We start from the raw sequence: 576716 nt of genomic DNA on the forward strand, positions 1-576716 counted from the left end.
AAGTCCCTTTCATTTTTACTTCAGCTTTGAGAGAACTTCGTTTGTTGTTGTTTAATCACTAAGTTGTATCTGACTCTTTTGTGACCCTCATAGGCTGTACCCTACCAGGCTCCTCTGTCCATGGAATTTTCCAGGCAAGAATACTGGAGTGGGTTGTCATTTCCTTCTCCAGGGCATCTTCCCAACCCAGGGATCAAACCCGCATCTCCTGCATTGCAGGCAGATTCTTTTCCCTGAGCCACCAGGGAAGCCCCTTGGAAAACCTTATGGATGTTAAAATGCACCAGATCAAATTCTCATTTTCAATAAATCTGCTTTGTTGTTTGATCAGCCACTGCCGCTGACTGACAAGGCTTATGAATGACCATTCTCAATGCCCATATAGCCACTACTTAACCACTTAACCTACGGTCATGAATAGTTATATGTTCATATATCTGATTGGTTCCTTTTTCTCACTGTGTTACATTCAGTGACTCAGTCATTCTTCTAGGTCCATAAATATGAAATTGCATGTTAACACGATGATACCCTGACTGAAACGTTAAAAGTGCTTATAAGTAAATCTAAAGAATTTATCCACTTTATTTTCAACTCTTGCTATCTTCTTAAGGCTTATTTTGATATTTATAATAGTTTAACTATATCATAGTTATGCTTGTATTATTTTTGAGCCATATATATGTAGGCATTTACAATCAGGGCAGTATATTTGGCATTTTGCAACAGTTCATTTCCCTAATAACAAAGGTTTAATGAAGTTTGTGGTCCTTCAGCTGTAGATATAATGCACTCTAGATACAAGATTTAACCTGTCTTCTTCACAAAGTTCCCCAATACTCTTTTTTTTAATGTAATATCCATTCTACTTTGTTCTAACTATGAAAGTATTGAATCTGTTCAAAGAGATGGGAAATCTTGCTGCTGAGTAGAAGTGTATTTGAAAGTGAAATGTAATATATTTATCGTATCACACTCGGGGTTTTCTTTGGTTGTTTTAATGTTAGGCTTTTCCATATCAAATGCCTTTCCTGGGCATTTCCAGCCTATGAAACAAGGTATAATTGGCACAGCCTGTCTAACTGATGCTATTGTTGGACCTTGCAATTGCCTTTCTCCACTGTATCCCAAGGTTTATTTATGAAGCTGCATTAACTGAACATCTCAAAGTCCCATGGCAGACACTGAAGCTTGTTTCTAACTTCCTGCACATTATGCTATAGTATTCACAGGTAGTTTACTTTCAAACATAGCTCAGATGTGCATTTCTTTAAAAATTTAGTTATGCATAATGTTTAAAGTAAATATCCACAGACTTTAGGATAAGGATTTACTATTTAATAGGTGGCCTGTTTGTCAGTGCTTTTAACATAGAGTACTACTACTTAAAGCAGGAATAACAAAAGTGACTGCTATTTTATATGATGCTACTTAACACTCTAATAAATGACTGGTCTACTAAAGTGAACCCATACCTGAATTTTCTTTTCAAGGAGAATGAAAGGATCGTTTTAATACTATTTTGACATTTTTTCCCAACTGGTGTGTCTCAAAGTAGGTTTATATGTTTTTATTAAATACTGTTTTATGATAGTAAGCCCTGAATTTATAACTTTATTTTGTAATCAATCAATATAAGACTAAAAATAAGTAGCATACTAGAAAAAAGCAGAGACAAAGACACCAAAGCATGCTCTTGGAAAATCACACCTGAAATTCTAAATCAGATACTTAAAAAAAAAAGTATTTAGCATTATTTGAACAAGAAAGTAAAAGCACAAGTGAAATGGAGCTTAACCTGATCAGTCACTAGTCATGGGAACTAGGGATAGATGTTTGCCCCACAAGGGTCCTTCTGAGCTATTCTATTTATTATTTAACTCTTTGGGTATTTAACATTTAAAACTCTATAAAGCCTGTTTTATCAAAAGCAATTGCAAGAACTAGATAATTAGTGAGAAAGGCAATTGAATGGTAAAGAGCATGATTTATGGTATATTTGGAATAAATTCAGGGTTCCCCCCAGCTATATTATGGTATCAAAAAGCTTGGGTAATGTGTAGTGCTGCTAAAAAGCAGCTCTGCCTGAATGGCTTTATCTAACCCCAAAGAATTAATACATAACTTAGTAGATTCTACATATGTGATATGTTTTTAAAATATTTATCAATAATTCTGAGTAAGCTCTTCATTTCTCTTACTTAGTAAATCTAACCCCTGCCCCTTGCCTACCGTTGGCAGTATAAAGGTAAGCCTATCCAGTTTGTGTCTAACATAACACAAATTATTAGGTAACAAGGTCTACATTAATGAAGTTGTATTACACTGCGGAATTATAGGAATGGTATATTGTCTGAAAGGTCAACCATCATTTCTAGTAGGTGGGCACAGAGTAGGAGATGTTAGGCTTCCTGATGACGATGTCTCATCTAGTAAATACCCTGTGCAGGAGTCACACTGACTTGTGAGATATTCCAAAACCATCTCCCTCCACTATTATCCGTATCTTTGTCATTGCACTTCTCTAGTCACAGTACCCATCCTGGGGGGTAAAATGGAAACCCCAAAAGCCCAAGAATAGTAAGTATCCTTAGCAGCAAAGCATCTGCCTATTCATACAGACTAAAAATTTTTCACAGAGATATTAGGATATTTATCCCAGTTCTGGATTTCACATTAGCTTTTCAGGCTGTCCTGCTTATATTTAAGTTGAATAATATTAAGAAAAATGAACTTCAAATAAAACAAACAGTGACTTGACCACCCCATTGAAAACATGGTCAAACTCAAACCATGACTTAGTAACTAAAGTTCAAAATGTCAGTTGTATAATGTGCAGGATCAAATATTACAAGAAAAACAACATTTTTACTCAATTGCATTGACTAAAGAAAACTTTTCATTATTAAATGTGTATGAATTGATAATTACTACAAACAAAACAATATCATACTCTACATCTAGACTGGACAGAAATAAAGCACTGGACAGAAAAGAGTTTCAGCTGCCTCCCTTAGAGAGCTGGGCTTGGGTGGATACATTTTATACATTTTTGTATTATTTTAGAATAAGGATTTTTATGTAAACAAGCAAAGGGAAGGTTAAAACGTTTAAAATTTTAGGAAATCATAACATCCTTTTGTCACTACTATCCCATGTCACTTATAAAATATGCCAGTACTTAGCTTTCTTCATCATGCTTAAATATGCAAAGGTTCATTTATTAATATTTGATAGACAATTAAGTATTTTTTGGTCTTTACTTCTCTGTCTCTCCCTTAGATAATTCTAATCCCCCCTCCCCATAATAAGAAAATAAAAACATTTTGGTGAATAGTACATCTGGACAAAAAATACAACTTGTATTTTACTTCTGGTACTTTAAAATACTATATTTAGTTGTTGCTTTTGTTAGTTTCAGAAACCTAAAAGAAAATCTTTCATTTCCTAAAAGATAAAATTTGATCTAGCCTCTTTAGTAGACTCTATCATAGTTCTATTGTTTGCTGTGTTTATTTGCTTAATGAATTGCGTGAGAACAGTCACTGTAATGAAGTGTGTGTGTTGGGGGTGGGGGGAAGGGCATGGGAAATGTTTTATGGAAAAAGAAGTTATAAGCCTAATACTATGAAGTAACATCTAATGAAGTTCTTTTTAAGTGCAATATATTTATTTCTGCTAGAAATGTATTATCAACATTATGTAATATTTGAAGCATTACATGCTATTTGTAAACAGCTTAAAATTATATATTACTCAAAATTGTACAGAAGTACAAATGTGTGAATATTAATTTCTTTCATTAAATATGGTGTGTTTTTGATATATATGCACACACTTACACCTTTCATTATCTCACACATTTTGCTTTGTGACTTTTGGTACCCTTTCCTCACCTGGAATAAAAAGAGGAAGATTAGGTAAGATTAGGGGTCCCCACTAGTCACTCCCAGAACAGACACAACCCACAGGAGTACTACACAGGGTTTTTTTGGTTTTGTCTTTTTGTACTTGAAAGTCTTTAGAGAAGACACTGCTCTCAAGTTGCTACCAGTTCCCATTTTTCTACACCCAGTTCTTTTCATTTATTCATTCATTCACTCTACCTGATGAGCCAGTCTTTGCACTTCTCTGTACTGAATGATACTGAAGACTCCACAAAGTTTAAAGAACTCCTACCTCTCATTCCAGTCATGAGCTCTTGGATGTGCTATAATGATATTACACAAAGCATACTGACACAAAATAAGATTAGCCAAATTCAAAGTCTTAATACTTCTTCCATGTAACAGTCCCTCAAAATGCTTGACGTTATCAAACCTTGTGCTTTCAGAAGTCTGTTCTATTAACCTTAATATTCTGTGCCTGCAAAGCACCAGCCTTTAAAAACAAAATCTTCTATTTGGAATAATTCCAAACTTGCATAAAAGTTACATACAAAAGAAACTGTGTACTCTCTACCCAGATTCACCAATTGTTAAGGTTTTGCTCCATTTATCATTTGCATTCATACGAAGTAGTCAGTGCATATACACATACATACAAGTTGGTTTTCTGAACATCTGACAGTAAGCTTCATGTATCATGCCCCATTATCCCTACAGTAAGCTCGTATATCATGCCGCATTATCTCCTAAGTAACTCAAAGTATACTTCCTAAAACGGAGATGATTCCATTAAATATCAATAGCAGAATTAGCAATTTCAGGAATTTTGACCATGGTATGATATTGTGATCTACCATATTACTCTCGTTTTGTCAAATGACACCAGTGATGTCCTCTGTAGCATATTTTTTCCTTCAGTGAGGATAAGATCTGGTTCAGAATCACATATTGCATTTAGCTATTATCTTTCTTTAGTTTCCTTTAATCTGGTACCTATAGATTCTCAGTCTTTCTTTGTCTTTAACAGCAAAATAATTCCTATTTTTCAATGGCTTATAGTTTATTACAACCCTTAGTTATTTTGATGCTCAAAACATCCCAGATTTGGCCATTGGGAGCCCCTTAAGTTGGCTCCTGTGTCCCCTTGACATGTCCTAATTTGCTTTTTTAAAGTACTTCTTCAGTTTCTGGCATTACACATTGTTCCAGGTTCATCCTGTACCTTTCCTGCCTTAGCCTTGGAATTAACAATTCCTACCGGAGCCTAGATTCCTTTGTTAGTTTGGGAAACTGTATTAGGAACCAGTTATCTGGGTGCCAGATGTACTTACTCTGGTATGTTTCTGGGCCTTTTCAGCTGACAGAATTAGGAATACATAAGTGTATGTAAGCATACACATTCAAATATATATATGTGTTTGTGTGTATTAGAAATGTATTAGAAGTCATGAGTTTATGCTGCTATATTCAACTCCAATGTACTGCCATAGGGTATTTTTTTCCAGGCTTTGCCCCATTTCATATCTGTATCTGCCTTCTTCCACAGTGAGAATCCTGGCTCTCAACAACATCAACATATTTATTCACTCAATTCTACTATACATTCCAAATAATTTCATATTACTTATTTCTTACAACTACAGTAAATCTTCTAAAAAGTTTAGGATTTGTTTGTAGACATTCTCTCCTCACTCAACTAAGGGTATTCAGTCAAATGACATATTTAGTAGTTAATTAGATTAGTTTTTCTTCCTATATGGTTATGCTGTTCATTTGCAATACAACTGGGTTCATTTTTTTCAGTTTGCTTACAGTTTTAAGGATTTTTTCCCTCTCATTCTTACTCAATATATATATAATATATATATAATAAATATATATAATATTAACACGCTACCAACAAAAAACTTAACAAAGAACAATAAGCAATTATAACAAGGTCACAGGATGCAAGGTCAATAAAAATAATCAAATACTTTCTAATCTACCAGCAATGAACAATTGTAATTTGAAATTAAAAATATAACACTATTTATATCAGCAACAAAATGTAAGAGAAGAAATACTTAGGTATAAATATAATAAAATATGTACAAGATCCATATGAAGAAAATGATGAAACTCTGATGAAAGAAATCAAAGAAGATCTAAATAAATGGAGATATATTCTATGTGTGCATACAGATACTCAAGAGTGAAAACCAATTGAATTTATAGACTCAACACAATTCCAGTCAAAATTCCAGCGAGTTTTGTGCCCATCAACAGACTGGTTCTAAAATTTATATTCAAAAGACCCAGAACAGCCAACCAAAATATTGAAAAAGAACAAAGCTGGAGGACTGACAGTACTCAACTTCAAAATTTACTATAAAGCTACATTAATAAAGACAGTATGGTACTGGTGAAAGAAGGGACAAGTAGATCCACAAAACACAATGGAGAGCCCGGAAAATAAAACCATATGAATACAGTCAACTGATCCCTGACAATGAAGCAAAGGCAATTCAGTGGAGAAACTATAACTTTTTTTAAATATAAATTTATTTATTTTAATTGGAGGCTAATTACTTTATTGTATTGGTTTTGCCATACATTGACATGAATCCACCACAGGTGTACATGTGTTCTCCATCCTGAATCCCCCTCCCACCTCCCTCCCCATCCCATCCCTCTGGGTCATCCCAGTGCACTATCCCCGAGCAGCCTGTATCATGCATCGAACCTGGACTGGCGATTCGTTTCACATATGGCAATATACATGTTTCAGTGCCATTCTCCCAAACCAGAAACTATAACTTAAAAAAAAAATTATGCCAGAACAACTGAATATCCACATGTAAAATAATGGATCTAGACAAAGACTTTTCACCCTTTACAAAAATTAACCCCAGATGGATCACAGATCTCAATGTAAAATGCAAAACTATAAAACTCCTAGAACATAACAAGAGAGAATCTAGGTGATTTTGGATTTTTAGATACAACATCAAAAGCATGCTCCATTGAAGAAAAAGTTAATATGATGGACTATATTACAATTAAAAAAAATTGTTCTATGAAAGACATTACTAGGAGAATGAAAAGATTGGCCACAACTGGGAGAATATGTTTGCAAAACACATATCTGATAATGGGCTTGTATTAATATACAAAGACCTATTCAAACTCATCAATCAGAAAACAATCCATATTTTTAACAGGCAAAAGATCTATCTGAATAGAAAACATACCAAGAAAATATATAAAGGTGGCAAATAAATATTAAAATATGCTCAACATCACATGTCATTTGGGAAATGCAAATTCAAACAACAACGAGATGCCATTACACACCTGTTAGAATGGCTAAAATCCAAAACACCAACAATGCCAAATGCTGACAAGGACAAAGAATAACAGTTATTCCTGGTGAGAATGCAAAATGGTACAGCCACCGTGTATGACATTTTGGAAAAGGCAAAACTATGGAGATAGTGGACTTCCCTAGTGGCTCAGATGGTAAAGAAACCGCCTGCAATGTGGGAGACCTGGGTTCGGTCCCTGGGTTGGGAAGATCCCCTGGAGAAGGGCATGGCAACCCACTCCAGTATTCCTGCCTGGAGAATTCCCCACGGACAAAGGAGCCTGGCGGACTACAGTCCATGGGGTCTCAAAGAGCCGGACATGACTGAGTGACTAAGCACATGGAGATAATAAAAAGATTAGTGGTTTGCAGAGGTTTGGGAAGAGAGAGGGATGAAAAGGTGAAACATATAGACTTGTTAGGGTGATGAAACTATTCTGATGATATTATAATGAAGGATACATGACATGATGCAATTGTCGAAGCCCAAAGAACCATACAGCTCAAAGAGTGAGCCATAATGCAAACTATAATTACATAAGTTAATAAAAATGTATCATTATTAATTTATCAACTGTAACAAATGTACCAAACTAGTGCAAAATGTTAATACAGGATGTGCAACAGTAGAGGGGAAGGGTATATGGGGACATATAGGAATTCTGTACTTTCTGCTCAGTTTTTATGAAATTCTAAAACTATTTTAAGAAATAAAGTCTATTAATTAAAAAAAATAGCCCTTTACCACTGAGCTGCTCAGTGGTAAGTAACCCAACTGCCAATGCAAGAGATGCAGGTTCAATCCCTGGGTCAGAAAGATCGCCTGGAGAAGGAAATGGCAACCCACTCCAGTATTCTTGCTTGGGAAATCCCATGGACAGTAGGAGCCTGGTAGGCTACAGTTCATAGGGTTGCAAAAGAGCAGAAGAGGACTTAATGACTAAACAACAATTTAAAAAAGCCAATGAGCTACCACTTCACACCCACTATGATGGCTATAATCAAAAGATTGAGAGTAACAAGTGTTGGCAAGGATGTAAAGAAATTGGACCCCTTGTACATTGGTGGTGAGAATATAAAATGATATGGCCACTTTGGAAAACAGTCTGGTTGGTTCATTAAAATGTTAAAGGTAGAGTTACCACATGACCTAGGAGTTCTATGCCCGGTATATATCTAGGAGAAATGAAAACGTATGTTCACATAAAATCTTGTATATGTATATTCCTATTATTCATAATATCCATAAAAGTAGAAACAACCCAAATGTCCATCAACTGGTAAACAGATAAATGAAATTTGTTATATTTATGTAACTAAATATTATTTAGCTATAAGAAGAAATGAAGTACTGATATGTGCTTCAACATGGATGAACCTTGAAAACATTACACTAGGTGAATGAAGCCAAACACAAAAGACACGTTGTGTGACTCCATTTATATGAAACACCCAGTAGAAAGATACTCAGAGAGACAGAAAGCAGACTGCTAGGGGATAGAAGAAAGGAGAAATGGGAATGACAGCTAGCTAGTATGATGTATTTTGGGGGTGGGGAGTAGTAAAAATGTGGAATTAGATAGCAGTGATTGTTCCACAACACTGTGAATATACTAAAGTCACAGAATCCTACACTTTAAAAGAATATATTTCATGCTATGTGAATTATATATCACTAAAGCTGTTACTTTAAAACATAAAAAAAGCTATCCAGAAAATATTTCATTTCCATTTTTTAGGGCCCAACTTGTCAACTTTGAGGACTTCCAGGGAGTAAATCATGTGTACTTGTGAGTTAAGAGTGAGCAGTCTAAAATCTTCTCCCTGCCTCAAAATTCCTTTTTATCTGTAAAAAGAAGATAATTCTGCCTATTAGATAGCATTGTATGGTTTTAGGCTCTCAATTTAAATTGGGTTATTTTTATCTCCTCTTTTTTTTTTCCCTAGGAAGAACTGTAGCTGTTTCTCTGGACTCCCTGGAAAAGAAAAAGATGATATAAATACTTCCATTTCCATCTTGAGCCTTGATATGGTAATAATTATTTACTTTTATAAAACATTTACTATATCTATATACTTTATATACATTATCTTACTTAACCTTTGCAACAACTCTTTGAGGCATGTGCTATTATTATTCCCATTTGAGGTATGAGAAAATTGAGGCATAGAGAAATTAAATGCTCATAGGCCTACAAAGTAAGTGAGATAGCCAGGTTTCAAACCCTGTCTGTATTCATAACTAAGACTCTATGCTAAACCCTATGACAAATATTTCTAGATTTTAGAGAGAAAAATTAAGGCCTACATTGCCTTTACTTTCTGTTTCTCTGAATATCCTTCTGCTGGGCATTTCATATACGTGGATTTATACAATACATTGTCTTCTGTGTCTCCAGGTACATAATCTTAATTAAGAAACATAAACAAATAACTCAACAATTTTTCTCCTACTGAATTTTACATTGTCACTGATGAGTCTCAAGAGTTTCAGATTGTAGCAATGACAAGAAGGAAATTCTAAACTTCCACATTTACCTTTGAAGAACAAGTCAATATTTATGTGAAAGCAGGACTCTGATGTCCAAAGCAAGACCTTGGTGGTCTTCATAAAAACACTTATTATTTAGGGACGTTTCCTCTTCCCTTTATACACTAGTTGCCACTTAGGCTTCTAAAGGATGGACATAATTAAGAGAATAGGAACAATGAAGTCAACTGTATCTAAGAGACTGGACATCATATAGAATCAGGAAAGAACCAGAACAGAGTTTAGGGATGCAGTAGAGGCCAGGTTGGGGCTGGGCTGAATAGGTCGAGTGAGATAGGCTTAGTTCATCTGAGTTGGCAGTGAGAGGTGTAGCAACCGAAGGACAGGATAGGGAACAAATTGAGGGGTAGATTGCAGAGAGTAAGACCATCAAGGTGGAATCTGAACACATAGCTAGAGACAGGTAAGGAGAGAAGAGAAGCATGGTTAACAAGGGAGTTTGGTACAGGGCACTATATAACTCAACATGTATATTTTTCCAGCTACCTAAACGTATGTTCAAATACTAACTGGAATCAAGTTTAAAAGTTTAAATAAGGCTATGCGTGCATGCTAAGTGGCTTCAGTTATGTCTGACTCTTTGCAACCCCATGAACTGTAGCCTGCCAGGCTCCTTTGTCCATGGGATTCTCCAGGCAAGAATACTGGAGTGGGTTGCCATGCCCTCCTCCAGGGGATCTTCCCAACCCAGGGACTGAACCTGTGTCTCTTAATGTCTCCTGCACTGGCAGGTGGGTTCCTTACCACTAGGGCCACTTTACCAATTCGGAAGCCCTGTAATAAGGCTATGCAGTCCACAGTCTTTATTTCATGGTTGAAGAAATCAGAGCTGGTGAAGTAAATTGCCAAGACATACTGGCTAATGTCCTACTGTGATATTTCTTTACCACTGTGTTATAATCCAAGTTAAATTTTAAGTCAATCTAAAGTGAGATATAAAACATAGCACACACGTGTCTTATGTTTCACTTCTTTTTTTGCTATATTTTGCATCTAAGCTGCTCATACATAAACAACAGTCCATTCTTTAATATGGTCTAAGACTTTTGCTTATTTGTAGTAGTTCTTGTATTAGTTACTTTGGTTGTAAATTTTTTAAAATCCATATGTTGGAAATTATTCAAGGAACTATCATCATTGGGTTCATGGAAAAATGGACTTTGGGGGTATGACATAAATACATGCCCGTGGTTGTGTATGTATTGGTTATGTCATTTTAAAATGATTACCAAGTACCCTTCTGCTCACATCAGTGTGCACATATTATACAATCAGGTGGTCTCTCTGTGGGGGAGGTGAAGGAATTCTCCCAATTAATTACTGGATTATCTTCCTTCCTCTGAATGAAATATTTCTATATAAAGGCTGTTTAAGGTCAAGCAGATCTCATTTCATCTGATATAGGCCTGGGGAACTAACCAGTATGGGTGGTTGAGAGAGACAGTTTTAAAAGGAGAATAGGACCCTCACAGACACAGAAGGACTAGAACTTCCAGAAATTTCAACTTATTACAAGATATCTTTTCTCCTGTGGATGAAAAGGCAGTGTTTACACAAAGTATCACATACAGATGTATTTACATTCAAGCTGTATGCTTCACTGCAATTTGATGACTTTCCATTTTCTTCTATGAACAAGCACCTGCATAAAACTAGAATTGAAACAGGCTCTATAAAGTAATTCATAGCAGCAAATGCACTATATAAAAATGAATCAATGCAAGATATGTAATGCTTTAGACTGAAGTTGTTTCATAAAACATACATGTGCAAAGACATTTCTTTTAGTGGAAGTAACTTGCTGCAGATGAATTTGAAAGGACCTTTTAACATATATGAAACAGACCAATCAGAAAATAAACAGCCACCAAGAAAACTGAGTCTATGGTTATTCTATTTTTGAAGCAAATACAGAGATACATGAATAAACAGAATTTTTTTCATCTTTGTGAATTTATAGGAAGTCTTGCAAAAGTATAGAAAATGAATCTCATTCAGTCCATCTTTTAAAAACTTAATTGAAATGAATAAAATAACTAAATCTAAATGCTCTGAAAAAATCTTGGATATGTGGCTCAGTAATAGTTAATATAATCATGAGATCCTAAGAATTTTGCTCTCATCTTTAGGACTAGTTAATGATGACAGACTAGAGGTAAACACTTTGATGCCAATTCCAACTCTTTAAAGAGGGGGAAAAAAGTAATGTATACGAAACTGTGAAATAGCACAAATAAAACCCCATTTTGTATGCATATTATTAAAGTGAAATTAGTATTCTAAATTATCAACTTGTATAATATTTTCAAAGCAATATTCACTTTATTATCTCAATCTTTCCAGATCCATATAACTAAGCTAGATATAGATGTAACTCAACTATCCACTTAAATTTATATCTATATATTTGTGCAAAGTTAAAACACTTAAACTTGATTAAAAATATCTGACTCAATGAAAGCAAAATCATTATTATTTGTGAAAACCAAACACTGGCCATGATGAATATCTTAATTATTTTGATATATGAAATACACAATGTAATATCTTTATGATGGATTAATTTGGAATTTCCCTACATTTCCTATTTAGTTAACTGATGTACAATAACAGTGATTTTTTCATATTTAAAAAAATGAACTAAAAAACTTCTGTTAATTGTTAAAATCCTGATTTACAAGTCATTACTGCCATCTTCAGGTTTTACAGTTTCACTGCATTTTGGCATAAAGAAGCAACTGCTTTACTAAAAGAAAACTTGAGACACGTTTTAGACATAGATGCCTGGAAAATCTCTATGTGAGGGAAACAATTTGCTAAATCACGTATTATCTTCATTTCAAAGAGAAAAAAATAATTTGAGAATATACTGCATTATATAAAATTATAATGCACTGTCAGTTCAGCAGAAAATAAGTATCAGGAATACTGATTTAAGTCATTGCTATTAACAAGCATATAGCTAAATATGACTGCAACAACTGTGTCCAAAATAGCTAGCTCAAAATAAATGAACACTGTTAGGGACGTTATACAAGATGAAAACATGCCATGATTCTGTTCAACAGAATAAAACTGAGTGTCATGTTTCCCCTCACATACACAATCTATCCCTCCCCTTACTGAGAGAACGCAAAATCATTTAGGCAACTCTCAGTTTTCTCAGTTAACTAGTGAGCACAGAATTCTTATTACTGTTTAACAATAGAACTAACATAAAACTAATGACAAAAATATAGGTGAGCAAAACATTAATTGGAAGTAATACTTATCAGCATACTCTAAATATGGTCACTCCAGAGCACTTTATCTTATTTTTTGGTCATAATGTACGACATGTATGATCTTAGTTCCCTGACCAAGAATCAAAGCCCTGCCCCTTGCAGTGGGAGCTTGGAGTCTTAACCACCGGACCACCAGGTAAGTCCCCAAGATATAGTAACAATTTTAAAAGTAAGCATGTACTCTTTTAGATGCTTTACTATGCTTTAAGTGCTTCAGCATTTTTCAGATCAGGATATAAATATTAGAGTGACTAAGTTACTAAACTAAAGGTCACACACTGGTAATTTTCCATATATGAGTCTTCTATGTAAAAGATTTAGAGGGGAGTATGTGAAGTCACTCAATTTGTGTCTGACTCTTTGCAACCCCATGGACTGTAGCCTATGGGGTTACTCCTATGTATGGGGTTACTTCTATGTTAAACCTATGTAGGTTCCTCCATCCATGGGATTTTCCAGGCAAGAGCACTGGAGTGGGTTGCCATTTCCTTCTCCAGGGGATCTTCCCGACCCAGGGATCAAAGCCAGGTCTCCTGCATTGCAGGCAGATGCCTTACCAACTGAGCCACCAGGGAAGTCCATGGAACACAGTTAATTCTATGTGTTTACTATACACTGAATCATATATACACTGCTTATTTTACCTTTAACACTATATGCATGCTAAATTACCCAATCATGTCCAGCTTTTTGTGACTTTATGGACTGTAGTCTGCCAGGCTTCTCTGTCCATGGGATTTTCTAGGTAAGAATACTGGAGTAGTAGCCATGCCTTCCTCCAGGGGATCTTTCTGACTCAGGGATAGACCCACATCTCCGGCATCTCCTGCACTGGCAGGCAGGTTCTTTACCATTAGCTCCACCCAGTAAGCCCATCTTTAACACTATAAGTATTTTCCTATACTGTTAAGTATTCATTTAAAATTGCTTTATTCAATTTAGCAATGCTTCACCATCATCGGTGTTCTGTAATTCACTGTTTGACATGGGAGTTCTAATTTTCACTTATGTAAATAATAGTACAATGAACATCATAAAAATTATTTTTTAAATGGAGAACATGACCAGATTTGAACCTTTGAGGGCTAGACCAAGGATAAGCATATGCTTTATTCTGTTTGCACATGGAGTGATCCAAAAGACAACAGGAAACTCGAAGAAACAAATTCGCAAAGAGAGAAACGTAAGAAACAGACAAAACAGACTGAAGAAAAGACCAAAATCAGAAATTTCAGTTCAGAGTTATACAAGAAAATGTCCCTGAAAATGACATTTGGCCAACATCCCTGTAGCAGCCACTCTTTGCTCCCAGAAAACTACCCACTCCTCACAAAAAACAAAGATGTAAAACATAAAATCACTTAAGTAGATAATCTATCAACAGGGACCCTCAAATTACCTTTGAAAATATTCAACAAGATACAACTTAAACACATCTAGGAAAAATCACAGCGTTGAAGAATAAACAGATTATTTGGGAAAACACTGATTTTTAGAAAAGGCACAGGTGACCATATCGATTTCAGGTAAAAGAGTGTATAATTCAGTTGACTTGAAATGTCTGTTGGAAAATATAAATTCCCCAAACTGATACCAGAAGTAGTAACCTGTAAATATACCAATAATGATAGATTGCTGCTGCTGCTAAGTCGCTTCAGTCGTGTCCGACTCTGTGCGACCCCATAGATGGCAGCCCACCAGGCTCCCCCGTCCCTGGGATTCTCCAGGCAAGAACACTGGAGTGGTTTGCCATTTCCTTCTCCAATGCATGGAAGTGAAAAGTGAAAGTGAAGTCGCTCAGTCTTGTCGGACTCTTAGAGACCCCATGGACTGCAGCCTACCAGGCTCCTCTGTCCACGGGATTCTCCAGGCAAGATTACTGCCATTGCCTTCTCCGAATGATAGATTAAAGAGAAATAAAAAAGCTCCAGAACCAGATGCTCTATTTAATACATACATAAAGGTGCAAATGCACCCAATTCATGTCTTACATAATTCTATAATTTCCTTTTCATTAAATCATAGCACTCCAAAAACAATATTAGAATATTCATATGAAAAAATAAGGCATTTTTTGAATTTGCGTATTTTTTAAATAATATATTTTTATCAACCACCCATAAGTGCCTTGTATTTTAAACTCAGAGTTGGACAATTTTTCAGTTGTTAAAACTTGGGTAAATCACTACATCCTTAGTCCACGGTTTCCTAATTCATACAGTTACTGTGTGAATTAAATACAATTAAATACGAAAACATTTTAATTTTTTTAGCCTCGAGGGGGTGGGGGTGGAGATGGGGGTGAGGATTGAATCTGGGCCCTCGGCAATTAAAGAGCGGGGTCCTAACCGCTAGACTGTTAGGTAATTCCCTAAATGCCTGACCATTTAAAGCAGCAAACAGTGCCAGGAACATAGAAAGGCTCCTTGGGGGGGTGGGGAGATCTTACAAACCAGCAAATTAATAATAACACTTACTTAATTTAAGTGACAAGATGAATAATGCTGTCAGTAACTGGTTTGCTGCTGCTGCTAAGTCGCTTCAGTCGTGTGCGACCCCATAGACGGCAGCCCACCAGGCTCCCCTGTCCCTGGGATTCTCCAGGCAAGAACACTGGAGTGGGTTGCCATTTCCTTCTCCAATGCATGAAAGTGAAAAGTGAAAGTGAAGTCGCTCAGTCGTGTCCGACTCTTAGCGACCCCATGGACTGCAGCCTACCAGGATCCTCGGTCCATGGGATTTTCCAGGCAAGAGTACTGGAGCGGGGTGCCATTGCCGGTTTAGACCTGCAGAATAGGGAAATTAACCTGGGCTGGAGAAACCGGGTGGGGCTTGGAAAGAAACAAAACTGAAAGAGGTAGGCAAAAACGGATGAGAACTCAAGAGGGCTTTAGGGTATGAGTAAAGGGATAGTTAACTAACAGAGTCACATTGAAGACCTCACTTGGAATGACTGGAGAGGAAGATCTATGTCCGGGGACGTGGGAAATTGAAGTTGAATAGGTAGATGGGGCAGGCTACTAAAGGTATCAATAAACAAGCCAAGGAGTTTAACTTTTATTTATGGGCTAATGGGAGTCCTAAGCATTTCTGAGCGGTGTGGCATCTGGGAAATTAACCTAGCCGCAGGGCGTCTAGACCAGATGGGGGAAAGGGGTTTTAGGGAGTTGGATCCGTCGGGAAACAGATGGGACGTGAGGCGGTGTGGGCTCTGGCCGCAGGGCCGGGAGCAGAGGACATGACAAGCGCCACGGTCCCTGTGCATCTTTGCCAGTCGCTGTGGCATCGCGTATGGCTCTGCAGTGACTGTGGGTTTCTCCTTTTATGTGGTCCCCGGTGGTTTCTGGTTCAGAAAGGGGAAAGTGCTGAGCACTGCTCCGCGCTCAACTGCCGAGGAATTCTGAGCAACCTGGTTTGGGACACAATTTCACTTCAGAATAGATGGATAAACTCTGTCCTCAAAGGGGACAACTCTGAATTCGCATTCAACCTGAGGCTGTGCGGTTAGACTCACCGGGTTCATGCCAGCTCTGCCACCTGCTGCCTGCAGCGTCGGGCCACTGCCTCGGTGTAGGAGATGAACTCTAGGTGTCCCATACCAGCCAAGTGTTCCAAAGGGGCGAGGAGAGACGCTCCTAATAAGTGCCAGGCGCGTCACAGGCTCTCGCTTCCTTTCCTCGCTTTTTTTCCCCCCTACTGTTACTTTTTAAAATTGAGGTCTCCTTTTTTGTTAATAACCTTGAAACAGACAACCTTTTGGCAAAAACAAAGCTAAGGCTAAACCCGAAGAAAGGAATTAAAACGAAGAAAGTTCTTCAGTCTTGTTCGCTAGCAAGGTATGACAGCTGAGCCGCGCAGGTGAGAAGATGCGCTGGGAAACGCGCGTGGAGACGTGCTTGGAGCGCCGAGCAGTCAGCTCACTACAGAATGGACACGTGGGGGCGCACGTGGGAGGGTCTGCGAGGGGCGGTGCTAAGGACCTGCGCACGTGGGGCTGCAGGCGTGGTAGCGCACGTGGGAGGTTGCGCGTGGTGCTTTGGATAAGCGCACCTGGGGCTGAACGCGTGGGAGGTGCACGTGGCAGGGTGCGCAGGATAAGCGCACGTGGGGCTGCGCGCGTGAGCGGCGCACGAGCGGCGCCAGGCAGCCTGGGTTTTGTTTCGCGGTCGCCTTGACGACCGGGCAGCCTGCAACGGCGCTGCGGCGAGTCGTTGAGAATGTGAGCCGAGCCAGGCATCTTGCGGACCTCGCCTGACTAGGCCGGGCCGGCGCCGGAGAGAGTACCAGCCCCATCCGAACGGGGACTATGAGAAAATGGTCGGGCAAACGAGGAGTAAGCTCAGAGGTGCGGCTTCAGAGCCATCGCACTTTCTCCGCTCCACTCAGTCTAGGCGGCGGCGCCGGGCCACAGGATCTGGGGAGCGGGAGTTGGAGAAGGAGCCGAAGGAGGAGGTGAAAAGGCCGGAGCTGCCTTTGCGCACACGCAGGGGGAACCTGACAAGGGGCGCCCGGAAGTATTCGCCGCAGAGGATCCGAAACTTGAAAACGCAGAATTGCGTGCCAGTGGAGATGGTTAGAAGGACCGATCTTCTGAACGACCGCTTTCCGTTTCTCAGCTCTTTGCTGGAGCAGCTCTCGGACAAAGCGCAACTATTGCAAAGACGTCAGGTCTCGGGCAAGGGGGCCTTCGGCATAGGTGAGCGGAACCGACCGAGGAAAGCCCCTTGCAGGAGCCCCGACAGCTCCGGCACCAGCACTCCCGGGCGACTAGGCTCACAATGGAGAGACCCGTGTACCCTCTTGATCCTAGGGTTGGACGTGGTTTCCATGAATCTTGAATATCAGTTTAACAAGCAAGTCTGGCAGCAATAATGGCGAGTTCCAGTATCTAGAAAATTGCTGACAAAAATTCCGAGCCCTCTTAGTTCTTATTTTAAAACATTTTCAAAGGTTTGCAGGCACAGTGATAACTTTATGTGTCACCAACAAAATGTCATCTTAAGGCAGCCATTTATCCCTAGTGAAAATGATAGGGTAGCTTTGGGGGAGGGGGAGGTCAGACTTTATATTTTTCTGCACCTTGAATGAAGCAAAATAATATGTTGGTTTTAATGAGTTGAGAATCTTTCACAGGGGAAATAGGATCAAATTAGGCAATATATTTCCCCATGTTGGTATCTATTTACTTTCATCTTGCTGAGGAGCTTGATGCCTAAATTGCCTTCTTATTTAAGCCCTTGAAAGATTTTTCTTTATTTGCATTCCTAATTTTTGAAGATGTAAATTTTGCTTTTTCATTAAGAGCAATTTTGAGCCTAGTCCTTGCTCAGACTGGCTGCTGTTATATATTGAAACACAGATAGATATCTCCTAATGTAAGTTGTGGTTTCTTTTCCATCGTAAGTTGATTGCTGATGTTAAAGTAGAATGGATCTCCACATTTGGAGCATGTAGACAATACTTGAGAAATAATGGGGGTTCATATTTAGATTTTGTCAGATGTCTAGTTACGGGAAATGTGGGATTTTAATTGGGACCAAAAAAGGGTAATATTTGGATGTGTGGAACAAACAACAAGTATTAGAAGCCTATAGAACAGCATAATCAGAGCCATGGAAGTAAGAAAATATGAAATAAAAGTAAGGGTCCAAAAGAGAACGTAGAGTGTTCAAAAAATTGGTTGGGACCAGCCGTGGGGAGTCTAATTCAAGTCTACATTTAAGGCATTTGAACTTCATTCAGTAGGATGGCACTGATGGGTTCTTTTCTTTAGGAAAATAATTTTTTTTTGAATGAGGTGAAATGCACATAACATAAAATTAACCATTTTTAAAGTGAACAATTTTGTGACATTTAGTATGTTCTTGATACTGACATTGAATGACTTAAATAGAGTGATAGGATCAGAAGTGTGCTTCAGAGAGATTGATTTGACAGCAGTGTGTAAAATGGACTGGATACGGACTGAGGTAGAAAAAAACAGTTGAATGCTAAAATCCAGACAATAATGGTCTTTTTAATGTTATTATTATTATTTTTTGGCGTTAATGTCTTTGTTGCTGCATGTGGACTTTTTCTAGTTGGGGTACACTGGCTTCTCTTGTTGGGGAGCACAGGCTTTAGGCACCAAGGCTTCGGTAGTTGCTACATGTGGGCTCAGTAGCTGCAGCTTCCGGGCTCTAGAGCACAGGCTCATAGTTACGGTGCTCAGGCTTAGTTGCTCTGCGGTGGCATGTGGGATCCTCTGGGACCAGGGATCAAACCGGTATCCCTGCATTGCAGAGTGGACTCTTAACCACTGGACCAGGGAAGCCCCAGGCAGCAGTGGTCTTAATGAGGGTAGCGACAGTAGGAATGGAGAAGAGAAGTCAGAGGTGAAAGTTGATGGAAACATGTTGAGAGGACCTGGGTAGGTGATAAGGTAGTAGAGGAAAGGAATGTGATGAGGTAGAAGAGGAAAGGAATGTGATGAGAGGAAGAGAGAACATTTGGTCAGGCATGAGGATTGTAGATTTGGGAATTATTCATGTAGAAGTGAGTTGAAACATTGACATTGAGTGAGATTTCCAAGATAGAAAAGAGAGCAAAGTAAAGATACTTGGGAAAACCCCTACATACTTAGTTTTAAGAGAGAAGAGAAAAATAAAAAACAGAGAAGCATATAAAAACAAAATGGTCAGAAAATGGATGAATTGGTAGGTTGGTATGATGGGTCTTGATAGAGAAAGAAATCTAAGAATCTGGTGAAATTCTACAGAGAGGTTGAAAAGCAGGAGAATTGAAAGAGACTGTTGATGTTGATAACTGAAGGGTCATTGGTCATTTAAGAGTTATAGGAACTTTAAAGAAGTTGGCTGATTATCTTGTCAGACATGGCAGGGGATGGAGAAGAGAATATTTTGTAGTTGGAAGGTCTACTATATCAAGAGAAGTATTTTAAGGCCTGGGAATATGAAAGGCTGAAGGAGAACGATCGAGGAGAGAGGGTGAGATTGAGGTTCGAAGAGAGTGAATACTTGATGGTGCAGTCTTGGAATAATTGGGAAGGATGGAGATAAAGGCATGAATTTGAGAAGCTATCAGTAGAAAAGAGAAGAGATACTTCCTGTTGTGAGATGGTAGAGAACAGAGAAGCAAAGCTCACTATATAGAGAAATGTTGAAATGGATATAAGATGTTGAGAGTGCTTGCATCAAATGGTCTTTGTGTCAGTAAGGTACAAGGTTGGGTCACTTTCAGAGGTGAAGTTGACAGAGGCAGGATACAGGAGATAGGCTTTTAATCACAACTTTAGAAGGAGCTGTGATAAGCCCTTCTTTGCATTTACAGTATTGACATCATTACACCTTACAATTTTGTTGGGTAGGGAATGTGGGTTAAGGGGAGTGGGTGAGAGACACTAATATTTTGAAGATTTTGGAAAGCTAGATGGACTTAGTAGGATATTTTATTTTTTCTTAAGTATTATTTTTAAGAGTAATTGCCTTGAGAATAAGAAAGAGGATACAAATATAGTTGAGTAGGACATTGTCCATCTTAGAGTTAATGAAACCTTATCAGAGTTGAGAGGGAAGGTATAGGTTTAATGTTTAAGTGGTTCATAGTATTACCATGTATTAGATGGAAAGTTAACATATGTAGTGAGTATATACTTTTTCTATAAAGACCCAAGTAGTAAAAATTTTAAACTTCAGGCCACATACAGTCTTTGTTATTTATTCTTCTTTCCTATTTTTTACAACCCTTAAAAAAATTAACAACCATTTTAGCTTGCAGACAAAATAGACCAGACAGATCATAGACCATAGTTTGCTGATTGTGACATAAAACTAGACATCTGAGAAATGTTGAGGAGTGGTAGGACTGAGCTCAGGATGGTGAGAATATGAAAAAGAGCTGGAGAAGCATGATTGGAAGATTCCAACATTACAGTGTTTGTTTTAAAAGTTATTAAGTAGTCATTTTAAAGGCAACTGTTAATGACTTTTTCCTTTTTTTTTTCTTTTTCCAGCTGCCTTTGTGGCAATTTTGCACTGGTAAGATTAGTTTCATTTTGATATAAATAAAAACATTTGGATTATAAAAATTACCATCACTGTTTGTATATATAAAAAATTAACTGCTTGCTATGTATATAGAATATCTATATGTGTACCAGTTAACATATGTATATGTGTGTGTGTATAAAACTTTTAAAAACCTCATGTGTGAAACATTTATAAATGAATGCATTATGGGAATAGTAATTTATGAATTAAAATATTTTTGCTTTACCAAAAGGTTCACCACTGTATTTCCTAAATATCTAGCTTTTGTAGTGTGGTTTTCATGTTTATTTCATGTAAAAAACTTCCTCATTTTCTAGCAATTGAGAGTTGTTAGTGACATAAGGGAGAAGGAAATGGGAACCCACTCCAGTATTCTTACCTAGAGAATCCCGTGGACAGAGGAGCTTGGTGGGCTGGTGTCCATGGGGTCGAACAGAGTTGGGCATGATTGAAGCAACTTAGCATGTATGCATGCATTGGAGAAGGAAATGGCAACCCACTCCAGTGTACTTGCCTGGAGAATCCCAGGGACAGAGGAGTCTGGTGGGCTGCCATCTATGGGGTCGCACAGAGTTGGACATGACTGAAGCGACTTAGCAGCAGCAGCAGCAGCAGCGGTGGTGGCAGTGACATAAACTTAGGGTTTGTGTAAAGTTTTAGTAGCACCTGTCAATTGGAAATCAGGTAGAAATGAAGATAAACACCCTGTAATGGTAATACAGAATTAAATGAGCCTTTCAGTGTGCATACACATACACATTATTTTACATAAATGATATATTTGTAAAAAGTATATGTAAAATAATTTTCCTCTGACATATCTTCATTTCTACCTGAGCTCAAGGATTTCTGCTCTTGGGAAGAATGGGATCTACCCCACGTCCTGTTGGGACAGTGCTTTTCTGACCATTATTCTGCAGGGAGATCTCGATGTTGTTAATAGAACTAAGACTGTAATGTTAAGAAACATTTCCTACAGCTTGTGATACCCTGGTATATGTCCTAAGTATAAATGAAGGTGAGTGGAAGACACGGTTGCCATATGGAATTTTGTTTTATTTTCTACTTCATTGGAAAGCATCTCCTGTATAATTAAGGACAGTATAATTGCTCACTACAATTTTACTTGTCACTTATGCTCCTGTTTCAGTACCTACAGCTGGGTTTATTTATTTATTTATTTTAGTTGTACTGATGAAATATCTTGAAGTACAGTCCTGTTTTCTTTGGCACTTTATGTAGTGTTCTACTTACTAAAAAATTTATTTAACCTAAAATAATTTTATTTAAAATTATATTCTAAATCTTTTCAACAGTTAAGAGATATTTCCCAAACCTGGTACATTAGAAACACTTGTAAAACATAACAGATAAACAAAAGCATGCCTCAGTTCTGATTTAGATGCCTGGAATGGGAAGAATGATGGAGAAATCTACAAGAGTTTTAGATCAACAATTGTTGTTGTTCAGTCTCCCAGTCATGCCCGACTCTTTGCGACCCCATGGACTGCAACTTGCCAGGCCTCCCTGCTCCAGTGGATCATGTTTTGTTAGAACTCTCCACTATGATCCATCCATCTTGGGTGACCCTACACGGCATGGCTTATACCTTCATTGAGTTACGCCAGCCCCTTCACCATGACAAGGCAGTGATCCAGGAAGGGGAAATACACAATTATCTGTGTTATAGTGCTGGATTATAAATCCCTAAAAATTTACAAATTGACAAACTATAAAGTTATCTCAATATTTATTGTAAAAATTTATTCTTTGTTCTTCTTATGGTTTTTATACTTTGTTTATAATAGTTTAGCCCTGTTTTTGAAACATGTTATTTTTCTTCTAGGGTACATTTGATAACACTTTTTGAAAATGATCGTCATTTTTCTCACCTCTCAGCCTTAGAACGGGAGATGACTTTTCGCACTGAAATGGTTAGGTTCTTTCTTCTAATGAATTCATTTGTAATTTAAGAATAGTAAGGTGCAAATATATTAGGATCTGAAATGAATTTTGGTGAATTGTACTGTTTCTCACACTATTTTAGGTTTATTTTATTTTTGCTGTTTTTAAAAAGAATTTTATTAGGACATAGTTGACTTACAATGTTGTGTTTCAGATGTATAGCAAACTGATTCAGTTATAAATATACATATATTCATTCTTTTTCGGATTCTTTACTTCTGTAGATTATTACAGAATATTGAATAGAGTTCTCTGTACTATATAATAAGTCCTTGTTGGTTATCTATTTTATATATAGTAATGTGTGTATGTTAATCCCAAGCTCCTAATTTATCTCTCCCTGTCCTTCACCCACATTTCCCCTTTGGTAACCATAGGTTTGTTTTTGAAATCTGGCCTATAGGTTTATTATTTAAATAAAAAGTGTTTTAGTCCTCACTTTGTAAGCAAGAGTACAGTCAAAATGGATTAAAGACCTAAATGTAAGACCTGAAACCATAAATCTCCCAGAAGAGAACATAGGCAGAACACGGTTTGACATAAATTGCAGCAGTATTTATTTTTGGATCTGTCTCCTAAGGCAAAATAAATAAAAGCAGAAATAAATAAATAGAGCCTAGTAAAACCTAAAAGCTTTGGGGGAGCTGAAGAAACCATTCTCAAAACTAAAAGACAATCTACTGGATGGGAGAAAATACTTGTAAATGCTGTGACTGATAACTGGTTAATATCCAAAATACATAAACAGTTCATACAACTCAATATAAAAAATTTTTGAAAAATTGACAGAAGACGTGAGTAAACTTTTTCTGAAGAAAACATACAGGTGGCTAACAGGCACATGAAAAGATGCTCAACATCACAAATTGTTAGGGAAGTGCAAGTCAAAACCACAATGAGATACCACCTCACCACAGTCAGAATGGCTACCATTGCAATGTCTACAAATGACAAATGTCGATGAAATTTGGAAGAAAGGACACTCTCCTACCCTGTTGATGGGAATGTAAATTGGTGCAGCCACTGTGGAAAACAGTGTACAAGCTTCTGAAAAAACTAAAAATATGATCCAGCTATTCCTTTCTAATTTTACCACTTATTTTGATATATGGAATCTAAAAAATAAAATATATACCACAGAAAAGTGTTTCAGGATTCTTTTGTCACATTCTCTTCCTTTCCTACAGGCAGACTTCTTTATAAGATAGTAAAGATCAATTGCTAGAATATCAAAGCAAAATGATAGGACTCTGAAAGAGGAACTCCCCAGGTCGGTAGGTGCCCAATATGCTACTGGAGATCAGTGGAGAAATAACTCCAGAAAGAATGAAGGGATGGAGCCAAACCAAAAACAATACTCAGTTGTGGATGTGACTGGTGATAGAAGCAAGGTCCGAACTGTAAAGAGCAATATTGCATAGGAACCTGAAATGTTAGGTCCATGAATCAAGGCAAATTGGTAGTGGTCAAACAGGAGATGGCAAGAGTGAACATCGACATTGTAGGAATCAGCGGACTAAAATGGACTGGATGGGTGAATTTAACTCAGATGACCATTATATCTACGACTGTGGGCGGGAATCCCTTAGAAGAAATGGAGTAGCCATCATGGTCAACAGAATAGTCTGAAATGCAGCACTTGGATGCAATCTTAAAAACGACAGAATTATCTCTGTTCGTTTCCAAGGCAAACCACTCAATATCACAGTAATCCAAGCCTGTGCCCCAACCAGTAACACTGAAGAAACTGAAGTTGAATGGCTCTATGCAGACCTACAAGACATTTTAGAACTAACACCCAAAAAAGATGTCCTTTTCATTATAGGGGACTGGAATGCAAAAGTAGGAAGTCAAGAAACACCTGGGGTAACAGGCAAATTTGGCCTTGGAATACAGAATAAAGCAGGGCAAAGGCTAATAGAGTTTTGCCAAGAGAACGCACTGGTCATAGCAAACACCCTCTTCCAACAACACAAGAGAAGACTCTACACATGGACATCACCAGATGGTCAACACAAATCAGATTGATTATATTCTTTGCAGCCAAAGATGGATAAGCTCTATACAGTCAGCAAAAACAAGACCAGGAGCTGACTGTGGCTCAGATCATGAACTCCTTATTGCCAATTTCAGACTGAAATTGAAGACAGTCAGGAAAACCACTAGACCATTCAAGTATGACCTAAATCAAATCCCTTATGATTATACAGTGGAAGTGAGAAATAGATTTAAGGGCCTAGATCTGATAGATAAGAGTGCCTGATAAACTATGGATGAAGGTTTGTGACATTGTACAGGAGACAGGGATTAAGACCATCCCCATGGAAAAGAAATGTAAAAAAGCAAATGGCTGTCTGAGGAGGTCTTACAAATAGCTGTGGAAAGAGAAGCGAAAAGCAAAGGAGAAAAGGAAAGATAAAGCATCTGAATGCAGAGTTCCAAAGAATAGCAAGGAGAGATAAGAAAGCCTTCCTCAGCGATCAATGCATAGAAATAGAGGAAAACAACAGAATGGGAAAGACTAGAGATCTCTTCAAGAAAATCAGAGATACCAAGGGAACATTTCATGCAAAGATGGGCTCAATAAAGGCCAGAAATGGTATGGACCTAACAGAAGCAGAAGATATTAAGAAGAGGTGGCAAGAATACACAGAAGAACTGTACAAAAAAGATCTTCATGACCCAGATAATCACGATGGTGTGATACTCACCTAGAGCCAGACATCCTGGACTTTGAAGTCAAGTGGGCCTTAGAAAGCATCACTACGAACAAAGCTAGTGGAGATGATGGAATTCCAGTTGAGCTATTTCAAATCCTGAAAGATGATGCTGTGAAAGTGCTGGCACTCAATATGCCAGCAAATTTGGAAAACTCAGCAGTGGCCACAGGACTGGAAAAGGTCAGTTTTCATTCCAGTCCCTAAGAAAGGCAATGGCCAAAGAATGCTCAAACTACTGCACAATTGCACTCATCTCACATGCTAGTAAAGTAATGCTCAAAATTCTCCAAGCCAGGCTTCAACAATACGTGAACTGTGAACTTCCAGATGTTCAAGCTGGTTTTAGAAAATGCAGAGGAACCAGAGATCAAATTGCCAACATCTGCTGGATCATCGAAAAAGCAAGAGAGTTCCAGGAAAAGATCTATTTCTCCTTTATTGACTATGCCAAAACCTTTGACTGTGTGGATCACAATAAACTGTGGAAAATTCTGAAAGAGATGGGAATACCAGATCACCTGACCTGCCTCTTGAGAAACCTATATGCAGGTCAGGAAGCAACACTTAGAACTGGACATGGAACAACAAACTGGTTCCAAATAGGAAAAGGAGTATGTCAAGGCTGTATATTGTCACCCTGCTTATTTAACTTCTATGCAGAGTACATCATGAGAAACGCTGGGCTGGAAGAAGCACAAGCTGGAATCAAGATTTCTGGGAGAAATATCAATAACCTCAGATATGCAGATGACACCACCCTTATGGCAGAAAGTGAAGAGGAACTGAAAAGCCTCTTGATGAAAGTGAAAGAGGAGAGTGAAAAAGTTGGCTTTAAAGCTCAACATTCAGAAAACTAACATCATGGCATCTGGTCCCATCAGTTCATGGGAAATAGATGGGGAAACAATGGAAACAGTGTGAGACTTTTTTTTTTAGTTTTTTTTTTTTAATATATAAATTTTGGGGGGCTCCAAAATCACTGCAGATAGTGACTGCAGCCATGAAATAAAAAGATGCTTACTCCTTGGAAGAAAAGTTATGACCAACCTAGACAGCATATTAAAAAGCAGAGACTTTGCAATGCCAACAAAGGTCCGTCTAGTCCAGGCTATCGTTTTTCCAGTGGTCATGTATGGATGTGAGAGTTGGACTGTGAAGAAAGCTGAGTGCCGGAGAATTGATGCTTTTGAACTGTGGTGTTGGAGAAGACTCTTGAGAGTCCCTTGGACTGCAAGGAAATCCAACCAGTCCATTCTAAAGGAAATCAGTCCTGGGTGTTCATTGGAAGCACTGATGCTGAAGCTGAAACTCCAGTACTTTGGCCACCTCATGTGAAGAGTTGACTCATTGGAAAAGACTCTGATGCTGGGAGGGATTGGGGCCGGGAGGAGAAGGGGATGACAGAGGATGAGATGGTTGGATGGCATCAACCGACTCGACGGACATGAGTTTGGGTGAACTCCAGGAGTTGGTGATGGATAGGGAGGCCTGCCGTGCTGTGATTCATGGGGTCGCAAAGAGTCAGACACGACTGAATGAACTGAACTTAACTGAAAGATCAATTTTAATAGCTGAGGAAAGGAAAACAAAGTTTAAGAAGTGATACTGACCTATCAGAATTCTTGGAAATTGCTTTCTCTTGGGGTAGAGTTGGTCAGTTTTAGCTGGCACTTTAAATTTATTTTTTAAGCTCTCTTTATTTCCAAATAATCTCTTTTAGAGATAATCTCTTTTAAAGAACTTTTGATATCATTTCTTTAATACTTTTTTTGTTCTTTTGACACCAAATCCGTAAAATGGATAATGTAATCTACTGTATCTTACATAATTGTTGTTGGGGTTAAATGGGATAAAGAAAGCCCAAGTTGCAGAAATTTACAATTAAGAGAAGCCAGGTGTCCAGATGTGCTAATCAGGGGCCAAGAGAAGAGCTGAAATTGGCTCTTTTGTTTGCCTTTGCTGCTGCTGCTGCTGCTAAGTCGCTTCAGTCATGTCCAACTCTGTGCGACCCCAGAGACGGCAGCCCACCAAGCTCCCCCATCCCTGGGATTCTCCAGGCAAGAACACTGGAGTGGGTTGCCATTTCCTTCTCCAATGCATGAAAGTGAAAAGTCAAAATGAAGTCGCTCAGTCGTGTCTGACTCTTCGTGACCCCATGGACTGCAGCCTCCAAGGCTCCTCCATCCGTGGGATTTTCCAGGCAAGAGTACTGGAGTGGGTTGCCATTGCTTTCTCCTTTGTTTGCCTTTAATTGTGACTTAATTAAAGTTTTTAATTAAAGAATTAAAATTAGCAAAACTTACCATTTCAATTATTTCTAAGTATATATTTCTATGGCATTAAACACACTTACATTGTGCAACCATTAACCCTCATCCATCTCCAGAACTTTATTATCCCAAATAGACTGTACCTGTTAAGCACATAACTCCCCACTCCCACTGTTTTCTCACCTAGCTCCTTAGTGACTTCTATACATGTGCCTCGTCTAGGTATCTCAGGCATTGCTTTTTAAATCTCTCTCCGTATAGCCACTTAAAAGCTTCGAAGAGTTGGACATGTTAGCATTTGTATGGCATTTGAATTTTTAATATCTTATAGGTGTTATTTCCAAAGAGAGGATATAAAATATTATTTAATAAAGAGTTGGTGATGGACAGGGAGGCCTGGCGTGCTGCAGTTCATGGTGTCGCAAAGAGTCAGACACAACTGAGCGACTGAACTGAAAACTGTAGCTGTGTCGGCGTCTGGGCTTCAATGACAGATCACTAGATTCAGATATCAGTTCTATGCTTTGTTGTATAATGATGAGTAAGTTGTCTGATTATCAGTCTCATCTGTTAATTAGAAATAATGCCAGCCTTACAGGATTTTATTGAAAATGAAGAAAGAGAAAATGAATGAAGCAAGTAGCACAGTACCAGACACAAAAATAATAACTTATTAATAAAAATGTGTATGTTTCCTCTTTCTGTTAGTACAGACATGCATATTAGATATCTTTTCGTTGTATTGCCTTGTTTCTCTCATAAGCAAAAAGGAAAGATCCTTATATGAACTTGCTCTATTGATACTAATTAAAATTATGAAGAAGTGCCCTTTCAGATATTAGTTAAAACAAATCTTTAATTTTATTAGTCACTACTGTTGCTTAATCTGTAAAAAATAAAGTACCTTATAGTTGTATGAAGCCAGAATGAGTGTAGAGTTGAAGGTTCCTTTTAATGATTTTTGAGAGGAACATATATTACAAACTATGTTGCCCTTTAGTTTTTAGGAAAGAAAGCAGGAAATTGATGAGCAAGTAATATGAAGCAGCATACTTTTGTTAGTCTTTGAATTTTAAATAGCAATTTTACTAGCCTAATAAAAAAATCATTTCACATGCTGTAGTCATGCACTAGAATAGCCCCTCTTTCAGGACAACATTTCGGTCATGAACAGGAGCTCACAGTTAGCTTTCACTTTGTGCAGAGCCAGTCAATGGAACTGGAAGGCAAAGGAAAGCATGAAGTACCATCTGATGCCCTTGTGACCATCATTTATTATTTCTAAAGGGTTGGAGAAATATAAGTAGTTATGCAAAGTTGTACACATACAATGACACAAAGTCATACCTATGCCAGAATTATCAGATCTCAGCCTCTAGGTGTCTCACAATACGGGGGTAAAGTCAGGCTTGGTAGAATTAAAATGTATTGCTTACTTATTATAAGGTACGGTTAGAAAAATTCTTAAAACGTTGAATACATCCCTTTAACTCTTTCGAACCTATGGAAAATATGAAAGAATAGTATAGTGATGACCTGAAAAGGTATGCTTTTGTTTGCATTGAAGAATGCAGTAGTAAGTAGAAATTAGGGAGTCTTATTATCAGTCTTTTTTTCCTTTTCAGAGTAAATTGTCTAAAAAGAGTTAGAAAAGTAAGTATTTTAAAATTTTACTTATGTTAACAATTTATACTTTTTAAAAGGGACTTTATTATTCCTACTTCAAGACCATTGTTGAAGCACCTTCATTTTTGCAAGGACTATGGATGATTATGAATGACAGGCTCACTGAATATCCTCTTGTAATTAATACAGTGAAACGCTTCCATCTTTATCCAGAGGTAAGCAATGTTCTGGGACAAATGTTTGTAGAGGGGTTTCTTTTTTTATCAGATAGAAGTTATAACCACATGATGATGTTATAGGAAGGAAGGGATCTATAAAGTTTATTGATTGCTGTATGTGTCCTTATAGTTGAGCACCACATCAAAAGTTCCTTTCCTAAATAAAAAAAATCCCAGAAATTATTCTCACATGAACTTAAAGAATAGAACCTTAGTATAGCAGTAATAGCCAGTGTAATAGACAAGCCAGATGGGAAGGAGCCACGGATTCACAGATGGAGATGGTTCATAGGTTATCACATTTGTGGGCATAGGATTGTTCATTATTCCTTTTGTTGTGGTGATTTAGTTGCTCAGTCAGGTCCAACTCTTTTGAAACCCCATGGACTATAGCCTGCCAGGCTCCTCTGTCCATGAGATTTTCCAGGCCAGAATACCTAAATGGATTGGCATTTCTTTCTCCAGGGGATCTCCCTGATGCAGGGATCAAACCCATGTCTCCTGCATTGGCAGATGGATTCTTTACCACTGAGCCACCAGGGAAGCCCCATTATTCCTTTCAGAGATCAGATCAGATCAGTCGTTCAGTCATGTCCAACTCTTTGTGACCCCATGAATTGCAGCATGCCAGGCCTCCCTGTCCATCACCAACTCCCGAGGTTCACTGAGACTCATGTCCATCGAGTCAGTGATGCCTTCCAGCCGTCTCATCCTCTGTCGTCCCCTTCTCCTCCTGCCCCCAATCCCTCCCAGCATTAGGGTCTTTTCCAATGAATCAACTCTTTGCATGAGGTGGCCAAAGTACTGGAGTTTCAGCTTTAGCATCATTCCTTCCAAAGAAATCCCAGGGCTGATCTCCTTCAGAATGGACTGGTTGGATCTCCTTGCAGTCCAAGGGACTCTCAAGAGTCTTCTCCAACACCACAGTTCAAAAGCATCAATTCTTCAGCACTCAGCCTTCTTCACAGTCCAACTCTCACATCCATACATGACCACAAGAAAAACCATAGCCTTGACTAGACGAACCTTTGTTGGCAAAGTAATGTCTCTGCTTTTGAATATGCTATCTAGGTTGGTCATAACTTTCCTTCCAAGGAGTAAGTGTCTTTTAATTTCATGGCTGCAGTCACCATCTGTGATTATACAGTGGAAGTGAGAAATAGATTTAAGGGCCTAGATCTGATAGATAGAGTGCCTGATGAACTATGGAATGAGGTTCATTATTCCTTTACTATCCTTTTAATGTCTATGAAATCTATGAGGATGACCTCTCTTCCATTTCTGATATTAGTAATTTGTGTTCTTCCTCTTTTTTTCTTAGCCTGGCTGGAGGCTTATTGATTTTATTTATGCCCCGTTGTTACTTGCAGGCACATTGAGGATTGCCATGTCTCCTTTTAGAACTGACACCTTTATCATTAGGACTTCCCTGGTGGCTCAGACGGTAAAGCGTCTGTCTACGATGCGGGAGACCCAGGTTTGATCCCTGGGTTGGGAAGATCCCTTGGAGAAGGAAATGGCAATCCACTCCAGTACCATTGCCCGAAAATCCCATGGACAGAGGAGCCTGGTAGGCTGCAGTCAATGGGGTCGCAAAGAGTCGGACACGACTGAGTGACTTCACGTTCACGTTCACATTCACGTTCTTTATCATTATCTAATACCACTTTTTATCCCTGATAACTTTTCATGAAGTTTTGCTCTGTCTGAAATTAGTACAGCTACTCTGATTTTTCTTTTAATTAGTTTTTACATAGTATATCTTACTTTATTAATTTGCTCTTTTTAAAACATATTTATTTTATTTTTGGCTGCACTGGATCTTTGTTGCTGTACAAGTGCTTTCTCCAGTTGGGGCAGGTGGGGCTACTCTGGTTTGTGGTACATAGGCTTCTCATTGCGGCGGCTTCTCTTGTTGCAGAGGATGGGCTCTAGGGTACATGGGCTTTCGTAGTTGTGGCTCACAGGCCTAGTTGCTCTGTGGCACATGGAATCTTCCCCAACCAGGGATCAAACCTATGCTCCCTGCATTGGCAGGCGGATTCTTAACTACTGGACCACCAGGGAAGTCCTCTTCATTTACTCTTAATCTATATGTGTCTTTATATTTAAAGTTAGTTTAGACAAAGTATGTTTGAGTCTTGATTTTCTGATTTACTCTGATAATCTCTGTCTCTTGATTGGTGCATTTAGACCATTGATGTTCTAAGTAATTATTGACATAGATTGATAGCAACTATATTTGTTGCTACAATATTTTATATTTGTTGCCCTTGTGTTTTGTTCCTATTTTGAGTCCACTCTTCTCATGCCTTTTGTGGTTCTGAGCATTTTATATTATTTCATTTTCTCTTTCTTACTGTATTAGTTATAATAATTTTTTTTAACTTTTTTTGGTGGTTGACCTAGAGATTGCAGTATACATTTAAAATGAATCCAAGATCACTTTTAGATAACACTAAACCACTTTCAGGGCAGTGTGTGTGTGTGTGAGGACCTTCTAATCACAAAGTAATTCTAATTCCTCCTTCCAACCCTGAATCATTGCTGTCATTTATGTTTATTATACATAAGTACATGCATAACAATGCATAAAGAATACACTGCTGCTATTATAATTTTGAACAAAGCTATTATACTTTAGATCAATTAAGAGTAAAAAGAAAAGTTTCTTTTTTAATTTTTATTTTTTTAAATTTTATTATAATTAACTTTATTGTATTGATTTTGCCATTTATCAAAATGAATCTGCCACAGGTATACATGTGTTCCCCATCCTGAACCCTCCTCCCTCCTCCCTCCCCATACCATCCCTCTGGGTCGTCCCAATGCACCAGCCCCAAGCATCCAGTATTGTGCATCGAACCTGGACTGGCAACTCGTTTCATATATGATATTATACATATTTCAATGCCATTCTCCCAAATCATCCCACCCTCTTCCTCTCCCACAGAGTCCAAAAGACTGTTCTATACATCTGTGTCTCTTTTGCTGTCTTGTATACAGGGTTATTGTTACCATCTTTCTAAATTCCATATATATATGCGTTAGTATACTGTATTGGTGTTTTTCTTTCTGGCTTACTTCGCTCTGTATATAGGCTCCAGTTTCATCCACCTCATTAGAACTGATTCAAATGTATTCTTTTTAATGGCTGAGTAATACTCCATTGTGTATATGTACCACAGCTTTCTTATCCATTCATCTACTGATGGACATATAGGTTGCTTCCATGTCCTGGCTATTATAAACAGTGCTGCGATGAACATTGGGGTACACGTGTCTCTTTCCCTTCTGGTTTCCTCAGTGTGTATGCCCAGCAGTGGGCTTGCTGGGTCATAAGGCAGTTCTATTTCCAGTTTTTAAAGGAATCTCCACACTGTTCTCCATAGTGGCTGTACTAGTTTGCATTCCCACCAACAGTGTAAGAGGGTTTCCTTTTCTCCACACCCTTGTAGACTTTTGGATCGCAGCCATTCTGGCTGGCGTGAAATGGTACCTCATAGTGGTTTTGATTTGCATTTCGCTGATAATGAGTGATGTTGAGCTTCTTTTCATGTGTTTGTTAGCCATCTGTATGTCTTCTTTGGAGAAATGTGTATTTAGTTCTTTGGCCCATTTTTTGATTGGGTCATTTATTTTTCTGGAATTGAGCCATAGGAGTTGCTTGTATATTTTTGAGATTAGTTGTTTGTCAGTTGCTTCATTTGCTATTATTTTCTCCCATTCTGAAGGCTGTCTTTTCACCTTGCTTATAGTTTCCTTTGTTGTGCAGAAGCTTTTAATTTTAATTAGGTCCCATTTGTTTATTTTTGGTTTTATTTCCAATATTCTGGGAGGTGGGTCATAGAGGATCCTGCTGTGGTGTATGTCAGAGAGTGTTTTGCCTATGTTCTCCTCTAGGAGTTTTATAGTTTCTGGTCTTACATTTAGATCTTTAATCCATTTTGAGTTTATTTTTGTGTATGGTGTTAGAAAGTGTTCTAGTTTCATTCTTTTACAAGTGGTTGTCCAGTTTTCCCAGCACCACTTGTTAAAGAGATTGTCTTTAATCCATTGTATATTCTTGCCTCCTTTGTCAAAGATAAGGTGTCCATATGTGTGTGGATTTATCTCTGGGCTTTCTGTTTTGTTCCATTCATCTATATTTCTGTCTTTGTGCCAGTACCATACTGTCTTGATGACTGTGGCTTTGTAGTAGAGCCTGAAGTCAGGCAGGTTGATTCCTCCAGTTCCATTCTTCTTTCTCAAGAGAGCTTTGGCTATTCGAGGTTTTTTGTATTTCCATACAAATTGTGAAATTATTTGTTCTAGCTCTGTGAAGAAAACCGTTGGTAGCTTGATAGGGATTGCATTGAATCTATAAATTGCTTTGGGTAGTATTCTCATTTTCACTATATTGATTCTTCCAATCCATGAACATGGTATATTTCTCCATCTATTAGTGTCCTCTTTGATTTCTTTCACCAGTGTTTTATAGTTTTCTATATATAGGTCTTTAGTTTCTTTAGGTAGATATATTCCTAAGTATTTTATTCTTTTCGTTGCAATGGTGAATGGAATTGTTTCCTTAATTTCTCTTTCTATTTTCTCATTATTAGTGTATAGGAATGCAAGGGATTTCTGTGTGTTGATTTCATATCCTGCAACTTTACTATAATCATTGATTAGTTCTAGTAATTTTCTGGTGGAGTCTTTAGGGTTTTCTATGTAGAGGATCATGTCATCTGCAAATAGTGAGAGTTTTACTTCTTCTTTTCCAATTTGGATTCCTTTTATTTCTTTTTCTGCTCTGATTGCTGTGGCCAAAACTTCCAAAACTATGTTGAATAGTAATGGTGAAAGCGGGCACCCTTGTCTTGTTCCTGACTTTAGAGGAAATGCTTTCAATTTTTTTTTCAATGTTTGCTGTGGGTTTGTCATATATAGCTTTTATTATGTTGAGGTATGTTCCTTCTATTCCTGCTTTCTGGAGAGTTTTTATCATAAATGGATGTTGAATTTTGTCAAAGGCTTTCTCTGCATCTATTGAGATAATCATATGGTTTTTATTTTTCAATTTGTTAATGTGGTGTATTACATTGATTGATTTGCGGATATTGAAGAATCCTTGCATCCCTGGGATAAAGCCCACTTGGTCATGGTGTATGATCTTTTTAATGTGTTGTTGGATTCTGATTGCTAGAATTTTGTTAAGGATTTTTGCATCTATGTTCATCAGTGATATTGGCCTGTAGTTTTCTTTTTTTGTGGGATCTTTGTCAGGTTTTGGTATTAGGGTGATGGTGGCCTCATAGAAAGGTTTTTTTTATCTTCACTTATTCTTTCTTTGATGCTCTTTCTGTGGGTCCAAGTTTTCTAATCCATATCTTTCTTATCTCTCAATGGCAACCCACTCCAGTGCTCTTGCCTGGAGAATCCCATGGACGGAGGAGCCTGGTGGGCTGCAGTTCATGGGGTCGCGAAGAGTCGGACATGACTGAGCGACTTCACTTTCACTTTTCACTTTCGTGCATTGGAGAAGGAAATGGCAACCCACTCCAGTGTTCTTGCCTGGAGAATCCCAGGGACAGTGGAGCCTGGTGGGCTGCCATCTATGGGGTCGCACAGAGTTGGACACGACTGAAGCGACTTAGTAGTAGTAGTAGTAAAAAACATACAAAGTCTTTCAATTTTTGTTTGTTTGAGAAAGTATTTCTCCTTCACTTTTAAAGGATAATTTCACGTGAGGTTAAGTTGGTTTTTACCCTCTCAACTCTTTAAATATTTCATTTTCTTCTTAAAATGAATAGTTTCTGAGAAGTCAGAGGTACTTCTTAACCTTTATTCCTTCTTAAGTAAGGCATGTTTTTCTTCTGACTTCTGTAAGGATTTTTCTTTATCTTTAATTTTTTATAATTTGAATGTTATATGCATATTCAATATGTATGATTTATGAATAGGTATAGTTTTTTGGCATTTATCATGGTTGGTGTTCTCTAAGCTTTCTGTACCTGTAGTTTGATGTGAGGAAATTCCCAGTCATTGTTTCTATTCATAGTATTTCTTCTGTTTCTTTATCTTTTCTCCTATGGCATTCCCATTACATGCATGGTGTACCTTCTGTGGTTGCCCCACAGTTCTTGGATATTCTGTTCTCTTATTTTTGTCTTTTATATTTTTGATTTTCAGTTTTGGAGGTTTCTTATTGAAATATACTGAAGCTCAGAGATTCTTTCCTCAAGCCAAGTCCAGCCTACCAATAAGCACATCAAAGGCATTCTTGATTTCCATTGTAGTGTATTCTGTTATAGTGTATAGAGAACTTCTCTGCTAATATTGCCAATCGGTTCTTGCATGCTCCTTTCTTTATCTGTTAGAGCCTTTAGCACATTAATTATTGTTGTTCTGAATTACCAGTCTTACAATTTCAACATGCCTGCCATATCTAAGTCTAGTTCTGATGCTTGCTCTGTTTCTTCAAACTGTGTTTTGGCTTTTAGTATGCCTTATGATGTAATAGCTAGCTTGAGGTACTGGGTACAGAGCTGCCATAAATAGGCCTTTAATAGTGTAAGGGAAGCATTCTGTAATTAGGTCTCAATCTTTTGTGAACCTGTACCTCTAGACTGTGAACTTTGCAGTCTTCTTTCTTGGTTTTTCTTTCCCATTTAGGTACAGCAGGATGACTAGAGTGGGCTGGAATTGGTATTTCCCTTCTCTCACATAGAAGGGTGGAGTTGGGTATTACTCTGCCACCCTGTAGTTTAGGCTCTGATAACACCCTAGCTGGTTAGGCCTACTGGTGGAATAGTCTCTTTCAAGGGCAGGCCTTGTTAAGAACAGAGTGCTCTGGTGTATTTCAAAATACACTCCTCTTTCCACTTCCCCCTCAGAAACAGATTTTTTTCTGATATCACTGTAAGAAACTAGTGATCTCCTAGAGATAAAATTCATAAATATGTGGGCATTATCCCTATTACTGGGTCTCCCTGGAGTTTTTGATTCTCAGAATTGTCTACACTGTGCCTCTAGCAATTCATCAATTATAATTTAGGTTTTCCGTCTCTCCATCTGGTTCCCATGGAGGTTTCTACCCCTGGGTTTTTGCTCCAGTAAGTTGTGATTCTCTGTATTTGCCTGTCAACCTTTACAGTCTGGGAGCAGCAGTTTGCCTAGTGACTTCATTTCTCTTTTGGATCTAAAAAGAGTTGACTTTTCAGCTTGTTTAATTTTTTTCTTATTAGAATGGAGTGGCAAATTAAAAGCTTCTTACATGCTGGACTTGGGAAACCTTATACTTTTTTAAAAATTAGATTCAATATATTTTATTTCCCTTGAGGTTGCTTACTTGGTCTATGGACTTTTTTTTAGTGGGTTTAGTGGGTTTCTTCGGAGAAGGCAATGGCACCCCACTCCAGTACTCTTGCCTGGAAAATCCCATGGACGGAGGAGCCTGGTAGTCTGCAGTCCATGGGGTCTCTAAGAGTTGGACAGGACTGAGCGACTTCACTTTCACTTTTCACTTTCATGCATTGGAGAAGGAAATGGCAGCCCACTCCAGTGTTCTTGCCTGGAGAATCCCAGGGACGGGGAAGCCTGGTGGGCTGCCATCTATGGGGTCGCACAGAGTTGGACACGACTGAAGCGACTTAGCAGTGGCTTTCTTTTAGTTTTCAAGTGTTTGAAGATTTATCTTTGTTATTAATTTATAGCTTAAATTCATTGTGTTTAGAGAATTTAAAAACCTAGATTAAGTTTTTATTTACATACTCCATTTGACCTCTATTGAAGAGAATGGTACTATATATATGTGTATGTGTACATATGTATATATGTATTGTTTTTTGAGTGTTTGGTGGTTTTTATTGTCTAAAAGTTATCTATTTCTAGGCTGCCGTTTTCCTAGTCCTTTGGCTAGAAAGAGTAGGCCTTTTCTGAATGCTGTGTAAGCCCCCAGTGGTGTTTCTGGTTGCCAGACTCTGGCTCCAAATCTGAGAAAATAAGGCAAAAGGAAAGTCCAGGGAACTTACCACCATGTCATTCCCTGGGTCCTGAGATTCCTAGCTAGTGTGCCTTCTTTTTTCTACCTTTCTTCTAATGTTTGATTTATATGATTCACAGAAGTTATAGTTGTACTTGTAGGAATAGAGAAAAGTACATCTACTCCATTTCCCAAAGTGGACATTTACATTATTTAAGTATTGCCTTTTTTTTCTCATCTTCATTTAGTTTAAGTGATTTTCTAATTTTCCATGTGTTTTCTTCTTTGATCCACTGGATATTTAAATATTGTGTTATTGAATTTCAAAGAACTTAGGGGTTTCTCAGATTTATTTATTTCCTTGATTTCTATAAGTGCTTTTCAATGTAATTTGTGGTAGTAACAATTGTATAGACCTACATAAGATTTAAGATGAAAGAAGTGGTTTTCTGCAGCAGCTTTCTCCATATCCCATCTTACTTTTCAGAGGCACTTTGACCTTATTTCTTCTAATGATTATCTGGATAATTCTAGTTAAAATAGAAAAATCAAAGAGAAAAAAAAACTATCTGTTGAATCTTCAACTTTAGTTAATGTTGACTTACTCTGTGTAAATAAGATAAGGATTTAGCTTATCAGACTAGGCCAAGTTCTTCCAGTGTTTGATAATTATTATTTTTAGTTTTGAGTTATTTTTAGAGTTTTATATCATTAAATCTGTTTTTTGTTCCACTAATTTCCATCAGTATGGTCTCTAAAACATTAGCTAGTTTTTTCATTTTGCTTATCAAAAAATTTATTGAATAATTTGTACAATTTTCAGTTTCTTTGATGTTATGAAAAAACAATCATGATAATGTTGTTCATTCATTTTTAAAACTTGAAAGCATGTAAGTGACAGCCAACAAGGACTCGTCCAGTCTTATTTTCATATCGCATAGATACAATATAGAGAACACTTAAATTTGCTTGCAGCCTTATGTGGTACTTCAGTGTTGAAGTAAATGTCCATACTTTGTGTTCACAGGGAGATTAATTTTTCATCTTAAGACATGAGTGTGAAAATGTGTTTTAAAAGGGAAAAGGCATTTAATGCTTACTCTATGCCAGCACTTATATATGTAAGCTCTAATCTCCCATCACTCTTGTAAGATGGTCATAAATGTCATTTTAGAGATGAGGTGGCTGAGGTTCAGAGGCTGAAGGATTATTTCACACCATAGAAACTGTAACTTTCAGAATCAGAATTTTTTGTTTATTTTGACTTCAAAGTCATGCTTTCTTCCTATATTGAATGACATCTCATAAAGGAGTATAATTCTAGATTTTTCACAAACATTTAATGTGGCAAATTTTTGTACATTTGTGAAAAATACACAAGAAGTTATAAATTTTAGCAGAATGTCAGTTTTACAAAATTAAGTGATATAGTAAATCTATATTATACGTGAAAAGTTGTTTATGATATTTACTGATGTGTATTACATTAACTACTTGTATAATATTTATTGTACAGTGAATAACTCTGCATGTGTGCGTGCTAAGTCGCTTCAGTCATGTCCGACCCTGTGTGACACTATGGACTGCAGCCTGTCAGGCTTCTCTGTCCATGGGATTCTCTCGGCAAGAATATTGGAGCGGGTTGCTGTGCCCTCTTCCAGGGGATCTTCCCAACCCAGGGATCGAACCTACATCTCTTACGTCTAACCTTCATGGGCAGGCAGGTTCTTTGTCACTAGTGCCACAAGGAAGCCCCAGTGACACTAGCTAATTGTCTTGTGCCTAGGGAGAAACTGGAAGGATGGTCACCAAAATAGTAAAAGTAGTTAGTTCTAGGTTATTTTTACTTTCCCTTTGAAGTCTTTATTTTTTAACTCGCCCCCACCCCCCCACACAGTGATCTGCATTATTTTTCTCAAATCTATAAAATTATTTTTTTTAAAACAATCTCCCAGGAATCAGCACTTTTTTGTAATTTTTTGTTGCTAATTTCCTTTGTCTTTAAAAATTTTAAGGCAGATTTCGGATTGGGAAGGATTGGTTAATTAAATCTGCTTAATCAAATGTTAATGCTTAATGGGCATAGGAGCTATTAGTCCACGTGCAGTTGTTTTATAGACTATGAGTTGGTTTTTAGACTATGAAGAGAATAAATTCAAGGGCCTAAGAGAAATGTTATAAAATACTCCTGTAAAGCTTTGTATGTTTGCTATTAATTATCTTCATATTTTAATTATATACTTAATGCTTGATTTTACAGCTACTATTCTGTTTCACTTGTTTAAAGGACTATATTACAGAGATGTCAGTCACAACATAAATTGTGTAGCTGTGCATTACTCAGTAATACACAACTTTATAGTGTGTGTGTATATATAAAGTTTTTTAAATGACTGTTTCCTACATGAAATGATTTAAATAAATTCATCAAAGTTTATAATGTTAAAGGCAGCCATCATAAAATGATATTTTGGAATAATTATAAAGATAATGTATATCTACTATCTTTTTTATTTTATCTTTTTTAGGTGATTTTAGCCTTCTGCTATCGCACATTTGTGGGAATAATGAATTTATTTGGGGTTAGAAACTAAGACCTGCTGGAACGTGACCAGAATAGAACCTCTAAATGAAGTTCAAAGCTGTGAAGGCATGTTTCTTCCTAAAATGCTGCTGTATATTGTCATTAGTGTTTACGTAAACATTTTATAATATTATGACTCTCTAAGAATTATTATAAAGTACTATGATTGATTTTTTTCTTTAAAAAATTATAGAACTGATTCATCTAAATATTTACCTTTACCCTTTAAAATAATTTTTTGAGAAGGCAGTGTACTTACTAACATGAGTATTAATTTGGAATTTAATTTGAATATTAATATATATCTGTGTAAGGTCATACTGATTATAAGACATTCCTTCATTTCAGAAGGTACAGAAGAGGTTCTGAGGTGGCTTGAATATGTAAATTTGGGGGATGTAGATCAAATAGTCACAGTTCTATCTGTAATAGTTAATAAAGTTAATGTAAAAATTTAGTCATGCATAAATATTTAAAAATAAGACATATATAATAATAGATTACTTTAGAAGTTCTACTTTTTTGTGCTTTCACAGTCCACGAATAGTTCTTCATATACATCTTCTACATTAGTATTTCTGTCAGAGAACCACTTTTAGAATCATTTAACAGTTTTACAGAATCTGTAATTGTCATTGCTATTTAAGATATTTGTGATTTAGCACTATTACTATCTATATGTATAATGTTGTATGAAGTATGATGCTGTACCTTGAAACTTTTATTTGCAATCACATGTATCTACTTGCATAACACTTACATAGTTGTTTTTTTCTTTTTCATATTCCCTACAACATTGTTTTATATATATATTTTTTTCTATTAACTTGTGTGCAATCACATTCTGTTCTCAGAATATATCCTAAATCTGTATTTTCATGTTTCCCTTACATTTTTACTGATTCCCTCAGATGGTCTTTGTAATATCTAAAACAGTGGTGGTAGAGGATATTTGAGGACATTTAAACTTTTTTGTTCAAGGGAATTGAGAGAATGTCTCATAAAATGAGAGATTCGGCCAGCATGGAAGGTAGAACCTTTTCGAGGGATGGGAAAAAATCACCTTATATATGTATATATGGTATTTATTAAGTTGCCACCTAGTGATAGGTTAGTATTGGCACTTGGGACCCTAAGATAAACCTGGTAAACATGGGGCCTTACCAGCATAGATTTTACAGCTTAAGAGGGATGTTAGCAGGTACAACTGTGGTGGATATTACAAACAAGGAAATAAAATTGCTGAGGATAAGAGAAGTGTTTGGAGAATAGGGACCAGCATATTCCGAAGTTCTGAAGCAAGAGAGAATTGAAAGAAAGCTAGACTTTCTTGAGCAGTTAGAGAAGAAAACATGGTGTGAAATGATGTTTGGAATGTAAACAAGAGTCAGATAACGAAGAACCATTTGCTGGCTAAGGATATTATAAGAATTTTGACAGATTTTTATTTTTAAAACATGATTTTGGCAATTACATGGAAAAGGTAATTAGTAAAGGACAAAAGTGAATTCAGTGAGTCCAGGTAGGAAACTATTTTGCTCTCAGCAAGTGATTGCAGGAAAGATAACTGGAAAATGAATGGATTTTAGAGAGAGGAGAAAGCAGAAATGAAAGGATTTGATGATTGATGGGAAAGAGGCTGGATTTATGTAATATTGTTGGATTTCTGGCTTAAGTAATTGAATCCTTCCATTCAAAATAGTAAGAAACATTATAAAAATAGCAGGTTTGAATTAATTCATTAATTTGAAGTATCTGAGAGATTCCAAAGTAGAGATGTCAAGTGGCTACCTATGTACATACATACAGGAATAAGACAGTTCTCATTTGAATGTAGACTTGGCATCATCTGTATGTAGATGGTAATTGGAACCACAGAAGTGAAAGAATTTCCTTAAGGAGAACATGCAGACTTAGAAAAGAAGAGGGCATATGACAGATCCTAAAGTAGTCCAACGTTGAAGGAGAGTGTGTATAGGAAGAGGAATTATTAGGACAGACTAAAAAGGAATGATCAGAGAAGTAGAAGAAATCAGAAAGGCTAGCTCTCAAATCCTGGCTCCACCAGTTACCTAAATAACTTTTGGCAGGTTAAGTTTTCTGTGTTGTTTTCTCAACCACTGAAAAACATTATTTTCACACCAGGTGATTTCAAAGATTTTTTCTGAGTATTATGTGAGATGATAGTGGAAAAGCACCTAGTGGATTATGTCTATGTCAATATATCCCATATGTACATGGTGTTTATACATGGAATGTACTAAGTATTATGGTCCTGGCTATACATAGTAATGGATCAGTTTATCTCCTATAGACTAAAGCTGTGCCTTAAGGTCAGGGGCCGTATCTTAGTCATCCAGGATAAAATTAATGTAGTGGATTTTCTCTTGTGCTTTATCAAGTAACTCTACAGACAGTTCTAGACACTGAACAATAGGAGCATCACCTAAATAAAATGAAGCACCAACTAATCATTACAGTATGATAATACTTCGGTGGAGAAAAATACAAATGTAACCAATAATACCTCATGTATGGGGAAAGTACTAATGTAACTATTAAGTAGAGCAGCAGTCTGAGCCACAGAGCTTTCAGCTAATTCATGAGCTCTTGATTACAAAGCACTGAGATAATTATGCTCAATTGCTATATAGTCATTTACTCATTAAATACTTAATAATCTGTGTCTTTTCAAAGGATTGGGAGACCCTGCTTGCTTTTATGTTGGTGTGATTTTTATTTTAAATGGAATAATGATGGGATTGTTCTTCATGTATGGTGCTTACCTGAGGTAAGATTACTGTATTAAAAGACATTTCAGTGGACTTTCTGACATTTGTTGATTAAATTAAAAGGATAATTAACAAGATTAATTGACTAACAGATGGAAACTTTTAGATTTTATTTTTTTCAAAAGTTTAGCCAAATATGCAGCCTCAAACTAGAGCTAGTCACTAAAATAAAGTCTTTAAGATATTAAAAGTTGTCCTTTTTATCCTTGTAGGGTAATCCAGACTTATGGATGTGGTATCCAAACTTACACTCATTAATTTGACAATTATTATTAGATGCCTGCTGTGACTGAGAGCACTATTCTATAGGAGCTAGGAATACAAAAACAAATAATCCCTGTCCTTATGGAATTTATAGTCTAGGAGGTAGACAAAATAAGACCACCCAATTGAAAACTGGAAAAAATATGGAAAGACATCTTCCAGAAGAGTTCCAGATTGCCAACAAACGTATATAAAGTTGATCACCATATTAATTATCAGGAAAATACTCATTTTAACCACAGTGAGATACTATCTCACATCTACTAGATTGACAAAGGGCTTCTCTGCTGGCTCAGATGGTAAAGAATCTGCCTGCAAAGGAGGAGACCTGGGTTCAATCCCTGGGTTGGGAAAATTGACAACAGGAACTTTTATCCCCGGTTGGTGGACATATCAATTAGTACAACTATTTTGGAAAAACATAGTGCATTATCTAATCATTTGAAGATGTATATACCTTATAATTCAGCAATTCCAGTTTGAAGTAAATATGCCTAAGAAACTCTTCTACATGTACACCAGAAAGTATGTACAATAACATAACATCATTGTAGTAACTCCAAACTAAAAACAACTTAAACATCCCTCCACAGAGAAATGTACACATTGTAAGTTTATTAGTATAGGGAAATATTATACAACAGTGAGAATGAATGAGCTATAGGTACAAACATCAACGTGGAAAAAAATCTTACAAATATAATGTTGAATGAATCAAAGCAGGTACAAGATTTGAAAATACTGCAAAATTATATTTGTATAAAGTTTGAATACAGCTAAAAGTAAATGATAGTATGATGCATATAGAAGCAGTTATGTTGATAATTACAAAACTCAGGATAGTGCCTGTCTCAAGGGATGGCATGTGAGGTGTCAGGATGTGATCTGTTTTCTATTTCAGCGACATATGGTGGTTAAAAGAATATTCACTTTATAAGTGTTCTGTAAACTATCTGAAAACCTTAATGCACTTTTCCATATGTATGCTATATAGAAAAATATATAAACTCATCAGTATTTTGAGGGAAAAGAATTGCTTTTAGATTATGCTCACAGGCTTTAAGATGTTCTATTTTAAACAATAGTTTGTATTTATTATACTTTTTTCAAATTTGGAAAATTTTACACTAGACCAAGACATTTTAAAACTTAGTATTTTTCATTAGGAAAGCTACCCATGAGGTGACAGTCTTCTGTAAATTAGTTACACAGTTCCAGGATATCAATACTTTATTAAGCTCCAGTCTTTAAGAAGGATGTATAGATATAACATATGCTGACTATAAAAGTGTCACCAAAATTGTGAGGAGACTAGAAACTATGGCATATGAGGGACAAAAGAAATAGGGGTTTGGGGAGAAATTTTCTGTTTCTTAACCATGGCTACTCTCCCCCTGTGGGCACTAACTTGGGACACAGGTATTCTGTTTCTATTCTTTTGGTGGTTAAAGATAAAACTTAAACATGCATATTTAACTTGACCAAGTCTAAAATTGATTGATATCTTTCCTCTTCTTTTTGATCAATACAAGAAATTTAGAACGTTGTACTTGAAAACAGTTCCTAGCATCTTATAATTATTCTAACTATAATAATTAGAAGTTTAGTACTTATAGTACCCCTCCACAGTAGTCACCACTGTTTCTTTTATGTTGTCGAGTCTTCTTTAGATTTATCTACATGTTCCTAGTTTCTATATGCAGCATTTATTCTTGCTTCTCATACCTTCTTCCTCTCAATTCCTTCTCCAAAGTGTGCCCTTTGAATTTCCCTTAGTGAAAATATCTTCAAGGTAAATTACTTCCAACTGGCTTTCCTCTGCTTGTTTTGTTGAACTCATTCTTCTCCTTTTTTCAGTCATTAAACCAGTATTTGTCTTGAGAGTGTGAAGTTGTGTGTATAATGATGAACAACACTTTAAAGAAAGGCAACCTTAAGAAATGGTTCTTCATCTTTGATAATTATCAGGCATCCTTGATCTGAGTTTTATATTCTACAATGTTGTTCGTTGGGACTCAGCAAAGAATATTTGCAGTAGTTTAGATGGTTCGGTTCGGAGAAGGCAATGGCACCCCACTCCAATACTCCTGCCTGGAAAATCCCATGGACGGAGGAGCCTGCTAGGCTGCAGTCCATGCGGTCGCTGAGGGTTGGACACGACTGAGCGACTTTACTTTCACTTTTCACTTTCATGCATTGGAGAAGGAAATGGCAACCCACTCCAGTGTTCTTGCCTGGAGAATCCCAGGGACGGGGGAGCCTGGTGGGCTGCCGTCTATGGGGTCGCAGAGAGGCGGACACGGCTGAAGTGACTTAGAAGATGGTTCAGTTACTGCTAAATGAAACTGTTAGACTCTTCATCTTCAAGTCACTGATATCCAATTTGATGACAAAAATTTTCCTCCACTCAGAATATTCAAAGAATGGAGTATATACACTTTAAAATGCTGTCCTGTGTTAAAAAATATTTTATGTTCACATCTAAGATTATACTTAGAAAATATTTTAAATACAATAAATTGTAAGATTCAGACTACTTTATATCTATACTTTGGATCCTTATACATTCAAGAGTAAAATATCAACTACATGAGTACTTTTGCAATTTTTATTGTTATTTTATATGGTTTAGTATTGTGCCATTTTAAAATCTAAAATAATTTTGTGAAAAAGTCACTATATTTTACATGAATTTTGATTGTATATATTTTTTTTTTACAGTGGGACTCAACTTGGAGGTATAATTACAGTTTTATGCTACTTTTTCAACCATGGAGAGGTTTGTTTTCTAGAAAATAATTTTTAGAAACAGAAGGGGCAGTATATTAAAGTAGTATTTAATTGTATCTTACTTAGGACTTTGCAATATTTTAAAGAACGTTGTGTTGTAAGTTGTTATTTTAATCATGTTGATCCACATTTTTACATAGTAATTAGAATTTATGATGTAAAATATCTTGCCTGGTTTTTAGCATGTATATGTGTTACATATATTTTGTAGAAAAAGGAAATATTATACTTGTTGAGTTCAGGCACCTTATATACATTATCTCATATACTTCCATCAGACTTTTTAGAGAGGTGGTTGATATCTTCATAGTAGAAGATATGAAATTGAAATTTGGAGTGGTTAAATTACAAAGTCAAGATTCCACATTGACTCCATGATGAAGCTGGGTTTCCTCTTATCCTTCTCTCTGGCTCTAAAACCTCACTTCTATTATTTCATGATCCTTTTAATAACACAAGATGAATTCAAAACAGAAATTAACTTAGTAACTCAGTCCACCAAAACAGGATTCACCTAAAAAGAACTCATGAAAACTTATTTAGAATATGATAGATTTATTCAACAAAACAAGTATAAAATGTGTGCCAGGTTCTGTGTTAGATGCTGAGGTTTTGGCAGTGAAAAGTGGAAGAATCTTGACTGCTAGTTTTTGGAATCAAAATATGTAATATCTTATGGCAGAGATTGTATAGGATAGAAGTCTGTATCCATTACGTTGGGAAAAGTAGATACGCAGTTATTTTTAAAAAATCAGTTAGACCAATGTGTGCTAAGTCGCTTCAGTCATGTCCGACTGTGTGTGACCCTGTGGACTGTAGTCTGCCAGGCTCCTCTGTCCATGGGATTCTCCAGGCAAGAATACTAGAGTAGGTTGCCGTGCCTTCCTCCAGGGGATCTTTCCAACTCAAGGATCGAGCCTGTATCTCACATCTCCTGCATTGACAGGCAGGTTGTTTCCCACTAGCACCACCTGGGAAGGGAATCATAAAATTATACATAAATATCTTAAATGTATTAACTTAAATATATTGTCAGTCAACAATGTGTTATACAAAAAAAATGTGTCTTGTCTTTATGCAAAGACAAGGCTTTTCTTTTGAGTATGCATTATGTTTTAATCTTCTTATACATATTGTGTGTAATTCATCTTCCAAGGCTTACAATTTGGTTTCCTGTAGGAAGAGCAATGAATTTTAAGACTCTTGCAAGGTTATAAGAGTTTAGATTCTTTTCTAGAATTTCAGAATTCTTTATATAAAATTTTGTACTATTCCCATCCATTTATCTGGGTTTACCTGGTGGCTCAGATGGTAATGAATCTGCCTGCTGCGCTGGAGACCCCAGTTCAACCCCTGGGTTGGGAAGATTTTCTGGAGAAGAGAATGGCTACCCACTCCAGTATTCTTGCCTGCAGAGTTCCATGGACAGAGGAGCCTGACTGGCTACAGTCCATGAGATCACAGTCCCATTTGTCTTGAAAATAGTTTTAAAGACTGTATGAAATTTATTGATAATTAACACTTACGTTATAAACATCATATCAGTGATTCCCAAATACTCCTTGTTGTTTTTAGAAGTTTGCAGTTAACTCTTCCAAAGGTATATTTCACAAATTCAAAGACAATCTTAATTATTTATAGAATATGTCTGTACTCATTATACTTGTCATGTACAAACTCTTGGTGTTTGTGAATGCCCTAGGTGACATTTGTTTATTTTTTTCTGAGCACGCATAAATCCCAAAGCCCTGGGGTGCCACAGTTATCACTGCAGAGCTGGAATGTGGATCTGGCTTGTTGTTCGCAGAATCCTCACTGCTCCTAACCCTATCATCTTCTTTGTCCTTTGAGTGTCCTTACATTTGACCTGATCTATCTTTCACTTGTTTCTGGACTTGGTAGTTAATGGCTCTCTACTTAGTGACTATGTCCTATAAGAGTACTTCAAAAACTGAGAAGCTATACAGGTATTCAGAAATAAATAAGTCTAATACGAAAATTACTAAGACCAGCCAAGGCCAACCTACCCATGATTATTAATTAATGATGTTTATTGCAATGGAACATAGAGTAAAGTAAGCATTTTATTGATTTCAGGCCACTCGGGTGATGTGGACACCACCTCTCCGGGAAAGTTTTTCATATCCGTTTCTTGTACTTCAGATGTACATCTTAACTGTGATTCTCAGGTAATTTTAATTTGTAAAACAAATCTAGACACATTATGAGTTTCTCAAAATTACTTCAACCTATTGTTATAGTTACTAAATTTAGGTTCAGTTTTTAAATATTATTCAAAATTGTGTCCAGTTTAAAAAAAATCTAAAATCACTATGTAAAAAAAATTGCTTTCCACTTAAAATAGTTTAGGCTACAGATTTTAGATAATTACATTATGTTTTAATAAACCAATATGTATGTGATCATATATATTTGGTAAAGTTTCAAGTATCACAGTAATCCATTCAGCATCACAGTAATCCAAGTCCATGTCACAACCACTGATGCTGAAGAAGCTGAAGTTGACCAGTTCTGTGAAGACCTACAAGGCCTTCTGGAACTAACAACATAAAAGATGTCCTTTTCATCATAGGGGATTGGGATGCAAAAGTAAGAAGTCAAGAGATACCTAGGATAACAGGCAAGTTTGGCCTTGCAGCACAAAATGAAGAAGTGGGGCAAAGCCTAACTGAATTCTGCCAAGAGAATGTACTGGTGATAGCAAACACCCTTTCCCAACAACACAAGAGATGACTCTATACATGGACATCACTAAATGGTCAATACCAAAATCAGATTGATTGTATTCTTTGCAGCTGAAGATCGAGAAGTTCTATACAGTCAGCAAAAACAAGACCTGGAGCTGACTGTGGCTGAGATCATCAGCTGTTTATAGGAAAATTCAGGCTTTAGCTAAAGAAAGGTGGCAAAACTACTAGGCTATTCAGGTATGACCTAAATCCAATCCCTTATGATTATACAGTGGAGATGACAACAGATTCAAGGGATTAGATCTACTGAACAGAGTGCCTGAAGGACTATGGACGGAGGTTCATACAGGAGACAGTGACCAAAACCATCCCAAAGAAAAAGAAATGCAAGAAGGCAAAGTGGCAGTCTGAGGAGGCTTTACAAATAGCTGAAGGAAGAAGAGAAGCAGAAAGCAAGGGAGATAGGGAAAGATATACCCAACTGAATGCAGAGTTCCAGAGACTAGCAGGGAGAGACAAGAAGGCTTCTTCATTGAACAATGCAAAGAAATAGAAGAAAACAATAGAATGGGCAAGACTGGAGATCTCGTCAAAACAATTGAAGATATCAAAGGAACATTTCATCCAAGGATGGGCATGATAAAGGACAGAAATGGTAAAGACCTAACAGTCAGAAGAGATTAAAAAGAGGTGGTGGCAAGAATACACAACAGAACTGTACAAAAAAGGTCTTAATGACCCAGATGACCATGATGATGTGATCATTCACCTAGAGCCAGACATCCTGGAGTGTGAAGTCAAGTGGGCTTGAGGAAGCATTGCTACCAATAAGGGGCTTCCCTGATAGCTCAGTTGGTAAAGAATCCACCTGTAATACAGGAGACCCCAGTTCTATTCCTGGGTCAGGAAGATCCCCTGGAGAAGGGAAAGGCTACCCACTCTAGAATTCTGGCCTAGAGAATTCCATGGGGTCGCAAAGAGTTGGACATGACTGAGTAGTTGGACACTACCAATAAAGCAGTGGAGGTGATGGAATTCCTGAACTATTTCAAATCCTAAAAGATAAGGCTGTTGAACTACTGCACTCAATATGTCAGCAAATTTGGAAAACCCAGTAGTGGCCACCAGACTGGAAAAGGTAAGTCTTCATCCCAATTCCAAAGAAGGTCTGTGTTGAAAAATGTTTGAACTACCGGACAACTGTGCTCACTTTCCATGCTAGTAAGCTTATGCTCAAAATCCTTTAAGGTAGGCTTCAGCAGTACATGAATTGAGAACTTCCAGATGTACAAGCTAGGTTTAGAAAAGGCAAAGGAACCAGAGATCAAATTGCCAACATTCATTGGATCATGGAGAAAGCAAGGGAATTCCAGAAAAACATGTATTTCTGTTTCACTGACTACACTAAAACTTTTTATTATGTGGGTCTAAACAAACTGTGGAAAATTCTTAAACATATGGGAATACCAGACCATCTTACTTGTCTCTTGAGAAACCTACAACAGTTAGAACCTTACATGGAAAAACTGACTGGTTCAAAATTAGTAAAGGAGTATGACAAGCCTGCATATTGTTACCCTGCTTATTTAACTTATGTGCAGAGTACATAATGCAAAATGCTGGGCTGGATGAGTTACAAGCTGGAATCAAGATTGCCAGGAGAAATACTCACAGCCTCATATAAGCTGTGATACCACTCCAATGGCAGAAAGTGAAGAGGAACTAAAGAGCCTCTTGATGAGGGTGAAAGGAGAGTGAAAAAACTGGCTTAACACTTAGCATTTAAAAAAAAAAAAACCCAAGGTCATGGCATCTGGTCCCATCACTTTATGACAAACAGAAGGGGGAAAAGTGGAAGCAGTGGCAAATTTTCCTCTTCTTGGGCTCTAAAAATCACTGCAGATGATGACTGCAGCCTTGAAATTAGAAGAAGCTTGCTTCTTGGAAGGAAAGTTATGACAAATCTAGGCAGTGTATTAAAAAGCAAAGACATCACTTTGCTGACAAAGGTCCATATAGTCAAAGCCATGTTCTTTCCAATAGTCATGTACAGATATGAGAGGTGGACCATAAGGAAGGCAGAGCACCAAAGATATGATGCTTTTGAACTGTGGTATTGGAGAAGACTCCCAAGAGTCCCTTGGATAGTAAGGAGATCAAACCAGTCAGTCCTAAAGGAAATCAATCCTGAATACTCATTGGAGGGACTGATGCTGAAGTTGAAGCTCCAGTACTTTGGCCACCTGGTGAAAAGAGCAGACTCATTGGAAAAGACCCTGATGCTGGGAAAGATTGAAGGCAAAAGGAGAAGAGGGCGACAGAGGATGAAATGGGTGCCAGCACCAATTCATTCAGTGGACGTGAACTTGGGCAAACTCCAGGAGATAGTGAGGGTCAGGGAGGCCTGGAGTGCTGCAATCCATGGGGTCAGAGTCGAACATGACATAGCCACTGAACAACAAGAAAGATTCAAAGGGTTTTGAGAAGCTAATACTTTTTCCCCTCAATCCTCTTGTACTCTGACTCATTGTTTTCAATCTGTGGTTTTGATGAAGCATGAAATAAGTGTTTGATGCACAAATGAATTTGAGAAATGTTGAGTTAGATAAGGAGTATCCATGTTCATATGTTTATTAATGTTTCTGAACTACAGATATTTCTATAGGTTTAACCAAGGTTTCATCTCATCTTATTTTCCTGGACATATATTTTGGTTGGGATTAACGTTATAAGCATGTCAGAAAATTTGAAAGTCTGAGCAACAACATCAGAAGCATAAATAGTAGAATGCTATAAATAACTTTATCACATAGATAGGTTTCATAGAATGTTATTGAGATCTATCACTGAATGAAATAGTGATCACTATCCCCTCCAAACTCCCAGAGAAATGGGATAGTGATCATTATTAATGATCACTTATTAGTACCCTTCAGATTTTGCCCATATTAAGATCATGTGTGTGCATCTTCTTTATTTCTGGAAACCATAAATTTGTTAATGCAGCACACATACACAAATGTCTGAATATACACTTAATATAGTAAAATGCCACTGAAAAACAGAGACCATGCTACATTTATCTCTTTAACCATGGAGCACTTAGCACACTGTCTTGTAGCCATTTAAAGCCCTTTATATGTTCACTTAAAGAAGATATATAAAGGGAAACTGGGGTAGTAACAACCTCTAAAAAGGTGCAGACTACCTTACGTACATGGAAGGTTTTTTTTGGATTGAATTTGGATTTGGGAATCTAATTTTTATCCATTTATTTTCCATTTATTTAAATTTTTTAAAGTGGTATTAGTCTGGCCAGGCAGATATTTCATGGAAGGAAATACGTGAATTAGAACACTTAGAATTGTATGCTGGAATGCACGTGTTATACTCCATACTTTCAGTTCAGTTCAGTTTAGTCACTGAGTTGTGTCCGACTCTTTGTGACCCCATGGACTACAGCTCGCCAAGCCTCCCTGTCCATCACCAGCTCCCAGAGCTTACTCAAATTCATGTCCATTGAGTCGGTGATGCCATCCAACCATCTCATCCTCTGTCGTCCCCTACTCCTCCTGCCCTCAATCTTTCCCAGCATCAGGGTCTTTTCAAATGAGTGAGCTCTTTGCATCAGGTGGTCAAAGTATTGGAGTTTCAGCTTCAGCATCACTTTCCAATGAATATTCAGGACTGATTTCCTTTAGGATGGACTTTAGCCAAAAGTAATTTTTATTTTATAACCATAACTGAGTACTTAATGTATTTTGTGCTATATTACTAAAGTGTGATCATTAAAATTTTTACTTTTGAAAATTTATGTACCATATTATAACAGTGTATCACCTTTAGAAAAATAACAGAGTTTTATAATTTACACAAAATGTTTGCATTTCTTTTTTTCATATTCTAAAAGATATTAAAGTCTTATATGGCAAAAGGTATTGGTTACTGATACATCGCATAATTGAAAAATGTACAACTTAAATTTCAATATGCATTAGTTTAACTGTATTCCAGAATCATTCCTTTGAAGTCATTGTTGAAAATGACCTTTAAATTTCTCTCTTAGTCATTAGCTTATAATTTCACCAGCACTTAACATTTTTCAAAACTTAAAAGTGGTGGTATATGAAAGCTACTGCTGCTCATATAATATAAATATCTCGAGGTATGCAAAGTCAGTTCACATTCTATTTTCTGACCTTCTTGATGGAGTAGTAAATGTCTAATGTCATGCATCATTACAGGAAAATAAATTTTAGTTGAATATAGTTGTTTTACATTATTGTATTAGTTTTAGGTATACAGAAGTGTGATTCATTATTTTTATGGATTATACTCCATTAAAAGTTAACTACAAAATAATGACTGTAATTATTGTGCTATATGTTTAAAATACTTACTGATAAACTAGATACAATATCTTATTTAAAGCTCTAATTTTGATTGTTTTATTATAAGCATTTTTATAATTCACATATTTTGTTCTTTTTAATGTGTTTTTAAAAGTTAACTGTATTTTGTTATCTTACATCAAAGGTAAGGGGATCATTAGATTTTAACATTTTGCAACCAGTCTTTCGGCTCAATGATAGGCTACTTTTATATATAGTAAAACTTATTGGTGTCAATTCTCTTCATTAAGGACCACGAACAATAGCAGAAGGCACTTTATTGCACTCTGCCTTTCCAATGTTGCTTTTATGCTTCCCTGGCAATTTGCTCAGTTTATACTTTTTACACAGGTAAGATGATTTTAAACTTATTTAAGTTGAATGCAAGATGTACTTGGTTGTTTCCATCGAAAAAATTTTTTTGTTGACGTATAGTTGATTTACAATGCTGTGCTAATTTCTGCTATACAGCAGAGTGACTCAGTTATACACATATATGCATTCTTTTATAAATGTTCTTTTTTATTTTGGAGAAATTTTAAATATGATTATATTTGTGTCCTAATAGATTTTCAAAATATTGAATGATTATAAAGTTGACATACATGTTTGATTTTTTAAAAATTACGTAATCCTACCTTCTGTTAATATGTTGGTTAGGCCGATATTAAAGGTCAACCTGTAAAATGGGATTTTTGCTCTTATTTTAATTCATAATTTTTCCTATTGGTATTCGAAGTGATCTCTGTAATTCTACCTGTAGATTCTCCTTTTGCCTGAGTAATCATTTTAGGTGCCAAGCTGCGTAACGTGATAAGGGCCACTTAAACTATTCATGCTAGGGGATTTCTGCTTCTAATCCAGCTAAATGTTGGCTCTTTTGTCTGAAGAGCAGAATCTTACTGGACACCATTTCTCAGAGCTTTAATCTTGATATTATGGAGTAAACTGAGACCATATCCTGTTACCCCAAACAACTAAGTAATTAATGTCAAGAAACTGAGCTGGGGAAGCAGAAAGTGAAAGTGTTCATCACTCAGTTCAGTTCAGTCTCTCAGTCATGTCCAACTCTTAGGGACCCCATGGACCGCAGCACACCAGACCTCTCTGTCCATCACCAACTCCCGAAGTTCACCCAAACTCATGTCCATTGAGTCGGTGATGCCATCCAAACATCTTGTCCTCTGTGGTCCCCTTCTCCTCCTGCCCTCAATCTCGTGCGTCAGGGTCTTTTCAAATGAGTCAGCTCTTCGCATCAGGTGGTCTCTTGCCAGCTATTTCTGGCCTCATGGACTATAGCCCACCAGGGTCCTCTGTCTATGGAATTCTCCAGCCAAGCATACTGGAGTGGGTTGCTATTTCCTACTCTGGGGTATCTTCGTGACCCAGGGATCAAACCTGGTTCTTCCACACTGCGGTCAGATTCTTTACCATCTGAGCCACCAGGGATGCAGAGTAAAAGATCAATTTTGATGAAATTTCCTACTATGAATTTTTGTTAGAACTCCTTTCCCCTTAGCTAACAAACACTGATAATGTGTAAAGACATTCTTTATTGGCAGTGAGAAGTTCTGCCAAGAATCTTTTGTATGTGGAATTGTCTATAAAAAATGAAGTTATAATCTCAATTTAGTTTATGCCACATGTCTAAAGCATATTTAGAATCTTCACTCTGTCTTACTTCCTTATATTTGATCTATAACTATTAATAACACGGAATTTCTATGGTTTTCATTATTTGCATATGCCAGCATAGTAGAATAGATTTCCAATGTCCATCATTTTGCAAGCAAGTGTATTAATTTAGTGGTGCTGATGAAACTGTTTAGTTCTTTGGGTAATTTTGATATTGCCTTAATGGTTTTTTATCCATTCAAAAGATATACTAGACTTTTATTTTTTAAATTTTTTATTGAGCTATTATTAACATTTTGTAAAGTTAAAGTGTACAGTGTATTGATTTGATACATTATTATATTACAATATGATTATCACCTGATTAGTATCATAGTGTTAGTTAACACCTCTATCAAGTCACAAAATTATTATTTCATTTTTGTGGTGAGAGCATTTAAGATCTAGTCTCTTAGCAACTGTGACTTATCTAATATAGTATTGACTATAATAACTCTGCAGTACATTAGATCTCCAGGACTTATCTTCTCAGTTCAGTCTCGCTCAGTTGTGTCCGACTCTGCGAATCATCTTCTAGTTGCAAATTTATGCGCTTTGTCCAACATCTCTCTCATTCCCCTACCCCCAAGCCCCCAATCAACATTCTACTCTCTGTTTTGACAAGTTTGGCTTTTTTAGATTCCACATAAGGTGATATGAAGTGTTGAGTTGGCCAGAAAGTTCGTTTGGTTTTTTTCCTGTGAGAAGTTACCAGAAACCAAACAAACTTTTTGGCCAACCTAGTCTTTATCTGAATTCTCTCACTTAGTATAATGCCCTCAAGGTCCATCTGTGTTGTCACAAATGGCAGGATTTCCTTCTTTCTCATGGTTGAGTATTATTCCATAGTGTGTGTGTGTATACACTTCTTCTGTATCCATTCATCTATTGATGGACACTTAGTTTGTTTTCATACCTTGGCTATTGTGAATATAGATGTGCAGGGATCTCTTCAATACTCTGTTTTCATTTCCTCTGGAATATGTACCCAGAAGTGGGATTGCTGGATCATATGGTAGTTGTATTTTAAATTTTTTGAGGAAACTCCATACTGTTTTCCATAGTGGCTCCACCAGTTTACATTTCTACTAACAGCGCTTGCAATACAACCAGTTAATCCTAAAGGAAATCAGTCCTGAATATTCAGTGGAAGGACTGATTCTGAAGCTGAAACTCCGATAGTTTGGCCACGTGATGTGAAGAACCGACTCATTGGAAAAGACCTTGATCCTGGGAAAGATTGAAGGCAGGAGGAGAAGGGGACAACAGAGGATGGGATGGTTGGATGGCATCACTTACGTGATGGACATGAGTTTGAGTAGGCTCTGGGACTTAGTAATGGACAGGGAATCCTGGCTTGCTGCAGTCCATGGGGTCACAAAGAGTCAGACACGACTGAGTGAGTGAACTGAACTCAACAGTGCATGCACAAGTGTTCCCTTTCCTCCACATCCTCACCAACATTTGTTTTCTTTTGTCTTCTTGATTATAGCCATTCTAATACATGTGAGCGGATATCTCATGGTGGATTTGATTTCATTTCCTGATAGTTAGTGATGTTGAGAGGAGAAGGCAATGGCACCCCACTCCAATACTCTTGCCTGGAAAATCCCATGGGTGGAGGAGCTTGGTAGGCTGCAGTCCATGGGGTCGCTAAGAGTTGGAAAAAACTGAGCAACTTCACTTTCACTTTTCTCTTTCATGCATTGGAGAAGGAAATGGCGACCCACTCCAGTGTTCTTGCCTGGAGAATCCCAGGGACTGCGGAGCCTGGTGGGCTGCCGTCTATGGGGTCGCACAGAGTCGGACACGACTGAAGTGACTTAGCAGCAGCAGCAGCAGTGATGTTGAGTGTCTTTTCATGTATCTGTTGGCCAATTGGATGTCTTCTTTCAAAAAATATTCATTTTTCTTCTACCAATTTTTAACCATTTTTTGTTATTGAGTTGTGGAGTTCTTTATGCATTTGGGATATTAATCTTTCACCTAATATGTGCTCTGCAGATATTTTCTCCCATTGCATAGGTTGTCTTTTCTTTTTTTTTTTTGGTGTGCATGAGGTTTTTTAGTTTGATATAGTTTCACTTGTTGATTTTTGCTTTTGTTGCTTGTGTTTTTGGTGTTACCATCCAAAAGATCATTGAAAAGACCGAGGTCAGGGAGCTTATTCCCCAGGTTTTCTTCTAAAAGTTTTGTGGCATCTGGTTTTATATTTAAGTCTTTAAAATTCATTTTAATTATTTTTTGTGAATGATGTGGATAGAAGTCCAATTTTATGAGAATATCCAGTTTTCTTGCCACCATTTATTTAAGACATTATCTTTCCCCCTAAGTATTCTTGGTTTCTGTGTCAAATATTAGTTGACTGTATATACATGGGTTTATTTCTGGCCACTCAGTCTGTTCCACTGGTATGTATATTATTTATTCCTGAACTGTACTGTTTTGATTTCTATAGTTGATAGTGTAATGGCAACTTCTTTTTTTCTCTTTCTGCTTTTGGGGTTCTCTCTGTCTCTGATTTTTGACAGTTTCATCATGGTGTGCTTTAGGGAAGGTCTTTTTGAGTCATAGTGATCGGGTGATTTATTAGCTTTGTGAACTTGAATGTCCAGATTTCTTTGTAGGTTTGGAAGTTCTCAACTGTTATTTCTTTAAATAAACTTTCTACCTCTTCTCCTTCTCTTCTCATAAAACTCCAGTGATTCTGATGTTTGATCATTTGATGTTTTCATATAGATCACATAGGCTTTCTTCACTGTTTTTTCATTGTTTTTTTCTTTGTTCTCCTCTGATAGAGTATTTCAAGAGTTCCTATCTAACTCACTGTTTTGTCTGCTCTTTGGTCTCTTCTGATGTTGATACTCTGTTGCATTTTTCATTTCATTGATTGAATTCTTCAGTTCCAGAATTTGTTTGGTTCTTTTAAAAATAATTTTTATCTCTTTGTTAATCTTCTCATGTTGTTCATATACTGTTTTCCTAATTTCATTGAATTGTGTTTCTGTGTTTTCTTGTAGCTCATTGAGTTTCCACAAAAATAATTTTGAATTCTTTATCAGGTAAATCATAGAGTTCTGGGTAGTTGATCAATAGAATAAACCTGTAACAATTTATGCATTCTGTGACTCTGAGGTTCTGTGGCCTTGCTTGAGCTTGCTCCATGAGGCACTTGATAATGTGTTGAAAAGAGGTTTGCTGAGACATTTGTATCCTTGCCTTCTTCCCACACCACCAGCGAGTAAGTTTCTTTAGGGTGAAGATAGCATTGGTCCTCTGGTATCCGTTGAATAGATTTGAATTTATAGCCTCGTTTCCAGAAAACTGTACTTTAAGCTCCAAGCAATTAAGTTGTAAGCAAAATTCACGGAAACTATATTCAGGTAAATTGGTTGTTACTTGGAAGTTATCAACCATCTCCAACTGGTACTTCTTGAAATAAAAATTTCTTTGGAATTCTTTTTTTTTTTTTAAACTTTACAATATTGTATTGGTTTTGCCAAATATCGAAATGAATCCGCCACAGGTATACATGTGTTCCCCATCCTGAACCCTCCTCTCTCCTCCCTCCTCATACCATCCCTCTGGGTCGTCCCAGTGCACCAGCCCCGAGCATCCAGTATCGTGCATCGAACCTGGACTGGCAACTCGTTTCATATATGATATTATACATATTTCAATGCCATTCTCCCAAATCTTCCCACCCTCTCCCTCTCCCACAGAGTCCATAAGACTGTTCCATACATCAGTGTCTCTTTTGCTGTCTCGTACACCAGGTTATTGTTACCATCTTTCTAAATTCCATATATATGCGTTAGTATACTGTATTGGTGTTTTTCCTTCTGGCTTACTTCACTTTGTATAATAGGCTCCAGTTTTATCCACCTCTTTAGAACTGATTCAAATGTATTCTTTTTAATGGCTGAGTAATACTCCATTGTGTATACGTACCATAGCTTTCTTATCCATTCATCTGCTGATGGACATCTAGGTTGCTTCCATGTCCTGGCTATTATAAACAGTGCTGCGATGAACATTGGGGGTACACGTGTCTCTTTCCCTTCTGGTTTCCTCAGTGTGTATGCCCAGAAGTGGGATTGCTGGATCATAAGGCAGTTCTATTTCCAGTTTTTTAAGGAATCTCCACACTGTTCTCCATAGTGGCTGTACTAGTTTGCATTCCCACCAACAGTGTAAGAGGGTTCCCTTTTCTCCACATCCTCTCCAGCATTTATTGCTTGTAGACTTTTGGATCGCAGCCATTCTGGCTGGCGTGAAATGGTACCTCATAGTGGTTTTGATTTGCATTTCTCTGATAATGAGTGATGTTGAGCATCTTTTCATGTGTTTGTTAGCCATCTGTATGTCTTCTTTGGAGAAATGTCTATTTAGTTCTTTGGCCCATTTTTTGATTGGGTCATTTATTTTTCTGGAATTGAGCCATAGGAGTTGCTTGTATATTTTTGAGATTAGTTGTTTGTCAGTTGCTTCATTTGCTATTATTTTCTCCCATTCTGAATTCTTAAATTAATTATCCATCATTGTTTTACTTCTACAACAAATCCGTAATCTGGTCACTGCTGAATGTTAAGTTGCATGGGACTTTTCAAAGGCCCAAACAAAAGAATTCCTGGGTCCAGTCATAATTGTGATTGTGAATGCAGTCATCTAAAATACAAGAAATGTTAATATTGTAATTCACAGGTGAGCTCTGCAATTTTTAATGAAATAAAATACAGCCAGAATAAAATGTCATATAGTTAGAATCATAGATCATGTCACTTTTTTAGACTGTCTTCTTTCACTTAGGCATATGTATTTTAGGTTCCTCCATGTCTTTTCATGAAATGATAGCTTGTTTCTTTTCACTGATGAATAGTATTCCATTGTCTGAATGTACCACAGTTTGTTTATCCATTCACCTCTTGAAACGATCGTGACTAGTCACCAAATAACATGATTTGGGATTCTATAAAAATTCATGTGAAGGTTTTGAGTGGGCAAAAGATTTCAGCTCAGTTGGGTAAGTGCCCAGGATTGTGATTGATGGGCTGTATGGTAAGACTGATTTTGTAAGAAATTGCCAGTTGTGTCAAGGTTTTGAATTTTGGCCACTCTAATAGGTGTGTAGAAGTATCTTGTTTTTCTGATTTACAGTTCCCTAATGTAGTATTGTCTTTTGCATCCTTATATATGCTTAGTTGCTCTCTGCGTATCTTCTTTGATTAGGTATTTGTTCTGATATTTTGCCCATTTTTAAATTGGGTTATTTGTTTTCTTATTTCTGAGTTTTGAGAGTTCTTAGTATTTACATGCTAGACCTTTATTAGATATGAGTTATGTAATGATTTTCTCACAATACCTGGCTTGTCTTTTAGTTTTTTTAATAGTGTCTTTTGTGGAGCTGGAATTTTTAATTTTAAGGAAGCTCAGTTTTATCAGTTTTTTTCCATGAATCATGCGTATGCTTGTCTATCTAAAAACTCATCCTTAAACAAGATCACCTTGATTTTCTCCTATATTATCTTTTAGAAGTTTTTTAGTCTGTGTTCTACATTTAAATCTAAGATAAATTTGAGTCAGTGTTTTGAAAGACGTAATGTATAGATCTAGATTTTTTTTTTAATACATGCATGTCCAAGTCTTCCAGCACATTTTACTGAAAAGACTGTCATTTCTCCACTGAATTACCTTTGCTCTGTTGTCAAAGCTCAGTTGCCTCTGATTGTGTGGATCTGTTTTGAGACCTTCTATTTTATTCCTTTGGCCAGTTTGTTTATTTTTTCTCCAGTACCATGATGTCTTGATTACAGAAACTTTATAGTAAGTCTTAAAGTCAGTCAGTTTCATACTCTATTTGAGTGTTTACTCTTTGCCTTTGGTTATAAGCAGTTTTTACTACGACATGTCTAAGTGTGGTTAGGTTTTATTTGTTATAATTTAGCCTTTGCTGGAGGTTAGTAATACTTAATGAATCAGTGCTTGATTTTTTTTTTTCTGTAGATTTTGGGAACTTCTCAGGTATAATGTCTTTTAAGTATAAATCCCTCAACCCTTTCTGAGATATAAAGTATGATCTTTACACTGTATGTTTTACATGTCTTGTGTAAAGACATCCTTTTGCCACTTTATACTTTCTTCTGATCCTTCTTCCAATTTATAACTTGTTTGTTTGCTTGTGTTTCACCTGCTTTTAAACCTATCTTTGACTTCTTACTATGGATTATTGTAATACTAGTTGTACATTTTTATTTTATTTTTTATGGCTTTCAGTACCCTCCTGGAATTTTCAATCTTCTGTATTATTTCTGTGCATATGTGAAACATAAGTCTATGTGTGATGATACCACACATGTTTTTGAGTGATTTGTGAGCTAAGATATAGTTTTTACATTTTTATAATGTTGTTTAAAAAACATAGAAGAATATACAATTGAGTCTGTATGTGGCCTATAAATCATAATACATTTACTATCTGACTTTTTCCATAAAAAGTTTGCTGACCCCTGAACTAGATTTAGATTCTTCTTAGATCTGTTTCTGTTGTCTTAGTGATAATGTCATATCTCCTCCTATATCTGATTAGTTTTGATATGGCATTGGACATTGTACATGAACAATTTGAGTTCAATAGAGTTAATTTGAGACTATGATGATATTCACTTCTTTCAGAGAAAATTAAATTTTCTTCCAGCAGGCAAATACAGGGACTAACAATCTTTAATCATACTCCTGCAATCAGAGAATGAGATAATTCAAAGATGGGATTCAGTATTTTGGAGGGATGCTTTGATTTCTGGTTGCTTCTCATCTAGGGGCTACCCAGGTAGCTTAGCGGTAAGGAATCCACCTGCCAATGCAGAGACACAGGAGACATGGGTTCAATCCCTGTGTTGGGAAGATTCCCTGGAGGAGGAAATGGCAACCCACTCCAGTATCCTTGCCTGGAGAATATCTGGACAGAGGAACACTGGGGGCTGCAGGCCATGGGGTTGCAAAGAGTGAGACATGACTGAGCGACTGAGCACTCATGCTTACAGTATAACTCTTCAAAGTCCCAACCAAATCTTGAGGACTTAGCAGGGATCTCACTCTTGGCATTACCTGACTGCTGAGTATGTAGAAACCTCTCAACTGCCTCTCAGCTGGCAGGCATCTGCTGCTGATGGAATTGGCAGATGCCTCTGGAATAAACGTGATCCAAAATGTCATGCTCATCTGTATAGATTTCTATCTTTTCTTTGCCCTTAGCTTCCTAATTCTTTTATGCCTTATAGGTTGTTGTTGTTTAGTTGCTACATCGTGTCTGACTCTTTTGCAACCCAGTGGGCTGTAGCCTGCCAGGCTCCTCTGTCCATGTGATTTCCCAGGCAAGAATACTGGAGTGGGTTGCCATTTTCTTCTCCAGGGTATCTTCCCAAGCCAGGAATTGAACCCATGTCTCCTGCTTGGCAAGTGGATTCTTTATCACTGAGTCACTGGGAAGCCTTTCATACAGGTAGTTTTAGTATTTTTTTGAGCTGTTCTAGTCATTAGTGAGGAGGCTGGTTCACATTATTCTGACTTTATTTATTAGAAATATGACTGTCCTCTTACAATTACTTTGCTAATGAATAGGGAAATGCTTTTCTACATTTTTTTCACTTCTGCTTTTTTATGTTTTTATTTCAGATAGCCTCATTATTTCCTATGTATGTTGTGGGGTACATTGAGCCAAACAAGTTTCAAAAGATAATTCATGCAAACATGGTAATGTTTTAAATACTTATAAGTCATATATTAAAATAAGATTTCAGAGTTTATAAAATAGAACTGACTGTGTTATATATCTCCTCTCAGGTAGTGTTTAATACATATGATGTTGATAATATTAGAAGGATAACTGAATAACATATTAGAACAACTATACTTTCAACTAGACTGCAGATGTTTTGTACTCAATGAAACTTTAAAATTTTTTGTTTTATTATTATTGTTGCTACTTTTGAAACTGCCTTTTCTCTCTGAGGCCAGAGATTTTTTAATACTTTGCAGGAGTGTAATTTTTTTCCATTATTGTTTTTATATTAGTTTCCAAACACATCTCCTTTAAGAAAATAAAAAATGAAAATCTTTAATAAGAATGTAAAATAAAACTTCCTTATTGAGAGAAGTCCTCAAGTAGTTTAACAAAACTCAGATTAGAAAACTAATACTTATAACTAAGTCTTTCTTTTTATATCACTCCATTATTAAATCAGTAGAAATAATAGTTTTTTCTTTGAACTACTACTACTACTAAGTCGCTTCAGTCGTGTCCAACTCTGTGCGACCCCATGGACTGCAGCCTACCAGGCTTCTCCGTCCACGGGATTCTCCAGGCAAGAACACTGGAGTGGGTTGCCATTTCCTTCTCCAATGCATGAAAGTGGAAAGTGAAAGTGAAGTCGCTCAGTCGTGTTGGACTCTTAGCGACCCCATGCACTGTAGCCTACCAGGCTCCTCCATCCATGGGAGTTTCCAGGCAAAAGTACTGGAGTGGAGTGCCATTGCTTTTTCTTTGTGCCAGGTTGCAAATGAGAAAAAAATTAAGTTCTGTTATATAGTATTTATGGTGTTGAAGATACTTACAGCCTGTCAGTGTGTTGAAATTCTGTTATCACTTGGTCAAGATCTATTTATTAATATTCTATGCAAATAAAGTTTATATTAGAAATGACTGTATCCTTGTAGACAAAGTATGAATTATGATATTTATTTAATAACTATAAAATGTATTTTTTTTCAATTTTCAGATTTCAGTTTTGCTTTGTTTTGTATTCATGTTTGGAAATCCAATGTATTTATCTTCTTACTATTCTTCATCTCTGATAATAACGTTGGTGAGTGTTTGTTAAGCTCATAAAGATTTTTTTTTTTACCTTCAAATAGCAATTTTAACCATTTAATGTAGGTGAGAAAGAATAAATGGGTTTCCCAAGTGGCACTAGTGTTGAAGAATCTGCCTGCCGATGCAGGAGATGCAAAAGATGTGGGGTCAATCCCTGGGTCAGGAAGATCCCCTGGAGTAGGAAATGGCAACCTGTTCCAGTATTCTTGCCTGAAAAATTCCATGGACAGAGGAGCCTAATGGGTTATAGTCCATGAAGTCACCAAGAGTCGGACAAGACTGAGCACAACAACAGTTAACAAGAACAAATAGGGCCCTTTCTGGATTATTACTCACATGAGAAGTTTTTCCAAGATAGTGCTTTTCTCTATCTCATCCTTTAAAAATAATATAAGGAAGGTTTACCTTTTTAAGCTGATAACCCAGTAACTATTTTTTAAATAATAAAGTAATGACTTACTTTTTAAAATATGCCATATTTTATGATAAAAATTATTTATTTCCTTCTAAGTCACTTCAGTAGGCTAAATACTTATTGCAGTGACACTGCCATTGCCCAAAGCATTTTTGGAATTCCTCTGAATTGCCTTCACAGACTGTGGCACATTCTTTTGAATATCTTCAATGGTGGCAAATCTGCGTCTTTCAAGGGTGGATTTGATTTTTGGAAACGACCAAAGTCTTGTGACTAAGGTGGGTGACTGGACTGGGTAATACAGATCTTGATCAAAATATGGTGTGACAATAAAGTAATAAGACCGATTTTCTTGCACCCACAAGGAAATAAACTCTGAATTATAAAGTTTATAAAGAGGAGTTCCAAACTGTTTTGAGCAATGGCAACCTAATTAGAATAAGTGTATAGTCTCCTCATGTAACTTACTTTCATGGAATAACTCTCATTTGAAGTTGTATTTGGAATGGTGGTTCAGTAAATCAGTTTTATTACCTTATAGTCACACTTTTGATGTTCATATGCCAGTACCTGGAATGTTCTCCTTCACTGGAATGTTCCTGGGATATTCTCTTTCCACAATGATTAGAAAATGATAACTTAATACAGAAATACAAAAATACAGCACTTTTCCACATATGGTGCATTGATTGAATCTTTCGAGATTTAAGGTTTTTTCCCCCACTTTTCAAAGTAGAAGTATAGTTGTTTTACAATGTTGTGCCAGTTTCTGCTGTAGAGCAAAGTGACTCAGTTATACACACACACACACACACACACACACACATATATATATATATGTTCTTTTTTTTTTTTTTTAAACTTTACAATATTGTATTGGTTCTGCCATATTGTATTCTTCAAATTTAGGTTTTTAACATTTTTATCTCCCCATACTTTTTTTTTTTTTGCCTCACAGTGAGTAAGCTCTCCTTTTTCTATCTCCAAAAAACACAGGCTCTTTTCAGCATTTTGTCAAACTTTTTCAGCATTACAGAGTAGAGAACTTGTTATATTCTGCTCATCCACCTCTTTTTATGAAAACCTTTTTTATTTTAAAATATAGCAGATATAGAAAGCTTTATAAAACCAATATGTCATATACTGACTAATACTGATAAGTATTAATAATACTGTTATTAAGGACTGTTATACATCCTTAAAATACCATCACCTCAAAGCCAGAACTTTTTTAACCATTCGAGAAGCCCTCCACGTGACGTAGAGGGGCTCTAAAACAGTAGCATCTATCTTGGCTATGGTCAAGATCACTTGATCACTCCAAGCTTTTCCTTATAATTTTATCAAGTTTCTGTTTTTAATCTACAGGCTTCTAATATGTCTCCATGTTTTCTTCCTGGAATATTTATTTGTTGAAAAACCTGGGTCATTGAACATGTGAAGGGTTCTGTGATCTAGATTTAACTCTCTGAGTCCTTATGAGGCAGCTTTACATCTTCTTTTGTCTTCTGTATTAATACTTGAATCTAAAGCTTAGACATGTTCAAGTTTAATACCTTTGGTAAGTCGATAGTATTGTTCTTTAAGCAGAAAGCACTTCTATCTGGTACCTCTCTTTTTATGATCACAGCCTCCAGTGCTTAGTACCAGATTCATTAATTCAATAAGGATTGCAAAATGCTGATCTTCTAATCCCCCAGTTACAGTTTATATATGAAAAGTACATGTCTAAATCAGTGGAGTTGGGAGGAGCTAGAAAAATATTTGAAGAAATCATGACCAAAAATTTTCCAAATTTGATGAAAATTATGATCTTCTGGATGATTCAATGAATCTCAAGTACAAGAAACGTAAAGCTATATAGTAAGGCATATTATCAGTTTGTTCAAAGTCAATGATAAAATCTTAAGAGCAGCAAGAGAAGTAAGACATATTAAATATAGAAGAACAAAGAGTAAGGATGTCAGAGTTTTCATAAGAAAAAAATACAAGCAATAAAACAGTCAAGCAACATCTTTAAAATACTTAAAAATGGTATCTACAATTCTATATTCAGCAAACATGTCTTTCAAAAATGAAGGCAAAATAGAGTTTATGACCAGCAGTTTTAAAAGAAATATTAAAGAAGGTCCTTCATATGAAAGGAATATATTATAATATTAGATATCAGTCTGGCTCTATGAAAGGCACTGGAAATGGTAGCTAAAGATTTTCTACCGTTTGTGACAACATGGGTAGACCTGGACATAATACTATGTGAAATAAGTCAGACACAGAAAGACAGCTACTGTCTTTGCATTTCTTTAATTTCTTTCAACAGTGTTTTCAGTGTATAAACCTTTCACCTCTTTGGTTATGTTTATCCTTACTATTTTATAATTTTTAGGCTATTGTGAATAGCATTATTTTCTTAATTTCCTTTTTAGATAGCTCATTGTTAATGTATAGAAGTACAACATAGTTTCTTTATTGAGTTTGTTCCCTGCTACTTTGCAGAACTTATTAGTTCTAACACTGTGTGTGTGTATAGAATCTTTAGTGTCTTCCACATTTAAGATGATGCCATCTGTGAACAGAGAGAATTTTACATTTTCCTTGTTCCTGATCTTAAAGGAAAGCTTTTAGTTTTTCACTATTGAGTATGATGTTAGCAATGGGATTTTAAAATAAGATCTTAATTATGTTGAGATAATTTCCATTTAGTTTGTTGAGAGTTTTTATCATGAAAGGGTGTCAGATTTTATCAAATGTTTTTCTGCATTGATTCAAATGATTATGTGATTTTTATCCCTTGTTATGTTGAACCATCCTAGCATTGCAAAGATAATTATCACTTGACAATTGTGTGTGATCCTTTAATGTGATGTTAAATTTGGTTTGATAGTATTTTGATAAGAACTTTTGCATCTGTGTTCATCTGGGATATTGGTCTATAGTTTCGTTTTATTGTAGTGTCCTTGTCTCACTTTGGTATCAGAAACACGCTGACCTTATGCAATATGTTTGGAATTATTCCTTTCTCTTCAGTTTTTTGGAAGGATTTGAGAAGGACTGACATTAGTTCTTGAAATATTTGGTAGAATTCACCAGTAAAGCCAACTGGTCCCGCTTTTCTTTTTTGAGAGATTTTTGAATGTGATTCAATATCCTTACTAGTTATAGGTGTGATCAGTTTTTGTTCCTTCATGATTCTGTCTTGGTAGATTATATGCTTCTAGGAATAGATCCATTTTTTAATGATATAATACATTGACATTTAATTGTTCATAGTAGTCTCTTACCTATTTTGCTTGTTTTTAGTTGTTAAAGATGGGAAAGTAAATTTCTTTCCTGTTGTACCAACTTTGACCACAAGCAAAAGTTCCCTCTTGATTGTTTTTAATTATTTTTGTGGTGAAAAGTACCATGTTTCTAGGAATAAGAAATATACATCTTATACTCAGAAAATACCACTCTCTCTCCTCCTTTCCACCTCATTCTCTCTACTTTTCTTTTTACCTTGGTCCTGCCTGTTTCTTTTAAAAAAAGTATTTATTTATTTGGCTGTGTTGGGTCCTAGGATCTTCATTGCATCATGTGGGATCTTTCATGGTGGCACACGGACTCTCCGTTTGTGGCGAGGGGGCCCAGCTGATTTGAGGCACATGTGATCTTAGTTCCCCAACCAGGAATTGAACCTGCGTCCCATGCATTGCAGTATGGATTCTTAACCACAGGGACTTCACCAGGGAAGTCCCCTCCCTGTATCTTATAAGTGAGATAGCTCATTGGTTTTCTAGTTTACCCATTTACTTTTTTCTTTTTTGCACTAATAAATATTACATATATATTTTATCATAACCCCTCTTAATTACATGAAAGGTAGCATACTATAGTCTTTTGCATTTTTGATTTATCAGCCTATACTGGGTATCACTTATTAACCTTTCCTGGATAGAGATCTTCAACCTTCCTTATAATTTCATAGTTAGTATTCCCTTCTGCATATTCTATAGATAATTTAACCACTGTCCTATGTCTGGGCACTTGGTTTATTTCTTGTATTTTGCATTTACAAGCAATTTTGCATGGTATAATATGGTAAATTTATATTTTTCTGTTGTTGGAAGTTCAGGAAATCTGGTTCATCTTGGGCCAAATAGATGATACAAAATTCTCCTCCAGATCTAAATAATACACAGGCCTAAGATTTGTTTCTCATTGGAGCCTTTATTTTTCAATACTAACTTGAGAATAAACAAATACCTCCCTGTACATCTTTGTCAATTTAGACTGCTATAATAAAAATACCAGACTGGGTAGCTTTTGTAGAAATCTATTTCTTACAATTCTAAATGCTGGAATGTGCAAGATCAAGATGTCACCTGATTTAGTTCTTGGTAAGAGCTTTCTTTTTGATGTATAGACGGATATCTGCTTTGTCCTCCCATGATGGAGAAAGGGATTTACTTTGTTATGTCTCTTCTTATAAAGACATTAAGCCCATTTATGAAGTTCCCACTTTCATAATGTTATATAATTACCTCACAAAGTTTCCACATCTAAATATGTTGCATTTGAGATTATCATTTCAACATACGGATTTGTACAGGGATATAAATATTTAGTTGATAGCACCAAGGATCCCAGGGATTTTGAGGATCCCTGGGATCTCAAAATGTCTGCACGAGTCTTAATTAGCCTTACATAGCTTCAAGTCAATTCTGCTGCCCTCCCTTTTAATATAAGCTCACATTTGTAACACTGTAACTCTGGCCTACAGACCTCCTTAAAAACTGTCATAGGTTCTCTCCTAATTAATGGTTTAGTTTTTAAAAATCACCTCCTTTCTTTGGCACCTGATAAGTACCTTTTCTTTCTTATAAATTCAGTTAGACATATTTTTTAACATTTTAAAATATGTGGGAGTTTGGAGAGGAAGAATTCTCCTTTTGCTGGGTAACTTATGTGTACACTTGCATGGAATGTACCTTTCCCACACTATCTGCCTCCTCAGAGGAGTTTTCGTACATAAAACATCCCAAGTAACTCAGTGAGGAATTAACTTGATCCTAGAGTCAACTTTTTGGCACAGAAAGCATTTGGCTCTTACACCCCCCAAAATTTTCCATGTTCAAATTCAGAAAAATCAACAATGAAGGAAAATGTCTGGTGATAACCAAGGTAGAAGGGGTTGGCTGCATGATTTTTGAAATGTATCATTCATATAAAATATAAATGTTAATTTTATTTAATTATTTTATTTTATATCATATGCATTTTAGGTGATAATTCTAAAGAGAAATAAAATTCAAAGATTTGGAGTATCTGAACTCCACTTTTGGGTAAGGTTCAACATTTTTACCACAATTTCTTCAAATCCTTCTTTATTTCTATAAACTGAATACAAATAATGGACTTTAAGAATTGAATGATTTATAGTTAATAAATATTAAGCTACTTTCACAAGGTGGGAAATAGTCCTTAGCAACATCTGCAAGTCCTTTTCAAGAAGTTAGTTCATTTATTTCAGCACTACTCTCAGGCCTTTCTTCTTTACTTTTCATTCTGCTATACCCCTACTACCTTGCTTTCAATTTTTTTTTTCTATTTGCTTTGAGTTTTTTTTTTCTTTAGATTTAGTAACCTTCTCTTCAACATAACTCAATCTGTAGTTCTGTCCCTGCTGTCCATGTTTGTTTTTTCTGCATTTATTCATCATCAATCTTTCCTTCATCTTCCATCTTTAGATTCTTATTATCTTTGTCTTTTTAATATTTTCCTTACAATCTCACAGTTCCTTTGTAATTTCAACTCAGCCATTACCTGATCTTTGTTTCACTTGTTCCCAAATGTACACATGAGTGGCCCAGGTCACCTTTATACTTGTGTGTTATGTTACAAAGTAAAGTAAGTATTTTATTAGGTAGGTGTTGCAATGACTTAATTCTTATAATATCAGGCAGATAACATTCTTTTACTCTGGGTCTTTAATGTACTCTTTCTAAAAAATAAAATCTGCCATATAGAAGAACTGTGTGATTACATATTATATATTGTTACGGTAAAACTGGAAAATATAAGGTAAATATCTACTCAGAATACAAATGAACAAAATGGGATGAGTTTTGCCAGTTTTTCATTACTGGAAGCATTCTCCCACAACCATGATGAAAATGCACTTAAGTTATTGAATCACATTACTTTTCTAATGTGTGATATATGAGTTTATTTTATTTTAGAAAAATTGGCAATGCCTGTTTTTTAAGAGATTAAACCAAGAAATCAAAAGAAAATTTAAAGATTTTTATTTAATAATTGAACTCAAAAGAAAAGCAAAGTTTTAATTACAAATTATTGTAAAATGACAGCAAGTCAGCAGTGCCTGTGGATATTTAGGGAATTCTGCCAACATTGTGCTCAGAGGAAAGTTTATTATCTTGTATATTTCCAATTTTAGATCAGAAAGAATAAAAAGCTTTCAATTCAAGAATTTCAAAGAAACAAAAATCTGAATGAGGGAAAAGTTAAGATATTATGAATATTCAGCTTCAGTTCAGTTCAGTTCAGCCACTCAGTCATGTCCGACTCTTTGCGACCCCATGAATCGCAGCATGCCAGGCCTCCCTGTCTATCACCAACTCCCGGAGTTCACTCAGTCTCACATCCATCTAGTCAATGATGCCATCCAGCCATCTCATCCTCTGTCGTCCCCTTCTCCTCCTGCCCCCAATCCCTCCCAGCATCAGAGTCTTTTCCAATGAGTCAACACTTCGCATGAGGTGGCCAAAGTACTGGAGTTTTAGCTTTAACATCATTCCTTCCAAAGAACACCCAGGGCAGATCTCCTTCAGAGTGGACTGGTTGGATCTCCTTGCAGTCCAAGGGACTCTCAAGAGTCTTCTCCAACACCACAGTTCAAAAGCATCAATTCTTCGGCTCTCAGCCTTCTTCACAGTCCAACTCTCACATCCGTACATGACCACAGGAAAAACCATAGCCTTGACTAGATGAACCTTTGTTGGCAAAGTAATGTCTCTGCTTTTGAATATGCTATCTAGTTTGGTCATAACTTTCCTTCCAAGGAGTAAGCGTCTTTTAATTTCATGGTTGCAGTCACCATCTGCAGTGATTTTGGAAAACATACAGCTTATATGTATGTTTTTAAACTGATATAATTAATACCACCAGTCTCTTGCAAAAGGGAGAAATAAACCACCGTAGTCATCTAAAGAGCTATATGGCTAATTTTTTTTGAAAAGAGTAAAAGAAAAGGCAAAACTGTTTTGAACTGACACTTTTTTTTTTTTACGAAAACATCTATTTTATTACTCGAAGTAATTCTTACATGCCTGTGGAATAAAGATTATGTTGCATATCTTATTCTGTCATAATTGGGAAATTTGAAATCAAGGAAATCCTTATGTTTTTGAATTGAATGATAGTAAAACAATGTATAGGAAAATTGTCACTTATGAGTGATCAAACCCTAATTTTAATATTCTTTACCATCATACGGTAAGTTGGAAGAAAGACTCTTTTTCCCCTTGCTAGGTACTAGGTATTCTCTATTTTTCGCTTCTGTGTATCTTTAGCAAAGATAAGTATTTATGACATAAAGCCTAAACAAGTACTTTTAGGCCTAAGTGATTCACTTACAGTTTTCCTCAATAGGAACAAACTCAGTGCTTAATGGGAGACCTCAGTTTTTAGTTGCAAGGTAAATATTGAATTGAGCTTATGCTGAAATTTACTCAAAACCCAAGGGGAACTCTGTGTGTATCATAAGGAATGTAAATCCTTACAAAAAGGAAAACAAAATTTTATTGGTAATCTAAAGCTCAACATTCAGGAAACTAAGATCATGGCATCTTGTCCCATCACTTCATGGGAAATAGATGGGGAAACAGTGAAAACAGTGTCAGATTTTATTTTTTGGGTTCCAAAATCACTGCAGATGGTGATTACAGCCATGAAATTAAAAGACGCTTACTCCTTGGAAGGAAAGTTGTGACCAACATAGATAGCATATTGAAAAGTAGAGGTATTACTTTGCCAACAAAGGTCCGTCTAGTCAAGGCTGTGGTTTTTCCAGTGGTCATGTATGGATGTGAGAGTTGGACTGTGAAGAAAGCTGAGCACTGAAGAATTGATGCTTTTGAACTGTGGTGTTGGAGAAGACTCTTGAGAGTCCCTTGGACTGCAAGGAGATCCAACCAGTCCATTCTGAAGGAGATCAGTCCTGGGTGTTCATTGGAAGGACTGATGCTAAAGCTGAAACGCCAATACTTTGGCCACCTCATGCGAAGAATTGACTCATTGGAAAAGACTCTGATGCTGGGAGGCATTGGGGGCAGGAGGAGAAGGGGACGACAGAGGATGAGATGGCTGGATGGCATCACCGACTCGAAGGACATGAGTTTGAGTGAACTCTGGGAGTTGGTGATGTACAGGGAGGCCTGGTGTGCTGCGATTCATGGGATCACAAAGAGTCGGACACGACTGAGCTACTGAACTGAACTGAAGGTCAGGCATGAACGGTATGGTTAAGCCTAGGTTTACTCATGAACACTCAGGGAGACCTGGGTTCAGTGCCTGGGTTGGGAAGATCTCCTGGAGAAGGAAATGGCAACCCACTCCAGTGTTCTTGCCTGAAAATCCCATGGACAGAGGAACCTGGTAGGCTATAGTCTATGGGGTCGCAAAGAATTAGACACGACTGAGCAACTTCACTTTCAAGTTCGCTTTACTCATGAACATAGATTTTTAAATTCCATATATAGTAAAAATGACTCCATGGATCTAAAATACAAAAGAAAAGATTAGCAACCCAAAAGTAGCCATATGCATGTGTATGTGTATGTATATATGTCATGAAACTGAGTGAATCCAAAGTAGGATAAAGCTAACAAAATCCATGTTAAGGCACAATCATAAACTGCTGCAAACTAAAGGCAAAGAAAAAGTTTTGAAAACAGGGAGAAATGGGATATTACCTTTAGGCCCAAACAGATTTCAATCACACCAGACTTCTTTTCTATAACTATGGGAGCCAGAAGGATGTGGCACAGCATTTGAAAAATGCTGGAAAGAATTGTGAATGATAATTTACATATACAGTGAAAGTGTCTTTTTGAAATGAAGAGGAAGTAAAACGTATTCTCAGATGAAGGAAAACTAAGAATTTGTTTTTAGCAGAGCAACCCTTAAATGGAAGTCCTTGAAGCAGGAAGTAAATGATGAGAGAAAGAATCTTAGAACATTCAGAAGAAATAAAGGACAACAAAATGGATACACATAGGTGTAAATATAATTGACTATTTTTCTTTTGAGTATTGCCTTTCACGTGTTTCCTTTTAATTTTGTTTTTTTTTTTTATCTAGATGTTTGAGTCAGGCTTTTCATTTATTTTTACTCTAATTTTTACAAACTTTTTATTTTGCATTGGGATATAGCTGATTAAGAGTGTTGTGATAGTTTCAGTGGAACAGCAAAGGGACTCTGCCATACATATACATGTATCCATTCTCCCCCATTATTTTATTGATAAAAGTTTTTGAGGACATGCATTTTCTTCTGATCACTGTGTTACATACATTACTTAGTTTCTAGTATGTAGTTTTCATTACCTTATTTAAAAAAATTTTTTTTATTTTTTTTATTTAAAAATTCTTCAAGTTTGTGTTTCCCTTTCACTTAGGACTTGTTATTAGAATGTTTGTTATTAATAATTTCCAAGAGAAAGAGCTTTTTAGTCTTCTGACTTCATCTATTTTGTTTATTTTCTAGGTAATTCAAGGTAGTGCTTGGTTTTTTGGAACAATCATTTTAAAATTTCTGACATCTAAAATTTTAGGTGTTTCAGACCATGTAAGTACTTTCTAGTCAGAACATTAAGAGTTCTGTAAATGCATAGTTGGAGAAGACTTTGAAACCATCTATTTTAAAATGAAACCTCTATATTTTATGGAGGCTGAGTACCTTCTTCAAAGTCCCAAGCTGGTTATTGGCAGAGTCAGTACTAAAATCCTGTAGATTTTTTTCAGCCCACTAAGAAAAAAGTACATTAATGAATGGTGACTAAACCTTCTTGGAAAAATTATGTTAAATAGTTGGTTATATTTTGGTTAAAATACAAATAATTTGTTTAGCAAGTTACTGATTCATTATAAATGTAAATATGAACAGTCTGTCCTCAACTTTGAAGTATAGAACTCAAAGTTTTATTTATAATTAGACACTAAAGGTGTGATTTGATATCTTTAAAATTTTTCTTATATAAAGAATATGATAAAAATTCTGTATCTTTTCATCTTCTAGAACATATATGGACCACATCCCTAATGTACAGTGTTTCTGTCTGTTTAAGGCTCATGCCTCAAATGATGGCTGTTTTCAAAGATAAATTCCTATCAGCTAATTTGTTTAGGGAATAGAAAGCAGTGCATGAATTTAACTTTTGATTTTTAGCACTTTCTGTTTGGATAGAAGATAGATGAGTGTATCATGCAATAATCTACCCTGAAATTTACCATATCAGGTACTCTCCAGTTAGAACCCTGTCTGCTGATGAAATTGCTTCAAACTTAACAAGGGATTATCATAGTTAACTCTCTTAAAATGACAAGTGCTATCATTATCCAGTACAATTGGCCCTATTAATGGTAAATGAAATTTCAAAATATAAGGATTTGTCATTTACTATTAGCTTTGCATTATGGTTTATTAGGTTTATTTGTCATTCTTAAATTTTTATTCTTTAGGGGATGTATATTTTATGGTAAACTTTATTTAGGCATCTCAAGTTACTATTAAGTTGATCTGTGATTTTCTTTCTTGACTTGCCCTACATTGTCACTCAACTCTTTACAAATCCTAAAACATACACACACACATACACCCTTGGTATTCTTAAGTGACTTCTATGTGACAACTGTGAGAAAGACTTGAAACTAAAGTGGCTTGGTTAAATTATCATTAGTCACCAGCCCTACTCTAAATTGGAAAAATAAAGTTTAACTGTGAAGTATGTTTGGTACTGGTAGATAATGCAATAATGAGTAATTGAAAACCATAATCATCGAAGTTGATATAAATAATTTATGTTCTTGTAAAGTAATTTGAATTACTGCTTTGCATACCAGATATTTTTCTTACCTTCTAAGGATGCAGCGTAAAAATAATTGTCTCACCAAAGTAAATAATAAATGATCAGTAGAAAATAGTTCTACATTGGATTTAGTTGATGGTATTTATTTTAAAGGCCTTCCAGACCAAGTAACTAAATCAGAGTGGTATGTATAGTTGTTGTAATTCTCTTGAAGAATAGCTTCGTTGTTAATGGCTTCAATGTATGTCTGAAAAATTCAAGAAGCACCAAAAAATTGTCCTTAATGTATGAGGCTTTGTGAAAATGACAACACACAGAAAATTTGTTAATGATTTACAGTATGTGGTAAAAGGGGTTAACATGAAATGTTTTGTTCTTGATAAATGATCTGATCATAAAATTTCATGGTCAACTGCATGGTGGTTTGTGCCCAGCAAATGTTGATTTTAGCTCATTCTTTATATTATCATCTTATTTACTTATTTTTCCTGACTTCTTTTTCCTTTTCATTTCTCTTGATATTTCTATTTTTTTTCAATTTTTTTCATAACTCAGCACATAATGGGGTTCACTGTATTTTTTGTTTTCTTGAAGGGACATCCATGTACCATGGATATATCTTCTCTGTAGACATTATTACTGCTGCAGCAAATCAATTATTATTAACTATAATTATTTTTATAATTTTAATTTTTCTTCCAGATTCGCCTGAGTGACCTTATTGCCGCCAGAATCTTAAGATATACAGATTTTGATACCTTAATTTACACCTGTGCTCCTGAATTTGACTTCATGGAAACAGCGGTATGAATGATTCTTTTATTTTTTTCCTCTACAGGTATGATGAGTTCTTGCTCTTAAGTTTCTCTTTAATCTGAAACTCAAAAATTTTATTTAGAAACACCCAGTTTACTTATTCTTATCATTTTTTATGATAACTTTTGCTAGTAATATGGCCATTCTCATCTAGTTTCGTACATGTAAAATCAGTAAACAGTGGCCCCTACCAGGGCAAGTGCACAGGATGTGACCTATGGTCAATTACTATTATTGTAGTTCAGTTACTTTTCATAATCTAGGTCAGTTGGAGGTATGAGAGCCTTCAGGAAAAATAAACCCAAATTACTGTTTTATTTTTTTAAAATTCAATTTTCTTTCACTTAATATCTCAAATATTACAAAATTTTATAATAAAATGTTGCCAAGTAAATATGCTAGTAATCATATATTATTCTCTTATCTGTCAAATCAGTCATACATTCATTCAAAAACAATTATTGACCATTAATTATCTATGAGGCAGTTTGTAATAGGACTACAAAGAGTTAAATAACTTGGTTCCTGCCTTTAAGAAATATATCATGTAGTTAAGTGGTAAATCACTCCCTATCACAACTCATGAGAATTATTTAGCTGCTGCTTTTGTTTCAGTATTTATTTATACTTACAGTAATTACTTTGGAGAAGGCAATGGCACCTCACTCCAGTACTCTTGCCTGGAAAATCCCATGGACGGAGGAGCCTGGTGGGCTGCTGTCTATGGGGTCGCACAGAGTCGGACACGACTGAAGTGACTTAGCAAGCACAGTAATTACTTAGTCTTTCTCCCTTGTTAGTCCTATAGTTTCACAAATGAAAATAATAGAAACTTAAAGCCCAGGAGATGATAATCTAGGGCCCAGGGATCAATAAACACACATTTTAAAACTTACTATTATATAAATAAAGGAAATAAAACTCAAGAAAGGAAAAAATAATATCCATAGCTAATTTTGCTTTAATAGTTTTTATCATTATAATTTTTGATATATTTGTGCAACTCATTATAATTTTGATTCTTATGTTAGAATATGAAACTTGATAATATATATTCTGTTAATGACAAAGATATCTTTTACCTTTAAGAAATCTCATTGTGACAATTTGACATAGACTTTTATAGTAGTATAAACTTTAATAAAAAATGTTTGGAATAATTTGCTATATTTCAGACGCCAGTGCGATATTCAAAGACATTACTGCTTCCAATTGTTGTGGTGATTACTTATGTTATCTTTAAAAAGGTATTTAAAATTTTTTTTTACTTGCTTTTGGGTTTAAGACAAGGACTTAGGTTAGTGCTAATAGCTCAGAATTCTGTCTTACTTTTAGGATGACTCTTCCCCTCCCTGAAACCTTTTTTTATTCAGATTTTTCTTTATCTCACTTTATATGGAGTTTTTAATTTTATTTATTCTTTCAAAAGAAGCGTGTCAGTTACCCACTGTCTGGTAAGAACTATGTTAACACTGTAGGTACGCTGGGGTGAATAAGACGAGTCCACCCTCTCTGGAAACTCACAGTCTGATCCAGTGGGAACAATAAACAAAGAATTTCCCAAATGATTAGATAATTGCAATTGTTATTAGTACTAAAAAAGAAAAGTAGAATACATTTTCAGTATCTTTCAAAATAAGACACATTCGAAGAAGTCTTCATCCATTTTGAAACATGAATAGAAATTTGTATAGCCATTAAAATATCATTCTCTACTGTTCACTGTTTTCACACACAAAAAAGATAGTATTATCACCATAGAAAAGCTAGTGTTTAAAATACTACTGGAAGATTTTCTTGGTCTGGGAGTAGTTTATCTGAAAGCCTGGTTAAAGACAGTGGGTCCTCAGTTTTTTAGCAATTTTGAACCGTCTTTATTTATATCATTGAAAAATTGCCCTGCCTTTAGTCAGTAGGTGTTTTATGCTTTTAAGCAGATAGCAGTAACATTATTTCTCTACTGTCACAGCAAGTTGTCTCTACTTCAGCTGGTTCTGTTGAAGTCAGTATTCTATATTTAAAGTCAAATTGCCTATCTTTCTATGTAGTTTCAGTTCCCGCATTTCTTATTATTTTGTTTTCACATCGAAGATGACTAATTTATGAGTGAAAAAGACATTCCCTCTACATCTGTGCTGCTTCACCCCTGGTCTAGTTCCCTAGGCACCACTTGGAAAGTGTCAGGAATAGACAGAGGTGATGAGAGGGAGTGAGTAAACCGCACACAAGTTTGCTGCTCTCCCTTGCTTTGACCCTGCTTAGCTCGAGTCGAGATTAGCCAATTTCTCTATTCCATCATGTCAGCTTCTGTTACTCTTATGAGGTCCCACTTGGAAGTACTAATGCAAGAATTAACTATTCAGTGGGGGAAATATCCAGCACAGGAGAAAATGACAGCTAGATCTACTATTAACTATTTTAAAAATAAAGATATAAAGTCTCATAAATGTAATACTAGCCCCCAAACATACCACAGCTCAAACCATGTTTGTGCAGTAGCTGGCATGCAGACACACGTATCCCCAGACATATACACAGACATAACCATCTCCACACATATACACATATATACACATACACAGACATAACATACAGTATACACAGACATAACATCCCCACACGTATACACAGACATAACCATCCCTGCAGCCATTAAAGCTTAACTCCACTTTTGCATCCACATAAATGCCTCAGTCTTTATTTGTCCTGTTATGGCTTATTTTCCACATCAGGGATACTTCTGATGTTCATTTAACTTTTCACTTGTGTGAAATCTCTTCTGGGAAGGAAAGGAGCAAGACATGTGTAGTATGATTCTACCATGACACTAGTGAATCTTAGACTCCTATAAATGTGTGTGTTCTGTTGTCTGTACCTTTGAATAGGCTTTTGCTTGTCACAAGGAGTGTAATCTCATTTTTGTTATTTGAAACATTCTTCCTTGCAGGATGCTCTTGGATCAATGAGAGAAGTTAAAAATTCTAAACTTAGATTTAACATTTGAGTCCAAATTTTATTATGTATTTTTTCAATGGTTATCTGTGAGTTATAAGCCACATATCATGCAGAGTACAAAATTTTAAGTTCTTGTAAATTTCTTGTCTATAAATGCTGCTGAAACCTCTTTGGCCAACGTTAGCTTCATACTCATCTTTACTCCTCCCTCTCTCATCATTAGCTGATACATCTTGATAAGTGCTCTTAAGCCTTCTGTAGCAGTCACTTCAGGCTGAGGTAGACCAGGGAAGCAGGTATGCCACAGCTAATTTTATAATAATCAAGAGTTTGAGGTAGGAATATAGTCTTTGTAGACAGAGATAGAGAGAGAGTCCTAATTTCTTAGAAGTTTGACATAAAATAGCCTCTGAAATACCTGGAGAAACCTGCCTCCTTTGTGGAAACAGTCCCCCAACTACAGCTCACTTGCATCTAGTAAAATATAAATTTAAACTCCAGTCAGAAGTTACCCATATATAAACCTTAGAATTTTAGACCTGAAAGATTTACTCTAGTACCTTTTATTTTCATAGAAAAGGAGGTTACAACTTCAAGATACTGCTTTCCTAAGGCAGAGCTGGAACTACATTGTTCCCAAGGACTTGTTTTAACAACAAAAATACTTCTTTCTAGTAGGGATGTCTTTGTTAATGAATCAGGGCATTTTAAATACCACTTAATTCCTTAGACATTTCATCAATTTGATTCTGTTCACAGGCTTTTCGTGATATTCTGTGTGTCTTGTGTGCAAACACTTATCTAAGGTAATTATATCATAGTTGTTTTTAATATTCAGTTATTAAATAACTTACTATAATATCAGTTTTCCAAATGAATGTACATTAAACTTCACCATTACGATTACGAAAGGAAACATGAACCAAACTTAGATTTCTTCTTCTTGGGAAGAAAAAAAAAAAGACTGTATGATGGCTGTGTCTCTTTTATGTATTTGGACTTGTTTTGAAGGATTTATATTTGTGAATTAACTCAAAGTTTAAATTGGTTTAATTTCATATACCACTACAATTTAAAGTCAGTAAACAGAAGTAAGCTGAAGTTATTTTTGGTGATTTTTTTTAACTTTCAGAGAAAGCAACTTGCTTTTCTGAGTATTCATGGAATAGTTTTTCCTACATTTATGGTTAAAACTGTTTTATTACATTTATTTGTGGTTTTAGTAGTCACTAGAATTATGGTATAAACAAATACAAGCAAAATATAACTAAAGCACACACTGTTATAGGACATGAGAAGTAAATTGTGAGGAAAACTTCATCTGAGAAAAAATTTTAACTCAGATTGCATTATATTTGTACATATAGCCATTAGATTTATTGTTTTTAAATAAAGTTTATTTTTTAGGCCAATTTATATTTACAGAAAAATTGTAAAATTAGTGCACAGGGCTTCCATGAACCCTATGCCCTCTGCTTATATTTTCAGTAAACAACTTTGTATGGTAGCCAGAAGAGCTAATTAGAATCTTATACTTGAAATGGTAAAATCTTATTTGTTGAAATTGTTTCCAAATCAAGAGAATTAATAGATCCACTCTACCTTGTTCTGGTCAGATGGAGCCCAGAGGATGTGTCTTGACATTCTAAAAACAATGTTTTTAGAGCTCTGAAAACTATTCATATAAGGAGTGCATTAAGAGACTTGAGATATTTAATTGAATAATAGATGATGAAGGGGTGCATGGCAAGTGTGCTAAGCTACTTCAGTCTTGAATGACTCTTTGCAACCCTGTGGACTATAGCCCTCCAGGCTCTTCTGTCCATGGGATTCTCCAGACAAGAATATTGGAGTGGGTTTCCACACCCTCCTCCAGGGTATCTTCCTCACTCTGGGATCAGAACCATGTCTCTTATGTCTCCTGCGTTGGCCAGTGAGTTCTTTACCACCAGTGCCACCTGGGAAGCCCATGATACATGGCTGCTGTCTCAAAAAAACTGAGCGGGTATGGTGGCTCAGTCAGTGGTAAAGAATCCACCTGTCGGTCACGAAGAACCCCTGGAGAAGGAAATGTCTCACTCTGATATTCTTGCCTGGAAATCCCATGAACAGAGAAAGAGGAGCCTGGCGGACTACAGTCTTTGGGGTTACGAAAGAGTTGGACATGATTTAGTGACTGAAACAACAACAACCATGTAGAGGACAGACTTGAGGGGCACGTGGGTGGAAATGAGGTCTTTCTTGGTGATTACATTCCTGAAAGTTCTGGCTCTCTATGGGTATCTGGGCAGAAGGGTCCTTTAAACCACAAAAATAATACAGTTGACTGTTGAACAACATGGATTTGAACTGCGTGGTTCCACTTATTCGCAAACTTTTTACAGTAATAAACACTATACTATTACTAGATCTGTGGTTGATTGAATTTCAGGATACAGAGGGACCAAGTATATGGAAAGCCGACTGTAATTTATACTCAGACTTTCAACCGCACCCCTCACTGTTGTGTCGTTCAAGGGCCAACTGTATGCTTATGGTGATACAATCAGAAAAAACAGTATATCAAGAAAAGAAGAAATATTCCCGTCTCTTAGATGTATTCCTCAATTAGTGCTGTTTATAAATGGCTTAGTTTGTATCATTGCAGTAAATACTTCTGAAAGCACAGTGTATTTTTTTTTTACTGGTATTACTCTGTAACTTTCCCTTTATTTAGCAGTTTCTCTTGGGCATCTTGCTCATACTTCATAGTAGTCCCCATGTTTTATTTATTCATTATCATGAGTGACTATCGTGTACTTAGCCATTCTCACATTAGTGGAGTTTAGATTATACTTCTCTTTTTGTCATAACAACCAATGCTATGAGTAATTACCGACTTTATACACATTCATTTGGACACTTATTTCAGTATTTAGAATAGTTAACATATTTGAAATGGGACTGCTGGGTCATAAGCTATGAATATTTTACAGTTTGATGGATACTGAGAGAATAATGGTGAGAGTGTCCATGTCTCTGCATGTCTGTGAACACCAATGTTATTAAGTTTTCTTAATCACATTTTCTTATTGGTAGTTTTTTAAGAAGTAACTCATTTTACAAAGTGAAGTGAAGTTTTACATTTTTACCAGTGAAGTACATCTTTCCATATGTCTGTTGGCTATTTGTATTTCTATTTTGTCCATTTGAAAATTTATTTATGGTGTCTTTTTATAGTATAGACAGTAATCTTTTGTCTGTTGTGTGTATAACAGGCTTTACTCTAGAATGTCAGTTTGTAACTTATTAATGGTCATTGCTCTATAGAAGATTAAAATTTCTATACAATCACAACTGTACACTCTCTGTTTTCTGTTCATTTCTGCGCTTAGAGACACTTCCCCACATCAGTATCATAAAAATAGTTCCCCATATTCTCTTTCATAGTTTTTTGCAAAATAAATATGTGTAAAGTAGATAATACAATGATTTGATATTCATAAATTTTGTGAAGTGATCACCACAACAAAGTTAATTAACACATTCAACACGTCTATCAACTCACAGAGTTACTGTGAGTGTTTGTATGTGTGTAGATACTTAAGGCCTACTGTCTTAGCAAATGCCAAGTATACCGTGCAGTATTATTAAGTATAGTCACTGTGCTGTACATTGCTTCCTCAGAATTTCTTCATCTTATAACTAAATGCTTGTACCCTTTAAGGAACATTGCATCATTATGCCCAGTCCCCAGACCCTGGCAACTACCATTCTGCTCTTTCTTTTACGTTTTTGGGGTCACTTTTAGATTCCACATACAAGTGATACCATAAAATATTTGTCTTTCCCTGTCTGCCCTATTTCACATACCATAATGCCTTCCAGGTTTATCCATGTAGTGGCAAATGCCAGGATTTCCTTGTTTTTCTTTCTTTTTTTTTTTTATGGTGGAATAATACTCTGTTGTATTAGAGTATACACACATGCCACATTTCCTTTTTTCATTGTTGACCTAACAAAATAATTGGACTGCCAGATAATTTCTTCAGCAAAATTAGGTTTACTGGGGATCAGCAGAGGATTGCACTTTGAAGTTTACCACCATGGTGAGCCACATGCAAGTCCCTGTACAGCAAGGAGAAGAGAACACTTTTATGGAAGGGAAAACAAAGTTGTGAGAGCTATAGTAAACAAAAAAGTTCATGGCTTTTCATTGGCTGACTACTTGCCAGGAAAGAAGAGGAATCCTTATTCTTCTTGTTGGACTCTTCTATTGTTTCAGGGCATGAAAGTGCCCCCCTTTTGTCTCCCAACTCCTATTTAATTGAGATTTCCATTTTTTTTTTTTTCTTTCTCCCTTTTGATCAAGACCTTTCTCTGAAAGCAGCATTGATCGAGAGTCAGGTTTTCCAGTTTCAGTAGCTTTCTGTCCCTTAATGCCAGGAAGGACTTTTTCTGTGTGTAGTGTCTGCAGAGGAAAAGTATACTGATTAGAAACCTATTGAGGACACATGCAAGTAACAAAGAGAGATGGGAAGGAGACCTCTCAGGGACTTTTTATCTAAAGTTTATACATTATCAAGATCTTAGATCTTTGTGATCATCTAAAGTGCCATGTCATCCTCAAAGGTTTGATGATAAATTTCCAACAGGCCTGATGTGGATATCCTGGGAAATCCTGTACCTCTTGTTACATTTTTCAACTTAGGCTGATTCTCCTGATTACACACACACACACACACACACACACACACACACACACACACACCCGTGCTCACCCGTGCTTTCTTTTCACTTCCATTTTAGTGGGATATTTTTTGTCATCCATTCACTTAAAAGTGTGTATCCTTCATGCATATCCTTAAAACTAAAATGCGACTCTCATAGGCAGCATGATTGGGTCTTGTTTTTTATCCATTTAGCCACTCTTTGTCTTTAGAGAATTTAATCAATTTATACTTAGTTATTAATAGATAGGGATGGCTTATTTTTGCCATCTTGTTTTCTTTCTGTTTTGTAGTGTCTGTCTTCCTTTCATACTATCTTTCTTCATCATGTGATGATTTTCATAGTGGTATACTTTTATTCCTTTATCTTTTGCATATCTGTTGCATGTTTTTGCTGTGTGGTTATCAATACATCTTATAGTTATGAGTCTATTTTAAGCTGATAACAGCTCAACTTCATTTATATATAAAAATTCTGCTGTTTTACTTCCCTCGTCCCCATTTTATGCTTTTGATGTCACAATCTATATCTCCTTATATTGTGTATGAGTTAGCAAATTATTGTAGCTATATTTATTTTTTAATGCTTCAGTCTTTTTATACTAGAGTTAAGTGATTTACACACCACTATTACAGTATTACAGTATTCTGAGATTGACTATATAGTTACTTTTACTAGCTAATTTTGTGCTTTCGTGTATGTTTATGTTACTAATGAGCATTCTTTCATTTCAGCTTGAAGGGCTCTCTTTAGCATTTCTTATAAGGCAGGTCTAGTGATGATGACTCCCTCAACTTTGTTTTTCTGGGAAAGTCTTTCTCACCTTCATCTGAAAGACAGCTTTGCTAGGTAAAGTATTCTTAGATGGCAGATTTTTTTTATTTGAGCACTTTTAAGAATCCCAGTCTCTCCTGGCTTGCAAGGTTTCTGTTGAGAAATCTGCTGATAGCCTTACAGGGGTTCCCTTATATGAGATGATTTTTTTTGTTTTCGAAGTTCATTTTTTGCTTTTGACAGTTTTATTATATCTAGTGAATTTGCAGTGTGTGTGGGGAGTTACCTATGAGCTTCATGTACTTGAATGTCCATATGTCTCTCCAGAGTTGCAGGTTTTCAGCTGTTATTCTTTAAATAAAGTTTCTGCTCTATTTATATAATTATTCATGGAAATTTTAATCTGAACACTCAAATTTTTCTTTAGCTCAAAGGATATTCTCTTTCCCTCTCTCTTTTGCTTTAGCCTCTCTTTTTTGAACATCTATTATTATATTTATCATATTTTTTATTTCTTTTTTCTCCTCATAATTTCATGAATGCATCTTCAACACAACTTTCAGTTGTGTACACTGCTATTTGACCTTTTTCTAAGGTTTTAAATTTGGCAAATTAGTTTTTTTAATTATCTCTGAAAGCTCTTTTTTATTACAGCTTGTTTTATTTGTATGGATACAGTGTTCTCTTAAGCATCTGTGAAGATAATAATTGGAACTTTCATTTAATACTCTTATTACTTATATTAACACTTTGTTGAGAGTTCATTTGCTCATTTATCTTGGTGTTTTTCTTCCATCCTATTTGTTTCTCATGATTTGATTGTATACTGATATTCTAAATTAGTTACTAGATTTATTTGTATCCATAGTTATTGTTGGGGTCTTTGGTGATTATAATACTTACCTACCAGGCCTCTTCCTTACATGCAATCACTCACTACAGGATTCTGTTGTGACTGACAGGTTTCTGGATGTGTGGGAACCCATCCATCCACACCCACTTCCACCCTTGACTGCAGAAGTCAGGAAGGAGCTGCAGTGGTGGCAAAATAATTGAGTGATTTCAGTACTCTTCTCAGTGGCCTTCCCCTCACTACTCTTTTTTTTTTTTTTTTTAATCTCTGGATCTGTGTGTGCCCCTGAACTTCCTTATACTTCATACTTTCATATTTATACTGTCTTACTTCTCTTGCCAAACCCAAAATCCATATGAGAAGGCCTTTTATACTACAAAGCTTTGTTATAAAAGTGAAATATTGTCTTTACAATGGGAAGCAAAATAAGCAGTCTTGTACCTCTTCCCAATCTAACACAAACTGTGGAGAATAAGAACAGGATCTGTTCTGTTCACACTGTGTTCACTGCACAGTGTCTGGAATACGGTAGGTATGCCATAAATTTTTAGTAAATTTTTAGACGTAAATATTTAGAAAATTTCTAAAACAACTTTTGTGGAACTAAAAATATTTATATGCTTTACCCAAAAAATTTATTCTAGAAATTTATCCTAAGGAAATACTCAGAGATGCTTACAGAGTTTTAAGTGCAAGGATGTTCATATTTATAATTGTGAAAAATAAAAATAACTCAAAAGTCACAGCAGTGCTTATCTAAAGGATAATATATGTATGTGATTGAATATTTAATAAATATTCTTTTTATTATTTATTTCTCCAAAGGGAGTATTTAGCAATCAGTAAAACCCATTTTGTCTTAACCAAAGAAGAGCATTTTGATATACTTTAAATAGAATGACTATAAATCATGCCTTTTAAATTTCCATTGTTTTTAGTAATTTTTATCTAATTTAGTAATTTTTTGGTAGAACTTAGTAATTTTTATCTAACAGCTTTATTTATATATTAATTTATTTAAAATATAAGAACAAATAAGTGGAGGTTCATTCTGATATAATCATAGTATAATGAACAGTCAGTTAATAGAGAATATTTTTGTTTTATTCCAGAAAACAGCTCCTTGAACATGGTGAGGTAAAGCTTTCATTTTAATCTCTGCTAGATTTGTGTATTATATTTAAGTTCAAGGATATTCACAAAGGTATAACCTTGCTGCAGGTGTACCATCAGCAGTGCTAAAGTGGTTCAATACTGATAGTAAATTTCTGCTGATCTTCCCACTTTTTAAGCTGCTCTCAATTTTGAAGAGTGGTAAGGACTTGACAACCAGAAAGCTGATTTATGACCACTGAGTATAATTAAATTAAATTACCTTCATTCATTCATTCATTCAACAATAATAAACATTAATTTCTAGCCTGCTGAGCCAATCAGCTATGGGCCATCAGGGTAGGTACCGTGACTGGTGACTTTGCCACACACAGACTTGATGTTCAATCAGTTATAATCTTAGCAGTGTTATAGGATAAACCAGATAGTATAGCAGTGTTCCTGCTCTCAGATACATCTAATTTTTCAATGGAGAACAAAACAGGATAGTCTTTTTTTTATGGTGCTAAATTGTTCTGCGGTAAGAGAAAAAATAGCATGGGCTAGAAATATGATTTCCTAAGTAATAGAACTTTGAGTCTTAAGGGACAGGTCAAATTTACATGAAAGGACCACTGATTGTGAACTTAATAGGAATAGCTTATGATGATAAACAATATGTTTTGAATAGTTACTATGTGCCATGTACTGTGCTGTTTGAGTCTCATAATATTATTCCCACTTTGCAAATAAGAAAATCATGTTAATTAAATGATATTAGCTGTTAAAGATAAATGATAACATCAAAATGACTTAACTCAGTGGAAGTTTAATTCTTTGCTCACATAAAGTTAAAGCCAGAGTTTCAGATTAGCAGGTAGTTCTCCAACAAGCAGTGTTTCAGGGACCCAGATTCCTTCCACCTATGGTTCTGCCATCTTTAACATGTGGTTTTCAGGCTTGATTTGTACAAGCCAACAAAGAAAAAAGAACACTGCATAGTGGAGGCTTTGTAAGAGCTACCCCTGGAAAAGAGACAAATATCGCTTCCTGCTCACAGCCAGAACTCAGACATATGGCCACACCTGACTGCCAGGGAAGTTGGGAAGTAGAATCTTGCTGTGTTTCTAGGAATAAAAGCAAAGAGTCTCTGCCAAGAACTGGAGACCTGGAGAAATGAAACAGTTCACCTAAGGTCTCACAGCAAATTTGCAGTAAATCTTCCATTTATCCACTGCCAATCCGTTTCCAGCGCTCCTAGAGGGGTGGTCAGCACTTTCTGCTTCCTATGTGCCAGGTATTTTGGTTGGGGAGGGTAGTTATTTACTTACTTTTATACTTTCATTCTCACAACAACTCACTGATGTAAATACTATTAGTTTTTATTTCACAGATTAAAAAAAAAAATGTTGAAAAGAGATGGTCAGTAACTTGCCTAAAGTCAGAAAGCTAGAGTGAGCTGAGCTTTGTAGAGCCAAGTACTATGAATCCAGGCAGTGTAGCAACAAAATCTATGCTGTTTGTCATTCACTCTGCAACCACCTAATTCCATAAGTATTCCTTAAGTTTCTGCCTCCCTTTTTCACATTAGTTTGCTACCTTCTCATTGTCATTCATTTCTCCATTTATTCTTATTTTGCCCACTTTTCTCTTTTGTGTTAATTCTGTATATTTATCCATTCAATCTTTATTATGTGCCTACTATACACCAAGTTTCTACTTCTATGGAAATGAAGGTATATAGTAGAAGGAAAAAACGAGAACATATAAGTATATGTGAAATGACAAAGGGAGATATAAAAGTAGTACAGAAGAAGTGATTAAATCTGTGTGGAGGGGATGTGGTAGTTGGAGAAAGGTTTTTAAAATATATATAGAGGAATAGCTAGCTGAAGACAAAGGATGCACATGTGCAAGGAAGACAGAAGGTAATGAATTTATCTGGTTTAGCTCAGTTCAGTGACTCAGTTGTGTCCAACTCTTTGTGACTCCATGGACTGCAGCAGGCCAGCCTTCCCTGTCCATCACCAACTCCCAGAGCTTGCTCAAACTCATGTCCATTGAGTCAGTGATGTCATGCAACCATCCCATCCTCTGTTGTTCCCTTCTCCTCCTGCCGTCAATCTTTCCCAGGGCCTTTTCCAATGAGTTGGTTCTTCACATCAGGTGGCAAAAGTATTGAAGCTTCAGCTTCAGCATCAGTCCTTCCAGTGAATATTCAGGACTTATTTCCTTTAGGATTGACTGGTTTGATCTCCTGGACGACTCTTAAGAGTCTTCTTCAACATCACAGTTCAAAAATATCAGTTCTTTGGCACTCAGCTTTCTTTATGGTCCAGCTCTCACATCCATACGTGACTACTAGAAAAACCATAGCTTTGACTAGACAGACCTTTGTTGGCAAAGTAACGTCTCTGTTTTTTAATATGCTGTCTATGTTTGTCATAGCTTTTCTTCCGAGGACCAAATGTCCTTTAATTTTATGGCTGCAGTCACCATCTGCAGTGATTTTAGAGCCCAAGAAAATAAAGTCTCTCATTGTTTTCATTTTTTCCCCATCTAGTTGCCATGAAGTGATGGGAATGGATGCCATGAGCTTAGTTTTCTGAATGATGAGTTTTAAACCAACTTTTTCACTTTCCTCTTTCACTTTCATCAAGAGGCTCTTTAGTTCTCTTTGCTTTCTGCCATAAGGGTGATGTCATCTTCATATCTGAGGTTATTGATATTTCTCCCTGCAGTCTTGATTCCAGCTTGTGCTTCATCCAGGGTGGCATTTTGCATGATGTACTCTGCATATAAGTTAAATAAGTAGGGTGACAATATACAACTCGATGTACTCCTTTCCAAGTTTGGAACCAGTCTGTTGTTCATGTCCTGTTCTAACTGTTGCTTCTTTACTTGCATGCAGGTTTCTCAGGAGGCAGGTTAGGTGGTCTGGTATTGCCATCTCTTTCAGAATTTTCCACAGTTTATTGTGATCCACACAGTCAAAGGCTTTGGCATAGTCGATAAAGCAGAAATAGATGTTTTTCTCGACTTAGGCTTTTTCAGTGATCCGACAGATATTGGCAATTTGATCTCTTGTTCCTCTGCCTTTTGTAAATCCAGCTTGAATATCTGGAAGTTCTCATTCACATACTGTTAAGGTCTACCTTGGAAAATTTTGAGTATTACTTTGGTAGTATGTGAGATGAATGCAATTGTGCGGTAGTTTGAACATTTGTTGGCATTGCCTTTCTGTGGCTACGGCTGAGTTTTCCAAATTTATCCATAGATATAAGGCAAATCAGTGTTGCTGATGGATAAAAATGACAAGGTGGGAAAAGTAAGCAGCATTAGACTGTGGGAGCTTTGTATGCAAAGAAGCTGGACGTTATCAGGACCTTGTTGTGAAGTTGGAGATGGTGTGGTCAGATCTGAGTTTTAAATACTTTAGTCTGTTGGCAGTAAAGAAGATTATATATTTTTTTTTTTTTGAAAGGCAGTTATAAGTCAAGCTGACCAAAAAGAGGACAGTGATAGAAAATCTCTAATTTTTTTTAAACTAAAGTGGGTATGTTAAACTCCTAATACATAAACAGATTTAAATTTCTAAAAATAGTAGATCTTATAGAAGGAGATGATAGCTTTCTGGGCAGTACCAATGTGAAGTCTTGTGTCTTCCTGGCACCTAATCCTACTCCCACTTGTGACTCACACTTGATAAATCTCTTTGGTTTGGGATGGAACTGTTTTCACCTTGACTTCCCTGGTGGCTCAGATGGTAAAGTGTCTGCCTACAATGCGGGAGACCCGGGTTCGATTCCTGGGTCGGGAATATCCCCTGGAGAAGGAAATGGCAACCCACTCCAGTATTCTTACCTGGAAATCCCACGGATGGAGGAGCCTGGTTGGCTACTGTCCATGGGGTCACAAAGAGTCGGACATGACTGAGCGACTTCCCTTCACCTTAAGGGATGACAGGGTGTGAGAGGCAGAAATGTTGACAAACTCTGAATGTGATATGATAATGAAAGGTTGTACATTCCAGCTTGTTTCAAAATTAGGTGAGGATTTTGAATAAATCCTTAGGATACTTTTTTCACCAGGGAGTAAGTTCTAAGTTCCTTGCTTTGTGCCAACCCTCTGAATCAGGGACAGTCTGCAAATCTCAACTCACTAAATGAACCCCTGGGTCACCTCCCTACTGTCATGATATTATTAAAGTTTGTTAGATTAGTGGAGTCTATTGTGATTTTTTACTCATAATTTAATGTATTTGTGTTTTATTTGTTCCATCATATTAGTTAGTTTTAGCCAGCTGTTCTATGTTACGAGCTTAGAAATTAATGAAGGAATACATAGTAATTCACAGGAAAGAAAAAGAAAGAGATTTAGAAACAATATTTAGTTCCAGAATATCATAATACTGTGAAGAACTTGTGAAAAGATGGGCTAGGGAGAGATAACATTTAGAATAATTAACTCCTGAATATTCTTTTGACCTACTCATACCTCATTTTGAGCATGACAGTCAGTATTGCATCAGCCTTCACTTTTGTCTAGTCCCTAATTTATTATATTTTGTGATTACTTTATATTAGATCCTTTATATTTAAGTCCATTTTATTTTGTGTTTTATATTATAAACAAAGTTTTTCTGTTATAGCCAGAGGGCTTTATATGACATACAGCTGAAGGCATATGTCATAACATACAACTTATTTGGAGCTATTCAGTTGAAAAACTGAAGTGATCCAGAATTTGGGGGAGAAATTACTTCTTTTGAGAAACTGGTATTGAGTAATATATTTTGGGAATCCGTACACTTCTGTATTCACAGATTAATAGAACTATATTGTTGAATAGTTTGTTGTTTGGAGAGAAAGCATAAGTTAATAGTGCAAAATCATAATTACAGTTTTTAGATAATTGAGAACTGAGATGCACCAATAGGTGTGGAAGTTACAGGAAAACACTAGTTCAGTTTTAGAAAAGATTTTCTCACATATATACAGCATCTGTCTTTGTAATAGGTACTCCTATGGCATATTCCTATCCTGGGAATGGTGAATATTCTGTTCATAGATTTATAGAAGTGATCCCTGTTTTGGGTAGTTGATTAAAGTAGATGGCTCACATAATCTACCAATCTGTGATTTAGTGGCCCTCCAAAAAAGGAGCTATTTGGGTGTGAAATGTGTAGGTTTTCTTTCTCCAAAGCATGATTCAGATTTTGTTCAAGGGTGAGTCGACTAAGGAAAATGAAGGGTTGATTTTGAAATAAATTTTCCACATTCCAAACTTGGGTTCAAGAATTATTTTAAAAAATTAAAAATTTCAGTTTTTAAACATCATTTTAAAATGAAAAAAATAGCTTTAGGTACACTTTTTGTCATTCTGTTTTATTTTTATTTTAATTGGAGGCTAATTACAATATTGTGGTGGTTTTTGCCATACATTCACATGAATCAGCCATGGGTGTACATGTGTTCCCTATCCTGACCCTACCTCCCACCTCCCTCCCCATCCCATCCTTCAGGGACATCCCAGTGTACCAGCCCTGAGCACCCTGCCTCATGCATCAAACCTGGACTGGCAACCTATTTCACATATGACATGTTTCAATGCTATTCTCTCAAATCATCCCACTCTCGCCTTCTCCCACAGAGTCCAACAATCTGTTCTTTACACCTGTGTCTCTTTTGCTGTCTCATATATAGTATCATAGTTACCATCTTTCTAAATTCCATATATATGTGTTAGTATACTGTATTGGTGTTTTTCTTTCTGCCTTACTTCGCTCTGTATATAGGCTCCAGTTTCATCCACCTCATTAGAACTGATTCAAATGTATTCTTTTTAATGGCTGAGTAATACTGCATTGTGTATATGTGCCACAGCTTTCTTATCCATTCATCTGCTGATGGACATCTAGGTTGCTTCCATGTCCTGGCTATTATAAACAGTGCTTCGATGAACATTGGGGTACACGTGTCTCTTTCCCTTCTGGTTTCCTCAGTGTGTATGCCCAGCAGTGGGATTGCTGGGTCATAAGGCAGTTCTATTTCCAGTTTTTTAAGGAATATCCACACTGTTCTCCATAGTGGCTGTACTAGTTTGCATTCCCACCAACAGTGTAAGAGGGTTCCCTTTTCTCCACACCCTCGCCAGCATTTATTGCTTGTAGACTTTTGGATCGCAGCCATTCTGGCTGGCGTGAAATGGTACCTCATAGTGGTTTTGATTTGCATTTCTCTGATAATGAGTGATGTTGAGCGTCTTTTCATGTGTTTGTTAGCCATCTGTATGTCTTCTTTGGAGAAATGTCTATTTAGTTCTTTGGCCCATTTTTTGATTGGGTCATTTATTTTTCTGGAGTTGAGCTGTAGGAGTTGCTTGTATATTTTTGAGATTAGTTGTTTGTCAGTTGCTTCATTTGCTATTATTTTCTCCCATTCTGAAGGCTGTCTTTTCACCTTGCTAATAGTTTCCTTTGTTGTGCAGAAGCTTTTAAGTTTAATTAGATCCCATTTGTTTATTTTTGCTTTTATTTCCAATATTCTGGGAGGTGGGTCTTAGAGGATCCTACTCTGGTGTATGTCGGAGAGTAATTTTGCCTATGTTCTCCTCTAGGAGTTTTATAGTTTCTGGTCTTACGTTTAGATCTTTAATCCATTTTGAGTTTATTTTTGTGTATGGTGTTAGAAAGTGTTCTAGTTTCATTCTTTTACAAGTGGTTGACCAGTTTTCCCAGCACCACTTGTTAAAGAGATTGTCTTTAATCCATTGTATGTTCTTGCCTCCTTTTTCAAAGATAAGGTGTCCATATGTGCTTGGATTTATCTCTGGGCTTTCTATTTTGTTCCATTCATCTATATTTCTGTCTTTGTGCCAGTACCGTACTGTCTTGATGACTGTGGCTTTGTAGTAGAGCCTGAAGTCAGGCAGGTTGATTCCTCCAGTTCCATTCTTCTTTCTCAAGATAGCTTTGGCTATTCGAGGTTTTTTGTATTTCCATACAAATTGTGAAATTATTTTTTCTAGCTCTGTGAAGAAAACCGTTGGTAGCTTGATAGGGATTGCATTGAATCTATAAATTGCTTTGGGTAGTATTCTCATTTTCACTATATTGATTCTTCCAATCCATGAACATGGTATATTTCTCCATCTATTAGTGTCCTCTTTGATTTCTTTCACCATACCACAGCTTTCTTATCCATTTGTCTGCCGATGGACATCTCAGTTCAGTTCAGTCGCTCAGTCGTGTCCAACTCTTTGTGACCCCATGAACCGCAGCACGCCAGGCCTCCCTGTACATCACCAACTGCCGGAGTTCACCCAAACCCATGTCCGTTGAGTTGGTAATGCCATCCAACCATCTCATCCTTTGACATCCCCTTCTCCTCCTGCCCTCAATCTTTCCCAGCATCAGGGTCTTTTCAGATGAGTCAGCTCTTCTGTATCAGGTGGCCAAAGTATTGGAGTTTCAGCTTCAACATCAGTCCTTCCAATGAACACCCAGGACTGATCTCCTTTAGGATGGACTGGTTGGATCTCCTTGCAGTCCAAGGGACTCTCAAGAGTCTTCTCCAACACCACAGTTCAAAAGCATCAATTCTTTAGCGCTCAGCTTTCTTTATAGTCCAACTCTCACATCCAAACATGACCACTGGAAAAACCACAGCCTTGACTAGACAGAGTGTCAGACTCTGCAACCCCATGGACTGCAGTACGCCAGACTTCCCTATCCTTTACCATCTCCCAAAGCTTGCTCAAACTCATATCCATCGAGTTGGTGATGCCATCCAACCATCTCATACTCTGTCATCCTCTTGTCCTCCTGCCTTCAATCTTTCCTAGTATCAGGGTCTTTTCCAGTGAGTCGGTTCTTTGCGTCAGGTGGCCAAAGTATTGAAGCTTCAGTATCAGTCCTTTCAAAGAATATTCAGGATTGATTTCCTTTAGGATGGACTGGTTTGATTGCCTTCCTGTCCAAGGGACTCTCAAGCATCTTTTTCAGCACCACAGTTGAAAAGCATCAATTCTTCAGCATTCGGCCTTCTTTTTGGTCCACCTGTCACATCTGTACATGATTACTGGAAAAACCATAGCTTTGACTATATGGACCTTTGTTGGCAAAGTGATGGCTATGCTTTTTAATATGCTGTCTAGGTTTGCCATGGCTTTTTTTGCAAGGAGCAAGCGCCTTTTAATTTCATGGCTGTAGTCACCATCTGCAGTGATTTTTGAGCCCCCCCAAAAATAAAGTCTGTCACTGTTTCCATTTTCTCCCCCATATACTTGCTATGAAGTGATGAGACCAGATGCCATGATCTTTGTTTTTGAAAACTGTTCCACACCATTAGTCTTCCAATATATTAATGTCTATATAACATGTGATAGTGGAGCTTCTCTGGTAGCTCAGATGGTAAAGAATCTGCCTACAATGCAGGAAATGCAGGAAACCTGGGTTTGATTACTGCATTGGGAAGATCCCCTGGAGAAGGGAATGGAAACCCACTCCAGTATTCTTGCCTGGAGAATCTCATGGACAGAGGAGCCTGGGGGGCTACAGTACATGGGGTTGCAAAGAGTCAGACACAGCTGAGGAACTAACACTTTACTTTTCACATGTGAAAATGCAATAATTTACTTAGTCTTCTATATTGTTCATTTAGTTTGTTTCTATTTCTGGTGTGAAAAACTCACTTAAGTTACCATCTTTATAGAAGTATTTTTATGTTTTGATTATTCCCTTTAATGCCTAGAACCAAAATTTAGGTTGGTTTGGTTCTAGGGTCTTGGCTAGACCCTAGCCAAGGTTGGCTCTTTTCTAGGATCTTGATAAATATTACTAAATTACAAACATATACCAGTTATTACAGTGTGTGGTTTCATGGCATCCTCTCTAATACTCAATATTCATTTAATATTTGTCAATTTTATAGATGAAAATATTATTTTTACTATTTACCTTGTTTTAATATTAGTGGTTTAGAACATGAATAGTTAGTTAATTTTACTTGTATTAATTCTTTGTCCATTTATGTACTGAGGAGTTTGTTGATATTTTATGAATATGTCTATTAGAAAAGTTTTGTTTGAAAACTTAGCTCAGTGAAACTCCATCTTAGTCAAAATGGGGTGTCCTACTGATTAGTGCAAATATTTATACAATTCCACTACTTCTAAAATAACCTAGATTGTGTTACAATTTTTGTTGCTGACTACATATCACAAATTTTTGAAGCACCCCATTTTTTTAAGTCTCTGTGATTCCCTTTCTCACCTGGTATAGGGCCTTGCTCAAATACCACCTTTAAGGAGTTCCACTCTGATGATCCTAAGTACACTTGCAACTTCTGCCTGTGACCTCACACCACACCCTGCACTTCAGTCTCCTTTTCAGCTCTACTTCCTTTTCCATTATGCTTACCACTTTATGAAAGACTGTTTAATAGGTTTTGTTATTTGATATGTCTGTTTATTTTCTGTCTCTCCTTACTAAATGTACTAAAATGTGAGTCTCCTGAGGACAGGAATTGCTCAGTGGTGTTTTAGCACCCTACTGTATCCAGCACTCACAACAGTACCTGGCATATAGCAGGCATTTGATAAATCTTTGTTGAATGAATGAACGAATATTAATAGATGTATTACTGAGTTAAAAGATCCTTGTCCTAGTGAATACCAATAGTTTTAATATACTTTATTGTACATATACTAATTTTAAAATATGAAGTGAAAATTAATTTTTGTTTTTGTTTTTATAGATAATTTTTCACACATTGCAGTTGTTTGCATTTACTCCCCTTGCCATTTTAATTATGAGACTGAAGCTCTTTTTGACACCTCATATGTGTGTTATGGCTTCCCTGATATGTTCTCGGCGGGTAAGGTATTCATTCTTTTATAACTACTCTATAACACTATAGCAACTACAATGTAGTTAATCATGGTTTTGGTCACTAATCTAAAACATAAAAGCACTTGGTGTTTTTTTGTCTTAAGTGATTTAAAGTACTAGTTTGTGATTCATTATAGCATAAGAAAAGCAAATTCAAGTAGCTTTGAAATTTATTCCTAGACTTTAGCTGATAATTCTGTGACTTTCCCCTCTATCAGTATTCTCACTAATATAGTTTTTGAAATTCAGGTAAGTGTAACAGTTTCATGGCCCATCAAAACTATCCTCAAGTGCTCTTGTAATACTAGAGAAGATGCAGTGCAATTGTTCTAGTATTGTCCTGTTGGGCTTGGATAATCTGTGGAAAAATTGTCAGTTTCTAAGGTTCTGTTACTGTAGCTCATATGCAAGACAGCTAGATAAAGTAGCTAGAATTTTGGGACCAAGTTACTTCTAGAGACCCCTTACTTGGTCTTGATTATAAATGTTTTGCCTTAGAATATCATAATACTTAAATTCCTGAGAGGATAAAAATTGTCAGTACTAATGGTGTTTCCCTAGATATTCAAGATGTCCATAAAAGACATCCAGATATTATAGGATTTAGTTCGAGGATATGTCAGAATTATGATTTGTTAACCTTAACTCCTGGTTGTACATCTGTCCTGGAAGGATCAGGTATTTCTTCTTTAATTCTTTCAAGAGGAAAGTAAGCTCCATTTTTAACTGGATCATATAATTCTAAAATATTTGCAGGTTTTAAACAATAGATAATTATTATATTCTGTATATTATTAGTATCAAATGGTAATCCATCTTGATTTAGGTAGAAAGGTGAGAATATATTACTGACCCAATAGCACTGTTCATATAAGAATGATAAATAAATGGTTTCTTTCATTTCAGCTCTTTGGCTGGATTTTTTGCAGAGTTCGTTTTATGCCTGTTATCCTCAGTCTTGTAACAGTAATGTCAATACAAGGTTATGCAAACCTCCATAATCAATGGAGCATAATAGGAGAATTTAATAATTTGCCCCAGGAAGAACTGATACAGTGGATCAAATACAATACCAGGCCAGGTATGTAGCTGTTTTGATTATATGTCTAGCTAGCACACACACATACACTTATACACATTATATGTTGTTATACATTTGTGTATATTGTATAGTTGTCATTTCATATATGTATGTGTGTATATATGCAATTTAAAAAAACACATGCATTTATACCTTCACACATTTTTAGTGTGTTAATTGCAGCATTCATCAAATCAAATTTCCAAAAGGAAACTTTGTGTCCTCTTTAAACCCCTCCTGGATACCTGTCAAAAAGAATTTTAATTGATATCTAGAGTTAATAATTGTTCACAAGTTATATGCTATAACTCTGAGATTATTACTGTATCATAACAGTGACACTTCAAAGTAAAAAGCCTTTAATAAATGACAAACTTTTGCACTGTGTGACAGGCGACTGGAGAAACCAGTTTTGACTGTGGGGAGGTTAACAATACCCTTCCCATTACTTCCGCCAGTGCATACCCTCTGCTTCATGTCTATAAAATCAATCACATACAGAAGGGTTAAAATCTTGGACATTTGGGTTTTTTCACTAACTCATCTCGAAAAGATGATTATACATGCTACTTTTAAATAGTTTAAAATATTTTTTTAGTTTTTCTTTTCTTACAGTCTTTATCTAAGACCACCTCAAGCAGATTGATATTTACTTCATTTTTAAATACCTTTCCAGAGAATGAATATATTCTATGCTATTTTCTGCAACTATTCTATAGTCCTGTCCGAGACAGTTTTTTCTGGCTTAATTTCTTCACTGTGATTTATTTAAATTTATTCTGTGACTCTTTGAGCCACTTTCCTCTTATCTCCTATTTGATAGTCATCATTCTACTATTTAGCTATCATTAAGGTAAACTCTTATAAACTTCAACTCAAATATTTGGTCTGTGTCTTTCAAAGGATGACAGTGACAATGCCTCATCACTTAGACTCTGAGTCTTAGAGCTTCCAGGCTAGTTTAATCAGAATTTTTGAACTAATCCTTTATTTTTTCCCTATAAAGTACAAGGTAGTTACTGCTTTTAATCTCTCTCACCCCTCACCACTTACAGCTGTTTTTCCAAAGCTTTAAAAGGTATCTGTTCTTTTCATGTTTGCTTGCATCTTTGTTCCAGTGTTTGTCTTGGGTTCTTGGCAAAGAAAGCCTATGTTTAGCAAACTTACCCTTCTGAGAGATTTCCCACAAACTCTTACATCATTTTTGCCTCTTCTTTGATCCTACCAATTTTTCTCATCTCTGTATTATGAGTTCTCTCATGGTTACCACAGGTTTTATTAAACGAAGCTTGAGATTCTATAATTAGGGTGAGACTAGAGCTTACATTCAGGTCTACCATGTAGCTTTGCATAGTTTGTACACAGCACAAAGGTGCTCAGTTGAGAGGACAAGAGGGAACTGTAATCCAGCCTGTGGTCCACTCACAAGTCATGTATTAGTGAGGTTCTGTCAGATCAGAAGGGATACTTTTTTCTAATACATGCAGTAGGCTAATTGGAGATTTAAATATATTATAGAAAAGATCCTGTGGTTTCCCTGTCATGCTCATATTTGATGCCTTACTCCCAAGAGGAAAGAAGCAGCTAAGGAGTATTTCTCCCTTTCCCTCTGTTTCATAGACGGTTTCTTCTCCGTGGTTCCAGTTCTTGCTGGACAGGCTTCCCTAGTTTGTTCTGGATGACCCTAGTTCTGAGCTTGGGTCCCTCTAGCCCAGAGTTTCTCAACTTTGAAATTTGGGGCTACCCTTTACACTGGCAGAATAATATTTAGCAGCATTAGCAGCATTCCTTTCTTCTACCAATCAGATGTCAGTAGCACCTCTCCCGTAACAGTGTGGTAACCAAAAATGTCTCCAGAAGTTGCCAGGAACAAAATTACTCCTGACTAAGAGCTTTTCATCATTAATTATTGAATCTTACAGTAATAAAGATATGTTTACTTCAGTTTATTTATATGTTTTTTAATTTAAGGCATATGCTGCTGCTGCTAAGTCACTTCAGTCGTGTCCAACTCTGCGCGACCCCATAGACGGTAGCCTACCAGGCTCCTCCGTCCATGGGATTCTCCAGGCAAGAATACAGGAGTGGGGTGCCATCTCCTTCTCCAATGCATGAAAGTGAAAAGTGAAAGCGAAGTTGCTCAGTCGTGCCTGATTCCCAGCGACCCCATGGACTGCAGGCATATGAAGAGATATAAATCCCTTAGAAGAAATGTAATTGCCCTCATTGTCAACAAAAGAGTCCAAAATGCAGTACTTGGGTGTAATCTCAAAAGCAACAGAATGATCTCTGTTTGTTTCCAAAGCAAACCATTCAATATCACAGTAATCTAAGTCTATGCAGCAACCACTAATGCCAGGGAAGCTGAAGTTGAATGATCTGTGAAGACCTACAAGACCTTCTAGAACTAACACCAAAAAAGATATCCTTTTCATCACAGGAGACTGGAATGCAAAAGTAGGAAATCAAGGGATACCTGGAATAACAGGCAAATTTGGCCTTGGAGTACAAAATAAAGCAGGGCAAAGGCTAATAGACTTTTGCCAAGAGAATGCATATACAGTCTTCCAACACAGAAGAGACAGCTCTACACATAGACACCACCAGATGGCCAGTACTGAAATCAGATTGATTATAGTCTTTGCAGCCAAAGATGGAGAAGCTCTATACAGTCAGAAAAACAAGACCAGGAGCTGATTGTGGCTCAGATCATGAACTCCCTATTGCCAAATTCAGACTTAAATTGAAGAAAGTAGGGAAAACCACTAGGCCATTCAGATATGACCTAAATCAAATCCCTACAATTATACAGTGGATGTGACAAATGGATTCAAGAGATTAGTTCTGATAGAGTGCCTGAAGCACTATGGACAGAGTTTCATAACATTGTACAGGAGGTGGTGATGGAAACCATGTCCAAAAAAAAGAAATGCAAAAAGACAAAATGGTTGTCTGAGGAGGCCTTACAAATAACTGAGAAAAAAAGAGAAGTGAAAGGCAAAGGAAAAAAGGAAAGATACACTCATCTGAATGCAGAGTTCCAAAGAGTAGCAGGGAGAGATAAGAAAGCCTTCCTAAGTGAACAATGCAAAGAAACAAAGGAAAACAATAGAATGGGAAAGACTAGAGATCTCTTCAAGAAAATTAGAGATACCAAGGGAACATTTCATGCAAAGATGGGCTCGATAAAGGACAGAAATGGTATGTACCTAACAGAAGCAGAAGATATTGAGAGGAGGTGGCAAGAATACACATAACTGTACAAAAAAGATCTTATTGACCCAGATAATCAGGATGGTGTGATCACTTGCCTAGAGCCAGACATCCTGGAATGCAAAGTCAAGTAGGTCTTAGGAAGCATGACAATAAACAAAGCTAGTGGAGGTGATGGAATTCCAGTTGAGCTATTTCAAATCCTAAAAGATGATGCTGTGAAAGTGCTGCACTCAATATGCCAGTAAATTTGGAAAACTCAGCAGTGGCCAAAGCACTGGAAAAGGTCAGTTTTCATTCCAGTCCCAAAGAAAGGCAATGCCAAAGAATGCTCAAAGTACCGCACAATTGCACTCATCTCACCTGCTAGCAAAGTAATGCTCAAAATTCTCCAGACTAGGCTTCATTAACTGAGAACTTCCAGATGTTCAAGCTGGATTTCGAAAAGACAGAGGAACCAGAGATCAAATTGCCAACATCCATTGGATCATAGAAAAAGCAGAAGAAGTCCAGAAAGGCATCTTCTGCTTCATTGACCACACTAAATAAAGCCTTTGACTGTGTGGACCACAACAAAATATGGAAAATTCTTCAAGAGATAAGAATACTAAACCACCTAACCTGCCTCCTGAGAAACCTGTATGCAGGTCAAGAAGTAGCAGTGAGAATTGGACATGGAGCAATGGACTGGTTCTAAATTGGGAAAGGAGTACGTGAAAGCTGTATATTTTCACCTTGCTTATTTAACTTATATGTAGAGCACATCATCAAAGAAGGCAATGGCAACCCACTCCAGTACTCTTGCCTGGAAAATCCCATGGACGGGGGAGCCTGCTAGGCTGCAGTCCATGGGGTCGCTAAGAGTCGGACATGACTGAGTGACTTCACTTTCACTTTGCACTTTCATGCATTGGAGGAGAAAATGGCAACCCACTCCAGTGTTCTTGCCTGGAGAATCCCAGGGATGGTGGGGCCTGATGGGCTGCCGTCTATGGGGTCGCACAGAGTCGGACACGACTGAAGTGACTTTGCAGCAGAGCACATCATGCAAAATGCTGGGCCAGATGAAGTGCAAGATGGAATCAAGATTGCTGGAAGAAATATCAATAACCTCAGATATGCAGATAACACCACCCTTGTGACAGAAAGCAAAAAGGAACTAACAAGCCTTTTGATGAAGGTGATAGAGAAGAGTGAAAAAGTTGGCTTAAAACTCAGAGTAGAAAAAATGAAAATCGTGGTATCCAAGCATGGCAAATAGATGGGAAACAATGGAAACAGTGACAGACTTTTATTTTCTTGGGTTCCAAAATCACTGCAGATGGTGACTGCAGCCATGAAATTAAAAGACGCTTTCTCCTTGGAAGAAAAGCTACAACAGACCTAGACAACGTATTAAAAAGCAGAGACATTACTTTGCGGACAAAGGTCTATCTAGTCAAAGCTATGGTTTTTCCAGTAGTCATATATGGATGTGAGAGCTGGACCATAAAGAAAGCTGAGTGCCGAAGAACTGATACTTTTGAACTGTGATGTTGGAGAAGACTCTTGAGAGTTGGCCAGGAGATCAAACCAGTCAATTCTAAAGGAAATCAATCCTGAATATTCATTGGAAGGACTGATGCTGAAGCTGAAGTTTCAGTACTTTGGCCACCTTATGCAAAGAACTAACTCATTGGAAAAGACCCTGGTGCTGGGAAAGATTGAAGGCAAGAGGAGAAGGGGATGACAGAGGATGAGATGGTTAGATGGCATCACCGACTCAATGGACATGAGTTTGAGCAAGCTCTGGGAGATGGTGAAGGACAGGGAAGCTGGTGTGCTGCAGGCTGTGGGGTTGCAAAGAGTTGGACATGACTGAGCGACTGAAGAGCAACAACAAATTCATTCAAAGTTACATTTAGAATGGTTAATAATATTTGAAAATAAATATTCAATTATTTCCAGTAGATCTGAGTAATATGCCTAGTTCTTATTGGTGGTTTTACTTTGCTGATTAAAAGTGATAATGATCTTCATAGTTATATAATCATTTATTATATGATTCTAATAAATCATATTTATTTCTTTCATTTGGTCTTTTTGTCTCTCAAGAAATACAACTAAAACTGAAGCCACACAGTAGATTTTGGTGTATCACTAGTTACAACCACAAAGCAATGGATTTATACATGGTATTATTCCAGAAAGTACTACTAACATGTAATGAAATGGTTTGATGAAATGTATTTATAAAGTCAAGGCTTAGTTATGAATATTTAAAAGTGATCTGAGGGAAGAAAACAATGCCTTCATCTGTCAAGTTCTCAGGACTACAGTTCATAACCCATGAAACTCACTTTAAAACATGTACCATGAGACTTGCCCTTTATAAGTCTTCTAGTTCCTAGAACTTCAGACTGTTGGAACAAGATATGAAATTTTACAATTCTTTCCAGTCCCGTCTTTGTAGTGCTGTCTGTTAGTATAGCACTTGAACAGGGCAGTGTGCTCTAGTGAAGTGGCTGAGAGGATGGGCCCTGAGAGTTCCTAGCTGTGCTGTCTAGGGCTAATTGCTTTGCTGTCTCTTGGCTTCCTAATCTACAAAACAGGAATAACATAGAACCCACCCCCAAAGCTGTGCAAGTTAAATTGTATAATCACCAAGTGTATGGCACCAAGATAACATTTAACAAAGTTGGCTATTATTATGTAGACCATCAGTAAATATTAAGTGAAAAAAAAAGAATGCTATCAATGATTATTATTTTAACTGTACTTCATCTTTCTTGGGCTTCCCTGGTAGCTCTTCTGGTAAAGAATCCGCCTGCAATGCAGGAGAGCCTGGTTTGATTCCTGGGTTGGGAAGATCCTCTGGAGAAGGGATAGGCTACCCACACCAGTATTCCCAGGCTCCCCTGGTGGCTCAGATGGTGAAGAATCTGCCTGCGATGTAGGAGACCTAAGTTCGATTCCTGGGTTGGGAAGATCCCCTGGAGGAGGAAATGACGAGCTACTCTGGTATTCTTGCCAGAAAAATCCCATGGACCTCTGTCCACTGGTAGGCTACAGTCCATGGGGTCGGAAAGAGTTGGACATGACTGAGCAACTAAGCACAGCACATCTTTCTTAACTGGGTTCAAATATTACAGATGAGTAACTTTTGGTTTTCTTTAAAACATGTTGTTAAGAAATATAATCTTGTTTTCCAGATGCTGTTTTTGCTGGTGCCATGCCTACAATGGCAAGTGTCAAGCTTTCCACTCTTCACCCCATTGTGAATCACCCACATTATGAGGATGCAGACTTGAGGTGGGCAACTGACAGAGTACTACAGCCAGACACACCAGGGACTTCTGCTGACTCGTAGGAATGGGGAAAATGTTTATCTACACACACACATTCTTTCATCCTCATGTTCATTCTAGAAGTTAAAAAGTAGTAACAATTCAGAAATTACAACATGTACCTGTTAAAGCAACCTTAATAAATGGCTGAAAACTGAAAAAAGCAAAACTGAATTTTGCTCAAAGTAAAAACTAGATCAAGAAACCACTCTTGATCTTACTGGTAGCCAATGATTAGCCTTTTTTTCACGGATAAAAAGAGTTTATGAAGTCCCCTATGTTAAATGCTTTAATGCTCTTTTATTAGTTGATTATGGGAACCCTATTTTCCACTGAAATCTGAAAGTTTTGTTTTCCTTAAGTGACTTTTAAAAATTATTTTAATCATCCTAGTAATTGGATAATCTTTTCCTTGTAATGTGACCTTGGTTTATTGTTAAAGGTAATATTTTAAATTAAAGTTTTATGTTTGGCTTTGAAGATTGGGCATTCTGTATGTTTGAACTCTTAAGAAAAGTCTAATGTATAATTGATCATTTACTTAGGATTTTATAAAAACTCCCATTTAGAACTAAATCATCTGTCTACCATATTTTGGTCAACATTCCTGTTTCTCAAGCTTCTGTTAGGGTACTTTCTCTACCTGACTACTACTGTAGATGCTCATTGTCTAATTATTCTATTTACTACATTAGCTTCAACTCATATGTCTTTCAGACCTTCTCTAAATGAAATTATCTACTGAAATCTGTATTTTCACTATATTTAGCCTCTATCTGAGTTTCTTCCAGATTAGTTATTTTATTAATTATGCAAAGCTAATTTTATATTCTGAACTATTATACTGCTACCTATCTCTAGACTCTAAACTGGCTTATACACTGATAATCAGTACCTGAAAAATTCAAATTTCTGTAAGTTTTAGAACATTTAAAATGTAAGTAAAATGTGGAAATTTCTATCCCCAAATAATTCATGCTGTTTGGGATCATGTATAATCAGTGCTCCATCCAGTAAGCATTGGGGTTTTAATTTGGTAACAAAATTTCTTTAGTCAACTCTGTTATCACTTATTTAGACACATTTTTTACTTGTTTGAATTTAAAGAGCTCGGACAAAAATAGTTTACTCCGCATATAGTCGAAAATCTGCAAAAGAAGTGAGAGATAAGTTGGTGGAGTTACATGTAAATTACTACATTTTAGAAGAGGCATGGTGTGTTGTGAGAACTAAGTGAGTATGAGCCCTATGCTCTATGATATATGGTATATTTTAAAGCAATGAATGTTTTACTTCATTACAGCAGTCATGATTCTTTAAAATTTCTTATTTTAAATTAATTCCATTAAAATTGTTATCTTGGCGTTTTATTTAAAATTCTTGCATGGAATTATATACTATTTAAGCATAATGTGATTTCAGAAATGATAGTGTATTTTGCTATCCTAATTCTTTCAATTTTAACATCTGAATGTTGCTTTTTTCCATAATTTTCAAGTTTTTAAAACTTTTATTAGATATCTAAAATACAGATTTGAATTTATAGCAAAGTGAGATACTAGCATTCTGCTACTACAGCTGATTTACATTGGCTTTATAAGACATATAAGAAAAGTTTCACATAACTCAGAAGGACATAATAAAATGTTTCTAATTAACAGTTTTAAATTTCTAAATTTTGAATACCTAAAAAATACATCAAATTCTGAGATGTGTAATGAATATCATCAGGCCTTTGTTTAGTCTCCTTGATTTAAAAAATCCTTAGTTGTATTAATCTTAACATTAAGAATTTTCATTTCTCCTATGAATAATTAGGAATTGGCTATATTAGACTTTTGAAGAGCTAATTTTTGAGATTTTCGTAGCCAATTTTTGTATCTAATTTTAAAATCTAATAAATAATGTATAGGAAGAAGTATATCAGTACTTGCAAATGTGAGTGGGGACTAAACACTCCAATCAAATGTCAGAGATTGAGACTGAATATAAAAGCAAAACCCATCTATGTCCTTCCTTACAGGAAGATGCATTTTAAGTACAAATACATGAAAGAAAGGTTGAAGTAGAAAGGATAAAAATTTACCACTTGAGTAGCCATGTGTGTAGCATATGCTAAATATGTATTTTCTAGCATATTCTATAAAGGCAACACTATAGTGTGGAAGGAAGATCAGTACTTACCTAGGCTGATGTTTCAGGGAGGGGATTGACTATAAAAGAGTACAAGGGAACTCGTTGAGATGATGGAAATTTTCTGTCTTATGATTATGATGGTGTTCACACACATACACGTTTACCCATGCTTATGAAAATTTACACATAAACTGGGTGAATTTTATTGTATGTAAATTATACCTCAATATAGACTGATTTTGTCTGACTTCTTCCCTGTAATGATTCCCATGCAGGGTTATTCTCTAGTGAGAAATATCTCATTCAGTCCACTCAGAAAGGGAAGAGTTGAGGGGAGTAACAGTGGCAGAAGAGCTTCTCTTTCCTGCTTTGGACTTTATATGTTATCATGCTAATTTAACTCAAAATTTAAGTTCAAGAATATGAAGTAGGTAATTCATCAGGAATTAGATTAACTATTAACTTTGCTTTAATTTGTCTCATTTTACAGTAAACGGGTATTATATTTGGATGGCAGTACCGCTTAGAACATATACTCATTTATATTTCACTTTGAAGGTGGATTTTTAAATATATGTTTCTGAATTACATTGAGCTCTTATTATTTGATTCAATCATATATTGGTTATTTGGTTAACTGGAATATAAGAATATAGCATAATTTCATTTTATTATTAATATCTCTAAATTTTAAACATGTTTTTTGAAATGTACTAAGATCTTTAATTTATTAAATGTTAGTCTCTAAAAATCTGAGATATTTTATAATTATAGTTCTTCTAGATATGAATGCATTTTTAATATATATATTTGCTTATTTTTTCAGGCCTGGTTGCAGTATGCTTGAAATTTGGGATGTGGAAGACCCTTCTAACTCAGCTAACCCTCCCTTATGTAGCGTCTTGCTCAAGGATGCAAGGCCATACTTCACCACAGTGTTTCAGAATAGTATGTACAGAGTGTTAAAAGTTAATTGAGAAAAGACTGCCCGTTACACTGTGGTGCAAAGAGGTGCACAAAAACAATCACTTTAGTTTATTTACATTAATAAAAATCACAAGCTTTAATAAGGGACCCTTAAAAACAAGATAGGAAAAATGATTTAAAGTTTTTCTAATTTCTAAAAGGTAAATTATTTCATTGTTTTCCATTGAATGTCAGCCTTATTAAACTTGTCATATAAATGAGTAAATCATTTCATATTCCATAAATAAATGTTCATCTTAAAGTTTTAAAGAAGAAAAATATATGTAAGAGAACAATGAAATTGAATAAATCAAGAATATATAAGTCCTTTTGTATCCAACGAGGCGAATTGCTTCTAATTTTCTCTAGTTCTAGGATGTACCAACTCAAACTCTTTAAAACACTTAGAAGAGACTAATGCAGTTTCTGAAATGACACTTCCCTAAGATCCTGCTACTGATCACAACCTCTGTCTTTGTGAGGAAATTTGTTTGTAACCATGTGTCTATTAAGGTTGTTTTTGCCTTTAGTAGCCCTCAGGAAAGATCTTTAATAGCTTTTAACAACTTTTTTTTTAATCATTTCAAGTTTTTTTCAAAACAGCTTATTTTGCAATGTTTTCAGTCTTTTTAAATTTATTTATCCAGCCAGATATTTTCCACTGATCAGTTCTCAATTTAAGTTCAGCAGATTATTAATCTGTCTTTTAGAATACAGTGGGTTTTTTTTTTTTCTTTTACTATCCAAGTAAAATTGTTATAGTACACAGTCAAATTTAGGGCTTAAGCATTATCAGAAAAGAAAATCCAGTTAACTTTATCAAATAAAATTTGAAGAAGCAAAGGCATTTTCATCTTGAAGTCCTGTAGCTCATTGGTCATAGTCATTTTTACCCCAGTCACCATCTTTTTTAATAATATGTTTTAAGTCCTTATTTAGTTTTGGTTTTGGATGAGGACAGTAATGTTTTATAGATCCTCTCTTCCAGTATAAAACCTATCCAACAGTAATGCTTTGAAAAGTGGTAGTTCTCTAGAAAATATGGTTGCCAAGTGGAAAGTTAAACACTGTCTCTGATTGATAGATGTTGAATATGCCATATCTGTAGTATTTTAATGTGCATCTACTTTAATAATCTTGGAATGTTTGTAATTCCCTTGTTTTTGGCCCTCTCTGTGTTTGAGATAGCAAAATGACTTAATCCCATAGATTAGTTCATTTATTGTAGGTAGAAAAGTACATATACCGGAAAACCAATAAATTATTTTTCAACTTTTATTATAATTGTAAAATATTTTAATACAAGATACAGAACAGCTAGGAATATAAAATTGTATTTATATTCACATTTCAGATACTTTGTTTTGATCTAAGTATGGGGCAAAGAAGTAAAGGAGATAGAACACCTAACACAAAAATTGAAATATATTTTGGATGATGCTTTCATAGGAACTATTCTAAAGAAGTTGGTAGAATTTTTAAAGAACTTTATCAATTAATAAAATATGCAGTACAAGTATATTTACATGGATTTATATATAGGGAATCAATAAAATTATTTTCAACTTTTATAGTTGTAAAATATTTTAATACAGGATGCAAAGCCACTAAGAAAGCATTATTTTAGCATTTTCAAATATTTCATTTGGTATAAATGTGAGATAAAAGAGCTACAACACCTAAAATTAATGAAATTAAAGTAGCACATTTTGGATAGTATTTTCATAAGCAACATTTAAAAGAAATTGCTAGAATGTAGCAACAAAAATGGATGAGTTGGATTAACTAAAACATATTTCATATAAATATAATGTATTAATGTGAATTTATGTTATTTTCACGTGCTATATGTGTTTTAAATTAAAAAAGCCCTTGAAGATCCTGGCATGTGTTTTCTGTCTTTCTTCATTCTTTACTAAAACCCATTTGGAAATTGAAATCACTCTGATATAAAAGTAGAAATCATGGTTTCCTGACCATGTTTACATTGATAGTGTTTTTTTAACCATTTTAAATCAATTCTGTGTAGTCTCACACGAAAGGCAATGTACTATGGAGGAAATAGTGTGGCTTTGTAACCAGGTGGATCTCAGTATGAATCCTGATAACTTTCATTTACTAGGTATATTACCTACCATCCATCGAAAAGATATTTCTTGAACACTGATTGTATGTCAGGCACTATTCGTGGCTATGTGGCTCTACTCTGAAAACTTAACAAAACTTAACAAAAAAGGAGACTCACACTACCTACTTGGCAGAGTCATTTTGAGGATTGGTGAGATGATGTGTTAGAGCACATTCAGGCCCTCGACAATTGACAATTGTTAGCCCATTTACTCTTTCTCCCTTACCCACCAACCGGTTCTGTAATACCGTGTTACCTGGTGTGTTGTCTCAGAATTCCAAATAGTCCTACTTTAAAAAAAAAAATGTTATTCTTTAGTTGGAGGGAAATTGCTTTACAGTATTATGATAGTTTCTGCCATACAACAATGCAAATCAGCCATAATTATACATATATCACCTCCCTCTTGAGCCTCCTTCCTGAGCCTCCCTCCCATTCCCAACTCCCACCCCTCTAGGTCGTTACAGAGTGCCTGGCTGGGCTTCCTGTATTATACAGGAACTTAGCACCAGCCATCTGTGTTCCACATGCCAGTGTATATGTGTCGATGCTACTTTCTCCACTCACCCCACTCTCTCCTCCCCGCACTGTGGCCACAAGTCTGTTCTTTACATCTGTGTCTCCATTCCTTCCCAGTAAATAGGTTCATATACTAATGCAAATAGTCCTACTTTTCTTTAGTGTCTGTAAGTAAGAATACTCGACTACTGCTTACTTTTTTAATATAAATTAGGTCATTACATTCTTGTCTGTGTACATTTTATTATCTGTTCTTTGGAAATCTAAAAAAAATATGCATGAATGCTGTTCGTTGAGTAATGGGTAGATTTTTCCTCAGTGCAAGGAAGCATTTTCCTTAGTTTCCTATGGTCATAGTTTTGCACACTTACTTGAAACCATGATAAAAGTGAGTTGTGCACAAGTTCAGCAATTCCCTCCACCATCAAGTTGTCAGAAGCTGATATACAGCTTCAGTGAATAATATGTGTGTTATATGCTAGTCTTTTGCTGCTAAGAACACTACATCAAAAATCATTGAATACTTTTCATGGGGGATTCCCTGGTAGCTCAGCTGGTAAAGAATCCACCTGCAATGCAGGAGACCTGGGTTCAACCCCTGGGTTGGGAAGATCTCCTGGAGAAGGAAATGTGTACCCACTCCAGTATTCTGGCCTGGGAAATTCCATGGACTATATATCAAAAAGAGTTGGACATGACTGAGTGACTTTCACTTCACTTTTCATGTTAATTTTAATAATAAAACTATGCTTATATTTTATATGTTTGTATTATACAAGCCATACAAACTCATTATGGAAAATTAGTTTTGAAAAAAACAAAATTTAAAAGGGGAAAATGTTCACCAAGACATTATTAATATCTCATTGTTTTCTTCCAGCCTTTAGGCATAAGTTTTTGTTGTTTTAATGTAAACAGTTTTATCTTTTGTTCTTCATGTAATAAATATGGAAGTGTTACATACAAACTGTTTTTAATGGCTCCATAATGCCCTATTTTGTATATAAATATATGCACAGATATTTGTATCTTAACCATTATTTAGCTGTTTCCACTTTTGCGACTACGTGGATATCATAGTACAATATATAAGATATGTATAGAACACTGCCATGAATTCTTTTTTTAATTTTCAAATTATTTCTTTAGGGTACATTCCCATAAATTTCTTTCAATAAAACACTATGGATACTGTCAATGCAGTTTGCCTCAAATTACCTCTGCAAAAGTATTGTATGCATCACCAAAAATCAGTGTGTGATAATGCTCATCTCACAACACTCGTTAGCACTGGGTTTTTTATTAGTACTTTTTTGCTAATTTGTGACACCCAAAATGGTATTAATTATCATTTTAATTTGCATTTATCCCATGGTTGGTGTGATTGGGCCACCTATTGATGTTTGTAAATGGTTCCATTTCCTCTTGTACATTGTCTGTTTCCATTTGTCTGCATATATTTTATGAAAGCCCAGCCTGGCCCTGAGACCAGCCGTGTTACAGATCCTCACTGTTGGGGATTCTGTCTTGTCATTAACTATTCCGTGAAGTCGATAAAAATGCCGTATTAGTTTACCTACTCCTCAATAAGCTGGGCGTGATGCTTCAGCCTGTCTAAAATAGTTTATAATTTATACTATATACTTTATACTATATATATACTTTATAGTATACCCAGGATGTCATATTTAATATTAAATGCCACGTTTAAAAATCTCAGTGCTTCCACTGCTTTTAAATAAGGATTCAATGATCATAATTTCATGCTTGGACACCATTGACTTTGTAAATTGTGTTTTATGTATGAAATTTCTTAAACCATTATTATTGATCTCATCTGAGCTGCTTTTTATAGGTTATAGAAGGCAGAATTATTAAATTTTCAAACCCAAGAATGTTCATGGAAGCCTTATTTGTACCTGGTGGAGGGAGCTGGAAGCAACCTAAAGGCACCAATAGAGTGAGTGAGTAAAACAAAACAGTTCCATATAATGGAATATTATACAGGGGTAAATCATCTATTCACATGTCAATAGGAATGAATCTCAAATATAAGGTTAAGAATAAAAAGCTTGGAATTTTCCTGGTGGCCCAGTCATTAAGAATCTGCCTGCCAGTGCAGGGAACGTGGGTTCAATCTGGAAAGATTCCACATGCCACAACTACTGAAACCTGCCTAGAACCTGTGCTCTGCAGCTGGAGAAGCCACCACGGTAAGAAGCCCGCTCACCACACAGAGCAGCCCCTGCTCACAGCAAACTAGAGAAAGCCCATGCTGCAATGAAGACCCACGGCATCCAAAAACAGATACATAAATTTTTGAAAAAAGAATAAAAAAGTTAGCAATGGTTGTATGTGTATGCATGTGTAAGTATATGTGGTATTTGTATATAGCCTAAAAGCAAAACAAGAATATTAGGAGATACATGTGTAGCAAAACAATAAAAGCATAGGCAGAATTCACACAAGAGTTAGGCCAGCAATCACTTCTAAGAGAGAGTGCAATCCAGAGGAACCTTGGGTGCTTAAATGTCCCTGTTCTAACTGGGTGTTAAGTATGTAAGTTTTCATTTTGTAATTAAGATGTGTGTATACTTGATAATGTTTGATATATTTTACACCCTTCAAAGTAAGGCATTGATACCACATCAGTGGTTCTTAAGCCTCAGATTTTCTTTTAGTGGTTCTAGGGTGCTTAACGGAGAAGGCAGTGGCACCCCACTCCAGTACTCTTGCCTGGAAAATCCCATGGACGGAGGAGCCTGGTGGGCTGCAGTCCATGGGGTCGCTGAGGGTCGGACACGACTGAGCGACTTCATTTTCACTTTTCACTTTCATGCATTGGAGAAGGAAATGGCAACCCACTCCAGTGTTCTTGCCTGGAGAATCCCAGGGGCGGGGGAGCCTGGTGGGCTGCTGTCTATGGGGTCTCACGGAGTCGGACATGACTGAAGTGACTTAGCAGCAGCAGGGTGCTTAAACAAGCATCATCAGACTGGAGTACAACTTGTCTAATTCTCAAATTGTAGATGAGCGTACATTTGTGTAATGTATTACTTAGTTTCTTTAAATGGCAGATGATATGACAGTGCCTGTATTGAACAACCAAACTGGATAGAAAGTGATTATTTAAAATTTTTTTTCTATAGAAGTAATTCATGTTCATAAAGGGAAAGTTGGAAAATCCATAATAGTAGTAAAGTGCATGATCTTTCAGGAGTGGTAATAACTTTTTAAAAATTACATTATAGACTGAAGAAAGACATTCATAGAAATTTTGTTACAATTCAGAATATATATATATATATTTTTTGGAAGAAACCAAAATATTTTATTATAAGGTAGTCACACCTTATAACAACAATAACACCAATAACAAAGAGCAGTTGCCCTAGAGTTTTCAATATACATTTACAACTGATCTACATCCACTTTCTTTTTTTTTAATTTAATTTTATTTTTAAACTTTACAATATTGTATTTGTTTTGCCAAATATCGAAATGAATCCGCCACAGGTATACCTGCGTTCCCCATCCTGAACCCTCCTCCCTCCTCCCTCCCCATACCCTCCCTCTGGGTCGTCCCAGTGCACCAGCCCCAAGCATCCAGTATCGTGCATCCAACCTGGACTGGTGACTCGTTTCATACATGATATTGTACATGTTTCACTGCTATTCTCCCAAATCTCCCCACCCTCTCCCTCTCCCACAGAGTCCATAAGACTGATCTATACATCAGTGTCTCTTTTGCTGTCTCGTACACAGGGTTATTGTTACCATCTTTCTAAATTCCATATATATGCGTTAGTATACTATATTGGTGTTTTTCTTTCTGGCTTACTTCACTCTGTATAATAGGTTCCAGTTTCATCCATCTCATTAGAACTGATTCAAATGTATTATTTTTAATGGCTGCGTAAAACTATAAGCAAGGTGAAAAGACAGCCTTCAGAATGGGAGAAAATAATAGCAAATGAAGCAACTGACAAACAGCTAATCTCAAAAATACACAAGCAACTCCTACAGCTCAACTCCAGAAAAATAAATGACCCAATCAAAAAATGGGCCAAAGAACTAAATAGACATTTCTCCAAAGAAGACATACAGATGGCTAACAAACACATGAAAAGATGCTCAACATCACTCATTATCAGAGAAATGAAAATCAAAACCACTATGAGGTACCATTTCACGCCAGTCAGAATGGCTGCGATCCATAAGTCTATAAGCAATAAATGCTGGAGAGGGTGTGGAGAAAAGGGAACTCTCTTACACTGTTGGTGGGAATGCAAACTAGTACAGCCACTATGGAGAACAGTGTGGAGATTCCTTAAAAAACTGGAAATAGAACTGCCTTATGATCAAGCAATCCCACTGCTGGGCATACACACCGAGGAAACCAGAAGGGAAAGAGACCCGTGTACCCCAATGTTCATCGCAGCACTGTTTATAATAGCCAGGACATGGAAGCAACCTAGATGCCCATCAGCAGATGAATGGATAAGAAAGCTGTGGTACATATACACAATGGAGTATTACTCAGCCATTAAAAAGAATATATTTTAAAAATGTGCAATATAAAGTGGCTTCTTCATGTCCTTAAGATAGCCTCCATGTGATGAGAATTCTGTTTTTGCAGCCCATCAGAGTATTTGACAGCCTCTGCATATCAAATATTCATGTTGTTTAATAGGATGAATGCAAATTTGTTTTTGTTTTTTCAAAGGTCAAGATTTTTATTACTCAGCAGTACCTTGTTTAGAACTTAAAATTGGCCTCCCTGTTTCTCTTGTATCGTGCTAAATTACCTCGTTTTCTCCTCCTGTTGTTAACTACAAAGATTAGAAAAAATACAAAATGTACACAGTTAATAGAATACTGTATATATCCATTAGATATTTTTTCAAAAGCAAAATTTCTAGCATGTTTCACTAATATTAATAGGGTACACTGCTTTTCTTTGAAATAAGATCTAATCAAGTATTAATATTTGCTATCTAATACTCTTGGTATGCTCTGTAGCTCTTAGAGTCCTGTCTTTGATCTTTTCAAAGTACATTGTCTGCCAACTGTACAGATACAATATACAAGAGTCTGTTCAGATAGCAGGTGATAATCATCGCACTGTGATCAGTGCTGGAGCGCAATGGAAGGAAAGACGACTGGGTCCTTTCATAAAAGATATCCTAGCAGACGTGCTGCTTGATTTGATCTTAAAGGGAAAACAGGAAGTAACCATGGGGGACTGCAGTGGTGGTGGGGGTCTTTCCAGGTAAAGGAGGCAGCATGGCATCATTAGAGGACATGACTCAATCCGGGCACTGCACTTTAGTTCAGTGAGAGCACCCGGGCGTTGAGATATTTACCATAAGTTGGAGAGATGGGGAGATCCTGAAAGCAGCAGGGTCTAAAGGAAAGTTAGGCCTCTGGAGTGGTAAGAATATGCATGCCTTACTTTCCAGTCTGTTACCTCTCAGGCTCTGTTTCTTTATCTGTAAATTGGTTATAACACCTTCCTCACCTTGAATACTTTGAATTGTGTGCATAAATAAGATATTCCATGTGGAAGTGTGTTAGAAAGCACCACCCATGAGATTCAGACACTGAGTCAACACTCACCTAGATGTTAATAAGAAAGATCTAAGAATTATTAATCCAAAAGAGCAAATATGTAACAAAATCACTTATATTGACTTTGTCTTATGTTAGAGGAGCAGATGGTGATTGCAGCCATGAAATTAAAAGATGCTTACTCCTTGGAAGGAAAGTTATGACCAACCTAGATAGAATATTCAAAAGCAGAGACTTTACTTTGCCAACAAAGGTCCGTCTAGTCAAGGCTATGGTTTTTCCTGTGGTCATGTATGGATGTGAGAGTTGGACTGTGAAGAAGGCTGAGCGCCGAAGAATTGATGCTTTTGAACTGTGGTGTTGGAGAAGACTCTTGAGAGTCCCTTGGACTGCAAGGAGATCCAACCAGTTCATTCTAAAGATCAATCCTGGGTGTTCTTTTGAAGGACTGATGCTAAAGCTGGAACTCCAATACTTTGGCCACCTCATGACTCATTGGAAAAGACTGTGATGCTGGGAGGGATTGGGGGCAGGAGGAGAAGGGGACGACAGAGGATGAGATGGCTGGATGGCATCACCGACTCAATGGACATGAGTTTGAGTGAACTCCGGGAGTTGGTGATGCCCAGTATGCTGCAATTCATGGGGTCGCAAAGAGTCGGACACGACTGAGTGACTGAACTGAACTGAGAGGAGCCTTTGCAGATACTGACTTCCTTATTATGCTTGCCTGATACTAAAATTCATCTGTAACTTTTAAACACAGACAGTCTATTTTTTTTTTAAATTCCATAAAAGAGGTACGTATGATTCACGTATAGACATTGAGATTTTTCAAATGAAGCTGAAGGGGCCTTCATGGAATATTCTGGATTGAATCATAACCCAAGAATGTAGGAGTTAACATCGTACAGAAATAGCACCTCAACTACTGGAAAAGAAACAGCCTGTTCACATGCCTTCATCTGCGAGAGACCTAAAGAATACAAAGGGAATCTTCACATGAATGGAGTTTGTTTTAACTAGGTTAGTGTGGCAGCCACAAAGGTACACCAGCCCTCAGACCTTCTTCTGGGAAAAAACTAACTGTCCACCAACAGTTTACTGACGGCCTCCTCCTGCAGCCCCTTCTGCATCTGCCACTACTGTTCAAGGAAGGGTCACACTCTCCCGGGAAGTCCTCAGCCAGTGACAAGGCATAGCAGGGTACCAGGGCCTGGCCGTCTCTGCCCAGTGCTGGACTTTGGAACTCCCTGCTGAGTAAGCCAAGACCTGGTTGGATCCCCCTGGCTCTCCTTTCTTGCTCCTTTTGTTGTAGGTATCAGATCCACCTCATTCCTAAAATCTTCCCTAACCAATCCAGCTCCCTCCTGTAACAGCTGATCCCCCCTTCCAATAAGCCTCTTGTCCTCTCTCAGCATCTGTTTCCTGGAGAATCTGAACTAACCTAGGTGGATGCCAGCCCGAATCCCAAGCAGAGCAAGTTCAGGGTTATTGTCTCAGTCTGCCGGGGATTCTGGAGAGTTGTGCTGTTGTGTGTGTGTGCAGGGCTTATAAATACAAAACAAAACAACTCTGTAGGTAAGTCAAGTTTTCCATGGATTTTCCTGACCACTCAGAGATGGTGCCTCCAATGAAACTTCTTTTTAGAAGTTCACTGAGGCCCTGAAGGTAATCCCTTTTCGGGCTATATCGTGGTAGCTGTTGTCAGGAGAGGGGGACTGCATGACTGTGAGATGCCCATGCTTCTCACACCCAGGACCTTAGTCAAACCTCAGAGTTTCCAGAATGAAGTGCTATGTGAACCATAGAAGCCAGGCATTCAAACCATCAAAGCTTAGTAAATACACATGCACGCTTCTTTGAGGATTTAGACACTGAAATTTGATCACAAATTACTCTAGCCAAGTCCAGTTATCTTAAATGTAACAGCTGGGCTTTATTAGACACTCTCTGCTGCTGCTGCTGCTAAGTCATGTCAGTCGTATCCAACTCTGTGCGACCCCATAGACGGCAGCCCAACCAACAGGCCTCTGTCCCTGGGATTCTCCAGGCAAGAACACTGGAGTGGGTTGCCATTTCCTTCTCCAATCATGAAAGTGAAAAATGAAAGTGAAGTCGCTCAGTCGTGTCCTACTCTTGGCAACCCCATGGACTGCAGCCTACCAGGCTCCTCCATCCGTGGGATTTTCTAGGCAAGAGTACTGCAGTGGGTTGCTATTGCCTTCTCTCTAGTATACTGAAAAGCAAAGCTACCATAATCTGAAACATAGTTCATGTTTATTCCACATACATACAAAGATAATTTGCTGTATTATAAAAACAATTTCTTTTTGTAATAACTAGGAGGGAATGTCCACTAAAGTTATAGTGCACAAAATGTTTATTTTATATATGCCTAGTGCCATCTGCTGGCTATGACATATTATAACATTTGTCATGAAATTGTGTCCTACTCTTGGTGACTCCAAGGGCTGTATTCCCCAGGCTTCTCTGTCCATGGAATTCTCCAGTCAAGAATACTGGAGTGGGTTGCCATGCAAACTGGTTCCTTGGCACTTTTATAGGTATGTTATTTCAGCAAACTGATTCCTTAACACTTTTTGTAGGTCATGTTATTTTGTGAATGAAATGTGTTTCATGTTTGCATGTGTTTTAATAGAAAATAGAGGGCGTCCCTGGTAAAGAGTAAGAGTCTGTCTGCAATGCAGGAGACCTGGGTTTGATCCCTGGGTTGCGAAGATTCCCTGGAGAAAAGAATGGCAACCTACTCCAGTATTCTTGCCTGGAAAATTCCATGGAGGAGCCTGGCAGGCTACAGTCCATGGGGTCTCAAAGAGTCCAACATGATTGAGTGACTAACACTTTCACTTTCACTTTAATAGAAAATAGGAAAAATCCAAAGGAGAAATGAAGAGAACTCAAGGACATGAACTGCACTCTTTTTTTTTTTTTACATTGTGATTTACTCACAGTGATAGAAGCATAATTACTGCTTCTCTCCCTTGCCCCCACACCTCTGCTATTTCATTCATCCAACTCCCACCTCCCATACCTTAGAAGGTTCTGTTTGATTTCGTCCCTCCCTCCCTGTCCAGGACCACGGATACACTGATACTCCCAACACAGCACTTTCACTACAGCAGCAATGAACTGCTTGAAATGGCCATGTCCCTTTCTCTTGCCTGTGCTCACACTCCCCCAAGTCTGTCAAGGCCTTAACTGTTGTTCTCCTCTTGCTCGTCTTTCACGTCTCTGCTCAGAAGCCCCCTCCTCCTGGAAGCTGGGGTCCTGCCAGCTCCTCCGTAGTCCACTAATGTCACTTCCCTTTGCCATGTTGTTTGACCATTTAAGTTGTCTGACTATCCTTGGGAGTCTTTAATTGAGCTGTGAGCTACTAAAATACAAGATTCATATTTATTTCTGTTTTCCACCCAACTCAGTACCTGGCACTGTACTAGATACACTAGGCAATCCCTAGTAAAATTTCAGTAAATACTGCGTTAAGGAATAATGTGGAAAATAACTAGAAAAATTGAGTGGTGAGTGATCCCTTTAGGTCTCTTTTCCTGTTTGCTGCTGTTGCTGCTGCTGCTAAGTTGCTTCAGCTGTGTCCGACTCTGTGCGACGCCATAGACGGCAGCCCACCAGGCTCCCCCGTCCCTGGGATTCTCCAGGCAAGAACACGAGTGGGTTGCCATTTCCTTCTCCAGTGCATGAAAGTGACAAGGGAAAGTGAAGTCGCTCAGTCGTGTCCAGACTCTTAGTGACCCCATGGACTGTAGCCTACCAGGCTCCTCATTGCCTTCTCCACCTTTCCTGTTTACTGTCCCTCTTATACAGTTATTACTAGTTTGCTTGTGTGCCGTCATTTTCAACTCTTTGCAACCCCATGGACTGTAGCCCACTAGACTCCTCTGTCCATGGGATTCTCCAGGCAAGAATATTGGGGTGGGTTGCCATTTCCTTCTCCAGGGGATCTTCCCAATCTGGGGATCAAACCTGAGTCTCCTGCATTGCAGGCAGATTCTTCACCTGCTGAGTCAATTATCCCACAGATGGATCAACAAAGTCTTAATTATTTTCAAGTATCCAACACTGTATTAGGTGCTCTGAGGATCAAGTTCAAAATATCAGTATCTAAATTAAGACTGAGTTTGGATCCCTGCTCTGTCACTCACTAGCTGGGCACTTCATTTAACATTTTAAAATTTTACCATCTTCAAAATGGAGGTAATAAAGGTATATCCCTCAAAATGGCCTTTTGAAGAAAAAGAAGTAACACATGTAAAGAGTATGAAACAGACTTAAGAGTCCAGTTAAGCTGCTTGTTGTTGTTCTTTTGAAAGTCCAGGAACCGACTGAAGATCAGCACAGAGAACTGTTGCCTAGGTGGGGGTTCTTTATTCCTTAGGGACTCTCTGCCCCCTCTAGAGTCTATTGTCAGCATTTTGCTATGTCAGTTTGCAGAAGCTTTGCTACTGTGTTGTTTCTCTGATCAGGGCTAGCTAATTTCATATCTTTAATTTTAAAAAGCCATTCTGCTAAAAACAGAAATGTGCACAGCCTAAATATGTGACTGTATTTGGCTTCCCTTGTGGCTCAGCTGGTAAAGAATCTGCCTGCAAGGCAGGAGACCTGGGTTCAATCCCTGGGTTGGGAAGATCCCCTGGAGAAGGGAAAGGCTACCCACTCCACTATTCTGGCCTGGAGAATTCCATGGACTGTATAGTCCATGGGGTCGCAAAAAGTCATACACGACTGAGCAACTCTCACTTAAGGCTTATTCTACAAAAGCTGGTAACTATAGTGTGGCCAGATCACGTTGCCTTTAAAATAACTTAGAATTTACTCAGTTGGCTTTCCCTTTAGGTATAAAATAAGAAACCCAACCATCTCAGGTCTCCAAAGTGTAGCTTCTGATTAACTTCTCACCAGTAAAGGCAAGGCAAATTAAAACAGAAAAATAACTGCTTTTAAAAAGGACATGAATACCATCAAGGGAGTTGATTTCCTGTGTACAAATTTTACCTAATGTCACAGGCTCATTGGGTAGAGGTTGGTGAAAGTGGCTGTCTCAGTTTACTTCTAGATGGAGTTTGCAAATATTTTTCTAAATTTCGGTTCTTATAGATGACTTAACCTTAAGAGAGTCAAATAGGAGAAAGGGTAAACAGAGGCAAGGGTTTGTGGCTTGGTTCTTTAACAAGTCATTCTCTCTCTTTTCTCTACCTCTCACTCCTGCTACTGGAAACAAGGTTCAGAGAAAGAAAGAGATGGTAGAAGAGGGGAAGATGTGGAGGGAAAGGAAGGAGGTGGCTGGTGGTTGAGGTAGATGATAGTAGCTATCTGGTTTGCCTGGAGCAGCTTCCCAGAAGCTCTTTTCCACATAATTGGATAAAGCCATGATGGTGGACAGCCATAGTATAAAACTTGTCTTGTAAGACCAGTCTCTCAGATTATCTACTTAGGCTGGGGACTCAATCTCAACCCAACCGACTTTTCCACACTCTGCTCCCCTCAACAGGTGATTTATTTTTTTTCCCTAGGCACTATTTTCCTACTATTACTAGGACCCAAGAGAAAATAAACATTGATTTTACAACGTTTTAGCTAATGCCACTTTCTCAGCTTAGGTGGTTTTTAATTATGGATTCATACACACTTGTATGAAATTACTTTCATACTTAGAAATCTTCTGACATACACACAAAACCATCCTCATATTGGGTGTATCCACAGCCCTCCTGAGTCAGAAGCAAGGTCATAGAAAGTAGGAAGAGATCCTCGCTGAAGAAACATTGCTTTCTCTAGAACTACCCCCTCCTGTAGGAAAATTAATGTAGTTATTATTAAGGCAAGAAATTTTGGGCATAACAGTTTTCTTAACTGAGTCTATTTCAGAAGATAAATATGAGAGTTCGGTAAAAGTATACAAAGACTTTTCACAAGGTCACCTATTCTGTTCTCCAAAACAGAAAAATAGGAATGAAATTTCTGCTTCCTCCTTTATGCCTCCACCCTAGGATAAAGACTTCCATTGCAGGATCAACATTTCAGTGGCTTTCCCTCTATTAACCTTCATTTGGTTTCCAAGCCTTTTGAGCTGGGGCCCAACAAGGATTCTCCTGCTCAGTGTTGCTTGCACCAATGGAATAAAACCAAGTTTGGTGCAGAAGCAAAGGAAAGCTTCATCCTTTGATCAGAGAATGGAGAGGTATGAGCTTGTGTTCTAGACTCATGCTTTCCCCAAAGGGCTGCTTTATAGAGTTTGGAGGTGAAGAGTAAGGGGCTCTCCGGGGCAGGCACAGTCGTGTTGCTCAGGGCTCCAGCTCGCAGCCAGGTGCAATGTCTCCGCAGGCGGCCCATCAAGTTGAGGTGTCAGTGCAGTGGCTCACACTGGGAACTCTAATCTGATGTGTTAGGTTCCAGGCCTCTGCATACACCCACCTAGGTAAGTGGAACTAAGCACAAAAGAGATTAGGCCTTATCACCTAGATTACATCTTACTAATATTTTTCCTGGGTATCCAGTAGGCTTTGCTGGTGACAATTTTCCCTATGAGTACAAAACAGGCCTTCATAGAAAAGCCTTCCTTTGCATGCCCAAGACCTAACTCAATGCCTGATTTTCATAAGTACTTGGTAAATATTTTCAGGATGAATTTATATATACAAACAGATTCTGTGTGCATGGTTTCCATGGAGAATCAGACAAGGCAAATTAGGGAAATCAATGGGTCTTGAAATTTAAAAAAATAACCAAGCATATTATAATATTGCTTAGATGAATTCTCCTCTTTTATGATGGATATCTGTCTTTCTGTTTGAAGCTACTCCTCGCTTGCCTGACCAGCAGAAGTCTCTTTTGCAGGCAACTCACTCTAGTTTGGCTTCCCAGGTGGCACTAGTGGTAAAGAATCTGCCTGCCAATGCAGGAGATACAAGAGACATGGGTTCAGTCCCTACGTTGAGAAGGTCCCTCGGAGGAGGAAATGGCATCCCACTCCAGTATTCTTGCCTGGAGAATTCCATGGTCAGAGAAGCCTGGCAGGTTACAGTCCATGGGGTTGCCAAGAGTCAGACATGACTGAACACATGCTTCTTATCCCCATTCCACTCTTAATTCAGATGATCTGTAAGGCCTTTGGCTCTTAAAAGCCCATTATTTGTGAAGACTCATTGCCACTGACACCTTAATTTCAGGAGGAGGGGAAGAGCAAAGCAGTTTACACCAAAATGTGAAAATGGCAGAAACTTTTAGATTCAGGTGAGAGAGATGTAAACACTGGAGTTCTAGAGTTCTACCTTCACAAGAAATTTTAGAAATAGATGAAATAATTTAAATATTATTGTTGCAAAACAAAAGTGAAAATGGATAACAAATAGACTGTCTCACAGCATATGCTATCAGTCATTTGAAAGGTAAGGAAGTTTCCATTCAATATGTTTTCAAGAAAGGCCTTCCAAAAGTTTATGTTGATGATTTTTCTAGTAGCACACTTAGACCCTGAGTTCAATCCAGTTTAATTCAGTTAAGTACTTTGTAAGCATTTTTTCGTGGCTGGTGACAGAAGGAGCAGTGGTAGGGTTGGTATAGCCTGGGGGTGCAAGGCAAGGCTGAAACTGGGGGTGGGGAGCCAGCCTTGGCTGGTGCAGCAGTGGAGAGGGAAAGGGAGGCAGGCACACAGGTCCTTCTGTAAACCCAGGGACTCCAGCTCACAGCAGGACTCCTGCTCTTTCTATTCTCACAATAATAGGTCAATTATATCTCAATAAAAAAGGAAGAAAAAATTTTTAAAAAGTGATTCAGCGGGGAGCTACAGAGACACTGAGTTGCACAGCTAACTCAGCGCCAGGCTCACTGGGAGACTGAGGGACCCTGTTTGTTCTTGGGGAAGTTCAGGTTTCTGCTGTCCAGACTACAGGTTTCTCTGCTGAGTCAGCACATTAGCCTTGAACAAAAGACAAGGGCACAGGCCTTTGCAGCATTTCCTGTTTTGTTTTGTTGTTGTTTTTTTTAAATAGAGCCCATTTGCTGGAATTTAAAATGCTGTGGAGGAAATCAAATTCTTATCTGAGGCAACTTTGTGATGGTGTGAGGTGTGTGTGCAACTCCGTATAGCTCCTGAGGGTGTGGAGCTGTTCCCAATGATATGAATGGAGCATTCAGCCAGACAGGGTAGGCGCTCAATTTAGAACATGGAGGTGAATGGCTGATGTGACATCTTGCTGATCCCTCTCGAAGGCAAAGTTCCCCAAGTATGTAAAAGACTTGAAAAATAACATAAAATTGCCTTGCACTCATAAACCAGTAGATTGTAAATTTAAAAAAAAAAATGAGAAAACATTTTTAAGGCTTTTGTTCCACGAGAAGAGGGAAATGATATGGTGGTGGGGGAGCACAAGGATGTGGGTGAAGCATGGCACGCTGCTGCATTTGGTTGTTCACGCAGCCAGAGATCAGAGGAAGTCAGAAAACCTATTAAGTGACGTCTTAATACAGGAGTAAAAATGAGTGTAAGTGTATATCGAGCTGCCAACTAGGCATCTGAGGGCAATTGAGATCAGAACTGCTACAATGAGTCTGGGTTGACCCAGATTCTCTATTTCAGCTTCTTCATGGTGATCAGTAACTTTAGGGTGAGTCCAAAGACACTTGGCTGTGCCATGGTTTAGTTACCTGTGCCTGAAGTAGAGCATATTCAGTGTGACCATGTCCGACAGCTGAGAACACGGGTGTTTGTGAAGTGTTGACCCTCTCTCAGGGAGCAGAGCCTGTGATCACAGGATAGCTCTCAGAGACGGGTGACGGGTTATCATCCTCAGATGTGGTTAACAGACAAGAAAAATGCCGGCACTCATGCCAAGAACGTCACTTTCAAGGCAAAATCAGACAATTTTTAACAAATGATCACCAGCCTGCCATGCCTCTGAAAAAATTCTCTGCCCTCGAGGACCCTCAGGAGGAGACAGACAAATAAACCGACAGTTACGCCCAGTATTACAGGCACCATATATTTCCCGAATGTGAAAATAAACACAGAAACACGTAGGAACACTGCCTGGACACTGGATCATAATGGCTCATGGGAGGTTGAAGTTATCAGTTTGCGAAAGAGCTGCATATGGACTAACAGACACCCTCCTTCCCCGCTATGAAACGCTCAGCACTTCTCGGTGAAAGCAGAAGTCAGATTCCCACAGCATCTCCAAAATCCCCACAAATTCAGCATTTTAAAAAGCCTTCCCAGAAAGGGAAGGACAGGAAGATGCAAAATGTATATAGAATTCAATAATTGTTAGGTTTCTAATATTACTGCAACTGCTGTTGTTGGCCAAAATGAAGCCCTCTGTACCCTCTTTCTCTAACTAGGGCTAAAACTGACACAATGAAACTCAGATACTTAAGGAATCTGAAAAGTAAGCAGAGGAAAGTAAAAAATTGAAAAACCAGTATTTGGGGTCATTTTTCTTCCTTTATTTCACCCTTCTTTCAGGAAAGTGGCCCCAGTTATGGAACTGGACAGCAGTCAGAGACATCAGGACTCTGAACCTACCTTTGTCAACCAAAACAAGAAAGGGGGCCCCCTGCAACCTGAAAAGTGTGGGACACATCCCAATTTTTTCCTCTTCTTTTTTCTATTTGTAACACAAGGGTGGCCCCAGTCTGGAACTTCATGGCAGTGGTTGTGGTATGAATACCTAAAGCCCTGAGGGAAAAAAATTGAGTCTCTCTGGTCAGAGAATCAGGCAAAAAGCATTCTCTGTGTCCCAAAGATGATGGGGGAAAGCTTTATTGTTTCCTCTATTTTATCTCACCACTCTGCCCTGGATATAGTGCCAGTCACATAGAACTGCAGAACAGATCCAAATAAACTCTACGAGGAGCCCATTTTTCTGGCCAGAGGAACCAGGTACCAGTGGCCCTGGGAACTGGAGAGTGTGTGGGAAACCCTGGAGAGGCCAGAACTGGAGAAACAAATGATCTAAATTGTACAAACCAACACGGCTCTGGGCTCACTGCCCAGGCTGCACATGAATGAGTCAGACCTAAAGCTGTATCACAGTCACTTTGAGACCTGACCTGAGGTGAAACCAGTTCCACAGAATTTTTTATCTGTATCTAATGAGGTTAGTTGCTAAAGCAAACAAACAAAAATCAATATTATCCAGGAATTTGAGGAGAGAAAAACTCCAAAAATCTCCAGCAGATCTGAACAGATGACAATCTTCTCCAAAATAGCAAAAGTCACATTCTTTTAAAGTGCCTATGTGGGCATGTTCTGGGTCATTATATAAAACCTAAATAAAAAAAAATAATTGAAAGCACTCAGGTATGTAGACAGTAATAAATATGTATGACCATAAAAGAATTTTAAAAAAATCAAAAGCAGAAAGATAGCTAGAAAACATCCAAACATTTAGGAACTAAACAATATAAACTTACTATACAAATAGTCCATTGGTCAAAGAGGTAAGGGAAGTTTGAAGGGAAATAAGAAAATATTTTTAAATGAATAATAATAAAAGTATAACAATTGGAAGTGCTTTGAGAAAAAATTCATAACATTAAATGCTCATATTAAAAAAAGAAAGTCTCAAATCAATAGTCTAAGCTTCCACATTAAGAAATTGGAAAAGAAGAACAAATTCAATCTAACGTTTGCAGAAGGAAGGAATATATAGAGATAAGAGCAAAAATCAATGAAAGTGAAATCAGAAAAACAATAAACAAAGTCAATGAAAATATCAACAAAATGCATAAAACTCCAGTTAAATTAACAGACAGGGGTGGTGGGGGACCAAAAACTACCAGTATCAGTAATGAAAGAGTAGACATCACTAGGAATGCCACGAGGGGCCCCATGTTCTCAGGGGACCCAGGTCCCTTGGAGACACTGGAGGAAGATATCAATACTTCGGAGCTTAGGATGACTCTCAAGGAGGGGCTGTGGACAGTAACTGCAGACCCCAAGAAAGGTGCTAGCGTAACTAGTGATGGGGATTTGGTCCAGGGCTAGTTTAGGGGCCATGTGGGAGGAACGTGGTGGTCAGAACTGTTACTCCGAGTCATGTTCAGCCTAGCTCTTGAGGGGCTTTTAATAACTCTCATGACACCATGAAGTGTGACCATTGACAGGCAAAGATTCCTTCAGGGGACGCAGAGACTGCCAAGTTCTGGGAAGCATGAACTTTTGATTCAGCCAGAGTTGGTTTCAAAGTCAGGCTCCTGGCTACGGCAAAGTAAGCTTCTCTCACTCATGCTGCAAAAGGGGAATCCTGGACAGCTAGGAAAGATGTGGCCAGACACCCTGACATTTAGTGGGGTGCTCAATGAATACTGGTTTCTTTCCATCCACCTGAGAGGCCAGGCTTCTCATTTGCCAGAATTGTCACTTTGGGACAGGAAGAGCCAAGTCCAATGGGAGCTGGACAGAACCTGTGGCAGCCACAGCGGCCATTCCTTGAGGAGGATGGAGATGCAGGAGGCAGTGCTCCACAGAGCAGGTGTGAAGCAGCGGTGGTGGGAGGCTAAGCGTGAATGACCAGCAGACGAGACGTGGACCTGCAGCAGCCTGTTTGCACAGGCAGAAGAGCATGCTGGAAGAAATGCTGGTTGGGCCCACCATGGGCTGACTCTGTAGGGAGCTGAACAGACCCCCAGCAGGGAAAAGACCTTCCAAGAGAAGAGGTTTGAGGGCAGTAAACTGGCCCTAACAGCACAGCCTTCAGTGCTGAAGAGAGTAAAGAATCCGTCTGGTGTAAAGGTAGCTATTTGTTCCCACCCAGCCCAGCCCCTGGGATGCAGGTGCTTGTCTGTTTCTTGGGGAGAGGAAAGAAAACATCAATGCCTATTTAAAAATGATAATTCTGTCTGTAAATTTCTAACACAGAAGGTCACAAGGCACCCTGCTCAGCATCCCTCCCACAGCTGTTAACACAGAGATGGTTCTCTCCCCACACTTTGCTGTCAGCTTTGCTCAGGTCATCAGAGCAGATAGGTGGCAGAGAAACTGGACCTCTCTTCTCCCATCAGGGGAAGCTTCCAGGCTGTGGCAACTGAAAGCAGGGTATGCTGGTGACAGGCAAGGCACAGGCAGATGTGCAGGGTAGTCAGCAGGCTAGTCCTCATACACCTGATGGACATGTCCAGAGAGTCCCAGAAATGATGGTGTGGAACTTACAGTGCAGGATGCTCAAAGGTCCCGCAGATGTGAGCCAGCCAAGCAGTAAAAGAAATTTAAATAGCCCTGTGAGTTTGACATCATTTGTATCTTCCCGGTGAAGAGGACTTGGAGAGACAAGGCAGAATAATAAAGATCTATAATCGCATTTATTGAGTATCTATCATAGGCCAGGCACTGTGCATAATATTCTAAACATAATATTTACTCCTTATCACAATGCTGAATTCTCCATCATTTTCTTCCCCTCCCCTTTCTTCTTCTTCTTTATGTTTAGGAATTCTTTGATTAAAGGAGACCTAGAAAGCCACAATATAAATTTGGCAAATAAATTTTAATTGGGCTTTGATTGTATGACAGGCAAAAATAAGCTAGTTCTCATTTTTTAAACAAAACTGATTTGATATCTAATCACGTCAATACTTGATCAATATTTGTTGATTTCATTCATGAAACGTGAAGATTAAATGAAAATACACTACATATACCTCAGAAATGAAAAAGAGTACAGAATACCATAGGACTGCTGTACCCCAGGGTTGGGGCACCATTCCCTTGGTTTTCGCTGTAAATGCCTCCCCCTTGACTCACAGGACGACCTCAGGAGTCTGAGTGAGTGCTGGCCACCCAACAGCCCTGAGTTCATTACAAAATAAAAATGATTTTTATATATTTTATGCTTTTATACCAATCTATTTTGAAAAAGCAGTTGAAAGTTTATAATTTTAACAGAGAATGTTTATGTTAGAACAGAAGCTAGATTAAAAGATCAGCTGGGGCCCGGAACACACGTATTTTTCCTGCAGATCCAGCCAAATGTGAGACCAGGGACTGGACATAATTCATGAGAGCCAAGCTACACTCTGCAGGCAGGCTGTGTGGTAACTACCTACCTTTGCAACGCTGTCTGCTTTCAATTGTAAACACAGCCAACCAGCTCATCAGAGTAGGGCTGGAGGGAAAGCCAAGGCTGGTGGCAGGCTTGGCACCTCTTGGTGCCAGAAGCCACCTGTACACAGCATGCTGCAGAGAAACAGCCAGAATGCCCTGGAGCCAATTCCTTCTAGAAACCAGTGACAGTGGGGCTCACCCACTCCACCCACCTCCAGCATGGAGGAGCTGCCTTCAGGAGGAGGCGGAAATTGAGGCCCTGATTGCAGAGGGTTTGGGCAGTATCTTATTCTTGTCTGGCCCCCAGGGGCCACGCCTCTCTGGTTATTAAATACTGCATTGAATGGAATGATTCCAGCCTCAGCTCCGTTGGGAAGTTCCTTAGTGATCTTGGAAAGTGACTTCTCTTAGAGCCTGCTGCACAGCAAATCATTCCTAACTTGGTGGCATAAAACAAATGAGCATGTATTCTCTTTCACTGTGTGGGGGTCGAAGGAGCCCAGTGAGGAACTTTTTGGTCCTTCTACAAAGTTGCACAGTGGCCGGGCTCCAGTTTTCTTAAACTCCACTCCATTCATTTGTCTGATCGCTGGCCTGGGGAGTCCTAGACAGCTAGGGACTAGAACATGTCATCTGGGGCTCCTCAGGATACTCTTCCCTAACAGTGTGATCTCGCCATATGGACTCCAGCAAGGTGGCTTCAGGGCAGCTAGACTTTTTATACCAAGGCCCAGGCTCCAAGGGGACTTGTCCCAGGAGAGTGGAAAGCAGAAGTCGAGGGCCTTTTGTGACCCAGCCTCACAGGTCACAGTTCATTGTTTTCAAGGAGGTGTGGAAAGTCATGCCTTTGTTCTAGGGGAGGGAATGAATATAGATGTCTCGTCTTCATGGCAAGAACGTCAAAGAATTTACAGTTTTGCATTGAAACCTCCACAGAGCTTGAGTTTCTCCTTACACTGAATGGGAATAATAATACTTCTTGGCTAGATTCTTTTGGGGGGAATGGAGGTTAAATGGGGCTAATGCAGATGAACTCATGACCAAAGTCACCTAACTGACCTGGTGTCAAGGGGCCAAAATGCCCAAATAGAAGCTTCCACATGTCCTGGGAGACATGCTTATTTTTCCCCCAATGCATGTGTGCTCAGTTGTGTCTGACTCTTTGTGACCCTATGGATTATAGGCCCCCAGGCTCCTCTATTCATGGGATTTTCCAGGCAAGAATACTGGAGTGGGTTGCCACTTCCTGCTCCAGGGGATCTTCCCGACCCAGGGATTGAACCCAGGTCTCCTGAGTTGCAGGCAGACCTGCAACTGAGCCACCAGGGAAGCCCCCCAGCATCTGTCACTTGCTGTGTCAAAGGGGAGAATTCTCAACCAGGAGTGATTGTATCTTAGACTATAAATACTGTGGCTTCTGGGGCTTCTGTCCTGTATTCTTGGCAGGCGGCAGGACGCCCCGAAGCTTATCTCTGCAGGCTCAGCTGCAACAATGTGATGTGTATGTTCCAAAGCCAGCTCCTTTACTTGCCCACTTTTCCAGAAAGCACTGTGCTGGGAGGCCTGACACAAACTGCTGATATCTAGTTTCACCCACCTTCCAGCTACCTTTTCCAACTCATTCATATAAACATCTTCCTCCTTAGGTCTATTTTCCAGGCTGGTGGTTCCCACAGTGGTGGTGTCACAACCCGCTGGGGTGTTGCAGTAGGCTGTCAGCGATGGTGCAAGTCATCTGTTACTAACAATAGGGTTCCCAAGTCTGCCAATGACTTATATTGAAAACAATATACAAATTAAAGAGAACTCAAGTTAATCCCCATGATCTGCCACACTCAGCTGCCCTGAACATTCTTTCTTGTGAAAGCCTGTAATTGTTGGATAGCCTTTATTTGGAAGGAAGCAATTTTTAGCTCTTAAAGGAAACCGCATTTCACAGTGTCTGTCTTTTAAGAATGTTCCACCACACAAGATTGCATGGACTCATGGGTGAGGCAGGGTGACCCCATGGGGTCCCTACCCCAGCTCCCTCTAACTAGCTCTGCCCCTGGGCAAGTTACTCAGCCTCTCTGTGATTGCTCCCCTTCAAAATAGGGATAATAAAAGCATGAACCCTGTAGGCTGCTGTGAGGAGGATTAAATGATGTATATAAAAGACACAGACAAGGGCCTGAAATCTAGCCAAGGCTAGTTTTATAGCAGCTACTATTATTTGTTATTGTGAGCTTTTTCCTTTTTTGAGGGTTTTCCTCAATGTTTTGTATGTCATATTGTTTTGGGATGTAAAGAACAAATATATCATTACTGTGTTGCTCTGTGCCTGAATATAAATACACTGGACATCTCAGCCTGGATTTCTTTTGTTTTCAAGATACTTAAAATTCCATGGGCCTCTTCTTTGGCTGGCTCCAGAAATATGTCTTGGGCTTGGGTAGCTCCAGGAAAAATTAGATTTGGCACAAGGAGCTTTCCTCCAAAATACTTCATGACTCTCTTCATTGGCTCTTCATACTTGTACCTTGATTCATTTCTCCTTCCCTATGTCCATCATTTTCAGGCTCTTTTGTTTCTGCCCAGTCCAGGGAGTGGGCAAGGAGAAGGGGAGATTCCTGGTCAAGGTTTCCAAGCTGAAGTAAAGCCAAGGCTGGGCTGAGCAGAGGAGCAGGAGTTTAGCAGATGAACCCCTGGATTTCCAGGTTGAATTTCCAAAGAGTTTTCAAACCAGTGCTGTGTACTACTGTGCTCTGCAGATTAAATGAACATTTGTGAGCTGATCTAAGTGTTGAAGAGGGACTCAAGTAGAGACGAGTGCCGTGGACAAGATATGCCTCTGATGTGGGAAAGCCCCTTTGTTTTGATCAGAACAGCATCTTGCATTCCCTGAATGTCCATGTTTTCTCCTTTAGTGCATAGACCCTGCAAAAAGATAAATTAATATATGCTAAAAATCTGTCATGCAGCTAAGGAATAAAAACCGAGATCAATTTCCTCTTTCCCTAAAGTTTTGGATCTCAGCCTCACTGTTTGGCAGAGTCACCAGGGAGCTTCTAAAAGATACAGATGCTCATCCTTTCTGATTTCATCGATCTGAGTCAGGTCTGGGCTTTGGCATCATTTCTTAAAGGCTCCCAGGTAACGTTAATGTTGCCAGAGCTCCAGGGTGCGACCTGGCAGGCCTGTGGATCCACACTGAGTGCCTGTGGGTATTCCCTGTACCTTCTTCCTCCGACCTCATGTTCCACGAAAAGGGTCAGGTGATATCATAGATGCTTCTGGCAGGACTCAGAATAATATATTGTGTAATCTTTTAGCAAAGTTTTATTAATAGTACATAGCCTATTGTTACCTACTCATTTTCCAGGCAGTATTTTCAAGACTTATTTCCAAGATCCATCTTAAACTACTAAAGAAGAATTATTATGGACATTAATAGCTATTCATCCAAAATATAACCCCAAAAAGAAGGATGAAGAAAAAACTTTATGAAGATGAATCTCTATTGCTTTGTCCATTTTTTTTTTCTATAGGCACAATTTGTTTGCTTCTCCTTCTCAAATGTACAGATTATTAAATACTAATAGTAATACTATTAGACTAGTATTACTATTAATACTAAATACTACTACTAATAGATTATTAAATACTAATAATATAAATATTAATAGAGGGATTTGAGAAAAATCTTTGTCTTCAAAAAATGCAAAATAGAAGCAAAACAATCTTCATTTACTGGGAAGTGTGACCGCCAAACACTCAGAATGAACTCATATAAAGTAAGTAAGTCTTATACTATCACCCAGGCCAGGTTTTATAAGATGTTGTCAGAAGCCTCCTGGCTAGACACACAGGCTACCTGTGGCTTCAACTCCAACTTCTCATTTTCTAGGGGCATGAGCCAGTCATCTGCATTTTAAACAAACTTCCAGGTTTCCCTGGTGGCTCAGTGGTGAAGAATCTGCCTGCCAAGGCATGAGTCCTGGGTTCGATCCCTGGTCCAAGAGGATCCCACATGCCACAGAGCAACTAAGCCTATGGGTCGCAACTACTGAGCCTGTGCTCTGGAGCCCTGGAGCCACAACTACTGCGCCCATGGGCCGCAACTATTGAAGCCAGAGTGCTAGAGGGGTCTGCAAGAGGTCACCACAATGAGAAGCCCATGCATCACAACTAGAGTGTAACCCCTACTTGCTGCAACTAGAGAAAAACCTGTGCAGCACCGAAGACCCATTATAGCCAAAAACAGAAACAGAAAACAAACTTCCTAAGTATTTTGCTTGACTCTACTTTTTAAGGCAGCAATGCTATCTCTAAAACAAAATTGTGCACTTAATTCCAGTAAATAAATTGGTAAAGGTTAACTCCTCCAGTGAAAGTATTGATGAGGCAGGTCTGGAGTTCAACAGCTGGCCTGTCCTGGGGGTTCAGGGCAGCTTCCCAGAGGTGCAGCATCCAGCTGCTTGAAGGGCCCCTAACATCAGCGTTGTCTCTGTCTCTGTGCTTCTACTGAGCTGTCTGTTCCCTGACTTGTCTCCTTCTGCCTCTGCCTTCTCTCCATTCCAAGGATCATCCTCCTTAGAACAATTCTTGTCTCACCATACTCTTTATTCCTCAACCAACCAAATTTACTCAATGGCTTCTGAAATACATGCATTGGTCCAGATAGTCACAAAAGAAAAGAAATTTAGAACATGGTAAGGTATTAGTAAGATGAACTAATTTTTAAAAATATTTAACTTGCTGAATTGTAAAAGGTTTCTTTTTAATTGAGGTGTAATTGATATACACTATTATATTAGTTTCAGGTATATAACAGTGATTCGATATTTTTATAGATTATACTCCATTTGAAATTATTAAAAGAGATTGACTCTATTTCCTGTGCTATACAATGCATCCTTGTAGCTTATTTATCTTAGCTGTAAGGAACAATAAAGGTGTTTAACTTCCCAATGTTCTCATTTCATTGTGCATCTAGTCTGGCTGGAGTGGACTTCAAGTGTGCTCAAGCATTGCTCTGGTTGTCCATGAAGTTATGGAGAGCTGATCTTGTATGCTTTCATTCTCTGTGTTTTATCAGGTAACTTGTATCAGACTTACCATGCAAGTTTCACTCCCATGAACAAAATAATACTGCAGATTAGAAGTCTGAAGATGGCAACGAAGGAGTTAAGTACCTGCAGATAATCTTAAAGGACTGACTGTGTTAACTCATGTTGGGAAATAAAGAAAGACAAGCAAACATCTAGTCTAGTGTGTGAACCAAGTGTGCTGAGACAAACTGCCAAAGGAACTGCAGAGTATGCCGTGCAAAACTGCTTACAGGGCTGTACTATACCCAAGGGTGATGAAACTCTGCACAAAGCAAGATGTGGCACTTGGGCCAAGCACTGGGTGGGTTGCTGTGGCATCTGTTCAGGGGAATCTGGACGCCCAGCTTAACCCTCTCTGACTTTCACATTTTGAACAGTGTCAGGAAAAGCACTGGCCCCAAAGCATCACGAACACCACTGCACCTGGTACCAGTCAATGCCCCTAACCCTAAATTGGAAACTCCTCAGATATGTATAAGAGTTCATGGAGTGTGCAGTCACAGGCCTGAGGATGGAATCTGGGGCTGTGTGCTCAGTCATTGCCACTTCTTGCTCCTTTGTCCGCTATACCCAGCAAATAGGCCATTTGGGACAAGTCAGTAAGGATTGGGATAAGCTCTTTCTCACTCTGCCCCTATTCTCTCGGTACCTTGGGGCCAATGACAACTGGATCTTGATTCCTCCTGAGGCTGCACAGAATCCATACTGCAGACCCTCCCAAAGCTTCCAGGAACCCAGCATGATGTGTACCACCTCTCCGGCAAGGTGCCAGGGCCAGTGCTCTACTTCACCAAACTTTGCACTTCAGCGCTCGCAAGAGCAGTCTTGAGTCCAGACACAACATTCCTTGTCTGGTTGCAAAATCAGGTGCTGGAACCCATGCCACTTTCCTCTGAAGAGCCAAAGGTTCCTTACCTGTTACTCCTCCCTAAACTGTTGCCTGGGACAAAATGGACACCATAGCAACATGCAGTTTCAGGTAGGAAAAAATAAGGAATTTCCAACATTGCTGAGTATTGTGGGCTTCAGGTCATTTTGAGATGGCTACAAACTGTCTACAGCTATTGCCTTTAATGTTAGTTTCTGAAAACAAGCCAGGATTAGTGGCAAGAGCTGAGATGACTTGAATTAATAGCTGCTCGGGAAGTAAAACAACTAAATATTTTAGTTTTTTAACATATCTACAAAATAGATCCAAAATTATAGTTTAGAAATGTACAGTGAATACCTTTGAAAGATAGACTTACATCCAATTTATAGTCCTGACATTTCAAATGGTGACTCTCTGCTTATAACTAATATATGAGATCAAGTATACCTAATACATGTGGTAACAGTGGAAACAGTGAGAGACTTTATTTTCTTGGGCTCCAAAATCACTGCAGATGGTGACTGCAGCCATGAAATTAAAAGATGCTTGCTTCTTGGAAGAAAAGCTATGACAAACCTAGACAGCATATTAAAAAGCAGAGACATTACTTTACCAACAAAGGTCTGTATAGTTAAGCTATGGTTTTTCTGGTAGTCATGTATGGATATGAGAGTTGGACTATAAAGAGAGCTGAGTGCCGAAGAATTGATGCTTTTGAACTGTGGTGTTGGAGAAGACTCTTGAGAGTCCCTTGGACTGCAAGGAGATCAAACCAGTCAACCCAAGGAAATCAGTCCTGAATATTCCTTGGAAGGACTGATGCTGAAGCTGAAGCTCCAATATTTTGGTCACCTGATGCCAAGAGCCAACTCAGAAAAGACCCTGATGCTGGGAAAGATTGAAGGCAAGAAGAGAAGGGGACAGAGGACAAGATGGATGGAAGGCATCACCAACTCAATGGACATGGGTTTGAGCAAGTTCCAGGAAATGGTGAAGGACAGGGAAGCCTGGTGTGCTGCAGTTCGTGGGGTTGCAAAGAGCTGGACATGACTGAGTGATTGAACAGCAACAACAAATCATAAATATCTTCTAAAGAGTTAGTGTAAGATTTTAGCTAGTCTCATATTTGCCCTGTTATGCTCTCAATATCCTCTTACAGCCCTTCTATACTTCACTGCCCTGGTTATAGGTGCAGAGTCTCAGGTCCTGGGTTTTGTCTTCTGTCCATCTTCCTACTATCTTCTCAGCCATCCCTACCATCCACACGCCACAAATCCGTATCTTCACAGCATGTCTGCTTGCTATTTTTTCAAATCTTATTTACAACCCATCAATCTTTTGAGCATTAGAGTTCACTGTTTTCAAATAGAAAATGTCCTTCTGTAAGGCTCTAATCTCAATTTATTTAATCTACTAACCTTGTTTTCTGCTATTTTAATTAATTCATTTAATCATACATTTGATGATTTACCTACAATAAGAATGAGCACCTCTGGTGTGTCAGGCCTTGAGACAGCATACAGCAGAGGGGGCTTTGGTAGGCTACCCAAACTTCCCCAGAGTTAATGCCACTGGTGTAGGTCACTAAGAACTCACCATTGAATCCTTTTTGGGACTGGCTTTTAGTCATACAGATTCTATGGAGCTGCCTGCCCACATCTCTCTCACTCCTTGCAAGAGGCCACCACCAATAACCAACTGGTGTGGTGTCACAGACCTGGGACCCTTGCCACAATTCAGAATGGTTGTGAAGGGCCATCCTAGCTCCAGGGCTCCCTGTTGGATTGATTGAGGCTCCTGCTGCATTTGGTCTGCAGTTCAATTTCTCTTTGTCCAACTCCACTTTCTTGACTCCCTGAAAAGCTTTGTTCTTGAAAGTACCTCCCTGGACTCTGGAACCACCGCATACAAATTTTTATCTTAGAGATTCTTGGGGAATCTGACCTAATACAGATCTTGCCCTCAAGAAAATTACAGTCTAACAGAGACATCAGACAAATAAACAGGCAAATTGACAGCAGTTAGTGATATGACAAGGGAAAGTTGAGGTTATTAGATGTATGGCTAGGATGTGAGGGGAGAAAGGAGAGGAAAGTTCCTGCAGGAGATGATTTCTAAGTGAGGGGTTGAGAATGTCAGTTATCTAGAACTGCCAGGGGCTGGACGGAACAGAAGTGTGACAGTTTAAGAGAACAGTGTGTGAAGAAGTTCAGGGGGATAGAGGGCAGAGAGGACTGGGGAATGGAGAGAGATAAGGCTGGGAAGTCTAAGATCAAGGTGCTGGGAAATTCAGTGTCTGGTGAGGGCCTCCTTCCCCATTCAAAGATGGCCCTCTTTTCACTGTGTCCTCACGTGGTGGAAGGAGGAGAAGGAATTCTAAGTCTCTTTCATAGGCACTAATCCCTTTCCTGAGGGCTCTGCTTTCAGGTTCTAATTATATCCCCCCAGCTCCAAGTGCCATCACACTGGGGATTTGGTTCTAACCTATGAATCTGGGGAGCAGGGATTATACATTATACATAGAGCAGTGAACATTTGCTGTATCTGCTCTGGAGAATGGGACCAGGGGCATGTTGGAGGACTTCAGGGCAGCACTCAGGGCCAGTTGCCAATGGAAACTAAGAATTCACAGGAGTTCCTTCCAGGCTGTGGGATTTCACCAGCATTGCTCAGTAGCATGGGATCTGAAGTCAGACAGTGGGATTTTGCCAGGTGAGTGAGATGGAAGGACCATGCAGGGGGCAGGGGTGGGGATCTTGACAGAGAGAGTTGCAGTGATGCACTGGGGTGGAATAACAAGGAGACTTAGAGGCATTGGAGGTGGGTTGCTTGAATTTTAACTGCAGGAGTAAAGCCAGATTGGGGTGATGACAAAGAGCAGGGTGGGACTATAAGAGTGGGGGATCACATAGGAGTGCAGGTCACCAGAGACGAGAATATCAAGGAGCTGAGAGGTTCAGTGTTAGAAAGGTGCTCAAGTTAGTTGTAGCAATGGTAGGAATTAAGAGGACTGGGGACCAGGACTAGAGTAAATGGTGCTGCCTGAAGAGAGAAGCAATGATGAAAGGTAAAGATGGCAAGGGCCCCGGAGGAGCTTTCCAGAGGCAGAAAGGAGATCCAAGGAAAGAAGCGGGTAGAGTTAATGAGGGAATGAATCTGTCATAGGAGAAAGGACCTCTAGAAAGAGCCAAGATTTAGAGACTACTGAGATGAGCTGAATGTATGAGGGATGGATTGTTGGCCTCAAGGAGCACAAGAGAAGGTTGGGTCAAGGAAACAGTTTAGCAGGGAGCAGATAAGTTGTGTGATACATCCAGTTGCTTATCCTGGAGAATGGGCTCAAATACTGACCATTCAGTGTCCAAATGAAACCATCCCCCACCTTATCTGCATCCGGAGGCAGGTGAGCATGAGGCTCAGGCTATGAGTCATCAAAGTCCTGCTGGATACAAGCAAGTCTCTGCCCAAATTAGAGGCTAATGGTGGAATTCATTGGCTTCCAGTGTTTCTAAGTCCACCTGGGTGTGTTTGTGGGGCACTGGGGTGGTGGAGTGGAGGGTAGATGGGGGCAGGTATGCTCAGCATCCTTTAGCAAGTAGTCTGCTCAGTTGCAGAGAGATCTGGGGGCTATGAGACACAGAATCCATGTGTGAGCACTCTAAGCATTTCATGCTCCAGTCTTTTTAATCTATTTATTCCTTAAATTAGTTGTTTCTTCCCTTTCTCATTCTGAAAAGGATTTAAGGTGTTCCTATTAGCACTTACTATGGGCCAGGCACACAAGGGTTTCAGAAACATGCTGTTCCCTCTCTATAATGTGTTTTCCAAGCTTCCTTCTGTTTAAGAAAGATCTATTGTTCCAATAATGCCTAGACAAGTTTCATCTCCTCCCTGAAAACTCCTAAATCGTGAGAGATGTGGTCTCTCCTCTTTGTAACTCTTTCAGTACTTAGGCTCTGAAACACACATTCTCCTGCACAATCAAATGTGCTCCTAGCTTACCCTGCCTCTCCATCTAAACTGCAAGCCCTTTGGGGATGACGACTTTATCTGAATTTTTAATGTCTCTAAAATCCACTAAGACACCAAGGACACAGTAAGCCCTCAGTAACAGGAACTGCATTTTAGGGAGACATGCCCCTCTGTAATGGAGTGTTTCTTGATGATGCACTAGAACTAGGACTAATAATGAACTTTCCGAGTTTCTCAGGAACACTCATTGGAGTATGAACAGTTTAAATTACAAGGTCAGTTAACAGAAAGACAGAAGATAAAACTTGAAAACCAATAAAGCAGCCTTACATTTGTTCTCACCAGAGCCTAAAGGAATACATTATAATACAGTGACAAGTTAATGTTGGAGCTTTGTAGAAAGTTGAATGTTATACAGATGTACTTTGTTGCACCCATTTAGGCTTCTGTAAAGTTCTGTAACCTTGGTTACACAGGTTCCTCTCTTTATATGAGCAACCACTGAGGGACACAGCTGTCAGAATCTAGAACTTGAGCCCCAGACACTTCTGCAAAAGATCAAGTGACTTGCTCTAAAGAAACGAGAAGTAAATGCCACACTCAAGATTCTCCTTTTGCTCTCTGCGGGTATGAGAGGGAGTGAGAGGAAAAGGGGGACATTTGGGACTTTTAAATAGGGCTTTGAAAATGTCAATGGAAACAAATAAGAAAATTGGTTCCCAGCAGCCTTCCTTTGGCCAAATTTTACTTTTTGTGGTTCTTTTAACAGTATTTCCCTGGTCTCTATAATATTGCTAAACTTTATTTGGGGGCATTTACTTGTCTTTATTATTCTATGCTCATTTCCTTCTTTTAATCTCTTATTTCTCCATCCCCAACATTTTTCACAAAATTACTTTTTTGATTAAAAGTTTTTATTTCAAATGTCCAAAATGTAGCTTTTAGTAAGAAAAGGATTGGGCTTGTACCTTGGTGACCAGATGAGGAATTCACGTGTGGTTGTTCTGTGGGGTTTCTTTTTCTTAAACAAAAACAAAAACTTATTTTTTATTCATTTGGCTGCATCAGGTGTTAGCAGCAGGACGTGGGATCTAGTTTTCTGACCAGGGATTGAACCCAGGCCCCCCTGCTACTAGACCACCAGGAAGTCCTGCTCTGTGGGGTTTCTCTCAGAATTGGTCTGCTTTGATCCAGTATTTCTATAAGGTCACATAAGGAAGCACTTTCCTGGTACATCTGGAACTCCTGGGGAAAAAGGCATTAAAGGTGGTCAGTAAGTGTAATACTTAATCTATATTCATTATAATCTTGAGTTAATTCATAGGATCATCTGCCCACAACACACTTTTTTCTTTTTAAGTGCAGCTTTCAGTTCTCTGTCTCTCTCTAGCATTCACCACTATGTGGCAGTCCTTAGCCTAAAGATATGAATACACTGCACTGCCTGCTCTTGTGCATCTCAACAAAATGAAATCTGGCACATAACCTTCACGACGATTCCATTTTCTGCTCTACCACCCTCCCTGTGTGAAGCAGCCTTCTTTCTTGGGGGAGGGGAGAGAGAAGTAAGAGGAGTTGCTTACCATTTTATATAAGCTTAACGATCCACCAGATGGTCCTTATTTGTAAAGATGGTCCTTATTTGTAAAGCATGTGTGGCAAGCAGGGAACTTCAAGGGGAGGAGCAACTGCTCAGGCAGCTGAGAAACTTGCAGCCCAGAGAGGGTGGGACTGGTTGGAAGATCACACAGCTGTCCCTGTTCAGCACTCTACTCCCCTGCATCTTCACATCCATTTTGGACTGTCAGCCTCAGGCTTTGGGAGGACAGAGGACTTACCATCCTCCATATACGGCATCCACTGCTTTGGACATTTACTGAGCAGTTACTGTGATGGAAGACGGTAAACCGTTTGCCTACAATGCGAGAGACCGGGGTTCGATCCCTGGGTCGGGAAGTTCCCCTGGAGAAGGAAATGGCAACCCACTCCAGTATTCTTGCCTGGAAAATCCCATGGACAGACGAGCCTGGCAGGCTACAGTCCATGGGGTCGCAGAGTCGGACACGACTGAGCGACTTCACTTTACATACACTGTCATATTTATTTCTTTTTTACAGATCTGTAAGGTAGACATCTTTATTACTCTTAGGGATAAGGAGATGGAGACTCTAAAAGGTCTGGTAACTTAGCCAAGGTCACAGGGCTGGTACATGTCAGACCAGAGGCTGAAATATGGCCTATCATTAGCCTGTGTCTTGACTGATACACTAGACTGCTTTTCTCTGGGATTTTCCACTTGGCAAAGGGACTCAGCACTGGTGGAACTGCTCAAAACCCACTGCGTGTGTCTTAAACAACAGGTGTTTCTCTTTTAATTCAGTTTAACAAACTGTCACAGTCAGGCTCTGTGGGACAATATGAGGCTGATAAGTAGAGCTTCTTTGTCCTCTAGAAATTAAGAGACCAAGGGAGAGGAGGGCTGCTGCTGCTGCTGCTAAGTCGCTTCAGGCGTGTCCGACTCTGCGGCCCCATAGACGGCAGCCCACCAGGCTCCCCCGTCCCTGGGATTCTCCAGGCAAGAACACTGGAATGGGGTGCCATTGCCTTCTCTGAGAGGAGGGCTGGAACTAAGTAACTGTCAGGTGCACTGCAGAACACAGCATAATTCATCTTCATCTGGTTGTTATTCCCTGCATTCATTCCCTCAATCACTCATTTATTCATTCAACAAGTGTTTTCTCTGGCAAAAACGGTACCAGTTGAATCCAGAGGGTAACACACTGGATCATCTGACACATTATTTCAGAATCTAAGATTTCTGTAATATCACTTCAATAATTTTTTAAAAAAGAGTCTAAAAATAGTTGTTCCCTGCTTCGATGAAAGACAAGTGAAAATTTAAACTCACAAAATATAGAATATGAGGGATTACTAATTAGCATGGTGATTTTTTTCCCTTTACAAAATAATTGCCCTTAAAAAGGCATAACAGTGAATGAATGCTGATATTAACTTCCTTAAATAACGAAATCACTGGACAAAAACACTTAAGGGCAAGGATCCATAGCCACGTGAAGCACCTGGAATTACAACGGAGATAATGATGTGGTTTCATTTACAAAACTGGAAATTGAGGACAATTTTTTGGAACAAGTCCATTGGACACTGCAAGGAAAGAAACTTATCCACGCGGCTGTAGGGTTTTGTGCAAAGAATGCAAACGTGGGGTGGCGGGAGAAGGGTGACTGGGATCTGCCTAGTTTTCCTAGTCTTCCTAGGCTCCCTTCAGTCATGCCTTCCGCTTGCGACGGGAAAGAAAAATGGGTTTTCGACTAGTTTTGTGTTTTAACGGCAAGTAAAGTTTTTCTGCTTTCTTTCAAGCCACAAGGTTACAGCATTTGAAACTAACAGAACACACTTGTTGATAACTTTTTCTTCTCTGTCCATTAAATTTTGTCACTTCCTACCCCGGTTCTTCAGTTTTAATGTCAGGCACACACTTGCGTCTCGATCCTTATCAGCTCCCCTGGAGGTACTCTGATGCCATTTTAAATCAGGGTGCCCTGCTTGTCGCATCCGTCAGCGCGGGAGCTGCTTTCAGCAGCATTCTAAACTGAGAGGCCACACGTCGTGGAGTAACGTGATCCAGTGGCTCTACTTTGTTAGGTTCTTTTTCCAGCGGCTGAGCCACCGAGGCGCCAGAGCGCTCGCACAGCGCCCCCGCGCGGTTATTCCCGAGCGTCTTCCCGCCCCCGCCCCCGCCCCACCCCGTCCAGCCGCTCCCGCTACGAGCTGCTGGGGCCACGCGGGCTTCCCCGGGCTCCACTTTCAGCCTTAATCGGGTCCGAAACTTCCACCAGCGGCCCCCTCCCCCAGAGGGCCCTTTCTTCTTCCCGGCCGTTCCCAATGGGAGGGACAGCTGCTCCCGGAAGGCGGTTCGTGCCCTCGCCTGGCCGAGCCCCGTGCAGGGTCCGAAGAAGGGCACGGGTCGCAGGGCGGCCCCAGGTCGGCCCCCGCCCGCGCCGGAAGTCCGCGCGTGCGCGTTGGCCGGCCGGGAGCGCGCGTCCGGCGCGGAGGGGCGGCGGGAGCGGGGCCGCGGCAGCTCACAGTGTCCCCGCCCCCGCCCCCCGGCGTTCCGCGGTCGCCGTGACAACCGGAGCGGCGGCAACGGCGGCAGGCGCTCGAGTCCGGCGCCGCCTCCCGGCTGCACCGCCAGCAGGCAGCCGCCGCCCGGCCTTGCAGCTCTCCCCGCCTCCCCGCTCGCGGGGAGGGACCGGCCCGCCCTCCGCCCGCCCGCCTGCCGGAGAGTGAGCGGCGCCGGGGCCGCCCCGCCAGCCCGGCGTTTCCCGGCCGCCGTCCGGGCGCGCGCAGCGAGCGGGCGCGACTATGCCAAGATGGTCCTGCAGGCGCGGAACAAGCATCGGGAGGCGGCCCCTAAGCCGCCCCAGCCGCCCCGCGCCTCGCAGTCACCGCTGAGGGGGTCGCCAGATGTCGGCGCCGGGGAGCCCGGGCCCGAGCGCGCGCCCCCGTCCCCTAGGCGCAAGGGCGCCGCGGGCAGAAAGGGGCCCAGAGCCGAGTCCGCCGCGCCACCCGCCGGGGGCGGCCTCGGGGGGCGCTTGGCGGCCGGGCTGCGCGGGGCGCTGGGCCTGCGGCGCTCGGGGCGCGGCCGAACCTGGACCACGCTCCTGCTAGGTGAGCAGCCCAGCGCGCGGGCGCCGCCGGGACGCGGAACTTTGAGGCGCGGGCCCCCTCTACCCTTTCTCTCCGCTCTCCTCTCGCTTCCGCGCCGCCGAGCTCCGCCGGTCGGTCTCCGCCAGTTTGCAGCCCTCTTCGACTTTTCCTGGGACGTCCTTACCTCTTCTTTCACTCCCCCTCCCTCAGGCTCAGCCTTCCTCACTCCTTTTCTACTTGCTCTCTGTCTCTGCTTAAAAAAAAATGGCCCCGAGATCAACAGCTGCCCGGCCTGGCTGCGAACTGGCAGGTCTGCGCTAACCAGACTCAGGCGCTGTTGATTGGCGCGGACCGGCCGCCTTCCCGTTATCTCGGCCCCTGTCCGGGAGGATGGTTTGCTTTGGGTTGGAAGCGATTCTGCTGAGCTCAAAGCAAAAGCTCGTCCGCTGTTCTAGAAAGTTGCTAAACTTATCATTAAATTTTAGCGTGCCTTTTTCGTCTTGACTGCAAACACCGCCGATGGCACTTTGTGATTCCCCTCCGCAAGTACTTTTCAGGTCGCGTTGTGTTTGGGGCGCCCAAGCTGGGACCCTGCTGACCTAGCAATGATTGGTATGGAGGGCTCTCCTCCTCATCCACTACGTTGACCGAACGGATAATGTTGTAATGATGTGCTGAAAAAAATAAAGTTGAAACATTCGCGTGTTGTGGAACGACTTCAGGTTTCCTTTGTTTCCTGATTGACATTCTGATAAGGCAAGTTATAGCAGTTTGAATGATAGGCCTGATTTTTCTAAGTCAGCTAGTAAAAAGATGTAACACTGCCTTTCCTATATAATGTCATTAATGGACTTTGGCTACTGAATTATTTAATTCTTTGTCCTTTCTAATTCCCTTAGTGATATCAAAGAATTTGGAGTTCAGTATAGATCAGGGAACAAAATATAGCATATCAGCCTCCCCTGAGATCACAGGCACCACCAGAAGCCACTCAATTATAAAAAGCCACAGTCATCACACACACATTTTAATGGATGCAAATAGGTTGATATTACTATAGGGGTACTTTTTTTTTCTATGATAGATTCAAGCTTAGAAAAATTCAGTATTTTCAGTATATTTCTCTCTTTTTTCAGTAGTGAGCGTGAAAAATCTTGTCAATGTGCAGGTTAGATAAATTCACCTTGGGGAGGCAGCATGGTACAGTGGATGAGACAGAGGCTCCTGATCCAGTTCAAGGTGTTTAAGTTTGGTTTAAGTTTGAAGTTATTTCCTTTGTGAGTGTTGCCTTCTCTATGACACAGGATTATCACCTGCCCTACTTACTCCAGGGCATGTCCTGAGGAGCAGAACCCAAAGGAGCTGGGGTACAGCATGGCTAGACAGTTTGTATCTAAGCATTTAATAATTTCAGTTGCTATTATAAAAGCACATGCATAATACTGATTTGATATCTGGTGACAGGATGAAGGGGGCTTCCCTGGTGGCTCAGTGGTAAAGAATCTGCCTGCAATGCAGGAGCCCCTGGAGACGTGGGATTCAATTGCTGGATCTGGAAGATCCCCTGGAGGAGGAAATGGCAACCCACTCCAGTATTCTTGCCTGGAGAATCCCATGGACAAAGGAGCCCGGTGGGCCACAGTTCATAGGGTCCCAAAGAGTAGGGCAGGACTGAAGCGACTTAGCATGCACCCAGGACAGGATGAAATTGCCCCCCCCTCCTCCCCCACTATCTGCTGTAAACATTAACCACTTTGTAGCAAAATATGGAATGGTATCACTCCTTCAGGGAGGTTACGGTAACAAACCATAGAATATCTGTTGCCATTTTTGTCCATATTTTCTTTGGTCCTAATTGCATTTCTTTTGAATCTTATATTGGATGGCTTATATTTGGATCTAGTAATGCCCAGACCTAAGTACAGTTTTGTATTACTATCGCAGTGTGGCACTTTGGGTATTAGGAGGTGGTACAGTGAAGGTCCCACAGTTTTGGATGTACTTTGGGCATTGCGGCCATCAGATGGATGGAGGTTGGATGACCAGATCAAGGTCTAGAGACTTTCTGTCCTTGATAGCTGTTTACGTGGGGCCATAAGGCAGCTTGAAAGATGGTTCTGGAGAATACTCAGACCTGGGATGTTTAGTTCTTTCTCTGGATCTGTACTTTCAGATCCATGAAAAGGAGCAGGGTTTGGACATTTTTGAAAGCTGCCTCATTTCACTCTTCTTTCCCCTCCACAAATCAGTGAGAGTTGAGCTGACATGGTGTGGTTTTTTACTACAGTATTTTGCTATGACAAAAATTGCTTCATTTATGTTTTGGAAGAAATTTTAACCATTTGGTTCTCCCTGACAGAAGCACGTCTTTTAAAGAGAGACTAACTTGGGGTTCCTAGTCTCTCATCTCCTCCACATGTGCAGAGCAGTGGTGGGAAACTCACTTCTTGTCAAAGTGGCCCTTTCCACTGTTTAGCAGTATAAGCTCTGTTAAAAAAAAAATCCGTTTTATTAAACATGTCTTTCTTTTAGGTACTGTTTACTATTTAATGGTAACAGTCATAAGGTTTTTGAAATGTTTATTTTTAGAAGTTTCAACTCAGTAGCTCCCTTTATCATCCAGGGGAGGCAATGGTGTAGTAGAAAAAACGGAGTGTTTCTCCAACTTTTTTGACCACAACCTTCAGTAAGCAACATAATTTCCATTAAACCTGCTCACACTTGTGAAAATCCAACCCTGTACATTTATGCGTCTGTCTGTCAAGCTATTTGTGTATGTCAATGTCCTGGCAGGAAACGGATTTAATAAGTGGCCTGTTTTCAGAAGTATGAGCAGGTTTAAGAAACCCACAAAGGACACTGAAGCACCAGGGATTGTCACCAGTGGGAAGATGCTACCTCTTCTGGACTTGAAGTGGAAAGGGAGCTCCCTCCAGAGCTGAACCCAGGGAAAGCTGTGCAGTGGGGGCAAGATCACCCAAGAGGAGGGATCCCAGACACTCCTGCCCACCCTCTGATCTCCCACTGGTGCCTCTCACTGGCTGACCTTTGGCAGGAGGCCCAGCTGAATCATTGTGTAAAGTCAGCCTCCTGGGGCTGGGAACAAGACAGAGAGGGAGGAGAATGAATCTGAAAAGGGAAATGGAGACTAAGGATCAGTATGTACACAATATTTAAAGTTAAAAGGTCATGTACTGTACTCACCCTGTAATATACGGTACACTGTGATTTTCTGTTCTGACCTTTTTCAAAAATGCTGTTTGTAAACAGCCTTAGAAGAACTATTTGCTGATTCTGTACCTGTTTCAAACTTGTTGGTGCCTGAGCTAAGCATACAGCTTCTCTGAGTCTCAGTCTGTACACTTATTAAAATGGGAGGCCTGGACTAGACTGGTTCTCAATCTTGCTTGTACACTAGTGTCACCTGGAAACTGAAAAAAAACCCTGACAGCTAAGCCACAGTTCAGACAAATCGGAATCGGGTGGGATGACGTGGAAGGAGGCATCAGTAGCTTTAAAATCTGATGTTCAGCTTCCCTGAAGGAACAGTCTGTCCCTCATCACAGGCTTCCCTGGACAGAAAAGCCTGGTGGACTATGGTCCATGGGGTCACAAAGAGTTGGGCATGACTGAGCATCTGGGTATCCATGTCCTTCAGCAGAGAACTGACATTCCTGCTTGGCAGCAGTCCCCTGGAACTAGTGTAACTGCCCCTCCCCTCTTTTAAATGTGGACACAGACAACAAAGTCTGCCAAGGTTTCTTTTAATTTCTGTTGTTTTCCCAACATGGACTGTGGGCTGCCGTTTATCATCTGATATGTCTGTTGTGTTAACTGGAGATTCATGGAGATGGTGAAGACTAGGGATGTGGTGAGGGGACAGATTTAAGGGAGAAGGTCAAGAATTCATTCTATCTTGGACATGTTACCTTTGAGACATTGTGAGAAGGCCAAGTACAAATGTCAAGTAGGCGAGGGACATAAAAGGGCTGAGAGGGAACCTAAAATAGGGAGTCTTCAGCAAATGCTGCTACTGCTGCTAAGTCGCTTTCAGTCGTGTCCAACTCTGTGCGACCCCCATGGACTGCAGCCCACCAGGCTCCCCCGTCCCTGGCATTCTCCAGGCAAGAACACTGGAGTAGGTTGCCATTGCCTTCTCCAATGCATGAAAGTGAAAAGTGAAAGTGAAGTCACTCAGTCGTGTCCAACTCTTAGTGACCCCATGGACTGCAGCCTACCAGGCTCCTCCGTCCATGGGGTTTTCCAGGCAAGAGTATTGGAGTGGGGTGCCATTGCCTTCTCTCTTCAGCAAATGGGTAATACTAAATTCTTGGAAATTGGTGATAGCATTTCTGCATATGTGTGGTTCACTGTGTACCAGGCATAGTTCTAGCTACTTTAGATTAACTGACTTATCTCAAACTCATTTAACTACTAACTCAGTCTTTACCATGACACTGATTGTCATACCCATTTTACCAAATGGGGGATGTGAGGCACACAGATGTTAAATAACTTGCCCAAGGTCACCCCTGCTGCTGCTAAGCTGCTTCAGTTGTGTCTGACTCTTAGCGACGCCATGGACTGCAGCCTACCAGGCTCCTCCGCCCATGGGATTCTCCAGGCAAGAATACTGGAGTGGGGTGCCATTGCCTTCTCCAGGTCACTCCTAGAACGTGGAAAGGTCAAGACTTGAATCCAAGCAGTATGGCTCCAGAGTTCATGCTCTTAAACACTATAAACATTATAGTTAATCCCATAAAAAGCAGTCCTCTTTCATAGGAAAGATCAGTTCTCCATGGATGATCTTTCATTATTCAAGAATCATTAAGCAGGAACAAGTTTAAAAACCAGAAGAATTAATTTTTAGAGTACATAAATGTACAACTATTGTAAGTTTTATTTTTGGTTTAATACTAATTTTTATTTTCTTAGCATTATTACTATCTCCCCCCACCCCCCCTCGTAAGTGCATTTAAGAGCTCATATATCTTCATGTTGGCCTGGCATATTTCCTTATATTTGATTTCCTTTCCAAAGTAACAAATTTATCAAGTGTGTTTTTTAGTACTTTGACTACATGTAATTGATTCTTGGATGGCATTTTGTAATTTTAATCATAGCAGCAAATGTTAACCTACTAGCATAATCACCAAAATCAGTCACAGAAATTCTGAGTGATTCACTGCGGTGACCAAGGGTTTATCTTCTAGTTTACAGTAGCACCAACTATATCTTAAAATGAAGTTTATAAACCATTTGGCCAGTAACTTATGAAAACTTGCCATCTTGACAGATTTTTAATTTGAGAATATTGTTTTAATTGAGAAGAATGAGGATTTATTCTTATTTTCACACCAGCTCCAATTTGCCTAATAAGCTATTGCTCTACGTTGTGTTTTCCCGTTACTTCCTGCAGTAACCACTGCTTTTTGTTGTGCAGCCTTTCAGTGCTGCAAATGTCACAGATCAGACTCTTTTCCCCATGTTTTCATACTGATCATAAAGTACTTACATAACTAGCAGAGTGCCACTGTTTTCTAGTATGTTTAAAAGTTTTTTGTTTTTTTTAAAATAAGACTGTTTTGCCAAAATTTTACTTTCATATTGGATTCAAAGGATTCATTAACAAAAGAAACCACTCGTTCCTCACAAATAAACAGTTTCAGTTTTTTTTATAGAAGATTATTTGACTTAATTTAAATGTATAATCATTAAAAGAAAAATAGAAACAATAGAAAGAAGTAACAGCGTATACCTCACCAAATTGGGCCAACCTACAACCCAGGCTTGAACAGTGCTGGCAAGTCCCAAATGACAGCAATCTGGAGTCCCAGTTGGGAAAAGGTCCCAGGCAGTGTCCACTCCACCAGTGAGACTTCAAATTGCAGCTTTGGGAGCTCTTGCTTATAATCTCAGGCTGCAAACTGATTTCATGCAAAAATGCAGCTCTGATTTAACTTTTACCACGCTGTTTTACCTTGTGAGTCATAGGATTTCGTTAGACAGTGAGGGGTTGGCCAGACCTCCAGGGGCTCAAGAGTTCTAAGACCTACTCCCTTTCTTATCTAAAGCGCTTCCTGACTCACTGTGCTTGCAGGCAGGCATGGAATCTGGGCAGTGTCCAGGGAGGTCAGAAGAAGGTCTGAGGCCTGGTCTCCTTCTGAAGCCTGAGCTTTTTAATGTCCTTCCTCCATTTTAATGTCCCTAACAAAAGACCTGATTTCTCACTCTTCTCATCTTTGATCTCCTTGGAAGTTTCATGAAAATCTAAAAAGTTAACTCCTGGAATTTTATATACGAGGCAACTTAAGTGAGACAGGTGAATGGCCTGACATCTCTTGTGAATTCACTGAGTGAAGTCAGAGATTAAAGTTAAGGTATGTTGGCTTCTTGGGGCTTCCTGGGTGGCTCAGTGATAAAGAATCTGCCAGCCAAGCAGGAGACTCAGGTTCAATCCCTGGGTCAGGAAGATCCCTGGACAAGGAAATGGCAATCCATTCCCGTATTCTTGCCTGGGAAATCCCACAGAGTCATCTTGTGGGCTACAGTCCATGAGGTCACAAAGAGTCAGATGTGACTTAGCAGCTAAACAACAGTTATCTTGACTTGTTTGATACATCTGTCAAATTGTAGGTTTCAGATCTATAATCTAAGGCAACTGTCAAAGATACTGTAATGGGAACATATTTAGTAGTTCCAAGACCTAATCATATGTTCCAAGACCTAATCACTTTTTTAGCAAGAGTTCTACTTTGGTGGCTTATGCTCATTTAGGGAATTGCTCTGTTTGTTAAATCCTTATGGTCAACCTGTCAGCCTCTGTTTTGTCTTTGCATAACTATTTTTTTTTTTTTGGAAACTACTAAATTTTGAATTGTTTCTGATTGGTTGGTTGGGATTGTCATTAAAGAAAGCAGAGCGAAATATTAAAAATCAGTGTCATAGTTTTCTTAATCGTTTAAGAGATAAGCAAAACGTGCTACCCAAGAGCAGTTTGAAATTTGGAGAGAATACATAGCCTTGAGAATCCATAGCTGTAACCTTAAAACTTAAGTGGCTTATTGATTAATGAACTTGTTAAAATCTCTTGCTTCATGTGATGGGCCTGGGGGTGTACTGTGTATATATGGATCTTTTTTTTTTTCTCTAGGGAAGAGATGCAGCTTCTACATTTTTTTCCTGTTAGATTTACTAAAGCTTTACAGTTTCACTCTGATTGCTGAGAAGCATTTAGTGAGCCTAGCATATTATTTCAGGTGTATATTTTATCCTGCTACTTGTTCTTTAAAAACTGAAATGCATTTTTTTTCAGTCAAGAGAAAATTACTTTATTAAAATTGCTAATGTAAGTTACTGTTAGATTTCTGAAATATTTTTGTCCATGTTATATGAAGATATGATTTTAAAAGGAAGCTAGAATTTATTGCTTTAAAAACACATGTATTGGGTAGTTGTATTAAGATTGTCTACTTTAATATGTGTATATACATAAATATTTTTAATATTTGGCTTCTTCCCTGGTGGCTCTGACAGTAAAGAATCTGCCTGCAATGCAGGAGACCCAGGTTCAATCACTGGGTTGGGAAGATCCCCCAGAGAAGGGAATGGTTACCCACTCCAGTATTCTTGCCTGGAGAATTCCATGGACAGAGGAGCCTGGTGGGCTATAGTCCATGGGGTCACAAAGAGTCAAACACAACTGAGCGACCAACACACTTTAATATATGTGTATACATAAAGATTGCCAGGAGAAATAGCAATAACCTCAGATATGCAGATGACACCACCCTTATGGCAGGAACTAAAAAGCCTCTTGATGAAAGTTAAGAGGAGAGTGAAAAAATTGGCTTAAAGCTCAACATTCAGAAAACGAAGATCATGGCATCTGGTCCCATCACTTCATGGCAAATACATGGGGAAACAGTGGAAACAGTGTCAGACTTTATTTTTTGGGGCTCCAAAATCACGGCAGATGGTGACTGCAGCCATGAAATTGAAAGACGCTTACTCTTTGGAAGAAAAATTATGACCAACCTAGATAGCATATTGAAAAGCAGAGACATTACTTTGCCAACAAAGGTCCATCTAGTCAAGGCTATGGTTTTTCCAGTGGTCATATATGGATGTGAGAGTTGGACTGTGAAGAAAGCTGAGCGCCGAAGAATTGATGCTTTTGAACTGTGGTGTTACAGAAGACTCTTGAGAGTCCCCTGGACTGCAAGGAGATCCAGCCAGTCCATTCTAAAGAAGATCAGTCCTGGGTGTTCTTTGGAAGGAATGATGCTAAAGCTGAAACTCCAATACTTTGGCCACCTCATGCAAAGAGTTGATTCATTGGAAAAGACCCTAATGTTGGGAGGGATTAGGGGCAGGAGGAGAAGGGGACGACAGAGGATGAGATGGCTGGATGGCATCTTTGGACGTGGGTCTGGGTGAACTCCGGGAGTTGGTGATGGACAGGGAGGCCTGGCGTGCTGCAATTCATGGGGTCGCAAAGAGTCGGACACGATTGAGCGACTGAACTGAATTGACTGAACTGATACATAAATATTTTTAAAGTGTGAAAATTTACATTGTATAATTCTCTGTTTAGAAGTCTAATTTTTATACTCTTTTGGAGGGGGTGGTATTTACTTTCCATGTTGTTTTCATTCACTTCAAAGTAAACCTTTGTCCTTGATTTTTAAATTATTTCTCAGGAGTTTTCTCCTTTATGCCAGTACATCCTTTTGGTTAAATGTGCTTATTAGCATTTTTATTCTGCTTGAGCTTCCAATGAGAAGAAAACCAGAGTCATGAAACTCAGGCTTTCCTGGAAGCCTTGGTTTATCCTAGTCATGTGACCTTGGGCCTCATGGGAAAATAAGAGCCATTTTTTGCCTCAAAAGGAAGTCTGGGTCTTTTTGCTTAATCTTTGAAAGTGCTCAGTGAACTACAACTGATAAATAGGTTTATTCATGATAATTGAAATTTCTTAATTTTTCCCTAACTGTTGTAAGATACTATTTTGCTCAGTGTCAGATATATGGAGGAGATTCAAATTAACTATGGTCAACCTTACAAGTATAATTACGTAGACCACTGTGAATTCTTGATCTTATCTAGGAGCTATATGGTTTTCTTCCAGTCATGACTGAATTTTAAAGTAATCCTGCTTCTCACTTTGGGAGTCAGTGTCTTATTAATCAACTGAGTATGTTTTTTGCCTACTGAAACAAGAAAACAAATTAAAAGGGTCAAACCTGCCAAGGCTTTTTTTAGTTTGGGGAGCAGAAATATCCAAAAGGAAAACAGAAAATAATCATGGAGGCCCTTTGGAGAATCTGAAGTCCTTATTAGTGTTAGTAGTTGTAGCTATTGTTGTTATTCAGTCGCTAAGTTGTGTCCGATTCTTTGCGACCCCATACACTCTAGCCCACCAGGCTCCTCTGTCTGTGGGACTTCCCAGGCAAGAATATTGGAGTGGGTTGGCATTTCCTTGTTCAGTGGATTTTCCCAACCTAGGATTGAACCTGTGTCTCCTGCATTGGAAGGCAGGTTCTTTACCACTGTGCCACCAGGGACGTCCCCAGTTGTAGCTATGTGGAGTTATTAAATGCTAGGAGTAGAGATAACCAAGTAAAAACCCTCATTTCACATTTGATGAAAATTAAACTGAGGCTAAATAAGTCATATGAAATCCAAGGAATATTTCTTCTTAAGAATGTAAAGAAGAATTTGATTCTTAATTTTAATTCTTTCCCTTTCTTAATTATAATTCTCAGCTGTCAGGATTTTGACAATTTTTTCCTTCAGAATACCTTTTGAATTTGTTTCCCTTTTCATAACAAAAACTGTTAAAAATGTAGCTTTCTAAGCCCCAAGTGAGATCTATTGCATCAGGATCTCTGAGAGTGGGGGCTCAGGGATGCAGTCTTAACATGCCCCACCGCCATCAGTGTTTTCATCCGCGGCTGCACGTTAGAATCATCCCCAGTACCAGGTCTAGCAGTGTCCAAGCTCCGCGATGATTCCAGTGTGCTGTCAGTGTTGAGATATTGCCCTTAGAAGTGTTTATAAATCAGCTCAGGGGTCTGGGGATCTGGAATGGGACCTGAGAGTCTGAATTTCTGATAAGCTCCCAGGTGACCTAATTATTGCTAGAAAACATGTGGAATACAGAGCAGCCGATTCTTACATTTTGTGAACATGTATGAATATTTTGCTCCAGCCGTTTCTGTACCAGTGATCATTAACCTTGACTGTAGATTAGAATCATTCAAGTATTAAAATAAGAAAACCTGGAGTTTCAGATTTAGGCACCCTGGATTAATACTCAGACATCTCTAGTTTTATGTAGCAACACTGATGATTCTAATGCAATCCCAGGGTTTAGATCACTTTTGCTCTATGTTGCTGCTTTATGATGTTCTTTCTAAATCTTGCTCTGTTTCTTTACTGACTGAAAGTGCTTCTGAACCTTTTTTTGTACATCGTGGCGCACAGTAAAAAATGATAATGTTTGTGTGGTGTGAGTGTGAGAGTAAATGGTCTCTTCAAAATGCAGAGATTTCTGGCCCAGGGCGCACTCTGCTGGCTCCGGTTCTTGGTACCACTGGTTGAGTAGCTATGACAATACCCGAGCCCCCACCACCTCATCCCCGGCGCCACTGGTGTTCATAGAGCTCTGAGAGCCAGACATGCTGTATATATAGTGAGTGAGCCTTCAGTTGACACCTCATTATTGTCAGTATCATGTGTATTCTGTATCATCAATATTAGTGATGGGAATTCTTTTGCTATGTTGTATCAGAGTCCACATCCAGCTTTATTGTAGCTGTCTTTTGGCTACTCAACATAAATCCTCACCTAAGTTGTAATCATGTCCTGAAATCCAACCTCTCCCCCTCACTTCTGCCCACCCAATCCCACTTTAATAAACCCTGCCCTGAGTGGCCATTATTGATCTGCCTTCTCAGATTTCTTACGGTTCATAGACTTTGTGCTATTTACTTGGGTGCGGGTGTTCTCTCATTATTTTATGTACCTAAATCTTATCTCTCAAAGATTTTATCTTTAAAGGTACAGATGTTGGCTTATATTTCAGTCTCAAGTACTCCAGCATAGGGAACCGTGATAAAAGTAATTTTGGTGGAAAGTTTTTACTTTCGCTTTAGGTTTGAAGGATTCATGAACGAAAGAGTGCCTTACAAACACATAAACAATTTCAACCTTTTATAGATTATTTGACTTAATTTAAATATAGTCATTAAAAGAAAAAAATTAGAAACAATGGAGAGAAGTAATAGCATTGTTGTTCAGTCGCTGTTGTGCCTGATTCTTTGAGACCCCATGAAATGCAGCACACCAGACTTCCCTGTCCTTCATTATCATATATGTGAAACATACATGTGTTAACAGCAATACATCACCAACATCCAGACTTGAACAACGCTGGCGAGTCCTGAATGAGAGCAATCTGGAGTCCCAATTGGCCCAAGGTCCCAGGCAGTGGCCAGACCGTGGGTGAGACTTCAAATTGCAGCTTTGAGGGATCCCGCTTATAATTCCAACACACAAACTGATACCATCATTAGTTTGCATACAAAAAAGCAGCTCTGGTTTACTGTCTTTTACAATGCTGTTTGTTTCATCTTGTGAGTCATAAGACATCTTAGACCCTGGTAGCAGGGAAGAGGGGGTTGGCCAGACACTTAGGGGCTCAAGAAAATTCTAAGACCTACTCCCTTTCTTACCTAAAGTGCTTCCAGACTTGCTGTGCTTGCAGGCAGGCATGGATTCTGGGCAGTGTCCAGCAGGTTAGAAGCACATCAGAGGCCTGCTCTCCTGCTTCTGAAGCCTGAACAAGACTTCCTCCATTTTAACTTCCCTAACAAGGTATAATGAATTTTCCTGGTGTCTCAGCGGTAAGGAATCTGCCTGCCAATGCAGGTGACACAGGTTCAATCCCTGGGTCGAAAAGATCTTCTGGAGGAGAAGATGGCAGCCCACTCCAGTATTCTTGCCTGGGAAATCCCATGGACAGAGGAGCCTGGCGGGCAATCTGTGGGGTCGCAAAGAGTCAGACACAACTTATCGACTGAACAACAGCAATACAACAAGCAAGGTTTAATACCTAATGGCAGAACAGGCTTCTCAAAATACCACTTTTGAATTCCTTTAACTTTGAAGGATGAATTAAGAGTTTTCAGGCATACTGCATAATTAAAGTGAAAGTTGCTCAGTCATGTCCGACTCTGCAACCCCATGGACAGTAGTCCATAGAATTCTTCAGGCCAGAATACTGGAGTGGGTAGCCTTTCCCTTCTCCAGGGGATCTTCCCAAATCAGGAATCGAACCAAGGTCTCTTGCATTGCTGGCGGATTCTTTACCAACTGAGCTATCAGGGAAGCTATCAGGAAGCATCATTAAAATACTAGGTGTTTCAGAGGATCGTTGCCCTATGCAGCCTATGTGAAGGGTGTGTGGTGGGATTAACCAGAAAAAGGCCAGAATGTGGGCTCCATGGTATGAGCCATGGAAAAGCCAGTGGGACTTCAGACATGGGGAGGAGATGCTTAAATCTTTATGTTTAGAAATCAACTTCCTTCTCTAGGAAAGACTGTTGGTGTGAAACAGGTAGACTACTTCCTAGTGACTTCAGCTTCTGAAAAGAAACTTTTAAACTCTGAATGGTCCCTTGAAAACAACTGTTATAACTAATTAGAAAGAGGTTGAATATGGAACTTGTCAAGATTGGTTTGAAAATCTTGTCCAGTGGATTTAAGAAGAGTTCTTAACTTCTTTTTATGTCATTTTGTCACTTGGGCATTAGGGAGGCCAAAACTGCAGAGTGCTTTAAGTACGGATTAACCTCAATTTAGGAATAAGTTGTATTTTTAAATTTTGCAAGTCATTTTGGACTTAGAATGTATTTCTCCATATAAATATTGTTACACGATGAAGTCATCAAGTGCATGAAGATTGAAAGGGAGGCAGCTCTGTCACTGGAGAGAAACTGAGGCTCGGGAGGGAGGCTGCGTTCAGGTTCTTGCTTGGAGGGAATACCCTTTCAGAGGCCCAGTTTTTCATCTGTAAAATGAGAATAAGTACAGGATTGTTGTGAGACTCAAGAGAGCTTGTGAAGGTATCTGAGAATTAAGGCAAGTCCTAGTTATGAAGCCCACGTGTAAGGGATTCAGTGTAGGGTAGGTGGGCAACCGTAGTTGTGGCTGGAGTTCTGTGGCCGGCAGGTTGTCACAGAGGGGTGAAGGGAGCCACAGCACCCTGGCTCACAGCTTCACAGTTCCTGCTCTCTGCCTTGAGAAGGAGGAAGAGAGAAAGGACGGTGGGTGTCCAACTTTAGTGTGCAGGAGACTCGGCTGAGGAACCTTAGGAAAGTGGGTCGCGGAGCTCTACTTCCGAGGAATCCTAACTGGGTGGGTGGGTGGGAGGGTCTGTGGAAGAGACCAGGACTTCTGAGTCACCTGCTGGGGCAAGGCGACCTGGAGGAAGGGAGAGACTGCCAGAGCTGCGGAGAGAGATCTGGGGGATCCGCTGGTTGGAGAGGGGATGGGATTTAGGAGCCCTCGAGGACTGAGTAGAACAGCATGGAATAACCTCCTGTCTGTTTCTTTCTCCGTTCCTTCTGCCCTCTTCACAGCAGTGAAACGATACAGGCCATGCATGCGGTGGGGAGCAACGAGGGGCACCCCCTCCGCACTTTCTGAGCTGTGGCTGGACAGAGGAGTGTCAGTGGGAGCAGAGCTGGGGCAGGCCTCTGGAACTCCACTGTGCTGGGGTTTGGGACTGAGAACCTGGAGGCTTAGGCAGCAGGCTGCACCTAGGCAGAGGGTCTGATTTGCACTGATCACAGGGACTCCATTTTTGAAAACAAAACAATTACATGCACACTGTGTTTGTGTGTGTGTGTATAGCTAACTGTCAAAGTACATTCAACTTTGGTTTATTATGTGGACATGATTTAGGATTATTTAATTTTCCCCCTTAAATGCATTAATTCAGCATTTGAGTCGGCCTTTGTTTTCAGCTTCTTGCTAAGTACTACTATGGTAGAATTCAGTAAAACATTGTTTCTCCCCTCAGGGAATTGCATTCTATTTTGTTTAAACAAGATTCTAATAACTGGAGAAGAATAATTTTCAATGAAGAAGCAGCTCAAATCCTGTAAGGCTGAAAATTGATGTAATGTGACATATAATCTGGTACGAAATTTCTTTAATCATAAAGTGGAAGGAGTGGCCAGTTTAGTTTCAGAGTATTGGTAATTTGCGTGCTTCCAGCAAAACTTAAGAGCCTTACAGAATTCTCAGCCACAGGATTGCAGTCTTTTGAGTTAGATTACAAAGCAAACCTTCACTCTTTGAACACCATTTTTCTCATAGAATAGTTTTGGAATTTTTGAAAGCTTTTTTTTTTTTTTTATGTTCTGATTTTTAGAATGACAAAAATAACATACGAGTTAAACTGGAAAAATTGGTTATCAACTTTGTGACACTCCCAAAAGACTATACACAGGATTAATAATCACCAGAATATATTTAGAGAAAATCATAATCTTTTCTGTAGGCAAGAAGGCATGAAAAGCTCTTTGGGGATGTTTTAAGAAGTTTTTGTCATTATATGTCTTTATGCTTAAATTATGTGCTCACAAGGCAGTATCTGCTTTACTTACTGGGGTTTTCATTTTCAGATGACATATACATAGAATTTATCTCAATTGAATAAATTAAAGCATAATTCTATACTTTTATATAAAAATAGCTTCTATAAAATACGCTGCCTGTATCAACAGATGAATTGTAGCCTTTTTTTTCTTTTTTCTTAAAATAATAAAAGAAAGATGGAAGGGGAATAAGATACTTTAGGGTAAGGAGGCCTTTGTTGCAGCCCTTCCGTCCTCCACAAGAGGCCACACAGAACAGGGGTCTTAGGTCAGAATTCCTGCTTCCAACTTCCCTTTCTCTGTTTATCCACTTTGTTTCTTGGGCTAGTTTCTAAAGTTCCCTGAGAATCAACTTATTATCTATATGTGTGCTGGATGCTAAGTTGCTCAGTCCTGCCCACTCTGCAACCCCATGGGCTGCGACCCCATGGACTGTAGCCCTCCTCTGTCTGTGGGATTTCCCAGCAAGAATACTGGAGTGGGTTGCCATTTCCTCCAGGGGATCTTTACCATCGAACCTGCACCTCGTGAGTCTCCTGCATTGGCAGGTGGATTCTTTACCACTGAGCCACCTGAAGCCCTTATTATTTGTATACCAGGGAAGTGTTGGTACTTAACACGTAGGATGCTTGTGAGGACTTACTATGTTAGTTCAAGTAGAGCACTTAAAAATGCCTGGCAGGTAATAAGAATTCAAATGTTAGCTGCTTTATTACTACTACTGCTACTAATTAACTATTGTTATTGTTAAATTGAAATGAAAACAGAAATTTAAAACATTGGACAGATTATGAATCAACATTGGAAACTGAAAGAGGATCATTCAGATGCTGAGAAATCCAAGAATTGACTAGTGTTGCAAGGATTGAATTAAAGGAAGGCACCAAAAGGACTTTGTGTCTTCCTTCTGAGAAATTATAGTATTCTGAGGGAGCAGAGAGCGGATGATCTTGAAAAATCATATGTATTACTGCAGAATTGTGAAGGTCAGAGGCTAATTTAAAGGCATAATGTAAAATGCATTTCTGTTAAAGTGCCCAGAATAGTTTGCCCTCTTTTGTCAGAATTACTTAGTATTATTCTAGAAGTTTATTATTATTGTCACATGGGAAGAATAAACTAAAATAGTAAAATTATTAAACAGGAACAAAATTATCTTTTAAAAATATTACTTAAAATGGAGAATTAGAGATGATAAACAACAACAACAACAAAAAAAAACCCTAAAAGAATCAATTGTATAGCAAAGGAAATACATTACAAATAAATACACTTCAAAAATAAATACATTAACAATATCCAGTGAAGTATAATGAAAACAAAATTTCATATTTATTAGCAGGAGAAAAAGTGTTAAAACTCCCAGGAAAGACTTAATAAGAAATATGAGTTAAGTTTATATTATTAGCTCTACTGATAGGAGTTTTGTCAGGGGCAATTGAAAAGAGAGTTGGAATAATTGAATCTATATGTTTATGGATAATAACATATATGTGCTGTAAACATGTAGATTCTTCCCATATTTATTTATCAATGCTGCTGCTAAGTTGCTTTAGTTGTGTGTCTGACTCTGTGGGACCCCATAGACGGCAGCCCACCAGGCTCCCCCGTCCCTGGGATTCTCCAGGCAAGAACACTGGAGTGGGTTGCCATTGCCTTCTCCAATGCATGAAAGTGAAAAGTGAAAGTGAAGTCGCTCAGTCCTGTCCGACTCTTAGCGACCCCATGGACTGCAGCCTACCAGGCTCTTCCATCCATGGGATTTTCCAGGCAAGAGTACTGGAGTGGGGTGCCATTGCCTTCTCTGATTTATCAATGATGTCAAAATTATAATCTCTAAGGGATTACCAAAGTATAAGTGTAACAGTTCTTCAGCATGATAAAGGTGGTATTTACATTCTATAACAGAAGAATGATTTATTCAGGACATAATAGTTGAGACATTAATAAAATAAAGCCCAAATTTTATTATGGTGGTATGACATCTTTAAAGGAAGTGGATAGTAGATTGCTCAACAAGAAATCAAAGTTTCAAAAGATCAAAGAACCCTTTACAAACAAATGTCAAATGACAAACCTAGTTAAATATTTGTAGTTTCAATGATCTAGAAAGAGTAACTCTTTGTCTTTTGTAACCATTAGTGTCTTCTAGGTAAAATGAATTTTAAAATTTTAAATAGAAATACCTCTATAAAAATAAGACAATAAGATCTGAGCTGTTTGTCTTTCATTTCTAAGAGTATTTCATACTTGGTTTCCTTGTAGTTATTTAATCAGAAGCCTACAATAAGATGAATCTTGTGATATAAGAATACTGTTTTCTGGATTCTTTTTAATGTGTTCTTTGTACTTGTATAGAAGGCAAACTATTGATTCTTGTATGAGACTGTTTTATTACCAGTTTTTCTATTTTCTTTTTCCACCTCTTTTTCTTCCTTCCTGTTTTGTTTTAAATTTGTTTAAAAATATTAAAACTTACTATAAAAATTCAGATATTGCAGCATGTATCGAAGTGATAGTTCCTTTTTTCTATCCCTCTCCAGTCCTGTTCCCTGAAGTTACCATATCTTTATTCTTTTGCCTCTCACCATTAGTTCTATCCTTCTTGCAGTTGAGTTTGTGGAACTTTCCATCCAAACATTTCTTGTGTGGTTGTTGGCAAATAATATTAATAGCTCCTCATTTATTTTGTCGAGTGAATGAAAATTATAGCTATATGCTTAATTCTTTTATAATTTAGTCCATTGGTATTTTAAGCAGAGCTCTGGGACTTTTTTTGAAGAGTCCCCATTCTTTATCCGCTCCCTATGAGTTCAGGATCTACAGTTCCCAGACTTTATCATGCTTATCTTTACAATGCTTTTCTGTAAGGTGAAAACACTTTTAATGCTAAAATAATGATTTACGTTTCTTTTTTCTTGCAGCTGCCTTTGCAGCAGTGTTGCACTGGTAAGAACGTTTTTCTCCTATGGTATATTTTAGGCAGATGTTTACAGCCTATCATCCTATTTCATATATATATGAATAATTCCAGTATAAGGATGAATATATATTACATGCAGCACACTAGTATGAAAATGTAGTTTAATTGATAAATCAGAGCCAGAATAATGCAATTTTTAATAAAAAAGAGATGTATTATTAATGAGGTTATATTTGAAACTGTTTAACATTAATATAGTGTTCACATTGAGAAGATTAAGTTTTTTAATCTTCTGGATAAGAAGAAATATGAATTTCATAAATCAGACATTTCTGAAATAGTAACCCAATGACATTTATAGTTTAATCTATAATTTTATTGTTTTTGGCTTATAGTATCATTATTCTGGTTCATTCTAATTTTAAAATCTAATTTGAATGTGTTTTCTTATAGAGAGAAATTTTAGTGGAAATATAAGATATATTGAATGGAAGAGCAAATATGGAGACTGTTGTGTTTGAGTTTTATCACAAAATTAAGTGCAAATATGTAGAGTATTAATATTTTATGTTTGCTTTTAGAGTTTCTTTTAAATTATACTTAGTATAAGTTTCAACACAGTTGCTTTGTTACTGTTTGTTTTACAGGAGTCATATAACACACCTCTTTGAAAATGATCGTCATTTTTCTCACCTCTCAACATTGGAAAGAGAGATGGCTTTTCGCACTGAAATGGTTAGTTTTCATGTACTATTTTATTGTAGTAGTTTAATAATCTAAATATTTTAGGCTTCTTATCATGGAAATTTTCAGATATTTTAAAGCAGAAAGAGTAGACCCAAGTCCCCCTACCCATTCCTCTAGCTTCAACAACTGAAGACACATAGCCATTTTTCTGTCATCTACATTTTCATATACCCATCTCTTTTTAAAGGAAACCTCAGATACCGTATCATTTCATCTGTACGTATTTTTCATGTATGTCTCAAAATAAAGGACTTTTTTGTTAACCACAGTATCATTGTCATACTTGAAAATATTGAAGAACAGTTACTTAGTATCATCAAATATCAATCAGTGTTTAAATAGGCTGGGGGAATGGGCATTTACTAACCATAACAACTCCATAAAGAAGAACTTTTGATGTTCTTCTTTATTTGGCTTTTTTCTCTGAGCTACACTTTACACAGGAAAGACAGGAAAATGCTTGATGCTTTCCTTCTATTACAACTTTTCGGAAAAATGAGTTGCTTCCCTAGCATCTTTTAATGGTGACAAGCAGAGTTTTGTCTTTGGGTGTATGTTTACGGCCTGATAGATTTTAACAGATTTCTTAAACTTTCCTGTCTTTTGCTGGTGAGAGTCCTTGCAGTTGGCTCTGTGATTCCTTGATTTGGGATTCCCAGATGGCTCAGTGGTAAAGAATCTGCCTGCCAATGCAGGAGACGTAAGAAACATGGTTTGATCCCTATCCCTTCCCTCTAGGGAAGATCCCCTAGAGTAGGAAATGGCAACCTGCTGCAGTATTCTTGCCTGGAAAATTCAATGGACAGAGGAGCCTGGTGGGCTATATGTAGTCCATGGGGTTGCAAAGAGTTGGAAATGATTGAGTGTGTGTACACACACACAAACATGTACACACACACACCCTCCTTGATATGACCTCACTAGTATTATGTAGCTTCCTTAACTTTCTGGTACTGGAAGACATTTCCTTTCCAGACCTGGAATCATCCAGTATTCTAAGGAGCCCTGATTCCTTCCAGTAGCAAATGGTATTTAGAGGCCACAATTTTGGTGATAGAGGTGCTCATTGCTAGTATTTTATGCTAGATTGGCCATTGTGTCTAGGCCTTTTTAGTAGATAGAATTAGGAAACAATTTTTTAAAAAGAAAAAATAAATTATTTATATTTCTAAATTCAAATTTAGATTAATTACTTTTTTGATATTAAATTTGTATCTCTTCTGTTAGCCTGAGAATCTTGGTTTCACATTACCTATATTTGAGGAATAAAAGTATCAAATATATTGTTAAAAATGATTACTAGAAATAATTTAAAACTTGTTTGTGGTTTTATTTTTGACTTTAATGTATATTCAACTAGGAATGTACAATAAAATTACTATATCTTAAATTTGTTTGAAATCCTTTGCCAACTTAATAATTCTTATATATTTTTTGGATATTTAGGCATATAAACTTTTTTGTTTTAAATTTTAGTTATGTAAGATATTTACGTGATTCCAAAATCAAACCTATAAATAAGGTAGGTTGTAGTTTCCTGGGGGGCTGTCATAACAAAGTACTTGTACCTTAGAAGAGCAGAAGTTTATTTTCTCACAGTTCTGGAGGCTAGAAGTCTAAAATCTAGGTGATAGCAGGAACATGTTCTCTCTGAGACTTCATTCTAGCTTCTCATGGTTCTGGCAATCCTTGGCTTGCATTGTAGGTACCATGACTCCAATCTCTGCCTCTGTCTTCATGAAGCATTTCCCCCTATATCTCTGTTTAAATTTCCCTCTTGTTATAAAGATACCAGTTATATTGCATTTGGAGTCAGCCCTTCACATCATGTGGCCAAAGTATTGGAGCTTCAGCTTCAGCATTAATCTTTCCAATGAGTATTCAGGATTGATTTTCTTTAGGATTGACTGGTTTGATCTCCCTGCTGTCCAAGAGACTCTCAAGAGTTCTCCAGCACCACAATTCAGAAACATCAGTTCTTCGGTGCTCTGCCTTCTTTATGGTCCAACTCTCACATCATACATGACTACTAGTAAAGCATTTTTTTCCTCAAAATGGGAGTACTACCATGGTCCCTCTCTTCTGTCTTCACAGCTCCAGTTCTGCAGGGTTCTTAACTTATGCTGAGCTGAGAAGAACCCTTTCTAACACTGAAAGAAGCCTTTTCTAACTCTTCAGTTAGTGTGGGTTATGCTGCTGCGGCTGCTGCTGCTAAGTCTCTTCAGTCGTGTCCAACTCTATGCGACCCCATAGACGGCAGCCCACCAGGCTCCCCGTCCCTGGGATTCTCCAGGCAAGAACACTGGAGTGGGTTGCCATTGCCTTCTCCAATGCGTGAAAGTGAAACGTGAAAGTGAAGTCGCTCAGTCGTGTCCGACTCTTAGCGACCCCATGGACTGCAGCCCACCAGGGTTTATAGGGGTTTCCTAAATGAGCATGCTCTCTGAGTTATATGACTTTTTAAATGTTAAAGCTATTTTTTAAGCTGTTTTGAGATCAGTTGTTCAATTAAGACAAGGTTATGCTAAAATATGTAAGTTTTTTGCAACCTGAGCATTTATTAGTGACCAGAATCCTGTGAAATTAATTGTAGCTGTTATGTGTGTGATTGCTTTGTTTTTAAAAAACAGTATATTTAAGTTTTATTTTAAGCTAATATGAGGCATAGTAATTATGTACTTTTTATTATAACATGTGCTTGTTTCAGGGACTGTATTATTCCTACTTTAAGACTATTGTGGAAGCACCCTCATTTTTGAATGGAGTATGGATGATTATGAATGATAAACTGACTGAATATCCCCTTGTTATTAATACATTAAAAAGGTTCAATCTTTACCCTGAGGTAAGATACTTTTGCAATTATGATTTTTTTACTTTATAAAGTATTACTTATATTAAATGGTGATTCTAAATCTAAGATCTAGTTCAATATATTAAATTTTATCTTTTTTAAAAAAGTAAATGGATATCTTTTCTTAGAAAGGAATATGAAAAAAATCATGATTAATTTTTGGGGTCTTTAATGATTTTATGTAAATGAGTATTATGATTGCATGGTTTAGAAAATGTGGGAACTAGATTTGGTGTGTTTATAGGTATTACATTACCTTTAATGTGTCATTTGCCGAATACTGTTTCTTCCTTACCTGAGATTCTTCATTTAATCGGATGCGCTTTTCCCCTGGTGGGAATGGAAGAAAGGAGCTGAGATAGGAAGGCAGTGCTATCAGTAACTATTTAATGCATCCCTAAGGCATTCTCCAGGACCTACCTGGGTGACTTCCTGGGTGACATCCCTCTTGGGGCTCTCCTGTTAAGCACGCTCCCCTTGGCCCCCCTCATAGCATGCTGATGCTGCCAGAAGGGGTGACTTCCTGGGTGACATCCCTCGTGGGGCTCTCCTGTTAAGCACGCTCCCCTTGGCCCCTTCATAGCATGCTGATGCTGCCAGAAGGGGTGCTACCCGGTGCAGCGGGCCATGGCTGCCTTGGTGCTGAGAGATCTCAGGCTTGGGCTCAGTGTCAGCACTAATCAGGGCTCTTGGTCATTTCCCTTTGAGTGAGAGGAGTCTAACTTCCAGATGAACTGAGTTAGCCTGCTTAATTATGGAGGAGATAGAGACCAATAAATAACCACCAAAGTGCTTATTGAGTACTTTCTGTGCATGTCTGCATTTACTTATCCAGCTATGGGATCACACAACACTTTTTTTTATAAATACTTTTTGTCTTTTAAGAATATTTAAAACCATCTTCCTAAATCATCTTTTTTCAACAGCATCATTTTTTATGGCAGTAATACAATCTGCCATTGTTTATTTAGTTCATCTTTTATGATAATTTTGGTTGTTTTCAACTTTTAAAATATCCTAAAGCTTCAGTAAACATTCTTGAAGCAAAATCTTTACAAATATCCATGTTTTTTTTTAAACTCTAGATTTGTGGATAGGGATACACATATACTTATGTTTTTTTAAACTGTAAATTTGTGGATGTGGAACTATTTAGTTCAACAGAATATAGGCTTTAATGATTTTGGTACATGTTGCCAAAATGCTTTTTAGATAGGATTTATTAATGAAAATTACCATGGGCAGTGTTTTTAAAAATGCCTGTTTCTCTGCATCCTTGCTAATTTAATGGCTAAAAAAATTAAGATCATGTGATGTGTTTTGTTCATTGCTATATATTTGTGTATGTACATGTATATTTTCAGTGCTATGTATTAAATGCACTTTCACTTTTAAAAATAATTGCTTATTCATGCCCTTTGTCTATATTTTTATTGACATTTTGTAAGAGCTCATTATATGCAGGAAGTTAATACTATGCTATACGGATACGACATTTTCTCCAGCTTTTTGTTTTGCCCTTTAGCTTTGTACAGTATGATGTGAATGTATTTTTTCTTGTCAGAGCTATCATGTCTATGAATCTTTTAGATGTATGTTTTTTATTCATTCATATATGTAAAAAAAAACTTATTCTTAATTGTTATAATTATGTTTTTGAGATTTACAGTTTTAATTTATCTGAAATTTGTTTGAATACTCAGTTTTGGGGCAGGAATCTAACCTTTTATTTTTTCAAAATGGTCTTCTGTGTAACCCAGCACTTGGGTGAGTGGTCCATCTTCTGCCTGCTTCTCTTATTATTTCCAAAATTATTATACACATATGCTTTCAACTACTTTTGGACTTGCTGTTCAGTGTTACCTTAGGTTGAGGTCCTGAGAAATAGGCTTTAAGATGGAGATCTGTACCTGAAGTATATAGGGGAATACCCTTGAGGGCAATATCTGAAGGGGGATGAAGGAATTAGGAGGAGGCAGGCGGAGGAGTTGAGCTGTGATCCGATCATAGCAGAGGCCTCAGCCAATCTCTGGGGAAGCTCTGGAACTGGGATGACCCTACAGAGTTGTCCTACCTGAAGCAAGGGCCTCTGACCTTTATATTCCCCCCTGTTGACTAGTTATGGCTGCAGTTACCCTTGGGGAGGGTGACCTTTAGTGAATTTACTCTCTACTGCAGAGGATAGCTCCCAGAGAGAAACCCAGCTGAGGGCTGTCAGCCACCACCCCTCCCCACTGCTCAGGGAATGAGTGCCTCAGCCCCGAAGAGAGACCTGTGGCATTCCACTGCCTCTGCCATAGTTACTTTGATCTGTCTGACTATTCTTGTGCCAGCATCACACTATTTTAATTATATAAGTAGCAAATTTTATTATCTGTTAGGACATTTTCTTCAGTTATCTCCGTTTTGTCTTTTCCGTATAACACATCTCAGTAGACACTTGAGATCTTGCTTAGCTTTGTTTTATGTTTATGAATTAATTTGAGGAAGAATTCACATCTTGAAAAATTAAATCTGTTCAGGAAGATAGAATATCTTTCTGTTTGTTCAACTCTTGTTTTGTATCCCTTAGTTGAATTTTATAGCTTTTGAAGATTACAGATTTGTATATCTTTTGTTATATTTTATTCTTAGCCCTGGGTGAACACGTGAAGACTGACCAGTGAAGAATCTACATACGAGACTGTGAAGCTCCTTTTACTAGATTTAAAGAGACCCAGATGAGAATTGTACAGGAAGGGAAAATTTGTCAATTATCAAAATGTCTCAAAAATATTCTAGTAAGGAAACTGTTGAGGATACTTTTTTCTTAAAATGTCTCCCTCTCTTTTCCTATTAGGTAATCTTAGCCAGCTGGTACAGGATTTATACCAAAATAATGGATTTGATTGGTATTCAAACCAAGATATGTTGGACAGTTACCAGAGGAGAAGGACTCAGCCCTATTGAAAGCTGTGAAGGCAAGTTTCCATGATATTGTCCTGTTGTCTGTTGCAGTATAATAAATTTACGGCAAACTTAGTGGTTTTTATTATGTTTATGGTTTCTGCTAGTAGGGAATTTGGGCGGGATATAGAATGGTTGGTTTGTTTCTGCGATGTCAGAGGACTCTGCTAGACTCAAATGGCTGGGAACACTGGAATTAACTTGGAGCTACTTCACTTACATTCTGGCTGCTTGACTGGGGTACCTGCAAGGCTGAGCCCAGCTGAGCCTCACTGGAACACCTACAAGTGCCCTTTTCATGCATCTTGTGCTTTTGTATTAGTATCTCAGGGTAGTTAGGCTTCTCATGTGGTTGCTCAGGGCTCCAAGTTGGATACTGCATGGCCTCTTCCATATGGCTTCTGCCATGGTCTGCTGAAGCAGTCACAAGCCCAGCCAGACTTAAAAGCAGGGGCACAGACCCCAGACCTCTACAGGAGGAGTATCCATGAATTTGCAGCCCTGTTTCATAACCACTACAGCTACTTCTCTGGTCTTACCTATGTTTCACATTAGTGTCGTGTGTTCATATGGGAGCCAAGGCAACCATTAAATGTATCTGGCAACCATTTTCAAAATAGTCACATTTTAATGTGAATTGTCGGACACATAAAGTAATCTATAGTTAAAGCATTCTTTTTTTTTTAATTTTTAAAGGATTGGGAGATCCTGCTTGCTTTTATGTTGCTGTAATTTTTATTTTAAATGGACTAATGATGGCATTGTTCTTCATATATGGCACATATTTAAGGTAAGACTACTCATTTTTAATATGTATGGTTTATACTGTATACTAGAATAGTAAGAACAGTGAGATGATTGACATAGTTCAGTTTTATGACAATGTCATTTCTAATATATCTATTAGTAGATACAAAATTATTTCCCATTTGAACGATTTCATCATTGGCATAGTCAGCCACATTTAAAATAATTTTAAAGGCTTAAGTAGAGGAGGGTGGGGATATTTGATAAATATTAAATATTCGTGGGCTTTTGTACATAAGCAGTATATATTGGTTACATAAAATATTGGGAACATAAGGGAAAGGACCATTTATTGTCAAATGGTGTTAGTGACTATTCTGCTAATTTTAAATAGAAATATAGTCTCTACAGATATTTAGTAACTGACTTCATTTACTTCATAGTTGAGCAACATTTCTAAAACTAAAAGATTAACATATTTTCTGAGTTTTGTGTTTCTATTTCTCCTTTTTTTGATCCTTCCTTCTACTACTTGTTTGAATTATTTTAGCTTCAGAGTATCTTTAGAATTTTCTTTTTTGACTTCTTCCTGATTCGTTGAGGTCCAGGAGTATAGCGTATGTATGTAATTTTCAGTTTGGGTTAATGCATGTGAATCTGCTATTATCCTGTTGTTTTCTTTGCTTTGAAAGTGTGGCATTTACAGTTTAATACCTCAAAGATCTCTTGCATCCTAGCTCAGTATCTGAGTATATACCAGTTGCTTGATAATATTTGTCAAATGAGGAAGCTATTAGAAGATCAACTTAAAATATATTTGCATAAAGATTTAAGATACTTTGATGCTAATATTTCTGACTTTGCTCTAAGTAAGTTCCTTGAATTATGTAATTAGGGGAGACTGAAATGAAAATTCTTGATTAAAAGATGATGTGAAAAATTTTGTTTTTGAAACAAGATACACAGAACTAACTTAACAGAAGTATCTGGTAAGCAGGAGAGGAGGCTGACTTTTGAAGGAAAGCAAAGCCAGGGTGCTTTGTCTCATGAGGAGCCAAAGTTAGATGAGTTTGGAGGGAATCTGTTCATTTTGCTGAGTAGTACCCAGCTGTCTTTATTGCATTTGGGAAATCAGACTTTAAAAGAAGTTAAAACATGGAACATGACATTCTTACTAAATTGCTAACGTATAGTTATACTGTTTTTTTAATTGAAAGAAGAATTTCTAAACACTAAAAGTAAGCGTGCTGTATCATTTTCTTATAATGCTTACGATGACAATTATTTCAAAGGTTGAAGACACAATATCTGCTGCAGAGAATGTGAGGCTCTGGTTTTGGCTGAGGGATTCTTGGTGCTTTGGCCCCTAGCCAGAGATTTTTCAGTCTGCAGAGAGCAGTGTTCTCCCTCCATGTTCATTTGTTCAGTCTGCACCTGGAGTGCATACTAAGTGGTCTCTTTTTGAGACCGCATGTTTGGGTTCTGAGAGCATGTTGGTGGGGTGAGGTTGGAGATGGCAGCGGTGGTGGGCGTGTGTCAGTACGAGATAGACAGCAAGGATAAAGTGCTTTCAGTTCTGGAGGCAGGAGAAATTTGTTCTGTTTGGAGCAGTTGATCTAGCTCTGTCTTGGAGGATCAGAGCATTTTGGATAGGTGGAGTCGAAAAGAACCCTGGGGAGAAGCAAAAGTGGACATTTTGGGATAGGGAGAGGGTAGAAAGAAGAACAGTTTTCCTGGGATACAAATGACTGAGGAGGCATTGTGGAAGATCATATTGGAGCAAAGAGTTGGGCTGGTTGATGAATGAGCTTAATGCCAGACTGGTTGGAAACCTCTTCCAAAGCAAGTGAAGGAAATCAGAAATGTGACCAATAGAGGGACAAGATTCAAAGCTGAGCTATGAACTCATGTGACCTTTGACAGGAACCTCACCCCAGAGTCAGCCAGTGACCGCTTCAGTAGTCTGTCAAACAGGAGGGTGTTACCTCGTAGGGGATTTTAAGATCAGTTTAGTGAGTTGGGACCAGCAATTCCTACTTACGTGAAAAAAAAAAATGAATAATAGGAATATGAATATATTGTATATTCATATATTATATATATGTGGTATATATGGTATTTTATAAAATATGGTATGTCTGACTCTTGTACCTGGTGGCCGACCCTCTGGAGCTATGCTTGGGTAAAGAGACCACACTGGTGTCACACATTTTCATTTCCCTGCATAATCTCTGTAGTCCTGTCCAAACACATCCTAATGCCTAGACTCTTCCTAGCCTCACCATCCCCAGATGAGCACTGTGGAGTCACTTCTGTTCTCTTGGCAGTTGTACTGCACCCCGGGGGCCCAGGTGTGTAAATTATACTCCAGCAGGGACCGTGGTTTATATTACGGTGAATCAAGTCTTCCATCACTTTTTCTATCATTTTTTTTTTCCTTCCGTTTTTAAATGTTCTTGACATGAATATTTTTAGAAGTCTCAGATTACTAGGTGGTTCTTACTGTTTTCTTCCCTGGTTGTTAGGTTTGCCATCCTTCTAATTTTATAAAGTGGGATAAAGCTGCAGACTTCTTAACATGTGGGTTAAGAATAAAGAGGAGGATGTCTTCAATTGAATTTAGAATCTGTTTATAAAAACTATGTTTCTATTGAGAAATGAAAGTTGAAATTTTTTGAGCAGATTAGAAATTTATAGGCAAATTGAGTATGATGTTTTTAAATCCAGAAGTGTCTTAAAATAATACCTGTGTTAAGTTTTCTGAAGTCAAGTAAGCCAGTTCATTTCAGCAGAAATGGAAGTGGAAGGGAAAACAAAACATACACAAACAATGAAATGGGGCTGGGCTGCCAAGCTCTGACTTGAGGAAATGAAGTAAGACATTTTTGCAAACAGGACCTATTCATAATATACCTTTTTGTCTGGAATTCTCAGTGTTTTAGTATTTCTTCAAAACACCTATTGTTAGTTATTTTCTACAAGCTGTGTTGTTAAGTCATAGTTACAGTTACGTATTTCATAAGACAATCTGATATTTCTCAGCTGCAGACTAACAGTTTCTGGGGGCCAGTTTCTCAAGACCCCTCATGTCTCCGTTCTGCAGGGAGGTTGGAACATGTGAGAGTAGTTAACAGGCAGTTAGGAAAGTCCTCATTGCTTCTTGGGGAAATTCATTCATTCCTGAGAGATGGAATTCTCTTTGATAAACGCCAAAAGCTTTTCTTGTTGGACCTGAAGGGCAGATGTCATGCAAGTAATATTAATCCTTTTCTTCTTTGTTGTTTGATTTTAGTATTATTCTGGAAATTGAGATTGTTAAGTAAGAATAGATTGGATGGTACATATAACTATTTATTCACCCTGAAGTTATGGTTTGCTGGTAAATGTTTAACAGCCAGCTCTCTGGAAAAAAAATACATATTAAACAAATTTATTATAAATTTTATTGATATAAAAGATGTATACAAATAATAAGAGAGTTTCTAAACAGGATTTCTTTTTTCTAAATAGCTCACCAGAAATACTCTGACTAGTTCAAATAAAAGAGGGATGTGGTCCTGGGATACAGAGGTATTGTGGAATTAGGGAACAGGAAACCAACTATTTGGGCCTCATAAAAACTGAAACTGGGAATTTGAAAGGCCTTTTACCCAAGGAGGCCTAGCCTCTCCATATCACCTCACTCTCCTTTTCACTCCTGCTGGACTTGTCTGTCTCTATTACTTCTCTGATGGAGGTGTCTGTCTGGGGGGTGTGTGTCTGTCTGGGTGTGTGTGTGTGTGCTCCAGAAGTACATCTGTTTCACAAGTTTGTTGGCTTTAATCATTTTGCCTTCCTTTGAAATTTAGAGGAATTCAAAACAAACCTTGAATGTTTCTATTAGTGGAAAACTAATATAGGACAGAATTAGCCCTGAAAGAGGGATGTCCCTTAGAAGATGTGTTTTTATTTTAGGGCTCATCCCCCTGTTGGTTTTATAGAGTTCGAAGGAGTTATTCTTTATTTGTCACTATCCTTCAGTCTGTCTGTTTTTCGATTCCTTCCCTTCTGCCAAGGAACATCTCTTCATTTTCCTTTCAGAGGACAAAATGGAAACAAGATTTTTTGATTGGACTACTGCTTGGGTGTCCTTGTCATCCCCAGTCTAAGCTGTAAAACTCCTATTCCTTCCTCTACTGCAATCTGGTTGCACCAGTGGTGAGAATGTGGTCCCATCCACCTGTACCACCAGCCCCTTCTATGGAGATTATCTGGCAGCCAGGCCAAGCCATTCTTTTGTCTGGTTTTAGTCTAAGGATGGTAAAATAATGACATGAAGCCATTCAAGGTTTTCACAGAGAAATGCGATGCCCAGCACTTTTGTGCTTAGTTTTTTCTTTCGTCTCTCACTGATGATTATGGCTGCCACCATCTTTAGAGTTTCTGTAGAGAGGTACAGAAACTGTAGCTGAAGGATGGATAAAAATCCTTTCCCCACAGTTAATAAGACAAGAAATAGAATCATTACAGCACCTAATTTTGAGTAAGATTTTTAGATCATGTTATAGAATCTTTGAGTCCTTTTCTATTCAGTGTTCTCCAGGGTGCCCAGAAAATACCTCTTCTTGGTTTTGAGGCTCCTTCAGCATTTGGCTTTCCATTCTAGATTAAGCATCATCTGAGTAGATCTGTAGAAAACAGTGTTGTTGCTGCTGCTGCTGCTGCTGCTGCTACATTGCTTTAGTAGTGTCCGACTCGGTGCAACCCCATAGACGGCAGCCCACCAGGCTCCCCCGTCCCTGGGACTCTCCAGGCAAGAACACTGGAGTGGGTTGCCATTTCCTTCTCCAGTGCATGAAAGTGAAAAGTGAAAGTGAAGTCGCTCAGTTGTGTCCGACTCTTCGCGACCCCATGGACTGCAGCCTACCAGGCTCCTCCGTCCATGGGATTTTCCAGGCAAGAGCACTGGAGTGGGTGCCATCGCCTTCTCCGAGAAAACAGTGAGCAGTGAGTAAAGTTGACTCTGAGTCCACCTGTGCTGCCTGTTACCTCTCCAGACCCTGCTGTCTCCCTGGGCTTTTGTTTGTTGTTCTCCATGGAAAATACTTTTACTGAACTTTTCTTTTAGGGCTTTATAAGAAACAGTTATATGAAACCCCTTATTTTATGTTTCATGCATCTCTGTGATTATCTACTATAGTATAGTACCCACTATCCTCGCTTAAAAAATAATACAATGTAGTATTTTATTTCCTTTGGTGATGAATAAGAATGTCTGTTTTCATGTTACCTGGAAAATTTTTATGATTGTTTTACTTATAGTTCTTTCTCCAGAGAAAATCAGCAAGTTCCCAAATAAGTTTATTCAGCTTTTTTTTTTATCCTATTCTACAGCTGGGTATGAGACTTACTAGAGTGATTTTAAAGTTAATTGTCATTTTCTGTGTTGGCTTTTGTGATGAAATGAAGCACCAGTCCGTTGCCCTGTCTGTCCCCATCGCTCATCCGTTTCTTTGTCCAGAGAAATGACTTTCAGACAGTGGTCCATATTTATGTTGTTAAGACCAAATAAATATTGCGCACTGCTTAGTCGAGTGCTGTGCTCTGTGCTTGGCCCACTAAGTCGTGTCTGACTCTTTGTGACCCCGTGGAACGCAGCCTGCCAGGATCTTCTGTCCATGGAATTTTCCAGGCAAGAATACTGCAGTGGGATGCCATTTCCTCCTCCAGAGGATCTTCCCAACCCAGGGATCAAACCTGCATCTCTTGTGTCTCTTACATTGGCAGGCAGATTCTTTACTGCTGTCCCTCCTGGGAAGCCCTAAGTCTAGTAGGGTAAATAATTGTTTATGTGGAAACATTTTTTTTCTTGTAGTTAAGAGTCATCTATTATTTTGTTTTCCTTCACTTTTTGTATACCAATTAATTATAAACCACAAGTAAACTGTAAAATAATTTATATGTTGCCAAATATATAAAATTCACCATTTCAGTTTTCCCACTCCTAAACCTTGGGGCCTCTCTCCTGGAACCCTATGTCTTTTGGTTCCACACTATACTGGTCACTAGTTTGACTGGTTTTAGAAAAGTTCATTTGGGTTTTTCCTTAAAAACCTGAATAAACTTTTTGGCCAACTCAGTACTTTAGTTTTCTTCAGACTTTATTCCACTGTCTTCTAAGATTCACTATGGCTTTTCAAAAGTTAGGTGCTGTTCTGCCATCAATTCCTTTTGTACCTGGTTCATTTTTTCTCTGGCAGCTTTTGGATTCTTTTTTCCATGTCTTAAGTAAAGGTCATGATGTAGTAGATTTTGTTTCATTCTTTATATCAGATATTCTAAAGGCTTTGTTCCTCTGGACATGTGCATTCTTCTGGGGAAAACTTTCTATATTATTTCTTTGATGACTTTCTCTTCTCCATTGTCTCTCTTTTCCTCAAAATCCTATTGTTTGGATAGGGGACTCCTGGATTGAAATATAATTTTCTGTTTTTTTTTCCCCCTCCCTTATTTTACCTGTTATGTTTTACTGTAGTTTCTATGAAATTTCCAGCTCTTCTAAAGAGTTTTGAGCTTCAAGTTTTATTTTGTTTTTTGCATTGTCTCTCACCTGAAGATCCTCCTTCAATTTGTATTGTGAGAAAAGCCTGGCCATTCTTTTGTAGACCATAGCTACTCATCAGAAAATGCCTTTCTTTCACATGAGGAACCAACCAGTCACAGAGTGCAAAGAAAATCCTCTTTCGGTTTTGTGTTCTTCTGTTGTCTTCCTTGGCCATTGGAGACTCATAGTGGCTTCCTTGATACTAGAATTTTTTTTTATTTTTAACTACTTTATTTCTAAATAGGTTCCAGACACTTTGAGGACCTGGAAGATTAGTCTGTATGTCAGACCTCCCTTTTAATTTTGCTTAATGCCCTCCTTTCTTCCCCTGTAGCCCAGCTGGTAAACAATTCGCCTGCAATGTGGGAGACCTGGACTCAATCCCTGGGTTGGGAAGATCCCCCAGAGAAGGGAACGGCTACCCACTCCAGTGTCCTGACCTGGAGAATTACATGGACTGTATAGTCCATGGGGTCACAAAGAGTTGGATACAACTGAGCGACTTTCACTTTCTGTCCTGAAGTGAATAGTCACAGTTAATATAACCAATTTTCGTACATGTCCTTCTCATGACCCAACCCAAGTCACCTATGAACTGACACAGTGGTTTTTTTTTTTTTTTTTCTTTTTAGGCTCTGTGGCAGAACTAAGTTTTTATATCAAGATTTTACTTCTCCCTAGCCCTTCACCTGTTCTAAGGAAAAGTTGAATTTCTTATCCTTTATGCTAATTTTGCTTTCATTATTTTACTTGACTTTTTTGTTCTTCATTAATAAATCAGCATTTACTGTTTACACAGGCTGGATTTTTGGTTAAAAACGTGTCTTAAATAGGCTGTGAATTGTATCAGCTCAAACTTTTCCAGCTCCATGTTTTTTTGTTTTTGTTTTCTTTTCAAATGTTCTATTAGCTTGGTGGGCTAGCACATCTTTAATCATTTGGTATAACAGTTGTATATGAATATTTAAAAGATAAGTATTTCTCTTCAGCATGCATAAATTGATGAAAGTTATTAGTTGAAAATATTGGAGTCTTTTCTACAAACTCTGCCTCCTCTTGTGTCATTATCTCAGCAAATGACACTAACCACACTGTTGCCCAAGTCTGAGCCTGAGAAGATATCCATGACTATCCCCTTTTGCTACCTCTGATGTCCTAGTAGTCACAAAATCCCATTGGTTTCTTTCTTCAGAATATCTCTGGCATCCCTGTACTTCTTTCTTTGTCCCCCAGCATTCTGTCTCCCTGGGATAGTCCGACATTCTCTCTCTCTCTCTCTCTCTCTGGGACCCCCAGCATCACTCTTTACTAGGATACCATGGTTTTCTCTCATAGGCATCTCTCTTCCTAGAATCTCTTCTTCTGCCATCAGTGCTGTTCCCCACCAGGCTATTTTACTCACTGCAGTCATTGTGATTTCATTTGAGGGACTGTAACAATACAGTGCAACTGGAGCACAGGTTTTGGGGTGGAAGGAAGAATAGTGAAAGGGATCTGGAGGTATATACACAGCCAGATCCCACGCAGCATCCTAGACATGTTTAGGTGTTTGAATTTCCTCCGGAGAACAATGGAATGCCAGTGAAGGATTGAGTGGGTAGTTCGTGTTATTGTATTCATTTATTTGTAACGATGGCATAATGCAGAGAATATTGTAGGAGGAGTGAACATGGACGCACAGCCTAATGAAGCTGTGCGGGAAGGTGTTGCAGTTGTCCATGGGGAAGTGGGTGGTGGCCTGAGCTAGTTTAGTGGGGGTGGGATGGAGAGAAGTGGACGGTCTCCAAGGTATTTGGGAGGCATAGTTCATGAGGATTTGTGATTGACAGGTTTTTAAAATTTTGTTTTATAATTTTAGGACAGCACAGGTTTGCACATTGGTATAATTTTCTCCAGTGGTGCTCAGCAGAGGGTTAAGAAACTCGGTGTACCTTTGAGGTAGAAGAAAGCTGTGAATATTGGGAATGAGCTGGAGTGTTGGGAGATGACAGCTCTGAGGAGAGCATGTGAGAGAAATGAGCTCTGATGAGCAGGGTTTAATGAACATGACAATAGAGGAGGCTGCTGGCCTCATCTCTGGGCCTAGAACCATGTAGGAGCCTGACAGAGTGACTCTCCCAGCAGAGTGAGGTTTCAAGGCAGGAGGGGAAGGAAGCATCTGGGTAAAGGCTGAGCTGATGGGGAGGAAATTGTGCATCATGGAGTGGAGGTCCCAGTACCAATGACAGGAAATGTATGTTTAACCACAAGGTTCCCCAAAATGAATGCCAGCAGTGTTCTTATTGAAGACTTTTCATGTTTTCACTTACTCTAAAGATACCTTTTGAATCTCTACCTTAGGAGAGGCTCAGTATTTGGCACTATAACCGTTGCAGTGATGTATCAAGAAGTTCACAGTCTTGTAAATAAAACTCTTTTTCTTGGTCCTAGCAGACAGAGAGTTAAATTAAAAGCATTGATTATTTGCTTATAACAGAGTGGCAGGACCATGCTGAGAACTTTTCTCAGCCCTCCTGATTCTCATTCTCTTTCTCACCTTTTACTTTCTCTTTTCTTGATGTTCAAAGTATCCCTGCCCCTAAGAGAAGGTTTCCCTGGTGGATCAGTGGTAAAGAATCCGCCTGCCAAACAGTAGTTGCGGGTTCCATCCCTGGACCAGGAGGATCCCCTGGAGGAGGAAATGGCAACCCACTCCTGTATTCTTGCCTGGAGAATTTCATGGACAGAGGAGCCCTTCGGGCTACCGTCCGTGGGGTTGCAAAGAGTTGTGCACGACTTAGGGACTAAACAATTAAAAAGTTCAAGGGAGGATGCTCAGCTCTCAGTCAGGTCTGGTGGTCTAGCAGGTGCTGAGGCTTACATCTCATTAAATTTGCAACTTGAAATCCTCTCGATTGATTTGTTTCTAAATTACTCTTTCATATTCTTTTTCTTAAGCATTTACACAAGGGTAATTTAATACCAGGCTTCCCTGGTGGCTCAGCGGTAAAGAATATGCCTGCAATGCAAGAGATATGGATTTGATCCTTGGGTCGGGAAGATCCCCTGGAGAAGGAAATGGGAACCCACTCTAGTAGTCTGGCCTGGCAAACCCCATGGACAGAGGAGCCTGGCAGGCTGCAGTCCATAGGGTCGGAAAAGAGTTGGACACCGCTTAGTGAATAAACAACAACAATGATTACTTTTGTTTCTGTGTTTATTTTGAACTTTGCATGTTTCATAATTCTTTGGTATATAGAGGTAAAAACTGCAATGATTAACAGAGCCTACCAAAATGTGATGACTGGTTTAAATCCACTTTACAGAAAGATTTGGGAAAGAAGAAAATTACAAGATTATTAAACATTAGAATTGATAAGTATTTTTAAGATTTTTTATATTCTTATCCCCTTATTTTATATCTAAGGAAATTAAGGTCCAAAAGGTTAATTGGGATGTATGAATAACTGTGGCAAATGTTTACCAAGCTTAGAATGCTTTAAAATTTGCACAATAGGAACTTTCATATTTTCTGACAGTTGGTGGTAATATTGCAGAAGAAACTTTTTTTTTTTTTAACCACTAGGGAATGCTGAAATATCAACTAATCAACTGTAATGGAAAAAAAAATTAATTTTAAATATTCTGGTTGCTACATCTTTTCTGTTTAGCAAAATAAAATGACCTATGTGATAGTCTTTAAACACCAGAGGGTAGGAAGTTAAATGCTGGGAACACTGTTTTGGATTTATTGCAAGTCATATCATTTCCTAATGATTGGAACATAGAACATTCCTTGTAGATAAGCAAGGTTTTTTCTCTGCTCTTGGCTATGCGGAGCCTCAATATACCAGAAAATCTGCCTCTCTGCCTGGTTAAGCAAAACTGTCTGTAATCAAAAGATGCCGCACTATAATCTAATTATAGGAGAACACTGTATAATTTTGAGATGGGGAAGACCTTCACAGACAAGCCAGGAAATGCAGAAGGAAAGAAGAAAAAATATTGATATTTTACTATAAAATTAGCTACATAAAGTTAAATTTTTTATTGTAGAATAAACCATAAGTTATACCAAAAGATTCTGTCACATATATAACAGTAAAAAATTTATGTCTCTAATCTTTAAATAGGGAAACAGAATCCAATAGAAAAACAGATAAGAATGTGAACAGAACAATTCACAGAAGAGTAAATGAAGAAAGCAAAATGACACAACCCACTGACATAATGCTTTGTACAAATAGGCAGGAAGAACAAATCAAAATAACAGTGAGAAAAAATCTCCACCCTTTCTATGGGCAAAATGTAAAAGGGTCTGGGCACATTGGGTTCTGTGTTATAGCGAATCAACCCCTCACACACTGGTGAGGGTGTGGACTGGAGTGGGTCTTTTGGAAAGTCCGCCTTCTTTGACTCGACAGTCTCACAGGTCTATTTGATAGAAGTAAAAACACTATTTTTTACATGTGCAAAGATATTCTTTTATCATTTAAAAAATTATAACAAGGAACTGAAAAACATCTGTATGACCAATAACAGGGAAAGGGCAGAACAAATTGCAAAGTGTTTGTACTGTGCAATGTGTGACATCTGTTGAAAAGAATGCTTTGGGTTAAATTAGGAATAACAGATTAATTAGGAAAGGAACATTTTGGAGGGATGTTAATAGTATAATAACATTAAAATATGTGTTTGTATGGTTATAGAGAAGGATTTGGAAGGATGGACACACAACAAATGTTATTGCTTATCTTTGGTGAATAGGATTGGAGGAGGGTTGCTGGCAGGAAACCATTTTTTAAAAATATATAGCTCTATGGCTTTTTGTCTTGTTAGAATATGTTCTAGTTGTTAAAATATATTTGTCTCTTTAATACCTAATATTTAAGCATCTAATTATTTAAATCCATAACTCATTCTTTTTCTTAAAGGTTTTCTTTTCAGTGGTGCTTCATTGCCGCACACAGGCTCTCTCTAGTTGCAGCGAGCAGGGCTACTCTAGTTGCAAAGGGCTCCAGAGTGTGCACGTTTCAGTAGTAGCAGGGCACGGGCTCAATTGCCTGTGGCATGTGGAATCTTCCTAGATTAGGGATCAAACCCACATCCCCTGCATTGGCAGGCAGATTCTTAACCACTGGGCCATCAGGGAAGTCCCCATAATACATTCTTAAGCTTCCTAAAGTCTCATCACTTACATTGAGCCTAGAGTTTGCCTGTTTGCTGGTCTTTTGAAGTAGCCACGCTATGCCTCTTGAGGAGAGAACCCCAACTTCCAACCCCTGTCCTGTACCCTTTCTAGCTCCTTTATCTGCCTTTCTTATTTCTGTAATCCATCACTTCAATACTGTCTGGCCAGCATGCTGTTTCTTTGCCCCTTTATATTTCATTTGTGCTGGTCCAAGTTAATGACCAGTGGAGAAAGATCACACAGCCTTACTGTTAGTGTCTCTGTGACAATTTGTGATCTTGAACTTCTATTGATCCCTTAAAGAGGGCTCTACAGCCCTTCTGTTTTCCCTCCTTACCTCTCTCCTAAGTGCAAGTGGTATTTCAGATACCTCCTCCTCCACTTTCCTCAGACCTTTAGCACTGCTCCCTGTTCTCTTGAGCAGCAAGTGGCTCTGTGCCCTAACTCTATGGGGAAAATAGCAACTCTGTAAACTCCTTGCCACTAAACATGTAGACTCCACTTCCCTCTTGAGCCAAGGCTGACTGTCCCTATGTGCTGGGGATCCCAGCCCTTCCTGTTTGCTTCTGGGGATGTTGGGGAGGGTGTATGTTCTCGGTACATGAATTATCCCTGCCATCTCATGTATCTCCTCTGTGTTTCCTCATTCCTACACCCTGAAGAATAAACATAATGGCCTAGAATACCTGTGTCTGATTCTTTGTTGCTTTTCTGTGATATACACATATTTTTGGGTGGATAGAAGGAAGGAAGGATATCTGGGTAAAATTACAAGAAAGCAGCATGAGCTAAAGAGAACTCAAAGACCTCAAGAGTAGAGATGAAAGAAATGATGAAACAGATCTGAAAACAGCCTTCCTTTCCCTTGCTCAGATGCTTTTGGTCATGGTCAGAGTAGAATGGGGACGTAATTCACCCTTACTGAGCAAATGAAGCTTTAACTGTTGGGACTGTCAAACTACACCATTGTGGTTTCTTAGCTAGAGATATAAGCCAGATTCTTATATTTTGATGTTTGTGTTGTGTTTCCTAATTTTCTGAAAATAAACAAATGATAAAACTTAATCTGTAAACGAGTGTTTCACAAGCATGTATAAAGGTAGCTTGGAGATGGGATTTGGGAAGTACTGAATTAGTTAAATCTTTAACGTGCTAACACACTTTGTGAATTTCCAGGAGCAGGAGGCAGTATGGAGATTTCCAGCTTTCTGATCATAAAGCACTTTTCTGTACTAGCTTCCATCCTCTCTCCTGAATGTATATTATATGCAAAGAAAAATAGTTGGTACTAAAGAAGTTTAAAAAGTGAAAAAGAAAGATCAGGTTGCATGGTGCACAGTAACATGACGAATAAGAATTTTTTATTCCTTGTCAGTTTCTGTTTTTCTGTACATTTTGAGCATGGAGAATGTTTTTTTAAAAAAACAAAACTTTTTTTTTTTTTAAACTAATGATACATTAGAGGAAATAAGCTGTTTTGTAAATAATAGAGTTCTAGTGTGGCTAAAACTTTTTGTAGTACTAGCAGATTATCATGTTATGTTATTTCAGGGTTTTATTAGGATTGACCTGATTTCTGTTACTGGAGTTACATTTTCTTATATTCTTTTCCAGTGGCAGCCGTTTAGGAGGCTTGGTTACAGTGTTGTGCTTCTTTTTCAATCATGGAGAGGTAGGTAGTAAACAAATATTTTCAAACTGTTCCGGGGTTTTACTTCTAGAAACAATGTTTTTCACTTAAGTATTTTTAAAAATTTAAGACATTTTACCAATACAAATTTTACCAATATAAAATATAGAAATATATAGAAATTTAAATATATATTTAAATTTCTTTAATTTCTTTAAATTTAATCTGTAGTTCAGTTCAGTTTAGTCACTCAGTCATGTCCAACTCTGCGACCCCATGAATCGCAGTACGCCAGGCCTCCCTGTCCATCACCAACTCCCGGAGTTCACTCAAACTCAGTCCATCGAGTCAGTGATGCCATCCAGCCATCTCATCCTCTGTCGTCCCCTTCTCCTCCTGCCCCCAATCCCTTCCAGCATCAGAGTCTTTTCCAATGAGTCAACTCTTCGCATGAGGTAGCCAAAGTATTGGAGTTTCAGCTTCAGCATCAGTCCTTCCAATGAACACCCAGGACTGATTTCCTTTAGAATGGACTGGTTAGATCTCCTTGCAGTCCAAGGGACTCTCAAGAGTCTTCTCCAACACCACAGTTCAAAAGCATCAATTCTTCGGCGCTCAGCTTTCTTCACAGTCCAGCTCTCACATCCATATATGACCACTGGAAAAACCATAGCCTTGACTAGACCGACCTTTGTTGGCAAAGTAATGTCTCTGCTTTTGAATATGCTATCTAGGTTGGTCATAACTTTGCTTCCAAGGAGTAAGCATCTTTTAATTTCATGTAGTAGCAGTCTTTAAAATCAGAGAAGACAATGGCAACTCACTCTGGTACTCTTGCCTGGAAAATCCCATGGATGGAGGAGCCTTGTAGGCTGCAGTCCATGGGGTCACAGAGTTGGACACGACTGAGTGACTTCCCTTTCACTTTTCACTTTCATGCATTGGAGAAGGAAATGGCAACCCACTCTAGTGTTCTTGCCTGGAGAGTCCCAGGGACGGGGGAGCCTGGTGGGCTGCCGTCTATGGGGTCGCACAGAGTCGGACACTACTGAAGCGACTTAGCAGCAGCAGCAGTCTTTAAATGTTTAATCTTATTTTGATTCAAATTTTAAACACTAGCATTTATCTTAAATTTTATAACCATTGTATCTTTTGATATATCTCTTAGTGGCTTAAAGAAATAGTGGGTCTGTGTTAATTCTGTATATAATTTAAAATTGTGAAAACTCTTGTTTTAACTGTAATAAAAATAAGCTAGCCATGTATCCATTAACTTCTTGTGGGGGGTAACTTTTTGATGTAGGAGCTATTGTATATGTTTCTATTTTAATGCATTTATATTAAACCTTGTTATACTTTTAAGGGTCCTTTGAAGAATGTTTTATTGTATCTATAAATTTGTGCATGTATCCAAGTTCTTTCTAAAGAGAATAACATTGTAAAAAGCATAGACTCTGCATCCAGGCTACCCGTGTTCAAATCCTGACTCTGCCATTTAGTGACTAAGTGACCTGGGCAAGCCCTTTAATCTCACCCACCCTAGTATTCTCTTTGTAAATGGGCATAATAATATTATCCATCTCATTGGATTATTGCGAGATTAAATGAGCTCATATTTGTAATGTGTCTCGAACAATGTTTGACACATAGTTGCTGCTAAGTATTAGCTGTGTAATTGTATTATTATTGGTAACATTTTAGGTTAAATTTTAATATAAATTCAAGATGCCAATGAAATCCTTCCACTAACTTAATTATAATTGTAAATGAATTTCTAGTAATATATATGTATATGTTTGGTTTTCTTTCATGAAAGTTTTCTATGAGGGGAACTCTCATATAAAAGGTCAGGTTGTTTTGTGTGAAGTAACTTAATCCTTTTAAGTGTTTCTACACTGTCTACAATATTTGAATATATACATGTTACAAAGCTCTGAGGGTAGTCATACAAAAACTAAACTGTAGACTCAGGGTTGAACTTACTTTTCTTATCATTTAGTGGATTACTAGTGAAACAAACTAGCACATGCGTAGTATTTAAAATCTCAGAAATTTAAAGCTAGAGTGACTTTATAGATTAGAGTTATTTGACAATTGATTGCAACATGACATCAATTAATTAATTTGGTCTGAAGTTTAAACAAAGAAATAAAAGAATTATTTGGCTCTTTTTGACTGTGGATGCTGCTTAGTGCCTTGGTGTGGACCATAAAACATTTGGAAGCACAGATCTGTGAGAATGCCCTAAGAAATAGGAAATAATTGCTTAACAGTGGAAGAAAGGAGCATTGGGTGTTCACAGTGAGATGTTGAGAAGAAAGAGATTACTGAAAATTTTGAAGCCAAGGCACAGTTTTAAATATTACTATCTCTTAAGCAGAAAGGTCTACTGTGTTATTCTCAGTGTAAATTCAGTTCAGTCGCTCAGTCGTGTCCGACTCTTTGTGACCCCATGAACCGCAGCACGCCAGGCCTCCCTGTCCATCACCAACTCCCAGAGTTCACCCAAACCCATGTCCATTGAATCGGTGACACCATCCAACCATCTCATCCTCTATTGTCCCTTTTTCCTCCTACCCTCAATCTTTCCCAGCAACAGGGTCTTTTCAAATGAGTCAGCTCTTCGCATTAGGTGGCCAAAGTATTGGAGTTTCAGTTTCAGCATCAGTCCTTCCAGTGAACACCCAGGACTGATCTCCTTGCAGTCCAAGGGACTCTTAAGAGTCTTCTCCAGCACCACAGTTCAAAAGCATCAATTCTTCGGCACTCAGCTTTCTTTATAGTCCAACTCTCAAATCCATACATGACCACTGGAAAAACCATAGCCTTGACTAGACATTCAGTTCAGTTCGGTCACTCAGTCGTGTCCAACTCTTTGCGACCCCATAAATTGCAGCACGCCAGGCCTCCCTGTCCATCACCAACTCCCGGAGTTCACCCAGACTCACATCCATCGAGTCAGTGATGCCATCCAGCCATCTCATCCCCTGTCGTCCCCCTCTCCTCCTGCCCCCAATCCCTCCCAGCATCAGAGTCTTTTCCAATGAGTCAACTCTTCGCATGAGGTGGCCAAAGTACTGGAGTTTCAGCTTTAGCATCATTCCTTCCAAAGAACACCCAGGACTGATTTCCTTTAGAATGGACTGGTTGGATCTCCTTGCAGTCCAAGAGTCTCTCAAGAGTCTTCTCCAACACGGGGTTATTAATTTTTGATCATACATTTTTCTAATAATTTTGATACTCTTGTAGCATGAACATCTTTCTTAGCAGTCTTTTCAGTTTTTAGCAATGAAATAGACAGTTCAGTTCATTTTTAAGGGTGATAGATTTTTTTTTTTTAACACTTTTCAGCTACTTGGGATATTGAAGCATACCTAGGGATTACTTCTACTTAGGAAAAGATTAAATGAGATTAGAATTAAAACTGTAGTTTTCCTGAATTAGTTAAGTAAATAATTGTACTTATATCAGTGACTGTAGCTTTAAAATATATAAGTGACCATTTTGAGTAATGACATTAATTGAGAACATAAACTGTAGTTTTGGATAAAATAATTGTGAGATCACAAGTAACTGAAAATGATTTTATTATAATTTTTAATTTATTTTGGTTTTCAGATTGTAAGATTTTCAGACCCTTGTTCTCTTCTCATTTTTAAAAGTGTTGTTTAAAGTACATAGTTTTTATATTGGGGGGGCGGGGCACAGCATCTACTCTGGTTGTAACTATTCATGTATTTAGTGAACTTTTCCAGAGAAGCACAGTGTGTGTCGCACTGGAATATCTGGCCGTTTTCTAACTGGTACCCTTCTTTCTTAGAAGAGTTATTTAAATCATGTGAGTGAGTGGTTTATGTGCCAAAAAACAGTTGTGAATTGTTTCCTGCTTTTAAGTTCTATTTGCATTATTTAATTTGTTCTGTAATTGAGTCTAAGATAGTATTTTTGTTTTCATTGTTGTGTCATTTAGTTTCTAAGTCACGCCCAGCTCTTTTGCAACCCCATGGACTATATAGCCCACCAGGCTCGTCTGTCCACAGGATTTCCCAGGCAGGAATGCTGGAGGAGGGGGTTGCCATTTCTTTATATGATGTACTTTCTGAAGCATTCCTTTCTCAGATGGTTTTACAAGGGGAAATTTTTGCTCTAATAGAAGAACTACAAATTATGTAGCATAAATGATTAATCAAATTATTTAAAAGGGAAATTTTAAACCCTCAAATCTGAAAAATGTGAAAACATAATAAAGAAGCTATTAGTGGCTCATAGTAATGATCAGTAATATTGAGGCTATATATAAAATTATTTTATAATAAAAATTATGCAGATGTTTTATCAAACTTTTTAATTAAATGTTAATTCTGTTCCTATTGAGAATTTTTGCTAAGATGAAAACTAACAATTTTTCTTTGCTTTTAAAATGTTTTCTTATTATAAGATATTTATAGCATTGGTTGATTTTTAGCATGCTAATTGAAAAGCATTTAGATGGATACATTAAAAAAAAACTAAATGCAGTACTTTTCTCCAGTTTTTGACTGTTAAAAATTCATTTTATGTGAAATAGGTTTGTCTAGCTTTTTATGATGAGATCTTTTCTTGCCAACTTAAGGAACCTTTTCTCGTTTCCTCTTCCTTCCTCCCTTTCATTTCTAATGATGGTAAGGACATTTGTTCTGGGTCTTGTGTTTATTCAACTCATTTAAAACAACATATATAGTCAAATCACTTTGCTGTATAATAGGAATTAACAACACTGTAAATCAACTATACTTCAAAAAAATAAATAGGGAAAAAACAACAGCAGCATATACTGAGGGCGTACCCTATGTCAGGATCTGTAGAGGCTGCAGATGTTTCAGTTAGTAAAACAAAGGTCCCTTGTGGATGTGAAGGTGGAACAGTCTTCTGCTAAAGGTGGGGGGTTGCGGGGGTGTCCTGATTTATTTGGGGAAAAGCAAGGAGGCCATTTTGGAGGAGCAGAGAGTAGAAGGTGTAAGGCCAGACAGTGAAAGGTGGAAGGTGGGATGTGGAAAGAGCTGATTCTGTAGTCCTGTCAGTCATTGTAAGGTTCATTTGGAGCAGATGGAAAGGCCATGGAGGGTTACCTGCAGACGAGTGACATGATTTAAATATTTTTTACATTAATTTCGTGGATAGTGTAAGTGGAAGATGTATTATTTATTCAGGCAATTGAGTGCTGTGTGTATTTGTGAGACTTAACTCCAAAAGTCCATAAACAGAGTGTGTGCTAGTCTTAGTTGGAGATGAATCTGTTGATGTAGTTTGAAGACTAGTAATAGCTTCTAATGTGGCAGAAAACCAGCCTCCTGCATCTTTCACGCTCTGGCCCTTTCTGGGTCTCTCTGCACTAGGGCATTTTCTTCTTGCCTCAGCCCTGCTGTCCTTCCTTCCTCTAGTTCCCAGAAAGGACTGCTCCTTTTCCTGTCTCAGGGCCTTTGCACATGCTCTCTCCTGTGTCCTGCCTGTTTCCCTCTCCCTGTGTCTCCTAATCTATGCCTGGTTAACTCCTAGTCATCTTTCATAGCTGGATGTTTCAATTTGGGTTTCGGTGGTGTTCTTCATTTCTTCCTGCAGATCTGGGTTTCCATCTGGTGTAGTTTCTCTTCAGTCTTAAGAACTTTATTTAGCATTGTGGTGCAGATCTGCTGCCAATAAGTTCTCTTAGCTTTTGCCTTTCTAAAAACATCCTTATTTTCCTTCATTATTTTTTAAGTGCCCCTTTTTTTTTTTTTTGCTGGATAAGAATTCTGGGTTGAAAGCTTTATGTTTGAGCTCTTTAAATGTCATTCTTTGTCTTCTGGCTTCCATTGTTTGAAAAGTCATCTATCACACTTACTATTGTTTCGCTGAATGTAATATGTTTTCTATAGTGGTTTGAAGTTTTCTTTTTTGTATTTGATTTCTCTTAGTTTGATGGTGATGAACTTAAATGTGGTCTTCTTTGTATGTACCCTGCTTAGATTTCACTGAACATCTTTGTTCCGTGGGTTGATTTTTTAAATTGGTTTTTAGAAAACTTTAGCAAATATCTTTTGTTCAGATACTTTGTCTTCCCCATTCTCTTTCTTACTGTCTTTGAGGATTCCAATTCCATGTATGTTTAGCTTTTAATGTTGTCCCACAGGTTTTTGGTACTCCCTTCACCTTTTGGTTGGTTGTTTGTTTGTTTCTCTTTCTCTATTTGGATATATTATTTGTCCCTGAGTTCATTGATACTTTATTCTGATACATTGTCTGCTTTAATGCCCATCTAGTGAATTTTTTATTTTAGATATTATAAATTTAAGTTTTTCCCCGAGCTTCTATTTCTCTGTTGAAAATTCCTATCTGTTCACCCATTTTATCCATCTTTTTCTGTAAATTTTTAAACCTAATGATTATAGTTAAATTCCCTGTCTGCTAATTCCAACATTAATGTTCTCTGTGGATTTAAATTTTCTGACTAGAATTTACCTTTTAATTGTGGGTTATATATTTGATTTTACATGTCTCATAGATTTCTATTTAACGCAAGATATTTTGTATAACAAAATGATAAAGCCCTAATTAAATAATTGTTTTTGCTTGTTTTTTTTTTTTTTTTTCCCCATCAGAGAGGGAATATCTTTTCCTGTGTTGAGCATGTAGGGTAAGGGCCAAGCGATTGGATCCCGCCATGAGTCTTGCCAAGCTGGGGAGTGCTGTAGTTTTAATTTAAATTTTCCTCCAGTTTCAAATGAATGAAGGAAATTTCTGCCCTGTGGCTCACTCTCCAGTTTCCCAGATGCTCACTCCAGGGTATGATCTCTTTGGTCTTACAAGCAATTGAATTTGGAGGAGGTAAATTTTTAGCTTTTTAGTATCAGTCCATCACTGGATTCAACTTCAGCAGTTTTCTGGAAGCTAAACACAACATGAGATTGTGACTTCTCTCTGCCTCCTGACTGTTCTTCAGTGCTTCTTCTTTTTTCAAGTTTTTTTTTTTTCATGTCGACCATATTTTAAAGTCTTTATTGAATTTGTTATGATATTGCTTCTGTTTTATGTTTTGTTTTTTTGGCCACGAGGCAGATGGGATCTTAGTTCCCCAACCAAGGACAGAATCTGCACCACTGCATTGGAAAGTGGAGTCTTAACCACTGAACTGCCAGGGAAAGTTCCTGTTTCTCTCCTTCTTCACCCTAATCTGAATATTAAATTAATTTAGTACTGTTTGTTGAAAAGACAGTTCTTTTTCCTTTGAATTGAACTGATGCTTTTGTCATTAATCAAGTGACTGAGTATCAGTAGATTTGTTTTTAGACTCTCAAATCTGTTCCAGTTTGGCTGTTTATCTTTAAGTCATTATCATGCAATCTTAAATATTGTAGCTTTAAAAGTGTGATATCTGGTAGTAAAAGTCTCTAACTCTGTTTTTTTCCAGTGTTGCTTTAACTAGTCCAGGTTCTTTGTATTTTCATATGAATTTTAGAATCAGTTTTCCATGATTCCTCCTTCCCTCAGCACATATACAACCTGCTGGGACTTTAGTTATTGCCTTGATCTCTAGATCAATTTAGGGAGAAGAGGCATTCTAAATATATCAAATCCTCCCATCTGTAAACATAACTATTCTTCATTTATATCAGTCTTCTTCAGTTGTTTCAGCAGTGTTTTTTATATCATAATTTTTGTTAAATTAATTCCTAAGTTGTGTGTGTGTAGGCACACATGTGTATTTTGGTACTATTCTCTGCCCTTTTGATGTGTCCAGTGTTCTTTATTTATTTCCCTCAGTGTTCTTTGAACACTTACTTTCTTGCACAAAAAGTTGTTTCAAAATCACTTAGTACTTTCCTGTCCCTAGATTTGGAATCAGCTATTTTCCAAGGAATCTTAGATCCTGCTGGTGGAAAATGGTATTTAGAGACCAAAAGCAGGGTGCTTAGTGTGCTTATTACTGCTTGGATGTAATCACTTTTAGCTTCTTTCAGCAAAAATCATTAATTCACACCGATTCCTCCATTAATTCTGATCTAGTAATCCAGTGTTATAAACTCTGCCTTCCCCTACTCCATATTTGTATCTTCTGCCTCCCCATAATGTAATTGTATTTACTTATTTGCTTTATTCTGTAGTATATACAAAATAATTTCAGAATTCGTACACTAATACGATTACTAACAACAAACCTACTAAGTAAAGCTTAAGATTTCTTTGCTGTTCTTTGTTTCCTAAGATCATATTCTGCTAAGGAATACAGAGTTCAAAAGCGAAATAGCTCGATATATACCTAAATTATTTTTGCTTCTCTGTTAGGTTACCATTCAGTGCAGCTGGAATCATTTGTTTCATTTTATATTTATATTGTTTTTGTGTCATGACGAATACTTTAATACTGTATACAGAATATTGAGCATGTTGATAATAACCTTGAGTAGTTTAGTTTACAACCACATAGTAAAGGTGGTAGAGTTGATAACACCTTGTCAGGCATTTTTTCTATGTTTAAATAAGTAAGGAAAGGTCAGGTTTGAGTTATTGGTACAAAGGATGGAGTCATGAAGATGTAAGTTATTGCTTATCCAACAAAGCTGACTCACTTCACAGAAGTTTTTTTGCAAACTTTATGGTAGGATATGCTGTTATCCTGGAAGATCAGAGACAAAAATAGATAAACATTTCTTTCCATAGAACCAGTAGAAGTACTTTATTAAGATAGTAAGGGCTTCCCCGATGGCTCAGTGGGTAAAGAATCTGCCTGCAGTATAGGGGACACCGAAGACCTGGGTTTGATCCCTGGGTTGGGAAGATCCCCTGGAGGAGGAAATGGCAACCTTCACCTGAAAAGTCCCACAGAGGAGCCTGGCAGGCTACAGCGCACAGGTTCTTAAAAAGTGGAACATGACTGAGCGACTAAGCACACACACAAGCACACAAAGCTTGTTAATAGCAATTATATGTCACTGAAGCATTAATTTTTGTGTAAGCAAAAATTGTATTACAAATTCAAATTGATGTATGTATCAATAACTGATGGTTCAATTGGGCAGTGTATCAGTACATGGTACAGAAAGAGATAAAAGCTCCAAGAAACCTACCTGACTTATAAAGTTGCAGTCCCACCAGCCTCATAAAGCCAATGCCAAGCTAAGGGTCTGCCTAAACAATGGGGCTGCCCAGGTAACATCAGCTAGATGATGTTGTGTGGCTGTTGCATTTTTTTGTTGCATCCAGCATTTTTATGGTTGACATCTGGATAGTTGAATCCTTAAACCTTTACTGTTCTTAGAAAAGGAGTAGCCAAACCCGTGGAGGTCAGGAATCATTTTGGAATCACTTGTATAGTGTTTACTATTGTAGCTAATACAACAGTGCAGCAGTCAAGAGGTAGGATCGTTGTTTTAAGCTCAAACCTTATATGTTAACTCTAATTAAAACTCTTGGAACAAGCCTTAAACATGATCTATTTGATACTAATACTGACTATAAGTTATAATTGACTAGTCAGTTCTATTTCTATTTTTAAATTATGAAAAGAAATCAGTTAGATTATGCTCAGATCTCTAGTAGTATAAGTCAACTATTTGAAAAGAGAGGTTGAAAAATGAAGCTGTTTATTGCTGACATTTCTTTGTTTTTGATTCTTGAGTACATGACTAAAAGATTTAGCCCTTACCAAGCCAAATAGATTAAAAATTATGTAGTGGATGAGGACAGTTTGAACAGTGCAAGATTTTTTTTATTGAATTTATTTTCACAATTAAAGAATTTCTTATTCTTTGTCAGAGTGCAGAGTACTTTTCTGTAATCCTTTTTGAAGCAGTTCACGTGTATATTTCCTCCTTTCTTATATTTCAACCTATAAAGAGAATTATAGATTTTTATTTTCCACTTAAAATTATAGTTAAATAAAAATACCTATTTATTGTTACTTAAGGTATGATTAAGACACATCTTTTTTAAAAAAATTTTCGTATTATATGCTATCATTTAGATCAGCAGTTATGTTTGTTTCAGATTTAGAAAAGCACCCTGTGTTATTGGAGAAACAATAAGAAACATGTTCACATATATTTGAATTCATTCACTCAACATTTTAGGAGAAAACCTTGCTCTTTGTTATAGTTTATAATTGAGCTTTCTTATCCATACTTTACAGAGGATGTAATTGAGTTTTAGCAAACTGAGTGACTATTGCTATTAAGAGAAATGAATTTCTAAGAGATGACAACATAGTTGAATTTAGTAATGAAATAAATGTGGGTGAACAGTCTAAGGAAAATTTTCAAATTGTGTATTATATAGTTTAAATATTTTCTTACTGGTTTTTGCATAGAGATTGGTAGCTTTATAAATTTTGGTTATATATTTCTTCTATCAATCATACTGAAATCTCTAATAAACTAATTAATTTAATAAACTAACATTTTTTAAAATTGTATCTCAACAAACATGCATTTTTAAAGACTTTCAATCTTTTCATATTATCTTGCATGTAAGTTCATTTAAAAATATATATTTATGTTAATTTCATAGGGAATGGTGACTTTTGGTAGAAAAAGAGAAATAAGTTGACTCAAACTTTCTATAGGGGTAGTAGAGATATCTAATAGTCTAAGGCAGAGCTAAAATAAAGGCTTGTATCCATCACGATCTTTGTCATTCTATATATTCCTTAAATTTACCCTGCTTGACTTGAAAGATGCAATGATTTCTTCTAGTGTGACTAGCTTAGTAGTAGTGATATCAAATTGCTTTACATTTAATCCAGGGCTGTTTTCTTCAAACTGAAACATGGACTTATTAATATATTTAATATATATGCAGAAACATGATAGAGTACTAAAACTGGACTATTATGTTATTTAATCAAATCCAAAGTTAGCTTTCAGAAAGGCTGATAACTATTTTAGAATTTCTGTTATTTTATTTGATCTCCTGTACCACTTTTTATAAATACTTGGCAGCTCAGGTCAAAGAAGTAAAAACAAAAATGGAGTGCTCCTTTTAAGTGGTATTGTCGATAAAAATACTAACAGTGATGTCCCCAGAGAGTTTTGAAATATTAGCTATGAATCAGTTCAGTTCAGTCCCTCAGTCATGTCTGACTCTCTGTGACCCCATGGACTGCAGCACGCCAGGCTTCCCTGTCCATCGCCAATTCCTGGTGCTTGCTCAAACTCATGTCCATCGAGTCAATGATGCCATTCAACCATCTCATTCTTTGCCCTTCTCCTTCTGCCTTCAATCTTTCCCAGCATCAGAGTCTTTTCCAGTGAGGCTGTTCTTTGCATCAGGTGGCCAAAGTATTGGAGTTTCAGCTTCAACATCAGTCATTCCAATGTATACTCAGGACTGATTTCCTTTAGGATGGACTGGTTTGATCTCCTTTCAGTCCAAGGGACTCTCAGGAGTCTTCTTCAGCACCACAGTTCAAAAGCATCAATTCTTTGGCGTTCAGCTTTCTTTGTGGTACGACTCTCACATCTGTACATGACTGTTGGAAAAACAATAGCTTTGAATACACGGACCTTTTTTGGTAAAGTAATGTCTCTGCTTTTTAATATGCTGTCTAGGTTGGTTATAGCTTATCTTCCCAGGAGGAAGTGTCTTTTAATTTCATGTCTGCAGTCACCATCTTCAGTGATTTTGGAGCCTAAGAAAATAAAGTCTGTCGCTGTTTCCATTGTTTCCCCATCTATTTGCCATGAGGTGATGAGACTGGATGCCATGATCTTAGTTTTTTGAATGTTGAGTTTTAAGCCAGCTGTTTCACTCTCACTTGCACCAATAGGCGCTTTAGTTCCTCTTTGCTTTCTGCCATAAGGGTGGTGTCATTTGCATATCTGAGGTTAAATCTGAGGTTATTGAACTAGTTATGAATAGTTTTGCTGAAATTCATGTGAAAGAAGACAAACTATGGTTAATTTTCATAGTCAACTCAAATGTAGTGTTTTTAGTTTTGGCAGAACATTTTCTTGCTGGTGTTTTCCCTCTGTTCCTTTTAAGCTGCAGGTGAAGCTTTTTAGGACTTTGCTGTTGACAATTCATGATGTTACTGTTTCATAAGGTCTTATGCCATGTGTGCCTTCCTCCTAATTTGGCTGTTGATAAAAATGTTAGTATCAATAGTTTGTTTTCTGGCACACTATTACATTGTGAGAAAAGCTTAATAGCAACTTTCAGTTGGTATGTCTTACTCAACACATTTAGCAAAGTTACCATACACTATGAATTTGTTTTTTTTTTTTTCAGTGTACCCGTGTGATGTGGACACCTCCTCTCCGTGAAAGCTTCTCATATCCATTCCTTGTACTTCAGATGTTGCTTGTGACTCACATTCTCAGGTAACTTTGACTTATCTTTAGAGGTTGTTATTTGCTTTGCATTGAATACCTTAAGCTGGAATTTTTAAAACTTCCGTTATGAAAACAATGTAATAAAATAATTAAGATGATGCTGTTGCTAGGTTGCTTTCATAAAGGTATTTTAAGACTATAACTTCAAAATATATTACTACCCAAAATGTTTTCTTCATCTGCCTTCTAGTCTTCTTTCCTTTAATTAGTGATCCACAGATATGCCGGAGGAGCAACAGGTCTGCTTCTGCCATCTCTGCTTTCCCAGGTCGTTTTCTGCCACCACAGCAGCCTTCCAAAAATAGGAAGAAATGGGGAAGCTGGTGGCAGTAGAGTGTACCTACACAAGAACAGTTCATAGAATACGTGTGGTCAGGAACTGTCACATGTGTAGTTCTTTCTGCATTTGTTTAGCATCCCTGAGAACTGAATAGCAGGGGTAGAAAGAAACCTTCTGAGTAGATAAAGATATGCTAGGAGAATTCCTGCTAGAAACGCAGGATTGGATTGGGCTCATCCCTGTTTCTCTGGCCTTCAGTTAGAGACCTAATAGAGATGCAGGCACCACACTGGTAGAGAGTTTAAAGGAGAATAGTTTCCTCCCCTTCTACTGAAAGATACAGAATTTAGACGGATGCTGCCTTGTTTCAGAGGGTGACGATAAAAGAAAATGGAGTGTAGGAAACAATAGAACAAAGCATGATGAAAATCTGAAGATGACTCAGACTTGTCTAACTCTGTTCAATGCAGAATTCAGGAGAACTGGTTGACGTGTGTTACATCAAACCCTTTGGGTGATCCATTTCCCCATGATGAGCTTGGCAGGAATAGAGCCATTATGTGGCTTTGTCTCTTAGTGTTTTTAGACCGGCCTTTCACAGAATATGGGATGGGTGGCAGCTTTTGTATTATCTCTTAAAGTCTTTGCAGCTCCAGTCTGATTGCTCTGCCTTAAATTCCTCTTTTATTATGGAAATTAGAGCTTCTTTAGCATCTTCAAGTAAGCTGACCTCTGGATTCAGCTTTAGTTCTGGCGCACCGTGATAGACCTTCCCTTCTCAAACACTTTGGGAAGAAGTGATGTGCTGTATGAACACCTGAGTCTCCACTGCACATGTTGTGTCACCACAACCACACTCTTGATCTTGGTTTTTTTCTCTAATACAGTGCACACAGTAGACTGCCCATCAGTCTCTATTTTCTGCTTTTCACCTACTTTTCTGCTTCTGTCTTAAATCCAGTGCTGGCAAACTTTTTCTTCCTCTGATTCCCTTGCTAATATGCTCTGATTGTCCACAGCTGCTCAGATCAGAGATCCAAATGCCCCCTGCCTTTGCCTCCTCTTCTCTTTTCTGTGTCCTGTTCATGCAGGACCCAGCTTTTATCTCATCTCCTCCAGGAAACGTCCATCAGCTGCTCAGCCCATATCCTAAACACTTGCTTGCTTGTCTGCAGAATACTTATTGCTTAGAATCTGCTACTTCTGTGATTTTTTTTCATAGGCATCATCTATCTCTCCAAATTAATCTATTGAATGCAGCTTTACATATATATATTTGGTTGTGAATTCACCAAAATATAGTTTGAAAAAACTCAGCAGATACACTGACTGATTTCCCCCTCTCCCCTTTGGAAACTTTGTTTTTTTACAGTTATTGCTGTTGTTTAGTCGCTGAGTATTTCTGACTCTTTTGCAAATCCATGGACTGTAGTCACCAGGCTTTTCTGTCCATGGAATTTCCCAGGCAAGAACACTGGAGTGGGTTGCCATTTCCTTCTTCAGGGTATCTTCCCAACCTGGAGATTGAACCCGTGTCTCCTTCATTGGCAGGTGGATTCTTTACCGCTGAGCCACCTGGGAAGCCCTTGTTACAGTTATACTGGGTATTTACTTTTCATAGTAAGTTGTTGTAATTGGGTGTCAGTAGGCATAATTTTTAATCCATTGGCTCATTTTATATGTTACAACCAGATTGTGTTTAGAGATTCTAATTTGTAGCGATTTGGAGCCATGCTAGAATGTTTTCTGATTTGTGTGTCTGTTAATCACTCAGTCGTGACTGACTGTATGTGACCCCGTGGACTATAGAGCCTGCCCGGCTCCTCTGTCCATGGAATTCTCCAAGAATAATACTGGACCGGGCTGCCATTTCCTTCTCCAGGGGATCTTTTCTGGTTAAACTTATTTTATCTTTTTAAGGGCTACGAAACTTTACAGAGGAAGCCTGATTGCACTCTGCATTTCCAATGTATTTTTTATGCTTCCCTGGCAGTTTGCTCAGTTTGTACTTCTTACTCAGGTAAGGTGCTTATATTTTTAAACTGAATTAAGTTTAGTATATTTGATTATAAGAACTTAATTATCTAAAATTATAGAACTGGTATGTTACATGATTCTAAGTCCTAAAATGTTCTTTTCAGTTGATATTTTGAAAGAAATTTCAAGATAGGGCAATAAATAAGATTTATTTATTAGTGGATATTGAGAGTGGGGAGTAGAATGTGTGCTCATTTTTCCCTGCACCCACTACTTTGATTTTTTCTTATACTGGCCTTATTCCTATTCATAGAAAGCAACTTGAGTTGCTTTTAAATGTCCTTTGAAATGTCTTGCTTGAGAAAGGAAGTCAAGCCTGGATTTGAGACCTAACTGTTCAGTAGCTTCTTAGTTGGACAGATAGCCTAACTTTTCTTAGTTTCAGTTTTCTCATATATGAAGTAGAGAAACTGAAATAACCTACTGTATTGGGTTGTGATTAGGATCAGATGGGGTCATGTATGTATTATAAGACTCCTAACACATTACCACTACTTAACAGGATGTCAGGTTAGCTGTTTCTTTTTTTTTTTTTATTAAGAGAAGCTTTGAAAAAGTGAAAGTGTTAGTCGCTCAGTCGTGTCTAACTCTTTGCGACACCATGACTGTCACCTGCTGGGCTCCTCTGGCCATGGAATTCTCCAGGCAGCAATACTGGAGTGCACAGCTATTCCCTTCTCCAGGGAATCTTTGCAACCCAAGGATCGGACCTGGGTCTCCTGCAGTTCAGGTGGCTCTATTTGTACTTAATTCTTTATTTGATGTTACCTTTTAGACTCTCTTGTCTTCTTTAGTTTGTTGACATTTTAAATGTTTCTGGTTTAAAATGTCCCTGAGGGTCACTTCTTAAAACCTAGTAGGCCTGTTGTGTATTGCTTAACCCCTGGAATGGAAAGGGAGAGCTCCTACCCTCCCGTTGGTGGAGATGGCCAGCTTTATGTTTTTTATCTGGGGGATGGGGAATGTGGGGAGTTGCATGGAGTGAGAGGAGGAAGTAATGTGCTTCTCTGTGGGGCTTACACTGAATAACAACACGCTTGCCCACAGTTGTGTCGAATCAGTCACCCTTCAGCAATGATGTGTTCCCCATGGAGAAATCTGGGTAAAGGGAAGCATTGTTTTCTTGCTTTTAGGAAAATTTATTGTAGATTACTTGGAGATTAAAAACTTGATGAACATAACTTAAGATACATGTTTATAAGTATTCAGCTATTTTGCTGTTTGTTTAAAATGTATTTGTGTAGTAAGAGAAGCATGGAATTTAATTTGAATTGCTTTTTCCATGAAGAAAGATGGAAAGACACTGTTTGAATACCTCTCTATTTTACTAAAAAACTGAAAGTGAAAGTTGCTTGGTCGTGTCCGACTCTTTGCAACCCCATGGACTATACAGTCCATGGAATTCTCCAGGCCAGAATAGTGGACTGGGTAGCCTTTCCCTTCTCCAGGGGATCTTCCCAACCCAGGGACTGAACCCAGGTCTCCCGCATTGCGGGCGAATTCTTTATCAGCTGAGCCATTTTACTAAGAGGTACATTATTTAATCAATTTATTCATATAATCAATTAATTCATATGAATAACTCCAGTACTCTTAGAATTCTTGGAAAATACATTCACAATTTTCTTCAAAACTGTTAAAAAAAGTTAATACCTTTGTAATACAAGTACTTGTAGCTTGAAATTTGATAAATTTAACTATAGCCAACACTGGAATATTTGTATAAGTATAAATGAGAACACTAATGGAGATACTTTTTAAGTGTGACTAACAAGCAGAACCTGATATATTTTTACACACACATGCATTAAATAATTATTTTTTAGCTTTTAATGTATCTTTCCCAATTATGTATTAATTGTCACATTATAATTGAATTTTCGTATTATTTGAGCAAGGCACTTTGTAATTCTACATGTCGGCAGTAGAGTCACTCTGACATTAAAAGGAGTATTGTTTTGGATAATCTGCAAAGCAGATAATTTACATGGTTAATTGAGAGAGAAATGAATGGAAGAGAATAGTCAACCAATATTTGCTATATTAATGTATTCACCATGTTTAATCATAAATTAGCAGGTAAGAGGGAAACTAAAGAACTTTCTATATAAATATAAATTTGAGGCAAAATAAAGATAATTCCTTTCTTAATTTTTTAATCTATTCATTATATATGTATAATTTTAAATTTTCACATAACTTTTTAAATTTCAGATTGCATCATTATTTGCACTCTATGTTGTGGGATACATTGACATAAGCAAGTTACGGAAGATCATTTATATACACATGGTAATGATTTTTAAATTTGTTTTTTCCCATATATCTTGACCTTAAAACAAGCTCCTGATTAATATTGATTTATTCATGGCTGAAACTGGTTTTAACATAGTTCCATAACTAAAACAAGTGTTAGTCAAAAACTGTGATATAATTAACAGATCTTATTTTAAATAGGCCACCCTGAAAATTTTATCTTGGGTCATATTACCTGATTTGAGTTTGTGTCCAACTTATACATTATCAGTAAAAAAGATAATTCGTGAAAGAGATCATGGAATGGTATATTATCCAGGAACCTTCTGTTAAAATAAAGTGGTATATCCATTTATTGAACACCAGCTATTGAGGCACATGGGACATATCAGTGAATAGAATTGCAAAGATCCCAGCATGTATGTGGATTACATCCGAGTAGAGTAGAGGAAGGATAGAAGACAGAAGATAAATAATAAACATAGTAAATTGGTAAATTATATAGTATTTTAGAAAGTGGTATGGACTATAGAGAAGGATAAGCCATGAGACCCCGAGGAGGTCAATAGGGCCAGCTGTCAGTGGATGGGAGATTGAGAAGTCAAATGAGGTGGTCAGGAGAGGTCTTACTGAGAAGAGGGGAGGGTAGTGCAGCAAAGACTGGAAGGAGGCGAGGGAGTCAGTTAAGTAGATATCATGGAGAAGAATATTCCAGGTTGATGAAATAGAGCAGAGATCATAAGGCTGGATGGTTGATTTTGAAGAATACTGATTTTTAAAAAAAATATTTGCCTTCTCCATCGTTAATCCTTACAATTTTGTTTTCTTTTTCCTATAATTTTAATGTAAGTACAATATGCCATGGGTTTGTGCCAGTCTTAGCCTATCAAAAACTGATTTTGTGGTTTGACAGGTACTTGTGGTTCTTATTATCATGACAAGATGCCTTTTAGCAATAATTACCAGGAAATTTTGAAAAAATAATCAAGGTTTATTACTTACAGGACCTGGAAATTACACAGCACATCTGGGACCATGAAGTTAGGTCATGGGGACAAGGGGAGGTATAGGAGAGGTAGGGAGCAAGTGTGCATCTGGGATTCTGGCTTTGTTGGTGTCTAGGATGAGGGCGTAGGGTTTTGAGGGCTCATTCTCTTTGGTGGATTTAAAACATAAGAGTGGGAATTTAAATCACAGGAAGGGAAAAGACTGGCCCAGAGGTCAGGTATTGAAATTAACAAAGATCTCTAAAACAAAGGAGCCTCAGTAGGGGCAGGTGACCTGACTTTATCTAGTCCTGTGGCTGGCAGTATGTTTATTCAAGAGATAGCCATATTTGAAGTGGATTGCAATAAAAGCTTAAGTCAGGCACTTGTATTACTAAAAAGAAAAAAAATCCCAACTATCAGGGTTTATACTACAGCCATATATTTTTTGTTCTCTAATAATTGGTACATATAAAAGGACATTTATAAGATAAATTATGAACAGAGTTATAAAATGAACAATAATGTGCCTACCCTCCAGCTGAAAACTGGAACCATCATTACTTTGAAGCCCTTGTGTCCTGAATATAGCCGCCTCACTTCTCTTGGAGATAACCATGAGCCTGACCTTTCAAATTATAATTGTTTTCCTTTATGACTTTACCATATGCATATACTTATGCATAGATAATAGATTTTCATAATTAAGTTTTTGTATTGTTTTTGAGGTTTATAAAATGGTTTCCTTTTTGTGTGAAATATGTTTTCACTCAGATTTCTGAGATTTGTATGTTACTGGAGTTCGGGCATTTTTCTTTATGTTTCTTATTGTATAAATTAAGCACAATTTATTTATCCATGTTCTTATTGAAAGATGTTTAGATTTTTTTCCCTCTCTTTTTCCTTTTATGAATAGTGCTTATTTCCACATACCTCCTGGGACATAAATATAGAATTTCTCTAAGCTATTTACCTTGTAGTAGAATTTTTAGGTGGTAAATTAAATGCATATTCAGTTTCACAATTTAATATTACATTGCTTTTCAAAAGTGATTAGACTACTTTGAACAATAACATGTCCTTGTTATTCGGTATCTTTTTTTCTTTTTTAATTTTGTCAATCTGGAGAATATAAAATGGTGTCTTATGACCTTAATTTACGTTTTTCTCTGGTTTTCAGTAAAGTTGAACGTGTTTTGGTATGTTTATAGGCCCTTTGTCTTTTCTCTTTGTGTCATTCCTATTCAAAATTTTCATCAGTTTCTCTCTTATGTTCAAGAAAAAACGTCATTTGTTTTATTCACTACAGTGTAATCCACTACTTTCATTATTAATTTTGATGCTTGCATTGTTCCTGATTTGACCGGCTACTTTCTGCTGGCTTCTTTGTCCTTTGTTCTCATTATGCTTTGAGTACTTTTTTGAAGAAATCAGAAAGGCTGTTTCATCAAATGCTTTTCTACATCTGTCTAGAGATCCTGTGTATATTTTCCTCTTTAATATGTTGCTATGAAGAATTACATTGATTGATTTTCTACATTAAGCAACCTTGCTTTTCTGAGCTAAGCAAAACTATATATTCCTGGATTCATTTACTATTATTTTGTTAGGGTTTCAAATCTGTGCATGAATGGGATTAGAGAGTACTTATCCTTTTTCACACTTGATTTTTTTCCCCCAAAGTGTTTAATATGCTTTTTCTATATTGCAGTAAAAATTAGAATAAGTGTTAAGCCCTTAGTCTGTATAAGCAGCTATGGATGAGGACTTTGACTTAAAGTTACAGTTTTAAAAGTACTAATATGACACAGGCTTAGTTTATAGTAGAACCTATCTTGGGTAAATGATATATGCTTTATCATGTCACTTACTGACTATGGAATCAGTTACATACTATGGGCTATCTTTGCTTTACAAACTCCTAAATCTCCATAGTTACATAAAGGAAAAAAATATGAAATTTCCTCCAAAATGAATTTTTTCCATTTTTTATTATGATAAAATAATATCATACACATAAACTTTACCATCTTAATTGTTTTAGGTGTACACATCAGTGATATTAAGTACATTCTTATTGTTGTGCAAACATCACCACCATCTATTTCCACAAGTCTTAATCTTGCAAAATGAAGCTCTATACCTTATTATAAAGTTATAACTTCCTATACTCCTTCCCCTCATGTCCCCCCAGTGCCCTGGAAACCCTCATTCTGCTTCCTATGTTTATACTTTTAACTACTCTAGGTACCTCACATAAGTGGAATCATGTGGTATTTGTCTTTTCCTGAATGGGTTATTTCACGTGGCATAAATGTTCTCAGGGTCCATCCATGCTGATGCAAATGGCAGGGACTTCTTTTTTATGGCTGAGTTTTGGTCTATTGTGTATATGCCACATTTTCCATATCCATTCATCCATCAGTGGAAACTTAGGCTATTTCCATGTCTTGGCCATTGTGAATAATGCTGCAGTGGACATGGGAGTGCACATATCTCTTGGAGATCCTGTTTTTGTTTCCTTTGGGTATATGCCAGGGGTGGGTTTTCTGGGTCATATGATAGTTCTATCATAGTTTTAATTTCTTAAGGAACTTCCATACTGTCCTCCATAGTGTACCAACTCACCAATAGTGGGGAAAAGGGCTTTTTATTCTCAACATCCTCACCAGTACTTATATCTTGGCTTTTTGATAATGGTCTTTCTAACAGGTGTGAGATTATGAGGTAGTGTCTCATTGTGGTTTTGATTTGCATTTACTAATGATATTGAACACCTTTTCCTTTGATATTATAATAGCATTTGATAAAGTCAACATCTGTTTCTGATTTTTAAGATCTTAATTAAATGAAAATAGATGGGTGTTCCATTGAACTTTTGATACATACATGTACTTGAAGCCAAAAGCTAGTATCATGCAACATGATGAATCAATAAAACTATTCCCATTATGCCAGAAATTTAAGAAATATGTCTTCTGCCGCTCTTAACATTGTTGCATAAATATTAACTAATACAACTGACTAAAAAATAAGAGTCTCGAATAGAAAAGGAAGATATAAAAATATCATTGTTTGTAATTGATATACTTCTGAATACGTAAAAAACCCAAATTAATAAAGTAATTACTACTAGAAACAATGGAAGTTTATATTCATTTATTCATACTTAACATAATTTTTCTAAATATAAAAAATCAGAAAATATGAAAAGATTTCTGATATAATAGCAACACAGATAATATACTTTGAAATAAACTTAATAGGCAGGATCTATATGAAGAAAACTTTACACCCTTGATATATATAAAAGAAGACTTAAAGAAATGGAAACAATGTGTACTATTTTCAAATCTAAAGATTTGATAGTGGGCAGATGTAGCTGAAATATAGTGTAATGTACATTATAGGATAAAGCAATTTTAATACAAATGTCTTTTTCAAATTTAGGCTGATTATAAAATTTTTATATAAATTTTATGTATGTGGATCAAAAATAAAACCACTGAAAGAAAGCATGGATTATTTTATTTTTAAAGGCTTTTCTTATAATGGAGGTAAATTCTCAAGTCTTACAGGAAATGAATGATAAACTGACTAATGTAAAAATTTAGGAAACAGTTATAATAAATATCACAAACAAAGATAAAAATGAACTGGGAAAATATTTGTAATATGTTTGCTTTGTAAGGGGCCATGCTGTATAATATATGAAGGAGTGCTTAAGAAAATACAAAAACCCAATAGAAAAATGGACATTAGGAGTAGGAAATTCATACACACACAAAACAATGTAAGTAGTAAATAGAAGAAAAGAAGCTGTATGTCTCATCCCTAAGAATGGAAAGGTGCATAGAAAAAAATGAAACAATGAAGCAACCTTTTTTTTTGTTAGATTGGCAGATATTTAAAAAGAATAATGCATGATATTGGTAGGAGTGTGTATCGGCAGGAACTCTCATACCCTACTGGTGGAGAGTATGATATTTTTGTATGGAAATTTGTCAGTATTTTCTCAGATTTTAAAATGTTTGTATCCTTGACCCATGATAGTAATTCATCCCATAAATGTGTTGACATGTACTAATATATAAGATGGATACATAAGGATGTTTTCTCAGCAGTGTTTATAATAGGAAAAACAAAACTAACAGCAAGACAAAATTGGAAAGCACTTAAGTATTCAGAGTACTGGTTGCATAAATTATAGCCTATCTCAAGAGTAGAGTACTTTTTTCAGTTATTCAACAGAATGAATTAAATTGGTTTAAATTGATATGTACAGCTCTTTGAAACGAACTAAGAGTAAAAGCAAGCAGTAGCATAGCTTCTGGGCCAACTTTTCATTTGTGGTTTTAAAAAGTTATAAACTAGAATTTGTATATGTGAATGTAAGAATACACCGGGAATTGGTGGTGGTGGTGATTTCTGGGGTTTTGAAGTGGGGCATAGAATGCGGGCTCTTTTACTTGTATATTCCCTTTTAAACGGTTCAGATTTTGTTTATCATGGGCATGTGCAGTTTTCAGAATAAAAATCATTTTTTTGGTTTTCTGTATGTTAATTATATTTTTCTTGGATTTTTTCAGATTTCTCTTGCACTTTGTTTTGTTTTGATGTTTGGAAACTCAATGTTACTAACTTCTTATTATGCTTCCTCTTTGGTAATTATTTGGGTAAGTGTTCCTTAAGTAAATGTCTGTTTTTGAAACTAATGGTTTACCAGTTTATCATTGGCTTGAGATTCATGAGGGATTATCTTTCAAGAACTGTTTCGAGTGTCTTACTAAATACATATAATGTGATAATGTATTTAAGTTCTCACTTCCAAAGAAACACAGCAAAAATTAATGCCTGAAAACATAGTGCTTTGCTTTGTACTCTCAATCTGTCCTTTCTCTCTAATCTTTTATGTCACCTAAATTTTGGCCCAGGGTTTATTTTAGAATGATTTCTGTGCTCTCCTCTTTTTCTTGTTTTCTCCCCTTTTCAGTTTGTTCTCTTCTTTCCCCACTCTATCACCCCCTTTCCTCGTTTTGGCATCTCACAGCAGTCTCTCCTTCTTGTTCCACTGTGATCAGAGAGAGGCTTGAGGACTTGTTTGTTTAGTTTTTTCCCTTCATGTCTATTTGTATGACTTATTCAGATAATTTAAATCAGGTAATGATTCAGTTATGTTTTTCTACATCATTAAGAGCAGATGTAGATTATGGAGAGACAGTCTTACGGAGTTAGGGTAACAGGTCATCTAAAACCTTCTGCCACTTTTGTTAGAATGACTTTCTAAATATAATATGTCTCTCTAAATTTAAAGACTTGCAGAGGTGGTTACTCCTTTTTTTTGGTCAATGGATTTCTCTGTTACAATGTTTTGCATACCTAAGAGGAAAGAAAATATTCCTTATGTTTAACATACACGTGCTTTAGTTTTAGACTGGTTTCTTGGAGATGAAAGCATACTGCACTGTCTTAACTGAAATATATTCTACTTCTTGAATAGTCATTTAAGTAAGTCAGATCATTTTGTCTTTCTTGATTTCTAGAACCCATTAACAAATTTGGAATCTGCTATTTCTGTGTCCAATTTTACAAGTAAATTTTTTTTAAAGATTCTGTTTTCCAAATGCCTCTTCCCAGTCTAGACCACCATCCCTTTCAGGTTGGGTGACTTGAGTATACTCCAGCACTCCAGAAATGAGCAATTAGCATGTGGTTGACGCTTTGTTCAATCATGACTAAAAAACACCCCTCATTAACTGAATTGCTGTGCTTTGCTATTACTGATAGTTCTTACAGTCGTGAATTCTGCTTGTAATTAGGAAATGTGACAGTGGACCCAATTCTGTATTTACATGCGTACACGGAGAAGTCCTGGTATTACTCAGGGTGAAGTACATGACTGTTGGTACTTGTGTACAGGAAAGCCATTGAATGGAAGATTGCCTATCAATAAATCTAATCTTAAGTACATGTTGCAGGAAATTCTCTTCAGTTCTGTTGAACACCTACAGTGTGTTAGGCTTCCTACTGGGTGCTTGATATTGAGGTGTCTCTCAGGTATAGATTAAGCATTATGCATATTTCATGTAACAATATTTTGATGTATAAAAATAAATGATGGCAACAGGTACAAAATGTAGCATGTTTTTGTATATTTAACTATAAATGTATATTTAACTATAAACATGTCTATTTTTAGTTATCACTTTGAAACCTTAATTGTAACACATTTTGCATTCTCAGATATTCAGAAACTTCTGAAAAGATTTAATTTGGGTTCATGTATTTATGTTTCGATCTCTAACTATATTTTTGCCAAGTTGGAGGTAGATTTAGATCTTTATAGATACTATGCTTTGGAAGTTTGTTATGTATCTGGAAAGAAATCAGATTTGGTTGAGAAGTATTTAGTTGGTTCATCAAAAACTCATTTATAGTTTATTCAAGGAGTTAGTAATATTTTAACTTAATGAAAATCTTATAAGACACCTATCTAAAGTTTGGAAATTATTATATATTTCTTGGTTCTTAGGTAAATCAGAACCAGCCATAGAAGTCAGTTATAGAAATTTACATATAGAGATTTTTCTTCCAACTTTACAAAGTGACTAACTGACCTAAAATATTCTGGACAAAACAGGGCTTCTTGAAATCAAATAAGCTTGTATTGATTCTATGTGAAACAATGAAAATTGTGCTAAATTTTAGATTTTGAGGGTCATGTTATTTATAAGTATTTTTTTGGTACCTGAATTTGTGTCTGTAATTGTTAACTTTATGCTATGTTATTTTCTCCATGCAGGGTTTACTGGCAATGAAACCATATTTCCTGAAAATAAATGTATCTGAACTTAGTTTATGGGTAAGAATCAATCTATTTGAATGTATACATTCTTCCTTCTCTAAAATATATCATTGGTTTTATGTTTTACTTTCAAGGAATTGATCTATATAATGCAGGAAGTCTAACAGTTTTATAACATATTAGGGCTCAATTTTAATGTGCCAAATTACTCTTTTCATGAAGCAAGATTAATATTGGATAGGTAGTTAAAGAATTTCAATTTTTGTATTTTATTACCTGTGCTTTTTCTGAGGAGCAGTACATGTGTAAGAAACTTTTAGTAGAAGGGGAATTTAACTGCAATTGCTGTGTAAATCTCCTCTAAAATATTAACTTTGATAAGAAGATTGTATATATTTTTCTTTCTGGTGACAGCCCTTGATTTTGAAGTAACATTCTTTATTTTAAGGTGCATGTGCTTCAGCATTTTCTCTTGGCTGTAGCAATAATTACTTCACATGTGATTAAAGCATTTATTTTTTCTTCCTAGGCTATGTCTATGCAGTGGCTGTATGATGCATTGGTTTAGTTTTGTTTTGCTATATTTTTCTTTTGTAGGTTATCCAAGGATGTTTTTGGTTATTTGGAACTGTCATACTAAAGTATTTGACATCTAAAATCTTTGGTATTGCAGATGATGTAAGTATATTTTTGCTTAAACTTGAAAGACTTGAAGTAAACAGGCTTAGAATGAATTACTAGAGTTGCCAAGTGCCACTATTTAATCTAAATTTTAAGGTGGGGTCTATTCACCTGTTATTTTATCTATCTAATAGAAAGTAAATTGACTAAATATATAGTCTATTCTTCAAAATTAATTTTTGACACAGTCTCTTATTTTATTGGTTTTTCTAGATCACAAAGGTTTTAAAATTTTAAAGAAAGCTCTAGAGTCTTAAGCTCAAATTTTAAAACCTATGCAGTTATTTTCCTCTGGTTTCTTTATAATCCCCTTTTGCAACAGACAAAGACACCACCTTCAGAGCCTCTTAAATAATAAATTGTATTATAGACTCATTCTTTTTTTTTTCTTCCAGTTTTCTGATTAGTGCTTATGAAAGGTTTATTTATAAGCTTTTATAGATGATTTAATCCAAGTCAGTCTTGCGAGAGACATTTTTATTTTTGTTACTGGTTTTACTTTCTTTGGTATTTGGGAAGGAGAGATAATAAAATGAGAAGAAGTCTGTTTTATAATTGCAAAAGATTCACCCTATCTGTAATTTGTCTATTTTATTTTGATATTTTGGTGAGCACATTACTTAAAAGAGGACACTGACCAACGTGCAAGGAGTAACGTAAACCACACTTTTTTTTTTCTGTAATTTATTTTAATTCACTGTCTTTCTTGCTCCTGTAATAGATTTAAGTTGTGGTTTTGAAACTGAGTTCTGTGAAGTTGTGGGACTTCACAGGCTCTTTGCATCCAGGATAGTCTAGCTTTAATCTCTTACATAGTGGACATCTATACAGGTTTTCATATGAACAACAGAATTGTTTGCTTAAAAAAGATTGAGAACCACTGGACTATTAAAGGGGTAGTCTACAATCTGTGGAAAGATATTTTAAAAGTTTAAAAGCATAGCCTAAAATGCATTTATTCAGTCATTCAGTGTACCTGCTCTGGGCCTGGCAATTGAATGCATCCGGGGGATGATGTTTTTGCCTGGTTTTGGTTTCAAAGTAATGCTGTGCTTGCTAAAATTATTGGAAAATGTTCAATCTCCTGTTTTCAGTGAGAATTTATATAGAATTTATATTATTTCTTCCTTAAATGTTTGTTAGAATTTGACCATGAAGCCCTCATGATCTGAAGTTTTGTTCATGGGAAGATTTTCTACTACAAATCCACTGTCTTTAGGAAGTTACTGGTAGTTTACATCTTTAGTAGAAACTCACCCATTGCATATATACATCAAATGGATCATGTTTTTTAAAAATTATTATAGGATTCAGATAGTGAAAAAATTCTTATTGAAATTTTTTACATATATGTGAAATTGTCTTTTATGTTCTTTAATTTTCCTTCTTTGGATTTAGAATCAATATTATATTAATCTATAAAGAGGTGCTTTTATTTTTTGCTATGTTTTCTACTTGCTATTTATTATATTAATATTTCCAAAGTACCACTTTTTAAAAACTCCTCTTTGATTTTATTGTATTTTTCTTTGTAACTGAAATCTCTTATTATATTAATATTTCCAAAGTACCACTTTTTAAAAACTCCTCTTTGATTTTATTGTATTTTTCTTTGTAACTGAAATCTCTCATCCTCATTTCCTTTATTCTTATTTCTTTGGGATTGCTCTGAATCGTTTTCTGATGCTTGAGGGAAAGTGCTTGGCTCTTTTGTTTTCACTTCTCTTATATTATGATAAACACATTTCAAATCTATAAATTTCCCTATAAGTAGTACCTTTTTTGCATCTTACAAGTGAACTATTTTGTGATTTTCTTTTTTAACCCAAAGATAAGTTTTATGTTATTCAGTTTCTAGCTGAAAGGACTTTTAAAGTCTTTCTTAGTTATTGTTTTCCAGTTTTGCTGCATTTGTGATTAGAAAAAAATAATTTGCATTGTAGAAATAAATTCACATAACCAACAAATATTGTGAACTTATTTTTTCTTCCTAGAGACTTTTCCAGTTGTGCTTTTATATACTTTGAATCTATACCATTCAGTGAAAAGATGTTTATGATATGTATAATCTTGCTTTGTTATTTGTTTTATCAGCATATAATGTCATTTGTTGTCTTTTTCATGTGTTTTTGTTTGAATTTAGTTTTGTGAGACATACATTTGCTAATGCAGGTTTCTGTGGTTCATTGTATCTGGTATATCTTGTTCTCTTTTTCTGCTTTTAGCCTTTCTGCAAACATGATACTGAATTTTTTCCCTTAACTCTAATTGAGCATCTGTCTTTAATTAGTGAACTTAAGGTCTTCACATTTATGGCAGTTATCATTATTTTGGGACTTCTTTCTTTCATTTTATTGAGATTTTCCAACCATTTTGCTTTTCTTTTAGATTCTTTTCCCTTTCCTTGGATTGGTGGTTTGCATATGCATTGTGTACTTTTAGGCCAAGGTATTCTCCCTATTGGTTTCTTAAACTTATTAGCATACATTTCTTCCCCTACAAGACACAGCATTTGAGATTCTTCAGGATATCCCATCGCCATTGAGTTCCTATTCACTCCCCAACCACCCCCCAACACTTCGTTTATGTATTGTTTAGCATTTTAGTCATGATTTGCTTTGGATATAATTTATCCCCTTTCCTACGGTTCTTGCTCTTTTAGACAATAATGAATTGAAACTTTGGCAAATGTTTTCTCATTTGTTAAATGAAAATAATTCTAGCTTCCTCATGTGGCTCGTTGTGGGAAGTAAGTGAGGTGATGTAAGTATGAACTTGGTGATACGTGAAGAATAGACAGATGCTAACTGTCAGTCAAAAGGTGTGTTTTATTCCAAGGTCTGCCTGTTGTCTGCTTCTTTCAAAAAGTCTTTTCAGTCTGCCTTTCAGAAATTCTGAATTATGTTTGTTTTTCTTTACTCAAAAACATGATGTCCCTTTGTGATTGCTGGATGTTACCAAGCCCACTGGATACCTTGTAGTGTATTTCACAAGGTTTAACACCTTGAGCAGGGAAAACTCAAGGGTAAAAGCCTGTGGAATGTGGTTGATGGTGCGTGGAAGGCAGGGTGTTGTTGGAGCTATCACTTGTCAGCCAAAGAACGGAGACTGTGAAATTGGAGGGTCCAAAAACAGCCGGGTGTTAGAACAGCAAGTTCTGCCGTGCAGTGGAAGCTGTTTTTAGGTACTGTTAAGATTGAAATGAGTTACAGCAATGTATGGCATAATCTAATGGTGCCACCCTTTATTCCTTACTAGGCTCATATTGGCAACTTATTAACATCAAAATTCTTCAGTTACAAGGATTTTGACACTTTATTGTATACATGTGCAGCAGAGTTTGACTTTATGGAGAAGGAGGTAAGATGGGATCTATCCTTTTCTTTCCTTAGGTTTTGGTCCATTCATTTTTCATAAAGGTGCTCCTGTTACTCAGATTCTTACCGCTGTGCTCGTATCTCAGTTTGAAGGAAAAGGAAAACCTTGCAGCTTAAACCAAGATGTTCCTGTTTACATTAGCACAGCCTCATGAAATATATGATTTCTTCTGATTTTGATAATTTAGAAACATGCATTCAGTCTAGCAATAGTTTTTAGGATGAGTAAACACAGAAGCATTTCAAGTTGCTTCCTTTCAAGGGTAGTATTGATTCAGTGAAACTCTCAAGCTTTTCAGTTTCCACTTGCTTTGTGATTATTTGTTTGAATAATCTCAGTGATTTGAAATATCATTGAATACAGGTTTTTCATTCCAACAACATTTGTCTTTCTAAAACTGTACTCGTGTGTTTAGAAGGAGATCTGAGAGTAGTTGAGTGGATTGTGAGACAGAAGTCTGCAGTATTACTTATGTTGTTGAGCAAGTGACTCTCATTCTTTGAACTGTAGCTTACTAGTTTCTGGTAGTATGCTACAAACAGATATTGTGAGAAGGAAAGGAGATACATAGGAAATACCGTTGATATTTTAAGATGTTTCACATTAAATACTATTTTGTAATACTTTATGAGCTAGTTTGGTTCAACAGTATTTATATATATGTGCCTTTTGTGTGTGTGTATGTGTGTGTGTGTGTGTGTGTGTGTATACACACACCACCCATGTGGTCCTGATTTATGAGGATATTTAATTATCTCTGAGACATTTTTCTTCAAAGCTGTGTGTCTGTGTGTGTATGGAACTGGCCAACAGTCCTCTGCTGACACATTCATTTTCCCTGATCCCCACTGGGTCAAGCCACTGAATCGCAGACCAGTTGGAAGAGAGTATGCCACATGGCAGATGACTCTTTACTCCAGTGACTTATCAGTCTTCATTTCCTGTGTTCTGGCAAGTGGTTTTGACACATAATGGCTGATAAAAAGTGTACAAGTGATAATGTTGAGCCTGCTGAAAGAAAATAGGGAAAAGTGTCTTGCCAAACATTAAAATGCATGCCTATAGCAGATCAAGACTCCTTCAAGGAGATGGTAAAGGAAATATAGGCATCAACAGAGAAATTAGGGCTCAGTGTAAATCCTTTAACATTATTGAAAATAAACACGCCACTACATAGCCTTGAGAGTATGAATCATCAGTTATGTAACAGAAGAAATAGTTTACTAAGGCATAGCATGGCTTCAGCCAATTTGAAGAAAATGGCAAAGCCACGTCCAGCCGGCCATTCTTCATCTCCATAGGTATCTTCACAGGGACTGTGCTGTAGAGACAGAGCACAGTGCAGGTTCAGAGAGAGGGCATCTGCTGCATGGTGGGAAGAGGGAACAATTTAACGCCGTATCATACTGGTATGGAAAGACACTTAAGATGTATAATAGGGTAAGCAACATGCTGTGATCTTATTGAGCTATGATTAGCACACATAAAGTGTAAGCAAAATTTTAACACTGGTTTTCTTTTTTTTTTTCTGGTGAAGAGGTAATTAGTGATTAACTTTATTTTGTAATTTGCGTTTTCTAAATTTTCTATAGTAGTCATATTTTAATTGAATTGTACTATTGAAAGATAGTAAAAACCAGTGAGGGAGATCTTTGCCTTTTAGATATGAAAATGGAAAGCAACAGTATTTAAAGTACAAAGACATCAAAATAGGAACGTTATGGCCAAAAATAAACAATGCTGGACAGACCCCATGTGTATGTACTTAACTATGTTTTTGTGTATGTACTTGGTATGAAATGAAGAGAGCAGAGAGCACCACAGCTAAGTGATAAAAGATGCTTTGTTTCATGAATATTATTTGAAAAATTGAACTGGGGTGGGAAATCAGGTTAAAGTTTTGTATCATATGCCAAACTTCATTTCAATTGATGTGTTAAATATAAATGAAGCTTGAAAAATTAGTTTGAGAAACATTTCTTAACTTCATATTAGTACAAAATGCGTATGAGAATGATTAATAGATTTGTCTGCATATAATTTAAAACTGTTATATGTACAGTTTTGTACATTAAATGTTATAAAAATTAAAATCAAATGACTAACTGGGATGATTCTTGTGATAAAACCATGGAAACTAGAGATTAATTAGTTTAGGAGTGTTCAAATCAATAAAAAATTATCAAGGACCCTCACTCTTTCTCAGCACCAAAAATGTACAGCCCCACACTGTTCCCCTACTCACCTATGCAGAAATGGGCAAAGGACGTGAACATATACAATCCATCAGGGAGGAAATGCTGCTAACTGATTAAAATGTGAAATTCATTGTCTGCTTTATTTTTTCTCCATTTTCTAGTGCTCACAATGAGCGTCTGTAACTTTTATGCTTAGAATAAAATCAATAATTATGAGAAATATTAAAAGAATTTATAATTCTAATAGAACAAGCATGTACACATATCTCTCACTATGGTTTTTTTCCTTTGCATTTGTTCTTTTTTTTTTAAATTGAGGTATTAGTGCTTTGCAACATTGTGTTGGTTTCTGCTGTGCACCAAAGTGAATCAGCTGTATGCATACGTATATCCCTCCCTCTAAGACCTCCCCTGACAATCCCACCCCGCTAGATCACCACAGAGCACTGAGCTGAGCTCTCTTCACTATTACGGCAGGTTCCCCACCAGCTATCTGTTTTATACATAGTGGTGTATTACATCAATCCTAATCTCCTAACTCACCCTGCTCCCCCTTCCTTACACCCCTGTGTCCACATGTCTGTTCTGGACATCTCCATCTCTATTTCTGCTCTACAAATGGGTTTTTAGATACCATTTTTCTAGATTGCACATATATACATTAATATATGATATTTGTTTTTCTCTTTCTGACTTACTTCACACTAATAAACTTTTGGAATATAATGTTAAAATTGTTTGAGCTCTATTAAACTTTGTTAAGTATTTTTAACACAATTTTTTAAATACTTCCTTTTTAAAGAAAACAATCTTACTACTTTTCTTATATTTATTGTTAGTTATTATTAGCAAATGTCTAATTTTTGAAATAATAAAATAGTTATTATAAATTATCAAAATTGCTTGTCTAATACAGAATAGAAAGTGAGAAAATTGGACTAAGGAGAGAGAAATCAGAAAATGCTACTTACCTTATGTTTTGTAGAATTAAAATGTACCAGTATTTTTAATATGGTTGAATCTAGCCTTCTGTTTATAAACATATTGAGGAAAGCATGCATAATTTCATGTAATGATAAAAGATTACTTTTGTGATGGAATGTGTTGATAACGAGCAAATCGATTGCAATTTAGAAATTTCAGGCCGAGAATTGTTTGAGACTGTGATCTCAAATTATTGAGAGGTGTATAGGATTGCAATGTGTAGGGCTTTTTTAGTTTAAAAAAAAAAAAAAAGATTTTTATTCCAGATAAAATGCACAGTAAAGCTCATGCCATTCTGCTGACCCTCACTGAATATTGGGCTCTCTAGTTAGAACAGTACTGTGCAAAAGTGAATAGTAATCTTTCTAGTTGCGTTTTACACTACAAGTGTTTGGGAACTGTATCTGTTAGTGTTTTCAACTCAGCATTTTGGGGAAGTTCATTTCTATGAAAATGTATCTCCATTTTTATGATGGGAATCAGTGGGTAGATTGGTGAATGCATAAGTTTCTTAACATGTTTTAAAACTCACTTGGTTCATGATTGGCAGTTTCATTTGAAATAACATTCTTCTCTAATGAAACACTTCTTTGAATTTCAGACTCCCTTGAGGTATACAAAGACATTATTGCTTCCAGTAGTTCTTGTTGTGTTTATTGTAATCATTAGAAAGGTAAGTCTATTCTTTACCGTATGAGTACTTTCTCATAATAAAACATGTTCTTATTTCTTCATAGTAGTTACATGTACTAGGCTACATGTTAATCTAACACAATACTTACATAGATTTATTGAAGCACACTCTGTATTTTCTTACTAATAACCTTTGATGAATATTTATAAATCTTAAAAAATATTGTGCTAGTTACCAACATAAAGTAAACCTAAGAAAAGGACACTTACATTTTGATAGTCATGTATTTTGAAAGATAGGATCAGAGAGATCATGTTGACCCACATACAATTGTTTCTGCTTATGTAAATTATTATTGACTCACTTTTAACTTTTATGTAACATTTTATTAAAATATTTAACATATGCCTTTCTAAGTCATTTGTGTAGTCTTCATTAAATTCTGGATAGAGTTTATTATTAATCAAAAGGAAAAATAGAATATTAACAATGTTTTACTAAACTCAATGAAATAGACTCCCAACTTAGCTTTGATAATGAAATCTTAAGTCCAGATATAAATCAGGCCAAGGAAGTTCTAATCTTTAGCAAAGAGTGGTATGATATTCTTTTTTCTTCTTAAGAGTTAGTGAACTTTATAACTACAAATGTTTTAAGTGAATGACTTGGGATTAGTCTGTAATTGAAAAATAAATGATAGACCCTAAAGGTTTTCTAATTCAGAGCTATTATTTCTATGTTAGTACAATGTCATGTATTTGTGGAATATTCTGTATTGTAATTATTATTCACATCATATATTTATAATCTAACTATTTCACATACCTTATTTCAGTTGGTTCTTCAGTAACATTCTAGGGTACAGATACTATTATTACCATTTTGGCAAATGCAAAATTGGAAGGTCGGAGAGGTTGTTACTGGCCTCACATCATCTCCATTAAAAAGCAAGGGAAGAGTGAGAATCAGATGGCCCCTTTACCCTCCTGTTTGGACATCATAGTTATTATTCCTGTATAGTGTATAGTTAAGTAGAGGCACTACCAAGAACCTGAATGTGGTGGAATTCAGTAAAGGTGAATTAGAAGCTGAAAGGTCAGGTTTCAAGACCCTTCTTAGTTGTTGTCCACCTTCAGGAAGATCATTCAATCCTTCTGAGCCTGTTGCTCATTTATAACATAATAATAAAACCTAATCTGAACAGGGTTGATTATAGATATGCTTAAGTACATATACAAATGTAAGATTCTGTTGTCATAATTACTATTTCTGAGTTACTTCTTATCTCCATACTTCTGTATTTTAAAGTAAGTAAAAGTTTGAAAGTCTAGAAAATGTTACTTGAATTTTTTTTCCAATACAGCTGTTATAAAGTGTTTAAAAATCTATTTGCAGGTTATTAGTGACATGTGGGTTGTCTTAACTAAACAGCAGACACATATAAGGTAAATATGGCATTAATGACTTTGTTACTTCCTCCAGTTTATTAAGTAGGTATTTACAGGGTATTAATTTTATAGTTATGTGTTGTGCATGCAACATTTGATAACTGATGTTTCAGTTGTTGCCATCCCCCTTCTCTGCTTTTATCCTTATTCCCTCTCTGAGCAGAGCTAAGCACATCACTTACTTGTCTCTAAGCCCCATCCAGTATGCTCTGACAGTAGCCCTACACGTATTTCTACTTGAAGGACACAGCTTTGTGCTTCAGTTTGGCAGGTAAAGCAAATTACTCTGTTGATGGTTTTAGGACCAATGGACAGCCTTTTGACCGAAGAAGAGGGAAATGTAAAAGTGGATCATACCTCACTTTTTACATAAAATAAATTCCAGATAGATCAAAGATTTAAATATAGAGAAAAATGAAACTCCCAAATAAACCAAGAGTTTATCATAATGTTAGAGTTAGAGGCCTTGTTAAGAATGGCATAAAACCGATAAGGTAGAAGGAAAGGTTGATATGGTTGACCAGATAAATTCTATGGTAAAATACCATAAGCATTATTCAAAGCAAATACAACTTGGGGGAAATATTTGCAGATCATAACAAGGTAGTAATGACCATCACACATAAAGAACTTCTATAAATTAACAAGAAAAATGCTAAAAACCCATTTGAAAAATGAATGAAAGGTACACACAGGCAGCTGAGAAAACACATTCCCATTTTCGCTTTCCCACTACACTCATGTCCCACGAATCTCTTTTGTGCTCTTTGACCAGGAAAATCAGTTTCCTGCCCTTGCAGTGGTTGTGCGCTAAGCCCGTAATTGTGCCCCAAGCCCGTAATTGTGCCCCCTGCTTCCCACAGCCTGTCTTGGCATGACTCACTTCTCTAATCTTTGCCTAAATGTCACCTCCTGTAAGAAGCCTTTTCTGCCTATCATCTCTGAGTAGATCCCTTGTCTCCTTGCTTGTTATTCTCCACTGTCACACCCTTTTTCTTTCTCTCAGCATTTTTCACCATGTGTTTACAAACTGCAGTGTTGTTGCCTGTATCTCCTGAAAGGGGGGATGGCCATTTCTGTTCAGTTCAGCAGTTTATATGCAGTGCCTGGCATATGAGGAAAGAATAGTAGTTGAGTGATAAAGGCTTATGCATGAGTAAATAGATACATGAAAAAAATGCTCAGTCCCCCGATAATGTGGAAACCTTTTTACTTGCCAGGTTTGTAAAAATTAATACCCAGTGCTTGCAAGGGTGGTAGGGCAGTAAAGCAAAACATATGGTGGGCCTGTCCTTTAACCCAGCAGTTTCACCGATGCAAATGTGTCCCCTAGAAACGCTCATAGAAATGCAGAGGTGATGGTACAGAGATGCCCACTGTGGTGGTGTGTAAATGTGAAAGTGAAAACAGCCAAAGTATTCGGTAGTACAGGATTGGTTTAATTATGAGCCAGTCAGAAAGTAGAATTCTTTATGGATATTTCATCATACATCTTTGAATTAAAAATTATAAAACATATAAAGGATGATTATACTTTTATTTTAAATATGAAGATTTTATATGTTTATTTGTGCATAGGGATGTGGAAAGATAAAACTTATAATTATTAGTAGGGGATAGGATTAGAGGATGGAGTAAAGGAAGTTTTAATTCTAGTTTCATTCTTTTGTGAGTTTTTTGGGGGGCAGTAGAGATTGTTGAATTTGTGTGTCTGTATATTTTCTTTTATAACACAGCCTTATGTATTGTTCTTTAACCTCTGCAGTGATAAATTATTGCATGCACTCTGGTTCTCATTTAGAAGCAATTTATTGTAACTGTACCCTTGCTTCTACCCGACACCTTTGAGGGCTGGGAAAAAGGAAAAAGCTTCTAGTACATAAAGCCAAAATTTATTTTCGATTGAGATGAAAAATTTTTAAGAGCTCAGAAAAGGGCTAAAGGTTATAACTATAGTATGCATCTGGAAGAGAAAGGTGGAACTTTTCACAGAAACAAGAGAGTCTTTTCAATAATAACTCAACTATAGAAGTAATTATAGAAAAACACTGAGCTTCATGGGGCTCTCAATCTAGGTAGGATCAGAGCTTTTTGGAAAGGAGAAAGGCACATTGACATTTCATTTTGCATTAAGTACCAAAGTCATATGCCAATATAAAAAGGGGAGGGGTAGGATACACATTTTAATTCTCAAGATGTGAGCACGAGTGTCTCCTTTATTCAGGGACCTAGGGGTTAAAGGAGGATAAAGACAGTATGATGAGGTAGAAAATGTATTGATTCTGAAACCAGTCAATATATAGACCTGACTTTGCTGCTTACTAGCTCTGTGACTTGCTTTCCTTAGCTGTCAGTTGGGATAATAAATAGTTGTAAGATCAGAGTTAATGTAATGGTCATATTAATGGTCATATTAACATTAATATAATGGTCATATTAACATTCTAGGTGCTTAATAAATGCTAATGGATAATTTGTACTTGGAATGAAAGAAGAATAAAGGAGGACCCATTCACTTCCTTCATTTGCCTAATATATTTACTCTTTGCTAGTACATCAGTATTTTTGAAACCAAATCGTCCAATCAGATACTATGCTACCCAGATTACCTAGATTAGGGGATAATTGAATCATTTGTTCATTCATTCAAAAAAAAAGAATTGAACTGTATTTGCTAGGCATTGTTCTAGGTCTTAGGTCTTGAAATATTTCAGTGTTTAGCATAGAGAAGGCATGTGTTATCGAGTTGTATATTTGTATCTCTGATCCAGACTTCTCCCTTGAACTTAAGATTTATACATAGACTCAGTGTTTGTCATCTCTATTTGGGTGTCTGGTGAGAATCTCAAATTCTGTGAACGCAGTACTGAGCCTCTGAATGTGCTTCCCTGTCAGCACACTTCTGCTGGATCTTCTTCAGCTCATTTTCCTTCTGGCTCCCTCTTCTCTAATCATGCCGTCTTTACTGTCAGCCTGCCAAGGAGCCAGCTGCCATGAGTTAGTGAGTGAGTGAAGTTGCTCAGTCGTGTCTGACTCTTTGTGACCCCATGGACTGTAGCCCACCAGGCTCCTCCGTCCATGGGATTCTCCAGGCAAGAATACTGGAGTGGATTGCCATTTCCTTCTCTGCTACCATGGGGCTTTGTCATGTTTGTTCTCTCTGCCTGAAGTGCTCTTCCACCGGGGATCCTCAGGCTCCAATTCTCAGGTCCTCAAGGCTCTGCTAAGAGTTCACTCAGTTGGTGACCACACAGATAAATTTATACCACCCTGGACATCCAGTACTTCCTGCATCTTTTCCCTGGTTTCCTTTTTTCTGCATGGTATTTATTGCCATGTAATGTTTGCTTATTTGCTTCTGTTTGTCTCCTTCAACTTATATGTAAACTCTGGGGCACAGTTTCCCCCCCACCCCATCTTATTTACTGCTGTGTCTTCAGTGTTCAGTGAAATTGAGTGAATGGATGGATTTGTACCCTGTCCTCCTGAAGGGTTCATTTCAGTAGGGGGAGTCAGAGGATACTCAAGTAAACCTATAAGTGAACATTTTATTTTCTATGAGAAGATAAAACAGGGAAATGGAGTGTGAGTGATCAAGGTGGGAGGCACTGAATATGGGAGTCAAAGGAGCTGTCTGATGTTTTAAGGCGTAAAATGAGTCTAGTGTGACGGAGCACAGTTGGTCAAGAGGGAACACGGTAGAAGGTGAATTTCAAGGGTGAAAGATGGGGACCATCTAAAGAAGACTATGTGTAAATACCAAAAAAAAGCAAACCCATAACCAACTAGAAAGTCTTAAGAATGGCATATCTGGATTCCCATTTTTGAAATTTGCTCTCAGTGCTGTGATGAGACTCAACACAGGGTTGGGGTGCTGGGAAGGGGACCAGCGTGAGATGTGGGGGGGATAGGCCTATAAAGATGTATCCTTTCTTAGGAAATTAACATCAAGCAAAACTAAAGGTGGCATTTTGTGACTATTTTTTGTTTCAGAACTGCTGCTGTGAAAAAGTCTTGTGTGTGGCTTCCTATATTGTCTCTGTGGCAGTTATAGTTTATGTGGGAGCCAAGGGACCGCTGGGGACAGGAAGTAGGGCTATGGGACTGTGAGGGCTCCCTGCTTTGTCAGGATATTACTTGTGAGGTATGTGATACATGGCAGCCAGCAAGTCTTGTTGGCCTAAAAATACCCATGTAGTCAGATATGTGGGATGTGCAAAATTGTTTTAAAAGACTGTAGCATCTGTTTGGTTTATAACTTTTAGTTATTTTGGTTTACATGTATGTGTCCTGAGGGAATATTATAGAAGTTGTAAAACTCATATTTGTCAGGTAAAAATGCACATGATTGAAGTGCTTCAATGGTGATTCAATGGTAGTATTTCTTTTTTCATTTCAGAAAACACCAGTTTGATCATGGAGAGGTAAAGACTTAATATTACCAAAGTGTGCCTTGTTTTAATGTTTGTATATATTTGGACTTTTCTTTCTATTCATTTTCTCACTTTAAATAGGCCTGTATGCATTTTTATGAGAATACTACAAATATGACCATTCATTTGTTAAAGTAGGTAGCTAGGAAACTCACTTGGTCTATTCTGATCATCATCAAGGTAATAGCAGTTCACTGCTGGGGTCCATTTAGGCACTGTTGCAGAGTATCTTTGACATGATTGGAGATCATTTTCCTCTCTGCTCACCTTGCCCAGAGGCCTCAGAGATGTGACTGGCTGCTGTTCCCATTTCCTGGTGATTCAGCCTGTTTCTTTTTAAATAAGGGATAATTGACATATAATGCTAGTTTCAGATGTACAGCATACTGATTTGAATTTGTGTACCTTGTGGATTGATCACCACAGTAAATCTAGTTAAAATTCTTACTATACATAGTTACTAAAAATTTTTTTCTTGTGATGAAGACTTTTAGGATCCTCTTTCTTAGCAATGGCATGGTGACTATAGTTGATGATACTGTATTTCATATTTCCACCTGGTTCAGAAGTGTGGGCTTTATTAACCCCAGACTTGATTCTGAGTGGAATTATAGGTCCACTTGCCTTAAGGATTTTATAATTTTAGCCCTCTAATAAAATGGAGAAGTTTGAAAGTGAATTTTAAGACTTGTTTATTTCAGAAATCAAAATATTGTTTCTAAGAAAAAGTACTCTTTTCTAGTATATTCACCAATTTAACAATATATTCTTAAACTTCACAAATATTAGGAGTAAAAAATATGTTCTCTGTCTTTCAGCTGGTTTATCACGCATTGCAACTGCTAGCATATACAGTCCTTGGTGTTTTAATTATGAGACTAAAGCTCTTCTTGACACCACACATGTGTGTTATGGCTTCCTTGATCTGCTCAAGACAGGTGAGATGATTGTTATGTCGGTATTATAGATGCTGTGATAATTTTACCCCAGCCTTTGTTACTAAGTGGCTCTAAAATAATATTGAATTGCCCAAAGTTCTTTAAATTGTTATAATTAAAGTTCTTCATGGTTTTGTTAGAATCTTTCCAAAGGTTAAGGGCCACAGCAGATCATTTATCCTTTTAACTTCTAAAATGGTCCTAGGCATACAACAAACACTCATTCAGTGCGGGCTAAATTCATGAATGGTAACTATGTAGATATTGACAGAAAGCAGTGATCTCACAGGGGCCCACACTCAGAAGGACTCTGCACCGAGATTGATGCATAGCTATTTCGCTGCTTTGAACGTCTTAAAAATTGTCAGTCGAGGAACCCATGTTTTTATTTTGCACTGAGTTTGGCAAATTATTTAGGTAGGCCTGACCTTACCGGAACCTGGAAGTAGAGAGAGCAAATTAAGAGAAGAATTTCTTAAACCATGTCCCACCTATATAAAGCTAATGGTAGAATTCTTTCGACCCCTCAGGTTATTGTTTCTGGAACTTTTCCTTCAAATTATTAGTCCTGTATCTGGGATGCTAGCAGAGACTGTATTCTTCTCTGGGAAGAACTTTTGCTTATTTCAGGATGCAGGCTGCTTGTACTAACCATTGTCAATGTGTTCTTTATTTGATTTCAGCTATTTGGATGGCTCTTTTGCAAAGTGCATCCTGGTGCTGTTGTTTTTGCTGTGTTAGCAGCAATGTCAATACAAGGTTCTGCAAATTTACAAACCCAGTGGAATATTGTAGGGGAATTCAGCAATTTGCCACAAGAAGAACTTATAGAATGGATTAAATATAGTACTAAACCGGGTAAAAAAAAGTCTTATTATTTAGCTGTGGTTTTCCCTATGGTTTTATATACAAGTGCACAACCTTCAACTTAGTTACTTCCAGTGGTTTTAATCTTTCTAAGAAACCCTGTTTCTCGATTATCTAGAAAGAGAGAGATGTTAATCTTGCTTATGAAATTTGCTAAAGAAATGTTGTAAGTATTTTCTTAATAATTTATTTCTCTGTTTTCCATAAATTCTAATTTTTTAAAAAATATATCCAAAGTTTTGCATGGCACAGTTTAAAATGATTTATGGTATGCTTATTTTCCTGATTAATTTTTAATCTCAGTCCTTCACATTCCTTCTTGAAATGAACTCAAGGAATATGATACTTGATTCATGTATCCAAAGGGAACTTTTTGTTGTCATAAGGGAGGCCTGGCGTGCTGCAGTTCATGGGGTCGCAAAGAGTCGGACATGACTGAGCAACTGAACTGAATATCAAATCATCTTTCAGAATTCCTTGGTGCTGTAAAACTTCTCTAGTCAATGTGTTACTTCTTCTTAGAATCAGGAAAAGACACTAAAAACAAACAACCAAAAGAAACAGAGATCTTCAGTGATGAGGCTTTGTCTTGCAAGGAAAATATTTTATCCAGACTTGGTTGCTGACCACCATTTTATCAGCTACCCAATTCATTCTGGTTCTGTTACTGAATCTTTATGTCACGATTCAGGCCTCAGCTTTTTCACCTGGGAAGTAACGGAGCTGACCAGAGGGGGACTCCTTGTCACGTCCCCCAGGGGTCTTCCTAAGCCCTTTGCTCCTGCTTTGCAGATGCAGTGTTTGCGGGTGCCATGCCCACAATGGCAAGTGTTAAACTCTCCGCACTTCGGCCCGTTGTGAATCATCCACATTATGAAGATGCGGGTTTAAGGTTAGTACACAATTATCGCATTGTTGAAAACAAGTTTTTCATACAAATAGAAAATGAGTGAGGGAACCAGCAGCATAACAAGAAGTGTTTCAAAAAGGATATGGCGAACTGGAGTATATAGAGGCTGGGGACAAAGAATACTGAGATAACATGGTTAAGTTCAGTGCAAACTGTTAAGGCCCCATAGGACAATAAAGCTGCAGTCTTTGGGGTTCTCTTCTCTCCTTGGCAGCATAAAGAAATCACACGGTGTCTGTGTTATACAGGGCTCCAAAACACCCAGGTCCTTATTAGTTATCATCACCTTTAAGTTCCTCCAGAAAATTCATTAGCCTATAGTTTTTATTAAGGTTTTCTCATAGGATATTTTTCTTGAATTTTGAGGAGTCAGTTGAAATGGAATCTAATTCAAGGAGAGGTTTTATTTTTTATTCTCTAATTTTCACCAATATAGTTCTACTGAAATGATCATGTTTTTTTTTTCTACTATTTTTTCATAAGTTAGAATGTTGTGTTCTCTTTGAAAATGTCTGTCGCTCAGTCATGTCCAACTCTTTGTGACCCCGTGGACTGTAGCCCACTAGGCTCCTCTGTCCATGGAATTCTCCAGGCAAGAATATTGAAGTGGGTTGCCATTTCCTTCTCCAGGGGATCTTCCCAACCCGGGGATTGAACCTGGGTCTCCCAACATTGCAGGCAGATTCTTTACTGTCTGAGCCACCAGGGAAGCCCATGTTCTCTCTGAAAAGGAAAAAGATTAAATTTTCATTTAATTTCTAGGTTGGTCAGCTAGTCATTTCCTAAGTGATTGGTGATCTTATTAATATTTTATGTAACAGTGGGCCATACCTTTTATAAATAAAAAGCTTTTTCATTAAAAAATCAATTTTAGCAAACTAATTTCTGGAGCAACTGTGTTGAATAAACTTAGTTTTTTGTTTTAATTATGAATAAAATGGAGAGCCATTTAATACTAATTGTTGGTTATCAAAGTTAGGACTGTTGTACCTTTAAAGTTAACAACAAACCTTTAAAGTAGTCCTGTAGTTGTCTTTGTGTAGCTCATACTCGTATCTGTGATAGAGTGATGGGAAATTTAAATCAAGCAATCAAACAAGCCAAAAGACTGAGTTTGTGATGAAAAGATTCATTAAACTGAACTTCTTCTCTCAGGACTCTTGTGCTGCCTGTGCTTTTTTTGGTTGACCTCCCCAATGCCCCTGAGCCAGGAGCTCTTGTGAAGAATGTCCTCTTGACCTGATTTTTCTATAGAGTCTTTCTTCTAGTTCCATTCAGTACTTCTGTCCAAATAGGTTGATTACATTCTTTTGATCTTGAAAATCTTCTGCCCAATTAATTTTCTTTACAGAGCCAGAACAAAAATAGTATATTCGATGTATAGTCGGAAAGCAGCTGAAGAAGTGAAGCGAGAACTGATAAAGTTACAAGTGAATTACTACATTCTGGAAGAATCGTGGTGTATAAGAAGATCCAAGTGAGTACTCAGCAATAGTACTTTATATTCATAAGACATGAAAGTTAATTCGGTCTCATGGAAAGTGCTTTACTAGTTGTATGTGTGAAACATATATAATATTTAGCAAAGTATAAGCCAAAAAACCTTTCTAATAATTATTTGGAGTTTTTTTCTTTTCAAATCATTATAAATATCTTTTTAATTTGTAATGATTTGCATGTGCACATTTCCTTTGTATGTGCACTTATTGATAATTTCCCAAATTGTTCACACTTGTCTTTGGTGTTTTTTTAAAAAACTCTAAAGTTGGATGTATTTTCTTTCAAAAGACTTGTAGAGTTGAAGCCAAGTAGTGGAAAGTCTCACTGTAATGAAGTCCAGCAGCTTTATCTATTGTACATCTCTACAACTTATATCCTGGGATAGAGAGGACTCTCTCCCAAATTCACCTTAGAGCAGGGATCCCCCAACATCTGGGTCTAACACCTGATGATCTGAGTTGGAGCTTTGTAATAATAGAAATAAAGTGCACAATAAGTGTAATGCACTTGAATCATCCTGAAGCCTTCCTCTGCCCCGCTTCTTTGGAACAATTATCTTCCGTGAAACTGGTCCCTGGTGCCAAAAAGGTTGAGGAACTTCTGACTTAGAGTGAAGCTTCTGTCTTACTGTTTGTGTCTTATTTGAGTGGGCAAATGATTAACATTACAGCAACCCCTATTCTCCTGGGTTTATATTTTAAATTTTTTCTATTTCCACAGAGAAGTTCACTAAGCACATTAGAGCAATAAGAGTTGGTAAGATTTCAAAGCAAATATGAATTCTAAAGGTGGGCTGCAGTCCATGGGGTCGCTAGGAGTCGGACACAACTGAGCGACTTCACTTTGACTTTTCACTTTCATGCATTGGAGGAGAAAATGGCAACCCACTCCAGTGTTCTTGCCTGGAGAATCCCAGGGATGGGGGAGCCTCGTGGGCTGCTGTCTGTGGGGTTGCACGGAGTTGGACACTACTGAAGCGACTTAGCAGCAGCAGCAGCAGCAGCAGCAAAGTAGACTATTTAGAAATGTTGCACTTGGGTGAAGTGAAGTTATGAAGTGAAGTTGCTCAGTCGCGTCTGACTCTTTGCGACCCCATGGACTGTAGCCTACCAGGCTTCTCAGACCATGGGATTTTCCAGGCAGGAGTACTGGAGTGGGTTGCTGTATCCTTCTCCAGGGGATCTTCCTGACCCAGGGATCAAACTGAGGTCTCCTGCATAGTAGACAGACACTTCACCCTCTGAGCCACCAGGGAAGCCGAAAGCAAATGATAGCTTACTATTAAAATACTGAAGCGTCATCCCATAAGGAATATAGAAAGTAGTTTTTATCAGAAATCAAGGATATTTTATGGAACACTATTATTTTTTTTTTATTTTCATTACTCTTTAAGTAAATAGAAATCTTCAGGAGATTGCTATATCTGTGGCTTAATCAATCTCATTCACCATGTATTTCAGTGATACACGAAGGTGTTAAGATAAAATGATTAAATATTGACTCAGGAGTAAAAGTAGTTCTGAGGTAGTATCTATCAAGTGTTGCCCACAAGGAAACTCAAATAATTGTTTATTGTTGAATGATTTTCCAGTGAGTATGTCCCAAGTGACTGGAATTTAATCAAGATCTACAGAAAATGTTACTGAATCATAATTGAGAAAATGCTCCACGTCTTTATGAACATAAGGATATGTATGAAACTTATATACATAACCTTTAACTTTGTTATATAAATTTAGGACAAAAAGTTGTAAGCATCTCTCATAACAATTTGATGAAGACATTGTAATAAATGAATGTTGGCCTGACGTTTACAATCAGAAGGACTCAGTTTCTTGGCAGATTTCTGCCAGCACTGGGGTCTTTACTGTCTCAGGGTTTACTTTCTGACTCAGTGATGCCAACCTGAAACACCTGTAAGTTACTGGAACATAAAAATTGTTTTGTGAGCTCTCTTCCCCAACAAATGATGAACCTTGATTCAAGAGTCTTCATTTTTCCCTAGACCCATGCATATTTGAATATGTGAAAATTGCAGAGGCTGGCGTTCTTTATTCTAAGATGTTGATAGAGCTCCTTAGATTTGCATAGTTGTAGTAGTCTCATATTCTGATGGGCAGAGCACTGGTTTTTGTACACAAGAAAGGATCAAAAGACAAATTTAGGAAGTATGGCAATAAATCTTGGACACTGCACAAAGTCAGCAGTGAATTAACTGGCTTCTGATCCTCTTCATTTGGAGTTCACCTCCAGGGACAAGGCTGAGAGTTGGGTGGGGTGGAGGTTTGTGCTGGATTTCCCCTGCTGCACTGATTGCCCTTGTTGTGTTTGGGCAGCAGGAGTGGAGAGAGAGGAAAAAGAGGAAGTGGCTTCCTCTTATCTGGTTCCCCCTCAGTAACGACACTCTCCATCTTCTACAGGATTGTAAGTCTCAGAAAGTCTTAGGCAGGTGCACTCTGCTCAAAGCTTGAAACAAAACACAGCTGTGCTCTCTGTTCTGACAGAGAAGCAAATGGAGGGCTCAGAAGAGGAAAGGGAAGAAGGACTAATATTCAGTACTCTTACTTTCACAGTGGGAAGAACTGAGTTTCTGGCCAGAGCTGTCAATCAGAATTGGAACCTTCCTTACTGCTTTGGCCCTCACTCTCCAATTCTGTCATGCCAGCCTAAGACAGTTGTATGTGATTGGAAAAGAAAAATATGCCCGAACAGGGGGAGCAAATGGGGAACTAGTATAGGAGAAGAAAAGGAAGAGGCACTAATCCACCTGGAGCTTAAACTGGTATCTGCCACGGTGGGCACTGTATTATGTGCTCTCATTTACAGAGTGGCTTAATTGTGTGCTTGATTATTCTTGAAATACTTGATTCCCTGTGTTCAAATACAAGTAGGAAAATATACTCAAATACAAGTTACAGATTCAGTTTTTAATTAGCTCCTTTTTTATTCTCAATTCTCTGCTCCTTCTCATTAATTCCCATAATAGAGTTGACATAAAAGTAAAAAACATCAATTCAGAAGAAAATTACTGAGATTTTCACTAATGCTGTTTTAAAGACATAGCTGACTGGCCTCAGGAAACTTTAGAAAACTCAGACAAGAACTAAAAGATGTTACACTTAGAGCTCACAAAGGCGGCTCTTTGTCTCGTCTTTTCCTGAAAGCAGTTGAACTCAGTAGCTGGTGCTTCGTGTGTGTTTCACTCTCTACTATCACTGGCCTGCAGTGTAGTAACAGTTTGGCCTTGGTATGTGTGAGAAAATTAAAAGATGGAAAACCCAAGCCCAGTCATATCTTCATAGGTTAATAGAATCTCATATCAGCGAGGGTGTGAAGAAAAGTGTGCACTGAACACTCTTTTGTGGGAACACTCACTGGTAATACCTTTTTGGAAGATAATTTGATAGACGCATAGTGAAAATTGAATAGCGTTTTGACATGGTGATAGCACTGCTTCTAAAAACTTAGCTTATAGAAAGATAAAGGCACAAAATTATTTATATCAGCATTGTTTTATAATGACAAAAATGAGAAACAATTAAGATATCTATCCATGAAAGAGTGATTAAATAATACATAAAAGTACTACACCTATGAAAAAGAATAAGGTAGGTCTTCATGAAATTGGACAGTGACCACTTTCTGTTGCTAAGTGAGGAGTCCCAGGTTAATCTCAGTTTTGTAAAAGCAACCCGGGAGCACCTGTGAATATAAATGTCTGTGCCTATGTTTTTGTGTGCTTGTATGTCTGAACGTGAATAAAAAAGGTCAAACAGAATGCATGCTGGATTGTTTATAGAAGCACCTCTGAGGAAGGGCATTGGAGGTGATAGTGGCTTCTACTTATTTATTTTGATAGGTTCATATTTTGACATCTTTTGAGTGAAGGTTCCCTTTAAATTAAAGACGTTTAAAAAAAAATAAAGATGTTATGGAAAAGGAGAAAGCATGTGCATTCCTGTCTAGTGCTTGCCTCGTGGTAAATAGCAGGGTCATGGGGCTGCCCTTGGTAATTAAAGGGACTTGTTGGAAATGGTGTTTTCTCTTACAAAGAAAAGTGAAGCAGCTATGACAAAACACAAGCTGTTGTCAAATCTCTATAATTTTTCCTTGGTTTTTCTGTTTTTTAGCATTTTAAAAATGTAAAATTTGTGAAATCCCTTTCACTTTTTTTGTTTTTAATTGATATTTGGAAGAGTCCAGGCCAGTTGTCTTGCAAGAATGTCCCACATTTGAATTTGTCTAACTTATTCCACATTATTAAATTCAGTCTGGCAAAATTTGGCAAGAACACTGCATAGATGGTGTTGTGTACTTTCCATTATGTTACTTTTGGAGATACCTGTCACTTTGTTCTGTTATTGCTGATGGTAAGTTTGATAACTTGATTAAAGAATGTCCCAGCTCTCACCATTTTAAGGAGACAAATGTCCTTTATAATCAAACCTTTCACCAGGTAGTTCTTGCATCCACTCATCCACTTCTTACACTTTCCTGAATCAGTTATTATTAATACATTGGTGATTATAAAACCAGTAATATAATAGATTTGAAAATAATATATCAGTTACTGTTTAGTGGAAGTAAGAATGGATTTGGTAAATAATAAAGGGTCACCTTGTGTCTCCATGTCAGTTCAATTCAGTTTAGTCACTCAGTCGTGTCTGACTCTGCAACGCCATGGACTGCAGCACGCCAGGCCTCCCTGTCCAACACCAACTGCCGGAGTCTGCTCAAACTCATGTCCATTGAGTCAGTGATGCCATCCAACCATCTCATCCCCTTCTCCGCCTGCCCTCAATCTTTCCCAGCATCAGGGTCTTTTCAGATGAGTCAGCTCTTCGCATCAGGTGGCCAAAATATTGGAGTTTCAGCTTCAACATCAGTCCTTCCAATGAACACCCGGACTGATCTTCTTAGACTGGTTGGATCTCCTTGCAGTCCAAGGGACTCTCAAGAGTCTTCTCCAACACTACAGTTCAAAAGCATCAATTCTTCTGGCTCAGCTTTCTTCACAGTCCAACTCTTACATCCATACATGTCTACTGGAAAAACCATAGCCTTGACTAGATGGACCTTTGTTGACAAAGTAATGTCTGTGCTTTTTAGTATCCTGTCTAGGTTGGTCATAACTTTCCTTCCAAGGAGTAAGCATCTTTTAATTTCATGGCTGCAGTCACCATCTGCAGTGATTTTGGAGCCTCCCAAAATAAATTCAGCCACTGTTTCCACTGTTTCCCCATCTATTTGCCATGAAGTGATGGGACCAGATGCCATGATCTTAGTTTTCTGAATGTTGAGCTTTAAGCCAACTTTTTCACTCTCCTCTTTCACTTTCATCAAGAGGCTCTTTAGTTCCTCTTCACTTTCTGCCATAAGGGTGGTGTCATCTGCATATCTGACGTTATTGATATTTCTCCCGGCAATCTTGATTCCAGCTTGTGCTTCATCCAGCCCAGCGTTTCTCATGATGTACTCTGCATAGAAGTTAAATAAGCAGGGTGACAATATACAGTCTTGATGTACTCGTTTTTCTATTTGGAACCAGTCTGTTGTTCCATGTCCACTTCTAACTGTTGCTTCCTGACCTGCATACAGATTTCTCAAGAGGCACGTCAGGTGGTCTGGTATTCTCATCTCTTTCATGTCACATTTTGATAATTCTCAAAATATTTCAACTTTTTTCATTTTTATATCTATCATGGTGATCTGTGACCAGTGATCTTTGCTGTTACTATTGTAATTGTTTTGGGGCACCTTGTACTGTACCCATGTAAGATGGCAAACTTGATGAGTGAATGTTGTATGTGTCCTGACTGTTCCACCAACCAGCTGTTCCCCTCTCTCTTTCTCCTTGCGCCTCCCTATTCTTTGAAACATAGGCCAATTAATAATTTTTCAGTGGCTTCTAAGTGTTCAAGTGAAAAGAAGAGCTGCATGTCTCTCACTTTGAAACAAAAGTTATAAATGACTAAATTTAGTAAGGAAGGCATATCAAAGGCCAAGATGGGTCAAAAGCTAGGCCTCTTGTGCCAAACAGTTAGCCACATAGTGAATACAAAGGAAATGTTCTTGAAAGAAAAGTGCTACGCCAGTTAATACATGAATTATAAGAAAGTGAAACACCCTTATTGCTAATACGGAGAAAGTTTTAGTGGTCTGGATGAAAGATCAAACCAGCCACAACATCCCCTTAAGCCAAAGACTAATTTAGAGCAAGGCCATAACTCTCTTTAGTTTTGTAAGGGTTGAGAAGGTGAGGAAGCCACAGTGGTAAAGTTTGAAACCAGCAGAGGTTGGTTCATGAGGTTTAAGGAAAAAAGTCATCTCTATAATATCAGAGTACAAGATGAAGCAGCAAGTGCTGATGTAGAAGCTTCAGCAAATTATCCAGGTCTAGCTGAAATCATTATTGAAGGTGGCTACACTAAGCAACAGATTTTCAATGATGAAAGCCTTCTATTGGAAGAAGATGCCATCTAGGACTTCCATAGCTAGAGAGGACAAGTCAATACCTGGCTTCAAATCTTCCAAGAACAGGCTGTCTCTCTTCAGTTAGTTCAGTTGCGCAGTTGTGTCCAATTCTTTGCAGCCCCATGGACTGCAACATGCCATGCTTCACTGTCCATAACCAACTCCTGGAGCTTGATCTCTCTTATTAGAGGCTAAAGCAGGTGGTGACTTGAAGCTGAAGCCAGTGCTGCATTTATCATTCTGAAAACCCTAGGGCCCTACTGAATTATGATAAATCTACTTTGCTGGTGCTCCAACCCTGGATGATAGCACAACTGCTTACAATGTGGTTTCTGACTATGATAAGCTGTTAAGACCTGCTTGGGGAAAAAAAGATTCATTTCAAAATATAACTGCTCATTGACAATGCACCCGGTCACCCCAAAGCTCGAATGAATGTACAATGAGATTAACGTTGTTTTCATGCCTTCTAACATAGCATCCATTCTGCAGCCCCACAGTTCAAGTAATTTCTGTTTCGATGTCTTATAATTTAAGAAATACACTTTGTAAGGGTATAGCTGCCATAGCCAGTATTCTTCTGTTGGATCTGGGCAAAGTCAGTTGAAAACCATTTTGGGAAGGATTCACCCATCTAGATACCATTAAGGGCATTTGTGATTCCTGGGAAGAGGTCAAAGTCTCAGAGTTAGCAGGAGCTTGGGAGAAGCTGACTGCACCCCTCCTGCTTGACTTTGAGGGGTTCAAGACTGCGGTGGAGTAAGGGACTGCAGATGTGGTGCAAGTAGCAAGACAGTTAGGGTTAGAAGTGGGGCCTGAAGATGTAATTGAATTGCTACCATCTCATGATGAAACTAGCAGATAAGAAGTTACTTCTTATGGATGAGCACAGCACGTGGTTTTTTGAGATGGACTCTACTCCTGGTGAAGATGCTGTGAAGATTGTTAAAATAACAACAAAGGATTTAGAATATTACATAAATTTAGTTGATAAAGCAGTGACAGGGTTTGAGAATATTGATTCCAATTTTGAAAGAAATTCTACTGTGAGTAAAATGCCATCACACAGCATTGTGTGCTACAGAGAAATCGTTCATGAAAGAAGGAGCCCATTAAGGTGGCAAGCATCATTATATTGTCTTATTTTAAGAAATTTCCATAGCCACCCAGGCTATCTGTAACCATTACCTTGATCGATCAGTAGCCATCAACATTGGGGCAAGACCCTCCATCAGCAAAAATATTATGAAGCCTTATCACTGAAGACTCAGATGATGGTTAACATACTTTTTAGCATTAACGAATTTTTAAATTAGGATATGTAATTCTATTGCACACTTAATAGAACTCAGCATAAACATAACGTTTACATGCACTTGGCAATACAGCTCAAAAATTTGGGTACTCACTTTAATGTAATATTTGCTTTATTGTGGTGGTATGGAACCAAAACTGGGATCTCTTGGAGGTATCCTGTATAATTTTCTGCATCAGTATATGCAGTATATAATCTGCATCAGTATTCCTCTTACTATGTGCTGGGCACCATGCTGGATGCAGTCTCTACCATAGTCCCTTACATCATGGGTCTGTCCCATTTTACCTATGTGGAGAGTGAGATTGAGTGAACTACCCAAGACCACATTTTTGATAAGTAGCTGAGGCAGAATTCAACTGAGATCTTTTACCCCACCACCTGAATTCACGTATATTATATGTCTTTTTCTTTCTTTATTGTCACCTTTGCTGTGTTCACCTTGTTCTAGAAAGGATTTATGCTAGCTTAAATAAAAATAACTATGATAGGGTATTTTTGATTTTTTTTTTTTTAAAGAAAGCTAACTTATTTTAAGTGAAAAAAGAAATGAGGGTAGGAACATGGAAAATGTGTTCCTTTATCTTCCATTATGTAACGTACAGTGTTTTTTTTTTTTAATCTGCACATTAATTTTTCTAGGCCTGGATGCAGTATGCCTGAAATCTGGGATGTGGAAGATCCTGCTAATGCTGGGAAACCTCCCTTATGCAACCTCTTAGTAAAGGAGTCCAAGCCTCACTTCACCACTGTATTCCAGAACAGTGTTTACAAAGTCTTAGAAGTCATAGAGGAGTGACTGCTGCCTACAGAGAATTCCACCAGTAATGGTTTCCATGTTTTGCTAATAACTCATGCCTTGTTTTTAATTCAGATTCCCAAAACTTTTGTAGGTAACTGTTTTCAAATAGAAAACGTCTTATTTGGTCAGTCTGAATGTAAAAATACTTAAACCTTTATCAGTTGGTTACTATATCAATGCACCCCTTAAAATTTGCTATGCAAATGAGTATATGCTTGTACTTGACTTAAATATTTGTCCTAAAGTGAGCAAAGCTACCTGTATAAAAAAATATGATGGGTCATAACAAGGTGATGTGAAAATATAGTCACTTCTGAACTGTGTAGGGGCTGATTTTACAGTTTGTGGACTATTGATGCCCCTTGCTTTTTTCTCTGCCTTTTGCTCTTGTCTTTCGAACATTTCAGTGATTACTGTAAGCTCCTCAGTCATGTCAGCCCCTGTCATCAATTTCAGAAAGAATAGCTGGGGCAGACATGGATATTTGCTGTGTAGACCTATAATTTATTTCCCTTCTTCACACTCTTTGTTCTCTGTTGCTCTTGTTAATAAAGCATTTCCTGCCCGTTGTAAATCCAAGTTCTTGGACCTAGTCTTTAGGACCAGATTCCTACAACTGCCAACCACGTGGCATTAGTATATGTTGGCTTGTCTGTTTCTTTCTCAATATTCTTTGTCAAATAAGTGCTATTTACTCATTTAATTGCTTATCAGTTACTTATTCTTGGTTTAAAAAGTTTAATGACAATTGCGTATTTTTCTCATTTTTAGTAGTATTCGAATGTTTATATTTTAATAACTTTAAACCACTTAAAAATTTTCATGTATAATTGTTTAAGAAAAGCTATTTTGAACAACCACAGATGCATCTAGCAACTAATGTATATGTGAGTAGATATAATTTATAGTGGAAGACTGTAGTGTATGGTAATTTTTCTTTTATTATTAAGATACCATAAATATGACTAGTTTTTTGGTCACACAGTAAATAAGTAATGATAAGTGAATGGAGTTTTTATATTTTACTTTTAAAATTGCCTGTCTTTAATAAGACGAAGCCTTAAACCTTATGTTATAATTTTGGTTTCAAAAACCATCACTTCAGTATGAGGAACTAATATATTCAGTCTTCCTCTTTACTTTTTTCTTATCTGTTTATTTGTATCTTGAAACTTTTCCAACCTGCTTTAAATTCCTAGTATGAATTTTTGCTTCTTAGAAGTTAATTTGTGTGAAATGAGATTCTACAAAACACTGAACCCTCATAGTTCTGAGAAATGGTTTTAAGATTTAACGTTCTAAGCAAACCATGATTCTGGCAGACTACACATTTAATTACACAGTGTTCTCTTTATTAACTGCAGGCAGATTAACCTCATTGTGGACTGTCCTTGAGACCTGAGTCCTCAGGGCTGGTTTCCGGTGCCTGCTCCAGGAAGCCACTGAAGAGCTGTTCTCTTTCTGCCTTCTCTCCAGAGCCCAAGGACAAGCCTGGTCTGGGGGAAGCACTAGCTTGCTTAGAACAGACAGCTGCCGAGACAGCCCAGGCTGAGGCTCGTGCAGCCCCGAGCCTGCCCCAGAGCCCGTCTTTCCCAGGGAGCCTCCTTCTGGCCGAGATGGTCAGTGACTTCAGGTGCCTCTCCCTCTTTCTTGCTCACTGGGTGACTTATTTCTTGGTCTTGGTCTTTAGCCAGTTTTAGAAAACAAGGAAGCATCTGGGGAGTTTGGATTAGGAGTAGAATTTAAGCAGTGATGCAGCAACGCAGAAAAATGGGAAGTGGGCACTTGAGGCCTGGGAGGATGAAAGCCACCATGGGTGGGGAGAGGAGAAGTGTGTGCTCCGTTTTATTTCCCATTGTTTCTCACATAAATGTGTTTTGTACATCCAGCATTTACTATCTTTTTTAAATTTTACTTTTAAAGTCATTCTCTATTTTTCCCACCTTTAAATAATTCCCTTCCCAGTAAGTTTACATGTAATTATTTGAAATTCCACATAGGAAAAACGTTAAAATGGTGTTATAACTGTTTTATATGCTGGGAAAAGATAAAACTAGTCAAATTAGGGGTTTTTTTTAATTATTATTTTTCAGAAGACTCCTTTCATAGCAGTATTTATTCATTTAGCTCCACCAGCAAGCTATGATTATGTTTTAGGCCAGTCAGTTTAGAAAAGACGTCCTGGGCTACACTGCACACTCGGCCTTGGTCACATCTGTAGCAGCCGGTGCTGAAGGTTATAAATATCTTTTATGGCAACACAGAGTAGTAGTAGGTTCGATATACATGATAAACAGTATTAGAGCTCAGTATTTTATGCATTTTTAGCATTTAAAAATATTTTTGCTTTAGTGTGAGGAAGGTTAGGATGGTCAAGGCAGTGATAAAAATAGCTATTACTATGACATTAGGAAAGGAAAAAAAAAAAGTTGGGGCAGTATTCCTTAAAAAAGATAAGCCTCTTAAAATTGCTTAGCAGAAACAGTGTAGTGTTAAAATAGGACAATGATACTAAGGAGAAAATGAAAGAATGTATCAAGAGTAAATTGATAATGCATAGGGGAATTGTATTTTTATGAATTTTTTGCCAGTTGTTTACATGTACTATGTATGTTAAATAAAAAAGATCATGAAAAATATGGAAAGTGTTTTTTTTTTTAATTCTTATTTTCATTTCCTTCTTAGCTGTACATATGTTTAGCCTCATTCTGTGGTCAGATAACCCCACGAACTGGTCTATGGCAGATTGCAGTCCTGAATAAAGGGGAAGGGGTAAAGGTTCTTGGAGCTACTCAATCCTCTTCATCAGTGATGGAATAGCTGTTGAGGTTTCCCACACTCTTCTCGTGTTTGTGGCATTATATACACTTACATTACTTTACTGTTTATGTCAAGGGACACGATCATTCTTTAAAGTCATATTTTCAGGGTAATTCCAGAGTTGCTGAAAGCTTTTTTTTCATACATTAAACCACAGTTTGGCCTCATGACATTTTCTAAATTATAAGTCCTTGTGTTAGTTTGATACAAGCATCAACTTAGTTTTTGTTTTTGTTTTTGTTTTTTTTAATCTGCTAGGAGGCAAGACAGGTTAGCTTAATTCATGCCTCTATAAGTTTTTACACAGTAACACCTTCATTCTCTGACATGTTTGAGGAGAGTAATTCTCAAAGATAGTGTGAGAATCAGAATCACCTGGAGGGCTTGTTAAAACAGACTACTGCACCTCACCACAAAGGTTTCTTACTCATAACAAAGGTTGGCCTAAGGTGGTGCTATCATCTGAATGTTTGTGTCCCCAAAATTCATATGTTAAAACCCTAATTCCCAAGGTGATAATACTAGAAGGTGGGGCACTTGGGGTGATTAGGTCATGAGGATGGAGCTTTCATAAATGGGATTAGTGCCCTTATAAAAGAGGCCCAAGAAAACTCCCTTGCTACCTCCTCCATGTGAGATTATAGCTACAAGGGGCAATCTATGAACTAGGAAGTGGGCTCCAACCAAATACTGAATCAGCTGGCACCTTGATCTTAGACTTCTAGCCTCCAGAACTGTAAGAAATAAATTTCTGTTCTTTTTAAGATACCTAGTTTGTGGTATCTTGTTATAGTAGTTCAAAAGTAGTAAGCCAGATAGGACCCCAGAGTTTGCATTCTAACTAGTTCTCAGGTAATGCTATGCTGTTCCTGCAGGGAGTATTCTTGAGAAAAGCTGTTCTAATGGATAGGAAGGGACTATCTGGAATACTGGCCTCTAGCGGGCGCTTCATTCCTGACAGTACTTATCCCACCAGGACAGGCTAGAGGGTCCCTATATCGGGAACTGAATTTTACGGAGTTCTTTCTTTGTCTCTTAGGGAGCATGCTTCAGTGGAACTTGCAAGGAGCAAAGAACAGATAATGTGCTTTTTAACCAAGAACAGATAAGGTAATTTTTAATCAGACATTAATATAGCTCACTTGCACTGTGCTGAACAGGTAGTATGGACCATTTAAGTATTTTGAACTTGTATACTATAGACAGGCTTAGACCTTTCTTTTCAGTCCAAAGATTGAAAAAGAGTGAAATCATGTGAGATCGAATTTACTTTTGTAAAATTACGTTGCCTAAAAGAAAATAGATAAATTCAGTGATGTGTGTGAATTTAAAACTTCATTTTCCACTTCATTACTTTTGTTTGACTCCAGAAATCCTCAGTCTTCTCTCTCTATTAGGGAGCAGTTCAGGATCAGCTGTGGTCCACAGATCACCTGTTTTCTCTCTTTTGCCTGCCTGTTCTCCTTCCCCACAACTAGAAGTTTCTAATTTAAATCAATAAAATTGTTACCTGTGCAAAAAAAGAGGAGGTGCTTTTGAACTTCATTACAGACTTGAATTGATCTTTATTTCATAGTACTGTCAGTACAAACACGCTTTTACATTCAAAGTTAAAAAGGACATTAAGGTATAGGAAAGTCTTGAAAACTCTTTCATCCTTCCTGTCCTCCCATGAGAGCAATTTTAAAATTCTGAATGAACTTGAGAGTTGAAGACTTTCTCTCTTAAGATTTTGAGTCATTGGAGTATAATTAAAGGTAAGAGATTCAGATAGTATTGATATTGGCTCTGCTTTCAAAGCAATGCTTTCTATACTCTTTATCTAACCCCAAATTCTAATTACTTTAAATAAACAATGAGTTGTCAAAATAACTTGCAAATAAATAGTAGCACTATGGAGTATTCTGTTTATGCAGGCATGTTCTTTTAAATTCAGCAGAATGTAATTTCCTTGATTTTTTTTAAGTATATGGGCTCACCCATATGCAAATTTAATACCTTGAAAGAAAGTTTAATGTAGCAAAATTCAGCTCATTCAGTTGTGATACTGACTGCTCTTAAAGCTTTAGTGCTTACTCATTTCTAAAAAAAAAAAAAAAAAGAAATGAAAATAAGAAATAACCATTTCTAAGATTTGGCATCAGGTCATGAAGTTCAGCTCTTCAGCTGAACTTTATAGACACAGCTCACATCTCTGGCCCTGTCCCCTTGGATCTTCACTCTTGGTATCTCCGTATTAACCAGAGTCCAGATTCAGGGACCTCCCTCTTGCCCTAGAACATTATCTTCCTAGGAGTTGTAATTCAGTAATCCTCCCAGCTCTTAAATCTGTGATGAATTTGACTTTTTCTAACACAGACCCTTTATGGCAGTCATCCTCAAGCTTGTCAATACATTGGAAATTATTTGTGAAATTTGTGAAGCTTGAAAAATACTGAAGCCTTTCCCCCATCTCCACAAATTAGAATTTAAGCAATCTGGGAGGAGTCTTAAGATTTGGACCTTTAAAAAATGCAGGCCTCCCTGCCTTACGTCTGGATGTCCATTCTTCCCATGTCTCTGCCCAATTGAATTAGAAACGGTAAGCAAGTTTCTTTCATATACACTCTTTTATTAATAATGATTGACTGTTTCTATTAATACTTTATTAATCATAGAACTTAGTGTTGAGTAGACTCTCTGAGGAAAGAATTTTTTGTTCAGTTAGAGGTAGTTGCCATGGTGGGTATGAGAGGCGGGATAGTGACAGCATAGGTACCACATATTTATAAACCCTGATTTGAGTGCCTGTGAGAAATGGGAATTTAACAGCCAAAAGCAAAAAAAGAATAAAAATAAACTAATTTAAAATTCATTTGACAATTTAATATTTGTTGTGGAGAATCTTTCTTCTCTTTGCTGATCTTTTTTTTTTTTTCATTTTCCTGGAATATACTTTCTTGATCGGTTTTTATTTCAAGATGCAGTTTAACTCAAATGTCAACTCCTCTGTGAAGACTTCCCTAACTGCCTTCCCCTTGGCAGAGTGAACTGTCCCCACTGTCCACATTGCTATCACTCCTAAATTCCACACATCTAATACGACTTGTACTGCACTGTGTCCTTTCAGACTGGACCTGTGTCTTAGTCCATTCCAAATGCACAGTTCCTCCTAACACAGTGCCTAGGAAGTGGAAATGCTTAATAGTTTTTTTTTTTTTTTTTTAATAAAACATGCTTTATTCAACATTGCAGTAAATTCTAGGTGGCACTGTAATTATTTAAACTAAAAGAAATGGAAGATTATGTATCCTAACTGTGGAGATGAAATAATAAGGAAATGCAGGATCTCTTTAGATTGATATCATATGTAGAAGAAAAATTTCTTTGATAAATAATTAAACAAAAATTAACATCATTAACATACCCTAGCTGCTGCTGCTAAGTCACGTCAGTTGTGTCTGACTCTGTGTGACCCCATAGATGGCAGCCCACCAGGCTCCCCCGTCCCTGGGATTCTTTAGGCAAGAATACCGGAGTGGGTTGCCATTTCCTTCTCCATTGCATGAAAGGGAAAAGTGAAAGTGAAGTCGATCAGTCGTGTACGATTCCTAGCAACCCCATGGACTGCAGCCTACCAGACTCGGTCTATGGGATTTTCCAGGCGAGAGTACTGGAGTGGGTTGCCATTTCCTTCTCTATATCCTAACTAGCTACCTTGATACATTCAGAAATGGCTGGTAACCTAGTAACTATTGGGAAACAATATGGTAAAGATGGATATGTTTGTCTCCAAAGAAAGCACTCTCTTTGGCCTCATTTGGTTTGTGTGGCCCAGGATACTATGATGGCCAGTGCTGTGTACATTCACTGCTGACCAGGAAGCTGGGAACTGATTAGGAGTTCAATTAAAGTGTGGGAGGAGGAAATTTGCATAGGATGGGGAGAGACTCATGTTGTCACTAGATAAGGATATTAGACAAAACATGACAGCAGTCATACAATTCATATTACCATAATTGAGACAACTAAATTAGAATCCTGGGTCCATTGTTTGCAAACTTTGTAAGATAAGACATGTTATTATTTGAGACTCATTCTTACCTTTAAAAAGGATATGCCTCCTAGGGTGGTAATTAAAAACAAGAGAAGTGGACAAATCCACAAACAGCAGGAAATTATAACAAATGTGACAGAAATTGATGTAATAAGCAGGCAAAAAAGTCACTAGTGATATACATGGTTTTAGCAATAAAGGAATCTTAATGTAATGGTCCTTTATAGTACAATTACACTAAACAAATGAAGAATACACCTCCTATTCCAGTATGTGGGATATTTCCAAGAACTGACAAAGCATGAACTCCAGAAAGGCAAACATTTTCAATCTGTTTATTTCACTGATGTAACAATATTGGTTAAATTAAAAAAGTGGTCCTGAATGGGATCACATGGCAATTCTCAAAAGAAGTAATGATTAAAATCCCTTAATGTGAGAAATTAATATAAAATTTAAAAAACAGTTTTAAATAAGCCATAAATCAATGAAGAATCTATGATGAAAATTTGAGGAAAAAATAGAGCAATGATATACTACAAACTGCTTGTGGGGTATATTTAAAGCAAATCTAGGAGTATGTTTTTTTCTCTATATAGTCTAAAATGCACATATTAAACTAAAAATGAATTCAAATATCAATGTCAGGCATATAGACAAAGAACAGCAGACTACCCCATCCCCAAACTGAAGGAAATAAAAGCAGAACTTGATGAAATAAAGATATCAAAAAAGCAAAGTTGGTTATTTGAAAAAATTCTTAATGGAGAGGAAAACAAGACATAAAAATTATGAATGGTGAATTACAGAAGCTGCAGAGAATAGGTGGAGGAGAAGTTATGACAATTTTGTCAATAAATTTGAACACTTAGATGGTTAAATTTCTAGAGAAATGCAATTAATCCAAGAAAAGTAGAAATTAGGAGTAGTCTTATCCCCAGCAAAGAAATCAAATTAGTAATTTTTAAAGATCTCTCTTCAAAGAAAATAATAAATCCAGAGAGTTTTGCAGACTTCTGCCAAACATTTCGGAGAAGGCAATGGCACCCCACTCCAGTACTCTTGCCTGGAAAATCCCATGGATGGAGGAGCCTGGTAGGCTGCAGTCCATGGGGTCGCTGAGGGTTGGACACGACTGAGCGACTTCACTTTCACGCATTGGAGAAGGAAATGGCAGCCCATTCCAGTGTCCTTGCCTGGAGACTCCCAGGGACGGGGGAGCCTGGTGGGCTGCCGTCTATGGGGTTGCACAGAGTCAGACAGGACTGAAGCGACTTAGCAGCAGCAGCAGCAGCCAAACATTTAAGGTGCAGATCATGTCAATCCCATACAAACACCTAGAGAATAGGAAATAAAAGAACCCCAGCTTTTGGGCAACTGTAACATTAAATAACAAGAGCAGAGAGGATGAAGTCAGGATAGGAAAATCACAGGTCTGTTACATTCATGAACAAAGATGCAAACAAGAATCTAGCAATAAACTGAACTTAAGATATAAAAATGCTGCTGCTGCTAAGTCGCTCGTCTCTGGGATTCTCCAGGCAAGAACACTGGAGTTGGTTGCCATTTCCTTCTCCAATGCGTGAAAGTGAAGTCGCTCAGTCATGTCCAACCCTCAGCGACCCCATGGACTGTAGCCTACCAGGCTCCTCTGTCCATGGAATTCTCCAGGCAAGAGTACTGGAGTGGGGTGCCATTGCCTTCTCCGATAAAAATACTAGTTCACCTTAAATTGACCTATATTTTAATATCCCAGTACCTTGCCTGGAAAATCCCATGGATGGAGGAGCCTGGTGGGCCGCAGTTGAGTCACACATGACTGAGTGACTTGACTTTCACTTTTCACTTTCATGCATTGGAGAAGGAAATGGCAACCCACTCCAGTGTTCTTGCCTGGAGAATCCCAGGGACGGGGGAGCCTGGTTGGCTGCCGTCTATGGGGTCACACAGAGTCGGACACGACTGAAGCGACTTAGCAGCAGCAGCAGCAGCAGGGCTCTTTATCTGTCTTTATGTCCTCAAGTAGGATTTCCTCAAAGAAGGACTTCCTAAAACTCTAAAACTAACTGTAAAAGGAAAGGAGTGAATGATTCACTGTGTTGTGGTTAATAACTTCTATTCATCAAAAGACGATGAAACAAGTGAAGCAATCCATGATGTATAGAAGGTATTTTCAGCTTGTCTACCTGATAAAAAAGGTCAGTATCCAGAATAAAGAAATCCTAACAGAGTAAAAAAATACAAAGAAAAATTGGCCCAAAACATCACATTTCCTGAAAAAGAAATGCAGATGGTTATGAACCATCTTTAAAAAAAAAACAATCCGACCTGTTCATAATCAGAGAAATGCAAAATGAAACCATAGTGACAACATTTATAATTCACAACATTGATTAGATTTTTAAAGTACTGGGAAAAGGGTGGGACAACAGGAAGTCTTCACTCCCTGTGGAGGGTAACTTTTCAGAAATATATGGCACTACCTGATGAATTTGAGATTATACATACTATGACTTAGTTTCTCCACTCCTTAGGTTTATACCCCAGAAAAAAACAAACATGTGCATCAGGAGACATATCTAAGAAGTTCACTGCCAAGTGTTCTCAACAGCAGACAACCAGAAGATCACTTGCCCGTGTGTCTGCAGTCAACCATAGAATGGATAAAGACATTGAGGTATAGTCATCCTGCAGTGTCCCGTTGAACATGTAAAACTGTAAAACAGTTGTAGGCAATAACATGCATGACTCTTGGGGAAATATTGCTAAGCCAAAAAAAAATTAATTTGTAGAAGAATATATGTGATATGAGTTCATATAGAGAAAAGTTCAATAACATGCAAAGTTAAACACATTTTTAAGGAACTAAAATGTAAAATATGAAGAAAAACAAGTGAATTTTAAGTAAAATTAGTGACTGTCTTTCAGAGGATGGGAGACACACAAGGGTCTTCACAGTTGAAGGTTATGTGTTCTTTCAAATTGGGTAGTGGGTATAAAGGTGTGACTTAACTGTAATTATTTATACTTTATGCATATATTATAATTATTCTCCATTCAATATTGAAAAAACAAATAGACACTTTCAGATAACTAATACACATGTAAAGAAAGACCCACCATAGATGTAGCAGGTGGTTGAGAGAAAATCCTCAATTTCTCCAGTAATCATGATTTGTAAGTGGTACTCCCCTTGGTGCCTGGCACACGATGGGCCCTCAGTTCAATGTGAAGGGAACAGAGGGAGTAGGGAGACAGGCATCTCATTTAAAAGGTCAGCAGCACCCACTTAGGTTGATAAAATCTGTTACCGATCCCAGGCCTAGATGCTCACCACTCAAAACTCAGTATCCCAGAGGCAGTTGTTGGAGGAAAGGAAAGTTGCTTTTAATCAGAGAGTCAGCGATCTTGGGAGAAGGTGGACTTACGTTCCCCCAAAACCAACTCTGAAGACTGTACTTGGTCATAAAGCTTTTAAGGGGAAAGGAGGAAGTCATCTCAGTTAGTCTTTGAGAAAGGGGCCAGGGTCATTCCCGCCACCAACCCATTGCATTGCAGGGTTCTCAGCTTTTGTGATCTTCCTCTAGACATTATGTTGTTCACACAGTTTGTTCACAAGATTACTGAAGAGAAAGCTAGGGAAGAGATCTGGTCATCTGTTAATTACTTAGTCTTCATTTCTTTGATCTACAGAAAGAACCAACAGGTTAGGCAAAGTATTGTGTGATCAAAAGATTTGAAAAGTGTGCTGGGGCAGAGGTGAGCAGAGCACAGGAGTGTCTGAAACCATGTTTAGTTCCAGTGAAGCTTTGCTGAAGTGACAAGCCAAAAGGGCTTCTGCTGAAGGCAGTTATAGTATCTGTAAAACAACTGCATCAGACAGTGAGTCTGTGACTCTGTTGTCCTAATCCTTAACTGCTTGAGGCTGCTCTTTTTTGACTCAAGTAGGCCTGGGAGATTGCAGCTTTTCTACAAACAAGAGGCAGGAAACATAGAGGGGTCTTTGTACTTACTCGCAGAGGGTTGGGGCACAGGGTTCTGCTGGGTTCCAAAACCACAGGCTATTAGAAGAAAGGGTTTGCTGACAAGGCTGAAATCAACTTTTTTAATATAAATGGAGACACTGAGGCTTTGAAAGGGGAAATAACTTGCCCAAGTTCATGCTAGTACTCCAGGTGTGCGTGTGCATGCTAAGTCACTTCATGTCCGACTCTTAGTGACCCTATGGACTGCAGCCCGCCAGGCTCCTCTGTCCACGGGAGTCTCAGGCAAGAATACTAGAGTGGGTTGCCGTGCCTTCCTCCGGGGGACCTTCCCGACCCCGGGGCTGAAGTCCGGTGTCTGATGTCTCCTGCATTGGTAGGCAGGTTCTTCATCACTAGTGCCACCTGGGAAGCCCAGTACTTAGTAGTAAAGCTGAAATTAGAGAGTTGCTCTCCAGGTCCTAGCCCAAGCCGCCCCATCCACCTTGGTGTGGTGGAAAGAACACCTCAGGAATAGTTAATCAGTTTGGAATCCAGACTCGGACACTCAGCTCCTACAAGCACAAGCCAGCTACATCTGGAATGCCCAGTTTCTCCCTGGGTAAAATGGGATAAGAGACAATGCCAGTCTCACAGGGCTCTTATGTAGATGACATGAGGTATTGTACGTAAAGTTTTCAGCCTCCACTGCCCTTGGCCCTACTCTCTGCTGGGCTCCAGGCCTCAGCCCTGCTCTCCCTCACTCTCCTCCCTCTCTGGTCAACAGCCCCCAGCTTGCAAACTCTAGTGACCCTAGATTTGACCAGAAGGTCAAATTCCCTTTCATTATGCAGAACAATTTATCTCCTCATTGTCTTACCACCTCCCCCCTTTTTTTAAAATAAAAAAACTTGGAGTAAGAACACGTGATCTGCCTTCCTATCAGATTTTAAGAGAACAATCAATATATTGTTGTTAACTGTAGCACAGTGTTATACAGCAGTTCTCTAGAGCTTTTCATCTTGTTTACCTGAAACTTTGTTCCTCTTGGTTATAATTCCCACCTCCCCCTTCCACAAGCCCATGGCAACCACCATTCTATTCTTTGTTTTTTTTTTTTTTAAATTCAGCTATTTTGGATACCTTACGTTAAGTGGAGTCTTGCAATATTCAGCCTATGACTGGCTTGTTTCACTCAGTGTAATGTCTTCAAGGTTCATCCGTGTTGTCACATATAGCAGGATTTCCCTCTTTTAAAAAAAGGCAAATAATATTCTGTTGTATGTATATACCCCCTTTTCTAAAACCTTTCATTTGTTGGTAGACATTTAGTTTGTTTTCCCAAGTTGGTTATTATGAATGCAGTGAACGGCAGTGCTAGTATCTCTTTGAAAAAAAAAAAAAACCTGATTTCGGTTCTTTTCTGTAACCTTCTTATCTAGGTTATCTATTCCCAGGGGGCTTCACATCATAATCAAAATTTCTGTTAGGTTATTTTTCCCATCCAGAGGATCAGGAATCTCTTTGAAATGAATTCTGTATCAAGATATCTTTAAAAAAATAATAATAATAACGTCTCCCTCCCTTTTTCTGCCCTTAATCATACCACCAGGCACAGACAAGCAAATCAGGGTGGACTGATCCCTAACCATTCTTAATACTGAAAATCTCTGGGGTTTTCCTTTTGTGCTTTTCCTCCCAGGTGTCTCCCCAACCCTTCCAGAATAATTTTCTTGCTGTTCCTCTTTGCTTTTAGTTGAAAGTAGGAATAATCCATAAGGAAAGAGAAAAAGCTTGGGGTGGGGGTGGGAGCAGGGCAGAGAGGAGAAAATCAATCTCCTGTCAAAATAGTCTGGCTCCACATCTGCCCCTTTCACTCAGCCGTTGCTGAAGTGGGCCTGGCTGTTGAGATGGGCTGGGCTGGGGGCTCTGCTCAGCATAGCATCTGTCACTCCTAGCAGAGCCAGGGCTGCCTTCCGAGCTGAACAGGAAAATGACTTAAGTGATGACAGAAAAATGGCTGCCAATTCCAAGTAGATTTGCCACCTCAGAATACACAGCACTGTCTTTCACCTGACATTTCACAGCGAGCTTGCACTCCCTGCAGAGGCTTATGATCTGAAGATTTCTGTTTTTGTTGTTTAGTCTCATTCCCGTCCAAATGCCCAGGCATTCACTGACTCTTAGAGTTGTAGAGTTTGTGCTGAAAGAAAACCTTGAGTGTGAAAGGCAATGTTATAGGCTGTGAAATTGGTTTTGGAAGTGTTACCAAACCAAACCTGGGTCTGCTTGCCCTTGCAGTACAGCCAATTTACTGACATCCGGTTGTGGTGAAGCAAAGTGTGGCATTTATTGAAAGGTGTCAGACAAGGAGTCCAGGACAGCTAATGCTTAAAACACCCGAACTCCCTGATGGGTTTCAGGCAAGCATTTTTAAAGGCAAGGTAAGGGAGGGGAATTGCAGGGTATGTGATCAACTCATGCACAGTTGTCTGATGGGTTGATGGTGAGGTAACAGGGTGGTGTCCCAGGGGGTTACATTATCAGTCTTCAGGCACCAGCAGGTCTGGGGATTGGGTATTCCATGATCATCAAGTGGTTACTTTCCTCCATTTGGTAGAGGTTATAGCATCTGTAAAATAACTCAGAAAATGTGCATCAGATACTGTTATCTAGGTAGTTCAGAGGAGAACTAAATCAGAGGATATGGGGGGAGGGGTCTGTCCCTAAAAGGCCCCATAAGATCCTGCTCAGTTACAGAAAGATAGCACGTTCCCAAGGAGGTTTCAAGAATGACAAGGTTTCCGGCTGAAAGTTGAGGAAAAAACACTGGACTTTGACACTAACATTCTGTATGTTACTGAGCAAATTACTTCTCTGAAATTTAGTTTCCTTATCTAAAAATGAGGACATTACAATATTGTAAAGTTTAAAAATAAAATAAAATTTAAAAAAAAGATTCTGCATGCAGCCAAATAAATAAATAAAAATTTAAAAATGAGAACATTGAATGGGAACAGTAATTTTTAAATGATGTTCCTAGGACTCTATGGTCAATAAGTTTAGCAGTTTGATTGGGATGGGTTGTGGTATAGTTTTCTTCATGCTTCTTAGCCTCGGGCTTCCTTGAGCTTTTTTTGATCCATGAGTGTATTCAGTTCAGTTCAGTTGCTCAGTCATGTCTGACTCTTGCAACCCCATGAACTGCAGCATGCCAGGCCTCCTGTCCATCACCAACTCCCAGAGTCCACCCAAACCCATGTCCATTGTGTCCGTAATACAATCCAATCATCTCATCCTCTGTCGTCCCCTTCTCCTCCTGCCCTCAATCTTACCTAGCATCAGGGTCTTTTTAAATGAGTCAGCTCTTCCCATCAGGTGGCCAAAGTATTGGAGTTTCAGCTTCAACGTCAGTCCCTCCAATGAACACCCAGGACTGATCTCCTTTAGGATGGACTGGTTGGATCTCCTTGCAGTCCAAAGGACTCTCAAGAGTCTTCTCCAGCACTACAGTTCAAAAGCATCAGTTCTTTGGTGCTCAGCTTTCTTTACCATGAGCTTATATGCAGGTCAGGAAGCAACAGTTAGAACTGGACATGGAACAACAGACTGGTTTCAAATAGGAAAAGGAATACGTCAAGGCTGTACATTGTCACCCTGCTTATTTAACTGCTATGCAGAGTACATCATGAGAAACACTGGGCTGGAAGAAGCACAAGCTGAAATCAAGATTGCTGGGAGAAATATCAATAATGTCAGATATGCAGATGAGACCACCCTTATGGCAGAAAGTGAAGAGGAACTAAAAAGCCTCTTGATGAGAGTGAAAGAGGAGAGTGAAAAAGTTGGCTTAAAGCTCAACATTTAGAAAACTAAGATCATGGCATCTGGTCCTATCTCTTTATGGCAAATACATGGGGAAACAGTGGATGACTTTATTTTTGGAGGCTCCAAAATCACTGCAGATGGTGACTGCAGCCATGAAATTAAAAGATGCTTACTCCTTGGAAGGAAAGTTATGACCAACCTAGATAGCATATTCAAAAGCAGAGACATTACTTTGCCAACAAAGGTCTATCTAGTCAAGGCTATGGTTTTTCCAGTAGTCATGTATGGATGTGAGAGTTGGACTATAAAGAAAACTGAGCACCAAAGAATTGATGCTTTTGAACTGTGATGTTGGAGAAGACTCTTGAGAGTTCCTTGGACTGCAAGGAGATCCAACCAGTCCATTCTGAAGGAAATCAGTCCTGGGTGTTCTTTGGAGGGACTGATGCTACAGCTGAAATTCCAATACTTTGGCCATCTCATATGAAAAGTTGACTCATTGGAAAAGACCCTGACGCTGGGAGGGATTGGGGGCAGGAGGAGAAGGGGACGACAGAGGATGAGATGGCTGGATGGCATCACCAACTCGATGGACATGAATTTGAGTGAACTCCGGGAGTTGGTGATGGACAGGGAGGCCTGGCATGGTGCAATTCATGGAGTCGCAGAGTCAGACACGACTAAGCAACTGAACAGAACTGAACTGAATATATATATATATATATGTATATATATATGTATATAATAAACCATGAGTTTATAGTAGTTGTCAAATTTGGAAAATTTTAAGCCATTATTTCTTCAAATATATTTTCTGTCCATATCCCTTTATCTATTGTCTCTTTTAGAGACCCCAAATACATACATTTTAGGCTCCCTGTAATTGACCTGTAACTCACTGTTTTTGGTGTAGGTGGGGCAAGAGAAAGCGATTCTTTTTACTCTCTGGTTTTCATTTTGTGTGTGTGTGTGCTAAGTCACTTCAGTCATGTCTGACTGTTTGTGACCCTATGGACTGTAGCCCTCCAGGCTCCTCAGTCCATGCGATTGATTCTCCAGACAAGAATACTGGAGTGGGTTGCCATGCCCTCCTCCAGGGGACCTTCCTGACTGAAGGATCAAACCCGCATCTCCTGTGTCTCCTGCACTGGCAGGTGGATTCTTTACCACTTAGTGCCACATGGGATTTTGGATCATTTCTGTTGCTGTGCCTTTAAGTTCACTGATTTTACCCCCTGAAATGTCTAATCTCCTCTGAATGCCATCCAATGTATTTTATATCTTAGACATGATAGTTTTCATGCCCTGAAGTTCTAAGTGGGTCTTAAAAATTTCCGTGTCTCTCCATAATTTTTGGACATACTGGATAAAAAACAGTTCTAACAAATGATTTAATGTCCTCTCTGCTTATTCTACTATCTGTGTTAGTTTGGGATCAGTTTTTATTAATAGATTCATCTCATTATGGGTCATGATTTCTTTCTTCTTTGCATATCTGATAGTCTTTGATTATGCCAAATGTGAATTTTATCCTTTTGGGTTGAGTATTTTTATATTCCTATAAATATCCTTGAACTTTGTTCTGGGATGGAGTTAAGTTACTTTGAAACAGATCTTATGTGTCTGCTTTTATGATATTTTTTAGGTGAGTTCAGAACTGTGCTCGGCTAAGACCACTTATTCTCTACTATATAATTTTACTGGGCACTACCCAATGTGTATGAACCATGTGTTTTTCTCTCTGACTGGCAGAAACAGGCACAGTTCACTATTCCGTGTGAGCACTGGACACTGTTCTCTAATCCTTCAAGGTAGTTTGCACCCAGATTTGGGTAGTTTCCTTAAGTGCATACGCTGATCAGTACTGTGCTGAGTACCCAAGGAACCTCTTCAGATCACCCTCTGAGAAGCTGTCTCCTTTTTGGTACTCAGCCTTGCAAACTCAAGCTCCTTTCATCTCCCTAGACTCTCAATTCAGGGAGTCCATCAGGGTCTATCTGGCTCCCCCTTCATAGACTGCAGACTATAAATGCTCTCAAGGCAATAATCAGAGGCAGTGCTAGGGGTCACCTCATTAGTTAGCTATCTCCAGGATCGCTATCCTTCATTGCCTAATATCCAGTGACTTGAAAATCTTTTTTCACGGGTTTTTTGTTGTTGTTGTTGTTGCTGTTGTTTCAATAGGAAAGTAAATTCAGTTCTGTTACTCTATCTCAGGTAGAAGCAAAAGTCTCTAACTGAAAATTATAGCAGAAAGTTTAAGTTGAACATAAATAATTATCTTTTTCTATTACTACTAGAAAAAAATCATAGAGATAGGAGACTCAGGGATATCTTGGAGTCCTCATCTTTGAGACCTTAATAAAGAAGACGAGATGTGAGGGCTATCTGACCGCAATGAGGGTGATCTGACTGTGACATCTGTCGCCCCATTGATCACTAGGGATGATTTGGCTGATCTAGCTGGCTAGGCAAGTGTCCCTTTCCTTCCTCACTGCTCCTATGCGCATCCCTCCCAAAGCTGCCCACTTAGTTGAAGAGGACAACTTTCACTTGTAGAGTAGAACCAGCCTTCAGTCAAACCTACATGGGTAGCTGCACTCCCCTGCCATGATCTTCAGTCAGTCTCTTCAGGTCCATTTGCAGGACAGTATAGGGTAGTCAGGCTTACAAAATTGCAGACACACCCAGATGAGGTGCTGCGTATGGCAGTCTGCCTTTCTTTTAAAAACTAAATAAAAGGGACAAATGGCATTAGTAATGGGTGGTTATTTATTAAGATTTCTCTCTGATGTCTGTGACAGAAAATAAAGTCCAACCTTCAGCAAAATAAAAGGTAATTTATTGGCTTAATACTTTTCCGGGAAATCCAAGGAGTTGGGCCAAGCACGTGTCATTCAAAGTTTGAATGCCATTCCAGGCCCACATCTTTCCTTAACTTGAATAAACCTCTTCCCAGCAGAAATAATCAGGATGGCCATTTGAGTCATGTGAACACTGCCGGATTATTTATTGTTTCTAGAGAAATTATTTAAATTACTCTCTGGTTGTTTAGTTTGGATCTTGTTTCTTAGCCTCTCCACATTCCCCCCACCCTACTCATCCTCATGATTGATAGTTTTATTAGAATTACATGCAGTGGAGAAAGGATACCAGGTAGTCAAAATTTTACCTGTGAAATATGAGAAAGTTATATGAGATGATCTTATAAGATTTCCACCTACTCTAAAAATTCATGATTGTGAGGATCAAAACAGGTATAGAAAGGATTTGAAAAATATCAATAATAGGGCTTCAGACAACACACAATAAATTGATTCCCTTCTTAGGAAGCATTTCTTAAGGTTTTATTGCCTTTCTGAAATTTTTTTATCGAAATATAGTTGATTTACAATTTTGTGTTGATTTCTGCTGTATAGCAAAGTGATTCAGTTATACATATTTATGCATTCTCTTTCATATTCTTTTCCATTATGGTTTATCACAGGATATTGAGTACTGCTCTGCTATACAGTAGGACCTTGTTGTTTATCCTGTTTTTTAAATTTTTAAAGTAATACATATTTATTACTGAAAATTTAGAAAACCGAGAAAATCTAACTGCCCAAAGAAGACCTCTGATAATGTTTCAGTGAATATCCAAATTGTTAAAGAATTTGATCGATTTGAATTAAAAGAAGGCAAACCTGACTAAAGTCTGTTGCAAATTCTCTTGGTCTTTCATGTTTATAGACCAAGTTGAATACCAAATCTTGGCATTTATGCTCCTAGTAACAGTGAGCAGACTTTTCAGTTAATTATGGCCTGTATGCACTTTTGAAGGTCTTATTCCTCTAATCACGTACTACTGGCTGCTCTGCATTGTGCTTTAGTCAATAAAAATGCATGTCATTAACATCCAGTCACTGCTGCTCTATCCTGCATTACAAAACTTCATCAAAATGCACAGCTTGTCCTGACATAGTTCTGAAAGGTCTTTATATAAACGAGAATGGTGAGGTGGGTGTGGGTTGAATGGAACCCATGGTTATTTTTGTGTTCATTCTACTCATTCATTCCTGCATGCATCATTCATTTATTCATTCATTCAACAACTTTTAATTGAATTCCTATGATATGCCAGACACTTACAGGGTAGTAGAGAAATAAATGTGAACAAAACATATATGGTTTCTTTCCTTTCATAGTCTGGAGTTAAATGGGAAATTTGGAAAAAGTAAACAAGTCAGTGAAATAATTACAAACTATAATATGTGCTGTGAAGGAAGCAAACAGTGTTAAAAAGTAGAAAATTTAGACCAGACGAGTTTCATCTCTGCTTCAAACCATCCATAGCTCTGCACTGCTTATGTGATGGAGCCAACTCCTCAGCATGGCATTCGAGGTTCTTTATAATATGGCCCCTACCTGATAGTCCCAGCTTCCCATTGTGCCCAGCACTCAGACCCATGCAAATATTCAGTGCTGTCTGGACATGTATGTAATGCCAAGGAGCTCAGGTTTTGACTTTCCAATAGTGATACAGAATCATTGAGTGGTTCCAAAGTGAAGTAGTGACACAAGCTCATAAGATGTATGCTTTGGATGGCTACTTTTCAGAGTGAAGTGTGCAGGAGGACCTGGTCAGGTGGATGCATGAGGATCTGTTAGGAAGCATCAGCAGGGTTTCACAATAGGATAGCATCACCTGAAGTGTCAGTGGGTATAAGCAGATCTACGAAATACTGAGTTCAGTTCAGTCGCTCAGTCGTGTCTGACTCTGTGACCCCATGGACTGCAGCTCGCCAGGCCTCCCTGTCCATCACCAACTCCCGGAGTTTACCCAAACTCATATCCATGGAGTCAGTGATGCCATCCAACCATCTCATCCTCATCCCCACAGGAGACTGACCCAGACTTGCCTGTGAGTGTCCAGGAGTCTCCAGTGGAGGCGTAGGTCAGCTGTGGCCTGCTGCAGGGTTGGGGGCACTGAGTGTAGCAGTGTGTGCATGGGATCTTTTGAAGGAGGTCACCATTATCTTCATTACCTCCACCATAGTTTGCCCCAGGTAAATAGCAGGGAGAGAACACAGCTCCACCCATCAACAGAAAATTGAATTAAAGATTTACTGAGCATGGCCCCTCCCATCAGAACAAGACCTAGTTTCCCCCTCAGTCAGTCTCTCCCATTAGGAAGCTTCCATAAGCCTCTTATCCTTCTCCATCAGAGGGAAGACAGACTGAAAACCACAGTCACTAACCAATCTAGACACATGGACCACAGCCTTGTCTAACTCAATGAAACTATGAGCCCTGCCATGTAGGGCCACCCAAGATGGACGGGTCATGGTGGAGAGTTCTGACAAAATGTGGTCTACTGGAGAAGGGAGTGGCAAACCACTTCAGTATTCTTGCCTTGAGAACCCCATGAACAGTATGAGATACTGAAGAGATCCACTTTATAGGACCTGGCTGTGGGGGCCAGGAGACAGAGATAGCAAATGATTCCTAGCCTCCTGACCTTGAAGAGCTTGATAAGCTGCCAGCTGAGGCAGTAAAAGTAGCAGTAAAGCGGTGTTAAGGTAATAACACTACTTTAATCAATATATAGATTCTTCCAGAGAAACTTGGAAATAATTTCTTCCTCTGGGGCTCATCAGAATCTTACAAGAAAAGTACCCAGACTTCTTGCCGATGGTGTTCTCACATCAAAAGACACGGCAGGAAAGGTTATTTTATAAGCCTCTAACCTGGCGTCTCACAAGGGTGGTCTGTAGGCTGAATCTGCTTACAGACCAATGAGCTATCTTCTTAAAACATGAGAAGTTCCCCATGACATTTCTGATTTCCAGCTTTTCTTATTTAAAAATGAGATCTGCTAACATTTTCATGACAACTATTGACTGGAAGAGGGATGACCCTCTCCTTCCAAAGACTCCAGTTCACCAAGGGCCTCACCACTCCCTAATGTCCATCTGGAAAGTTGGAAAGTTCTGAGTGACTGCTCTGCACATGGTCTCTTGTGCGGTATGTGCAGGGACTTCTCAGTCTGAGACCCCGGGGCACGTGGGTGAGGTTGTAAACACAGTCGTCCTTCTCTGTTCTAGGAAGCGTGGACTTTCTCCCCACTGCCCCTTCTCTGCTCCTCTGCTGGCCCTGGAGTGTCCCATGCCATGGCTGCTTTCCCCACTCCTAGGTCTCTCCCCCAAAGTGTGTGCCAGTGCCTTCATGGGGTCAAACCCAACACTCTGCCCTGTAGCAAGGAGTCCTACAGGTGAACTGTAGTCCATCCATTATTTAGGCTCTGTTGGCAATAACACTTTTAGTGATTTTCATAGGAACAATTATAAAGCACTTAGTCTGGATATACAACTCCTTCAGGGACCCTCAGGGTAGACATTATTATTGCCATATTACAGATGTGGAAACAGAGGTACAGAGAAGCACCTTGCACAAGGTTGGGTGATTAGGAAGAGAGAAGAATCTAGGTTAAATCCTTAGCATCTACTCTTGAAGAATTTCTTGACTGATAATACATTTTTAAATAAAAATCATTCCTATGGCATCTATTTTTTTAAAACTTGATTATGATGCATATTTGGAATTACCTTGAAGCAGCCATATCTATTTGGAGTTGCTGATTGACTCTAGATATGCACCATATGCTTTCCTGTCCTGCCTCTTCGTGCATGGATTTCTCCTGTGTGGGTTGTGGGTCACTCCTCCTTTTTTGCCAGTGTGAATCCATGCTCTGGAAGCTTCCGGTTGTAATCTGCATATACCTCTTTTAAATATTTTTTAATTTAATTTTTTAAATTGAAGTATAGTTGACTTAGAATGTTGTGTTACTTTCAGGTCTAAAGCAAAGTGATTCAGATATATATTTATACCTATATATTGTTCTGTCACCAAGTCATGTCTGACTCTGTGACCCACATGGACTGCAGCACCCCAGGCCTCAACGTCCCTCATCATCTCCCAGAGTTTGCCCAAGTCCATATTTTGTCAGAATTCTCCACTATGACCTGTCTGTCTTGGGTGGCCTTGCATGGCATGGCTCATAGTTTCATTGAGTTATGCAAGCCCCTTTGCCATGACAAGGCAGTGATCCATGAAGGGGATACACATATATGTATATGTCTACACATATATGTTCTTTTCACATTATTTTCCTTTGTAGGTTATTATAAAATATTGAGTATTGTTCCCTTTGCTATATCAGTTCAGTTCAATTCAGTCACTCAGTCGTGTCTGACTCTTTGCGCCCATATGAATCGCAGCATGCCAGGCCTCCCTGTCCATCACCAACTCCCGAAGTTTACCCAAACTCATGTCCATAGAGTCAGTGATGCCATCCAGCCATCTCACCTTCTGTCATCCCCATCTCCTCCTGCTCCCAATCCCTCCCAGCATCAGGGTTTTTCCAAATGAGTCAACTCTTCTCATGAAGTGGCCAAAGTATTGGAGTTTCAGCTTTAGCATCAGTCCTTCCAATGAACACCCAGGACTGATCTCCTTTAGGATGACTGGTTGGATATCCTTGCAGTCCAAGGGACTCTCAAAAGTCTTCTCCAATACCACAGTTCAAAAGCATCAATTTTTTGGTGCTCAGCTTTCTTTATAGTCCAACTCTCACATCCATACATGACCACTGGAAAAATCATAGCCTTGACTAGATGGACCTTTGTTGGCAAACTAATGTCTCTGCTTTTGAATATGCTATCTAGGTTGGTCATAACTTTCCTCCCAAGGAGTAAGTGTCTTTTAATTTCACGGCTGCAGTCACCATCTGCAGTGATTTTGGAGCCCCAAATATAAAGTCTGACACCGATTCCACTGTTTCCCCATCTATTTGCCATGAAGTGATGGGACCAGATGCCATAATCTTAGTTTTCTGAATGTTGAGCTTTAAGCCAACTTTTTCACTCTCCTCTTTCACTTTCATCAAGAGGCTCTTTAGTTCCTCTTCACTTTCTGCCATAAGGGTGGTGTCATCTGCATATCTGAGGTTATTGATATTTCTCCTGGAAATCTTGATTCCAGCTTGTGCTTCTTCCAGCCCAGTGTTTCTCATGATGTACTCTGCATAGCAGTTAAATAAGCAGGGTGACAATATACAGCCTTGACGTACTCCTTTTCCTATTTGGAACCAGTCTGTTGTTCCATGTCCACTTTTAACTGTTGCTTCCTGACCTGCATATAGGTTTCTCAAGAGGCAGGTCAGGTGGTCTGGTATTCCCATCTCTTTCAGAATTTTCCACAGTTTATTGTGATCTACACAGTCAAAGGCTTTGGCATAGTCAATAAAGCAGAAATAGATCTTTTTCTGGAACTCTTTTGCTTTTTTGATGATCCAGTGGATGTTGGCAATTTGATCTCTGGTTCCTCTGCCTTTTCTAAAACCAGCTTGAATATCTGGAAGTTCACAGTTCATGTATTGCTGAAGCCTGGCTTGGAGAATTTTGAGCATTACTTTACTAGAGTGTGAGATGAGTGCAACTGTGTGGTAGTTTGAGCATTCTTTTGCATTGCCTTACTTTGGGATTGGAATGAAAACTGACCTTTTCCAGTCCTGTGGCCACTGCTGAGTTTTCCAAATTTGCTGGCATATTGAGTGCAGCACTGGAATTCCATCACCTCCACTAGCTTTGTCTGTAGTGATGCTTCCTAAGGCCCACTTGACTTCACATTCCAGGATGTCTGGTTCTAGGTCAGTGATCACACCATCGTGATTATCTGGGTCGTTAAGATCTTTTTTGTACAGTTCTTCTGTGTATTATTTGCTTTGGCAACCCACTCCAGTGTTCTTGTCTGGAGAATCCCAGGGACGGGGGAGCCTGGTGGGCTGCCGTCTCTGGGGTCGAACAGAGTCAGACACGACTGAAGCGACTTAGCAGCAGCAGCAGCAGGTCCTTACTGGTTATCTGTTTTCAATTCAGTTCAGTCGCTCAGTCATTTCTGACTCTTTGCGACCACATGAATCACTTTAGTAGTGTATATATATTAATCCCAATCTCCTAATTTATCCCTCTCCTTTTCTTTCCCCTTCGGTAACCAAAAGTTTATTTTCTATGTCTGGGTCTATTTCTGTTTTGCATGTAAGTCATTTGTATCATTTTTTTAGATTCCACATATGAGCAATATTGTATGATATTTGTCTTTTTCTTTCTAACTTATTTCACTTAGTATGATAGTTTCTAGGTCCATACATGTTGCTGAATATACCTCTTCTGTGTGGCATGGACATACTTTCTGAGGCAGTCTTGATTTCAAATATTTGTTTCTATTGTTATACTTTCTCAGAGCTTGTGTCCAGGCCATAGAATCTTAATTCAAAATATATGACCATGGTGTGTATACAGTCCTTCTAATCTCTACTGAAATTTTTATTTATTTATTTATTTAACTTTATTTAATTTAACTTTACAATATTGTATTGGTTTTGCCATATATATTTTTTTTAATTGCCTGTGAGTCTCCCTTATGAGACAGTGAGATCCTAAGGGTAGAAATCACATCTTACTCATATGCATGCTCCAGTCTGGCTTAATTGATAAAGAGCATTGCATGGAATGAGAAGAGTTTACCTTGTAGCCATCTAGATGTCAGTTTTTATGTCTTTTTCACTTAATAGCGTGTTCAGATTCCTTTTTCTCTCTCCTTATCAAACCAGCTTGTTTGGAGAAGGAAATGGCAACCCACTCCAGTATTCTTGCCTGGGAAATCCCATGAGCAGAGGAGCCTGGCAGGCTACAGTCCATGGAGCTGCAAAAGAGTCGGACACGACTTATTGATTAAACAACAAACTCATTAGCTACTCCAAACCAGCTTGGTCGAAATGATGAAACTCACTCTGAGGCATCAGAGATTAATACCAATTTTGTGTGGTAGTTCATTTTCAATTGGCATCAAAGACTTTGTCCAGAAGCATCTACAAGGAAAAGGTCTGTGACCAAAATCCCATGTGTGTGAGGGCAAGTACATATTGAAATGGACAGGATGGTAGGTTTGGAGCAGAGGTTCTGAACCAAGGATGATTTTCCTCTTCTTCTCCCCACTCAAAGAAATGTCTGGAGACATTCTTGGTTGTCTTAACCTGGGGAGGGATGCTCTACTGGCATCTAATGGGTAGAAGTGAGGGATCCTACAGTTCACAAGACAGCCCCCAGAACAAAGAATTTTCCAGCCCTATATGTCAATAGTACTAAAGATGAAAAATTCAGATTAAGAGGGTTTCCTACTGCAGCTGTAACAAATTTTCCTGAACACAGTGGCTTAAAACAGCACAAATTTATTACAGTTCTGGAGGTCAGAAGTCTGAATGGATTTCACTGGGCTAAAAATCACGGTGTCAGCAGGACCGTGTTCCTTCTGGAGTTTCTAAGGGAGAATACATGTCCATGCTTTTTCCAGCTTCTAGAGGCCACTCAGATTTGTTGACTTGTTCCTCCTGCGCTTCTTCAAAGCCAACAATGTCAGGCCAAGTTCTTTGGGGCCATGCCTTGACCTTTTTCCACTTTCACTTGAGGACCTGTTTCACCTAAGACCCCTGATTATACTGGGTCTATCCATATAAGCCGGGATAATTTCCCTGTTTTCAGGTCATGTGATTAGCAACCCTAATTGCACCTTTGACCTTAATTCCCTTTTGCTCTATAATCTAACATACTCCTAAATTTGGAGATTAGGATGTGGGCATTTTTGGAGGCCGTTATTCTGCCTACCGCAGAGGTCTGCCCTTGTCCTACAAGTGTTGGTACAACACAATCCTAAATCAAATGCATTTACTGGCTTTATCAAAACTAGTTTGCAAGTCATTTAAGTAATGCCCAAATACGATGATATGATTTTAAAATAATTAAGTGTTGACTGATCAAGATATATAATTGATCTCATTCCCCTTCAATTGTGGTTACTTACTGACCAAGGCCTGCAAAATGACCTCCTATGGCTTTGTTTCCTGAACTATAGGACTTGTTATGGGCTCTGGACTCAACCACACTGGCCTCCCAGTGTCCTTACCTGATAAGAGGTTTATACACGAGGATCAATAGCCAAATGGAAATCAATATGCCTTTTCATTAAGTGCCGGAGGCAACAACTCCTAGTATAAAAAGAGGAATCCAAGCGACTTCACTCATCTTCCCTGAAAATGTAAGATATCAGCCTAAATCTCCTACCCAGTTATAGGCAGAGTGCAGGTGGATGAGAAAGAACCCAAGGTGGGCCTGCCCAGAGGTAGAGGTCCTGTTGAAGGGAGCAAGGTAGTGTGCATAAGGACCAATCATTGTCTGCTCCCACAAGTCAACCTGAAAAATGAGGTTAAAGAAAAAGCTAACATGAGTTTAGGTGGACAATTGGACAGTTGCACTACCCTTAGGAGGTATATTGGAATCCGGGGGGCTTTAGCAAAAAGATTGGGGTTACCAATAGTGAACAGAATGGGCAGTGGAGAGAGTACTGGTATTGGAATCAGAAATTTCAGTGTGCTGGTGCTGGCTCAACTCTGCCTGGAAAGTCTGCCTTGCATAGCCTTCCAGGGCTTAAGCCACTGCCTGCCACTGTCCTACAGCCTGGTGTTCCAGCCCCCTTCAAGCAGGGCAGGTGCATGCAAATCATTACTATTCTATTATTACTGTTACTTTCTCTACAGAAAATGCACCAGTAGATCGGTGGTCATTACTTTAAGAACACAGTAGGAACATAGCTCTAATTTCAGGCACTCTCTAGCTTTTGATAGTCAGACCTGAATGCCTGGCATGTCACAGAGACTGTGGTCCTGTTGTTTCCTGAGTTGCACATGAGCCCAGGGGAACATTCTGTTTTGGAGCCACCAATATGATTTATTTGAAAGTCTGTAATGAACACGTGCTTCAAATGAAAGAATCAGAATGGTACTGCCAGGACTCAGCCTGTTAGGCTAATGCTCTGCAGGGAGGTAGCTTGAAATTGCTTGTATGAAGGGAATGGAACACAGAGTGGAGAAAGGGAGCCTGCAGGCAGCCAGAGGTCCCCTATTTCTTCATCTTCAATTTGAAAGCGTCTGGGATGCCAGCTGCAGTTGGCAGAATGGTGACGCTGGTGTTGGCCTGGAAGGCTGGCTGGGCTGGAGAAGTGCCTTCCTTGCATCCCACAGTCTTCCCAAACTCGCTTTTGCTGGCTCCCTTTCCTCTCTTTGGGTGAGAATCAGGAAAGAACAGAACCCAGTGTCCCCACAGTGCCAGGGTGAAGCAGGTCACTGTTCTGGTGACAGATGGAATGGCTGTGCCCCGCTGGCACTAGCACATACATGCCATCAACCTGGAGAAGGATCCAGGGGCTCTGGGTGGACACTGGCCTCACAACCTAGATGGATGACCTTTTGGGCAACATAAAAAGCATTCTTTCAAGTGAGTGAATGACCCAGAGATGATGGCATTGTATTTGTTAGTGCCAGTGGGGCACAGCCATTCCATCTGTCACTGGAAGTGTGACTTGCTTCACTCTGGCACTGTGGGGATGCTGGGTTCTGTTCTTCTTTCCTGACTCAACTGGGGACCTCAGAAAGTGCTGATATTGCCATTTGCAGCATATCTTGCTCCTTAAAGCCTCAGCAAAAATCCAAAGCCTCATGTGCGCCCATCAGCCCTCCCTGGACTATATGGGAGTATATTCATCTCTTTCAGCCACTGTGACAAATTACTACAAACCTAGTGACTGAAAACTACACACAGTTTTAGAAGTCAGAAATCCAAAACCAAGATGTCAGCAGGGCTGTGTTCCTTCTAGAGGCTTCAGGAAGAGACTATTACCTTCCCTTTTTCAAAATCTAGAAGCCACCTGTACTCCACTCCATTCCAACTTTTGTCATCACATCTCCTGCTACAGACTCTGAGTCTCCTGCATCTCTCTTGTCAGAACCTTGTGATTACATCGGGCATAATCTCCCCATCCTGAGATCCTTAACTTAATCATATCTGCAAAGTTCCCTCCACTGTCAGGTAAAAGATTCTGAGACTGAGAGCCGAACGTCTTTTGGGAGGGGGGCTGGCTGTTTCTCAACCTACTAGTATAGGAGCATCACAGTTGGTGGTGTGGGATGGGGAGACCACATCCAACCTTTGCCCCATCCAGCCTGGCAATGCCTCCTTCAGTGTGGTGGCACCAGACCCCAGGTCAAAGGGCAGCTCTGGACTCCACCTGCTAGGATAGGCGTATCCCAGACACTGCCCATAACCTCTCTCCTGATGCTACTCATCTCCCACCACCTGCAAGTGACCTTGCAGCTCCTTCCCTCCTTGCTCACTTTTTCTTCATCACTAGAGCAATTGGGTTGTGCCATTTCCCTTGTTCTATCCTTGGATTCTATCCAGGAACCTCAGAGGGTGTGTTTTCTCACTTATTAGTGGAATGCATATTTTTCCATAGGTATTAGTTTCCTGCATTTCAGCCTCTTTTGTTGACTATGAGGGCTATTCCATTTCTTCTAAGGGATTCTTGCCCACAGTAGTAGATATAATGGTCATCTGAATTAAATTTGCCCATTCATGTCCATTTTGGTTCACTGATTCCTCAAGATGTCGATTTGATTCTCTTACTCATGTCCTGCTTCTGCACCTTGTGACCCTACTCAATTGACCATTTTCCCCAGAAAGCTTGCCATGGCCTAACACGTCCTGTGAAGTCTGGGCACATTCATGTTACAGCAGAAATGCAGAGGTATGCCATCTCTTGACACCAAAGAGAAGAGTCTGAGGGTAGCATATGGGAACAGGGATGAGGTCTCAGTGCTTCCTTGTCTCTTGTGAGCAGAACATCAGGCATGATGAGCAGGGGCAGAGAAGTAGAACCAGTGGGACAACTTAGGGGCAGGAAGCAGAGAGATTTGTCATAGGTGAGGGTGCCTCATGAGGAGACCTGCTTGAAACAGAGGATACAGTCACTGCCTAGGGTAGCTGTGGCGGGGGCTGGGGCAGTTGTTCTCAAGAAGACAGACTAAGAACCCAAGACAAGACCTGGAGCAACAAGAGAAGATCAGGAACCTCAGGGGGTGTGTTTTCTCACTTATTAGTGGGATGCATATTTTTCCATAGGTATTAGTTTCCTGCATTTCAGACTCTTTTGTTGACTATGAGGTCTATGCCATTTCTTCTAAGGGATTCTTGCCCACAGTAGTAGATATAATGGTCATCTGAATTAAATTTGCCCATTCATGTCCATTTTAGTTCACTGATTCCTCAAGATGTTGACATTCACTCTTGCCATCTCTTGCTTGACCACATCCAATTTACCTTGATTCATGGACCTAACATTCCAAGTTCCTATGCAATATTGTTCTTTACAACATTGGACTTTATTTTCACCACCAGACACACCCACAACTGAGCGTCATTTCCGCTTTGGCCCAGCAGCTACTATAACAAATTCCCCAAAATTTGGTATCTTAAAATAGAAGAAATTTATTCTCCCACTGTTCTGGAGATCTGAAATCAGTATCAGTGGGCTGAAAGCAAGGTGTAGGATGGCACTCCTTTTGGGCGCTCTGGGGAAAATCTGTTCCTTGCCTCTTTCAGCTTCTGATGGCAGCTGGCTTTCCTTGACTTGTGGCTACTTCAGTCTCTGCTTCTGCAGTCACATTGCCTTTCTTCCTTGTGTGAATTGTCACTGTGCTCTTTTATAAGGACGCTTGTAATCACATTATAGCCCATCCTGGTATTCCAGGATAATCTCTGCATGTCAAGATCCTTGATTTAGTCACACCTACAATGGTTCTTCTTCTTTATAACATTTACAAGTTTCAGTAGTTAAAACCTGTTATATTTGAGTGACCGATTTTCAACCCATGACACCATCTTTACACCAGCCTTGTCAATGGCCATGGATGAAGAAGGGAGATGAGTGACCACAGTGACATTTCCGGTCTCTCGTCATAGCTCTGACCTTTGGAAAATCAGTCACACGGTGAATGCCAGTGATGATGGGCCTGACATTCTTAGAGAAAAGTGCATCTACAAGATGCTCCAGGCTCAACTTGTATTTCCTGCCCCAGCGGTAGAATCAGCTCTAGATAAACCATGACGTCTTGCTTTAGAGAATGGTAATAGAGTCACTAAGTGCTCATTGCTACTGCAGTGTCACTGCTTTTAGTCCCTTTTAGCTGAAAGAGCAAGAAAATATGTGTGTTTACTAACCTGTGTTTTTCTAAGTGACTGTTCACCTTAGATTGGGTATTTCTTGGATTCTTCCCCTTTACATTCCTAATAGCAATAGAATTGTTGGGTCCCAACAACAAGGTCCATCAGCAGGACAAGTCTATTAAAATTCACATAACGAATGAGTCTGAATGGACTTTATCCTAATGATACATATTTGTCAAGCTGTATCCTCATAGTCTCCCTTCTGTACTTCATAAGGTCTTACCCTGGGACTTAGACTCATTTCCTTTTACATACCATGCCTGGCTGGCCCTTTAACTTCTACTTATCCAAATTTCTCCAATTTTTTCTAGGTCCAACCTGGATGATTGCATGCATGTGTTTCCATGATCATAATTCATCAAATTGTGTATCTAGGATTTATACAAATTTTCAAATGTATGCTTGTTGTTCAGTTGCCCAGTCCTGTCCAACTCTTTGCGACCCCATGGACTGCAGCACACCAAGCTTCCCTGTCCTTCCCAGAGTTTGTTCAAACTCATGTCCATAGAGTTGATGATGCCATCCAACCATCTCATCCTCTGTCGTCCCCTTCTCCTCCTGCCCTCAATCTTTCCCAACATCAGGGTCTTTTCCAGCGAGTCAGCTCTTTGTATCAGGAAGCTATATTTTCAATAAAACATTTACTTAAAAAGATACGTTTGATCTAGGTAGAAGACATCAATGACTTTGCTCCCATGAGGTTGAAAGTAAACTTCATGATACTAAAAATAAAAGTTTTTATGCATCACTTAAAATGTATTTGTCTTGAAGAAACCCCATCTCAAATTGGTTTAAACAAGGATTTTATTATCTTGGGTTTTAGGAAGTTTTGAGGTAGGAGGACTTCAGGGACATCTGCTTTGGTGGCCCAGTGATGGCACCGAGGACCAAGGTCTGATGGTCTGCTCAGGCCCCCTGGGCACTGACTGTGTCCTCGGTGTCAGCAGCCACACTGAAGCATCACTGTCAGACCTCTCAGTACTCAGAGCATCTCTTCCTGTGGCTCCCCCTAAAGAGCACAGGAACCTTCCCAACAGCTTCCCCCTCTCACAAAAATCTTCCCTTCAACACACCCTGAGTCAGAATTTTAAAAGAAAAGGGAGGAGTCTTGGTATCTTTATGTAGGTAACAAATGCTATCCAGAGTTTCCTTCTGAAGAAGAAAGCTCTTTCAGGCAGACTCACATTTCTGGGATTTTTCCTCAGATCAGATCAGATCAGTCGCTCAGTCGTGTCTGACTCTTTGCGACCCCATGAACCGCAGCATGCCAGGCCTCCCTGTCCATCACCAACTCCCAGAGTTCACTCAGACTCACGTCCATCAAGTCAGTGATGCTATCCAGCCATCTCATCCTCTGTCATCCCCTTCTCCTCTTGCCCCCAATCCCTCCCAGCATCAGAGTCTTTTCCAATGGGTCAACTCTTCGCATGAGGTGGCCAAAGTACTGGAGTTTCAGCTTTAGCATCTTTCCTTCCAAAGAAATCCCAGGGCTGATCTCCTTCAGAATGGACTGGTTGGTTCTCCTTGCAGTCCAAGGGACTCTCAAGAGTCTTCTCCAACACCACAGTTCAAAAGCATCAATTCTTTGGTGTTCAGCCTTCTTCACAGTCCAACTCTCACATCCATACATGACCACAGGAAAAACCATAGCCTTGAGTAGACAGACCTTTGTTGGCAAAGTAATGTCTCTGCTTTTGAATATGCTATCTAGGTTGGTCATAACTTTCCTTCCAAGGAGTAAGCGTCTTTTAATTTCATGGCTGCAGTCACCATCTGCAGTGATTTTGGAGCCCCCCAAAATAAAGTCTGACACTGTTTCCACTGTTTCCCCATCTATTTCCCATAAAGTGATGGGACCGGATGTCATGATCTTCGTTTCCTGAATGTTGAGCTTTAAGCCAACTTTTTCACTCTCCTCTTTCACTTTCATCAAGAGGCTTTTTAGTTCCTCTTCACTTTCTGCCATAAGGGTGGTGTCATCTGCATATCTGAGGTTATTGATATTTCTCCCAGCAATCTTGATTCCAGCTTGTGTTTCTTCCAGTCCAGCGTTTCTCATGATGTACTCTGCATATAAGTTAAATAAGCAGGGTGACAATATACAGCCTTGACGTACTCCTTTTCCTATTTGGAACCAGTGTGTTGAAGCCCAAGAATACCGGAGTGGGTAGCCTTTCCCTTCTCCAGGGGAACTTCCTGACCTAGGAATTGAATCGGGGTCTCCTGCATTGCAGGCAGATTCTTTACCAGCTGAGCTATCAGGGAAGCCTGGAATTTTTCCTAACCACCCTTAAAAACGTATTTGTTGGCTCTTCTCTGCCTTGTCTTCCGATACTGTTGGAATCTGGTTTGACTGGCCATCACTCTCCTGACCTGCTAGAGGAAAAAATGGGCAGTGAAGGGTCAGGCAGTACCTGTTAGGAAGGAGATGCCTTGGCAGTTATCATAGACCAGGAAACAGCTACAATGGCCTGAGCAGGGCTGCAGGGTTGGTAAAACAGGTCCTAGACCTGGCTCCTGGCCCAGGATTTTGGAGGTGGGCTCAGTGCCTCACAAGTGTTCCTTCAAATTTTTAAGCACCATTCTCATTTTATATTTTGATGATAAACTTATTAATATCTTTCTCCCTTCTCTTCTGTAAACTCCTCAAGACTAGGGAGCATGCCATCTATTTTGCTTAGCTTTGTATATCCAGCTTTGTACAGCATCCAGAATAGCATCTGGGACATATGGGGGTTTGCCACTACTGCTTGAATCAGTGAATATAGTGGAAAGGTATTGGTTTTGAGAACAAACCAATGTGGGTTCATTGCCTAACCCAGGGGGACATTTCAGCTTTTGGCTTTCATCTAGGGTCACTTAACTTCTCTGAATCTAAGGAGAACACTACCTTTCAGTCATGTCCGACTCCTTGGGACTCCATGGACTGTAGCTCACTAGACTCCTCTGTCCATGGAATTCTCCAGACAAGAATACTGAAATGGGTAGCCATTCCCTTCTCCAGGGAATATTCCCAACCCAGGGAACAAACTCAGGTCTTCCACACTGCAGGTAGACTCTTTCCCATCTGAGCCACCAGGGAATCCTTTAGGAGAGCTTAGTATGTGTTAGTGTGTCCCTTTAGGAGAACTTAACACATGGTAATGTGTACCTTGTTTTTCACTCCCCGACCCCAAACCCCACCAGACTGCTTCTTATGAATCACATAGGAACCAAATGCTCATCTCTTAGAATGGTTATGGAAATTAAATGAAGTAAAATGTGTGAAAGAAAGTGCTTTGTAAAAATTCATGCTACAATTACAAGGATCGTCATTTAAACAGGAGAGTGGAAGAGCCCTGAAGTCTATGTCTAGCTCACAAGCTTCTAAAAAGTATACAAAACTTCTTACCCTGCAATTGATTTAGCTATGTGTCATTTAAAGACCTCAGTGGCATTTTTGAAGGTTGATTATGCAAAGCAAAATTGACTATATTTTTAAACATTTTTGTATTATTGATACTCTGACATTTGGAGACTTGATCTTGGACAGACTGCCCCTCCCAGGGCCAGCTAATTTCTAAAGGTAGCAAATGACTTTTCCAAGAGTGCACCTGTGATATACAAACCAGCCAACCCAGATCCCACACCTACATCATCTCCTTTATCAAACTCACACAGAACAAGTCAGTATTCCTCCTGCCCTGAATTACCCCAGAGCCAGGTCTCAAACACCCAGAGACCACCCATACAGCCCAGAGCCTGTTGAACTCCTTCAAACTTTCCCACCCTAAGCTTATGATTATATCTATCTTGCCTGGCCCATCCTTTCTGGGGAAAACCCCCAAAAAGCTCTGGGCGCTGCTCTCCTCTCTCTCCTCTTCTGCCTCCTTACCCACCTTGTGGCCTTACATGGCATAGCATGGTGTGCCTCTTGTTTCTAGGGATCTGTGACTATAAATTCCTTCTATCACAGTCTTGTCCGTGTCACAGGGACAAGGGAGCCTGGGGTCACCCCTGTCCTTTGGACAGTGGGGGTGGAGAGCAGGAGTAAAGAAGAGAAAGGAATAAAAGAGAAACGCTATAATCCTATCATCCTACCTCCCAGGTATCTATGTATCTATATATCAACATGTGTGTATTTTTAAAAAATTGGAGGTATACTGTTTATTATTTACTATAAAGCATATACATATAACATACAAGCAAATGGAGTTACACTATAATATTGGCATTTAGCTACCTTTTGTTAGCAGCATTCTGTGTAGTTGGATCTTAGTAGTATTTTGCGTAAATTGGCACTTTTCAAGTTTGGTTGTGCTTCATAATAACCTGGGGAGCTTAAACCTTTTTGTAAATCCCAGGGCTCTTTCCCACATGTTACTGTGTCAGAATTTCTAGGTTTGAACACTGCATTTTTTGCAAGCCCCCTCTGGAGGCTCTGACACAGCCCAGCCTACTGCGACTCATTTTCAGAACCACTGGTGTCCGCATGCCGTCGTGAGCAGTCAGAAGTGGCAGAGGGCCCGGCACCACCTGCAGCACACGGTGAGAGCAGAGGAGCCAGGAAGGGCCCACTGCAGGGTTTCTGGCTTTCTCCTTGAGAGCATCATAGTCAGCGTCCTGAGGCTGACATGGAAGAGAGGACTCCGGGAAAGAGGAAAAGCTGATCGAAATGAAGAAGGACTGGGGTCTTCCTGTGTGTGACCTCATTTTGGAAATTCCTCACATGACATATCGTCTACCCCCGACCCTGTATCTCGTCTTCCAATAAGACCACCACAAATATCTATCCCCCACTTTTTTTTTTTTTTTTCCTGTGAGCATCTCTGATCATTACTTTCCTCCTCTTCAACTCTTCCCTGAGGGCTGGTCCCTGCTGCTGTGTCTGGGTGTCTGCTCAGGGGACGATGGCATCACAGCTGACTCCAGCTGAGCGGCTTCCTCACACCCTCACAGACACCCCTCAGATCTCAGCTCTAGTCCCACCCTGGGGCTGAGAGAGGCTCTAAGCCCTTGTGAGTGAAAACATGGTCCCAGAGCAGCAACAGTAATCTCACCTGGAAGCTTGTTAGAAACAGAATCTCAGGCTGAATCCAAACCTGCATTTCCCCCAAATCCCAGGGGATTCCCATACACATGGAAGCCCTGTTCTAACGGGTAACATCTTCCAAAAAGCACAACTGCTTCCAGTGCCCTACCCTCAAGGACCTGGTTCAAGGGTGGCATCAGAGGCTGCACGTTCAGGCAAGCCACCAAGAGGCTCAGGAAGGAACTTGGCCCTGCAGCTTCGTCACTGGATTGGCCAGAAGCTCCCCAAGTTTAAGGTGAGGGTTCAAGCCATTCTCCAAGAGGGTTTCAAGCCCTGGCACTTTATGGAGGCCTGCAGCTGTGCTGGTTGGTGATCCTGGTGACACCTGGCTGCTATTGTTCGGGGAGAATAAGGACCAGCAGGGACAGTATCGCTGCAAAAACTGACTAAAGAGACCAGGGTGCTTTCTGTGTCTGGAGTGACAGGCCCAGTTCTGTTTGGGAAAAAACACAATGGCTCTTTATTCACTGGATGTTGCAGGATTTCAATGTCAGACACCAGCCAGATAGACCAGGGGATGATTAAGAGACAAAATGCAAGGCATTGTGTGCACGTCACCCTGAAAGCACTATTGTAACAGCCTTTGTTCACGCAGCCCCTGCCTGGGCCCCTCCACCTTCCTCAGAAATACTGTAGACCTTGGACATGCTCAGGTCTGTTCAGCTCTTCTCAGGAAAATGAGAGTGAAGCTACAGCAAATTTTGATGGAGTCTTCCGAGGGTGAGTGGGGAGGGGGAGATGCAGGGGTAAAGGGCAGGTGGACAGGTGACAGCGAGGCTTGGTTAAGTCAGACCACCGCGGATCAAGGAAGAGGTGTTGGTAGGCAGATCAATAAATGTTGTACTGGGCTCTGAGGAGAAGAAAGATGAGGACAGAGAAATCTTACCGGTGGTTCACACTGTGAGACATAATGTCAGGAAGCCCAAGTTCAAGTCCCACACCCCACTTAGGGCTACGTGGCTTGGGCATTTTGCGTGTCCTTTCCGAGTCTCATTTTCCTCATCTGCGAAGTGCAGGTACTGATATTTGCCTCATGAGGGGATGCGACAATGAAATGAAATGGAGCACGAAAAAGTAGCTAGCCTACTTGGCACAAAAATTGTAAGTTCTAGTTCAGAAAACATCGCTTTCTGTTGTCTGTCACCTAATACAGACCACTGCCCCTAGCCCTGCCAGTTCCACACCCTAAGAAAGAGTCAAGGCCTGATCCCCAAAAGCAGTGTTGGCGGAGGGGACAGGGCAAGTCTAGTGGCAGTGAGAACTATGACACGTGTCCTGGTGGTCATTCATTATGGTCTGAGCTAAGGCGGGGCGTATGGGAATGGAGAAAAGGCAGCAATTTTAAACAGGATCTGATGTCATCAAATTTGCATAGAATCGTCACTTTCAGGCGCTCTGAGTGAGCCGGCCTGTGTTTTTGCCCTTTGAATTATTTGACTGTTTCACATGAACTGTCCTATTGTCCAATCCCTGCTCCACTCATTCTTGCCCTCACCTGGTAAAGAAGGACCACTCCGTGCTCTCAGTTTCCAGAGGCTGCTGCTTAGGAACAGTCCTGCCCGCTACCATGCTGTGTCAGCCCGGTCTTGGAGGCCGGTCTTCTTTCTGTGGCCTTTATGGGATTCCCTTCCTCAGAACCCTGGCCCTAATGCTACGTCAAGTGAGCTTCCCTGTGAAGTCATCCCAATTCCTCAGGAGAGGTTGGCCTCCACTCCCCCTGGTGCCACTGCTTCTTTCAAGCAGGCTTGGTGTGCAGCCAGGGCCCCTCCTCATCCTGGCCACCTTACCCAGCCCTTTGGCAGGCTGAGGGCTGGCAGTGCCTCTCTCCCCATGTGTATTCTACTTTAACAGAGGGGGACAAAGCAGCCCCGATGGGTCTAAACTGGAGTTGCCAAGGTGGCCAACGCAGTGATGGATACCACAGGACACCAAGTTGCCTCTCTCCTGTGAAGAACAAGGCCTGTCTTCCTGGGCTGTGCTGGGCACCCAGCTCTTCCCTTTAGTGCAAGTTCACTCTCTCTCAGGCCGAGAGCAGGCTCAGCCCCACCCATCCTCTGGACAAGCACAAGTGCTGCTGTGTAGCCAAGGTGGGTTCTGCTGGGCTTTACACTGGATGTCGAGTGCAGCTGTGTGTTCATATCTCATTCCCTTCCTTTGACTTGGGGGATTACTCTCTGCGAAGGGACCTTCAACTCTCATTGGTCAGGATGCTGACAATTCCCGGTCTCCATGTTCTCCCCAGCTGGATCAGAGCTACTTGGAGATGGGTAGGCTGGACAGGCATAAGGGCATGCTGGGGGTGCTGGCCGGGGAGCACTAAAGGGTGCTGCAGGATGATAAGGGGTTCTAGACTCCTCCTCACTTTTACTTCTGGCAGGTTGAAAAACTTCCTTTCTGAGGACTCCTTGCTCTTTAATAAAGGCAATTCACCAGGCTTATTTAGTAGTATTCTAACATACCCCAGATACCTTGGCTATTTGGCCTATTTGAACTGTCAGTCTTAGATTCATCTCACTTGATTTCCTTATTAACTTCTTTGTTTGGGGCAGAGGATTGAGATAATTCAATATATTACAGCTTCTCATGTTATAAATTTTAAGGGTTGGAAAATTTTAATAAAACTGATAGGCTTTCTCTATCTAGGGTAGATGTGCCTAGTTTATTCATTCTGCAAATTTCAGAACACCTCCTTTTCATAACTGAGCTCCTACTGAATGCGAGGCTATGCACACACACAATGTCCAGCACCACAATGTCCTTGAAGAAACTGCCCTTATTTCCTCCTATGGCCTGGAGAATTCCTCAATTTGGCATGAGTTTTGCTGTGGATATCTTCTCCTTCACCTTAACCTCTGAACCTCATACTAACCTAAGGAATAAAGCAAAGATTCACTCTCTTACTCTCCTTTCTTCCCAAAGTGCCAATCTTGCCGAACTCTCTCTTATTTATTCACACCTTATTCCCAATCTTAGTTGCTCAAGCCATCTGACAGGTAGGCAAGAAGAAGCTCACATGTTCGTGGTTTTCTAGGGAATCACATTCTGATAACAGTTATGGAAATGAGTTGTTCTGGTCACACAAGGCACAGTGAAACACGGGGCTACAAGGAATTGAACAACACGACTGAAGTGACTTAGCAGCAGCAGCAGGGTCCAAGATACCACCGTGGATGAGTTCCTCTGAACTGTCTGTCTCTCTCTGGTCTCTCCCCTCTCCTCTCTCCACTTGTGTTTCTCTGTACAGCTGCACCATTGTCCTTTATCAGTCAATTTTCTCTGCTTACTCATGGGTCCTACTGTCTTACAAGCTTGAAATGGTCCATTGTGACCTCTCCCATTTGATCGTATAAAATTTGGGTTTCAGTTCCCACTAAATGACTCATTCTCTTGGCCACAGTCTGTTGACAAGTCTGTGAATGAGCCCCCATGGGTTGGTGGTCTACCTTGGTCTAATCTGCTTTAGCCAGAAGGTACTAGGCCACATCGGACCGAGCACTGGCCTGAATATTAAAGGCAGGACAGGTGTCCTTCAGAAAAGACTGTGGGTGTGGAAAACACACTAAAGGGAGCCCATGCCAGCATTATTCCTGCCGTGGTGAGAATCTGAACTCATCTCTCTATTTCAAGAAAAGGAAGGTGGTCTCCATGGCAGTTGAACTCTGAGGCAGGGAGTTGCTGAGGGCATAAACTTCCTACAGAAAGAGCCTGGTGATTTGTAAGTAAATACCACTAATCTTCAAAGAAATAAAAGAATGTGCTAAGGATCCCCTGTTATGTCTACTAAGAATGACCTTTTCTGGACTCTGCAGTCAGGAGTAGGTGGAGAGGGAGGTCACTCAACTTTATCCACGGGCTTCCCTGGTGGCTCAGCTGGTAAAGAATCTGCCTGCAATGTGGGAGGCATGAATTCGATCCCCGGGTTGGGAAAATCCCCTGGAGAAGGGAACAGTTACCCGCTCCAGTATTCTGGCTTGGAGAATTCCGTGGACTTAAGAGTTGGACATGACTGAGCGACATTCACTTTGTCCAGGGAAGCCTATTTGTCTGGAGAAGCAAAGGTAATTCTCCTCTGTTTTATACCAAGGAAATTAGCAATGGGTATGTCTTGGGAAAGAGCTAATACAATCTGGATGGGAAACAAAGGAAAGATTGTTAGAAGTCAAAACAGGGGGTGCACAAAAAAGAAAACACTTTTTTTTTCTTTTTTAAAATTTATTTTATTTTATTTTTTTATTTTTAATTTTCAACTTTACAATATTGTATTGGTTTTGCCATATATCAACATGAAAACACTCTTTTGATGGGGAGAAATTTTCCCTGGGGAGGTGTGGTCATCTTTCTCTAGAAAGCGGCTCCCTCAGTCCTACCTGGTGAGGTTTAATCTGAGTGATTTGAAGGCAGGAGGATGATACTGAGCATGCGCAGCTCAGCCCTACTCACTTTCTCTTGGGCTTGAGCTGTCCACAGGGTATAGAAGTTTTCTTCTGCTTCTTTATGTCTCCCCTGAGCTGCTAACTCACTGTTGTAGGAGAACCTGTCCTGGGTCAGTTTCAGGAAATTGGAGGGTAGAGAAGGCAGGGTGGCCTGAGGGCTTCAAGAAACAACTTCCAGAAATTCTTTAGCTTCACTCTTTTCTAAGTCCTCAGAGTTTTTCCCATTCAGCTTGCAGATGAGGTTGGGGGTAGCATGAGAAATACTCAAGGGAAGTTTTTATGGATTATGCTATAAAAGAGAACACATGACTTTTCTTATGATCCATTGCCTAAAATTCATAGGGCCAAAGTTACCTGTAAGAGAGGCTGAGAAATGCATAATGCAGCTGTGCCCAAGAGAAAGGGTAAACACAGATATTAGTGAGCAGTAGCTCTATGTGCCACAGTGCGTGCATGCACGCTTAGTCGCTCAGTCATGTCTGACTCTTTGCAACCCCATGGACTGCAACCTGCCAGGCTCCTCTGTCCATTGGGATTCTCCAGCAAGGTTACTGGAATGGGTTGCCATGCCCTCCTCCAGGGGATCTTTCCAACCCAGGGATTGAACCCAGGTTCTCCCGCATTGCAGGCGGACTTTTTACCATCTGAGCCACCAGGTAAGTCCAAAAATACTGGAGTAAGTAGCCTATCCCTTCTCCAGGGGATCTTCCCGACCCAGGAATTGAAATGGGGTCTCCTGCCTTACAGGTGGGTTCTTTACCAGCTGAGCTACCAGGGAAGCCTATTTACCACAGTGAGTTCATTGTTAGCAAACTCTCTTGACTGCAGGTGGAGAAGGCAATGGCACCCCACTCCAGTACTCTTGCCTGAAAAATCCCATGGATAGAGGAGCCTGGTAGGCTGCAGTCCATGGGGTTGCAGAGTCGAACACAACTGAGTGACTTGACTTTCACTTTTCACTTTCATGCTTTGGAGAAGGGAATGGCAACCCACTCCAGTGTTCTTGCTTGGAGAATCCCAGGGACGGTGGAGCCTGGTGGGCTGCCGTCTATGGGGTTGCACAGAGTTGGACACAACTGAAGCGACTTAGCAGCAGCAGCAGCAGCAGCTTGACTGCAGGTACAAGCCACATTTGTTAGTAATAATGGTGTTGTTCTAATCTCTCTCCTGTCATCCTTTATTTGATTTTATAATCTATTCAAAGCTCTTGTGGGGAACAGAGGCTATTTTTGGACCCTTCAACTCCAACATTTGGTGCAGGTCCTTGGAACGTTGAGAAATAAAACACAGGAGTGGAATAACAAATTGGAGGGAATTGGACTCTAATTTTCTTCAAACCTTAGATCAGATGGGTAAAGAATATAATTTTGGACCTTAAATCCTTTGGACTTTAATATATTTGAACTCTAACTAAATCATTGACTTCAATCATTGAAATTTAATTTCTTCCCAGAAAATTCATGATGAGAAAGGGTTGATATTCAAACTTGGAACATCTTGTAATTGGTATTTTATTGCTGGAATATCTTAACATGATTTAATTTCTTTGTAGAGCATATAATGATTAGAGTGACAATATAATTTATCACCCAAACTAGGATAGTTCTGAGAGAAAAAGGAGGCTCTATGAATAATTATGCTTGGACAACAGTCATAAACCTATACTGTTTGGGTTGAGCTGGACCGTATGATCACTCTAGCTATATCGGATAGTGTGGAAGGACGTTAAGAAAGAGAAATTGAATAAGGAGTTAATTAACAGCAATATAGAGATTTAATTGAGATTTTTCTGACTCACATAAGAGCCCTGTGGGGATCAATTCTAACTTGTCCATCAGTGGTCCCAGGAGGGTCCACAGGGGAACTGTACCAGTCAGGAGCCATACAAGGGAAAGAGGAGCCATGGTAGATATTTCAGAAAGAAGGGACTTATGCAGAATTGGGTGCACAGGTGCTAGGGAGCTGAAATAGCAAAGAAGAATGGTAGCCTAGGGATTAATAACTGCAGACAGCAGCTACCACCCCTAAGACTGGAGAACAAAAGGAAGGAGGCATTACCCTAGGAGTTTAGAGAAGGGCCCCCAGGACAGATGTTGAGGTCTCTGGGGCAAGCTCCATGCACCTGAGGAGAGGTGTGGTCTGAATCCTGCTAGTAACCCTGAGGAGATGATGGGAAAGCTGATGATTGAAATACAGAAAGGAAGCCCTCTATATTCCCCAAATTGTGTTCTTTTTTCCATATCCTACCCATTTCCCTTTGGCAGACCTTACCTAACAAAAAACAACTAACAAAGGAATTGGGAAATGTGGTTTGCAGAGTCCCAGCCTCAGCTTCAGCATCAAATGGAGTGGAGGATGGGCTTGGAGCAAAGAAACAGTAGGGGCATAAAGGGTCCAAATGAAGTGGGTGGCATTGGGGGGGTACCTGATGAAAGAGGAATAGAAAGGTCTTGATAGAACTTATGATCTCCTCATCAGAGGATCACCACACCCCTGGCTGACCATAGGCTTAATATTTAATCACAGAGAGTTAAGAACAAATAATTGTGGAAAGTCAGCGGTGGATGATGCTTCTTCATTTCTAATGTGTCCTTTCATGGAGAGATGTCACATTTTCAACTTTTATTTGCTCTTCAGTTGTTGGAAGAGGAAGGAATAGCCTTATCTGTGTCATGAATTTGGAGAGAATAAACTGGGCATGCTCAGCTCAGCCTTCCTCCTCTCCTGGGTGCAAACTGCTTGCAGGATGCTAGTGTTCTCCTCTTCCCCTTTATCCATAAATCTTATTAGTTCACTAACATTTATCAGTACATACTCTATCCCAGGCAGTGTTCTGGTCCAGGGGATATAGCAATGAACAAAATAGGCAAAGATCCTTGTCTCATGGGAGATGTTGGCAATAAGCAGTAAACATAATCATAATCACATTATACAGTGCATTGGAAGATGATAGATGCTGGTGCAAAAAAACAAATCACAAAACAGTGCAGGAGATCAGGATTGCTGGATTGGCAGCCGCAGTGTGAAAGAAAGTGGTCTGGGTAGGCTGACTTAGCAAGTCCATTTGAGGATATGTAGAGAGTCATTTGTCTGCTTACATTCAGAACCCTGTAAACGCCATAGTTTTAGAGGAGAATATTGACCATTCTTGGAGAAGGAAATGGCAACCCACTCCAGTATTCTTGCCTGGAGAATTCCATGGACAGAGGGGCCTGGTAGGCTGCAGTCCATGGGGTTGCAAAGAGTCAGACTTGACTGAGTGACTGAGCATACATACATGCATTGCTCACTCTCTTTCTCAGTCCAGCCACCACTTGCCCCCAGTCCTGGACATGCCCTGAGTATCTAGTTTGAGTAGGACTATGGGCTGTGGCCCACAGCACAGGTAGGTTTAATCACTAGGTTTACCTTTTGAGGTGTCGTCTTGGAACAAAGTCCAAATCATAATTGCCTATAATTAGTGCTTTACCCCGCTTTGCAAACAGATACACATGGTCAGTTAGCCTACCCACCTCATCCTGCCTCCACTTTGCAGCCAGGACAGCAGTATTAAAGCAATAGCTATTGCTGTTGGCAAACAAATGTGCACACAGTTTTTCTTTAAGGCAGCAATCCTTAAAGTGTGGTCCAGATCCTGGTGAATGGAGAGGACCTTTCAGGGAGGGTCTGTGAGATCAAAACTATTTTCATAGTAGTACTAGAATGTTTTTTGGGCCTTTTTCATTTTCTTTCTCTCTTGTTTACAGTGGAATTTTCCAGAGGTCACATGGCATGGACTAGCACAACAGATTGAGTGCAGAAGCAGATTAAAATACTCCTTTTTTCCCCTAACTACATATTTGTGTGAAGCCTGATTTTCTTTACATATTTCTATCAAAACAACATATTGCCACAGATTGAATGCAGAAGATCTGAAAATCCAGCTGTCTTCTATTAAGCCAAACTTAAAGAGATTTACAAAAAGTTAAAACAAGTTGATCTTCCTGCTAAATATTTTTTTGAAGAGGGAAATAGTTACTTTCCGTATAGAAGATATTTATGTTACTATGTATTGAGTTTATTATTGTTATTTATAAAGGAATTAATAGGTAAATATTAAACAGTTTCTCACATTTAATTTTTAATGCAGTAAATATCTATGAGTATAATCCACATAAACAAGCATGTGAAAGTCAGTCAGTTGTGTCTAACTCTTTGTGACCCCATGGACTGTAACCCGCTAGGCTCCTCTGTCCATGGAATTCTCCAGGCAAGAATACTGGAGTGGGTGCCATTTCCTACTCCAGGGGAATCTTCTCAACCCAGAGAATGAACCCAAGTCTCCTTCTTTGCAGGTGGATTCTTTACCATCTAAGCCTCCAGGGAAGTCCATAAACAAGCATCCAGGGAAGTCCATAAACAAGCATAAAGGGGTCTGAGTCTGAAGAGGTTACACTCAAGGGCTTCAGTGTAAAACCCTATCTGCATGTTTTTACAGCCCCCAGACATCCCTTCAGAGGCATCCTTCCTTGTTCTCAGACATCACATAAACTCAGGGCAATGCTTCCCCACTTGATTTCATTTGCGTATCTACCTGCATGTAAAGCACTCTATACTAAGGTCTGTCTTCTTGTGGGGAAAGAGCATTTAGTCTAGAGTGGATAGAAGAAACAAAATTTAGTCCTGGGTTTACCTAACCATTATCTGGAGAGATGCAAGGTGATGAAGTTGGACTCTTAGAAGAACATTTGTCCTCAGGTTGGACTCAGGGCAACTGGACAGAGGTAAGCCAAGGTGGCCCACACCCTTCCTGGCCATGAGAAACTTGGGCTTTAAAGACCTGGCATGCTGTTAAGCACTGGTTCCTAAGTACTGGTGCCTCAAAGAGCTGCAGAAACCCCTGCACAAGAATCACCTGAGTTGCTTGCTGTACGTACAGACTTCTAGGCTGTACTCAGAGACCAATGAATCAGAATGCGGTTGGAGATCTCAAGATCTGTACTTCTTTCCTAAGCCCGTGAGTGATTCTGTGACGCAGCAAGATTTGGGACCCTTTGATCAGCCTTCTTAAACCCTGTCAAATCATCATGGAGATGAGTCAACATGCTTTTGACACCAAATATTTGTCCTGGCCACCTCCTGCAGGCTCAAAGTATCTACTTTTTTTGGAAGTTAGTTCTTTGGCAATAGGGCAGCAATGCCTCAAATGTTCCCTCTTTACTTGAAAGCCTCTCTGGAGGAATGCTGATGTGGCTGTACTTGGGGAGTAACACAGCAGGTGTATGTACCTGCTATACATGAGGGATGAGAAAGGGCAGAAAGGAGGATGAGACTCTTTGGAAGGACATGGGGGTTGGAGTTATGAGTAAGAACTTCAGGACTCCAGGACCCCTCAATAGGCAACAAGAGAACAGAAGCTAGATATTGATTTCCACTGGACTGACACTCAAGACTCTATGGAGGAGCCAAGATATTTCTGCAGATTTTGAAAAATGTTGGCATCAATATTCCTGTTACTGGATGTGAATGATACATTGCTGGCTCAGAATGCAGAGAAGGAACCCAGAAGCATCTTTGGGCCATCTCATCTCTGCCGTTTCTTGTGTGTAATCCGGACCTGATTGATCACCTTCCTGTTTCCAATCTGGCTGCCTTCTCTGCACTACTACCAGAATAATAGTCCTAAAAGACTTTGAAAAGCTACAGTTTTAGAAGCTTCTAATTGTAAAATATAACACACATTCATAAAAGTGCTGCTACTGGTGCTGCTAAGTCACTTCAGTCGTGTCCAACTCTGCGGCCCCATAGACGGCAGCCCACCAGGCTCCCCTGTCCCTGGGACTCTCCAGGCAAGAACACTGGAGTGGGTTGCCATTTCCTTCTCCAATGCATGAAAGTGAAAAGTGAAAGTGAAGTCGCTCAGTTGAGTCCGACCCTCAGCGACCCCATGGACTGCAGCCTTCCAGGCTCCTCCGTCCATGGGATTTTCCAGACAAGAGTACTAGAGTGGTGCCATTGCCTTCTCTGCATAAACGCACACCAAATGTAAATATATAGCTTAATGAGTAATTAGATAGTGAACACCCGAAGCAAGAAACAGAACCTTACCAGCCCCTCTTCTGCAGGCTCCCTCCCAAACACAGCTCTTTCCCATCTCACAAAGGAGCCTCACTCTTGGCTTTTATAAATTACTTCATAAAAGTAATTTCCTTGCATTGTTTTAGAATTTTATCACCTGTGTATGCATCCCTATATACAATAGTAAAATGTGGCTGCTTGTGAATTTTACATAATTGAAATCATATAGTATCTTTTAGTATTTATCTTCTTTACTTTTATATTATGTTTTTAAAGATTTTTTTTTACGTTGTGACAAGCAGCTGGGGTGGGTTTTCTTTTGGTCATTTTTGGTGCTATAAAGTACTTTATTGTATGAAATATACCATATTTTTTGAATCTATTGTTCTGGTGGGCATTTGTTTCACTTCCACTTATGGTTCTTATAAATCAGTATTATTATGATTGTTGTTAAGTTGCTAAGTTGTGTCTGACTCTTTTGCGACCGCATGAACTGTAGCCCACCTGTCTCCTCTTGTCCTTGAGATTTTCCAGGGAAGAATACTGGAGTGGGTTGCCATTCCCTTCGTTAATTATTATGAATATTCTTTCACATATATTAAGGCTCACATAATTATACTCTTCTGTAGTATCTTTACTCAGGAATGGAAATGCAAAGTCATAGAGTATATACATCCTTAATTTTATTAGTTAAAGGCTAGAATGATTGTAGGAGCTTTCCTGATGGCTGAGTTGGTAAAGAATCTGCCTACAATGTGAGAGACTCTGGTTTGATCCTTGCTGCTGCTGCTGCTGCTAAGTCACTTCAGTCGTGTCCGACTCTGTGCAACCCCATAGACGGCAGCCCACCAGGCTCCCCTGTCCCTGGGATTCTCCAGGCAAGAACACTGGAGTGGGTTGCCACTTCCTTCTCCAATGCATGACAGTGAAAAGTGAAAGTGAAGTCACTCAGTCGTGTCCAACTCCCAGTGACCCCATGGACTGCAGCCTACTAGGCTCCTCCATCCATGGGATTTTCCAGGCAAAAGTACTGGAGTGGGGTGCCATTGCCTTCTCTGGGGTTTGATCCTTAGGTTGTACTAAATATTTACCACCAGAAAACAATGAAAATTTCTGATGCTTCACATCCTCACCAACACTTGATATTGTCAAAGTTTTAAATTTCTGCCAATTTAGTGGGTGCATATTAATATCTCACTGTGATTTAATTTACTTTTCCCTGACTTCAGTGAGATTTAACATCTTTTCATTTGGTGTTTTATTGGCCTTTTAGAAAATTTCTTTTCTGAAATCAAGTCCTGATCAATTTCTATCTGTTTTCAATTGTCTTTTCTTAGTGATTTACGTGAATTTTGCATATTCTAAATACTAGATCTTGGTCATTTGCAAATATCATTTCCCATTCTATCACTTGCTTTTTCACCCTTTTTTATGATGTCTTTTGATTTTCTAATTTTTTGGTAATCAAATTTATTAATCTTTTCCTTTCAAAGCAGCAGTTTTTGTGTTTTGTTTAAAGAGCTCTTGCCCTATTCAGAGATCTTAAAGATATTCTCTTACATTATTTCTTCAAGTTGTTTTATTTCATACAGTTAGATCCATAATCCATCTGGAAGCACTTTTGCATATAATCCACCAGGCTTTCATTTTCATTTTTTTCCATGTAACTGCCCAATTTTCCTTACATCATGTATTGAAAGAGCACCCTTTTTCCATTCCTCTGCAATGCTGTCTCTGAAATAAACAAGTTTTCCAATATGTGGACATCTTTTTCTGAACTTTTTTACTGTTATATTTGTTAATTTGTCTACTCTGACACAATACTATAATTTTCATTATTATGGCTTTGTGATAAGATCAAGTATCTAGCTGATCAAATATTCCCACTTTTTTTTTCTTGGTCTTGGCTAATTTTGGCCTTCTGCATTTCTCTATAAATTTTTAGAGGCAACTTGTAAAGTTCTACAGAATTCCTGCTGGAGCTTAGATTGTTACTATATTAATCTTACTAATTGATTGGAGAAGAATGGATGATTTTATGATAAATCATGGTGTACTTGTTTCTACATTGAATTAGTTCCTTTTTAATACCTTTCAATAGTACTATGATTCCTCCATAGAGATTTACACACCATTTATGAATTTATTCTTAGGAACTTGATCTTTTAAGGCTATTGTAAATTGCAATTGAAAAATAATTTTCTATTTGTTGCTCTTGTGTGGAAATGATATTGACTTTTGTATATTGATTTTGTATCCTGCAACCATACTAAACTTTATGATTACTTTTAATTATTTACAATTATAATTATCAATTCTAATATTGTATCTTATTTTGATATTCTATACATTTATATCAATAATAAATTGATTTTTATTATGCATTGCCAATCCTTATGCCTTTTATCTTTTTGTTTTTGTTGCTTTACTATATTGGCTAGGATCTTAGTACAGTGTTGAATAAAGTGATGATAATAGTATTCTTTACTCATTCATTCTTTATTTCAAAGGGACTACCTCAAAGTTTTATCATTAGGATTTTTGGTACATAATCTTTAGAGTTAGGGATTTCTTTTTAACTCAAATTTGTGAAAATCTTTTATTGTGCCTTAATGCCCAATAATTTTATTGAACATTTCCCCTGTATCTGTTACACTGATAATGTGTTTTTTAAACTCTTGTAATCTATTAGTATAATGAGTTATTTGAGTAATTCTCTAATATTAAGCCAACTTTGCATTCCTGAAATGAATACAACTTGGTCATGTGTTTTAGTCTTTTTATATTTTGCTGGATTTGGTTTGCTAAAATTTAATTTGGAACTTTTGTTTTTATTTTCATGACAAAATTTCACTTGTAATTTTCCGTTTGGTAATATCTTTGTAGGGTTTTGACATTATGGCATTTTTAGTCTAATAAATAGTTTCAAGTCTCCTGAACAGTATAAGTATATAGCATTGGAGTTGTTTTTTATTTAAATTGTGGTAGAACTCTCCAATGAAGGTATATTTTTTCTTTAGTAGTTATGATATTTACTACTCAACTTTTCTGTTTCTTCTTATGTCAGTTATAGTAAGGTGGCTGTTCAGCTATATTTTCAGTTTGCTTTAGTACTTGATCATAATATCCTTTTATTATCTCTTTATTGACTTCAAGACCTGCAGAGATATCCTTAAAATAAATAATACTGGTTACTTGTGCCTTCTCTCTTTTTTCCCTTTGACCAGTCTCATAAGAGGTTTATTGCTTTTATTATTTTTACAAATAACAGAATTTTGTCTTGAGCTTCTAAAATTACATGTTTGTTTTCTATTTTATTAAATTTACTCCTGCACATTATTTTCTTGCTTGTATTTCCTGTGGCTTTGTTTTGGTGAATTTCCCTAACTTCATGAACTAGATGATTTATTCATTAACTTAAAGGAAAAGAAGAAAAAGAAGAAGAAAAAAAAAGAAAAGAAGAAAAATTCTTTTTAGTCCTTTGTTTGTATCCCACACTTTTGATATAATTTCATTATCATTCAATATGATTGTTTTCTACTTTACATGTACTTTTTTCTTTGATTATAAGTACAAAGAAATATATTTTCTGATTTCTAAACCTGGTAATCTTCTAGTTAAGCTCCTGCTCTTGAGTTCTAGCATAATTGTATTGTGATCAGAGAAACCAATCTGTTTGAGCTCAATCTTTTGAATGTTTTGAAGCTTATTTTATTTATGGCTGACATATGGTCAAGTTTTGTAACTGCTTCACATGTGCTTGAAAAGACCATTTATTTTGGAGTGGTAGGATAATGTGCGCTACCTGTGTTATTCATGTTGTTCCAATTATGCAGATCATTCCTAGTTTCTGTCTCCTTCAATTACTGAAATTAAGTGTGACAAAATTCCCCACTATGGCTGTGGACTTGTCTATTTGTTTGATAGTTCTGACAGCTTTTGAAAATACATATTTTGAGGCCATCTTGTAAATGCTTAGAAATTTAGAGTTATATCATCTCACTGAACTAAAACATTTATCACTTGAAATGTCCCTGTTTATTGCCACTAATGCTTTTTTCCCCCTTAAAATGTATTTAGTCTTTATTAATACAGTCTCACCAGCTTTTAGTACTGTTTCCATGGAATACCTTTGTCCATTCTTTTATTTCCAAACTTTCGGCGTCCTTGTGTTTTAGGCATGTCTCTTGCAAATAACATATAGTTGTTTCTTTAAAAGTCTAATCAAACAAAAAGTGGAGTATATAATCTGCTTACATTATTACAGTTACTGATATATTTGGATAAAAAAATCCACCATTTTCCTATGTGCTTTCTATTTGTCCCAGCTATTCATATTTCTACTTCTCTCTTTTCTTGCCTTCTTTTAGACTGCTTGAGTCCTTTTATCATGTTTTTCTTCTCTTTTAGTTTCAAAGTTATATAGTTCTTTATTTCTATTATTTTAGTGATTACAACCTACATTCTTGAAATGAAAACATGCATTCTTGGTGTATCAATGTCTAATCTATATTCTACCCACATTCCAGGTAATGCAAGGACTTTAAGCAATTTAACTATCTTAATTTTGTCTAGACTTTCTATGTATACTATTGTTGTATATGTGAGTATGAATACTGAGTCACTTCTTTGGGACTTCTTAGGGAGTCCCCAGATAGTCAGAAAACCATGAGACTACATGACACAAGCCTCTGTCCATCTTAACATTCTGTATGCATGGAATTGCACTTTTAAAATGTTAATCAAACCAGCCCTGTTGAGGATAATGCAGTCTTAAAATGCAGCTGCAGAGAAATGAGGCTTGTGTTTTTCAGGTTTCCAAAAGTGAGGAGATTGGCCCCTGAACAGGACTATCTACTTTCAGTCAAATGCAATTGAAAAACTGCAAGAAACACTGTTCATTTCAGTTCAGTCACTCAGTCGTGTCCAACTCTTTGCGACCCCATGAATCGCAGCATGCCAGGCCTCCCTGTCCATCACCAATTCCCGGAGTTCACTCAGATTCACATGCATTGAGTCAGGGATGCCATCCAGCCATCTCATCCTCTGTCGTCCCCTTCTCTTCCCACCCCCAATCCCTCCCAGCATCAGGGTCTTTTCCAGTGACTCAACTCTTCACATGAGGTGGCTAAAGTATTGGAGTTTCACCTTTAGCATCAGTCCTTCCAGTGAACACCCAGGACTGATCTCCTTGAGGATGAGACTGGTTGGATCTCCTTGCAGTCCAAGGGACTCTCAAGAGTCTTCTCCAACAACACAGTTCAAAAGCATCAATTCTTCGGCGCTCAGCTTTCTTCATAGTCCAACTCTCACATCCAAACATGACCACAGGAAAAACCATAGCCTAGACTTTCACCTTTAGCATCAGTCCTTCCAATGAACATCCAGGACTGATCTCCTTTAGGATGGACTGGTTGGATCTCCTTGCAGTCCAAGGGACTCTCAAGAGTCTTCTCCAACAACACAGTTCAAAAGCATCAATTCTTTAGTGCTCAACTTTCTTCATAGTCCAACTCTCATATCCATACATGACCATAGGAAAAACCATAGCCTTGACTAGATGGACCTTTGTTGGCAAAGTAATGTCTCTGCTTTTGAATATGCTATGTAGATTGGTCATAACTTTCCTTCCAAGGAGTAAGTGTTTTAATTTCATGGCTGCAGTCACTGTCTGCAGTGATTTTGGAGCCCCCCAAAAATAAAGTCTGACACTGTTTCCACTGTTTCCTCATCTATTTCCCATGAAGTGATGGGACCGGATGCCATAATCTTTGTTTTCTGAATGTTGAGCTTTAAGCCAATTTTTTCACTCTCCTCTTTCACTTTCATCAAGAAGCTTTTTAGTTCCTCTTCACTTTCTGCCATAAGGGTGGTGTCATCTGCATATCTGAGGCTATTGATATGTCTCCCGGCAATCTTGATTCCAGCTTGTGCTTCTTCCAGCCCAGCATTTCTGATGATGTACTCTGCATATAAGTTAAATAAGCAGGGTGACAATATACAGCCTTGACATACTCCTTTTCCTATTTGGAACCAGTCGGTTGTTTCATGTCCAGTTCTAACTGTTGCTTCCTGACCTGCATACAGATTTCTCAGGAGGCAGATCAGGTGGTCTGGTATTCCCATCTCTTGAAGAATTTTCCACAGTTTGTTGTGATCCACACAGTCAAAGGCTTTGGCATAGTCAATAAAGCAGAAGTAGATGTTTTTCTGGAACTCTCATGCTTTTTTGATGATCCAGCAGATGTTGGCAATTTTATTTCTGGTTCCTCTGTCTTTTATTAATCCAGCTTGAACATCTGGAAATTCATGGTTCATGAATTGTTGAAGCCTAGCTTGGAGAATTTTGAGCATTACTTTGCTAGTGTGTGAGATGAGGGCAATTGTGTGGTAGTTTGAGCATTCTTTGGCATTGCCTTTCTTTGGGATTGGAATGAAAACTGACCTTTCCAGTCCTGTGGCCACTACTGAGTTTCCCAAATTTGCTGGCTGTAGTGAGGTATAGTCATATGACCGTAAAAAAAGTATAGTTGCCATAAGGCCTGTAGCTCACTTAAGATGACTCTAGAAGAGTAGAGCTGCTCTATTTCCTGCTAAATATAATTTTGTCTTCCTGTTTCCCCACCAGATGCAGGCTTGTGGTCCCTTCCGACACTGTGGATGCAAAAGGAAGAGGCAAAGTCCTTTCTGTATATGGATGTCTAGAGTTGTCATAATGATGTGGGGAAGCAAGTTTAAGCTGTGTGTTTGGTTGAGAAGGGATACTTTTTTCTCATCATTAATCACAAATTAAAGCCATTTAAAAGGTATGGGAAATGTTGCTTGGCAAAATTAAACTTCCGTTAAATTATGCTCAATACAATCCCTGGAAGCAAAGTTTTTACCATTCATATTTAATTTAGTTCAGTAAAGTGGAGACACTTATTTTCTCTAGCATGGCTAAATATATTAAACACATCTATCCTTATTATCCTAAATTTTTGCCTATGCCTGAAGCTAAGTGATAATGCAATCATAAGTGTCTGTGACATCTTGGTGTAGGAAGTAAGCATCTTAATTTTATATATCACTCTGCTGGCTTCTCTGGCCCCACTTCGGTGTCCAAGGCTATAAAAATGACATCACAACACTAAGCTGCTCATTTTCTCCAAGAGTTCAAACTGTATTTCCCAAGTGGGAAATGATGTTTCTCTGACTTCATGGTGATAGATGGAGAAATTACACCTTCTAAAGAGCAAACAACGTGGCCATGAGTCATACAATCATTGCCTCCCTGGGGAAGAAATTCCAGAAGCTATGACTCTATGGATTTAATTTAAGCCATTATAATCTCAGCACCTATATCTGTAAAGAACCCACAAGACTCTCTGCTCCAGCCTTATTTTGTTCCTATTTTACAGATGAGACAGTGATGCTCAGAAACATTAAATAATTTGTTCCAAGGTCATAAGACTATGAAACTATTACCAGCATTCCTTAGTATTTAAATCATGTTTCCTCAAGCTCAGAAAATACATGAAAAGGAGGACCCCAAAGTCCTCACCAATATGAAGCAAGTTTCATTGTACTGGCAGCTTGTCTTGCAGCAGCCTGTACCATTATCTTACTGATCTCCAGTCTTCACTGGGAATAGGAGTCTCAGCGCTACAATAACTACAAAATCACATTCACAGGTTTTAAAGCCCACAAAGCCCCTCACTTGACTCTCTCCTTAACTTTCTGGGTCTATTGATGGATGAGGTAGGCATGTAATGCCTTTCTCAGACCAGAGCTTGACAGAGGTTGAAAGCATCTGTCAAAAGAACCCAGGCCTCCCATTTTGCCATGTAGGAAGGGCAGCCACCAGATTTTGCACTGTTAATTGGCTCCCATGCAGACAGTTATCTTAGCAATGATTATGTGGGTCTTCTGTAGCACATCTTGATTTAAAGTGAAATGTCAAAAAGCACTTCTCAACCACTCAAAGCTTCCAGGTTTGCTCACATTTAGCTGGTTGGACAGAAAGGAAGGCAGCCTTCAATACTGTTCTGTAGATGTACAACTAGATTTTTCAGGCTCCTCAAATTCAGAAAGTAATTCTAAGATAGATGGTAACTGAGGAGTCTGCTTTCTACCTAAGAGATACGTTTCTTAAGGTCAGATGGAATTGAAAAGAGAGTTTATGGGAAAATTGCCACTGTGACCTTAAGCATGAAGTCTTTGGGTTGACACCATAATGAGGAATGGAGTGCTATTAAAATAATAACTCCACTAGCAGTAGACGAAAAAAGACTTAAGCTCAGGATAATTTTGGGAAGGAGGATTTTGCCAAGGAGATTTTAATGTCAAGAATGTATGTGAGGCTAAAAATAAGGAGCTCACGCGCATCCTAGAACTGTGGGTGGGGATGTATATATAATCAAATTAAATTATTCCACTTCCACTTATGGAAAAATCTGATGGCAAAAATTGATTAGAAAACATTTAGTCATATTTCACTTGGATTATGCTTATATATATCAAACTCCAGGCTTGTCAAAATAAGGCCCACGAGTGCTTCCCAGCCAAGGTGTTAGATAGACAATAGCTAAAATGTGCAAAAATGATAAAGATATTACAGAAACATCATGCCTGGAAAAGCCACAGGCGTTCAGCTCCCAACTATAGACAGAGAAGTGTCCCTGAGGTATGAGACATGGAACCCAGAGTGGCCTAAATGTGGAATGCAAAGGGAGGAGCCTTCAGAGAGCCAGAAAGACATGTGTGAGACCCAGGTGCCACCTCTCAGAGCCTGGAGGTCAGAGCCCCATGACTTTTTGCGCTGTTTCTTTTCCTACCAGATAAAGTACCCCTCAATTTCGATTTTGCTCTGGAGGGCCAGCACTTATGTTCTTTCTGCAAATCATCTGTTGATACAATGGGACCGTGAGGCTGGCTGCTGCCAACACATCCATCTGCCAACCATGGCCATCTGCAGAAGAGACACAAAGCCTCAATGCCTGGAGATGAATTTATTATTTGTTGACATTTCGAGGACAAACATCTCTTTGGCCACAGCTACTGAAACTTGATTCCAAAAATGGGAGGAAAATCTAGGCCCAGGTAAGCCTTTTATTTACTTCTTAAATTGTAATTATAAGAACATGTACAAACATGCTTTGTTAGTCAATTCCCTCTGTTTGCCCAAGCCTGGGCCCCAGGCCAGCAACGTCTCTGTCCATTGATTCTGGTGCTGACAGCGAGAAGGGCAGCTAGGAGTGGTAGGGAAAGAAGGGGTATCTTTCCTGGCTGGTGTGAATAGTTTGTAACTTCCTATTGGCCAATACTTGCTGAGGCAGGTGACACACACTTTTTAGTGTTTGCCTTGTGCATCCCCCAAGTGATAAAGGTACAGGGCAGAGGCCCAAGGTGCTAATGGGAACCCAGGAGAGTTGATGGGGCTCAGCCCAGTGCTACCACTGCCCCATGATCTACATGAATTCTGGCTTGGACAGAACCTGCATCTCATGCTTCTCAGTTCTCTCCCGACATGTCATTCTGGAATCCCGTGATCTTTGCTCCCTAAAGAAAGAACAAAGAGGAAAAATCATTTGTCCTGAATAATTTAACTGTTCAGGAGCTAACACTTGTGGAGAACTTATTAAGGATCAGGCATTGTGCTAAGCACTTTTAATGTAATAGCCCTCACCATACTTCCCCACCACTCACAGCCCTCCTTCCTACAGATCAGCACCAGAGCCCAGTGACAGAGACATCACTGGCTAAGATGTAGGCACTGCTATTGCTATTACCCGCCTTTTACTTGTGAGGAAATGGAGGTTTATGGAAGTTAAATAATTTTCCCTAGGTCGCATGTAGCTATGAATCAACAATGGCAGCATCAAACCCAAGCCTGTAACCATTCTGCAATTCCATCATGGAGACAAGAGGAAAGGGGAGGGCAGGGAGGGGCTGATGGGTGAGAGGCCAGAGGCAAGGCAGGTGAGGGATGGTAGCCATTCTAACGTATCAGTGACGTTTAGGATCACTGAGAAATGCTACCATACATCCATAATTCTAGAAGGACTTGAAAGATCTTGTCAACTGATGGAAGACAGATTCAACAGAGGGCATCAAACCCAAGCCTGAAACAATTCTAGTACAATTCCATCCCCTAAGGATTTTTCCACCTACCCCCTGTAGATTGTACAGTAAAACAGCTGAAAAACAGCAGACTGAGTCATTGTGGGAAGGATCTAATTTCAGATCTGTAACTAATTATTCATATAATCTCAATAATGTTACTTAACGTGTGAGCCTTAATTTGTTTATCTGTAAAATGATAATTCTTTGTGTCCTGCTATCTCCATGGCATTGTATTGAGGCAACTCATGGGGAGAAGCTTTAAATGAAAATAAGGATCGTCTATATGTGACTCGATTAGGATGATTGCTATAGGAGGTGATGTGGTATAAGAGAAAGCATGAGCCATGGCTGGGGGGCCTGAATTTGAATCTGTCACACTAGCGGGAACTTTTTGACTCTCAGTTTCTCATCTATAACCCGCCCGGGAGCTCTAGCATGAGGAAGACACAGGTTGGAGGTGAGTGCAGAGGGCTTCCCCGTGTATGAATGCCCCTTACCTGCAGGGGAAGCATATGGAGTTGCTGAAAACACAGTAGATGAGGGGGTTGATGGCACTGTTCAAGGCAGGCAGGTTCTGAATGATCACAGAGGCGTAGAAACGCTCCTTAGTGTTTGGAAGGAGGCTGAAATTGTCCAAAATGTCGAAGAGGAAGTAGGGACTCCAACAGCAGATGAAGGCTGGGGAGAAGAGAACCATTAGCCCTGTAGCAGCCCACAGCCCAGGGGGCCCTCCGTGTTGGCCCTGAGTGGAGCTTCAATGAGGAGGCTCCTTACCACCTGGGATCTCAGAAATATTTAGAACAGTTGTGTGTGTTCATATTAATGTCATGTTTACTTAAACACACACACACACACACACTCACACATACATACATTACATCCCACAGACGCATTTCTAAAGTTGAGTAAATTTGCTGGAGCTTCTCTATTTGTAAAGGGAGGGTCTGATTTAACTACTGCAGTGATCCTTGAAAGGCTGGGAGCTGTTCAGCATGGCCTCAGCCTCTCATTCTACACAGTGCGAAAAAAAATTCAGCAAATCCCTTTGGAGACTCTATGGTAAAAGACAGAACAAGGAGCACTTTATAGTGACTCCTGTTTTGGGGTAGGCGAGGGGAAGGGGTGATATCTAGTGTTTCAAAACACAGCCTGGCTAAGTCACAAGATTCTCAATTTTATTTTCCATTTCCAAGTCAGCCTTTCCAGGCAACACCCACATTATATACCCCTTACCAAGTGCATTAGTATGCGTGAGACCCTGATTCTGCTTGCATCCAAATCCTCAGAGGAAGGAGATGAGAAATGGAGACCCAGAGTGCGATGGCCAATTTTATGTGCCACCTTGACTAGGTCATAGCATGCCAAATTTTTTTGTTAATCATTACTTCTGATTATTTCTGTGTTTTTAGAGTATTTCTGAATGAGATTAACATTTGAATTTGTAGATTATGAAAAGTAAGTTGTCCTCCCCAGTGTGGGTGGCCAGTGATCTATCCATAGGTTTGAATACAATAAAAAAGGTGAGTGAGAGAGGAGTCACTCTGTTTGCTTGACTGTCTTCTGGCTAAGACTTTGATCCTCTTTGGCCTGCATACTTTGACTCAGACTGAGACGACACCGTTAGCTCTCCTGGATCTGGAGATCTGGGGACTTTTCAGCTTCACAGTCAAATGAGCCAATTGTTTACAATAAATATCTTAATATATATATATAGGTATGTATGTGTGTATGTATATATATATATATAATTTCTCTGGAGAACACAGATTAATACCATAGAGATAAACCTTCTTGGGGTTGACTGGAACCCACATGTGCTCTCTCTTACTTTCTTGCCCCATCCTCTCCACTCTCTTTCTTCGCTTTCTCAGTCATAGGCTTTTTCCTCAGGGAAGTCAGGCTTCCTTTGCCATCTGACTGCAGGAATCAGCTTGTCGCCATAACTCTTTGACTGACACATGTTTTTTTTCCCTCCTTGACCTTGACAATCTGTTAAAAGGGAACAGTTGTAACACAAAGACCACTGAACATTCTGGGCTCTGGTGGTAAAGCCGGGCATTGGCGCAGATAGTAGTTCTGGGGCATGAAGGGGCAGAGCTTCTGTTTGGGGAATTTTGAAAACACGTGTGCATATATTTGTGTGTGCTGTGTGTTGGTTCTGGTTTTCCTAGGGATACCTGTCCCCCTGCATCATGCAGCCAGCCCCACCCACGTCTCATACATCCTTCAAATGCCCATTTGGACATTTATGGAGCAGAGAATCTGTTTATAATGACCCCAGTCTAAAAACCTGATTCTATTTTATATATGACCACAATATTTTAAATAAATACTGAGTTTTCCAGAAGTCCAATTCCCTTGCAAATAGAGGAAAGATTACTTTGTTTAATTTGGAACTTTAGCAGGATTTGTTCACCTACTGGGAAAATAAAGTCACTGACAGCAATACTGCTTTATTTTTTATGTCTCCATGAAAACACACCTGCATTGGTTTGCATTTGTAACTATTATTACTTCTTTATTCTACTAAGGACTATATCCAAGTATTTATATATTGAAATCTATATTATTTTGTTATCAATTATTTTCTTCCTAGTCTCTCTTTATGTTATACGTTGCTCTGTTAAGAATTATGTTAGGTTCATAGGTTTTTGTATACATTTCATTTCAGAGTGGTAGAGGGGCATTACAAAATATTTGTTGTAGGAAGGGGCATTTTGGTCTGATTGGATCACTGACATGGCTGACCTCCTTGTGGACTTTCTTGCTCTCTGACTAGAGGGAATCCAGTGCTTATGTATATGGCTCCTGATTATAAAAGGCTGTACTGGCTCTGAAACACATATATAAGATATGCTTCCTGACTCAACATCCAGGGAATGTGTATCATGCTCCTGATTGTCTGGGAAAGCAGATAATCTCTGATCTACTTCAGAAGCTTCTGGGAAAGGATTCTGAGCCCCAGTGGGTGGTATGTGCTCTATCCCCAGGTCTGCCTGCAATGTTGTTTTGTGAGTGTATTCTCCTGGCGAAGTCACACGGCATGTGGTCTGTTTGGTATTTTGCAGATGCATTTTAGAAAGGTGAGATGGACAGTTCTGGTGACTTAATGTACTAGCAGACCTAACATGAGAGCTATGCTCCCAGAGCTCTTAAGAACCACAAGGTGGGTAGGGAGGGGTAGTATTTTGAGCTAAGTAAAAAAGGGAATGGCACAAATCTTTTCCTTCATGCATATCCCCATTTGTTCTTTCAACAGATATTAATTAAGCACAGTGTGCATGGACCCTATAAGCCCTTGGAGATAATGTAAGGAAAACAAAAGTGAAAGTCATTGCTTGTGGGGATTTTGCCAGCAGGGGAGATAGACAATAAGCAGATCAATATATACCCTATACTGTCAAGTGGAAGTAGAAATATGAAGAAAAAATAAAGTAGGATAAAGACTATAGGAGAGACATTTAAGACTTGCCAAGGAGGCCTTTCTGAAGAGGTGGTGTATTGTTGGAAAGCAAGATGATGTTAAGCCATGGCATGGATAAGCCATGCCACCATCTGAAGGTGGGGCATTTCAGGTGGGAAATATTGCAAGGTATGAAGAAGTTGACATTTGAAGAAAGAGCAAGAAAACCAGTGTGCCTGTTATACATAGAATGGGCAAGGAAGAGAACAGGGGCATGGGGCTGGATACTTGGCTGGAGGACAGATCACACACACTGTGTAAGACGTGGGAAAAAGTAAGATTTTATTCCAGTGTAATGGGAATCCATAGGTGAGTTTGCAGGGTAGTGATAGTGTATGATTAACATTTTTAAAAAGATCACATTATCTGCTTTACAGAGAAGGATTAAGAGAAGATCAGTTGCAGTTCCAGTGTTCCAGGCAGAAGTTGGTAGGAGCTTAGATCAAGGAAATAATTGTATAGATGCTGAAAAATGGTTGATTTTGAGATTTCTTTTGTAGGTAAAATTTCTGTGCCTTACTGATAGACTAGATATGTGGCGTGGAAGAGAAGTAGAATAATGACAGACAGATGACCCTTAGGTTTTTGGTGTGGATGAAAGATGAAGTCATTTACTAAACTTGGGAACACAGGAGGATGAGTAAACTTGCAGGAGATAAGAAAGCATGCTGAGGCTTCTGGTTTTTCATGTTGAGTATGCTAAGCTTATCATAAATAAAAATTTCAAGTAGAATTATAAAAAAATTTCAAGTAGAAATCATAGATATAATTTCTAAGCAAAGGACGTGTTCCAAAGAAGAACTGAGAAAATGTTGTTTGGAAATCAACTCAAGACTGAGTATTGACATCTGGCATTTTGTTGGCTGTGGTTACCTTGATAAGTATGCCTGTACTAGAGTAATAGGAAAGAAAGCTAATAGAAATAGGCTCCAGAGAATGAGAGATGAAAAGGGAAGGAGGTCTGCTAGAAAGGAGAGTGTTAAAGAAGAGGGTCTGTTACTGGGGAGTTTATAGAGGGAGCTGTTACAGTGTGTGTATGTGCATATGATCCAGTCAAGGGGGATATCTGTGGGGGAGAGGAGATGATTGCAGGAAGAGAATTCTTGAGTTCGCAGGCACAGGGAGGAATGGGATAGCTCAAGTGCATTTTGGATTAAGGAGCAGAGATAGTTTATCCATAGTAATAGGAGAAAAGGCAGAGATGCAGGTAGGTCCACGGATATCAAGACAGGTGAATGAGGAAGTTCTGTTCTGGGAAGAGTGTTTTCCTTGTGAAATAAGAATCAGGGCCATTAACTGAGGGGACAAAAGGGGGAGGAAGTTTTGAAGGTTTGGGAATGACAAAGAATATAACACCAATCTGACATATATTAGGTGCTCTAGAAATACCTTTTTTTCTTGGACGAGGTGACTTTATGGGTCTTAAGAGTAGAGAGACCAAAAAAACAAAAAGAAAGGGAAAATGACAGGAGCGAGCAGGGAAGATAAGGCATCCATTAGGGAAGAATTTATGGTGACCTTGAAATTAAATATCCAAAGAAATGGAATGCTGCTTCTGTCTTCCTTGGTTGTTGAACTTCAGCTCTGGGGAGTGTATGCCTTCAGAAAAGCAACTGGGTCAACTAGATGATGGTGAGCATCAGCTTCAGCTAGTAATGTCTTAATTAGGTTTTTCCTCCACATTATGCATCCCATGGCTGTGTTGAACAACAATATTCATAAAGATAGATATAGGAAACCAAATATTGGCCCGTGAGGGAGCTGCAGTGACACTGATAAGCTCCACACACATATTCCTTTCTAATTGGGAAAAGGCAGAAGTTCTCATAGACAGATTTTTTCTTTGTGTCACCAGGTCCCAGGTACAAATTTGTTATTGGAATGTCCACAGTTTTACAACACGAGGAGGGATGTTGCTTACCAAGAATGATGACAATACTATACTTGATGGCCTTGATCTTTGCCTTTGAGATGAGCCCTCGGTTGTAACTGGTGCACAGCTTTCCATCTGCAGATGCAAAAAGCGAACCATAAAGTGAAGTCCTGCTACTGCCAATAGGAACATTGTAGGTTAGACCCACAGTTGTCATGGGACCACCTAGATCCTCCTCACCTATGCCCAGGAGGAACCCCCCGTCTCCCGCCCTAACCTTTGAGATATTCAGAGTAAATGGGCTGGATGCTAGAAACTGCTCAGTTAGCAGCTTAATGTAAAATGCAAATGCATTGGGACATCCAGACTCTCAAGAGACTTGGCTAGATGCCCTGAATCAACTGAATCTGGAATGAGCCAGGTGACCACAGTGGGCGACGCTGAGACATTGGTCTTGTCCCCTCAGCAACCTAGGACAAAGCAGTTTTCCTAGAAATCTTACCCCAGATGAACTTACTCATGTAACTCAGAAATCCCACTCTCAACAAAAGCTCAAGCCAGAGATATAATAAAACCTGTTCCAAATAAGAGCCTCGTTATAACTTTAATCTTATGTGGGTTGTTTGATACTAAACATGTAAGGATTAAATTTAGGAATCCACTAGAATGTAAGCTTGATGGAGACAGAGACTTTGTTTTCCTCACTCCTGTATCCTCTAAACTAGTGAATGATTAATTAATATTTATTGAATGAATTAATATAAACTCGTCTCTAGTCAAGGAGTGGTGGTAAAACAAATGACTGATTAGTACGGGCAGAATTCAGTGCAGTAGTTCTTAGTAGAAGGAGTCGTTAAATGGCACATTTGGGAATGGAGGCATTTGACGCAGGGTACCTTGAAGCTGTGAGAGAGTTTTTTACTATCATGGCTTCTACCAGCCCTCTTGGTACCTTTGTGAAAGTTGGGAAAAAATGCCCTCCCTCTGGACATAAGCAGACCCTCAGTGAGGGACAGGCATGGACAGAAGGCCAGCCCCACACACCCTCAGGTGAGTGCCACTGATTAAGGCTCAAGGGACACAAGCCTAGTGGTGGCCGAGATCAGAGGCTCACCCAGGCACACCTAAGTCATACGAGATAGGACTACCCTAGAGCCCAGCTACCATGCTCACTGGTCCTCACTACACCTTCAGATGTCATGTTTGAAATGTATTTAAATCCTCATGGAAACTGGTGTGAAATTTACCTTTGCACTATTTATTCTACCCTGTCTGCAATCCAATCCAGCCCAACCAACCAAGCGATAAGGACTGAACAAAACAGGCTAAAATAGAGTTCCTCTTCTCTGGGAACTTTCAATCCAGCAGGAAAGATCACTCAGCATGAGGCTGGGTGAGATGAGAGAGACTAAAACCAAAAACCAAGTATGAACGAAGAAAGAAGCCATTCCCCCACTGTAATGCAGAGGTGGCCACAAGGCAGAGGCGGAAATCCCCAAGGCCAAGCTGGGGGTGGGGGCGTAGGATTGGGAAAGATGCCTGAAGCAGAGGGGAAGTCCTCAGCCAAGACGGGGAAATGAGAACATGTAGGAAGTGTTAGAATCTTGGTGAGTCATCTCGCTTGGCTGGAGCCAGAAAGGACGCTGGTTTGAGGGTGGGGAGAAGGACTGAGGCCAAAGTAGGAAGACCTTGAATGTCTCCCTGAGGAGTTTGGGCTGAGTTTCTGAGGCAGCTGCAAGTCATCGAAGCTTCTGTCTGTTTTCACAGTTTGAACGCTTACTCATTGGAGAAGACAAGCTGTTAGCAGGAATAATAGGAATAAGGGGTTTTTCTGTGCAGTGAACTGAAATGCTATATTTAATTATATAACTGATTTTTATTTCTTGATGTCTACCCTGGGAGGCCACTCTTAGGCACTATTAGGGCCTTCAGATTGTTCCGTGCATTTCACAGAAGCACAAAATTTCAGTGGTATAAGGGAGAAAATACTTCAGGAGTGTTTATAGCAGTGGTTTTTAGGTGGGGAAATATTACCCCTGGGGTTATGATTGGACACATTTTTGATTGTCACAATGGTTGGGGTGGGTGTTCCAGGCATCTAGTGGGCAGAGACCAGGAATGCTGCTAAGTATCCTTCAATGCACAGGACAGTCCCCCACAAAAGAAGAATTATCTAGTTCAAAATACTGACAGTGCCAAGGTTGAAGCCCTGATTTCCAAAGTAGTATCTTGGGAAGGATACAGACTTCAAGATCAAACCTGAATACACACTCAAGCTGCACAGCTTACTAGTGGTGTCATGCAAATTGCCTACTGTTCCCAGCGTCAGTTTCCCACTTTCAAAAATGAAGCATAAAACACCTAATTCACAGAGTTGTCTTGAAGATTAAAATAAAATAATGTATTCAAGGTGCCAAGCCCCATAGCGAGAATGTCAATTTCCTTATTAGTTGGGATGAATGAGATTTTAACAGTATTTCAGGAGGAATGAGCTGCCTTTATGGAAGTGAACAGAAAATATTACTACATTTGTTGTTGTTGTCTAGTCACTCTGTTATATCCAACTCTTCTGTGACCCCATGGATTGTAGCCCACCAGTCTCCTCTGTCCATGGGATTCTCCAGGCAAGAATACTGGAGAGGGTTGCCAACTCCTTCTCCGGGGGATTTTCCCAAGCCTCCTGCTTGATAGGCGGATTCTTTACCTCTGGATCACCTGGGAATACTTATTACTATATTTAGATAGGCTACTATTGAATATTATCTGTATATAGAATTTATATACATCAGATAATTATCAGGATGGGATTATAGCCATGGGGGCAAGTAAAAAAGACAGCAGATCAAATCATGTCTTTTCAAAGTATCTCCATTTGCTGGTGTAACAGCTGGCTCCTAAACAGCATGGCTCTGAAGACTTAGTTTTTCAGAAAAACTTTTTGAGAATGACATTTGTGCTCTGAAATCTGTTTAAAATGGAAACTTGCAGTACTTTCCACAGGGCAACTGGGTGACAATATAATCAACTCCTACCATTCCATCTCCCAATGAGATCAGTGAAAAGCGTCTTTAATCTGACCACTCTAGGAAATGCAAAACCTCTAGCTCCTGGAGATGGCTCTTCAAAGTGAGATGAGCTGCAAAATCCCAGTAATTCTCCTTTATTGGGAGATAAAAGGATTATTTCCCCTCAGGCCTTGGGGCTGAGCAGGAGTGAAAAGCAGTTAAATTCAGCTGTCACTGTGCATTAATAGGGGGTAGCCTAGAGGCAGTGGGTGGATTAGATTTTGGACTGGAAGCAGGATGCTGCCTTGGGCTGTCTTAGTTCAAGGATGAATCCGAAGTGGCCTGTCGCTGTTCCTTTCCTTTCCCATGCTTCATGCCACTTGCAGAGCCCCTGGTAACCCCCCTCCCCTTTTTTTTTTGTGGGCTGAGCCTCTGAAGGGGGAACACTGATGTCCTGAGATTTTATTTTTTATTTTTTTTTTTCTGAGATTTTAAATGAAGCAGAATTTCTTCCTGTCTGGTTGGGGCTGAGGGTAGGCATAAGTAGACCTACAAGAGTCCAGGTGATTTGTTTGTTAATAAGGAATCTACCTGATAATATTTTAAAGTCATTATTTTTTCATATGTTGGTAACTTCATGTATTTCAGATTAATTTAAAAAATTGAACATTTTAACAATTATGTCTGATTTCCAAAAATTTTGAACTTATAATTTATTTTTAATTTCTGATCATTGATGACCTCCTTATGAACATAAACTTAATGTGAACTATTTTTAGCACATTATGTCTCATCTACTTAGCTCAGAACTTTGGCCACCTCCACTTCCTTTCCTTGTGTGTGTTTTCTTTTTTTAAAACAGAAGGTCATAGATACAAGGAAGTATGACCTAACTCACCTAACTCACAGCCTTGTCTATTCCTCAGCTCCTCAGTTCAGGTGGAACCAGGAACCCTGGCAGACCCAAAATAATTGTGGCAGACAGGTTAGCTATCCACCAAATTCTTTCCTTTGCCCCCAAGGCCCACAGAGAGATGACATTTCCCAGCCTCCTTTTCAGCAGGGGTTGTTCATTTCAGTTCACTCACTCAGTCGTGTCTGACTCTTTGTAACCCCATGGACTACATGTTCATCAAACTCATGTCCATCAAGTCGGTGATGCCATCCAACCATCTCATCCTCTGTGGTCCCCTTCTCCTCCTGCCTTCAGTCTTTCCCAGCATCAGGGTCTTTTCTAATGAGTCAGCTCTTCGCATCAGGTGGCCGAAGTATTGGAGCTTCAGCTCAGCATCAGTCTTTCCAATGAATCTTCAGGACTGATTTCCTTTAGGATTAACTGGTTTGATCTCCTTGCAGTCCAAGGGACTCTCAAGAGTCTTCTCCAACACCACAGTTCAAAAGCATCAATTCCTTGGTGCTCAGTTTTATTTATGATCCAACTCTCACATCCATACATGACCACTGGAAAAACTATGGTTTTGACTAGATGGACCTTTGTCGGCAAAATAATGTCTCTGCTTTTTAATAGGCTGTCTAGGTTGGTCATAGCTTTTCTTCCAAGGAGCAAGCGTCTTTTAATTTCATGGCTGCAGTCGCCATCCACAGTGATTTTGGAGCCCAAGAAAATAAAATCTATCACTGTTTCCATTGTTTCCCCATCTATTTGCCATGAAGTGATGGGACCGGATGCCATGATCTTAGTTTTCCTTTCAGCTGGGGGTAGTCACATGATTAAGTTCTGCCTATAAGGAACATGGAGAGAACTCAGGCCTGGCTCCGATAAACTCCCTGAGTAATCCTTCGTGCTGTCTTCCCTCATCCCCAATCTGCTGGATACTGATGCTAAGCCATACCTTAGTAGCCATTTGGTAAAGAGTAGCAGCATTGTCATTTTGAGTTTCTGAATGACTGTGTGTCTTTCCCGTTGACCTTTACTGTCAATTCGACTTTAACTGACTTTAACTGAAGAAGAAACAAATTTCTCTTTTGTTAAGGTTACTATATTTGAGGCTTTCTCTAATATAGCTGCTAGTGCTTCCTTAACTAAAGCAGAGATTGAAGCTTCACATGCAGTGCTGTCATAATGCAAACCTACAGCATGCAGCATTGGCCTCTAGGCAGGGAGCAGGTAGTGAGGAGACCGATAGGGAAAGCTGGGACGGTAGAGATGCACTGGCTAGAAGTGTTATAAAGGGAAGGCAGGTTGTGTGCTGACTGAGACTGGACCCCCAGGGAGAGTACAAAGGTGGTATAGAGTTAGGATTCTCCAGAGAAAGAGACCATGTATGTCTCTATCGGTAGCTATATCCATGTATATGTGGAAATTTATTATAGAAATTGACTCATGCAGTTATGAAGGCTAAATTCCATAATCTGCTGTCTGCAGAACCAAGAGGTCTGATGGTCTAATTCAGCCCAAATCCAAAAACATGAAAACCAGGAGAGACGATGATGTACATCTAAGTCAAAACGCTGGAGAATCAGGCACCCAATAGTGTAAATCTTTGTCCTAGTCTTAGGTCCCAGGAAGAGAGTAGGACAAGATGGATGTCCCAGCTCAAGCAAATTTGCCCTTCCTTTGCTTTTAGTTCTATTCTGGCCCTCAGTGGATTGGATGATTCTCACTGTCATTGGTGAGGCCTGCCTTCTTTACTTAGTGTGCAGATTCACATGCTTCCAGGAATGCCCTCTAGACACACTTAGAAATAACGTTTTATCCAGCTATCTTGCTAGCACAATCAAGTTGACACAGAAAATTAACTATCTCAGTTGGTAAACAGAATGTTAATAGTGTGTGTTGATTGCCACCGGCTGTGTTTAGCAAAGTATTAGGAAAAAAGAGATGAACTCAGACAAGAGTTGGTTGGAGTATGAACAAAAATGAAGGAAGTTAGGGAAAGTCCTAAAATTTGGAAACTTTAAAAAAAATTTTATTTATTTTTTCGCTATGCTGGGTATTCACTGCTGGACTTGGGCTTTTTCTAGTGGCGGGGAGTAGAGGATACTCTGTGGTTGTGGTGCCTGGGCTTCGCATTGCAGTCATTTCTCTTATAGCAGAGCATGGTCTCTAGGGCACTGGGCTTCAGTAGTTGCAGCACGTGGGCTCAATAGTTGTGACCTCTGCACTTTAGAGCACGGGCTCAATAGTTGTGGCACACAGGGTTAGCTGCCACATGGCATGTAGGATCTTCCTGGACCAGAGATCAAACCCATTTCATGGATTCTTTACCACAGGAAGCCCCTTAAATTTTGGAATCTTATTGTTTCTTGTCTTCATAGCACCAAGTACATACTTTGTATGGCCCAATGCAAATTGAAAATGCAAACGGACTGCTAAAGCAAACGTGTACACCTTTTGACTGTGCACATCTTATGCCAATGAAGCCAGTATCCAAATTCAGTTGTAAGAGAAGTTTACACCAGCAATGACCCATTCAGGATCATTCCTGAGAGGAAAGGCAGACTGAGGATGTGGCCTCCCACCTACTGTTTCAGATGACCTCAAGCTAGCTTCTATTCTAGGGGACTGAATGAGGAAGCAAAGAAACTAGTCAGACCTGAGAATTATTTTCAGAAAGATTGTGTGGATATGGTTGCTGGTGAAGCTGACTGGAAGCAAATAAGTCAGAAGTCTACTAAGATTTTTAGGAATGATATTGCTAGATAAACCATGAGGTTTATATCTTTGTTAATACTTAGAAATACCAGATTTTAAAACTTTACCAGTCCTGTGACTGACAAATTATACCTAGTTGAAGTTTAAATGTATACTTTCCTCATGTATCAGTGAGGTTGAGAACCTTGTTTTTGGCTATTTCTCTTTTCCCTCTTACGAAATGTATTTGTGTCTTCCTCATTTTTCTTCTATGTATCATTTTAAAAAATATTTTTATTGAATCTTAAGAATTATTCATACATTCTAGATACTAATCTTTTCCTAGATAATGTATTGCAAATAGCTTCTCCTACTTTTTGGCTTGACTTTTAAATATAAATAGAGTCAAATTTATTTATCACTTTTTTGGTTTAATGCATCTTGTCTCTTGTTTAAGAAATCCTTTCTTATTCCAGTGTCATAAAGATAACATCCTTCATTGTCTTTAAAGAAATTTTAAAGTCTTACATTTCACATCTAAGTTTCAAATTTCCCTGGTATTTAATTATATTCTTTGCAGCCAAAGATGGAGAAGCTCTATACATTCAGCAAAAACAAGACCAGGAGCTGACTGTGGCTCAGACCATCAACTCCTTATTGCCAAATTCAGACTTAAATTGAAGAAAGTAGGGAAAACCACTAGACCATTCAGGTATGACCTAAATCAAATCCCTTATGATTATACAGTGGAAGTGAGAAATAGATTTAAGGGCCTAGATCTGATAAGTAGAGTGCCTGATGAACTGTGGATTGAGGTTCATGACACTGTACAGGAGACAGGGATCAAGACCATCCCCATGGAAAAGAAATGCAAAAAAGCAAAATGGCTGTCTGGGAAGTCCTTACAAATAGCTGTGAAAAGAAGAGAAGCAAAAAGCAAAGGAGAAAAGGAAAGATATAAGCATCTGAATGCAGAGTTCCAAAGAATAGCAAGTAGAGATAAGAAAGCCTTCCTCAGCGATCAATGCAAAGAAATAGAGGAAAACAACAGAATGGGAAAGACTAGAGATCTCTTCAAGAAAATTAGAGATACCAAGGGAACATTTCATGCAAAGATGGGCTTGATAAAGGACAGAAATGGTATGGACCTAACAGAAGCAGAAGATATTAAGAAGAGGTGGCAAGAATACACAGAAGAACTGTACAAAAAAGATCTTCATGACCCAGATAATCATGATGGTGTGATCACTGACCTAGAGCCAGACATCCTGGAATGTGAAGTCGAGTGGGCCTTAGAAAGCATCACTACGAACAAAGCTAGTGGAGGTGATGGAATTCCAGTTAAGCTATTCCAAATCCTGAAAGATGATGCTGTGAAAGTGCTGCCCTCAATATGCCAGCAAATTTGGAAAACTCAGCAGTGGCCACAGGACTGGAAAAGGTCAGTTTTCATTCCAATCCCAAAGAAAGGCAATGCCAAAGAATGCTCAAACTACCACACAATTGCACTCATCTCACACCCTAGTAAAGTAATGCTCAAAATTCTCCAAGCCAGGCTTCAGCAATATGTGAACCGTGAACTTCCTGATGTTCAAGCTGGTTTTAGAAAGGGCAGAGGAACCAGAGATCAAATTGCCAACATCCGCTGGATCATCAAAAAAGCAAGAGAGTTCCAGAAAAAGATCTATTTCTGCTTTATTGACTATGCCAAAGCCTTTGACTGTGTGGATCACAATAAACTGTGGAAAATTCTGAAACAGATGGGAATACCAGACCACCTGATCTGCCTCTTGAGAAATTTGTATGCAGGTCAGGAAGCAATAGTTAGAACTGGACATGGAACAACAGATTGGTTCCAAATAGGAAAAGGAGTATGTCAAGGCTGTATATTGTCACCCTGCTTATTTAACTTATATGCAGAGTACATCATGAGAAATGCTGGACTGGAAGAAACACAAGCTGGAATCAAGATTGCTGGGAGAAATATCAATAACCTCAGATATGCAGATGACACCACCCTTATGGCAGAAAGTGAAGAGGAACTAAAGAGCCTCTTGATGAAAGTGAAAGTGGAGAGTGAAAAATGTGGCTTAAAGCTCAACATTCAGAAAATGAAGATCATGGCATCCGGTCCCATCACTTCATGGGAAATAGATGGGGAAACAGTGGAAACAGTGTCAGACTTTATTTTTGGGGGCTCCAAAATCACTGCAGATGGTGACTGCAGCCATGAAATTAAAAGACGCTTACTCCTTGGAATGAAAGTTATGACCAACCTAGATAGCATATTCAAAAGCAGAGACATTACTTTGCCAACACAGGTTCGTCTAATCAAGGCTATGGTTTTTCCTGTGGTCATGTATGGATGTGAGAGTTGGACTGTGAAGAAGGCTGAGCACCGAAGAATTGATGCTTTTAAACTGTGGTGTTGGAGAAGACTCTTGAGAGTCCCTTGGACTACAAGGAGATCCAACCAGTCCATTCTGAAGGAGATCAGCCCTGGATTTCTTTGGAGGGAATGATGCTAAAGCTGAAACTCCAGTACTTTGGCCACCTCCTGTGAAGAGTTGACTCATTGGAAAAGACTCTGATGCTGGGAGGGATTGGGGGCAGGAGGAGAAGGGGACGACAGAGGATGAGATGGCTGGATGGAATCACTGACTCGATGGACGTGAGTCTGGGTGAACTCCGGGAGTTGGTGATGGACAGGGAGGCCTGGCGTGCTGCGATTCATGGGGTCACAAAGAGTCAGACACAACTGAGCGACTGAACTGAACTGAACTGAATTGATGAATTGAGGTGAAGATCCAATTAATTGATTACCCTATGATCTTCTGTCGTGTATCAAGTGCTTATATTATATGTGTGGGTCTCTTTGGGAGCTTTTTTTTTTTTTTTCCTATTGAATTGTGTCTATACCATACTCTATTAGTCACTCTAACTTTATGATAAATCAGTGTTTATACATTAAACCTTTACTACCTTGGGCTTCCCTTGTAGCTCAGTCAGTAAAGAATCTGCCTGCAGTGCAGGAGACCTGGGTTTGATCCTTGGGTTGGGAAGATCCCCTGGAGAAGGAAATGGTAACCCCACTGCAGTGTCCTTGCCTGGAAAATCTAATGGACAGAGGAGTTTGGTGGGCTGAGAGTCGCAAAGAGTCAGGCACGACTGAGCTACTAACACTTTTACTACCTTGTTGTAATTCTCCAGAACTGTCTTCCTGGCTTTTCTTGACTCTTGAAATTTCCATGTATGTTTTTAAATTGGCTTATCAAGCTTAAGAAAACATCCCATTTGAATTTTGATTTTAACTATATCAATCTGTGAATCATTTGAGGAGAATAGACATCTTTATAGAACTGAATCTTGCTATCCACAAACATGCTATATATATATGTTTCATTTATTATATATATATATATATATTTTTTTTTTTCCACGTGGAAAAGGAAATGGCAACCCACTCCATTATTCTTGCTTGGGAAATCCCATGGACAGAGGAGTCTGGCAGGCTCCAGTATATACATAGGAGTTGCAAGAGTCAGACCTGACTTAGTGGCTAAACAACTTTTTTTTTTTTTGCCTTTTGTTGAAGGTAGTTGTTTGCAGAAAAGCCATTTCACTCTCACGTACTGATAAAGAAAAGTACTTAAAGTGCTTATTTTAAGTTTATTTAGCTGGAAGTGATCAGGACTTTAACCCAATTGCTCCTAATCAGAAACTTTTTTCTTCAGCTTGTTCTGCCCCATTTAACTGGAAACATGTACTTTGGCTATAGCATGGGTCACATCATATCTTCCAAGTCATATTGGCCAGATGCAGTTATATCCAGATATGTTACACTTTGTCCATTTCATGGGTGCACCTCTTCTATCTCCTGCCCACAGGCAGTAAATGTTCTGTTTTATAAGAGTAAACATCCCTGGGCATCCAAAGCAAGCTCATTTATAAAGGATAACCTACAGGATTGGAAACCTCATATTCTCTACCTCTCGCCTGCCAAGCACTTGTTTTGGGGAAAGTCTGTAGATCATTTATTAAATAGTTATTTCTTTTCCTTTCTGTCAGACTTGAGGGAGAGAAAATAGACATACTTGCCAGGAAGAAGAATGATTCTGAAACTTGAATTGTGCAGCCTTGTTTACAAAGTTAGCTTCTGTTCACACTAATCATTGCTTATTTCCCCTTGTTGATGGGCAGTAATCCTGGAATACTAAAACCAGTGGAAACCTTTTTCCTAGCCAACTCTGGAGTTACTTGGCTCTAATGAGATTGACAATCGACCTGCTTATGAATAAGATACAGAAAGTACACAGGATTTTTGGAACTACTCTCTGCTCCTCATTCCAGAAAAGGGTCAGTGATGCTGATACAAAGATATAGACAAATAAAAAATTGATATGATGGACATATAAACTTGTACTAGAGAATAAAAACTGATTGTAGCCATTTCCACCTTTGGAGAGGAGAGGCATACTGTATATCAGTGGAAAATGGATATCTTGGCAGCTTTATAAAATCTCAGGGACTGGAGGATGGGGGAATCTAAGAGTGCAGGAACTAGAAAATTGAGTAGCAGGGAGATTTGGGGGACTCTGGAGAGAGACAGGGTAATCACAGATGTGAAAGGCCTGCTGAGATAAAAGTGGGAGATCCCGAAAGTGGTGGGTAGCTGACAGAATGTGGAAACTCTTCATCACTTCAAGCCTAAGGAAACAAGATGGATTCCATGATTCATTGGATCAAGAGCAGAGGGAACAGACGAGCTGTTGGAGGTGAGACCGTGGGGTGAGAGCTCAGAGGGACAGTGAAAGAGGACACACCAGTCTCCTGGAACTGGCAGAAATCACAGACAAGGGTTTAAACCAATCTGATTTAAATCTGAAAGTACAGGAAGACCTCAGCCTACTTAAGCAAAATTAGGTCATCTTTTAGATTTTTAAATACATCAAAACACTTCGGGAGATGATTCTGGAAGAGTGCTCTGAAGGCAGAGCTCAGCAGAGAGGCTGGCGGGTGACAGCCATGCCAACAATCCTGAGTTTGAGTTTTATAATTAAAAAAAAATTTAAAAATTGAGCCTTTTTCAGTCATTCACCACCTTCCTTTCTATAATGTTCTTTCTTCTGAGAGGCAGCCTGATGTGGAAGAGAAAACATAGGCTGATATATCATGAGCTACCTATGAAAACAAGCAAATTTTTGAGCCCGTCTTCCATGTGTAAGAGAGAGATGATGATACCACCTTACAGAGCTGTGTAAGGATTCAGGGAGGTAAAGTATGGAAAGGACCCAGAAGTGGCTGACTGAGCACAGCTGCAGAAGGCTTTGTGCCTTCTCATGCGCCTCTCAAGAACAATAACCACCTTAATATTCCTTTTCAGTCAACTTGGCTGAGGAGAGGAAAATACAAGTCAGAATTACAAGGCCTAACTCCTTCATCCCGGGACCGTGCCTGCGGAATGAGGAGAGGGGTCAGGAGCCGCGTTAGGCATTACTGACAACTGACGGTAGATGCACTGTCTGTCTTGTCAGTCTGTGTTGACAGACTAAGCAAACAAATGGACAGTAGCCAGATCATATTTAAGATGGAACTTTGACCCACACTCTGCAGCAACCAACCCAGGAAACCAACCCATTATCTACAGTAACCAGTCAAGGAAACCAACCTACTCTGTGCAAGTCAGACTCGTAGAAAGTCAGACCACTGTTTCTAACTCAGAGTCCATAAACTGAATAATACCTCCTGGAACAGTCTACCACAAATACCCAAGACTTGACTACTGACTGATAGCTCTTCAATTTTTGCCCCTATTGTCAACTTAAAATCAACCAGAGAAAGCCAAATATGCATGCCTAACCCATCACACAGGATGCTGTGCTTTTGATCAGCACACTTACAGCTTCCCCATGACAACAGCCCCCAATCAGGGCACATCTGAGGCTTTACCACTCCTCTGACTGCTTTTGTGTTTCTGTCAAAAGACAAGTGATGGTGGCTGATTCCCTTGCTATAGCAAGCTTTGACTAAATAGCCTTTGTCTATTCTCATTTGGTTGGTGTGTGTTTATTTCCAGTGTCTCTCTCTCTTCTCACTTTTTCCCCTGACTCTTCCCCTGTTATGCCCTGTGTATTTGTGTCATCACAAAATTCATAAGTTGAAGACTTAACCCCCCAATGTGATGGTATTAATTTTTGCAGATGGGGCCTTTGGGAAATAGTTAGATGAGAACAGGAATCTTATGATGGAATTAGTGCCCTTATAAGAAGAGACAGTAGAAAGATTTCTGTCTCTCCTCTCTGCTTTGTGAGTAGATAGCAAGAAGCCAGCAAGCCCATCTGCAATCCAAGAAGAGAGCTCTTACCAGGAACAGAATTGACTGGTACCTCGATCTTGGGTTTCCAGTCTCTAGAACTGTGATAAAATAAATTTATTGTTTAAGCCACTTGCTGTGGTATATTGTTATGGCAGCTTGAGCACACTAAAATACCCTCCTTTTCCCTGTGTTTCCCCTCCAACCTAGAGCTCTGGGCTTTCCAAAACCCTCTGGTCCTACCTCACTTGAGCTGTCAAACTAGGATCATGAACTCTGTTAAGTGACAACTCAATCAAAAACCTACCCAGACAATGCAATGATATATCTATATAGATATGTATAATTTAAAATTAATATGATTTCCATTTGTAAAAGATGGATGATAATTTTTGCAAAATGAATATATATGTGTGGTCTTGGTCCATGGAAACTCCATGGTCTCCTTTTTCAGAACTAGCCATTTTATAGTAACTAGACACCCAGGAGACGTTCTCTTCTCTCTCGGGCATGTTTGTGTGCTGTGTTCTCTTCAGGTTGTTGTCAGAGGCCCAGCGGTGTCTGCCTGGGAAGCAGATGGGCCTCCAAGTTTCAGCACCTATTGTGCAGGTGGTGCTCAGCAGTAAGGTTGCTGAAATGGGATTTGGGGAAGGGCTGTAGCAGGCAGTCTTGGGCTTGTTCTGCTGTGTGGGGTATGCTCAAACCATGGGGAGGGCATGTATTCTGCCTTGACTGTCCTAGGGCCCAGGACTGTTTTGTGGTTAGATGACAGTTTTTCTGTAAATTTAAGCCAAGCAGAAATGTCTGTCCTCATGTTTTGCTGAATGTGTGGCCTCCTCCCTACACGGTCCTCTCTTTTCATACCAGAGTCCTCTTGGGTGCCTCTCTGCAAACCCACCAGGATAGGGTTACCCTCAGACCCTGGCTTAGAGCTGTTTCAAGGGGCTCTGCTGGCACAGCTTAGCCAGACCCAAAGTCCTCCTTCCTCAGATTTTGGGAGAGCCATGTGGAGAAGGCAAAGCCTGCCTGAAACAGCTTTTGGGGGGTCTGATGTGCCAGCTGGTCTCTGATATAACAACAGGCTTGTTATAACTGTAAAACCCCAGCTCATGTTTGCTAGAGAAAAACCTCTGCAGAAGCAAAATTAGCTAAAGATTTGGTAATGCAGATAAAAGACTTACCTGAGCAGTTGGAAATCACTGTCTCATAGGCTTTGCTTTTGACCCAAATAGTTCTGATCACAATGGCATAGATGACACTGTGGAAAGGACCAAAGATAGTATTAAAGTGGCTGGTGGGTCCTCACTCTGAGGACCACTCCAGTCCCCCAGGTGTGAGATGTGGAGGCAAGGGTCTTTCAACCATGGTCTGCCCCCCATCCTTCCTGATTACAGAGTCACAATAGATGGCAACCGCTTCTTTTTTTTAAGTCAGGAGCCTTGGACTGGGTGAAATTAAGTGATTTCTCCAAGATAATTCAGATGGTCAGAGGTACAGCTGAGACTGGAATCCAAACACAGGGTCTGGGGTCAGAAAAATTTAGATTTGTAACTAGCTCTATTATTTGCTGGTTGTATGGCCTTGACAGGCTTTCCTTGACTCCATAATTCCTGCCTCAGGTGTTCACATCACTGTCAGATGTGAACATGTCAGATATGGCCAGACCTGTGACTTGCTTATCAGTGCTTTGGGGTGAAAGTGATGGGATGTCTATGATTACATAAGTGTGCAGGATCTGTCTTGCTAGTGTCTCTAGTGCATTGCTAGCTTTGAAGAAGCAAGCTTTTGTGAGTCCTTTAGCCCCAGGAAATCAATTCTGCCAGAAGTCCAGGGAAACTTGGAGGAAAATCCTTCCTTACTTGAGCCTCTGATAACACCTCAGCCCTGGCAGACACCTAAGCAGAGGACCTAGTTAAACCATGTCCAGACTCTGACCCACAGAAGCTGTGAGATAGTAAGTTAAAGCAACCCGAACCCATTAAGAGATAAATTATCATGAACCTGGTGACTTAAAATAATAATATGTTACCCAGAAATAGATAACTAATACACTGAGTGAAACAGGAAGAATTGTGTCCCTCCTCCCCAAATTTATATGTTGAAATCCTACTGTCCAATATGGTGTTATAAGGATATGGGACTTTGGGGAGGTGCTTAGGTCATATGGAGGGTTGCATCTTCATGAGTGGCATTAATGCCCTTGTAAGAGGATATCCCCACAGAATTCTCATGACATTTTTGTCGTGTGAGGCTACAAGGAGAAGTCTGCAACCTGGAAGAGAGCCCTCACCCAACCGTGCTCCTGCTCATGCTTGTTGCTAATTCATGTCCTACTCCTTTGCGACCCCATGGACCGTAGCCCTCCAAGTTCCTCAGTATTCTTTCCCAGGCAAGAATACTGGAGTGGATTGTCATTTCCTCCTCCAGGGGATCTTCCCAACTTAGAGGTCAAACCCACATCTCCTGCATTGCAGGCAGATTCTTTACCACTGAGCCACCAGGGAGGCCCCACCCAACTGAACTGGCAACCTGATTTCAGACTTCTAGGCCCCAGTACTGTGAGAAATATATTTCTGTTGTTTGCAAGTCACCTGCTCTGTGTTGTGGTGCTCTATCATAGCAGCCAGAACCCACTAAAAGACTGGGTCTTAGTTTAGACCATCAAATCAAGTTAATAATGCAAACTTAAGAGTTTTTTAGGGATCAAATGTGACAACCTTTAAAGTGCTATACACAGTGTTTTAAAATTATCAGAGGCTCAATGAGTGTCATTTTCTTTCCCTTCCTTCCTCATTTTTCACATGATATCACACCTAATATGACATGGTGTAATCTGCACCCAGGGGCTTCCCTGGTGACCCAGTGGTAAAGAATCCGCCTGCAATAAAGGAGACGTGGGTTTGATCCCTGGGTTAGGAAGATCCCCTGGAGGAGGAAATGGCAACCCACTCTGGTATTCTTGCCTGGGAAATTCCATGGACAGAGGAGCCTGGTGGGCTACAGTCCATGGGTTTGCAAAGAGTCAGACATGACTGAGCGATTAAACAACAACAATAGCAGCAAAATCTGCACCGAACAGGAAAAAAGGACTAATGACTCAAAAGCATTAGCAAAGTTTGTATCCTTTATCCTTTTTGATAAATATAAACATACCCTTCTTTAATTAGTTATTTGACATTTCTAATATACTAAGAACCTTGACTAAAAACTTTGAGACAAAGCACTGCTTCATTTTAAAACTGCACTAACATCCCTCTTGAGAATCACTTGGGTAAAAAAAAAAATCAGAGTTCTAGTTCACAGTAGCTGACAAAGCACTAATTGCTTTTAATGGTCTCTGTAATATAACTCAATTAATGACTGTGGTAAAACCCTCCTTATTGCTTTTCCCTGCTCAGAGAACCTCCTCTGAGTCTGCCAGGAAAGCTCAGGGTCTTTGAGGAGCATCCTCGCCCCTCCTATACCTGCCCAGGGACTTTTCTGGAAATTGTTTGTCTACATGAAAGAAAAAATGAGAAAGCAAATTGCTAGTGAGTCTGTTCTTTTCCCTAAGTTGAATATTTGTGAGATCAAGAAAACTTTTTCCCAGATAAATGAAATACAAGGAAAGGTTATAATATCATCAAGTATAATTGAGTACCACAGTTGCAACCCTGCTGCTTAATTGAATAATAATTCAAGTATTTGTTGATTATCAACCGTATACACAGTGGAAAATTAAGAAAGGTTTTATGTGTTAGGGGTTTGGGCCTTAGTCACCCCCACCTTGTCCCGCTAGGATCAGTCAGGCAAGTAGAAAGCCAGGAGCAGCTTTACTGTTAGCCAGGAAAACTAATAAGTAGGATGCCCCTTTATTTCCCAAATGCGGCCACTTCTCAGGATGTAACAGTCATACATCAGAGAGAACTGTGAATACATCTATTTCCTTCTTGCTGATTCTTTTCATCTAATTAATCAGCAATTTCTATGAATTGTCCCTTCAAAATGTCTCCATCATCTGTACCTTCCTCTCCACTTCTGCTCTTCAGCATCACTTCAGACCCTTACAGTATCTTCTTGTTTAATATCTAGAACCTTCTTTATTGTGATGAAATAAATATAACATAAAATTTACCATTTTATCCATTTTTAAGTGTACAGTTTGGCGGCATTAAGTACACTGACATTGCTGTGCACGTCTCACTATCATCCATCTCCAAAACTTTCTCATCTTTCCCAGCTGAAACTTTGTATCCATTAAACACAGAAATATGCATGAACGCACAAATTAATGTGTCATCCTTATGCAGGGGCCATGAAAATTTTCTTTATATCCTTCTAATTTTAATATATGTGCTGCCAGAACAAACACTCCTTATCATCTCTTGCCTGATTTATTGCCATAGTCTATAAACATCTCCACTTTGCTACCATCTGGAATGTCTATACCACTTGCCATCAGAACTGGAGCTTTGGGAAAGAGAATCATTCCTTGGCTTAAAAACCCTCCAGTGCCTCCACTTTCCTACACAATGCTATCTAGTCTCTTGAGCAGGGCATCCAAAGCCTCCCACAATCTATCTCTGCCTTCTTCACCTCTATCGTCACCATCCTGCCTCCCTCTACTCCAGTGTCTCTCAATACACCTTCTTCCATGTCAGCAACAGGAGGAGCCAACTAAACTAACCCCAATCCCATGCTTAATATGTAGTTGGCTTTGGGTGAACATAAGGTCTGATGTCTTCCATTTCTCTGTGTCTCCTTTGCTTCTTAAAAATACATTTTTTTAGCCCATTCTCCATGTATCATGTTGATATGAAACCTTTCTCTTCCTCGGTGACAGTTGGCTACCTCTTCCTTGGGGCCTCTGGGCTGGTATAACACTTGGTATGTTGAGTCTTGTCCATGCCGTGCATGGGTGCTCAGTCACTCTCGTCCAACTTTTTGTGACCCTGTGGACTGTATCCCACCAGGTTCCTCTGTCCATAGGACTTTACAGGCAAGAATACTGGAGTAGGTTGCCATTTCCTGCTACAGCGGATCTTCCTGACCCAGAGATTGAACCCATGTCTCCTATATCCTCTATATTTGGTAGGTGTTTCTTTACCACTGAGCCACGTGGGAAGTCCCTTGTCTATGGCAGTCATATCTTAAAGATCAAGCAGATCCAGAAATGGCCCATTCTCAGAAACAGCTGAGGAACAGCATCTCCATCCTTTCGGGTTAACTTCTTCCATGCCTTTTATTTATCTCCATTCTCTCAGCAGGCATAGCTTTATTTCAAGCTTCTTAGAAACCTGAAAATCTAAGGGGCACCAAGATTGAGTAAAGTATCCCTTTCCTGGCTGGTTTATTTCTTGATTTTATCGAAGGCGATCCAAACACAGACCCATTTTCTTCTGTTGCCTTCTGAAGGCAGGTCCTGGCCATGGAAGAGTATGAGAGTGCAAACCATAGGAAGACTTTTCAAGTGGCATTAAGTACTGAAGAGGATGCCTGAGGCTACATCCTGAGTCTTGCTTCTAGACTGTGTATGAGTGTCAGGAAATGGAATCAAAAGTTCCCTCTGTCCTCAAGATACAGGGAGAACGTTCCACTCAGACCAAAAGTGCCCCTTTCATGACTCCTACTCAGCACAGGTCAGGGACTTGATGGATGCCCATCACAGTCTTAGAGCCACAGGTTCCATCTCTGTCTCCACCTTTGCCTCATTCTGGGGCCTGAGTATGAGGTTCAGTTGTGCTCTGTAGATCTAACTAGAAGCTAAGCATGAGTGGGAGTAGAAGCGGGAGTAGGGGGAGCTGGTGCTTCACTTGGCATGCTTCACGTGGTCCTTTTCACTCTTCTCCTACTAGTGGCTTAAGGATGCTCCCTGATCAAAAGTGTCTCTCTTCTCATTAATTAGTTTCACTAACACTAATGCCATGAAGATAAGATATAGGGGATGTAAGAGTATGTAATAGAGACTTGGCTTGAAAGGCTTCAGGAAAGCCCTTTCAGAAGAGGTATAGTTTCAGCTAAGATCTGAAGAATAAAATGGTTTTTTTAAATGCAAAAAATAAGGTGGTCATTCAAGCAGAGGGACTAGCACTTGCAAAGTCTCTGAGACAGGAGGGATCAGGCCCATTTGAAGAACTTAGAGAAGGCCAGTGTGGTTGAAGCATGGTGAGTAAGGCAGCTTGTGTGGCCTAAGAAAAGGATGGAGAGTGAGGCATGGACCAGGTCACACATGGCCTTGAGTACAGGGTTTGAGGTCTTGGACTTTTTGTCTGAAACAATAGAAATCCACTGAATAGCCCTAAACAGGAAAGTGAAGCGATTGATCAACTTTTTCTTTTTTTTCAAAGATCAGATGTCCTTCAGTATGTTTAATTTGTTTCTGTACATATGTATATGCTGGTATGTGAACTGAACAATCCTGGAAGGGTGTATAACAAGATCTTAACACAGATGCTTCTGAGGAGGGAAACAGGGGAAGAAAGATTTTTATTTTTCATTTCATTGCTTAAAATGGGGAAATCTTTCCAAAAGCTCTTCAAAAGACACTGCCTCACATTTCATTGCCTAGAAGTAGATCTGAAGCATTCACATGCTAAGGGGAGGGGTTGCCGTGAGCAGCTTAGAGTGGAATGGATATGGGGAACTCAAATATAAGCATCTACCATAACCTAGCAGGCTAGTAATGACAGCTTTTTCAAAAGACCTACCTCTTGCCATCTCTCAGACAATATACTTTGGCCTTGGACATCTCGTACCATGGACAGTGCTGGCTAGGACCTTGGGCCCTTATATCTACCATGATCTTGTGGTCCACAGACCTGTTCTGACCTCTGCATGGATGGGGCTTTCCCCACAGCATGCCCCCTTTCCCCAAACAAAATAAATGGATTTTTTTCTGCATAATATAAATCAGTGCTCCATGACCAGTGTGCATTTTTCCACTTATTGTTTTGCAGTTGCCAGCTATGGATCTTTTATGCCTCTACCTTCATCTCCTAAAGTAAAAATGATAGGAGAATGAGAAATCAATTAGGTAGCAAGAAGATAACCATAGCTAGAGTAAATCAATTACAGTAGGGCTAAAAACCTTTCCCAGCAACAGTCAGACAAGTCAAATAAATTTTGAAGCAACGGGAGTTCTGGTGACCCAGAAAAACAATGCATTGCCTTTATTGTCAGTCACTGTGGTTTCAGGTCCTGGGAGCCTGATTTAATTAGTGATGGAACAGCTAAATCTTTATCCACGCACAGCTCTCAGGAGAGTTTGCCACTGACAATATGACTCCTTCCTTCCTCTTTCCCTTCCTCTCTGCATTTCTTCCTCTCTCTCTCTTCTTTCCTTTCACATATGTTTATGGAGTATCTGCCATATGCCAGAAACTGATCTAGGCATTAAATAACCAGAAATTTTCATACTAGATGTGTGTGTGTGTGTGTGTGTGTGAGTGAGAGAGAGAGAGATGGAGTGACATAATACTTCTGTCTAATTGACGAAGTTCAGCAGTCAGGTCTGCATTGTTTATTTAATCTAACATTTACAAAGTGTTCATTATGTGCTGAGTTTGGAGTCTAGAGATTGAGACAAGAGTCACATGCTCAAGAGATACAGTTGCAGAAGCAGGCAGTGACACTCCCATGAAGCCTTAATGGCAGCTTGGACAAGTTGAGGTCGGATGTGGCCTAGGATTGGCAGAGACAACTCCGTCAGTCTTTGGAATAAGACAGAAAGAATGTGAATCATTTTGCCAGAAGTGAGGCAGAGTGAGTCTGGAGGAGTGCCCAGACATAAGGAATGATGTGCACAAAGGCCCAGGGATGAGAGGAGTGTGGGGTGTTCAGACGGCTTGTTCTGGCTGGAGTAGTGGGTGCAAGGAGAGTGTGTGAGCAGCTTCCCCAGGAATAGCCTTAGAATCTAAAAAAGGCATAGATCTTGTCTTGCTGCTGCTGCTGCTGCTAAGTCGCTTCAGTCATGTCCGACTCTGTGCGACCTCATAGACGGCAGCCCATCAGACTCTGCCGTCCCTGGGATTCTCCAGGCAAGAACACTGGAGCAGATATTAAATGTATATAAAGCTACAGTCATTAAAACAATGTAATATTAGTAGAAGAAAAACCACTAACTTAATTATTTGTGTGGTCTGTCCTTTTCTTAATTGTGTCAATCTCTACTAACTGGAAACAAAATGAAAGCATATTCAACCACGCTGTGGAATATTATGCATGCATTCTATTTCATATTCCCAGAGATTTTTTGATGAGAAGGGGGTACCTTCAGAAGGTAGTACTTTTTCATCAGGACCATGTAATTTCCTCTTCTGCTTGGACATTTTTGATTGATTTCTTTTCTATTTAAAAAATTTTTACTTTTTAAAAACTTTGTTGAAGTGTAAAATATAATGTGTAATAGTGTTATGTTGATTTCTGCTGTACAGAAAAGTAATTCAGTTATACATATATACTCTTTTTCATATTATTTTCCATTACAGTTTATTACAGGATATTGATTATAGTTCCCTGTGCTGTACAGTAGGACCTTGTTGTTTATCCATATGTGTAATAATTTGCATCTGCTAATCCGAAACTCTCCATTGATTTCTTTTGCTGTATAAACTTTTGAAGGATTCTCATTGTATTTTATTAAATTGTTTTTTAATAAAGTTTGTAAAAAATTTCACTCTCTGCCTCCCACTGTGTCCCTCACTCCCAAGTCTTTTTAAAAATGTTGCCAGTTTGATATGAGAAAAATGCTATTAAGTGTATTTTCATATGAGAAAAAGGAAACATATTGAAAATGAAGAAACAAATGAAAAACTGGGGAAATATTTACAACATATTAAAGAAGAAAAAAATTATTGTATAATGGTTTCTCTAAAGATAAAGAATAGAGAAAACCAAAAAAAAGTGAAGAGATTAGAAAGCTCCTAAACACTAAGAACATTTATAATATAAATATGCATATGATAGAATTACCATTTCATACCATAGAGAAAAGGTAAATTATTCAGTAAGTAATGTTGGAGTGAATGACCCAGCATTAAAAAAACATAAATTTAACTTAGATTTTTAATTTATATTACATAAAAATCAAGTAAAATCTCAAAATTAGACATCACAATAAAATAATACAATTTTAAAGTGATATTCTTAACATGCTCCCAAAACTAAAATTATTTTCAAATAAGTAAAATAATAAATCATTTAAAAGTTAACATATAGGTAAGTTTGTGAAATGAACTTATCCATTCCTAAGAGAGAATAGAAATAAAAAATGTAAAGTGTGTGTGGATGTGAATACACTAAAATATAAAATGTTTATATATTACAGAAAGCCATTTACATTTCATTCATTTTTTTATATGCATTTATATAAACTTTTGCCAAGTACTTTCCTATGATTCTTTTTTCAAACTGATTCATTTGACTTTCTAATTTTAGTTATTAATAATTTCTCTCCTCTTGATTATGTCAGTCTTATTAACTGAAAGCAAAATAAAATCATATTCAAAATGAAAAGGCAAACTAGGGACAAACTAGGGAAATATCCTAATCATATGAAAACAGGGAAAGTTTTTATATAAAAATATCTCTAAAGAGAGAGAATAAGATAAATGGAGAAAAAGAATATGAATAGGTAAGTTACTTAAAAAACAGAAATAGGTCTTCCCTGGTAGCTCAGTGGTAAAGAATCTGCCTGCCAATGCAGGAGACGTGGGTTCAATCCTGACCTGGGAAGATCCCACATGCTGCTGAGCAACTAAGCCCATGTGCTGCAACTAAGGAGCCTGTGCTCCAGGGCCTGGGAGCCACAACTCCTGAGCCCACACGCGACAACCACAGTAGGGTCCTTTGCCTAGAGGCCACGCTCCACAGCAAGAGAAGCCACTGCAACGAGAAGCCCACAAACCGCAACTAGAGTAGCTTCTGCTGTATGGCAACTAGAGAAAGCCTGCACTCAGCAACGAAGACCCAACACAGCCAAAAATAAATGAATAAAGAAAAAGCAAACTAAACCAAAAATAATATTGAACATATAAAATGTGTTCCCCTTCATGTGTCACAGCCTTGTCATGGCGAAGGGGCTTGCATAACTCAATGAAGTGGTATTCAATATGTTCAACCTCGTTCGTGATGAAAGAAATGCAAATTAAAACAACAACATATATATATATATATTTTTTGCCAATCATTTTGGTAAGAATATACATTTATGTTTATGTGTATATATATATCTGTATATAAATGTATCATGCATGAGGGGCAATAAAGCATGAGACATGGTTAATAAAACTAGTGAACACTTGAGTTGTTTCTTTCTTCTACTCAGTCTTGGAATTAAGACTTTAAACTTATCTGAAAGTCACTAGCAACAGAATCAAGCTCAGGGTGCCAAAGTATGGTTAAGAAAAAAAGAAAACAATAAAAAAGAGTTGCTTTTACCTCTGAGATAGGTGAAATTATAGCAACTTATCCCTCAAACTCGTTGGAAAACAAATGCCTCAGAAAACTTCGTTCATACCTGGTCCTCATTCAAGAACAGATGATTTGCTCTGGTGCATCCCCCCAGAGAGAAGCTCTCTCCCGCAGAAGGCTGACCACAGGAGGCAGGAGGGAAGGTAATGACTGAGTAGGTAAGAAACGCTTCAGGGGAGCTAAAGTACAGAACAAGGTCACTGCATTTTCATCGTTCTGCCCTGGCTGGAAGCAAGCATCAAGGAGCAGGATTTACTGATGCCTTAGTCTGACAAGGGCTGAGTGAAAAGGACTTTTGAAATCACCCCCTTTAATCATTAAGTTAGACTTTGCATTTTCCAAGGACACTACAAAAATGCACAAGCTGAACTGTAGGCAAGTTGGAGAAGAGGCAGCTTGAATGAATGGGGGAGATTTCAGACCGTGAAAGCCCTGAGTGAGAGATCTGGCCAGACAGCGTGTTGTGAGCCTGTGCTTCAGGGTTGCATCCACTCTGTGGAACAGGGGTTTGAACTGATTTCAGGAGCTGATGGGAAATCAATCAGGAGAGAAGCAGGGATATTCGCTGCTGCTGAAATCAATGTGTCAGTTGCCTGTGATGACATGATTCGCTTCCTTCCAAATACTTTCTTACCATTGCAGCTGGCTTCTTTCTGTGCTTCTTTTAACTGGCTGTTACCTAGTTTTGATCAACTATCTAAATAACTTTAATCATCCCTTCCAGCTTCCTCCCAGATTCAGCTTGGTGAAGAGGAGAGCAGTAAGTTGAAATATAGTATAGATGTTAACTTGTGGATTCAGCAGAGATGACTGGATAATATCCAATCTCAGAAAGGCTGAGCGGCTGACCGTGGGAATCACTCTGCTCCTGTATACCTTTGATGGAAAGCAAATCATTTCACTTCTTTTAGCTCTAGGTCTACTTGTGAAAAGTTTAGGGGCTGAACTATGTGATGGGTAACATTTTTCCAGCTTTAGCATCTTATGAGACAAAGATGAACAAAGAGCAAGAACAAGTAATTCCTATAACATCAGAAAACACTTCAAAATATCCAATCACTTAATCCAAGAAATGCATATGGAAACAATGAGATACTTTTTTAAACCTTTGTGATCAGCAAAGATTTAATAAAGAAACGATATCACCTTTCTCTGGGTGAGGGGAAGAAAAATCAGAGCTCTTGTTTGCTGTTGGCAGGAATACACTTTTTTTTATAGGGCAGGTTATGAATATGCATCAAAAGTCTTAAATGAACATCATCTATGATCTAGCAATTCCATTAGAATGAGTTCTGAGGAAATAATCAGGGACTCATGAATAATTTTAAGTACCAAGATTTTTATCACAGCATTATTTATACTATTAATATTGAAACACAAAGGCTGATCTTCATTTGCCCAGGACAACTTATGTGGTACTCGATAGTAGACTTGGGAACACTCAAGAGGTGCAGAATCAGCAAGCTCCATGTTCGTACTTAACAAGCCAGTTATCTCCCTGCTGTTTCCAATCCCACCAACCTGTGCTGAGCCAGCCTTTCAGAGAGGATCCTGTGGTGTGACTAAGGGAGACCCTGCCTCGTCCAGGAGGTTGTGATCTTCTCTACTGAAAGACCATCTTTGGTCCACCATTGGCTGCAGGGCAAAGGGAACATCCTATGGCTTGTTTCCTAAGGCCCTTCACAATGAGCCTCACCCCATCCAGAAAGAGCTTATTGCCAGCTTCTCTTCCATTGGCACTGCCTGCCTGTCCTTTCCAGTCACCATATACACTCTTATCCCCAGTCACCAGGTAACCTGTTCTTACCTTCCCCTTCTCCTATCTGAAGACTTCCCTCATTTAAAGGATGCTTCCAAGAAGTGCTCCCTGCCATTGTTTGACTTCATTGAATACACATGCTAGCATATTTTTGTGTGTACTGTGTTTTCATTTTTTCCAGTTTTGTTTCAAGTTTGTCTGTCTTTTCAATTATAAGGTTTCTGAAACTGGTACTAGGTCTTATATTTAAAAAGTTGCATGATATAGGAGAGAGAACAGGATATGAAATCAGACAAACCTGGGGTTAAATACCATGTTATGTTGAATAAGTTACTTGACTTATTTGTGCTTGAGTTTTGTCATTTATAAAATGGGGATAAGAGTAGTTATTTCATAGAGTTGTGTTGGATGGGATAATTGTTAGCCACTTTTCACAAGGCCTGCCCCATAGCACATAATCAGAAAATGTTAGTTCCGTCCTCCTTATTCCACTTTGGAGGAGTTGAGCTTAGCATATGGTAGCTTTACATAAGATCTTGGCTCCTAGCCAGTTCCCCAAAGGACACTAGGAGCAATGAGTGCCCTAGAAGGAAAGAGAACACAGTTGATGAACTGGGAAAGCCCCCGTGTGTGTCTGGCCTGCTGGCCTCTTACCTGATGATTGTCAGGGGGATGAAGTACACCAGGAAGGCCACGATGGTCATGTACGGGGTCCAGTAGGAGTCGTCGGGCCACAGGGCCCAGCACTGCACTTCGCCATTGGAGAGTTTCCTTTTCCCAAATATGATAAGGGTAGGAATGGAGAACAGGAAAGAGAGGCTCCAGGCAATCATGATGAGGACCTTGGCCTGCTTTTCTGCTCAAAGAAAAGAGAGGGATGCCTGAGCATCTGGAAACAGCCTTTGGGAGCACACTTGGTATCTGGTGTGGAAAAAGATCGTGGTGGGAGAGGAATTCTAGAACTCTCAGAGCCTCAGTTTCCTTATGCTTAAAATGGGAGTAATAGGACCTGCATCTAGAGCTGATGCAAGGATTAAAGGGAGAATTTAATCACAGAAGCTAGAGCATTGCTTGGCCCAATCTCTCCTTCTCTTTTTCTTCCCTGATTTACCTGTTTGACTTGAGATGCTGACACATTCCTACAGTACTGTGGAGCTCAGTTTGTATCATGTACATTTGATAGGTTGCTGTGCAAATGCTTGTCTTTGGTGCCTTGCTCATCCTGAAAGGCAGAGATGGGGCCTTTGATCTGGTTGTTATTCTTCTCACATACCTAGCAATATGAAGCACTGTGACAGTGTTTGAAAGATGTTTGGCAAATGTTCGATAGCCTTCTTTTGTTTGAAGGAACAAGGGAGGAGTGGTAAGGCAGAGAAAGAGCAGTGGGCTTGGTTCTGGAGAGCAGAGTTCTTTCAACCAAGCCCTGAAGTCTGGTAGCTCTGACCCCACACTCTAGATTTGGGCTCTTTCGGATGTGATGTTTTGACCTTGGGCAAACCACTCAGTCTCAAATTGAGTTCTTGAAAGTGGAATTAAAAAAATATATATACCTTCTGCTCATCTAACCATGATGGGGTCAGATGGAGACAATTAATACACATGAGAGTGTTCTTTTGAAACAGTTTTTATGATGCTTTCTGTTAAGCTGGTGTTGAAGCTCTTCATCTTCATCCCCACTCTAGCTGTGCTGTCTGTGTTGACTGACCCTGGTGGGCCCCTTCATCCAGGGACAGGACACCTCCCTCCACCTCCCAACTTTCAAATTGGAAAGCCAGTTCATGTCTCAGGGTGAGAGAGGGAAATGTAGAATCAGGAGGTATTGTAGAGAGGTGAATAGTATGTGATCAGGAAGACTATAAGAAGTGAGAACAATTCTAGAAGAAACTAGGGGCTCTATTAGAATCTTGAATCCCAAATATTTGGGAAATAATATCTGGGATTCTGTTCTTGTTGAACTGTCACTCTGAAAAGAGCTATTGGAAAGATTTAGAAAACAGATATAACTGGCACAGTGAACAAACAGGAACCTTGGGGTAGAATTATAATACAGTCTTTTTAGGTCTTCCCATCATTCCGTTCTCCCTTGCTTTTCACTTTTATTCTTTCCTCAGCTATTTGTAAAGCCTCCTCAGATAACCCCTTTGCCTCTTGCATTTCTTTTTCTTTGGGGTGGTTTTGTTCGCTGCCTCCTGTACAATATTACGAACCTCTGACCATAGTTCTTCAGGCACTCTGTTTACTAGATCTAATCCCTTGAATCTATTTGTCAACTCCACTGTATATTCATAGGGGGTTTGATTTAAGTCATACTTGACTGGCCTAGTGGTTTTCCCCACTTTCTTTAGTTTAAAGCCTGAATTTTGCTATCAGGAGCTGATGATCTGAGCCATAGTCAGCTCCAGGTCTTGCTTTTACTAACTGTACACAGCTTCTCCATCTTCACCTACAAAGAAGGTACATGTATCCAGAGACCCCGTAGGGGTGGGGACTCTGCCCCACCTGCTTGAAAACTCAGGAAAGCCCTTTGATATCAGTGACTTTAAGTAGTAAACAGTTATAATTAACAGAGTTTTATATTTTAATATCTGGCTCTATATATCTCTCTTCATTACTGGTTAATGCTTTCCTAAATATTCTCACATTTAATTTTACTAAAGAGCTTTAAAATTGATGACTCCTCTGGAGTTGCTGGCTAAGGAAAACTACCACTTAAGTAAAACGCAGTAAAGCATCAGTAAAATGTGTTCACTCCCCCATCGCTGCTGCCCTTCCTTTGGTTGTGTTGCCATTGCCATGTGCTTACTCAGGCACAGGAGAGTCCCTGCCGGCCTCCACTGGCCCCATTCTCTGTGCTGCTCTGTGGGGAGTCTCCTGCCTGCCTTCTCAATCCTGCCTCTCACCCCTTATATTCCAACGAGCTGGAGCACCAAGAAGGCTCTAGCACGCAGTTCCCTCCACCCTGTGCCATCGACTGCCTCATCCTATAACCTTGAGAATCTTTTCCTCTCCCTGCCAGGCCATGCAGCTTTCCTAGGGGGCTTGGCATCCATGTTATGTTTAATCTGATGCCCACGTGCTGGGAATTCCTTGAAGTTTCGTGTCTTTGGATGGCGTCTTTCCTCAGCTCCCTTCCCGGCTGCAGGTGTCCTCCTATCTGTGTGCTTCTTCCATGACTTCAGTTGGAATTGGGCGGAGGAAGGGAAATTGGCTAATTTCATTTCCAAGCTTGCATCTTTCCCTGGAGTTATTAGAGATGATTATTTTCCAAGTGCCCTACATGAAGCCTCTATTAATTTTATAGTGAGGAAATAAATTGCTTTCCATATTTTAAAGAACACTATAATATTCATTGCTGTCTTTCCTGTAATTTAGGGACCAATCCATAATATTGGGCAGTATGTCCCAGAACCAGTCATATTTTCCATAACCTAATAGTTGATTTGTTTTTTAGCTAATGAATATGGTTAGACGTAACTCACCATGTTTCCCCCTTGGGAATGGATCCCAAAGCCTCTCCCTCTAGCAAATGTCCTGGGACACCACCTCACAGATTTTCTTATACTTATGTTTTCTTTAATCCAATTTCTTCACCTTGAAATACTCTGGTATAGATGTCTTTTTGTACCTTGTCTGCAATCCTCCCCAGAGCTTGCTGGGTGTTAATAAGTAGATGGATGAGTACATGTATCATACTTCTGCATACACATATCATAAAATGTCTCTCCCCTTTACCCCATTTCCTCCCCTACTTCCTTCTCTGCCATCATCATGAGACCGTAACAGTGTCCAGAAAGCTTGGTGCAGATTGCACCCCTCACACACACTCACTTACATGCAACCTACAAAAAGCCTTAGAAATAGATATCAATTTTATCTTAAAATTAGTTTCACATCACACTCATGTGTTGCTGGTATAAAAATTACCTAATGGCATGTAAGTCCCTGTGGTCACTATGGAGATTCCAACTCCCATCCCCAAAGGTAAGTACTAATTGGTGTGCATTTTTGTGGGCAGTTGTTTATTATTCTGATACCTCCCTATTTCTTGCATTCTTTCCCGCTCTTCTCTCTCTCTCTAGTGTTGTTTTGAGTTTTTCTTTGTATTAATGTTATACTATATACATACTGCATGTATATTGTTTTTATTACTCAAAATACGATGCAGACATTTTCATGGTGATGCATATCTCTCTCCATGTCTGCCCTACCTCTTCATTGAGAGACAGGATATATAGTACTTGAGTGCACCTGAGCTGAACCCAGACCATCTGGGTTCAAATCCTGCCCCTGCAACTACTAACTGCGATTTGGGCAAACTTCTTTAACTCTTTGAATTGCAATTGCCCAGACTAAGATGCAAATAATAATAGAACCTATATCACAGAGCTATTGTGAGGATTAAAGTATTAACATATATAAAGAACTTAGAATCATGACTAGTACATAGTACACAATCAGTGAACCTAAGCTATTAAAACTTCTGCATAGGGTGCTAGCCATTCCTCCATTGAGGGACACCAAGGTGAGCATTGAATTCCTGATATTCTGAGTAATGCTACAATACACAACACATGTGTATCTATGCACACATGTCAGCATTTGTCCAGAGAAGATACCAAGACGTAGAACTTCAATATCAAAGGGCTGCACATTTTACATTTTAATTAGGTATTGCTATATGTTGCCATCCAAAGTATCTGTGTCAGTACTGCCTGATGTATTTAATAGTATCTGATGACATTATTGCTACTTATTCTAAAATTCTGCTTGCTCTATTAATTTTGTTTCCTCAGGTGTAAATTCTGCAGAATGGTATTTTAAACATATTATCTATCTTGTACAGTTTGGCTTTTGTCACACTTTTTCATGATATTTGATTGCACCTCATTTTTGTAGACAAGATTTCATGTTAGGTTCTTCACTTTATCAGTTTCACAGCCTGCTTGGAAACGTGAAGTACTTTGGACTCTTATTTGCTTTTGGAGGTCAGAGATGTAAGTGGCCTCTGCCTGTGGTCAGAGCAATGGACAATTAGCCCTGTGACTAGGTATCCACCATCCCTCCAAGGTGTCATTGCTCCCCAGGGCCCCACCCTGTCTCTTGAAATCTAGTGTCCCCACTACTTGGAAGCAGAGATGTTCATCCTTGCTGCACATCTGGGAAGGGGAAGGACAGCAGGATGGGAGATGTGCTGTGATAAAAGGTCCTCATTGTACTCTAAGAATCACCCTGCCAATTTCCCTGAGTCTCTCTTGCTCTAGGCATTTCCACAATCTATTTAGGAAGACCTCTGCCCCATTGCTGTAGCATCATCTGTGTGTACTGTGGGTTGTGTGCCTTGAGCCTTCCTGCTAACCCGTCTGCTTCCTTCTTTCAGGGATTCTTCACTATCTCTGGATCAATGAGGGTTTTCCTTGTTTCCATTATAATTATCAATTTATAATTTATAAGTATAATTATAATTATAATTATCTCCACTATGGAGAACAGTGTGGAGATTCCTTAAAAAACTGGAAATAGAACTGCCTTATGATCCAGCAATCCCACTGCTGGGCATACACACTGAGGAAACCAGAAGGGAAAGAGACACGTGTACCCCAGTGTTCATCGCAGCACTGTTTATAATAGCCAGGACATGGAAACAACCTAGATGTCCATCAGCAGATGAATGGATAAGAAAGCTGTGGTACATATACACAATGGTGTATTACTCAGCCATTAAAAAGGATACATTTGAGTCAGTTCTAATGAGGTGGATGAAACTGGAGCCTATTATACAGAGTGAAGTAAGCCAGAAGGACAAACACCAATACAGTATACACTCGCATATATATGGAATTTAGAAAGATGGTAACGATAACCCTGTATACGAGACAGCAAAAGAGACACTGATGTATAGAACAGGCTTATGGACTCTGTGGGAGAGGGAGAGGGTGGGAAGATTTGGGAGAATGGCATTGAAACATGTGAAATGTCATGTATGAAATGAGATGCCAGTCCAGGTTCAATGCACGATGCTGGATGCTTGGGGCTGGTGCACTGGGACGACCCAGAGGGATGGTATGGGGAGGGAGGAGGGAGGAGGGTTCAGGATGGGGAACACATGTATAATTTTTTTTAATTAAAATTGAAAAAAAAAATCAATTTGAAACATTTTTCCAATTATTTCCATGGTTTTGGGGTAAGGAAGGCAAAATGCTTCTTTCTGGAAAATAAGCAAGTTGAAGTGGGAGTGTTCCTTAGTTTGGATAGTTATGTGTTTCAACAGTACTCTAAAAAAAAAAAAAGCTGGAAGCATCAGTGTCAAGGAAAATGGTCACAGAGTGGGCTCAGCAAAGCATCCTTCCTCACAGTTCTTGGCCATCCAGGCCAGCTATCAGCATTTTCCCAGGCAGCCAAGTTTCTTTTCTATGTCTTTTTCGACAATCAGACTCAAGAAGTGGGGAAGGAAGGGGAAGAGGAGAAAAGGGGAGGAAAAGAGCCATTACTAAGAGGATAATATTAGCAAAAACCCTCACCCAAGGATAGTACTTGGTGGAGCCTGCTCACCTCCTTGCAGGAACTTCATGGGGTAGACGATGGCATGGTATCTGTCTATGCTGAGGGACACCAGGACATAGGTAGAGGCATAGAGCAGCACAACCTGAAGACAGAAATGAGAGGAGGTGAGTGGTTTCATAAAGGTAAGGAAATGCACGTGATGGAGAGAAGAGCATTTTGTGCTATTTAGAAACCTAGGCACCAAACCAAGGGTTGGATGAGGTTTGGAGTATGGACAGAAATGCCCGGCTCCCGTGCAGGCAGAAGATGGCTCTTCTCGGTGCTGGACTTTGCACTGCTGGCGGTGACAGGTGAGAGTGCCTCCAGTTCTCACTTGCTCACTCTTTCGCTTGGCTTCTTGGAAACTCCACATTTCTCCAAGGATCAGTCCCCCTTGACATTCGTGCGGTACATTTGTTTGTAATTGACTTTTAAAGCTAAACTAATTTTCTCTGCTACAGTTGACATTCCAGAATAATTAGAAACAAACATTCACTTGCCTTTTATCAACGTGAGTTGTTGAAAGATGATAGGAGGGATCTGGCTTCAAGGAGCCTGGGTGCTGTTTTGAATCATTTATCACCATCTGGGCTGACATTCTTAGAGCTCCGCTTCTTCATCCACTTCTGCAGCAGAGCTGCCCACTAGGGTCGGCCTTTGGGTCCCCTCTTCTGCCTTCCCACCCTCTTTTATTAAGCTTATCCATGTCCTTTAATTATTCTATGTTCAGTGGTATTTGCTTACTTTGCAGAGAACATTTTGATTTAGGAGGTTAATATCTCTTCTGTGAAGAGCATATGCAAAAGGTAATAAATATATCTGAAAGGATTATCAAGATGGAAAAATTTCCAGTAACTTTGAGCCTCATTTCTACCAGGAGTCTAGCCATATCACTACTTTGTAAACTTTTGGTCAAATTCATAGTAAGTAGAAAGTAACTGGAAGACTAAAGTCTAGGGGTGAGTGTCTGAATTTCTTCTAAGATGAAATAGGGGTAACATGACTTTGTTAATAACCTTTGTCTGAATTTGTACCATTTTGTTAATTCCCTGCCTCAGAAAAATAATCAGCTACACTGATATTCTTTATTATTTTTATTTCTGTAACACTGCCACATATAAATCCCAGCATCTGTGTTGCAGAAGGTGCCATGGAGAGGGTGTTCTGAAAACTGACCAGAGACTGAAGCCTCCCCTGAGGGATGCAAGAAGAAATTCTCATCTTGCTAAGAAGCTGATGAATGATCAGAAAGAAAAATGGCATACAGTTTTTACAACAGCAACAAAAATAAGATTGTATCCTTAGAGAAAACTGGGATTTCTTTGTGGGATCCATGGATTCAGAGTTGTTAATGCTGGCCACACTGAGTTGAGGAGAAGGATGGGAAAGAGAACTCTCAATGGGAGAACTTCATGGGTTAGAATGTTGTGATGAGACAGTCATGAGAATCGTGGCATCTGCAACTGTGCTGAGTGAGATGACTGGCTCATACAAATTCAGGACCTAGGGCAAGAGAACAGGTCACAACAGACTGGCCAGAGAAGCAGGAAGAGTTAAGAAAAAGATATCTACTTTTGAGACATGGTCAAAAAGAATATTTAACTTCAGGAGTCTTCAAACATCTAGACAGGGTTTTTTTTTTTTTTTTTTAATGTTAAAGATTATCTGTACCTGTGTACAAGACAGCAAAAGAGACACTGATGTATAGAACAGTCTTGTGGACTCTGTGGGAGAGGGAGAGGGTGGGAAGATTTGGGAGAATGGCATTGAAGCATGTATAATATCATGTATGAAACGAGTCGCCAGTCCAGGTTCGATGCACGATACTGGATGCTTGGGGCTGGTGCACTGGGACGACCCAGAGGGATGGTATGGGGAGGGAGGAGGGAGGAGGGTTCAGGATGGGGAGCACATGTATACCTGTGGTGGATTCATTTCAATATTTGGCAAAACTAACACAATACTGTAAAGTTTAAAAATAAAATAAAATTTAAAAAAAATTAAAAACAATAAATAAAAAATAAAATGTTAAAGATTATTTGAAAGAAATATACCTCAAATTGTCATGCCTCCTCTCCACAAAAATAAATGCCACTGGGACGACCCAGAGGGATGGTATGGGGAGGGAGGAGAGAGGAGGGAGGATGGGGAACACATGTATACCTGTGGCAGATTCATTTTGATATTTGGCAAAACTAATACAATTATGTAAAGTTAAAAAAAAAACAGAAGGAAAAAAAAATAAATGCCAGAAAATGGAACAAAAAGATTAATGAGTGTTGAAAGAAAAATTGTGATTCAAAAATTTGGTAAATATTTTTGTACCAAGGAACAGGATAATTTTCTTACATATAAGTAGAAGGAAAACATCACTTACTTTTGGAAAAAATCTTTCTTGAAGAAACATTTCTGCTGACTGAGAATTGTTTTGAAATTGAGTACTCAAGAAGAAGAAGGGGATAGAATATGAAAGCCATAGTAAGCAATGAGTCAGAAAAACACAAAATGTTTAAAATAGCTATGAATATAATTACATAATATTTCAGAGAAAATTTGGTGAGTTGGATGAGGGCAGAAAGTAGAAGGAAAGCAATTGCATCAAATTTCTATTTAGATATTTTAGACATCTATTTTGTTGTTTTTATTTTGATAGAGATGTATTGCACTTTAAAGATGAGCTGTGATAGAGTAAAATAGAAATAGAGAAAAAAGATTTATTAGAGTCCTATAACCACCATAACAAATTGCCACAGACACTGTGGCTTAAACCAACATAAATTTATTCTTTAATATTTTTGGAGACCAGAAGTCAGAATCAGTTGTACTGAGTCAAAATCAAGGTGTTGGTAGGGCCACTCTCCCTCTCAAGGCTCTGGGGAGAATTCTTTCCTGGTCTTTTCCAGCTTTAGGTGGCTGCCAGAGTTCTTTGAATTGTGGTCACACCAATACCATCTTTGAGCCCATGGTTACAGGGCCTCTTCTGTCTGTGTGTCAAATCTTCCTCTGCCTCCCTCTTACAAGGATCTGTATTTTTGCCTTTGGACTCAATAGTAATAATGATTGAGATAATTCAGAATAGTCTTCTCATTTCAAAATCATTAACTTAATCACACCTGCAAAGTCTTTTTTACCATATAAGGTAACATACATAGGTTTCATGTATTAGGATTTAGAAATGTTTGGGGGGCCATTTTTCAGCCTACCACAATTATAACCAAATATATAGAAAGGGAAAAAAATGAGTGAATAAAAAATTAACACAGAAAGATTAAAATGATATGATTGAAATAGTACCAAACACTATTTGTCAAAATAAAAATGAATGGCTTGAGCTCCTCCACTAAAACAAAGATTGTTTACACAACTCTTTCCCAAATCTAATTGTACACTATTTAGAAGAGAAACTTCTAAAACCAAAAGATTATCATAGTTTAAAAATAGAGTGATGCACTGAGGAAACCAGAATTGAAAGAGACACATGTACCCCATCGCAGCACTGTTTATAATAGCCAGGACATGGAAGCAACCTAGATGTCCATCAGCAGATGAATGGATAAGAAAGCTATGGTACATATACACGATGGAGTATTACTCAGCTATTAAAAAGAATACATTTGAATCAGTTCTAATGAGGTGGATGAAACTGGAGCCTATTATACAGAGTGAAGTAAGCCAGAAAGAAAAACACCAATACAGTATACTAACGCATATATATGGAATTTAGAAAGATGGTAACAATAACCCTGTATACGAGATAGCAAAAGAGACACTGATGTATAGAACAGTCTTTTGGACTCTGTGGGAGAGGGAGAGGGTGGGATGAGCTGGGAGAATGGCATTGAAATATGTATAATATATATGAAAGGAGTCGCCAGTCCAGGTTCGATGCACGATACTGGATGCTTGGGGCTGGTACACTGGGACGACCCAGAGGGATGGTATGGGGAGGGAGGAGGGAGGAGGGTTCAGGATGGGGAACACATGTATACCTGTGGCAGATTCATTTCGATGTATGGCAGAACCAATACAATATTGTAAAGTTTAAAAATAAAATAAAAAAAAATAAATAAGGTTAGCTGTAAAAAAAATAAAATAAAATAAAAAAATAAAAATAGAGTCATGGCCAATGGTATATTGAGCAACTGAAAACTAAAAGAAAGCATTCATTGCAATAGTATTATTAGACAAATTAAATTCAAAGCAATTAGTGCTACATGGATTGAAGGGATCGTTTATATTATAATAGATACAATACCACAATGGCAACAAAATATCAATAAACCTAAAAGTAACATTGAACCCAGGTCTCCCACATTGTAGGCAGAGTCTTTATGGTCTAAGCCACCAGGGAAGCCCAAATGTAACAATAGCATAACACTAAATATAGAGAAACTCTGGGCTGGAGGAAGCACAGGCTGGAATCAAGATTGCCGAGAGAAATATCAATAACCTCAGATATGCAGATGACACCACCCTTATGGAAGAAAGTGAAAAGGAACTAAAAAGCCTCCTGATGAAAGTGAAAGAGGAGAGTGAAAAAGTTGGCTTAAAGCTCAACATTCAGAAAACGAAGATCATGGCATCTGGTCCCATCACTTCATGGGAAATAGATGGGGAAACAGTGGAAACAGTGTCAGACTTTATTTTGGGGGGCTCCAAAATCACTGCAGATGGTGATTGCAGCCATGAAATTAAAAGACGCTTACTCCTTGGAAGGAAAGTTATGACTAACCTAGATAGCATATTCAAAAGCAGAGACATTACTTTGCCAACAAAGGTCCATCTAGTCAAGGCTATGGTTTTTCCAGAAGTCATGTATGAATGTGAGAGTTGGGCTGTGAAGAAAGCTGAGCACTGAAGAATTGATGCTTTTGAACTGTGGTGTTGGAGAAGACTCTTGAGAGTCCCTTGGACTGCAAGGAGATCCAACCAGTCCATTCTGAAGGAGATCAGCCCTGGGATTTCTTTGGAAGGAATGATGCTAAAGCTGAAACTCCAGTACTTTGGCCACCTCATGCGAAGAGTTGACTCATTGGAAAAGACGCTGATGCTGGGAGGGGTTGGGGGCAGGAGGAGAAGGGGACGACAGAGGATGAGATGGCTGGATGGCATCACTGACTCGATGGACATGGGTCTGGGTGAATTCCGGGAGTTGGTGATGGACAGGGAGGCCTGGCGTGCTGCAGTTCATGGGGTTGCAAAGAGTCGGACATGACTGAGCAACTGAACTGAACTGAACTGAAATATATATAACTAAAATGTTTGTAGTTCTACAGAGGGAACAAGTACAGTAATACATAGGTAGAAATAATTAAACAAACTCTAAGAATGATACAATTATTATAATATATCTAAGCAGTATTTCAAAAATTAATCATAAACTAAGCTATCAAGGAAAAAAAAAACCCTGAATATATTCCAAAAAGTGGAATTTATATAATTCACAAATTTAAAACAACAAGCAATGAAAGCTGAAATTAGTATCATGAATTTTTTTTTAAATACCACTTGGAAATTTAAACACCCTTATAATTAACTTGAGTCAAGAAGGAAATTAAAGTACAATTATAGTCAATTCATAAATGTCAACAATGAAAATTCTACACGTCAACAACATATGGGATACCATTTGGAGAACAGATGGAAGCTTGAGGACATATGTCTAAATTCTCACTATCCCACCCTCAATTCTGACAAAAATGACCTAGGAAATATGAAACCAAAAAAAAAAAAAAAAAATCTTGTAGAAAAGTGAGACTTAAATGCAGAAAACTTAAATTTTTTTGTTTAGAAAAATGCCAGATTGGATTCATTTAAAGTAGAATCTCTGGACTGACTTTAAAAAAATCAATATACTTTATCTTTTAGAACAATTTTAGTTTTACAGAAAAAATTGAGCAGATAAGACAAAGAGTACCCTTATTAGCCACACACCCCCCCCACCACACACACTTTCTCTTCTTATTAAACCTTACATTAGTGTGAACAATTTTTTAAAATTAACAGACTGATATTGATACATTATGATTAACTGAAGTCCATGGCTTGTATTGAGATTCACTATTTGTGTTGCACAGTTCCATGGGTTTTGATAAATGCATAATGCCATGTATCCTTTATTACAATGTTATACAGAAGAGATTACTGTCCTAAAAATCCCTTGTGCCTTATCTATTTAATCTCTCCAAATCCCTGGCAACCACTGATCTTTTTACTGTCTGCATGGTTTTGCCTTTTCCAATGTCATGTAGTTATAGTCACACATACATAGTCTTTTTAGACTTGCTTCTTTCAGTTAGCAATGTGCTTTTAAGATTCCTCCATGACTTTTCATGGCTTGATAGCTCATTTGGTTTATTTATCCATTCAGCTTCTGAGGAGTATCTTGCTTTCAATTTCTTGCAATTGTGAATAAAACTGCTATAAACATTCTTGTGCAGACTTTCATGTGGATATAAGTTGTCAACTCAACTGAGTAAATGCTTAGGAGCACAATTGCTAGATGGTATGGTAAGAGTATGTTCAAGTTTATAAGAAATTGCTGAACTGTCTTCTAAAGTGTACCATTTTGCATTTCCACAAAAGATGAACGAGACTTCCTATAGCTACATATTCTCAGTCCTGTTTCATATCGTCAGTTTAAAAAATATTGTTTTAGCCATTCTAATAAGTATGTAGTGGTATCTCATTGTTTTAATTAGGAATTTCCTAATGCCTAAGTAATGAAGGTTGAAATTCTTTCTATATGCTTGCTTGTCATCTGTAGATCTTCTTTGGTGAAGTATCTGTTCAGGTCTTTTGACCACTTTGATGAGGGTTGTTTATTTTCTTATTGTTATTTGAGGATTTCTTTGTTTCTTTGACTTCCCTGGTGGCTCAGATGGTAAAGCGTCTGCCTACAATGTGGGACACCTGGGTTCAATCCCTGGGTCAGGAAGATCTCCTGGAGAAGGAAATGTCAACCTACTCCAATATTCTTGCCTGGAAAATCCCATGGACAGAGGAACCTGGTAGGCTACAGTCCATGGGGTTGCCAAGAGTTGGACACGACTGAGCAACTTCACTTTCTTTCTTTCACTTTTGTTTCTTTATCAAATATATGTTTTTTATATTTTTCCCAATTCTGTGCCCTATTTTTCCAGTTTCTTGACAGTGTCTTTTGCAGAGAATCAATTTTAAATTTTCATAAAACCACAACTTTCAATTGTTTCTTTCATGGATTGTGCTTTTGATGTTATATCTAAAAAAATCACAGAAAGACCCAAAGTCCCCTGATTTTCTCCTGTGTTATTTTCTAGTAGTTTTATAGTGCTCCATATTTCATTCCAATCTGTGATCCATATTGAGTTAGTTCCTGTGAAAGGGGTGAAGTCTGTGGTTGGATTCTTACTTATTTATTTTTGCAGATGGATATCCAGTGACTCCAGCAGCATTTCTTGAGTAGACTATCCTTTCTCCATTGAACTCTTTGATCCTTTGTTAAAGATCCATTAGACTTTTTGTGTGTATCTCTTTCTGCACTGTCTATTCTGCTCCATTGATCTATGTGTTGATTCTTTTCCAGTATCATGCTGTTTTGATTTTTGGAGCATTTTGTAATTCTTGAAATCAGATAGGGTCAATCTTCCAGCCATATTCTTCTTTTTCCATATTGTATTGACTGTTCTGTGTTTTTTACTTAAACTTTAGAGCTTGTCCATATCTATAGAATAACCTGGTGGGATTTTGATTGGAATTACATTGGATTTATAAGTTGTACTGGCAGAATTATCATCTTGACAATAGTGAGTCTTCCTATCTATGAACATGGAATATCTATACATTTCAAGATATTGTTTGATTTTTTTTTCAGAGTTTTTCCAGTTTTATTCATATTGATCTTGCACATATTTTGTTAGATTTATACCTAAAGATTTCATATTTTGGGTGCTAACATAAATGGTACTGTGTTGTAAATTTTAACTTCAAATTGTTGATTGCTGGTATATGAAAAAACATCTGAACTTTTGGATGTTCAGTTCAGTCACTTAGTCATGTCCTACTCTTTGCAACCCCATGGACTGTAGCACGCCAGGCTTCCCTGTCCATCACCAACTCCTGGAGCTTACTCAAAGTCATATCTATTGAGTTGATGATGCCATCCAGCCAGCTCATCCTCTGTCGTCCCCTAACCTTGTATTCTGTGACCTTACTGGTTTTCACTTTATTGTCTACAGAGACAAAGTTATTTGTAAACACAGGTGTTTTTAATTTCATCTTTCTGTACCAATCTGTGTAACCTTTTATTTTTTTTCTTGTCATTTTGAATTAGTTGGAACTTCCAGCATGATGCTGAATACGAGTGTGAGAGGAGACATCTTTGTGTTATTTCCAGTCTCAAGAGGAAAGCTTCTAGCTTCTCACCATTAAGTCTGAGGTTAGTTGTAGGTTTTTTGTAGATTTTTGTTATCAAGTTGAGGAAGTTTCTCTCTATACATAGTTTGCTGAGAGTTTTTATCATGAGTGAGTATAAGATTTTCTTAAATGCTTTTTCTGTATCTACTGATAGGATCATATAATCTTTTCTTACCTTTTTATGTTATGAATTACGTCAATTGAGTTTTGAATGTTGAACCAGCCTTGCATACCCAGAATAAATCCCATTTTGTCATGGTGTGTGAGGAAATAATGAGATGTCTGCAGTCTGGAGAAAGGCTGTAACCTGACCAGGCTGGTACACTAATTTTCGACTTCCAGCCTCCAGAACTGTGAGAAATAAATTGTTGTTTAAAAGCCACCTATTCTGTGAAAGTTGCTCAGTCGTGTCTGACTCTTTGTGACCCCATTGACTATATAGTCCATGGAATTCTCCAGGTCAGAACGGTATTTTTATATATATCAGCATCCTTGGACTAAGACAGCCAGAATATGTCAAAAAGAATAATAACCCAGAAATTTTACCTAATGCTTGAACTAGGAATGCTTATGTTCTTATTATTGCTTACTTGGGTTTTCTTTATATATGTATTGTTTTTAACAAACAAAAAACATGAAAAATATAAATTTTGCTTGTCCTTTCAACTATGAAGAAGTGAGCAATTTGTTGCATCAGAGTACAGCGTTTTACAGTATTTTCCTTATGAAGAATCCAAGAGGTAATTTTGGTGTCGGTTTGTCTCATCATATTTGGAAGGTGCTACATACCTGCAAATAGCGGACCACGCGGCAGACCAGGTCAGGTGCCATGAAGTCTCCAGTGAATCTCCAAATGATATCTGTCAAGATGTTAACCAGTCCTGTGAAAGAATCTAACAAAAACACATAAAAGTGGTTGATTTCAGTCTCTTTCAAATTTGCAACTATGCTACAGTAGAAATGAATTCCTGGAGCCTTTTTTTTTGTTTTTCCTGATTTATTAGGTGGCAAATGGCTTCCCTGATAGCTCAGTTGGTAAAGAATCTGCCTGTAATGGGGAAGACCTGGGTTCGATCCCTGGGTCAGGAAGGTACCCTGGAGAAGGGAAAGGCTACCCACTCTAGTATTCTGGCCTGGAGAATTCCACAGACTGTAGTCCATGGCGTCCCAAAGAGTCAGACACGACTGAGTGACTTTCACTTTCACTTTCAATAGAGGAAAATGTAAGGCAAGGTAGGAGTTACAGTTTATTGTTAGAGTCTGTTGCCACTCAGATGCAGCCACTTAGGAAGGATTTTTGTAATGACTGATAAGAAATATTATCAGAGAGTTGACCTTCTAAGTCACAGAAGAGGAGTTTTAAAGATGTTTGCTGCTGCTGCTGCTAAGTTGCTTCAGTTGTGTCCAACTCTGTGCGACCCCATAGATGGCAGCCCACTAGGCTCCTCTGTCCCTGCAATTCTCCAGGCAAGAACACTGGAGTGAGTTGCCATTTCCTTCTCCAATGCATGAAAGTGAAAAAGTGAAAGTGAAGCTGCTCAGTTGTGCTGACTCTTAGAGACCCCATGGACTGCAGCCTACCAGGCTTCTCCATCCATGGGATTTTCCAGGCAAGAGTACTGGAGTGGGTTGCTATTGCCCAAGGACAGTGTGAGGAGCGATATAAGGCAAAACTGAGAAAAGGCAAATATTTATTCCCATGAAGCCTTTCAAAATTTTCCTTTCTGCACCCATCATTTTACAACTTGGACTTCTTGTTACTACCCTATGTGAGTTGTGGTCATCTTCCTCTACTTTCTTCTTTCTTCTTTGGACAAAGTCAAGTGCATGATCAATGACTTAGTTTTTTAAACTACTGAGGAATTGAGGCCAAAATCTGAGACCAATGTTAGAGACTTTCTGCTCAGTTCTATAATTGCAGACTATATAAGTTGTATGGATGTCCAGAGCTATGGCAAAATATGCTGTGTGTCTAGAAGTTCCTTCTCCCCGTACCTCTATGCAGATATTTCTCATTAATTATGTGATCCAGAATCATTCTCAAATCAGTGCTTCAGGGATTTTCTGCTGATCAATGGATAGGACTAGAACTTAAGACAGATTCATTGACTTAGGGCCACTTTCTTGAGACATGGAATATAACATTCTGTCAAGGACCTAAAAACCTTCTTTATCTGAATCTTCACCATTAATAAAGTCTGAGCCCTGAATTTAGCATCAAAGCCTTCCACAGTGCGGTCTTGCCTGCCCCTTGCCAAGTCCCCAACTGGCATTTTTATATTGAACATCAGTGTTCTGCCTGTTTCTTCCTTTTTGTTTCCCTATAGGTAAGAACAATTAGAAGCATTGGCAAGCACATAGAAACTACCACAAAACTGTCTAAAAAGTTGGAGAAGAGAAATCTCACAGCAATTCTGGGTAGTCAGAGATGTTCCAGCTGAGAAGAGCAGATGAAAGCAGGGCCTTCAGAGTTGTGGGGTTGTGATTTGATCAGATAGGAATTTCATGAAGCTTTTACTGGCAGGAATAGACTCGAATGAGTGGAATGGACACTGGAGTTACTTGGATATGCTCTTTTGGTTTATTTATTACTTAATTTGTTAAAAATTAAGGGGAAAAAACCCAATGTCTAGATCTAAGTGGTTATATGAACAATTATAATGTACTCCAGTAAAAAAAAAAAAGCAATTTCCCTCTGGAGCTCAAACTTAAATAAGCTCATCTCTGGAAGGAGACTATCAGTGGGCTGTGCCACTGCATTTGTTATTTGCTATTAAGCAAATGCTGCTCTATCTGATCCGTAAATGCTATTTAGTTGCCTAAGTAATTGGGGACATTGCAAATAAGCCTTCCCTAAATGGCAATTAATAGAACCTTGGGAACAAAGGGCACACTTGAAAGGCTTCATCACTTCTATGTATTACTCTTGCTTTTTAAAATCTCTTCTGTGAACAATTCTAGGAAACTGTTACACTCAGAAAAGCCAAAACAGGCTCACAGCAGTCTTTAGTGCTCCTTTGACAGATTCTTACAAACATGAAGTGGGTTCCCACTTGGAGCAGGAGAATGGGTATTGTAGGGAGAAGTCAAAATGAGGTGACCCCTGAACTGAACCCTAAAGGTTTGGACAGGTCAGTGGAAGAGGGAGGGAAGGATGTTAACTCTGGCACAGGTGACAGCATGAATGAAGTTACGGAGGTGAGACAGAGTGAGATGAGAAACTAAATTGCTTTTGCATATGAAACAACATCTATTTGTTGTTGCTGAAGCCTGAAATAGGTGCTTGAAAGTGGCAAGAAATGGGCCTAGAGAGTCAAGAACCAAGGATTTTTAAGGTCTTATGTGCCAATTAAAGGAGCTTTCTTTTTTTTCCCCCATATACTGGGGGAAAAATTAAATGTTTATGTATCCAAACATGTGTTTTACATGGGTTGGGGGAGGGGTAGATCCATTTGGTAGGTCTAATACTGAAATTGGGCTTCCCTGGTAGCTCAGATGGTAAAGAATTGGCCTGCAATGAGAGCGAGCAGATTTCAATCCCTGGGTCAGGAAGATCTCCTAGAGGAGGGAATTGGTACCCACTCCAGTATTCTTGCCTAGAGAATTCCATGGACAGAGAAGCCTGGCAGGCTACAGTCCATGGGATTGCAAAGACTCAGACACGACTGAGTGACTAACACACAATACTGGAATTGCCATTTATATTTGTTAGGGAACTGTGCAGAAGTTCAAGAAAGAGATCATTGGTACCTAGCGTGTGTCAAATATCAAAAATAGAGAAGAAAATGCAGATGTGACATATATTTTGAAGGTACAATAAGGAGGACTTTGGTGTTTTAAAAGTGAGGTAGAGAGAGGAGTCAACAATATATTAGGGTCCTGGAATGGGTAGATGATGGTGCTTCCTGCAAATATAGGAGGATAAGCTCATTCTATTTGGGTTGCTTCCAGGTTTCAGCTGTCCCAAATAAAACTGCTATGAACATTCCTATATAAGATTTTATGTGAACATAAGTTTTCATTTTCTTAGGGTAAATACCCAGGAGTAGACTGTTGGGCCCTAGGGTAAGTATAGCTTGTCATAAGAAACTGCTCAACTGCTTTCCAGAGTTGCTGCACCAGTGTGCTCCTTACCAATAAAGTATAAGAAATACTTCTGCATCCTTGGTACCACTTGATATTCTCAATGTGTTTTATTTATTCAACCATGAATGTATGGTGCTGTGCTCAGTTGCTCAGTCATGTCCAACTCTTTGCAACGATTTGGACTGTAGCCCACCAGGTTCCTCTGTCTATGGGATTTTCCAGGTAAGAATAGTGGAATGGGCTGCCATTTCTCCTCCAGAGATCGAACCTGCATCTCCTGTGTCTCCTGCATTGCAGGAAGATTCTTTACCCTCTGAGCCATTGGGGAAGCCCAGACTGTGGCCTTTCATTATGACTTCAGTGTGCATTTCCCTAACGGTTAATGATGTTGTTGCTGTGGACATCCTCAGTCCCTAGAGGCTTCAGATTGCTTTTGGATGCTCTATTAGCATGGGAGTTGGGGTGCTGGAGGGTTTTAATACTCCACTCTTGGCTTTCAGATGCATTTATAGTCCTGTAGCATTGTTACTGTTTGCTGCTCAATGCTTCCTAAGCTGGTAGTTGTAATGCTCTATTTTTTCCTGGCCAAGCCTCAGTCTCACATAGACCTGTACACCTGGGCCCTGAGGGTGGGACATTCTCAGTGTTTCAGTTCCTCCCTGGAAATCAAAGTGGTGGGTCTTGTGTGGGAAAGATTTTCAATGTCTTTCCCTAGTGGTAGGAGACTTCTAATTAGTATTAGTTTGATATCCTGGCCCAGCCATTTTATAGCTCCATCCCCAAGAATTGAGGGATTTTTATTTCTGTGCCTTTCCTTGTTCTCTAGGGCATTGGTCCTGCAGTGGCCTAGGGCTTTTGTTGAAAGAAGTGACTGGCAGGAAAGAAGTATTTCATGCTTTTCCTGTAGGCATAGCCTAAACCTTCTTGTATACATGCACACCATCTCTATAACAACTCTTCAGCTCTGCCATTGTAGGGTGAACGCAGCCATAGGTACTCCTCTAACTGATTGGACATGGCTATGTACCAATAAAACTTTATTTATAAAAATGGGTTTGGGGCTGAGATTGACCTGTGGGCTATAGTTTGCCACTCCCTGATCTATAGAATAAAGTCCAAATGCCCTATTGTGACTTTTGGAACCTTCCTGCCTCTTTCTTCAGTTTGATCTTTTCTCATCCTCTCCTAAATTCGTGCTGTAAGAGAAATCCTTTCAACCAGTACATTAACAGTGACACCAGTTTGATGGTCAAAACATTGGTTAAAGAAAGAAAGCACACCCACAAAACCACCTTAAAATATCTTAACATAAAACTTGAGTGTACATTTGTCTTATCTTTAACATAGGGGCAAGACTTTGATTTTATGAATCATCTTTTTTAGTGCATAAAATGCCTCCATAATGCATCTTTCATGATTTCCAGTCCTGGTTTCTTTAGAGTGAGAACTTGAGATATCAGCAAAGCAATTTGAGGCAGAATCTCATTGTAGGGAATTTTATAATCCTCCTTTATTCTTTTATAGTTCCATTTCCTGGGCTTGCTTCTATTGTAACTTCTCTTAGTGACTCAGTAAAAATAAAAGTCAAGTTTTTTCAAAATATCCAACTTAATTTTCACAGAAACAACAACTCCACAGTGTTGTTTATGTTAATTATATAATTTCAGTCATGAGTACATTTGGCACAAACTGATTGGGAACAAACTCCTGTGACTCACATAATAAAAGAAGTGGAAGGAGAAAGGGGACAGGCTCATTAGTGTCCATCCGACTTGCCACAGATGCTGGTAGGGTATTTTCTGCTAGTTTGCAGAAAGAGTGGAAGTGCTGCTTAATCAAGTGAGGCACTTAAGATGTAGTTAAGAGAGAAGACCTTACTGTTCCTTGACCATCCCCAGCGTTTTCCTCTGCCAGCCCCTTTCTTTATGTCGGTCCCTTGACTTGGCAAGTTCTTTATGTACCTCTACCTGAAGGATATCTCTTAACTTTTTAAAGTTTAGCTCAAGATTACCTCCTTTATGATGCATGTTTCTCCTGAAGACTACTGAGATTGGCTGATTCCCTCTTCTGGATTTCTCCCTACACTACTATTGAAGTACCTGTAACACATTAACATTTTTAATATTTCTTTTCAATTACACTATAGTTTGGGAAGATAGAGATTTTTTAAAAATTCACCTTTATGTCTCTGGACCCTGACATCATTTTATTATGTGGTAAAAGCTTGGTAACTTCCTACTAAATAAATGACTTCATTATTACTGCTGTTGCTTGATTGGCTGGCTGCAGGCTCCTGCAGAGGTTGCTAGAGAGGTGATGCCTCAGAGCAGATGGAGCCACATTAACCATCTTCTTCAGTGTAGATTAAGATAATGATTAGAAATCCAGATGCTGGAAGGAGGAATATGATTGGAAGTTTTGCTCCCTCAACAGGTTTCCAAAAGAGCTCTCTCTACAAATGACCCAATTTCACTCCTTTAAATGGCCGAGTAATATTCCATGTGTATATGTAAAATAGATAGCTAGTGGGAACCTGCTATATAGCATAGGGAACTCAGCTTGGTCCTCTGTGATGATGTTGATTGCTGGGTTGGGGGGGGTGGTTGGGGGTGGTAGTGGGAGGGAGGTCCAAGACAGAGGGGATATATGTATATGTATAGCTGATTCACTTCGTTGTACAGCAGAAACTAACACAATATTGTAAAGCAACTATACCCCAATTTTTTTTTTTTTAAAGAGCTCTCTTGATTCTAAGGTCTCTTCTAGGTTGCAGTACCACAGTGGCTGTGCCTTATTCATGTTTATACTCTCATCCCTTTTTATACTGTCTTGCAAAATATTCAGTGCTAGCAAAAGAAGGAAATGTTGGCTTATAAAACAGATTTGCAAATACCTTGAAAATACAAGGCCACCAGTGTAGGATTCACTCTGCAGAGAGAGAAAGTTGAAGCACCATTTCTACTTGCTCTAAGTTGATGTTTGAACTTTCCCATGCAGAGCAGAACTATAGGAATAGTTAACACCTAGAAAGCTGAGTAACTCTTTTTCTTGGCAAGTGAGTAGTACATGAACATTTGTTGCACTGGATAGGGGGCTATTGAATACAAACACAATTTCTATAAGATTGAGATTTCTGATAATGTAAGATACCTTTCGGAGAAGGCAACAGCAACCCACTCCAGTACTCTTGCCTGGAAAATCCCATGGATGGAGGAGCCTGCTAGGCTGAAGTCCATGGGGTCGCTAAGAGTCGGACATGACTGAGTGTCTTCACTTTCAATTTTCACTTTCATGCACTGGAGAAGGAAATGGCAACCCACTCCAGTGTTCTTGCCTGGAGAATCCCAGGGACGGGGGAGCCTGGTGGGCTGCCGTCTATGGGGTCGCACAGAGTCGGGCACGACTGAAGCGACTTAGCAGCAGCAGCAGCAAGATACTTGTAGTGCCAATTAGAGATTATGGAGTAGTGTTGCTTGGTTTTACTGTAGGGACACTCTGGGTAACAATTTCAACCATGAATCTCCAGGGTCTGTGATGCCTCTAGTTCAACTCAGTGTCATTGTGTTGTTTGTTTTGTTTTAAAAGCAAGGGAGGTGATAATGGCTTGTTTGCTTGCAGTTGCGCAGGAAACTATTTTTGATATTACTAAGGATCCCACTCTCTCCCACTTTGCTTTTATAACAACCATATGCTTGAGAACACTCTAAATGGAATAAGATTTCAAGACCTTATGTGAAAGTTAGTTTAATGAGAGAACTTGGGTTGCCCAAACTGATGTCAGATGATTAACTGCCAAGTAAAATTATTTCTCAGAAAAGTAAGTTCTCGTGTCTCTAAGTTTTGGGCTCATTTTACAATACTAATATAATTCTGGCACCATGCCCTTCACCAAGATTGAGTACTAGCTGAGCTTAATGGCCTAAACTGTCAACTCCCGGGTTCTTTATTAATCCCGGAAAAAGTGGCCTGCACCTCAGTCATTATTGCTCAATTAGGTAAATAATCATCACATCCATTCCCATTAGAGCACTCTCTTCACAGAAAGCTTCATTCCTGAGATTTTTCAATTAGTCTTAACAGTCACAAAATGCCACTAATGTCTCTCTTTCTCCATTGGTCCACCAAACAAGTAAAAATCATATGTCCAATTAAAGAAACCCATGTCCTCCTAAAATGTATTCCCTTTGCTTCTATGTACCCAAAAGCCAAGAATCTCATTTAATGAGGCCAACTGGTCAGCCTGGGTCATTGGTCATTGCTGAGTGGTGAAGAATTCTTACACTCATATATACAAACATCAGGTTCAGCAAAGCAAACGTTTCCTTAAGATAAGGGAAAATAAGGCACGGAGCCACTACTTCTCCTCCATTTTACGTGGAACTGTCTTGAGGCAGGGTCATGCACAATCGTCACCGCACCACATGGGACTCAAGCTGACTCAGTATAAAGGTCAGAAATGGAAACTCATTTCCTCTTTTAATGAGAGTGTGTTTTCCTTTTAAAAAGAACTGACATCAGTGAGTCAATTTATTATAGGATGTTTAGAACTCTAAGTGTAGGGGTAGGGAAAATCATTTGTAGTTATCCAAGAGACAAGTTCTTTGAATATCTTTTTTTCCCTTTGTCCTCATGCCAAAGGACAAATGAGTTGTAGCAGGTTGGGATGGATGTGGTAGATTGTTATCAAGAAATATTTGGACCATCATTGTCTTGGATGGTCTTTATGGCTGCCCTTTTGTATAATTTAAGATCTCAGTAACTATCTTATTTCACTGATGCTGCCCAGGACTGTACTGTGCACCTCTTTGTCATCAATGGTTTTGTAGTTAATATATGTTGTTTAATAATCATAGAGATCAAATTACCAACATCCATTGGATCATAGAAAAGGCAAGAGAATTTCAGAAAAACATTTACTTCTGCTTCATTGACTATGCTAAAGCCTTTGACTGTGTGGATCATAACAAACTGTGGAAAATTCTTAAAGAGATGGGACTACAAGACTACCTTACCTACCTCCTGAAACACCTGTATGCAAGTCAAGAAGCAACGATTAGAACTGGACATGGAAAAATAGACTGGTTCCAAATCGGGAAAAGAGTACATCAAGGCTATATATTTTCATCCTGCTTATTTAACTTGAATACAGAGTACATCATGCAAAATGCCAGGCCTATCTGGTCTCATCAGTTCAATTCAGTTCAGTCGCTCAGCTGTGTCCAATTCTTTGTGACCCCATGAACCAGAGCATGCCAGGCCTCCCTGTCCATCACAAACTCCTGGAGTTTATACAAGCTCATGGCCATTTAGTTGGTGATGCCATCCAACCCTCTCATCCTCTGTCATCCCCTTCTCCTCCTGCCCTCAGTCTTTCCAGGAATCAGGGTCTTTTCAAATGAGTCAGCTCTTTGTATCAGGTGGACAAAGTATTGGAGTTTCAGCTTCAACGTCAGTCCTTCCTTCCAGTGAACACCCAGGACTGATCTCCTTTAGGATGGACTGGTTGGATCTCCTTGCAGTCCAAGGGACTCTCAAGAGTCTTCTCAAACAACACAGTTCAAAAGCATCAATTCTTCAGTGCTCAGCTTTCTTTATAGTCAAACTCTCACATCCATACATGACCACTGGGAAAACCATAGCCTTGACTAGATGGACCTTTGTTGGCAAAGTAATGTCTCTGCTTTTGAATATGCTATCTAGGTTGGTCATAACTTTCCTTCCAAGGAGTAAGCGTCTTTTAATATCATGGCTACAGTCACCATTTGCAGTGATTTTGGAGCCCCAAAAAATAAAGTCTGACATTGTTTCCACTGTTTCCCCATCTATTTCCCATGAAGTGATAGGACCGGATGCCATGATCTTCATTTTCTGAACGTTGAGCTTTAAGCCAACTTTTTCACTCTGCTCTTTCACTTTCATCAAGAGGCTCTTTATTTCTTCTTCACTTTCTGCCATAAGGGTGGTATCATCTGCATATCTGAGGGTATTGATATTTCTCCCGGCAATCTTGATTCCAGCTTGTGCTTCCTCCAGCCCAGCGTTTCTCACGATGTACTCTGCATATAAGTGAAATAAGCAGGGTGACAATATACAGCCTTGACGTACTCCTTTTCCTATTTAGAACCAGTCTGTTGTTCCATGTCCAGTTCTAACTGTTGCTTCCTGACCTGCATACAAGTTTCTCAAGAGGCAGGTCAGGTGGTCTGGTATTCCCATCTCTTTCAGAATTTTCCACAGTTTATTTTGATCTACACAGTCAAAGGCTTTGGCATAGTCAATAAAGTAGAAATAGATGTTTTTCTGGAACTCTCTTGCTTTTTTGGTGATCCAGCGGATGTTAGCAATTTGATCTCTGGTTCCTCTGCCTTTTCTAAAACCAGCTTGGACATCTGGAAGTTCATGGTTCACATATTGCTGAAGCCTGGCTTGGAGAATTTTGAGCATTACTTTACTAGCGTGTGAGATGAGTGCACTTGTGTGGTAGTTTGAGCATTCTATGGCATTGCCTTTCTTTGGGATTGGAATGAAAACTGACCTTTTCCAGTCCTGTGGCCACTGCTGAGTTTTCCAAATTTGCTGACACATTGAGTACAACACTTTCACAGCATCATCTTTTAGCATTTGAAATAGCTCCACTGTAATTCCATCACCTCCACTAGCTTTGTTTGTAGTGATGCTTCCTAAGGCCCACTTGACTTCACATTCCAGAATGTCCGGCTCAAGATGAGTGATCACACCATCATGATTAACTGGGTCATGAAAATCCTTTTTGTACAGTTCTTCTGTGTATTCTTGCCGGTCTCATCACTTCATGGCAAATAGATGTGGAAACAATGTAAACAGTGACAAACTTTATCTTCTTGGGATCCAAAATCACTGTGGACAGTGACTGCAGCCATGAAATTAAAAGATGGTCCTTAGATGAAAAGCTATGACAAACCTGGACAGCATATTAAAAAAAGCAGAAACATTACTTGGTCAACAAAGGACCGAATAGTCAAAGCTATAGGTTTTCTAGTAGTCATGTACAGATGTGAGAGTGGACTATCAAAAAGGTTAAGCACCAAAGAATTGATGCTTTTAAACTGTGGTGTTGGAGAAGACCCTTGAGAGTCCCTTGGACTGCGAGGAGATTCAACCAGTCCATCCTAAAGGAAATCAGTCCTGAATATTCATTGGAAGGACTGATGCTGGAGCTGAATATCCAACACTTTGGCCATCTGATGTGAAGAGCTGACTCATTAGAAAAGACCTTGATGCTGGGAAAGATTGAAGGCAGGAGGAAAAGTGGATAGCAGAGGGTGGGATGGTTGGATGGCATCACTTACTCAACGGACATGAGTTTGAGCAAGTTCCAGGAGATGGTGAAGGACAGGGAAGCCTGGCATGCTGTAGTCCATGGGGTCACAAAGAGTCAGATATGAGCTACCAAACAACAACAACAACAACAACAAATAATCATAGAGGACTAGGTAGCCTCTGCTGCTGCTGCTGCTAAGTCTCTTCAGTCGTGTCCGACTCTGTGCGACCCCACAGACGGCAGCCCACCAGGCTCCGCCATCCCTGGGATTCTCCAGGCAAGAATAGTGGAGTGTGTTGCCATTTCCTTCTCCAATGCATAAAAGTAAAAAGTAAAAGTGAAGTCACTCAGTGTCCGACTCTTCGCAACCCCATGGACTGCAGCCTACCAGGCTCCTCCATCCATGGGATTTTCCAGGCAAGAGTACTGGAGTGGGTTGCCATTGCCTTCTCCGTGGTAGCCTCTATGCTCTATTAATCCCCAAACAATGAAAACCTTCACTGATATATTCCTGACCCCCATGAGATAAGTTACCCATTCATAAATCTTAAGTTAGGAGCATACATCCTGTTTCCTAGTACCTACTCCAATACCCTAGGTTAACTGTAAAATTGTCCCAGTGGCCCCTTGCCAGTGTGGGGTGCAGCGGTGAATGCTTCCAGATCATTGTCTGCCCCCAACCTAATCCAATCCTGTAAGTAAGTGACCCTGTGATAAACTGACTCATCGAGTATATGAAGCTACCTGCCTTGTTTTTTGGTCTTAAGATGCCTTTTCAATTCAATGGACACTTTTCATTCCCTCTGTCCTGGAACAGTCTTCATGCTCTTGTCTCCTATTGAAGACCTATGAGAATCACGTACTGTAAGGATGTTTTTGGGCTTCCCCAGTGGCTCAGCAATAAAGAATCTGCTTGCAATTCAGGGAACTCAGGAGATGTGGGTTTGATCCCTGGGTCAGGAAGATCCCTTGAAGGAGGGCATGGCAACTCACTCCAGTATTTTGGCCTGGAGAATCTCATGGACAGAGGAGCCTGTCTGGTTACAGGTTACCTGTAACCTGGCAGGTTACAGTCCATAGGGTTATGAAGAGTCAGACACGACTGAAGCAACTGTGCATGCACACACGAACACAAGGACATTGTAGGGAATGTTTTACTGAAGTCTTATCAAAGTCCTGCATACAAGGCTCCACAGGATCAATGTTCATGATCCAGAAACTTCTTGAGATGCATTTCCCTCAAGGCTGGAAGGAATCATATCTGAGGAGTTTTGCCCTTAGTTTTGGCTGCTAAGAAACACAGAATGAAATATAGTCAGCCACAATAACTTTGTAGTACCTCAAAACTTAAATTTGTTTTTGATTTTGTTGTCCCTGTAGTTTAACATTTTCCATGCTCTTGTATTTTATTTTGTATTTTCTACTTTATTGGGTATGTCTTACGTGTTACAGGCAGTGCATTCAGCATGGGTCCTGGGGCCTGACTGCAGGGGTTTGGAATGTTGCTTCTGCCACATAATAGCTGCACCATCTTGGGTATGTTACTAACCATGCTGAGTATCAGATTCTTTGTAAAAAATGATAATAAGAGTACATGATTTATAGGGATATTGTGAAGGTTAAATAGCTTGTAAAGTGCCTGGTAAAATGCATGGTGTAAGCCCTGGGTACCTCTAATTGGTGTTGGTACAACAGACAGGGCTGAATGACTAGATGGAGCACTTGCATAGACTAGAAATGAATGGGACTTCCCCGTAAATTCTGAGTTCATAACCAATTTTCTGGAAGATAGTTTTCTGAAAAGAACTGATAAGTAAGAGGTTGAGGCTGTGTTTAAATCAGACCAACAGTCAAGGCTAGCTGTTTTATCTACTATAAGGCATGGTAGTTAATTCAATACATTTGGCACCTACTAAGGAAAGGGTGGTGATTAAGTTAACTGAGTGCCTGACAACCGAGCCAATACTCGAGGAAACAGAACTCAAGAAAGACAAGCTGTGATGACTGATTCAGGGATTGGATAGCTATTTGTTAGCAGGGATGCTGTTTGTGGGGCTATTCTTTATCAGTCTAGTCTGCTCTGTGCATTATAGGAAATTTCACATCCCTGGACTCTCAGATGACTCCAAATGCCCTACCATTTCCAAATGCCCCTAAACTGCTTCCATTTGAGAATCACTGAAATATGAAAGGATATTGAGGCTTAGACTGAGAAAATAAACTGGTGTGCAGTTCCTATAGCCCTTTCACTCAAATATATCCTGGTCTCCATGGCTCCTTGAAGATGGTTGTTTCCAGGCCTGGGGCTGGGAAGAGTACAAGGTGAATATGGAAGTAAAGTGTCATCTTGGCTTCATCTTTCCAGGTGACAATTTTTCCAAGAAAAAGTTCTCTGAGTCTGATCCTTGTCTTTAAGCAGGATGGGGACAACTATCGTCAGACTACCCTTGTGCCAGGCATTGTGCTAGGCAATTCACAGACATTCTCTTATTTAATGCAGTGTTTTATATGAATGTATCTGAACCAGACTCTGTGCACATAAATAGAAAATAGTGACCATTCATTCAGAATGTGCATTCAACTTTGCTTCAGTGATATTTGGAGTATAAATTGGACTTTTATATACTCCTAACTGAATAGAATAATTAGATGAAATGATTCACTCTAACGTGCAGTACAACAAAAGATACTAAAAAAAAAAAATCACAGAATCTTAGAAGAAGCACGAAAACTATCATTGAACCAATATAGAAACTTCTGCGTATAATAAGGATTGACCTCAATAAACAAGGAAGGCCAAGCCAGGCAAAATTATGTGCATAATCTCTTCCCAACACTATACCTGTTCAAAAAGAGGCAGTAGTATACTTTCTGCTCCTTGTGGTCATTATGAGGGTTAACTTCAGTAAAGCACAGACTTAGTGCCAGTCACAAAAGAGGACCTGCATGCATGGAGCCTCCTCTGCTCATTTCTCCAAGAGAGAAAGGAAGCTGGGAGAATTCAAGTAATGTTTCTAAAGCCATGTAAATAATAAATGATTGAGCCAGGATTCAACCCAGATCTCCAGACCCCACTACTTAATTTTGTACAGTTGTCAAACTAAGAATCTTTTTTATGTTCAAGAATTTTGAAAACATTTTTCTCTACTCAGTAATTTCATACAAGGATTCTCTAATAAAAATAAAGAGACCTATCTCAGACTAAGAATATTTAAAAACATGTTTTAACTTTTGAAAAAATCAAGAGAAGAAAAATATTTTTGTGGCACATGAAAATAATGTGAAATTCAAATTTGAGCATCCACTGATAAAGTCTGTTGGAACACAACCACTCCCATTCAGTTACATACTTTCCATGCCTGCTTTCGTGCCACAACGGCAGAGTTGGGTGGTTGTGACAGGGACAGGATGGCCTTCAAAACCTAAAATGTTTATTATCTGGCTCTTAATAGAAAAAGCTGGCTGACTTCTGCTCTAGAGCTTAAGACGCCTGCTCTTTCCATTATGCCCAAGTGCTGGTGGATCCAGATTGTTTGTGACTTTGCCAAATCTTTTTGTATTCTTGGGGAATTATTAAATTGCCACTTCATTGCACTGGAGTACTTTCTGCTAGCTTACACTGGAGAGCTTTGAAGATACCAGGTGGGGCCAGATTCCTTTCTTTCATCTTAGCAAAAATCCAATCTCACTCTCTTTCATGTTCAAAATGATTTGATTCATTAGGACGTAAAGGGGGCAAAGAGCAAACCATGCTGTAGGGCTAGGCTGAGCAGGCATTTGGATCTGCTGTATTTGAGCTCCTCCTTCTCCATTCTGACTGGCTCCCTGGATGCCCAGCCCTGTCTAATGGAAACTGTGCATCAGAGGTCAAAGCACAAGCTTTAGAGTCAGGGACCTGTGTTTGAACTCCATTTGGTAACTATGACTCTGGGCAAATTATTTAAACTCCCCAGTTTCAGTTTCCGGAAGTCAAACATGAGAGTAACAAGAGTATAGCTCAGGTAATGTGGAGGAATAAATGAGAGCATGAAAAGGTTTTCTGTTTGTTTTGCAAACAGATTCAGTAAGCGTCAGGCCATAATACTGGAGTGGGTAGCCTTTCCTTTCTCCAGGGGATCAACCCAGGGATTGAACCCAGGTCTCCCACATTGAAGGTAGATTTTTAACCAGCTGAGCCACAAGGGAAGCCCAAGAATACTGGAGTGGGTAGCCTACCCCTTCTCCTGTAGATATTCCTGACCCAGGAATCGAACCAGGGTCTCCTGCACTCCAGGCAGATTCTTTACCAACTGAGCTATCAGGAAAGTCCCATTAAATATTAGCTATTGTTATTAATTTTTCTGCTTACTTATCGGCAGGGAAGGAGAGAAATCTCTGATCCAAATTAAAATGCCCTAGAAGGTGCTTTTAAATATGGTTTCTGTGTTCTTTATAAGTAATGCGAGCATATAATACAAAATTCAAGTAGTACAAATAATAAAAAATAACTGTCTCACAAAACAATGTGTCTGAAATGTTCAAGGCAGTAATAGTCATAATAGCTCTAAACTGGAAATTGCCTAAATGCCCATCACCAGTAAAACAGAGAAATCAATTGTGGTATATTTATACAATGAAATGCCATTCAATAGCGTGAATGGTCTGTAACTCCAGGCTACAATGATGATGAATCTCTTGAACAAATGCTAAGCAAAAGAAGCCAGACAGAAAAGCACACATCTAGATTCCATCTAGATAAGGTACAGAATCAGGTGAAATCTCACCTTTGCCTCAGGGACTCACCCTGAGTGGAGGTGGTGATGGGAAACGAGGGAGGCGGCTTAGCAGGCTGCTAATAATGCTGAGTTTCTTGATTTGGGTGCTGGTTACTCGGGTGTGTTCAGTTTGTGGAAACACATCAACAGATGCTTACAAATACTTTATGGGATTTGATTTCATATTTCAATAAAAGTAATAAAATCTAAAAATAAAAACACAATTTCTCCTATTTTTGACTCCTAGTCACTTAGTCGCCTCCTCAGAAGCAGCCACTGTTACCATCAAAGAGAATATACAGTCATTGAGTATATAATAACATGTCTACCTGTATATAAGGTGTGCATTATTATTATTATTCTTTCTTGAAAGCAAATTTTTACCTATTTTATGAGGACTTTATTTTTTAGGGCAGTTTTAGGGTTACAGAAAAATCAAGGAAAAGTACAGAGCTCTCATACACTCCCTGCCCCCACAGCCTTCCTCACTACCCACCCTGCACAGGAGGGTTGCATTTGTTATGAGAGATGAACTACTGTGAGATTTCCCAGTGGCTCACTGGGTAAAGAATCCATGAGACATTGGTTTGATCACTGGTTTGGGAAGGTACCCTGAAGGAGAGCATGACAACCCACTTCAGTATTCCTGGAGAATTCCCATGGACAAAGGAGCCTGGCATGCTACAGTCCATAGGGTTGCCAAGAGTCAGACACGACTAAAGCTACTGAGCAAGAATTCACGCATGTATGAACTACAGTGATACATTATAATCATCCAAAGTTTGTAGTTTACATTAGGGTTCATTCCTGGTGCTGTACATCCCGGAGGGTGGACAAAAGTATAATAACATGTATCTATCATTATAGCATCCTTCGCTGCCCTGAAAACCCTCTGTCTGAGAGCAAGTTTTGATGTAGCTGGCCTTTTGATGAGTCAACCATCTGCTGCAAAGAGGAGAGTAGATCTCAGGAGGTCAGGTAGAAAAGAGGAGATGAGAAAGGGTCCTGATGCTGGGTGATCCTCTAGGAGCTGGCAAGGTTTCTGCAAATGTTTGTTGACAACAGTCAAAGAGACTTTAGGGGCTTCAAGATGGCTGGACCTTCTTCTTGGTGTTGGATTGGGCCCCATATAAGATCATCCTATGTCTTTGTGTTTAAAACTCTAGGAGTCCTGTTGGGCAGTTCTGCTCCTCAGGTCTTCTGTTCATGATGAACATTCAACTCGATATGTGGTTTACAATAACACCCATTCTTCTCTGTGGAAAAATATTCCTCATTCTGAAGCTGACAACATGTAACAATAGGGTGGGATACGTGAAAGCAGAACTACTGTGAAACATCTGGGAAGATATTCTTTTATTCTCTCTTATCCTTCTAGCTGATAACTTTCTCCTACACTATTTGCAGCATCAACAACTCCAGATATTACTCATCATCTAAGACACTGTGCAAACTCAACCCCCATCCATCATGTTCCCACCATGTTTCCCTGGAGGTCCTCAATTTGTATAACTTCATTTAGCACTTATTTAAATGATCATCAGTCTATAATTGCTGTTTCTGTTTACTAGGCTTCAGATACCATGCCATATGCTGGGAATTCAAGAAAGAAAACACTATTTCTGTCCTCAACTTCCTCACATTCCAGTGTCAAAGGGAGACATGTAAAATATCAGACAGTATTGCATGGTATCTGTATAAAAGATGTGGTAATTGATCAAATCTGGTAAAGTAGGAACCAGGAGGACAAGGCATTCTTCACAGAGGTATCCCTTGAGTTTTGAACGTTGAAGAATGAGCCAGGCTTTGCTAGACAGGCCCAAGCGAGAGAAGGGCACTCAGGTAGCAAGAGCAGCACCGGTGAAGGTGTGGAACTATGAAGCACATACTGTCACTCACCATTTAATAAGTTTATGTCATTTAATTTACTAGGCTTTCCCCCCAGACTATGAGAGACTCCTGGATAAGACTCATAACTTAGGCTTCTCTATCCCCGACTCTCTCAAATACCTAGGAAAATTCTGGATACTAAAATTAGATAGACACAAGAGGAAGGCCAAACACAGGAAGAGTCTTCTTAAAAGATTTAACTGAACACCTGAATTTTAAATATTCAACAGATATTCATTTTTAGAATGTGAACTTCTCATCAGATTTGAAATATAAAAGAAATCTAAAGTAATAAAATTGAACTTTAATTGGAGCACTTGTTATAATCATGGCCAAACTGTGATGGCTTTTCATACTGTTCATGGGGTTCTCAAGGCAAGAATACTGAAGTGGTTTGCCATTCCCTTCTCCAGTTTTGATATTCTGGGAGAAATATCAATAATGTCAGATATGCAGATGACACCACCCTTATGGCAGAAAGTGAAGAGGAACTAAAGAGCCTCTTGATGAAAGTGAAAGAGCAGAGTGAAAAAGTTGGCTTAAAGCTCAATATTCAGAAAACGAAGATTATAGCATCTGGTCCCATCACTAAATGGGAAATAGATGGGGAAACAGTGGAAACAGTGCCTGACTTTATTTTGGGGGGCTCCAAAATCACTGCAGATGGTGATTGCAGCCATGAAATTAAAAGACGCTTACTCCTTGGAAGGAAAGTTATGACCAATCTAGACAGCATATTCAAAAGCAGAGACATTACTTTGTCAACATCAAGGCCCATCTAGTCAAGGCTATGGTTTTTTCAGTGGTCATGTATGGATGTGAGAGTTGGGCTGTGAAGAAAGCTGAGCACTGAAGAATTGATGCTTTTGAACTGTGATGTTTGAGAAGACTCTTGAGAGTCCCTTAGACTGCAAGGAGATCCATCTAGTCCATCCTAAAGGAGATCAGTCCTGGGTATTCATTGGAAGGACTGATGTTGAAGCTGAAACTCCAATACTTTGGCCACCTGATGCGAAAAGCTGACTCATTTGAAAAGACCCTGATGCGGGAAAGATTGAGGGCAGGAGGAGAAAGGGATGACAGAGGATGAGATGGTTGGATGGCATCACCAACTCAATGGACATGGGTTTGGGTGGACTCTGGGAGTTGGTGATGGACAGGAGGCCTGGCGTGCTGTAGTTCATGGGGTGGCAAAGAGTCGGACATGACTGAGCGACTGAAGTCAACTGAAACTGTGATGAGCAGCTGATATCCTCCTCACTTTCTGCCCTGTTCAGTGCCCACCCTGGGATCCCTGGGGCTTGGCTCTCAGGTTCTCAGGAGGATAGGAATTATTTTGAGTATAATTGGGCCTGGCCTTTGACACAGGCATTATCTGAATCCATCGTTTGCCATTTAATTGCTCTGTGACCTTGGGCAACTTACTTAGACATCTTACAAAATTGAAGTAAGTATACTTACTTTGTCAAGATTAAATGTCAAAGTGTTTGGAACTAGTAGGCTCTCAATAATGTGAATTTTCCTTCCTTCCTCCTCTTTCCCCTTTCTACCCTCTTCCCCTTTTCCTTGGAATGTTTAGGAAGAAATCTTGGAGAAGACAGCACAGCACCTAGGAGGCAGAGAAAGAAGCGATTCTGAGCAGCTGTTGGAGACTTTGGAGGTAAATGAATGGACCCAGAGGAAATTTAAGATACTTTGCCATGTTTCATGTGATTTACCCAAAGATAAATACCATTGCCTCTGAGAGGTTTCTTTTAGACCGAAGTTGGAGATTTCTTCAGAAACATCAAGCTGAGAGTGGCTTCAAGGGGGCTCAGTTTTGCTGGGGTTGTACAGATTGCAGAGAGGGAATAGGGTATTATTTATCTGGAAGAAGAGGAGATTCAGGGTCACATGCTTGACTTCAGTGTGTGCCTGTTACACCTTCTCTTAAGGATTGCCACCTGGGAGGAGCATTAGGCCTCAGGCTTGTATAAGGCTGGGCTCAGGGTCTTTTCTCAGTATTACCTTGGAGCTTCCAAGTAGCTTGCTTAGGAGGAGGGGATTACTCCAGATCCTCAGTCTCCTAGTCAGGGACTTGGGCACTGGTGAGGAGATGGATGCACTTGCATCTCTGAGCCTATAATGACTCATCAGGATCCTTCCCTATGTCACCCACCTGACTCCCAGGCAGAGATTCCCAACACTCCACTTAGCCTTCTCCTACCTGCTCCTGCCTCATGTCAGTCCACCAAAACTTAAAGCTCTCAGCTGTAAACAAATGAATCTGACAAACTAATTCTTGGGAGCTAATGGCTGAAGTGGCTAAAGAAACTGAAACTTTGTTTTCCTGAGCTGCAAAATTACTGCAGATGGTCACTGCAGCCATAAAATTAAAAGACGCTTACTCCTTGGAAGAAAAGCTATGACCATCCTAGACAGCATATCAAAAAGCAGAGACATAACTTTGCTGACAAAAGTCCGTCTAGTCAAAGCTATGGTTTTCCAGTACTCATGTATGGATGTGAGAGTTGGACCATAAAGAAAAGTGAGTGCCGAGGAATTGGTGCTTTTGAACTGGGGTGCTGGACAAGATTCTGGAGAGTCCCTTGGACTGCAAGGAGATCCAGTCCATCCTAAAGGAAATCAGTCCTGAATATTCATTGGAAGGACTGATGCTGAAGCTGAAGATCCAATACTTTGGCCACCTGATGCAAAGAACTGACTCATTTGAAAAGATCCTGATGCTGGGAAAGATTGAAGGCAGGAGGAGAAGGGGACGACAGAGGATGAGATGGTTAGATGGCATCACCGACTCAATGGACATGAGTTTGAGCAAGCTCTGGGAGTGGGTGATGGACAGGGAAGCCTGGTGTGATGGACAGGGAAGCCTGGTGTGCTGCAGGCCATGGGTATCAGAGAGACGGACATCACTGAACGACGGAACTGAACTGAACTGAATGGTTAAAGGCATTTAATTCTTTCAATAGCATTTTCATTTTAATAGGGGCGTCAAACCTTGGCCCAGGAGGGATCTCTAATGGAGGGATTCCAGGCAGTGTGGAATGCAGAGAGGAACAGAATGGACTGGCAGCTTGCCCAAGGTCACACAACTAGGTGGTCAGCAGAGCTATGAATAAAACCCGACTATGTCGACTTCCTGTCTCATACTGATGGAGGCTGCCTCTGGTTTGGACACTGGGGACTCTCTGCCCCATTCTTGAGCTATATCGGGTACTGTGGTCCACCCTGAGTGTGCAGAGGCTGTGATGTGAGCCTAAACCATCCACCGCACTGCCAGACCTCACAGGAAGAATAGTAGCGTTGAGGAGGCTTGATCAATAGATATTATGCAAATGCCTAGAGCAATAACATTCCCTTCCATTACCAAGCTAACAGTCCCCGTCAAGAGCCTGCCTGCATTCTGACAGTTTTATTTTTCCTGGTTTGTCAGCCTGAAATCAGGGTCTGACTGATGCCCGTATGAAGCATAAAACGTATATGACTGGCAGAGGCCCAACTCCTTTTTCTCTGAATTAGAGGCCCTTTCTCTATGAGCTGGCAAGAGTTCTGTGTACATCAATTATATTTTCTGACTGAGAGCCTTGCTGAGCAGAACCAGGCAGTAAGCGTTCCTGGAGCCATGATGAGCCTCATTTGTGATGCAGTTCCCATAGAAAGCAAACTGCGAGGCAGGGGTGCCCAGATCCCTACCCTCTATCACCTCTTCATCTCCTCCCAGCTGTCACCCAGCTAAGGGATTCTGGAATTTGAGCATTCGTTACACTTCTGATTGTAGTTGTACAAGAAAGATAACATTCTTCATCTTCTGAAACTGAAATTAATTTCATCTCTGAACTCTTACTCTGCTGGATGTCAAAATTTAATTGCAGTCAATTAAGTGTTTACCCTTCTCTTGTCTCTGTAGTCCTTTTAAAGTTCTAGAAAGCTTATTCAGTATCAAGTCATGTATGTGTGTTGTGTCTGGTCCTCGGCATCATTCCTTATCCTCACTGACATCTACTGAAATGATGTCCCCAACCCCATCTTGCATTTCGTTGTCAGTAGATTAAAGTGATCCGTCCCTTTTTTCCAACTGCAGGACCTCTTTAAGACACAGACTCTCTCTGCTCTGGGTTCCTCAGAATGCGTTCTCTGTCCCCACAACAGAATTCAGGTGCAGAGACCATATAAAGTTGTTTCAGGCTCTCTGCCTGGGTACCCACATACCCATTTCTTCTCACTGTCAGTGCTGCATGGGAGGAGGAACCCAGCGCCTCACTCATTCCCTGGACTGTCTCTTGAGAAAGTGGGTAGAGTGAGTTACATATCTTCTTGCTCTCGAATTTCTCCAACTTGTTATCTCCCCTCCCATATCCTCCTCAACATTTGTCCTTTGGTGGCTCAGGGCTCAGGGTCTGCTTCCCAGCAAGGCCCTGATGTTGAAGCTCCTGTCTCCTACACATGCTCTTCTCATCCTTTGCCATTGTTAGATCCACATAACCAGGCATTTCATTTTTTTTCCCAAATCATTTGAAACTCAAAGTCAAGAAGTAGACTATTTTGTTTTCATGTTCCTTTAATAAACCTTCATTGTAGCAGTAAAAACTTCTAAATGGAGGAGTGCTAGAAACTCTGAAGAGGAAGTGGAAAGAACACAATGATTAAGAAGCAAAAACATTATTCAGTTACATTAGATACAAGTTTCAATAACTTGCAGTCTTTCTCGACCAAGTTCCAGAGAAAATGACTGGTGCTTTCATTTTCTCAATGTTCCCAGTGTTGACACCTTCCTAAAAGTGCCCAAGGCAATTCCCAAGGGTATTCTCCATGCATAGGAGAGAAGGAATTCATTTAAATTAATGGATGCCACGGGGAGGTGATTTTCAAGTGATCTGAGGACGCCTAAGTGTTCCTGAGACCCTCGATCTATCAGGTCAAAACTATTTTCTTAATAATACTAAGACTTTGCCTTTTTTCCTTTCATCTCTCATGAGTGCACTATGACCTTTGAAAAGCTCCACTGTGCAAACGTGAACAACTGTGTAAACACAGAAACCAAGTGTTCAGAGATTCATATACTGAAAGCATCAGAAAAACAATATTATGTAGCACCGAAAAATATATTAAAAGAAATAAAGCAGGGGATTATAAATTTGATGATATTAAAAAAGTGACTCTCCAATTGACTAGGTATATTAAAAGAAGAACAAAATAAAACTTTTAGACATGACAAAAAGTTTTGTAAGAATTAAAATTAGTATCTTAATAAGCATGATAAGTAGAAGTTTGGAAACAGATGAAAAGAGAATCAGTAAGCTTAAATAGAGATCTGAAGAAATCACATTGAAGGCAATAGATAGAGACAAAGAAGGAAATCAAATTTAAGAGATACAGTGAATAGAATGAGAATGTCTAATAAAAATCTCATTGGAGTTCCAGGAGATGATAAAGAAAATGGAAAAGAGGCATTATTCAAAAAGATAGTGCCTAGGAGCTTTATATAATTAATGAAGCATGTCAGTCTCAGGTACAGCAAACCTGAGAAAGTCCCAGTTTTAAATATCTTATACTGTTTTCAGACAAAGTCACAGCTTTTGGAAGAGGAAATGGTTTCACAGAGATAATGACTGTTGTTTTCAATGGACAAACCAAATGGAATGTTTATCATGAACACAACCCCTGTGGATCAGGTACACCTAGAGTTTCAAACACAAAGAACTCATAGGGATAATTTATCTGAGTCCAAGGCCAACACTAGGAAGAAGGCCTGGCAATTTAATTCACTTTGATGCCAGATGAAAGATCAGAGCTTCTTCCCATATCCTCTGATTTCCTTGTTCCTCTTACCCTGAGGTGTCCCTCCCACCCCTTGTGAGCAGAAGGTCAAACTGGACACAGCACTAGACATAGGAGTACTTGTTCTCAGGAAGGCAGAAGAAGGAAGCATCTAAAACATAAAAACCACACACTGTTAAAATAAAAAATGATATAGACAAATGCTAACTAAAAGAAAGAAGCTATAGCTAAACCAATATAAGATAAAATCCTTAAAAACATTACTAGAAACAATGAGAGTCACTGAATAATGGTTGAAAAAGTTCAATTCACCAGTAAGATGTATCAATTCTAAACCTGTTAAAATAAATAAGGTAAAATTTAATAAAACTACAGGGAGAGACAGACAAATTCCCCGCCATAACTGCAGATTTTAGCAACTTATTTTAATTATTTATACATCAAGTAGATTTAAAAAATCACCAAGGATAGAGGAAATTTGAATCACACAGGAAACAACCTTGACCTGATGTAAATAATTAATAATACTTCTCAAATCTGGAGAACACTGTTTTTAAAGGCACATGGCACATTATAAAAATATTGTGCATTACACCATATGTCAGGTTTCATTTAATATCAAAAAGTCTAAAATAAGATATTAAGCTAGGAAATACAAAGACAAGTCTAGTACTTTTGAAAATTAAAGTTCTAAATAACAATTTGTTAAAATTGTTGAGAAAGAAATCATAATAGAAATTAAAGATTAATTAATCATAATGAGATAGAAATGAAAATAATATCTATCAGAACTTGTGAGATGAGATTAAAGCACTTTTTACAAATACTTATAGTTCCTAAATGCCTATAATAGAAAAGAAAAAAATATGAAGACAAATGATCTAAGAATCTATCTTAAGAACTTAAAAAAGCTAGGGGTGACGTTGTTGAAAATGACCGAGTGGGGAACTCCAGTGCTCCATCATTCTAGCAGCTAATGCACTAGAGAAAACTGTCAGGATCAACTTGCACAGAACTCTGGGATTCAGTCAACAACTTACAACAACCAGGAAAAAGCCTAGTGAAGAAAGTCAGTGCCCTGTGGTAAGAGAGTGCTACGAAATTTTAATTTGCTCACTTGCTGTCCTCCACCCCCAGGTCAACAGGGGGCACAAAGATACCGCACGTCTGGGGCAGGTTGCTAGTGCCACAGGGAGTAACACAAGCCTTACTCTCAACGTGCTGCGATTGTGTGTTTTCACCTGTCTGTCTACTTCTAGCGGACTCCTCTCCATGGAAGAGAAGAATCTAGGAACCACATTTTCTAGATTCTCCTTCCCCATGGGGTTCCAGGTTAGAGTTTTTCAATGAGAAATTTTAAAGGAAAAGTGAAGCGAGGCCGTTACTGTCAGCAGCCATAGAAGGCAGGTTTATGAGCGACCGCAAGGCTTACAGCTTCTCAGAATTCTGAAAGAGCCTGCTTTGCTGCTGCAGTTGAGGCAATTGAGAGCTTTGCCGCAGATCTTGAGAAAAGCTGCAGTTCCCCAAAGAACATTTAAGAACCACAAATGTTGGGGATGTTTCTTTGATCTTCTGGCTTCAGTCTTCTTGATCTTTCCTTTTCAAACTCTGCTCACACTTAGGAAAGCACCAGTTTATCTACTCAGTCCCCTGTTGTTGTTTAGTCACTCACTTGTGTCTGACTCTTTTGCGACCCCATGGCTTGTAGTCCACAGAGATCCTCTGTCCATGGGATTTTCCAGGCAAGAATGCTGGAGTGGGTTGCCATTTCCTCCTCCAAGGCATCTTCCCAACCCAGGGATCAAACCAGCGTCTCCTGCATCTCCTGTTTGGCAGGCAGATTCTTTACTGCTAAGCCACAGGGAAAGCCCCTTCAGTCCCTGATTCATATAATAATTAGAGTAACTCTGATTTCCAGACCAAATCCTGATTGATACAGATGGGAAAGAATCCAAATGGAATAGATTTGGGGAGTGAAGATCAAGATTTAGTTTGGACATGAATTGTTTGAGATATCTTTTTGCAGTGATGTATAGTAGAGTTGCATATTCTTATTTAGAGGTCAGGAGCAAGGTCTAATGTGGAGATATAAATGGGAGAGTTGTTGGCACATGGATAATATATACAGTTATGCCTCTGTGTGAAGTCATTAGGAAGTCGGTGTGGACAGAGAAGAGTAAAGTTCTGTGGACCAACTTCTGAGACACCCCACACTAAAAGATCAGGTCAAAGATGAGGAATGAGGAAAGGAGACAAGGAAAGATAGACCAAAGGGTGGGTGATAAACCAGGAGAGTATGGTGTTTTAGAAGGCAAGTTTGGAAAGTGTTTTTTGGGAGGAGGGAGCAATTAACTATGTCAAATTCTGCTGACAGGTCAATCGAGATGATTGAGAGATGAACATCGGTTATGCTTACTAAAAATATATGGAAAAAAAAATATGGAAAATAAGAAAAGTATAAAGTTGGGAGAGAAGGAGGATCATACTTCCAGTCATCACCAAAATCAACAGTTATTTATGTTCATTTTTCTATGTAAGTCTTTAATTTTTTATATAGCTGGAATTTATGTAGCTATATAATTTTCTATATTGCTTTTCATTTACTTGGAAGATTTTTCATTGTTATTACAAATTTATTACTAAAAGTATTTTAATGTACATTATATTCTTTGAGGAAATGTAACATATGTTATTTAACTGTTCTTTCAGTGTTGGGCATTTAATTTGTTTACAATTTTCTATTTTATAAATAGCTTTGCAAAATTTCTTTGCAAAAAGCTTTATCAGCAATTTTATATGACTTCCTCAGGCTAGATTATGAAAACCTTAGCCACTATTTCAAATAAATGAATATTTTTAGAGCTCTGTTTTGGGCTTTTGGAAATTAACTCATTAAGCATTACTTTTCACAGGACCCAAGCCCTTTTCTCTGGATCTGGAGTTGAGAGCTTTCCCTTTTCCTGCTATTCAGTTCAGTTCAGTTCAGTCACTCAGTCATGTCTGATTCTTTGCAACCCCATGGATTGCAGCAGGCCAGGCTTCCCTGTCCATCACCAGCTCCCAGAGCTTGCACAAACTTATGTCCATTGAGTCGGTGATGCCATCCAACCATCTCATCCTCTGTCGTCCCTTTCTCCTCCTGCCTTCAATCTTTCCCAGCACCAGGGTCTTTTCAAATGAGTCAATTCTTCACATCAGGTAGCCAAAGTATTGGATCTTCAGCTTCAGCATCAGTCCTTCCAAAGAATATTCAGGACTGATCTCCTTTAGGATGGACTGGTTGGATCTCCATGCAGTCCAAGGGACTCTCAAGAGTCTTCTCCAACACCACAGTTCAAAAGCATCAATTCTGTGCTTAGTTTTCTTTATAGTCCAACTCTCACATCCATACATGACTATGGGAAAAACCAGAGCCTTGACTAGACGACCTTTGTTGGCAAAGTAATGTCTCTGCTTTTTAATATACTGTCTAGGTTGGTCATAGCTTTTCTTCCAAGGAGCAAATGTCTTTTAATTTTATGGCTGAAGATTTGGAGCCCAAGAAAATAAAGTCTGTCACTGTTTCCATTGTTTCCCCATCTATTTGCCATGAAGTGATGGGACCAGATGCCATGATCTTAGTTTTCTGAATATTGAGTTTTAAGCCAACTTTTTTTTTTTTTTTTACCATTTCCTGCTATTAAATTCTAATAGTTGCTCAGTTTATTTTTCAAAAGAAAGAAAGAAGGTTGGCATGGGTTTTATAGGGATCATAGGTGTGGGATCCAAATACACATTCATTTATTTACCAAAACAATGAAAAAGAAGAAAGGGACAGGGTCGTAGGGGTAAGAAACAAGAGGGATGACCTGCCGTGAATGGTGCAACAAGTTGGGGTTGATTTTAGCTTTGATCTCCAGAGTAATCTTTTTTCTGAAACCTCCAGGGCCTCCCCAGGAAGCACGGCCATCTCTGCCTCCAGACATGGCTATGAGTGGAGACTTGAGAGGGTGGTCACAGTGATTGTTTCTTAGTCTTGGGAAGCCCAGTGTTGAGGATAATGCAAGCCTAATGCTTCTGGGGTTCCTTGTGGAGAGATCTTGGCTGGGAGAAACATCTCAGAGAAAAATACAGAGAAGCACCTTCTCAGAGAAAAATACAACCATTAAATGAGAGAACAAGCAAGAGAAAAACAGATAAGACCAAAAGGAAATGACAGATAAGACATTTGCAGGTGGACTTGAGTTTTCAAGACTGAAATCTAAGAACTTCATAGCCATATAGACCAGTTTGCTGAGAAACAGTGTCCTCTGGTGAACTATTCCATCTCAGTCTTAAAAAAAAGGAAATGATAAATCTAATCTCAGGTAGGAGCAAAATTTTCATAATGAGATGTTGCTATTTCAATACCTAGATTCCCCTTGAGAACAGGCACCTATAGTCAGGTTTTCTTGTAACTTTTGGAAAGAATATAATTTCCCTGAAACTACCAAAGAATTATTTTTCAAATTATATAAGCTTTTTTTGCTAATTGCCACCCCAAGTTTGTGGATTTGTAGGACATGTTAGGTTTTGAAGAGACTACATGTTGCAATGTAATCAAAGTTTGAAATGTGTTCAAGAAGTTCTCTATATTTTCTGTCTTAACAAGTGCCACCCAATCCTCCAAGCTGTCCATGTCTAACCATGAGACATTTCCTATTCTTCCATTTTCATCTGTCAGCCATCATGGAGGTCTACTCCTAAATGTGTTTTTAGTATATCCATGTCAGTTGCCACTGTGTAGTTCAGAGCAGCATTCTCAGTTCTCATCTTACATCAGAATCACCTGGGGAACTTAAAAACATATAATGCCCAGAAACCACCTGCAGATATTCTCAACATATTTTCAGCATCTACTATTTAAAGCTGTAATGGTACATTTGTTGTGCATGTGTTCCTGTACAAATACCTACTAACACTCTTAAGTTAACCAGCATTTTATCATCTATTTATTTTATCTTTAACAAGATGAGCAGTTTTTGAATGGGGCAATCATTAAAACAGGAATCTGTAGTTTCCAAAGCTCTCCAGCTGACTCTATGATTCAACTAGAGTTGAGGACCACTGGGTTGGGGGTCCTTATCATCATTTTAGGACTATGAAAATAGTCTCCTAAGCTGTCACTTTGACTCTTCCAGTCTGGTTTCTTTTCCATCTGTCCTCCACCAATCTGTCTTTCCATTTCCATAGGGATCATTCAGTGAAATTGTTGTCAGGAGAACCAATCAGATTTCATCGCTCCTATGGTTGTGAGCCTTCTGTCTCTAACCCCCAGGCATGGCTTGAAACTCCACCTCATGGTCAGCTTCCCATCTCCCATCTCCTCAACATCATCTCCTGTGACTTTGCCCTCCCAGTTTGCTCTATAGCAGTACCAAAGTACTGCTATTTGATACTCCAAAGGAGAAATATCTCAACTCAGTTGTGAAACTCCATTTTCTTGAATGTCAGATGATTTCGTTCTATAACTGAAAAATTTGTGACTTCCATGACTCTATAAATGTAAGACTAAGGTAATTTAAATAGCAATTATATAGTATATTTTGTCATGAAAATAATCTCCACACAATATTGTATTACATCTCTACAGTAACACTAACCAAGAATGATGAATGATGTTAATTATTCCCATAGAAACCACATTTTTACAGAGGTGTGTGATTAAGGAGCCCTCTCCTCACAAAGGCCTATTATTCACATTCTTCAAATAAAAAAATATATTTTAAAAACTTCCAACCAACTTCTATTTTTCAGCATATACTGTTTAAAGCCTTAAGAATACTTTTGCTGTGCGTGGGTTCCTGTATAGTCAAACACCTACTAACCCTGTTAAGTTAACCGCAATATATCTTCCATTTATTTTATCTCTAACCGGATGAGCAGTTTTTAAATTGGGTGATCATTAAAAGTATTATGAATCATCTTACCTCTTTCTAAATGTTGTACTTATTATCATTCATACTTTAACAAATACATGAGCTAATATTTCTCTTCTTTGTCATTTATCTACGACTTCTCTTTTCTGCCCAAGAACTGTTAATTCCTCACTCTTTATTGTCACCTTTATTGGCAGTTAGTACAAAAAAGTAGTTTGTGGCTACTTTTCACAAAATAACAGCCCCGTATTATAAGTGTGCATGTGTATGTACTGACAGATACACAAAAAGACATCTAACAGAGATGTGACTGCAGGCCTTGTAGCTAACCTCAGGCCGCTGGTTTAGTGATGTTTCTGTACACTACTCTTAAAGGAGGGGTGAGCCCAGTCCAGCCTCAGTGAAATTAAAATCCATGAAATGTCATGGATCTCTGGTATGGACACCAGAATAGCCCAGAAGTGACCCTCAGATTCTGTTACGGATAAACTGAATAGCTTCACCTGGGAATTCTCACTGAGTTGCCTGGATGAGATGCACCAGTGTGATGACAGTGAGTTTCCTCAGGTCAAGAGGCGGGGCTACACCTGGCAACTGGCTTTCCTAAGCATCAGACCTCTACACCATACTGGCCCGTACTCAGGTGGTCCTTTTCCTGCCACTGACCATGCCCTTCCTCCAACTGATAAACTTGCCTATCTCTTCATAAATAAGTTCAGTTCAGTTCAGTCGCTCAGTTGTATCCGACTCTGCAACCCCATGAACCAGCACACCAGGCCTCCCTGTCCATCACCAACTGCCGGAGTTCACCCAAACTCATGTCCATTGAGTTGGTGATGCCATCCAACTATCTCATCCTCTGTCATCTCCTTCTCCTCCTGCCCTCAATCTTTCCCAGCATCAGGGTCTTTTCACATGTGTCAGCTCTTTGCATCAGGTGGCCAAAGTATTGGAGTTTCAGCTTCAACATCAGTCCTTCCAATGAACACCCAGGACTGATCTCCTTTAGGATGGACTGGTTGGATCTCCTTGCAGTCCAAGGGACTCTCAAGAATCTTCTCCAATACCACAGTTCAAAAGCATCAGTTCTTTGGTGCTCAGCTTTCTTTATAGTCCAATTCTCACATCCATACATGACCACTGAAAAAACCATAGCCTTGACTAAACGGACCTTTGTTGGCAAAGTAATGTCTCTGCTTTTGAATATGCTATCTAGGTTGGTCATAACTTTCCTTCCAAGGAGTAAGCGTCTTTTAATTTCATGCTGCAATCACCATCTGCAGTGATTTTGGAGCCCAGAAAAATAAAGTCAGCCACTGATAAATAAGAAAGGTGAGCAACTGGGGAAGCTGGATCCCTCCCCTGGAATGTACCCTGTGGCCAGTCCCAGCACTCCCTAGGGTAAGACATTAGAGAAATGTGCTCTTTTTCCTACCCTTGCTATGCAAGTTACATTAAAAACTCTTTATTTTACCCATAACCAGTGAGGGGAACTCTGTCCTGAGCCCAATAACATGATAGGCTTTCAGTGTCAACTGTGAATTCTGGAAACTGAGAATCCAAGTGTTACATGTTTTTATTATGACACTACGGTGCCCCCATGTTATCCTATACCCACTCCTTGCACATTCTATTCCCCTTACAATCCCTGCCTCCACTGGCCACCGGGAAAACTTCTGCTGGGACTTCAAGATCTGTCTGTGTGGAACTTACTCTTGTCCCCTGGCCTACATATAAAGTAGAGAGAATCATCACCCATTCCTCTGTGTAATCAAAATAGCAACAGACCTAGGCAGTTCTCAGTACTGGGGCATTGGACTGACCCACCCTGGGAGCCAGAGATTTACAGATATTTAGTTTCTATGTACAGTTACTTTTTTTTTTATTACATAAGTAATATACAATGTTAAAAAATTTGAAAGTGTCAAAAAGGAAAATATGACCCACAGACAAACACTTTCTAACATTTTGTTGGTACTTTTTCAGATTTTAATAGAGATGGCCTGATGTAGTATCAGTTTCTTGAAACCTACTTTATTAATAGGCAGACATGGTAGACAGGAATCAAGACCATCCCCAAGAAAAAGAAATGCAAAAAAGCAAAATGGCTGTCTGAGGAGTCCTTACAAATAGCTGTGAAAAGAAGAGAAGCAAAAAGCAAAGGAGAAAAGGAAAGATATACCCATTTGAATGCAGAGTTCCAAAGAATAGCAAGGAGAGATAAGAAAGCTTTCCTCAGCAATCAATGCAAAGAAATAGAGGAAAACAATAGAATGGGAAAGACTAGAGATCTCTTCAAGGAAGTTAGAGATACCAAGGGAACATTTCATGCAAAGATGGGCTCAATAAGGACAGAAATGGTAAGGACCTAACAGAAGCAGAAGATATTAAGAAGAGGTGGCAAGAATACACAGAAGAACTGTACAAAAAAGATCTTCATGACCCAAATAATCACAATGGTGTGATCACTCACCTAGAGCCGGACATTCTGGAATGTGAAGTCAATGGGCCTTAGGAAGCATCACTATGAACAAAGCTAGTGGAGGTGATGGAATTCCAGTTGAGCTATTTCAAATCCTAAAAGATGATGCTGTGAAAGTGCTGCACTCAATATGCCAGAAAATTTGGAAAACTCAGCAGTGGCACAGGAACTGGAAAAGGTCAGTTTTCATTCCAATCCCAAGAAAGGCAATGCAAAAGAATGCTCAAACTACCGCACAATTGCACTCATCTCACACGCTAGTAAAGTGATGCTCAAAATTCTCTAAGCCAGGCTTCAGCAATACGTGAACCGTGAACTTCCAGATGTTCAAGCTGGTTTTAGAAAAGGCAGAGGAACCAGAGATCAAATTGCCAACGTCTGCTGGATCATCAAAAAAGCAAGAGAGTTCCAGAAAAACATCTATTTCTGCTTTGTTGACTATGCCAAAGCCTTTGACTGTGTGGATCACAATAAACTGTGAAAAATTTTGAAAGAGACGGGAATACCAGACCACCTGATCTGCCTCTTGAGAAACCTGTATGCAGGTCAGGAAGCAACAGTTAGAACTGGACATGGAATAACAGACTGTTTCCAAATAGGAAAAGGAAGTACATCAAGGCTGTATATTGTCACCCTGCTTATTTAACTTATATACAGAGTACATCATGAGAAACGCTGGGCTGGAGGAAGCACAAGCTAGAATCAAGATTGCCGGGAGAAATATCAATAACCTCAGATACGCAGATGACACCACCCTTATGGCAGAAAGTGAAGAAGAACTGAAGAGCCTCTTGATGAAAGTGAAAGAAGAGAGTGAAAAAGTTGGCTTAAAGCTCAACATTCAGAAAGCTAAGATCATGGCATCTGGTCCCATCACTTCATGGCAAATAGATGGGGAAACAGTTCTGGGCTCCAAAATCACTGCAGATGGTGACTGTAGCCATATTAAAAGACGCTTACTCCTTGGAAGGAAAGTTATGATCAACTTAGCATATTCAAAAGCAGAGACATTACAATGTCAACAAAGGTCTGTCTAGTCAAGGCTATGGTTTTTCCAGTGGTCGTGTATAGATGTGAGAGTTGGACTATAAAGAAATTGAGTGCAGGAGAATTGATGCTTTTGAACTGTGGTGTTGGAGAAGACTCTTGAGAGTCCCTTGGACTGCAAGGAGATCCAACCAGTCCATCCTAAAGGAGATCAGTCCTGAATATTCTTTGGAAGGACTGATGCTAAAGCTGAAAATCCAATACTTTGGCCACCTGATGCAAAGAGCTAACTCATTGGAAAAGACCCTGATGCTGGGAAAGAGTGCGGGTAGGAGGAGAAGGGGACAACAGAAGATGAGATGGTTGGATGGCATTACCGACTCAATGGACTTGGGTTTGTGTCAACTCTGGGAGTTGGTGATGGACAGGGAGGCCTGGCGTGCTGCGATTCAATGGGTTGCAAGAATCGGACATGACTGAGTGACTGAACTGAACTGAACTGATAGTAGCTCATTGTTATTATTTTTTGCATTTACTTAATTTATGACATTAAACATTTAAAGTAGATGTAGTGGTGAACCTCATTTTCTTTTTGTGCCTTTCCTATTCACATATTTATGTTTATTTTTCTAAGAAGTACATTTCTCTTTATTAATAATTTATAGGAAGTCCTTATTTAGTGAGTATATCAACTCTTTATCAGCTATGTAAATACTACTTAAATTGTAAATATTTAAATTGGTTTATAATTTTTTTTAATTTTAAATTTATAATTTAAATTTTATGTTTTATATTTTTAAATTTAAAAATTAAAATTTTTTAATTTCTTAATAATTTCTACCTTGATATCATACTTAAGAAAAATCTTTCTCCATCCCAATTTTTGACACTTCTTTCTAAAAATAATTTCATGTTTATACTGGAATTTTAAACTTATTTTAATCTTTATTTTAGTATGGTTTCCTCCTTTCTTCCTTTCCTCTCTTAATTCCTCTAGCAGATGTCTTTCAGGCACCCATTCTGTTCAGGCAGTCAATTTCTTGGTGCTAAGGAAATAGCAATATACAAAGATGAAATAGTTCCTATCTATCTTCATGGAGTTAACATTCTAATAAGAAAAATAGATACTAAATGCAAAATTCAAATAATATAGATTACAATGTCACAGAGGGATAAGTTCTATAAAAAATATTAGGAGGGGTGTTGATATTGAATGGAGTGGGGTGTGTCGTATAAATAAGCCAAAGAGAGTCACTGTATATTAGCTCTTAGGTTGCTTGTTTCTTCATTGCAGGATGAGCTCTATTAGCTCAAAAGCCCACTGGCACCAAACTCAAGTTTTTATTACACTCAATTATTTTAAATATAGCCCAAAGAAACAGATTTTTAGCCACTGACAGCCATTGACAGACTGTGCCCAACATCTGTTAGCTTTACAGCCATAGCTATAGGCATAGGCTATAAAGACCTCAAGCAGATGTCAGCTTCACAACTCCCTGACCCAGACTCCTGCCTATGCTGCAGAATGACATCGTCTAGACTCATAAACCCCGATCTGATCCCACTCTCCCCTACTTTCCTCCCCTTCTGAGCAGTGATCCCTGTGCCATAGCCACTGGACAGTTTATGACTGTGAAAGACTTCCTCATGAGGCACTCTTGTCAAAGGGGTATCTATTAAATAAGGCTTTTGTGTGTCATTGGCCCCTTGTGCTCACATCTTTTTCATTGATTGGCCCTCAAATCCCTCAAACCCTCTGCAGAGTGCTATTTTATTAATAGTTAGGAAGACCAAGGAAGAGCTCACCACGGAGGGAGCATTAAACAGAGACCAGGAATAGCTTTGGGGGAAGGTTTCAGGTTAGAGGGCAGAGTAAGTCAAGAGCGCAGCAGGCAGCACAGAGTAAGTGACAATATGCTGGAACACACATCCTGTTCTGTTTATTCAGCCAGGTTTCTTTCCTCCTGTTCATTTCAAAAGCATTTTTATTATTTCCTAAAGTCCTAAGTATCTTTGATTTGGCCTTTCATTCTATTCCTTCACTTCCCTGGTGGCTCAGACGGTAAAGCGTCTGTCTACGATGCGGGAGACCCGGGTTCAATCTCTGGGTTGGGGAGATCCCTTGGAGAAGGAAACGGCAATCCACTCCAGTACAATAGGAGTGGCAATAGCCTGGAAAATCCCATGGACAGAGGAGCCTGGTAGGCTACAGTCCATGGGGTCGCAGAGTTGGACACGACTGAGCGACTTCACGTTCACCTTCTGTTCCTTCACTTCTGAGTCTTAAGCCAATGCAGCCTCATTCCAAGATGAGCAGTTACATGTTACTTATTGTTTTCCTTCTGATGAATGTCTTGGAAAATATCAAGAATGTGTGTTTCCAGATGTGCTTTAAAATAGTATCTGCTAGTTTTAAAATTAGAAATTCAATTGGAGTCTTGATCTGAATTGCATGGAACTGCAATTTTAATTGCAATCTTTACATTGTGGGGTTTCTGACCCCACAGAAACATTGAATGGATTTTAAATTTTAAAAATGTCACTAAGTAAAATTCTGTTATTTTCTTCATATGAGTCACTACATTTATCTTAAAGTGTATTCATATGCATTTTATGTTACAACTGCTATTGAAAATTCAAATGTTAGGTTTTTATTATATTTTTAATAGGTTATTGCTAGTATATAGAAAAGCTAATTGCTTTTTATATTTGTTGATTTTATAATCAGCCACTTTAATTAAATCTCTTACTAAAACCAATGATTTTCTTGTGTTTCCTTATAAAATAGTCATATCATTTGCAAATTGATAATTTCACGCATTTTTTCACTTATACCATTTATTCTGTTGTCTGTTGTCTTCTTATTGGGTTGCATTAGCTAAATTCCTTAGAGGGTTTCCTTTTAAATTACAGAGTCTTTGTATGTATTCACTGATTTTTCTATCAAAGGTTGGTATATATTTTTTAAGATGTTTAGATTTTGTAAAGTTCAGGGATATACCTTTTCAGTGGGATACAATATAGTTTGTTTCTTTTATTCACGAGGAGATGGAAATTTTAGGACATACAGAGGCAAACAGAGTTCAGTCAATGGGTTTTGCTCCTCTATGCCCTCTCAATTTGGAGAAGGCGATGGCACCCCACTCCAGTACTCTTGCTTGACAAATCCCATGGACGGAGGGGCCTGGTAGGCTGCAGTCCATGGGGTCGCTAGGAGTCGGACGTGACTGAGCGACTTCACTTTCACTTTTCACTTTCATGCATTGGAGAAGGCAATGGCAACCCACTCCAGTGTTCTTGCCTGGAGAATCCCAGGGATGGTGAAGCCTGGTGGGCTGCCGTCTATGGGGTCGCACAGAGTCAGGACACTACTGAAGCGGCTTAGCAGCAGCAGCAGCAGCCCTCTCAACTTCCGGGAGTCTCCAGAAACCCCTGCACTGCCGCAACTCCTGGGCAGGTGAGACACTTGAATAGTCTGAACCCTGGGGCTGACAAGCCTCTTGGGGAGAGGATGATGTGCTCGGAGGGTTTTACTCAGACCTGAGCCTCCAATGGGAAGAAATAGGTAATGGTTCTTGCAAAGGGTAGGGGTTAAGACACCTGCCTTACTTGGTATTTGTTACAATCAATGAACCTACATTGACACACCATTCTCATCCAAAGTCCGTTTACATTAAGGATCATTCTTGATGTACATTCTATGGGTTTTGATGAATGTATATAATGATGTCTACCATTGCAGTATCATACAGAGTAGTTCCACTGCCTTAAAACCCCTACCCTCTGCCTGTTCATCCCTCCCTCTCTCCTAACCCCTGGCAACCACTGATCTTTTTACTCTTTCTAGTTTAATTTTAGAATAGAATTTTAAAATAGAATAGTTTTAGAATGGTTTTATCTTTTCCAACATGTCATATAGTTGAATTCATGCAACTTTTCAGATTGTCTTCTTTCACTTAGTAATATACATTTAAGTTTCTTCCATGTCTTTTTATAGCTTGATAGCTCATTTCTTTTAGCACCGGGTGGTATGCCATTGTATAAGGTGTTCCACAGTTTGCTTATTCATTCACCTACTAAGGGACATCTTGCTTGCTTTCAAGTTTTGGGAATTATGAATCAAGCTGTTATAAAAATACAGGTGCTATTTTTTGGTATGGACATAAATTTTCAGCTCTCTTGGGTAAATACCAAGGAGTTCAGTTGCTGGACTGTGTGGGAAGAGTGTGTTTAGTTTTGTAAAAAACTACTCTAGGGTCATCAAAGTGGCTGTACCATTTTGCATTCCCACCAGCAATGAATGAGAGTTCCTGTTATTCCGCATCCTCACTAACGTTTGATATTGTCTGTGTTCTGGATTTTTACCATCCTAATAAGTGTGTAGCAGTATCTCATTGTTGTTTTAATTTACAATTCCATAATGACAAATGGGGAACATGCTTTTTTTCCCATCTGTATATCTTCCTGAGTGAAGTGTCTATTCAGGTCTTCTGTCCATTTTTTAAATTAGGTTGTTTGTTTTCTTACTGTTAAGTTTTATGAGTTCTTTGTATTTTGGTTAGCAGTCTTTTATAAGATCTTGTGGCCTGTCTGTGGCTTGTCTTCCCATTCTCTTGACTGACTTCCTTTTTATTAACAAGCTGGTGCCAACAATTAGCTAGCATAGCGCACTGAACAATCTCTTCACTGGGTTTTGCCTACATTCCGGGGACAACTGTTCTCTTGACTGCATAAACAGTTCTGTATGAGGGTTCTGATTACAAGTACAGGTTTGGGGATGTGTTATTGGGCTTCCCAGGTGGCCACTAGTAGTAAAGAACCTGCCTGCCAATGCAGGAAACATAAGAGACACGCGTTTGATCCCTGGGTCGGGAAGATCCCCTGGAGGAGGGCATGGCAACCCATTCCAGTATTCTTGCCTGGAGAATCCCATGGAGGGCTACAGTCCATAGGTTCGCAAAGAGTTGAATACGACTGAAGCAACTTAGCATTAACACAGGCATCCTGAGTTTAACTTGGTTCTACAGTCGTGTCTGACTCAGTCCATGGGGTCGCAAAGAGTCAGATACAACTGAACAACAGTTCATGCATGAGGTGTGCTACCTCGATAAATTAATCTCGCTGTTCTCCGTAGCAAATGGAGATCAAACCAACACTCGTCCTAGGGTGGGACGTGTTTTGCTGTGCTCAGTTGTGTCCCCATGGACTGTGTGACCCCATGGACTGTAGTCCACCAGGCTCCTCTGTCCATGGGATTTTTCCAGGCTGTCAGGATAGAATGAGCCAATTCCAGTTGGGAATTTGGCACAGTTGATGGGACATAGAAAATTTTCCAAAAGTGTTATTATGGGTGTTATGTATTGTGATGTCTTTTTTTTGCCTTTAGTGTCTTAATTACTAAGTTTTACTCTTAGAAATATGTTTTCTTTTTAAAATATGAGTGATTTCAGGAATGGTAATGAAAGTTGTATCTACAGTCACCTTGGTGGCAGTCAGCATTCTACTGTTCTGAGAGCTCTGTTCAAAGGTTTTGGAGGTCCCTTCTTTTTTTTTGTTCCTTTTTAAAGTGAAATTTAAAGGGGCTTCCCTTATGGCTCAGGTGGTAAAAATCTGCCTGCAGTGCAGGAGACTTGGGTTCCATCCCTGTGTCAGGAAGGTCTCCTGGAGAAGGGAATGGTAACCCACTCCAGTATTCTTGCCTGGAAAATTCCATGGACAGAGGAGCCTGGCAAGCTATGGTCTATAGGGTCGAAAAGAGTCAGACACGCCTGACTAACTGAGCTAAAGTGAAATTTAAATGGATTATTAATTTGGGCAGCTTGATAACACACGTTCTTTGTTACCACTAGACATTTCTCTCACCTAACCCCATGGGCAACACATACGGTGATTTGTGCTTAATTAGTTCTGCCCAATAAAATAAGGACTTCACTGCATATTATATTACTATCTAACTTTTCATATAATGATAATAATTACTTCCATTTATTGATTACTTACTGAAATGCTGACACTGTGCTAAGCACTTTGCATATGTACATTATCTCATTAATGTATGTATATTGGTATCACCGGAGAAGGCAATGGCACCCCACTCCAGTACTCTTGCCTGGAAAATCCCATGGACGGAGGAGCCTGGTAGGCTGCAGTCCATGGGGTTGCTAAGAGTCAGACACAACTGAGCGACTTCACTTTCACTTTTCACTTTCATGCATTGGAGAAGGAAATGGCAACCGACTCCAGTGTTCTTGCCTGGAGAATCCCAGGGACGGGGGAGCCTGGTGGGCTGCCGTCTATGGGGTTGCACGGAGTCGGACACGACTGAAGCGACTTAGCAGCAGCAGCAGCAGCTATGATGTGGCTCAGACGGTAAAGCGTCTGCCTGCAATGCGGATACTCGGGTTTGATCCCGGGGTTGGGAAGATCCCCTGGAGAAGGAAATGGCAACCCACTCCAGTACTCTTGCCTAGAAAATTTCATGGATGGAGAGCCTAGTGGGCTACAGTCCACGGGGTCACAAAGAGTCGGACACGACCTGAGCTACTTCACTGTGATGCCACTTTGTGCATACCACCACCAGATACCGAGTTGAGATTTCAAATCATTGCTCCAAAACCAGTTGGGTAAGGAAAACTTCAGAAAGGGAAAGTGAAAGTCACTCCGTCATGTCTGACTCTTTGTGACTCCACGGACTACAGTCCATGGAATTCTCTAGGCCAGAATACTGGAGTGAGCAGCCTTTCCCTTCTCTAGAGGATCTTCCCAACCCAGGAATCGAACCCAGGTCTCCTGCATTGCAGGCGGATTCTTTACCAGTGGAGCCACAAAGAAGTCCAAGAACACTGGAGTGGGTAGCCTACCCTTTCTCCAGCAGATCTTCCCAACCCAGGAATTGAACAGGGGTCTCCTGCATTGCAGGCAATTCTTTACCAACTGAACTATCAGGGAAGCCTGAGAAAAACTTTGGGGGGTGGTTTAAAGAAATCCAGCTTTCTGGGTGCCCCACCCCACCCCAGACCTACTGAATCCGGCAGTCAACTTTCTGCCCCTTACTGAACTTATCGTATACCCACAAATGTTTTACACTTATCAGAGGAAAGAAACCTTCCAGATCCTGGGAGGGGAGAACAGATGTCAGGAAGTAAAGTTGTGTGGGCTTATTGGTAGAACTAAATGAGTTTATATCCAACTATGAACAAAGGCTGCCAAACTCTAAGGGAAAACTTACATAATATGTTTTCTTTCCCCAGAGTTCTCTGGTTTGTTTTTTCTGAATCTGTTTCTGTGGCAATATGGCTATACTTTTTAGAGGTTTTCCTTTATGCTAGTTATGCCACTTTCCCAGATCTAGTTATAGAAGGGGGTGAAAAGAAAGTCAACATTAACTATTCTTTTTGAGAAACCAGCCAGTAACTCAGGTGTTGATGACTCTGAGGGCAAAGGTCAAAGTGAATGTTCAATAGGTCTTTCTTGATAACAGCATATTCTTTAAAATAAAAGCCTAACTCCTCAGCGTGGGAGGTAGATGGGTTTTGGTTCAACCAGACAAGACAGATAAGTTTTCTCTCTGACATCTGTAGAAATTAAGTTACCTTCATCATGTTGTTGTACAGTTGTTAGTTCATCAGTGGTTCTAAAGATAAAACAAGATAGGTTTAGGATCTGGCAAACTATGAGCTATTCATGTTATTTCCTATGGTTATCATTATTATTGTTATAAATTATAACTAGTAAGAAATGTTGAATAGAATAAGTGAAAAACAAGTCTTTTTTTTTTTTTTTTGAGGAAACTGCAGTGCAGATTTGGAATGGAAATCCCAGTGACCTATTCCTACTTCAAATGTCTGCTAAAGATAGATAATTACAAGCCACTTTATTTTGTGCCATTTAGAAATTTGCACCTCCTTCACCCTGCATATAAAAGGATGCTTTGTTCATATCCTGGGGCACTTGGAGTCTTCAGGGAGAGCCTGTCAGTGTGATGGAGCTTCCTGTTCTGACAGGAGCTCCTATCTGCTAGATGGTATTTTGGATCAGGTCCTTGGGGAAACGACCCTTCATTCCCAGTGAAGGTCACAGTGATTATTACTGGGCAGTGGGACATCATTCTGTTTTTGTAAGTCATTGGAGTCAAATAAAAATTTCCTAGAAATAGTAACTGTGCTGTGCGTGGCTTGTCCAGAATTCCCTTGAGTTCTCCATTCAGGTGTAAATGAGGCGCTCAGCAGAGAATAACCCTTTTCTGCAAAGCAGCCTAGGGCAGCCTGTCCGGAGATTGCTATAGCGAGGACAGATGGATTCACTTTGACATAATGTGCTCTGAGTTTCCAGAGGGAACTGTGCTTTCCGCTCCCTTTGAAAATGTTAATTCAACTTTGGTGGGTGTGTTTGCAGTTTGGCTGGGAAAGGCCACTGTAAGACAGGTCAAATAATGGAATAAACACTTCTGGCTGAAATGCCCTTCCTTTCCTTTCCATCTGGCTGACTCTTCCTTACTTTAGACGCCAAGGAAGCATGATTTCTTACTGCACTGTAATTATCTGCAGCACCACTCCTGTATCTAACCAATCTCCAGCCCCATCAGTTCTTGTCTTTGGAATCACTCAATTCTACCCACTTTTGCCCATTCCCACTGTCTGGCTTCTAACTGCCATTATCTCTCATCTGATTTGTTTCAATTACCTTGTCTCTTATACTTGTCCTGCAATCCCGTCTCTACCCTTGAAAATCTAATTATATCACAACCTTATTTAAGTCTCTTACATACAGCTTTGGCTTCTGAGGAGGCACGGTGGTAAAGAATCTGCTGGCCAATGTAGAAGACACAAGAGACACAGCTTCGATCCCTGAATCAGAAGATCCCCTGGAGTAGAAAAGGGCATACACTCCAGTATTCTTGCCTGGAAAATTCCATGGACAGAGGAGCCCGGCAGGCTACAGTCCATGGGGTTGTAAAGAATTGGACATGATGGAACACACACGCAAACATGCAACTTGCAAAACAACTGGAACATCCAGATGAACCCAACAAACTAAGATAAAACAGAAAATTACAAGCATGCAAAATCTTGCCATCTAGATATGTTAGGGGAAGCACACTGATTGAAACTGCCCACCCTGGCCAGGCACCATAGTAACCATTTGCATGAGTTGTTTTATGACAGGAGATCCTGATAAGGACCATGGAACTAATAAGCCACCACCAACCGGAAGAGTTTGGGAAAGGTCTAAAGGAGACACCGCATGTCCGTCCACTTCCCAGAATCCCTCTCACTAGCATCCATCTTGGCTGAGTGATGCGTGCGCCACCAAGAAAGACTGAATTAGAATGATTGCCAAAGACTACCCAGAAACTAATCCCATTGCAATAAAACCTGAGACTGCAAGCCACGCGGCAGAGCAGTCCTCCTGGGTTCCCTTACCCTACTGCTCTCCACCCGGGTGCCCTTTCCCAATAAAATCTCTTGCTTTGTCAGCACATGTGTCTCCTCGGACAATTCATTTCCCAGTGTTAGACAAGAGCCCAGTTTTGGGCCCTGGAAGGGGTCCTCCTTCCTGCAACAGATATAACAACTATTAACATTTAATTGCAGAAATTACTAGAATTTATTTTCTATTTACACACATATAATTTTTTCTAAAGTAGAATTAGACTGTAAATACATGCTTTTTTTTTTTTCAAGATGGCAACATATTGTAAACAAATAGGACAGGAGGAAGAGAACCAAGCATGGCTTTCTTGACATAAGAGAAACCATTTTTGGCTTAAACCATTTTCCAATCTAAGCCTAGCCACAAGGCTTGCCTTTGAACAGTTCTCAAGATTAAGCATTTTATGGGAACAAACAACTACTGTTGGGCAAAAGAATTTGCAATAGCAAAAATAATCTCTTAGTCCTGCTCAGTTGCTCAGTGGTGTCTGACTCTGTGATACCCCATGGTTTGTAGCCCACCAGGAGAAGTCCATGGAATTCTCCAGGCAAGAATACTGGAGTGGATTGCCATTCCTTTCTCCAGAGGATTTTGTCAACCCAGGGATTGAACCCGAGTATCTGATCATTTGTTAAAGACTCCCAGTTCTGATTAGCAGTAAAGATTAGCCTGAAGTACTCAACCACCAGATCAACTAAAACCTAATGGATGGTGATGTCAACATTTTCTGACCCTAGTGACCTCAATCCACTAAAGTTTGAACTCAGTGGACCACCTAAGCCCCTTCATGAATATGCATGTATGCTTAGCTTAAAACTTCCCCTATTTTGCTGTTGAAGAGACACTGCTTTGGGAAATAGCCCTGGTGTCCTCTTTACTTGCTGCAAGTAATAATAAATCCTTCCTTCTCCTGATCTTAGTTGTGTCTTTGGGTTTGACACCTACCAACAGGCAAATCCATTTTTTGGGTAAAAATGCCACAGCTTCAGTTCAGTTCAGTTCAGTTCAGTCGCTCAGTCGTGTCCGACTCTTTGCGACCCCATGAATTGCAGCACGCCAGGCCTCCCTGTCCATCACCAACTCCCGGAGTTCACTCAAACTCACATCCATCCAGTCGGTGATGCCATCCAGCCATCTCATCCTCTGTCATCCTCTTCTCCTCCTGCCCCCAATCCCTCCCAGCATCAGAGTCTTTTCCAATGAGTCAACTCTTCACATGAGGTGGCCAAAGTACTGGAGTTTCAGCTTCAGCATCATTCCCTCCAAAGAAATCCCAGGGCTGATCTCCAATCCCAGGGTTGGATCTCTTTGCAGTCCAAGGGACTCTCAAGAGTCTTCTCCAATACCACAGTTCAAAAGCATCAATTCTTCGGTGCTCAGCTTTCTTCACAGTCCAACTCTCACATCCATACATGACCACTGGAAAAACCATAGCCTTGACTAGACAGACCTTTGTTGGCAACGTAATGTCTCTGCCACAGCTTATTACCCTATAAATGGACTTGATCTACATTGTTCTATTTTGTTTCATCATAAATATAAATTATTGTATATATAACCAATGCCACCATTGTTTTATTCTTATTCTATTTTTTTCACTTTGTAACTAACATTGTAAATTATATCCTTATTTAGAAACCATTACACATCCTTAAATAATTCTTTGGCAGAAATATTTCTATTCATAGAATTGTTGAGGTAAGGATATGTATGTTTATATATATTCTTTTTCTTGTATAGTATGTGATGTATATTTTCAGTTTACAACCACATGTACAAATTATTTATGAAAGTGTATATTTTAATAATTTTAGGACTTCCATACATGACTTCTTCAATTTTAGGTCTTTGATTCTGCTCCAACTCTCCATTAGTTGTCAAATGTCTTTATATATATTTTTAAACATTCAATACTAATATGGCTTCACACCACTGTGAAACCAAGCAGAATCCTATGGGACTCTCCCAGGTACAAAGCCCCCATGTCCCCCATTTCTTGTTTGTAGAAAAAAAAAAAAGATTTCGTCTCCTAGGCCTTCTCTGAGTTCCAAAGAGCAGAGTCAACTAGTTACTTAATAAGAGAAGAGAGGAAACAGAGAAAGGAAGGAAAAGCAGTCAAGAAACAACAGTTCAATGATGAAAGAGTCCTAGTTCCTCCTGAAGGATATACATAATAATCTGATATGTATCTCCAAGTTGTTCTGCAGGAACAAAGACTTTCTTACCCAGAAGGAGGATGGTGGTATATCCCCGACTGGTTGGAACCAGAAGGTTGCTGGTTAGGATTCCTGAAACACCACCCTGTTACCTCACCAGCAACAAATCAGAAGGTCCATGAGCTGATCACCTATAATCCCCTCCCCTAATAATGTCTTTAAAAACCCTTGCTGAAAGTTATGGAGAGTTTGGGTCTTTTGAGCATGAGCTGCTTTTTCTCCTTGCTTGGTGCCTGCCATAAACACTGTACTTTGCTTCACCCCAATGTGGTGTCAGTAAATTGGCTTGGCTGTGAGGTAGGCAAGTGGATCCAAGTTCAGTTGGTAATAACTATATATCTGCATTTGTCATTCATACAAAAAAGGTAACTTGGCAGCCTATGAAATCCCTGAGCCCCCAAACAACCCCTTAAGATGATGGATGTCTTCTAATGATCTGATATTTGGTTTACTGTGCGTATTATAAGTAAACAATTTTGTCCTGCCTGAATCTTTGAGGGCTTTTCCTTTGACCTTTACAATTTTAGTGCCTGGTGCATAAAATAAATATTTGTTGAGTGAATGAATAAAAATGCTTTGCTAGGATGTTGAGTAGATGATGGTGGAGGTGGCGATGCTCCAGGTATGCTTTAAATTATTGTATCTAAAAATGATAAGCTCTTGAAACCTGCTTCCACAAGACTTTCTTGCCCTCCTTTGCAAGCGCAGGAAAGATTTCTTATAAGTTTGATTCTGCTTTTCTCTCATTGTTTCCCCCTTGTTTCTCTTCCAGGAACACCCTTGGATGTCTTTCATTCCTATTTCCTCTTACTTTGTTTTAACTTCTTATCCTTTCTTTTGGCATTCTATCGGCTTCTCAAACCTGCCCTTCCAGTAATTGATGGGATTTTTCTGCACCATGAATTGGTCTTTTTTTGGTTGTCATTGCTGCAAGTGTTGTCTTAACAGCTCCATTCCCCACAATGGCTCCTTTCATGACATCTTCTTCCTTCCCTCTCCCTGCCTTTTTGTTTATGATGCTGCTTATGCCTTCTTACATCTTTGCATGACACTAAAACATTTCCTTGAAATATCTTTTTTCTATTCATTGAGGAGTATTTTTTTCAGAGACATCTTTTTCTTCTGAGCCTTCCAGATGTTTTTTTTCTTGGTATAAATTATGCTTCTGCAGTTCCAAATTGCTTGATGGATTTCTTCTTTTTCTCAAAAAAATAGCCAGATTTCTTTTCAGATTTAATGCTCAGAAGCAGATACAGTAAATGAATGACTCTCATTCCTGCTCTCTACTCAGCATATGATGAACCAATAATGCATGTGTGCTGAGTCACTTCAGTTGTGTCTGACTCTTTGTTACTCTATAGACTATAGCCTGCCAGGCTTCTCTGTTCATGGGATTCTCCAGGCAACAATACTGGAGTGAGTTGCCATGCCCTCCTCCAGGGGATCTTCCCAGCCCAGGGATTGACCCCACATCTCTTATGTCTCCTACATTGGCAGGCAGATTCTTTACCACTAGCATCACCTGGGAAGCCCAGACCAATAATCAACACCCTTTATTTCATTTGCAGGCCAGGTCAACATGCACAAATAGCTCCAGGCCAACTCCAAATTTCTGATGGGTCTTTATCCAAGGGAAGTCATCCCTCTCTTTCAATTGCCTGATTCTTTAGGAGCCTCAATTATGGTAGTTAGGTATGTACACCCTGCACATACACCCCCTACACATACCACATCCACATACATGCATATGCCAAATACATACCACACACACACACACAAATATATACCACATACACACACTGCATATCACACATACATATTCACTCATTATATCAAACACATACCATACAACACATTACACATGTCACTCATTAGACATACTACATTCTCACACATGCTGCACACATACACTGTACACCTCACATGCCACACACACACACACACACACACCACACAACTCCCACCCACTCCCAACATGGTCCATTATGAGGGGACTTCTCTCTGCTCATACTACCAGCTCCTCACTCATGGGACTGCACGTGACATTATACCTTGAGTCTTCTCCTACCTCCTGCCTTATTTTCCCCTGGGACTTGTATTCTTTCTAGAGAGTAGTTAATGGGGTAAAGAGTCCATGCCCCGTTTGTCTCACAGCCCAGCAGCATCTAAGGATGAGCTTAGTTCAGGCCACAGGCAATGCCTCTGTCTCACATTTGTTGACAGTCTGTGTTTTATGTGGAGCAGAGAGCTCTTTGGCTTGGTGTGTCTCAATGCAGCTCCATCTGCTTCATAAGTAGTGTCTTTTCCTCTTTGATTCTGATATTAGATTGTCTGTCAGTGATTGTTTTCAATAATAATGAGAGTTTTAATTTTTTCCCCACATTTTTAAAGTGCGAAATGGGACAGGTTGTATTGAAGACTGTTGTCCAGGCACAATCTCAAGTTGAAAGTCCATCTAGATTTTTTGCATAAGAAAAGATAGACAAAATCTGTCTGGCAGCAGTACGAGAATACATTTAGAATCCTCATTAAAGAATCAGGTATGGAATATACATTTATTAGCAAGGTGCCAGCTGTATGAAAGAACCTTTTCTTGTTTCCCATAATATTTCTGAAACTTCTTAACAGTGCATACAGACAAAATATCATTATCCAGGGATAACGTGTTATCACTTTTTTCTTAGGGCAAATCTTTTCTAGGTCAGCTGCTGCTTAACATAGCTATGAACAGTCTAGCACGCTAACCATCTGACTCCATTCTCCTAAGTCATGAGAGAGAAAATGGATTTGCAGCAAATTTTGCCAGGCATCAGCATCTAAATAAAATGGAGAATCCCCTCTCCTGCCCCTCCCCTGAGAGATGCAGGGGTGGGGATGATGTTTGCTTACCCAGCACATCTGCTCTGAGAGCCTTTCTCCTCACTCTAGCCCTCTGACAACCAACGAAATTACTTTCCCATTTTCCACTCATTGTACAAACATCCTCCTCAGTTATTGGGTGTTGAGCACTCATTCACTCCTGGCATTGTCACCACATGCCATGAGCTCTGGTTAAACTTACAGAACAAACCCCATCCCCCACCATTCTCTGCTCTGTGCTGACCCTGGACCCGTTCTCTCTAAGCCAGTAGGATGAGGAAAAGCATGGGATTCAAGGTCAAACAAACCTGGATTCCAATTAAGCACCTTGCATCTACTGAGCACTTCATTGAGCACATGACTTCCCATTGCTAAAAGAGAGGTAACTGTGTCCCCTTGACTTTGCATGTCTCATGGCATTATAGAGAGAATGTGTGTAGAATGTGTAGAATGTGCATGTGAGTAAAATAAGGTCACATCTGCAATGTGCCTGGATATTATCTCCATTTTGCAAAAGAGGAAATCTCAGAAGGATGCAGTGACTTTTCCCAAGGTTGTAAGGCCGTGAAGTGGCAGAGTTGGGTACTTTGCACTCTGTATTCATTAGGCTACAGCTACTTCCCCTCTGGTTCCCAGATTCACAAACACAGAGGTTCAGCAAAGAGACCTACAAACACTATTCTATCCCAGTCCATAGTCATTCTACAAACTCCAGAACTCCCTGAAGTCTTCATCTTAGATCTAGGAGTGTCCTTAATTATGGAAAAGCTATTTCTAACTTTTTCTGAACCTCTGAGACTTGCATGAGGTATTCAGGGACTAAGGAATGGATAATTTCAGATCAGCCCAATCCCAGAAAACAATCCTTTAACACAGAGGTCTTCAGGTGGGGTCTAGGGACACCTGAGGTCCCTTGAAACATTTTCGGGAGGGGGGTCCTGCAAAGCCAAAACTATTTTTACAACAGTACTGAAATGTTATTTGCTTTCTCACTCTTCTTCTTTCATGTGGTGTTTTCCAAAGTCACATGATACCTGCCTCTGATTCTCTGACACCAATCAGGTATCCAGTGATTGAACTCAGTTCTGACACTGACTGCCACAGTTGGTATGGACATCACAGATTAAGAATTCAGTCCCACAAGACTGCCCATTTCAGACGCATACCACAAATGGGGTGCCGGGTGACCCACACTTCTGCTCGGCTGGCTACAGATTTGGGAGTTCCTACAACCTTCCCTGCCCCTTTTGACAATTCATTAGAACAACTCAGAAAACACAGGATAACCCTTTACTTACATCCACCAGTTTATTACAGAGCCTACAACTCAGGAAACAGAAGAGATGCACAGGGGGTGTGCAGTGTGCACACACGGCGTCCATGCCCTCTTTAGGAACACACCCTTCACCACTTTGATATGTTCACCAACCAGGGAGCTTCTCAAACCCCATTTAGGAGATTCGATGGATGTTTCATTACATTCATTACATTACATTAAATCACTGTTGTTGATTGAACTCAATCTCCAGTCCCTCTAGAACTCAGGGGTGGAGCTGAAAGTTCCCACCCTCTAATCACAGGTTGGTTCCTCTGGCAACCAGCTCCCATCCTGAAGCTATCTGGGGCCCTCCAAGAGTCACCTCATTAGTATAAACACAGGTACAGTTGGAAGGGGCTTCTTAGGAATAACAAAAAGTGCTTCTCTTACCTCTATCATTCAGGAAATTTCAGGAAGTTTAGGAACTCTGAGCCAAGGTGGAACAAAGGTCAATATATCTATTTCCTACTATACTACACATGTATAGCTGACTGATAAGAAACCAAGCAATTGTTTTTTTGTTTTGCAAAAAATAGTTACTTTCCATAATGCATGTAATTTCTGTTTATATTTTATTATTGTTATTTAAAATAAATGGATAAAAATATTTTTTAATTCCTCAATTTTATTTTCTAAAATGGTAAATACTTCTAGAGATAAATTAACTCACGTAAACACAAGTTTTTTGGGAGGCTCAAAACTAAAAAATTTAAAACTTCTGCTCTAAAATGTGATGCCTGAATAATTCCCAGCTAGATCTGCTCATCCATTGTGTTTATTCCTATGCTTATACTCCCCTAAAAGGCCACAGTGACACATTTAGAAGGCCAGGGGATTCCAGATCCTTTAACCAAGTGGGAGGGCAGGCATTTGACATGTTTGATGGGAAGTCCAAGCTCTCCATGCAGCATGTGTCCTGATAAAAATGTCTTTGGTTCCAAAGCCCACACTTTCTGGATGAGCACTCTGATTACTCTCTGTTCCCTGATGAATAACAGCTCAGATAACCATTATAGACTCTGCAATCCCAGGATTTGAAAGTAATTTCTTCTTAAGATGAGACCCTGAGAACCCTATGGGGCCTCTGGGGATACATCTCATTTGGGGACACGACTCATTCAGAGCAGCCTTGGTCCAAATGGTACCTATACAATGACTGTCTCTGAGGTTTCCAGGACTCTTATTTGGATTCTTTTTCTCCTCAGCTGCTTCTCAAATCCTCAGGCTTTTCATACTCTCTTATATCTCCCCGTTGTCTAACCTGCTTTCAGAAAAAAAATCTGAGAAATTCATTTATACCGAAGTATATGAAAAATGAAAGTGTTAGTCATTTGTGACCCCGTGGACTGTAGCCTGTAGCCTACCAGGCTACAGTCTGTCTGCGGGATTCTCCAGGCAATAATACTGGAGTGGGTTGCCATTCCCTTCTCCAGGGGATCTTCCCAACCCAGAGACTGAACTCTAGTCTCCTGCATCTCCTGCATTGGCAGGAAGATTCTTTACCACTGAGCTACCTGAGAATCCCATGTGACTGATAAGTCTTGCTATATATCTTCTCCCTGGAATTTTTATATTTTAACTAAATGAATGTGCCCTGACTTATAGGATTTTAGACATTAGAATGTGATAAAATGTTCTTGGTGGTGGGGATTTTCTGATATCTAGTAAAGCACACCAAGAAGGGCATTGTCTGGTCACTCTCCCTCTAAGAGAAGCAGCTGCAGGCTCCTGAACACCCCAGTCTAGGCAGGAAGTAGACAAGAATAGTGTCAAGTTAGAGGGAGAGAGGGCTTCCCTGGCAGCTCAGCTGATAAAGAATCGCCTGCAATGCAGGAGACCCTGGTTCAATTCCTGGGTTGTGAAGATCCCCTAGAGAGGGGATAGGCTACCCAGTCCAGTATTCTTGGGCTTCCATGGTGGCTCAGATGGTAAAGAATCTGCCTGAAATGTGGGAGACCCTGGTTCAATTCCTGGGTTAGGAAGATCCCCTGGAAGAGGGAGTGGCTAACCATTCCCGTATTCTTGCCTGGAGAATCGCCATGGACAGAGAAGTCTGGAGGGCTAGAGTCCTTGGGGTCGCAAAGAGTTGGACATGACTGAGCGACTAAGCACACACACACAGAGGGAGAGAGGGGAATTAGGACCCTTAAGCTGTGATGCCCTCCTCCTAGAGCAAGACACCCCAGTGCTGCTCTGTGTCCCCAGGAATTGTGTGGCAAGTGTGGAGAGGGGAGAAGTGAACTGTCTTAAGCATTTCAGTGGGAAAGGGAGGAAAGGGGGTGGGTAAGGATACCTGTGCAGTACTTTTAAAGGATCCTGGTTAAATCATGACATCTAACATTTGTTTAGGACTCATCTATGAGACACAGTACTTAGCACTTTTCTTCCTGATCCAGTATAATTCATGTGCCGACCTCAGGACAGAGGAGTTTCTTTCATCTTCATTTAACAGTTGAGGATATTGGAGCAGAAAGAAGTCAAGTAACCACCTTGTAAGATATCCCAACAGAAAACAGGTGAGCCAAGATTTGAACCAGAAACCCTGTCTCTGCAACCTGCTGTCAATAGATATGCTCATTTGCTCGTCTCAGATAAGGGTTAATGTAGGGAGATAGTGTTTTTGTGGCAATGATCAACTTTTCCAATAATCAGGTAAGACGCCTACAGTGTCGGGAGCCGCATTAGGCATTACTGACAAAATGGAGGCATGGCCCCAGTCCCCTCTCCTCATTCCGCAGGCATGGACCTGGGATGAAGGAGTTAGGCCTTGTAATTCTGACTCGTTTTTTCCTCTCCTAGGCTGAGTTGACTGAAAAGGAATATTAAGGTGCTTATTGTTCTTGAGAGGCGCATGAGAAGGCACAAAGCCTTCTGCAGCTGTGCTCAGAGAATAATTCATAAAGTTAATCATTGACATTTGTTTAAGGACTTTTACAAAAGAGTGTTCCAGGATGAGCACATAGGCCGAAGCTTGAGGCCATGGGAGGGATTTCTATCTAAAGCCTATTTGTGAGGAAAATGTTTATGGCAAAGGAGTTTACTGAATTTAGGGCTTAGAAATAATTAAAATAGTTAAAAGTAAAAGATTTACGGAATGTTGTAAAGTTAGCATATTTTACTATAGCTTATAGAAGATAGGAAGTTTTAGAGACACTATAGCTAGGAGCCTTTTTAAGAGATAGTGAGCTCAGGATGTTAGGGACAAACAGGATTTAGGAAGATAAGTAGTAAACTGAGGAATGTAGCATGAGTTACAGTGTAATCACAAGTTAACTATAGGGCACATTAGAGGAAGTAGACAATAGATGGTAAGGCTGATTCCGAGAGAATCACTGAAGCAGGAACTCTGTTTGAAGAGCAACAATGATTTATGGAAATAATAAATCTGGGTGAGGGGGAACTGACCTAATGCTCTGACCTAATGCTTTTGTAAAAGTATAAAAGAAAATCTTAAACTTGAAATAAATAGGCAGTCCACGAAAACTGAGAGGCTGCCTGATTTTTCTCGCCGACACCGTCCATCTCTTCAGGTTGATTCCCTGGCTGCTGGAGCCAGACTCCAGCACTACGGGGTGTGCTGTTTGCCATCATTTTATATGTTGGTAAATACCATACAATCACTTGTTTCCTCTCTGGTGGATAAATGGCAATGCTTTTGTTATAATCATCTCATGGTTCAAGTAACAACACTCTCCACTGATAGAATTTAGAGCACAGTCTTCAATCTCAAGTACGTTCTCTGCTGAATGAGGCCTGAAGCACGTGTTGTGTTGTGCTCTGCTTAGTTGCTCAGTCATATCCGACTCTTTGCGACCCCATGGACTGTAGACTGCCAGGTTCCTCTGTCCATGGCGATTCTCCAGGCAAGAACACTGGAATGGGTTGCCATGCCCTCCTCCGGGGTATCTTTGCAACCCAGGAATTGAACTGGGATCTCCTGCATTGTGGAGCTACCAGGGAAACCAGAAGCATGTGCTACCCATTTGTAAACTAACACCTGAACAGCTCAATCCTGAATGCAATTTACCCACATCTAGCACCTAAACTCTGGAGGCCACCCACACCATCCCTCCTTCTCCAGGTTTTCTCCCTCATTCTGACTGTGGCTTCACTCAACTTTCTTCTCTGGAGGTATATTCTAGGATTGCTTCCACTAATGCCACTCCAAGCTGAATAACAAGCTTCCCCATCCCAGTGCTGTCCCTACCAGTGGTCTTCCCACATGGCTGCTCCAGCATCAGGGCACCGCTGGGGCTATGAAGATGAGCCCACCAAGGCTCTGGAGTAACAGCATAGATGAGGCTACCTGCAGTAGCAGACGACCTCCAAACACAGTCATTCAGGCAGCTTTGCTTTAAAGACCCTGCTGTGTCAACACAGCCTCCACACTCATTACTGAAAGTGGAGAGACAGACAGGGTAATCTTAAGGGGACATTTTCAGGACTTCAGCTTGGAGGTGACACAATCACTTCTGCTCACATTTCATTGAATTGAGCAAATTATAATACATGACCCCATCCTGAGGGAAGAATTATTTCTGCTACACATTTAAGATAAGGTCACACAGAATATTCTATAAGGTTGACTGACAACTCCTTGGTAGAGTCTCCAATAATTTTTTGACTCTTTTAAATGCTTCATGGCATGAGCTACTTTATAACCCACTTGTGCTGCATTGGCTGTCAAAAGAGGGATTTTCTTGGGAGAAGGACTTTTTGGACTCACATTCCCATGTGCTTATCCCATGAGAAATGTTGGTTTGGCACAGCATTGCCTTTACATGCTTGTGCATCTTGATTTTACTAAAGTAGGTATTCTTTCTTTGCTGTCTTTCAAGCAGTCTGAATTATGAGGCCAACATATACCTCTGCTCTATTCTGAAGCATCAGCCAGGCAGAGAGGAACTTGCCACAACCATGACAACCAGGCTCCTCTCACTCATTTCCCCCATCAGTTTTCCTCAATTAATCTTCCTCTAGACAGAGGAAGCACAACAAGACTTGTCATTTGTGTTCATCTGCACACACATCTCTGCTGTGAATTGCACTGTACAATTTCTATGAACACGCAAGTGGTCTTACATCCTTCAAATAATGGTACGTCCTCGTTCATTTGGCTCCTGGTCTCTGTGGCACTTCTTGATGCATGGTTACAGTCACTGGATAGCCTGCTGCTGGTAAGTCACTTCAGTCGTGTCCGACTCTGTGCGACCCCATAGACGGCAGCCCACCAGGTTCCCCTTCCCTGAGATTCTCCAGGCAAGAACACTGGAGTGGGTTGCCATTTCCTTCTCCAATGCATGAAAGTGAAAAGTGAAAGTGAAGTCACTCAGTCGTGTCCGACTCTTCACGACCCCATGGACTGCAGCCCACCAGGCTCCTCTGTCCATGGGATTTTCCAGGCTAGAGTACTGGAGCAGGGTGCCATTGTCTTCTCCGACTGGGTAGCCTACCTCCCATCTAGTCCCTACCCCAGCTCTGCTTTACTCCTGAGGCTGGTCAGAACAGCTGACTGGATCTTGGATGGGGTACAACCCTGAGGAGCCTCACTTAGTCAGCTTTGGAGCTCACGTGCCAGCTAAGAATCACCTACTTCTCTTGGAGTTCATCTTCCAGGGAATCTATCACCTGTGGGAATTCTGAGGCAGTCGTGTGGATGCTGTAATATGCAGAAGTCCTTCTATGGGAGGAGTTTTGTGACCACTTCTGAAGGGCACCATTGGATTGAATCCATTTCTATTAGGCGTTTACACCAAGATTTCCACAACTGCAGCCAAGCACTGACACATAGTCCAATTCCAGCATCATCACTAGTCTCCAAGAATCCACTCCTGCTAAGAACCATGTTTCATGTTATTCTCGCTCTTGTGTGGTTGTGTCTTGAATCCTGGCTGGTTCTGTGGCCCGTACCTGAGCAATGAAATGTGGCAGAAGTGAAACATCAAAGCCTGGGACATAGGAGTCCTTCCAGCTTCTACCTGGTGCTCATGGAACCCAGCTGCCACCCTCCAAGGAAGCTCTGAAAACACCCTTGTGAAGAGGAGGTGAAGACACTGTCTTACAGTCCTTGATAAGCTCCCAGTGGTCTGTCTGCATCAACATGTCAGTCACGCCAATCAAGACATTCCTAGCTGAGTCCCAGACTTTATGGAGTCCACACTGTGGACCTTGTTTTGTCATGCTTGATTTTTTGACTGTCAGAAACATGAGGGATGTTTTCAGTCACTATCATTTGGTATTATTTGCCACCTAGGAATCAATGACAGAACAGAGGACCCTTGTTTATGTGAGTAATGTCCTTTGGAGTGTCCAGTGGGTTTGGTGCCTGCTGTGTGGTGCACAGTGGGTTTGAGATCCCATTTCCCGAGGCTGTCTTATCTGGAGGGACATTGAAGAAGGCCTGGGAGAGAGGGTTGGCTTCCCAGCCAGTGGGGAAACTTTTCATTTCCCAGTCACAGATGCTGCAGTCTCCCCAGTTCCCAGAGTCATTCAGGGAGCCCAGTTCTGTGCTCTAGTCCTGAAGCCTTGACCTCCTCAGAGATGTGAAAACATAGCACCTAAACTTTTGCATCTTTGTTCTCCCTGTATTCTGCAGTGCTTCCCAGGTGGCTCAGTGGTAAAGAATCCCCCTGCCAATGCGGGAGACCTGGGTTTGATTCCTGGGTTAGGAAGATCTCCTGAAGAAGGAAACGACAACCCACTCTAGTATTCTTGCCTGGGAAATCCCATGGACAGAGGAGCATGGTGGGCTATAGTCCACGCCATTGAAAAGAATCAGACATGACTGAGCGACTATAAAACAACAATAATAACAGACATTCTACAGGACTTCGGCTCCCATAGCCTTCCAGTCTAAGGATTTTCCCTTTATTTCTGGCACCTCAGAGTTTCACCTTCTGCCTTTAAGATAAGTTAGTAATTTTTTAAAATACATGTTTTTCTTCCATAAGTTTTAATTTGGAGTGGGGGTAAAGGTGGGTTACAAAGGAGGAATTCCAGAGGTTGCTCCATCTGATGTTTTAATCTCACTTCCTTATCTTCTCTCTAGAATATTTTTGGGCATTTGCTCCCTACATCACAGGACTGTGTTAGCAAAACTGTGAATGTGCTAGCTCTTTTAAAAGATGTAAATTCATTCAGAAAAGTGAAACTATATCCTTGGTTTCTAGATGATTAAATTCATAGTTGTATTCTATTGATCCACTAGGATGGTTCTGACAATTGAAATTCGGTTTCCTGTGGGGACCAGTGATGGTAGTTACTGATCAGGGAGGTACCTTTCTTGCCCAGTCTGGTCTTCTTTTGAACAGCCACTGAAGAGCCGTGTCCTTAAGATAATGACCACGCATAATCCGTCTCCGCTGCAGATAACAGCTAATGGAGTCAGGCTGCTCATATGGATATGCTCCTAGATAATGCAGAGGTTTTTTTCCCCCCCTCATTTATATTTTAATAAAACTAGCAGATAGGACTTCAAGCTGTAACATTCAGTAAAATAATTAATATACTGAAATGTGGCTCTTTGACAGATACTCAAATGAGTATAAGGCTATCAAGAAGAAAAAATAATTATCAATCAGTCAGTTCAGTCGCTCAGTTGTGTCTGACTCTTTGCGACCCCATGAATCGCAGCATGCCAGGCCTCCCTGTCCATCACCAACTCCCAGAGTTTACTCAAACTTGTGTCCATCGAGTTGTTGATGCCATCCAGCCATCTCATCCTCTGTTGTCCCCTTCTCCTCCTGCCCCCAATCCCTCCCAGCATCAGGGCCTTTTCCAATGAGTCAACTCTTTGCATGAGGTGGCCAAAGTATTGGAGTTTCAGCTTTAGCATCAGTCCTTCCAATGAACACCCAGGACTGATCTCCTTTACAATGGACTGGTTGGATCTCCTTGCAGTCCAAGGGACTCTCAAGGGTCTTCTCCAATACCACAGTTCAAAAGCATGGAAACAGAACTTAGATGATTACATAAGTCCTTTGAGAAATGAATAAAGACCCAATCAGAAGTAATTAATTCTCCTTCTTATATCCATATGCTGTCTTCAGGCTTATACACTTAAAAACATCTCCGGTTCAGTTGTACCTCTGCTCAAAGACTTCAGTGATGACCCAGTGCCTTAATTTATTTCACTCCAACGTCTAGAGCTGGTCTTGGGCCTCAGATGCTTCTGCAATCTGGTCTCAACCTACTCTTAGAACAGTGATTCTTAACCTTGGGTGCATTTTTGAATCACTGGAGAGATTTATAAATTGTGGGTGCCTTCTCACATACACAACATTATAATGAACATGCATGCTAATTATATCATTATCTATGTACTATCATACCCATCAACCAACTTCACTGATGGAGTTGAATTTTGAAGAGATCATTTTAGCTACAGGGCGAAACAAGACATTGTATGACGACAGAAGAAAATACGTCAAGGAATGTAAGTGAAAAAGTAGATTGGAGAAGTTGGAGGGTTTCAGATGGGTATTCTTGGCCTCAGACAATTAATTAAATTAGTGTTACTTAAATTTATACAATATGTTAGAACTCCAGTGGTTCTGAGTGAAAGGAGAAAAAGGATGTATAAAAACTATGAAACAAATCATCCACCTTGACCTTGGGTACACAGTACAGTGGGTTAGATACTATAAACAAGCAGTTGTAACTGAAGTGGCATAAAGAACTACACAAAAATTATAATGGGGAAATAGAGATCAGATCATGTGGCAAATGTTTATGGAAAAATTAATAATACTGAGGTGTGGGTCCCACCCCAGAGGTGCTGATTTAACTGGTCAGGATAGAACCAGGCATCGATGCTTTTGCAAAGTCCCCATTAACTGGAATGCTCAGCCAGTGACAAAGACTGTGCTGTATAGTCATATCCACACTTCTGGGCTGCTGTGGGGCAATGGAAGCAACACTGCCAAGAAGCCTGGGCTCAAGTTTCAGATTTCCTGGTAATGACAGCAGAGGAAAAAAGCTAACATTTCTTGAGCAGGATCTGTGTTGGGCATTTCACGGACATCTTCTCAGTGTTTCTCAACCCTGACAGCAAATTAAAATCATCTGAGAACTTTGAAAAATTACTAATGCCTTGGTTTGAAGCCAGATCAATTAAATCAAAACTTTGGTATGAGTCAGGACATGATTTTTTTTTTTTGTAAGTGCTTTTGCAGCTGATTATCTGCAGGATGTTGAGAACCACTAGTTTTGGGGTCCATGAGGTGATTCTAGTGCATATAGTTTTAAACCTACTCACACTTCTATGGTTCCTCCTATTCCCTAGCCAAGCAAGCCTGTTTGCCATACCCTGGAAACACGACTAAGGAGACCTACAGGCCAAGGAGAGCTTCTTAATTATCCAGCATCAGGCCAGATACAAAGATCTTTCTCTTATTGGCTAGAGGACTTACTTTCAAGCTTTCAATTAGTCTCTGAGGCTCCAATCTAGGAAGTACAAAGGGCACATTAGTCACTAATAGTGGAATCGAGAAATAGGTAATTCACGGTGGTTTTCTCTCCTCTCTCTAAAGGCAGGCCATTGTATATTTTGTTTAAGGATCTTGAGGAGAGGGCCAAAATAACTAGGAATAGTTCTTTCTACACAAACTCACTAAAATTTTCAGGTTTGGTCAGAAAATAGCCTAGAAAGGTATTTCAAGTAGGAAAGGTTTTAGATACAGGGAATGAGACTTAAGAGGGCTCAGGGAAGTTTTGGCTTGAGTTCATTAAGCCAAAAAGCACCTGAGTAGCTACAAAGCTAGTACAGATGATTTTACTTTCCCTTGGCACCAAAGCAGGCAGTTTGCAGGAGCTCACCAGGATTCGGCAAACTTCAAGAATCTTTGGAAACACCAGGAAATCGGGTGCTTTCTAAGAACTTGCTTAGAAGCTACTGCTGATAATCTCCTGTTTGACGTCTTATGTTTTTGCAGAACTGCTGCTGGAGAAAGCGGTTTCTCTTTCTCAATTCTCTTTCAGATCTCATGTCTGTACCCCTCAGTGGCAGAATGTGACCTGGAAGCAAATGGGAAAAACAATTCTGGGAAATGAAGGCTTCTCCCCTGTGATGCAAAGCAAAATCTGGAGAGAGGGAGAGATGACATGGAATTAACAACAGACAATCTGGCAAAATGAACTCAAGGTACGTCAAAACAAGCTTATTTGGGGGAAGACTTAGAGGGAAAACAATGCAAATAGATATAAAAGAAATATCAAGAAAACATTTCTCTTGAAAGCAGAGGTATGTAGCCAGCAGGAAAGTGCCTCTGTGTGCTTGGCCCCGCAAGGCTCACAGAATGACTTTGTTGTGGCGAATTTGCCAGGGTCTATGGTTTAGTCCTCAGCATAGCAGGTCTACAAATTAGGCTTCCAATCTGCACCCATCTCCCCCAGACCTCACAGTTCTCTGATAACAGTCTCTCTGAGAGACTTAAGTAGTCATTAGAAGGTAGTTTCATGATCATACAATCAGAATAAGAATTAGTGGCTGGTCTTGGAGACTGCTTCAAACCCTCCTAGACAAGTGTGTGTTTAATATCTGCACCCACACTAGACTTCTGTTCCACAGTGCCTGGGGCACTCTTTTGCTCACCACTCAATCTCTGGCTCTTAACATAAGCATGGTGCGTGGTAGCTGTTCCATAAACTTTGATCAATTGAATGGATGTATAATTGTGGTGACACCTGAGGACATATCCTTGATTCAAAGAACAGAACACCATGCTAGTGACCTGATTTAGCACGTCTCTGTTTTGACCAGTAGTACATTCCTAGTTCCATAGTTTCTGTCTTTGTATTAAAATATTTCAGATCGTCAGTCTCTTTAAATCTATATATCTATATGAATATATGTGATATGATATGTGATATATAGACAAATAGGTATAATATATGTATGTATATATAACATATAGTATAATGTATCTTCATGCATTATAAACTATATTTCTGTGTATAGTAGAATATAACAATTACTATGCAAATTATATTATATAATTTATGTATATATTATATATATTTACATAAATATATAATATAATGTATATCTAATATATATGCATGTATTATTACATATTATATTATCATATTATATATTTAGGGGATTGCATACCACTGAATAAACTAAAGCAAAGTGACTATTTCAGTGGGTCTAGAAGACTCTGCCTTTTCCCATTGTGGACTGGTTACATAAATTTAACTGTTAAAAGGAAAGCTTCTTTCCCTCTCTTTCATGTCTGGGGCTTGGGGCTTTGTGAATGCCCATCAGGATTTCTTACATGCAGATGCCGAGATGCTGTACTAAAGGCATGCTCCTCACCTGCGCTCTTCCAGCACAACCTGGGCAGGTGTCTTCCAGAAAGTTCCATGTTCCATCCTTCTGTAACTTGCTTTCCCTGCACTGACCTGCAGGCAGTTGAGACCAAGCTCCTCAATATCCCATTGATTAATTCATGGGTTGATGATTGATGGAAGAAGATCAAAACTTCAACTCTAGATTGTTAAGCTAGGCTGACTAATAATTTTCTGAGGAGCAGGTATGGTGAAGAGTATTCTTTCCCACTTCCCTGGCTTTGCTTATGCTGTGCTCTTTGTATGGAATTCTGTGAGTTCCTCCTGCTACTCACTGCTTAATTCAGTTTAATTCTCTCTACTTTTCTTGGAGAGGTTCATGATGTTCCAAGAAGCCTTCCTAAACAACTCTGTCCTACTTTTTTCTCTTATTCTAATATACTATGTACATTTGGCTATACTAGTCAGTCATTTTAGTACTAATAATTGATGTATTCCATTTACTTTTCCTGAATTCCTTCAACTTTGTATGTGATAAATTCTTGAGATAAAGGAATATGTCATATGTTGGGGAGTGTGAGTATGCATTTCTCCACAGTACTTAGCAGAGTGTTAGGACCTATAAATATTTTATATTCAGTTTTTATTTATTCATTGTTCATCCTTGAACAAATATGTATCAAATGACTGATACTGAAGCTGAAGCTCCAATACTTTGGCCACCTGATGGGAAGAACTGACTCATTGGAAAAGACCCTGATGTTGGGAAAGATTGAAGTCAGGAGGAGAAGTGGATGACAGAAGATGAGATGGTTGGATGGTATCACTGACTCGATGGACATGAGTTTGAGCAAGCTCTGAGAGTTGGTGATGGACAAGGAAGCCTGGTATGCTGCAGTCCATGGGGTCACAAAGAATCAGACATGACTGAGTGATTGAACTGAATTGAAATTGATCAGATGACTACTCTGTGTCCAGTTCCTTTTCTGAAGTTCTTATAAAACATAAATCTTTGCCCTATATTTCAGGGAGTATACAATAAACAATAAATAATAAACTCAATACATAAGTAAAGTATAGTATAGTAGAATATAACAATTGCTGTGCAAAAGAAGGAAAAATAGAACAGCATAGAGCTGATTTGTTGCTGTTGTTCAGTTGCCAAGTCGTGTCTGACTCTTTGTGACCCCATGGACTGCAGCATGCCAGGCTTCCCTCACCATCTCCCAGAGTTTGCCCAAGTTCATGTCATTGAATTGGTGATGCCATCCAACCATCTTGTTCTCTGTTACTCCCTTCTTCTGCCTTCAACCTAGGGTTGATGGGTTGTATTAATTAGAAGCCCACAAGAAACTGGTATTTGAGCAAAGATTTGAAGAACTTGAGGGAGTGAGCCATGCAGACATCTGGGGAAAGAGCTTTGTAAGCTGAAGATATAGCATATGCAAGGGCCCTGAGGTAGGATTGTGTGGGGCATTTTTCAAGAATAACAAGGGGTCATTTGTGCTGGGGCAGAGTGAATGCGGGAGATAGCAGTAGAAGAAGCCAGAGAGGTAATGTTACCTTAAAGGCCTTTGTAAAGCTTTTTGGATTTTGTTGCTGCTGCTAAGTTGCTTGTCATGTCCGACTCTGTGTGACCCCATAGACGGCAGCCCACCATGCTCCCCCGTCCCTGGGATTCTCCAGGCAAGAATACTGGAGTGGGTTGCCATTTCCTCCTCCAATGCATGAAAGTGAAAGGGAAGTCATTCAGTCGTGTCCGACTCGTAGCAACCCCATGGACTGCAGCCCACCAGGCTCCTCCGTCCATGGGATTTTCTAGACAAGAGTACTGGAGTGGGGTGCCATAGCCTTCTCCTTTTGGATTTTACTCCTGGTAAAAATGGAAGTCGTAGGAGGGATGTGAACAAAAGCATTGCCTGATCTGGTTTTTATTTCAAAAGGACCTTTCAAGATTGCAAAGTCAAGAGTACTCCAGAGACCAGGAAACTTTCTCTTTAAAGGGTCAGATAGTAAATACTTCAGGCTTTGTGGGCCATACAATCTGTCAAATCTGTTCATTTCTGTACCATTTTACCACATAAGTAGCCATAGACAATATGTAGACCAATGGACTGTGTTGTAATAAAACTTTGTTTACAAAAACAAATGGTTGACAGAGTTTGACTTATGAAGTGTAGTTTGCCACCCTTGGCGTGGAGACAGCTATAGAAACAGGAAGACCTATCGGGAGGCTATTGAAGTAATCTCTGCAGGAGATGATGAAAGCTCAGAACAGAGTGGAAGCAATAGAGATGGCAAGAAGTGGTTGAATTATAAGGGTTTCCCAGGTGGCTCAGTGGTAAAGAATATGCCAATGCAGGAGACAAAGGAGACACTGTTTTGATCCCTGGGTCGGGAATATCCCCTGGAGGAGGAAATGGCACCCCATTCCAATATTCTTGCCTGGAAAATCCCATGGACAGAGGAGCCTGGAGGGTTACAGTCCATGTGGTTGCAAAGAGTCAGATATGTCTGAGTACACACACACACACACACACACACATTTATATACCACAGCAGATGATTTTCTGATGAATCGGATGTGTGGTGTAAGAAAAAGAGAGACATCTAGGATGACTTCTTATTTGTTCTAAGCGACTGCAAAGATGTGCTGGCATCAATTGAGGCGTGGAAAGCAGTGCATGGAGACGAGCATTTTTAGACATGTCAGGTAAGTGGTTGGCAATACAAGTCAGAGCACTGGGAACTGGATTGGCCCAAAAAGTAAGCTATAAGGACACATTTTAAATCCAAGTATTGATTGCTTGAACTTTGAGACAATGACCCAATTGTACCTAAAGCTAAGGAATTCAGAAGCATGCAATGACATTATTATGGAGGAAAAAGTTAATCGTAGATCATGTCCAGCCTTTGTGTAACAGTGACCACATTGTTACTGCTCAAGAAACAATGAGCCAAAGAAAGTTGAGTTAAAAGTCACTGAAAGTTGTAAAACTTCCATCAATTATTAAAATTAGAGACAGGCAACAATTCTTAATGTTAAAGTCTTTGGCTGAGTTCACGTAGAGTGGAGCCAATAATATCTGAGCCAAAGACAGGGTTGCATAGGGCAGAGTTGCAGTGCCTGTCTGTATACTAAGTCACTCTGCTCTGGGGATCCTCAATGCATGACCCCTTCAACAGATGCTTGGTGACTCTCAAGCCCCTTTAGGAGAAGATGACTACCTGCAACTCCAGGTTTCTTGTTCTTGAGTCCTTACACTGTGGATTTACTATGGGGGAGGGCATTCAAAGACTTTCCCAGGACACTTACCCTCTCTGAGCTTTGTTATCCTCATCTGGAAAATGGGAATATTTATCTCACAAGGCTGGTATAAGGTTGAAAGAAATATTTTTAAACATCCTGAAAGTATATGCTCACACTCACCCTTCTATTTGAATATCAGGGAAACAAATACAATGGCAGTTCATTTGATCTAAGTTCCCCTAAGTTGAATGGAATAGGCTAACTTATGACTTCATACATTTTACTTTTTCCAGGCAGTGTTTTAATGTTTTTAATCTTCAAAGATATTCAGAAGGCTCCCAACTCTAGGACAGAGATATATTCTGCCTACGGTGATTCCAGGCATTAACCACCCAATGTCCTAGTCCTGAGAAAAAAATCTCCCACTCCAAATAGAAGTCCCTGAGGATTAGAGACTCTGTCTTTGCCCCCTACCATTTGTTGTGAGGTTATCTTTCCAACATCTGCTTCTTTTAGTAAGAACTCAGCTTTTAGTTCCAATATCACATCCCAGGCAGCGTGCTTTGGGGAAAACTGAATCCCTAGGAGTGAGGTGTTTGACTTCAGTCTGAGCTCATCAGTAATTGCGTATCTTGTTCACACTGATTAGTTCATGTGTGAGCATATAGACTGTTAGGTTGGTGAAGGGCATGTAGGGGTTTCCTAAGCACTGCTGGGAAGGGTGGCTTCCTACATTTCTTAGCTCCCCGATCAGGAATTGAACCCACACTCCCTGCATTGGAAAGCGAAGTGTTAACCACTTCCCTTCAGGGAAGTCCCTCTTTCCCCTGTTTAAAAGAGTTTTCCTCTCCTTCCTGTGAGAGGACTTGCACGTGGCTTGCCATACTTGCACATCTTGAATGGAAGTTCTTTGCTGATTCTGAATAAATCCACTTTTTTTCTGGAGAAATAACTAGTAGTCCATTTGATTTAGGTCAACAAAAGACAAAAGAAGAAGATGGCCACCAATTAAAGGAGAGAGGCCTCAAAAGAATCTAAACTTGCCAATATCTTCATCCAGGACCTGTAGCATTTAGAACTGTGAGAAAAAAAATTCTGTTAAGCCACCCAGTCTGTGGTAATTGTTATGGCAGCCCAAGCAAATGAATACAGCATCCTATAACTAATATGAAGAACAAGGCTGAAGGAAGTGACTTCTATAATGTCAGAGACAGCATCCTTAGTGGCATTCCTGAATTGCTAAAGCAAAATCAAGCCCAAGGCTTATTCTGCTGCTGAAATTTGCATGAGGAAAGCAAAATTGTCCCCTTTTTTGCTTTATTGTTTCAAATGTAACTTAAACAGTTGAACCAAATACATCACTGTGTCCTTGGTATCTGCAACTAACTGTAATGACATAATTAGTGCTTAATATATTTGTTGAAACACTAAAGGAAGGAATGAAAGAATAAGCCACAAACGGAACTGTAGTGTGTTAATCAGGGAAGCCTGGTGAGGCAGCAAGCAACAGAGGAGTGAATCAATTATCACTAGTATTATTACATTCCATTGGCAATTCTCCTTCCATATGGATGAGGACCCAGATAGTACCATTATTAAGTGAAACAGAGCTAATTGATAAAGGCAACCTGTACTCATTATGACAAAAGTTGTTTAGTCAGCAGACATCTGAAGGTGTAAAAAAATCCCCTCAATTTCTACAACTGCAAATTTCTAATTAGAAGCACAAGACTGCTAGAACCAGATCACTTCTGATCTCTTAAGCCCATCTGGATAGCTTCTTCATTTTAGAGTTGAGAAAACAGAAGGCTTAGTGAGGTGAAGTGCCTTTTCCAGGTTACATAGTGTGATGATCAAGGAGCAAAGGGAGAGAATAAAAAGAAACCCAATTTCTCTGAAGAAGAAGAAGATTTTCTGGGATAAGTGTTCATTCCTTTTAGTTACATTATTCCCAGAGTGATAAGGCAATACCTTCTTTTCCTGCTCAAGAGAAACTGGTTTTCTTTACAAACATAGACCACCTCTTCTCAGAGTAGGGAACAATGATGGCATTGTGTAGCCACTGTAGGAATAATCTAAATGAAAGACACGCACTTGTTCAGATGTTAGCCAATCAAACAACTTTTAGTGGAATGACTGAGTCATAAAGTAGTGAAATTTTATAACATTAAGTAGAAAAGAACACACAAATGTCAGAAAAAAATCCTTAAACACAACCCTTTAGTTCAGGAAACATGCTTAAATCTTAAGCAGTGTTTTGTATTCTTATTACATTTTAGAAAAACTCTGACATTTTGGCAAGATGAAAGATGAAGTAGTAAGACGTGCTCTGATGCTCAGTTGTGTCCAACTCTTTCGACCTCATAGACTGTAGCCCCCCAGGCTCCTCTGTCCATGGATTTCTCCAGGCAAAATGCTGGAGTGGGGTGCCATTTCCTCCTCCAGGGGATCTCCCCAACCCAGGGATTGAACCCATGTCTTTTACGACCTGTGTCTTTTACATCTCCTGCATTGGCAGGCAGCTTCTTTACTACTAGCGCCACCTAAGAAGACATTGCGTGCCAAATTGCTGCAGTCGTGTCCAACTCTTTGCCATCCCATGGACTGTAGCCTGTCAGGCTCCTCTGTCCATGGGATTCACTAGGCAAGAATACTGGAGTGGGTTGCCATGCCCTCCTCCAGGGGATCTTCTCACCCCAGAGATCAAACCCGAGTCTCTCATGTTTTCTGCATTTGGAGGTGGGTTCTTTACCACTAGAACCAGCCACCTGGGAAGTAGTAAGTCATTAAGTAAGTTGTAAAAAGAGAAATACTGAGAAGTTGACAGCAATAAAAAGGCACTAGATAATATAAAGAATGAATGTTTTGAAACAGCTCAAAGGAGAAGCAATTTTTAAGAGACTTTAGAAACGTTAAAAAGTAGAGTTTTACACTGCTAATCAAAATCAAATCAATCATTAGAAAAAGTTTTCATAGTTCTTCCAAATATGGAAGAATAAGACCAATATATATAATTGGTGAGAGAAAAGGACCATAGTTCCTAACATATGGATAGTGTTCCTGAACATAAGATCAGAACTAATGGAAGGTAATCAATATTCAGACAAAAATAAAATGAACTTAGAAATCTCTTTAATCTGCAGATCAAAAGAGCTTACTTGGCAAAAAGCAGAAGTGATACAACAGATCAATAAATAGATATAACCAGGTAAATGTATGAATACTCAAAAGAAAAAAAGTCTGATAAGCTACAAAGGAAGAAATTCCAGACTGACTTCATACTTCTCTGTAACATGAAATGCCAGGAGTCAATAGAGCAACGTCTTTGGTGATTTGAGTTGTGAATTCAACATTTCCTCACCTATGTTTTTATTTTTGGGAGGCAAGAGAAAGTCTTTTTCACTAATGCCAGGTTCTTGAGAATCCTATCCTGAAGTGGGAAAAAAATAAGCGCTCAAAGTACGCCAGAAAATTGGGAGCTCTATCAAAATAAAGGAACCAAGAATGGGGAAGCCAACTATTGATAATCTTTGAAATATTCAAATATAGAAATACTTGTTGATAATTATTGCAAGTATAGTCACAAAGCAAAGGTATTTATGATAAATGTATTTTTAAATGAGGTTTTATTAAAATGCTTAGTCCAGTGTGTGAAAAATGAATGCAATAAAAATTAAATAGATGCATTTAATATTAGTATCACATAGATAAAATTTAAGCAAGTTAATAAATGAAAGTAGAAAGATTGTGTTTGTCCATGTAATATTAAGCACTCAAACCTGTATTAAAGATATATTAAGAGACTTTAAGAATCAAGTGACAGAATGCTAAATTTTATAAAATAAATATTGATTAGAAGATACTGGGAGAAAATGAGAGAAAGTGTGAAAGTTTTTGACAGTGCTTTTAGTTACTCATGACATAGTGAATAGGCAAGAAGTACATATAGGGAGATACAGAAAATTTGAATATGATAATCAGAGAAAATTCAGAAAGATAAGTACAAAGAATATATTGAAAAACTAAATATACATATGGACAATGACCAGACTATATAAAAATGGACCTTTGGCCCACAACCTGCAGTGATCAACTCAGGAAGCCAACCTACTATCTATAGCAGCCTGTCTGGAAAACCAAGCAATAACTGCTATAGTGATTTGCCCCAAACAGCCAGCTCATGATTAAAAACCGACAGGTTCCCTAATTAATAACCATTTCTGCTTCCAACTTAGAACCAATTGAACAAAGCCAAATATGCAATGTTAACCAATCACATAGATGTAATGCTTCTAGTTAGCCTGCCTACCACTTCCTGTGCCAACAGCCTCCAATCAAGGCATACCTGGTCTTTTTTTTTTTTTCCATTACAAAGCACTCCCACTCTTTTGCTTATCTTTGAGTGTCTGCCAACATAAATGACAATGATTGACTCCTTTGCTATTGTAAGCTCTCAATACACAACGATTGCTTTTTCTCATTTAGATGATTTTTTAAAATTTCCACAACTTTAATTATTATTAAATGAAATGAAATGAAAAAGTCTGAGAAATGAAATATTTCCTGCCATATCAATAAACAAGGATGTCACAATCATCAGCAATTCCAGCCCTCCAGTGTGAACTGTTGAGTCTTAAGGGCATTCAAGAAGAAGAATACCTGCTATCTGTGTATCTCAGATTAAGTTGTGTCCAACTCTTTGTGAACCCATGGACTGTAGCCTGCCAGGCTACAGCTCCTTTGTCCATGGGATTTTCCAGGCAAGAACACTGGAATGGGTTGCCATTTCCTTCTCCAGCCTGCTATCTAATAGCCATCAGATTGCAGCCAGTCCCTATGGTGAGCCCCAAGGGAGCTCAGAATGTGAAAAACACAGGATACTGACCCCAGGATAACTGAGATGCATATGAAAGGAATGATTTCAACAAGCTCAGACTCTTGCATCTTCCCCTACATAGAAAAGTGCTAAATTCCTTAACCTGGGATATCTGATTTTCTTTAATTAACAATAATCTTTTGATGTTAAGACTACCTGCTCTTTGTTGTAAAATTTCTATATAACCTGGCTCTCCCCTTCACCTCCTCAGAGCAGTTCTCTCAGGATTACTTGAGATCCTGTTTCTGGGCTTGAAGTCCTAAAAACTCCCACCAAATCAAACATAACTCTGAACTTTTAGGTTGTGACTCCTTTTTTTAAGTTGACATGTCCTAATTTTTAGTATGTATCAAATATTTTTCAAAAGAGCAGAAATTCTTCTAAAAATACTCTCTGACTGCAAGGCAATACAATTAATTGTGAATTACAAAATGTTATAGAAAAATACTCATCTGAAACTTGAAGATAAAAATAATTGAAACCTATGAAATGCTTATTTCATAGTGAAAGAGGAAATAAAAAAGCACTAAATATTTGGAAAATAAAACAGTAAGAATTAATTCATGAAATGTACAAATTTTGGGAAAAATTATCCATAGTCTCAAGCATTTCCATTACAGAAGGGAAGGATTACAAATAATGTCATCAAGATGGCAACACGGATCATTCCTGACTACAGTCCCCCTCACAAGAAGACCAACTAGCCACTGTCCATAGACAGGACATGATTATGAAAATGGCTGAACACAGAGGTGAGGTGAAATAGCACCTTGAACCACAGAGATCAAGAAGGACCCTATTATAAGGGTAATGGGAAGAACTACACTCTGACTGCATTGCCCCTCCCCAGGCAAGCACAAGGCCACACCTGAGAGGGCCCTACTGGGCCTACAGTTTCTCCAGTGGGGAAGAAATATACCAAAGTGAGCATCCACTTCCCCCAGTGTTGCAGGATGCTTCCCAGGATGCCCGCTATGGTCTCACTCCTCAAGGATCACTGGGGAACTCTGTAGGGTTTGACTCCTGTGGATCAGAAACAAACAAAAGGAGGGTGGACCCAGAGCAACCAGTGCTCAGGTCTTGGCAGACCACATTTCTCTTCTCACATGCATGAGAGCAAAGATCACAGATGGTGACCCCATTTGGCTAGGGAGCTTAGTCATTATTTTTGCCTGATTTGGGTTGCAGGATATAAAATCAACATACAGAAGCCAATTCCTTTTCTATGCACTAACAATTATCTGAAAAAGATGTAAAGGAAACAACCCCATTTCAATAGCATTCAAAACAATAAAATGCTTATAGGTAAATTTAATGAAGGAGGTGAAAGATCTGCACACAGAAAGCTGTAAGATATTGATTAAAGAAGTTCAATAAGACACAAATGAATGGAAAGATAACCTCTTTCATGGATTGGAAGATTTAATATTATTAAAATGTCCATACTACCCCAAATAATCAGTAGGTTTAATGCAATCTGTATCAATATTTCAAGGGTATTTTTTCATAGAAATAGAAAAAAATTCCTACAATTCACATCAAACCACAAAAGACCTCAGCCAAAAATAAATAAATATTATAAAGAAGAATACATGTTATATATACACAATGAAATATTATTCAAACCTAAAGAGGAGATCCTCCATTATGACAATGCACAAATAAATCTTGAAGGCATTATGCTAAGTGAAAGGGCAGAGAAAGACAAACGCTGTATGTGGAAACCAAGAGAAAAAAAAAAACATAAACTCAAACAGAGGACAGATAGGTGGTTGTCAGGGGTGAGGACTGGGGGAAATGGGTGAAGATGGTCAAAGGGAACCAACTTCTACTTATAAGAAGAAGTAGTTCTGGGGATGTAATATACAACATGGTGACTGTCGTTAACAATACTGTATTGTATATTTGAAAGTTGCTTAGAGAGTAGATTTTAAAATTTCTTGACATTCTTCCCCCCAAAATTGTAACTATGTGAGGTGATGGTTGTTAACTGAACTTATTGTTATATATACATATCACATATCATTACTTTGAACGTGTTAAGCTTATTGAAAACAGTATAAAAAAGTAAATGAATGAGCAGAATTCAAATCATGAACTGAGTATGAATGAAATGAACTGAGTACGCAACTCAGTGAAATCAGCTTTGTAAGTGGTCGTGAACTCTATGTATGACCTTGAACACCTCACTCTTCCTGGTCTCACCTCCCTTGCTAAACCTTTTGGTTTTCTCTGCTGTCAGATAATTGACAGGGAGCCTTTGAGGGTGGTACATTCCTTAGTTTATTAGTAAGTTGCTCTCCAGAAAGTGCTTTGAGGCAAAGCTAATTTCCACCAATGTGAGAAGATTTGGTCTTATCAGAAGAAAGTTATTTGAATATATGCCAAAAAATATGTTTTCTATCTTGCCTTGGTTGAACACTCAATGGGAGTTACTCTCATTAGCTCCCGTTCTTTATGGCCTTTGAATAAAACAGACATCAATTAAAAAGATGATAAATGAATAATAAATTTTAATTGGCACTTTGGCTTATAAAATACAAACAGTCATTAAATTCATCCAGAAAATTGTTAAAATGGATGTGCTAAAAATTGCAGAATATGCCAAAATAGCAGCTTTAAGATCTTCTGGTTTTCTTATATTCTCAAGGCTAAATCCTACAATCAAAATTTCTAATGGAAGATATAGAGAATTAAGTGTTTTTTGAAGGGATCAGAAATGTGGAGAAGAAGGAAGTGAATTGAAATATATGCGTGTAAAACTAAAAGAATTCTTCCATTCAAATGTAAATGATGTGTTCTTTGTTTTCACAAATACGTGAGTGCTGCTATAGGGACTGTGGGGAAAAAGAAAGACAAGCAGATGTGGCTTCTTCTTTGATACGCTAGCTAGGAGGGAAGAAAATATTCCTTTTTATTTTTGAAATGATTTTTAAAATTTATTTATTTTTGGCTGTGCTGGATCTTCACTGCTACTTGGGCTTTTCTTTAGTTGTGGAGAGTTGGGGCGACTTCCTTAGTTGCGGTGGGCTTGTCATTGCTGTGGCTTCTCTTGCTTCAGTGCACGGGCTCTCTCTGGTCACGTGGACTTCAGGAGTAGTGGAGGCACATGAGCTCAGGAGTTGTGGCTCCTGGCCTTAGAGCGCAGGCTCAATAGCCGTGAGCTTAGTTGCTCCATAGCATGTGGGATCTTCCTGGACCAGGGATCAAACCTGTGTCTTCTGCATTGGCAGGCAGATTCTTCACTACTGAGCTACCAAGGAAGCCCTGCTCCTTTTTACAATAAGCAAATTAGATTTGAGTAGGTGTGGACTGAATGCTAACAGATGAACAGAGAGAATCCATGCCCTCAAGGAACATGCCCTAATGTTATTGCAAATAAATAAGGCTTCCGTTTGCAGGATCTTTGAAAAATAAGACTCAGTGTGGATCTGTGCTGGTGGCTTCTAGAAGGTTTGTCTCATGACATCATCAGCTTTTAGCCTGGGTGACCTAAAATTGCCAGAGATCAAATTGCCAATAGCCGTTGGATCATAGAAAAAGCAAGAGAGTTCCAGAAAAGGATCTATTTCTGCTTTATTGACTATGCCAAAGCCTTTGACTGTGTGAACCACAACAAACTGTGGAAAATTCTTAAAGACATGGGAATACCAGACCACCTGACCTGCCTCCTGAGAAATCTGTATGCAAGTCAAGAAGCAACAGTTAGAACCGGACATGGAACAATGGATTGGTTCCAAATTGGGAAAGGAGTATGTCAAGGCTGTATTTTGTCACCCTGCTTATTTAGCTTATATGCAGAGTACATCATGGGAAATTCCGGGCTGGAAGAAGCACAAGCTGGAATCAAGATTGCCAGGAAAAATATCAATAACCTCAGATATGCAGATGACACCACCCTTATGGCAGAAAGAGAAGAAGAACTAAAGAGCCTCCTGATGAAAGTAAAAGAGGAGAGTGAAGAAGTTGGCTTAAAACTCAACATTCAGAAAATGAAGATCATGGCATCCGGTCCCATCATTTCAAGGCAAATAGATGGGGAAACAATGGAAACAGTGACAGACTTTATTTTGGGGGGCTCCAAAATCACTGCAGATGATGACTGCAGCCATGAAATTAAAAGACACTTGCTCCTTGGAAGAAAAGCTATGACCAACCTAGACAGCATATTATAAAGCAGAGACATTACTTTGCCAACAAAGGTCTGTCTAGTCAAAGCTATGGATTTTCCTGTGGTCATGTATGGATGTGAGAGTTGCACTATAAATAAAGCTGAGCCCTGAAGAATTGATGCTTTTGAACTGTGGTGTTAGAAAAGACTCTTGAGAATCCCTTGGACTGCAAGGAGATCCAACCAGTCCATCCTAAAGGAAATCAGTCCTGAATATTCACTGGAAGGATTGATGCTGAAGCTGAAACGCCAATACTTTGGCCACCTGATGTGAAGAACTGACTCATTAGAAAAGACCCTGATGCTGGGAGAGATTGTAAGCAGAGGAGAAGGGGACGACAGAGCATGTGATCGTTGCATAGCATCACTGACGCAATGGACATGAGTTTGAGTAAGTTCTGGGAGTTGGTGATGGGCAGGGAAGCTTGGCATGCTGCAGTCCACAGGGTCACAAAGAGTCAGACACGACTGAGTGACTGAACTGAACTCAACTGAACTGAAGGCTTCTGTTTTCAGGATCTTTTAAAAATAAGACTCAGTGTGGATCGGTGTTGGTGGCTTCTGGAAGGTTTGTCACATGCCATTTTTCATCGTCTTTTAGCCTGGGTGACCTAAAAGGACATTGGCCAATTTGAAAGTGACAAAAGTGTCTTCCTTTGATGCACTAAGTTCATGTCTAGAAATTTTCTTAAGTGAGTAATAATGCTTGTCAGATTTAATTGTGAGAATATTCATTGCAGAATTGATGGTAGTAGCCAAAAATTGAGGACAGGGTTCTCTTATAACTCCACTGGTAAAGAATCTGCCTACAAGATTCTTTACAGAGACCCGGGTTCGATCCCTGGATCAGGAAGATCCCCTGGAGAAAGAAATGGCAATCCACTCCAGTATTCTTACCTGGAGAATTTTATGGACAAAGGAGCCTGGTGGGTTATACAGTCCATGGTTCGCAAAGTGTCAGACATGACTGAGTGACTAACACTTTCACTTCTTTCATGTAAATAGACAACAATAGGAATGTATCTACTTAATGTACAGTCATTCAGTGGATCACTGCAGTTTTTGGACATGAAAAGTGCTACCTGCCAAGATATGAGGTCTGAAAAAGAAAGCATAGCATCTGGTAGAAGTATCTTCAAAGCAGGGAAATGGATGGTTAAACAGAGATGCACTGTCTAAACTTCTCTTTCTTGAAGGAAACTAAAGTACAGAAGACAAGCTGTGCCTGAGACTGCTACTTACTTCTGTTCTCTCTTAGGAACAGAAACGATTTTATTCTGGCCAATGGGTTAAAAACAAACAAACAAAAAAAACAAAAACATTTACTTCTTTATATTTTAGCTTCTCTTTAGTTAGAGATGGCAAATAAAATGCAAGCATAAATTAATGGGTGGGAATCCTAGGAATGCCAGCTAAGAGGACAGGTGGTGGGGCATGAGCCCCTCTTGTCCTTTCCGCTCTCTGCTTTTCTGTTGACTGGAATCTGGGAATGATGGCAGGAGTCCTAGCAGCCATCTTGAACCAACAACTGACCATGAGCCATATACCATGAGCTGACCTTGCGGTTGAACATTCTTTAATAGAGTAGAAATATAGAGAAGCCTGAGTTTCCAGTGATAAGGAAATACAATATGAGCCCTGGACTGCCTACCTCCAGAATTCTTTACATAAGATGAAAATAAATCCTTGTAGACTTAAGCCACCTTTATCTGGATTTTATAGATATTCAGCTGAATCTAATTCCAACTGATTCACCAACTAAGTAAATCAGAGACCAAGTGGAAATCAAAAGGTTCCTCAAAGAATCACTGTAAATAGGAGGCTTTTGTCAGGAGAGTCATGATGGACAATATTATTTAATGAAGAGTATTAATATTGCTTTCAGGTCAGTCGCTCAGTCGTGTCCAATTCTTTGTGACACCATGGACTGCAGCATGGCAGGCTTCCCTGACCATCACCAACTCCCAGAGCCTACTCAAACTCATGTCCATTGAGTTGGTGATGCCATCCAACCTTCTCATCCTCTGTCATCCTCTTCTCCTCCTGCCTTCAATCTTTCCCAGAATCAGGGTCTTTTCTAATGAGTCAGTTCTTTACATCAGGTGGCCAAAGTATCGGAGCTTCAGCTTCAGCATCAGTCCCCCCAGTGAATATTCAGGATTGATTTCCTTTAGGATGGACTGGTTGGATCTCCTTGCTGTCCAAGGGACCTTCAAGAGTCTTCTCCAGCACCACAGTTCAAAAGCATCACTTCTTCGGTGCTCAGCTTTCTTTAAAATCCAACTCTCACATCCATACATGACTACAGGAAAAACCATAGCTTTGACTAGACAGACCTTTGTTGGCAAAGTAATGTCCCTGCTTTATACTATGCTGTCTAGGTTGGTCATAGCTTTTCTTCCACGGAGCAAATGTCTTTTAATTTCATGGCTGCAGTCACCATCTGCAGTGATTTTGGAGCCCCCCAAAATAAAGTCTGTCACTGTTTCCATTGTTTCCCCATCTATTTGCCATGAAGTGATGGGACCAGATGTCATGATCTTAGTTTTCTGAATGTTGAGTTTTAAGCTTTTTCCATCCTCCCCTTTCACTTTCATCAAGAGGCTCTTTAGTTCTTCTTCACTTTCTGCCATAAGGGTGGTGTCATCTGCATATCTGAGGTTATTGATATTTCTCCTGGCAATCTTGATTCTAGCTTGTGCTTCCTCCAGCCCAGCATTTCTCATGATATACTCTGCATGTAAGTTAAATAAGCAGAGTGACAAAATACAGCCTTGATGTACTCCTTTCCTGATATGCAACCAGTCTGTTGTTCCATGTTCAGTTCTAACTATTACTTCTTAACCTGCATACAGATTTCTCAGGAGACAGGTCAGGTGGTCTGGTATTCCCATCTCTTTAAGAATTTTGAATATTTAAGAATATTGCCTTACCCAATAATAATTGTTAGCATTTACTTTTCTCAATTAGAAGAGCCAGGTATAAAAATGTCTCTGAATTTTGTTTTCCAAATATGTCTGTCACTGATGATGTCAGTTGAATCTGATGATTTAAGAATATGTTTATGTGAAAAAATTTGGTCATCCTATGAACAACATTGGAGAGTCAAAGACACCTGGTAGTAGCTGAAAGTTTTAAAAATATATTCAACTTTAATATATTTGCTTTGTTATAATGCAGTCTCTCTCTGTTGCCAGAAACATTTGGCAAAGTCTTTTAAACATAGAAAGTTAAGTTTCTGTGGATAATTTTTAAAGAAAATAAAAGAAAAGAGAGCTGAGTGCCTTGTTAGGGTCAGTCTGGCTTTTTAAAAAAGAAAGACTAACTAGGGAAGGTGAGATGTTTATAAAAGAGAGCAAGAGTTCAGCAGAGATAGCAAGTGAGAACCAGAAGTGACAAGTAAAAATATAAAGTCCAGGAAATTTGAAGAAATCTTGGGGAGGCCATTAACATAACATAGGATAGGAGACTCAAATCAAATTTACATGAATCACAAAGTGTAAGATCCTTCAGCTGATACTGGAGCAACCTTCTCATATGTGCTACTGAAGACTCCGACGTGTATTCTCAAATCCCTTACTACAGGATCTGAGATCACGGTGAAATGTGAGTGAAGAAAATTTTAACATCTTACATAAGAAGTTAGCCCATTCTCAGGCCCTAGGCAAAGTTGCTGTCTCCAAGAATTCTTCACTTGAAATGCTCCTGATCTGATTCCTTGAGTTTTTCCATAGGGAATTAACAAATAAAAAACAGACTATCTAGAACACTCATGAGAAATTAAGCCCGGGTTAATGCAGCAGACGATGGATTTCAGTAGAACACACAGCTCTTCTTTTTGAAAATAGATAGTGAGATTTTAGTTGTTCGTTTATTATTATTTTTGACAATACTTTAAATTCTAAGCTGATATCCTTAACACCTCCTAAATTCTTACACTCTAAAAGAATATATGGTTTCATAGAATCTTGGTTACAGCACTGTAACTGAAAAAAATATGGTGAAAGTAAGTTATTATAACCTCATCTAAGAATTTTATATTTACTATCAACAGATGATTCTAATTACCCTTTACCTATCCTTTACATGCATGCTATGTCACTCCAGTCATGTCTGACTTTTTGCAACCCTGTGGACTGTAGCCTGCCCGGCTTCTCTGTCCTTGGGATTCTCCAGGCAAGAATCCTGACCCAGGGGTTGAAACTGCATCTCTTATGTCTCCTGGCAGGCAGTTTCTTTACCACTAGTGCTCCCTGGGAAGCCACCTCCTACACTCTACTCCTAGTGAAAAACGGGGCTTGTCTTTATAGGAAAGATTGAAGGAGTTTCTTTCATCACAAGTCCCACTTTTGTTACTCGGGGGGCTCCTCTTCCATCTCCATATTTCTCAGTAGTGCCCTTGTTTTTCACCCTGGTCACTGTAGCCTGACCTAAACAGATGGCCTCCTATACTTTGTTAAAGAGAAAGAGGGGAATTTCAGGATATCAACAAGGTATGGCTAAGATTTTCTTGTAAGTTACAGTGTCATATGTTTCATATATTGGAGTTTAAGACCAAATTCCCAGGAACTCTCATGGCCATTATTGCAACTGAGAGCACAGAACAGGTTGAAATGTACCTAACAGCCCTTCCTAACAGTCATCTACCATTGCTTCTTGTTGGCACTTAACACTTATAAAATTTTTTTTTTTTTTTTTGCATTTGCCCTCAGTAAGATTCAAATTAAAAGCATATGACAGCTACAGCTGTCTTAGGCTGGACCATCCAGGAATCCCATCTGCCCACTCTCTTCTCTGGCCTGTGGCATAAAACTCCCTCGGTTATGTTTTCCTTTTGAACATGAGCCCTACCAATTTGGACTCTACTCATCTATGTGGGGGTCTTTCTTTCATAGATCATTTTTAAACGTGAGACTATTCCATCATTCTCTTTCTAGGTGTGATGCATTCACTTTTCACCAGTACTGGTGAAGTCGCTCAGTCGTGTCCGACTCTTTGCGACCCCATGGACTGTAGCCCACCAGGCTCCTCCATCCATGGAATTTTCCAGGCAAGAATACTGGAGTGGGTTGCCATTTTAAATCCACCCTTACACATCTAAATCTAGCATATGATCCTTGTACTATGCCCAACAGTGGTGTTACATGTCACTTACATTTCAAAAGCAATGCCCACAGATTTAAATTTGCCAAGTCCTTGAGACTTAACATTTATTACTGAGTAAAGATAATTCTGGTCCATTTTCTGGGGTATATTCTTTAAGCCCATCATATGGTATGATATGATAATATTACCTTAGTGAGCCATGGAGGCTGCTGTGTACAGGGAAAGTAGAACCTTTTGGTAGCACTGACAATGGTATACTCAACTTTGTTGTTTAGAGAGTTATTTTTATAATGGAATCTTATAAATATTTAAATATGTTAAATTTGTTGGAAGAAAAATTCAAATTTGAGTTTTATATCCCTACAGAAATGATTCCCAAATCTGCAGCTGCGTTTCGGACTGGTAATACACCAGTTCTGTTGGTAAATTACTTGACAGTGAGGAGCCATGGGAATTCTCAGCTCATTCCTCTCCTGAAGTTGCTTACCTGTGATGGCCAGCTGAGTCACAAAAAAGGTCATTCTCGACTTCCTCTTCCTCCTCCATGTAGAGAACAGCACAATGGCGTTTCCAACAATGGTGAAAACAAAGAGGACCCACAGAGTTATCAACTGCTCAGTCTGTGAAAAACAAAGCAACACAAAACCAGTGTGAGAACCCTAGGACTTTCCAGAAAGCAAGGCTCAGGCTTTGTTGTTGAAATGTCTTCCTCCTGGTCTCCTGTCCCCTGCCTGTCAAAGCTCTGCTCTCAAGAGAACAAAAACACAATGGTCCTTATTTACACTGGCAGCGGTGTAGATTGACGCAACCATTAAAAGGATCTATTTAGAAATATATGTCAGCAGACAAAAACATAGGCACAATATTCTTTGGCTAAGCAATTTTAAGCCCATGTGAGAGAATTCTAGGTGTTAAAAAGAGCACTACAATCACAAAGATGTATCTATTTATTGTAAGAAGAAATTTGAAATTGTTTAAAGATAACAGTATAGTTAAGTAAATAAAGCACTTCAATTCAGTGAACTATTATGTAGCTATTAACAGTGACAGACCTGAAGATTATGTGGCAACATTAAAAATGCTTATAATATAATGGTAAGTGGAAAACATAATAAAATTATATATTGGGTATGATTACAACTCTGCAAAATTATACATGTAGGAAAAGAACTGAAGTGTACTAAAATGTTAAGAGTGGTTATTTTAGGGTAGTGTGATTATGGGTTTTCTTACTCTTTTTCCTTTGACCGAATTGTATAATATAGGAATATTAAAATTCCACTGAGAAAATGTATAATTAGTAAAAGTGAAAAAAAAGTAGGAATGCTACTCATTCAAAATGTCAAGTTCTTTATAAAAAGCTTTCCATTCTCTCTTTAATGGAACTTTCCAGCTATCTTAAGTCCAAAGCCCAGAAAAACAGAGGCAACAGGATGGGCTGGACACAGGGACTGGGGAGGGCTGGGCTGTGGGTGAGAACAGGGAGCCAAGGGGACCCAGAGGCAAGTCAGAGATCAGAAGCGAAGAGACTTCAGCCCAACATGTCTGGGCGGAATCCTGATAAGAATGTGCATGTCTAAGACCAGGATGCAAAGTGTTCCTCCTATTTGGAGAAGACAGTAAGAAGAGCCTGAAGAAGGGACTTCCCTGGCAGTAGAGTTGTTGAGACTTTGCCTTCCTGTGTGTGGGGTGCAGGTTTGATCCCTGTTAGTGGGGCTAAGATCCTATATGCCTTGAGGCCAAAAAAACAAAACATGAAACAGAAGCGATATTGTAATAAATTCCATAAAATTTTTTTAAATGATCTACGTAAAAAAAAAATCTTATAAAAAAAGAAGAGCCTGAAGAAATCCCTTATAATGATACAATTGTATGTGATAAAATTGTATCCTGGCCAGGCGAGAGGACCCAGCTGTTTGGTCAAACTCTAGTGTAAGGTGGTTGTTGTGAAGGTCAACGTCTACAGTCACTCGACTTTAAGTAAAGCAGGTCACCCTACCTAATATGGGTGGATGTGGACTTCATCCAATAAGTTGAAAGCTCTAAGAGAAAAAACTGAGGTTTCCCAGAGAAGAAGGAAGATTCCCTGAAGAATTCCTTGTAGAACATAAGTATCAACCCTGAGTTTCCAGCCGGTTACCTCCTTTAAGAATTTCAGACCTGGAGTCCCCACAATCATGTGAGCAAAGTTCTTAAAGTAAGTCTCCTCCTTTCTCTCTTTCTCTCAATATAATATATTAAATATTTATCTGGGCTTTCCTGGTGGTTCAGTGGTAAAGAATCCACCTGGCACTGCAGGAGATGTTAGTGTGTTCCCTGAGTCAGGAAGATCCCCTGGAGGAGGAAATGGCAACCCACTCCAGTATTCTTGCCTGGGAAATCCCACGGACAGAGGAGCCTGGCATGCTACGGTCCATGGGATCGCAAAAGAATCGGACACGACTTAGCAACTAAACAACATATCTCTCTCTCTAGCTACTGTTTAATCTATCTATCTTTCTATTGGTTCTATTTTCTGTGGAGAACTCTGATTGAAACACTCCCTGAAAATCTGAGGTATCACAGCAGCACTTTCTCTTATACTATATTAATTTTAAATTACACAATAACAGACAAATCAATTCTTTAAAAACTATAATGAACCAGACAAAGCTCAGATCCCATTTGTCCACCACTTTCAATCATGATCAAGTCCCCTCTCTCAGAAGGTAAATATCCTTTCAATTACACTGTATATTCTTCTTATCCTTTGAAAAATACGTCATAAGTGCACACACACACACACACACACATCCATGATAAGTGTCAAACTGATATTAACGTTCTCCATCTCACATGTACAGATGAGTTCTAGGCCCTGGTAGAGGTCTGGGCCACAGAACGGTAGAAGTTAGGGAATGTTCCTCGTGGTGGTGCTAGGGGAAGGGTGGCCGCACAAGTGGAGTGTGAGGACCAGAGGGTGGACGATCTCTGCTGCTTTCAGGGGCACAGGTGACAGTCCCTCACTCCAACATGCTTACATCGTCTCTCATTTGGAAGACAGTGTCTTTGCTCAGCACCAGGCTTCCTGATTTTTCTCTGGTCCTTTTCTGACCAGAAGGGATACGTTTTTCTGGATGACTCATTTCTCTACCAGCCTAAAACTGGTTGGCACAGATAAAGCATTAGGAATGGAAACTAATTGTTATGAAAAGGGTTATTCTGAGTCTTTGTAAGAGAGTTCTCTCCTTTGAGATCCATGGACAACTGTGCTGTCAGGAACAGATACAGCACGGGAAGCCTTGATGGGCCGGGCTGACCTTCCCCAGTCAGCACCTCGTGTGTAGGTAGTGAACATAAATATGTGGTTTGAACTTGGAAGACCTGCTGTTTATTTATTTTTTTTTAATTTAAATTTATTTATTTTAATTGGAGGCTAATTACTTTACAATATTGTATTGGTTTTGCCATACATCGACATGAATCTGCCACGTGTGTACACGTGCTCCCCATCCTGAACCCCCTTCCCACTTCCCTCCCCATACCATCCCTCTGGGTCATCGCAGTGCACCAGCCCCAAGCATCCTGTATCCTGCATCGAACCTGGACTGGCGATTTGTTTCTTATATGATATTATACATGTTTCAATGTCATTCTCCCAAATCATCCCCTCCTCTCCCTCTCCCACAGAGTCCCTTTTGGACTTGCTTTAAAAAGACCTGCTTTTTAAAACTGTAGAGCAACCTGGGGACCAATGCAAGAAAATAGGTGGCTTGGAAGTCTGAGCAGATCTTGTGGACACTATGATGTTGGCAGATGACACAGGAGATGCATTAGGCATCTATGTCCCCAGTATGGTCCTAATGTCATTTGCTCTCTGGGGAGATGATGGCATCCTGGTAATGTACATGGTTCAGGAAAGATCAAGGAGCCCTTAGAACAGGTGGTGTGGCAGGCGGGGCCTGCAAAATCCTTTCCAGCCCTGCTGAGAACACAAATGAGAGCTTTTCAAAGAATTTCTCCTATTTCTCTTAGGAGATCTTTTTCACCTGGAGAAATGTTTTGATGCCTTAAAAAAGTTCCTTGCTTTGAATAATAAAACACTGTACCATATCCAGAAAATTTTCTCCATTTAGGTGGAGGTGGAGGGTAGTTTATTTCCATACTTGTCCAGTACTAAGTCAATCTCTGTTGAACTCTTTCAGCCTCAGATGAAGAAGAAAAGGAATGTTAGAATGCTTGTGATTCTTTTTCATCAGATCAGAAATCCAGCTCTCCACAGTGAATGGGGAGAGAGTACATCTGGAAGCGGACAAAGAAGGAGGCCCGGCACTCTGCAGGGGACACCAGAGTGGCAGGAGGCAGTGAATACAGGCTGTTTTCTCACCAAGTCCCTTGTCTTCATCAGCCCCTACCCAGCTCCAGCCTCCCTTTAGCTAGGAGAAGGCAGCTGGCCATTATTCTCCTCCCTGGAGTCTGAGGCAATCAGTGAACTCCCCACAGAAATCCACCCTAGCCTCGGCCTCTGGACTGAGCCTTCCTGGGTGGGATTCCCTGCGGGGCTGGCCTCCCTCCCTGATTCAACAGGATGACTCTTACTTCACGGGAGAGTGAATGAGCCTGTGGCCCTCTGCTCCGGCATCTTAGTGCCTCCACATCTTACAGAGACAACTTCCAACTTGCCAGCAAGTAGGCATCAACCTTCCCCATTTTCTACTTCTGACACAGAATTTTTCCCAACTAAAATTACACTCTGAAGAACTTTTGGATGAGAATTAGAAAGAGGAGAATTAAGTGAACCCAGGGTAATTTTGAACTAGAAGTCAAGGTTTTTCCCAGAATCCACCTCTCTTCACACTCCCTCTTCCTGACATAACTAAGTGCCTATGGGAAGTACAGTTGTGCCACATCTCCAGAAAAATAACACTGAAGTGGGCAAATGATTTGCTTTTCACCAAGCGTGCTGGGGATTATGCTGCTGATGCCAAGATTCGGATTTCCAGAAATCACTTTTCTCTAGTAGAGTAGCCACCGGACTCCCAGCGGACATGGGAGGGCTGCTTTTTTCATCTTTGTACTTCAGGATCCTGCCCCAGGCAGCCAATCTCTTCAAAGTAGGCTTGGGGCTCAGAACTGCCCTGCTGGGAGCAGAGAGTGACAAATACTGCAAATCAGATTATCCCATTTTGACGTACCAGTGAACTGGAGGTCAGGTCTCAGGAGGGCTTGGAACAGTGAGTGCTGGCTCTGCAGCTGAGCCTCTTCTGAAGAATCTGCAGTAACCATGCTTTGGGTTGGCTGGCCCAGGGTGCTCTGTGAACAGGCCAGAGTCTATAATACTCTCCTTGGGATTAGATGACATCTGTGGGGTGGGTTGAGCAAATTCTGTGAAATCAAGTCCACTCCTTCTGCTTTGCAGTTTTCTATTGAAAGACAGTCTCACCTTAATTCATTGGCTTCAGGAAATTTCTAGATGGAAGAAGCTCCCTACTGTAATTTTCTAAGAGCTGTGTGTATTTATTTATTAATTCATTCAATATCAATGAATTGTGTATAGTACAAAGTGTTGACACTACAAAGCAGACTAAAACACGTAGAGTGTATAAATTATACTGTTAAAATTAAATCCTGTGTGTGTCATCAATTGTCCAAAGGTCATTAAGTATAAAACAATTACACAGTTGTAGGATCATTTTATTCATAGCATTCTTAACCCATGCATGCACACACACCTAAACATACACACACCTCCCAAGGTAATATGAAGATTTGGGAAACTACGACAATGGGAATTGGGGAAACAAGTTTAGAGGCATTTGAGCATCACAGTCCAGTGAGCCGTTTAGTAGAAAAGTGAGTAGGTTTTCAAACCTGCCTGATCTGGGGTCAGATTCTTTACTGATTGCTAGATGTGTGACACATCAGTAAGTGATAACCTCTTTGAGTCTGTTTTCTCATTTATAAAAGGAGGACATAAATGAAATCTGTCTCAGGGTACTTGTGATGGATAGAGATGATGATGCAAATGAAGATTTCTAGCTCAGTGTCTGATGCATAGTACACACAACATAAAAATTGGTTTATCTCCTTTTTAGGTTCAGTTCAGTTCGGGTCAGTTCAGTCACTCAGTCGTGTCCGACTCTTTGCGACTCCATGAATTGCAGCATGCCAGGCCTCCCTGTCCATCACCAACTCCCGGAGTTCACTCAGACTCACGTCCATCGAGTCAGTGGTGCCATCCAGCCATCTCATCCTCTGTCGTCCCCTTCTCCTCCTGCCCCCAATCCCTCCCAGCATCAGAGTCTTTTCCAATGAGTCAAATCTTCACATGAGGTGGCCAAAGTACTGGAGTTTCAGCTTTAGCATCATTCCTTCCAGTGAACACCCAGGACCGATCTCCTTTAGGATGGACTGGTTGGATCTCCTTACAGTCCAAGGGACTCTCAAGAGTCTTCTCCAACTCCACAGTTCAAAGTATCAATCCTTCTGTGCTCAGCTTTCTTCACAGTACAACTCTCACATCCATACATGACCACAGGAAAAACCATAGCCTTGACTAGACGGACCTTTGTTGGCAAAGTAATGTTTCTGCTTTATAATATGCTATCTAGGTTGGTCATAACTTTCCTCCAAGGATTAAGTGTCTTTTAATTTCATGGCTGCAATCACTATCTACAGTGATTTTGGAGCCCCCCCAAAACAAAGTCTGACACTGTTTCCACTGTTTCCCCATCTATTTGCCATGAAGTGATGGGACCAGATGCCATGATCTTCGTTTTCTGAATGTTGAGCTTTAAGCCAACTTTTTCACTCTCCTCTTTCACTTCCATTAAGAGGCTTTTTAGTTCTTCTTTGCTTTCTGCCATTAGGGTGGTGTCATCTGCATATCTGGGGTTGATGTTTCTCCCCGCCTATGGACTATATTTAGGTTTGGGCAGTGATTTATAAATAATTGACTACTTTTTAAGAATGATGCTTGAATTTACCCTCTTGATCCCACTTTCCATTCCAGTCTGAAATTTCACCCGAGCCTAATCTGCACTCCTTCCTCCACACGTAGAGTTTGTGAACTATTTCAGAATATAGTTGGGGATTAAATGCCCCCTAGTGGTCATGTGAGGCAAAAATTCAAGCCAGATGCTTAATACAGAACGGAGGTAGTAAGTGAATTTGGAATTTTTCAATGACTATAGTGTGTTTTCAACTCAGTTACATAGTTGTGGGCTTATGATTAATTAATTTGCTTTTAACCTAAAGTTAACGACACCATGAAGTGATGCCAGCTCCCAGCAGATTAGAAAATTACAACGTTGGTTTAAGAGGGATGAATTGCAATCTTCTTTTGATGATGCTGGTGCTGGCACAGGGCTGATACTTGGGATTTGACCCCATGGGATATGCTTCCAGAGTCAAAAGGATTTCCATGAGATCAGGCATTAAGTCTGGGTCACCATTCCAGACTGGCATTTTATCTTCCCTATAGAAAGAACTTAATAATACGGTTGATGACAAGGCCAAAGGTACTTATAAATATCACAAGAATGAACATTATCCCAGGAAATACAGGTCATTTAGCTAAATGACTCTAGTTGAAACTAGATATGTCAGATTTGTCTGAAAAGGAAGACATGAGTTATCCAAACCCAAAGAATGATAATCTTCTTTTCCAGTGAAGTCCTGGAAGCTGAAAGCCAACAAAACATCCCTAAGGTATCTTTAACAATCACAGGGTGAGTGGGAACTAACACTATTTGAGTGAATCCCGTCATTAATCTAGCAGATGACTGACTTAGTTTGTAATGTATGATAGGTACTCAGTAAATGCTTGTTGGTGATTGCCATGTGCAATTGTCACAGCCTGACTGATGAGATGACTCAGTCTTATAGGTAAGGAAGTAAGGGCTCAGAGAAGTTGCTACCTAGAGTACCTGGCTCCTAAGCAATGCAGCCGGAACTTGAACATGGCTTTGCTTGACGGAAAAGTCCATACCATGTTTACTGGTAGTGATTTTCTGCTTGAGTTTTGGGCCAGAGACGGTAAAGTTGCCTCATTTATTTTCAATTTTCAGGTGGGAAGCAGATCTTCATTTTCCTTGTGACCCAAACTTGTCTGAAGCTAGGTTTCTGAAGCTGAATCAGCTTTGCAACTGCCTCCCCGAGGACTGAGAGTAAGGTCAGTGCTCAATATGTGTTTGTATGGATGAACCCTGGACTGACGTGTGGCTTCCGTACAATGGAAACTGTAAATATCTCACAAGATGCAGCTGCATCGTCTGCCCCAGGGAGTACAGGGCTTTCTCTACCCTTTACATTTTCATGGTTCATTTTTTGCTTCTTTTTATTTCTATGATGTTGAAGATGAATATCTCAAACGCAGGAAGTAGCAAATACATCATACTTCCCAAGAGAGGAAATGAAGTCTCAGAAAGGTTATGATTCAGACTCAGTTCTCAATCAGCAAACCAATAAGCTCTACAGTCCCGTCACTGACACCCGTGTGCCCCTGTCATTCATAGCACCCAGGTTCTGAAGCCTACTCCAAGCCTCAGTAATTTTGCGTAGGTGGCTTGGAAATACCAAAAGCAGAGCTCTGAAAATATCCTGTTGCATTGAGGCTGAATCACTGTGTAACACAGGGAGCACACAGTTTAAAGTGAGACAGGCAGGACCCGACTACAAAGCTTTGGTTCCCAAAGCTGCTTCATTAGACTTGGGGAATGAGACGCATTAAGAGGATCTGTAGACCCTTGGGTAGTGACCATTTCTGAACAGTTGGAAACCTGTCACTCAGGAGCTTGTCCCAATTTTTCCCCAAGCCTCGCCCCACCTGCTGCTAAGGAAGTACTGCCAAGTGGTCAACAAGCAGTAAGGCAGTCAACCAGGAGGCGCAGGGTAGGACCCAGCTTGCTCACAAGTGCTCACCTTGGCTTCTTCCCCATAACCACTTGCTGCTGATGCCCCTTTTGAAAATCTGCATTTTCACCATCCTGCCAGTAACCCAGCTTGGAGACACCCTCTGTGGAATTATTGTCATCACAACCACCTATCTACACTCACCTTTTCTAGCTGTTTTACCTAGACCACTGGGGATTCTGTCTTGGATTACTTCCAGGATAACTTTCATTGGTAATACTCAATTATGAAAAAAATAGCTACAAGAGTTTTTAACTAGTTGGTATTACAAAAAATCAGAAAATTTACAAAAAGCTACATGTACATGTGGATGTTAATTCCAGTCTTATGTTCTTATAAGCCTTTTCATATCATTTTATCAGGGGTCTAGAATAGAAATGTACATTGCATCCTCTTACTAACACCTCGTGGGACCTGCTGGCAGGGGGCCTCCTGCCTGACGAATAGAGAATGTGAATGGGTTGGGAGGTATTTTCACAGCCCAAGTCTGTTGAGGTTGACAGTAGGGCTGTCAGCCAAAAGGGTCCCAAATAATTGGGTGCTCTGAATCGTCCTGTGATCTCTCATGTGGTATATAAAGGGGCAAGGCATTTAGCCTGAGAGGAAAGCCTTGATATACCTATCGGTTGGTGTACAAATGATACTCAGGCCGGAATCGGGGAACTGTCCTTGAAATCATGTTGTTGTGATTATGGTTATATTGGTTCTCACTCTGCATAATCAAGCTCAACAAACATTTATTGAGAATCTAGCAGCAAAGTTCAACATAATTTGGGATCTTTACCACAGGTCCACAGAAGTTCTGTAGTACCATAGAGGGAAGGCCAGGACAAGGAGCTCCTAGTCTGATGGTAGAGGCATATATGTAAACAAAAATGTTCAATGTGAGCTACTATAATGGAAGTCTTTACAATCCCCAGTAAAGGACATCTTGGAAGAAACTGAGGAGGGACTGGGATGGTTGATCAAAAGGTGTAGCCTGGAGAAATTAAGGTGTGAGCTGGGTCTGAAAAGTGAGTAGATGTAATCAAGCAAACACGTAGGTTGCCTGGGAACAGTATGAGGAAAGGCAGACTGAAAAATTTTAGGTTAGTGAAGACAGACAGGGCCCATCCACAAACATTAGGTGTGGTCATAGAGCAGAGAAAGGCTTATAAGGAGATAGTAGACTTGTGTCCTAGAAACTATTTCAAAATTGGAGAAAGGTCCACTCTGGGTCTTTGTCCTGCGTTAAAAGAATCGCTACCAAAAGAAAAGATTCCTCTCTATCTGGACTCTTCTCCACTTATGTTCATTGCCCTATCTCTTAATACCACTATCATGGGTGAGAGAATTCAACTTTAGCTTCTTCAAACTGGGCTGAACAGAAAAGCAATTCTCTGCCTGACATTTATTTCTTAGTTTAGCTTTCAGGACACATTGTATAAGCTCTTTCTACTCTGACCAGAAAGGGTTAGATATTGGTCTAGAGTATTTGATCATTACTGCCATGGGTCATATTTTGTGTTTAGTTAGCACTGTGAGCTGCTCACTGCCTAATTGTTCTCATTTCTATCAGGCTTTGGTGCAGATCAGGACTGCCTTTGCATGACTGAGTGATGCAGTTTCCTGGTTACTAGTGAATTCTTGGATTTCATCAGAAGCAGAAATGCCCATGTCCCGCATTCATTTCAGTGTGAGTTCCTTCTTGTGAGTCATTCTTGGATCACAAAAGAACCTCCAGATTAATCACAAATAGGGTGTATTGGAAGCTTCGAGGCATTTAGATTCTGATATTCCATCCGAATTCTCACAGTATATCAGACAGCACATGCTAGAAATCATCTTAAAATCCACTGGGCTCCAAGTCCAGGTAGAAATTAATATTTGTTGAACAAACGAATGAAGTGTCTGCTATGTACCAAGAACTGAGATTAACATTTAAATTGCTATTTGAGCTCCAGACCCTTGAAATATAGAAAACTAACATTTGGGTACATTAGGTCCAAATCTCTACAATGTAGTAGAAACCAAAGGATTACTGTGTGATAAAAATACCAAGAAACTATTCTTTTGCATGATTCACAGATTAAAAAATAAGCCTGTGGGAATTTATTTTCTGTCTTGGAGGTGCTACTAAGTAGGGAAAAGTGTCTGAGGAACCTTCCCCCCGAGAGTTTATCTGAGCTCAGACCTTCAATCTGTGATACATTTAATCTGTTGTTTCCATAGTTTCCAGTCCATCCAGGAGGCTCAAACTCAAGCAGCAAGAAGAAATCTGGGGAAGTGAGCAAGTGAAAGAGCACAGGCAGATATGAGGATAATGCATGGAGCTGAACATCATGGTAAGTGAGAAGGAGGCCTGAGAAGGGCTCTGAATGACGATTCCAGGGAGATTGTCCTATACTACTTTTATTTTCTGTGCACCTAAATTGGGTGGTTGGTCAACAGAGTTTAAAAAGCTAATGAGTTAGTGTACACCCCCGACAGCTGGTCATCCTCCTTGGTTTCCGTTGTCCTTGCATTCCCTTGCCTGTCTCTTTGGCCTCCTGTGTTCTATCTGGCCCCCTACATGCAAGCCTCCCCAGCCCAGGATTGAACACTAGTCCCGCCACCTCTCATCAGTCACTTTATAGGCTCCCTGGGAACCTATCCAAGGTCGACAGATGCAGGCACCTGCCTGACTCCAAGCATCGCTCCCACTCCACCTGAGCCTCTTGGATTTCGATGGAGTTGGCCACATCACCTTGGGCCTATGCTCAGAAGCCCTAGTTCCCAGCAGTGGCCAGTGCCCTGGGCGGGCTTGGTCCTCCAACCCTGATGTCTGCTTCTGTCTAATCCACCTTCCTGCAGTTCTCAACATGGAAACCAAGTGCACTTTATGGGTCAGACCTTCCCAATGATAGTAGAAAAACAACACAATTGGAAAATGGAGTTTTAAAGAAATAGATAATTCACAGGTTGCACGCTTAATCCAGAAATCACTATTAAACTACCTATTGGGATCAGAGTGGGAAAATATTCTAAGAGGAGCAATATGAGAGAGGGAAGAAAGAAATGAAATAGGAGAATCACTGCATACAGTGATTATGTATACACTAAGTTCCTGAATTCTGCTTTAGCTTTGAAAGTGTATAACCTTCATTATTAAAAGAGCAAATCGCACTTGCATCCACACAGTTCATTACTAGGGAGACACTGGCAGGTCCTCAGTCCCTTCAATGTGTGATCCTTGGGAGCCAATTCATTACCTGGTACCTCCCCTCCCCCCATTTTGGCCAGCTTCTCTACCACAAAGGTGTCTGCTTTCAGATGCCTTTTTCAGCCTCCCTTGTCATTTGTCTGCAGAGGAAACTGATTCTTTCACTTGCTTTCATGGAAATACAATGTGCAAAATATATTTGAGACATTGCATGGTGTATTATACATGATTATTTTGTCTTTTCTGATAATAAAAGTAATATGTGCTGTCAAAACTTAGTAACATATTTTAAAAGTACAAAGACAAAGACAAATGCCCACCTTCCAGAGAGAATTTCTCATTCACTTTCCCACTTTTGGTATATTCCTTTCCATATTTTCTGGTTATGTAATATTGAAATATCTGTACAACCTGGGTGTTCATTGGAAGGACTGATGTTGAAGCTGAAACTCCAATACTTTGGCCACCTGATGCAAAGAGCCGACTCATTGGAAAAGAACCTGATGCTGGGAAAGATTGAGGGCAGGAAGAAAAGGGGACGACAGAGGATAAGATGGCTGGATGGCATCACCGACTCGATGGACATGAGTTTGGGTGGACTCCGGGAATTGGTGATAGACAGGGAGGCCTGGCGTGCTGCGGTTCATGGGGTCGCAAAGAGTCGGACACGACTGAGCGACTGAACTGAACTGAACTGGAATATTTTATATATGCAGTTTATTGTGCTTAAAAATCTTTAGCATTGAATGAGGAACAATGATTATTATAGGTGCATAATATTCCTTAATATTCCATCTTATGGTTGCATTACAATTTTAAATTTCTATTGTCAGATGTGTACTACATGAAATAGTTTAACACGTAAGACCATGTCAAAACTTTTCTTGAATATTTCTTTACTATTCTTAAGGTTTAATCCTGCAAGCAAATCTACCAAGTCAATATGTAAATATAGTGTTTAGGCTTGCTATGTATTACCAAATACACAGCAAGTTGTGTGCATTTATTTAGTTGTTCGTATTTACTGTCCCACCAGTCTACAAGACTGTCATATGCTTTTGTAACATTTGTCTTTAATTTTATCAGTTTGATATATTCCATATTATGTTTCATGGTTAACTTTGTATTATTCAAGCCACTAGCAAATAAAGCTTTTTTGCGTTCTTTTAACTCTACATTTAATCTAAAATGCTTTTTATTTTCTTTGCCTGTTTTTTTCTATTATAAATACCACTTTTTCCTAAGAGCTTTTTATATATTAAGACCTTTAATCATGTTATATTTTTAGTATAATTATTAAATAATATATAATATGTAATATTATAAATATTTATATGTATATAAATGCTATATATTTATTTTGTTGAAAATACTTTCCTTAGTTTTTTGTTTCTGTTTAAATGTTTTGTTAGGCTTAGAAAGTTCTTGCTCATCTGAAATCAGTCTAATAAGTATGCTTTTTTTCTGTCTATTTTGTAAAAACTTAGTTACAAAATCCAATTGAAATTGATCTTACAACTTTACATGAGATAAGACTCACCACCCATTCACCCAATGCTCTAACTGCCAAAATATTCATTTCTTCTTACTATTTTTTGTAGTTTCTTTGTAGTGTTAAAGTTCATATATGACTAAGGTTTTATTTTTAAAGCAAACTATTTGTTATTATGAACCTGTCCATTACTGTGCTAATTCTAAAATGTTTTGCTTAATGCAGGTTTATATTTTTTAGTAACTGATGGAGAAAAATCCCCCTTCCTCATTAACATTTATGTTCAAATCTCTTAGCTTTACTTACCTTTTTAAAATTGAGCTTTTAAGTTATTTTGTCAAATTCAAACAATCACATTAAAGATTTGATTAAAGTTTTTTAACACTATAAAGAAATTGGGGAGAACCGACATCTTCACAAAATTTAGTTTTCCTGTCCTGGAGCACCACATGCCTTTTCATTTATTCAAATTTTGTTTTTTACATCTCACTAATGATTAGCATGGGCTTTCCTGGTGGTGCAGCGGTCAAGAATCCACCTGCTAATGCAGGAGACACAAGAGACCAGGGTTTAATCCCACTCTTGCCTGGAAAATCCCATGGACAGAGGAGCCTTGTGGGCTACAAGCCATGGGGTCTCAAAGAGTCAGACACGACTGAGCACGCACACACAGTGCAGTGTGGTACAAGAAGTTCTAATGCTTAGCATTGTGAATTATTGCTGTCCTAAATTTGACTAGTGCTTTCCAGTTTATAAAGTCTTCTAATAGTTTCTGTATGCTTGAATACCTTTTGCATTTTTATCCCAACCTGCGCCAAAAAAAAAAAAAAGAAAGAAAAAAAAATCTCAAAAGGGACTGAACACATTGGAAAGGTAATCAAATTTATTCTTAATCAAAAGAATATCTTCTATAGGTATGGATTGCCAAGGGCAGTGGTGCACAATACTAGATGAAAGAAAGGAAACTTCCACTTGGGTACTAACAGTGTTCTCTTTCATTTTTTATTAAATTAAGAGCTGTGAATAATTGTTCATAAGCAAACACTTGGGTTCAATACCTGCATGCAAATGGAATTCTGAGTGCTGTGGGGAAATCGTTCGTCCAGTGCAGAGCCTGGAACACCGCTGGCCGGGGTGAATCACAGCTCCTGCCCAGAAGAAGAGCAAGGCAAGGAGACTTCAAGAGCTGGAAGAAGAGGAATCAAGGGGAATCCTATTCCCTGCTGCTGCTGCTTTTTCAAGAAGTTCCAACAATCCTCTAGACCCTAAGTAACCTTTGCTATCTCATGTCCAGTATGCTCAGGAGGGTAGGGGTTTATTTAAATGAAGCAAGTTCTTTTAAAAAATGCAAATAACCTTGGAAGATCAAAGGCTGTGGGAGAGACACCCGAGGGAAGGAATTTGTTTACTCAGAACGGCTTTCATGCAAATACTTGGAATCAATTTATTGAGGGAAAAAAATTTGGGGGACAACAGGCGGACTAAGCAAAAGACGGAGAAAAAGAATTTTTTTAAAAGCAGAGCATGCAAATTCCATGTAGTGATAAAGAACCTGCCTGCCAACATGGAAACGTAAAAGACACAGGTTTGATCCCTGGATTGGGAAGATCCCCTGCAGAAGGGAATGGCAACCATCTCTGGTATTCTTGCCTGGAGTATTCCATGGACAGAGGAGCCTGGTGGGCTACAGCCCGTAGCATTGCAGAGTCTGACATGACGAAAGCCACTTAGCACACACTGCATGCATGCCAAGTCCACACTGAATGCTGTGGTGAGGATGAGGGCAGGCAGAGGAGGCTGGGGAGGGAGAAATATGGTGTGTGAGAGAATGCGAAAGCTCAGTCTGGGTTCTTGTGAATCATGTCAAAGTTATGCTTGCTTGTTATTTCTCTACAGCCACCTATTTCTTTCCGTAGAAGAACTATCAATGGAACTAAAAAGGAGAGATGTCCCGGGGAGTTTTTATTTTATTTATCTTTAAGAAGGGAGAATAGTTTGGGTGGGGGGAGAGTGTGGGAGGATGGAGAATCTCAGTGGGTGGGGAGTTTGGGAGGATAAATCTGAGATGAAGGGTCTGTGAGGCTGGTCTTTGAGGAGAAGGGCATTAGCCCACCCTCACCCCTGAAACCCTCTGGGTTGGTAGGACCCTCCCAGGAGATTATTGAGTAGAATTCCATGATTACCCTCCTCCGGCTCCCACCCAAAACGTCACTTCTCACCTAAGACTTGGCTCCTTCCCTTCTTCACCATCCTGAAGGGACATCGTTATTGTTTTGCTCTCACGGCTGAGCTGCCTGGATCCAGAGAAGCCGTGTGATGTGCTCAGGGTAGCACAATATAGACTTGATTTGAGGCCCAAAGCCCATTTCTCGCACTTTCCTTGCTTGTTTAAACTGTAAGGAAAGGATGTGATTCCTTGTGCATCAGGGAAGAGAATAAAAATCCTCTTATTGAGCTGTCATGAAAAAAATGAGCTAATGTTTTAGGTAGTTTTTTGAACTAATGTTTTTAAAAGTGCCTTCAGATTTCTTTTTTCCCCATAAAATTACCTAAGTGAATAGCATTGTCATTATCTGAAATGTGAAGAATCATTCGGAAAAATTTAGGGCTCTTTTCTTTGGGAAGGAGGAGAAACTATCTCTTTCTTGGTTACCGGGAAACATACAGTCCTGTTTGAATCAATGTTTATAAAACTCTATTCAATCCTTTTGTAATCTAGATAACAGTAATCTAGACAATAGATAATAGTAGGATGAAAAACGTGAGCAGAGCCAGCCCCTGCCCCGCCCAAATGTAGAATAAATGAAATGTCTATTTGATTCTCTGTGGTCCACTTCCAAGGGCTTGGCTTCAGCAACCTGGATATATAGTTTTGTACTTGGAATTTGTATCACTTGGTCAAGTCTACGACTCAAAAATAAAAGAAAGCCTACGTTACAGTGGCTTAAACAAATATTTTTTTCATACAATAAGAAATCTGAAGATACATAGCTGCTGTCCTGAACTCTTTGAAATTGCCTTAGCTTTTCTTTTGTGGTTGCAAAGTGGCTGCTGAAGCGCCATGCATTGTGTCTGAATTCAAGGGAGGAAGGAAAATTCAAGCCCTGTCTTTCTCCTTCTATCAAAGAAAAGTGGAATCTTTATCAGAAATCTCATAGACTTCCAATTAAGTTTCTCAAACTGTGCTACTGTTTACTGCAAGGGAGACTAGGCTAGTGAGTATGTGGCTGGGAAAATGAGAAGAGGGTTGAGAATAACTTTGGGGTCAACCAAGTAACATTGCTATCTTCAGGAGCCTATTTAGGACCTCCTCCTTTCACCTCTGCTGTTGATTGGTCCAAAATTTTGTAGCATCATTTCTCCCTAGTAGTAAATATTATATAGTAAAGTTGTTGTTTTTTGGTCATTAAGTCATGTCTGACTCTTTGCGATCCAGTGGACTTAGCCTGCTAGGCTTCTCTCTTCCATGGGATTTCCTAGGCAAGAATACTGGAGTGGGTTGCTGTTTCCTTCTCCAGGGGATCTTCCTGGACCAGGGATCAAATCTGCATCTCCTGCATTGGCAGATGATTTTTTAAACCACTAAGCTACCAGGGAAGCTTGCATAGTAAAGACTCATACTAAATGGCTAATGGTTAATGTCTACTTGTAAAGCAGAAATAAGGCGGACCCTTGGAAAACATTCATAGAGCCATATCCTGGATTATTTGCCTATATTTATGCCAAGGAAAGTGCTAAGTCTGTGATAGGGTTCATTCACTCTTTGAGACTCTCTGAGTGTCTTTTTGAGGTGGCATGGCTGTTGACATTGGAGAAACCCTCTATAGAATAATTTTTTATTAAGTAGTACTTAATACAGAGGAAAAGTCATCCTTTGAATGTTAGTTTTGTAGTTTTGACAAACTTAACCATTGTTGCAATCAAGATATAGATATTTCTGTCATCTAAAGGGGGTCTCCAGTGCCATTTTGTAGTCAGCCTCTTCACAGCAACCACTGATTTGCTTTCTGTCCTTAGAGTTTTGGTTTCTCAACATCATGTAAATGAAATCATTACAGCATTTTGAATCTGGCTCCTTTCACTTAGCATAATGCATTTGAAATTCATCCATTTTGTTCTGTATATCTATAAGCTTATTCCTTTTTATTGCCAAGTAATACTCCATTGCACAGACAAAGACTGGTCTCAAATAGGAAAAGGAGTACGTCAAGGCTGTATATTGTCACCCTGCTTATTTAACTTATATGCAGAGTACATCATGAGAAATGCTGGGCTGGAAGAAGCACAAGCTGGAATCAAGATTTCCGGGAGAAATATCAACAACCTCAGATACGCAGGTGACACCACCCTTATGGCAGAAAGTGAAGAGGAACTAAAAAGCCTCTTGATGAAAGTGAAAGTGGAGAGTCAAAATGTTGGCTTAAAGCTCAACATTCAGAAAACGAAGATCATGGCATCTGGTCCCATCACTTCATGGCAAATAGATGGGGAAACAGTGGAAACAGTGTCAGGCTTTATTTTTTGGGGCTCCAAAATCACTGCAGATGGTGACTGCAGCCATGAAATTAAAAGACACTTAATCCTTGGAAGGAAAGTTATGACCAGCCTAGATAGCGTATTCAAAAGCAGAGACATTACTTTGCCAACAAAGGTCCATCTAGTCAAGGCTATGGATTTTCCAGTGGTCGTGTATGGATGTGAGAGTTGGACTGTGAAGAAAGCTGAGTGCCGAAGAATTGATGATTTTGAACTGTGGTGTTGGAGAAGACTCTTGAGAGTCCCTTGGACTGCAGGGAGATCCAACCAGTCCATTCTGAAAGAGATCAGCCCTGGAATTTCTTTGGAAGGAATGATGCTAAAGCTGAAACTCCAATACTTTGGCCACCCCATGGGAAGAGTTGACTCATTGGAAAAGACTCTGATGCTGGGAGGGATTGGGGGCAGGAGGAGAAGGGGACGACAGAGGATGAGATGGCTGGCTGGATGGCATCACTGACTCGATGGACATGAGTCTGAGTGAACTCCGGGAGTTGATGATGGACAGAGAGGCCTGGCGTGCTGCGATTCATGGGGTCGCAAAGAGTCGGACACGACTGAGTGACTGAACTGAACTATCCATTTTCTAGCCACTGGACATTTGAGTTGCTTCCAATTTTTAGCAATTTAAGATAAAGCCACTGTAAGTATTGACATTGAGGCTTTTACATTATTTGTCTTGGACAAATACTCAGGAGTAGGATTTTGGACTTGAGTAATAAATGTATGTTTAACTTTATAAGAAAATGGCAAAAAGTTTTCCCAACTGTCTTTACCATTTTCTTTGCTGTCAGTAATGTATGATGGTTCTAGTTGGTTGCTTCCTATCTTTGCCAGTTCTTGATATCTTCAGTATATTTTTATTTTAGTCATTCTAATGAGTGTGTGGTGGTATTTCTTTGAGGTTTTAATTTGCATTTCACCAGAGACAAATGAGGTTAAGAATTTTTTCATATGTTAAGTCACCACTTGGTGATATGTCTGTTTGAAACTTTGCTATGGTTTTAAGTTGGGGTCTTTTTCTTTGTATTGAGCTTTAAGAATTATCTGTATCTTCTGGATGAAAATTATTTGTGATTTATAGATATTTTCTCCTAGCATGTGGTTTTATTCTCTTCATAGCATCTTTTAAATTATAGAAGTTCCTAATGAAGTCCAATTTATCAAATTTTTCCTTTATGGACTGTGCCACTAGTGTCGTATGTAAGAAATCATTGCCTAATCGAAGGTCACGAAGTTTGCCTTCTATGTTTTCTTTTTCTTTTATTTTAGGTTTTACACTTAGATATATGATCCATTTGATGTTAATTTTTATGGGGTGTGAGGTTTGGGCAGGAGTTCCTTTTTTACACGTAATTATCTATTTGTTCCAGCAATAATTTTGATTTTCTCTATTGAGTTGCCTTTATCTCTTTGTCAAAAATTAATTGACCAGATATGACTGGGTGTATTTCTGGACTGTTTATTCTGTTCCATTTCTGAATGTGTATGCTTTTCTCAGTACCACACTACTGCTTTAGAGAAGGTCATAACCAGCCAGTGTGAGTTCCCTAACTTTATTGTTTTTGAGAGTTATTGTGGCTAGTCAATTTCCTTTGCCTTCCCACATACATTTTAGAATCAGCTTATCAATTTGAGCCCCTATGTCATCGTCATTCCTTGCCTCTGCCAATCTTCTCTGATTCCCCGAGCCCTGCATATGATCTGACAGAAAGTCCCCCTGCTTCTTCCTGTCCACTCTCAGGCAATCCTTATCTTACTGAGCACTGACACCTCTCATTGGGTCATCATAATTGACTCTCTTTCCTCAATGTTCCCTCCCTACATTCCCACCCAGTACTCTGCAGCCTGATTAATCTCTCTCATCACAGTTTTCACTGTTAGCATTTTTACTAATAAAACTCTAAAGATTTCTTATGGCCTATAAGGACAAAAAAAAATCCATATTGTTTAGTCTGAAGGTCCACCTGGGTCTTTTTTTTTTTTATCTCTTTAACTCTTTTATCTAAACTGAAAGCTTCCATTTACCTATCTTCAATGAAGATCAACTTGATTTTCTATGCAGAAATCCTTCTTTTTAATTTGTTTATACCTCCTTCTGTCATCCCCCCACTGTCTTTTCTTCTAAGTGACTGCCTTCTCTTCCCTTGCATCATAGCTATTGGCTGAGTATACCTTTCCCCTGTTAGACAGAATTGTCTGACAGTATGGTACCTGTTTTGTGCATCTTTGGAACCCCAGTACCTAAAGTAATACTCAGTCAAGCCCATCTGTGATTCTCAACTTCATAAATGAGTACATGACATGGGGAGGAAAAGAATATAGTTTAAAAGATTATATTCTGAATTATATTTTGATTTGGGGGTTTCCCAGGTGGCCCTAGTGATAAAGAACTCATCTGCCAATGCAGGAAACATAAGATACATGGGTTTGATCCCTGAGTCAGGAAGGTCCCTTGGAAGAGGGCATGAAAACCCACTCCAGTATTCTTGCCTGGAGAACCACCATGGACAAAGGAGCCTGGTGGGCTATAGTCCATAGGGTCACAAAGAGTTGGACACAATTGAAGCAATTTAGTATGCATGCATGACTTATTTTTAGGTATGATATTTAATTTATTTTCAAATTTAAATTAAATTGAGAAAAACTATTTATGTTTATCTATAGGTGTTAAAAATTTTAAAGGTTAAATAATCTTAGTAATATCTGTTGAATGAAAATATTAGTTTCCCAGCCCCTTAGGACAATGATAAATCCTCTTTGACTCCCTACACCCTACACTCCCACTGTGTAGTATAGGGCCCTACACAGTGAAAGCAGCTGTAGTCTCAGTGTTCACAGGATAAATACCTTTTCTGCTTGAAGTGTCCACAGGCAGCAGACAGGAACCATGTGTGACCACCTGATTGACATTCTAGTAGACAAGGCTGATCCATTCACTCCACTGGAGCAGATTCTTCCTGTTGTCCACAGGTGATACTCTCTGCCCTCTGCACTTTGCAGAAGATCTCTGTGACTGAACTTCTATAATCAGGCATCAGAACACATAAACAGAGAGCAGGGATGTGAACGTTAACATACTCTCTCAATACCCAGCTGGTGTTTTAGGGCTCAGAAGTGGATGGCTTTCCAGCCTCAGATATGGAAGCTGAGCTGGCAGCAAGGGAAGGGGAGCAGACAGAACCTGGATGTTGTTTGCTTTAGGTCTAATGATCTGGACTTCCCTGGTGACTCACATGGTAAAGAATCTGCCTGCAATGCGGGAGACGTGGGTTTGATCCCTGGAATGGAAAGATTCCCTGGAGAAGGAACTGGCAACCCTCTCCAGTGTTCTTGCCTGGAGAATCCCAGGGTCAGAAGAGCCTGGCAGGCTACAATCCCTGGGGTCACAAAGAGTTGGATGCGACCAAGAGACTAAAACACACACACACACATACACACACACCCCCCACCAATAGGGCTTGCTATCGTGTCAGTGAAAAAAAGTGAAGTCATTCAGTCGTGTCCAACTCTTTGTGACCCCATGGACGGTAGCCTAGTGCGCTTCTCCGTCTGTGTCAGGAGTTTCCCCAAATCATGGTGCCTTTAAGTTTAACCCAATGGCTTGGAGAATAAGGATTAAGACTCCATCTACTTTAATGTTTTCATGTGAATTTGCTGAGACCTTAGGAATAAACTTGTTAAACAGATTGTTTCTCAATATGCTCTTTCATTCAATAAAACATGTTTTGATGATTTGTCTACCATGTTGTCAGGCACTGCCCCAGGGGTAGTGGGATCTCGAGCTGCCTTAAAATGACTGACATCAGGTATGTGTGTATGTTTCTGTATGTGTGTCAGTCTATGTTTATGTGCACACATGTGTGTGTGTGTGTGTGTGTAGGCGGACATGCATGTCAAGAGACGAATCTTGTCACACAAAGACTTGAAGTGCTTTGGAAACATAAGAATAGTGGCAGTGCTGATCTACTAAACAAATCTGAATTCTTCACAGACGACGGGGCAACTGAGCCGAGATGTGATATCAGAAGAAAAAGCTATGAGAAAGGCACGTCTGCCAAAAGATAATAGTTTCCTGGAATACAGTATCCAGTGAGCCATGGTGCAGGAGAGGAGAGAAATGGGGGAGGAGGGGCAGTCAGATTGTGAAAAGCTAGAAGGCTAGTTTGGAGAGTTTGGGTTTTATCGTGCAGAAGGTGAAGGTCAAACCATGCTTGATGCTATGTTCCCTGCAGTGGGGGCGTTCAATTAAGCTACATTTCCCATGCCCAACAACTAACTAATTATTGCCAGCGGAACTGGAGTCAGTCATGAATCATTTCAGGCCAAAGCAGATAGGGTAAGTTTTGCCATCTCCCTTGGAAACTGCTTATTTTAGAAGGCAGAGATACAAGTTGACCTGCTTGCACCTGGGATGGGAGAGAAAAATAAACTTTTAATGTGTTAAATCACCGAGATTCAGGGTGTAGACTTTTTCGGTTTTGTTTTTTAAATTAATGGGACTTTGTTATTATTATTATTATTGCCAAGCTGTGTGAAGCTTGTGGGATTTTACTTCTTTGACCAGGAATCTAACCCTCTCCCCACACCCCACTGCCGTCTACCAAAATGGAAGTGCAGATTCCCAATCACCAGTCCTCTAGGGAAACCCTGGGGTTTAATTTTTTGCTATTACAGAGACCTATCCTATCCAACTAAAATCGACAGTAGAACCATGTTTATTTTTCCTTTTTTTCTTCCTTTCTTTGTTTGTTTCTTGCTTTCTTTCATTTATTTTTTAGAAAGTTCACACCCTTAACTTCTATCAGGCCTTGTGTTCACATCAGGCTGAAAAAAGGAATGCTATTTTTAAATCCTCCTAGAGCTGATGGTGAGTCTGATGAAATCATATGATGTCAAGTTGTTAACTGGAAGGTGCTGCCAAGTATAAGAGACCCACCATTTTTAGGCAGATGTCAATATTGCCTAAGGAAAAAGATAAGAACCCTGGTTATCCCTTAATGACTTCATCATGACCTTTGTGGTTTTGCCATCTTGTGGCCCAGAAAATCTTTCTACCATGGTAGAAACTCACCCCTTCTGGATGGGGTATAACTTCCCATCTCTGTAAAAAGCCCTCTTGTAGTAAGCCATTAAGCTTGCATAGGTAAAAATTAGATGTGGCATCTGGATGATAAAGAAGGAAGTGGAATCATCTCTAGATATCTTTTTTTTTTTTTTTTTAGAGTAGGAAGTTGAATATTTTAGTCCAACTCCAATTTACAGCCTGTATCAAAACTTATTATTTTTTTTATTTTTTTTAATTTAATTTTATTTTTAAACTTTACATAATTGTATTAGTTTTGCCAAATATCAAAATGAATCCGCCACAGGTATACATGTGTTCCCCATCCTGAACCCTCCTCCCTCCTCCCTCCCCATACCATCCCTCTGGGTCGTCCCAGTGCACTAGCCCCAAGCATCTACATTTTCCATGGTCTAATTGAGAGAAATGAAACAATTCAGCACCACTGTTTGGGGGCCTAAAGCATACTGAAGCGGTCTTGGAGATCTTCCAGTACACACATCTCTCTTAGAATCTTCAGAAGATTCTTCTGTGTAGGTAATGGTGGCGCCTCATCTCCCCGGAGCTTCAGAAAGGAGTATAACAACCCACCCCTGGGGCTAACAGTCCTCAAACACTGTACTTAAGGCCATCACTGTCCTTAACGGCCCCACCAACATTTAATCACTTAACTTGTCACAACAATCCTCTGAAGGACATTCAGTTTTAGCACCATTTGTCAGATGAATAAACCAATGGATAGGTAGGAGTGAACTTCTTCAAGTTCTCAGCCAGATGGTGGAAGCACTGGGAGCTGACGTCAGCAGTCCTATTTTACAGCCTGTGCCTCACTACAGTGACGGGGAAGATTCAAGAGCCTGAGTATACCTGGGAATGACTAGGCTACTTCTTCCATCAGCTGAGCTGAGAGGTCCAGGAGAAGCCAAGTTCAGTTACAGAAAATAAAATTACATTTCTCGTCTACTTCAGTGCATAGCTCGAAATGTTCTTACCCACTATCAACAGGAAATTACTTCAAGGATGACAGGGTAATATATATATATTATTATTTTTTTTTTTCTTTTTGAAGCACTAATGGATATGCTCTTTTCCACCTTCTTGAGAAAACCTCTCGGAGCTTTGGCAGCCAGAGAGCTCTACACCGTCTGCCCTCTGGGTACAGTCTTTACTCCAGCAACGCAGACAAAGAGAAATAAGTCAGCTCCTGGCTCTCAAAATACCTCTTGAAGGATATCATAAACAGCTTCAATAGACATGTCTTTTTCCTTTGCAAGAGGATGTGTCTTTTGAGCCTTCAGCTCAAAAGAGTCTGGAATAATTCATTTGGCGGCAAACAGTCTAGTCAGGCTCCCCACCACAGAGAAAGCAGGCAGTGGGAGACAGGAGTGAAAGCAGGCCGTGGGAGACAGGAGTGTCAGATGGTACAGTGGTGGTGCAGAGTGTGAGGAGATCAGACACTGATGAGAGGATTTGTACAGCCCCGCCCCCCGCCCCCGCGCCAAGGCTACCACAGGAAAAGAGAAGAAGAGAACAAGGTTGGGAACACAGGATTAGAGAGTGGCGAGCTCCACTTACTGTACAGACACCAGGGGATGGCAGGCCCCTGGGATTCACCCAGCTCTAGTGAGGTGGCAGTTGGATAGTTAATGGCCTCGTGGGGAGACAGAGGACCAGACCAGAGCTGGGAGGCAAGCAGTCAACCTTTTCTTTCCCAGGAAGGATGCAGAAATTCAGAGGGTTGAGAGAGGGGAGGAGGGAGGTGTGAACACCTGTTTACCTGAAGGGAAATGGGACAAACGGATGCTCCCGAAGAAGACAGCACAGCCTGACCCGAGCCTGATGTAGATCTGACAAGGATCTGCAACAAGCACCAACTCTTCTGAAAGCCAGACAGGACTCTTCATCCCAGCCAGTGCCAAATGGCCCAGGTTCCTCCCCAGGTCAGACTTGCTCCCTCACTCCAGCCACACGTATCTGGACACACACACTCTGGAAGCATCATTCCTGGAGCTTAGATGCCTTTCCTGAGTCAGAAAGTGGGAAACCCCTTCACAGGCTGAAAAACTGCAACTCTGCATTTACTCTGAATCAACTATGATTGTTACCTGCCATCAGATGATGTGATACAAAGAGATCAGTGATACAAAGAGAAAGTTGGTTGAGAGAGTTTTCCCTTTTCACACACGAGAGTACACAGCTTGGGAACTGCACGACAGTCTTGTAAATAAAGCCAACCAATGAAATGTGTGCCTTTCTCAGGGGCGTAGGGTGAAGTTGGATGTGGTATAGCGCTGGTCCAGGGCAGGGGATTGGAGAGTAGCATGCTAGGTGTGCCCAACAGGAACAGGCAGTGACACCAGACCTTTAATAATTATTTAACTGGGCAAAACTAGTGGCAATTCCCTATGAACAGTCACAGTATTCAGCTCTAGAAACACTGAGTGAAACTGATTAGAAGAGGACAAAAAGATGCTGATAAAATGCAAGAACCATTGTTACAAGTTTCAGGAAGCACCTTGAAAGGACAGGAACCAAGGGCTCCTGGACTCCAGGAAGGGCATCCCTGACATTGTTCTGAGGCCCAAGGCAGGAAAGGAGACAGTCAAGTCTTGTAGGGTCTAAGTGGGACTAAAGGAGTGTGCAGAGAAGCAGGTAAGTGGGCACAGAGAGAGCTGAAGTGACAGCCACTGGAAGTGAAAGTGCTGGTTCACAGTGGGTACAGTGTGTTCTTACAAAGGAATTGACAGTCTAAATATAGTAAAAATAAGAACGGTATACTTCAGATTCTTTATATCATTAAACGTTTCTTTAAGCCTAGTGTGAGATAATTGAAACTTGGGTTGAACTGGAATTTGCTTTTGTTATATTAATGGAGGAGGAATGTGTTAAGAAAATTAAGAGACAGGAGGCAGAGGGAGCAAAACACAGGGAACAAACTGTGTCCAATCACCCTCAAGCACTAAGAAGCAACCATTTACATATAAACAATAGTTAGACTAATTGCATGTCATTTGTAATGACCCGCTAAAGGAGATTCAAAAAAAGATCATTGTCAAGTAATAGTTTTGCAGTCTTGGTTCATGTTTCTCCCCTCACCTGAGAGTAATAAAACTGAGTTCTTTTGCATTATTTTATAATTTCAGCAATTTACTAATTCAAGTAGGTTTCCCTCCCAGTACTTTGAATTAATTTTTAGGAATCAGGGATTCAGGAAATTTTGCAAGTGAATTTACCAGCAAAATTAAGGCTATTAAGAAGAGTTTCATCTTTGGCTTCCACTGAACAGTCTTATTTTCAGGTCCTCCATTCACTTTCTTATGAGCCAGGTCCCATCCTCCTTAAAGATGTATGGTAGATTCTTGAAGCCCATGGAAGTGCTTGATGCTGAGGACTAGAAATGGATGAGGTGAACTAGATGGAACCTTGAACATATGAGACATTGAAAACTGTGGAAAAAACCAGGGCCTGAGCTGAGAACCTTGAACCCAGGACCACAGAGCTTTAGTCATGTGAAACCCACGATGGAAGAAGAAAGTGGTGAACTCACTTCTGCCCTTCCTGCTGGTATCCAAGAATATACAGAGGATGGCAGAGTGGGTTAGAACAGTGGGGGGCAGGGGCAAGAATTTGGAGATAGAGATGGGAAGAAAGAAAAGCCTCCAAGCTTGTGAAGAAAGGGCTGGCAAGATTTAGACATGGATATCTTATCTTCTGCCAAGAGAGCTTTGGGTTTGGAGAACATGAGGGCTACATAAGGAAGTAGGTTAGAAGCCCAGGCATGTAGACTGAGTAAAGCAGCTAAGACTAGGGCAGACAGCAATGGGTGGGTGTGGGTTCGCTAGGGCTAAACCAGTATGAGCTACAGTGTATGATGATACACTTACTTTTATATTCCACCCACAGGAAACTATTACTTACCTTCATCACATTGGCTTAGAAATGGAATAAGGATGAACTAAATGTGCCTAGAGAGGAGGACCTCAGTGAATACATTTGATAAAGACCTGGCAGGGCAGGGGCTGACCTGTGGAGTAGCAGTGAATAAGACCCTCACCTCTGTCACTGAGAAAGCAAACTTTCTGATGCCCAGTCTGACAACATGTAGGTGGCAGACAGAAACAGAACACAGAACCACAGTTCATTTATGCAGTAAATGTTTATTGAGTAGGACACGCATGGTGCAGGGTTTTGGAGAAAACATGAAACAAACATTAGTCATTACTTTCACTTGAGGAGCTTAATGACTGTTGCACATTGACCTGACACATTATTGACATAGTTGAGCACAGAGTTAGATTAAGTGGCAAAGAGAGGAGGTATACTCCAGACACTACCGGAACTCGGAGGAGGGATGGGTTTGGGGGGCTTCAGGGAGGAAGCAACCCAAGAGGAGCCTTAAAGACCAGGTTGAACTTAGATAAACTCAGATGAAGATGAAAGGCGTTCGAAATGAAAGGTACACCATATCAAATGAGACACTTCACAAAAGTCTTTCAGAAAGATTCATGTCACCAAGAAAGCTCACAGCCAATGCAATGTATGGCTTTTGCTATTGCTATTATTTCTTCTACTTTTACTGCTGTTACCACTTCATTTTTGATGACATTTCTACTGCTTTTGGAAAAGGTGATGGAGATTAAAAGGACATGGTTGGGAGGAAATTTACAAACACAGTTCTGACTTTCTTCTTGAGACACGTGTGGGATAAAAGGATCACAAGAAATAAGAGTTTGCATCAAAACTGCTTGTGCTCAAAGGGGATGGTGGGAAAAGTTACACACTAGCTTAAGACACTTAAGCTAGTTCTCACCAACACTACTACTGATTGTTGTGTAACTAAAAATCACTGCTTTAATGAATGATTATATTTTTAAAAAAATGAAACAGAACATTCTAAGTTCCTGATCAGACATATTTTCTTTCTTTCTGTTTCTCTCCTTGTCTAGTGGTTCAACTGCTGGAGGGCAAACTTATTAATAGAAATGAGATGAAAATGATGTGATTTTCCATAGTGCCTAGAGATGATGTTGCTAGGACAGAGTTCAAACACTAGAAGAGAGCGAGTAGGGGTTTGTTTGTCCAAACACTCAAAACTTCCCCTTCGGAGCTGTATTAAAAAAAAAAAAAATTGGCAAATGAGATTTCAGCTGATTATTGCCTGACTCTCAGAACAACTGTCTTATTGCTGATTATTATCCTTTCTGCAGTGGCCAGTCTCTCTTCATTCTGTTTGCTGTCATGTTCTATAAATATCAAAAAGGCTGCAGAGGCAGCATCTCTGAGAGGAGCAGTAGGCTTCCTGGGTGCAGAAAGCCTGCCTCTCCAAGACAGAATCTCTGGATCTGAAGGCTGATTTCAGAGGGGATTATTCAGGCAATGGTAAATGGCACCCCACTCCAATTTCAGTTTCTATTTTCTGTTGTAGATCTGGGCAGCTGGGCTGTGTGTGTGCATGAATGCATTAGGAAGTGGTGCCTAGGGATGGGTCCCATGCAATCCACCTAAGTGACTTGTTCCACTCTGCTTTGCTACATTTTCTCTAGGGCTCTCAAGCACCAGTGAGGCTGGCTTCCAGCGCAGCTCCTGGCTGAAAGTTTTATTCTGAGTGTTGAAAAGGAAGCAAAGCTCCAAGGTAGATATTATAGCAAATTCTACCTCATCAGTAAAAACCAAATCATTTCAAGAACACCCAGAGGATTAAAAAAAAAAAAAAAAACTGCTAGAATTTTTCTTGAAGTATGAAAAACCAGTTTGAGTCCTGGGAATTAGTGTAACAGCTGAATGCACCATCAGGCATTCTGTGAAATAACCTGACATCCCTGCATTCCCATGCAAGAAGCAGGAAACTATTTTCTGGATGCCCTGTTTGTTCCTGACCACAATCTTGTGGAAGAGGAAACAGTATCAGCCTAACAATGGCCTCTTCCTCAATGTGGCCCTTGGATACTTTGAAAGTGAAACTTACTAAACTCTGATTTCCTCATTTCTTTTAGGAGGGAACTTGTGAACCGTAACATCACCGACTACAGTTAAGGACCTTATTTCCCTCCGATGTTCACTGCAAAGAATCAACACAGAAAGTGTGGTCCTTCTTTCCTTACTCAGCGCTATGTCCCTCATTGCAACAGGTAGCGTCCTGGGCGATGCGGGCTTTACAAACCTCTGATGCTCCTAACAAAAAACTCACAACAATAACCCTTACGAGGAACAGGCATTTCAAGCACTACTATAGGATTAACTAAAAGCACTTTCACCTAAGGAAAGGGGAAAATTAAAAAGTCATCCTCTTACAAATGTTACTCATGACTCTTACATTTGTAGCAGCAGCAGGGGAAAAAAAAACAAAACAAATATTCTTAAGAAATGATGAAATAGATCCTAGCACAATATGAAAAACTTACTTTTATAGCTCATCGGTTTTTTTTTTAAACTCTTTTTAGTAAATAAAATAAGCTACACTCTGAATGATATTGGCTGTGATCTTTGAACTTAAAATTCTACTTTGTCTTATTATTTAAAATCAGTGTTCAGAGTGGAAGGCAGGAAACTTACCTTGAAGGAGTAGTAGAAGGAGCCCCATTCCTCTCCTTCCACCTCTGCAGTGAAAGTCACTGTTTCAGTACAAAGGACAGGAGAATTCAGTGCCTGCCCAGTCCCATTGGACTTGGCGCTGCCCTCTGTGAGGTTGGCCGGCATGGCTCAGGTGGAGTGGAGTCCCGCCGTCCTTGAGCCTGCAGCTGATGGAGAGAGTCCCGCCCTCTTCTTGAGAGCCAGGCAGCAGCTGCGGCTCTGCCCTCCTCTGCCTCCCTGAGCTTCTTCTGGAGCTCAGCTGAGCACAGGCTCAGAGCCCTCCCGGAACCCACCTCACTAAAGAGCTCTGCCTGCCTGCTCAAGCCACGTGCTGCTTACTCCTCGGCAGTTATGATCCAGTAGCCGGCGCAGCCTCAACACCCCATGTACCTGCCCAGAGGTGGGGGGGGGGGGGGCTTGCCCTGAAAAGCTGGCAGGAGCCCCTCACAGCAATCCACATGGCTCCCCAGGCAGTCCTTCGTGCTCAGCTGCACTTCTCCTCACTTCTGGAACAGACCCCCCTGCCTCCCACATCTGCTCCAGCTTCAACAAGACAGGAATTTGGATTCCACAGCCACTTGATTAATTCAGGTCATGTTTGCCTTTCTGAAATCAAATCATAATGATGCATTTTTTTCAACTGAGGGTACCTTCTGACTTATGATCCTCACTCAAGCATTTACTTAGTAGCCTGCACGTTATTTCAGTAAGTGTGAGCAAAGAGCACGTTTGAGTCTCACACCCCTGATTCTACTCTAGGTTTTCAGAGGGCAGTGCTTCAGAAAAGCCTGGGGTCTGTGCCTGTCAGTCAACCACCACCTCTCATGATGTGACTGGGACTGGTGTTTGGTAGATACTCTTATCTCCTTGATGTTCTTTTATTTGATGTCCAAAACAACTCTGAGAGGTAGGCAGGGAACGTATCTTTATATTCTCATTTGACACTAGAAGAGGCTGCTGCTTGGTGGTGAAACGACTTGCCCAAGATCCCACAGCTGGTGATGGAAATGAGATGATAACTCAGTTCTTCAGAAATTCCTAGACAGTGGTGCTTTTACTGTAACATACTATAATTTGCATCAAATCTCAGGAGCCTGTTGAGATATGAAGCTAAAGGAGTAAGGAGAGCAGGCCAGGTATAAAACAACAGTACTAAGCTGCTTGTATTGCAACAAAGCATGATACCTGATAACTTACACTGAAGATGCTCAGTGAGCCAAACTTGCAAGCAATGTCTTAAAAGACTATAGCCCCCATGATATTTCCTGGGAAAGTTGTAGCGTAATCCATCCAGCCTAAGAGGAGTGCAGTATGCTAGAGATGAGAAGATATTGTCTATGCTGAAGGGACAGCAAATAGGAGGAAGCTGTCAGAAAATACCAGCTGAGCCACAAAGGAAGCCCCAGGGTGAGCTGTAGACTCTTAGGGAAAAGGTCAAAACAAGATGACAACCAAATAGTAAAATGAGCGAAGAGTGTTCTAACTGGCACATAAACGTGAACAAAGTGCTCAACCACTGGTGAAACAAAAGCAACTTAAAACAAGGCAGAATTTTTATTTGTTGGCATAGCAAAACTAGGGTCTGGCTACCCCAAGTATTGACAACGATGAGAAGAAGCGGTGTGAGAATTAGCAGATATGCTCACCTTGAAGAGCTATTTGGCAGTATCCAGTAAAGCCAAGATTCAGCAGTCTATAATTTTCCATCTCTTTATCTGGGTTACTTGCATGTATTTAATTTAGGGAAATCCAGTGCACTCCACACATAAAATGCATGCATCTTTTCGTAGGTCTGTTTTACTTCAATGAGAATTTATAAAGCAATATCCATGAGAAACTTCTAGGAAAGAACAGAAGCCAGTTTAGTCATAGTGTGGTGAGGATAAAGAGAGAGAAAATGGTAGATGCCATGAGCAGGTGGAGAGAAAACTTCTGTTTGTGCTGTTTTCTCTCCAATCATGGTCCAGCTGGATTAGTTTTTGACCTGTGGCTACCCAAGAGAATATTTATGTCTGTGTATAAGGAAACATGCAAGAGACGCCTATGCAATACTCCTTAGAAACAAATTAGAAGTAACCTAAATATTTACAGTGACAAAATCAATGAGGAGCTCCAAACCAGAAATTACCCACATGCCTATCAACAGTAGACTGGATAAATAAATTTCTATGTAATCATATAATGAAATACTTTATATCAATAAGAATGAGTAATCTATAGCAAATGTAAAATTATAGATGAAATATACAAACATAAAGCTAAACAAAATATTTTTAAATTTATATGAAGTATGACTACATATGAGCTTCCCTGATGGCTCAGCAGTAAAGAATCCACCTGCAATGCAGGAGATATGGGTTCGACACACAGGTTCAACCCCTGGGTTGGGAAGATTCCCTGGAGAAGGAAATGGCAACCTACTCCAGTATTCTTATTGAGAAATTCCATGGACAGAGGAGCCTGGCAGACTGCAGTCCATGGGGTTGCAAGAGTTGGAAAAAACATGGTGACTAAAGCACCACCACCATGACAATATATGTGTGTACATATATATAATATACATATACATACACGTGTACGTATTTTACAATAGAATACTGCACAACATTTGAAAGGAATGGTTGCAGATAAGATGGCAAACTAGCATGGTGTGATGGTTAATTTTATATGTCAACTGGGGAGGTTGGTGCCCAGATATTTGGTGAAACATTCTCAGTGTGTCTGTGAGGATGTTTTGGGATAACATTAACTTTTGACTCATTAGACTGAGTAAAGCAGATGCCCTACCTGATGTTGGTGGCTTTCATTCAATCTATTGAAAATCTGAATAGAACAACAATGCCGATCCTGTCTGGAACAAGAGGGAACTCCTCCCGCCAGACTGCTTTGAGCTGGGGCATTGGTTTCTTTCAAGGCTTTAGATTTGAACAGAAGCCTTAGCTCTTCATGGGTCTCAAGGCTGCAAGCTTTTAGACTGAAAACACGCATTAGCTCCCCTGGCTAGCTGACTACCGGTCGTAGGACTACAAGGCCTTTATGATCACAGGAGCCAATTCCCTAGAGTAAATCAGTTTCTCCCTCGATATATCTCTCATTGTTTCTGTTTTCTTTGGAGCAACCCCAGTATTAGACAAGGCCTCTGGCTCTTCACTTGAATTCATTCCTACTGCTGCTGCTGCTAAGTCGCTTCAGTTGTGTCCCACTCTGTGCGACCCCATAGACAGCAGCCCACCAGGCTCCTCTGTCCCTGAGATTCTCCAGGCAAGAATACTGGAGTGAGTTGCCATTTCCTTCTCCAATGCATGCATGCATGCTAAGTCGCCTCAGTCGCGTCCGACTCTGTGCGACCCTATGGACAGCAGCCCACCAGGCTCCTCTGTCCACGGGATTCTCTAGGCAAGAATACTGGAGTGGGTTGCCATTTCCTTCTCCATTCATTCCTACAGATTTCACAAAAATAAGAAGAGAATTAATGAATTATAGAACTTAGAGTAAAACCATGTGATACCTGCTGCTGCTGCTGCTAAGTCGCTTCAGTTGTGTCTGACTCTGTGCGACCCCATAGACGGCAGCCCACCACGCTCCTCCGTCCCTGGGATTCTCAAGGCAAGAACACTGGAGTGGGTTGCCATTTCCTTCTCCAGTTGTGATACCTGTTAGAAAGGCTTAAATGATAAAGATGGGAACCATGTGTTTGTAAGGATTTGCAGGATGAAGAACCATCATACACTACTGAAGTGATTTAAATTGATACAAACATTTTCAATAAATTCTTGGCAGTGTTATCTAAAGTTCAACATATTCTCTGACCCAATAGTTTCCTCACTTAGGAAAATACCTGACACAAATGAATACTTAATCAAAACAAGTAAAGATGAATAGAACAACTCTGTTTGAAATTGACCCTAATTGGAAACTACCCACATAATAATAGCCAAAGACCACAAAGATTCCAGGTGTCCATCAATGAAAGAATGGGTAAACAAAGTAGGATATATTCTTATAATGGAATATTTTGTTTAAATATCTCTGTTCTCTGATGATAAGCTCCACCAGGGAGGGTACCATAGCTATTGTATTGACTGCTGTGTCTTTAGGATCTAGCACAGTGCTTGGCACACGTATGATAGGCATTAAATAGTTTTGCTGAATGAATGAACCCATCAGAATGCAAGTGGTTCCATGTGAGTGTGGTACTGTTACAAGGATGATCTTGAAACTTTTCTACTTTAACAAAAAAATGTAAATCACTGAGAACTGTCAGTACTTTGACTTTATTATTAATAATTCATTAATAACAATACCCACAAACCCAGCATATTGTGATGGTGCAGTAGAGAATCTTTGCGTTGAATATCCAGTAGTTCTGGGGGCTGGCTCATGGCAGAGTGCGACAGGTATGCTCACAGGAACTCTGTTTTGAGAGCACTGCTGCTGCTCCTAAGTCACTTCAGTCGTGTCGGACTCTGTGCGACCCCATAGACAGCAGCCCACCAGGCTCTACCGTCCCTGGGATTCTCCAGGCAAGAACACTGGAGTGGGTTGCCATTTCCTTCTCCAATGCATGAAAGTGAAAAGTGAAAGTGAAGTCGCTCAGTCGTGTCTGACTCTTAGCAACCCTATGGACTGCAGCCTTCCAGGCTCCTCCATCCATGGGATTTTCCAGGCAAGAGTACTGGAGTGGGTTGCCATTGCCTTCTCCATTTGAAAGCACTGGTCTCTACTAAATGTATCACTAGAGACAGCCCATCCTTCCCCATCATGCCACCTCCCTAACACAAGATGTAGTTAATGGTGTGCTGACAGATTACAATGAAGTAAGCCTCAAAACTCTATGTTCCCTGTAGAAACTGGGAGCCCCTGTATTTTACATGCTCACTGCTTCCCAGGGCAGAGTTCTCAGTCCCGGCTGCACATTGGAATAACTGGGAGTGCTTTAGAAATTCTTAATGCTTGGGTAGCCTCCCCAAAGTTTCTGATTAGATTTTCTAGGGTGTCACCTGGGCATTAGGATATTTAAAGTCTCCCCAGGTGATTCTAATGTGCTTCCAGGAATGTGAAACCCTGTCCTAGGAGGACAGCAAGCCACCTGGCTAGCATTTCTGTGATTTTTGGTGCCTGCCCACAGAGTTCATTCTGGGGGTGCTGTGCTGGTTGTCTGGTCTTGTCTGGTCTTTAGCCCTGTGGGCTGTTCCTGGGGCTCATAGAACCCATAGTGAGCCTGATCTCATTTCTGGGCTCTGCTTTCTCAAGATCTAGTTTGAGCCACTGAACACCTGTCATCTCAGAGGAGCACAGGAGGGAGGGGAATTTTCTTTATCTTTGGACCACCAATTTTATACTTTTTCAACACCAGAAGTCATGGTTAACTTCCATTTTGGAGACCCTCAGATAAATAATTTGTGTCACATTTCTAGAACTAAGTATTACCTTTCTTAAAAAATATCCAACTAGAGCCTGAAAGAGATATGTTCCTGATGCAAAGAGCCAACTCATTGGAAAAGACCCTGATGCTGGAAAAGATTGAAGGCAGAAGAAGAGGGTGACAGAAGATGAGATGGTTGGATGGCATCACTGATTCAATGGACATGAACTTGGGCAAACTCTGGGATATGGTGAGGGATAGCAAAGCCTGGTTTGCTGCAGTCCATGGAGTGGAAAAGAGTTGGACATGACTTGGCAAGTGAACAACAATAGCAAGAATCTGAAAGAAGATGTTTCAGGTCAGGGGGAGAGTATAGTTTCTAACACTCTCAGTTGTCTGTCCCTTAGATTTTCTCTGTCTTTGGTGTGGTTCAGTAATTCATTCTGCCTTTCTCAGGGTAGTGGGTCTCTCAGGTTAGTTCTCATATCTAAGAATGTAACAGATCCTGGACTAGGGCATGTCAATAAGACATCACCAAGGCTTGGTTGGAGACAGGGAGAAACTGCTTTACCAGGAACTGCTTTACCAGGTGCTTCTGGGGCACACTTTTTACTCTTCCTGCTTTTGGGCCATGGCTGTGGGACTTTGGGGAAAAGGTGGTGTCTGGGGAGCTGGGGAGTTTCATCTTTTATTTTTTGTCCACTTTTGTCCCAGGTACATGCCCTGTTATCCTCTCCTCAGACTTCCCTACCCTTTCCCAATTTATCAGTCAAATATTTAGTTTGGAGGAAGGCACTTTATGTGGCCCAGGCAGGCAGTGAGACTGCTCCTTGTCCCTCACTGTCTTGGTTACTCTTCAATCTCTGGTAGCCCTTGAGATACGGGCAGTGTTCTTGCCCTGATGGAGAACCTAAAAATATCAGCTGAAACAAAAATGACCTTGGTAACCAATGTCAGGGACCACATGAAATCAGGCTGACTCTGTTCCCAGCTGGTCTCCCTTGCCAGAGTGGTTTGAAATTGGGCCTGGTCACTGAAAGTGGTTCCGTCGGGTCTGACTCTTTGTGACCCCATGGACTGTAACATGGCAGGCTCTGCTGTCCACAGGATTCTCCAGGCAAGAATACTGGAGTGTGTATTCCATTCACTTCTCCAGAAGATCTTCCCAACCCAGGGATCGAACCCAGGTCTCCTGCATTGCAGGTGGATTCTTTACCATCTGAGTCACCAGAGAGTTTTCCCAAATCCCAGGGCACCAATAAGCATGACACTGAATGGGCAGTCTAGGGGGACATGTCCACCACTGTTGACTATGAACTATTACTAGATGTCAGTAAAAGGACAGCTGGGCGCTAACTTGGTTCCCATAAAGTCCTCTGCCACTGGCTCACAAATGACTTCCCCTGCAGTAACCCTTTTCCTCCGAAGCAGTGACTGGTGTCACGCAATCTCTTTAGGCTTGACAGGCAGATGCCCTTGAGCTAAAAGTAATGGGATTTTACAAGGACTGAAGAAAAGGAATACATGAGTTTTATTTTGAAATAGTATTGACATATTTTGATCATTATGAAGAGACAAGATTTTCTTTTTTTTTTCCCTGAAGCCTTTCTGTGTTCTTTACTCCCTGTTCTCAGCCTCTTCCCCTTCTAGATGAAGATTACCTTTCCCCCGTTACTGGCTCCCTTCTTCATCTCTACTATAATCCGCTTTGCTCAAAATCAGTCTCATATCAGATACATACCCCTTGGAGTTTTCTTGTAGCAGCACTTAAGTCTTAACCTTCTCAGGATGAAAAGCTCTACCCTAGGACAAGAATTTCAATTTCAGCAAATAGAATAATGGAGAGGTTTGGAAGAGAGATGCTCGGCGTTCCACAAATCCCCCCCAGCTTCCTGTTTCATACATTTATTTATGGGCGCCTTGGGTACAGTATTGAACACATATATTGTTTTCCTGAAATGCTAGATGGAAAGAGTTCATAGGCTTTGTAATAAAAATTATGGGCAAAATATTTAAACTTGTTTCTTATACATGTATTTTTAATGATTATTAGGGTCCAACTCAATAGGAATTGCCATTCTGCCTCATTGCAGTCTGAAAGCCCAAGGTTTCTAATTAGTCATATGTAAATGAGAGGGAGAGTTCTGGGCCTCCAACGTATCTCCTGAAATTCCCAGCACTCATTTGTTATTTGAAATCTTGGCATTTTCGTGTATTAACTGTGACCTGGGTTGTCAGCACCATCTGGATCCTAAGTTGGCTCTTCTGCTTTCTTTGTCCATGCACACCGGCAAGGCTCTCTTTCCTTGTCTGCTAACTGGGATGACAATAGCACCTGCATCATGAGGGTGTTGCAGAATTCAATGGGAAAATGCTTATCCCTTAATGTTAATTGTCTTCCATTGTTCCTTCACGTTCTTAATCATGACTATTATTTTTTACATGTGTAAGTTTTGGGGGGCTCTCCACTTAGTGTTCAAATTCCTAAAGGGCAGTCGCTGCCCCTTTTCTTTTTGTGTCTTCTGACAACACTGACCTTCATCTGAACCCTGTGATCTTCATTTCACTGTGGTCCCGAAATGGCTTATTGCAAGTAACCATCATTCCCCATGTGACTGACATTATATTCACAGATGCCTCCTTGACTTCTACAACAAGGCGAGACACAGACACTCCAATTCTCTTTCTTTGTCTCCTAAATGGTTAGCTAAGCTGTTTAGTCCCCACTGGTCAATTGGAATAAAATGCTGGTGAAAACAAACTTTGTTAAGAATCTGTCCTTCTCGCAGGCTAAACTTGGGTGGCCCTCAACCCAAGTTGGCTTACAACCCCTCCTTAACAGCTTTTCACTGGAATAGGATGATGGTGCTCTTATCAAATTGTGCCCATCTGTCCATCCCCCTTATTCATGCTCGCTTCTTTCCAGACTAATAACTCCTTTTTGTCTAACCCTAGACACACCTGCAGATCTCCTGGGGGCAGGGGGACACTCTCTTATTTGCGAGTGGTCCTTTCCCCATCTTACCACAATCCTTTCAAGTAAAACCGCTTCTTACCAAAGTCCCAAATTGTTCTTTGACAGCTCCAAACTGCTCAAAAATGCATGTTGTACTGAATTGAATTTGTTATTGGTCATAAATATGTTTAAGCAATTGTTATGTGAGGGATACATAATTCAGATGATGTGGGAAAGTTCATGGTTCTGTTGGAGAGAACAGATATGACCCTCCAGGTTACATCACAGAAGGAGTGTGAAATAACATCAAAGCAGGAAATGACACAGGCAGTGTGTGCTTCATCTCCAAGTGAATAGTAAAGAGAATGAATTATTTTGACATCCAAGGAAGCTATGATCATAGTTTTGAGGTTTAAATTTTGGTTTTGCTGTTTTTAATTACTTTGGATGAAGCAAATAACTTTTTTTTTTTTTTTTTCTTACCAGTGTGGAGACTGGTTGAATAAGGGTGGGTTTAAGACAAAGGAAATTAGCTTCCTCTTGGTGGGATTTTGATTCTCTGAAGCCAAAATGCTCTACTGCCTGCAGAGGCCAAATTTCTCATGGTTACAGTGCTAATAGACACTCCATCATCTGTGACTTTTCTCTCAAAGGGAAGAGCTGATAGCTGATACTGGCGGTAGCCATGATGTTGCATACATGATCTAAGTTAGATACATTACAGCTGTTGCGCTGGAACTTTTAATCTTTAAGTGCCTATTGTAGAATCTATGTAAATACGTGTTGGTTAGAGGAGTTTTAATTATGTGCTAAGAGTAGGAAAGGATTTGGGGGGAAGAAATAGGAAATTCCACCTAATCACTGTGCTGAGGGCTTACCTTTGTCATATTTAATTCTCAGAATATTACTTTACAGTGTGTACAAGTTCCCTAGTAAAGTACAGAGAGATTTGGGTAAAGGAGATCTTTTTAAGTAGTAAAAAAGAATTAGAAACAATCACTGACTCTGTGTTGGTTAACTTTTCCTAGTCCCTCAATTTTTCCGTTGTATTCTGATGTGGTTGTGAGGGCGCTGAATCATTAGTATGAAATAATAGTGTCCTCTGAGAGAAAATTGCTTTGAAGGCGGAGATAAATCCTTGGGATCCTGGACAAAAGATAAATGCAGAGTATTACATCTGGTAATTGCTTGCTGTAATAGGCATAGAAGTTACTCATGTTACAGTGTTTAAGACATACACTCTCATAAAGAAATGGAATGCAATGTTCTTCTTTAAAGAGGACACTGGGAGAAATATGAAATAGTAAAACTTGTCTACTTTAAATAAATACCTGAACACGCAAAAATGCAAGTTGTATTAACTGCTAATGTATTCCTCAGTCCCCAGGTGAGATCCTGCCATATACTTGGCTTTGCGTTCTACTTTTTAACTTTACACGTTGTAGGCTTTTAAATCAATAAATATGATGGTTATTTTTAGTGTCTCTCTGTAATGCAAATGTTATGTTCCCATGATCTATTCAGTCATCTTAACAATAACTGAGAGTTTAAGTTGTTCGAACTTTCAGAAATTGTGCACTGAACACAAGTCTTTGAGTACTTGTCTGATAAATTTCTCAAAATATTTTCTTGAAGTATAATTGCTGATTTTTTTTTAATTCCTTATTCTGTCTCCATTTTGCTGTTTTGTAAATCTGAACCCTTGGATTAAATAATCAACATTTATTTTCATTCATTCATGCTTAAGGCAATGAATTTTCCTCTGATTATGCTTTTAGCTAGGTCATGTAGATTCTGATATGTCCTAGTCTTATTTTTATTATTTCCTACAATCTATGTAATAGATGCTTTGATGTCTTCTTATAGCAAAAAATTACTTGAGTGACTTCTAAATGTTGCTATTTTTGTTCAGTCCAATGTAAATTCCTATTTTTATTTTTTGAATTTTGTTTTAAAAAGCCAAAAATCTACATTTTGAAATGTTTAAAAATTTTCATATGATCAATTTTGAAAAATAATCCATGGAATTCTATTTACAAGACAATTACACACACGAAAACTTTTGTATGCATATCTGTCAGGACACCCATATTAGTTTTATTGTATTCTTTAGAACCTCTATTTCCTTACCTTTTGATTTTTGTCTAATGGTTTTTCAAAGACCCAGAGAAGTTTGGTTATGTTTTCTATTGTAAACGAAATTCTGTAAATGCCATCTGCATTTCTTGTAGGTTTTTACCTGTACTGTTTAGTGTTGTATTATTGTTATAGAAAAATTTATGACATGTACTTATGTTGGACTATATCATTTTGCTCTAAGGACCCTCTGTAAAGTGCACATAATTATAGTTTGTGCTTCCTAGGGTTGTTGTAATGGTCAAACAAGTTGCTGTTTGTGAAGGGTTCAGTGCAGTGGCTAGTGTGTTGTTATTCTTGTTAATGGTAGTTTAATTTATATTTAGAACTGTCTTCAACTAAAAGAAAATTTTAACTAATATCTTTAATTTAAAACAAAATTATTTGGCTGCATTGGGTCTTAGCTGTGGCACGCAGGGTCTTTGCTGTATCATGTGGGATCGTTCGTTGTGGAGAACGGACTCTTTAGTTGTGGTGCACAGGCTTCAGGAGTTGCAGTGCATGGGCTCAGTGGATCTGCCGGTACGTGGGATCTTAGTTCCCTGACCAGGGATTGAACCCATGTTCCCTGCATTGCAAGGTTGCTTCTCAACCACTGGACCACCAGGGAAGTCCTCTTTAAGGTTTTAATGTCTGTTCTCTCCTGAAGTCCCCAGAACACTATTGCGCTTTCTTTGGTTCTCAGTTTGTGTCATCCATATCTACTTCTGGTCACATTCACCTCTTTCTCCTTTTCCTTGATCAGGAGTAAACTAGTTTTGAGTCTGTATTCTTTTCTTTATTTGTTTGAACACCACTTGTAATTATTATAATGATGGCATTATTAACGAACTTCTTGAATTGTTTCTTTAGCACTACCAGACTTTTTGAATATGATTCTGTCTTTTTATACTATCATCTCATCTTTTGTTTCCAGTTAAGCTCAGTTTTGATAGCTGAAAAAAGGGATATAATATCAACCTCATAAGATCATTTATGTGGTATAATGATATAACACACTTATTAATAGAACAATAGCTGATGTATAGCAAATGTTAAATATATAACCCAAGGGTTTTAAAAATTTGTTAAAAAAGACTAAATTTTATATTTCTTAAAGTAATTTTCAAGTAATAATCTTTCTTTATGCATGTTATGTTTTTTCACCTTTCATTTCTCAGAACTTTGAAACTAATTCCATATTCTGTCTTTCTAAATAGTTTTATTATGATATATTAAATAATTTACACACTGTACAATTTGCCAACTTAAAGTATATAATTCAATTGACTGAGTAAATTTATGAAGTTGTAGAACCATCATCGCCACAATCCAATTTTAGAACATTTTCATTATCCAAAAAGAACCTCTTACATCGATTTGTAGTTGTTCCTCTTATTCACCTCAGCCCCAGAAACCACTAATTAACTTTCTCTATATATATATTTGTCTTTTCTGGACACTTTATGTAAAGGGATCATAAAATATGTTGACTTTTGTGTCTGGCTTCTTTCACGCTGCATAATGCTTTTGAAGCACATACATATTGTAGCGTACATCAGTGTTTTTTTGTTTTAATGCTGAAAGTGTTTTATTGTACGGATATTCCCAATTTTACTTATCCATTCACCAGTGGATTGACTTTGGGGTCATTTCCACTTCTGGTGAGTTTGAATAATGCTGCTATAAACATTCATAGATAAACCTCGTGTTTGTCTTTGCAAACAAATGTTTTTATCTCTCCTGAATAGATTACTAGTAGTGGAAGTTTTGAGTTGTATGGTAAATATATGTTTAATTTTTTGCTTATTTAGTTTAATTTTTGAAACATAAGAGTATCACATACTCAAAAATGGAAACAAATTTTAAAAATTTGTAAAACATAAAAATAAAAAGTATTAAAATATCATATTTTCCACTTTATTCTATATTTTAAAATTTTGCTGTTTTTTAGGAGTTGTTTTAGGTTCACAGCAAAATTAAGGGAAGGCAGAGGTTTCCCATGTACTCCCTGTCCTCAAATATACATAGACTCTCCCATTATCAGCCTCTTTCACCAGAGTGGTGCATTTGTTACCACTGATGAACTTACATTACATAATCACCCGAAGTCCATATTTTATATTATGGTTCAGTCTTGGTGTTTTACCTTCTACGGGTTTAGATGTATGTGGAATGACATGTATGTACCATTATAATACCACACAGAGTATTTTCACTATCTTAAAAATCTTCTGTGTTCTGCCTATTCATCCTTTCTCGCCCAGCCCTGACAATCACTGACTTTTTTACTGTCTCCAGTTTTAGTTTTAGAAGACTTTCGTCTTTTCCATAATGTAATGTAATTGGAATCATACAATATAGAACCTTTTCACATTTGCTTCATTTAATAATATATATTTAACATTATTTGATACCTTTTCATAGCTTGATAGCTCATTTTTTTAGTGCTGAAAAATATTTCATTGTCTGATTATACCACAATTTATTTATCCATTCACCTACTGAGGAACATCTTGATTGCTTCCAAGTTTGGGCAATTATGAATAAAGCTGCTCTAAACATGTGTGCAGATTTCTGTGTGACATGAGTTTTCAGTTTCTTTAGGTAAATACCAGTGATCCTGGATCATATGGGAAGAGTGTGTTTAGTTTGTTAAGACGCTGGCAAACTGTCTTCCAAAGTGGCTGTATCATTTTGCATTCCCACCAGCAATGAGTGAGGGTTTCTGTCCCTCCACATCCTGACCAGCACTTGGAGTTGTCAGTGTTCCAGATTTGGGCCACTCTAATAGGTGCCTTGTGTGTGTCCACACACCTTTTTGTATCTCACTGCTTTAATTTGCATTTCCTTGATGACATGATGTAAAGCATTTTTCCATGTTTATTTGCCATCCATATGTCTTTCTAGTGAAGTGTCTGATAAAATCTTAGACTCATTTTTTTCAAATGAAGAGTTCTCTGTATATTTTGGATAACAGTCCTTTTTCTGAGGTGATTTTTGCAAATATTTCCTCCCAGTCTGTGACTTGTCTTTGTGTTGCCTTGATAGTGTATTTTGCAGAGCAGAAATTTTTAATTTTAATGAAGTCCAGATTATTCATAATTTTTTCCTGAATTATATCTTTGATTTTTTATCTAAAGAGTCATCACCATACTCTTATACATCTTGTGTATATTTTCCTAGATTAGTACTTAAGTATATAGTTGGTGGGGGGCAGGCTAATGTAAATGGTTTTAAGTTTTAAATTTCAAATGCCACTTATTGCTGGTGCATAGGAAAGCAATTGACTTGTGTATAGTAACCTACTAGCCTTTTATCTTGCAACCTTGCCATACGGGCTTGTTACAGGAGGATTTTTTCCCCTTTCTTGTTTTTTGGTCTATTCTTTCAGATTCTCTACATACACAGACAATATATCATCTGTGAACAAAGGCGGTTTTATTTCTTCATTCCCAATCTGTATAAATCTTCTTTTCTTGCCTTATCTTATCATGCTAGCTAGGACTTACAGAAACATGTTGCAATGAATCACGAGAGAAGACATCCTTGCCTTCTTCCTGATCCTACTCAGAAAGCTTTGTTTCTCACCTTTTACTATGATGTCAGCCACAGATTTTTGTAAACCTTCTTTATTAACTTGGCTTTGCAGGTGGCATAGGAGTAAAGAATCTCCCTGCCAATCCAGGAGATGCAAGAGACATACTTTCAATCCCTGTGTTGGGAAGATCCGCTGGAGTGGGAAATGGCATCCCACTCCAGTATTCTTGGCCTGGAAAATTCCATGGGCAGAGGAGCCTGGCCGGATACAGTCCATGGGTCACAAAAAGTCAATACAACTGAGCACAACACTGTTACAGTTTATCAACTTGAGGAAGTTCCCCTCTATCTTAGCTTGCAGAAAGTTTTTAATAATGAACAGGTGTTAGATTTTTACCAAATGTCTTTTCTGCATCTATTGATATGATTGTGTGGAATTTTTTTTTTAGCATGTTGATGTAATGGATCACATTAATTGATTTTAGAATATTGAACAAGCCTGACATACATGAAATAAAATCTCACTTAGTTGTGGTATGTTTAATTTCTAAGGAACTACCAAACTGGGCATTGCAGCCATGAAATTAAAAGACGCTTACTCCTTGGAAGGAAAGTTATGACCAACCTAGATAGCATATTGAAAAGCAGAGACATTATTTTGCCAACAAAGTCCATCTAGTCAAGGCTACGGTTTTTCCTATGGTCATGTATGGATGTGAGAGTTGGACTGTGAAGAAAGCTGAGTGCCGAAGAATTGATGCTTTTGAACTGTGGTGTTGGAGAAGACTCTTGAGAGTCCCTTGGACTGCAAGGAGATCCAACCAGTCCATCCTAAAGGAGATCAGTCCTGGGTGTTCTTTGGAAGGACTGATGCTAAAGCTGAAACTCCAGTACTTTGGCCACCTCATGTGAAGATTTGACTCATTGGAAAAGACTCTGATGCTGGGAGGGATTGGGGGCAGGAGGAAAAGGGGACAACAGAAGATGAGATGGCTGGATGGCATCATGGACTCCATGGACGTGAATTTGAGTGAACTCCGGGAGTTGGTGATGGACAGGGAGGCCTGGCGTGCTGCAATTCATGGGGTCGCAAAGAGTTGGACACAACTGAGCAACTGAACTGAACTGAACCAAACTGGGCATACCAATTTTATAGTTGTCCCGCCAGCAATTTATGAGGATCTAGTTTCTTCACATCATCTCCTCTGCTTATTGTTATATGTCCTTCTGACAATAGCCATGTATTTGATATAAACTGGTATCTTATGTGGTTTTGATTTCATTTTCCAATCACAGCACGCCAGGCCTCCCTGTCTATCACCAACTCCCGGAGTTTACTCAAACTCATGTCCATCGAGTCAGTGATGCCATCCATCTATCTCATTCTCTGTCATCCCCTTCTCCTCCTGCCCCCAATCCCTCCCAGCATCAGAGTCTTTTCCAATGAGTCAACTTTTCGCATGAGGTGGCCAAAGTACTGGAGTTTCAACTTTAGCATCAGTCCTTCCAGTGAACACACAGGACTGATCTTTAGGATGGACTGGTTGGATCTCCCTGCAGTCCAAGGGACTCTCAAGAGTCTTCTTCAACACCATAGTTCAAAACCATCAATTCTTCGGCACTCAGCTTTCTTCACAGTCCAACTCTCACACCCATACATGACCACTGGAAAAACCATAGCCTTGACTAGATGGACCTTTGTTGGCAAACTAATATCTCTGCTTTTGAATATGCTACCTAGGTTGGTCATAACTTGCCTTCCAAGGAGTAAGCATCTTTTAATTTCATGGCTGCAATCACCATCTGTAGTGATTTTGGAGCCCCCCAAAACAAAGTCTGACACTGTTTCCACTGTTTCCCCATCTGTTTCCCAAGAAGTGATTGAATGTCTTTTCATGTTCTTATCAGTCATTTGTATACCTTCTCTGGTGCAAATCTTTTGCCCATATCAAAAGTGTTATTTGTCTTTTTATTGAGTTTAAAGACTTCATTATATATCTGGGTTCTATATGTGTTATTGTTGTTTATTGCCTTATCCTCTTAGAAAGGGAGGTAGTCTATACAGCCTTTCCATTTCCATATATTGGCGTGGCAGATGCTTTCTTACTGAAAAGAGCACATTTATATTAACAATGTGTCATGTAGACTGAGGACCACAAGGAAAGGGCAGAAATTCAGAAAGTCAGATCTCTGGGACTTTTCTTTCTGCACATTCTCTCATATTCTAAACTATTTAATGTGATACCAAATTAAAAGAGTATCATAATAGAAAAAAGTATCATTAGAGTTACAGATTTTTCTCTTAATTCAGGATGAATCAACCTCATTTGTGAGAATTGTGTTAGTGGTTTTCAACTTTGGATAGACTTTGAATCACCTGGTGAGCCTTATACGTAATCACTGCCTATGATCAACCACCAGATTTTGCTGTAAACGCCTGGGGTACAGCTCGGGTAATGGGGAGTTTTAAACGTTCTCCAGGTGATTCTAGTGTGCTGTCAAGGTTGAGAAGTACTGAGTTAAGCAAAGCAGTTGTGCCTGCGGTTTTCTGTCTGTTGACAATAGATAACTCACCTCTACAGACTTAGTTGGCAAGTAAATCGGTTCTTATTTCACCTGTGATGTGAATTCATGGCGTGGCTGCATAACCTTCACATTGGTCATGTGTACGTGAGCATGTGGTTTCCACTCATCAGAGGGAGAAGGCACTGCAGTTAAGACACTATTCAGAAACTGTCTGAGAAATGTGGAAAATGGGTACTCAGCCTTCAACTAAACCTTTCCTCAAAATTTTCCTACATGCAGTGGGTAGAGAGGCAGGAAAAATGTTGCCATCTGACCTACATTCTGCACTTTACGTACTTTCCATAACACTGTGTCAGTGATTCTCAACCATTAATGTGCTTCAGAATCACCTGGAGACCTAATGAAGAACAGAGATACAGACACATTAAATATTAATGGTTGGTGCAAGTATTAACTATTAATAGGCAAAAACCTGGGCCTCCGTATTTAATCAAGTTTCTCAGGTGATTCTGGCATATCAAAGTCTGAAAATCATTACACTAAGGCATTTTCTTGAGAACTTTAATTAGAAGGTTCTTATAAAGGAGGTTTGTGGTCTGTTTTGATGCATATTCTGCTGTAATTCAAACTTAGATTATACATAGAGATTTCTTGAGCTGCTGTCATCCTAGTTTACTTGATTTTTGTGTTTGGAATGCATTATATGTATCAAACACTAAGCATAGTCGAAAGCATAACAATACGGAACAGCAGTTCATAAATGTGTTTAATCCCATAATTTGTTCTTGCCTAAAAGTCTGGCAGCAGCAGCAGCAAAAGTCTGGAGGTGTTCTGATTGCATATTGTTGTATAACAAACCACTGACAAACTTACTGGCACAAATCAACTATTTTATTGGGCTTACAGACTCTGTGAATCAAGAATTTGGACAGGACACTGCAGAAATCATTTGTCATTACTCCATGATGTCTGGGGCCTCCATAGGAGAACTTGAAAACTAGGTAATTTAAATGACAGCAGGTTAGAATATTTTTGAGAACTTTAAACTCATATTTTGGTACTTGAGCTGAGATGTCTCCATGCTGAACTTAGTGGGGACTGTTGACCTGAGTGCCTACACATAGTCTTTCCAAGCTTGAGCTTCCTCATAGCATGGCAAACCCAGGGTAATTGAATATCTTGCATGGTGGCTCAGGGATCCAACGTGAGTATTCCTACAAATAATGTCAAACTAAATGCGCTGTGACTTTGGATGGAATGATGCCAGGCATATCTGGGTAATTTCAGTTTCAGAGAAAAGGTTTTTCAAAGTCCACAGTTCATGTCAATGATTTCAATTTCTACTTTTATATCTTTCTCAAGTATAAGAGCTTCTCAGTCAATTATTTTTTCTTATCTGAATTGCCAGCTTTTCTTCTTGTCTCTTCACACTTAGGTGACAAATTTGTATCAGAATCATAACATCATGCTCCATATTGTTACACTAAACTCTATTTTAAATGAGAATGCTGTAAAGAATCTTAGAAATAACAATGTTGAGGTGACTTTGTTGAAAATGAAATTAGTAAACCCAATCTCCTGTCACTCAAATAAAGGAAAATTCATTGCTGTAACACAGGATGATATCAGGTCTCCTGGGTATGTCAGCTAAAGAGGAGGTTTTGTCTGATTAAGAGACCACCTAGGCCTCCCCAAGAATGTCTTCATTTTTCACTGTTTCGGAGAATGCATCAGCCATTTGATCTATGGAATGTATCTAAGGCAGAGAAAAGAGAAATTAAAATTCTTAAGGTAGGGAGACAAGGGAATGAACAGTCCCTGATCTCAGTAAGTCCAGCCAGTTACAGAATTTCTGCAGAGCTAATGAAACAATACCAAAATGTCTCTTGGCAACAATACCCCCTGGACCATATAAGAAAGGGATCAGATTGATGCTCCAGTTTCTAGCAAGCAAGGTGGTGAAGTCAGCTGTTAGCTGGATGTGGGGTGTATCTGGGGAAGTCTTGGTTAGTTGTTATGTCCCTGCTTAGTACAAAATCAGAGAGAGAAGGTTATAGTGAGCTAGAATTTTATCTTGCCTGAGGAATAAGTTTAGAATAACAAGATTTCTGTTCTGTATATGCTGACATACTTCTGGTTATCTGAGAACCAGAGTTATTATCCTAGTTTCAAAAAACATCTCCCCAAGGTAAATGCCGTAGTCAGTGTACCATCCCAGTGATTCAGAAGGCAAGATAGCAGTGCCCATGTGTGTTTGACTGGAGTAGCAATGATGGAAACAGCCCTTAAGGCTTCCTTACTACCTGCTTACTGCCTCCTGCTGCTGCTGCTACTGCTGCTAAGTCACTTCAGTCATGTCCGACTCTGTGCGACCCCATAGACGGCAGCCCACCAGGCTCCCCTGTCCCTGGGATTCTCCAGGCAAGAACATTGGAGTGGTTTGCCATTTCCTTCTCCAATGCATGAAAGTGAAAAGTGAAAGGGAAGTTGCTCAGTCGTGTCCTACTCTAGCGACCCCATGGACTGCAGCCCACCAGGCTTCTCCATCCATGGGGTTTTCCAGGCAAGAGTACTGGAGTGGGGTGCCATTGCCTTCTCTGTACTGCCTCCTACCTCACTCAGTGTGCTCTCCAGTGACTTTTTCTAACTTCATCTCAAACTTACATTCTCAGAACTCACACCTCTGTCCTATACTCTCGTGCTTACTCCTGCTTGATCTGCCTTCTCCAACTTCCCCTTTCTTTCCTGACTTTGTTATAGCAGTCTTGGCTTTAGATCTATGAATTCGATTTTAGGAACCCGCCTACACTTTTTCTTGCGATGCTCTCTGGAGCAGCTACTCTGAGTGAGACCATGATTGATGATGACTCCACAGTGAAACAGAAACTGGAGCAGTAGCAGTGGAGTTATTCAGGTTGCCTTTTTCCTTTACTCTCCATCAACTATAATGTAAATACGATCTACAGTGGATTTGGCCTTTCTGTCTGAAAATGGTGGACAGAATTAGGGTCCCAGAGGTGGCATGGGCAAAGCAGACCTGGTGATGAAGAAGAGTAAAGGAAGAGTTTGCCCACAACTTAAGCTATGGGCTATTCAGATATGGCAAGGAGATTGTGGGGTATGACTGGGGGTTTAGGGAAGCATCATCACACTTGTTTTTTTTTCTAGATCAGAAATGTAGGGCCCATACTGACACCTAACAGCAAATTTCTCTTACTTTCTTTGGGGCATTGATAGGATAATTTCTTATATATAGAGACACAAATATACAAATATCAAAAGATATGTAATTTTAAGCAATATGGGTTTTAAATGAAAACGTTTGACTCAATATAATTCTCAAAGAGTAATTTTCAAAGAAATGCTTTCAGATACTACAATTTCCCTTCCTCTTTGTAGAAATCAAACTAGGGACACTTGGGCTTTGGGGTACCTGGCTCAAAAATAAATGACACAACCTGTTCTTTTTATCCACTCTTTCTGTAAAACTAAAATAATTATGTGGAGCTTTCATTGGGATTTTCCTAAAGCCTCTTCCCCTATGCCCCATGCTTGTTCATTTTCACTGCTTTTTTTTTTTTTTATTGAATAGGGCTCTTTAAAAAATAAAATAATGAATTAGGGGATAATGGAAAAGGGTGTTATATCTTATTTCCTTAAGTATATTACACATTTTCTAGGAGGCAGGAATGTGCCTTCTCCTCTTTGTATCTCCCAAGTCACCCAGATAAGTGTCTCTCCCACGCAGGCTCTCGACTGGAATTAATAGACTCTGTCATGTGGTCATGTCTACCCTCACTGTCCCACCTGCTATTTACATCTGCTTGATGGTCAAAATCTGCCTGTGCTCCTCTTCAGTGCTTTTTTTGGAATATCTGTTTCTTTTCATCTCCAACATTCTAATCTTACTTCAGGCCACCATCCTTCCCTCATCTGAATTACTGAAACAGTCTGACACAGTTCGCCTTGCTTCAAGGTCTTGGTTTGGAGTTTGATCTCTTTCATCTTAGTCCCATATCACTCTGTTTTATCTCTGCCATGTGTTACAGAGCGTGTTATTATCCCCCTTCCTGCTCTCTGGCCTTGTGGGTGAGATTAGCACACATTTGGTACAGGGTGAACATCTGTTGAATAAGGATCAGTGCAGCCATCTCTAGCTGTTTCAGTGGATTACAGGTGGATACCTGAGAGTTTCACGTTTAGTGGCCCTGTTACTATCTACAGTGGCTACAGGATACAGTCAATGCTGAAATTAATTAGACTGAGTAAAGGATGAAGTCACCATGGTTGTTAAACCTTAACATAAACACATTGTTTTTAAACTCAGAATAATGTAAAATTTAGAGCATGAAATAACAAGAGAAAGGTGAAAAAGAAACTGATATTTGTTACATTTCTTTTATGAGTCAGTGAAATTGAGTGCTTTATACGTGTTATTTCTTTCATTCTTCAGAAAAATATGCTGAGATAGATTTTTGCCTTCACATTTCACAAATAAGGAAATTGAGGAAACAGTACTATGCCCACCAGGTTATGAACTGGAATTTGTCTCAGGTAGTCTGATACCACATCCATAATCATTCTAATATTCTGTAGTGGTCTAAGTGGATGCTATAAACTCTGATGTTGTAGCTGATGTAGCTTGTAATTTAAATGTTCTTTTTCTGGGTTCTTTAGAACATTGACTAGCATAAAAAATCATTCACAGTGAACCAAGAAGCCTATTTGTCAACCATGAAGTGTCACTCACAACAGGCAGGTCCCTCTAGGAACCTGCTGGTGCTGCTGCTGCTGCTGCTAAGTCGCTTCAGTCGTGTCCGACTCTGTGCGACCCCATAGACGACAGCCCACCAGGCTCCCCTGTCCCTGGGATTCTCCAGGCAAGAACACTGGAGTGGGTTGCCATTGCCTTCTCCAATGCATGAAAGTGAAAGGTGAAAGTGAAGTCACTCCGTCGTGTCCGACTCCTAGCGACCCCATGGACTGCAGCCCACCAGGCTCCTCCACCCATGGGATTTTCCAGGCAAGAGTACTGGAGTGGGTTGCCATTGCCTTCCCCTAGGAACCTGGGGGATGGCAAACCTAGTTGTCTGATGCTTCTTGGGAACAAGGTCCATTCTTGACCATGGACGTGCTCTGTGATGACAGGTGGAAAATGTTGATCAAGTCATTTTCATTTGGTGGGCTTGTGCCTCCTCTTTGCAATTGTGAAATAAAATCCAGGCTTAAAATTTTTTAACATGTGGGATTTATGCACCTGGGGATCCTCAGCTTGGATCTTTCCCCCAGGTCAGATGAAAACACAAATCAGTAGTCCCCTGATCCAGAAAAATCAGTCAGAAGTGATGGGGGGTCAGCCTGCTGTTGGTGACTCTGAGAAAATTGTTGTTAGCTCAGGTAAATGAGTATTAACACATTGTGTTCTAGGAATCTCAAATTGTCTGCTACAACTTTAAATTTTATAATACCAAGTCAGATGGGAAAACTGAAACTATTGTAGAAATCACCCTTAGTTCATAAAACACCATTTCTGTTCTATAGTAGGAAAAAACCCTTTGTTTACCCAATCTTTTCATTTTCACATAACTCATTTTAAACTCAATCCCTGAATTTTCTTCTGCTTTTTCTTCCCATTTCTCTGACGTCATCACTTTGTCTCTACTATGGGCTTGTGAATCCCTGATGGCACTCCAGCTTCTAATTCTCAGTTATCTTCTGGGCTTCTTCTAGGAGAAGGTTGGGAACTTTTAAAGACCTCTTTGAAGGTCTTAGACGGGTTGGTCTTGCTATACTCTTACTAATCCATAGCAGTCTACCTATCTTGATGTGAGGCACTTTGCATGGCTGTCTTCTCTCTGAGTTTCAGACCAAAAGTGTAGTGCAAGCCCTCTGGAATACAGATCTCCAAGCCGATTCTATCTCAGTTCAGTTCAGTTCAGTCACTTAGTCGTGTCTGACTCTTTGTGACCCCATGAATCCCAGCACGCCAGGCCTCCCTGTCCATCACCAACTCCTGGAGTTCATTCAAACTCATATGCATCGAGTTGGTGATGCCATCCAGCCATCTCATCCTCTGTCATCCCCTTCTCTTACTGCCCCCAATCCTTCCCAGCATCAGGGTCTTTTCCAATGAGTCAACTCTTCTCACGAGGTGGCCAAAGTATTGGAATTTCAGCCTCTGCATCAGTCCTTCCAATGAACACCCAGGACTGATCTCCTTTAGGATGGACTGCTTGGATCTCCTTGCAGTGCAAGGGACTCTCAAGAATCTTCTCCAACACCACAGTTCAAAAGCATCAATTCTTTGATGCTCAGCTTTCTTCACAGTCCAACTCTCACATCCATGCATGACCACTGGAAAAACCATAGCCTTGGCTAGATGGACCTTAGTTGGCAAAGTAATATCTCTACTTTTGAATATGCTATCTAGGTTGGTCATAACTTTCCCTCCAAGGAGTAAGTGTCTTTAAATTTCATGGCTACAGTCACCATCTGTGGTGATTTTGGGGCCCTCAAAATAAAGTCAGCCATTGTTTCCCCATCTATTTGCCATGAAGTGATGGGACTGGATGCCATGATCTTCGTTTCCTGAATGTTGAGCTTTAAGCCAACTTTTTCACTCTCCACTTTCACTTTCATCAAGAGGCTTTTCAGTTCCTCTTCACTTTCTGCCATAAGGGTGGTGTCATCTGCATATCTGTGGTTATTGATATTTCTCCTGGCAATCTTGATTCCAGCTTGTGCTTCTTCCAGCCCAGTGTTTCTCATAATATACTCTGCATATAAGTTAAACAAGCAGGGTGATAATATACAGCCTTGATGTACTCCTTTTCCTATTTGGAACCAGTCTGTTGTTCCATGTCCAGTTCTAGCTGTTGCTTCCTGACCTGCATATAGGTTTCTCAAGAGGTAGGTCAGGTAGTCTGGTATTCCCATCTCTTTCAGAATTTTCCACAGTTTATTGTGATCCACATAGTCAAAGGCTTTGGCATAGTCAATAAAGCAAAAATAGATGTTTTTCTGGAACTCTCTTGCTTTTTCGATGATCCAGCGGATGTTGGCAATTTCATCTCTGGTTCCTCTGCCCTTTCTAAAACCAGCTTGAACATCTGGAAGTTTACAGTTCATGTATTGCTGAAGCTTGGCTTGGAGAATTTTGAGCATTACTTTACTAGCGTGTGAGATGAGTGAAAATGTGTGGTAGTTTGAACACTCTTTGACATTGCCTTTCTTTGGGATTGGAATGAAAACTGACCTTTTCCAGTCCTATGGCCACTGTTACATTTTCCAAATTTGCTGGCATATTGAGTGCAGCTCTTTCACAGCATCATCTTTTAGGATTTGAAATAGCTCAACTGGAATTCCATCACCTCTACTAGCTTTGTTCATAGCGATGCTTCCTAAGGCCCACTTGACTTCACATTCCAGGATGTCTGGCTCTAGGTCAGTGATCACACCATTGTGATTATCTGGGTCATGAAGATCTTTTTTGTACAGTTCTTCTGTGTATTCTTGCCACCTCTTCTTAATATCTTCTGCTTCTGTTAGGTCCATACCATTTCTGTCCTTTATCAAGCCCATCTTTGATTTTCTTGAAGAGATCTCTAGTCTTTCCCATTCTATTGTTTTAGTCTATTTCTTTGTATTGATGGCTGAGGAAGGCTTTCTTATCTCTCCTTGCTATTCTTTGGAACTCTGCATTCAGATGCTTATATCTTTCCTTTTCTCCTCTGCTTTTCACTTTTCTTCTTTTTACAGCTATTTGTAAGGACTCCTCAGACAGCCATTTTGCTTTTTTGCATTTCTTTTCCATGGGGATGGTCTTGATCCCTGTCTCCTGTACAATGTCACGAACCTCCATCCACAGTTCATCAGGCACTCTGTCTAGCAGATCTAGTCCCTTAAATCTAATTCTCACTTCCACTGTATAATCATAAGGGATTTGATTTAGGTCATACCTGAATGGTCTAGTGGTTTTCCCTACTTTCTTCAATTTAAGTCTGAATTTGGCAATAAGGAGTTCATGATCTGAGCCACAGTCAGCACCTAGTCTTATTTTTGCTGACTATATAGAGCTTCTCCATCTTTGGCTGCAAAGAATATAATCAATCTGATTTTGGTGTTGACCATCTGGTGATGTTCATGTGTAGAGTCTTCTCTTGTGTTGTTGGAAGAGGGTGTTTGCTATGACCAGTGTGTTCCCTTGCCAAAACTCTATTAGCCTTTGCCTTGCTTCATTCTGTATTCCAAGGCCAAATTTGCCTGTTACTCCCGGTTTCTTGATTTCCTACTTTTGCATTCCAGTCCCCTATAATGAAAAGGATATCTTTTTTGGGTGTTAGTTCTAAAAGGTCTTGTAGGTCTTCATAGAATCATTTAACTGCAGCTTCTTCAGCGTTACTGGTTGGGGCATAGGCTTGGATCACTGTAATATTGAATGGTTTGCCTTGGAAATGAACAGATATCATTCTGCGTTTTTAAGTCTGCATCCAAGTACTGCATTTCGGACTCTGTTGTTGACCATGAGGGCTACTCCATTTCTTCTAGGGGATTCCTGCCCACAGTAGTAGATATAATGGTTATCTGAGTTAAATTCACCCATTCCAGTCCATTTTAGTTCACTGATTCCTAGAATGTCAACGTTCACTCTTGCCATCTCCTGTTTGACTACTGCAAATTTGCCTTGATTCATGGACCTAATATTCCAGGTTCCTACACAATATTGCTCTTTACAGCATCAGACCTTACTTCTATCACCAGTCACACCCACAACTGGGTATTGTTTTTGCTTTGGCTCCATCCCATCATTCTTTCTGGAGTTATTTCTCCACTGATCTCCTGTAGCATATTGGGCACCTACTGACCTGGGGAGTTCCTCTTTCAGTATCCTATCATTTTGCCTTTTCATACTGTTCATGGGGTTCTCAAGGCAAGAATACTGAAGTGGTTTGCCATTCCCTTCTCCAGTGGACCACATTCTGTCAGACCTCTCCACCATGACCCATCAGTTTTGGGTGGCCCCACACGGCATGGCTTAGTTTCATTGAGTTAGACAAGGCTGTGGTCTGGTGTGATCAGATTGGCTAGTTTTCTTGATTATGGTTTTAGTGTGTCTGCCCTCTGATGCTCTCTTGCAACACCTACTATCTTACTTGGGTTTCTCTCACCTTGGACGTGGGGTATCTCTTCAACGCTGCTCCAGCAAAGCTCAGCCTTTCTCCTTACCTTGGACGAGGTTGCTCCTCTTGACCTTGAACGTGGAGTAGCTCCAGGCCAATATTGCTGACTCACCTCCTAGAGCAGGGGCATGGGAGGAGCCACCTTCCACTGAACGGGGAGAGATCCGGGCCAGGAGAGACGGGATCGGGAGGAAATCCAAGCGGAGGCTGAGGCTTCAGTGCAGCAGGGGAGCTGTGGGGGTTGACGGCTGCTGATCTACTGAAACCCCTATTAAAGGATTAAATCTGCAGGAACAAGGATTAAGTGGGGTAATGAGTGATGGTAATATAAGAACACTAAAGCACGAGACAATTGAATGACATCTGAGTGAAGGAAATAGAACATATCCTCTTTCTCCTCATAATCATCATTGCTAAATTTAAGGAATAATTTGGAAATTTTCAAAGAGAAAGGAAATCAGGTATGAGCCTTGTACTGGGGTATGTCCGATCCCAGCTCCACAGTACCTTTGGGAAGTTAAAATATGGAGGAATTAATGTGTAATGTAGATTGGGACCTAAAGGGAAATGTGTGGAAAGTAAGATAGGCAAGACTTTTGAAAGAAATAAACATCATTGACTTAGAAAATAATTTACACATAATTTGGATGAAATTAATTTCTCTACAGAGTTGACATCTGATTATCCACATCAGTTAAAACGTCAAGTGAAAAAAATTAATTTTATTTTGTGAATCAAAAGATGGAATGTGTTTTAATAAGTAACACATGCTGACAATTCATTTGAGTTGCTTGGAATGTTTGAAAATTTATAAACATTATACACTCATGTATCTGTTGTAGTTAAAGACCTTATGTTGCCTGGATAAGAATTCATTCTCCTTATTGTTTTTCAGTTATTTGCTTATAATGGGACTCTAATCATTAACCATTTGTTACCACTCTAGATTCATATTGCCTCAAGTTGCTCATTACAACAAAAATATCTTTTGGAAGAGAATAAATCAAATAGTACATATATATTTATTATTTATTTAAGAACATTTAGGAATTGAAGGGGCACCTTACACTCTGGTGACTACATTGGAACATGGCATCTTTTATTTTGAAGTTGTACTGCCTGATTTTTAGGACCCTTTCTGCTTTGGAACAGAAAGGGTTAGCAGGGAGCAGAGTACCTCTTTAACTCACATGGAAATAGTGCTGATCATACACGCACTATGCTAATGTATTAATAGAGCATACGTAAAAAAAGATATATATTTTCCAATTCATAACTCCATTTTTTTTTTATTCTCCCAGCTGAGCCAGATGGTGAATGAGGTCTCTAATCAGGTCTAGAATTTAAAAGAGAAAGAGATTGTAACTACATCTTGGAGACAGATTATCCGCTTTGCTTCTAAGAAGCTCCTGCCAAGAAAACTTCAACCAAGAAACAATTTATATAGTTAAAGGTTTAAAGGAAAGAAAGAGTTGTAGTTGTGTTTTCTTTGTCTACATAAGGCTTTCTGAGGTGGAAATAAGCAGTGCCTGATCAAAGCTTTAAATATTTGGCCGGGCAGATGACCAGACCACAGATACTTTAAATTCTGTTAGAATGATGATTACAATAGAGTATCCTAAAGTGTGTTATAATGACTGCCATCAGCCTCCTGGCTATAGGGCTAAGGGTTTTTCACAAGGAACTCCATAGATCTACAGAGAACTGTTCATTACGCAGCAGCTGAGAAAAACAATGGCAACTCCGGAATGGAGCCAGCTTACCACTTCCTTTAACTGCGGTCAACCTGTTTAGATGCAATAATCTGGCACCTTTCTTTGATCCTGTGCTCCAATCACTTCCTTTTCAGTCCTGCAATTTTTACCTCTGCCAAACAAAAGGAGTGGCAAATAATAACAATTTTCTTTATACATTAGAGGCAAAATGTATTCTTTCCCTGAGATTTTATGAGTTGGGGGAAGGGGAAACAAGATGTCAACTCAATGCATAATTGTAGGAAGACACGATAGTTATGTGCTTTTATAATTTATTGTGTGTAGCATATTTGGAAGATTCCTAAAAGTTTACAGAAAGAAGGAATAAGCACATATGCAAGAATAATCTGAGGCATCATGGGCACATGAATTATTTTGAGAAGCATATAAGACATATTTAAATACAAAAATATATATGCTCTAATTCCATAATTAGAATCAATACTCAGCTAAGGGAATTACATTATTTTATTTTATTTTACCTTAATAACAACTCCATGAAGTTGATATTAGAAGGAAACTGATGACTAGGGAGATTAAATAATTGTTTCAAGGATGTAAAGATACATTTTTGATAGTAAATGGAGAGACAGTTTTCAATCCCAGCTTTGTCTGACATTAAAGTTGCCTTTGTGAACTATGTCTCATAGTGATAGAACATTTGCAGAAATGTCGCTTTCTCCTCTGTTTGCTGCCCTTCCCTTTCCTTGCTTTTTGTTACTGACTAGACTGTAAGCTTGGTGAAGCCATGGATTGCGTCTGGCATATTTTCAAATGCCTCCCAACGCCGAGAATAGTGCTTACCATAGAGCAAGTGCTTGGTTGACTTTGTTGAACGAACGAAGGAACCAGTGAACATCTGAGCTTCCTTGATGACTCTGAATTGAAAAGTATTTCAGAAGGGTTGAGCTCTGCATGTAAAGACAAACTTTTCAACTAATGAATTTCATGTAGATTTTCCTTCTCTGTATGCACACAAAAATTTTTGTTTGAATAAACTTAAAACAACTTTTTAAACAACTGTTTTTCCTGGTTCATTAGAAAGCTCCATGTGTGGTTTAATAGGCAGTATTCTTTTTTCAATTTCTTGGCAGTATATACAACAATGGAGTCTCTTCTAATCAACTAATTCTTCGAGTCTATGACTTATCACCCACACAGTTGCCAGGAGAATTTTTTTTAATTTAAATCAAGTATTTTCTCTCTCCTGTTCATTTCACTTGGAGTGTACTACAGAGTCCTTTCTGTGGCGGATACAGCCTGTGTGACCTGCTCCCTCTCCGGCCTCATCCTCATGTTTGACCCTAAACCAGAGCCTCTCCAGCATCACTGACCTTTTCCCTTTTCTCTGCCAACATGCCAGACACGCTTCTGCCTCAGCATCTTTACACCTTCTCTTCCCTCTATCTGGTATTGCTTTGTTCGTAGATATTCCTAAAACGCATATCTGTCCAACTGGTATATTTTCAGAGTCCTTCTTGATCACTCTCTAGATTCCTGCTTCTCTCTCTTTTCATACTGCGGTATTGTTCTCTATAAGACTTATTATTCCCTGACCTCTATCAGGTATTCGTGCTTTATCTGCCTTGTTCCTGCCTCTCCCTCTCAGTCCCCACTGGAATGCAAGTTCCAGCAGAGACTTGATCTACTTTGATCACTGCTGTATCTCTAGTGTGTTGAACAATGTCTAACACAAAAAGTTATAAGCAGACACTTGCTGAATTAGTGAATGGATGAATGCATGGATGAATAAGGTTCTCTAAGATCAACATAGACTTCTCTGGTGGCTCAGATGGTAAAGAATCTGCCTGCAATGCAGGAGACCCAAGTTCGATGTCTGGGTCAGGAAGATCCCCTGGAGAAGGGAATGGCAACTCTCTCTAGTATTCTTGCCTGGAGAATTCTATGGACAGAGGAACCTGGCGGGCGATGGTCCATGGGGTTGCAAAGAGTCAGACCTGACTGAGTAACTAACATTAACTTTCACTTTCAAGACCAACGCAGGTCTGTAGGAGTATGTGATATAAGGGTTTGATACAATGGGCTGCTGTATTGTTAGAGGGGAGGACATATTATTTAGAAGGTTAGAGGGTGATTATATCAAAACTTTGTACCTGAGGCAGGCTCTTGAGGTCCAAATTCAGACATTCAACCTAGTTATCTGGTTCAATGGGCCCAGGAATATTAAAAAGCAGACATATTACTTTGCCAACAAAGGTCCGTCTAGTAAGGCTATGGTTTTTCCAGTGGTCATGTATGGATGTCAGAGTTGGACTATAAAGAAAGCTGAGTGCCGAAGAATTGATGCTTTTGAACTGTGGTGTTGGAGAAGACTCTTGAGAGTCCCTTGGACTGCAAGGAGATCCAACCAGTCCATCCTAAAGGAGATCAGTCCTGGGTGTTCATTGGAAGGACTCATGTTGAAGCTGAAACCCCAATACTCTGGCCACCTGATGAGAAGAGCTGACTCATTTGAAAAGACCCTGATGCTGGGAAAGATTGAGGGCAGGAGGAGAAGGGGACGACAGAGGATGAGATGGTTGGATGGCATCACGGACTCAATGGACATGGGTTTGGGTGAACTCCGGGAATTGGTGATGGACAGGGAGGCCTGGAGTGCTGCAATTCATGGGATCGCAAAGAGTCGGACACAACTGAGTGACTGAACTGAACTGAAGAATAGGAAATGAGATAGAAAATACCAGGAGGTGCAGAGAGCTGAATAAACATAACAAGGTACGAGGGCCTCTCAGCATCAGGAAGCACAAAGCTTGTTCCTCTTGAGCACTGACTGAGCTGGGGGAAGATGGTTCTGTCTTTCTATTTTAGTAATGAAGTTAAATAACTCCCCCATTTTTTATTACAAGCCTATTTTATTCTGCTTTGGTCCCCAGTCCTGCTTTTACTCTCAGAAATAGGCATAGCGTCCTGTTATTTGCTGACATTCTGGACAGGGGTGTGTGTGACAATGGACCTCTGCTGATATCTCTCAGCTTCAGAACACTCTTCTGGACTCAGCTTCTGATTAGGTCTCTGCAAACCCTATTTGTTTTGTCAGCCTGCTACTTGTTACCTCTGCCAAAAGGGGGAGCTAGAGGGAGGGTGGCCGGCTGGAAGGATGAGAAGGGACAGCTTCTTCAAGTCTGTTTCCTTTTGCTCTCAGCAACACTACTGCAGTGGAAGTTTACCCTGGGAGTAGCAGTCGCTATCCTGTTTGTTGCTAAAATTAGCCTCATGTATCCCTTCAGGGATAACGGGGCCAGCCGGCCAGGGCCCAGCTCCTCAGGAAGCTTTCCATAAGGCTGTACCAAGCAGGCGGTGCTCTCTCCCCAGAGGTCTGCATCCGGACTCCTCTTACAAGCATCTACATTTTAGTAATCCCAATTCCTTCTCTTTGTCCTCCCAACCCTAAGGATAGTTGCTAATACTTGCAGTTACAACCTGTATAGTCCCTCAGATTCCCTTATTTGCATGTTCAGTTCTACAAAACCTAATTAGCTTACTTTATATTAAAGTATTTTTGTAAAATAATTGGTATGAGTGCTACCTTCAGACTGGATACTGACTGAGAAAAGCCTAAAGGAAGGATAACTGGTTTTTGGTGGAGAAGTAAGGAGTTCTTATTTTACTGTTTCAGGTTGGCATCAGAATTATCCTCCCAAACAAGATCTACATTCTAATACTATTCAAATAATATGGATGGTGTTTCAAAAGGGAAGAGAAACAAAATTAAAATCTGAGGGAGAGAGAATGCATGCCATAAAATAAATGTTACTAACTATGAGAACCATAAAATGGAACTATCTGAATTATAGAGGTTAGCTTGGTAATAAAAGAAACAAATGTGAAAGGAATTCTTAAAGGAGATGATTCATAATGTATTGTTGAAAGAGATAAAAAGGAATCAGGTGTAACATACCTTATTATCTCAATTGTATGTGGAGGTAGAAAAGGGCAAGTGGCAGTAAAAATACATTGAGTATTTTTTCTGATGGTCAATGTCAAGAGAGACGCAGTTGTGTATTTCATTTTGGTAGATGAATTTAGCCCTTTTTTCCTCTAATATAAAGGCTCTAAACATGATAAAGATAGTTCATCTTTGTATCCAACATTCAAGGAGCCAATAATCTAATTGCTCTTAAACACAGAAACACAATTATCCTTTTATTATTTTAAGTCATTACTGCTATATATTTACTTGAGAATAACTAGACAATACAGAGCAGCCAAAAATAGTATCATCCAGACAATGATAACATTAATATCTTGATGTGGTTCTCTAGATTTTTTCTATGCTTAAGTATTTATGTATGTATCTATATGCCTGTTTGGAAATATACAAATGTATATAGCCCATTTCTTTCCTTAAAATATATCATGATATGTTTTCCTCACCAGTATCACAGAATAGTTATATTGGCTTATTTCCTGTTTCCTCTTGGATTCATTCCCCATCTTTTCCTAGCTTTTTCTGAATTGCAGGGAATTACATATCCCAGATGTCATTGCCTCAGTAATTTGCAGGTAGATTCACCAAAAATAGGAACTGGTGGAAGACTGAAAAGCAAAAGCCAGGATATTTTTCTGTCTTTCTCTTTGCATCGAGTGTTATTTTTGACAGCCATGAGTCTCTTCCTTGGTTCCGGCAAGAATGGGACAGCCCTTTCCTCTATAGCCCCTGACTCCTCTGGAACCTTGCTGTGGTTCCCCCTGGGACCATACCTTCCACAGGAAGTTTTCAGCTTCGGTTCCAGTGACACCGCTTCTTTCCCATCATTAGTCCAGGTGTGGGGGTTTGAGCAGCTTCCTGCTCTTGTTAAACGCTGTGCTGCCTCATCATCCCTTTTGCCTCCTCAGTTTTTCTGTCACCTGTATAACCAATTTCCTGATTGCACGGTGACTGGCAGTGACTCCACTGCTGAAACATTTTCCTTTTTGTGCTTATGCTATAAAACATTTGTAATTTAATATCACTTCATTATTTAACACTTGGAATGCTTCAGTTTCATACCATTATAAACAAAACTACTGTAAACATCTTTGCCCTTTAGTCTACATTTTTATGGCTTTTTAAAAACCAAATTTTGCCCAATCTCCCTCAATACAGGTTAAAACATTTATAATATTCCTAAAGTGAGTAATAATGATCAGGAGGGTGATGGAAATAATAATTAACATTTTATGAATACTTACCACCTGCCAGCCTTTCTTTTACTATAAGCATGTAGTTTACATGTTAGTGCATGCTAGTATAGCATGTATTTTTCTTCCTATTTATTTGAGGGAAAAAGAATGTTTCTCAAATTAAATTTTAAGGGGCTTGTAGGGGCACCAAAGTTAAGTTTTCAAAAAAATTGACATTTTGATTGAAATGATTTCAATTTATAGGTTAATTTGAGAACTGAAACTTTTATGGCATGACATATTTGTCTGTGTAGGTGGCCGTAACAAAATTCCACAGACTGGATGGCTTAAACAACAGGTATTTATTTCCTCATAATTCGAGAGGCTGGGTGTCCATTGTTAAATTGCACACAAATTTGGTTTTTGTTGAGGGTTCTCTTCCTTGCTTGTAGATGGGTGTCTTTTTGTATGGCTTTTAGTATGTGTAGAGAGAGAGAGACAGACAGAGAGAATGAGAGAGTGAGGCAGAAGATGAGCTCTTTGATGTTTCTTTTCTAAGAACACTTAGAAAAGTGTTCTAAGTGTTCAACTGTGGGGTTGCAGCTCTGCTCTTATGACTTCATTTAACTTCACTTGCTTTCTTATTCCACATATAGCCACACTGGGGGTTAGAAATAATCTACTAGAAGGTGAATATACACAAATATATACTTTGCAGTACCACTTATATAAGGAAAAAAATGAGGAGGCAGAGACCTAAATGTTTATGGTTTAATGAACCATGGTACATAAAGCATAATGAAACATGAAGCAATTTGAATGCACTTTTACCGATATGGAAAATACTTGACATAATACATAGTTAAACTTGACTACAAAATAGCAAGCATGGCAATATTAATAAACAGGAGTGCAGAATGATGGATGGTTTATTATCATTATTGCTTTCAAGGGCCCTTTAATATTACTGCGATATTGTCTTTTCTGCTAAAAATCAATGATCCGGTACTTGATTAAGCTATTCAACTTATTTCCTTTTTTCTGCTTCTGACTCTCCGGAGTGAGTGAGCTTCTCAGGCTACATTGCTCCTTTCCAAACCCTCTCTATTCTGACTTCTATCCCTACTGTACAAGGTCAGCACCTTTTCAAATGTTTCCCGTCACCATCCCCACCTTTGTTCTAAACCTTTTCTCAAACATTGGTTATCTTGAACTTTATATAAACTTTAACCCCATGGACTTCAATACTATATCCTAAATTCTTTATTTTCCCCTAATGTGTTATTGTAAAACATTCCAACCATGGAGAACATTTGAAAGGATGGTACAACTACAAGTAGGTTAAAAATTGCTTGTATTTTTAATCACACTTGCTCTCCTCTCTTTCTCGCGCGCGTGTGTGTGTACTCGCTCGGTCTGCTTACTTGCCCAGTCGTGTCCAACTCATTGTGACCTCATGGACTGTAGCCCACCAGGCTCCTCTGTCCATGGAATTTTTGAGGCAAGAATACTGGGGTGGATTGCCGTTTCCTACTCCAGGGAATCTTCCTGATCCATGGATCAACCCATGTCTCTTGCAAATCCTGCATTGGTAGGCAGATTCTTTACCATTACACCACCTGGGAAGCTCATATTTCTCATTTTATACACATATATGTTGTTATTGCTGAATTATTTGAAAGTATATTCCAGTTTTGAAATCTCACTGCTAAATACTTCTTCATGCAGTGCCTCAGAGTAGGACACTCTTCCATTTAGCTACATTTGTCACACTTAAGAAAACTAATAGTTTCCTCAGTTCAGTTCAGTTACTCAGTTGTGTCTGACTCTTTGTGACCCCATGGGCTGCAGCACGCCAGGCTTCCTTGTCCATCACCAACTACAGAAACGTGCACAAACTCATGTCCATCGAGTCTGTGATGCCATCCAACCATAATAGTTCCCTAATATTATCTAATATTCCGTGTACTTAAATGTATGCAGTTGGCCCCAAATCTTTTGTTACTGTTTACTTTTAACCAGGTTCCAGTCAAAGTTGATATGTTGAACTTGACTATAGAGTCTTACTTTCTTTAAAACTAAGTCTCCAATTCTGGTTTCCTTGGTGTGTATGCCCAGCAGTGAGTGGGATTGCTGGGTCGTATGGCAGTTCTATTTCCAGGTTTTTAAGGAATCTCCACACTGTTCTCCATAGTGGCTGTACTAGTTTGCATTCCCACCAACAGTGTAAGAGGGTTCCCTTTTCTCCACACCCTCTCTAGCATTTATTGCTTGTAGACTTTTGGATCGCAGCCATTCTGACTGGCGTGAAATGGTACTTCATTGTGGTTTTGATGTGCATTTCTCTGATAATGAGTGATGTTGAGCATCTTTTCATGTGTTTGTTAGCCATCTGTATGTCTTCTTTGAAGAAATGTCTATTTAGTTCTTTGGCCCATTTTTTGATTGGGTCATTTATTTTTCTGGAGTTGAGCTGTAGGAGTTGCTTGTATATTTTTGAGATTAGTTGTTTGTCCGTTGCTTCATTTGCTATTATTTTCTCCCATTCTGAAGGCTGTCTTTTCACCTTACTTATAGTTTCTTTTGTTGTGCAGAAGCTTTTAATTTTAATTAGATCCCATTTGTTTATTTTTGCTTTTATTTCCATTATTCTGGAAGGTGGGTCATAGAGGATCCTGCTGTGATGCATGTCGGAGAGTGTTTTGCCTGTGTTCTCCTCTAGGAGTTTTATAGTTTCTGGTCTTATGTTTAGATCTTTAACCCATTTTGAGTTTATTTTAGTGTATGGTGTTAGAAAGTGTTCTAGTCTCATTCTTTTACAAGTGGTTGACCAGTTTTCCCAGCACCACTTGTTAAAGAGATTGTCTTTTCTCCATTGTATATTCTTGCCTCCTTTGTCAAAGGTAGGGTGTCCATAGGTGTGTGGGTTTATCTCTGGGCTTTCTATTTTGTTCCATTGATCTATATTTCTGTCTTTGTGCCAGAATTGAAAGACACACGTGTACCCCAATGTTCATCGCAGCACTGTTTATAATAGCCAGGACATGGAAGCAACCTAGATGTCCATCAGCAGATGAATGGATAAGAAAGCTATGTACATATACACGATGGAGTATTACTCAGCCATTAAAAAGAATATATTTGAATCAGTTCTAACAAGGTGGATGAAACTGGAGCCTATTATACAGAGTGAAGTAAGCCAGAAAGAAAAATACCAATACAGTATACTAACACATATATATGGAATTTAGAAAGATGGTAACGACAACCCTGTATGCGAGACAGCAAAAGAGACACAGATGTATAGAACAGTCTTTTGGACTCTGTGGGAGAGGGAGGGGGGAATGATTTGGGAGAATGGCATTGAAACATGTATAATATCATATAAGAAACGAATCGCCAGTCCAGGTTCGATGCAGGATACAGGAGGTTTGGGGCTAGTGCACTGGGATGACCCAGAGGGATGGTATGGGGAGGGAGGTGGGAGGGGGGTTCAGGATGGGGAACACATGTACACCCATGGCGGATGCATGTTGATGTATGGCAAAACCAATACAATATTGTAAAGTAAAATAAAAATTAAAAAAAAAAACAGAAAAAAAAAACATTATGGAAGCCAAAACAAAACAAAACTAAGTTTCCATTCTTCATTTCCCCATGATATTTTCATCTTTTGAAAATCACATATGTGTATATGTATTTAAGTTCATTTGTTTCCACTCATGTTCAGTTTTATAATTTTCTCTTTTTTCCTTGAGTTAAATTCTGAAGAATGAGTAGAAATTAGACGAGGAAGATAGAATTACATTTCAGACCGAAAACGATACACAGGAAGAATGAAGTCATGACTCAGCATGCCCTCTCTCCCACCCGCAGAGCAGATCAGGATCGACAGGAGCCAGATCATGGAGCTCTCTTTTTTTCCTTTCCTATAAGTACTGGTGATGGTGTTCCTTATAGAATAAAATAAGAATATTAAGTTATGATGCTCTCAGACTGTGGACCAGGGGAAGAGGTAGGTACAGAGAGAGCAGGAGACAGCTTTATCATAAATTACATATCAGGGTGAAGGCAGACAGTAAATTTTAACGGAGACATGTGAGCTCCGATATTAGAATCAAGTCTAAATGTGTCTGAAATCCCAGATCTCCTTGAGGTTAATTTCTCTGATCACTGGGACACTTGTCTTTTATCCCTTGAAGTGGGTATCAAGGAGTGGAGCAAAGTGCTAAATAAGATATTCACCAAATATGGGCAGGAGCAAGAAATACTAGAAAAGCCAACTTTGTTTGTTAGTGACGATGTGGACACATCATATCAATCTTTGCTGATTAACTATATTATTCTTGGCAGTAACATATGCTTCCCTGGCCACCTCTGCACAAAATACAGACCTTTGGCTGAGTCCTATGGGCTAGCATGCCACCTCCCCATTTTTCCATGCTTCATCCTTGGTGTCAGAGGTGTCACAGTTCTGGCTGTAGCCATCAGCATCTGTAAGAGGAGCGTTATTGTGCAAATCCCTCTGCTCTTGAGTTTTGTCTCATGATGACGGGTGTGTTCCTGCTGCTGCTGCTGCTGCTGTGTGCTGCTCCACCCACCATAGCCTCTGAGGGGCAACCCTTGGTGGTGACTCAAATTCTGCATTTCCTTAGGAGTCGCTTTCTGACCCTGACCTGATCCAGGTTCAATATGAGTTTTCTATCACTGTTGTAACAAGTGACTACAAATTAAGTAGCTTAAAGCAACACCAGTGTATTGTTTTACAGTTGTGTAGGCTGGTGGTTTGGGCACAGAGTGGTTCAGCTGAGCCCTCAGCTTTGGGTCTTTGAAGGCTGGAACTGGGGAGTTGGAAAAACTGTGTTCCTACCCTGAGACTCAATCTGCATCCTGGCTCATTCAGGCTGCTGGATGAATTCACTTCCTTATGGTTGTGAGCCTGAAGTCTCCATTTCCTTGTTGACTGTCAGCTGGGGACAAGTCTTTGCTCCTAGAAGCTACCTGAGCTCCTTCTCATATTCTCCATGTGGGCCCTCCAGGAATGGCAAGTTAGGCCCTCTAAAGCTTCAGATCTCTCCCACTTCCCTTCTGCCACAACTTTCTGACTCCAGCTGGAGCATTCTCTCTGCTTTTAAGGCATCACATGATTGGATTGGTATGTGAACCGTGAACTTCCTGATGTTCAAGCTGGTTTTAGGAAAGGCAGAAGAACCAGAGATCAAATTGCCAACATCTGCTGGATCATGGAAAAAGCAAGAGAGTTCCAGAAAAACATCTATTTCTGCTTTATTGACTATGCTAAAGCCTTTGACTGTGTGGATCACAAGAAACTGTGGAAAATTCTGAAAGAGATGGGAATACCAGACTACCTGACCTGCCTCTTGAGAAATTTGTATGCAGGTCAGGAAGCAACAGTTAGAACTGGACATGGAACAACACACTGGTTCCAAATAGGAAAAGGAGTACGTCAAGGCTGTATATTGTCACCCTGTTTATTTAACTTATATGCAGAGTACATCATGAGAAACGCTGGACTGGAAGAAACACAAGCTGAAATCAAGATTGCCAGGAGAAATATCAATAACCTCAGATATACAGATGACACCACCCTTATGGCAGAAAGTGAAGAGGAACTAAAAAGCCACTTGATGAAGGTGAAAGTGGAGAGTGAAAAAGTTGGCTTAAAGCTCAACATTCAGAAAACAATGATCATGGCATCCGGTCCCACCACTTCATGGGAAATAGATGGGGAAACAGTGGAAACAGTGTCAGACTTTATTTTTCTGGGCTCCAAAATCACTGCAGATGGTGACTGCAGCCATGAAATTAAAAGACGCTTACTCCTTGGAAGGAAAGTTATGACCAACCTGGATAGCATATTCAAAAGCGGAGACATTACTTTGCCAACCAAGGTTCGTCTAGTCAAGGCTATGGTTTTTCCTGTGATCGTGTATGGATGGGAGAGTTGGACTGTGAAGAAGGCTGAGCGCCAAAGAATTGATGCTCTTGAACTGTGGTGTTGGAGAAGACTCTTGAGAGTCCCTTGGACTGCAAGGAGATCCAACCAGTCCGTTCTGAAGGAGATCAGCCCTGGGATTTCTTTGGAAGGAATGACGCTAAAGCTGAAACTCCAGTACTTTGGCCACCTCATGCGAAGAGTTGACTCATTGGAAAAGACTCTGATGCTGGGATGGATTGGGGGCAGGAGGAGAAGGGGACGACAGAGGATGAGATGGCTGGATGGCATCACTGACTCGATGGACATGGGTCTGGGTGAATTCCGGGAGTTGGTGATGGACAGGGAGGCCTGGCGTGCTGTGATTCATGGGGTTGCAAAGAGTTGGACACGACTGAGCGACTAATCTGATCTGATCTGGATAATGCATTGTAATCTCCCTATCTTATGATTTATAACCTTAACTACACTTGCAAAATCCCTTTTGTTATGTAATGGAACATCGTCACAGGTCCAGCGATAAGTGTGTACAGTTGTGGAGGGCCTTTGTGGAATCCCTTACCCACTGCTTGAGCAGCTAATATGGACCTTGTCACTGATATGAATGGAAGCATTCCCTTGGGATACCCCCAGGGATGCTATGAAAATATTAGGGTAAACAAATTTCCTGAATATTTATAGGGAAATGTAAAAAATAATATAAACAAACAAATAAGAACAAACACCCCCCCTCGAGGCAGCTTCTTTTTTAAAAAAGTACTTTTTATTTTATATTGGAGCACAGTTGATTAACAATGCTATCATAGTTTTGGGTGGACAGCAAAAGGATTCAGCCATACATATACAGGTATCCATTCCCCCCCAGACTTCCCTCCCATCCAGTCTTCAAGGTAGCTTCTTTAAACTATCAGAAGCATTGGGTTCAATCCCTGGGTTGAAAAGATCCCCTGGAGAAGGAAATGCCAATCCATTTCAGTATTCTTGTCTAGAGAGTCCCATGTACAGAGGAGCCTGGCGGGCTATAATCCAGGGAGTTGGACACAGTTGAGCTACTAACACTAGAAGCATATCTGTATCAGTTGAAATCTTTTCTTCGTGTTTTCCCTTGCTTCTTAGGACAAACAGAACAGGGTCCTTTGCCTAAAGTGGCCAAGCTACTACCTCTCCTCTTTGTTGGCACCCCAGGCCAGGTCTCAGAAGAAACCAATCATGTTCCTAAAAAGCAGCAGAAAGCTCTCATCTCCATGGGGCATAAATCTCCCAGAGGTAAAAGTAGCAGATGGGAATTTGAGTCCTAGAATTCTGTGTGGGGAGCTTACTTTGAGCCTTCTCAGTTAGAGAGGAAAATTAACGCATCTTCGTAATCAGTTGAATGACACTCATTAGAATTGTTAAATAACATTTTCAAATGAATTGATAATTAAATGAAGGAAGAGAAGCAACTCCCCCCATCCTCAGGGGATACCGTGGGGAGCAAAAAGAATTTTTTCTGTTGTAACACATTTTTCTTGTTTTGTGTCATTTTCTTTTTTTTTTCTTTTTGAAGAAGCAGCCTGGTTCAGGGAAGCAAGTGGTCTGTGGAAGTTCCAGCAGCATACGGGTGAGCTAGGTGATCTGGTATGAGTCACATGCCAGCCTTAACCTCATGTCTTCAGCTGTAAAAGCTGGTCCCTCTCTCCTGACCTGGCTAGGCAGTTTGCAGACATACATATCAGCTCTGTTACTCATACGGAACTGACAGAACTTAATATGAGACTCATTAAAGCATGGGAGTTGATGAGAACAGCTGACATACAGTGTGACTGCTGCTAAGTCGCTTCAGTCGTGTCCGACTCTCTGTGACCCCATAGACGGCAGCCCACCAGGCTCCCCTGTCCCTGGGATTCTCCAGGCAAGAACACTGGAGTGGGTTGCTGTTTCCTTCTCCAATGCATGAATGTGAAAAGTGAAAGTGAAGTCGCTCAGTCGTGTCCAACTCTTAGCGACCCCATGGACTGCAGCCTACCAGGCTCCTCTGCCCATGGGATTTTCCAGGCAAGAGTACTGGAGTGGGGTGCCATTGCCTTCTCCGACAGTGTGACTAGCCATATGAAATTGTTCCAAGTCAATTCCAAACGTTCTCACTTTATGGCATTCAAAGTGACAATATTTTTTTTTTCATGGCACATCTGGGACAAAGAAAATATCCATTTACTAAGTAGTTAGGTCTCAACAACAATGTTATTTATAGTATGATGTATTATAATATTATTTATAATCTGTTTTTATAGTATTATATATTATAATATTTATGTCCTGACAACTTATGCAGCCATTTGAAAAAAAATGACATACACATATAAAGAAAAGATAATAATTTTATTTCATTTTAAAATAACACAATTACTTATAATGGGACTTGTGTGGCTTTTGGGGTGCTACACAACTTTGCAAATGGGATCAGTTGGACAGCGCCATGCTTAACCCTGCTCTGCATTGATTTTGGGGTAGTATTTGCCTTCTTTTTGTAGTGTTTATTGAAAATCCAACTTTGTGAAGATCTATCATCATCAAAAGGAATGCAATGTGACCTAATACTGTGACTGTGAACTACATCCAGCTAGGAGTCTGCTCAATGTCTAACAGATATCAAGTATCACCACATTGCCCTTGAAAATCTCAATAGTCCCAACCACCCCCTAGAGTTCATCGTGGTGCCCTGAGGCACCTTGGCACACAGATAGGAATCACAGATCTAAGAACTTTCAATGTATTAACTCATTTAATCTTCAAGACAGCTCTGTGATTTACTGACTCAATCACTGTTCCCTGTTTTGGAGATAAAGGCATTGATAGATTAATGGTTAAACAGCTAGTGAAGCCAGAATTTGAATCCAAGTATTTCGGATCTAAAGTTCTTACACTGCACAAGTACTCAGGTCAGGGGTTAGAGAAAGCTGGCTGGACCTCTCAGAATCTGCTTGACCTTGCACAAGCTAACCAACTCCTCCAGGCCTCTGTGTCCTTTTTTTGATAAAAGGGGATCATAACAATGGTTTTAAGGGTTAAATGAGATGACAGATGTGAAGATCTGAACTTAGCACCATCACTTAATACTGGTAAAATTTTGCAAAGTGCTTCATTTGTCAATTGTTTTTTCTTTTTCCCAAAAGAACTTTGTGAGATAGAAGTCAGTTTTAGGACACAAAGCTCAGAGATACTTCAAGGACACTGCAGCAAGCCTATGGTCATTGCTTCAAACCTAGTCGGACAGGTAAGGTCTCCCTGATGTCATCTTTTTATTACCCTCCTTCCCACTCAGGCCTTTGTAAGAGAGAAGAAATGAGCCTTAAGATGGAGGTGTTTCCAGTCAATGTAGGGTAAAGATTTTGAGGAACTGATAGAAAAGCATCAAGTATTTTGAGTAAAATCTTTGTTTTTCTGTTCTTATAAATGGAGGGAGAGTGAAAAAAAAAATGTAGAGTCCTACTTATCTGACAAAATAGAAAAAAAAATGTCAGCGTGGTCCTGAGGCTCACTTTTCTTTTTCATGAAAGTGAAAGTCGCTCAGTCATGTCTTTGCAATACAATGGATTATACAGTCCATGGAATTCTCCAGGCAAGAATACTGGAGTGGGTAGCCTTTCCCTTCTCTAGGGGATCTTCCCAACCCAGGGGTTAAACCCAGGTCTTCCCCATTGCAGGCAGATTCTTTACCAGCTGAGCCACAATGGAAGCCCAAGAATGCTGGAGAGGATAGCCTAGCCCTACTCCGGAAGATCTTCCTGACCCAGGAATCAAACCAGGGTCTCCTGCATTGCAGGCACATTCTTTAGCAACTGAGCTATCAGGAAATACGTTAAGAAAAATTCTCCAAATTAAATCATGAAGACCCGAGGGAGAAAATATTGTTCCCTACATCCTGACCAATTTCTTTCTGCTCCAGTGTCTACAGTTGTTTTGTTCATGTCCTGCAAATGTGTGAAAACCATTCTGACCTGTGTTTGTCTTCTGCAGACCAGGGTAGCCTCCCATGAGGCAAACGCTTCCCTCAGAGCCTTGAGTTCATTTCCGGAGCTTTTCTTACAGATCAATTACAGTTTTCTGTTATAGTCAGCAGCGTTTTTTGGTAGTTTTAGGCTTCTTCTCTGTACTACACAGAACAGTTTAATAGAAAGAGGATGAACCGTGAAATGGAGCAAGCCATGCGTTGAGTCTCACTCCATTTTGCCACCAACAGTTATGTGGACTCACCTTTACGTGTCTGCATTTCCTCATCTCTAATGCTGGGATAACAGCATTGCCCTTTCATCGTCCCTGGGAAGACTACTTCTGATAATAAATGTGAAGATGGAGTATATAATAGACATTATATTAATCTTACAGGCTTCCCAGGTGGCTCAGTGGTGAAGAATCCACCTGCTAAGCAGGAGATGCGAGTTTCATCTCTGGGTCAGGAGGATCCTGAAGAAGGAAATGGAAACCCACTCTAGTGTTCTTGCCTGGGAAATCCCATGGACAGAGAACGCTGGTGGCTACAGTCCATGGGGTCCCAAAAGAGTCAGACATGACTTAGCCACTAAACAACGATTGACCTTGTCTCTAACGGTAGACCTTCTATCCATGGTTTCTCAACTCCTGAACTCTGTTTTCCTGTCCCTCCACTCTCTTCACATAGGAATTCCTGGGCCATTTTCTTCAAGGAAAATTTTTTTCTACTTGAAACATTCATTTTCCTTATTCGTATTTACCTTGTTTTCCATAAGGGTATTAGATTAATTGTTTTCTGAATTTATAAAGAGTTTGCATGTGCTGCAATTTTCATAGTATGTGCTAATTTGGCTCCTTTTCAATGGAAATAAACACCAGAGACTTGCCAGAGCTATAAGGACTGTTAGATAAGAGAGGAAATTAATGAATAAATCCAAAGTATCTTTCAAAACAGTTTCCCACAGAGCAGATTTTTCTCAAGCCATCTTTTTTACTCTTTGGGGATAGATAATAGTTAGGAGGTGTTGCCCCAGAGCATTTTCTCTGTTGCCATTTCCAGTAGAAGTAACTTCAAGCCTGAATAAAACTTGCATAATTTAATTCTTAGGAATAATTGAAGAAATTTAGGGCCTTCATAGCAGAAAATAGTAGAAGAGAGGGTGGTTGGAATATTTATGAACTAACCTCCCTCTTAATTGATGAGTTAGGACTAGCAAGTGGGTTCAGTTTCAATTATTTAAACACAAAGAATGGGAACCTGCATTAGGATATTTGGCCAAATGTGGCAGTACTGGCTCATGAGTGGCAGTGTGACACATGCTCTGATATGCTAATAAAATAATGAAAACTGTTTGTTCCATGCATCTAACATTTCAGGTACTGCATTTAATACTCTTTATGGGATTGTTTTCATTTAAACGTTGCTCAACTTAAAAAGAGAGGCATGATAATTACCTTTATTTTATGGATGAAGATACTGGGGCTTTGAGAAATTAAAGCTACTCAAGTCTGTCTAGGTAGAGGGTCAGCATGATTCTCAACTCTGGTTCCACATTAATCTTGGAGAGCAGTTCTGTTCAGTTCAGTCGCTCAGTCATGTCTGACTCTTTGTGACCGCATGAACTGCAGCATGCCAGACCTCCCTGTCCATCACCAACTCCCGGAGTTTACTCAAACTCATATTGATTGAGTTGGTGATGCCATCCAACCATCTCATCCTCTGTCATCCCTTTTTTGTCCCGCCTTCAATCTTTCCCAGAATTAGGGTCTTTTCCAATGACTCAGCTCTTCGCATCAGGTGGCCAAAGTATTGGATGTCCTTGGTTTACAATCCTCAGGCCAGGTGGTCCATGGCTTAGGGGGAGGTCTATTAAATTTATCTTGCCCTGGGGAACAATCTGAGTTTGTACATTAATGATGATATCTATGATAGTAATTTTAGTACATTAAAGATATCATCAACAACAGAAATTTTAATAATCTGATTCTGGTTGATTGGTGTTCAGTTAGCTCAGGATTGAGGTCAGAGGGGACAAGAAAGGGAATAAAGTTTTGTATAAAGAGGTTCATCATAAATTCAGTAAGGGAACTCAGTTTTAGGGTGACTGGGTTTCAGAACTAACTGATTTTCTTGGTTTTATCTTGAACTATAATAACCTGGTCCTTCAGTTTCTGGAAAAGGTTGTGGGAAAGGAAAAAAAAAGATAGTGCTTTTATCACACATTAACTGGATATATTCGTAATAATCCCATGCAAATATTAAGACATTTCTCTCCTCCCTGAAATGACAGAATGATAAGGAAGGAACAGAGAGAGAGAGTGGGAGAGAAAGACTCCTAATTCTGTGCCTATGTTTCCGTGTCCCTGTCCATCCCCTCTCTCACTTATTCCTGGATTAAAGTCCTGCTCTTGTACATCCAGGGCCAGTGGGAAATCATCGAGGAGAAGGGGCCCTGGATGTGAGCATGTTTGCACAGCTAAAGAAAACGGAATTCTCAGAAGAGTGCATCAGGTCCCAGAATGCACTATTCCTAGTGCAGACACAGTGGTATGCTGTGATAAATAGTGAGAAGGATTGCTGGGACTTCAGTACTGAGGTATGCAAATACTTTATCAGTGATTAGAGATTATGATACAGATGAGAGATCAGTCTATTGTTAGTACTTGAATACTGAGCAAGAGAGAAAGAGGAGTTCTGACAGGTAATTCAGTCATAACTGATACAGTCCTCCACTAATCCTGTCTCAGCTGAGCCCTCCTGGAGTTCTACTCATTTTTTAAATCCAAAAATTTTTAAAATGAGCTTAGTTACATTTAATATTCTTCCTTTTTAATGACAACTTTTTTTGAGACAAGTCCTTGATTTCTGTATTATCATTATTATTAAATGCTTTAGAAATGCCATGACAAATAATTTGGGGGCAGAGGGCTGGTTTGTTTGTCTAAGTTGGGATCACATTTATGCACTTTATGTTGTTGTTTATGTCGTTCAAGTGAAAATCATCCAACGTGTGTAGCCCAGTAGAGAAACACTGAGAACTGCTGCTTATAAGAATCTATGGAATGATGTTTTTGATGCACCCATCTGGCCTCCTTGGGTCCTGCCCTGATGGTCACCAGCTCTTGTCATCCTCCTGCCACAGAGAGTTTCTGTTGAGGTATCCCCTGACCCCAACTGGTCTCCTGCCATGAACAATCAGACCAGCCAGAAGCATGGCACAACTTAGCCATGCTGCATTCAGGAGCCTGGGTTCTGTTGCTCTGATAACCTGACCTATGATTTGACATCTGTTCTCTAATCTTTCCCTGGACCCCACAGCCCAGGATGCCCAGACACAATCACAGAAGACTGCTTGTATCTCCTGGTCCTCTCACATGGGCACTTTAAAAGAAGAGAACTCACTGTTTAAATTCTTTTGGCTTCTCTTCTGTCCGTTATTTCCCAACATTAATCTGTATCAAAACCCAGTGCTGTGTGCTCAAATGCTCAGTCATATTCGACTCTTTGGAACCCCATGGACTGCAGCCTACCAGGCCCCTCCACCCATGGGATTTTCCAGGCAAGAGTATTGGAATGGGATGGCATTGCCTTCTCCTAATGTGATGCTACCGAGTAGTAAAGTAATAAATACATGAACAAATGTTGATGCAAATCATTTAAAAAATAAAGTGAATTCCAAACAATGACATGGAGGCATATTCTAATTCTGACATTATGAGAAACTTTTCTAAAACTTTACTTTTGACTGCTTCCAATATATTGGTCTCAAGTGTATCTGTTCTTGCTTAACATGAACACGTTTGCTTTGCTCCCAGCCACTGTAATCATGAGGGCGAGGCTGGCAGCTCCCTAGGCTATATCCACAGTACAGCCCGACCAGGACTTGAAGAAAACCGTCCCACAATTTCTCCCCACAGAGTGAAGGCCACACACTCACAAGCCAACTCTGGGCCTCAGGTACACCTAAGTAGAACCCCATACAGAGGTCGCACATCCAGAAGATGGCTGGATAAAATTTTCCACTTGATTCTCAAAACTGACCATTGTTGTCTTGGGTTTGGTGGTCCAACATGTGAGACTGTAATCAGAACACCGGGCTTCCCACAATGTTCTAAGGAGCTCCTACTCTGTTTCTAAATTCCTGATTTTTATTCTTTTCATTTCTAATCACTGGTACGGTTGACCTCAGAAAACACTAGTTTCCTCAGTATATGAAAGATATTTCCCAGTTCAGAAGAAATGATTTTTTATGTAAGTAAAATATTATTTGATTACATAATGGAACATTTGTGCTTTGACTTGTTCTCTTAAAATTTTCATCCTTTATAAAAAGTATTAAAAGTCTTTCATTAACCAATCCCTTATCTCCATCTTTCTCAAAACAGATTCTTCTATTTACATTTGTAAATATTTGTAAATATTTGTATTTGTAAATTTTTACAAATATTTGTAAATATTTACAAAGATACACAAATTTTCTTCTGACAAGAAGCTTTATGCAAAGGGCATGAACTGGACAGGGAGTACAAGCCTTCTCCTAAAATGTCAGAACTCACAGTTGGATGGGGAGAAAGATGGGACAGATAAATGAGCAGCACATACAGAACAGAATGTGCAAGTACTGTTAGGGGGTCTTAAAAATCAAGAAGAAAAAGTGTCTGATGTCCCTGAAGAAGGCAGCACACATAAGAGGGAGCGCCAGGCAACAGTGAGAGGAAGTAGGGAGACTTCAGAGGAAACCCCACTGACATCTATAACTTGTAGAATTTTGCAGAGGCTTTCAGGCCAGTCTTTCAATCCTCTGCTGCTGCTGCTGCTAAGTTGCTTCAGTCGTGTCTGACTCTGTGCGACCCCATAGATGGCAGCCCAACTGGCTCCTCTGTCCCTGGGATTCTCCAGGCAAGAATACTGGAGTGGGTTGCCATTTCCTTCAATGCTTGAAAGTGAAAAGTGAAAGTGAAGTCGCTCAGTCGTGTCCGACTCTTAGCGACCCCATGGACTGTAGCTTACCAGTCCCCTCCATCCATGGGATTTTCCAGGCAAGAGTACTGGAGTGGGTTGCCATTGCCTTCTCCATCCAATCCTCTAGCCACCACTATTTCTAAGCCAAGAATCCCTGCAAATATCCCTAAGAGATGCTGGTCTGCTTGCATTCCTCCCTGTTGGGCATTCACTTCCTGCTCAGGCAGCCTATGTATTTTTTCCCCCGCCCTGCCTCCCACGGATGTGCAGCCAGCCTCTCTGCAGCAGCAGTCAGTCTCGGCCTTTCACCGGATGACAACGCTTTGAGTATCTGAGGACATATCATGTCTTCCATAAATCTTCTCCTGTTTCAACAGCTCCCCATGTGAGAATACTTTCGTGTCTTCACCATCTCAGCTGTGCTCTGAACTGGATCCAGTTTTTCTGAGTAACTGTTCATAAGTGGAATCTATAATTAAACCCTGTCCCGGAGTTAGACTCTATGATGGGCTCAGCACACATGTTGGTGATGACCTTCCTTTTTCCGGATACCATGCAAACCTAAGACTTAACATCAACTATACTGGAAGACATCCAGAATTGTAGATTTCTACTGAACTTGCAACCAAACAAATCCTAACCCTGGTGGATAGAGAATGGCTCCCAGTCAATATGATGATCCATACTGGACCCTCATTCCACCTTCTGATACATCAGTGATTTCTGCTTTTCATGCTGGCGTAGTCAGGCTGATCTCCTTGCTCTTTGGCCAGGGTTATTAGATCAGCATACCTTTGCTATCCATGCCCCAGTCCACAATAAAAGTATTGACCAGAACAAAAATGAGCACACAGCACACCAATAAACCAGTTTTCTTTAAAGTTTTATTTCCATAAGACAAATTGTCAGGTTGGCAACAAAAAAATTATTTTGAACATGTCCTTTTTATGAATTATGACCCTTATGATAGATGGTGTTCATATAATCTTTCAGAACAGTTTATTTTGATCTACACTTTCATTCAGCTACTGTTTCAATTTTTATTGCAAGAAAATAAAGAAGATAGGGATCTGGAAACTGGGGTATTTTCTAAATGAATATTTATTACGGTTATCTCTGGCTCTCTTTTATTTGGAGCTCTCTTATTATGGTATTTTCTAAAATAACCTTTCATATAAAAGAAACATAAACTCTTAATGGATTTTTGCATTTTATTCCATAATGAGGCAAGAGAATGTTTTAAAATTTCATTGAAAATGTGATTATTTCCTTTCATAAGGAGGGAGAGAATAAAATTGTTTTACCAAACTAAAATTTTCCATAAACTTAGGTATGAGATATTTATTTTTCATTGTAGATGAAGAGCTGGCTTCCTAGACTATTCCAGTGCTCTAAGGAAAGGGACAAGGTGGTTGGCCACACACTCCCCAGAGGGATCTCAGGCTGCCACCTGCTCAAGAACCATTTGAGAGGAAGTGATGGCAATTTGCTGAGAACAGCCCTGCATCCTTCTCTTAAGTACATCAGTCTCCTTACAGCTCTGTAATCATCTCTCTCTGAAGTTGAGAGATGAAGGATAAACATGGGGAAGCAGGAAGAACAGGGGCCAATTCCATGGCTCATGTTACTTTGCCCTGTTCTCTAGGTTGGACCCCTTCCTGTCCATCCCAGGACTTCTTGAGTAGCCCCAAGGCTTACATTCCAGGGAAGAGCTTCTGAAGGGGCTTCTTTCTCTCCTTTTTCATCCACTTCAGGAAAGACTGAAGCCCTCTTGTCATCTTCTCTAGAACTTTCTCTAGACTGTTAGGAAAGAATCTTACCATGTATTCCTTCCTGGTTTGATGGTTTCAGGAAGAGAGAAGCTAGTCACTGTATGTATTCAACTTTCCACGTCACAAAATCCTGCTCTTTTCTGTATCATTACTTTTTCACAATGTTCTCTGTCCTCCAAGTAAGCCTCCTAAAGGGTGTAATTCTTGGGAAAAGGGCAAAAGTGACTGATAGAAATCCCACCATGGAAAACACATTCATCAGGAGATGTTTCTACCTCTGAGAATGGTGCTAACCTACCTGTACTGGAATCCTGACTTTGTATCAACACTCTCTGCGCAAGAAAGCTCACGAATGATGGAACCAGTGCCCAGGACGTGGTCCTCTCACAGATGAAGTGCTAGGTTCTCTACAGTGTGTGCTGAACTGGCCTGCCTAGGATTTTTAGAGAGTTGAGATCTATAAATGAAGAGAGACAGGGAGGAGTCTGCCATCCTGATAAGTTTGTCCTTCTGTACTCTCTGAGACGACTTCATAATTTGCACCCAAAAGTGGTTGCCACTTTTCCTAATCGGTCTCTAGGTTTACACAAAGTATCAGTTTCTAAAAATCTCTGTCATTATTTTTAATAGTTCTCCATAGTGTGGCTGTACCATAGATTATTCAGACACTTTCTCTTTATAGGGACTTAGATTATTAACAAGATTTTTGCAATCACAAAGCTGCACAGAATAAATTTATGCATATGTATTTTCATGCTGCTTGAGGTGTAAACTCTTAGAAGTGAGAAGCCGGACACAATATAAATGCATGCGTAATTTTGCTAGTAATTGCCTTCCTTGAGGGCTGTAACAGTTTGCATTCACATCATCAGTACAGGAGACTGCATGCTTCCCCACAGCCTGACCTATAGCATTTGTTGCCAAGGTTTTTAATATTTGCCACACTGTGTGGTGAGAAATGGTATCTCAGTGTACATTTCTTTTATTATGTGTGAGAAAAAAGTTAAACATTGTTTCATATGTTTAAATCATTTTTATATCTTTTATTTGTGATTTTTCTGTTCAGGTCATTTATCCTTTTTTTCTATCAGAATTTTGAGTTCTTTGTACATTAGAGATATTAAATCTTTACTTACAATATTTGTCCTAGTATTTTCTACAACCTTGCAATTTATCTTTTGGCTTTGCTCTTTTTCTCCTTCTCTCATATATATATATATATGTACACACACACACACCTGCCATGCAGAAGCTTTTAAAAATTTATTAAAACTTTAAAAGAACTTCGGAATTCTTTTTCTTTTGTGTCTTAGGCTGCCTGTTCCTACATCCAGGTTATAGGAGATTTTAGTCATGGACACTGTGTGTTATGGACTGAATATTTGTTCCCTTCCAAATTCATATGTTGAAGCCTGACTTCTTCTATGACCTCTAAAGAAGTAATTAAGGTTAGATGAGGTCATAAGGGTAGCCCTGATCCTGTAGGATTACTATCCTTATAAGAAGAGACACCAGAGAGACTGCTGTCTTTCTGCCATGTGATGACACCAACAGAAGACAGTAGTCTTTAAGCTAGAAATAGAGCTTTCATCAGAAATTGAATTAGCTGGAACCTTGATCTTGGACTTCCTAACCTCCAGACTATGAGAAAATAAGTTTCTGTTGTTAAAGTCACCTGGTCTATGGTATTTTGTTATGGTAGCCTGAGCAAGTGAATACAAACATGGTAAATGTCTCAATTTATTTTAATCTTTCTTAGTTTCACTTAGTAATATTTTGTAGTTTTGAAACTAGAGGTCACACATATCTTTGTTAGACTTATTCTTGACTAGTTGGTGTTTTGTGATGCTATTCTACATAGACTCTTAAAATTTTTTTTCCTATTTATCGCTGGCATATAGCAATACAATCATTATTTGCATACTGACTTTGATTTCAGCAAACTTGATACATTCATGAATTAAGTCTAAAACAAAATTGCCTTGTCTTTTGGATTTTCTTTGTATACTATCATGTAATAATTATAGTTCTATATTTTTCATCTTAATCCTTACATATCTTTCTTTTTTCTCGTCTTACTATTCTGAATAGAGACTCCTATAAAACACTGAATAAAAAAGTCATAAACATCTTCACAAAATTAACTCAAAATGAAACACAAACCTAAATGTAAAATGAAAATCTACAAAAATTGTAGAAGATAAAAAAAAAATTGTAGAAGATGATATAGAAGAAGACCTAGATGACTTTGAGTACAGCATGTCTTAGATATAACCAGAGACATAACACATAAAAGAAATCATTGATAACCCAGACTTCATTAAAATTAAGAACTTCCATTCTGCAAAAGACAATGTCAAAAGAATTAGAAGACAAGTTACAGACTAGGAGAAAATATTTGCAAAAGACACATCTGATCAAGAACTGTTATACAAAGGATTCTTAAAACTCAGTGGTAAGGAAACAAACAACCCACATAAAAAAAGGCTGAAACCTTACCTGACACTTCATCGAAGAAGATACATAGATGGCAAATAAGTATACAAAAAGGTGTTCCATATCATATGTCACTGCTGCTGCTGCTGCTAAATCGCTTCAGTCGTGTCCAACTCTGTGCAACCCCATCGATGGCAGCCCACCAGGCTCGCCCGTCCCTGGGATTCTCCAGGCCAAAACACTGGAGTGGGTTGCCATTGCCTTCTCCAATGCATGAAAGTAAAAAGTGAAAGTGAAGTCACTCAGTCGTGTCCGACTCCTAGCAACCCCATGGACTGCAGCCACCCCATGGACTGCAGCCTACCAGGCTCCTCTGTCCATGGGATTTTCCAGGCAAAAGTACTGGAGTGGGTTGCCATTGTCTTCTCCGTATCATATGTCACTAGGGAACTACAAGTTAAAACAACAATGAGATACTACACACACATGCACACATACGTATATTAGAATAGCCCAAACCCCAAACACTGACAACACCTAATGCTGGTAAGCATCTGGGGCAACAGAAACACTCTAGAAAATAATACAGAAGGTTATTTTTCTGACATCAGGTCAGAGGAACACTCCTAAAGGAGACTCAAAGATGTATAATCCACATTATAAAATATTAAGATTGGATTACAATCAAAATATTAAGATTGGATTACAATCAAATACCTTAAGATTAGATTTCTGTTACATTAAAACCATCATGGACAAAATTAATAGACACAAAATGTACTACACAAAGATATTTGCCAAATCTAAGACTGGCAAGATATTAAAATCTAGAATAGTTAGGGAATTTCTTGTAAAATATTAGGAAAAAGTCAGGACACTGAAAAGAAAAAGTGGACAAAGAACATAATGTATATGTGAATCTCAGATGTGAGAAATCAAATGGCGGTTAAGTGTATGAAATGATAGTCAAATTTATTAGTTAATTGGGTACATGTGAAATGAAACAACTGTGAACTGCTACTTTATTCCCATTACATTGACAAAAGTTAAGAACTGGCGAGAATGAGAGGGTTAACTTCATGGACCACTGGTGAGAATAAAATAGATACAAGCAATATGAAAAGCAATTCAAAAGTACTTTACAAAAGTAAGTCTCTCTTCCCTGCCTCCTACGTGCCAGCTAAATTTGTACATAGATTCATAAGGAAAAGTGCCTGGGGATGTTCATTGCCGCATTGTTTGTGATAAAAAGGTTCTAAGGGCAATGAAATGTCATTCCTAAAAGACTGGATTCTTGTAATGTGATGTGTGGTTACTAGGGAAGGAGGAAATGGGGGAGAGATGAGGACTGAAGATCAAAAGGAACCAAACTGACAGGAAAAGGGAAAACAAGAGGCCTTTGTTCCTTCCCTGTGTGGATAATATGTTAATGTTCCATGAATTGGGAAGTGTGATGAAGTCAATGCTCTGTACCTGAAGGTCCAAAGCAAAACAAATAATCCACTCCAAATTCATACTAGTGTTACACTTTTTCAAGAAAGCTTCTTAAAATAAGATGGTTAGGCCAAAGGGTATATGCATTTTTTATTTTAATATATATTATCAGAGTCCCTTTTTTGTTGTTTCAGAAGTTTTTCTTACATAGTCTCATCCATTTATACTGTAGGTTGAATTTAAAGTGAATCAAGTTCTAGGAGAAACCTACAGGGATTTGTATTATACAATCACATTCTGATTAAGAATTGCAATTTAGAGTTACATTAACTGCATAGCTTAATTTATGGGTAATTGACCTATTTTCAGCCTGAGGAAATATAAGCATAAACTCTAAGAGGAAATCATAAATGAAAACACTGAAGTGCTATCGATGATTTTTTTCTTGGGTAATGGGGCTAAGTATGGTTTTTCCTTCTGTGTACTTTTTGGATTTTCCAAATGTTGTCTAATATGTGTGTTCTTCTTTTATACTGAAAGCATTTATTTAAAAAGCAATTCATCCAGTAATAGAGCCAGGAGGGATGGCTATTTCCTAAACTTCTTTTCTTTCTTTCTTTTTTCTCTTTTAATGAGAAGGGAGATTCAAGAGCTGCATTTTAAATGTCAAAAGTTATTTATCAAAGTTAGTTGCAATGATGAGAGGAGAAAAATAGATACTCTAATTTTAGGTAAGTAAAACCACTTTCCTTATTTATGAAGCAGTGTTCCAAAGCCAAGAAGGTCTCATTGTGAGGCATGGTCCTTGAGGACACTTAAGGTTCTCCTAATGAAGTATGGCACAAAAGTGGAGATTTTTTTTTTTTTTTTTTTTGTCCTAATGTATTTAATGCTCAGAAATTCGAAGAAGGCAGGAGCAGTAGATCCTTACTAGGCAACATCAGCACCTCTTGACTTACACTATATGTCTGCTTTCTCCATCAGTGGGGCTATACTTATTTTCTCCTGAGTCAACTAAAGAAAAACACATTAACTACTATAATTACGTACCTTCTTCCAAACAGAAACTAGGGTTGACTTGCTTGAGATAATATTTGCATGTTAGCAATGACATTGACCCTACCTTGGTCTTCTGCCGAAGATACAGTAGCATCCTTTCTGGACCTATCTTCATTACAAAGGCCCATGTTAGCAGATGATCATAGATGGAGGTCCCATCATCAAGATGTCCTTTACATGCTTCAGTTCAGTCATGTGTTTTCTTGATGTCTTATTATGCTTTACTCTTATGATTTTGGGGCTCTGAGACAAGCGTGGCAGGGAGAGACAGTTCTCTTTAATGTTTGCAAAGAAAATATACAGACATTGTAGGTTTTAGGACTCTGAGTTACTTTAGGTTTAAGTCCCCATGAAAGGGATCACCCCCACATAATAGCCATTGCAACCTCATGTTTACAGCACTGAGTGCAGCTTCTGCTCAAACAGATTCTCTAAAGCTGGAGGAAGTCTGCTGGAAAGGGACTCTGCTGTAGCCCCAAATCTACTAATTTGCCATTCTGCTAATGCAGAGAGTGCAATGAAAATGCAACCTTGTCTGTAAGACTCACTTTAGTTTATCCCTTCAAATTTTTAGGAGGCATCCACTCGCTAAAGATTAATACTCTGCATGAAGAGGATTAAATACTTACACAATTCCAGCAGTCAAGAGGAGATTAGGAAAATCATTCTACCTTTTGATTGTTGGCTCCCAGTTGCCCCTGGTACATTGCTTAAGGTTGTTGATTTACTTTTCAGTTTCTACAGTGTCAAGAAATGTTTTTAAAGTGACACTTCACTTTTAATACTGCAGCAGAGTGTAGTAAGTAAGAACAAGAACTTTGGAGTCAGTTACCTGGGTTTGAATTCCAAACCTATTACTTATTAGCTGTGTGATCTTGAGAAAATTACTTAACCTCTACATGTCTCTGTTGTCTTCTCTATAAAATGGGAAAATTTTTTGCCTCATAGAGTTGAACATTAAATAAGTTCATGTTCATAGAGCTTTAAAAAATATTCCCTACAAATAGGAGGGTTTTCCAGGTGGTGCTAGTGGTAAAGAATCCTTCTGCCAATGCAAGAGATGCAATAGACCTGGGTTCAGTCTCTGGGTTGTGAAGATCCCTAAGGAAGGGAATAGCTACCCACTACAGTATTCTTGTCTGGAAAATTCCACAGACAGAGGAACCTGGTGGGCTACAGTCCATGGGGTTGCAAAGAGTTGGATATGACTGAGGAACTGAACACACACACATACATATATAGTAAGGGGTATATGTGTTCATTAAATAAAATACATTTAAACATGAAATATTAACAATAGCACTTAATTTATAATCCCCAGCTATTACATTTAGCAAAAAAGTGAATGCAAATCGTTCATGACATTTAACAGATGAGGAAAGTGAGGCTTCTAAAAACTAAGGATTTCCTAGATTCAGGAGAGAAATGTAATCCAACAGAGTCTGGATTCCCACCTGTGGTCTCATGGCTTGTCCTCTGTGTCATAAACTCAGCTGGAAGAAAAACGTCAGACGTGCTGGGTGATACTGACTCTGAGGTACACAGGATGGACACCCCAGGACAGGAACCAAGGAATGCACAAGTGGAAAATTTTAGACTTTCAACCCAATTTGCTTGTCATTTTTCAGATATGCTAAACTTTCTTGCTTATATTTACCCTCCCAGCTGAGAGAAAGCACCGTTTTGATGTGAACAAAAATAACATTGATTCAGCTTCTTGGTTCTTTCCATCTGCCAAGTGATGGAGAGGTGTCTTGGGATTTTGTGTGTGTACTTAAATGCTTTTTTAAAAAACATGGCACTTAAACAAGCATTTAGCAATTGCCATGTTACTTTTCAGATCCACCTATACACATGCACACACACACACACACACACACACACACGGACATATTTATTTCATACGTGAATTTTAAAAATATATAAACTTTTAAGTTTTTTCAAATGTCTGCCATTTTCCATGGACTTCTGACAATTTCTGCTCTCCCACTGTGTAGAATTTTGGCAAAGTTATTATTCTCCACACTGAGTTTATTCTGCTTAGCTGAAGCAGTCTCAGTTCAGCTCAGTTCAGTCACTCAGTCGTGTCCGACTCTTTGCAACCCTATGAACCACAGCATGCCAGTCTTCCCTGTCGATCACCAACTCCTGGAGTTTATCTAAACTCAATGTCCATTGAGACAGTGATGCCATCCAACCATCTCATCCTCTGTCATCCCCTTCTCCTCCTGCCCTCAACTTTCCTAGCATCAGGGTCTTTTCAAATGAGTCAGCTCTTCACATCAGGTGGCCAAAATATTGGAGTTTCAGCTTCAACATCAGTCCTTCCAGTGAACACCCAGAACTGATTTCCTGTAAGATGAACTGGTTGGATCTCCTTGCAGTCCAAGGGACTTTCAAGAGACTTCTCCAACACCACAGTTCAAAAGCATCAATTCTTCGGCGCTCAGCCTTCTTTACAGTCCAACTCTCACATCCATACATGACCACAGGAAAAACCATAGCCTTGACTAGACGAACTTTTGTTGGCAAAGTAATGTCTCTGCTTTTGAATATGCTGTCTAGGTTGGTCATAACTTTCCTTCCAAGGAGTAAGTGTCTTTTAATTTCATGGCTAAAATCACCATCTGCAGTGATTTTGGAGACCAAAAAAATTAAGTCAGCCACTGTTTCCCCATCTATTTGCCATGAAGTGATGGGACTGGATGCCATGATCTTAGTTTTCTGGATGTTGAGTTTTAAGCCAACTTTTTCACTCTCCTCTTTCACTTTCATCAAGAGGTTCTTTAGTTCTTCTTCACTTTCTGCCATAAGGGTAGTGTCATCTGCATATCTGAAGTTATTGATATTTCTCCTGGCAGTCTTGATTCCAGCCTGTGCTTCTTCCAGCCCAGTGTTTCTCATGATGTACTCTGCATATAAGTTAAATAAGCAGGGTGACAAAATACAGCCTTGATGTACTCCTTTCTCAATTTGGAACCAGTCTGTTGTTCCATGTCCAGTTCTAACTGTTGCTTCCTGACCTGCATACAGGTTTTTCAAGAGGCAGGTCAGGTGGTCTGGTATTCCCACCTCTTACAGAATTTTCCACAGTTTCTTGTGATCCACACAGTCAAAGGCTTTGGCATAGTCAATAAAGCAGAAATAGATGTTTTTCTGGAACTCTCTTGGTTTTTTGATGATCCAGTGGATGTTGGCAATTTGCTGCCTTTTCTAAAACCAGCTTCAACATCTGGAAGTTCACAGTTCATGTATTGCTGAAGCCTGGCTTGGAGAATTTTGAACATTACTAATGTGTGAGATGAGTGCAATTGTGCGGTAGTTTGAGCATTCTTTGGCATTGCCTTTCTTTGGGATTGGAATGAAAACTGACCTTTTCCAGTCCTGTGGCCACTGCTGAGTTTTCTGACATATTGAGGGCAGCACTTTCACAGCATCATCTTTTAGGATTTGAAATAGCTCAACTGGAATTCCATTATCTCTACTAGCTTTGTTCATAGTGATGCTTCCTAAGGGCCACTTGACTTCACATTCCAGGATGTCTGGCTCTAGGTGAGTGATCACACCATCATGATTATCTGGATCGTGGAGATCTTTTGTGTACAGTTCTTCTGTGTATTCTTGCCACCTCTTCTTAATATCTTCTGCTTCTGTTAGGTCCATATCATTTCTGTCCTTTATTGATCTCATCTTTGCATGAAATGTTCCCTTGGTATCTCTAATTTTCCTGAAGAGATCTCTAGTCTTTCCCATTCTGTTGTTTTCCTCTGTTTCTTTGCACTGATTGCTGAGGAAGGCTTTCTTATCTCCCCTTGTTATTCTTTGGAACTCTGCATTCAAAAGGGTATATCTTTCTTTTTCTCCTTTGCTTTTTGATTCTCTTCTTTTCACAGCTATTTGTAAGGCCTCCTCAGACAGCCATTTTGCTTTTTTGCATTCCTTTTTCTTGGGGATGGTCTTGATTCCTCTCTCCTATACAGTGTCACAAACCTCCGTCCATAGTTCATCAGGTACTCTGTCTACCAGATCTAGTCACTTAAATCTATTTCTCACTTTCACTGTATAATCATAAGGGATTTGATTTAGGTCATTCCAGAATGGTCTAGTGGTTTTCCCTACTTTCTTCAATTTAAGTTTGAATTTAGCAATAAGGTGTTCATGATCGGAGCCACAGTCAGCTCCTGGTCTTGTTTTTGCTGACTGTATAGAGCTTCTCCATTTTGGCTGCAAAGAATATAATCAATCTGATTTCAGTGTTGACCATCTGGTGATGTCCATATGTAGAGTCTTCTCTTGTGTTGTTGGAAGAGGGTGTTTGCTATGACTAATGCGTTCTCTTGCAAAACTCTATTAGCCTTTGCCCTGCTTCATTCTGTACTCCAAGGCTAAATTTGCCTGTTACCCCAGGTGTTTCTTGACTTCTTCCTTTTGCATTCCAGTCCCCTATAATGAAAAGGACACCTATTTTGAATGTTAGTTCTAAAAGGTCTTGTAGGTCTTCATAGAACCATTTAACTTCAGCTTCTTCAGCGTTACTGGTACTAACTTTAACTCTGTATATAGTTTCTTTCAAGAGAAATTGACACTGTGATTCATCAGTGACCAGACCTAACACTCTGTCAGGCAATGTTGTAAAGTCCAATTTCTAGAAATTTCTGGTTGGTGTTAAACAGGATGGCTAATTTTTTCCTGCCTGCAGCCCTGTGAACATGGTAAGTGCAGTGGTTTACAAACTGTGCTGATGGACTCCTGGAGGCAGCAGTGGTGATCAGTGAGTGTACATTTGAGTGGCTGACAGTGGTGACTGATGCATCTCTTTCGATTGTTTTGTGACTTTGCCTTCCCACGTGATTAAAAGTTCTTATTATCACCTTCCCCAGAGGTCTTATGGCCATGCCTCAGGGCAGGATGTGGAGAAGGTCCACCAGGTGGGTCTCCAGGTCCCACTCTTGCTTTGAATTTATCGTCGTTTTGTATTGCTTTCCCCCTCTTATTTCATCTGCAGAAAGAGTCCAGTGGCTAAAAATATTTTGAATGAGTGGTATGTGAGTAAAGAGTGGAGTGGTGAGTCAGAAGACCAGGATCGATCTTCTGTCAAAACATACAGCGACACTGAGAAATTGCTTAACTCTCTGAGCTTGGTTTCTTCATTTTAAAAAGGAAGAAGTTTCACTAGGTGACCTTTAAAAAAATTTCTCCACTCTAACTTTGTGTGATTTGCCAGGGCTAATTACAAAACATTTAGGCCAGCAGCACAACCTTTATTAAAATAAAGATGTAAACAGCAATGTGAGAGAGAAGGTTAGTGTGTGCAGAAGTCAGGAAGACAGAGAAAGCAAAGGAAGCAAATTATAGGAAGCATAATAATTGATACCACAGGCTTATCTTACAGCTGAGGAAACAAGGCAGTGTGCCCACATGATCCCAAAGCAGCCATTTCACCCCGTGAAGTGTTACTAGTTTTTGTCTCAATTTTCCATGTTGACTAGGATTTCAAGCAGATCAAGGGCCTGAGGCTGTAGGTTTGAAATGGAAGCCTGGAACTGAATAAAGGAGGAAGTTTGGTAGGTGCTTCTGTTTAGTCTTCAAGGGAAATCATGATAATTGCTTACCCTGATTTGCTGCAGATATTCCTGTGGGTGAGACTGTTGAATTCCTAGAATTTTTGTCTTTAGATAATTGGGCTGGCCTGGGAGTCTCAAGCGCTTCCTTAATTAAGATCAGAGGAAATAAATACTGAGATCTAATTGTACTAGAGTAGGATTATAAAAAAAAAAAAAGCTGCTGACACCTGAGGTTTCATGTTTGTTTCATTTGAGGAAAAGCATACTTTTTCAGAATTTCCACTTTTCTGTCTCTGTATTTTTTCACTCACTGGGAGGAATGATTACAGACTGCCAGTGGCTCTGGTATGAGCTTTTATTTTTCCAAAAGCCAATTAATATCCAAATCACTGTGGTCCACCACAGTGGAAAGAATGCATACATCAATAGTTAAAGGAAAATGGTTTAAAATTTATCTGGCCAAATACGTCAGCATCCTCCCAGAAAAACTCCACAGAACTCTTCATGAGAGAACTCATCACAGCCAATGACAGATTGCTGTGAGTGTAAATCAGGAAGTCAGGTTAACCGATCTGTGTAAGAGAAGAGACAGCACTTTGGAAATTCCATGATTTAGTCCTTTCCTTTGATAGGAACACTTTGTGGGAGGGGGAAAAAAAGGCATTTCCTATTCGTTGCACAGAACTCATTTACTTCACTTCCAGGCAGTGATTTTTCATTTTTATGACTATAAAGTATTAAGGTTCTTTTGTGGCTTATAGGCTGAGGAGGTGGTCCTCTGAGACCAGGAACCAGACTGGGGTAAACAGATGCCCAGTCGATTAATGGGCCTGTCCCTGTTACTGTCTGAAGTTTCTCAGGTGGGCAATTGCCTCATAATTTTATTTTAGCAGAATGAGAGGTAAGGGACCTTGTTGCAAGCACATGGCTGCCTTCAATCATTTCATCAGAATAGTTTTCAATTTTCAGGGACTTACATGAGAAAAAGGAGGAAGATTGAACCTCTTAAATTCCTTGAAGGCCATGCACATTTTATAGACACCATATTGTGCAAGCAGAAGAGCTGTCAAGTGAGCGGTTTTTAAAAAAATTGCTTTGCCCAATGTTTTATTCAGTCTTTTGTGTTGATCAGTTTTCTCTTTGCTTTTGAAGAGAGGTAAGTGAGAGTAGAGGCATGGAAGGAGCTGTCAGTTACGGGTCAAGAGACCTAGGTTTGAACACCTGTCTGAGCCCATGAGTCCTGATCTCCAGCATGAGAGAAAGTGATTATATATTCCCTTACTTCATCTGTGTGTGCCAAATTGCTTCAGTTGTGTCCAGCTCTTTGCAACCCTGTGGACTGTAGACCTCCAGGCTCCTCTGTCCATGGGATTCTCCAGGCAAGAATACTGAAAAGAGTTGCCATGCCCTCCTTCAGGGGATCTTCCTGACTCAGGGATCAAACCCAAGTCTCTTATGTCTCCTTCATTGGCAGGCAGGTTCTTTACCACTAGCACCACCTGGGAAGTCGAGTCTCACACAAAGGTAGTGGAAACAAATTGTTGAAAGTTTGTAGTTATCACTTGTTTTTCTCAAGGAGAAGCTCAAAGCTGTTTTCTATTAGACTTCACTACACCATTGAGAAAGGGTTATTGAGGGGACGAGGTCAAGACCGAGGTCATTCTGTTGCTCAGTGAGAAAGTGTGGAATCTAGTCCCCTGACAGACAGCGGAGCTCTTTCTGAAGTTCCATCTGCAGAAAGTGAGCTCTAAGGAAGCCACTCAGCTGTTTCCATCTTTTTGCAGATTTTTGGGTACTGGTTAGACCAGGCACGGGCAGTTCCAAAAAGAATTTGAGTGCAGGATTTTTTCCCTAACTGCTGTATCTTTTTTATAGACAGTGTGTTTTGTTGTTGTCGTTGTTATAAAAGTCTGTGCTTTCTTAGAGGATCATTGTATTCTCAAATAGCAAGGGGATTAGGGGTTTCTAGACTATGTGCAATGCGGGAGACCTGGGTTCGATCCCTGGGTTGGGAAGATCCCCTGGAGGAGGGCATGGCAACCCACTCCAGTATTCTTGCCTGGAGAATCCCCTATGGACAGAGGAGCCTGGAGGGCTACAGTCCATGGGGTCGCAAAGAATCGGACACAATTGAGCAACTAAGCACAGCACAGCACAGACTACATGAATAAAAGACCAATCTCAACCATTTTCAAGAACAAAAATGAAGTTTCTTTGCAGTACAATAAATACCAGTCAACATAGAAATGACTGCCTCACACTGACAGTACTAGAACCAGAAAACATTTCCTCTTCAACCACATTAAGAAAGTTGAAGAGCTATACACACCTCAGAGAAAGGCTTCTGAGAACTGTTATGAGTAGAACATTGACCATGGGCTATATAGGCAGACATGATTTCCTTCTGCAGCTAACTTTGTCAGTGTCCTGCCTCCAGACCCTCACCCACTGCAGTGTCACTGGAAGAAAGATCCTGAACTTCCTGGGGGTGTTTGTCTGTAGGAGCGGGTGCTGCACCCACCCATCCCCACTGCCCAGCAGGTCAGGAGTGCTGGTGGGAGTCCCAGGAACACTCTTCACCGAAGAGAAATGGGAACTGGTGTCATCCATGATAGAACCTAGGTGGTGGTGCATGGGTACACAGGGCATAATCTTCACATTTTTCTGAAAGCTTGAAAATTTTCAGAGTAACATATTGGTTGGGATGGTAAAACCAGAGACGGGAAAATATTTACCATACACTGTTCAGTAAAAGTGAAGTTTACAAAGCAGTGTACACTATAATCATATTTTTGTAAACATAAAATGCATATGTATATTCATATATGCCAAGTATATGCACACATATAGAGATAGATAGAGAGATAGGTATGTATACAGCACTTTCAATATCTTTACCTGTATTAAAATACTTCTGGAAGGAAAAACAGCAAAACGATAGCAATTGTTTGCTGTGAGTAATAAGCAAACAAAAAATTTTAAATTAATTTTTATTATATCTCTTGAACTTCTAAATATTACACAATGCTCAGTTCAGTTCAGTCACTCAGTCGTATCCGACTCTTTGTGACCCCATGGACTGCAGCACACCAGGCCTCCCTGTCCATCACCAACTCCTGGAACTTTCTCAAACTCATGTCCATCAAGTCAGTGATGCTATCCAACCATCTCATCCTCTGTTATCCTCTTCTCCTCCTGCTTTCAATCTTTCCTAGCATCAGGGTCTTTTCCAGTGAATGAGTTCTTCACATCAGGTGGCCAAAGTATTGGAGTTTCAGCTTCAGCATCACTCCTTCCAATGAATATTCAGGACTGATTCTCTTTAGGATGGACTGGTTGGATCTCTTTGCAGTCCAAAGGACTCACAAGAGTCTTCTCCACACCTCAGTTTAAAAGCATCAATTCTTCTGTGCTTAGCTTTCATTATGGTCCAACTCTCACATCCATATATGACTACTGGGAAAACCATAGCTTTGACTAGATGGACCTTTGTTGGCAAAGTAATGTCTCTGCTTTTTATTATGCTGTCTAGGTTTGTCACAGCTTTTCTTCCAAAGAGCAAGCGTCTTTTAATTTCGTGGCTGCAGTCACCATCTGCAGTGATTTTGGAGCCCCCAAAATCACTGTTTCCACTGTTTCCCCATCTATTTGCCATGAAGTGATTGGACCAGATGCCATGATCTTAGTTTTCTGAATGTTGAGTTTTAAGCCAACTTTTTCACTCTCTTCTTTCACTTTCATCAAGAGGTTCTTTAGTTCCTCTTCACTTTCTCCCATAAGGGAGGTGTCATTTGTATATCTGAGGGCAACCCCATGGACTGTAGCCCACCAGGCTCCTCTGCCCATGGGGATTCTGCAGGCAAGAATATTGGCGTGGGTTGCCATGCCCTCCTCAAGGGGATCTCCCCAACCCAGGGATGGAAGCCAGGTCTCTCACACTGCAGGCAGGTTCTTTATCAGCTCAGCCATCAGGGAAGGCTGAGAATATTGGAGTGGGTAGCCTGTTCCTTCTCCAGTGAATCTTCCCAACCCAGGAATTGAACTGGGGTCTCCTGCATTGCAGGAGGATTCTTTACCATCTGAGCTACCAGGGAAGCCCGTTACACAGTGTATGCATCTATATAGACAGGTTAAAAAACATATCAGTTACAAATTGTGTTTTAAGGAGTCTTTAATAACTGGGGGAAATAAGAATATACCTTGTCATTGTTTTATGATATGATTACAGTTGAAAAACTACATATGTGATTATGAAGTTTGTAAGAGCTTTCCACTGGGCTTCCCTGGTGGCTCAGATGGTAAAGCGTCTGCCTACAATGTGGGAGATCCGGGTTCAATCCCTGGGTTGGGAAGATCCTCTGGGAGAAGGAAATGGCAACCCACTCCAGTACTCTTGCCTGGAAAATTCCATGGACTGAGGAGCCTGGTAAACTACAGTCCATGGGGTTGCAAAGAGTCGGACACGACTGAGCGACTTCACTTTCCATTGGTGGTAGCTAAGGGGAAACAAATAAGAGTATATTAGAAATTAAATCACAAGAGTAATAATGCTCATCTCTGAGATGTGCTTTTATGGGGAATTTGTTTTCTTAAATTCTTAAAGCATTTTGTATATCCAGACTTTGTACAAGAACATTTGTTATTTTTATGAACACACAAAACACTTTATTTTAAAGGGAGAGGCCCAAGTTCTCAATCCATGTCCAACGCTTTTTTACGTACGCTTGTCTCATAGGACTGTCACGAGTTTCAAATGTATGAGAAAAGACTTTTATAAAGGTAAAAATGAGGAAATGATAACATATATTAAGGTAGTTTTCTTACAGCTTTTCAAATTTAAGAGGTGATTTTAAGCATTAAGAATGTGAGATTCTTCATATGAATAAAATCTTCAGGCTCTACTGATCCACGTTTCATGAGACTCATTTTTCATTGAATAGTCAGAGCATAACAAGCTTCATATGTCATTCTCTCAGTTGAAGAGTGGTAAGCCTCCATAGCTGGGGAGAATTTTATTAATCCTGTGCCTGCCAGGGCTCTCTTTATTCTGCGCTCAGAGCCCAGACCAACACTGCTCACTGGGATTATGTACACTGTGTGGATGGGCTTGACATTGATGAAAATGAAAGTGTTAGTCATTTAGTTGTGTCTGACTCTCTGCAACCCCATGGACTGTAGCCCACTGGGCTCCTCTGTCCATGGACTTCTCCAGGCAAGAATATGGAGAGGGTTGCCATTCCCTTCTCCAGGAGATCTTCTCAACTCAGGGACTGAACCCAAGCGTCCCGCATTGCAGGCAGATTCTACACACAGAGGCAACTGTGAGGCACTCTCCCTCCATCCGTTAGAGTGTGGGATTTCTTGACTGCTGTCAGTTCTTTCCCTTCCTGTTACCCTCTTACCAGTTCTGCGCCAAGCAGAGAAGTTTATTCCTCCACTCACTTGATTCTTGGCTGGCCTAAATGTTTTCACCAATAAAATACAGTAGAAGTGACATTGTGCCAACTATGGGGCTAGTTTTTAGGAGGACTAGCAGTTTTTGCTTCCTCCCTGCTAAGCCCTGAGCTGCATAGAAGAAGCCCAGGCTAGTCTTCCGGAAGAGAGGTCATATGCTGGAGCTCTGTAGTTCCCCGTGTGTGACTTTCTTCCACTAGAACATTTGGTCTCTCTTCCTCTGCCACGTGTAAGGCATCTACCTCTCTAAGGGAGCCATGAGGTCATCCACTCTATTAGCAATCAGGATGGCAGGTTTAATGTCTGTTTTGAAAGTGGCATTGAGAGCAATATATGGTTAAGGATGCCCCTTGGGTACCAGCTCTAAGTTTCATTCTGCAACTAGCTTTATCAGTGATAAGGCTCTTGTGTTCTCCATCTGTCTATGTTGTCTGATTTTTCAACCTTGAGGTGGGGATTGGAAAGAGGTCTGATATATTATCAACCACTCAAAACCTCAACATTTGAAAAGTTTCCTTTATCTATGTAATTAGAAAAATTGCTAGGATGTGGACCCTAACAAAGATCTCTTGTCACTGATCTTGTCTCCATTGCAAGGAGTCATTTCAATTATGTAGAAGGTCCCCAGGTCATCAGAGTATTTTGATACAATTAATCCCTGCCACACAAGCAAAACTCACTCCAAAGTTTTAGCTAGTGGGCAAAAACACACACACATTTTATTTTTAACATTAATGTGAAAACTGCTGTGCTTCTATTAATGAAAAGAAATGTTCAAGCGTTAAACTGTTAATATCAGTAATGTGTTGGTAATTACATACTGCAGATAATCACAATCTCTATTATTATGCAATTAAATTAAAAAAAACTCCTAAAGTACCCGGGATTTTGACAATGGTGGTAACATTAGTGTTTGCATTTTGCCAGTTTATTGTTCTGTTTTTGTTGTGCAAACAAGAGGTTTTTGAAATGTAACTAGGACACACTTTTGAAACAAATTAAAATATTATTAAAGAGGCCTCGTGGCTCAGAAGGGCTTCCCTTGTTGGCTCAGATGATAAAGAGTCTGCCTTCAATGCAGAAGACCTGGGTTAGATCCCTGAGTCAGGGAGATCCCCTGGAGGAGAGCATGCCAACCCACTCCAATATTTTTCCCTGGAAAATCCCATGTACAGAGGAGCCCGATAGGCTACAGTCCAAAGGGTTGCAAAGAGTTGGACATGACTAAGTGACTAAGCACACAGGCTCCAAAAATTGAGAAGAACATGAGCGAAAATTTATGCCATATGCCTCTGAGCTGACTAAAACCAGCTTCAATGCTGTAGAAGTGAAAGAAATTTTCTTTTGTATAGCAAAAGAGGGTGGTTTATAAATGTATGGGTATACAGTGTGAAAACTCATAAAGGCAGCAAATGAATGGATGTCTGTCTTTGATTAAAGCTTCTGTTATTCTTTGATCTTTCATTCTGAACATCGATTACTCATATCAGTCCTCCATATTCATCAACTCTCTTATTGTTTAAATCTGTTTATTTTTTGAATATTCTGGGAAGCTATCACATTTGCCTCTTCATCATTACCTATAACCTCTGCATTTTTTTTTTTTTTGCTTGTTTCACGAAGATCACAATTTCTTAAATACTTTCGACAAACAATAATGATGTCAAAAGAATTTTGAGTAATAATGTGTTACCCCAAATGGTCGTTGTTTTGTGTACATAATCCCACTGAAGGTATTAGGAATTGGAATTTTATGAAGGTCAGGCAAACTGCACAAGATCGTGAAGTCATTAAATAATGAAACTGGGATACAGAACCTTGTTTCGCTGATTTCAAAGCCCACGTTTTCAACCATTAGTTTATATGGTCACACAGTTTCTAAAATTTTACTGAGTCCTGCCTAGCTCATTTTCAGTTGTGTTTCTCACCTGAACCACCCTTATGTAGGGCCATTTTTCATTCCCTTCAATGAACAGAAATTCTAATAGGCTTAATCGTTTCTCTTTCATTTTCTGCCAATATATTGTTTCCATTAACTATTTACGTTAAATCTACCAAACAAAAATTACTTCTATTTGCACTTCTTTTTTTTTCTGTTTCTGTTTATTATAAAATATGTTCTTCATCCTGCCAACAGTTAATTTTTCTATCTACCCTGCATCCCATACCCCCCACAGCTCTCTCATCAGGGACTTGCTACATTGATTATTCTCTCCTCTCTGCATGCTCCCTCCCAATGGCATTTCAAGAATTCTCTCATGTTTAAAACAAATTTAACACACACACTCACATGCAATTCCTTTGACTCATGTTTTCCCCTGACTACATCCTTACTTCTCCTGGTTGGTCACCACAGCCAACCCTCCTGAAAAAGTTTTCTAAATTTTCTGTCTCTATATTCTTATGCATTATTCATTTCTCAGGCTACAATAATGTGAGTTAGTGACCCCCACTTGGCCCGACTGCCCCACGGTGTGATTATTTGTTGAATCAGATGGGCACCTTTTTGTGCTTGGCTTAGTTGCCCTTCATCATTTTCTGTCTCTGTGTATAACCCACTCCTGAGAAGTCTCTTCCTGGGCTCCCTTCCTTGGGCAAAACATCTTTGTGTTTTCTTCTTGCTTCTCAAGATGCTTTCCCTGAGTCTCCTTAGCAGGCTTCCTGAATCTCTCCCTATCTCTTAAATATTCACACCACTCATTCTTTAGTTTGTCCCCCTTCTCCCTCCTAGATGTGTTTTGAATACATCTGCTACTTGCTGTCAGTACTGCCAGGAACCTAGATTCCAGCCACAGGGTTCAACCTAGTTTCCCTGCTTTGGGTCTTGCTCTATTGGTCATTCAATAATATGAATATAATCTTGCTGCCTCCCTACTTAATATACTTCAATTGTTTCTTTGTAAACTTGGGTGAAATTCAAAACTACTTCCCATGCCTTGAACTTTTAAACTGGGGCCAAATTAATTATTGGTTAATTTAAACAAGGCCAAATTAACCCATTAATGTGCAATTTTTGTAGAATTCCAGCTGTGTGGCAGGATCTCGTGTTAGCGTATGAAAGAATACCACTTGTCACAAATTTAACATGCAACCCATGTTCCTATTGTTTGAGTTTGAGTAGCCTGGGTTACCTTCACAAATAGGCACCAAATAAAAAAAAAAAAATTTCTTTACCCTAGGGTTTGAGATGAATCATTCTGTATGATGGGCTGCTGCTGCTGCTACGTCGCTTCAGTCGTGTCCGACTCTGTGCGACCCCATAGACAGCAGCCCACCAGGCTACCAGTCCCTGGGATTCTCCAGGCAAGAACACTGGAGTGGGTTGCCATTTCCTTCTCCAATGCATGAAAGTGAAAAGTGAAAGTGAAGTCACTCAGTCGTGTCTGACTCTTAGTGACCCCATGGCCTGCAGCCCACCAGGCTCCTCCATCCCTGGGATTTTCCAGGCAAAAGTACTGGAGTGGGGTGCCATTGCCTTCTCCGTAAGATGGGCAGCTCTCCCCTATTTAGGATTCAAGGACCTCCTAGGGCCTCTGCATTATATGTCTCAGCTGACAGAAAGGTATAGAGAGCATGGGGAAGGAGTCAGAAACTGAAGCACATAATCTCCTCTTTCCTTCTCTTCACAGCTCCTATTTACACAGTCAGACTGAGAAGAAATGGGTTAGCTCCATAATTGATATAAAAGGAAAAAATTTAACAGAATAACTGAGAACTTGCTATGTGTCAGAAAGGCATGTGGATAAAGATTGTGGTTCGATCCTGCTGCTGCTCTTTTGGGTATACAGGTAGAATGCTGTGGAAACATGAGGGAGTGGTGGCTGCAGGGATTGTGAGGGACGAGATGTGTGAGCTTATTCTTTGTCATTTTCCTTCTCTCAGGGGAGAGACTCTCTGGCCTGTCTTGTCATTCCATATTCAACATCATATAATATTTGGGTTCATCCTGCTGTCCCCACTTTTTATCAGGCAGTTGGAAGAATAAAACCTTTTCAAAGAGAAACATGTCATTCTCTAAAAGAGTCCACTAAGAATAATTGATTGAGTTTTTAGGAGCCAGTATCCTCTGCTCTCGGAGGAATTTCACTGAAACTCTGACTCCAGCCAGAGTGAATTCTCAAACCAGGAAATGAGTCCAAATTCTACTGGGGATTTTCTCTTTTGCAGCAATTGCTTCTGAATAGTGAAAAGCTCTCAACATTTTCCTTGAGCATATTTATCAACAAGGAAATGGCCCTGAAAATGTTTCTCTTGCAATCTTGCATTCTAAGACAATGGGATACTAGCATTTAATAATTACCACTGGAAAACAAGAAAATGCAAACCTACCTCTTATCACACGATTGGAAATGATGTCTGAAATTGTGTCTATCTGGGGCCAACTGTTTTAGCAGACATCTACCCAGGAGCAAATCCTTGTGTGCTACTGGACATGTAATTAACCTGGTTTGCACATGTATAGAGTGTTGCTAGTATTAATAACAACTATCTCACAAGCTTGTCATGAGGATTGAACAAAATACCCTCTAGGAAAACATTCTACCCAGAATAGATGCCTGATAAATGTTCATTCCTCACATCCTTGCTCTCTTTTTCCCTCCCCCCTTCTTTCTTTCTCCTCTCCCTTCCCTTTTCACCATCCCCTCCCCTTTCCTCCCTTCTTTCTGTGGTAGAGCTGATATTTACAGGAAAGGACCATGGAGATCTAGACAGAGAGGAGATTGACTCTGGACACTATGAGGGAAGGAGAGAAAAGTCAGAACAGGCAAAGCGCAGGTAGCAAGTGAGAGGGATGGGCTTGGACAGCTGATAAGAGAAAAGGTTTTGCAGTTAGGAAGTGCATTGGCACTGACAGTATCTGAGGCTTGAAGAGGTCAAAGAGGTATAGATCACATGCCTCCTATAGTCAGCCCCTATGGCTGAACTCTGGAGAAGGAAATGGCAACCCAGTCCAGTGTTCTTGCCTGGAGAATCCCCATGGACAAAGGAGCTTGGTGGGCTAGAGTCAACAGGGTTGCAGAATGTCGGACATGCCTGAACGACTAATACATGACTGAATCCAGGCACTCTCCTGGCTGAGTTGACCTCATGTATTTTTGTGCCTAATGAGGAATAGCAGGACTGAGTAACCCCAAAGCCCACTCCCATCTCCTGCTCCCACCTTCTTCCATATCCCTTCTTTGTAAACATTTCTTATTTGGGAAGTTCTTTATCCTCCACCTCAAATTTGCCTGCCACTCTTCTGCTTATCTTTTGATACTCTGCTTAAAATCCCTTAGTCAGTGCGATTGATTCTTGCAAGTGTTCCCCAAAGCATCTTGACTGCACTTCACATGTGCATTTATTAATTCAGTTCAGGACAGAAAGCACTGGTGGGGTCGCCCATGTTCTGTGCAGGAGGCCAGGGCCTGAGTGAGAGAACATGACTGAGACAGAGTCTCACTCCCAAGGCCTTCCCAGTAGGCACAGTGGTTCCCCAAACCCAGTTCTCACCAGACAATTAATTTCAGAATGCACGGGGACCAGGTGTTCAAAATTATATTTCTAGGCCCTACTCCCAGGTACCCAGGTAAAGATAAGGCTTGAGAATCTGTAACTTAAGAAACTCTCTCAGGTAATTCTGATGTGTAGTCAGGTTTGGTAACTTCTGAAAAGATAAAGGAAAAGTAAGCAATTTAGAATATTCTCTCTGACAAGGTTTGGATTGATGGTGTACTATATTGCCAGCTATGCTGCTGCTACTGCTAAGTCGTTTCAGTGGTGTCCGACTCTGTGTGACCCCATAGACGGCAGCCCATCAGGTCCCGCCGTCCCTGGGATTCTCCAGGCAAGAACGCTGGAATGGGTTGCCATTTCCTCCTCCAATGCATGAAAGTGGAAAGTGAAAAGAGAAAGTGAAGTCACTCAGTCGTGTCCGACTCTTAGCGACCCCATGGACTGCAGCCTACCAGGCTCCTCTGTCTATGGGATTTTCCAGGTAAGAGTACTGGAGTGGGGTGCCATTGCCTTCTCCATTGCCAACTATAGCTGGGCCCAAAAACTTCAGAGAGCAATTAGGTGAGCTTATATTTTTACTGTGGGACTTCCCAGGTGGTGCTAGTGACCAAGGATTCACTCGCCGATGCAGGAAATGTAGGTTTGATTCCTGGGTCAGGAAGATCCCCTGGAGGAGGAAATGGCAACCCACTCCAGTGTTCTTTGCCTGGGAAATCCCATGGACAGAGGAGCCTGTGGGGCTACAATTTATGGGATTTCAAAGAGTCACACACAACTGAACACCCACACACACACACATATCTTACTGCATTGTCTTAAAGGTTACATTCTGTTTAAGGTTCTAAAATTTGGTCTGATTGAGGCTCAGCCTGCAGAGAAGGTAAGTAAGCAAGCTCCCTGTCACTGGACACAAGTGCCAGTAGCCTGCGTTAGAGGACAGAAGACCTCAGGCTTCTCTGGTCTTCTGTTCTGGTGCCTGGACTCTAGCTGGCTTAGCAATGTCATAAGGAGGTTGGTACCAAGGACTGGTCTGTGGACAAGAGCCTTCCTCCATGTTGTCTGTGGAGTTCTTTCTGACTACACATACCTCCTTTCTCTTGCTCTTTAACTCTTTTTCGCTCCTCCCAACTTGGAGTTCTGGCTTCACAGTCCAGGCCACACCTTCTAATGCTTCATCCCTTCTTTACCTGGTGTATTGCTGTCATTCCCTCACTCCCCTCTTGGCTTTGTGTGCAGCACCATTCTTGGCGAGAACTGGGCACTATTAGAGGAGATGGCTTTCTGTCTATCTGACCACTTTCACCATGTTCCACAGAAGGCAGTTCTGTCCCTGAGTCACAGGAGACCACCCTGAGGATCTGAGAAGGTGTGTCTGATGTCGCTTTCATGGCTCTATCGAAGTATTCCTTATGGATTCCCAGAGGAGCACAGAGTTCTGGCAAAACAGGCAGCAGGAACAAGAAGATTTCACAGAGAATGGTCCATAGCCGCATTGAAAATCATTATTAGTTCCTTTGGGGAGGTTGATGTCACTTGGGAGAACTGGAGTTGAAAACTCTGCCCCAAGATTCTGGAGCCAAAATCTTTCTTCCTGAAAGATTCTTCCTGGTCTGGATAGGTCTAAAGATGGACACCATCCTGAAAACGATGGAAGGATGTATAAAACAAAATAAAATAAAGCAATGTAAAAACAAAATCCATTTTATTGAGAGATTTCACAGAAATTGTTTAAAATAAATTATAGCAAAAAGGGAATACAAGAGTCCTGGGGCTTGGAGAGTGGGGGTGGATGAAATGGGCAAATGTGGTCAAAAACTACAAACTTCTAGTTATAAAATAAATATCATGGGGATGTAATGTACAGCATTGTAACTATAGTTAATAAAATCGTATAGTGTATTTGAAATTGCTAAGAGAATAAGTCTTTAAAGTTCTTATCACAAGGAAAAAATATAACTATGTGTGAAGTTGGATACTAACTAGACTTACTATGGTGATTGTTTTTCTCTATACGCAAATATCAAATAATTATATTGTATACCTGAAACTAATAATGTTAGATGCTAATTTTGTTTTGATAACAGAAAGAAAAAAATGAAGAAGGAAAATTTTCAAAATTTCTCAAATATATCAGCTATGCATATGTTTGTATTAACATCATTTAATTTTTAATGTAAAACAGCAACAAAAACAATAAAAAAAACCCCGCTATGAACACTCTTATAAAAAAGACTTTCTGTGCACAAATGTTTTTATCTCTTTTAAGCAAACTCCTGTGAGTGAATAGTCCAGTCATAGAGAAGACGTTGAGTTAACTTTGCTAGAAATTTCCAAACACTTTTATAAAATTATTTCAATTTTACACTTCTACCAGCTATGTATATTTCCACTACTTATTGTAGTACTGGATATATAGTCATATGTATTGTAGTTTTAATTTTCATTTCCATGATGTTAAAAAATTTTTAGCATCTTTTCCTATGCTTAACATTGGCCATTTATATGTCTTCTTTTGTGAAATATATGTTTAAATGTTTGTCCATTTAAAGGATATTTTTAATTAGTTTTTTAGATGTAGAAGATTTTCAAACTAAGTATTTTCTGGTTACAAATCCTTCCCATATATACACACTTGAAATATTTTCTACCCATGTTTCATTGCCTATTCAGTTCTTAATAGTGGTTTTTAACTTTATTGCAGTGTAATTATCATACAATAAACTACACGTTTCAAGTGTGCATTTTGATAAATTTTGGTATATATATATATATGCACCCATAAAGCCATCACTACAGTATAGTTAATATACCTATCACTGCAAAAGCTTCTTTGTCCTCCATTGAAATCCACCCATTCTGGTTATACCAAGGCAACCCTATTCCTCACGAACCAATGACTGAGTTTCTGTCATTGTAGATCCCTACGTTGTAGTTCCTAGAATTTTATAAAAGTAGAATCATATAGTCTGAAAAAAATGTTTGTATGGATATATACTTTTATTTCTCTTAGGAAGGCAACTTTTTTATGTCTTTGTCCTCTCTCCCTCCCTTTCTTTCTTCCTTCCTAACTTCTCTCTCCCTCTCTCTTTACCATATGGTTCTACAATTGTTCCAGTACTGTTTGTTTAAGAAGCAAATCACACTTTCAATTTTGGCAAAAATGTTTGACACTCTTCCCTTGATTGATTTGTCTGTCATGGCACTATACCAGGCTGTATTCATTACTTGAGCATAATAAAAACTCTTCTTGACATCAGATAATGTGTGTTCTCCAACTTTGTACTTTTACAAATTGTAGAGATGGGGGACTTCCCTGGAGGTCCAGTGATTAAGATTTCATGTTTCCAATACAGGGACTGAAGACTAGATCCTTGGTCCCTGAACCAAGCTCCTACATGCTGCAGGGTATAGCCAAAAAAAAACAAAAAACAAAAAAAACACCCATCATGGAAAATATATCAGTTTAGTTTAGTTTAGTTCAGTCGCTCAGTTGTGTCTGACTCCTTGCGACACCATGGATTGTAGCACGTCAGGCCTCCCTGTCCATCATTAACTTCCAGAGCTTACTCAAACTCATATCCATCAAGTTGGTGATGCTATCCAACCATTTCATCCTCTGTCATCCCTTTCTCATCCTGCCTTCAATCTTTATAAGCATCAGGGTCTTTTCCAGTGAGTCAGTATTCACATCAGGTGGTCAAAGTATTGGAGCTTCAGCTTCAGCATCAGTCCTTCCAATAAATATTCAGGACTGATTTTCTTTAGGATGGACTGGTTAGATCTCCTTGCAGTCCAAGGGACTTTCAAGAGTCTTCTCCAACACCACAGTTCAAAAGCATCAATTCTTTGGCACTCAGCTTTCTTTATAGTCCAACTTCCAATCCATACATGACTACTGGAAAAACCATAGCCTTGACTAGATGGACCTTTGTTGACAATGTCTCTGCTTTTGAATATGCTATCTAGGTTGGTCATAACTTTCCTTCCAAGGAATAAGCATCTTTTAATTTCATGGCTGCCATCACCATCTGCAGTGATTTTGGAGACCCCAAAAATAAAGTCAGCCACTGTTTCCACTGTTTCCCCATGTATTTGCCATGGAGTGATGGGACTGGATGCCGTGATCTTTGTTTTCTGAATGTTGAGATTTAAGCCAACTTTTTCACTCTCTTCTTTCACTTTCATCAATAGGCTCTTTAGTTCTTCTTCATTTTCTGCCATAAGGGTGGGTGTCATCTGCATATCTGAGGTTATTGATATTTCTCCTGGCAAACTTGATTCCAGCTTGTGCTTCCTCCAGCCCAGCATTTCTCATGATGTACTCTGCATATAAGTTAAATAAGCAGGGTGACAATATACAGCCTTCAGTTCAGTTCAGTCGCTCAGTCATGTCAGACTCTTTGCAACCCCAGGAATTGCAGCACGCCAGGCCTCCCTGTCCATCACTAACTCCCGGAGTTCACCCAGAGCCACGTCCATCGAGTCAGTGATGCCATCCAGCCATCTCATCCTCTGTCGTCCCCTTCTCCTCCTGCCCCCAATCCCTCCCAGCATCAGAGTCTTTTCCAATGAGTCAACTCTTCGCATGAGGTGGCCAAAGTACTGGAGTTTCAGCTTTAGCATCATTCCTTCCAAAGAAATCCCAGGGCTGATCTCCTTTAGAATGGACTGGTTGGATCTCCTTGCAGTCCAAGGGACTCTCTAGAGTCTTCTCCAACACCACAGTTCAAAAGCATAAATTCTTCAGCACTCAGCCTTCTTCACAGTCCAACTCTCACATGCATACATGACCACTGGAAAAACCATAGGCTTGACTAGATGGACCTTTGTTGGCAAACTAATGCCTCTGCTTTTCAATATGCTATCTAGGTTTGTCATAACTTTCCTTCAAGGAGAAAGTGTCTTTTAATTTCATGGCTGCAGTCACCATCTGCAGTGATTTTGGAGCTCCCCAAAATAAAGTCTGACACTGTTTCCACTGTTTCCCCATCTATTTCTCATGAAGTGATGGGACCAGATGCCATGATCTTTGTTTTCTGAATGTTGAGCTTTAAGCCAACTTTTTTGAAGTACTACTTTCCCAATTTGTAACCAGTCCATTATTCCACATCAGGTTCTAACTGTTGCTTCTTGACCTGAATACAGATTTCTCAGCAGGTGGTAATGTGGTCTGGTATTCCCATCTCTTGAAGAATTTTCCACAGTTTATTGTGATACACACAGTCAGAGAAAGACTTTAGCAAACAGTGAAGCAGAAATAGATTTTTTTTCTGGAATTATGGTTGGGTTTATTTTTTAAAGTATGTAAAGATGTTCTATGTGCTTCACATTTCCAAGTGAACTTCATATTCAACTTGTAATTTTCTATAACATTCATATTGAAATTTTGAATGGGATTGCAATAAATATATAGATCAATTTGAAGAGATGATATCTTTAAAATATTGGGTGTTTTTATCCATGAACATGACATATCTCCCCACATGTTAAGATCTTTAATTTTTCTAATCAGTTTTTGTACTTTTTTGTGAACATATCTTTCACAATTTTTGTCATGTGTATCCATAAGGATTTCTTGTGTTGGTGGTATTGTTAAACGGTATTACTTTAATTCAGCATTCTGATGGTTCATTGCTGGTATAGAAAAATACAGTTGGTTTTTTATATAACTGATATTCTAAAACCTTGCTAAAATTACTTATTAATTCTAGAAACTTTTATTATAGATTCAACATATTATATATATAACATATAATAATATATTTAATATTTACTATATATATATTTTATATATTCAATCTTTGTATATCATCATGTCTTCTACAAATAAGGTAGTTTTGTTTCCTCCTTTTCAGCCTGGATTCCTTTTGCTTTATTTTCTTGCCCTTCTGAATAGCTAGAAACTCCAATGCAGTGTTGAATACTGACAGTTAAATCCTTTCTTTGCTCATAATTTCCAGAGGAAAATATTTATTTTCTTTACTATTAAGTGTGATACTCATTATGCTTTTCAATGTTCTTAATATGGTTCAAGAAGATCCCTTCTATTTCTAGTTTGCTAAGAGTTTTAATCAGAAGTGAATGTTGAATTCTGTCTAATACTTTTTCTGCATCTATCAGGACCATCATATATTTTTCTCCTTTTCAATTATTTTAACATAATACCTTTTATTAATAAATTTTCAAATGTGTAATTAATCTTGCATTAATAGGATTAGATTATAGATTAGATTATAATGTGTTATAGATTATAATGTGTTATATTTATATATTCTTGGACTCAATTTGCTGATTTTTAAACGTCTTTTTTCATGATAAATGTCATCTTTTTATTTTTTAAATTAATTTTTTTTAATTGAAGGATAATTGCTGTACAGAATTGTGTTGGTTTCTGCCAAACATCATCATGAATCAGCCATAAGTGTACATATTTCTCCTCCCTCTTGAATCTCTATAAGTTTATTTTAATGTGTTTGGTTTTAGTATTAAAGTAAAGCTAGTCTTATAGGTGGAGATGTCTTCTTCAATTTTTTGGAAGAATTGGTGTAGAGTTGTTATTTCTTTATTAAATGTTTGTAGAAATTTGTCAGTAGACTTTCGTATGTAGAGATTTTATTGTGGAAAAGTTTCATATACAATGTTATTTAAGAGTGTTAAGAAAGACTGACTTGCATTCCTTCCAATCTTATGGCTAAAATGGTCTGTCTTTAGACATACAGAACCATATTTGCTAAAATTTTTTCATAGATTCTCTTTATTATAATTGAAAACATTGTATTGTTTGTTGAAGTCTTTTATTCAACAAATTTTGTATTTTGTTGAATTAAAGTTTGGGAAAAGAAGAGTAAATTTAGGTATTTATTGCCCCAGCTCCCTCAGTGTATAACTATTAAACTGGCCATGTCCTTCAACTGAGTTCACAGTTCTTCTCAAGCTGAGACTCTCTGTATAAGTATTCCTTTTCATGCAAGTAACTACTTCTTCCCCCTAAGTCTTTAGGCTCAGGGTTAGTAGGAGCATTTCACTAGTCTTATACCCAGGGGACTGCATCATCCTTCATCATTTCTCTACATATTTCTGATGCTTTTGTGATTCATGCTTCTTAAAAACTCTGTTGGAATTACCCTATTTTTGACATACTGTCTGTTTTCTTGCAACTTAACTGTTACATTTCAGATGGTCTCTAATATCATCCTATATCTAACTTATAAAAGGGTCTTTTATCAAGTTTGGCTCTTTATCATTGCAGAAACCATTTCAATAAAAGTTGCAATACTCTTGACAAAATATATAGAGAAATTTTTCTGCAAGCCAAAGCCTACGCAACCTGTAAACACAGCAACAGCCATACATTTTCTCCATTGGCTTAACTTTTTAAAATAACTAGAGCTCTTTTTTTCTGTGTTGTTCCAACTGAAGTTTGTTTTCCAGGCAAAGAGAACACTCACATAATAGGCAAAGGTAAAATTGATTGCATTTGTGCTCATCATTATCAAGGAGAATGCCCTGTAAGTAGTAGTGGGGTTAAAAAGAGTGGTGGGATCCACCTATTCTTTCTCTGATATTCATATGCAAAAGGAGACTTTGGTTGCTTTGACAGTGCTATTTGTAGTGCATTTCAGTTCATGATTCTGCCTTCTGAATGCACATTCTTCTTAAAAATCTTTGTTAAGAAAGGTTGGTCATTTATACAAATATGCTAAAAATCAAGTGGAAATTCTTGGAATCTTTCATTTTAGGATTCTCACTGTGTTGAGTTTATTGATGATAAATAATAATTTTATTGATGATTATTTTGAATTTTAGTCATATGTTAGAGCATAGTTTTTTTGTTTTTTGTAGGTATATAGTTGAATAGTGACAAAATTTGGCCAAAAGATAAGAAACACATAGGAAAGAATAATAGCAAAGCAGTGTTCTCTACCTTTGAGGCACCTGGATTCTGGGATTTATTACATTCACAGACATAAGAGGTATGGAAACTATAAACCAGAGGACAAGAGAAGGCAAAAGAAGACATGTTCTTGTAACGGTTTATGTTACATATGAAGTGGTATTTGAGATAGATTGTGTTAGATTGAAATGCTTCTTGTAACTTCTAAAAAAAAGAAAATAAAAAGAAATAGTCACAAAATGTAGAGGGGATCACATGGAATGCTAAGAAATAGTTAATTTTTTAAAAGCAGAAGATAAGGAAAAAAGGGAAAAAAGTATGAGGTAAATAGAAAAAATAGGACAATGGTAGACTTCAACCCAATCTTATTAATAATTACATTAGCTATAGAGTCAATAATCAATTAAAATGTAAAAGTTGCCAGATTGGATAAAAAACAGAGATCCATAAATGCAATCTACAATAGACAGAAGTTAAAAAAAGATACAGAGAGGTTAAAAGGCAATAGTGGAACAAGATAATGTGCATTCAAATGCTTGTCTAAAGTAAATTGGAGATATTATATATTAATATCAGACAGAACAGACTTCAAGAAAAAGAGTGTGTTACTGGAGATAAAGAAGAATGCTTCATAAGAATGAAAAGGCCAATTCATCAAGAAGACATAACAACTCTGATATGTACTTAATTACAGTGCTTCAAATACATAACTAAAAGAGAAGTTGACAAATCCACAATTATATTTAGAGGGAGAAATCTAGACAATAGAAGGGTTAAACTAGTATTTCCATTCTGGTGTCAGAAACATTTCCCTTCCAAAATGGAAGACATGCATATCCCCATATATCTCTGTGGCTCATTGAGTTATCAGTTACCAGGATGGTCATATGCCATCTGATCAAGTAAATCTGGACTTGGCATGCACACTTTTAGATATAAGTAACCAAATCTACTATATGCACATTCTGTTTTTTCTCCCCCATGGAAGAATCAAATACCTACCTAGAGACCTGGTCATAGCAAATACCTTCTTCCAACAACACAAGACAAGACTCTACATACACATGGACATCGCCTGATGGCCAACACCAAAATCAGATTGATTATAGTCTTTGCAGCCAAAATGGAGGAGCTGTATACAGTCAGCAAAAACAAGACCGGGAGCTGACTGTGGCTCAGATCATGAACTCCTTATTGCCAAATTCAGACTTAAATTGAAGAAAGTGGAGAAAACCACTGACCATTCAGGTATGACCTAAATCAAATCCCTTATGATTATACAGTGAAAGTGAGAAATAGCTTTAAGGGACTAGATCTGCTAGACAGAGTACCTGATGAACTATGGACGGAGGTTCATGACATTGTACAGGAGACAGGGATCAAGATCATCCCTATGGAAAAGAAATGCAAAAAAGCAAAATGACTGTCTGAGAAATAGACAGTGAAAAGAAGAGAAGTGAAAAGCAAAGGAGAAAAGGAAAGATATAAGCATCTGAATGCAGAGTTCTGAAGAATAGCAAGGAGAGATAAGAAAGCCTTCCTCAGCGATCAATGCAAAGAAATAGAGGAAAACAACAGAATGGGAAAGACTAGAGATCTCTTCAAGAAAATTAGAGATAGCAAGGGAACACTTCATGCAAAGATGGGCTCGATAAAGGACCGAAATGGTATGGAAGTAACAGAAGCAGAAAATATTAAGAAGAGGTGGCAAGAATACACAGAAGAACTGTACAAAAAAGATCTTCATGACCCAGATAACCACGAGGTGATTATCACGAGGTGTGATCACTCACCTAGAGCCAGACATCCTGGAATGTGAAGTCAGTGGGCCTTAGGAAAGCATCACTACAGACAAAGCTAGTGGAGGTGATGGAATTCAGTTGAGCTATTTCAAATCCTAAAAGATGATGCTGTGAAAGTGCTGCCCTCAATATGTCAGCAAATTTGGAAAATGCAACAGTGGCCACAGGACTGGAAAAGGTCAGTTTTAATTCCAATCCCAAAGAAAGGCAATGCCAAAGAATGCTCAAACTACTGCACAATTGCACTCATCTCACACGCTAGTAAAGTAATGCTCAAAATTCTCCAAGCCAGGCTTCAGCAATATGTGAACTGTGAAATTCCAGATGTTCAAGCTGGTTTTAGGAAAGGCAGATGAACCAGAGATCAAATTGCCAACATTCGCTGGATCATGGAAAAAGCAAAAGAGTTCCAGAAAAATATCTATTTCTGCTTTATTGACTATGCCAAAGCCTTTGACTGTGTGGATCACAATCAATTCTGGAAAATTCTGAAGGAGATGGGAATACCAGACCACCTGACCTGCCTCTTGATAAACCTGTATGCATGTCAGGAAGCAACAGTTAGAACTGGACACAGAACAACAGACTGGTTCCAAATAGGAAAAGGAGTATGTCAAGGCTGTATATTGTCACCCTGCTTATTTAACTTTTATGTAGAGTACATTATGACAAACGCTGGGCTGGATGAAGCACAAGCTGGAATCAAGATTGCTGGGAGAAATATCAATAACCTCAGATATGCAGATGACACCCATCTTTATATCAGAAAGTGAAGAGAACTAAAGAGCCCCTTGATGAAAGTGAAAGAAGAGAGTGAAAAAGTTGGCTTAAAGCTCAACATTTAGAAAAGTAAGATCATGGCATCTGGTCTCATCACTTCATGGCAAATAGATGGGTGGCTGACTTTATTTTTTTTTTTGGCTCCAAAATCACCACAGATGGTGATGGCAGCCATGAAATTAAAAGACATTTACTCCTTGGAAGGAAAGTTATGACCAACCTAGACAGCATATTAAAAAGCAGAGATATTACTTTGTCAGCAAAAGTCCATCTAGTCAAAGCTATGATTTTTCCAGTAGTCATGTATGGCTGTGAGAGTTGGACTATAAAGAAAGCTGAGCACTGAAGAATTGCTGCTTTTGAACTGTGGTTTTGGAGAAGACTCTTGAGAGTCCCTTGGACTGCAAGGAGATCCAACCGGTCCATCCTAAAGGAGATCAGTCCTGGGTGTTCATTGGAAGGACTGATGTTGAAGCTGAAACTCCAATATTTTGGCCACCTGATGTGAAGAGCTGACTCATTTGAAAAGACCCTGATGCTGGGAAAGATTGAGGGCAGTAGGAGAAGGGGATGACATAGGATGAGATGGATGGCATCACCAACTCAATGGACACGAGTGTGGGTAAACTCCGGGAGTTGGTGATGGACAGGAGGCCTGGTGTGCTGAGTGTCATGGGGTCACAAAGAGTTGGACATGACTGAGCGACTGAACTGAACTGAGAGACCTGACACCTTCATCCTTCCCTCAGAACCTCTTCTTTGGAGAATGGGAATATACTCAGAAGTGTTGCTAGGACAATGGGGAGATATACTTTAAAGGGTCTATGGATTTTCCATAGAGGAAGTGAAAAAATATGGCAGGTTTATATATAAGGAAGAAACGTCTGCTTTAAACCATACCACATGTGACAACCAAAAAAAAAGAAAAAAAGCATAAGTTTGTCCAGTGAGCTAGAAATAAACTTGAATGGAAATATTTTGAAGAAATGCTAAAATCAGTTCTGCTTCCTGTAAAACTTCATCATTATGAGCTTAGGGAATGGGCAGATGGACTTCTGCTCACCTGGGGATACAAGCAGCCCTAAGGCAATGTTGTGATTGAAGACACAGGTGGCATGAGTCCACCGCTAAAAGGCATCTCTGGAGAATTCCCAGTGATTCATTCAAATCTCCATCAGTCCTGGAATAATGAACAGTCTGAGCTGGAAAGCTGAGCTTTCAAATAATATTCTGGCCAGATTCCTACCCTCTATTTTATTGTTAGGGAGTGAAGTTTTGAGAAGGGAGCAGAAATGGAAAGAATTATTAAATGAATATACATTTGGTAATACAATGGATGCTTTTCTAAATGTCTCAAAAGGTGGCTTTTTCCCATTTTTGTTATAATAATGATAATTTCTGGGAAAATGTAAATAAATAAAATGGACTTAAAAATATAAAAATAATCCTAAACAGACTAATTATACCACAGAAGAAATTTTTAAAGCTATCATTGAGCTACATCTAAATGAAAAACATTAGGTTCAAATAATTTCACAAGGGAATTCGAACAAAACATCAAGGAAGTGATTATTTAAAGCCATAGAAAATGTTTTAATACAGAACGTGAAAATTCTTAAGCACACATGAATACTGCTTCAGGAATCCTACAAAGGTATCAGTTACAAGTTTATTGTAATTATACATATCATTGTAACATCAATGAGTAAATTATTAGCAAAGAAAATGCAGTAGCAATTTAATGGAATCAATAGAGCAAGACTAACTACAGTTTCAAAAATGCAAGAATGTGTTAATATTAAGTACCTTTTAATAGTAAAATGGGAAAAATCATAATATTATCCCCATTAATTCTGGTTATAGTTCATAAAATTTAGCATCTCTTAAATAATAACAATAACATATAATATAAATTACCCATCATTTCCTCAGCATGGACCCATAACATTCTGAAATGTATCCTTTTTAACTAATCATGTTTTACCATTTCTAATGCTAACATTGTATCTCTGTATCCTCACTTACTTAGTTCACTGCTATATAATCTCTTTGCTGGTCTTCTGTATATTTCTTGCTCCTGGAATTCATTATTATTTATCAGAGTAATTTTGTAAATATAAATAAGAAAATTTTACTTTTCAATTTAAAATTATATAATGACTTTCCTTTATACTCAACCTAAAACCCATGCCCTTAGCAGGGCCTGCAAACCCTAAATGATCTTGTTCTTTTCTAATTCCCAGACCAGATCTTGAACCACATCACTCCTTGTGCTCCCAGCCATCATGACTGTTTTAATTTTCCTGGAACAGTTCAGGTTCATTTCTGCTTTGGGTTTTTATATTTTCAGGGAGTTCTCCCTGAAAGGCTTCTCTCTGCAATATTTTTTCTCACTCAAGTTTCTACTCGAATATTGCTTTCTCTTAAAATTGCCTGACTACCCTCTCAAAAAGTTTACTTGTCTTGCCTCTCTTTTTTTATCCAATTACACTGTTTTATTTTATTCATAGAACTCTAATCTCTTGAAAATTATTCAGATTATTTGTTATTGTCTTTTCCCTCCAAGTTTAAAGGCCAGTTGGGCTTCCCAGGTGGTGCTAGTGGTAAAGAACCAATTTGCCAGTGCAGGAGACTGAGGAGGGTTTGATCCCTGGGTCAGGAAGATCCCTGGGGGAGGGCATGGCAACCCATTCCAGTATTCTTGCCTGGAGAATACCATGGACAGAGGAGCCTAGAAGATCAGAGTCCATAGGGTCACAAAGAGTCAGGCACTACTGAGTGGCTGAACAGCAGTGAAGCATGCATAGGACCCCTTCAGAAAGTGACTGCCTTTGCAGAAGATGCAGCTTGGCTGGGGCAATTCATGGAGAAATGTGAATATCAAAGTTGTCAAACCACAGTCTTGGTTTCAAAACAACAGCATTTAAAATCAATTTATTTTTTAAAAATATTAAAACTAAATGCAAATTCTGGAACAAGATAATTCATAAGTATTTTTAAAGTTTTAACTCAATGCAAAAAGGTTTCCATAGCAACCAGGGTTTAATAAAGAGAAAAGCAATTACTTTTGGTAGGTAACAACATTTTATACTTGCACATTATTTTCCCCTTCTCCTACAAACTACACTTTTATTATTTATGCACATATTTCATAACATATTTTTTCCTTCCAGTTTTTCTCTATTTTATCATTTATTTCTTTTCTTTCCATAAACTGATGAATAGATTGACATCTCAGAAAAGTAGGACTAAAGTGCTGGGGCTCTCACTCTGAACTATTAACTCTTCCATCAGGTCTGATATGTGATGACATTTTTTGTTGGAAGGCATTGGCATAAATGCATTGGACTTTTAATGAGCTAGCTACAGGAAAGGGATGCAGATATGTAAATATGTGTGTGGTAGGTACAAAAAAATCATTGCCTCTTTCTTTCTCTTTCAAATTTTCCTACTACTAACCATATAATTCTTCTGGTATGTATTAAGTAATGACAAAAGTCACAATAACTACTGAACTGGCCTGTCAGGATAGAATTATCACTTTTATCATTACAGCAATTTTACAAAGGAGAGAAGAAACAGATCATTTAATATATATCAAAGTTATATATCTGATGTTAACAAACTGATAAAGTAAAACTGATCACATGGACCACAGCCTTGTCTAACTCAATGAAACTATGAGCTAAGCTGTGTAAGGCCACCCAAGAGAGACAGGTCATGGTGGTGAGTTCTGACAAAACATGGTCCACTGGAGAAGGGAATGGCAAACCACTTCAGTATTCTTGCTTTGAGAACCCCACAAACAGCATGAAAAGGCAAAAAGACAGGACACTGAAAAATGAACTCCCCAGGTCGGTAGGTGCTCAATATGTTACTGGAGACCAGAGGAGAAATAAACTCCAGAAAGAATGAAGAGATGGAGCCAAAGCAAAAACAACACCCAGTTGTGGATGTGACTAGTGACGGAAGTTAAGTCTGATGCTGTAAAGAGCAATATTGCATAGGAACCTGGAATGTTAGGTCCGTGAATCAAGGCAAATTAGAAGTGGTCAAATAGGACATAACAAGAGTGAACATCGACATTTTAGGAATCAGCGAACTGAAATGGACTGGAATGGGTGAATTTAACTCTGATGACCATTATATCCACTACTGTGGGCAGGAATCCCTTAGAGGAAATGGAGTAGTCAACACAAGAGTCTGAAATAGAGTACGTGGATGCAATCTCAAAAATGACAGAATGATCTCTGTTCATTTCCAAGGCAATCCATTCAATATCACAGTAATCCAAGCCTATACCCCAACCAGTAATACTGAAGAAGCTGAAGTTGAATGGTTCTATGAAGACCTACAAGACCTTCTAGAACTAACACCTCAAAAAGATGTCCTTTCCATAATAGGGGACTGGAATGCAAAAGCAGAAAGTCAAAGGATACCTGGAGTAACAGGCAAATTTGGCCTTGGAGTACAGAATGAAGTAGGGCAAAGGCTAATAGAATTTTGCCAACAGAATGCACTGGTCATAGCAAACACCCTCTTCCAACAACACAAGAGAAGACTACACATGAACATCACCAGATGGTCAATACTGAAATCAGATTGATTATAATCTTTGCAGCCAAAGATGGAGAAGCTCTATACAGTCAGCAAAGACAAGACTGGGAGCTGACTGGCTCAGATCATGAACTCCTTATTGCCAAATTCAGACTTAAATTGAAGAAAGTAGGGAAAACCACTAGACCATTCAGTTATGACCTAAATCAAATCCCTTACGATTATACAGTGGAAGTGAGAAATTGATTCAAGGGATTAGATCTGCTAGTTCATCAGAGTGCCTGATGATCTATGGATGGAGGTTCATGACACTGTATAGGAGGCAATGATCAAGACCATCCCCAAGAAAAAGAAGTGCAAAAAAGCAAAATGGTTGTCTGAGCAGGCCTTAAAAATAACAGAAAAGAAGAGAAGCTAAAGACAAAGAAGAAAAGGAGAGTTCCAAAAAATAGCAAGGAGAGATAAGAAAGCCTTCCTCAGTGATGAATGCAAAGAAATAGAGGAAAATGACATAGTGGGAAAGACCAGAGATATCGTCAAGAAAATTAGTGATACCAAGGGAACATTTCATGCAAAGATAGGCTCGATAAAGGACAGAAATGGTATGGACCTAACAGAAGCAGAATATATTAAGAAGAAGTGGCAAGAATACACAAGAGAACTATACAAAAAAGATCTTGATGACTCAGATGGCCACGATGGTGTGATCACTCACCTAGAGCCAGACATCCTGGAATGTGAAGTCAAGTGGGCCTTAGGAAGCATCACTATGAACAAAGCTAGTAGAGGTGATGGAATTCCAGTTGAGCTGTTTCAAATCCTGAAAGATGATGCTGTGAAAGTGCTGCCCTCAATATGTCAGCAAATTTGGAAAACTCAGCAGTGGCCACAGGACTGGAAAAGGTCAGTTTTCATTCCAATCCCAAAGATAGGCAAGGCCAAAGAATGTTCAAACTACCACACAATTGCACTCATCTCACATGCTAGCAAAAGTAGTGCTCAAAATCTTCAAAGCCAGGCTTCAACAGTATTTGAACCATGAACTTCCAGATGTTCAAGTTGGATTTAGAAAAGGCAGAGGAACCAGAGATCAAATTGCCAACATCCACTGGATTATCAAACAAGCAAGAGAATTCCAGAAAAACATCTATTTCTGCTTTATTGATTATGCCAAAGCCTTTGACTGTGTGGATCACAATAAACTGCGGAAAATTCTGAAAGAGATGGGAATACCAGACCACCTGACCTGCCTCTTGAAAAACCTGTATGCAGGTCAGGAAGCAACAGTTAGAACTGGACATGGAACAACAGACTGGTTCCAAATAGGAAAAGGAGTACGTCAAGGCTGTATATTGTCACCATACTTATTTAACTTCTATGCAGAGTACATCATGAGAAACGCTGGGCTGGAAGAAGCACAAACTGGAATCAAGATTGCTGGGAGAAATATCGATAACCTCAGATATGCAGATGACAACACACTTATAGCAAAAATCAAATAAGAACTAAAGAGCCTGTTGATGAAAGTGAAAGAGGAGAGTGAAAAAGTTGGCTTAAAACTTAACATTCAAAAACCTAAGATCATGGCAACCGTCCCATCATTTCATGGCAAATAGCTGGGGAAACAATGGAAACAGTGATAGACTTTATTTTGGGGGACTCCAAAATCACTGCAGATTGTGACTATAGCCATGAAATTAAAAGACACTTGCTCCTTGGAAGAAAAGCTATGGCCAACCTAGATAGCATATTAAAAATCAAGACATTATTTTGCCCACAAATGTCCATCTAATCAAAGCTATGGTTTTTCCAGTAGTCATGTATGGATGTGAGAGTTGGATTATAAAGAAAGCTAAGCATCGAAGAATTGATGCTTTTGAACTATGGTGTTGGAGAAGACTCTTGAGAATCCCTTGGACTGCAAGGAAATCCAACCAGTCCATCCTAAAGGATTTTAGTCCTGAATATTCATTGGAAGGACTGATGCTGAAGCTGAAGCTCCAATACTTTGGCCACCTGATGTGAAGAATTGACTCTTTGGAAAAGACTCTGATGTTAGGAAAGACTGAAGACAGTATGAGAAGGGGACGACAGAGGATGAGATGGTTGGATGGCATCACCAACTCGATGGACATGAGTTTGAGCAAGCTCCGTGAGTTGGTGATGGACAGGGAAGCCTGGTGTGTTGCAATCCATGGGGTAGCAATGATTTGGACAGGACTGAGCAGCTGAACTGAAAGTAAAACAACTCATGTTGACCTCATAGCAATGGAGTTTGTACTCTGAGTTGAGAGGCCGTAGCAAGGTAGCTGCCAGTGATATCAATGCAAAGGCTGTTGGAAAGATCTGTTCTGGAAAACACTTCTGATCACTTGCTGATGCTTGATAGGTTTAAAAATAGACTTAGCTTTTTGGAGCAGTTTTACAACCACAGTAAAATTGAGTGGAAAATGCAGAGAGTTCCCATATACCTTTTATCCTCACATGTTCAGCCTCTCCCACTCTCAACATCCCCCCACCCAGAGTGGTACATTAGCCCTGATGAACGCACACTGACACATTACAGTCACTAAAAGTCTGTTATTGACTTTTCGATTCACTCTTACATTCACTGTTACAGCATAGAGTGTTGCACATTCTGTGGACTTGGGCAAATGTATAATGGCACAGGTATCCACCATTACAGTATCATACAGGATACTTTCATTGCCCTACAAATCCTCTGTGTTTTGCCTATTTGTCTTTCTCTTCCTCCTAACCCCTGACAACCACTACTGTGGTTTCTTTTTAGTGCTGAATAACATTCCATTGTCCAGGTGTACCACAGCTTAAATCATCTATCACCCTTCTGAAGGACATCTTGGTTGCTTCCAGGTTGGGCAATTAGGACAAAAGCTTCTATAAACCCAAATATGAAGAACTCTGTGTGGACACAAATTTTCAAATCAGGAAATACCACCTGCTCAATTTCATCTTCCTGTACTCAGGACTGCAGAAGGCAATGGCACCCCACTCCAGTACTCCTGCCTGGAAAATCCCATGGACGGAGGAGCCTGGTAGGCTGCAGTCCATGGGGTTGCTGAGGGTCGGACACGACTGAGCGACTTCACTTTCACTTTTCACTTTCATGTATTGGAGAAGGAAATGGCAACCCACTCCAGTGTTCTTGCCTGGAGAATCCCAGGGACAGGGGAGCCTGGTGGGCTGCCGTCTATGGGGTCACACTGAGTCGGACACAACTGAAGTGACTTAGCAGTAGCAGCAGTACTCAGGACTATGTAGTGACTCCAAACAGGTGGCTCAGATGGTAAAGAATCTGCCCATAATGCAGCATACCTGGGTTTGACCCCTGCATCAGGAAGATCCCCTGGAGTAGAATATGGCAATCCCCTCCAGTATTCTGGCCTGGTGAGAATTCCATGGACAAAGGAGCCTGGTGAGCCACAGACCATGGGGTTGCAAAGTGTTGGACACAACTGAGCAAATAATACTAACTACTGCATGTATCATGTGTGTTGGAAATCCCGGATCATTTTTCCTAGTGTCTTGCCAGTTTGCTTGTTAGTCTATTCTTACCTTTATTTTTTTCTTCTGAGTTCTGAGGCAATGTTTTGTGATCGATTTTTATCAGCTTCTCACTTTCCTTTGTTACCAACTTGCTAGTGACTGCCTCCATAGTGTTTTTTTAAATGTAGGAATTGGGTTTATTATCTGAAACACTTTTGTGTACATGTGTGTTCAGTCATGTCTGACTGTACAACCCCCTGGACTGTAGCCTGCCAGGCTCCTCTGTCAATGGGAGTTTCCAGGCAAGAATACTGGAGTGGGTTGCCATTTCTTCTCGACCCAGGGACCAAATCTGTAACTTGTATCTCCTGCACTGGAAAGTGGATTCTTTACCACTGTGCCCCCTGGGAAGCCCATTCTGGAACAATGTTTTCCTGATATTGAATATTTCTTTTCTAACAATTTTTCCTTACAAAACCATCTGGAATCGCATTGAAAATATTAATTACAAAACTCTTTTTATCTCAGTTCCTTACCTCTCTTCCTCTTCTTTTAAACAGCTTAATCTTTTCAGTTGGTGGATTTTGTTTATTCTTACATATAAGAGCAGAAAAAGAGAAATGTCATTTTCCTCAGAAAAGCACGCGCCTGTAACTTTGGAGGGAGAATCGTCGACTCAGTCTTGGCACACTTCTTGAATCAAGGTCAAGTTCCTTGTCTGTTGTATCCCACTCCTACCTCCCCTCTTGCCATATTCCTATTAGCTTAGAATTCTGCCAGGTATTTACACCCACTTGTTTCCCAGGTACATTTTCTCTTTGTACCAGATAATATGTAAGGACTTGCCAATCCCTTAACCCCATTTCCTCCCCGGAATTTCCAAAATTCTGAATTCTGAGTGATACACTTGCCAGGATCCAGGGATGGCTATTTTATTTTCTCGGTCACTTGGATGCTCATGAGTTAGAGAGAAGTCCACAATAAAGGTGATCAAATTACTATCCTAAATGAAAATCCCAGTGATTCTTGTCTTAAAGTGGCCCTATAATAAATTAGATGTCTCAAAACTAAGCTTTCTGTAACCAAATAGCCTCATGCAGGGACCATCTTTCTGGGATTCTATGGAAGGATTACCTGCAACAAACTGAATAATTTATCTGAGGTGGGGCTTGAAGTTCTGATGTTGATCTTGCTGTTCATGGACCACACTAAGTAGAAAGAATGTAGTCATTAACAAAACAACCTGAAGTTAGCAGAACAGAACAATGTGAAAATAACTGTCTGATTTTCTCAGATTTCCGGGGCTTGGGGCAGAAATATAGCCCCTTTGGTTTCCTCTCAGGTGAAATAAATGTCAACTAGCTGACTTCTGCTTCATTCAGAGAAAAGCTATGGTTAACAGGAAAGAATGCCTTGGTTGCTGTCCATGACCGCACAAGTTATCAGCTGTATAATCTTGAGAAAACCAGCCCAGCTCCAGCTTGCCTCTTTGATTAGAGCTGGACTCTAATCTCCTAGGTGTACACCTGTGGTTCTCAACTCTGCCTACGCATCAAGATAGCCAGGCAAGCTTTGAAAATATTCCAATGCCCACCAACAGAAAATCTGACCTAACTGATCTAAAACAGTGATTCTCACACTTGGCTTGACCAGGAGAGTTTTAAAAAATTCTAATGTCCAGGAAAAACCCAAACTATACATGCCAGAATTTCTAAATGTAAGAGTCTGGCATTATGGCATCTTAAAATTTTTTCCAGATGATTCCAATGCACAGGTAAGGTAGACAGTCACTGCTTGAGGGTGAAGGCTGGATATTCAAGCTTATTGTTCTCTAGTTCCCAGGAAAGTTTTAATGCTCAACAAAGATTGAGTGCCACTGATCCAGACTCGCACATAGTATTATAAGGATCAGGACAAATTTGTAGAGATCAAAGTTAACATCCCAATAATGAGCCACAGTGAGATCCCATGCTTCCTGTCGTGAGGTACTGAGAAGGACATGATATCATTTCTGAGATATTCCTGCCAAAAAAGGCATAAGGTGAATTTAACTATCAGGGAATGCAGTAAACAGAACCTGAGAAATATTTTTTAAAATGTGCAATGTACTGTACTCTCTGAAAATGTCAATATTATTCCTGAAAGACAAAGAAAGATGAAGGAATAGTTCCAGGTTAAAAGCGACTAAAGAGATATGGCAGCTAAATGCAACATATGATCTTTGGGGAAAAAAAAGTTATAGAAGATATGATTAGGAAAACTGGCAATATTTGAATCTGGACAGTGGATTTGAAAATAGTATTGTGTCTATACTAAATTTCTTGATCTTGAAAATGGTATTGTAATTATACAAAAGAATGTTCTACTGTTAGAAATATATTTAATATACTACACAGGTTAGGAGTAAAGGGGCATGGTGTTTGCCACTTACTTTTCAATGGTTCGTGGAACATTTTATATATGAAAAAAGTGAAAATGTTATTTGCTCAATCATGTTTGACTCTGCGACCCATGGACTGAGATTGTCAGGCTTTTCTGTTCATGATATCCTCCAGGCAAGAATACTGAAGTGGGTTGCCATTTTCCTACTCTAGGGGTTTTTCCCGACCAGGAATGGAACCCTCGTCTCCTGTATTGGCAGGTGGATTCTTTACCGCTGAGCCACCTGGGAAGCCATATAGGAGATAGGGAATATTGTAGCCTACGTGGCAAATTGTGAAAAAGTGGTAAACTGGGGTGACAGATATATGAGAATTCTTTATGTATTCTTGCTTCTTGAAACTAAATCTGGGACAAAGTCTGTATGAGAGTACATTGCATTATTTTTGTAATTTTCTTAAATTTGGAATTATTTCAAAAATAAAAATTAAAAGAATACAAAGTAAAGCAAAATTTAAAAAAACCTTGGCCTTGGCCTAGATGAATGGTAATTCACTGTGCAAGTGTGAAGCCCAGCCCTAGGGAAGTGAGTGATCCATGACTATGCACAGATGCTGCTGAAGCCCCTTTTGGGCTTATCCATCTGGCTTGCCAGCGTGGAGGACTCTGGACATCCTAACCCACACCCTCTAGACCTGGGAGTATAGCTGCCTAGGCCAAAGTGACGAGGATGTGCACAGAAGGAAACTAAGGCTGAGAGCCACTTCCTGGAGGAAGAAGGATTGCTCTTGCACCTTCCAATTCTGCCATGTTCAGAAGACCACCTCTCACAAAGCCTCCGTCTTTCTTCCTGGTTCAAGCATGAGGGGTGCCTGGATAGATGCTGTATGAAGAACAGTGTGAATGTCATCGTTGAGATATGTGACATTAAAGCAAAGCTAAGAACAAGCATAAGAATTGGAGGGCTGGGTCGTATGGCAGTTCTATTTCCAGTTTTTAAGGAATCGCCAACTGTTCTCCATAGTGGCTGTACTAGTTTGCATGACCCTGAGGGATGGGATGAGGAGGGAGGTAGGAGAGAGGGTCAGGATGGGGAACACATGTACACCCATGGCTGATTCATGTGAATGTATGGCAAAAACCACCACAATATTGTAAAGTAATTAGCCTCCAATTAAAATAAATTTTAAAAAAGAAAAAAGAAAAAGAATTGGAGGGCTTTGCATGATTTCTTCCACCTTTGATGCCTCATGGAATACACCACTAAACAGTGTTATATTAACAAAGCAAGTTGCAGTCAAGCTCCTTCCTATTGTCCTTTTAGCATCCTACCTTTGGGAGAATTTGTTGTTGCTTCTCAGTTTGAAGCTTCCTCTCCTCCTTTGTCTTGGTGATTTTGGTCTCAGTGTGGATAGTCACAGCAGGCTTGCCAACACTTTTGCAGCTGGCTGGTAATTGGAGACTCTGGCCTTGAAACTTCCTAACACCATCCGTGTTCTGGTCTTGAAACTTCATCCTTTGAATCTTATCTTCCAACTTTTCCCCAGGATCCTCATTTTTGACTCCTTGTTTTATCTTTTGCTTTCAGCTCTACATTTAAATTCTGTGAAACTGACAGCTGCTAGAATTTTCCTAGCCATTTTCAGAGGAGGAGAAAGAAGTACAGAGTGATGAGGTAATTTATTTTTATTTATTTTTTAAAGATTTTTTTTGATGTGAACCATTTTTAAAGTCTTTATTGAATTTTTTACAACATTGCTTTCTTTTTATGTTGTGCTTTTTGGCCTCAAGGCATGTGGGATCTTAGCTCCCTAACTGGGGATTGAACCCTCACTTGCTGCACTGGAAAACAGTCTTAACCACTGGACCACCAAGGAAGTCCCTTAGGTAATTTATTTAAGTCACACAACTAGTAAATGAAGGAATCAGAACCGGATCCACTCTTGGCTGACTCCAGGTCTTGAATTTTGTCTTATTTACATTATTCCTCTCAAAGCAGAAATTCTCTCTTCCACTTGTATTCAGAGGGTTAGTATTCATGAAGTGTATCTAATGGCTTCTCTTCTAAGCTGTGAGTTAGGGAGCTAGAGCCGGGCTTGATAGAGTTCTATCAAGAACTTTTTGCTAGAGTTACTAAGCCTGGTTGAAAAGGTGCCAGTGGTCAGGTGAGGGTTGCGTATGTTTTTCTTCTCTTTACTGCAGCTGACTGTCCCTTTCGAGTGTACAAGAATAGAAGGAAGTGATGTGATTCCAATGAACGTATCCTATCGATACTATCAAAGCATTAAGAGATAATTTATAAGCAAAAACCCCCAAAAGATACATTAATAAATTTAAGCAAGGTCTGCTTTTCCAGTAGAGTCTACTCCTCTCAAGTCTGGACACTGTGTTTAGTTGAAAGTAATTCACCTGCAGAGAAATATAGAAACAGCTGAATGCAGCCTGCTGCTTTCAACCTAACCCTCGCCTCAGTTGTCAGAAAGCTCTTTTCTAGCTTATTTTATTTCAGTGTATGACTTTTGTTTCCAATTGTGAATGCTGAGTAAACCCCTTTCAAAATCTGTGCTACCTGAGTTCATCCTTGTTTTCAAAAGGCTGAACCTCCTCTTCCACGCGTGATCACCTCACTGCCTTACTGCAGTAAATACCCAGGGCCCCAGGGAGTCTGAAACCCTCACCCTCCTACTCCTCCTCTGGGTGCTTTCTGATCCTTTTTCATCTGAAGATGCCCATTGTCTCAAGGGGTAGTCACTCCTTATGATCTAATCTCTTGGAGATAAAGATGAAAGCCCAAGGACAGTACTGACTTGCTTGAGGTCAGACAGCTATGGGTGACTGTGCTGGAACTTAAGCACAGGTCTTGACTTCCTGATCAAGCCTTTTGCACAGCATTGTGCCATTGACCCAGATGGTTTTAAAAGAGAGGTAGCCTGGAGTTCAGCAGATGTGGAGTAAAGTCATAGCTGCCCAACTTGCTGGTAGTGGGACAGTGAAGAAGTGGATTAAACACTTTCTTTCCTCAAAATGGGAATTATAATCTAAAATGGAAATTATACATACAATGTACAAGGTTGTAAGGATGAAAGGAGATAATATGTAAAAGTACGGTAAATGCAAAGTTGTACAGTAAATATAAATATCCACCTCCACCCTTTTTCAAAAATGCCTTGGAGTGGTCTACCTGCCTTCCTTCTGGGGTTGACTGAAGCTGAGAAGACACACAGGAAGTCAGGGTCTTAGATGTACAGGTAACCCATGAGCCTGAATACCTGATTCATTTTCCAGAACTTGAAAAAAAACCCAGAAATTTTAAAAGCCATAAAGGAGTTTTAAAAGTTAGTGTTTACCTCACTTATTCAAGGTGAATAACAGAATCCCACATTCTTTCATTGTACAGAAAAGGAAACAGTTCGTGTGAGGTTGAAAGCCTTATTCAACACAGATGCTAATTAGTATCAGCATTGGGACTAGAACTCAAATCTCAATCTCCAGGCCACAATCTTTGAGGCACCATGTATGCTGGGATGTATGATTAGAGAAAAGTGTTTGTTTTTTAAGAGAATTATTTTATTTATGAGATAACCAAATTGGGGGCACAATAAGGTCTTTTCTAATGGAATTTTATTATTAAACTCTCAGAGTAAGATTGTACATCTTTGCAAATGTTTCCATCATTCCTTATTCATTCATTTCCTGTGAGTCTTCATGAATTTACTGCCTTACTTATTCAATATAGCACTTTTTTTTCTACAGGCTTTGCAAGCAACAAGCATATTTCACAGTTGATAGAAGCTAAGACTCCCACCAACTCTGCCAGCTTAGTTGCTATGGTGATAAATGGTTTAAGAAAGGCTCACTTATTTGGAAATATATTTAGAAATAATTGAGCCCCTTGAGAGCAAAATGTCCCGAATTCTGTCTTTCGTAGTACTTGATAGTTTTCCTTAAGGGGACCAATAGCTTTTGAAGGAAAATTCTTCTAATTGTGGTGGTTCAGGTGCTCGTATTCAATCTATGAGTTTCTCTGCCCCCTTGATTACAACTTGGGCTAGTAGGACTTGTCCCAGGCTCAGCAAATCCCCGGCTTTGCTTACACACCACCAGGGATTAAAAGAAATGTTGCCCAGGAGATGTTTTTCCTGGAGTGTTTACAGATTAGATTTTGATGTTAATTAGACAAAATGTGATTACAACAGAAATGAATGCTGGAAGTCTGACAAAGCAGACACTGAGGAGAAATGTATGATATGAACTTGTTTCTTGACAAAAGAGAAGGGGCCTTGGCAGTTTGTGTGAATGTAACCCTCTCAACATCCTCCCATTCCACACATTACTCTCACTCTTTCAAGTTTCCTGAACTAGTATCTGCTAAAGTCTGGTTAATTGTTGCGTAAAAAGGAACATTAAGCCCATTTGACACAATGGATAACGATTTATTGGAAATGTTCTATGTCCCAGGACTCCACTTTATGCATTATCACTTCTAATCTTACAATAAACCTATGTGTGGAAAATGATATTTTAATGCTCATTTTATAGATGAAGAACCTAAGATTCACACCAGTATTGTGCTGGGATTCAAGGGTATGCCCTCTGGGTGCTAAGGCCTTACACTGCCCTAACATCACCTTGGGGGTTTGAGCCAATCCTTCCCAAGCAGACCCTTGAACTCACTGCCTTAGGAACTAACATTCCCATCCCTCTAATGAACAGAGGTAGCCTTGAAGCTCTTAGTGTTATTCCACACAGGATAATCTGCCACTTAGTTTAGCATGTGTCTGACCTAACGATTGTATTAATCCATCCGACCTAACAATTATACAAGTCCTCCTTTCTTTAGCTCCCTTTGTCATGTTGGGAATAATAAAGGGTGACTGTCATCAGACATCAGCAGTGGCAGCATAGCATGGTAGGTGAAAGCATTTGCTCTACCAAGGATCAAATCCCAACTCTACAATTGATTGGGCTTCCCTGGTGGCTCAGACAGTAAAGAATCCGCCTGCAATGCGGGAGACGTGGGTTCAATCCCTGGGGTGGGAAGATCCCCTGGAAGAGGGCATAGCAACCCACTTCAGTATTCTTAACTGGAGAATCCCCATGAACAAAGGAGCCTGGCAGGCTATACCCCATGGGGTTGCAGAGTGGTCGGACACAACTGAATGACTAAGCACAGCACAGTACCACTGATTGGCTGAGTGAGACTTTTCTATACCTCCATCTCCCCATTGATAAAATGGTGATGATAATACTGCCTACCGTGAGGATGCTCCTGAGGACTGAAGAATATGCATAAAGCTAGAATGTAAATTCACAAAGCCAGGCCCATTGATATATTCTCTACCCTGGCTCCAGATCCAATACACTATTGTTTGTTACTACAGTAAAGGCTACTTTATTTGGAAAAAAAGCATCTGGGAATGCTGCTTACTTCAACCTTGGACAGTGTCAATGGGCTCAGTAGAGGAGGAAACTGAACATCCTTTCTTTTTCTCCTCAGAGAGACTGATCCTAAATCTTTAGTGGAGAGTTTCTCCTCCTCTCATGTCTGGCTTGACTCTTCCCCAAAGGATTTACCAACTGGTTACATGGAAGCCTTAGGTTTCCAGGGCAAGTTTTCACTGATCCACCCTAAATGGTTGTCTCTGAATTTACCTAGACAGCATATTAAAAAGCAGAGACACTACTTTGCCAACAAAGGTCCGTCTAATCAAGGCTATGGTTTTTCCAGTAGTCATGTATGGATGTGAGAGTTGGACTATAAAGAAAGCTGAGCACCGAAGAATTGATGCTTTTGAACTGTGGTGTAGGAGAAGACTCTTAAGAGTCCCTTGGACTGCAAGGGGATCCAACCAGTCCATCCTAAAGGAGATCAGTCCTGGGTGATCATTGGAAGGACTGATGTTGAAGCTGAAACTCCAATACTTTGGCCACCTGATGTGAAGAGCTGACTCATTGGAAAAGATCCTGATGCTGGGAAAGATTGAGGGCAGGAGGAGAAGGGGAATAAATAGGATGAGATGGTTGGATGGCATCGCTGACTCAATGGACATGAGTTTGGGTAAACTCCGGGAGTTGGTGATGGACAGGGAGGCCTGGTGTGCTGCGGTTCATGGGCTTGCAAAGAGTTGGACACGACTGAGCGACTGAACTGAACTGAAGGATAACAGCTTAATTTTCCTTTATCTAACATAATTTAGGTCATGGAAGGACAAAAACTTTGAAAGGTTCGCTGAGAATTATAATCTTGATATTCTTTGAACATTTCTAATTTGTGTTGAAACATGGCCAAACCTGTTAGTATTTGACTTGAAAGAAGTGATAACTCTACATGATAACTGAAAGAAATTGAGGTACCCAATTGCCAGTACTAAAAGCTACCCATGTTTTCAAGAAGATGACAATTATTTTTCCAAGCCAGAGCTCTAAAGAAGAATTTTTCTAACGTGGAGCAGTTTATGGTAACATCTGGTCTTCTATTTAGTTGAACACAGAGCTTTCTGTAAACATTTCCCTATGGCATTTTGTTGCCTGCTTCTTCTGGATCACATCTCCTAAATGTTTCCCATGCAAAATATGTTCCTTGAATCTCTAACAAAGTACAGACATACCATGGAGATATAGTGAGTCAGGTTCCAGACCACCACAGTAAAGCAAATAACACAATAAAGCAAGTCACACAAACTTTTAAATTTGTCAGTGCATATAACAGCTATTTTTACACTACACCATAGTCTGTTAATAGTCTGTGCAATAGCATTATGCCCAAAAAGGCAACGTACATATCTTAATTTTAAAATATTTTATTGCTAAAAATGTTACCCACTATCTGAGCCTTCAGTAAGTAGTTATCTTTTTGTTGATAGAGGGTCTTGCCTTGAGGTTGATGGCTGTGCCAATTTCTGGGCTTCACAGGTGGCACTAGTGGTAAAGAACCCGTCTGCCAATGAATGGACAGGAGAGACATGGGTTTGATCTCTGGGTCAGGAACATCCTTTGGAGGAGGGCATGGCAACCCACTCCAGCATTCTTGCCAGGAAAATCCCATGGACAGAGGAGCCTACCGTTCATTTGGTCGGTTTACTAGGAGTTTACTACACGCACAAGGAGTTTACTACATGCACAAGAAATTTACTACATCGACTGACTGCTCTTTCACCAATGATTTCTCTGTAATACGCAATGCTGTATGAGAATATTTTACCCACAGTTGAACTTCTTTCAGAATTGAAGTTAATCCTCTCAAACCAAGCCACTGCTACAGCAAATAGGCTTATGTACAATTCTAGGTCCTTCGTTGTCATCTTAACAATGTTCCCAGCATCTTCACTTGGAGTAGATTCCCTCTCAACAAGTAACTGCTCACCTGCTTGTTTTATCATGAGATTGCAGAAATTCACTTACAGCTTCAAGCCCTACTTCTAGTTTTCTTGCTATTTCCACCACATCTGCTGTTACTTCCTCTACTGAAGTTTTAAACCCCTTATAGTCATCCATAAGAACTGGAATCAACTTCTTCCAAACTCCTGTTAAATTTGAGATTTGGACCTCTTGCCATGAATCACAAATGTTCTTAATGGTTTCTAAAGTGGTGAATCCTTTCCAAAATATTTGCAATTGACTTTGCCCAAATCCATCAGAGGAACACTAGAAATGACAGCTATAGCTTTATGAAATGTATTTTTTAAATGATAAGATTTGGAAGTTGAAATTACTCCTTTACAAAATTACTCATTCCATGTAGTTCTAATAGACAAGCTGGTTCTGGTCCATGGAGAGTGAATTGTCTGGAAATAGCACCAGACTTTGAAGTAAACTGGTTTCAAATTCTGTTTTATCACATAGGAACTAAGTATCTTTGGGGAATTTATTCACATTCTCTGAATAGCTTTTTGTGAGATAACACTGTTTATTTCATTAAATTATGAGAATAAAAATTTTAAAATAAAGCACAAAGTGAAAGTGAAGTGTTAATTGTGTCTGACTCTTTGCCACCCCACGGATTGTAGCCCACCAGGTTTCTCTGTCCATGGGATTATCCAGGGAAGAATACTGCAGTAGACAGCCATTCCCTTCTCCAGGGGATCTTCTCAACCTAAGGATCTAACCCGGGTCTCCTGCATTGCAGGAAGATTCCTTATCATTTGAGCCACCAGAAAAGCCCAAAGTAAAGCATCAGTTCAGTTCAGTCACTCAGTTATGTCCAACTCTTTGCGACCCCATGAACTGCAGCACACCAGGCCTCCCTGTCCATCACCAACTCCCAGAGTTTACTCAAACTCACGTACATTGAGTTGGTGATGCCATCCAACCATCTCATCCTCTGTCGTCCCCTTCTCCTCCTACCTTCAATTTTGTTAACATCAGGGTCTTTTCAAATGAGTCAACTCTTTGCATCAGGTGGCCAAAATATTGGAGTTTCAGCTTTAACATCAGTACTTCCAAAGAACACCCAGGACTGATCTCCTTTAGGATGGACTGGTTGGATCTCCTTGCAGTCCAAGGGACTCTCAAGAGTCTTCTCCAACACCACAGTTCAAAAGCAACAGTTCTTCGGTGCTCAGCTTTCTTTATAGTCCAACTCTCACATCCATACATGACTATTGGAAAAACCATAGCCTTGACTAGACGGACCTTTGTTGACAAAGTAATGTCTCTGCTTTTGAATATGCTATTTAGGTTGGTCATAACTTTCCTTCCAAGGAGTAAATGTCTTTTAATTTCATGGCTGCACCATCTGCAATGATTTTGGAGCCCAGAAAAATAGTCAGCCACTGTTTCCACTGTTTCCCCATCTATCTGCCATGAAGTGATGGGACCAGATGCCATGATCTTAGTTTTCTGAATGTTGAGCTTTAAGCTGATTTTTTCACTCTCCTCTTTCACTTTCATCAAGAGGCTCTTTAGTTCCTATTCACTTTCTGCCATAAGGGTGGTGTCATCTGCATATCTATTGATTCCAGCTTGTGCTTCCTCCAGCCCAGCATTTCCATGATGGCAAATAGCATGCCTGGCACATTGTACTTGCACAATAATATAAATCTGAATTTTCATTCACTCATTCAGCACTTTTATTGAATGGTATCAATTAGCATTGATATTCTGCTGCTGCTACTACTGCTGCTAAGTCGCTTCAGTCATGTCTGACTTTGTGCGACCCCATAGATGGCAGCCCACCAGGCTCCCCTGTTCCTGGGATTCTCCAGGCAAGAACACTGGAGTGGGTTGCCATTTCCTTCTCCAATGCATGAAAGTGAAAAGTGAAAGTGAAGTCGCTCAGTTGTGTCCGACCCTCAGCGACCCCATGGACTGCAGCCTACCAGGCTCCTCCGTCCATGGGATTTTCCAGGCAGGAGTACTGGAGTGGGGTGCCATTGCCTTCTCCATTGATATGCTATCAATTAGTATTCAATAAAAGTGTTGAATGAGAATAAAGATTCAGATCTATTATTATCATCAGTAGTAGTAATAGTACTAGAAGTAGTAATGGTAATTACTTTGTACTAAAAAAGTGTTCGTTGCTCAAATTGTGTCTGACCCTTTGCAACCCCATAGGCCATAGCCCTCGAGGCTCCTCTGTCCATGGAATCTTCCTGGCAAGAGTACTGGAGTGGGTAGCCATTCCCTTCTCTAGGGGAATCTTCCTCACCCAGGGATTGAACCCAGAAAGTGAAGTGTAGATTAAAATAATAAAGTGATTTGTCTGTATTTGTCTGCTGTTTTTACTTTTCAGAATTTGTGACTTTTAAGTACTAACACATTTGATTTAATGTATGTTGGAATCACTGTTTCTAAATTAAGTATTGGAGTTCCTAGCTAATGATTTCCTTTTGAAGAAATGGATTTACTTAAAGGCAAGATAGCATGGTCTGGGGGTAATACATCATCAGCCCTTCACCCAGTATGACTCCTGATGTGAGCAGGACAAGACAGTTGAGCGTGAGTGTCTTGACACTTGACACGGCGGTGTTCTGTACCTAGTGAAGAAGGCTGCAGACACACAGTGAAGAGGAGGAGGTTTCTGAGAAACTTTTCCAACAGTGTATTAGCATGTCTTTGGTTTTGATTTTATTTTTAGCTAAACATTAAAACACATTACAAATTAACAGCTCATACAACTCAGATTTAGTATTATTATTTGATTATTATAAAACATATTATGTCCCTAGTTTTAAAAAAAGACTCAAACTATGGTTTATATAATTTATTGGCATTTTTGCTGAATAGGTTTAAGTCAGATCATAGATTTTTAAAAAAGCAATGAAGCAATGTGTCAAAATTTAATGTTTTCGTAATAAAAATAGATATTATGTTCACTTAAAAAAAATAAAATAAAATAATAAAGTGAGAAATTATAGGAATATTTAGGAGGGAAAAATGTGGCAGGACACTGAGAAATTATGGGGTCAGAAAGAAGGAGGGGTCATTATGAGTAGCAGGTTCCCAAATACCTGGGTGGTCTGAGTGCAGGTAGCAAACACAGGAAAGGCAGAGGGAGAGGCAAGGTTAAAGAGTGGTGGCCTCTGCTTGGCAGGTGTTGAGTTTGAAGTGTTTAGAGGTTACCTAAGAGGCTTGGGAGTCTGGAGGAAAATAATCCACTTTTTTCTTTGGCTCTTCCAGAAGAGGAAGGAAGTTTCTATTCCTTTCAGAAACCTCTAGCAAATACCTTATATTTTGTGGACGTGAATTGAACCTGGTGCCTTTCAAGGATCAACCACATTGCCTGGATATCAGATACACTGATTATTTTTTTAAAATACAATCTGGTCATCTCTGGAGCTGGGGGTGGATAAGTTTTCCCCAGACCATATGGCTGACTCCGGGAAAAATGCCATCAAATATCCACTACTTGGAAACTCCACCATTGTCAGGCATAGGGCAAATTATAAATAAATTTTTTGTCCTAGCTCCCAGGGATCACATAGACCATGGTAGCATAGAGAAGGTACATCTACTTACATCTAGGGGTATTGAGAGAGGTTTGATAGAGGACTTGGCTTTTGCATTGGTTTCTTCAAGACTGCTCAGAAATTTGCCCAACAATGAAAGTAGATAGACAAAGATAAAGTGTATTTTGACAGAGAAGTAATGCTCAAACGTTAGAGGTCCTTACAGAAAGGACTGATTGGGTTTGTCTGGAGGATATCCCTTGCCTCTGATTCAGAGACCATACTCTTTGGGCAACAGAGTATCTTGTTTCTATGTAAAGAATTATATAGCATTGTCTTAATCCATTGGACATAACTTTTAAAATAAGTTTTAATTTTCATTCCATCTAATTTTGACAGTGGAAAAAGGAAGGGGTGTGTATACTGCACAGTATTATTGAATATAACTGCGGTCATTGTAGGTTTTGCCCAACATGACTCATTTTTTGACACAAAAGGGTTTATGTGACAGCTGTTTGATACTAGCTTTGGGAACTTTAGAAACTTATCAAATCTCTAGTGTACCTCAATTTTCTCATCTAGAAAATGAAAGATAATAATACCATGGCTGCAGCCTCATTGTTATATACAAATGCTCTAACACATGTAAAGGAGCTTGTAGATTGTATCTCTCTACCCAAATCAGAAAAATTACAGTCATTATCATTGTAATTATTATGAGAACCATGGGGCAATAAACCAAGAGGAGCAGTTTAAGACCTCTTCTGGGAAGAAAAGTTGTAGTGACCAGATTGCAAGCAGATGGCTTCAGCTGAATGCACTGCCTCTTAGTCTTCTGATTATAAAGGAGATGATCCATCAACTAACTTTATCAAGGTCAAAAGTACTATAACCACAAAAGGCAGAGTCAGAATACTGTCTTCATCAATAGTATGAGCTGCATTGATCTGTGGAACTAACAACTGAGTTCCTACTATGTGCAGAGCCCTCACTCTAGACATCATTTGCTGTCTCGTTGAAGCTTCCAATCAATTGTGTAAGGATTAATACATCTAAGTGTATACTGTTTCAAAATAAAAAGGGGAAAAGATAAATAGTGTTGACAGATATGATGTTAGTTCTGGGTTTACTTTCATATTGTTGTCAGTGATGGATCTAGTTGTAAAGTTTTCAGGATGTAAACACGTACAGTTAATGGTTAAGTCAGAGACCACAGGGCACATTACATTAAAACCAAACTTCTAAGTTTTGAAAATGAGTCTTATGGCTTAGGAAACTTTTTTTATATCATATTCAAACTAAAACTCAAAATGGGCCATGTCTCAATTTACTTATATGGAAATGAAGATAATGTGTTCTGGAAAACCATGTTAGATGACTCAAAAAGTAGTTCTGATGTGAATACAGCCCTGGAGTTAAAGATACATGTGAAAAATTTGAAAAAAATCATTCCATGAACTGCAAAAGTAAAAAAAAAAAAAAAAAGAACATTTCTAAATTAATCCATGATTTTCTATGGTAACTTGGATATATATGCATATCTATGCATAAGTGAGTTAACAGACTGAAAACAATGAGGCAATTAATCTATAATCTAAAAGTTTAAGTATATGAAAAAGCTAAAAACCGAAACCCACTTTGGGGGAATCTTTCTATCAGAAAAAATTGGAAACACCTTATAATAATTGACCTTACCTTATGTTTGTGAATATATGGCAATTTTAGAGTATTGTTTAGAGTATTACAAGATGAATCCTGTGTTCATTGATTTGAATAAGTATGTGGCAATGTAATGATTGTAGTTACAACTACAGAACACAAAATAATGGGGGCATCTTAGTGAAAATAAATATAGGCTCTCCAGTCAGATAGACCTGCATTAGCTCAGTCTCTCACTAGCTCTTTTATACTGAGAAAATTACCACTCTAATTCTCAGTTCCTTCATCTACAAACTGGAGCTAACAATATTACTGGCTTACTATTAATGGTAATACAATTAAACGAGAAAGTACCTGTAAAGCACTAAGTGGAATCCAGACACATCATAAGCTCTAAGTAAATATGTTATTCCTACTCTTGTTTTAAAGTCGTGGGGCAATTTATTCTTTCTTGTGCCTTTCTACAGACTGCAGTTTATACCATAGTAGAGTAGTCCTATGCCTAAGCTTAAATGAGTTTGGGGATCAGATGGAGTTTCCTGTAGTCATTTAGCAGACAACCTTCAACCTTGAAGCCAAAGAGACACAGATTCATATCAGAAATTGTTGCTATGTGAATATAAACACAAATATTATCTTTGTTTATTTTTTGTAAAGACATATGGCAGTTTAGAGTAAAACTATAGCATTGTATGGTAGAGTTTCCTGTACAATGTCATGAATGTCTGTCCATAGTTCATCACGCACTCTGTCTATCAGATCCAGTCCCTTTAAATCTATTTCTCACTTCCACTGTATAATAATAAGGGATTTGATTTAGGTCATACCTGAATGATATAGTGGTTTTTCCCACTTTCTTCAATTTAAGTCTGAATTTGGCAATAAGGAGTTCATGATCTGAGCCACAGTCAGCTTCCGGTCTTGTTTTTGCTGATTGTATACAGCTTCTCCATCTTTGGCTGCAAAGAATATAATCAATCTGATTTTGGTGTTGACCATCTGGTGATGTCCATGTGTAGAGTCTTCTCTTGTGTTGTTGGAAGAGGGTGTTTGCTATGACCAGTACGTTCTCTTGGCAAAACTCTATTAGCCTTTGCCCTGCTTCATTCCGTACTCCAAGGCCAAATTTGCCCATTACTCCAGGTGTTTCTTGACTTCCTACTTTTGCATTCCAGTCCCCTATAATGAAAAGGACATCTTTTTTGGGTGTTAGTTCTAAAAGGTCTTGTAGGTCTTCATAGAACAAAGCTAGTGGAGGTGATGGAATTCCAGTTGAGCTATTTCAAATCCTGAAAGATGATGCTGTGAAAGTGCTGCCCTCAATATGCCAGCAAATTTGGAAGACTCAGCAGTGGCCACAGGACTGGAAAAGGTCAGTTTTCATTCCAATCCCAAAGAAAGGCAATGCCAAAGAATGCTCAAACTACTGCACAATTGCACTCATCTCAACATGCTAGTAAAGTAATGCTCAAAATTCTCCAAGCTAGGCTTCAGCAATACATGAACTGTGAAATTCCAGATGTTGAAGATGGTTTTAGAAAAGGCAGAGGAACCAGAGATCAAATTGCCAACATCCGCTGGATCATCGAAAAAGCAAGAGAGTTCCAGAAAACCATCTATTTCTGCTTTATTGACTATGCCAAAGCCTTTGACTGTGTGGATCACAATCAACTGTGGAAAATTCTGAAAGAGATGGGAATACCAGACCATATGACCTGCCTCTTGAGAAATCTGTATGCAGGTCAGGAAGCAATAGTTAGAACTGGACATGGAACAACAGACTGGTTCCAAATAGGGAAAGGAGCATATCAAGGCTGTATGTTTTCACCCTGCTTATTTAACTTATATGCAGAGTACATCATGAGAAATGCTGGGCTGGATGAAGCACAAGCTGGAATCAAGATTTCTGGGAGAAATTTCTTATCAATAACCTCAGATATGCAGATGACACCACCCTTGTGGCAGAAAGTGAAGAGGAACTAAAAACCCTCTTGATGAAGGTGAAAGAGGAGAGTGAAAAAGTTGGCTTCAAGCTCAACATTCAGAAAACTAAGATCATGGCATCTGGTCTCATCACTTCATGGCAAATAGATGGGGAAACAGTGGAAACAGTGTCAGACTTTATTTTTTTTGGGCTCCAAAATCACAGCAGATGGTGATTGCAGCCATGAAATTAAAAGACGTGACTGAGCAACTGAACTGAACTGATGGTAGAGTTTATAGCATATTCAGATGTAATCTATATGACAGTTCTTGTACAAAGAATGTATGCATAAATGGATCTATACTGTTTACAAAGAGGGAGAGGAGGGAGTTCCAATTCAAATCCCAGAGCCATAGCTTCCTAGCTCTGTTACCCTACAAACATGATTTCACTTTTTTGAACACCCATTTTCCTTGTTGATACAAAGAGAATAGCTATATCAACCAACAGGACTCTCAAAAACACTAAAGCCTAGGGATTCTGAAAAAGAGTAAGTTCTCAATGCATTTGAAGTCTTCTTTCCTTTTCTGGTAAATGTGACCTTGATTATAAGTAGAAAGCACTTTTTAACATCTTATGGAAAAATGAGCTATTTCAGAGTAGTTTTAAATTAGGTAAGGAATTTAAACAGTCTTAATGTAATTCACCCTATCCCAGCAACCCATTTAAATGAATTATAGTCTTTTAATATCAGGATCATAAAAAGGAGTGAGGCCTATTTATAGGGATAATTAAGACACCAGGGTAAAGTGACAGCACTGTCAATAATCACAGTCTTGATCATCATAATAGTGAAAACTAATTGAGCACTTCCTATTCCTTTACTCATAATAACTCAACAAATCTCTGCACTAACCTTCTGAAAAGAGTTTGACGTTTGGATGAAGAACGTGTAGCTCAGAGTAAGCATCAGACTTTCTAAGGGAGGGTGACTGGCCACACAGAAAGGGTCTTTAAAGCAAAATTACCTTCATAAATTAACCAGTGGTGAGGACGTGGTCCTCCACCTTGTAGGCTCATAAAAACACTCTCGTATATATCCCCACGTTAATTGGATTTGGAAATGCTGATTCAGGCTTAAAGGAAAAAAAAAAAAAAGGACTTGCAAAAGACAGATGAGCAAATCAGAATCACAATTTATCCATTTGCAACATGAAATACCTGTCAAACAAAATAGGTATTTGTGTCAGCTTGACCAGTACATTCCGTCCCTGTAAACAACTCTGTAGAAAAAAGTAAAGCCAAATGACATATAAAAGGACTCATGGTGAGTAAGGGGAGTTTGGTGTGATTTGACTACTGAGTAGCAGCAGGCCGTGTTAGTCTAACACATCAATTTCCAGATGGGGTTAGTCCTTCCAGATGGGCTTGGAGCCAGGTAGACATTGAGAGGATTGTTTCTGCCAAAATTTGTTTCTAGAACTCCCTATTTGCTTCTGATTATTTAGATACAAAGCCCTAAGTGTATCTCTGTGAACCAGAATATTTTTTATGACTTTTCATATTACTGTTTTAATGCAGGAGTTGGCCAACTACGACCCACAGGCCAACTTCAGCCAGCCATCTGATTTTATACTGCCCAGAACTAAGAATAGCTTTTACTTTTACAAATGGTTGAAAAAAATCTAAGGAATACTATTTCATGACATGTGAAAATTATATGAAATTCGAATTTCAGTGTTCATAAACAGTTTTATTGGAAGGCAGTCACACTCATTCATTTATGTATTGTCTATGGCTTCTTCCTTGCTGCAAGGGCAGCAACCTACAAGCCGTGACACTGACCCTGTGACATGCAAAGCCTAAAGTATTTACTATGTGTTTCTTAACAGAAAAAAAATTGCTGACCCTTGCTCTAATTCATTATTTTTATTTTATTAATCTCTGGATGAGCAATCATATTTCTTGTACATTCTTGAGGGGGCTACACATTGTATAGCCTTCTTGCATCTGACATATTTCAGGTTACTTAATTTTATTGTCACAAAATCTTAGTTAAATCTGGAGTTAGAATATAAAATCATTTGATTATAATTGATAAAGTATCATTTATTGAGCAGTTGGGAGCTTAATGTGATGCTCTTATTTTACGTACAGAATCACACTGTGTAACAATTTTTATTATATCTATTTTTAGGACAGAGGAAACTGTAGCCAGAATGAGACTTTTCTCAGGTCTATCCATGATTATTAGCAAAGCTAATAATTGGAACTTAAACCAAGGCTGCCAAACTCTAACACCTGTTTTTCTCTTTCCTATCACACTGTCATCTCACATTAATAAACCAAAAAGGAATTAGGAAGGCAACAATCCATTTTACAGCAAAATATATTTAAAAACATAATCAATTTTTTCTAAAAGGCTTCTGTTCATGGGTATCTTCAAAGCCATTCCAACAGATTCAGGCTAATAAGCATTTTCCATGTCAAGGGTGACAGAATCAAATGCAGTAGAGACTAGGTAGATGATACAGACAGAGGAGGTGGACCACATGTAAGAAAAATTGTGTCATCTTTGTCTAATTTTCAGTGTTTAGTTTCCCATTTTTATATAGATAGCAATATAGAAGCTATTACTTAAACAATAATTCAAGCACTAAGCTTATGGTGTATCGAGTCTTCATGTCCTGTCTAAAGGGGACTGATGCTACGCAGAACCAGCCAGCAGCTACTATGAGGGAGTTTAGGACCAGAGTTTCTAGATCTAGCTTTTCAAGGGAAGTCATAGAACTGGATTTTTTCCCTCACTGCATTATGTGAATCTCAAAACACCATACAGGTCAAAAAATAGTTATATTTGGATCAAATGTGGCCCATGGGCTGCCAAGCTGTAACCTTTGTGTTATAATGATAAGTTAACATGTCTCTCCCTTACCCCTCCCAACTACATTGCTCTCAGCTAGTGTAGAACCTGTAACTGGATCTCTGCTCACATCTCTATCTACAAGGACAGAGATGTCTAAGGATGGAGGCTATAAAAGTCATGTGTGTGTGTGTGTGTGTGTGTGTGTGTGTATGCTCCGTCATGTCCAGCTCTTTGCAAGCCTATGAATTGTAGCCCTTTAGGCTCCTCTGGCCATGGGATTTTCCAGGCAAGAGTATTAAAATAAGTTGCCATGCCCTTCTTCAGGGGATTTTCCTGACCCAGGGATTGAACCTGAGTCTCCTGCATCACAGGCAGATTTTTCACCCACTGAGCCATCTGCGAAGCCCTAACAGTCACAAGTGGAAGTGAAAGTGAAGTCACTCATTCGTGTCCGACTGTTTGCCACCTCGTGGACTGTAGCCTACCAGACTCTTCCGTCCATAGGATTTTCCAGGCAAGAATACTAGAGTGGATTGCCATTTCCTTCTCCAGGGGATCTTCCCGACCCAGGGACTGAACAGTCACAAAGGAGGCTTTAATTATCCAAATGGCCTTTTTACTCCTTAATTCCATCGTAACTATTGTATCTAACAGGCTTTTGATCTCCCTCAGGGTACTGCCTCATTAAAAGTCTTTTCTGCCTTTTAAAATTCCCCACCCAGTTTTTTTATGTTCTATGCCAGCTTATTTGGCAGGCTTTCTCTACTTTCTTCTCAAGCCTGTTGGGAGGAAAACAAGCCTGAGAAGCAGTGTTCTTGCCTTCATTTTTGTTCTCTTGTTTCTAATGTCTGCATTCCCATCGAGGGATTAACATACCTGCCTTACAAAACCCACTCAAGAGCTCCGCCTTGTTGAAAGCTTCATAACAAACAGGTTAAAGAGAAAAAGATCTGAATGTCTGTTAAAAGACATCATATTTGTGTAAGTAATGAGGTTTTTCCAGAGAATGAAGCAAATCTCACCAACTAACTAGTCATTTCTTCTTATAACCTGGGTTTCTAAAACATAGAAACAGATTCTAAACATGTGTAGACCAACCAGAAGGAAAAAGATCAATTTAAACTCAAAATATTTCTTAAGTTTTGCTGTGGAAGGAAAAAAAAAGCAAAAAGTTTTAGGAAATAAGAAAATATTGCACTTGACTTCTTAGAACTTGGGCTTCCCTTGTGGCTTAGCTGGTAAAGAATCCATCTGCAATGCGGGAGACCTGGGTTTGACCCCTGAGATGGGAAGATCCCCCTGCAGCAGGAAAGGTACCCACTCCAGTATTCTGGCCTGGAGAATACAATGAACTGTATAGTCCATGGGGTCGCAAAGAGTCGGACGCGACTGAGTGGCTTTCACTTTCACTTTCCTAGAATTTAGCATTATCACATAAACCACCTGAGGCCAGGGACAGTTGCCAAGGCATGGCAAATGTTGCAACATACAAGTGATGGACTGAGTATAAGAGAGGAAAGATGGATGTTTACCCAGAATTTAGTTTTCCTAATCTTTAGTAACGGTCATGTCTTGCTAGGGTGTCTGCATCTAAAAATACATTTAAGAAAAGGGATACCTCCTATTGACAATTACTAATGCCTTCATTTTTCTGACTATAAAAGAAACAATATCTTTTCTAGCGGTTGTATCAGCATGCAAGATGGAAAAAAAAAATCACATTTTACTTGGCCTAAAATGAGAGAGAACAAACGTGAGAGCAAAGTCTGGGTTTTGTTTAATTTTACTTTTGGCCACTGGATAGAATCATGACTATCCACTAACTAATATAACCACTAACTAATTTTCTTTAACTCCTCTGAAAACGATTTGTATTATGAGGATAATAGCAGAGCTGTTGTGGTCAAACATATCAAGTGAAAATATTTCAAAGTATATAAAGCACTGGGAATTTTCAAATTTTTAAATTTCAAAGTATATAAAGCACTATTGTTAGCACAGGTAAATGAAAAATCTGTAAACAAATGGGAAAATAAAATTCCAGCCTTAATCAAAAAAGAATTACAAAAATGTGGATGGGAGGGTAATAATTTTGCACCATTTAGAATGGCTTCACTGAGATTTCCTGGCATCTATTATCAGGGACAATTGTGCGGTATACATATAATTTTCTTTTCTTTGTCAGACCTACACGCAACATTTACTCTTCTGAGAATATTCAGAATACATAGTGATTTGCCCATGTTTAAGCTATTTGTGCAGATTCATTTGTCTCAGTAGAGTTGTTTTTATGAAAGGCACAGGGTACAGTGGCTAGAGCCCGAAAGTGGTAGTCAGCAGATAACGAGTAGTGATAATAATAAGGCTTTGCCTATATATGATTTTTTTTTTCTCTTAAAACCCATATTCTAGCTACACAATACTTTCTTTTGATTCTCAGTAATTAAATAATTCTAATACAAAATGTGTAATGTGTTTTGTATATTAAGTTGAGAGAGGGTAGGAAATAATTGTAACAAGTATTAGCTTAGTAGTACTTTAGATACTGTGTATCAATTATAATTAATTGCCAAGTACTGATATACAAAATCTCATCACAGCTTATAGCCTAATATAATTTATAGTCATTTGCACCTGGAAATAATATCAAGTACTTTTCAACTTTATCTTAATTTGATTTCAATCCTGCCAGAGATTTCTTTTTCTACTCACAATGTGCTGAAGGAAAAGAAATTTTATAACTTACTCCTTTGGCCTGTTCAAATATTTAACAAAGGAAATTTCTCTTTATTCTTAATTTTACTCTTGGTCATTTTTTTTTGTATTAAAATCATAACTAATGACAAAGAATAATGGACTGTCATTATCATTAAAATAACATGGGATACCATCCACAGACAACTGAATTATTCATCATTTTTATTCTTCATGTTCTTCTTGACTCTTCTCCCAAGCTGAAGATAAAGGTTATTCTTGCTATGATTTATCCGTCCCTGGTGGTTCAGTGGGAAAGAATCCACCTGCAATGCAGGAGACGCAGGAGACATGGTGTTTGATTTCTGGGTTGAGAAGTTCCCCTGGAGGAGGACATGGCAACTCATTCTAGTATTCTTCCCTGGAAAATCCCATGGACAGAGGATCCTGGAGGACTATGAGTCCATGGGGTTGCAAAGAGTTGGAGACGACTGAAGCAACTTAGCACACTCTTTCCTCTGACCAGTTATGTATAAGACCCGTTGTCACACTGAAAAACACCCAACTCCGTTACATCCTCAGCCTCAGCATCACTGCTTTTCAAAACCTACACAGGCTGCTGTGGCAGATATTATATCATATTTAGCATCATTTTGGGGTGTGTGTGTGTCTGTGTATAGCTTTTTTCCTCTTCACAAAGAGGGACTGATCATGCTACTTCCGGTGCTGGTAAGGAGAGAGGTGGAAGGCAGGGGGAAAAAATACTCTCACCCATGAAAACAAGAATAAACTGGATAAAATTATTAAAAACAAAAATTTCAGACACAGGAAAATGACCAAATGCAAACAACAACTTGGAAAAGTTTACTCAGGAATAACTGATGCTTTCTTGTTAAATAATGGTGACTTTATAGCCTTCTTACAATATGCCCATTTCTATCCCTCCCACACTTAAGTAGTTAAAACCTATCACTTTACCAGACAAAGAGCATGGGCTTAATGTGGAATAGGCTGCAGTACAGCTAAGAATTTATAGGAAAATTTTAGTAATGAGGGCCAAGAGACTGTCGAAGTACAGATAATAAATATTCCATGCATGCCTGGCTGGCTGATAAAATACACATGTGTATGTGACACCCCAGGGAATTAAGCAAGATTGGAGAGACATGCAAACATGCTTTGCCTTTGAATGTGTTTCTCACATCTAGGATAGGTAAAACTAAAAAACTAATGTTATCATGTTGACAAGTTGTATATATCAGAGATATCAGATATATCTGATATAAGAGATATCAACTTCCCAGGTGGCTTAGAGGTAAAGAATCTGCCTGCTGATGCACAAGATGCAAGAGATGTGGGTTTGATCCCTGGGTGGGGAAGATCCCCTGGATTAGGAAAAGGCAACCCACTCCAATATTCTTGCCTGGAAAGTTCTATGGACAGAGGAGTTGAAGGGTTGCAGTCCATGGGGTCCCAAAGAGTTGGACATGACTGAGCATAGTACGGCAATGGGTATCAGGGACTTTTGGAGTGGGGGATGGAAATAATATTAAGTTTGACAATGCTAGTAGCTGCACAACTATATACATTATTAAAGGTTTTCAACCTGTGCACTCAAAATGGATGAACTTTACTGTATAAAAAGCACATGTCTAAATATTTACAAACACTGGACCTATATTGCATAGGAACCTGGAATGTCAGGTCCATGAATCAAGGCAAATTGGAAGTGGTCAAACAAGAGATGGCAAGAGTGAATGTCAACATTCTAGGAATCAGCGAACTAAAATGGACTGGAATGGGTGAATTTAACTCAGATGACCATTATATCTAATACTGTGGGCAGGAATCCCTTAGAAGACATGGAGTAGCCATCATGGTGAACAAAAGAGTCCAAAATACAGTACTTGGATGCAATCTCAAAAACGACAGAATGATCTCTGTTCATTTCCAAGGCAAACCATTCAATATCACAGTAATCCAAGTCTATGCCCCAACCAGTAACACTGAAGAACCTGAAGTTGAACGGTTCTATGAACACCTACAAGACCTTTTAGAACTAACACCCAAAAAAGCTGTCCTTTTTATTATAGGTGACTGGAATGCAAAAGTAGGAAGTCAAGAAACACCTGGAGTGACAGGCAAATTTGGCCTTGGAATACAGAATGAAGCAGGGCAAAGACTAATAGAGTTTTGCCAAGAAAATGCACTGGTCATAACAAACACCCTCTTCCAACAACACAAGAGAAGACTCTGTACATGGACATCACCAGATGGTCAATACCGAAATCAGGTTGATTCTATTCTTTGCAGCCAAAGATGGAGAAGCTCTATACAGTCAGCAAAAACAAGACCAGGAGCTGACTGTGGCTCAGATCATGAACTCCTTATTGCCAAATGACCTAAATCAAATCCCTTACGATTATACAGTGGAAGTGAGAAATAGATTTAAGGGCCTAGATCTGATAGATAGAGTGCCTGATGAACTATGGAATGAGGTTTGTGACATTGTACCGGAGACAGGGATTAAGACCATTCCCATGGAAAAGAAATGCAAAAAAGAAAAATGGCTGTCTGGGGAGGGCTTACAAATAGCTGTGAAAAGAAGAGAAGCAAAAAGCAAAGGAGAAAAGGAAAGATATGAGCATCTGAATGCAGAGTTCCAAAGAATAGCAAGGAGAGATAAGAAAGCTTTCCTCAGTGATCAATGCAAAGAAATAGAGGAAAACAACAGAATGGGAAAGACTAGAGATCTCTTCAAGAAAATGAGAGATACCAAGGGAACATTTCATGCAAAGATGGGCTCAATAAAGGACGAAATGGTATGGACCTAACAGAAGCAGAAAATATTAAGAAGAGGTGGGAAGAATACACAGAAGAACTGTACAAAAAAGATCTTCAAGACCAAGATAATCATGATGGTGTGATCACTGACCTAAAGCCAGACATCCTGGAAAGTGAAGTCAAGTGGGCCTTAGAAATAATCACTATGAACAAAGCTAGTGGAGGTGATGGAATTCCAGTTGAGCCATTTCAAATCCTGAAAGATGATGCTGTGAAAGTGCTACACTCAATATGCCAGCAAATTTGGAAAACCCAGCAGTGGCCACAGGACTGGAAAAGGTCAGTTTTCATTCCAATCCCAAAGAAAGGCAATGCCAAAGAATGCTCAAACTACTGCACAATTGCACTCATCTCAACATGCTAGTAAAGTAATGCTCAAAATTCTCCAAGCCAGGCTTCAGCAATATGTGAACCGTGAACTTCCTGATGTTCAAGCTGGTTTTAGAAAAGGCAGAGGAACCAGAGATCAAATTGCCAACATCTGCTGTATCATGGAAAAAGCAAGAGAGTTCCAGAAAACCATCTATTTCTGCTTTATTGACTATGCCAAAGCCTTTGACTGTGTGGATCACAATAAACTGTGGAAAATTCTGAAAGAGTTGGGAATACCAGAGCACCTGACCTGCCTCTTGAGAAACCTACATGCAGGTCAGGAAGCAATAGTTAGAACTGGACATGGAACAGCAGACTGGTTCCAAATAGGAAAAGGAGTACATCGAGGCTGTATGTTGTCACCCTGCTTATTTAACTTATATGCAGAGTACATCATGAGAAACACTGGCCTGGAAGAAACACAAGCTGGAATCAAGATTGCTGGGAGAAATATCAATAACCTCGGATATGCAGATGACACCATCCTTATGGCAGAAAGTGAAGGGGAACTAAAAAGCCTCTTGATGAAGGTGAAAGTGGAGAGTGAAAAAGTTGGCTGAAAACTCAACACTCAGAAAACAAAGATCATGGCATCCGGTCCCATCACTTCATGGCAAATAGATGGGGAAACAGTGGAAAGAATGTCAGACTTTATTTTTTTGTGCTCCAAAATCACTGCAGATGGTGACTGCAGCCATGAAATTAAAAGACGCTTACTCCTTGGAAGGAAAGTTATGACCAACCTAGATAGCATATTCCAAAGCAGAGACATTACTTTGTCAATAAAGGTTTGTCTAGTCAAGGCTGCAGCCATGAAATTAAAAGATGCTTACTCCTTGGAAGGAAAGTTATAACCAACCTAGATAGCATATTCAAAAGCAGAGACATTACTTTGCCAACAAAGGTCCGTTTAGTCAAGTCTATGGTTTTTCCTGTGGTCATGTATGGATGTGAGAGTTGGACTATAAAGAAAGCTGAGCACCAAAGAATTGATGCTTTTGAACTGTGGTGTTGGAGAAGACTCTTGAGAGTCCCTTGGACTGCAAGGAGATCCAACCAGTCCATCCTGAAGGAGATCAGCCCTGGGATTTCTTTGGAAGGAATGATGCTAAAGCTGAAACTCCAGTACTTTGGCCACCTCATGCGAAGAGTTGACTCATTGGAAAAGACTCTGATGCTGGGAGGGATTGGGGGCAGGAGGAGAAGGGGACGACAGAGGATGAGATGGCTGGATGGCCTCACTGACTCCATGGACGTGAGTCTCAGTGAACTCCGGGAGTTGGTGATGGACAGGAAGGCCTGGTGTGCTGCGATTCATGGAGTCGCAAAGAGTCAGACACCACTGAGCGACTGATCTGATCTGATCTGATCTGAGTCAAGGCTATGGTTTTTCCTGTGGTCATGTATGGATGTGAGAGTTGGACTGTGAAGAAGGCTGAGCGCCAAAGAATTGATGCTTTTGAACTGTGATGTTGGAGAAGACTCTTGAGAGTCCCTTGGACTGCAAGGAGATCCAACCAGTCAATTTGAAGAAGATCAGCCCTGGGATTTCTTTGGAAAGAATGATGCTAAAGCTGAAACTCCAGTACTTTGGCCACCACATGTGAAGAGTTGACTCATTGGAAAAGACTCTGATGCTGGGAGGGATTGGGGGCAGGAGGAGAAGAGGACGACAGAGGATGAGATGGCTGGATGGCATCACTGACTCGATGGACGTGAGTCTGGGTGAACTCCGGGGGTTGGTGATGAACAGGGAGGCCTGGTGTGCTGCGATTCATGGGGTCACAAAGAGTCGGACATGACTGAGCGACTGAACTCAACTGAAAGATCCTTTTCTTATTTGCTAATAATCTCTATGAATAAAATAAAGTATCTAGAAACCCCTAATTTTTTAAGTCCCTCTTTACTAATGTCATATTATGATTTATTATAATGTCTTATTTCTTTTCAGTTTCTTCTGTATATCTCAAAATCTTTGTTTCAGCTCTGTGCAAATCATAACAATGTGTTGTCAGCACTGGATTAATACCTGCATCTCAGATATTTTATTTTACTAAAATCATATACTCAGTTCAGTTCAGTCGCTCAGTGGTGTCAGACTCTTTGCAACCCCGTGAATCGCAGCACACCAGGCCTCCCTGTCCATTACCAACTCTCAGAGTTCACTGAGACTCACGTCCATTGAGTCAGTGATGCCATCCAGCCATCTCATCCTCTGTCGTCCCCTTCTCCTCCTGCCCCCAATCCCTCCCAGCATCAGAGTCTTTTCCAATGAGTCAACTCTTCGCTTGAGGTGGCCAAAGTACTGGAGTTTCAGCTTTAGCAGCATTCCTTCCAAAGAAATCCCAGGGCTGATCTCCTTCAGAATGGACTGGTTGGATCTCCTTGCAGTCCAAGGGACTCTCAAGAGTCTTCTCCAAAACCAGAATTGAAAGAGACACGTGTACCCCAGTGTTCATCACAGCACTGTTTATAATAGCCAGGACATGGAAGCAACCTAGATGTCCATCAGCAGATGAATGGATAAGAAAGCTGTGGTACATATACACAATGGAGTATTACTCTGCCATTAAAAAGAATACATTTGAATCAGTTCTAATGAGGTGGATGAAACTGGAGCCGATTATACAGAGTGAAGTAAGCCAGAAAGAAAAACACCAATACAGTATACTAACGCATATATATGGAATTTAGAAAGATGGTAACGATAACCCTATATGTGAGACAGCAAAAGAGACACAGATGTGTAGAACAGTCTTTTGGACTCTGTGGGAGAGGGAGGGGGATGATTTGGGAGAATGGCATTGAAACATGTATAATATCATATAAGAAACAAATCACCAATACAGGTTCGATGCAGGATACAGGATGCTTGGGGCTGGTGCACTGGGATGACCCAGAGGGATGGTATGGGGAGGGAGGTGGGAGGGCAGTTCAGAATTCAGAACACCTGTATACCTGTGGCGGATTCATGTTGATGTATAGCAAAACCAATACAATATTGTAAAGTAAAATAAATAAATAAATACAAATAAATTAAGAAAGTTTCATATAAAAAAAAAAAAAAGGATCTTCTCCAACACTACAGTTTAAAAGCATCAATTCTTCGGTGCTCAGCTTTCTTCACAGTTCAACTCTCACATCCATACATGACCACTGTAAAAACCATAGCCTTGACTAGATGGACCTTTGTTGGCAAAGTAATGTCTCTGCTTTCCAATATGCTATCTAGGTTGGTTATAACTTTTGGCTGAAGTCACCATCTGCAGTGATTTTGGAGCACAAAAAAATAAAGTCTGACACTGTTTCCACTGTTTCCCCATCTATTTCCCATGAAGTGATGGGACCAGATGCCATGATCTTCGTTTTCTGAATGTTGAGCTTTAAGCCAACTTTTTACTCTCCTCTTTCACTATCATCAAGAGGCTCTTTAGTTCCTCTTCACTTTTTGCCATAAGGGTGGTGTCATCTGCATATCTGAGGTCATTGATATTTCTCCCGGCAATCTTGATTCCAGCTTGTGCTTCTTCCAGCCTAGCGTTTTTCATGATGTACTCTGCATATAAGTTAAATAAGCAGGGTGACAATATACAGCCTCGATGTACTCCTTTTCCTTTTTGGAACCAGTCTGTTGTTCCATGTCCAGTTCTAACTGTTGCCTCCTGACCTGCATACAGATTTCTCAAGAGGCAGGTCAGGTGCTCTGGTCTTCCCATCTCTTTCAGAATTTTCCACAGTTGATTGTGATCCACACAGTCAAAGGCTTTGGCATAGTCAATAAAGCAGAAATAGATGTTTTTCTGGAACTCTCTTGCTTTTTCCGTGATCCAGCAGGTGTTGGCAATTTGATCTCTGGTTCCTCTGCCTTTTCTAAAACCAGCTTGAACATCAGGAAGTTCACAGTTCACGTATTGCTGAAGCCTGGCTTGGAGAATTTTGAGCATTACTTTACTATCGTGTGAGATGAGTGCAATTGTGTGGTAGTTTGAGCATTCTTTGGCATTGCCTTTCTTTGGGATTGGAATGAAAACTGACCTTTTCCAGTCCTGTGGCCACTGCTGAGTTTTCCAAATTTGCTGGCATATTGAGTGCAGCACTTTCACAGCATCATCTTTCAGGATTTGAAATAGCTCAACTGGAATTCCATCACCTCCACTAGCTTTGTTCATAGTGATGCTTTCTAAGGCCCACTTAACTTCACATTCCAGGATGTCTGGCTCTAGGTGAGTGATCACACCATCGTGATTATCTGGGTCGTGAAGATCTTTTTTGTACAGTTCTTCTGTGTATTCTTTCCACCTCTTCTTAATATCTTCTGCTCTGTTAGGTCCATTAGACATTTAATGATTAAAGTGTTGCTGATATAATCTGTTATGATTTCTTAAACTTTATGTTGTGTTTTGTAAAGTTTCCCACTTTTATAATATATATGTAAAGAAAATCCATATTTCTACTGAAATTTTTTTTTTTTTACCATCATGTTATAACATTTGGCTAGCTTTCTTTAATTCAGTTTTGCTCAATTCCTAACGGAATATCTATGGGAACTCAGGAAATGATTATAATTTGTAATTACATTTGAAACTAAGGCTGACAGTCAACATATTGCTTGACCATAGGGAGCATTTTTGTTAATTAAAAACATATGAAGCAGAAATGAGAATTAGAATATGAAAGAGACGGTGGCATATGGTTTTCACCTAAGGGAAGGGAAACATTCTTACCTGTAGTATAAAGAAAATAAAATTTCTCACTGACATCTTTGCTTGCATATCAGAAACACAAATCCTTATCATCCCCAAATAGCAAATCTACTTCTCTGCTAGAAAGAGTTTTTATTTTGAAGTAGTGAGACACTGTTCCAAGCCCTACTCCAAAATTCCTCTAAGTCAAGGGGCATCAGAGATCCCAACCCCCAGAAAATGAGTCAGACAATGACAGGTGGGCACTGTGATTCTTTGCTGTATTGTCCTCTGGAGGAAAATGCCACAGTGCACCTTGGGCATTACAGGTTTTTGTATGTCCAATCTATAATTTCTGTTTTCTAAGAAAGAGGAAGTAATTTTTTTTTTAAATTGCAATTATTTAGGTAAAAACATATGAAGCAGAAATGAGAATTAAATATGAAAGAGACATTGGCATATGGTTTTCACCTAAGGGAAGGGCATGGCAAATAGATGGGGATACAATGGAAACAGTGATAGACTATTTTCTTGGGGGCCAAAATCACTGCAGATGGTAACTGCAGCCATAAAATTTAAAGATGCTTATTCCTTGGAAGAAAAGCTATAACCAACAGCATGTTAAAAAGCAGAGACATTACTTCGTCAACAAAGGTCCATCTAGTCAAGGCTATGGTTTTTCCAGTAGTCACGTATGAATGTGAAAGTTGGACCATAAAGAAGGCTGAGTGCCAGAGAATTGGTGCTTTTGAACTGTGGTGTTGGAGAAGACTTTTGAGAGTCCCTGGGACTGCAAGGAAATCAAACCAATCTATCCTAAAGGAAATCAGTCCTTAATATTCATTGGAAGGATCGATGCTGAAACTCCAATACTTTGGCCACCTGATGCAAAGAACACAATCATTTGAAAAGACCCTGATGCAGGGAAAAATTGAAGGCAGGAAGAGAAGAGGACAGCAGAGGACGGGATGGTTGGATGGCATCACTGACTCACTGGACATGAGTTTGAATAAGCTTTGGGAGTTGGTGATGGACAGGGAAGCCTGGTGTGCTGCAGTCCATTGGATCACAAAGAGTTGGACGTGACTGAGTGACTGAACAACAACAAAAGTTAGTAAAGAGAAAACCATGGCACAAAATCTGACTATTGGCAAACACTTCTGCTGCTGCTGCTGCTAAGTCACTTCAGTTGTGTCCGACTCTGTGTGACCCCACAGATGGCAGCCCACCAGGCTCCCCCATCTGTGGGATTTTCCAAGCAAGAACACTGGAGTGGGTTGCCATTTCCTTCTCCAGTACATGAAAGTGAAAAGTGAAAGTGAAGTCGCTCAGTCGTGTCCGACTCTTAGCGACCCCATGGACGGCAGCCTACCAGGCTCCTCTGTCCATGGTATTTTCCAGGCAAGAGTACTGGAGTGGGGTGCCATTGCCTTCTCCTATTGGCAAACACTGGACCAAGCTAATTTTATTCTCATTATTTTGAAGACTTGGAGGATATCATAACACTAAAAATAAGTTTTGTGAATAAACCAAGGTTTAAAAAACAAGGACTTGAAATCTTTATGAGAGGAGATAAAATAAGAACAGAAATTTAACAGGAAATGGATGCTCTAAGGAAACTAGGCAAACATATTCAACAGTTAAATTAAAAGCCTCAATTAGAAGACAGAATTAGAAATTTAGAAGAATCTTGAATAAGGGATATAAACGTCAAATTAAAAAGATGTCATGTAATGTAGGGGAAAATGACAAAAACAATGAAAATAGTTAATATCATAGTAATGGGAAGACAATAAATGGAAATCCAATTTAAGAATTATGAATTTCTTGAAAAATAAATCACAACAATTGGAACAGAAGCAACAGTCGAAAGATATAACTGAAGAACACATGGCTTATGTTGAAAATATAACTGAGTATACAGATGAAATGCCAATACTTTGGCCATCTGATGGGAATAACTGACTCATTTGAAAAGACCCTGATCCTGGGAAAACTTGAAGGCAGGAGGAGAAGGAGACAACAGAGGATGAGATGGTTGGATGGCATCACCATCCAACATGACTCAATGGACATGAGTTTGAGTAAACTCCAGGAGCTGGGGATGGACAGGAAGACCTGGCATGTTGCAGTCCATGGGGTCACAGAGTCAGACACGACTGAGCGACTGAACTGAACTGAACTGAATTGACACAGATGTTAAATAGAAAATTAATGAATTTCTTATATACCCTAGAATTGAGTTGTGACTAAATAAATAGCCTTAATGCATTAAAAATATAAATTAAGGAAATAAAAATAAGATACCACTATATATATATTAGAATAAAGTGTGTAAAAACTAACAAGAGCAAAGTTGGTGGGAATCAAGAGCAACAGGAACTTCCATTCGTTGTTGGTGGAAATGCAAAGTGGTGCAGCTACTTTGGAAGACAGTTTGCCAATTTCTTACAAAGCTAATCATAGTCTTAACATATGATACAGCAATTGCATCCTAAGTATTTACCCAACTGATTTGAAAAATTAGTAGTTAGTAGTTCAGTCACTAAGTCGTATCCAACTCTTGTGACCCCATAGACTGTAGCTTGCCAGGCTCCTTTGTCCATGGGATTCTCCAGGCAAGAATGTTTGAGTGGATTGCCATTTCCTTCCCCAGGGGATCTTCCCAACCCAGAAATTGAACCTAGGTCTCCTGCATTGCAGGCAGATTCTTTACCGACTGAGCTAAGTATGAGAGAAGCCCTCATAGATTTGAAAAATTATGCCCACACAAAAACCTGCACGTGAATGATTATATCAGCTTTATTCATGATTTCCCCAAATTGGAGGAAACCAAGATTTCCTTCAGTAGGTAAATGGATAAGCAAACTGTGCTACATCTATGTGTATGTACAATATACATACTTACTTACTAATTAAAAAGAAATGAATAATCAAACCACAAAAGATGGGTAGATGTTAAATATGTATTGCTAAGTAAAAGAAGCCAAACTTAAAAGACTTTCTAATGTATAATTTCAATTACATGACCTTTTGGAAAGGTAAAACTACACTGAGAGTAAAAAGATCAGTGGTTACCAGGGTTATGGAGGAGAGTTGAAAAAAGGAAGCACGGGATATCTTCAGTTCAGTTCAGTCACTCAGTCGTGTCCGACTCTGTGATCCCATGGACTTCAGCATGCCAGGCATCCCTGTCCATCACCAGCTCCTGGAGCTTGCTTAAACTCATGTCCATTGAATCGGTGATGCCATCCAACCATTTCATTCTCTGTCGTCCCCTTGCATCAGGTGGCCAAAGTATTTTAGAGTGGAGAAGTTCTTCAGTATGATATTGCAATGGTGATCCATGACACTATGCAGTTATTGAAACCTACAAACTTTGTGGGCTTCCCAAGTGGCTCAGTGGTTAAAGAATCCACCTGCAATGCAGGAGACACAGGTTTGATATCTGGGCCAGGAAGATCCCCTGGAGGAGGGCATGGAAACCCACTCCAGTATTCTTGCCTGGAGAATCCCATGCAGAAAGGAGCCTGGCAGGCTACAGTCCATAGGGTCACAAAGAGTTAGACACAACTGAAGTGACTGAGCATGCATGCATAGAACTTTGCAACAAAGGATGAATCTTAAAATGGTAATTTTAAAAATCATTTAGAAATTTAGGGAATCTCAACATGGAATGCCGAATGTGACAAAATAATTCAACTGCTATAGGTATATGAAGCAACTTCACTGAGTGAGATGGTGGGAAAAGATATTAACCTAAGTAACTTTATAAACAAGTGGCATCTGTAAGATTAAAAAAAAAAAAACCCACAAAGCAAAACAAGAAAATCACAAAACTGTACATAAGCTCTGTATTCTAGTTAATAAAATTCTCACAGTTTACAGGTTAAGAATTCTGATAGCACTGTACATATAAATTGGAATGGAACAATGAAGTAAATTAACAGCAAATGGTAGGAACCAACTTTCTCACTTTTGGAGTGGGAGGTTATACAGAAGCAAGGGAAAGAGGCTAGAATAATCCATATGATAATAGATTAAAGATACTAGTATGAGTTCATTTTTAGCTCACTGCCAATATAGATGGCTATATATAAAAATATTTATAGATACGTTTAAGTATATGGTTTAGTAAACATACATATATTTCCTTGCTCTGTAAACTTAAAGAATCTATTAATAGAACACCTCAATAGCAAGGCTTCCCTGGTGGCTCAGCTGGTAAAGAATCTGCTTGTAATGCAGGAGACTGGTGTTCGATCCCTGGGTTGGGAAGATCCGATGGAGAAGGAAATGGCAACCCCCTCCAGTATTGTTGCATGGAGAATTCCATGGACAGAGGAGCTTGGCAGGCTATATAGTCCCTGGGCTTGCAAAGAGTCAGACATGACTGGACAACTATCACTCACTCACTTAACAGCAATGAGTCCACCTACTACCCATATCTTGATTTTAATACCATTTGCCAATAAAATAAACCAGAGCTCCATAAAGAAATGACTGATTATATAATAAGGAAAAGAAATACTCAAGATGAGCCTGGAGTATCTTGAAGTGCCAGAAAGTAGGAAAGTGTGTGTGTGTGTGTATGTGTGTGTAAGAGAGAGAGAAATCTAGATATTCAGCTCTGATGAGGATATGTCAAAGGGACACAGCATCCAACTAAAAAAACTCCCAGTGGTTAAAGTTGGAACAGTTTGATCAACAAAATAAAGTAGTAATGGATTATAATTTACTATAAAAGATAGCAATTGATGAGTCCATACTCATGTAAACAAATAACTGGATAAATAAATGTGTATATGCTTAGTTGCTTCAGCTGTGTCCAATTCTTTGCAAACCTATGGACTGTAGCCCGCCAGGCTCCTTAGTTCATGGGATTCTCCAGGCAAGAATACTGGACGGGTTGCCATATCCTTCTCCAAGGGATCTTTCTGATCCATGGATTGAACCTGTGTCTCCTGAGTCTTCTGCATCACAGGTAGATTCTTTAATGCTGGGCCACAGGGAAACCCAAATAAATGGGTAGAAAGAGACAATTCTCTTATGAAAAATTCCAAGTCATTTATGTAGATGCTCCTCCCTCAAGGAAGTGGAGCATAATTCCTCACTATGTGTGGAGTACACATAGTCAATGACTTCCTTCCAAAAAATAAAAAGAAAAAGGTTCTTGTCCTTACTTACTTCCTTTGTTCTAGAAGTCTTAAGACCAGTGGCCCAGTGGTAGCTGTGACAACAGTTAATCAATCCAAGCTATGGACTCAGAAAAAATACACTGTGCTAAGAGTTAGGATTGTCTGACTTTAACCTCCACACAACCACTGAACTGTCTGAGTCTGAAGTATCTCGTCTCTAAAGTAAAGATAATACAATTTACTGCCCTACAGTCAAGAAATTCAATGCCAGATGATTTTTAAGTTCTCTTCTAACTCTAAGATTTATGGTGGCAGGAAGATATGGTAATAACTTGGCTTTGCCCCTTTTTCTGGGTTCCCACTCTTACTTTGACCAGAGATTAGCTTGGATGCTTTGACCCAAGGTAGATCTGCTGGAGTCTTTAAGAATATTGTCAAGTCATGACTTCTCCATCCCAAGTAATAGTCCTGCAGATTCCCTTTTTTTCCTTTTCTAGTTCTTTTCCTGACATTTTTTGGATGCTTGGCATTGGAATGTGCATTGGATTTTGTAAATTGTGTGATCAAATCCCAAGCTCTGGGTGACAAGAAGACATTTGTCTTAGGTTATCAGTTTCCAACACCAACAGGTAGCAAGATTCTTCACATTTCCAAAATAAATGCCAAAGCAACTACTGAAAACCAAAGGGAAGGCAGTTGCACATATATTTGGGTAAATCACTGCAGCCCTATTTACAATAGCCAGGATATGGAAGCAGCCTAAATGTCCATTGACAAATGAATGGATAAAGATGTGGTACATATATGGTATAACTGGCCATAAAAAGGAACAAAATTGGGTCATATATAGTTATGTGGATAAAACTAGAGCCTGTGATACAGAGTGAAGTAAGTCAGAAAGAGAAAAACAATATCATATATTAACACATGTATATGGAATCTAGAAAAATGGTACTAATGACCATATTTGCAGGGCAGGCATAGAGATGCAGATGCAGAGTACAGACTTGAGGCCACAGTGGAGGAAGGGGAGGGTGGGACGGATAGAGAGAGCAGCATTGACTTATACACACTGCTGCTGCTGCTGCTAAGTCGCTTCAGTCGTGTCTGACTCTGTGCGACCCCGTAGACAGCAGCCCACCAGGCTCCCCCGTCCCTGGGATTCTCCAGGCAAGAACACTGGAGTGGGTTGCCATTTCCTTCTCCAATGCAGGAAAGTGAAAAGTGAAAGGGAAGTCGCTCAGTCGTGTCCGACTCTTAGTGATCCCATGGACTGCAGCCCACCAGGCTCCTCCGTCCATGGGATTTTCCAGGCATGAGTGCTGGAGTGGGGTGCCATTGCCTTCTCCGCTTGTACACACTACCATGTGTAAAACAGATAACTAGCGGGAAGCTGCTGTACAGCACAGGGAGCTCTATGATGACCTAGAGGGGGTGGGATGGGGGTGGGAGGGAGGCTCTAGAGGAAGGGGATTTATATACATGTAGCTGATTCACATTATTGTACAGCAGAACAAACACAGCATTGTAAAGCAATTATATTCCAATTAATTTTTTTAATTATAAAAATTAAGAAAATAAACACCAAGCTCTTACTATATAGCACAGGGAACTATAGTCGGTATCTTGTAATAAACCATAATGGAAAAGGATATGAAAATGAATGAAGGTATATCTATATATACAGCTGATATATAGTTGAATCATTTTACTCTGGACCAGAAATCAGCATTGTAAATCTACTATACGTCAATAAAAAATATAAATAGATAAAATGAGAGCACAGAAAAAATTGAAAAGAGCTTTACAATTAGCAAGAGCTAATGCAGTGTACTTGTTTGAAATGTACTTTTATTATGTTCTGTTGGTGCCATTAATGAGGAGAAGGGATGAGAAGTCACCAGTTAAGCAGAAGAGTTAGACCAAGGGGTGGGCCAGCTGGGCAGCTGCTGAGGTCAGTAATATACACTGAGTACCAAAACACTGCAGCACTAGATTATCTGGGAAAGCAACAGATGGTGTAAATTGTGTTGACCAGGACACCTTTCAAGAAGATTAATGGATGTGTTCAAAAGGAACATTTGATAGGCATCCCGGGACAAAGAGGAAAAGATCCAATTTCTGATGGAAATTGGAGTAAGTAAGCACCTCATATTAATATAATAAAAATAGACTTGAGTTCTACCATTAATATCTTGTCCTCACTAAAGTTGTTTCCAGTTACTCTCACCTTAATAACTGGTCCTCCATTTGTTAAGACTAGAATCTAGTAGATGTCCTTGATTGCTTTTTATACCTACTGTCCGTATGCAATCCATCAGCAAATCGTTTCTCTATTTCCAAAGCATGCAGCACAGTCATTCACTTTCTATTGTCTGAAGCCTTATCCCAGGCTAATCATTCATTTCTTTTTGATATCAATATGGAAGGGAATTTTTGTTTTCTTACTTTGTTATTAAGTTCAAGCTTTGCGTAAGAATGCTATATGGATATAAAATGCTCTCTCTTTATAGACTTTTTTTCAGATATTCTTTGGGACTTGCTAAAATTTTCTTTAAGCCTACCAGTTATCTGAGTGATTTCATAAATAATTCACATGCAACTACATTATTCAATAAATATCTATAAGCTCCTTATTAATTATTAATCTTTTTTAGATCTTCTGTATCCTTAAGAATTTTTCATCTTTGATCTGTCTATATCTGTGAGAGGACTGTTGAAATCTTCTGTTTTTACAGTGTGTTTGTTATATGTTTCTTGTCCCTATATTTTCTGCTTTATGAAAATTGATGCTATTACTGAATGCATAGATATTAACAATCATATCTTCATTGTAAATTGTAGTTTTTATTAGTATAATGTGTCCCTCTTTGTCTCATTTAATATCTTTGATCTGAATTCTACTTTGTCTGATAACAAAATTAAGTCCACTCTTTTTCTTTGAGTGTCCCTCGGAAACTTTTGGGCATGCTTTTGTTTTTAACTTTTCTGAATAATTTATCTTAGATGCATTTCAGGAATAAAGTATACTGTTGGATTTTGCTTTGTCTGAAAATCTCATTCTTTAGAAGGGGAGATAATACCATGTATATTTACTGATACAGTAAAATCCTTAACCATATATCTGCTTTATCTTCTCTTTTGTGAGGCTATTTGTGTGTGTGTGCTTAGGAAAGGTTGTATTTTTGTTTTAATGGTTACTAATACTTATTTAGCACCCTCTTAGTCCTTTCTTTCCCTAAATAGTATCACTTACATTATAACCAATATTGAAATAACCTGTAACCTCTTCTCACTATACCGTCCCTCCTTTTTTCTCACTATTTTAGTGCCCTAGTATTATCTTCCAGAGAAGGCAATGGCACCCCACTCCAGTACTCTTGCCTGGAAAATCCCATGGATGGAGGAGCCTGGAAGGCTGCAGTCCACGGGGTCACTGAGGGTCGGACACGACTGAGCGACTTCACTTTCATGCATTAGAGAAGGGAGTGGCAACCCACTCCAGTGTTCTTGCCTGGAGAATCCCAGGAACCGGGGAGCCTGGTGGGCTGCCGTCTATGGGGTCGCACAGAGTCGGACACGACTGAAGTGACTTAGCAGCAGTAGTATCTTCACTTTCACTTTTCATTTTTCACTTTCATGCATTGGAGAAGGAAATGGCAACCCACTCCAGTGTTCTTGCCTGGAGAATCCCAGGGACCGGGGAGCCTGGTGGGCTGCTGTCTATGGGGTCGCACAGAGTCAGACACGACTGAAGCGACTTAGCAGCAGCAGCAGCAGCAGCAGTATTAACTTAGAGTTAATGAAAGTAATTAAAATATATTTAACTACTATGACCCTGTTATTCGCTTTAAAGGGTATCATTTTATTTCCAGCTAATATACACAATGCAATCAATAATTTATCACATTTCAATTAATCTTCCCCTTCTCCACACCCATTTTTGTTAATTTTATTATTTTTACATTGTCTAAGCATAAACATTTACATTTTTTATCTCCAGATACTTGTGTTTTAATTTAGTGTCATAATGAAATATACTCAGTGGTTACCCCCAGACTTCATGCTAAAGCTTCTTCAATCTCTGGGCTTGTGTAAAGCTCAGTTTCTTATAAATGCTCCTGGAAGAGCTCATGGGATTAATGTTCTCAGAGTCCTTCCATATTCTTAATTGTGTGAATGTAGCCTTTATAATTAAAGAAGAATTTTTCTAACTATAAAATCCTAGTTCATATTTTCTTTCTTTCTCTGAATATCTTAAACACAGTGTTCCATTGTTTTTTAAACATCAAAAAGGAACCTGTCATGATATCATCCTAATCTGATTTTCTTTCCTTTATGAATAATGTGTCTGTTTGCCTGGATTCTCAGATTCTTTTTTTAAAGTCCTTTGGTTTTACCATAATATGTTTCTCTCTTGAATGCTCTGGTTTGTGTTTCCAAGGTACATGACGATGTGCCCTTTGAATATGAAAATTCAAAGCTTCTTTTATTTTAGGAAAGATTTCTTGAATTATGCTTTTTAAATATTTATTCTGTTTCACAGCTTCTTCAGTATCTTCAATTATATGAATATTTGATTTCCTTTTTCTTGAGTTTCATATGAATATCTCTTTCCCCCAAATCTATTTTTTCCCTTTTTAAAAAATTCCCTTTGATTTTTTTCACTTTTCTTCTTTACATCCCATACCTCCCTTTATTATATTTTCCATGGGGGTCTCTTCCTTCCTGTGTACCTGCTCATTATGCTGAAACAGAGCAGGATCCTGTGGTCCTTGCCTCCCCACCATGTCCTCTGCCTCCTTTTGTCTGTGGAAAACTTTAGCCAAGGAATAAGTTTAATCAGAGAAATGTGAAAACAAAGGAAAACAGTCAAAGGAGACTAAATAATAATAATGTAGTCACTAAGCATAGTCAAGGACGTTTAGTTCTTTCTCAAGGGCTCTATAGATAATATTCTGAGCCATAGCCTATGAGCAACACTTTGCGACCCTGTGGGCTGCAGCCCACCGGGCTCCCCGGTCCATGGGATTCTCCAGGCAAGAATACTGGAGTGGGTTGCCATTTCCTACTCCAGGGGATCTTCCCAGCCCAGGGATCAAATGTGCTTCCTTATATCTCCTGCATTGGCAGACAGATTCTTTACCACTAGCCCCATCTGGGAAGCCCCTAGGAACTGAAGATTAACTGTACCACAACGAAGATCATGGCATCTGGTCCCATCACTTCATGGCAAATAGATGGGGAAACAGTGTGAGACTTTATTTTGGGGGGCTCCAAAATCACTGCAGATGGTGACTGCAGCCATGAAATTAAAAGACGCTTGCTCCTTGGAAGGAAAGTTATGACCAACCTAGATAGCGTATTGAAAAGCAGAGACATTACCTTGCCAACAAAGGTCCGTCTAGTCAAGGCTATGGTTTTTCCTGTGGTCATGTATGGATGTGAGAGTTGGACTGTGAAGAAAGCTGAGCGCTGAAGAATTGATGCTTTTGAACCGTGGTGTTGGAGAAGACTCTTGGGAGTCCCTTGGACTGCACAGAGATCCAACCAGTCCATTCGGAAGGAGATCAGTCCTGGGTGTTCTTTGGAAGGAATGATGCTAAAGCTGAAGCTCTAGTACTTTGGCCACTTCATGTGAAGAGTTGACTCATTGGAAAAGACTCTGATGCTGGCAGGGATTGGGGGCAGGAGGAGAAGGGGACGACAGAGGATGATAAAGTTGGATGGACGTGAGTTTGAGTAAACTCCGGGAGTTGGTGATGGACAGAGAGGCCTGGCGTGCTGCGATTCGTGGGGTCGCAAAGAGTCGGACACGACTGAGCGACTGAACTGAGCTGAACTGAAAACAACCAAGATGATGCTGGTCAGACTGCTGATGACCAATTTGAAGATGACTGTGAGAGATGACTGTGCTGTTTCTGCATGTAGCCACCCTCCCACCCCCACCCAATCTATCTATAAAGGCTCTCACCCTCTGCTTGTCAGTGGGGGAAGTTGGCGTTTGTACAGATATCCACCACCCCCCGCTCTACACTGCCAGTTGCCAGCATCTGAAATAAAGCAAACGTTCCACCAATCTAGCATGTTTATTGCTTTTTGAAAGGCGAGCAGCTGGACTCCACACACACTCTTTTGGTAGCAATGTCTTCATCTCAGAACTTTTCTTTTAAAGTCATTTCCTGTGTTATGTCAGTTCTCATTTCATATCTTCTTGTCTAACCATATAATTTCTAAATTCATCTAGTTTTTATTTGTGTCAATTTTAAAGTTCCAATCATTTAAAAAATTTCTTTTAACTTGGTTTGAAATGTAGTTACAGTTTGTCTGCTTTGTGATCACACATGTCATATTCCTTTGTTTTCATATTTAAGTGAGGTAGGTTTTTCCGTGATGGGAAAGGGATAGGTCGGGGTGATTTCCCAGCTTTCTGATTCAAGAACTTCCCTATTGCACCAGAGTATCATGCATTGGAGAAGGAAATGGCAACCCACTCCAGTGTTCTTGCCTGGAGAATCCCAGGGACAGGGGAGCCTGGCGAGCTGCCGTCTCTGGGGTCTCACAGAGTCGGACACGACTGAAGTGACTTAGCAGCATGGTCTCAGTGTATCACCAGGCTCCACTCTCTCAGAGCTTGATCTGGTTCAGAGAGATTTTCTACCTCCATACTTGTGTTTACCAGGGACCCAAAGGCCTCACCTTCCAAAAACAGTCTTCTCCCCTTTAGTTGGTATGCATTTCCTGCTCAGTATTTCCTGGAATCTGCTTCCTCTGGGTTCCTTTACCCCTTAACCCACATTTGCTGTATTCTGCTAAGTTTTTATCCTTTTTCTATCAGTAACTGCTCAAGGTGAGGGTTAGGGTTAGTCTTTTGGAGAGAAAATGTTTGCTGGATAATTTTGAGAGTGGGCTTGGACTAATGTGTCTGTATCTCTCGGTGGCTTGCACCCTTTTCCTACCTCAGAGCTCATGAAGGCATTCCCAAGGATTGCCCATTATTTTACTGAAGATACGGTCTGTGGGAGTTTTTCCTTTGCTATCCTACGTGCTCCATTTGGGTGGGAATGATTTGCAATGACTTAAAACTATGTCTTTAGCATAATCCCACTGCCCTGGTGTCATTTCAAGATGTGAAGCAGATCCTATCAACTTCCAGCTTAAAACACTCAAAAGTTTCCCATCAATCTCAAAATCGAACTCAAATTCTTTATTCTCACAAGATCAGTCTCCTCTTTAGCTCTCTGACCTCATTTCTAATCATTCTGCCTTGCTCTCTACATCCCAGAGCCACTAGCATTCCTTTTGCTCCTCAGACACACAAGCTTATTCCCCACGAAGGCTGATGCCTGGAATAACTCAGAGAGATCTTCCCTGTTCTCCAATCTAAAGCAGTCACCCAGTCACTCTGTCTTATCATGTTATCTTAATAATCTTCCCATCATGTATCATGATCTGGTACCATTCCTGTTTATATATCCATTCATGTTCTGTCTCCTCCATTACACTGTAGTCTGTGAGAGCAGAACTGTTATCTACTTCTTTACTGCTCCACCCCTAGTAGGGAGAACAGTCCCTGACACACTGATGCTATGCTATGCTAAGTCACTTGAGTCGTGTCCGACTCTGTGCGACCCCATAGATGGCAGCCCACCAGGCTTCTCCGTCCCTGGGATTCTCCAGGCAAGAACACTGGAGTGGGTTGCCATTTCCTTCTCCAATGCATGAAAGTGAAAAGAGAAAGTGAAGTCACTCAGTCGTGTCCGACTCTTAGCGGCCCCAAGGACTGCAGCCTTCCAGGCTCCTCCGTCCATGGGATTTTCCAGGCAAGAGTACTGGAGTGGGATAGTCAGTAAATATTTATTGAGTGAAAGAAGGGAAGAATGGGAGGAAGAGAAGGATACAAAGGCAGAGTTATGAAAAGAGTATTTTGCTTTGGACACAGAAAAATGTGAATTTACATTGTACTTCAATCACTAATTAGTTTTATGATTCCATGGATCTCTCAAAGACTCAGATCCCTAAATCTAAAACAAGGAGGAAATATCATCTTTCTCCCACTACACGGGGGATGATTAAATGAGATGATACATGCTAAAGCATTTAATAAAAAAATTGACATAGAGAGGTTTCCTTTTCTCCCACTCTAGCTCTCTCCTTCCTTCTTTCTCTCATTTCTCCTCCTCTAACATATGATTGCCAAGTTAACTGATGCATGTCTTTATGACCATGCTCAAATGTGGACTTTCTATCTGTATCTGATGATGCTTCTGCCTTCTGTAGTTTATAGCTACACTAGGATAGCTTTGCTCCTGTTGTCATTTCAATTCTATATAATTCTGCCTGTATACGAAAAGATTCATTCTGCTCATTGCTCTCTTATAAAATACAGGGAAAAAGAAACAGCAGAGGGAAAAAGCTTCCTTCTGAATCTCTTGAACCATCCTTCCTTTCATCTAAAAGTCATTCATAACAGTTCAATTAATAGTAAAATCCTCCAAACAAATGAGAATTCAGAAACTCTTTGATTTAAAAATTCCTAGGTAGAAGAGACTTTCCTTTACTGTTATTAATATTCTGTCTTTTGTGTGCTCAGTCACTAAGTCGTGTGCGACTCTTTGGGACCCCATGGACTACGGCCCTCCAGGCTGCTCTGTCCATGGGATTGCCCAGGCAGGAATAATTTCCTTCTCCAGGTCTTCCTGACCCAGGGATCGAACCTGGGTCTCCTGCATTGGCAGGTGTATTCTTTATCACTGAGCCACCAGGGAAGCATTCTGTCTTATAGTAAATTTTAGTTTTATTGCATTGTGAGCAGAGTGTAGCTTACACTATTTATACTTTCTGGGAGATACTGACATTTTCTTTGTTTCTCAATATATGAGCAGTTTTTTTTGAATGTGCCATGGACAGTTGAGAAGAATACACATCCCTACCACTGTGGTGCAAGGGTTGATATACATCCACACGATCTGTATCTACAGCCACACGACCCTAACCCTAACTCAATTAATTATGTTGTTTATATATTTTGTCTCATTAGTTAGTTACTTTTGTCTTCTTGATCTGTGTTATAATGAAAGAGGTATATTAAAGTTTTATTTTATAAGTGTGTCTCTAACTATGCCTCCTGGCAAGTTTTGTAGCTGTTTCATAAAGATGGTTGATCTTTTATTTATGCATAAATATTTATGTGTTATATATTCATTGTGAATTCTAGTGTTTAGCATTGAAAAGTACCCATCTTTGTCTTGTCATAGCTTTGGGACTTGAAATATTTGTTTAGTGTTAGCATAGCTACCCTGCTCTTTTTCTATTTCCATTTGCCTGGTATAAATGTGTCCATTCTATTAGTTTTAGCTTTTCTAAATCATTTTGTTTTAAGCGTGTCTCTCGATACAGCGCAGAGATGGGTTACATTTTGTGAACCAAACTGAAAATCTATTTGTTTGGTAATAAGTTTTCTGTTGTTGTTATGACCAATATGTTTTATCTGAACTTTATCATAATATTTTATAATTCTGTGTATTTTGGTCTATATATTATGCTTCTTTATCTATGAGATGTGTGTTTCTTTGCATATGTATACTATACATATATTTACTTATTTATAAATAATATATGGTATATGGGCTTCCCAGGTGGTGCATTAGTAAAGAATCTGCCAGCCAATGAAGGAGATGCAAGAGATGGAGGTTTGATCCTTGTGTTGAGAAGATCTCCTGGAGTAGGAAATGGCAACCCTCTCCAGAATTCTTGCCTGGAAAATTTCATGGACAGAGGAGCCTGGTGGGCTTCAATTCATGGGGTTGCAAAGAGTCAAATGTGACTGAGCGACTGAGCAGACACACACAGGTATAGTATATATTCAAGCATATCAATGTGTTGGTATACATTTCCTATTTTTGTTATTTAGGAAAATGTATATTTTTGTTTTAGATTAACCTTTGCATTTATGCCTTTTAAAAGTCTTTACTCTCTCCTTTTATTATTTGACCTTTTACTTCTTGATGTTTCAGAGATTTTTGGTTTTGTTTTATATCAATTAATGTGTGTGTGTGCTAAGTCACTTCAGTTGTGTCTGACTCTTTGTGACCCTATGGACTGTAGTGTGCCAGGCTCCTCTGTCCATGGGATACTCCAGGCAAGAATACTGGAGGGGGTTGCCATTTGCTTCTCCTGGGGATCTTCCTGACTCAGGGATCAAAATCAAACCCCGTGTCTTCTGTCTCTTGCATTGGCAGGCGGGTTCTTTACCACTAGTACCTCCTGAGAAGCCCATCAATTAATGTTACCTGTTTAAATAACAATGAGTTTTTTCTATTTTTGATCTTTCCTTCACCAACATCCTCCCCAAATTTCCATTATTTCTACTTTGTCACAATATATAACATTTATCTATTATTCTTCCACTCTTGTCTCCACCTTTGCTTTATTCTTATATATATTAATACATATACCTCATATATCTATTTTATAATGCTCACTTTAGTTCTTTTGCTGAATTTTCCCCAGTCATCCCTCTGTTGAATAAAACTCATCCCTAGTAGGCTCCTCAGGAAGGCCTGGAGGGCTCAGTGTTCCCCAAGTTCTTGTGTGCCAAAAACTGTTTATATATTTGTTGATATTTGAAGGACAGCTTGGCTGGATATAGAAGCCTTCATATTTTCATTCACTGAGGTTTCTAAGAGTGCTGCTCATTATTGCCTCGTTTTAATGCTAATTTTGAGGGGAACTGTTAATCTAATTACTTTCCCTTTGTAAATATTTTATCTTTTCTGTCTGGAGATCACAAAGAATTTATCTTTGAAATCTAATAGCTTTACTAGGATATGCCTCAGAGTTAATCATTATGGTTTAATCTTCCAAGGTATTCAGGGAGATATTTCAATGTGTAGCTTCAGATGTTTTTCTATTTCTGGAAAGTGAATTATAATCTTAATTATTTTAACTCTCTTCCATTACTTTTTCTTCTTTATGTATTCCAATAATGTGGATATTATTACCTCTCTGCCAGTCTTTCTCTTCTATTACTCTTTGACTTTATTTTCTACTTCATTCTTTATGTCATTTTTAATT

The 576716-nt window shown here is 39.4% G+C and overlaps 3 protein-coding genes, 2 long non-coding RNA genes and 2 other non-coding genes across 9 annotated transcripts; 3 read left to right on the plus strand and 4 right to left on the minus strand.

Annotated features, from left to right (window-relative positions):
• Nucleotides 1-17237: 17237 nt before the first annotated feature.
• Nucleotides 17238-107282, plus strand: DPY19L2 (dpy-19 like 2). The gene is given in 23 exon segments (NM_001206782.1): nucleotides 17238-17764; nucleotides 21080-21104; nucleotides 22963-23050; nucleotides 29775-29912; nucleotides 40407-40460; nucleotides 40462-40528; nucleotides 43160-43253; nucleotides 46240-46297; nucleotides 48406-48497; nucleotides 53662-53761; nucleotides 62756-62833; nucleotides 63859-63945; nucleotides 69633-69692; nucleotides 74137-74217; nucleotides 76160-76261; nucleotides 77449-77520; nucleotides 79988-80034; nucleotides 86678-86702; nucleotides 96416-96535; nucleotides 97456-97630; nucleotides 104035-104134; nucleotides 105277-105402; nucleotides 107132-107282. Coding segments are annotated over 23 exon segments (2322 nt in total). The 5' UTR covers nucleotides 17238-17382.
• Nucleotides 107283-142833: 35551 nt separating this feature from the next.
• On the plus strand, nucleotides 142834-235349 carry DPY19L1 (dpy-19 like C-mannosyltransferase 1). 3 transcript variants are annotated; one of them, XM_002686820.7, is made up of 23 exons: nucleotides 142834-143192; nucleotides 160765-160789; nucleotides 161411-161498; nucleotides 164218-164355; nucleotides 167204-167324; nucleotides 168007-168100; nucleotides 181425-181482; nucleotides 193681-193772; nucleotides 195985-196084; nucleotides 198316-198393; nucleotides 203933-204019; nucleotides 206146-206205; nucleotides 206746-206826; nucleotides 210088-210189; nucleotides 213991-214062; nucleotides 215419-215468; nucleotides 219871-219895; nucleotides 220723-220842; nucleotides 221526-221700; nucleotides 222502-222601; nucleotides 223971-224096; nucleotides 232551-232732; nucleotides 234075-235349. In XM_002686820.7, exons 1-22 carry the CDS (start codon nucleotides 142895-142897, stop codon nucleotides 232705-232707), a joined length of 2247 nt encoding a protein of 748 aa, XP_002686866.3. In that variant the 5' UTR covers nucleotides 142834-142894; the 3' UTR covers nucleotides 232708-232732; nucleotides 234075-235349. The 3 variants fall into 3 exon arrangements, with proteins under 3 accessions (XP_002686866.3, XP_010802580.1, XP_059741864.1); XM_010804278.4 differs by having other exon boundaries at nucleotides 232551-235349; XM_059885881.1 differs by lacking the exon at nucleotides 203933-204019 and having other exon boundaries at nucleotides 232551-235349.
• Nucleotides 235350-241371: 6022 nt separating this feature from the next.
• LOC132345103 (uncharacterized) lies at nucleotides 241372-287205 on the plus strand. The gene is made up of 3 exons (XR_009494235.1): nucleotides 241372-242243; nucleotides 284701-284878; nucleotides 286892-287205. It is a non-coding gene; the product is annotated as an uncharacterized lncRNA (long non-coding RNA).
• NPSR1 (neuropeptide S receptor 1) lies at nucleotides 287190-441120 on the minus strand. Its single transcript, NM_001192977.2, has 9 exons — nucleotides 440977-441120; nucleotides 411746-411878; nucleotides 334357-334460; nucleotides 325183-325276; nucleotides 319288-319489; nucleotides 307607-307683; nucleotides 293561-293647; nucleotides 288674-288854; nucleotides 287190-287612 (listed from the first exon to the last, which is right to left on the minus strand). Exons 1-9 carry the CDS (start codon nucleotides 441118-441120, stop codon nucleotides 287522-287524), a joined length of 1113 nt encoding a protein of 370 aa, NP_001179906.1. The 3' UTR covers nucleotides 287190-287521.
• Nucleotides 310670-310776, minus strand: LOC112446538 (U6 spliceosomal RNA). Its single transcript, XR_003034541.1, has one exon. It is a non-coding gene; the product is annotated as a U6 spliceosomal RNA (small nuclear RNA).
• Nucleotides 349185-349257, minus strand: TRNAS-GGA (transfer RNA serine (anticodon GGA)). Its single transcript has one exon. It is a non-coding gene; the product is annotated as a tRNA-Ser (tRNA).
• A 1409-nt stretch (nucleotides 441121-442529) lies between the features above and the next one.
• On the minus strand, nucleotides 442530-449573 carry LOC112446334 (uncharacterized). Its single transcript, XR_003034265.2, has 3 exons — nucleotides 449416-449573; nucleotides 448101-448162; nucleotides 442530-442834 (listed from the first exon to the last, which is right to left on the minus strand). It is a non-coding gene; the product is annotated as an uncharacterized lncRNA (long non-coding RNA).
• Between the last annotated feature and the right edge of the window lie 127143 nt (nucleotides 449574-576716).

The sequence above is a fragment of the Bos taurus genome, chromosome 4 (assembly GCF_002263795.3).
Source record: "Bos taurus isolate L1 Dominette 01449 registration number 42190680 breed Hereford chromosome 4, ARS-UCD2.0, whole genome shotgun sequence".
In the NCBI taxonomy this organism is placed as follows: domain Eukaryota; kingdom Metazoa; phylum Chordata; class Mammalia; order Artiodactyla; family Bovidae; genus Bos; species Bos taurus.

What these genes read in the sequence shown, in the direction of transcription:
- DPY19L1 (XM_010804278.4), top strand. Translation starts at nt 142,895, where the DNA reads ATGGTCCTGCAGGCGCGGAACAAGCATCGGGAGGCGGCCCCTAAGCCG. An exon ending in CCTCTTTGGTAATTATTTGG is followed by an intron (nt 204,020 to 206,145) that starts GTAAGTGTTCCT and finishes TTCTCCATGCAG; the next exon opens with GGTTTACTGGCAATGAAACC. An exon ending in TCTTTGGTATTGCAGATGAT is followed by an intron (nt 206,827 to 210,087) that starts GTAAGTATATTT and finishes ATTCCTTACTAG; the next exon opens with GCTCATATTGGCAACTTATT.
- NPSR1 (NM_001192977.2), bottom strand. Translation starts at nt 441,120, where the DNA reads ATGCCGGCCAACCTCACAGAGGGCAGCGCCAAGTCCAATGGGACTGGG. An exon ending in ATCCCCCTGACAATCATCAG is followed by an intron (nt 307,684 to 319,287) that starts GTAAGAGGCCAG and finishes TCCTTTCCACAG; the next exon opens with TGTCATCTATGCCATTGTGA. An exon ending in AGTGATTTCCAACTGCTCAG is followed by an intron (nt 293,648 to 307,606) that starts GTAAGTCTTTTA and finishes TTGCATCTGCAG; the next exon opens with ATGGAAAGCTGTGCACCAGT.